A 576,716-nucleotide genomic window follows, 5' to 3' on the forward strand; every position below is an offset into this window, starting at 1 on the left:
TGAGAGGGAAGAGTTGAACTATATAACTATAAAATATCTGTAGATGCTTGTCCCATACTATTCATGTCTACATGGTTTTATAAATAAAAGATGGATTTAATGTATTAAAAGCCTTACATTAGTGCCCATAATTAAGGTAGCACATGGTAGATGCTTAACAAATGCTTCTATTTAAATTTAATTAAAATAAATAAGTAAAAGCTTAATTTCACACAAAAATGATTCACAAAAATTATTCAGAAAGAAAAGAAATGTCGTAATTCAAACTAACAATACTAGATTAGGTTTAATTTTCATATTTGTACTCTTTCCCCATACTTTGCCCTCCCTCAAAGATGATCAAAGACAGGACAGACCAGGACTTAAAACCAAAAGTACTCCATGGAGAGCTGCAGGAAGTCAGCAAAATAGCCTTGTCTGGGCCATCTATAATGATAACAGTAAGGAGCCAAAAACCAGGAGGGCACAAAAAAGCAAACACTCTGGTATCACCAAACAGGCGGGAGACATTGACTAAACAATAAATCCATTAACAAGTATTTATGTGCTGTGTCGTTTGAAATATTTTGGGGGTGCCTGTCTCTGTTCTAGGTTTTAGGGAACTTAGCTGGGGTTTCTAATATATTGCTATTTATAAATGAGAGGATGCTGTACCAGTTTTGGGCATTAACCATTTATTAAAGCATATTAAATGTTAGTAAAGAGAGAGAGAGCACATTGCTCATAATTAGAATCCCTATATATCTAGTTAGATAAAGAAGAGAGCAGGAGCAGTGTGTCTCACTCCTCCAGTGTGCCAGCCCAAGACAGAGTGAGAGTAAGCTCCCTGCAGTCCAGAGGAGAGACAGCCCTTACACATTACTCAAAGCTAATTGGCTAGCATCATTCAAATCTATTGGTTTACTGGACTTGAGAGTGGTCCATATTAAAATGAGCAGCATGTGCTGAGGTCAGAGCCCAGACTCTCAGAGGGGAAAGGCTTTCAGGTAGGTGTGGTTTTAGTATCTATTGTCTCTATTCAGAGTCAGAGCTCCAACTCTACTGACTCTGAGCTGGCCTTAAAAGAGGTCAGGTAAGGCTCCCCCAAGTGAGGGGGCCCCCCAAAACTCATTATTTTCTCACAGTGCCAAACACTGTGCTAGATAGCAAATAAACAAGAATTTATTAAGCACATAGTATGTGCAAGGCATTGTGCTAAGCACATTACAAATATTATCCCATAGGAGGCATTATTATTATTTCTACTTTGTAATTAAGGAAACTGAGACAAAGGCTAAGTGACTTGCTTAAGGTCATATAGCCAGTAATTTATCTGAGGCCAGACTTTATAAACTGTACCACCTAGTTGTCTACCTACTAATTAATGGAGATAGAAAGACAATCAATGAGGGGATCCCCATTCTTTTTATCTACATATCTATGTGTGTGTATATATATGTGCATGTGCATACAGCTAGGTGGCAAAGTGGATAGAGTGCCAGGCCTGGAGTCAGGAAGACTTATCTTCCTGAATTCAAATCTGGCCTCAGACATTTACTAGCTGAGTGATCCTGGGCAAGTCACCTAATCCTGTTTTCTTCAGTTTCTCACGTATAAAACTTACTGGAGAAGGAAGTTTGATTGGGTTGCCATAGTAAGCATGTAGACACTTTTTTTTAGTTCCACTTGACCTTTGTGATCATCATCCTGCTCCCATCAACTACTGATATAAGCTCCCCATGGCTGCTGGCGTATCCTATGCTGTCAACGGCTGAGTTTCCCACAGTTGTAGACAAGACAAAACACAGTTCCCCAAAGTGTGTAGAAATGATCCCACCAAAAAGTGGAATCACAGTGTCAATACTTTGCCTGAGGGAAGGTGTAGGTAAGAAGTCCACAGATTCCATAAACTATCTTCCCAAAAGTCAGGCACTGACTGGAGAAATGAGGCAAAAGACAGAATGTGGGAATCAATTCAAACATTATAAAATAAATAGAATTTTAAGAGACTGGAGTTAATTAAACTCTTGGCTAGTAGTTTATATACAAACTAAAGACTATTTCCATTTCTTTCAAGCAAACTCACTTCCTGTGGCTATCTTTCCTGAACAATGACTATTAATCACACATCATTAGGCCATCCTTTATAGGGTTCAGAAGAGGAATTGAAAACCAACAGGTACCAACATGAGATTCTGCTTATGGAATTTGGTACCTGAAATGCTTAAAGAGCCTGAGTTTCAGATTTTTTTTTTTAAACAGGCTGATGAAAGAGCCAATTTGTAACAGAAACTTCTGATTTTGGAGCTATTTTTCAAAGTAATGGTTGTCATGAACCAATATTGCAAAAGCTAGTTGACAATAGCCAATCATTCCATTTAAGGGATGCAGCACTTACAGGCCACTACTGGACTCTAATACAGGTAGCTGGGAAATTGGAAGATAAGAAGCAGGGTCACTGAAGGAAGCAGTCAAGGGCACAGATTAATATAATAATAATGCTCTTTTATACAATACTTTAAGATTTGCAAAGCTTTTTCTCACACCAACCCTGTCAGATTGGTCTTTGTTAGGATCATTATCTCCACTTTATGGGGAAAGAAAATGAGTCTGAGAGTTTGAGCTGCCCATGAGTACACAGCTAATAAATAGGTGAGGCAGGACAGACACGAAAGTCTCCCCTCTCTACAAGTCCAGTGCTTTTCTACTACTGGATTGAAACAAGGTAAGCAAGCAGAAAACAGCTAGATGGTACAGTGGATAGAACGCATGACCTGCAGTCAGGAAGACCTGAGTTCAAATCTAGCCTCAAACATTGACTAGCTGTGTGACCCTGGGCAAATCACTTCACCTTGTTGGCCTCAGTGTCCTCATCTGTAAAATGAGCTGGAGAAGGAAATGGCAGACCATTCCAGTATCTTTGCCAAGAAAACCCCAAATGGGATTACCAAGAGTTGGGCTCAATTAAAACAACCAAACAACAACTAAGCAGAAAGCCAAAAACATAAAGAGGAAGCAGAAACAGCAGAACAGAAGCCGGAGTGAAGAACACTAGAAATCGGTCGAGGGAATGCAATCTTTGGAGGTCATAGGGAAAGCACAAGACTGGTTATTACTCCATAATCAATCAGCTACTCTAATCAAGGAGGCTACAAAGACAAAAGTGACACAGTCCTGCCCTTGGGAAGCTTTCCTAGGAGGTCTCATTAGTTTAATGATGAATTCCTTGAAGTGGTCACAACCTAATTAGAATTCATGCATCATACATATTTCCACTGGGCTAGTACCAGTTACCATATTTTACATAATCATAGCTTCAAATAGTGTGAATTTGAACATATGACCACTTTCAGGGATTTATTGTTTGCACTAATCAGAGCCTAGCTGTAGGTAGGTACATTCAGGTCATATCCATTTTATTAATGTAGACCTAAGTACATTCCATATCTCTCCCGGAATTTTGTTTTTGTGGGGCAATGAAGGTTAAGTGACTTGCCCCAGGCCACACAGCTACTAAGTGTCAAGTGTCTGAGGCCAAATTTGAACTCAGGTTCTCCTGAATCTAAGGCTGATGCTTAATCCACTGTGCCACCTAGCTGCCCCCTTCTCTCCTGGAATTTTAAAGAGAATAGCTTCTAAGAGCTGTGGCTACATTTTTATACAGTGTTGGTGCTATTTGAGCAGGGTTAAAGCTGGCCAGCTGGCCAGCAAATTGTGGAAATTCTCCATGTTGTATTTCATCCAGCTTCTGGTACTATAACTGCTAAATTTAAAGAGAAAAATAAAACCCAGCACTTCCTTAAAGTGGAGAGGAACACCACATGCAATTTTTCAGATGAGGACAGACCAATGCAGAGGAAAACACATGAAAAGTCATTAGATGAATAGAGAGATGCATGGAAAGACTTATAATAACTGATACAAACTTCAGGAAGCAGAGCCAGGAAGAATAACAAACTCAAAACAAGCAAAATTGAACAATAAAAAGGTATATGAAAAAGCTTTGCCTCAAAGAAGATACATGAGAAGACACCTCTCCCGGTCCTTTGCAAGTCTAGACTTAAACCCAGGTTTTCCTGACTCCAAGGCCAGCTTTTTCTCCACTATGCCTTTTAACAGAGAAAACCAAATGAGAAAGTAAGGAGCAAAGGGAAAAAAAAGAGAAAGGGAAGTACAAACTAGCCTTGTTAGTCATAGTAAAATAACACTAACAAATTTGAACATTCTCTCACATTTCTGGCCTTCCTTCTTCCTTTGTGTCAAAAAAGACTGCATTAGTTTATACAATCTGATTTTCCCTTTTGATGTTGACAAACAGAGTTTATAAAACGGTTTAAATGAAATGCAAACTTTAAATGATTTAACCGTTATATACCACTATGTACCTAATATAAATAATTCTTAAATGAATTTTGAATTTTTTATCCTGCATAAAAAATAAGATGCATAAGCAACCAAAATGAAATGCAAAAAAAGTAAAGATGAGCAATTTGATAGGAAGGAATCGTTCTTGGTAATATGTCTGTAAAAGGCATATTCTGGTCTTCCTTACAGGAATAACCACAGTGCCCCCCCCCACCAAAAAAAAACTGCAAAGAAAAAGCAGATTACTACATTCTCTTTCTTAATAAAATCATCATCAACCCTGGGTTCAACTATGATCTCTAAGCATATGACTTCTAAATCTCCAGAGCCAGCTCTCATCTGCTTTCTAACCTCCTGTCATACATCACCAATTGCCTGTTGTACATCTGCCATTTGAATGCTTCTCTGGCCCCTTAAACTCAGTAGATTCAAAACAGAACACATTATTATCCTCCAAAACTCTCCCTCTTCCTAACTTCTTTATTTCTTCCAAGGCCAGCACCACCCTTCCAGGCAGCAAAGGTTAAAATATTGAAGTCAGTTTTAACTTTTTATTCATCCTTACCCCTCATAACTAACCAGTTGCCAAATTCTATCAATTCTACTTCCACAACTTGTCTCACATCTTTGTGTCTTCTTCCCCACTCACATAGCCATTCCTCTGGTTTGGGTCTTCATTACCTCTGACCTGGAAAGGCAGAATTACGTAGAGGATAGATCGAGCAAACCTTGGAGCCCAAAATAACCTGCGTTCTCACCCCATCCCTGGTACATATTGGCGGATGACTGGTCAAGTCACTTAATTTTTTAAGTGCTCTTGGCAGCTCTCCAAGACTCTAAATTGCATCAAAGTGCCCATCTGAACTTCAGAGGACTTTCCTTACCTGACAGTACACCATACCAATGAAATCACAGGTCCAATGCCCATTTCTGCATCTAATTGGTCTTCCTATTTCTAACCTTTCTCCTCTCTAATTCTTCATTGATACAGCTGCCAAACTGACTTTCCTAGAGCAGTTGTAACCGTGTCATTGTCCTGTGCAAGTTTATTATTTCCTCTAAAATAAAATGCACATGCCTCTGCTTTAATTTAATAACTTTTACAAAGTGGGTCCAACCAATCTTTCCAGATTGATTTCATTGTACTACCCCTCACAACCCTACATTCAGCCCAAATGGCCTATTTTCTATAATTATACCCAACATTCCATCTCTCACCTTTACCATGTTTTTCTATTGCTCCCCCTTCTCATTTCCAACTCTTGGATTCCCTGGATAGGGCACTCAGTTCTCAACTCAAATGACAACTCCTACACAAATAATTTTTTTTCTGCCCACTATCCCAGTTTTTAGCACTTCCTACTCTTCCTCTAAAAAATTATTTTGCATTTACTTTGCAAATATTTTGAATTTTATTTTCTGCTTATATGTTAACTACCACAAACACCACCCCAGTAGGATGTCAGCCCCTTGAGAGAAAGACCTGTTTTGGTTTTTCTTTGTTTCTCTAGCATCCAGCACCTTGCCACAGAAATAGCAGGTGCTGAGTAAATACTTGTTGATTGAATTTCTACAATCTGAACTCCCTAGCTTCTCTGAAGTACTCGACTGATTCTTAATATTTTAAGGAGAGGAACAGCTAGGTGGCACAGTGGATAAAGCACTGGCCTTGGATTCAGGAGGACCTGAGTTCAAATCCAGCCTCAGACACTTGACACTTAACTAGCTGTGTGACCCTGGGCAAGTCACTTAACCCTCATTGCCCTGCAAAAAAGAAAAATTAGATAGATAGATAGATTTTTTTTAAGGAGACTAAAGTGCACGAACCCAAACATCTTTATTGGAGGGAATAACCAGATCAATAAAATTAATTTTAGAGAACATTCATATGATACATAGAATTTACAAAGTTGTCATAATCATTATTAGCCTCATTTTATAGGAAAGGAAATAGGTTCAGAAACTGACCCAAGATAATATGGCTATAGTAAGCAGCCAAAGCCAGGGCCAAAACCTTGTCCTTTTAAATCCTGGCTCAGTGTTTTTACTTCTATTCATACTCTCATTCATGGATGGTTCATGAATGAGAAGGAGTGATAACTCACACATAAAAACAACTATTCACATCTATAGGGTGCTTTAAAGTTGACTAAGAACTCTCCTTAAGCCTTATGACTTAAGTAGTCAATATAGGTTATTAGTAGAAGTTGCCGGCAACTCAAAAAGTATACTGCAAACTCAATTGTCAAAGGTCAAGTTATCCAGGATGTAGATTATTTAGGCCTTATGCCCCTCCAGCTTTGGGCAGGAACAGTATTCCCCCACAAAACTAGTTAGACAAATCCCTAACTCATCACAAAATTGTTCATTAAGTCCTTTTCCCAGAAACATCAAAGCTTTATATTTACAACAAGAAAGACAACATTCCCAACTCGGATATTTTAATCAAGGACTTTTTAAAGGAATTCATCTGCTTTCAGAAATGATTGCAAACAATGGATTGCTCTTGACCAATACAGTGTTTTGTTTTGTTTAACACAAATGATTTTTCAAAAGTAAGCAAAGTTTATGTCTACATCTTTAAAAGCAAGACTTTTCTATTTTTCATCTTACTTTTTTTCCATTGTAATTAATTTTTAAGACTTGTAAAATGTCGATCAACCCAGATGCCCTATAAAACATCTTTCCATACCACATTTTTTTCCCCTCCCATTGTGTTCCCTCATACATCTAAAGGGGTCCAAAGAGAGTTATTGTTTCTCCTTAATTCTGTGCATCTCCTTTCTGGGTAGTTTTCTTAGCCAAAGAACAAGCAGAGACACTTTATGGCAACAGAACCAATTGTTGGCATCACTTTCCTCTTTCCTTCATTTCCTACTTGCTTTCTTTTCTCCCTTAGTCACAGGCCTGCTAGTGACCCCCAGTGGTATATTTTGGCATTGCTGACATTTACTAGTAGCACTCAAGGCTAAAAAGGGTTTGACATATATATTTAAAATAATATGTTGTGGAACATTTAACAACATTCAGTGATAAAAGGAATTTCCTCCAACGTGAAGATCAGAAATTCCTCTGGAACTTAGTCTTAGTGCTTGACTCAAGCACTGAGGGGTTAGTTAAATGACTTACCCATTATCCCAGAGTTAATAGGTAACAAAAGCAAAATTTGAACCTTTCCCAGGACCAAGCCTGCCCATCAGTCCAATTTGCCACCTTGCATCCCACAAAGTCTATAGAGTTCATATTAAACAAATATAAATTATAAATCCACTCTTTAGAGAATCATAGGATGAGAGGTGTGAACATAGAGCAGATCTTAGAGCTCATCTAGTTCAACACCCTCATTTTAGGAATGAGGGAATGCAGACCCAGAAAGGTTAAATTATTTGCTCACAGTCTCACAAGGAGCAAAGTTTCAGAGCAGAGATTTAGAACCAAGTTATCTGGCTCTAATCCAATTGACACGGGAGAAGGCAGGCCTCCTGCAGAAAGGATTTGAGCTGAGTTTTGAAGGAAATCGGAATTTAGGATACAGAGGTAAGAAGGGAAAACGCTCCAGGCAAGGAAAACAGCCAATGAAAAGATACACAGAATGCAGGTGGAGTGTCATGAAGAACAACAAAAAAGTAAGCCCAAGAAGAATATAAAAGTAGGAAGGGTGAAGTTGTAAAAAGCTTTAAAAGCCAGAGGATTTTATATTTGATCCTGGAGTCAATTAGGAGCCTCTCGATTTACTGTGGGGACTGGGTAAGATGGGTTGGGGAAAGAGAATTGACATTGTCATACCTGGTTTTAATAAGATCACTTTGGTATAGACTACATTTTAAAATAGATTTTAGTTTATTTAAAAAATATAACCAGGGGGAAGCTAGGTGGCGTAGTGGATAAAGCACCAGCCCTGGATTCAGGAGGACCTGAGATCAAATCTGGCCTCAGACACTTGACACTTACTAGCTGTGTGACCCTGGGCAAGTCACTTAACCCCCACTGCCCCCCCACACACACACACAAAAAATATATATATATATATAAACCCCAAAATTTAAAAAGTATGACCTTAAGGGAAATTAATATTTACATCTTTGAAATGCATTATAGAAAAAATGTTTTCTTAACTACAAATATATTTATTTAAATTTAAAATAATTTTGTAGGGGTCACACTCAATAAGCAACATTGTAAGATGTGTTTAGAAAGATTCTCCATCACACCAACTAATGAGATGCATGATTACTTTGATAGGCCAAGTTAGGATTGGGTTTGAGGGATAAATCAGGTGAGATTATGTCTGGTCTGTATTGGGATAGATAGCTGTGTACTTTGATACTGCTGTTACATTTCACTCATAATCTAGATGTGGAGATTTCCAAGGTTCCAATGCCTACTTTTCCCACCACCATATGGTTAGAGTGGTCCAAACATTGTTTAAATTGACAATGAAACAAGATGGGCTGGGGGGTGGGGAAGGGTGAGAGGAAATGGTCTACTGAATTGGATCCAGATGAAGGTTGATAAAGACTTGTTCCTTCTTCTCTTAAAGAACTAGTACAATTTATAGAGAAGAGTATTAATAAGTATGGCTTAGTTTTTCTTTTTTAAATAAATCAACACTGACACTAGCACCAGTTGGAACAATGGAAACAAAACAAAAGAGTCTTTCTTTGGGTACCACAGAAAAGTCAAAATAGACACTATGAGATTGTTTCTTTAAAAATAATCAAACCCCAAATTAGGAAATGGAACTTAGCAAACAGAAATGGAAGTCTATGTCAGGCATTTGATCTATTAATAGAGAATGAAAGGAGATATGGAAAAAATATTGATGGAGATTATCACATAATATAAGCCAATCACAAATGACCAAGTTAAAGACTTAGCTTGCTATTTTATTCATCCCAAAGTTAAAAGGAATATGATGTTCCTTTAATCAATCAATTAACAGTTATCTTTTTTCCAACTGCATTGTAATAAAAAATTAGTTAAGCCTTGTGACCAAATTCTAAATGACTTTACAACTATGATTCACTAAGATTTAAAGCTTCAGGAAACACACCATCAGATCATTATGAGCTATCTTCATAGTTTATCTTGTGGTTTCCTTTTTTTCCAAAAGACAGAAACCCCAAGAGCAGAGTAAGACAAAATACCCATGATGACTTAATTCACCTCTGGCAAAATTTGAGTTCCATAGGATTTTTTGACTGGTCCTTACTAGAAATGATTTTTAAGATCATAAGATTCATGTTTCCTGCATTTCCTTTTTTTCTGTTTTAATAAAAGTCATCAGGTTTCTTGATAGATGCTGGAATTAGAATTCCAGGGTCTTGATTCATTTTGTTAGTTAGCAGCATTTATCCATTTGATGAATGCTTGGTCATTCCACCTTTTCCTCTAACACCTTCCAACCCTGTCTGCCAAGCCACTTTGCATTGGTACCCCAAGACCCTTTCCTTTTCTTGCTCTAGGAACAGTTAACAAACAACTCTGTCATTCTTGGAAAGGACTCATTGATCAATTACCATACTCTAGCTACTCCCCTATATGTATTGTCTTCCCATTTTAAAATATAAGCTGTCTAGCTTTTGGGTTTTTTGGGGTGGCAGGGGGTTGTATTTATATCACCAACATAGCACAATGTTTAATAAATACTTTTTCATTCATTCCTTCATTCACTCCTGCAAAGCACCAAAAAACAGGATTTGGAATTAGGAAAACCACGGTTCAAAATCTGCCTCTGCTATTTATCAACTTGACCTTGAGTCTTGATTTAGGTTTCTTCATCTGTAAAATAAGGGAATTGGACTAAATGATGAATTTTTATCCCAAACTTAATTTTATTGCTTTTATTACCAAGCATTTATATTTTCTCCCTCTCCCCTCAATGAACAATAAAAAAGAAAAAGAAAACCCTGAAAACAAATATGCATAGTCAAACAAAACAAATTCCCACATTAGCCACATCCAAAAATTTTTCTCTCCTTTTTTTAAAGTGTTTTGTATTGGACTGTATTTTGTGTTAGACCAGATGATTTCAAAGATCTTTTCCTAGATTTAACATCCAATCTTATTAATTAATCTTGCTATCCCCATTCCCAATCTCCACCTCTTGCTCTTTTTCTGCCAAATTGCAGCTGAGGCAGCGACAGAGGAAAACTGATGTTGAGATAGTATGCTTAAGAGAAGAAGGTTAAGAACTACAAAATCCTTGATCTTTTTTGGGGGCTCTATTGCCCCCCTTCCTCTTCACCCAGAAGAGTAGCTTGCAAGGCACATATCCTGAACCACTTAATAATTGTTGACTGATTCCTTCACTTCATCTTTTTCCTGTGTTCAAACTGACTTCAAATTATTTTCTGTTTTTACATGTAGTATTAAATATAATTTCAGCATTAGTAAAATTCATAGTCACATATATTTACATAACTTGAGTTTAAAAGTATAACTAATATAAAATTCATGTCCAAGATAGAGTAAGAACATCCTGTTCCATTTTTTCCTCTCAGAAAATATCCATTTACTATAATCTATAATATATATTAGTAGCAATAATATGTAATACTATAATTATATTACTATAATAATAATAATACACTTAAAGTACACTGTGATGCCTGGGAATGCATTCAGCTAAAATGCAAAGTAACCCAAAGTAAATTTATATAGTTTATCTTTAGAACAGACAGTTAAGATTGCCCTCTAGTGTTCAAAAAAAAGTTACAGCTATCAACTGGACAGCAAATTTTATATTTTTCTACAGAATCCTACCCAAAATGGTAGTAATGAATACTCTGGGGGTTTTTCCTGTGCTAGCTACGTTATCTATCTATCTATCATCTATCTACCTATTTACCTATCATTATCCATCATCTATCTATTTTGATGATAAACATTTGTATTTATACTTTTGAGTTCCAAATTCTGTCCCTCCTTCCTCATACCTCTTTCCTCTTTCCCCTCCCTGAGGCAGTAAGCAGATATAGGTTTTGTATGTGCAATTATGTAAAACATTACTATATTAATACTCTAAATTATATGCAGTTTATATATGCTATGAAATATACATAGAGCCTGCAAATTATCACATTTTATTTCAGGACTTTTTTTTAAGCAGATCTCTGATTTCACTGGTTTAGGGAACCCCAATGAGGAAAATTCCTCTGTTTCAGGTTGGCTTCTGCCCTGCAATTTAATATTAAAAATTTCCTGACACAAAGAAAGGTTAAATTATTTTTCCCAGAGTGCCAGTATGTGTCACAGGCCAGCCGACTGAGGCCCATCTCTATACACTATGCCATGCTGCTTCTCTTTTTTGAGAATTAATTGATGGCATATACTTTCCTCCTCTCTTCTTTATTTAGGTTTAGTAAATGTAGCAGCCAGTGATTCATCTTGCCATAAATTTCAGTATTCTTCCAAGTAACATTTAAGCTTTCTTTGTATGTACAAGATATAAATGAATAAATACTTTTCACTTAAGAGTACTAGAAAAATGAGATTAGCATTGAATTTTAGTAGATATATATGCCCTTAATTTCTTTAATAGACAAGTGCATATAATTATTATTCCCTTGCATCTCACAAATAAAAAGATTCAATGAACCAGAATAAATATTAAATAACTACTGATATTTCTGTATCATTCACAACTACCTATCCAGTATGGGTGTACCCCTGAACTCTGGCCTGCCTCTGATTTTGTCTGCCTAATTTCATTGGCTCATTGGCTCTCAATACAGATGCCTTGCAACTCTATCTAGCCTTAATCTCTCTCATGAGCTCCAATCCTGCATTGGCAAATGATTGCTTGAAATCTCCACATAGACATCCCATAAATATCTTCAGCTCAACAACTGACAAACCAGAATCCTCTCTCTTGCCCACTCCTCTTCCCCTCCACCCCACATTTAATAAATCTTCCAAACTTTACTGTTTCTACTGAGGCCACTACAACCTTCAGGTCACCCTGGTTCACGAGTTATGCTCAAATTTCCCTTATCCCCTATAACTAATTGCCATGTCTTTTCAATTCTACCTCCATGACATCTCTCCCATCTGTTCCCTCTTTGAAATTCACATGGCCACCATCCTAGTAGGAGTCCTAATCACAGCTCGCCAGGTCTATTACAATACCCTCCTAACTAGTCTTCCTGTTCCTTGTCTCTTCATTTTCCAATCCATTTTCTACCCAGCTGCCAAAATTATCTTCCCAAAACATGTCTCATAATTAGTTCTCTCCTTAGTGGTTCTCTGCTGCCTTTAGGATAAAGTACATACTCTTTATCTCTCCATTTAAAGTTCACAATCTGGTTCTAGCCTACTCTCCAAACTTATTTCATATTATCTCCCCTACACTGCTACAACCAAACCACCCTACTTGTAGCTCCATGAATGAGGCATTCCAGCTCTCTCCAAGCCTTTAGATGAACCCCATGCCTATAATTCACTACCCTTATCTCTGCCTCTTAGATCTTAGCTTCCTTCCAAAGCTGTACTCAGGTGCTACTTCTTTTAAGAAGTCTTTCCTGATCTCCTAGTTGTTGGTGCTTTTTCTCTCCTCAAATTACATTGTCTTATTTGGGCACATGTACCCCAACTACCACAGTAGAATTTAAGGATCTTAATGGCACTATTTATGTTTTGCCTTTGTATTCTCACAGCTTTTGCATTTCTAGTAACAAGGAATTCACTACCTCATAAACCAGTTCCATTCTGTTCATGAAAAGCTCTTGTTCTTAAGAAATCTTTTCCTTATGTTAATCCCAAATCTACCTTCCTACAATGTACTGCTCTTTGAGGACAAGGAAAAGGTTAATGCCTTTTCTATATAATACCCCTTCAAACATTTGAAAATAATCATTATGTTTCTCCCTTAACTCTTCTTTTCCCTTGGCTAAACATCTCTAGCTTTTCCTATCTTGATAGTAATGATTTTTTTAGTATTCTTGCCATCTTAGGCAATCTTTTCTGGACCTATTCTAGCTTGTCTGTCCCCTTCCTAAATGATGATATCCAAAATTGCCAACTTTTTGTACTGAACAGGACTAAGTAGAGTGAAACTACCACCTCCCTTGTTCTAGACACTACTCTTATTAATGAAATTTAATATTACTTTAGTTTTTGTTGTTGTTGCCTTACTTTCATATTAAGCCTTCAATCCACTGAAAACCACAGGTGTTTGGGGTGTTGGGGGTTTTTTTCATGCCACTGGATTTTATTATTTCTGTAGTTCACAACCATAATTGCTCCACCAGAATGCAAGTTCTAAAGAGTAGTTATTTTTATCTTTGTACTTCCAGAGTCTAGTACAGTATCTTACAGATACTTAATTAATACTTACTGAGTTTGCAATTGAATTCTGAATCTAAGTGCAGGATTTTATATTTTTCTCCATTAAATTTCATCAAAATAGGGCCTGTGTGAGAGCCCTCTAGCTTGCCACTGGAGATTTCTATTCAGCTAATGTCCATCTACTAATCACCACACTTTGGGTCAGTCAACAAGTTCCAAACCTATTTAACTCAACTATCAATCAATTTGTGGAAAAAACCAGACTCACGAAAGCTATTCTGGGAAAGAAGCAAAGTGAAAGGACTATATTACATTACATTTACAAGTACAGATAAACTGTTATAGAATAGACACATATTAATCACTACTCAAACCAAATAAGTTTGAGTACAATTTGCACAAATTAATTCACAGTATAACATTCATGTACAGTAATAATAAACTTCACCAACTCAAGATTTATGATAAATCTGAAACAAAATTTATTTTTATGCTATCAAATATGAAGAAAATGTTAACTAATCAGTCACAGTATACTGTGTAAATAAAATTACAGGGCTCAAGTTTCATTTGACAAAATGCATTTTAGGATTTTAGAATGCTATTTGTATGTCATAAATTCTGCTAACCATAAATAGGGGTTATGTATTTACTACCTATTACAGAGAAAGACTATGAGTTAATGAGGATACAAAACAAATGAGGATATAAAACAGAAAGGAAAAGTCCCTACTCTCAAGGAGCTTTATAATTCTCTAGAGAGATACAACACGTACACAGACACATAAATACAAAATATATATTCAAAAATATATAATTTCAAAAGGAAGAAAGATTGAAGGATGAAGGACCAAGAGAGGTCCTTTGTAGAAACTATCTAAGCTGTGCTTTGAACATAAGGTATTTTAAAAGAGGTGAGTGAATGCATTGCAAACATAGGGGAAGAGTTCCGTCAAAGGCACTGAGGCAAGAGTGGTTGTCACTTATAGTTAGTAGGTCAGTCAGAATAAAACTAGTGCATGAAGGAGGGCAATATAAAATGAGACACATGGGGAACACCTTGTAGAAGGTTTTAAATGTCAGGTTTTAGACTTTTTATTTTTTCCCTGAGTGAGCCACCAATTATTTTTGAGTAGGAGTGATACTTCAGATCTGTATTTGCAGGAAGGTCAATCTGCCAGCTCTGTAGAGATTTATTGAAAGGGGCAGAACTAGGTTACTCTGATAGTGGCTGGGTGAAGGAAGGAGATGGGATGTTGAGATTTTGAGAAGGTAGAATAAGCAAAAGTTAGCAATTGACCAGCAGAGTAACCAAGAAGTGGTTAGTGACACTGTAAAAGCTAGACATGAAGCAGAATGAGGCATAAGAAACTCACTAAATTAAACACTTAAGAGATGTTAAACTTGGAAAGAGAAGTTCTAGTGAGTAGTGAATGTGGAAGCATTTATTTGCAATTGGAAAAGAAATGAGTGATGAGGAATATGAAGGCACTGAGTATAGAGAATTCTTTCTAGAAGTTTGGCTACAAAAGAATCAGCACATTGAAATAAAGGTTGTGACACCTGGGCAGGTTTGTAAACAGCAAGGAAGGAACCAGTGGGTAAGGAGAAGCTGAAGTTAAGAGAGAAAATGATAGAGAAAGCTCCTGGAAGAGACAGGAAAATGGAATCAAAAGCAGAAAGAGGTTAGCATTAGCAAAGAATAATCTCTTCATCAGGGTCTGAAGAAAAGGAAAATAGAATGGGCGGGAGGGGAGGAGAATGAGGCAATAGAGTATAATGTGGACTTGAGTCAAAAGGAGCTGAATTCAAATCCTACCTAAACCACTTACTAGCTGAGCAACCCTGAGCAAATTACTTAATCTTTGGTCCTTACAAAATAAGAGGATTGAACTTAATGACCTATTTGAGGTGTGAAATATGGAAGATAGGACTGGAGACAGATAACCCCTATTTTCTCAGTAAAGTAAATAAGGTTCCCTGCTGACAGGAAGCTTTAAAAGAGAGGATTTGTTATAGCTACTCTCTAGAGCAGGGCTTTTTAAACTTTTCCCATTCATGACCCCTTTTCACCCAAGAAATTTTTTATGCAACCCCGGGTATATAGTTATATAACAAAGCTTATCTTTTTACTGTTGCCAAATTTCTCACAACCCCCATATTCAGTTACACAATCCCATATGGGGTCTTAACACACAGTTTAAGCAGTTAGACTCTACAGCATGTAAGAATTTTTTTTTAATCATTTTTTGGTGGTAGCAAAGAACTCAAAACAAAGTAGGTGCCCATTAACTGAGGAATGGCTAAAGAAATCTGTGGTACACATTACATACGTATGTAACTATTACTGGGCTTTAAGAAATAATGAACATTTAGAATTCTGAAATAATTTTTATATGAACTGATGGTGAAGTAAACAACTAGGAATACACACAATAAAGTGGAAAGAATAAAAACAAATTGAATGTTGTATAATTATAATGACTAAAACAAATTTAACCTTTCATTACACAAATGGACAACAATGGGTGTGCAATATTTTATATGCTATCATTTGTGGTTTTTATGTTGGCTATTTTTGCTGTATTTTTTTCTTCTTTTAAAAATCTTTATTACAAGGAAGAGTTCTAGGTACGGGAGGGGAACAGGATCAACTTGAAAATGAATTCAATAAAAAAAAAACAAGAGGCATCAATTTTTTAAAGTAAAAAAGTAACAAATCCTTTACAAGTAGGATATAGGAAATAGTAAAAGCAGCAAGGTACTAATGTGAAATTAGAAATGTACTGTGAATTAATTCAGGATACCTAAGAGACTAACCTATTTTCAAGATTGCTAATACTAAACAAAAGTTTCACCCTACTGCAAAAACAAACAAAAAAACACCGCCCCCCCCCCAAAAAAAACCCCAAAACTCACTTGATTAGTTAACAAATTTGGGGAATATGACTTTCTCCAGGAACATTTGGCAGCATATCAGCACTGAGTAGATAGATGGTAAACCAGGCTAAGATCTTGGCAAGGTGTTACTAGCACTAGAGCAAGAGATTCCTAAGTAGACAATATACAATGGAACTAGTCAACCACGGGTTTAAGACTGAAGGCCTGGACTGAGGTCAGAATAGACATGATGGACTAGAACAGAGAAGGTTAGAGAAGTAGAGCTCACAAAAAGTTTAGGAGGCAAGGGGAAAGATGAAAGCACAGGTCATGATGATCACAGATAATTTGGAAGATCAGAATTATACAGAGAGAAGTAATGGGTGAAAGATATGACCACCTACTGGTATGGATGAGTATGTCTTGAGTTGAGATTCATGAACTAACTTGGAGGTGAGTGTTGACAGGGTCAATTGACACGCAATATTGAAGTCACTGAGTACAAAGGCAGGAGTTGCAATTAAAGAAAGAGGAAGAGTATAAGCCAAATACTCAACCTGAAAAAAAAGTAGTATATTATAGAAGGCAGATCACTGCAATAAAAATTGGTTCTGGGTGGTAAACATTGATGAAATGAACCTCAAAGAGCTGCTAAATGATGTTGGCAAAAGGATAGTCTAGACATAGGAGTGAGGAAAGGATAGATTTACTTGTCTTTCTGGCCTGGTGCTATGGAAAGCACAAGATAAATTGGGACTTTATGTCATGCCTTTTCAAGAAAGGAGTGGTTTTATTGTTGCCATTGTTTTAAGGGGAAAAGGTAGAGACACATTATTTTAGTTTTACCTGTTTTAAGCTACAAACTTAACTTTATTATACATTGACTTTTTTCCTCTATATTCTTTATGGTTTTCTCATTCAAAAAGCATTTAAGGTATAGAACTTTCCAGCTGATGGCAGCACAGGGGGAAAAAATGCCTGTCCACATATTTGTACCACAAAATTGAGGTTACAGGAGTCTTGCAAATAACACAAATTTTACCAGTCCATAAAGTATTATTGTACTGTTTTAAATATGTTAAGAAATACACATACAGTAAAATAAATAAAGCTAGCATTCTTACATCTTTCTCATATACTAGACACAGGAAATACTGTATTACATCTTATTTCTTAATATTAACAGTCATGGGGGGAAATCAACTTACATGTACTTTTATGAGCATACTTTGTGAATACTAGGTTCATAGCTATTTCCTTATATTCTAGATTCCACATGTAAGTCATTTCCCATAACATATCTTCTACTTAAAAATGTGTATATAAACATATGTATATTTGTGTGTGTATATATATATATATTTTTATTTCTTCAGAAACTTATAAACTTGGTATGTCAAATGGTAAATTTAGAGTTCCATCTCTATGCAATTAAACATCCACTAAGCACTAGGAATACAAAGATAATAGTTCCTTCAGGTCTTATTTTGCTGATCAATTTACATGTTAACTTTCTTTAGGAATTGCTAGTCTGTGTTGATCCCTGTCCTTTTATCCATTTATCATTTTTTGTGTAAACTGTTTAAATAGATCAAATTGAAGTTGCCCTAACCAATTATCTTCTTTTTTATTATTCTGTTAAGACTGATTTTGATCTTTGTTGTAGTAAGTTGTTTGACTATACAGAAATGACTCAACCATCACTAAGCAGTCATTCTGTCAAAATAGAATCAATTTCTCCTCTTGTGATGTTATTTCATGCTCACTGTCCACTGCTTAGACTTTTGCCTTTAAGTATGTTAGCTAGGCATGAGGATTCTGCAGTGTTTGGTTTCTCTTGCTGCTTACCTGTTAACTGTTTTCCAACTTTTTTTTTTTGGCTTTAACTCCATTGTAGCCACCTTTCCATTGAAGTCATTCAGCATTAAATTTAATTTGGAGGGTCTTCCTGAGCTTTGTAGTATCCTCCACATCTAGTGCAAGAGTTGTTGGCACATAAGCTGCAAATATCTTTGCAGCTGCCTTTTTGCAAATGCTCATGATTACTGCAAGATAAGATGACCAAATGGTCCAAATTGATGCTTCTTGACTTTGGATAGAAAATAAGACCAATTCTGCCAATTTTTTTATTTCTCCAAAGAGAATATGTGAATCATCTATTTGGTTGTGACTTCCTCTTTTTTTCCCACTGATAGAAAACATGTTAAGATTTAGATGATTTAGTTTCACCACTGGTACTTGTTAATGACTGAACAAAGATACCATATTTCAAGTACTAACAGCTAATTTAATGTTTCTAAACCATCTAAAAATGTATTTGTTAGAACCTTTTGACCTATTTTCCAACACTTTAGCACAATCACAAAAGAAATGTATCAGATTTTATATTTTTCTTTTTCCCATGACTGTTAAGACCAAAAAAAACCCCTCCATATTCAGTTAGGTTGTTCCTCTGAAGCTTACACAGACTGATGCCAATTCCATATTTTCTTTCTATCATGGCAGAACCTGCCAGAGCTTGTGCTCCAGTGGCAAAGTCTCCAAATACCCAAGGTAAACAAGATACAATCAGGCATCAAAGACGATTTACTTCACATAAAAATACTGTTGTCTTTGCCCCCCAAAAAATGTCACAACAACACACGAAATGTAGCACATACAATAAAATCTCTTCTATCAAACTTTATTGTCAGCATCCCTAACAATTTCCTTTTGAATCTAGGTTTTATAAAACCCAAATATGAATTATTGACCTGGAGAAAAAAGAAAAATGGGCGAGTCTATTGAAACCATCTATAAAATGGAATCACCCTTCTTCCTAGAGCATGACAGGCATCTCCAATTTAAATATATGCAAAGGGTAGGATTATGCCTTCTCTGGTCTTTAGAATTTCATCCCATGCATGAAAGATGCTCCAAAAAATATTAGTTCTTACAATGAATGATTATGAATGAGGCACTTGAAATGACTAGTTCAATATAATAACGTAGGTAATCCACAGGTGCAGAGTGACAAGAATCTTCTTAGATGTACAAGCACTACAATGCTTTCTAACAATTACACACTGTATTTTACCACCTGACCTCTTGATTTAACTTGCTCAACAAGTAGTGAGGGGAAGGGGAGAGGAAGGGAAGAGAGAACATAGCCCATACATATTGTGTCAATAAGATGAAGGCATGAGGCAAGACTCACAGGAACTTCTATTTCTCTTGACTCCAAAGTGAAGGAGTATATGTGAATCTCTAGATATATGAAAGAAATGGACAGAGGAGCTAGGAGAGAAGAATAAATAGGTTTGTTATTTTTTAATTGCTAAATTTTCTATTTTAGTATATTCTGTTGACTTCTACCTTTTAAAACTCTTACAGATTTCAAATGGGATATTTTAAGATTTTCTGTCAAACAGCTATAGTGTGAAACCCAAAAAGCAGTTTTCCTTTTTTTAAGATACATTGTAAATACACAAATGTGGACAAGTCCCAAATTATCTTTTAAACAAAATAACTTTGAAATGTAGGGCTTTTTGTCTCATTCAAACAAATAATCAATTATGTATAAAAATCTCCAAAGGTCATATAAATATCTAAAATTTTTAAGACTATTAGGTATTTGATATCTGAAGAATATTTCTTAAGCTCTATACTAGAAAGTTGATAGAAGTCAAACCTTAATTTCATTATTTAGCTGCTGTATCCTGGAATATACACGACATTTAAGTGAAAAATCTTGTATTGGAGTCTGTAATTTACCATTTATTGTGTGACCTTTGGAAGTCACATAACCTCTTTTAACCCCAGTTATCTAACCTTTAAAAATTATAATTCCTATAACATTAAACTTATAGAGAAGTGTTATAAAGATCAAAAATATTATCTGTAAAGTGCTTTGTAAACCTTAAAATGTCAGCTATTAGAAATGATTATTAAAAAACTTAACATTTTCATAAATTATCCCTTTGCTCATTACCTCTCTAAGATACTTAAATAAAAATTCATTTGCACAGCCTCAAAGTAAACACTGAAACAAAGTTCTACAAACTAATTCCTTAAAACGGCAATGAGAATATTGGCAGTCAATTACTCTAATTTCATTAGCAGTGGAAATTTTAAAATAGTTCTATTCCTACAACAAAATATCTTCACTAATGAGAATTATCAGTCCTTCAAATTGCCTGTCAAAAGGATGATTTCTGAGGGGGTTTATGGAGAGAACAGGGGAAGTGTAGGCAGCATAGATAAATATCCAACGTTAGCTAGCCTTGAGCTCAATAAAGCAATCTAATTTGTCAAGGAACTAAACATATACAACCTTGGTTTTTCAGATACAAATATGACTTTAACTTACAAAAATACTAAGCATCTTCATAAATGTAAATGCTCATAAAGGAGATGTGTTTGTGTTTTTGTGTGTCTGTGTATACCTATATATGTATATATACATATATATTTGCAACATTGAGTGTTAATTAGGATGCAAATCAGTAGTCAGAAAATAGCTGCTTATCAGAAGCTTTTCCAATTCTAAAACTCTTGAGATGTGTGCATGTGAGCTTAAACAGATCCTGATAGGTTTTATAGCCACTCAGAGCTAAAAAGTTGTAGGATTCTCCATATGCAGAATAATTTAATAGTTGCAACAGAAAAACAAGCATCAAAGATTCAATCAACAATTATTTATCCTAATTGTGCAAAGGGAGGTATAATTAGCTTATTAGAAAAGCATAGTTTTCTAATTATTCCAATACAATTAGAATAATTATAAAATAATAATTACTTAAATTATTTCTGTTAAGGAGTTGAAAAAAGTCTTGCAAATTCAAAAATTCATAGCAAAGTAGATTTTAGATAATTAGAATGTCAAATTTTTGATTTTTCAAAATAAATACTACACTTACACTCAGGGACATCTTCACTTAAAAGCCTTTGTCACAAATCTGAATCTTTATTGTTCTGAAATAAAAGTTATAAACATAACTCAAAACATAAACTTCAATTTTCAGTCTCAGAAGAGGTGTGGTTCAATGCCCATATCACATGTAACAAGAAAACTTCCTTAAAAAAAAGGAAAAAAAAGTACTATAAGAAGTCTTTCATAAGAATGAAAATGCGCCCCTTGGTTTTTTTCCTCATCTCATTTTAGTTTGTATACAGTTGGGCATCAAAAGGTCTGCATTTTCCTCAGTATAGTTCTTGCTATGACACTTGACGGACTTTTTGCCACTCAACAAATTCATCAAGAAGAACAGGCCCTAAAAATATGGGAGAAAAAAAAAACTTTTATTAGTGAAAATTATATAGTTTTACTATCCTTATTACCCCAAATCCTTCCAGGACCATTCCAAGACCCATCTTCATCCACAAAACTTATTTTCAATAAAACACTTTCCACTCCCCTTCCTAAATATTCATATCTCTTATCTATTCTCCATATTTCAGCATTATAAAATGAGACTAATAACAGAATCACTAAAAAGAGGTAGAATGTTAGAATCACATGACATTTGATTTTAAAGCAAGTTAAGAATTCTACCAGTCCAACTTCCTAACTGTAGAAATGCCCTCTATAAAATCCTCAGTAAATGACTATTCTCTCTTTGGACATTTTCATTGACAAGGAAATATCTTAAAATGCAGTCTATTCTCATTGTCAGAAAGTTATATTTACATAAAAGTCAAGAGAGCCTCTGTATACCTTCCACCCATTGGTCTTAGTTTTGTCTTCTGTAGCTAACCACAACCTACTAGTTCTTCCAGGTGACAGATCAGAAAGCCAAAAGTAATCAGCAAGGTTCCCCTAAGATTTCTCTTCTTCAGACTAAAAATCTTTCAGCCATTCCCCATGAAAGTTAGTTTCATGTGATCCCCAGAACTCAACAATATACTAGACCATGATCTGACCAGAATAAAAAGAAACTAGAACTACTACTTCTCTTGATTTGGACTGCCTTCCATTAACACCATCTCAGACTGCTGTAGGTGTTTTGGAAGTAATATCTTACAGTGAACTAAAACTCTTTAAGTTCCCATGCTCCTTCATGTGGTGCTTGTGCAGCTGATTTCTTTTTAGTTTAAGTGCAAAAGTTTTATCTCTATTAAATGCTATCTTAAGATTCTGCTCTCCCCATAACTCTAGCCCATTTACTTTTGAATTATTTTATCATAAACGTATCACCCCTTGAAGTATATCAAATGAGTCCGTGTGCCTTATCTATTAATCCAAGTCAATATTTAAATGGGTTGCATGATTAAGACAAGGACAAAATACCTGACTAACTAATGTAGCCTCTATTTCTCAATCTCATCCATAAAGATGACATTGAGAGTTTCCAATTATCTCACTCAAATACATATATATGCTCTTTGGTACACATACCCATAACATTCCCCTGGTGTACCAGTATGGATTAAAAAGAGCAATGCAAGGGGCAGCTAGGTGGTGCAGTGGATAAAGCACCAGCCCTGGAGTCAGGAGGACCTGAGTTCAAATCCAGCCTCAGACACTTGACACTTACTAGCTGTGTGACCCTGGGCAAGTCACTTAACCCTCATTGCCTCACACAAAAAAAAGAAAGAAAGAAAGAAAGAAAGAGAGCACAATGGAATTATAACTAGAAGAATTAAGTCCTAATCAAGTTCTGAACCTACTATGACCATGGACAAGTTACTGAACCTCTCTGAGCCCCAGCTGCCTCATCTATAAAAGGAGAATGACAATACTCTAAGTACCTAAAAAGGCTGTTGAAAGAAAGGTGTACAATAAACCTTAAAGTACTATTTAATGGGAATTATTCAATGATTATCAATATATTAAGTTTGGCATAGCTTGTTCTTTGTAAAACCATGCTATTTCTTAGTAATTTGTTTTCCTTTCTTGCAAAGTCTATTTAATAATCCATTCTAGAATTTTTCCAAAGATGAATATAAAGACCAAAAGACTATATACTTTTCTGAAATGTACCATATTCTTCTTTAAAAAAAATATTTGCCTTTCTCTACTTTTCTAGAATTTTTTCAAATGCCCAGAATTATTATTATTTTTTAAATCAACTGTCCTTCTGCCTTTCCTTTATGCAGAAGCTTTTAAAAAAATAATTAAGTAACTAAAAATGTAGAGCATAGAAAATAACTGGAAATCCAAGGATTTTAAATGAATCACCACATCATTTTTTAAAAATATTGTTGAATTACTTTATGGGAAAAAAGTTACTATTAAACTTAAGTTAGAATTATGCAAATAATAAATAACTACATAGGTCATCTTACAGTATCAATTCTAAGAACAATCTATTTTCAGATCAAAACTTTATACTTACATGCACCATCTTCATCATAGTTACTAAGATCTGCATGGACAGTTCTGCTGAATTCTAATACATTGTACCACTGATCTTTGTTCATAACTCGATATTTCGATTGCTAGGAAAAAATGGAATATAGATACTTGGAATACTATGCAAGCATTTATTGACTGGTGATCACACCCTTAGTATATTATTTGTTCATTTTTCTTAGGGTCACCTAAGCATTCTGCCCTCCCCCCAAAAACACCCCCCCCGGCTGATATGGATTATTTATATACACACATACATTTATATTTATTTTTATATATAAAAGACTATTTCTTTTTATTATGAAATCTGTTTTTAATTATATTTTAAAGATGAAATGTTTCTAATACTAAGTATCTCTTAAATTCACTGAAATTTCTTCTTTTTCAAACTAATAATGAGAAGGCAGCTGACTTCCCTTAAGAGAAGTTTGTTTTTAGTTATGGATCCATAAACCCATACAACATATGAACTTTTACACCGTAATGAGTGTTTTCAGTGCAAAACCCCTCCCCCCAGTACATTATTTGTAAGAAACCATGAGAAATAGGAAAAAAAGAGCCAAGAGAATCACAGAATGGGAGTCAAAAAGAGAAAGACTACGATCAATTTTTAAAAGACAATAAGTTATAGATAAGACACGTTAACTAAGATACCATCCCCTTTGAAAGGCAGCAGATTTATACAGCAAATATAATCCAAATAGGCTTCTGGATATGCCATTAATGGTCAATCCCCTAATACATAAGCATATAATTTTACGACTGTGTTCTGATTAAGATTAAGTAGAAAATGGAAAAACTACATGAGGGTATAACAAGTATTTTGCATTTATTCCAACTCTGGACTTCTTAGATGAGAATAGAAGTTTTGTGGTACTTGTATCTACGAATCATTGTTAGTATTTTAAGATACATAAATGAAGTCTATGGATTTTATTTTGGAATATCTTAGAGACTACCATAAGCCCTAATATTAAGATTTACACAAGGAATGAGTAAAAGAGAAACATTCTTACATTTCAAAAAGCCCAAGAATCTGTTTTGCCATAGTAAACACACAGTTTTTTGGCACAGCAATGTTATATGCAATGAAGTACAAACCTAGTTTTAGAAATTAACTTTTATAGATTATTAATCAATGATATCTATAATCTACTACACATTAATATATTACTCACTACATGTAAATAAACTGGAAAAGTGTAATGCTGGGACTCTCTCCTTAAATCTTAAAATTGGGCTGGGTTCATGAAGTATCATGCCAACAGAAAACTGGACATTTGCAAAATAATAAACAGAATACCTCCAAGTACTGGTAGAATACTGAAAACAGTGGCCATGTCCTTCCAAGCAAAAGAGCTAACATAGATTTAGCAGTATCAATATCAAGGCTTCTCTGGTCCTTATCCTAAAATTTGGGGGAAAAAAATAATTTGAAAAAAAGTACAGCCTTAGTATATAGGATTTAAAAAAAAAAACACTGAATAGGAAAATTGCACCTACCCTTGCAAAATCAAAGGCATATCTGTAGATATTCTTAAAAGATGAAATATCATTCAACTGTGAGCGCAAAAAATCAAATTTGCTCTGTAACTTTTCTGTGCAGTCACACCTTAAATAAAAATCAAATTTTATAATCAAGAAAGGTAAACAAAACCATAGTCAGGGTACAAGCAGAAATGTAATGTAAAAGTATTTAAATAATTAAAATGAGATTGAAAATATCAGTGTTTACAAATCTGTAGTAACAAAATAAACATGATATATTTTATGTTAAGTACTGTGCGAGACCTTTTTAAAAAATGAGAATCTACTTAATAGATTCTTAAATAAAAGTCCATTCTTTTGATAATTTTCCAGGAAAAAAAACAAAACTTATTTTGATACAAACCACCCTTTCTCTACCTCCCCCTCTGCCCATCCCCAACACCCCTACCCCCACCACCAAAAAAGTGGCAAAAATGTTCCGTGTTGGTGCAGGAAATTTAAAGAGGGAGCTGCCTCCACCCAGGAAGAGGAGAATGTCCATGACTAGGTCTGTAAATCCTAGGAGTCGCCTGAATACACATAGGTGAACTGACTTGCCCAGGCTCACACAGGTGTTAGTGGTAGAAGTGAAATTTGAACTTCAGCTTTCCTTACTTCAAGCACAGAACACTAACTATGCCACTACACCATGCTATAACAATTATATTAAAACATGAACTAATAAAACAGTATACTGACCACAACATCATCATTTTGAACAGTTACAACTAATGTCAAGGGAACTTAATTAATCAGGCCTCTACTTGTCTACTGCTCCAAAAACCCCTTCAGGCAAATACCTGCCATAAAAGGGTAATCCATAAACTGTTTAAAAAAACAACAACCCAGGAGGTTTAAGATGCAGAGAGGGTAGAAATCACATTATTAGCATTTCTGTTTTATCTTTAAACATCTACTTCTGGTGAACAATAGTCAAAGAAAATAATATTGCTAATAAGATGCTATAAAGTGATCTGAAAACTGTAAAGCAAGCTATAATACTCACTGTCATCCTTATCCCTGAAAATAATGTTAAGCTCTTTGAGGGCAGAGATTATTTTCATTCCTTTCTCTCCCTAAGTCTTATCCATCAATCAATCAAGTATTTAATAAGCATATGCCATGTACCATGCGCTATGGCTAGGGAGACAAGTAGAAAGAATTTAACAACCCCTACTCACAGTGAGCTTACATTCTAATGGGGGAGACAATAAGTACATGTAAAAATATATACAGCATAAATATAAAGTTAGTAAATACATACAGACACACAAAGTAGTGAAATACAAAACAGTTTGGGAAGGACACTAGCAGTTGGGGAAAATCAGGATAGGTTTCATGCAGAAGGCACATTTTTCAGAGCTGAGACTTGAACTCTGGTCATCTGACTCCGAGTCCAGTGTGAAAAACTGGAAAAAAAACCAAATGACCAAGAGTTGGCACATGAGTGGGCAGACTGATACATTAACACAATAAAGCACTAGACCATCAAGAAAGACAAATGTGAAAACAATACATAAAAATGGAACATTCCATATGAAACAAGGCAAAGTAAAATGTCAGAGAGCAGTATTCAGACCATTACAATCATTTTCAAAATGTTCTAAAATTCCAAGTAGTAACAATGATTATAATCTCCACAATAGTAGGAATAGTGCCATATCTAGTGTTACTAACAAATGGCAACTACCATTACTTTTCAAAGAACAACAAAAAAAATTACTATTGGAATATACAAATAACTTTTTTAAATGTATACCCAGTAGCATGAATATAAATGAAAGCTCTAGGCAAGTCAACCTGACATCCCTTATTCATAGAAAATAATTCCCTGGTACAAATATTTATATTAAAAGTAACCCCAAGATAAACTCATAAACTTCCCAATCCCAAAGAGAGCACAGTAAGACAAAAAAAAAATGTTTTGCAAGTATGTTTAGAAAGTAGGCCAACACTTTTTAAAAATTATACACACACGGACATGCATGTGTGTGTATAAAGAATAAAGGTACAGAAAAAAGCAATTGCTGTTCGTATCCTCAATAAAAAGAATGGGCTTAAACTGTAGCAAAAGGGATTTAGAAAGAAAACGATCTTGAAGTTATGAATAAAAGCTACATAATCTTTTTTTTTCCCCTCCAGGGAGATCTTAAAAATCAGCCTAAAATGGTTTAAAGTTCTCCCTGAAAGTCACAGACACCGATTAGATTAACATTTTCCAAAAAGTATTTTGTAACGCATTGGTACATCTCAAGCTAAACAGACTTTAGTCTAAACTTTGATCCCTGGTCTTTGTCTATACTTCTGACTCTTTCTTTGAATCCTCTTGCCCAAAATAAATAAATCCATGTATTTCCCTTCAGTCTCCACAATAATGACCAAATTTGGTGTTTAACTTTGGTACTTAGGCTTGTGAAATTCCTAATCTGAACCCTCTTTCTCACCTTCAGTCATGCTGGTATCTTAGCTAACATCACTATTGTTAAGTTCTAGCTTTCACGTATCTCTTTTCAGCATCAGAGTTAAGTAAAATCTTTTCAAAGATACTTTCCCACCAGCACAACACCGCAACCTTTTCCCAGAACTATTTTTTCTTAGGTGAAGGGAAAACCCTCTCTTCCCCAAAGTTATACCAAAACAAATATCTTAATTCATAGTCGTAACAGAAAATGAAAAACTTGAAAAGCAAATTCCTTAATATCCTATGATTACTGAAAATTACGATATACAAAAACTATAAAATTTTTTGAAGGTAAAAACAAACGTAGAATGAATGCTTTTCCAATAGTGTCAATCTTAAAAGGAATATAAATAAACAAAAAAAATTTAACAAGATAACTGGTCAAAAATATGAGTAAAGAACAAGGCAATTCTGGTTTCTTTAACCTAGAAAAAAATCAGGTAGCTTGAGCTAAATATATGAATTTACCAATTTCAACTGAAACTGCCTATTCACCTATACAAGTTAGTTGAAAATTTTTAAAGTACTATCCTAACATATGATATATTAATATACAGTACATTTTTATACTCCAGGTAGTTTGGAGTAGTAGTCAAAGAGCTGTCCTCAGAGACAGGAAGACTTGGATCCGAATCCTGTCTCTAACATATACTGTGTGACCACTGACATATCATTTAAAATATCAGTTAAACTAGGATTTCGCCAAGTAATAAAATCACAAGTTTGCATGCGCGCGTGCATGTATATACACACACACACACACACACACACACACACACACACACACACAGTATTTGCTGTTACCTTCTTTATACTCCTCAGCTGCACTCTATTGCAGTTTCCTGAGGTATTAAACTGAAGAGGCTTCAAATAATATATAACCCAGAAAATGATTAAAGAAATACCTGAAATAACCTGGACAGGTACACATTAATTAGAATCACTGTGTCAAACATAGAAAGCACACAATAAAGATTTGGTGAATTATTAAAAAGACTGCTTTGCAAATGATAGCTGAATAATGTATGATCAACTAGGGCAGTGAAATTTTATTCTGTTTTGAATACAAATAAATCCATATAGCAAAAAGATGATATAGAATCAAATATTAGGATTATTCACATATGCCTATTCTCTGGACTATGACTTACTCTATTTTATTCTGCTTGGTAAGATATCTAAGAGGACTGAATAAGCCCTATGCAATGTTTATGGACTGGTTAACTACTGTTCTTGTTAATAAGAATGTATTATACACAAATTGCTAAATATTTAGAAATAAGTACTCAATATGCTTTATTTTTTCAAGTTAGCTTTAACAAGATTTTTATATATCCTTGCTTTTGCATAATTAAAGCAATGAATTGTCATATTTTTATTAAAACTTTTCATGCTACTGTAAATTAAAAACACAAAAGCATTAGTATAAACCATGCTATAAGACATGTAACTATAGTTATAAAATATAATACTGAACTATTCAAAACTGATTTATAGTTAATTTATAGTGACCCCTGCTTATTTTCTTTCAAACATCTTCACTAAGAATAGAATGCCTGAAAGTTTTCTATTTCAGCTATTTACATCATATTGATCAGGAAACAGATGTTTACATTTTCCCACATTTTCAAAGACAGGCTGCACCAAACAAAAAATAATCAGCCCATATGAACACATCCTAAGTGATAATAAGTACAATTACTTTTACAGGCAATAATGTGATTAAATGGGGTCACTACTTCAAAAGAATGATATCTTGTGTACAAATATGGAAATAAAAATTGGCTCATACTAGTAAAGACTTTTACACAAATAAATGTATACTTATATACATTTATATTTTGGCAAATATGACAGAGCTATCATATAATAGAGAATGCCCATATCTCAATGGCATAACAAAATAGAAAAAATTTAAGACTAATGAGGTGAAAAAAATATTAATGCTGTAACTACATGAAATTAAAGGTGGAAAAGATCACTTGATTTAAAATCTGGATTCAAATTCCAGCTCTGCTATTTATTATCGAAGGAAATGAGTGGTGAAGTGGAATAAAGGACAGAACTCAGAGTCAGGAAGACCTAAATTTAAATTCTACCTCAGACACACAATACCTGTATGACCCTGGGCAAGTCACAACCGAAGATTCGGTTTCTTCATCTGCAAAAAGGAGGGGATTGGACTAGATGATATAGAGCCTTCTAGCTCTAAAATCCTAGGATCATCTTCAAGGGTGGAACTGGGCTTCAGAAAAAGGAGGCCTGGACATAAAGATACTAAGAGAATAACCCTCCTACAGACTAGATTCCCATATGCAGAAAAAGAATATCTAGATTCCAAAAATAAGTAAAATCCCATTAATCTATGGGTCCATAGTTCCCTAATCAAAACAATTAATAAATTTTAAGTCATGCTTTTTGGTGGGGAGGTTTTTTATCCTCTCAAGTACAGAGTTAATGTGTTTGATTTAAAGTTGGAAAAGAAAAACCTTTACAGATATACCCTTCAAAATAATTACTGTTAATTATAATTAAACCAAGTTGAATACTTCAATCAAAGATTTACAAATACCCATCAGTGATTCTGAGACAATTATGGAGCACAAAACATCAGGTAAAAATTTTCAAATAAGCTATTAAACGAGTTGTTTTTGTTGGGTTTTATTATTGTTTGTTTGTTTTTAAAAGGCTCTTACTGTAATGAAGTCATCCCCTTTAACCATTCTTCCTTGGTAAAAAATCCCATGCTTTCAGCCTCCAATTTCCAGGCTAAAACTAACATAATAATCTGGAAAGAACAGAACATAAAGGATGGGGGGAGGGGGAAAAGAGTCAGCACAAAGATAATAATTTCTGTAGTTTATCATGGAGAACATTTTGACATAAATATTTCAATTTTTAACTATTAACATTGCCTTTGGAATTATCAAAAATTCCAAATTTTAAGGAATTATAGATGTGCTAAATTCCTGAGGACAAAAACATTCCATCACCATTAACTGAAGGCATAATCTCTCTCTTTTTACACAAGTATTTTCTGATGGGAGAGGAAAACATGAAACCAAATTAAATAAGAAATCAGAGTGTAACAAAGTAAATCCATGGTAAAACAGGCAGAGGAAATCATATAATTTGGGGGAGTGGATTAGGAACCTTACAGATTATCTAGTCCAATCCTCTCATAATAATTCTACTTAAAACAATTCATTTTAGCAAGTTATGCCCACCATAATGAAAATGAAAAACATACATTTTCAGGTTCAACACCAATATCTTCACAAAACTTTTCCATTCCTTCTGGCCCTACAACTTCATCAGGACCTTTAAAAACAAACAAACAAAAAACTATAAATGTCTATTGTCACATAGAGTGTAACAAAAAAAATTACTAGCAATTATATAAATTTATGATAAAATTGAAGAAAATTTTGAACTTATTTACTTTTTGTATAAAGCATTCAAAATTCAGGAATAATGAACTCTTGAATAGTAAATCATTTTACAATATGAAACTAAAGTAACATAAAAATAAATAAGACATTAAGTTAAATGTCCAGTTTTTACAAATTTTCTATGTCCACTAAAAATAATCAAATACTTGCTGAACATCTACTTGTATTAAGGCAGTGTGCTATGTATGGTGGGATACTCAAGGAAGTGTAAGATACGATACCTGTCCACAAAAGAATGCACCAGGGCAGCTGGGTGGCACAGTGGATAGAGCACTGGCCCTGGATTCAGGAGGCCCTGAGTTCAAATCCAGCCTCAGACACTTAACAATTACTAGCTGTGTAACCCTGGACAAGTCACTTAACCCCAATTGCCTCACCCCCAAAATAATAAAAATAATAATAATAATAATGCACCAGTTTAAGAGTCAGTCTAGAATTAAGATTTGGAAAGAACCTTAGAAAGACCACTTCTTCCAGCCCCATAATTTTACAGATGAAGAAACTAAGGTCCATAGAAATTACATGACTTACTTCTAAGACCTCACATATTAACTACTAAAGCCATTGGTAAAATCAAAATAAAAGCCTCTTCCTATGAGACCACAATATCAAGTATTTAATTTACATGGTTATTTTTTAAGTAGTTCTATTAACTTTTTAAAAGAGGGAACAGGAACTAGACCTATAATTTTACTGGTACAGGAAGCTCCCACATGAGAAAATTTCCCTTACTGGTAAAGGTGGGTATCTTCCCTGCAACTTAAGAATTATGGAGCACTGGGAAATTCAGCAACTTGACCAGGTCATCTGAGACAGAATTTGAACCCAGATCTTCCTGCCTTCAAGGCCAACTATCTCTCCACCCTACCGTACTGTCTCTCATTCATTAATACTAAATTTGATAGGCTTCCTTGTACAAACTGATCTTAATTAGGAAAATTACTTCCTAACCTTTAGATAGTTACAGAAAATAGCTTCTTTATTCTCACAATTTGGAAGCAATAACTTCACCAGAAATGAATAAAAAGAGTAGACATTAAAGTTGCATTATCAACTTGGAAAGCAGTCTCCAGGGGAATACCTCCAGGGCAAGTCATGTCAGATAAACTTCATTTCCATTTTTAACAATTACCAGACAAATATAGCATAGTTCTTCAGCAAAGCATTTAATATAGTCTCTCATGCTATCCTTGTGGAGAAGAAAAACACAGACTAAATATAAGGTCACATTTAAGGTAGATTAAAAATTGGTTGAGTGACCCAATCAAATCCACAGAATGGTGACTGCTTGAGCAGGAGTCTAATGGAATGCTAAAGGGTTCACTCCTTGGTATCTTTATTAATTACTTCACGGAAGGCATACTTATCAAATATGCAGATGATATGAAACTATGAGAAAGCTAATATATTGGATGACAGACTCAGAATCCAAGAGACTCAATGCATATCAGTGAATAAGAATAAAGTACTGTACTTGGGTTCAAATAATAAATTGTACAAGTATAAGACTTGGCCACAAGGCTGTCCTTACGAAAAAAAGACTTCAAGGTCAATGAGTCAGTGGTATGATGTGGAACCCCCTAAAAGCTAATATGATTTCATGCTTCTTTAATAGAAATATACTGGACAAATTAACAAAGATGATAGTACTACTGTAGTCTCCCTTATAGGACATATAGAATACACTGTTCAATCTATGCACTGTATTTCAAAAGGGACATTGAAAAGAACAAATTTATTGATCACTAGTTGAAAATAGGATGATTCCATGAGAGCATTAGTTTACAGAAGTTGGGAATATAACTTGGAGAAGTAAAGACTGCCACACCATCACAACTCTTAAATAATGAAATGGGCTGTTTGGGGAAGAATCATGAGGGTAATGAGTTCCCCATCACTGCAGGGCTTCAAACTGGGGCTAGATGACCATATAAGGTAATATAGCAGAATTCATGATGTTAGTAAGGTTTGGACTAAATTATCTCTGAGGTTCCTTCAAATTCTTCAATTCCATGATCCTAATTTTAGAAGGCATTTTGAAATATTGGTGTTAGGGTATATTTTGTTAATATTCTATAATAGATTGATTACTCTTTCTTTTTTCTTCTGGGGCAATGAAGATTAAATGACTTGCCCAGGATCACAAAGCTAGTAAGTGTCAAGTGTCTGAGACCAGATTTGAACTCAGGTCCTCCTGAATCCAGGGCCGGTGCTCTATCCACTTCGCACCTAGCTGCCCTCCCCCCCTCCCCCCCCCCTGTAATTTTTAAAAGGAACAATGTGGTCAAAACACTTTCTGATTATCTTGTCTGGTATGATGCTGACTATCCTACACATCTGATAAATATTAGTTCGATGACATCAATTTTGTAAATATCTACATAAAATCTAATCATAACTGGCACATATTAATTATGCCTTCTGGTTCCTCTTATGAAAAATGGTAAATAATACTAATTTTAAATAATGTATTAATATTTAAGTCCTCTTTCCTTAACCACTTAAGGGAAAGAATCTTCTTTTTGTAGACCATGAAGACAATACAAATCAGTTAAAATTTGGTTTAGTGTCTTAACATTTTTTACTAGAGATCAGATTTATCTACCTGAACATTCAAAAAGGAAATATGGGAAATTAACAAATACAAGTTACCATTTGAATAACAGTTTTCCAGAAATTAAGTTTATTTATTTTAGTGGGTGGAGTTTTTTTTTTGTTTTTATTGAACTATATCCTTCTACTAAAGCTACTCCATCAAAGTAATATGATCTGATCACTCTTGTAGACAAAATTAATTCTTCTAGTCAACTCAGCTCTAACTCATTAAATAAATGTTTCAATGAACTAAAAGTTAACCTAAGCCTTAAAAAAATGAACTCAATCTTCAATTTACCCCTCAGGGTATACTTTAAGAACTAGGAGAATCACACTAATTTAGCTTGCTCTACTAGACACTTCTATATTAGGGCACTAGAATTCTATTCTTATTCTCAACTTTTCTAAGTGACCTCTAAAAGTAACCCTTTAAGAAAATACTTAACAGGATCAAATATCTAAAGCTGGACAAGTGCTCAGAAGCCATTTTGTACAATATTCTCATCTTACAGATAAGAAAACTGAGGCCCAGAAAAATGAGGTGACTTGCCCAAATTGTGTGCTTTTATTTACTCATGCAAAATATCATAGCTAATTTAAGTGTTATTTGTAGACAATAGGCCTTTTTCAGTACAGAGCTAACATGTTTACCAAGAACACAAGAATATATCTCAATAAAGTTTAGTGATAAAATAATTACAACTCTTTTAAAAGAACAATGGTCTGTTTTTAAGAATTAGAGCAACTTTATTCAAATATAATCTAGATTTTGGATATTTTCATCCAGTGGGAAAATGAGATCTCACTCAATTTTAAAATTGGTTCTCTTCTTAAAAACACCAGATTTATTCCATATTCTCTAATTTTTTATCTTAGGAAATATGAGATTATAATTATATAGTAAGGCTAAAAATTTTAAACACCCATGAAAGAACAACCATCAATACTAATATTACAAAAGTATTGCTTTCCAGGAAAAAAGGTTTTATTAATTAAATGTTTATACTTACTACTCTAGAAAGTAACTTATGATGTACAAAACATTAGAAAAAAGGATTTAATAAAATACTCTTGCAGTATTTGGTGGCCTTCATGAGTAAATTAAGATAAAGGATGAATTTTACTTTTCACTAACAAGTGATATGTTAATATAACCAATTATTTCACACAGAAGGTCAACAATCTGTAGAGTGTAAATAACTGAAGTTCATTCCCTTCAACTGAGAGTTTTTGGTTGTTCAGCAATGATAGAGGATATTATTTTTTTTCCTCTAGCCTAAAATAAATTTTTCATGTTACTAAATAACTTTCAGGTTCCATTCAGATACTCCTGACTATTCAGCTCAAAAAAAAAGTCATTTTTTAGACAGATGTTTATGTTAAATTTACAATTCTTTATATAAACACAATGCTACTTCAGGTAGCGCACATGCGTGCGCACACACACACCTTATACCAGCACTGTATATAAGCAAAGATTCTAGTCTTATTTTAAAGAAGTGCTAGGGAGGCAGTGAGAGAGGAAGGAGTTGGGGAAAAGTGGGATTCAATTTTCAAGATTTTCTACTGTGCCTCCAGTAGAAAAAAAAATTGTAGTTTTAATTTTTATTAACCTAATAGGAAAAAATATTAATATTAAAAATAATAAAAGCATGTTAATTCTCTCATGTTTGTCACATTAGTTTAAATGTTTAAAAAGTCATGTGATAGAAATACTGTTACAATAATTTCATTACCTGCATATTCATAAAACCAAGCCAGGCACTTCTTGCTTGAAAAATGCTCCTCTCCACTTATTAGTTTAGCAGGGACTTGTGATCTGCAATAGCTTAAAAAAATACACACAAAAGCCTAAAATGTTATTTTTTCTGAACCCTTAAAAATATGTATAACTTCTATTATAGTCCAACTAATTCAATTTAAACTGTTGTAAAATTCATTATAATTTGTCATAATAGAGAAAAAACTAAATGTTACTACTAGAAATTTTAAATAGTCCAAATCAAATAATTTGTGGCTAACAAAATCAAAAGCCACTTTATGGAAAATACTATTATCAAATTTCAAAAAAAGTATAGACTTTAACATCATTTCCCCAGATTTCAAAATACCAGATGAAAAGCAGGGTAATCTAGTGGTCTAAATATAAGACTGGTTACTGGGAATTTCTGAATTCCAGTCCTACTACTGATGTACCATGTTTAGTATTCTTATTTACAAGGATAATTATATTTAACTATATATTTCATGTAAAAATTAATAAATGTTCTGCATATATTCTGAAAGCAAAATTCCATATAATTATATATAATGCACTAAAAGGTCTTCCTAATCAATCTGCCCCCCCCCCTCCAAAATTAAAGTATTATAATCTACTTAGGTACTACAAAAATGTAAAAACAATCTAGATCCACAGTTTTGAGTCAAATGCTTGATATAATCATCTACTTATTTTAAAATTTGTGTGAAAGGGTTCACACAGCCTCAACAATAACACACTACTCCTTCCCAGGTCCTTCCTTAATATATAGTTCAAATAACTTTTATATAAATACTATGAAAATCATAAAACTGAAAACACAATGACTAGTGTCCCATAACTTTCAAACAAGGGATTCAGTTTTTAATAGACACATAGTTATCATGGTTTATCATTGAGGACTCAGACCAAGACTTGTTCACCTAGTGAAAAATGTTTAGTGTGAGGAACTGAAATTTGCTAAGCATTCCATGCAAACTTATTCTGAATTCAGGATAAATTTAAATATAGACAAAGCACAGAAAAATGCAGAAAAAGTAAAAATGTAGAAAAACAAATGATCACTACTGATGTGATCCAGATATTCAGCTCAGTGAATAAATAGCTAAATTAATGTTAATACAGTATAACAATACTAACAGAAATGCCGCCTTCTTGCTAGGAGGCATTTAAAAACACAAGTTCTTAAAAATACAGGTTCCTAAATATCTTTGATAGCAGATAAGATACCTTAATGTCAGTCACATGCCAGACTTAAGTAAGGCACAGGAAGCAATTTTCAATGTGTGTTCATTAAACATGGTGTAGAGGAATGGCATTCAGTCAAATTCCAAAATGAGGTAGCAATAATCACCTCATTAAAACTACAACATAGAAACTAAAATGTCACTGATCACCTTAATGAGCAAAGAAATACTCTTCCTTCAGTTTTTTACTAAATGACAGTAGAAAAAAAGAAATGTGGCCTGTCAAAAATGAAGGCCTAAGGAACAGTGGTTCTCACATCTGCCAGTACTGCTACTAAAGGGCTAGGATCTAGTGCTTTAAAAGAACTCTATCTTTAACCTTTACACTGCTTTCTAAAACCTCCCATTCACTAGGCACATGCAAGCCCATCCAATGAAAGAGAAAAAAAAAAATCAATTCCCTATGCTTAAACTGCTATGCCTATCATGCTCTGTCATAGCTGTGAGGTCTCAAAGAGATACCCCCCCCTCCCCATCCCCAGGATATAAAGTGGCATCACAAGCCCTCAGAGATACTCCTTGGGCTAAGCTTTGTCCTTTCCTTTTCCTAGAGGATACACAAGATACCTCTCAAGTGAACGGCTACTACTTATAAGGAATCCTAACACCACGTTGAATGAATGTTCAACTGTGGGGGACGAGGCTTTTCGTGCTCTGTATTGATGAGGGGGTTTGGGCACAGGTGATATGTTGGTCACCTTAAGGCAAAGCACCGAAAGCCCCAGAGATGGAGGCCCCTTAATTTAAAAACCCTCCTCCAGAGCTCTCCTAGGTTAAAACATATCCTTCACAGAGATGTCAAGCTGGGAGGTCGAGGATGGCAGGGGCAGTTTTCCTTTCCTTTGTACCACACCCAAGGCAGTTGTCAAGTCAAGACTCCTCAAGCTCTGCTCCTCCCTTCATAGTCTGTAAAGAAATTCCAGGAGGTGACCCGTGCACATCTGCACCCCTTCCCCCGGAGATGCTCAGGGAGGGAGCGTGGAGAGGGCGAGGAGGCCGGAGGCAGGCGGAAGGCACCCCCCACCCCCCGCCGCATCCCTACCTCGGGCGCTATCCCGACCCCACCCCACCCCCCAGCAGGCGGACCCCTGGGCAGGGAGGCTCTTCCCCACCCCCCAACACCCCCCACCCCCCACCTCCGTAAGAGGGGAGGTCTCGGGCTGGGACTCTGCGAGCTTTGCGCGCGCGCACACTCACACTCACGCTTCCCCATGGGTCTGAGGCCGAGGGCCTTCCTTCCCCTCCGAGCCCAAGACCCCCTCAGGCAGCGAGCGAGGCCCCGGCTGGGCTGGGCTGCGCCTCCGCCGCCGTCGCCTCCCCCCAGCTCCCGCCCTCAGGGGACGAGGCTACGCAAGGGCCGGGGCCAAGGCCGGGGCCAGGGAGGCGCTACCTGGAGATTTTACACTTCTTGAGGCCTCCGTCTTCCGCTACCGCCGCGGCCGCCCCGGAGGATTTTCTCTTCTTCTTCACCGGCATCTTCCGCCCTCCCCCGCGGGGCGGGCAGGGGAGCGGAGCCGGCGGAGAGAGGGGAAGCCGTGCGCGGGCGGCCCCTCAGCGCTGGCCCCCAGTCCCCCAAGAGAGGAGGAAGAGGAGGAGGCGCGGAGACGCCAGCCCGGCTCGGCCCGATGCCGCTGCCGCCTCCCTTCCTGATTCTTCTTCGTTCCCTCCTCTTGGCACAGCGGCGGCCCCTGCGGCTCAGCCTCGGCGGCTGCTCTGGCCACGGACTCCAGGAGCAGGAGGCTCAACACGACCCGGACACTAATCTACAGAGGAGGAAGTGACAGCAGCAGCGGAACGGGTCATTCAGAGGGGGTGGGGTCAAACGCAGGACTCCGCCTTTGGAGGGCGTGGTCTGAACCGGGCTGAGCGAGAGGTGGGCGGGGCTTACGCGCACGTGTTCTCTGTCATTCTACACGAGGGGGAGAGTTGACTTTACCATCCCCATACCATCCCCAATGCGCTCCTCAAGTTGGCTTCACAGAAAGCCACTATCTCCATCATAATTCAGAATTGGCCCCACTTGCCACACAGTGATGATTTGGGGAGCCTCTGGCACAAGGGCAAAATTAGTAAACTGGCAAAGTTTGTCTCAGGTAACAAGTCAATCAGTAAATAAACATTTGTTAAGAGCCTAGTGTTCCAGAAACTGCTAAGTGAGCGCTGTGATTAAGAAGCAAGTTTCATCCCTCCTTTCTAGGGTACTCTACCTCACTTTAAGAACTCCCTTACCTCTAAAAACTCTGACTGTCCAAGCTTCCTCCTCAGAAAGTCTGGACAGTGAACTTCTCAATTCTCAAGTCATTTATTAGACATTTCCAACCTCATTACAATTTATCTTCTCCTGTCTTTGGCAAAAGACAATGAGTAGGGGGCGGCTAGGTGGCGCAGTGGATAAAGTACCGGCCCTGGATTCAGGAGTACCTGAATTCAAATCTGGCCTCAGACACTTGATACTTACTAGCTGTGTGACCCTGGGCAAGTCACTTAACCCCCATTGCCCTGCGTAAAAAAAAAAAAAAAAAAAAAAAAAAAGACAACAAGTAACAATGGATCTACTAATGAAATAAACTAATTTGTATTATTATTTCTCTCTGATAAGTGGTACTGTGTTCCAAGGTAATACCCATAAGACATAATGCTAATCATTGGAATTTCAAGCATTTGGGAATACAAGAGAAAATATTTGAATCAGGCAGTCAGGTCTTTAAATTAGGCTTGTAATCACATCTGGTTGATTCCCCAATTGTATAAAGCTGGATCTGTTTGGTATTTTTTTTTTTTGGTCTCACCATCTCTGTGGTTCTAGCCTCCATTTCCACTTACTATCCTAGAATATTATATACACAGTTATAGATTTCTAACAGTATTGGTCTTGTTAACTATTTATAAAGGTCTCAGGGAGAAAAGCACTGTATTTGGAATCTGGACCTGAGTTTCCCTTGGGTAAATTACTATACCACTTGGTGCTTCCTGGGCCTGGGTTTCCTCATTTATAAAACAAGATGGGGGAGGCTAGATGGCACAGTGGATAAAGCACCAGCCCTGGATTCAGGAAGACCTGGGTTCAAATCCGGCCTCAGACACTTGACACTTACTGGCTGTGTGACCCTGGGCAAGTCACTTAACCCCCATTGCCCTGCAAAAACAAAACAAAACAAAAAAACAAGGTGATTAGATTCTCTCAGGGGCAGCTAGATGGCGCAGTGGATAAAGCACCAGCCCTGGATTCAGGAGGACCTGGGTTCAAATTTGACCTCAGACACCTAACACTAGCTGTGTGAACTTGGGCAAGTCACTTTGGGGGGGGGGGGGGGTGGAGATTCTCTCTAAGGTTCATTTCAATTTTAAGCACCATGAACTTTTGTGACTATCTGCTTCAGTGTTTCTCTTGTGCATAATAAATATAAATGGTCTTTGATTCATTAATTCATTAGTTGCTTTATACTGTGCTAAATGAATCTCAAAAGACAATTCTTGTTCCCAGAGGGGTTACACTTGAGAAAATACTACTGAGGACACACACTTTAAAGTACTATGCAGCATTTCCTTATAATGTAGATAGGCAATATCAGAGTCACTAAAATGTGTATAGAATGTATATAAAATATGACACAGAATAATTTCTGTTGGCATTCAGGTCACTGTTTCTATCCCCATTCCCTGTGGCTTTCAAGAGATGCTGTCTACTATAACCCCACCACTTTCATAGCTAAGGTGCTATCACTCCTTCAGCTCCATTCAAAAATGAGTAGATCATATAATTACCATATATGCATAAAGGATAAATGCTTAATGTTATTTCATTGCTCTTTTTGCATATTCTATTCTGTATATTCTGTAGCAAACAAACTGAAAAAAAAGAAAGAATTTGAAAAAAAAACTAAACAAAGTTTTGTTTAAGGCAATGAACATACAAGATACAGAACAGAGTGGTGGACAAAGAGACCAGGTGCCTGAGTCTCTAATACCCATTTGGCATGACCTTTTAGCCTTTAGGAGGAGAGGTAGAGTATCTGCAGGAGTAAATATCTTTTTTTTCCTTTTCTGGTGAGGCCATTGGGGTTAAGTGACTTGCCCAGGATCACACAGCTAGTAAGTGTTAAGTGTCTGAGGCCAGATTTGAACTCAGGTCCTCCTGACTCCAAAGCTGGTGCACTATCCACTGCGCCACCTAGCTGCCCCTGAGTAAATATCTTTTAAAATAGTTTTGTTTCAGTTGTAGGGCAACTAAAAATAGTAACCTAAAATGTGTTAATTTAAATATCTTTATTTAGTTTTTCTTCTTTACACCTCTAAGAGATAGAGCATCTTCACTGAAAAGAAATGAAACAAATGTCAAGTGATTAATTACTTGATAAAATTAGTCTATTGTAAAATAGAGTCCAGAGCACATGAATCTCAGTCCCAATCAAATGCTCTTTTCAGTGTGCAGGTTTTGCAGGAAAGTTAACGTTTAAAAACATCTATGAAATCCTGTTACAAAATGTTGATGAAATATACATATAAACACAGGATGTAGAAAACTAAAAAGGAATCCTAAAACAAACCGTTTTCTTTCAATTTTATATGAAATATATTACTTAAGCAAATCTCTTTAGTTAAAATGCAAAAGGAGAGGGAAAAAAGATTTCATTTAAGCATAAACCTAGCTCTCATGCTAATTATAATTTTCAAAGTGGCCTTAGGAGGCGCATAGAAAATGTGTTTTTAACAACCAAGGGATACTTCTATACACTAACCTAAACCTATTCCACAAGAATGTTCAGGCACTAGAAGTAGCAGACTCATCTAAGAGTTTTAGAACTTTTATCCCATTGTCCCAAAATGCTAGGGAAGTGCCAAACTTTCTATAGTCCTTGGAGAGAGAATGACCTATCCTTTAGCTCTTCTCTCTGATATTCTTATTCATCTATGAGAAGTGGTTACTGTGGCTGGATTTACCCAATTGAAATCTGCTCTCAAGGATCCATTTTACCTGAAAACCCTACCTCTTCCTACCTCCTTGGCTAAATTTTCACTGAGTCCTAGTCATGGTGACCTTGTCATAAACATGCTTGCTTACTGTGTACACTGTTTTGTTCTTTATACTGAAATAATAAAAGTAATTTTAAAAAATACATCTACTGCCAAACTGTGTACCTGAATTATCTTCCAGACTCAGGCAGCCACAGATAGCATATGGACCATTCTGAATGCAGGAACTCTTGGGAAAACATAACTTGAATTGTTTAGTTCTGCAAGGTTGCTACAAGTAATCAAAGAAGTATAGGAATCAAAACAGCCCCCACCTGCTGTTTGATTTATGCCTCTAGTAGGGTTGGTAATTAGTTGAAGATTCAGGACCTCTAGACCAAGGACTTTATGCTCTATGATACCTGAAACATAGACCTGAGATCTTGTGTAGACAGGAGATGCCAATAACTAGTTCTTTATCCATTCAGTGCACTATTGCTGGCAAAAAATGCTTTTCACTTTAGCTATCTTATCCCTTATGGTACAGGGATATAGGCAAAAGAAGGCAAGATATGGAGAGAAATTTGCTCTGTTTCACTTGCTGTTTTGCTTCCTCTCTCCCCTTTGAAACCTTGAGTTCAAGTTTCTGATGGCTGTGTGGTATATTCCATCACATTTAAGAAATGTCTTTGACTTTGTGAATAACACCTCTTTCATTTGCTGCCTTGTCTGATCACTTCTGCTTGCATACTTTTTCTCATACCCCTTACTGGCAGCTAAAGGCTTGCCACTTCCCACAGAAGGAGAGAGAAAGAAAGAGTGAGGAACACTACAAAAGAATGAATGCATTGCTCTTCATAGCTTCCTGTTGTTGTTTGTCCTTCATTCTTTTTTTTTTTTTTTTAGTGAGGCAATTGGGGTTAAGTGACTTGCCCAGGATCACAGGGCTAGTAAGTGTTAAGTGTCTGAGGCCGGATCTGAACCCAGGTACTCCTGACTCCAGGGCCGTTGCTCTATGCACTGCGCCACCTAGCTGCCCCTGTCCTTCATTCTTGAAGAGAGCCATGACATCAGGGTGATGTCATGACTTGCACTGAATTGGATTTAAGTGAGGGAGGGCTGTGCAAGGTCACCAACCTCACTCTCTCCTCCAGAGCCATCTGGGTCCAGTGGAAAGATATAGATCAGGATGATTGGAGATGGTCCCAGGATGTTTAAGGCAATTGAGGTTGTGACTTGTCCAGGGTCACACAGCTAGTAAAGCTCATAAGTGTCTAAAGTGATATTTGAACTCAGGTCTTCCCAATTTAAGGGCCAGTGCTCTATCCATTGTACCATCTAGCTGCCCCTGTTAAGTCTTTCCTGAAAGAAATATTAGCATGGATTTCTACTCAAGGACTTTTTGAAGTAATACAAACTACAAAGAAGGATGATAACATTAAAATGCACAAATGCCACTTCCTTAATGACATTTTATTGTCAAAACAATGAGAGGAGTTGGAGATGTACAAGTAAGTACTATACAGAACTGTCACTATTCCATGCATGGGTGATACCAAAAAGCAATGAGTGAGGGCAGCTAGGTGGTGCAGTGGATAAAGCAAATCACTTAACCCTCATTGCCCTGGGGGAAAAAAAAAAAGCAATGGTACTCCTTAACATATCACTCTTATAGGCATGAGAGCTTTACATAATGACTTTAGACAAATGGTTGAAGAACCCTAGAATCAGTAAGAAACAGATTTTACTAGCTCATGATGGCCACATATATCACCTAGATATGTATGCAAATAAAAATACTTCCTATGGTACTGTATACTTGGAGAATATAAGCAGCAGCAAATCTTTACAGCTTCTTTTCATGCTCTTATCTTTGGAAAGAGATAGCAAAAACATGTCATATATTGATGGTAAGAGACCACTTGACAAGTAGGAGAGGTATACTCAACCAAAAACTATAAAGCTTCTATACTTGCTAAAATATTATGAGATAAGTATAAGTACAGTGTATGGATGTCTTTCTAGGATACTTTCAGATCAGACTAAAGTGTACACTTAACAAAGAAATATTTGACTGGCATTAAAATAGGAATTATTCTCAAGAGGTAAAACAATTGCAGCTATTGCCACAGGCCCAAACACTAAAGATCCTAACAAGAGAATAATGTGATGAATTAACAACAGAAAAGGCTAATTCCTAATACACTCACTCTGCATACTGTCCCGGACCAGCCCTCTTGCTCTGGAAGCTAGAATAACCCAACCCACTGACTTTCTCTCATATCCATTCAGCAACTTCCTAGCTTCCTGGTAATCTCTGGCCCTTACCTCACTATTGTGTGACAATAAACAGTAGACCTCAACTCTGTTCCACCCTTTTGTAAAAGAAATGGAGGCATAGGAAGCAGAGAGTATTTTGTCTTGGAGGTGGAGGGACAGTGTGCTATAGTAGCATTCAGCCAGAAAACTAAGGAACAGAGGGAACTAGGTAAGGCACCAGCATAAATGTGTGTGGAGGGAGGTGGAGAGGGGGGAAGTAGTTAACAAGCCTGAAAGAATGGGGACTGACATCAAAATGGGACCTGTTCTATCCTTCCTTGGCCTTGTCACTTGAGGCAGGAACTGAGAAAGCCTAGACAGCTCTGAGGCGAAACCCCCAAGTTATCAAAGGAAAAGGAGTCAGTAAGTAAAAGACAGAAAACATAAGGGGAAAAAATGATTACCAAAGATCTCAGGAGGACTGAAATTTAGTTTAAAGCTTAGAGCAAACACAGATCAATCAAAAGGGAAGATCTAAAAACAGAAGAGAAGATGGTCATCAAGACATTTAAATAAGTACAAAAGTATTTAGGTAAGACAAAGGAAATTAAAGCAATACCTGACAAGATGAACATGAAATTTAACAAAGGGCAGGTTTATTGTCTGAACAGCAGAAATAATTAGTAGAATAGAAGAGTTTTGAACCCACGATGGCATCTCTCCAGAGAAATGAAGGAGACAATGACTGATTGGAAATACAAACATAGAGAAGTGAAGAACAATCTGGAAGAGAAGCAAAACGAAATAATGTCAAAAGAATACACAATCTCTATACAAGCAAAACACATTGATCTCAGAGGCAGGATGTGTAGAAACAACTTGAGGATAATAGACATTTGATAAGAATATGGCGAGTCAAAACACGTGAACACCATAGTTGAAGAATTAATTCAAGAAAACTCTTCACATCTTCTGTATACAGAAAACAAAATGCTAATCTAAAGAATCCACAGGTGACCTCCAGAAAAAAATAAATAAACCCTATGCTGCAAACTTGAATACAGTATTAAATTAACAGTTCCAATGACAAATACCACATTCGACAAATGATAAGAAAAACTTTCAAATATAAAGGAAAGGAAATTCAAGTAATATTAGATAATTTTGTACCCACCAGAAACCATAGAAGGGAATGGAATAACATATTCTGAAAAGTAAAGGAGTTCAGTATACAACCCAATATGCCATGCTTGATCTCATAGGGATGGTTGAGGAGGGAAGGAGGAAGAAAAATTTAGAACACAGAATTAGCTCAGGGACCTTGATCTCATTGGAGTGGGCTCATGGAGGGAATAGCATTCATACCCAATTGGGAGGAGTAATCTATTTAACCCTGCAGGAAAGTAGGAGGGGAGAAGGATAAGGAAGGAAGGGTGAAAAAAAGGGAGTGCAGAGCGGGGGAGAGGATAGTCAGAAGTAAAACACTTTTGAGGAGGAATAGGGAAAAAGAAGATAGAGTAAATGTCATGGGAAGGGAGTGGGATGGAGGGAAATAGTTATGATGATTGATTATAATGGCAAAATGTACGGTACCTACTTTGCTGGGCTATTACGAAGAAAATACTCTGTCAAGCTTAAGGTACTATATACAGGTTATGATGAACAGGATACTATCAGAAAAACCTGGAAAGACCTACGTGAACTGAAGCAGAGTGAAATGTACTGTATACAAAATAACAGCAATAGTGTGGGATGATCTGCTGGGAAGCATGTGGTTATTTTCAGCAAGGCAATGATCCAATATAACCCTGAAGGATTTATGAAGATTGCAGCCCATCTGCAGAGAAAGAACTGATAGTATCTGAAAACAGATGGAAGCACATTAAAAAAATTTTTTTTTCTTTTCCTCGTTGACAATTCCTTAATCTGAAGTTTTGGGGTTTTTTGACTATTTTCTCTCACAACTAGCTAATATGGGAATGTTTTCCATGACTAGTCATGTATAACTTATTTTGAATTGCTTGAGTTCTTGTGGGTGGGGGGTGGGAAGGGAGGGAGGAAGAGAAGTTGGAACACAAAGTTTTAAAAAATTGATATTAAAATTTGTTTTTACATATATTTTGGAAAATAAAATTCTATTCAAAACATAAAAAAAAAAAGTAAAGGAGTTCAGTATACAACCCAATATGCCATGCCATACAAACCTTAGCTGAATAACCTTAGTGAAACCTTAGTGAAAAAGACTAGCTTTTCAAGAAAAGTATTTGAACCATTCTTATGGTGGCGGAGGGGGGGGGGGGACAACAGATAATTCAATATCCAAATGCTTCCAAAAATGGGAACAAAAAATAGGTAAATAAATATAGCTAAACAGGAAAATAAAAGCAATGAAATAACTGCATTGCTAGAGACTATTAAAAGGGGAAAAAATTAGAAGAAAGACACATATGGAGTTATAAACAACAACTACCTTTTGTTTCTAAAAGGACATGAGGAGTAATATAAAAACAAAACTTAAAGAAATAGGACAAAAGTGATGATAGATAAACAAAACTGAAACACCATGGACTGAAACCTCATAACCTTCCTCTCCTCCACTCAAATTACAGAAAAATTAATGTTTCTTGGGAGACTAAACTGTAAAATAAGAGGGTGAACAAAAGGGGAGAGGGGAGGTAGAAAATGGAAGGGAATGGCTGAAGTAATCTAATCAAGTCAATGATAAGCAATAAAAGGAAAATAACTCCTACAGTTTCTCAGTAAGAAGAAGAGTTACAGGAGAATAGGTAAGATGGTAACAGTGGGGACCAGGGCAGATTTCATTTCAAAGGTGGAAGGGGTCTACTTCCCTGGGAGGGAGAGACTTACATCCACACATAGAGATAATTATTAATAATTAATATCTTGGGGATATTCAGCATCCCACCCCTCTTTCTAAGTCCTTAAGTCCTTCAGGTTTTTTCTGAAGGACTTTACTGATAAGATTTAGCCTATATTAAACCACCCTGTAAGGGGCTAAAATTCTAGCTAGTCTGTCTAAAATATCTAATGAGTGGTTGCCAATAAATTATAAGCTTTAGCAAGAGTTTAGACTTTTTAAGCATTTATTAAGGAGCATAAGAATTTGGTGAAGAGAGAGAGAAAGAGGCCTAGATTCAGCTATCTATCTCAGGGAGCCAGCATCTCCATCTCCTCTCCCTCTTGAGATCCTCTTGAAAGAGAGCAAGAGAGTAAGCCTCACCCCTTCTTCGTCCCAGAAGCCTATTATGAAACTGGGAACATCCTATTCACGCGGGCACACAGCTCCAAGCTAATTGGCTGGTAGCTTTGATCGACAGTACCCATGAGCAAACGTCACTTCCTGACGCCAAGGAACTGACCTTCCAAACCACATGGCTTGCCCTCAGATGCTCTCCTCATGGCGAAGCTTTCCTATAGTAATTCTCCAGCAGGTGGCGTCACTCCAATTGTTACAACCCCTAGGTGGAAACTATTGTGCTGCAATCAGCTTGGGTGTGGTCTACATTCTTTCTCTGATATCTTTTTCTTTTGTTTTTCTGTTTTTTGGTGAGGCAATTGGGGTTAACTGACTTGCCTAAGGTCACACAGCTAGTAAGTGTGTTAAGTGTCTGAGGCCGGATTTGAACTCAGGTACTCCTGACTCCAGGGCCAGTGCTCTATCCACTGTGCCACCTAGCTGCCCGAGATTCCATTTCTGTTAAGGAGCCCAGATCCTTATGCCTTCTTTCTCCTCCAGGCTCTGTTTCTGGCTTTCTCTGGACTTCAAAGTCATGCCCCCACACCAAGTACTTTAATTTCTTCCTCCTCTTCTTTTCACATCCATTTTGTGTGTTATCTTAGCCCATTAGAATGTAAGCTAAAAGGCCAGAACTATCTCTTTTTTTGACTTGTATTGGCATTTTCAGTGAATTTTGCAATGCCTTGGAATAGTTAGCTGTTAATAAATGTTTTTCCTTTCCTTTTTAATTCTGTCTCCTATAAAAGCTGATATTTCTAAGAGTGTGGCATAGAAGAAAACAGAGGTAGGTACAAAATCTACAAAGCCATAACATAAAAATTATTTAAAAGAGGAAACTCAAAACTGTTACTTTAGAAGCTTTAATTCCACAAGGAACATAAAGAGTAAGGATAGAATAAGTAAGTATAAAGATTGAATCAAAGAATAAAAGTTTAGAAAGAAAAGAAAAAGAATTAATGAAGAGAATGACAAATTATTTTTAGAAAAAGTCATAGAAGATACAAAACTAACAAAACAAGTTGAAAAGAAAAAAATAGATTTTAATTAGCTATATAACAGCAAAAATGAAGAGGAGAATTAATACCTAAATAAAAAAATAAAAATTAGAAAAAAGAGAATTACATAACTAGATAAAAAGAAGAAAGAGAAAGGAATTAATAAGTAAAACTCAAAAAGTAGGAAAAGAGGAGATAAACAGGAAGAGTAGAGGCTTGAGTTTGAAGGAAGAGAGAGACTCTGGTAATAGGGTTGCCTTAACATAGGTCTAGCAACAGTAACTGAAGAGACAAAGTATTTTATTTAAAGAAAAACCAAACTCAAAGAAGGAATAACATACACATTCAATTGTGTATAGTAACCTATCTTACCCTGCAGGAAAATAGGAGGGGAAAGGGATAAGGAGGGGAGGTGATAGAAAGGAGGGCAGATTGGAGGAAGGGGCAGTCAGAAGCAAAACATCTTTGAGGAGGGAAAGGGTGAAAGGAGATAGAGAATAGAGTAAATGACATGGGGAAGGGTATAATGGAGAGAAATTCAGTTAGCAATAGTAACTGAAATGATGAGCAGGATGGTCTCAGAAAAACCTGAAAAAACTTCCATGAGCTGATGTAAAATGAGATGTACTATATACAAAGTAATAGCAATATGGTAAGATGATCAGCTGTAAATGACTTGGCTCTTCTCAGCAACTCAGTGATCTGAAGGACTTGTTAAAAAAAAAAATGTGATCCTTCTCCATAAAAAGAACAGATGGTGTCTGAATACAGATTGAAGCATATTTTTTTTAGTTTCTTTTTCTTAAGTTTTTTTTGTCTGTTTTCTTTTACAACCTGATTAATGTGGAAATGTTTTGCAGGACTACACATGTATAACATTGAATTGCTTGCATTCTTGAGGGTGAGTGGGCAGGGAGGGAGGAAGAGAATTGAGAATACAATGTTTTTAAAATGGACGTTAAAATTGTTTTTACATGTAATTGGGGGGAAAATAAAATTCTAAATAAATGGGAAAAAATAAAAGTAAGAAAACTGAGGCTAAAAAAACCAAAAAAAAATAATTAAGAAAAAAGCAATATTATAAATAAATGGAAGAAAAGATAAACCTAACTCATAATTTTAAATGCAAATAGATCAAACAATCCAATAAGATGAAAGAGAGTAAAAGAATCAATAAGAAAACAAAACTCCACATTCTATTTCTTATAAAAAACATAAGTAAAAAGCAAAGATAATACAAAATTGAAATGAAGGGCTAGAACAAAATATAATATGCCTAAGGTAAATTTTTAAAAAGTAGGAATCATAATTATGTTATTAAACAATGCAAAACCAAAAACTCACAAAATAAAAACAATCAAGGAAACTACATTATACTAAAAGTAATCATAGACAACAAACCAATATCAATATTAAACTTCTATATGGCAAATGCCATAATGCCTTAATTCATGAAAAGAAAAATTAAATTAATTGCAAGAAGACATAGTAACACAATGAAGCTAGAGACTCTAATATCCCTCTTTCAGATTGGGTCAAATATAAAAAAAAGATAAACAAAAAGGGAAAATATAGAATTGAAGGGAAATTAGAGCAAAAAGTCTTAGATATCTTTGACATGGAACTACTAAGTAATATACATTTTTTTGGTGCCACGTGAAACTTTTACAAAAATTACCAAAGTATTTGGGCAAAGATATATTTCAAATAAATGTTAAAAAAAGGCAGAGATAATAAACATATTCTTTGTGGAACATATTGCAACAAAAGTAGTAAATTCAGGGGGTGCAAATAAAAGACACAAAACCCCAGTGGAGACTTAAAAGTAAAATACTAAATAATGAGTGGGCCAAAGAAAGATCATAGAAACATTGAATAATTGTGTGAAAGAAAATTATAATGATGAAACAACAGAGCTCGAGCAGTCCTCAGAGGGAAAATCATATCTTTAAATGTATATGTCAGGGAAAAAACAAAAAAGGAGAGGATCAGGAAGCCAAATATGCTTTTTAAAATACTCAAAAGTGAACAAATAAACCTGAAATAAGCACAAAAGATGAAATATTGAAAATTAGAGAATTAAATATACTGGAACTCAAAAAGATCATAAAAATAATGAACAAAATTAAGAATTAGATTTTTTTTTTAAGTGAGGCAATTGGGGTTAAGTGACTTGCCCAGGGTCACACAGCTAGTATGTGTTAAGTGTCTGAGGCCAGATTTGAACTCAGGTACTCCTGACTCCAGGGCTCTATCCACTGCGCCACCTAGCTGCCCCTTAAGAATTAGATCTTTAAAAAGACCAGCAAAACCTTTAGCTAACCTGATTAAAAAGAAGCAGACCAAAAATCAAACCAACACAATATTATATGTTGAAGTGAATAGTGAAATCACAATGCCAGAAAAAAGAAAAAGAATCATTAGAACCAGGGCAGCTAGGTGGCACAGTGGATAAAGCACCAGCCCTGGATTCGGGAGGACCTGAGTTCAAATCTGGCCTCAGACACTTGACACTTACTAGTTGTGTGACCTTGGGCAAGTCACTTAACCCTCATTGCCCTGCACCCCTCCCCCCCAAAAAATTAAGATGAGGTTAAAAAAAGAATCATTAGAACCTACTAAGCACAGTTACATGCTAATAAAGTTAAGAATATAAAAGAAATAGAGAAATACCTTCAGAAATATAAAATATCATACTTAACAGAAGACCAAATAGAGATTTTAAAATAATGTAATCTCAGAAAAAGAAATAGAACTAGCTGAAAAGGAACTACTAAAGAAAAATACTCCTCATCCTGATGAATTCATAAGAGAATTTTATTACACTTTTAAAGAAAAATTATACCAACCAATATTATATAAATTATTTCAAAATTTCAGAAAGTACTCTATTAGGCTCTTTTTATGAGACAAGTATAGTCTCTTCCCTATACCAGGGAAAGATAATACATAAAGCAGTGGAAAAAACTACAGACTAATATAATTAATTGATATTAATTCAAAATTTAAAATAAAATTCTGACAGATTATTCTGCCAATAAGTCATTTACTGTGACCAAATTGGGTTGATATTAGGGATTCAAGAGTGATTCAACATTAAGAAAACAACCAATATAATCACATTAAAAATAAAAACATCCAAATCTACCTGACCACCTTAATAGATGTGGAAGAAGCCTTTGACAAATGCAACACTCATTTATACTAAAAATCCTAGAAAGTGTAGGTATAGAGTCCCTTTTTAATTTAAAGTGTCTCTGTCTGAAATAAAAAATTAAGCATCATATGCAATGGGAATACATTAGAAGCTTTCCCAGTAAATCAGGGATAAAGCAATGATGCCCATTCTCTCTGCTATTATTTGACATAATTTGAGAAATGTTATCAGTCACAAAATGGCAAAGAAATAAAGGAGGGAAAGATAGGTAAGGGGAAGCTAATTCTATCCCTATTTGTTGATGACATGATGGTTTATTTTGAAAATCTTGGTGAAATAGTAAAGTTACCAATTGAGAAAACAAATACCTTCAGCAAAGTTCTAGTCTACGAAATAAACCCACAAAATCAACTGCTTTTATGTGAAATAATGGTGAAATCTAATAGACAATAATAGAAGGGAAAGTACTATCCAAAATAAAAACAAAATGCATAAAATATTCAGGGATCAATCTACCAAAATACACTAGACATATTCAATTACACAATGTTCCATAGAGAAATAAAAAGCAATTTAAATAGCTGGGGGGAATATCCAGTGTTTATTGCTAAGCCATACAAACACAATAAAAATGAAAATGCTTCCAAAGTTATAGTTTTAATGCTATAATAATTAGACTATCAAAGGGATACTTTACAGAACTTGGTAAAATAATTAGAATGTTCATTTGGAAAAACAAAATATCTAGATTATCAGTTGAAATAATGGGAAAAGTTACGAATCATTAGAGAATAACACTTCCAGACCTCAAACTGTATTATAAACCATGAATAATAAAAGCCATTTTTGTTGTTGGTCAGTCATTTCAGTCATGTTTGACTCTTTATGACCCCATTTAGGGTTTTCTTGGCAAAGGTACTGGAGTGATTTGCCATTTCCCTCTACATCTCATTTTACAGATGAAGAAACTGAGGCAAACAGGGTTAAGTGATTTGTCCAGGATCACACAGCTAGTGAGTTTCTAATGCCAGATTTGAACTTAGGTCTTCCTGACTCCAGACCTGGAGTCCACTATACCACCTAGCTGCTCAACCAGAGCCATTTGGTATCGGTTAAAAAATAGAGAAGCAGATCAATGGAACAGATTAAACCAGGGAGAATCAGAAACAATAGAACTCAATAACTCAATGTTCAAAAAAAACCCCAAAATAATTTACTTAGGAAACAAATACCTAATTGAAAAGACCTCCTGAAAAGGAGTGGGTTTTTTTTTTTTTTTAGAATAAGATGGTAGTTTATTTAGGGGCAAGGGAAGGGAAGGTGGGGGGAGGGAAGGAAAGGGAAACCAAGAGAAATCCTTGGACTTCTCTTGGGGAGAAAGGCTCAAAGCACGTGGCTCTGAGGTAACAATCTCCCTGAAAAGGAGTCTTGGAAAGCAGTCTCATAGAAACTGGGCCTAGGCCAACATCTTATACTATATTCCACAATAATTTCAAAATGGATATGTAATAATATTAAAGAAAATACTACAAAAATTAGAAAGGAAGATCATATACCTTCAACAGTCAGAAATAGGACAAATATTCTTAATGAAACAAGAAATGGAAGAAATTATAAAAAGATAAAATATATAATTTTGATTATATGAAATAGAAAAGCTTTTGCATAAATAATATTAATGCTTTTAGAATAAAAGATTAATGGTTGAGTGGCAAAAAAAAATCTGTATCTCTAATAAGTCTCTGGTATCCAAGACATAAAGACGGTTCTTGGATATATAGAAAATCAAAACCTTTTTCAATTTTAAATGGTCAAAGGATATGAATGTAAAGGTCTCAAAAGAAGAATTGTAATTTGTAATAGTCATATGAGGGAATGCTCAAAATCACTAATAACAAAAGAAATTAAAATCTAAACAACTCTGTGGTTTCACATGACATTAAACAAATTAAGCTTAATTTGTCGTTCACAAATTTATTTGGTTATTTTGCCCAACATGTTAATGTTTTTATTGATTTGAATATAACAGTCATTCTAGCAAGCTGGGTACTGGCTGCCTTGAAAGGAGAAGGCCTACTTTGATAAAGACCCTTAGAATCATATTCCCTACCATTTCTTACCAGCTCAGGAAGAAAGCCATTTCTGAATCACAGCTGGAGAATGGAGTTTGTTCGTCCTACAACATAGATCTTCTAAATATAGAAGAATATTAAATTAAAGGATTTGATTATAAACTGTGCTATATACTTTTCCTTCAGTATAAGGCACTGGGGAGGAAAGGTATTTGAAACAGATAATGCAGAACCTCTTCAAGTGACTAAAGAACTACCCAGGATTTGACATTACAAAATTCCAATAGATTTGCTGATAACAGCAAATGTTCAGACTTGGGAAGGAAGGAAAATGGTTGAAACCATTCTACTCCATTTTAATCCCGCTATGTTAAGTGGAAACATGTCTCAATCAATCAAAAGCGTGAAAAAAGTCTTTGAAAGCCACCGAATGAAGTGAAATTATGCCAAACATGAAATCTATTTCAATAGGTTTGGCTTCCAGGTCTTGTCTATAAATTATTAAGAGAGTTGAAAAGGGGGAGGAATTCCAAAAAATGGAGTATGTGATTTTCCAGTACAACTCTAAGGAGCAAAGATAGGTCTGAACTGTGTCAGAAAAGAGAGATAAAGAGGAAAGTCATTGGATCTGTAGGCATCTTGGAGCAGAAGACCCAGACTATAGGAGGTTGCAAGAAATTGTCACCTCATTCCCTAATTTACCTTCTTAGTGCCTATGTAGACACAGACACTATAATGTAATCTGATGTTTTGGTGCCCAAATATTTCCAGGAAACTGAATTTTGCCTCATCTGCTGAGTCCATTGGTAACTATATAAATAGTTAGGCTGAGAGCTCAATCTCTCTAAACAGTAATTTTCCTAGTTGGAAGTTCAAAGCAATTATGACTGAACTTAAAACGTTTTGTCCAAAATAAATTCTCTAAAGATGAAGATGAATAAACCATGTTTATTTAGAGGCCATTATATTGCTTCTTAGCCTTAAAAGAACTAACTATTATAACAGGGTATTGAATGTAGTATCTTCTTTGCAGGGCTTTGTGAGCAGCTTGCCCCACCCTACTCCTGCCTCCCCTTTCTTTCCTTTTCCTTTTCTTTTTGGCCTCTTGAGAAGATTTACAAGACTGTCCAAGTCAATTTTTCCCATCCAATTTTAGGTAAAATACTCTATTCCTAGGATTGAGCCTATATTTTAAGCCATGGTCCAAACCCTAAATCTGTTCTTAGAGACCATCTTCACAGTCAGCTCTTTCCATTCCTAAACCTGGTTTTCTCTTCTAAGGCCTAAACCTTTAATCAGCAGTAGTGGTAAAAACACTACCTATGCTTCTGAGGTCTTCATAATCCTTAGAATTGTTTCATGGATAATGATCATCATATTTGAAAAATCCTCTGAGGCTTCAAGTCCCAGATATATGCCCCAGGAATAGTAGCTCTCTCGATTATTTATATAATAGCTACCTCTGTAGTCCTTATGAGAAAATCACTAATCCCCATTACTTTTCTCTTCTTACTCCAGAATTTTCCATGCTTTAGGGAATTCCCTAAATACCACCTCCCACAAGACTCTCTGGGGGAAGGAGCACATGGCAATGGCCAACATTATTGGATATTTTCTAGTACAACTCCTACATAAATACATATACCTTACCCCCATTAAAAACAAAGTTCAAATCAAAGTAAAAAACAGGAAGACTAATACCCTGGCAAATTTGTTTCAACTGAGAGCAAATGAAGCACAGTGATTATTTAAGATGGCATGCACAAAAGGTCAAATTTGAGTCAGTGGGTGTCAGTAATCCCTTTGTAATTAATACATATACCCCAATTTGAAGGGGAAAAAAATCTACAGTAGCAGCTGAACAAGCTGCTTAGTATGAGCTTAGACAAGGGAAACAAAATAGAAAAAAATACAGAAACAAAAAAAATTTTTTAATCAAGAACAGAGTAAAAATATTGCAATATGGAGTGCCTGGCTGAATTTATGTACCATAGATTTATATTAAATAAAAGTAACTAATTTCATGACTTTTTCCAATGACATTCAGCAGCTTGGAAGCTCTGCCATTGGGAACCAGATAACTCAGCTCAACTAAGAGAAAAGAGTGTCCCGGATCTCATCCAAAGAGAAATTTACAGAAGTCTCTATCATAGCAAACTGTAGATAGAGACAAGTTGGAAACTGCAACCTCCTCTCATGTCAGCTTCTTCCTAGAACATAACACACCTCTGTATTGTGAAAACATGCTGGCTTTCCCATTCCAAAGTATTATGGAGGATGGTTGAGCTAAACAAAGAAACTGACATTTTTCTTAATAGTAAAAATGAAAATGAAGCAAATTGAGTTTATAAATTTTCTACCCAAAGTGGAGTACTTGGTAGCTATTTTAAAAACCTGAACACTATAAATAAATCAGTGCAATCATATCTATATTCTGATCCAAAAAAGAAGGTGACTTCTTCTAGATTCTGTCTACTTGAACAAAAATCCTTGCTCCCTCCATTCCTAGAAGGTAGTCATTCAGCTTCTGCTTGAAGAGAAACCATGATAGGACACTCACTTCTAATGATGTAGCTCATTCCACTTTGAAACAACTCTAAATTGTTAAGGAAAAAAAATTTCTTATATAAAACTAAAACCATTTTTTTTTGTAATTTCCACAAATTACCACTATTTCTGCCCTCTCTCTAGGGCCAAACAGAAACAAGTTTGTTCCCTCCCAATCCTCTAAAGCTATTTAAATGCTTGAAGAAAGGGGCAGCTAGGTGGTGCAGTGGATAGAGCACTGGCCCTGGAGTCAAAAGTACCTGAGTTCAAATCTGGCCTCAGACACTTAACACTTATTAGCTGTGTGACCCTGGGCAAGTCACTTAACCCCAACTGCCTCACTAAAAAAATAAAAATCAAAAAATGCTTGAAGAAAGCTATCTTTTGTCTTTATTTCCTTAGGCTAAATTTCCCCAGATCCTTTAACCTACTGATCCTCCTATGGCATTAATCATCTTTCCACCATCCTGGTGTAGTCACAGGATCTTCCTCCTATTGGACAATGTTAGTTTCTTTTTGTTAATATCCCGTCTGGCCTAAAAATTTTTTAAAGCACTTAGTTTGGTTTTCCTCATTTTCCTTCTGCCATCCTAAATTTCTCAGCAAATAAAGCTAAATTAGCATCTCTGTTTTGCATTTGTGAAAGATCCTTATGGTCCTTTTTCAATGAGAAGACAATCATCCCCACCCCCACCCCTTTATCTCTTTTTTGAAACTTGAGTTTTATTATCAATTTATATCAAAATGTTCCTTAGCAACTTTATCAAATGTGGGACTAATTAATCAAAAAGCAAATCAATAAATATTGATAAAGTGCAATAAAATGGAAAATAATATTTATTGATAAAGTATTGAAAAATAGAGGGCAGCTAGGTGGCACAGTAGATAAAGCACCGGCTTTGGGTTCAGGAGGACCTGAGTTCAAATTTTACCTCAGACACCTGACACTTAATGGCTGTGTGACCCTGGGCAAGTCACTTAACCCTCATTGCCCCGAAAAAAGAAAAAAAAAGAAAGAAAAATAAAAACATATCTAATAGCTTGGAGTTGAAAAACCAAACTGATCAGAATATTCTGTAAATTACTGAATTATAACCCAATTTCAAATTTTAAAATAGAGATACAAGTGGTTTTAGCTTACACATCCATGAATTTTATCCATGCACTAGTGTATCAAGCACAAGTTAATGAACACTTTGGTTTCCAGTGAGCTAGAGAAAGTGTTTTGAAGGAGGCAGAGTAGAAATAATTCATTACCAGCCATTAAGCAGGCTTTTGTCCCTGAACCTGCTAAGAATGACTCATTGACAGCCATTATTAAGAAAACTTCCTTCAATGTAGCAGAAACAAATATGTGGGATAAAAATGGAAATAAAGGTAAAGCAGGGTCTCTTTGGTCTCTGTATTAGGATAGGACCACCTGCAGGCATATGTCCCAGTTTACTCACTGCCAAAGCCTGTGTTTGCTATTCAGTAGACACAGCTGTCATGGTATCACCAAGATCTTTTTGGATAGTGACTTTAGCTACATTAAAGAAACAAAACAAAACAAAACTTTCAATTAAACATGCAGTGTATGTGAAAGAAATGTATGTAACTTTGGACCTAGAGGTCCTTCATTATTTTCTGAAACCCAATATTACAGCAAGCCACCCAATTAACTCTCCCCATATTAAATTTGGCCCCTACAGTTTGGCCAATGGATAGGGGCTGATTTTGGAACCATGAATGCCTGTATTCAAATCCTCCTGCAGACATAGCTAGATATGGAATGTTGTATGTGTCATTTCTTATGTTCCTAGCCCAATGGTTCCAAATGGTTTTTTTAATCACATACCACCTTTCATTAAAAAATTTTGAGCACATCACTCCCAATATGGATCTATTTACTTATTTACTAATTATATACATATACATTTGGATTAATAATACATTATAAAGCTTACTCCAAAAATAGAATTTTAAAAAGGATGAAAGAATATCTGATGCTAAAGTCAGTCAATAGGGAGTCACTGAAGTTTATTGAGTAGGAGAGTGAAATGGTCAAACCAGAGTTTAGTAAAATCACTTTGGCAGCTGTGAGGATTAGAGAAGAGATACTTCTATGGAAAACCAATTAAGTGGCTATTGAAGTAGTCAAGGTAAAAAGTGAGTGGATTAGGATGATAGCTGTGTTAATAGAGATAAGGGGTCTTTTTGAGGAATGTTGTAGAGAGAGGACAAGATATGGTAGTTGACTGAAGACATGGAGTGAGTAAAAGTGAGGAACTGTGGATGACCCTGAGGATGTAAACTTGGGTAATTAAAAATGGTGGTGCCCTCGATATTATTGGAGTTTGGAAGAGAAGTGTATTTGAACAGAAGGAAAATGTAATGAGATATGCAATCTGTCTCAGTGGATCTATGCCTACTAAATCCCACTCAAAATACAAAGGGGAAAAGAGCCAGCCTTTTAATGGGCTCCAGCCACAAGGTGATTTGGGAGTCCAGGGGTTGGGTGTTGAAGAGGTTTTCCTATTGGTGCCTACACAAGTGCTGCTATTAATATTAAGATTAGAGTTATATTATAACTGGAATGATGAACGAGGTTCAGAAGAGTTAATCCTGGATGACTGCACAGACTGCGGCAGGAACAGAGTGGAGAGTGTTGGGAGATAAGGGTAAACTGGTTATTCTAGACACAAGTTCCAGGATTTGCTCTCAGGGAGAGTGAGATGCCCCTTGGGATCAGGCCATGACCTGCTACAGGCCCCACCCTTCACTTCAGAGACCACTGCTCATAGCAACTCCCCAAAACTATAAATTATGTATGAGTTGCTGATCTGTATCAATGGAGTAAATTTCCTTACCAGAGAGTTACCTGCACTCTTGGTCTGTACAAAACCAAACCAAACCAAAACCAAAAACAAAAATTGTGCTCACCCTCCACCCCTCGTTGTCCTTGTCCCTCTTCAGGAAATCCTCAATTCTAGGGATATTCCATAATGCGATTCTTCCATTCTTGCTTCCAAGCTGCTGCATGTTATTGGAAAAAGTCATGAAATTCAGTTACTTTTATTTACCATAAATCTATGGGTACATAAGTTCAGCTGGGCACTCCATATTGCAATATTTTTACTCGATTCTTATTGACTCCCCTATCTTCTTTCTTCTAGTAACTATTCAAAGCCTTTTTCCTCACTTTCAAACCCTTAGCCATTTCTCTACTCCCCATGTTTACAGCCAACAATTTGAAGCATCATCCCAGAGTCCCCATACTGGCACTTCCCCACCTCCTTTGGCAATCAATATCTTACATGCTCCTCCAGACTAAAATAATGACACCAACAACTTCCCTCACTCCACCACCTCCATGAGAGGGTACAGGTCCTTCCCCACTACTTTGTAGCAGCAGAGACAAGTTTCTAAATGTTAAAAACTGGCATCTAGTCTCATCTGAGTGTAGGCCAAGGGAAAAAGGAACTGGCTCTAGTTATAATTGAAATGAGTTTCCCAGCCTTTGACCAACTGGATCTGACCTCCAGAAAGATTTTCTGGCTAAACAGTGGAGTTGTCTGGTTTCCTGACCCAGATAAAACTTTCTCAAACTCTGGGCCTATATTGCAAAGGGTTACTCCATTTATGATTAAAAGAGCCCCTTGCTGGATAACTTAGAGAAATTCATTTCAAATCAGACAAACCTCTGAAGACTGGTTCAGTTGCAAAGTACCAACACATGCAACCAGATTCACCGTCAAAGAGAGGGCACAGTGACTATTCTGTTGCTCAACCAAATGATTTAGATGCCTACTTAGAACAAGTTACACTAATAGTTCAATTTGTTAAAAGACTAATGGACTGAATAAGGTTGTGAAGGAAGAGTCAGCTGCCTCTCTCCCTATTCTGATTGCAAGCAGTCTTCAGGTCTATTTTGACAGAACTGCTACTTCACCACCTGCCCTACCCCAGAGTAAAAGACAGGGATCATCATGACAAGATTGTCTCCCTCCCACTCATACCCTCCAAGAGCTGAGCTAATCAAGCTTCTGTTCTTACCAATGTAATTCAAGCTCCATAGTTATTTATCCTCTCTATGTAGGCACTGGTGAATTCAACAGCTTCCTGAGAATTTTTTGACCATGGAAGACCCACAGGAGAAGGGTTTCCAAACAGCCCCCATCAAACTTCATATCCTTTTGTGTGAGTTGAACCTCTCCATTCAGACTTAGTCATCCAGGAGACTTGTCTACAATAGGTATTGATAGGCTACCATTGGTAAATTCTCACCTTGTTTCTGATCAACTCTCCATGGCTCCTGGTAGAGGGGTTTTAGGGGTAAATATAAAGTGCACTGATTAACTGTGCATGACTCATAAATTAAGTTCATTTTGGATTATTGTGCTCAGATCTACAGAGTGTGGTCTAAGGCTTAGACTCTACCATCAATGCAATTTAGTCACAACCAGGATTTTGCCAGTGGGTTCAATGGTCATAGTACCATAGATCTAGAGTTGGAAAGAACCTCAAAGGTGTGAGGATCAAAATTAAATGTGTGGTCACCTTATTCCTGTCCCCAGTGTGGGGAAAGCTAGCTAGGGTTTACTTGCAAATTAGAAGCTTTAGCACCAGTTTAGGCATTAAGCATTTATTAAAGTATATTAGAGGTAAGCAAAGAGAGAACACATGGAGTTCAGATAGGAAAATCTAGCTAAGATCTACAGGAGAGAGAGGAGAAAAATCCGCCTCCACCTAGCACATCCAAGCCACCAAGAGAGAGTTCCTGTCTCTCTGCAAGTGGAAGCTCCCTTAGGGTCAGGAAGAGAGGCGGTCCCCACACACTGCTCCAAGCTAATTGGCTGATAGCATTCAAGTCCATTGATTGACATGACTTGAAGGCCTTTGATGAACAGAACATAACTTCCTGATGCATGCTGGGGAGGGGGGGGGGTGAGCATGGTAATAATATTCTCACAAAGGCTTCCATCATTTTTATAGAAAACTGAAATATTTCCTTGCCATGTTTTACTTATGACTGTCTTTTTAAAAAACTGTTCATACTTACATGGTTTAATTTGTAAACAGAATTTCCATAACAAATTGCCTTTGGCCAAATTATGCCTGGTCAATTATTAATATTAAAAAGTCCAAGCATAAAATAAGCTCTTTACTGTACAAAGCCCTAAATGATGTCATTCAGATAAAAAAAAAATACAGGCGACAGACCATTCAATTCAATTCAATTAGCATTTGTTAAGTATCTACTATGTGTTATGCAGTTGTACTCAGCTCTTAGGATACTAAGTCAAGATCACAATATTTTCTGCACAAAGATAATTACAAATATTAATTCAATATTAGATTCAAATATATAGTTCCTATGTCTACTTAAAATCATGATATACAAAACAAATCCCAGTACCTTCAGGGGCATTGAAAACAGATCATATAAATTAGTCATAAAAGTCCTTATGTATCAGATTTGATCAAGGAAGATAGAAAGATGTCAGAACCAGAAGACAAAAATGTTTCAGTTGGAAAAAAAAACAAACAAACCTCCTAGAAGGTCTTTTGGTAAATTTATATACTTAAATTTCAATCCCTTCTACAATTTTATTTATCCCTGACAAGTGGTCAACAAGCCAACACTTGTACACTTTCAATGATGGGAAACCTTTTACCTCCTGAGGAAATATATTCCTTTTTCTCCCTTACATGGAATTAATCTGTCTCTCTACAATCTCTGGTGATTAGCCCTAGTTCTGTCCTCTGAAATCAAACCAAACAACTATACTCTCTCAACAATAAACAAATAATTTAAGTACCCACTAGGTGCAAGACACTATATTATATACAAAGACAAAAAAAGAATCTCTCCCCAAAAAGTGACTTACATTCCACTAAGTAAATATAAGTCTATAAGTTGTAGAATAGTTACCATCTGCATTGGTAAAGGGAAGTTTTCTCCCTGAGGATTACCTAACTTGATGAAATCAGAGTCATTGGCCTCACTCTCTCCTCTGTAACCATCTGGGTGCAGTGGCAAGATATATACCAGGATGACTGGAGATGGCCCCCAGCCACCATGTCTACTCAGGTATTAGAGAACTGTGTTCTCTCATGGGATTAGATGTTTATCTATGACTACTGCTTTGGGGGATTTCCACTAAACAGGAGTATCAGGCTTCTGTAGAGAATTTATGATATGCAGTGTTTCTTTGGTGAGGGTGGTAGTGGTGGTGGTAAAGTACTGGACAAACCAAATGGGAAGGATGATTAGGCAGTCATACCATATTGTGAATTGGTATTGTAACGATTGGAATAACGCCACCTGCTGGATACTTACTGTAGAAGAGTTCTGCCCATGAAGGGAAGGTCTTTGAGGGCAAGACCAGGAGTCAGGAAGTGACACGAGCTAGTGGGAGGAGGAAGGAAGAGACTGGCGCTCAGTCTCCCGGTTTTTTTCCTGGGGACGCTGGCGGAGAAGGGAGCTAAAAATGTGCTCTCCCTTTAATAGATAGAAATCTAGGCCTTTCTCTCTCTCTTTACCAAATTCTTATTCTCCTTAATAAATGCTTAAAAGTCTAACTCTTGCTAAAGCTTATAATTTATTGGCGACCACTCATTAGATATTTTAGACAGTTTAGCTAGAATTTTAGCCGTTAACAGTATAGTACTTAAATATCCAATAGATATGTGATCTCATGAGGTTGATGTTCCTACCAGTTCTATAGAATGAAACCCATTCTGTGGGATTCTTGTCCATGCCCTCTCAAAAGGCTATGGGGGCTGACCAACATGTTAGGCTGTTTCTCACTTTCTCCAGATATTGGAAGAGCATATAACCATCTGTGAGTTATTCCTTGTGTAAACAGTTCACCCCAATGAGATACTTTACTCTGAGTTTTCTTTTAGATAGCTTATTTGTTATGTGCTATAACCTGTTCATACCCACCATTCTCCTCTCAATCGACCTCTCTGTGATATCTTTTAATTCATTGAATACTGTAGTCTTTCATACTCCTACACATACAACACCACCTATAGAATATCAATATTAAGCAAATAGGCCTCTGTTTTGGGGAGTTTGGAATCCCTAAAGAAGCTTGGCCATTTCCTAAGAGGGAGCACTTGAAATTACTAAATGATGTTCCCCCTACATTCCCCACTCCCAATGTCTCACCCCTTCAATCCACTGTTGAACAAGAGTTGGTGGATGAGTTTAAGACCTGCCTGATAAGTTTAGGATTGAGGATAATTTAAAGAGTTTATTTAAGAATAGAATGTTCTTCTTGGTAGTTAGTTACTGGTGCCAATAGTAGCTCAACATTGGAAGTTATGGTATTTTTCAGTGGGATGTTCCTACCTAGTAGGAGAGGCACCTGATTAGGAAATACAATATAGATGATACATAAGTGCCTGAGTACTGATTTGGAGAAACACAGGCCTCTGACTTACCATTATAATAAAAGAAACTGCTTTAGAGATTAGTTATCAAAGGCACAGAGCCTGTGGAGAACATGGACCATATTAGACTGACATAAGTGCTTAATGCAGCACCTGGCACAGAGTAGGCTCTTAATATATGCTACCTGACTGACTAAGGCACTGCTACAAGATAAAATGGTATGTTTATATATACTAAAGATAATCCCTCGTTATACTCAGGAATATAGAATTGATACAGTAAGTGAAGGAAATAAAGATGACAGACAAACAGAGATAGACAGAAACAAAGAGACAGAGAGAGAGTGACAGATTGACCCCCTATGTTTCCAAGATTACATTTCTACAATGGACCCTAACTTAGAGCTACTACATGCTATTCTCAAGGACCCTGAGACCTAAGCAGAAAGCCCAATGGAGTTAGCATGTGGCTTTTCTAGTGAATATAAAATACTATTAGAAATGATACTTCCTTATGAGCCAATTTTTGGATGAGAGTCAGGCTTGCCTAATGATTTGTGCTTAGTAAATTTGGAAGATGTAGATGATATTGAGAATTAAAAACAGGATTTTCCTCCACTGAGATTGGTTTCAGAAGGCCTATTGACTAACTATGGGTTCAGTTCAGAAGGGTCATTTGAGCAACAAGCAATGGTACCATGAACAATTTTGTTGTCAGGAACACTAACCAGAGAAAAGTCTTGCTATAAAGTCTTGGTGTCTGAAGAAGGGCAGCTAGGTGGTACAGCAGATAGAGCACTGGCCCTGAAGTTGGGAGGAACTGAGTTCAAATCTCACCTCAGACACTAATAAGGTGTGCAACCCTGTGCAAGTCACTTAACCCCAATTGCCTTAAACATCTGGGCCATCTCCAGTCATCCTGATATATATCTTGCCATTGCACCCAGATGGTTCTGGAGGATAGAGTGAGACTAGTGACTTTTCACAGCCCTTCCTCACTTGAATCCAAATCACTGCAAGTCATAACATCACCCCAATGTTATGGTCCTCTTAAAGAATGAAGGACAAACAACAACAAAGCATATAGGAAGCTTTGTTACACCAAAGAATTTAAAGACTAAGTAATCTGCTGGGCTACAATATAACCCCAGAGAATGATCAGAGACCTGTAGAGGATACATTGTGAATACTTGCTATCTTCTCTTCTCTATCATGAACCATATGATGAATGGTCACTTGGCCCTAAAGGTTTTCCTTATTGGTCAAAGTCAAGTCAAGAAAAACAGGCCCTCTTACCATTTCCTCACATTGAAGGATGAAATGATTAAATCAAGTCACAAATATATCAATTTCATTGCTTTTGACAGAAAGCTCCAGCAGATGTCTCAATGGTTAGTCTCATTTCACTAAAATATCACATATCCTTTTCAAGTTTGCTATATATTTCCCAAACTCTTCATCTAATTCTTCCTTTTTCACAGTTCCTAGTACATAGTAAATGCTTAATAAATGCTTGTTGCTTTATCACCTGCCTCCATGATTTGTAGTATGTTCCTTATAAAAATATTATTTCTCTATCTGATGATCCTTATGTAAATCTCTACCATCATTCACCAATTTGGTTTCCTGAATTTTTCCACTTGAGAATGTTCTCTTGATATACATTACTACTTCATCACCACTTTTATCTATTGTTTTTATTTTGCACTAGAGAGACCTTTTTAGAGCTATATTCTAGTCCTAAGTCCAATTACACCAAGTGCCACAAACACCTACAAGGTTGATTTTTGTGTTAAATTAGGATCTCTTCTTCATTCTGTTTATTACCCATATATATATTATGTAATATATATGTATATATATATATATATATATTACCCATATACCCATTCTCATAAAAATTTTAAGTCCATGGGTTTCATTTTTCTTTTTTCTTGAATATTGTTTCCTTTTGCTTACCAATCATATACATTATCAAATTTTGAAGAGACCTTAGTAGCTATCTTGTCTATTGCATAACAAACCTGACAAGTGGTTATTCGTTGTTGGTGACGAGTTGTTTCAGTCATGTCTGATTCCCTGTGACCCCATTTGAGGTTTCTTGGCAAAGATACTGGTTTGCTTTTTCCTTCTCCAACTCATTTTACAGATGAGGAAACTGAGGCAAACAGGGTTAAGTGATTTGTCCAGAGTTAGTAAGTGTCCTGACTCCAGGGTCTGCTTTTCTTAGCCACTGCCAAAGTCAGGAAACCTAATACTTCCTAAGGCAGCCCAATTTACTTCTGGACAGCTTTGACTGTTTTTCTTCATCTCAAGCCTAAGTTTGCCTCTTTTTAAGCTTCCACTCATTGCTCCTAATTCTACTAACTATAGGCTCCTCTTTGGAGGAGCTTTGGAGCTTCCAAAGCATTTTTCCCTTTCTCTTTCCAGGTGTGACTTCCCCAAGGAGCTCACCACCAACTCTTCCCCTCAGCAAGCAATGAATGTCATAGTGAATTTAGCATTCTCTCCATTCATCCAGAGTCATATCTCCTTCAACAATAAGCCCAGGCTTAGGTGAAAACACAATTTTAAAATACATTTAATGTAGGTTATGATTTGTTCAACCCTAAAAAAAATGTGGACTAATTTTTTAAAATTATGAAGACTCATACCCGAACCCATAAAAAGTTAAGCTAACTAATAAGTCCCATATTCTTCATTGTCTTGTACAATCCTCCAGACTTATATAGTATTACCCTGGATTAGTCACCCACCCCAATCCTCCAAGGGAATGCACCTTAAGGTTATTAGATGGTGAAATAACCCAGTTATCTGATGAGACATCACCACCACCACCACCCAGGGACCACCATATTTACTGTACTAACCTAGGGTAGTTTCCTCTTCAATAAGGGGAAGACACTTGATTGTTAGAGAGTCAACTTTTTTTCCTCTGGACCTGAACAGTTCACATATTTAACTACCAGTGAAAGGCAAAGTCTAGAACTGCTTTTCCAAGTTATGGCTCTCTCCCTTGCTGCTCTTCAGCTATGCATTCCACTTAGTTTAGAAACATATGTTTAGCTGGAGTGCATTGTTTGTTGGAGGAGAATGAGGTCAATAAGGACCCAGGAGAGTGCCTGAATACACTGACTACTTGTCTGCATATCTGTGAAAGATGCTAAAATATTTTTTACACTTTATAATTTCCCCCAATTTTCTTTTTTTCTACTGGAAAATACTTTTTCCTATAGTTTAAAATGTTCAGGAATTCTATTGCAAATTCACAGAATGCTAGAATTAGTAGGGACTTTAGAGATAATGTTATTCAACTATCTTTTCACAGATAGGACAACTGAATTCCAAAGAGGTGACTTGTCCAAGGTCATGCATAAATTTAGTGGCAGACCAAGGACTAAACCCAGGTTTACTGATACCCTTCCATTTGTAGTCTTTTTTCCTCTATACTACATCATTAAATTCAGAAAGAAGACAACATATATAATAGATATTTCCCTCTAATTTCTGTGAATGTAATTTAATTAATGTGAAATAATTTCATAATTAATTATAATCTGCAGTAATTTAAACTGTTAAGTAAGTGGATGGGGACAAGGAAGTGCTTGTAAAATAGGAATTACCTCTTGACTATCTATGCTTTAGATTCTAATTGAGTAACTCTGGTGGGGAGGTGGATGTTGCCAATTTTCTGATGTCCTATTAATTCCCATAGCAACAGGCTGTGATGTCAAAGTATTGTCATTTTATCACTGAATCTAGCCAAAGAAGATGCTAGGCTGTGAAGAAGGAAGCTGTTGTTTAAACACATGCACTCGGCCATTTCTGTATATAAATAAAAATAGACAAGCAAGCAGAAAAAAAATGACTCACTGAGTAAATTGCTTATATGAACATTCTTTTTATTGACATTTACTGTGATGTTAAAAGATTTCCCTTCTGTATTTAACATCACTGAAGATGTATTTTTAAAAGCACAATGAAAGAACATTCATTTTAAAGTCTAAGAAAGATTGTTTCCAGAAAACAAAAAGGTAAAACAGATTATGCTCAGTTAACAGGGCAGCTTCAAAACATCCAAAAGAGTTCTGAGTTTCCAGCTGAGAAAACATTGGCTGGGCATATGCACTGATTTAGATTTTTTTTTTTTTAGTGAGGCAATTGGGGTTAAGTGACTTGCTCAGGGTCACATAGCTAGTAAGTGTTAAGTGTCTGAGGCCAGATTTGAACTCAGGTACTCCTGACTCCAAGGCCGGTGCTCTATCCACTGCGTCATCTAGCTGCCCCTAGTTTTAACCAAGTAATAACCTTTGGTAATGTCTTGCCATCATTTTGTTAAACCTAAGCTCTAAAAAAAAATCTTTACTCAAGAAGTAGTCATTGTGTAATGATGCAATCACTGCAGCTTATACTAATCCTTTTGAAAGGTGCTAATTATAAAATTTTACACATTATTATATAACAAAAAGTGTTACTTTTTCAAGGTTATATGAGAGGGATCTTATAGATGTGGGGAGAAAAGTGTCTCAGAGCTTGAACTACTATAGGGCTCATTTTCATAAGGAATGACCACTTTCCGGTACCTGACAAAATCAGGTAAGTCCTCACTACTACCAACCACAGAACTTCATGGGCCATCAAGATTGTCAGCCATTCCTTCTCATTAGGATCAGAAAAGACAGGTTCTCTCTTTGTTGTTGTTTATTGTTAAGTAGTTTTCAGTCATGTCTGACTCTATAACCTCTTTTGGGGTTTTCTTGGCAAAGACACTGGAGTGGTTTGCCATTTCTTTTTCCAGTTTATTTTACAGATGAGGAAACTGGGGCAACAGGGTTAAGTGACTCACTCAGGGTCACACAAGTGTCTAAGGTTACATTTCAACTCAGATGCTCATGACTCCAGGTCTGTTGTGCCAGCTTCAACTATTGTCTAAATCATTGAAAGAGTAAGAGACATACTAAAGCAGAACTAGTTGGGGGAAGCACCAGTTACTTCAGGGGTACAGTTTCTAGGGGGCACTAAGTCCCATATAATCAATAATTGCAGAAAGTTCTCACCTTGTGTAACTTTCCAGATAATCATGATGATATTGTTAAATTCGCCTTCACTCAGATACCAATTGATACAGGTTAATCTTAACTGTTTCAGAGGAGACAGTGACTATCGAGTAATCCAGGTCCTCCTCGCCTTTGAAACTGCTGGATAGTGACTATGGCCAGACCTAGCCATGAGGCTGAGTTCTTGAGCCCCAATTTATTTATTTATGTATTTATTTATTTATTTTGCCAGGCAATGAGGGTTAAGTGACTTGCCCAGGGTCACACAACTAGTGTCATGTGTCTGAGGCTGGATTTGAACCCAGGGTCTCCTGAATCCAAGGCCAGTGCTTTATCCACTGCACCACCTAGCTGCCCCAGCCCCAATTTATTTTTGCTGTGGCACTGTTAGCTATGCAAACACAGAGCTAATAATATTATCTTAGGTGCTTTTCCTCTGTTAATTATTTTCTATTTATGATATGTGTGTGTGTTTAACTTGCTTTTGTTTATATTTGTATGCATGCTGTCTTCCTCATTAGATTGTAAGCTCCAAAAAGAGGTATCCCCAGAACTTAGCACGGTGCCTGGCACATAGTAGACACTTAATAAATGTTTATTGATTCATTGATTTATGTGTATATAACATTGTACTAATTTTCAGCAAGCCCTGAGTCATTTACAAAGCCTTCTCAATAAAATTCACACTACTGGATAAGAGATTGGTTTAACTATTCACAATAGCAAAACAAAATGGATAACAAAGATATGTTGCCCAGGCTATACTATTTAACTGGCTATGGATAACCTGTTGAATTAGTCCATATAAATGTCTTGATTGAGCACCAGACATGGGAATTGGGGTGGGGGGGGAAGTGCCTAGAATTGAGTAGCAGGGAGAAATTGACCTGTTGAGTATTTTGGAAACTGTGCAATATCTTCAATAATAATATTATTATTATTAATAATTTACATTTATATACATAATTGAACATCTAAGTTGCACAGTGTATGGAGCCCTGGGTCTGGATTCAGGAAGATCAGACTTCAAATCTGGCCTCAGACTAGTTGTGTTACCCTGGATAAGTCACTTAACCTTGTTTGCCTCAATTTTTTCATCTGTAAAATGAAACTAAAGAAGGAAATGGCAAACCACTCCAGTATCTTTGCCAAGAAAAACCAAATGGGGTCACAACTGAAAATGACTGAACAACAATATCCATAAATATGATGTCTTACAGTTTATAAAATGCTTTATATACATACAGTGTTTAGCACAGTGCCTGGAACATGGTAGGCACTTAAAAATGCTTATTGATTGATTATATAATTTTAGTCTAAAAACAACTTTATGAAGTAGGTCCTACTATTATTGCAATCCTAATTTCACAGGTGAGAAAATTCTGGATCAGAGAAGTTGTGACTTGCCCATGATGACACAGCTAGTAAGTGTAAAGGCAGAATAGAGCTCATTTACTAAGATGACAATCTATGGCAGTGGAAAATACCTTTCTTGAGCATTTGTGGTCCTGATTTGTAACTTCCTTATTACAGATCATTAATGAATCAATGATAAGAACAGATTATTAGAGAAAAGCTGGAAACTGTTCCATGTTCCATGTTTATTGCCTTCCTTCTAGTTCCATACTTTTGGTGTAATAGCTTAGTTATGTTTCATTACCAACCTTTACCCCTCTAGTAGTTTTCAGGTTTTTGTAAGTTGATACCATTTGAAATCTGTCATTTTCCTGAATAATGTTTTTAAAATGAGCTTTTACTTTAAACTGGTATTGCCCTTGGCTTCCATATCTCTTTGTGGCAAAACAATTAAGTATTTGCTGGTAGAGTTTTGGTTTTCTCTTTCACATTATTTAAATTGTTATAAGTCAGGGGTACTTAGCCTTTTCTTTGTCATGGACCATTTGCTTTTCTGAAACATGCTTTGAAACCCATAAAATAATATACATAAGATTACAAAGAAAACCAATTTATATTGAAATAATTATCAAAATAGAGGGCAACTAGGTGGTGCAGTGGATAAAGCACTGGCCCTGGATTCAGGAGGACCTGAGTTCTAATCCGGCCTCAGACACTTGACACTTACTAGTTGTATGACCTTAGGCAAGTCACTTAACCCTCATTGCTCAGCAAAAAAACAACAGAAATAATTATCAAAATATTAAAGTAATAAGTTTGCAGACCCCAGGTTAAGAACACCTATTCTAACATAGCACTTGAACTACCCTTCTCTCATATATGAGGCCTCCAGAATAGCTGTCCTAGGTTCCAAGGGCAGCATGATGTAATGAAAGAACACCAGGATTAAAATCCTGGCCCTGCTTAGTACCTGTCTAAATCAGTGAACATCTCTAGGCCTCAGATCCTCATTTGTATTTTTTTGGGTTTTTTTTGTTTTTTGGAGGTTTTTTTAGTGAGGCAATTGGGGTTAAGTGACTTGCCCAGGGTCACACAGCTAGTAAGTGTTAAGTGTCTGAGGCTGGATTTGAACTCAGGTACTCCTGACTCCAGGGCCGGTGCTCTATCCACTGCACCACCTAGCTGCCCCCCCCCATCCTCATTTGTAAAAGGAGTTAAACTATAGAATCTCTAAAGTCCCTTTCCAGTTCTAATTTATTATGCTAAGGTCCTCTGTGGGTCCACATTACTTCTCAGTAAAATGAAGATAATAACTTTTACAGGGTTGAAGTAAGGATGAATTGACTTAATCTACATTAATCACTTTGCAAACTTCTAAGAATTATTATGCTGATACTGTTGTTTTTCTCTGGACAACACCTCTAGAGATCCTGGGGGAATTTAGTTTTCTAATATTTTCCTAGAGGCTGAGCTACCTTGATTGGTAAACAAATCAATAGATTTGTAGGCAGCCTATATCTAGGTTTGGCAGCCCATAGCCCCATAACCCCTGCCATCTGGTTGTTGACGTAGGAATTGCAGGTGGTTATTGCATTGGCATTTTTGGTGCAGATTCTGCACACTCAGAGGGGTGGATAGCTTCAGGGTGCCCTGTGGTTTGAATTTTAAGGTTTCCTTCTCTCTAAGAACCTCAGCTCCACCTTTTTTTTTGTTTTCAGGACAATGAGGGTTAAGTGACTTGCCCAGGGTCATATAGCTAATACACGTCAAGTGTCTGAAACCACATTTGAACTCAGGTCCTCCTGAATCCAGGGTCAGTGCTTTATCCACTGTTGCCCCACCACCTAGTTGCCCCAGCTTCATCTTTTATTAAAGGTCTTAAATTTTTTATTGATACATTTTGTTGTTATAACATATGCATTTCCAAATATGTCTCTCCCTAAACCAGCAACTATCCCTTGTAACAGATTTTTTTTAAAGAGGGGGAAAAAAAGCAATTCAACAAAACCAAGCAATACATCAAGTATATCTGAGCTGTGTATGCAACACAACACACTTAGAATCCCCTACCTAGGCAACAAAGAGAAGGAGGCGAATTTTCTCAACTCCTTTTGGAAGCCAAATTTGACCATAATATTTATACAGCATTCAGTTTCATTTTTCTTGTTTTTCTTCCCATTTTCATTGATGTAATTTTTGTGTATGTTGTTCTTGGTTCTGCTTACTTTACTCTTCAGTAGCTTATATAAGTTTTTCTATGCTTATCTAAATTCTTTATATTCATCATTTCTTATGCCTTAGTGCCCCCTTTCCCACCCCCACCTCCATATCATGCTGTATGAGGAACATTTGAAAGAAATGTGAATGTTTATATTGAATGAGAACACTTGGGGGAGGGGGGCAAATGATGTATGTATTCTAGCATTTGAATGAAGGGGCCTACATTGGGTCTGGAGATTACATTTGTTCTAAATGGTCTAAGGGGGCAGAATTAGAATCAAAATGTAGAAATTGCAAAGAGGCAGATTTTTGGCATGATGTATAACCTGTATGCTGTTCAACTCTGTATTCACATTGATTAAGTGTTATATCTAAGGCTTTCATTGATAATTATAATTGATCTAATTTTACTTAAGCCCTTTCCTGAGGAGTTCTAAAGAACAACTTAATTAAGTTTGCTTCTTACTAACAGATCTGGCAAGAGTCATACATTGACAAAAGTAAAATATTTCCTGGAGAGAGAATTGTGAAGAAATAGAAAACATAATTCACTCCTCTGTTTCTTAATAAATACAGACTCAATTTTGATTCTGGCCAGATTTGCCTATGAAATCGGTTTCTTTTGCACTCACCCCCCTGAAATGCAGGTAGTGGGGAAAGACAGGGGAAAAGAGTCTCAGGTATAGATAGATGGTCCAAAGACAAGCTAACTTCACCCTTGTGGTGCCTAGATGTCCATGCAGAGAATTTGTCAGCTTCTCTGGTTCTACGGACTGTTATTTCTTCTCCATGCTCACATTTTCTCAGGGAAATGCTTTGGGTTCTTGGATATTGTCTTTGGAGTCTTGGGCACTTTTTGCTGAGCCTTCTCACCATCTGGTGTCTCCCAATTCTGCAGTCACCCAGTGCTACATAAATACAGTCATATAAGAAATAGAGTTCTGGGAACATCTCCCAGTGAGTGATCGCTTTCTGGGTCCAGGTATTCTGGAAAATAATGGTCCCATTCTGACAATATAATAATAATAATAGAAGCTAACATTCATATAGTGCTTATTATATGCCAATCACTGTGTTAAATGCTTCACAATTATTATCTCATATATGAGGAATAACTTCCAAACAATTAGAGCTTTCCCAGAGTGAAAATGCATCCCACAAGGAGATTTTCTAACAAAGGATAGATAATTGTCTGGTATGTTGTAGAAGGGATTCTTGTTTAGGTATGGGCTAGATTAGATGACCTCTGGAGTGCTTTTCAAATCTGATATTCTACAATTCTGAGATCTTATGATTCTGTGATTTCATGAACTTTGTAAGAAGTAGGAAATACCACATTTGACTCATAATGATGTTGAGGTCCACTAAGGTTCCCTGAATTTTGATCTAGCCATGCCACCCCTATTCTATACTTATGCAACTGATTTTTAAGTCAGGAGATCTCCGTATGACTTCATTTTATTAGATTGTCAGCATCTTACATTTCAATGATTATAGCCTAAGATTAGTTTGTTTTTGTTTTTGTTTTTTAGTATTTGTGTCACACTGCTGGCTTAAATAGATCTTGTGGTCAACTAAAATCCCCAAGTATTTTTTTTGTGGGGGGCAATGAGGGTTAAGTGACTTGCCCAGGGTCACACAGCTAGTAAGTGTCAAGTGTCTGAGGCTGGATTTGAACTCAGGTCCTCCTGAATCCAGGGCCGGTGCTCTATCCACTGTTCCACCTAGCTGCCCCACCCCAAGTATTTTTCAAAAGCTAGGTGTCCCCCATCCTATACTTATTAAGTTTATTTTTAACCTGAAAGTAGGCTTTTACTTTTATCTTTGTTAAACTATATTCTGTTGAATTTAATCATTCAATAAAACTAATACCTTTCATTTGTATAGTTCTTTTCAGTTTTAAAAGAACTTTCACATAATTTCTTTTGAGTTAGTAATGATCCTGGAAAAAGAATGTCACCATAGTAGATTTCAGGTTGTGATCCCATTTTCCTCCTTTTAAAAAAAATGAAAGTAGTATTGTTTCTTAACTTGATGTTTACCTGGAATCAGACTCTGTTCTTCTTCCTGGTATTCTTGTCCAGGTTACAGGCCAGGCCAGAGAATATTGGTTTTTGCTAGCATTGGCTAGGAGTTTTCTCTCCTTGCTACCTCCCCAGGAAGACTGGTCTGCTATTATATCTAAAAAGCCATGTTTTCTTCTATGATAACAGAAGGAAGGAAGACCAGAAGGAAAAGGAATACTACTCAAATGCCTCCATGGGGGTCAGTTTCAGGCCTGAGTTTTCTTAAGTGTTCCTTGAATGTCTAAATTTTGGATCTTTCTGCTCTTGAAAGGAATGATCCATATTCAGTCTAGAATTCTTAGGGTAGTTCTGGGTCAGAAATTTACATCCCACTTGTGCTCAACTGGACAAGAATTGAATGAGGCTCTTAAGATGTTGGATGGGTTCCCATTTGACTTTCTAATGCCTGACAGATAATTATCCTTTGAAAGTCCATCACTGTACTTAGGGATAGTATTATTCTAACACTCCTTATAATCCTATACTATGGACTTTGCATTGTTAGTGCTATTTATGGACTCAAACATTTTAAGTCCAACATTGAATATAGAAAAGCACACAGATCATATCTTTTTATACAGTAATAAATATTATCATAACAAATTCTTTATGTAATGCATTTATAGTTCCATTCACAGAATGAAGCAACACCCAAACAAAAAATTACATCTGAACACAAATATTAGGACTCAGTGTTCATTTTAATAGGGTTTAATATAATTTATTATACAAATATTGTTAGAACTGCATAGTCCTAGGTTTCAATACAGATTAATTTGTTTTATGTCCCCAAATAGTTCTTGTTATTAAACATATTCTGACGCAGTGTGGTATCATGAAATTAACGTTGTTCCTGGAGTAAAAAGTGCTGAATTTGGAGCTTGACTGCCATTTATGACCTTCAGCAAGTCACAACTTTTCTGCCCTCCAACTTCCTTATTTGGAAAACGAAGGGGTGGAACTTAATGATTTATAATATCCCTCCCAGCTTTAAATCTATAATCTTTTTGCATATGAGATTTGGCTTTGTAGTGTCTCTTTTTTGAAGTAGCAACGACTTTTTAATCTTTATTTCGGTTTTGAATATACTTAGTAATTCTTTTCAGTTATAAAATTAGCTAAAATGGGTTCCTTTTGACAGTGTGGCATGGTGATAGTCTTGGATTCAGATGTGACCATGGCTGGTTGAAGCTCTATCATTATCTATGTGATTTAAAAAAATTTTTTTTATTCTTTGGAAGGCAATGAAGGTTAAGTGACTTGCCCAGGGTCACACAGTGACTGAGACCAGATTTGAACTAAGTATATTCAAAACCGAAATAAAGATTAAAAAGTCGTTGCTTAAACCTCTGCCTCAGTTTTCTCAACTATAAAATGACAATCATAATAGCACCTACCATCCAGAGTTGTTGGTGAGATCAATGAAATATTTGTAAAGCACTTAGCACAATGCCTGGCACATAGTAGGCACTTAATAAATGTTTGCTCCCTTCCCTTTCACCCTCCCTATGTTTCCTTCTCTCCTCTGACACTCCTGCTTCAGTATGGGTGTTCATCTCTTCATCCCTGGACTGTTACAATGGACTCCTGTTTGGTCTTCTGACTTATCTCTACCCACTCCAATCTATCTTCTATTCAACTGCCAAAACGTCCTACCTCCCAACTCTCAGCTGAAGTCCTACCTTCTGCAAGAAGGCTTTTTTAGTCTTTCTTAATCCGAATGCCTTCCTTCTCTGATTATTTCTAATTTATCCTGTATTTATCTTGATTGTAAGTTGTTTCCCTATTTAACTGTGAATTCTTTGAGGGAAGTAACTATCTTTTGCCTTTCTTTGTATCCATGGCACTCAGCACAGTGCCTGACACACAGTAGTTATGAGAACTTACCATTTGAGACATTAATTGCCTATATTCTTAGTTATCAGATCCTGAGCAGCCAAGATGTCAGCCATTCATGGGGGAAATACATGCAAGAACAGGTATTAAACTATCACAAGACAGATGACACGCATGAAGTCCAGGTACTACACTGCCTTGGGAAATGCCGAGAGAATGGACATTGGAAAAAGCTGAGGTTGGATTCTCTTGGTTTAATTTTGCTTGTAGTGGACCCAGTTAAAATGGTTTTGTGATTTTCTTCAGCTTCATACGGTAACATATGAGGAGGAGCTAAAGCAACAAATGGTAAAAATAATCCAAGACTAAGGCTTAGTAGCACACAATAAGTGATACAATAAGAGGATAAGGGATTCAAGAGAGGAAAATCATTTAGAGTTGAATTGGTTCACCAAAGGGTCAAGATGGAGAAGGGAAGAGAGTATAGTTAGTGCAGGGATGATAGCCTATTTAAAAAAAAAAACAAGTATGGAGGGAATTGGACATTAGAGTGTGAATGAAGAATAGGTTTTGGGGTTGTAAGGCACAGGGAGACATGGAATGACAAGATTGTAATCAGATAAAAACATTTCAGAGTTTATCAACATAAAATTAGTATATTTGTGGAAGATAGGAAGATCAGGGGCATGACCATCTTTGTGTCTAGCTGAGGTGAGGTGGAGGAGAAAGTCCTGGGAAATTAGTAAATTGAGGAACCAGGAAGCAAAAGAAGTTGAGGGAGTATCAATGTGTGTTGGAAGTTTCCTCTTATCAAGGCAGTTGTTGGGGAAGAGAGGCTGAACCAAACACTGACCTCATTGAGGAAAGAAAGGGAGTATCCAGGAGGTCAGTAGACAATAATCGCTAGAATCTTGATTGTATGATAAATGTGGATTGTATGAACTTTAAAGGAAGAGAAGTTACTGAATGATGGTGGTAGAGGGAGGCCTGGAAGTGGCAATAGGGAGCATGAGTATTCCAACTTCCCCACCAAGGCCAGTGAATAAGAAGGTATGAGTAAAATAAATTGAGTCCTGGAAGCTTGTTATCAGGAGGGAGCCAAGTCTCAGTTATTGCAAAAAGACGATTAGGAGTGGGAGAGGAAATGAGTTAGGATGAAAATTAGTTTGTTACCTATGGAGCAAGTATTTCAAAGAGCACAGTGGAAAAGGTCAGTAGCTTTAGGAAGGGACTTTAGTGGGGTAAGGTTGAGGGGAATGGGCATAAGGGTGTGGTTAGTGGTGATGGGGGCCAAGGTGAGATTTGCACAATTGCATCTTGGGGTTCAGGATCACTGGGACAGGGAGGGAATGACTGTGTGAGAATGTTACTCATTGAGGAATGAGTTCAAGTTGGTTATCATTATCTTTAAGGATTTAGAGGCTGGACCTTAATGTGTGGTATGGAGAATAATGTGTAAGCCTTGAAAGGTAAATGGGTCAGTTTATTATTTTTTAATTAAAAAAATTTTTTTAAGGCAGAGAAGTTAACATAGGGACAATAGGGATCACATCTAGAAGTTTTCTCAAATGTCTCCTATTGACTTATTTAATATAGCTATTCTGGTATTTCTAGTTTCAGCGTTAGGCTATGCTTATATAATTTTATAGGTGCTCTTGTCCCAGAAATAGGGTATGTGTGTGTGTGTGTGTGTGTATGTGAGAGAGAGAGAGAGAGAGAGAGAGAGAGAGAGAGAGAGTTTAAGGCTGGGGAAGAAGGCATGGGGTGGTTGTGTCTGATTACACTGTAAATTCTGGACCAAAGTTCAGTGTGAGGGGCAATGTGTGGTGCAGAACTGACTAAAGGATATAAGGAGCAAAAGGACTTTGGAAATTATCTTTTTGAACTCTTTAATTTAATTTAATTTAATTAATTAATTTATTTTTGCATGGCAATGGGGGTTAAGTGACTTGCCCAAGGTCACACAGCTAGTGTCGAGTGTCTGAGGTCGGATTTTGAACTCAGGTACTCCTGAATCCAGGGCCGATGCTTTATCTACTGCGCCACCTAGCTGCCCCCAACTCTTTCATTTTAAATGAGACAGACTGCTTGGACTATACAAATATGAAGAAATCGAGATCTAGAGAAATGAAGGGCCTCAGCTTCAGGTTAAAAGCTGGTAAAGAATTTTTCTTTTTTCTTTCTTTTCTTTCCTTTTTTTTTTGTGGTAGCAAAGACTGGGAAACAAAGTAGGGGATGATTTTTGGGGAGTGGCTACACAAATCATGGTTACATGAATATAATGGAATATTACTGGGCTCTAACAAACTAGGAATAAACTGAACACAGACAAGTATGGATTTGCACGAACTGATGCAAAGTGAAGTAAACAGTCAAGAAACAATATACACAGGGGCAGCTAGTTGGCACAGTGGATAGAGCACCGGCCCTGGAGTCCTCAGACTGGAGTCAGGAGTACCTGAGTTCAAATCCGACCTCAGACACAGACACTTAACACTTACTAGCTGTGTGACCCCGGGCAAATCACTTAACCCCAATTGCCTCACTAAAAAAAAAAAAAAAAGGAAGAAACAATATACACGACTACAGGGGTGGAAAGGAGAACAAAGGCAAGCAGTCAAACAGTGAATGCTGGGAATTTAAGAGTAAGTATAGTCCTCCCGCCCCACCCCCCTCCCAAAAGAAGACATTTCACATTGAATATATATAATAAAATTTTTTCAATGTATCCAACAGTTTTGCTGAATTTTTCTTCCTTTCCCTTTCTTTTTTTCTTTTTTGTTTTAGTGAGGCAATTGGGGTTAAGCGACTTGCCTAGGGTCACACAGCTAGTAAGTGTTAAGTGTCTGAGGTCGGATTTGAACTCAGGTACTCCTGACTCCAGGGTCGGCGCTCTATCCACTGTGCCACCTAGCTGCCCCTCTTTTCCTTTCTTAAAAAAATTCTTTGGTATGAAGGATGACTCTTTGGAAATGGGGAAAGGGATACAGGGGTAAATTTAGGTGATGTTAAGAAAAAAGCAAGAAAATAATATATGTATTTTTGAGTGTGTGGGGGGGGGCAATGGGGGTTAAGTGACTTGCCCAGGGTCACACAGCTAGTGTCAAGTGTCTGAGGTCGGATTTGAACTCAGGTACTCCTGAATCCAGGGTCGGTGCTTTATCCACTGCGCCACCTAGCTGCTCTCGATATGGTTTTTTTTGGTTTTTTTGTTTTTAATTTTTGCAGTGCAATGAGGGTTAAGTGATTTGCTCAGGGTCCCACAGCTAGTTAAGTGTCAAGTGTCTGAGGCCGCATTTGAACTCGGGTACTCCTGAATCCAAGGCCGGTGCTTTATCCACTGCGCCACCTAGCTGCCCCCCTAATATATGTATTTTTAAAAGTTGGTAGTGCAAAAAGATGAAAGGGGAATCTGGTTCTCTAATAAATATTAACTGAGCATCTTCTATGCGCAGTTTCTGCTTTCAAGGCCTTTCAGTGAAGAAGCTCCTAGGGATCTAGAATCTAAACTGCCTAACTGAAGGCAGTTGGGATTAGAATGCAGGCGAGGATGGGGAGGTGGGAATATTTTTGAGGATCGATAGCTGCGGAGCTCTGCAGAGGAACTCAGATGTAGTCGATCGTCTTCCTTTGGCGGGCGCTCGTTCACGTGCGCGCTCCAGGGGCTTTTTCTGCGCAGCCGTGGTGATCGGTCGCCATAGCGACGGCTCTAGGCCTCCGCGAAGCTCTCAGGCCCCCACCCCTGAGCTTGAGTTGTGATCCATCCCCTACACTTCCCCCCGAACTTGCCGCTCCTTCCTTCCTTCGTTTCCTTCCTCCCCGCCGGGATCATGGCGACCTTAGCGGCAGACGTTCGGAAGCGTTTCATCTTCACCATCGTCCAGAACTACTTCGGGATGCTGTCGGAGCCCTACGAGCTGCCTCACTTGCTCAGCTGCGCCGAGGTCAACAACTTCCTGGACGACGGGAATCAGCTGCTGCTTCGGGCGCAGCGCCTGGAGACGGGCATCTCCTTGTCCAACACGGTACGCACGGGCTTCTCCCGGCCGGCCGGCCCCTACGGCCGCTGTGCGCGCCTGGGATGCTTCAAAGCCCGGTACGCCGAGGCCTGGGGGACCCCCAGGTCCGGGAGCCCCGGGCAGCGTCTGCAACAACCTTTTCTTCCCTGCTCCTGCGGTGGGGGCTGTGCATATATGTGCATCTAACGGGGGACCGGCCGGAGACATGTGCAGGGAAGGGGTTTGGTCTTCTGTCCTCCGGAGTAAAAGTTAAGGCCGTCTTGCCTCCTGGGGCTACTTGATGTGTGGAATTGGACGCTTTCACCCCCTGGGGTTGGGCATGGGTCTGATTAGAGGAAAAACCCACAGAGATGAAGTCACAGAGGTTTTTAAGTGTTTGGGTTGAGATGCTCCTTAATGAAAATGTTTAGAGTTTTGTCTGGACGGGTTCCAGCAGCGCTTGAGAATTGTTCTAGGTGTAGGAAATCCTGGATAAGTTACTGATTTTGTTTTTTTTGTTTTTAGTGAGGCATTTGGGGTTAAGTGACTTGCCCAGGGTCACACAGCTAGTAATATTAAGTGTCTGAGGCCGGATTTGAACTCAGGTACTCCTGACTCCAGGGCCGGTGCTCTATCCACTGTGCCACCTAGCTGCCCCTAAGTTACTGACTTTGCAATGCTAGTAACCAGGCAGGACTGTTTATTTGAAACACTTGTTTCAGCTCACATTCGCTACGGATTAAGAATTACTCTTCGTGACCCCGTGGATCATACTACCTTTGGGGTTTTCTTGGCAAAAATACTGGAGAGGTTTTACATTTCCTTCTCCTAGTGTATTAAGGCAAACATAGGTTAAGTTACTTGCCCAGGGTCACACAGACAGTAAGTGACTGAAGTCGGATTTGAACATAGGTCTTCCTAGGTCTAGTGCTCTATCTACTGAGGCATTTAGCTACCCTAGAGCTATCCATCTGGCCTGGGCTACCTTGCTGCCCCAGGATTTCCTAGTAAAGTATTAAAGGCATTACAGAATTTATTAAGCATGTTCGCAACCCACAAGATTCCATGTGCAAACTGCCCCTCCTCCACATTTCCAGTTGGAACACCTTTGTTGAAATTACCTCCAACAGTGGAGATTGGCAACTCCTCTGAAATTTACAAGGATTTTAAAATTAAAAAAAATTTTTTTTTGAGAATGAGTCTCCCCATCCTGGCAAGGGTGGAAAATGCAGCGGCCACTCATGGTCAGAGCAACACAAAGCTTTAACTAACCCTGTTTTTGATGTGGGTCTGTGAGCTTCTCCTAAGGCAGCCTGGTGGCCAGTGGTGGTTTCTTGGGGCTTTGGTGCCAGACTTAGTGTGGACACCCACTCGATTAGCTTTAGTCCTATTACAATGTAGAACTCTTGCTGCACATCAGCCTTTGCTTCTCCCAGTAACAGGGATTACAGGATTGGGCTGCAAGTCTGCATTGTAATGTACAATTTTAACTGCTACTAAGAAGTTATCTGACCCTCCGGTGATAACACTCAAAGACTGGACTTGGATGTAGGACATATGACTCCAAGACTGGCCTAAATTCATGAGAACAAGTTGCATCTTATTCCATGCCATTCTTCAAAATGCTTTTAAAAAAATACTGCTTTTACTTATTTTCCCCCTCCTCTTTTAGTTCAACAATAACTAGCATTTATAAAGCTCCTTAAATTCTGCAAAGCCCCTTACGAATATTATCAGATTTTATCCTCACACCAACCCTGGGAAGTATTATTATTTCCATTTTACAGATGAGGAAACTGAGGCAGAAAGTTTAAGGGATTTGTTTAGGGTCACACCTTTAGCTAGTGGATGCCTGATGCAAAATTTGAATTCTGGTCATCTTGACTGTAGGCTGTGGACTCTATCCTGTTAAGTTGCTGTAAAATACTAACTTATATTTATATATGGCCTTAAGATTTACAAAGTACTTCATTCCTCCCTCCAAAATCAAATATAAAGTGTTTTGTGTGGTATTTAAAGTCCTTTACAACCTGACCCCTTCCTACTATTCTAGTTTTCTTAAACTTTATTCTCTTCCTCTGTGATCCAGCTATACTGGTCTTCTTGCTGTAACGGGCATAGGCCCCTCTGTCTTCCCACTCTGAGTCTGGAATGCTCTGTCTCCTCAGCTCCACCACCCAATTTTTCTGACCTCTTTCAAGACTCAGCTCAAATCCCACTTTCTACTAGAAGGGAAAGGGATACATAGGATGTTGGATACATTGAAAAAATTTGATTTTATATATATATATATATTCAATTTTACAAATGAGAAAACTGAGGGAAATTGAGTATTACATAGCTAGTAAGTATCTGAGGCTGGATTTGAACTCAGATCTTCCTGACTCCAGGCCCAGTGCTCTATCACTGCAGCACCTAGTTGCCCTTTGGTGGGCAGGAGGCATTTCCTGGTCTTCCTTCATTGTTAATGCTTTCCTGTTGAGATTATCTTTCATTTAAATGGCATATATCTTGTCTATGCACAGTTATTTGCATGTTGTCTCCCTTTTACAATGTATGAACTTTGAGTGCAGGGGCCTTCTTTGTATCCTAGCCACCTGACACAGAGTAATAATAGGGGCTTAATAAATGTTTATTGATTGACTACAGCCCAGTGCAGGTGTTATAATCATTTTTCAGAGGAGGAAGGAAACCTAGGTTAATAATAATATGTTTATATCTCTTTTAATGTTAGTAAAGCATTTTATATACAACATTTCTATGAGATAAGGCAGTATTTTTTATTCCCATTTTATAGATGAAGAAATTGAGATTCACAGCCAATAACTTGTGGAGCTGAGATTTGAACCCCAGTTTCTTTGACTGGAAGTTCAATCCATTTTCTACTATAAAACAGCTGGAGAGGACTAGGCAAGGAATGATTTGAATAAATGCCATAGTCTGTTACATCTACAGCATTATTATTAATTTTTGTCATTTTTCAGTTCCCTTTTATTGAAGAATAGTTAATTATACAAATTTATGCAGGCATCAGTATTCGGAAAAGCATCACTTAGATTGAACAAAACCTTTAAGCAGAGTTTCACAATGAGATTGCGAGGGTAAAGATGTGTATGACAACATGTAAGAAAAAGAAGTAGAAAGACAGAAGTTGTTTGCATTTAGAATTTTATTTATTTTTAAATTTTAGTTTGGAGGGTTAAGCCCCTTTGGGAAGAAAGAAAAGAAGAACAACAATTGCTAGTTATTTTTACATTTTATGGAAGAGGTGGAAATCCTTCAGAACCCTCACAGTAGGCTTTTTCTGCTGGCAGGGCATTTACCATAATTCATCAGTAGCCAACTTCTCCAGTAATAGTAGTGGAACTAGGAGCATATATAGCATATGTGCTAATGCCTTCTTTTTCTGTCGTTCAGCTAGTGACTGAATCTTTAATTTAGCTTATTTCCTGCCTCTCCTTAGGGTAAAGCCAGGTTGAACTTGATGACTTTCAAGGTCCCTTTCAAATCAAAAGTGTGATCCTGAAACGCATTACTTTGATGTTATTAAAAGAAAAAAAAAAGGCCTGGTGGCTAGCTGTGGCTGCTGTTTCAAAACAGAAGGCTAAAGTATGCCCAAGAAGTTATATGAGGAAAAAGTATTCTTGGTTATTTTTTTCTTAAAATGAGTGAAAGGAGGGGCAGCTAGGTGGCGCAGTGGATAAAGCACCGGACCTGAATTCAGGAGTTCCTGAGTTCAAATCCAGCCTCAGACACTTGACACTTACTAGCTGTTTGACCTTGGGCAAGTCACTTAACCCCCATTGCCCCGCAAAAAAAAAAAATGAGTGAAAGGAGTGCAATTCAACCACCATTTATTAAATGTCTATTTTGTGCAAGGCATCATTGTAGGTGCTGGAAACAGAACCATAAAAACAAAATAGTTCCTGTCCTCAAGGAGCTGACAGTTGACTGGAAGGTCACAATGTGTACATAAATAATCACAATACAAGGAGAATCGAGAAGGGAGATATCACTAACAACTGTTGGAAGACTTCACAATGAGGGTAGTACCTTAACCTGAGCCTCGAAGGAAGACAAGGCTGCTGAGAGGTGGAGAGGGGGTGCATTTTGGGCTTGGGAACTAGCTTATATGAACATATGGACATGGGAGATGGAGTGTTGAATTCTGAGAAGATCTGGTGATCCATTTTGTCCGTAGTGTAGCATTTGTGAAGGCTAGTTGTGTGAAGCTGCATGGGAGCCAGATTGTGAAAGGTCTCCACTGGGCTGGCTAGGGAGCCATCGAAAGATCTTGAGAATCACAGAAGTTGAGAGTTGGAAAGGATCCCAGAAGCTATCCAGTCTAACCCTTACACAAAAGAATATGCACTATCCATGTCCAATAAGTGGTTGTCCAGCCTGTGCTGGAAGGCCTCCAACAGAGGGAGTCCAGTCCACTTTTGAATAGCTCAAATTGTTAGCAAGTTTTTCCTGATATAAAGAATCAGCCTCTTTGCCACTTCTCATTGCTCCTGGTTTTGCTTAGCCCTTTGGGCTAAACAGAACTGGTCTAAGCCTCCTTCCTCTTGGCGCACTTTCAAATTAACATGAAAACAGCATGTCGCTGAGTCCTTTTTGTCCAAGCTGAACATGCCAAGTTCTTTGTACTGATCTTCTTATGCCATGGATTCAAGGCTGTTCACCATCCTAGTTACCCTTCTCTGGACATTCTCCAACTTCTTAATGCCCTTCTAACTGTGGTTCACAGTACTGAGCACAGTATCACATGAGGTCTGATAAAAGGGCAGAGTACAGTGGGAGGCACTGTTCCTGCATTCTGTGACCTTCCTTATGCAGCCTAAGATTGCATTAGCATTTTGGTTTCTCCATCATACTACTGACCCTTTCTGTGCTTGTAGTCTATTGAAAACCCCAGATCCTTTTCAGAAGCATTGCTGTTTATCCATGCCTCTTCCATGTTTCAGTTGTGGAATTGATTTTTTTGGGCCTATGTGCAAGATTTTATATTTTTCCTTAATTTCATTTTATGTTCTACCCAGTGTACTAGTCTATCCATATGTTTTTGGATTCTGATTGTCATCCCATGTGTTAGCAGTCCCTTTCAGTTTTGTGTCATCTCCACATTTGATGAGCCTACTGTCTATGCTTTTTTCTAGGTCAGTGATAAATGTTAAATAGGGTTGAGCACAGATCTGTGGGGTACTATGCCAGAAACCTGCCATACTGACAGCTACTTTTTGAGTCTGGCCCTCCAACCAGTTCAGAATCCATCTGATGGTATTATTGTCCAATCTAGATCCTTCCATCTTCTCCACAAGAATAATATGAAATACTTTATTGACAGCTTTGCTAACAATGATATCCACAGCATTCCCCTCAACTACTAGTTAGTTATCCTGTCAAGAAAGGAATTGAGGTTCATTTGGCATGAATTGGAATGAATGGTGAACCCATACAGATTCTTTGTAATCAACATTTCCCTTTCAGATATTTGCTAGACATCTCTTTTTATGATCCTTTGAAGAATTTTCTAGAAATTGAAGCACTTGGACACAAGAGTGACATTGTCAGGTCTGGGCTAGATAATTTTGAAGGCCCTGTGGAACTTGTATTGGAGAGGAGACAGACTGGAAACCGGGATAAATTAGGAGATCACTAGAGTAGTTTAGGTGATGCAGACCTGATTGTAGGGTGGTAGCTCTGTGTGTGTGGAAAGAATGGAATATGTATGAGAAATGTGGTAGAAGTAGAAGCAGAAAAAAATTGGCAATTTCTTGAATTTGGGGGCTTAAGAGAAAGAGCAGACTCTAAGGTTACGAAGCTGAATGACTGAGAGGAAGGTAACCTCTTGTGAACTAGGGACATGTGGTAGAATTACAGGTATGGTAGGGTGCGAACTGAGATAAAACCATTGAATTCCATAATTAGACAGTTAAACATATCTTTTAAAGTAAATATTGTAGTTTCAGTTTTAAAATATGGATACCGGAGCAGCTAGGTGTCACAGTGGATGGACCTGAGTTCAAATTCGACCTCAGACAATTACTAGCTGTGTGACTCTGGGCAAGTCACTTAATTCCAATTGCCTCAACAACAACAACAACAACAACAACAACAACAACAAAAGAATAGCTATGGCTGGTATCAGATATTTATTCCAGAGACAGGATTCAGAATTATAAATTTTTTCCTTCTAAAAATGTGGTACCAATTAATCAGAAAAATAATAATTTATTAGTGTTTATTATATGCCATCTACTGTGCTAAGCAGTGTGGATACAAAGAAAGGCAAAACCACCAATTTTGTCAGTGTGTGAAAAGTCATGGCTAAAACCAAGAAAAATAGTAAGAAAAGTTATTGTGGTCATTATTAGGAGTTTTTTGTTCCCCTCCCAGTTGTCACTTTGTTTTAAAGCTTTCAAAGGCATAGAATTTCCTTTTGGGAAATAGGAAACTAAATTGATTGTGGGAACTGAACTACAAAAACTTTTCCTTTGGACTTGCATATTTTTTGGATACTGAAAAAAGAACTATTAATTGTCCTACTTAAAACAGGCCTAATTTAAAGGAATCTAGTTTAATTCATGTGTCACCTTGATTGAAGTGTGATGCATAAAATACCTTTATAGGACATTTTGGAAGTGGAATCTGTGGAAATGACATTATATTTGGTGAAAATCATAAGCTACTTGTGATCAGATCACTTTTATGTTCCGTTAAAATCCCCTTTGTGTTGGAGAGAGATTATATTACAGTGATGTAGGAGACATGTTTTGAACTGTAGTTTAATTGAAATTGTTTCAGAGGAGACTGAAGCATTGCAAAATGAGGAAAATGACCTTTCAGGTGTGATGAGTAAAACTAAATGTGGTCACCTATTTCTGTCCCAAGTGTAGGAAAAATTAGCTGGGGTTCCTAATATAGTGCTACTTATAAATTAGAGGCTTTAGCACCAGTTTTAGGGCATTAAGCATTTATTAAAGTATATTAAATATTAGTAAAGAGAGAACATGTGGAGTTCAGAAAGTTCAGTAGCCCTATGTACTTAGCACAAGGCGCTGCCACCACCTCCAAGTCTCAGGCCAAAAAGAGAGGAAGTTCCTGTGCCTGTGAGAGGGGAGCTACCTGCAGGTCTTGAAGAGAGGCGGTCCCTACACACCACTCCAAGCTAATTGGCTGGTAGCATTCAAGTACATTGATTGACATGACTTGAAGGTGGTCTTAAGTTAGTTAACTTCCTTTAGTTAGGAAGGTTGATTTACATTTCCTTTGAAATTCTCCTGACTCTGGGCTGGCCCTGCAAAACTAGCCAGAGTGTGTGTGTGTGTGTGTGTGTGTGTGTGTGTGTGTGTGTGTGTGTGTGTGTGTGTGAGGTCTGAGTCCCCAAAACCCCATTATTTTCACACATAGGGGACCTAGCATGAGAAGCAAATGAATAAGATCATTTTCAGATGCTACTAGAAAGAAAAGAGTAAAACATAAAATTAGGCAATTCTGCAGATATTTCTGTGGTGGTCTGTTTTTTATCAGTAGACATTAGCTCCATATCCAGACCAGCCAGGTGGTTGTGGGAACTTGGGCAGGGCTTTCAGGGACTTTTTCAGAACTCATTAGGTCAGGCCATTGTTTGAGATTCTTAGACTCAAGTGACCATCAAACTACAAGTGGAACTCCAAAGGTCTGAGTCTAGACCTTTAACATCCTGCTCACTTGAGCTCATCTGTAGAGCTTCACCTGTACACCTATACTCTGCTTAGACTGATTTCCCTGATGGGTAGAAAATTCCTACCTCTTTTTAGTATGTCCCTGTGATACTGAATCCTTCACTGTCAAAGATCTCACTATCCAACACTGCTGGCTGTTCTTGTATTCCTTTCTGTCCCTTTTGTCTCCTCTCTTCATCCCCTAATATCCCTTTCCAAATCAGCTAATCCCTTTTGATGGGCCCTCTGGAATTCCTCTTCTGTAATTAGCAAACTTTTCCTTCTTTTTAGACCTTTTCTTCTATTGCTTTTACCATTTCTGGCACTAAGACCTGGCTACTCTATGACACTGCATCCCAGGACCCATCCTTTCCAGTGCTGGTTATACCTTCTCTCATACCCTCTATTCACTGGTCCCAAAGAGGGAATTGGAATACTTGCTTCCCATTGCTACTCCACATTTTCCCTCTTACCACCATCCAGTAACTTCTGGTGGTTGCCATCTTCCTATCCCCAGGACATTCTCCTTCTTTCTCATGGGACAAGTAAAATCTAATGTGTGTGTATTTACCTGCTCCCCCTCCCCCCCAGTGTGTGGGGGAAACTAACTAGGATTTACTTATAAATTAGAAACTTCAGCAATAGCATTTGGGCCTTAAGCATTTATTTATTTATTTATTATTTGTTTTTGTTTTTTGTTTTTGGTGAGGCAATTGGGGTTAAGTGACTTGCCCCGGGTCACACAGCTAGTAAGTGTTAGGTGTCTGAGGCCGGATTTGAACTCAGGTCCTCCTGACTCCAGGGCCGGTGCTCTATCCACTGCACCACCTAGCTGCCCCAGCATTTATTAAAGTATATTAGAAGTCATTAAAGATAGAACATGTGGAGTTCAGAAAGATAGCCAAAGCCTATCTACCCTAGGGTTCAGAATAGACTCCTTCTCCTTCCCTCAGCCACCAAGCTGAGGTTCCAGAAGGAAAGAGGCCAGAGTTAGGGAGCCAGCCTCCCTTCCTACTTCTTGTCTCCTTCCCCAGAAGGGGCCATCCTTCAAGCTGATTGGTTGAGGGTGGTCTCCTGTTGATGATGTAGTCCACGACCTCTGAGAACAACACCCCACTCAGGGCTGGCCAGGTGTGGTCTTGATTTAATCAACCTTAAGTAGGTTCTCAGTCAGTTTCACCCAATTCAATCAATTCCAAATCAGTCTTCATGTGGGGCCTCAGGGCATCTGCCGAATCCCATTATTTTTTCACATTCCCCCTGTGCTTCGTTAAGAAACAATCAGTCGTTTCCTTAATGAAGCAATAACATTACAGATACTTATGACTGACAATGTAAAGGGAATGAAAAGAGAGAAAAGAAATTGAGCGAGGCATTGACATGGTTAATAACTTGCCCAGGGTCACATAGCTACAAAGTGTCTGAGGCTGAACTTGAATTCAGGTCTTCCTGACTCTGGGTCTGGTGTTCTATCTACTGTGCCACCTAGCTGTCCCTGGCACATTTGTGTCTGGTACATAGTAGGTGCTTAATAAAATGTTTCTTGACTGACTGATTGACTGGAATCCCTTGTTCCTTAGTCCTTGTTCCTTTTTATTTGTTCCCTTGGCCAAGATTATGCTTTGTGAACCCCTGCCCTTTGATCATTCCTACCATCCATCTTCCACTCCTACTAATGAATTGTTGAATGAAGTTGGAGGAAGTCATGAAAGAGGGCTGACTAGGTCCCTCACAGATTCATATCATTTAATCTCAACTGGACCCTCACTGCACAGAGTATTTTTCAAAATTCCTTTCTAATTTATTTGCTATCACACTCATCACACTGACTGTTCCATTTTTTTTTCTCTTTAGCCTTCCCAAGGGCTCCCCCTTTCATCCCTTTTAGATGAAGACTTTGCCTTATACTCACTGTGAAATAAATGTAAAGCCATTTGTGACCTCCATCTTCAACACTCCACATCATGACCCCTTAATGTCATCTTTCACTGTTTCCATCTTTATACTTAAGTCCTTCTTGAGGAGGGAGGTATACTTTCCTCTCCTCTTTTTTAGTGTATTATCTCTATTCTCATTCTTTTTCTCTTTCATTTAAAATTTCTCCTAGTCTGCTGATTCTTTCCCTGTTGCCTACAAATATACCTGTTTTCCCTAGCCTTAAAAATACTTTGGGTTTGAACATCTCTGACAGTTCTTGTCCTATGTCTTTTTTCTTTTTCCTTAAACTCTTTGGAAAAAAAAAATCACCTTTGGTTTCCCCACTTGTCTCTTTTCTTGACCCATTGTATTCTGACTTCTGACCTTATCACCCAACTGAAATGCCTCTTTCCAAAACTGCCAATGAAGTAATTGCTAATCTCTTGGCATTTTCTCCATCTTCATCTTTCTAGATCTCTCTGCTGCATTTGATACTGCTGGCCTAGAGGGAGTAGTTAGATGAAACAGTAGTTAGAGAACTGGACTCAGGAAAACCTTAATATAAATGTGGCCTCAGACACGTTAGCCATGATCCTGGGAGTTACTTACCCTATGTTTGCCTCAGTTTCCTCTCTTATAAAGTGGGGATAATAATAACACCTACCTCCCAGGGTTGATGTGAAGACAAAATGAGGAAATATTTGTAAAGTACACAGTGCTTGGTACAAAATAGGTTCTTTTCTTTTCTTTTTTTTTTTTTTGAGGCAATGAGGGTTAAGTGACTTACCCAGGGTCACACAGCTGTCAAGTGTCTGAGGCTGGATTTGAACTCAGGAACTCCTGAATCCAGGGCCGGTGCTTTATCCACTGCGCCACCTAGCAGCCCCCCACAAAATAGGTTCTTAATCAATGCTTGTTTCCTTCCTGCTTGATCGTCCTCTGTCCCCCATGCTACTCCTTCATTTTGATCTTTTGGAATCCTTGGCTTCATTCAAGACTCAAATCAAGTACCACTCCCTTCTGCAGAGGCTCTTTCCTGGACTCGTAGACTACTAGTGCCTTCTTATCCAGGATTATCTGATGTCTATCTTGAATTGATTTTGCATATACTTATATGTATATAGAATGTTAAATTATAAATTAATGCTTCTTTAGAGCAAGGACTGTCTCATCTTTGTCTTTGTATCCCCAACACCAGTGCTTAGCACTTAATAGGTCTGTAAAAAATGATTGATTGGTACACCACATGTGGGCCCCACTTCTTAAGTATATGATAAAATACTTTAGAACAGGATTTCTTAAACTTTTTCCATTCATGACCCCTTTTCTCTCTGTAAATTTTTATGTGACCCCAGGTACATAGGTATATAACAAGGCTTAACCTTTTAGTGTTGACAAATTTTTCACAACCCCCCACATCCTGTTATGTGACTCCATATAGGGTTGTGTCCCACAGTTTAAGAAGCTTTGCTTTAGAAGATGAAGTTTGGAGGAGAGCCTGGATATGAGTAAATATATCCAGAAAACAAAATCTGTTGGAGATGACAAAAATTTAAAAGCATTAAGGAATAAGTTTCAAAGGAAAGATCCCAAAAGAAAGAAAAAGGCCACAGACATAAAAAAGCAACTAAGAGGACATTAGCACTTGTGACCTGTGCCTGATTTCTTATATCTGTGAAGTATCTGAGAACAGTCTATGTGTCTAAACTGAAGATATCCTTGATGAAAATCTGAGAAGGGGATAGGATTTTAGCAGGTGATTTTCTAGACTAGACTACGTTTTCACAGTTATGCAGCCGACTGATGGGTAGAGAACATGCATAGCATTTATTCTGGTTTCATAATATTGTGGAAATTTATTTTGATTTGGGGACCCTACCTTTAGGCCAAGATTAGAAAGCCTTAGGCCTTCAGTGTCTCTTCCCCTCCCCCTCTGCTTCAGCTGAGTCAAAAAGCCCTATGGGCTATATAGCTGGGGGAATAAAAAAGCCCCCAGCTCCCTCCGACCTGAGTGGAGCTATCCGAAAGATCCCGGATAGCCTGTGCTGAGACACGTGAAGCTGAGACACCCCCCCCCCCACCAGCCGCAGCTCTGACTGGCAGATTAGCTTGGTCTGTGGGGGCATAGGAAGCCCCGAGATTTGAGTGGAGAGAAGAAAAGGTATATATAGACCTGGGAGTTATATTAGAAGGGTTCTGTCAGGGGGGACGAGACGAACAGTAACGCAGGACTAGGAGCAAGGAGGAAAGGCCGGCGGACAAGATTAAGAGAGGCGGACAAGATTAGAGGGGTGACAAAGGCGGCAGAGGACGGAGCAGACAGACAGAACAGGGGCAGCGGAGAGCACAGAAGCGGTCAGCACAGGGTACAGGTTGGAGAAAGTGAAGATTAAGAGGAGTTAGAAGAAAGTAGCTGAGCAGGGAAAGTGTAGCGTGCCCTGAGGCAGGAGGCGGATAAGGCCCTTATTGTATTTAAGAAGTTCGAATCTCAGCAGGTGGGAAAGAGATGCAGTGGAAAGAGACCACAGGAAGCCAGTCAGGTTGTACATTTTATTTCCCTGTATACTTAATTTTAAATAGTATCTCATAAATAAACTCTGCTTTAATTATTTAGTTAAGAGGCTTCTTAATATTTTGCTTATCAATTTGGGAGTGGAGCAGTGTGGTGGAACTTCATAAACGGCCCATATTAAATTAATAGCAGTCAGATAGCCAAATAGACAACAGTCCCCAGATTAGTCCTCCAGTCAGCTTTAGGCCCCCCAATTTAGCCCTAGTCAGTAAAAATATTTCCACAATATCTAGCATATACTGGGATGGAGAGAGAGCATGGCATATAGATGCTAGCTGTGTAATGTGTAATTTTAGATTCTAAATGTGGATTCTAATCTGTTCCCCCAGTTTTGGGGAAAACTGACTAAAATCACTAATAAAACGAGTTTAGGTTTTTAAGGGTTTATTGGAAAATAGAAAGAAAAAGATTGAGAACAGAATTCTAACAGCCTGGCATTCCTATCTTTCCTCAAATTTCCTGTGAAGTCCTTTGCCGCCACCACCACCATCAAGTCAGGAACCCAAAAGAGATAGAGCTCTCTGCGCAGGCCCTCTTTCCTCTTTCCTGTCTCCTCCCAGAAAATAGGAGGCTCCTCAAGTTGATTGGCTGGTAGCCTTGATAGACAGCACCCATGAGCAAACATTATTTCCTGACGCCAAGGAAAAGCCACATGGCCTTGCCCTCTGAGGCATTTTCCTCATGGCGGAGCTTTCCCACAGCAAGTCTCCAGTAGGTGGCATCATTCCAATCATTACAGTAACCAGGGAAAAGATTACTGACTCTCAATTCAGAGTCCTGATTCTTAATGCTCAATAATTGTGTGACTTTGGGTCAATCTCATTATCTCCCTGGGCCTTTATCTTTCACTAAAACAAAGGAGCTGGCCTCAGTGGTCTAAGAGGCCTCTTCTAGCTCTAGCTGTAGAATCTATAATTCCTGGGAACTTTCCAATGTTGTTGGTGAAAATTAGAGAAGATTTACTCATCTGCTTTGTTAGAGGGAGGTTCCATACCAAGAATTCCATACATAGATGAAATTATAGGTCATATGTAGTTATATTTTAAAAAAGGGTTAAATTTCACAAACAGATTTGTTAGGAGCAAAAATAGATTGACTCTTAAATTTTATTTAGTTTAAACATAATACTTACTTTTCTCCAAGGGATATAATGATTACGTAGATTTTAGAAACTGTGTTTCAGAGTGTAATAGCTATGAAAATAATATTTAAACTCTTCTCTCTGATTCCTTTAGATTGATGTTGGAGACACAAAAGACAAAGTGTTGGTGTTTTTTAAACTTCGACCTGAAGTTATCACAGAAGATAATATACATAATAATATTCTTATATCATCTATGTTAGATTCACCTATTAATTCGCTTTATCAAGCAGTACGGCAGGTATTTGCACCAATGTTGCTAAAGGTAAGTAATTCACTTTAACGGTTATATGATTACCATTTTTCTCCATTGAGAGGCAGTTGACATGGCAGATAGAGTGGTGGTAATGAAGCCAGGAAAACCTGGGTTCAGGTCTTGCTTCTGACACATACATGCTCTGTGACCCAGAGCAAAGCACTTACTTTGAGTCCTCTAGGTAACTCTTGAAACTATAGCCTGAATTCCCTAAAACATAAAATTATGCGTATGGGCCCTCTTCTTTATATAGTTTCCATTATTAGCTGGATAATTTGAGAAATAAACATTTAGAGGAACATTTAAGTATTTTGATCATTGTTAATAGCTATTATTTCAGTTTTCATATAAGAATTTTCACCTCTATCATTGTTAATTTTTTTTTTTTGTGAGGCAGTGAGGGTTAAGTGACTTGCCCAGGGTCACACAGCTAGTAAATAGTTAATTTTTAAGTTAAAGTTTACATTGCCAAATAAAAACATGGGGGAAAGCTCAGATGAAAATTTCTCTCTATATAGTAGATATTATTTAAAAGGCTGAATCATGGATGAGAATGTCCTTTTAGTAGGAGTATTCTGGGATATGTATGTGTATGTGTATATATATGTATGTATATGTGTATATATACATATATATGTATGTGTATATGTAGTCATAGATATCCAAATGGAAACCACAGGTATATATAACACACATGCATGTATGAACACATAAACATATAGGTGTTGATGGCTTTGCAATGCACATATATATACACGTATACAATATATGTGTTTATGTATGCATACATATAAATATATACATATATATACATATCTAAGAACCTACATTTATAGAGTAATTTAAGGTTTTCAAGGCACTTTTCTTTTAATTCTCTTTTGAGGTAGGTAGTTATATATTATTATCATTCCTATTTTGCAGATGAGGAAAGTAAGATACTATGAGTTCAAGAGAATTTTCTCATAGTCACATAGTAAATGTCTGAGGAAAATTTCAAAATTGTAATTTATTGACATTGTATGGTATAGTGGATAGGGCATGGGCCACAAGATGATTGGGTTCAGAGCCCACTTTAGACACTTACTAATTGTGTAATCATGGGCAAATCACTTAGCCCCTCTGTGCCTCAATTTTCTTATCTATAAAATGAGGGGTTTAGGCTTGATGGCCCCTGAGGCCCCTTCCAGCATTAAATACATGATCCTTTGTTCAAATTAATTTAATGATTTTTTTTTTTTTTTTGGTGAGGCAGTTGGGGTTAAGTGACTCTTGCTCAGGGTCACACAGCTAGTAAGGGTTAAGTGTCTGAGGCCAGATTTAAACTCAGGTCCTCCTGACTCCAGGGCCGGTGCTCTATCCACTGTGCCACCTAGCTGCCCCAATTTAATGATCTTTTAAAAATTATTTAAAAATTTTATTCTTACCTTTGATTATTATACTCCAGTCATTTGCTCCTAACCCCACCTATCCCACACCCCTGACTCTTTCTTTATTACAAAAACATTTAAGTAATGCCAAGTGATGCAGGGACTGTATTTGTTGCCATAGTCTTCATAGACTTCACTCTTGAGAAAGGGGAGGTGTCAACAAGTCCTTTTTAAGCACCCCTAGAATGGACTTGAGATGTAGACATATATTTTTGGATATGGAAAGTGTGGAAATTTGTTTTGCTTGGTTACACATACTTGTTATGTGGTTCTTTCTTGTCTTTCTTTTTTCTAATGGGGGGAGGAATTTTGGACAGAGAGACAATTAAAGGTTTGTTAATTGAAAATTAAAAAATTAAAACAACAACAATATACAACTAGGAAAAACTAAATATATTTTTTCTTGGTAAGAGAGTGTGATGTTTTAACAGCAACATATCTAGTAAGTCTTATTATTTGCTTTTATTTAGGATCAAGAATGGAGCAAAAACTTTGATCCCAAACTTCAGAATCTTTTGAGTGAGTTAGAAGCTGGTTTGGGTATTGTGCTTAGAAGATCGGATACTAATTTATCTAAAATGAAATTCAAGGAAGATGATATACGAGGTATATATTGAAGCTTAATTTAGGCATATCTCAATGATCTTCTCATTAATCCACTCTTATCTTTCTTTGTAGAACTCTTTTTAGGTGATGAAGCCTCACTGATTTCAAGCTCTGTATTGTTAAATTTTTACACTGTATTTAAAGTATCTCTGCGTGGGTTTGGAATAAAATATGAATTTATTTTTCAATATCTATGTGTATATAATTCATGAAAATTGAAATGTCAAATGAATTTTATAGGGCTGTAAGTCAAAAACCTTTGTCTTAAAATGCATTTTAATTAAACTATTTCACCTCCAGTTATATTAGAGATAATTGCTGTTCATATGAGCAACTAATGTTCCAATTTAATGTGTCTAATTTTTGGTCTATAACTCTTTTCTGAAAGAAGAAATGCCTTAAGTTTTAGGTGCTTAATTTAAAAATCATTATTGAAATTAATGGGTGCCATTCTCCCCCTTGCTTAAGTCACTCTTGGTAATAAGGTAGAAGCTTTTTGAAACTTGATAGGCCTAAAAGAAAGAATGCACCTAATTTACTAGCAAAGAGTGATTAGGTTCTGGAGACAATTTAAAATTAAGTTTCCTTATGATTACCTATAGCTATTTTGAATAAATTTATACTGTTAATTTGAAATTCATTTGAATGCTAATTTAAAAACTTTCCAGTTAGAAAAAGGGGTTAGAATCAAATAGAATTAAGTTTTAGAAGGATAGGTTTATTTATGTTAGAATATGTTTATATTGGAAACACAAGTTTGGTCACTTAAGAATTTATCAGAAATAGGGGCAGCTAGGTGGCACAGTGGATAGAGCACCGGCCCTGGAGTCAGGAGTACCTGAGTTCAAATCCAGCCTCAGACACTTAACACTTACTAGCTGTGTGACCCTGGGCAAGTCACTTAACCCTCATTGCCCCACCCAAAAAAGAAAAAAAAGAAAGAAAACCATATATGGTACTTCACTGTAAATCTTTTGTTGTTGTTGTTGAGGAAATCAGGGTTAAGTGACTTGCCCAGGGTCACACAGCTAGTAAGTATTAAGTGTCTGAGGCCGGATTTGAAGTCAGGTTCTCCTAACTCCAGGGCCAGTGCTCTATCTACTCTGCCACCTTGTTTCCCTTTCACTGTAAATCTAAGTAGTACTTGCTGGGATTCAAGTTAGACCACCAGTAACAATTTTTCCATGTTGTTAGTTAAAAAGATTGTGAAAACTCCTTTTAAATATATTTTAAAGGTTGTAGTAGTTCTGTATACCTAAAGAGTGGTTTGGTTCCAAAGTTAACCAAAGTCAGGGAATCAACTAGTTCTTTTCTCGTGGTCTTTTTTTCTCTTGATGATTTGTTATTCTTCTTTCTTTTGTCTTTTTTTAGGTATTCTTACACCAAGTGATGAGTTCCAGTTCTGGATAGAGCAAGCACATCGTGGAAGTAAACAGATGAACAAAGAAAGGGCCACTTATTTTAAAGAACTTTTTGAGGCAGTTGCAAGAGTATGTTTACTTGTTAAGTTGTTTTTCAGGTTCCATGCAAACATCTCAGGGTATAATTTATGTAGGAGAAACAAATGAACAGATTTAAGTTGGGTAATCCATGACAATGTGCAAATTAATTAGGAAAATAAACTGACTTCAGACATTTATTAAAGACAAATTAGAATGTAATAGAAAAACATCCACTTTAGTTTTAAAAATCATCACCAGAGTGCTTCAAGGAAAATCCTCAAGTACCCTTGGATATACCAAATACATATTTTATGAGGATACCTTTGAAACTAATTGGATATGTGCTGAAATAATTATTTTAATCAGACTTTTAAAGATGAAGTTTAAATCTACGAACTACTATACAGCATTGTAACTACTATATAGTAACTACTATACTTTTTTAAATTAATTTTTTTTCAATTAACAAGCATTTTTTTCTTTCCCTATAACCCCACCCCTCCCAACTGGAAAAAAACAAAAGCAAAAACAAAAATAAAGTCCTTGTAACAAATATGCATCATCAAGAAAGAAAAATTCCACAATGACCATGTCCAAAAATATATGTCTTATTCTATCTATTTCATCCTTCACCTCTCTGTCAGGGTGTGTCTGACTTTCCTTATCACTGGTGCTCTGGAAATATGGTTGGTTATTGTATTTATCTGAGTTCATAATCTTTTTTTTTTTTTTTTTTTTAGGCAATGGGGGTTAAGTGACTTGCCCATGGTCACACAGCTAGTAAGTGTCGAGTGTCTGAGGCCGGATTTGAACTCAGGTCCTCCTTAATCCAGGGCCGGTGCTTTAATCACTGCGCCACCTAGCTGCCCCCGTTCATAATCTTTTAAAGTTGTTTGTCTTTACAATGTTGGTGTTATATAAATTGTTCTCCTAGTTGTGCTCAATTCATACAAAATTTCCCAGAAATATAATCAAATAATATAGTGCTATAAGAAAGGCTAAAGTAGATACCTATACTTTAAAATAAAATGACATTAGAGAATATTAGACATTCTAATATTAGAATATTAGATTGGATTTGGAGTTGGGGACCTAAGCTTGAACCCTGCCACTGTCCTTTACTGCCTTTGTGACCTTGGGCAACCTCTCTAGACCTCAGTTTTCTTATCTGTAAAATTAAGAGGGATCAGCAGAAGAGAGCCTCTGGGCCAAATCCAGCCTGCCGCTCATTTTTGTATAGCTCATAAGCTAAGAGTGGTTTTGACTTACTTTTTTTAAGTAAAAACTCATTTTTAACAGAAGTTTTATTAAAGTTTTCCTATTAGTAAAAATTATTCTTAACTTGTGAGCCATACAAAAATGGTGCTGGATTTTGCCTGTGGGCCACAGCTTACTAATCCTTGTCCTAGATGGTCCCTAAAGACTTTCCCAGGTCTAAAGTTATGAACTTAAGAGTCTATAAACATTAAACAACTGTTAGATTCTGGAGAGAGTACAACTATCAACGTGCATTAGAAAAAGTTGAATCAAGCAATCAGTAAGAATTTGTCAAGCACCTCTTATGTGCTAGGTACCTAAGTGCTAAGTATACAAAACCCAAATCAAAACATTCTGTGTTCTCAAGAAGCTTAGATCCTAATGAGGCAACAACATGTAGAATATATAAAAAATTAATATAAGGAAGGGAAGGTATTAGTAGTGGGTGGGTATCAGGACAGATTTTATGTACAAGGTGGCACTTGAACAGAGTTTTAAAGAAAACCAGGAATGTCATTATATGGATTACATATAAATATACGACATAAAATATATAATATACCATATAAATTACATGTCCATATAATATATGTATATCCATATACATATATATTGAGGGGGGGGAGAGAGGAGAGAGAGAAACAGAAACAGACAGAGAGAGAAGGCAAACAGGTGGCATAGTGGGTAGAAATCTGATCTGGAGCCAGGAAATCCTGAATTCAGATTTGTCTTTAGACACAATACTTGTATTACCCTGGACAAATCATTCAAGTTCTGTCTACTTCAGTTAGCTCATTTGGGAAATGGGGATAATAATAGCACCTACCTTGTATTATTGTTATTAGGATAAAGTGAGATGATATTTGTAAAATGCTTTACAAAATAGTATTATATAAATGCCAGCCATCATTGTGTTGCTACAACAATTCCTGGTGACATAAACATATTTTTCTCCCATAGGAAAATATAATCATAGTATAAACATATAATGATATAAGTTTTATGTGATGGTAATTAGCAACATTTTTGGAATTGAGCTCTTGTTTTGACATTGCCTGATTTAAATGTTTCTAGGGGGACCAAGAATAATGATTAACATTTATGTGTATCTTTATGGTTTACAAAGTGAGAGAGATAGAATAAGTAGTATGATTGTTATTTTATAGACAAAGAAATTAAGACTCAGAGCATTTAAGGAATTTGCCCATAATCCTTTGGCTAAGGAATGTCAGTCAAGGCTCAGTCCTAGGTTTTCTTATTCTAACTCCATGCTAAAAACAAATAGTTGTTTATCTCACCAAAATGTTGAAAGTAACTCATCAGGTTACTTTGCAAAAGCAAAAAATAAATATCTTAAAGCTCTTTCTACCATAGCACATTGTCAAGAAACGTGAGAAAGAATAATGCATAATACCTGTGGTGTACTCTAATTCTCATTTTACAAGTATTTCCAAAGCAAGAGAACTAATCTTGTGTATCTTGACACTTAATAAACAAACCTTGTCCTGGCTGCTGTATTACCTCATCCCAAATGGTAAAACAAAATGTTTGCTTTGTTTATGACTTGGTTAAATAGAATAAAGTCAATGGTCAGTGCTAGGCTATCAGATAATAGATTAAAAAATGGGAGAGCGAGCTCTGTATTTCAGGCTAGTTAGATTAAATATGGGGCAGCTAGAGAATACAGTGGATGGAGCACTGGGCCTGAAGTCAGGAAGACTCATCTTCCTGAGTTAAAATCTCCCCTTAGACATTTACTAGCTGTATGACTTTGGGCAAGTTACTTTACCTTGCTTGTTTCAGTTTCCTCATCTGTAACTGAGCTGGAGAAGGAAATGGCCAACCGCTCCAGCATCTTTGCCAAGAAAACCCCAAATGGGGTCATGAAGAGTCAGACATGACTGAAGAGCAACTAAACAACTACAGCAAAAGGTTAAAGACACCTTGCAGGGAGAGCTCAGGATGCAACACATTCTCCTTTTCTCAGTAATCTATACTTCTGGGGTCAGAAAATGGCACAGTTCTTAATGAACCTGAGTACTGTGTTGCTCTGACACCAAGCTTGGCAAATGAATTTATTTTTATTACAGGTAGTAAAATATCTGTATGCCTGTGTTTTTCTTGAGATGGAGCCTGTTAGGGGCAGCTGGGTGGCACAGTGGATAGAACACTGACCCTGGATTCAGGAGGACCTGAGTTCAAATCCAGCCTCAGACACTTGTGTGACCCTGGGCAAGTTACTTAACCCCCATTGCCCCGCAAAAAAACAAAAACATATATTATTTTCTTGCTTTTTTCTTAACACCACCTAAATTTACCCTTGTATCCCTTTCCCCATTTCCAAAGAGTCATCCTTCATACCAAAGAATTTTTTTAAGAAAGGAAAAGGAGGAAAGAAAGAAAAATTCAGCAAAACTGTTGGATACATTGAAAAAATTTGATTATATATTCAATGTGAGATGTCTTCTTTTGGGAGGGGGAGGGGGGGCGGGAGGACTATACTTACTCTTAAATTCCTAACATTCACTGTTTGACTGCTTGCCGTTGTTCTCCTTTCCAGCCCTGTAGTTGTGTATGTTGTTTCTTGACTGTTTACTTCACTTTGCATCAGTTCGTGCAAATCTGTCCATACTTGTTTGTGTTCAGTTTATTCCTAGTTTGTTAGAGCACAGTGATATTCCATTATATTCATGTAACCATGATTTGTGTAGCCACTCTCCAATAATCAGCCTCTACTTTGTTTCCTGGTCTTTGCTACCACCAAAAAAAAAAGAAAGAGATGTAGCCTGCTTAATTTTAAAGGGCTTAGCCTCTTAGACAACTATTTGGAGGTATATTCTAGAGTAGCTACCACTATTAGAGTTAGTGAGAATAGTGAAACATAGATTGAGGTTGGAAGTCGTGAAATATCAAAACTTACTTTACTGGGCCTTCAAGTTTTTTTTCTTCTGATTAGAAGTCTTTGACTTGAGCCATGGAATTTTTCTTTTAAGTATGATAATGAAATTTTAATACTACTACTAATAATAACTAGAATTTATGTAGTGCCTGCTAAGCACTTTAAAAAATAATTCATTTGATCCTCATAACAACCCTGGGAGGTAGATGCTATTATTATCATCTTTATTTTACAGATAAGGAAACTGAGGCAAACGGGTTAAGTGACTTGCCCAGGGGCATATAGCTAGTAAATGTCTGAGGATAGATTTGAACTCAGATCTTCCTGAATCTAAATCCAATGGTTTACCCACTGCACCTCCTACTTATTTTATTTTTAAGAAACAGAAATTCTCTCTCATTTGGGTAGATTTACATTTAGCTTTTGAAATATTTTCTTTAACTTTTTCCTTAAAAGCAGTGCATATTTGCACAATAGTAGTATTGATGCCACCCTCATATTACATGAGGAATGATCTATTTGATGTAGTCCTATCTCATGTAATTGATGCTCATTTAATTAAAAGAAATAAAGTTAGGCTTAAATAGGCAGAGAGGGCTTAAAATATTCTCTGTCGAGTTCTTCCTTATATAATTTTGATCACATTCTATATATAATTATGATCATTTTTTTAAAAATGCTCTTTTTTTTTAGGAATTCTATAATTTGGACAGTCTTTCCTTATTGGAAGTTGTAGACTTAGTGGAGACCACTCGAGATGCTGTTGATGACGTATGGAGACAAACGGAGCATGAACATTACCCTGAAGCTCGCATGTTACATCTCTTAGATATAATAGGTACTGTTGAGGAAGACCTAATTAAGTTGTTGCTAGAAATGTATTTTAATTTGTTTTTACTCTAAATTATTTTAATTAAAATGATTCTTACTTGAATTGTTTAAACTTTTAGACATTTATGTATTCTGTTAATTTTAGTTTCTACATAAAAATTTCTGTTAAGCTTTAATGATAATGAAATTTAGGTAGATTTCAATATCTGATACCAAAATGTCCTATTTAAAATTTTTATGGTATAGAATAATGTTTAAGAAAACTATGTAGAATACCTTTTAAGAATAAGATGTTTTATGATGTTTTCAGGTGGTTCTTTTGGAAGGTTTGTTCAGAAAAAGTTGGGAACTCTGAACATCTGGGAAGATCCTTTTCATCTTGTGAAAGATAACCTGAAAGCTGGAATTACTATTTGTGAACAGTGGGTAGTAGCCTGTAATCATCTAACTGGGCAAATGTGGCAGCGTTACGTTCCCCATCCTTGGAAAAATGAGAAATATTTCCCTGAATCTCTTGACAAACTTGGCAAACGTCTTAAGGAGGTATTGGTGTTTGTGAACCTTAATGATGATGAAGTAGAACCATCACAGTTTTTAGTAATTTCTATGTGGATTATAGATGCATGCATGTTTTTATTGACTGTTGAGAATTCTTTGAGTAATCTGTGTGTTTCCCCATCTACTATTTAAAATGCTACATAGATTCAGTTACTTTATTTATTCTGGGAACATTCTAGGTATACATGAAAGTAATTTTTACCATCTACAAATTATTCCTTAATTGTCAGGGCTGCCTAAAATCTGTGTATGGGAAGCAAGCCTCAAGTCTCTTTGCTTTCCATTTTCCATACAGCTGTCAAAATAATTTTCCTTTAAGTGCACATCTGGTCAGGTTACTCCTATATACAATAAACTCCAAAAGCTCATTGTTGTCTCTAGGATAAAAATTATCAACTCTTCTTTTTGGCTTTGAAAGCCCTACACAACTTGGTTCCAACCAGTTTTTCCAGTCTTATTGGACTTTATTCTCCTTTTTTGTATTCTGTGGTTCAGCCAACTTAGCCTTCTCATTATTCCTCATTTATGCCCCTCCATTTATTGTCTTTGGAACTTTTTTAATGGCATCCAGAGCTGAACAAAATACTTCAAGTCATTTTTGAGTAGGGTAAGACCCTCACTTTCTTAATTCTGAAAATTGTACTTCTCTCAATGCAGCCTAAACTTGCATTAGCTTTTTGGTTGCCTTATCATACTCTAGATTTGCAGCCCATTAAAATACTCGGATCGTTTTAGGTGAACTAAATTCCATGCCTTCCCCATATTGTACTTGTGAAGTTGGTATGGAATCCAAGCATAAGACTATTTTTAATCCATATTAAAATGAAATTATTGTATTTATCCCAATTCTTTAACTTATTAAGATCTTTTTCTTCATGATTTGCCATTTAATAGGTTAGCTTTTTGTTATCTGCATATTTAGTAATGCCATCAATACCTTTACGCATGTCCTTGATAAAAGTATTAAACACCCCAGTGCCAAGCATGGATTGCTTGGGCACTTTTACAGGAAACCTCCTTTCAAATGAAAATTACAGTCTTTTGGAAGAGCCTTTAACCAATTTGGAATCCAGTAACTATACTCTTGTCTAGCTGATATCTCTCCATTTTGTCCACAAAAGTAACATGAGAGACTTTTTGAAATATTTTGTTAAATCTAGAAACAGCATAGAATGGTGGATAGTGTGGCTGTTTTGAGGTTGGGAAGATATGAGTTCAAATTCCACAGCCAAAGCTTGTTGGCTCTGTGACTAAGGTCACCTGAGTCAATTAGTTTAGAAGCATTTCTCAAACACTTACCAGATACCAGGCAGTATGCTAGCCTAGGTTCCCTGCTTTCAGGGAACTTCTACTCTTTTAGGGGAGACATACACATATATAAGAATATTCATAATAAATAAAAGAAGGGCACTAGAAGTTGGAGGGGGATCAGGAAAAGCTTCAAGTAAAAGGTGGTCTCGAGCTTGGTTTAAAGAACGTAAGGGATTCTATTAGGCAGAGGTGAGAGAGGAGTGTCCAGTCTGGCAGGTCTGGGGAAAACCAGTGCAAAAGCACAGAGATGGGAGATGGAGAGTCATGTATGAAGAACAGAGAGAAGCCAGTTAGCCATACCATAGAGGGCAGAAAGTTAAGTAACCCTTCTGAACCTCAGTTTCCCTAAAATGGTGATTATAATTGTTGTTGTCAGACTCTATTGAGATAATGTATGTGGAGTACTCTGCAAACCTTAAAGTATTATGTGACCATTTTTATTATTCCTATCATCCTCTATCTCTGTATATCCAATTTTTTTTTGAGACTGCAGTGTTTCATGTCTTTTTGTTTTTTAGTCATTTCAATTGTATCTGACTTTTAGTGACCCCTTTTGGGGGTATTCCTGGCAAAAACACTGGAGTAGTTTGCTATTTCCTTCTCCAGCTCATTTTACAGGTGAGGAACTGAGGCATACAGGGTTAAGTGACATGCCTAGGGTCATATAGCTAGTAAGTGTCTGAGAACAGATTTGAAGATGAATCTTCCTGACTTTAGGCCCAGTGCTCTAACCAATGTGCCACCTAGCTGCTTATTTTTTTAAAAAAATAATAAACATTTTTATTTATAATTTTGAGTTCCACATTTTATCCCTCCTTCCCTCCCTGAAGCAGTAAGCAATCAGATATGGGTTATACATGTACAGTTATGTAAAACATTACCATATTAGTCATTTTGTACAAGAAAGCTTGAATAAAAGAAGAACAATGAAAGAAAGTAAAAAATAGCTTGTTTCAGTCTGTGTTCAATCAATATCAGTTCTTTCTTTGGAGGTGGATAATATATTTCATCAATAGTCCTTTGGGATTGTCTTGGGTCATTGTATTGCTGAGAATGGTTAAGTCATTCAGTTCTTCATCAAACAATATTGCTGGCTCTGTGCACAATGTTCTCTTGGTTCTGCTTACTTCCCTATACATCAATTCATACAAATCTTTCCAGGCCTTTCTTAAATCATCCTGCTTGTCATTTATTATAGCACTATGATATTCCATCATCACATACCACAGTTTGTTTAACCATCTCCCAATTGATGGGCATTCCTTTGATTTCCAATTCTTAACCACCACAAAAAGAGTTCTAATTGCTTATTTAGAAGGAACATTCACCTTTATCTAGGACCAGCAGGTTTCCCCTCTTATGCTCCATAAATGAATTCTTGGTTAACTTTGCTCTTGCAGTAGGATCAGGTCCTGTATAAGAACCAAGTGCATAGTCTTTTCCCTTTTTCAAGGAGATAGAAGCATCAGAAATTTAAGAGATCTAGTGCCTGGGGCTCTCAGACTACTCAGTCTTGAGTGAGTCTCCAACTTGCAGTTGGATTTTCCCATGAGGCAAATCTCAGAATTGGTGCTATTCTGGAGATCTCCTTTCTCTGATTGAAGGTTAGATTCCAAGGTCATGCTATCTAGGTAATTCAGATTCTCCCTATCTTCTGCAAGAAGGTCAGGGTTCTAAAAGCACTGTCCTTGAATTTCCCTCGGGCTCCATGTAGACATAGGTCTCCTATGGTCCTTTGCTTCTGATGCAAGTCACTATTACTGCTTCTGGTTGGAGTAACAAGAGAGGAGAAAACAAAAAACAAACATCATCATCGTCAACACCAACAACAAATCTTGCCTCTACCTAAAGGATAAGGTGAAGAGCAAATACTAAAGAGCTGAGTTCCCCTAGCCAGGGACCTTTTTGCTTTTTATATGCGATAAATCATTTGACTGACATTTAACTAATCACTAGATGTCCCTGGTATCCCCTCACTAGGTCGATTGAAGATTTTTTATATGAATGATATTAATTATGGCCCATTCAAATGTTTTAAATTTTTAAAATTTTTTTTAGTGAGGTAATTGGGGTTAAGTGACTTGCCCAGGGTCACACAGCTAGTAAGTGTTAAGTGTCTGAGGCTGGATTTGAACTCAGGTCCTCCTGACTCCAGGGCTGGTGCTCTATCCACTGCACCACCTAGCTGCCCCTGGCTATGACTTTTAAGAAAGCAACATATTGTAAACAAGGAATAAGAAGGAGAAGTTATGTAAAGGTTGTTAATAAAGAAATTGTATACTCGAAAGAGAAAATAAACTGATTTTGATGAATGTTAGGTATTCTATATGTAATTTTTATGTAAAGAAAACCCAAGGAAGTTTCCAGGCATATTGGGTGAAGCCCAACATGAACTTATGAGATATATACAAAAGTCATTCCAGCTGGGTAGATGTGGATGTTGTAATATGCTAATTGAAAGGAATACATGCATCGATCTGTTAGAATGCTGGAGTAAAATTGTTACAATTATATTTATAGCCATTTCCCTGATCTAATAAATAGTTTAATAATCCTGACAAAAGAAAATGAGCGCAGTTTGGCCTGACAAGTGATGAAACGATGGTGATCACCTCTGCTTTTCTAGAGTTCCCTAATCATGTTTCTACTAATACATTCCATAATTTTCTAGGAATCAAAGCCCAGGTCACTGGTCTACAGTTTTCAAATTACATCACCTAAAGTTTTTTTTTTTTTAAATTGTCACAAATTTGGCTCTTCTCCAGATCTGTGGTACATCTGCCATTTTCTATCCCCTTTTAGTGATCACGGACAGTAAGTAGACCAGCATTTACATTTGCCAGTTATTTGTGTAACCTGTGATATAATTCTTGTGGGTCTGGTGATTTGAAGACATCAAGGACAGCCAGGTTTTCTTTTCCTTATTTGTCATATCTAGTTGTAAAAAGTGCTGAATTAGAGGATTGGGTTTGAATCCATCCTTCACCATTTATTGAGTCCATCCAACTTTATTTCTTGGATCCTTAGTCTTAGTGTGAAAATGAATATAATACCTATACTACTGATCTCATAGAGTTGTTATAAGAAATGACTTTGTAATTAAAACATGATATAAATGAACTATTTTTTGGTGGTACCAGGAAAAACTTCATGGGAGAGGTAGCATTTGAACTGCTGAAAAATGGGTAGGATTGGGGGCAGCTAGGTGGTGCAGTGGATAAAGCACCGGCCCTGGATTCAGGAGGACCTGAGTTCAAATCCGGCCTCAGACACTTGACACTTACTAGCTGTGTGACCCTGGGCAAGTCACTTAATCCTCATTGCCCTGCAATAAAATAAAATAAAATAAAATGGGTAGGATTTATACAATAGAGGGGCGGCTAGGTGGTGCAGTGGATAAAGCACTGGCCCTAGATTCAGGAGTACCTGAGTTCAAATCCGGCCTCAGACACTTGACATTTACTAGCTGTATGATCCTGGGCAAGTCACTTAACCCCCATTGCCCTGCAAAAAAAGAAAAAAAGGATTTATACAATAGAGAAAGGAGGAGGAGAAGAAGGAAGACAATTTAGGTGCAGGGTAGATTTCAGGCAGTGGAAAAGAGCGTGGAGTGGCCCCAGAAACAGGAATTTGGCTACAATATAGACTATATCTAGGAGAATAATGGAAGGTTCATGCCACTGGTTAAATCATTCATTAAAGTAAAAAAAAAAACAACAAAAAACAACTGAAGCATTTTTTGATGTTTGCTTTGTTTCAGGTCCTAGCAATCAGGACAATTCATGAAAAACTTATCTATTTTTTACCTGCTAGTGAAGAGAAAATCATATGCCTTACTAGGGTATTTGAACCTTTTACTGGTCTGAATCCTTTGCAATATAACCCCTACACAGAGGTATGTATATGTGTGTGTGTGTGTGTGTGTGTGTGTGTTTGTATATATATATATATATATATATATATATATATTTGTGTGTTTGTGTTTACATACATATATATATGTACACATTTTAATTCACTTTTTCTTTTGTTTTTGTTATGGTGAATCATTTTGTACTATAATCTAACAAATTTATTTATTGGCTTTTTAGCCCTTGTGGAAAGCTGCAGTCTCACAATATGAGAAAATTATTGGACCAGCAGAACAAAAGATAGCAGGCAAATTAAAAAATTATATCTCAGAAATCCAAGACAGTCCACAACAGGTATGCTTCCTTACTTTTTCTTATAGGATTTTTGTTTCACTATTTTCAGAAATGTTAATTTATGTCATTTAAATAATCATAAGTAGGTTTTATCAAATGATTTCTTTTTTTAATTTTAGCTTCTCCAAGCATTTTTGAAATATAAAGAGCTGGTAAAACGTCCAACTATAAGCAAAGAATTGATTTTGGAAAGAGAAACTTTATTGGCAAGACTTATGGACTCAGTCAAAGGTGAAAACTTAAAACAGATGATTTTTGTGTAGTTAATGTTTCCATTTCAAAGGATTTTTGCATATTTCTACCTTTTTTTTGCCTTACTGGTTGCATTTGAGAAGAACAGTACACATTAACATTTAAATGCCTATGATTAACATTATTTTGAATTATGGTCCATTATGAAATGATCATATTGCTTTATTTTCAGATTTTCGTACAGACTTTGATAATCGATGTCATGGCATTCCTGGGGAAGTAACTGGGCCATTATCAGGCAAAAATCTTTCAGAAGTTGTCAATAACATAGTTTGGGTCCGTCAGCTGGAGTTAAAGGTATTAATTTTAATATGTTTTGAGGCATTTTTACTAACATTTAAGAATGTAGAATAAGCATTAGAATTGCAGTTTAAATGCAATAAAATTGGTTTAGCCACATAACTAGTCATTTTCCTTTTTAAAATTCTTCCAATGTGGGGCAGCTAGATGGCGCAGTGGATATAGCACCGGCCCTGGAGTCAGGAGGACCTGAGTTCAAATTCGGCCTCAGACACTTGACACTTACTAGCTGTGTGACCCTGGGCAAGTCACTTAACCACAATTGCCTCACACACAAAAGAAACCAAAAAACAAAAAATTCTTCCAGAGTTTGAAAGAGGGATTGTTTAAATTCAGAAATTTGAGATTGTGGAGAAAGACTTGTTGTAAGAGCTTTGATTTTTCCTATCTAGAAGAAATAGCCATATAGGCTAAGGGCATTTTTTTGTTTGTTTGTTTTGTTTTGTTTTTGGCGGGGCAATGAGGATTAAGTGACTTGTCCAGAGTCACACAGCTAGTAAGTGTCTGAGGCCAGATTTGAACTTAGGTCCTCCTGAATCCAGGGCCGGTGCTTTATCCACTGAGCCACCTAGCTGCCCTGTGACATCTTTTTATACTTAATACTTATAATATACTTATACTAAATGAAAATAAGCTTTTTTTTTAAATTTCCTTTTTAGCAGCAAGGGCAAAATTAATGTCATTCAAACATAAGTTTCATGTTAGATTGAAAGTTAAAAATGGAAGGGTAAAATGTAATTGGTAATTACTTAGGGTATTAGAAACACTGCCATTTTTAAAGATCTCTGATTACTTCTAGACTGATCTAAGAACATTGAGGACTGTCAGTATGTGGTATATTGTGTTGCATATGGTCCACATTCAGTATATATTAATTGATTGTGAAAGTCTCAGATTATGAGTAAGAGCAAAGGGTTCTAAAAAGGCCAGATAGGCATAATTATTGTGGTTTTTCTTTTCTGGGGTTATATACAAGTAGTCTGATTCTGCCCCTGTAGTTCTGCCGAATGTGGCAGTACTCTTTGCAAGAAAGTCACTGAGGAGAGAACTTCCCTTCTGTTCTTCTCCCTGATTTTACCAGAGTTCTACATGCCGAGAGGCTAAAGTTCTTAATGCATAATTGGAATGGAAGATAGACTAATATTGGTGGCATGCCATGGAAATGAATGAGGACACATACATATTTGAATCTGACCTTACCCTGACCTTGGCTCTGATCTTGAAATTAAGAAATACTAACTCTTTAGCGTACAATTTAGGGGCTTGATATTTTTCTACTTTTATGCAATCCTTCAGGGAACTTTCCTTTATATTTGTATGAGAAACCAGTCTTTGATTCACAGGTCAGATAAGAGAATTGGGCTCATGATTATTTAGAATTTTCTTAGAAATCAAATTCATTTTTTAATTCTTATAAATTTTACTTTTAAGGTGGATGATACAATCAAGATTGCAGAAGCTCTTTTATTTGACTTGTCAGGTTTTCGTTCTTTTCATCGAAGTGCTGATGATCTCTTAGAGCAGTTTAAATTATATGAGCAAGAACAATTTGATGACTGGTCAAGGGACATTCAGTCGGGTTTATCAGATTCCAGATCAGGCTTATGGTAAGTAGAAATATTTGAAATCACAAAAGGTATTTTGTAGATTGAGTTCTTATGCAATTAATATTAGATCCATTAAAAACAACTTAAGCTGTTACATGCAGTAATAAAGGATTTATCTGGACAGTGCATTTTTCCACAGAGAGATACAGCTGGTATTAGGAAAGACTTGGGTTTTTTTCAGGTTCTCTTGCAATGATTTTAGAGACATGTAGAATAATAGTTATTCCATCTGTATCACTGTCCAACTCAGTGCAAAGGGAACAACCTTAAGTGAAGAGGAAGGAAAAAAGTTTAAAAACTGTATCCTCTTAATACATTGAAACTTAGACTGTGGGAAGATGAAGGGCCAGAGAGTGCTTGGGAGAATTACTGTAGTGGTGTATTATTCACTTGCTTTCTGCCTCTTTTCCTTGGGCCTCAGCCTTAAATGAAGATGTATAGCCTTGAGGATGTGAGCTTTTCCATTAGATTGTGAGCTCTTAGAAAGCAGGGCCTTTGTTTCCTTTTGTTTTTACTTTCTTTGTAACCTCAGTGCTTAGCCCTGTGCCCAACTTGTAGTGGGTGCTTAATAAATGCTATCTGACTAATGAAGAATATGAGGATAGAGGACCTTCTCCATTTGTTTCAGGGCAAACAGACTTCCTGTTAGTATTGGCACTGACAAACAGTTTTGTTGTTTATTAACAATCTGTCCTCACTTTAGTGTAAAAAATGTTTTTGATGATCTTCTTAAGGATTTTTTTTAGCATGTATTTGCTCTATTTTTTGATTGTATTAAGTAAATGAAAGCGAGGCCATGTTGCATAATAGAGCTAACTTCAGAGATAGGAAGACTTAGCTTTCAGTCCCTCCTCTGGGGGACCCTGGTGAAGTCACTTAACCTCTCAGTACCCAAGTCTACATCTGTGACTAAATTGCAGATCAGGTGGTGTACTGTATCATTAGAACCTCTTTCCATCGTTGAAATCGTGGCTATGGTCCAAAATAAAATAAACTAAAAACATATACTCCTTGCATTTTTTTGGTAGCAGCTTATCATCTTGTTTATAACTTAAGAATAGGAAATGAGGAGGAAATAGAAGGCTTGATTCATAATTATGCCTGTGACTTTATTTGTATAACTGACACATGGAGGACAATCTTTTGTATGGAATATAGGACTAGAAGTTTATGGAGGATGTATCAGAGTACTTGAGAGGATATGGCTGAAGGCTCTAATCTATTCATGGGTCAAATTTAACCAATATAATCAATAAGTATTTTTTAAGTGAATGAGTGTAAAAGCACTTATTAAGTGCTTTCTATCTTCTAAGCATTGTACATAGCACTGGGAATACAAATAGAATAAGATTCCTGCACTCATGGATCTCACACGCCAATTAGGAGAGACAATTCAGACATGAGAAATCATCTCCTGGGTAGATGGCAAGGCCTGGGGTACTCTGGGTGCATCAGCAGGTCAGATGGTATGCTCAAGGGTCTGGAGGGTGCCTACAATATGCTAGGAATTGTGCTAGGTTCTGGGGGTTTAAAGATAAAAATGGAAAGACCCCTGCTCTCAAGGAATTTACATTTTATCAGAATACACATATAAGTATATATAAAATAGATAGGAAAAAATTATATGTTAACTTTGCAGTGAGGTTCTAGCAGCTGGAAATATGAGGGAAGTTCTCCTGTAGGAGATGGTGCTTAAACTGAGCTTCAAAGGTTGTTAGGGGATTTAAATGGAGGGACTGTATTCTAGGCATGAAAGATGGACGACCTGAGCAAAAAGCAAGACTGTCAATGGAATGTGTACTATGTGAAGAATAGCATCTTGGCTAAACTGTGTAGTATATGTCTGTAAGAGTCAGAAGATGAGGAAGACTGAGGTTGTGAACTTATGTGCCTGGAAGGATGGTGGCCTGCTTAATAGAAACAGATGAATGGAGAAGGATAGGCTTTGGGGAAAGATAATCAATAATCAAAGTAATTAAAGGAAAAGGCATCCAAGTAAATTGAAATCTATAGATTTTTTTTTTTTGAGTCACACAGCTAGTAAGTGTTAAGTGTCTGAGGTCGGATTTGCACTCAGGTACTCCTGAATCCAGGGCCGGTGCTCTATCCACTGCACCACCTAGCTGCCCGAAATCTATAGATTTTAAAAAGAAGAGACTGAAAATTTTCTTTTTAGAAATATGTGATACTGATCTTTTAAAATTCTTGGTTAATGGTTAATGAAATGATATTTGAGGAATTTGCAGAACTGAAGTAAAGCCAATGAAATATTTTAAAATCTGCACTTTGTTTCTCAAATCATAATTGTTTGTCTACTAGGAACATGTCAAATAGAAGACTGAAAATGTGAAAACTTAAATTATTCATCTTTTAATTTTAGCATTGAGGCTAATAGTCGTGTTATGGAATTGGATCCTAATGATGGAGCACTAAAAGTACACTATTCAGATCGGTTGGTGATTCTTTTGAGAGAAGTACGTCAGCTCTCTGCATTTGGCTTTGTTATTCCTGCTAAAATACAGCAAGTTGCAAATATTGCACAAAAATTCTGCAAGCAAGCAATTATTCTGAAACAAGTAAGAAATATTTTAAAAATATGCAATTAGTATGATTTTTCTATATGAATTTTATGTTATCTCAGTCTTGTGAATTTTTATACTTTGTATTTTTTAGGTTAATTATTGACCAGAACCAATAAGTCTTTGGTGAGACATATTAATTTTAAATTTGGAAAAACAAATTTCATGTACCTAATATGGGTCCTACAAAACATCCTTGAACCTTTCTTTTGTCTCTATAACATTCTACTTTGTATTATTATTCAACTTTGTAGTTCTATTAAATAATAATTAAAAATAACATAATAATAACAGATAACATTTACATAGCATATAAGGCTTGCAAAGTGTTTTTACAAATATTTCATCTAATGCTCACACCAACCCTGGGAAGTAGGTGCTATTATTATCCCCATGTTATAGGGAAGGAAACTGAAGCACATAGAAGTTAAATGAGTTTGCCAGGGATGCATGGCTGGTAGGTTTTATTGCTGTTATTTATTCTTTACATCATAGTCATGTATGCATTGAAGCAGCCATTCTAATTTTGGGGTAAATGCCAATGTGAAATTTGGAAAAGGTAATTTGCTTTCATATAGAAACTCACTGCCATATTCAAGAATGTGATTGTTTTTTTTACATTGAATAAAAATCTGTGTTTAAAAGCATTAAAAAACCTTTTAGGTGAAAGTAGTTATTGTAAACAAAAATATGTAAGACTGAAAAATGCACATGATTTCATTGTATGTTTTTGATGTGATATTTGAGGAAAAGAATTTGTTTTTTACATAATAGCTGTTACAGTAGAATATTTTTCTTGAAAGCTAAGTTGTAGATGAAAGTATCTGCTTGAATATTAATTGGGTAGCAGTTAAGTATTTGTACAACAAATACCAAAATGTTAATCATTCATTTTGCTGACCTTTTGTTATTTTGTAGGTGGCACATTTTTACAATTCTATTGATCAGCAAATGATTCAAAGCCAGAGACCAATGATGTTACAGTCTGCTTTAGCATTTGAACAAATAATTAAGGTAAAAGGACTTTTTACATTATAATTATGTTTTAAAATGTGCTGTTCACATACTGCTTGTTAGCTGTTTTCAATATATCTTTGCTTTTTTAACACGTTCAGTATATGAGATGATTTCAGATCTGTTCTTTATTCATTCCTTCACACTGAGCATCTTGCCATGTTTTTAAAGAGTAGTTCATGACAACCTACTGTAAGCTCATTTTTCTTCACCTTGCATATCATTGCCTTTCTGTGTATCCTCTCCACTTGAAATCTCAGAGAAATAACTTTTTTTCCTTCACTGCTAAAACACTCACTTGTCCTCTTGACATAATTCCTTTCAGTCTCCTAAGGGGATCCTTCTTCCACAACTCTCTGCAGCTCAATTCTCCCTTGTGTTCTTCCTTTCCACCTTAGGACACTCTTCAGGAAAATGAAACAGCCACCCCTTTGAGCTACCAGCTTTTCTCTTTCCTCTGGTTTGTATCTAAATAAGCACTATGACTTTTGGAAGTATTCAGAAACTTCCCTTCAGATATTCTAAAAGCCTCCGTTGCTATCTAAATTTTTCCTTCAGCACCGTTGTTCAGGATGAACTATTCTTTATCTTTTATGTTTAATTCCTGGAGTTGAAACAGTTTTGTGTGTTACTAAAATTACAACATTCATTTTCATTTCTTTGGCTCTTAATGCCCCACCACCCCCACCCCCAGTCTGGCTCTGGCCTACTTTTTCAGGCTTATTACATCTTTCCCTTTCACACTTTATGGATAATCCACATTGACTGATTTGTTTTTCTTCCTCTGTGACATGCCATCTACCTTCTCTGTGCTATTATACCATCAGCTCCATCCTTGAAATGTGCTCCCCACCTTACCTCCACTTCTTAGAAACTCTGCCTTCCTTCACAGCTCAGCTCAAGTACTGTCTCCTATACAGAGCCTTTTCCAATCCAATTTTGTGTCATAGAACCTTCTGGCAGTCCTGTGAAGCTTATGGACCCCTACTCAGAATAATGTTTTTAAATAATTGAAGAAAATGCCAAATTTCAGTTAATGGTTAGTGAAAATAAAGATGTAATTTTTTTCCCATTCAAGTTTATAGACTCTGAAATTTATCCATGGATCCCATGGGAATCCTTGCTCTAATTGCTGGTTCCTCTCCCTGCCCCCACATGATTTTGTACATATTTTATATATGCTTTATATGTGTACATGTATATGTACATACATACATATATAGATGTGTATATATATATATACATATGTGTATGTATATTTATTTATATACACATACACATACAAAACTATTTCTCCCCCAAAATGTAAGTGTATTAAGCATAGAGACTTTCATTTTTGACTATATTCTTAGTGCCAAACAGTACTGAGCACATAGTATGTGCTTAACAAATATTTGTTGAATTTTTTTTTTTTTGTGCTCAGGGCAGTGAGGGTTAAGTGACTTGCCCAGGTCACACACCTAGTAAGTGTCAAATGTTTGAGGCTGGATTTGAACTCAGGTCCTCCTGAATCCAATGCCAGTGCTTTATCCACTGTGCCACCTAGCTGTCCCCTGTCGAATGTTTTGAATGAATAATACAAAGGTAGATATATTTGTGCTTTGGAAGTTTAATGTCCTTTTCCCTCTGAATTAATCTATATTTGGGTATCCTGGGTGTAACATATGTCCTCTGAAAATCTAAAATTGTGTTATAGTTTACATATATAAATTCACTTCTATTCAACAAATGATAGACAAGTTTTTCATGTAAAAATTCAATTCTAGTCAATTAAACAAATTTTTGTCGTCTCTACTATGTGTAAGGCCAGCTGTTCTGATGCTCCAGAAATGAGGACAAACTTTGCTTGTCCAGTTTTTATTGAACCTTGAAGGCCCACTCAAGTGTTACTTCTGTGAAGCTTTGCTTGCTTTCCCCTAGCTATGAATCATCTTTCTCATCTAACTTCATTCTAGATTATATTCCTCTTATTTACTTATTCTTGTTTGGGTTTTATTTACCAAAGTTCATATCTTATAATTCTAACTAAATAAGATGATCTTTGACTTTAGGGCCATGCTTTGTATTTTCTTTTTTCTTTTTCTCATTTTGATGCCAGAGTAATGTTTGAATGAATGGATAGTTTACCTGTGCCCTGTCCTGGCCACTTTCTTGGGATTAGCTTGTGCACCAACAGAAAGTGAATGAGAGGGTTCTTGTTTAATATAGGAATTGCTTTTTAGTTTTAGGGTTTCATTGTCTCTAATGTCTCATATTTACTGTTCTAACTGATTACTTGATTTGATCTATTGCTTTTTCTTGCCCTATAGTATCTAAGTGTTCCATGATTCTTGCCTTCATTGCATTGATTTGCCTTGACCTGTAACTTCCACATATGTCTGGAATTAGACATTAAGTCAGCTGTTAGACCCACTGTTCCAATCTTCATCTCTGGCTCATGTATTTCTGAGGGAAATATTGAATCTTTGACTTGTTTATATGCCTTATGGCTGGTTCTGTTGCTTCTCTAAAATTATTTTCTCTTGATATGAGGGAAAGCTCACAATCTTAAAATTCAATTAACAAACATTTGTTCAGCATATATTATGTACACAGAATGTTGCTAAGTGCTTGGGATATACAAAATGCAAAGAGTATTCCTTATCCCATGGAGTTTATTTTCTGTCAGGGTGATATAACATGAAAATAAGCTACACAAATGAGCACATGGCAAGTACATAAGTAGGTCACAAAATATCATGCAGAGTTGAAAGAAGAGAAAGATTTTATGAAAGAGGTAGTATTTAAGTTAGGTATAAGGTTGGATAAAAACTAGATGAAAACTAACCTTAAAATAATGGTCAGAGGAGGGCATATACTTCCAAATGAGATGGAATGGAATGGGATAAATATCATAATTAGAGGACTTAACAGTAACATGGAGAAAACCTTGTTTTTTGACCTCCTATGCTTTGCAGAGACAAGTGTATTCCACCTAAGGCAGTTTCTAGACTTCTTTTACCTCCTCATTGTGGTTGGTGGTTGTTTTACATTGGATAAACTTTCTTGGGAAATGTAAACGTTTGTGTAGGTAGGTATCTGTTCTTCCAATTTTTCAGTATCAGCAGTTTGTTTAAAAATATTGAAGGTTGAAGTTATCTAAATCTGACACCATATTTTAAAATTTTATTTCTCTTGGCTTGCTTTTAACCAGTTAATGATCTGACTACACAGTTATATAATTCAGAAAGGACACCTTCATTGATAATCAGTCAATTGACAAACATAAATTTATGTTTGTTAGAATATAGTATTTCATTTTTTGTCATGCCTTCTTTTTATCATTCTGCCAAGATCAATGAAGAAGCTGAAGGGGGCTATATAGAACTAAGGGCCAATTTGTAATTTTCCTTTATTTCAAGACTTGCTTAGAGTTCATCACCGCATGGCCAGCCTTTTGGTAAAGGATCCTTGTTGCTCTTAGCTAGCTTGTCCTGTAGCAGATGTAATCTGTTCCCTGCAAATATTGGAAGCCTTTCTAGTGTGATACAATTACCTTCTAGAGATTAAGTAACATGATCTATTCATACACTTAGAAAACTATAGAGTCAGAAATTGAGTTCTGTCTGCCTCCAAGTCCAAAACTCTATCCACAATGTTATGTAGACTTCCCTGAGAAGACAAAGACCTGGTTATCTTTTACAAAAGGGCAATAGAGACATGTATCTCCTTATTCCTTTATTATTTAACTTGGATATACTGAGTTTTCAGACCACACAGACATGTGGTAGGTATGAATAACATTAGGATTCACACTATTTTGAGCCCTTTGAGAGAAAGGTACTGTTTAAGTTGTAAATGAGTATCATCTATGTTTACTTAGAATTCAAAACCTGGTGCTGGAGAAAAGTCACAGATCACCTGGGATAATCCTAAAGAATTAGAAGGCTACATTCAAAAACTACAAAGTGCTGCTGAACGACTTGCTACAGAAAACAGGAAACTAAGAAAGTGGCATGCCACATTTTGTGAAAAGGTATATTTTATTTAGAAAATTGAGGAGGATGTGTATAGCATGCCTATTCTATTAACCACCCTCTGCTTTTTAACAGGTCATAGTGCTCATGAACACTGACCTGCTTCGACAACAACAGCGCTGGAAAGATGGGCTTCAGGAACTCAGAACTGGTTTAGCTACTGTAGAAGCACAGGTATGATTATTTATAATTTTACAGCTGGTTGTGAAATCTGAAATTTTCAAACTATTAATGAATTAAATGGAGAGTATTATAAAAGTAAATTTTAAGTCTTTTGTGAACTTCTATAATCAGGGATTCCTTTCATGTTTGGACACCAAAGTCCCTTTCAACTTTCAGATTCTTTGAACTTGTAATATGAAAATATTTGGGATTCTTTGGCAGAAATTTATGTAGATTTAAAATAAAATAAATGCCATATTTATATTTCAGAAGTATGAAAATATTTTTCATTGATGTTTTGAAATATTTAGAAACATTTCTAGCCATTTTAAATAAATTTACTAGAGCCAAATCTTAGCTCTTATCCTTTGTTTTTTGCTCTCAGTATACTGATGTTGAGGCAAACAACTTCCATTTAATAGTTGTTAATTAATTTTTAGGTGGTGGAGATGTTTTCCCCCATGTTCTGGCAGCATTTTGAGATAGTGTTATGACGATGATGATGACAATAATTATTATCTAATAATAGCTATTATATAGCACTTTAAAGTTTGCAAAGAACTTTATGTGCACAGCATTATCTCTCTGATCCTCACAACTCTGTTTTAGTATTATTATCACCAGTTTATAGATGTAGTAACTGGGACTGAGAAGGAAGAAGTATCTGAGGTAGGATTTGAACTCGTGTTCCTGCCTCTAAGTCCAATGTTTTATCGTTAGCTTCTTTACTTCCAATACTTAAAACTCTTTTATCTAGTCTTTTTAAGATTTGTGACCTTCTGTTGATATATGACTTTATTGGAGTAATTGAACTGTCTAGTATCGACATTTTTACTCTATGAAACCAGATGACTCAACAGGTCTTGGAGAGGCAAATAAAGAAGACCATTTCATGATTCACCCAAAGGGACAAGAAACATCATTTCATGCAACAGTTTGTTATCTCACCTTTTGGTGCTTATGATAAACATAAGCAGAGATACCAGCATTTTAGCTTTTGTCTCAATGTTTATCTTTCATACTACTGTTGAACCTAATGATGATTAAGAAGTCGAATAATTCTAGGATGGACTTGAAAAGATCTTCAAAATCAAACCAAAACATAAATGCTTACACTTGATATCTTCATTTAGAAGGTGGATATAAAAGAGAACAGTAGAAAATATATCAGAAAATGTGGTGAGATATTAAGAAATAAAAGAGCCCAAAGCTTTTAGACTACACAAATTCTCTTGCCTGTCCAGGATGAATTTTTTTTGGTGAGGTTCTCTATTTGTTTTAGTGATACAGGGCAGTGGTTCTCAAACTTTTTGGTCTCAGGATGCTTTTATACTGTTAATTATTGAGGACTCTGCTAAGAGTTTCTGTTTATATGGGTTATATTTATCAATATTTACTATATTGTAAATGAAAACATCCTAATTTTATATATTTATATTGCTTCTGTCCACTCATGGCCAATTATTTAAATCTGACCTAATTTGTATAAAAAGTGTTATAATTATGTTTATATAGTACCTGGGCTTGTCTTGGCAGGTATACTCCCAGGTATATTTTATTGTCTATGATTATTTTATATGGAGTATCTCTTGCTTTCTGTTCTTGCAGGGTTTTGTTGGTGATATATAGAAATGCTGATGATTTATGTGGGTTTATTTTATATCCTGCTACTTTGCTAAAATTATTAATTATTGCAACTAACTTTTAGTAGTATTGTCTTCTAAGGAGAACAGTAAGTAAATAAAAATGGAGTATATCTGCTGATATTCCTATAATGTTCTCATCATCTGTGACATTGGAAGAGCCACATTTGGACTTTTAACTCAGTCTCCAGTGTGTCTCATGAGGAAGTACAAATAACATTTAAGAAAATGAAGTTGGGAAAACCAGCTATACTAGCTCAAATATTTCTGAAAATTTTTTTTTCTGTAAGCAACACAATTTTGAAAACATTAAGGAATCCATTTTCAAGATATCTGAATGAATGGGAAATAATTCCAGATAACTGAAAAAAAATCACAAACAATACCAGTACATAGAAATCCATTTGATAGGTCATTAGAAATATCTGCCACATGCACTTTCTCATCTTACTAAAATCCTTATGAGAATGACCTAAAATATTGAGGATATCTTTGATGAAAATCCTATAGTGAGCAGATATAATTTTTGCAAATGGATTTTAATAGTTGACTTCTTTTTACATCACAAAACTGACACAAAAGTATTACGGATTCAAGATCTAGCTGTATTTATTGCTTGTTTATTGTGAAAAAAAGTCTTGAATGAGGCAGAAGAAAACAGTCTTAAAAACTTTCCTATAAGGAGGTATTTTCAGTGTATGTTAACATAATACAAGAATCATTATACTCACAGAGATAAAATTGTTCAATGACTGTGATTAAATTTTATTGATAAATGTGGAGATACATACTCCCCAGGGTTATTTGCCTCTTTTATGGAAGACACCTCTTACAGATGGTGAGGCCCTCTAGATCAGAGACATCAAACTCATAGTCTAAGGGCCTGCAAAATAGCCTGTAGAACTAGATTAAAATGTAATTGTGAGGGGGCAGCTAGGTGGCACAGTTCAAATTTGGCCTCACATACTTGACACTTACTAGCTATGCGACCCTAGGCAAGTCACTTAAAACCTCATTGCCCCGCCCCCCCATGTAATTGTGAAAAGTTTAACAAAATAAATAAAAATACAATACAACATATATAATATTAATTTGTGTTTTTCTAAGTCAGTATGTGGCCCACAGAGATCCATTTCTGTTGCAGTTTGATACCACATAGCTGTCACCAAACCCTACATGAGGATCCTTCTGAGCTAAATATTGACTTAGAAAACCATACATATTTAGATAGTTCTCATTTTATTCATCCATTAGCACATTAAAGTCAGATAGGAACTAATTTTAATCTGTTTTGGGCAGCACTCGGGAGTGTTGTATATTTGACACCACTGGTGCAGATGTTCCTGGTCTGAAACACCTGCATCAAAATTCTGTCTCTGACACTTGTTGCACATCCTAGAACAAGTCACTTTACCGTTTGGAAATTTAGTTTCATTATCTATAAAATGGGTATAGTAATAATTGCATTACTTATTTCAAAGGCTTGCTATGAGGAAAATACTTTATAAGTAATAAAGTGCTATGAAAGTGAGCACTTTATATTGAAAAAATATTAAAATATTTGAATTGAACTTGAGATAATTATTTCATCTAAAGATTGATTTTCTTTTTAATGATATTTAATGTGTTACCATAAGAATATTAAAAGAGAACATGATATAACATAATTCTAACTAAATAATGTCATATTTAAGGGATTCCAAGCAAGTGACATGCATGCATGGAAGCAGCACTTGAATCATCAGCTCTACAAAGCCCTGGAGCATCAGTACCAAATGGGCTTAGAGGCACTTAATGAGAATCTGCCAGAAATAAACATAGATTTAACTTTTAAGTAAGACATTTTTTATTACTTATTAAAACATAGTCTTTAATTTTTTAATTGGGGATTTAGATTTTGTTCTTTTTCTAGTGTTTTTTAGTTGTATTCCCAATTCATTCATCTGCTCTTTCTCTTTTTTAAGCCTTGAGAGATTTTCCCCTAAGTATTTCTTTGGCTGCATCCCCCAATTTTTGCTATGTTGTCTAATTTTTGTCATTAACCTTATTAAAGATCATTGATTGTTTCTATGATTTGTCCTTTGACACATTTGTTCTTTAGGATTAGATTATTTAGTTTTCAGTTAATTTTTAATCTTACAAGGCCTTTTATTGAATTGAATTTTAGTTTCATTAGGGTTTGAAAGTAGTGCATTTAATATTTCTGCTTTTTTACCTTTGCTTATTAGATTTTTATGTTATGATACATGGTCAGTTTTTGTGACTGTGCCATATAGAACTGAGAAAAAGATATACTCCCATCTATTTCCATTCAGTTTTCTCCAGAGGTCTACCTATTTAACTTTTCTAAAATTCTGCTCATCTCTTTAACTTTCTTGTTTATTTAATGGAAGATTTATCTAGTTCTGAGAGGGAAAAGTTGAAGTCTCCCAGTAGCATAGTTTTACTCTCTCTTTCCTCATATAAGTAAATTTAACATATCCTTTAGGAATTTGGAAGCTCTGCTATTTAGTGCATATGTGTTTAGTATCAATATTATTTCATTGTGTATAATACCTTTTAGCAAAATGTAATTTCCCTGAATATCTCCTTTAATTAGGTCTATTTTTGCTTTTGCTTTGTCTGGATCATGATTACTGCTCCTGCCTTTTTCGCTTAAGCTAAAACAGTATAGATTTTGCTTCAGCCCATTATTTTAATTCTCTGTGTGTCTTTTTGTTTAAAGTGTATTTTTTGTAAACAACATGTTTTTGGATTCTGGTTTCTAAACCATTTTGCTATTCACTTCTTTTTTATGGTTTGAGTCCATTTCATTCACATTCAAACAGATTGCTGTGTATTTTTTCTTCTCTCATATTTTTTTCTGTTTATCCTTCTCTCTCTCTTTTTCACTCTGCCTCTCCTCAAAAGCCTGTTTTGCTTCTGTCCACTGCCTTCTTTAAGCTGCTCTCCCTATTATCACCATCCCTCCTTTTTCTTAATCCTTTCTATTCCTATTTTTCTTGGATAAAATACGTTTCTGTACCCAACTGAATGTGTATACATATTTTTCTCTCTTGAACCAGGTAATTTTTCTTCTTCTTCTTCTTCCTTCCTCCTTCTCCCAGTGCATGCCTCTTTCTCTTCTCTCAAGATCATCTTAATGTAATCAATCATACCTGTGCCTATGTAGAATCCTTTTAACTGTCCTAATAATAACTTCCTTAGGAATTACATGTATCATCTTCCCATATGGTAATAATTTCTCTTTCAGATTAATTTTTTCATGATTCTCTTGAGTCTTATGTTTGAATGGCAAATTTTTTATTCAGGTCTTGTCTTTTTTATTATGAATGCTTGAAAGTGGTTTTATTAAAAATCCATTTTTCTCCTGAAGACTTACATTCAGTTTTGTTGGGTAGGTTATTCTTGATTGTAATCTTACCTCCTTTACCTTTCAAAATATTGTATTTCAAGCCCTTCACTCCTTTAACGTAACTATTAAATTTGGTGTGATATTGATTGTGTCTTCATGGTATTTGAATGGTTTTTTTTTGGATGCTTGAAGTATTAATACTCTTTGACCTGGGAGCTCTGGAATTTGTCTATCCTATTTATGGGTGTTTTCATTTAGGGATCTCTTTTAGGAGGTGATTGGTGGATTCTTTAAATTCCCATCTTATTTTTTGACTCTAGCATACAGGGACAGTTTTCCTTCATAATTTCTTGAAATGTGATGCCTAGGCTTTTGGGTAGTCCAATAATTCATATATTATCTATCCTCAATCTATTTTTCTGGCCAGTTGTTTTTCTGATGAGACATTTCATTTTTTCTATTTTTTCATTCTTTTGACTTTATTTTATTCTTTATTGATGTCTCATAGAATCATTAGCTTCCACTTGCCAATTATAATTTTTAAGGAATTATTTTCTTCAATGAGTTTTCGTAGCTCTTTTTACATTCAATGAATTCTCCTTTTTAGCGTGTCATTTTTTTTCATGTCTCTTTTGGCAAACTGTTAATTCTCATTTCATAATTTTCTAGCATTGCTTCCACATATTTTCCCCCTGTCATTCTTATTTATTTTTATAATATTTTTGGTTCTTAAGTTTTTTTCAGTAATCTTGTTGAGCTTGTGTTTAATCTGCGTGGTTTTTTTGGAGGCTTTGCTTATATCCATTTTTGCATCATGATCTTCTACATTTGTGTTTTGATCTTCACTGTTATCATAGTAACTTGTTATTGTTTGCTAATTTTTCAGCCTATTTCTTGACTTTGAACTTTATCTTAGAGTTGGACTCTGCTTCGCTGGAATGGGGGTGAAAGGGTACCATTCCAAGCTTGTGGCTTTTTTGTGTTGCTATGTTATAGCTAGTTCTGGAGGTTTGTAAGTTTTTGGTGCTTCCAAGGATGTGTGATCCTAAGAGAGGTGTGGTCACTGCTTTCTTGGTCTTTGCTCTCTGGTTGTTACCCAGGAAGAGCCCCTCATAGCTCCTTAGGCCTCTTGCTTCCTTATGGCCACAAGCACTCCTCTCCACTGTGGAACTGCATATAGTAGTGTAGCTGCCAAATAGTGCCGATTACTGCACCCAGTGCTAGCACATGGAGCTTCTGTAACTATTGTCTGAATAATTGTCCAATCCCTTAACTATTTCTGGCTTAAGAGTACCTGATGTTACTCCTGATATTGATGCCATTTCCAAGACCCATGGCTAATATTGCCTGTATGTGGGCTCTGGGTCAGTCCCTGCCCCAGTGTCACAGACATTTCCTTCTGACCTATTGAGTTGTCTTGTGCTGGAAATCTTTTGTTGGTTCTGCCACTCCGGAATTTGATTCAAGGTGTTATTTTAAAGTTGCTTGGAGGGGAATGTTGGAAGAACTCAGATGTAGTGCTTTCTCTTTTCTGCCATCTTGGCTCCTCTCCTCTTAATTTCTTTATAATTTTTATTAAGAAATGATTTGTTCAACTTTTAGACAAGGAAGATTACAGTTCAAACCTCCCTTTGAAGAAATCCGGGCTAAATATTATAGAGAAATGAAGAGATTCATCAGTATCCCAAACCATTTTAGAGGAGTGGGTGATACAGGAGATGATAGCATCTTTCCTATTATGATTGAAAGAAATGCAAGTGGATTTCTGACTATTTACAGTAAAGCAGAAGATCTATTCAGAAGGCTGGCAGCTGTTTCAGACCAATTTAAGGTAATGATTATGAAATTTTTCATTGTGTATTTTTGCCATTCTTTTTGAAGTATTTCATTTGAATGATTGTATAATAAGTGTATAGTAATTTTTATTGGTAACAAACACTAAATGTGCAAATTTATATTTCCCTTTTTGTATAATTGGTAGATAATTAGAAAATCCATGTAGAGTAGTGGGTAGATTATGGGAATAGTAATATAGAAAATATGTCTGAATTCTGCTTCTGACATTTGTTCATTATGTGTGTGTAAGCAACTTTCCTCCTCCCAACTGCAGTTTGCTCATCCCTAAAATGGGCATAGCTGTAGTATCTACAGTATTGTTTTGAAGCTCAAATGAGAGAATGTGTAAAAAATGCTTTTTACAGTTAAAACGTTCTACATACTTGCCAGATTTTATCATTATTAACTTTGGAGAATGTAGAAACCATTAGACCATATTTAGGGATTCTTATATCTATAGTTTTTACTGCAAATTAAATAAAAGACAACATATTATGAGGGGAGGTATTTCTAAATATTTTTATAGTATTTTGATTTTGATTTCAAATACATAGACCTTCAGATTTTGTAATCTGCTTAGCACCTAACTTAAATCTGCCAAAGGTTTAAGAAGTGCTAAGGTGAGGTGATGTAATACTCACCTCTGCTTGAGTGTGGTGCTTCTGTGACAGAATTTTTCAGTTAATATAGTTCTACATAATCATATGCAATATTATATATAATTCATAGGTTATATCTAACAATGTGTTTCATGCATATATCTCTATCTTCCTCTATATCTATATCTAGCTCCACATGACTTTCAACTTAGTTGCGAGATTTCCTAAATAGCCTTATGACTGATTAGAAATCTGCATGAATAGAGAAGTTCTTTCCTATTTCACTTGTCTTCAGCCTAATAAGGCTATGACTACTATTGCTCCCTGACCAGTTTATGGAAGAAAAGACTATGTTTATCAAGTGGACCATTTTTGTTTGAATTATTTTTTCTACATTATGACAGCTGGCCAGTAAGCAAACATTTGAGAACTAAATTGGTTCGAATATTTGGTGTGTGTCTGATTTTTCAGGGCATTGTTATTATTTTAGAAAAGAAAAACCTGGTAATTTAAGAAATGTCCTATGTAAATAGTGCTATACTAAGATTTGGCATAAATCTTTGTAAGTTGCTAAAACTACAGAAATTTTTTGGGGGGTGGGGCAGGGCAGTGAGGGCTAAGTGACTTGTCCAGGGTCACACAGCTAGTAAATGTCAAGTGTCTGAAGCCAGATTTGAACTCAGGTCCTCCTGAATCCAGGGCCGGTGCTTTATCTACTGTGCCACCTAGCTGCCCCTAGAAAATTTTCTATATTTTTTGAAAGTTTATTGGTCTGCTTCACTCAATGAAAGTCAGTTTAAAATATCAGTGATATCTAGGCCTTAAAAAGTGGTTTATGTGCTAACCCCGTTACAGATCTTGGAAACAAAACAATTGTGACTGATTTTTTTACATTGGCTATTTATATTTTGAAATCTCTCTGTTCTTTTATTTTTCTATACCATCATCAAGTATAAAACTTCTCCCTACTCAAACCTCTAACAAAAGATCATTGGTTATATGTGGAAACACAATAAAGTCATATATTTAGAGGAGGCAGGAAAATCACCACTATTTTCTAGTTTTAACATGCTTAAGTTGTTTAAAAAACTCAAGTGACAGAATTGTCCAAGGAACTAACTGTTTATTGTAACCTTTCCAGAAGATTTTGATTTTATGCCATGGAAAAAAGGTCAAGATTTTGTTGTTTCATTTTTCTATCCCCATTCCCTCCTCATCTTATATTGCCATCTGGCTCAAGTCTTTCTTCATGTGAGAAGGCTGATTAATGTTGGTTGAATTGAAAACAATATTAAATTCCTAATATATATGTTTCACAAGATAGATCAATTAACAAATGTTAATGAAGCTCCAAGTATGTCCAGGGTTACTTATTCTGCTAGGCAGGATGACATACTCATCCTCAGACCTTAGGTGAAGCTGAGTTTAAAATTGGCTACATTTCCCCCATTAATTTATTTTTATTATTGCTTTAAGGGAAAAGAAGATTCCTTATAATTTGAGGAAGAAAAAAATGTAGGTTTAAATAGACAAATATACATTGTATGCTATCATATTGGAGCTCAGTTATATATTTATACAGATTGTTAGGTCATGAACCTGAGCCTTTATGAACCTTTTGCTTTTGGGCTTTACAAACTAATAGGGGAAGGCTAATTCTGCCCCTTTGTTGGTTTTGTTTGTTTGTTTGTTTGAGTGAGGCAATTGGGGTTAAGTGACTTGCCCAGGGTCACACAGCTAGTAAGTGTTAAGTGTCTGAGGCCGGATTTGAACTCAGGTATTCCTGACTCCAGGGCCGGTGCTTTATCCACTGCGCCACCTAGCCGCCCCTGCCCCTTTGTTTTGAAGTTTTAATTAGCGTTTTCTAGAAGTAACATAGAGTCTTGATAATAGAATTTCATCTTAAGTCTTATTTTTGTCTTATCTATTTTTTTGTGTAATGAGAAATATATAGAAATCTTGGGGGTAATGCCAATAGTATTTTTATTGAGTAGCTATTAGAATTCAGAGGTAGGGTGGTATAATGGAAAGACAATTGGACTGGGAGTCAGGAGAGGTTTGAGTTCAAATCTTGGTTCTAATACCTAGCTTTGTGCTTATGACATATCAGCAAGCATTTATTTATAGCTTATTGTGTACCAGAAGCTGTGATAAACACTTGAGTTACAATTAACAAGCAAAATATAAAAATAGTCACTTTCCTCAATGAGCTTACATTCTAATGGGGAAAGATGAGACATAAAAGAGAACTGAAAAGCGGAGGCGAGTTGAAGTACCTTTGAGGGGAGCATGATAGTGATGGCCAGAGAGTCATAAGCAGTGCTGGGGGAAGAAGTGTGGCTGGCTTGCTTTGGCTCTTCCTCAAACTGGAGATACCGAAAGGAATTAGCCAGTGGGAGAAAGGGACCTCAGGACTGGAGGGATGTTCTAGGGTGAGAAGACCACAAGGGATAAGGGAATTTCTAGGGTGAAAAGGCAGTTTTTAAGATGAAGATTTTTCTTTTCCTTAAGATAGATCAACAGAAACCTATAAAAAGTTCCAAAAATCATGGTTCAAATGAAGAACTGATTAACAATATTTTCAGTTAGTTAAGATCATCTATAGTTGATAAAACTTGAATTCTAAGAGATCAAAAGGCTATGTATGGCTTTAGGAAGTACTTACTAGTCAGTAACAGGGCTGTGATTAGAATTTCCATCATTTCACAGTTGCTGTTTTCCCAGTGAGCATCTAGGTATATTCTAGACTTTTAAATATGAACTAATAATATTTCTTATTCTGAAGTCATAATTCTATTTACATCTTTGAAAAGGAATGGGTTGTCATTGGACAAGTAGATATGGAAGCTCTTGTGGAAGAGCATCTCTTCACTGTACAAGATTGGGAGAAAAATTTTAAAGCCCTCAAAGTGAAAGGGAAAGAAGTGGAACGACTTCCAAGGTACGGGAATTTGTATAACAGATTAATTTTATATTCTTTTAAAAGTAAATTTTTATTTTTTACTTTAATTTTTACATTGCCTGAATTTTTCCTTGTATTTCTCTCTCTCACTTTCCCTTATTTTGTACTTGTACTTTCTTTTTACATTGCTGTAATCAGTGTATATTGTTTTTTCAACTCTACTTTCTTCACCAGTTCATATCTTTCCATGCTTCTCTGAATTCTTCATAGTCATCATTTTTTATAGCACAGTAGTATTCCATTGCATTCATGTACCACAACTTACTTAGCCATTCTCCAGTCGACGGGCATCTACTTTGTTACTATATATTCTTTACTTTGGGGGTAGTGTGGTTAGTCGCACCATTGGAGTGATAGAAGTGAGCTGCTTCTCTCCCATGTAACCTCCCTGCTGAAGTATTTTTTCTTCATCTTAAGCGGGGTGGCGGGAAGAGAGAAACCTCCCGTTCCCATGCTGCTGATGGGGAATTGCTTCAGTATAAGGCATTCAAGTTCCAGTGGAACCACTGCGTGTGTTGGGGGTCTGAGGAGGGAGCAAGACAAAAGGTGACTTAAAATAGGTACAAAGAACCACCTCTTTTCCTTGATACCTCTTAGGGCTCTACTATGACAGAGGCTTTCTTTAGTATTTCCCACCTATTAAAAAAACAGTAAAGTGGGGCAGCTAGGTGGCACAGTGGATAGAGCACTGGCCCTGGAGTCAGGAGTACCTGAGTTCAAATCCGACCTCAGACACTTAACACTTACTAGCTGTGTGACCCTGGGCAAGTCATTTAACCCCAATTGCCTCACTAAAAAACAAAAACAAAACAAAACAGTAAAGTTGCATTACTTAGGTACCAGCTGTTTCAGAAATGAAGAATTAAATCCTTTGTGTTCAAAATCTTTTTACTGAGAATCAACCTGATTCCAGTGAACTTTATACTATGTAATTGTTATTTATAGCAAAGAAAATTTGACAGTATGCCTCTTAATTTTTGTTTTAAAAAAGCAAAATTATAAGAAAGCACTTCCTATGCTTCTCTGAATTTGACATTCATAATTTTTACTGAACAATAATATTCTGTTATTTTTATATATTATAGCTTTTTAAGCCATTCATTAGTTGAGGTCACCTATTTTGTTTCTAGTTCCTTGCTACCCAAACAGTTCTGATCTTTATAGTCTAATATTTATTGGAGCTTTAAATCTTTAACATCCATGTACCTAGTAGTGGGATTACTGTGACTGTTTATTATTATATTAGTGTTAGTGTTATAATCATTTTGCATATTTCTTGCATAATTGGACCATTACAGAACTCCATTAACAGTATATTTATATGCCTGCTTTCCATCATCTCTCCAATATTGTATCTTTTTTTAGCTGCCAGTTTGCTGAGTCTAAAGTGAAATCTTAGGTGTTTAATTTATATTTTCTAATCGTTAATGATTTGAGGTATATTTTCATATAATTGCCAATAGTTTGCAATTCTGTAGAAAACCATTTGTATGTATTCTTTGAACTTATTTTATATTTAAGGAAACCTGATGTCCTAGTGGTGGAGTGACTTGCTCAAGATCACACAGCTATCTATTGATAGAGTAAGGATTTTAAAATGAGGTCCTCCAATTCCAAGTCCTATGGTCTTTCCACTTTACCAACTCTCAAAAGATGTTTATTAGTCATTCATCTACATTAATTGAGCATCTTTTGTATGCTAATTTGAGTATCAGGCATTGTGATCATAACTACTGTGTTGTGATAATATCACTGTATAGCATATGTCTTTTCTTAGATACTTATTTGTTGCATGCATTTTCTTTGTGCTTCAGGAATCTCATTTATGGAATTACTGGAAGTTGCTACTAAATAGTTCAGTATCTTTATGATACTCAGGAATTGCTTCTAAGTATTAGGATCATAGATTTAGAACTGCAAGGAATCTTAGAAGTCATCTATCACAACCCCCTCATTTAAACAAATGAGGAAAAAAGCCTAGAAAGGTTAACAGACAGCCCCACTATCTTATCTCATATGGAAAAGTGTCCCTCCTCCTTACCAAGGTGACCCCCTTACCAAGGTGACCCCCTTCTCTTACACAATTGATCCTATTTCATCCTATCTTCTCCTGTACATTACTCCTTAACATTTCCACTCTCTCTCTAGTTTCCAGTCTTTTATCTATTGGCTTCTTCCCTATTACCTTCAAATACTCTTATGTCACCTTCATCCTTAAAAAAACCCCTCTTGCTTGATCTGACAATCTCTACTAGCTGTTGTTCGATACCTCTCCTTGACTAAGCCATCTCCACTAGGAACCTCTATTTCCTCTCTTCTCACTCACTTCAATACCTTTTGCCTCTCACCTCATCATTCAACTGAAACTACCATCTCCATAGTTTCTAGTGGTCTTTTAAATGCCAAATTTGATGTCCTTTTTTTCAATCTTTACTCTTCTTGACCTTGCTGCAGCCTTTGATTCTTTTTACTGGCTTTTTCTTCTGGATATCGTCTCCTCTCAGGGATTTCATGACACTCTTCTCTCCTGGCTTTCCTCCTGTCCCTTCCTCAATCTGCTCTGCTCTATCTTTATCCATGTCATGCCCACCTACTGTGGGTGTCCCCCAGCTCTTTTCCCTGGATTCTCTTTTGTTCTCCCTCTATCTTGCTTGGTGAGATGATGAGTTCCTGTGGGTTCATTTATCTTCTATGTAGATGATTCTTAGATCTATATATGTAGCCTTAGTTTCTTTCTTGACCTCCAGTCTCACATGACCCTTTTGGACATCTCATACTCAGTTGGTCCAAAATAGAACTCAGTGTCTTTCCTCCCAAACATGCCTCTCTCTCTCTTTTTTTTTTTTGCAGGGCAATGAGGGTTAAGTGACTTGCCCAGGGTCACACAGCTAGTAAATGTCAAGTGTCTGAGGTTGGATTTGAACTCAGGTACTCCTGAATCCAGGGCCAGTGCTTTACCACTGCGCCATCTAGCTGCCCCCCATGCCTCTCTTTTTTCCAGTGTTCTTATTACTGCTAACAGCACCAACATCCTCCTAATCACCCAAGCTTGTCACTCACTCCACATATCCAATCTGTTGTCAAGTGCTGTGATTTACTATCTTTACAATGTCTTTGGTATATTCCTCCTTCACTCTACTCACACAGCCACTACTCTAGGACAGGCCCTCACCAGCATTCACATGAACTATTGTAAGAGCTTTTGGATTGGTTTCCTTGATTGTCCTTCTCTACTCTACTCCATCCTCTACCCACATACCAAAGTGTATTAGGTCTGACTGACCATGTCCCCCTACCCCGCCTTGATAAACTCCAGCAACTCTTTACTGCCTTTCGAATTAAAGTCAGTCCTCCATTTGACATTTTGAAGTCCTTGATAATATGGTCTCTTCCAATCTTTTTTTTTTTTTTTTTTGGTGAGGCAATTGGGGTTAAGTGACTTGCCCAGGATCACACAGCTAGTAAGTGTCAAGTGTCTGAGGCCGGATTTGAACTCAGGTACTCCTGAATCCAGGGTCGGTGCTTTATCAACTATGCCACCTAGCTGCCCCCATCTTCCAGTCTTTTTAATTTTCAAATACTTTTCTCTACCCACTCATGACCCTGCTGCTTTGGCCCCTTCTTGGTTCCTTTCTCTGTGTCTGGTCTGTGCCATCCCCTTGCTTGGAAAGCTGTCCTGCACTTTTACAGTCCCTGCTTTTCTTCCAGACTCATTTTGAAATAATTCCCACTTTCTGCAGGAGGCATTTCTTAGTCCTCCCTTCCTTGTCCTGCTCTTCCCACTCCCATCCTGCCATGCTTTCCCTTCCCCCTACTTTGAATACATCTCTTATGGACAAAGTTTTTTACATTTTGCCTCCTCCCTTGGAATGTGAATTCCTTGATTTTCTTTGTATTGCCAAGACAGCATTATGGCTTGCCTAATACTGTTTGCTGACTGAGGTCATAAGTGGCAGAGCTGGGATTTGAAGTTAAGTTCTCTGATTCCAAAGCCTTGCTTTTTCCACTGCACAGTTTTTCCAGTTAGTCTGCTTAATTAAGAGTGCGATATTGTTTTCTAAGAAAATAAACCTATTCCTAGAATAAATCTGTACAACTTAGATAAGCAGTTCCTAAAACTATTACCTGGAGTAAATATTTGAAATGAACACAAAATTCTGTTCTCAGAACAGAAGAAATTAACATTCTAAATATGTTCTTCAAACTAATTCATTGATATTCCTTAAAGGTTAGTGAGAAAATTATTTCTTTTTCTGATTAAGGGATTTTTATGAGCTTCTTTCTTGGTATGTCTATTTCATTTCAGTTCTGTTGGCCCCTTTTGGAATCACAGTCTTTCTTACGAATTAACTAATTTGTAATTTAATTTATCTAAATGGACTGTCTTCTCAGCACCTAGTTGTATACTGAAGACTACAGAAAGCAAGAAGATAGCTTCCCTTTCTCCCTGTTCCTGTGACTTTCTCTGGTATAGGAAATGTAAATATTGGCCACCCTCCACCCCTCTTTACCCTTCTGCTCTAAGTCTTCATTCTTTGTGAAGTTAAATTTCTGGCCTTTGCTTCTACTGATACTGTCAGGGCACATGTGCTGACTTATTTTCAAAATGGGCTTTCTACTCACATAAAGACTTCCCATTTTCCTTATTTCTTATAAGGAAAAATATTAAATGCATTTTGAGTAACAAGACCACTGAACTTTTCTTGATAACACTATCTAATCATAGAATTCTGGAGTTGTAAAGGGACCTTAATGGTCATCTTTTCTACTCTCTTGGTTGAAATAAGTCTTTTCTAACATTCCTGCAGAGTGTTCAATTTAGCCCTTATTGAATATTTTTACTTATGAGAAGTTTCCTTGTAAACAAGGCAGATAAGGCATTTCATTTTCATATAACTTTGATTACTTAGAGATGACATTAAGTCTACATCTGTCTTCCTGAAACTTCTACCACTCGATCCCAGTTCTGCTCCTTGGAGCCCCCCCCCCAAAAAAAAACAAAAACCTGTCTAATTACTCTCATCTGTGACACTATCAATCTTCAAATGTTTGCAAATAGTCACTGTTAGAAACACAACTAACCATTCTTCATGTTGCACAGCTCAAAGTGTTAGCAGCTCTAGTGTTGGCAGCTTGAGTGTCAGCAGCTCAAGTGTTGGCAGCCCTAGTGTTGCTAGCAGGTTCAAAAATCCGAAGCAGGCAGCAGTTGGTGAGTGAAAGCTTTATTCATCTTCGTGAAGATGGGCACTCCTCTGAATGTGCTGGAGAGTGCACTGAAGTGAGGTCCCTCACCCCCTATTTATACCCTTCAAGGGGTCCCCTCCAACCACTCACATTAAGGCTTTTTGATACCCCTCATTTACATTTCAGTTATTACAGTTATTACAGTTGCTATTTATAACAGAATAACAGTAACACCCTAAGAACCCATCAGGTGGTATCAGTTAACTAATCAGATTTTACAAACTAAGATACCAGGCCTAAACCTATTCTGGGCAAGAATGTCGGCCCCGCCCCCCTTCCTCCCCCAGAACAATACATAACTCTTCAAGAAAGAAAACCTGTCTTGGGGTTTGACCAATCAGATTGCTTCATTTACCAACCAATCAGATTGCGGCCTCAGGCCCCAACCCTATGCTGGAGCAAGAATGTCCCCATTCCCCACCAAACAGTGCCCGTGTAAACACAACTTTTCAAAACAAAACTTAAGTCAGGGCCTGAGCTCTGAGTCACATGGGGATCACCTCAGGCGCCTCAAGGTGAAGCCCCAGCCCAGCCTGACTCCCACAAAACCCAGGCCCCCATTGGGCCCATGGCCCAGGAGCCTCAGCTTGAAGCATCTTGCCTGAAGTGGCACCCTGCTGGGAGATTGGTGGTGGTGGTGGTGGTGGTGGGGGACAATAAAGCTGTTGGCCTGGAACCAGACTCACTCTCTGCCTTTTGGGCTCTGAGAAGAGTCCAAATATAGTCTTTTCTCTCAGTCACCATGTTCATAGAACCATAGAATTGCATATTTAGAATGGATATCTGCCATCATCTGTAGTCCTATTCTCTTAAACAGAATCCCCACTACACCCTACATGAGAAGTCATCCATTCTTTGCTAGAAGATCTCCAATGAGGAGAAACCTACTACTTGCACAGAAAATACATTCTATTTCTTAATAGCTCTGATTTCTGGCCCAGTGGATAAAGCACTGAACCAGCAGTCCAGATGACCTGAGTTCAAATAATTAGATACTTGGTAGCTCTGTGACCCCGGGCAGGTTACTTCACCTCTGCTGCCTTAATCTCCCCATCTTTAAAGTGGATGATGAGAGCATGTGGTTCCCACATGACAAGTTTCTTTTCTTTCACCATTGTGGTTGCATTGCTGTGGAGGAGATTGATTTTGCCCCCTAGAACTGCATATATCTTCTGACCAGGGCAATGAAATGATCACCTCCCTCATTCTGGATGGTGTGCTTCTATTGGTCCTTCCCAAGGTCACGATAGCATTTTTAGCAGCAGTGTTATACTATTGATACATATTAGCATATCTGCTAAAATCTGCAAATTTTTAAAATTTTCACATGAACTACTGTTTAGCCATGGCATATCTTTTCCAAACTTTAACTAGAGTTGATTATTTTGAACCTCAGTGAAAGAGTTTGAATTCATCAATAGTGCTTTCATTTTATTAGTCTACCAATACTTTTTTTGAAGCTATTGAGAGTTCTATGCCACCCCCTGCCATACCCCCTATTCCAGTTCTGTATATCAGTCATTCTTCTAGTTTCATGTTTACTACAAATTTGATAAGTGCTATGGTTATAATATTTATTGGGTTTTAAAATATATATCAGAATGCTATAGACATAACATTTAAATAATTGATGAAAAATTTAACAAAACAAGACCTGGGTAAAAGACTTATGGCATGCTCCAGTGTCATTCAGCTACATAGGATTGGGGTTTGGCAAGGTGTGACCTTCAAGGAAAGCAGTTCAAAAGAAAAGGATAGAGTATGATTGAATTGGTTAAATATGAGGTCATATATATTTGATTTATTAAATTAATATATGTTTCATATTTTGGTTGTGTGCATATAATCTAAAGTAATTTTCCTCTGGGGAGATCATTATTTACTTCTTTTTTTGGGAGGGGTGGTTGGACAATGATGGTTAAGGGACTTGCCCAGGGTCACATAGCTAGTAAGTGTCAAGTGTCTGAGGCTGGATTTGAACTCTGGTCTTCCTGAATCCAGGGCCGGTGCTTTATCCACTGTACCACCTAGCTGCCCCAGTTGATATCTTCTATAGGAGGTCACACTTAAGCTAAGACCAAAAAAAAAATCAGTACTTAAAAGTTTATCCTATTTTTGTTGATACCTCTTGTTTTTTGTCATATTTATTTTTGAATATACTCTTTCCTTCTTCTCTACAAAACATCTCTTGTAACAATGATTAAAAAGAGATTTTGAAAAATTTTAATAAATATTTTTATTTAAAATTTTGAGTTCTAAATTCTCTCCCTCCATTCCTATCTCTTCTCTTCCCTCCTTGAGGTGGTAAACATTCAGATATAGGTTATAAATGTGTAATTATGTAAAACATTGCCACATGAGTCATTTTGTATAAGAAAATTCAAGTAAAAGAAAAATATGAAAGAAATAAAGTGAAAAATCAGCATGCTCCATTCTGTGTTCAATCAATATTAATTCTTTATTTGGAGGTAGATAGTATGCTTTATCATTAGTCCTTTGGGAATGTCTTGGATCATTGTATTTCTGAGAATAGTTGTCATTCATAGTTCTTCATCAAACAATATTGCTGCCACTGTGTACAACGTTCTCCTGGTTCTGCTCTCTTCACTATACATCAGTTCATACAAGTCTATCCAGGCCTTTCTGAAATCATCTTGCTTTTCATTTCTTATAGCACAGTAATATTCCATCACCATCATATACCACAGCTTGTTTAGCTATTCCCTAATTGATGGACATTCCTTTGATTTCTAATTCTTAGCCATCACAAAAAGAGCTACTATAAATATCTTTGTAAACGTAGATTTTTTTTTCTAAAAGAGAAGATTTTTAAAAAGAGGTTAGCAAGACTAATGAAAAAAACTGTCCAGTTTTATATGAAGCATTCCATATCTGTAGTCTTCTCCCATTCCAAAGAAGAGAGAAAAATCCATTTTATCATCTTGTCTCTGAGGCCAAGATTGGTTATTATAATTAGGCAGCATTAATTATCATTTGTTTGATTATTTCAATTTTCAATTGGTGTCATCATTGTTGATATTATTTCCTGGTTCTGCTTACTTCACTCCCTGAAAAATTCAGTATTTTTTTGTGTCAGGTCTTCCATGTGAATTCTCATGTTACTTATAAGCTGTGCAAAGCTTCTGAATTATTTTTTAAATTTATTACTGTTCATTGTTGTAATATTATTTTCTTTAGTAATTCTTTGTTTATCTTGGAATATGTCATTTTGAATTTTTCAGCACTGTCAAAGTAGATTGTTTGAATATTAATTGCAACCCTGTGAAGACTGTGATTGATGATCTTATCCAGAAGTTATTTGATATTCTTGTTGTATCTTTGAGGAAGTCTATACAAGGTAAAATCTTTTTTTCATTTAACTTATTTAATATAGATACATTTATCTGATCTTTATGAAAATCAATGTGCTGAGATATAATTAAAATCAAGGCTTAACTGGAAAGTTATATAGTTGGTTTAAAATTTATTCAAGAATTTAAATTTGTTAATGAATTAATTGATAAATACGAAAGAGAAAATCACAACATATTGTTACGCATAAGCTTAAGAAAGTAAGGTCTATTTTTTGTTCTTCAGTAGAATCATGCTGATATTCCATAGTTCAATTCCTAACTTTTAATGAAAAGGTTAGGTAAGTCTGATGTAACATAGAGTTACGATAGATAGCCCTTGCCTTTTGATACCAGAATCTATTTTGTTAAGTTTTGTTGAAATTTTCATCATATTATTGAATTATTTAAAATTTTTTGTTATTGGAAGTTATTTCTTGATTTTTACTCAACTCAAAAATTCAATAGTCATTTATTATATTTCCCTTTCAATGATTAAGTTATTAAATAAGCAAAATATTGTGTGATCTGTAGAAAATAATTTCTTTAATTATCCCTGTCTTTGAAATATTGATACATTAGAGTATATGTCCATTTAAAATGTAATATATTATATAGATTTATTATTGTCAGAAAGTTAACATGATTAGCTGAATTTAGACTTTTTGAGGTACTAGCATTTCTACTATATTTGTCATTCATTCAGCTCATTTACATGAAATTGATTCATTTGTCACTGATGCCATGGAAATATTAACAGTTATGCCACAAACTGTGGATGAAATAGGTGATGCAAACTTGCAATATAGCAAGTTACAAGAAAGGAAGCCAGAGGTAAGCATCTTTCAATGAGATTTCCTATTAAAAATAGAGAATTATTTATTAGAAATATTCAGATCAATGATTTTTATTTGATATTTTATGATTACAGAAGAAAATAACAAATAATATTATTTTAATGCCCTTTGTTAACCTTTAAGTACCTTATAAAAATTAATTAATAGGGATTAGTGATCATCAGTGCTATTTCTTATTATATTCATACTGTATTCCTATTAGTAAATGGCTTTCTGGGTTACAAAGTCTATGACATTAGGGACATTTGGATCATTTCATTCTTGGCTCTCTTCAGTCCTTGTTAAACAGGATTTTAAAATTCAGATCACCAATACTAGTAAAGCTTAGGCAGAACCAGTCTCAGTTGGGGATAGCCCAGCCTCTCCCTATTCTCAGCACTAGAGAAGTACATATTTGTTTTTTGTGGAAAGTGCTTAATAGGATAGGGACAGTTTCTTTGGAGCATTCCAGAGCACTGGAAAAGGGGCTGTATTTTGGAACTAGAGTCTTAGGGTTGAATCCAGCTTCTGCTACCTTTTTACCTTGGACAATTCACCTATCTTCTTTGACCCTCAGTTTTCTTATCAATCAAATGAGAGCATTGGACTAGATGGCCTCTAAAATAGTATTATCACAGAAACAAAAAGATGAACATGATCTATTGTCTGCCGTTGGTCTAAGTGTATTAAGTGAAGCAAGGGCAGATGAGAGATCTCATTGTGGTCTGTTTGTGCCCCTTGATCACTGTTTGCACGGTATTCTTCTATTTTCATTACCTTATATTTATTTTTTCTTATGATAAATATCTTAGCGTGTGAATTTTGGGAAGGTAACTGACATAAAGTTCTTAAAAGCCTTGCTTCTGGTCAAGTTTTATAATAGGGGCTATATTCACCTGTCTACTTGAAAGTATTGCCCATTAGCAGGAATTTAGAAGCTAAAACATATACCAATGTTAACATGTCCTGACATGAACTGCAGGTCAAAAATTGCAGATTCACTGTCATATACAATGACTTTCACTTCAAAGAACCATGTTAATGTTTATTTTATTTTATTTTGCCATTTAATCAACATTTTTTATTTAAAGTTTTGAGTTCCAAATTCTATCCCTTCTTCCCTCCCTCTTCTTCCCCTTCTCTGAGGCTATAAGAAATCAGATATAGGTTATACATGTACACATCCAATCATTTATTTATTTATTTATTTATTTACTTGCCTTTTTATTTATTTGCTCATTCATCTATTCATTCATTTATCCATTCGTTTATCCATTCATTCATTCATCTATCCATTTATTTATTTATTCATTTATTTATTTATCTATCTATCCATTTATTTATTTGTTTTGCGGGGCAGTGGGGGTTAAGTGACTTGCCCAGGGTCACACAGCTAGTAAGTGTCAAGTGCGTGAGGCTGGATTTGAACTCAGGTCCTCCTGAATCCAGGGCCAGTGCTTTATCTACTGTGCTACCTAGCTGCCCCCAAGATAACTTTTTGGGGGGAAACAACAGCTACTGGTGGAATTAGAAAGGTCTTCCATAAGAGATGATTTTGAACTGACCTTTCAAGAAAACAAGGGCTTCTCAGAGGGAGAGCTAAGCAGAAAGTACATTCCATGTAGGGGGGAATAGACTGTGGTAAGGCACAGAGACAAGAGATAGAGTCTTGTGTGGGTGAGGAACAGGGACAATGCCAGTTTCACTATTGGAGGGTCCTTAAGAGTTTAATTTACTGTTAAATATAACAATAACTCCTAATACAAAAATGAAAGAAGAATTAAAGTTTAAAATTTTTTTTTGTCTTTCCTCCTTATCAAATAAAATAATGTAAATACCTGGTTACTTTGAAACAAACCATAAAGTACTATTTAACAGATCAACTTTTAAGATTATTATAGCTGATTAATTTTACAATATATAATCTTTCCAATATTTAGATTTTGCCTTTATTTAAAAAAGCTGAAGATAAAAATAGACTCTTACGAACTGTGGCTGGTGGAGGCTTAGAAACAATTAGTAACCTGAGAGCTAAGTGGGACAAGTTTGAATTAATGATGGAAAGTCATAAGCTTATGATTAAAGATCAGGTAAGGAGTTTTATTAAAGTGAAATCTGAATTTTTCTCACTTAATATGGAATTCCATGTGATCTTAATTTTCTTTTAATTTAAATTCAACCGTATTGGAACTTTGACCGCAGCTGACTGACTGACTGACTGACCGATCAACATGTTGAAGAAATTTTGAACTTCCTTACTTCTTAAACCTTTAACATAATGTTCCCCTATTTCCAGAGCAGTTTTCCTAAATTTTCTGAACAGACTTCCTTAACCTTGTCTGGATGATGAGAGAGCCATACCCAGCCCTCTCTTCTTATACCCCCTGATTGAGTTTCTTAATAATGGTGTTCATATAGTTGACTCCCTGACCACATAGAAAATAAAACCTTTGCTAACTCAAGTTTCTCCTTATATAAAGACACATACAACAACTTCAACAATGATTAAAGTAATTGAGGTACCAGTGCTACAAGAAGACAATAACCCAGAAGGAACAGAGTAATAGACAGAATAGGACCAATGGAGCAAATGCTTTAATTCCTGCCCACTACCTTTACAAAATCTTTCTAATACTTCAGTTCCCAACTGCAGTAGTCTATTGGCTGCTTGCCCACCCTGTGACACTGTTTCCAAAGGTTCTACTATTAGATCATACAGAAAATTATAGGGATGTGCATCATCTGATTTCATCTAATAACTACTCTTTTTTTTCACAAAAGTATTTTATTATTTTCCAGTTACATGTAGAAATAGTTTTCAACATTTGTTTTTATAAGATTTCTAGTTTTAAATTGTTCTCCCTCCCTCCCCAAGACAGCAAGCAATCTGATATAGGTTATATATGTACGATCACATTAAACATATTTCTGTACTAGTCAAGCTGTGAAAGAAGAATCAGCAAAAAGGAAAGACCTCATAAAAGAAAAACAAAAAATAGGAAATAGTATGGTTCAATCTGCATCTAGATTCTATAGTTCTTTTTTTCTGGATTTGGAGAGCATTTTCCATCATGAGTCCTTTGGAACTATCTTGGACCATTGTATTGCTGAGAAGAGTCAAGTCTATCACAATAACCACTCTTTTCTGTTAGATTTCACACCAGTCATATGGTGCAAATACTTCCAGGAAGTTCTTTTTATAAGTACCCTGCACTAATGGGATAAAGTTATTAGTGTTATTGCAACTTAGGGCAACTTTTCAACTTGAAAATCTCAATGGGAAAAATATAAATTTTGAAAATTATGACCGACCTTTGCTAAACAAAATATACTATATGACTTTCCTTTCTTAATTATACCAAAAATGTAGCTGCTTAAGAAACAAACACTTTTATAATTCTACTCCTTACTTAATGCATCCATTTAAATGTTTATTGAACACATATATGTTCCAAGCACCAAATAGATCATATTAGATTGTTTTTCACCATGAGTATTCATTGTTAACCCTCTGCAAATCTGAGTATTACAAAGTGATAGATCATGTTTCCACTTCGAGTTAGTTTATTCAGTTATTGCAACAGAAATCAGGAATTTGTTCTTCAATACTTAAGAAAATATGTGACCTCTTTAATAAAGATTATTCCTGCATTGGTGAGAATTATACTCCCTTCAGTTTTAGGATATGATTTTCCATGATTTATTATGGCCAAAAATATTACATGCCTGGTCCAACCTTTTGGTGTTAAGCCTGTCCACTTATCTATGTTGGTTCTTGGTAGACTGATATTTTGGGATTGGGACCATACAGAAAGGTTTTCTAACATGGTTGGGACCTGTTAGTGCTTTTGTTCTGTTTACATAATAGAAATCAACAACAAAAAGTTAAATAAATTGGCATTAGTATTTCTTCAGCTTTTAATTAAACAAAAAGACACACACACACAAACATATTCACTATATAGAGAATTCTGTTTTTCAAAGCAACTGTGTATCAAGAGCTAGCTTTCTAAAATACTTTTAACTACATTGTCTTCCTAGATTGAAGTGATGAAAGGAAATGTGAAGTCACGTCTTCAGGTCTACCTTCAAGAACTGGAAAAATTTAAAGCTCGTTGGGATCAGCTGAAACCCAGTGATGATGTTATTGAAACAGGCCAGCAGGGTGCTCTTGAGAGAAGTGCAAAGTCAATAAAGGAGAAAAAAGCAGAATTTGACGACCTTGAAAACATCAGGAAAAAACTAGTGTATGCTGATTTCTTCTTTTAAAACTTACAAGCTTATTTTGAATATTTAGAAACTGACCCATTCTTTCATGTCCTATATAAAATTAGGACATTAAATTAATGTCCGAAATAACTTCAAAGCATAATGTTCAAATTCTAGTAATATTAATGAGATGGATTGAGTTTTGAAGTTACAGCCATACAGGCATATAAAGCAGCACAAAATTACTGTTTGAGACTGAATGGAAGTTTCAGCAGCATAATATTTTGCTTCTTAAATAGCATTCAATCATGTTTCTCCTGGGATATTCTGTACTCTACGAGGCAGCACTTTGAATTCATAATATCTTATGCTCAGATAAGTCCATAGATTTTCACAGATCTAAATATTTTGTTATATTGAATTCAATTCCAAACTCATTAGCAACAAAATTCCTTTTGATTACTTTCTTGCTGAAAAATATTTATGTTAATGAAATATAAGTGCTTTTTAGTAGTGCCTCTTTAAAGTATTCAGGTAGAATTATGATTTTGAACAATTGTTTCTTTCTCAGAAGGGGAATACAGTCAAGTAAATTATAACTATACTCTTGATTTTTATTCTAATAGTATTTGTGTCTGTTTTCTCCAGTGATGACTGCCACCACTTTGGGATAGATGAGCCTAACTTTGCCATGGCATACAGCATCTCCAAAGACATTGAGACTTGTGCACAAGTCTGGGCACTTTATGAAGAATTTCATCAGGGATTTCAGGAAAAGGCTAATGAGGACTGGATTACTTTTAGGTATGACTTTTGTAAATGTTTAAAATGTTACTGCTGTGGTTATTATAATTTTTGTGATGTCCATTAAAATATATAATTTGGGGTTTTTAAAAATAGGAGCAAGACCTATATTTTTGAGGAATTCTTGATGAGTTGGCACGACAGATTGAGAAAAGTGGAAGAACATTCAGTAATGACAGTCAAATTACAATCAGAAGTTGATAAATATAAAGTAAGATATTTTAAAATTGTTTTCATTTTTATTTGGAAAAATGTGTAGTTTCCTTTTTTCTTTGTATTAAAATAGCCTAAGTCTTCTTAAGTTAGACTTAATTGCTTTTTAGGTAAGACTACATATTTCTCTGGTTCCTCTGGTCAATATATAATTATAGAAAGTTAATAATAGTGTAATCTTATTTTCCTTGTTAGCAATTTAGGTGAAAATAATAGCTACAAGTCTTTGTCAGTATCAGCAAACTTAAGAATAAAATGTTGAATATATCAGACTTAACCTTGAGATCAAATTCTGTAATAAAAGTGAGCTTATATCCCGTCTTAAAAAATCATACTTTAAAGGAAATTAATTTATTTTAATAATTATTATGTAGTTAAAGACTATATATGTTTCAATTTGAGTCTTTTATTTTAATGCTTATTAAGAAAATAATTAAAATTGTGATAACTAATAACAATAAAAAAGAAAAATAATTAAACTATGCATTTTGTTTTTTCCAGATGGTAGTTCCTGTTCTGAAATATGTTAGAGGAGAGCATCTTTCTCCAGATCACTGGCTTGACCTGTTTCGTCTGCTTGGCCTTCCTAGGGGCACTAGTTTAGAGAAATTATTATTTGGAGATCTTCTTAGAGTAGCTGAAACAATTGTGGCCAAAGCTTCAGAACTTAAAGTATGAATACCTTTTAAAATAGTCAATGATTGAATATTTTTACATCATAAATTATGTGTATATATTCACAAAAATATACATGTATGTATTTGTATGTAATGTTTGCATGGATATATGCATATATCTGCATGTGTGTATAAATAATTTAGAGGCATTTTGGTGTAGTGGATAGAAAGCTGGCTTTAGGGTCAGGAAGTCTTGGATTCAAATTCTGCCTTTGACATATCCTATGTGAATAAAGGGAAATCTCAACCTCTTATTGTCCTCAGATAACTCTTTAAGACCAATACATATGTGTGTGCACACATATGTATACACACATGCAGTTTGTATATGGCTGCATATACATATATGCACACATGTGTATATAAGATATAAATGTACATCTCTGTATATATGTACATGTATGCATACATACAGACATATATACATACATATGTCTATGTAATTGGAGAGAGGGAGAGAAAGATCATGGATCTAGAGCTGGATGGGAACTCAATGGCCATTCAATCCAATTTTTAAATTTTATATATGAGGTTACTGAGGATTTGACTTTATGTAGTTTCTAAGAATTAGAAATGGGATATGAACCGAAGTCCTTTGACTGTTGAGTTAGTGTTCTTTCCACTATGCTATATTGCCTCAGTATATCTATACCTCTTTCTGTACCTATACCAGAATCTGTAGCCATACTATTATATAATTAATTATTGGATATACTTACTGAACTAAAATAAGCTTTAGATTTTAAAATTTTATTCTTATTTTTTCATGTTGTTTTACATAGAATATTCTTAAACACATTTTAAACTCTGCCAGTAATTTGAATCTTGACATAACATTGTCTGTGGGTCCATGGTAGGAATTATCACGTGGCCAAGATTGCCTTAAATGGTAATTTAATTCACTCAATTAGCAAACATGTATAAACATGTATTGTGTATACTATGTTAGGTGCTAGAAATATAAAATGACTTCAAGGACCTTGTATTCTATCAGGAGAGAATACACATGTATAAATAATTACAAAATATATGAGGTAAGTTTTAATACACATGTATAAATAATTACAAAATATATGAGGTAAGTTTTTGAGAGGAAGGTATAAGCAGGTGAAGTGATCAGAAGAATCTTCTTAGAGAAACTGGTCGTTGTTTTGAGCTTGGAAAGAAACAAAGGATTATATGAGGTGAAAGATGGTGTACATTCCCAGCTTAGATTGCAAAGTGACTGAAAGAAAATAGAACATTTTTCATGAAGAATCTTGAGAAGGCAGGTTTCACTGGGCCAAGGATGCACGAATAGGAGTAAACTATAAGGATGGAAAGCTAGGTTGGTACCAGGTTGTGCAGGACTTACACTGACAAATAAAGAAGTCCGTATTTGATCCTAGAAGTATGAGGAAACCAGTGGAGTTTACTAAGGGGGAGTGACATGCTTTAGGACAGTTCTTTTGTCAGCTGTGTAGAAGATGTATAGGAAAGGAAAGGGGCGTTCTTTACCCCTTAGATGAGACTTTTATTGTGTTACAGCTGATTCAAATGCATGTTTCTTAAAACATATTTCTGTGTTTTGAAAGATCCATACTTTCCTTAGAGTCTATACTTTCTCTGCTGGTGAAAGTTGCAACCAAGATAGTTTTCATGAGCCAGTGGTAAAAAATTCCTCATATGATTACCATCCTCTTGGAGATAAGCTCTTTACCTTGCTCTCAGCTGTTACTGAATGACAGACACAAAGTCTTCCCCTGGGTTCATACTTGAAGCCTTTCTAGAATGGTAAGAGCCATCAAGCTTTCACTGGCATAACTCAGGGTTATCTCCGTATGACAGGCATTGAAATGTAAGTTTTTGAAATACTTTTATTTCATTGTCTAAAATTAAATGTTGTTATTTCATGTTTGTATTTGCTTTGTTTAAACAGGATTTGAATAGCCAAGCACAGGGTGAAATCACAATAAGAGAAGCTTTACGTGAGGTTGATCTCTGGGGAGTTGGAGCAGTGTTTACTTTAATAGATTATGAAGACAGCCAAGGCAGAAATCTCAAGCTGATTAAAGACTGGAAAGATATAGTTAACCAGGTTGGAGATAATCGATGTCTTCTTCAGTCCCTAAAGGACTCTCCGTATTACAAAGGATTTGAAGATAAAGTATCAATTTGGGAAAGAAAACTTGCAGAATTAGATGAGTATCTGCAAAATTTAAATCAGATTCAACGAAAATGGGTGTATTTGGAACCCATTTTTGGTCGCGGAGCTTTACCTAAAGAACAAGCACGCTTCAATAGAGTTGACGAAGATTTCAGGTCAGGATAATGAGAAAAGACTTTAATGTTGTTTTTTTGTTTTGTTTTGTTTAATGTGTTTAATGTTTTTTGTTTGTTTGTTTTTTTGTGGAACAGTGAGGGTTAAGTGACTTTCCCAGGGTCACACAGCTAGTAAGTGACAAGTGTCTGGGGCTGAATTTGAACTCAGGTCCTCTTGAATCCAGGGCTGGTGCTTCATCTACTTTGCCACCTACCTGCCTCCTAAGACTTCAATGTTTTATAGATTTTAATAAATTGCTTTGCATGGCAGTCATCAAAACTATCTAGTACTGGCTAAAAAATAGAGTGGTAGATCAATGGAATAGGCTAGGCACAGGAAATGCAGTAGTAAATGACACTAGTAATGTAGTGTTTGATAAACCCAAAGACTCCAGCTTCTGGGATAGGAATTCAGTATTTGACAAAAACTGCTGGGAAAACTGGAAGATAGTATGGCAGAAATTAGGCATAGACCAACATCTTACACCTTATACTAAAATAAGGTCAAAAGGGATACATGATTTAGACATAAGAGGTGATACCATAGGTAAATTAGGAGAGAAAGGTATAGTCTACCTATCAGATCTTTGGAAAGGAAAACAGTTTTTGACCAAACAAGAGATAGAGTATATTATAAAATGCAAAATGGATGATTTTGATTACATTAAATTAAAAAAATTTTGTACAAACAGAAGCAATGCATCCAAAATTAGAAGGGAGGCAGAGATCTGGGAAACACTTTTTGTGGCCAGAACTTCTGATAAAGGCCTCATCTCTAAAATATATAGGAAACTAAATCAAATTTATGAGAATTCAAGTCATTCCCCAATTGAGAAATGGTCAAAGGATATGAACAGGCATTTTTCTGCTGAAGAAACCAAAGCTATCTATTCCCATATGAAAAAATGCTCTAAATCACTATTGATTAGAGAGATGCAAATTAAAACAACTCTGAGATACCACCTGACACCTATCAGATTGGCTAAGATGACAAAAAAAGAAGATAATAAATGTTGGAGAAGCTGTGGGAAAATTGGAACACTAATTCATTGTTGGTGGAGCTGTGAACTGATCCAACCATTCTGGAGAGCAATTTGGAATTATGCCCAAAGGGCAATAAAGCTGTGCATACCCTTTGACCCAGTGATTCCACTTTTAGATCTTTTTCCCAAAGAAATCATTGAAGGGGGAAAGGGACCCACATGTACAAAAATATTTATAGCTGCTCTTTATGTGGTGGCAAGGAATTGGAAGTTGAGGGGATGCCCATCAATTGGGGAATGGCTGAACAAGTTATGGTATATGAATACAATGGAATACTATTGTGCTGTAAGAAACGATGAGCAGGAGGAGTTCAGAGAAACCTGGAGGGTCTCGTGTGGGCTGATGATGAGTGAGATGAGCAGAACCAGAAGAACATTGTACACAGTATCATCAACATTGAGTGTTGATCTACTGTGATGGACTATATTCTTCTCACCAGTGCAGTGGTACAGAAGAGTTCCAGGAAACTCATGATATAAGAGGATCTCCAAATCCAAGAAAAAAAAAAAAGAACTGTGGAGTATAGATGCTGAATGAACCATACTATTTCTTTTGTTTTTGGTGCTGTTGTTTTTTCTATTTTGAGGTTTTTCATCATTGCTCTGATTTTTCTATATATATATAAACCTATATCAGATTACCTGCTGTCTAGGGAAGGGGGGAGGGAGGGGAGGGAGGGAGAAAAATCTGAAATTGGAAAGCTTGTATCAACAAGTTGAGAACTATCTTTACATGTAACGGAAAATAAATAAATAAATTTAAAAAAATAAATACATTGCTTTGCGAAGTATATTACAGAAGTAAATGATATGGGGTATACAGTAGATATAAATTATAAACATTTTATGAAGTTGTTTTAGAGTAATACCTGTCAGAAATGTAGCATATCTCTGATTTTGTTGTATTTCTTTTAAAATAATATAACCTCTAGTTATTTAGTATAAGCATTTACACCCAGGCCAAAAATAAAGTGGCAATGATACATATGCAAGTTTATATGTTATATTTTCCCCCAACAGGTCAATAATGACAGATATCAAGAAAGATAATAGAGTTACATCTTTGACTACTCGTGCAGGAATCAGGAATGCTCTGATTACCATACTTGATCAGCTGCAGAGATGCCAAAAATCGCTGAATGAATTTTTGGAGGCAAGACTTATTAAACATTTGGAAAACTATTTCATGTGATGTTTATATGTTATGAATTTATCTTAAAAGTCAACATTCACTTATTTATTTTTATTAGGAAAAACGTTCAGCATTTCCAAGATTTTATTTTATTGGAGATGATGACTTGTTAGAAATATTGGGCCAGTCTACTAACCCTGCTGTTATTCAGTCTCATCTAAAGAAGCTGTTTGCTGGTAGGATAATGTGGACACTGTTGCATGCTTCAAATTAATACTCTTAAGTTAATATAATTGTATAATTATATTTTTGGAAAGCTATGGGATATTTTTTGATATGTTTTAATAAAGAAAGATAAATGATGCATGATTTACTTTTCCAAAATGTATACTTTTGTGAAACACACACACACACACACACACACACACACACACACACACACACACACACACATTTTTTTTTTTTTAAGTGAGGCAATTGGGGTTAAGGGACTTGCCCAGGGTCACATAGCTAGTAAGTGTTAAGTGTCTGAGGCTGGCTTTGAACTCAGGTACTCCTGACTCCAGGGCCAGTGCTCTATCCACTGCGCCACCTAGCTGCCCCTTTAAAATTTTTTTTTTTTTTTTCTGGGCAATTGGGGTTAAGTGACTTGGCCAGGGTTACGCAGCTAGTAAGTGTCAAGTGTCTGAGGTCGGATTTGAACTCAGGTCCTCCTGAATCCAGGGCTGGTGCTTTATCCACTTCGACATCTAGCTGCCCCCCACACACAAACATTTAATAGTTGAAAGTTTTTTTTTATCTCAAAAACAACCTGAGTAGCAGCAGCCTTTTTTAATGAGTTTTAAATTGTAGAGAACAGGAAAATTATCTATGTGATTACATTGATTACATTTAAGAAAATATTGATTGATTGACAAATACTTTTTGATTTGTTGACAGACCAACAGATAATAGAATGTTTTCACAATATTATGTTATGCTGATTATAGACCTTAAAAATGAAAATTTTTTGCTTATTAGAACATTATTTGTGTCAATATGGTATTGTCTAACAGGTTGACAGGTATGTCTTCAATATTCATGTTAATTTTATTTATTGTTTTCATATTTTAGGTATTAACAGTGTGTGTTTTGATGAGGATTGTAAGTATATAACTGCAATGAAATCTTTGGAGGGAGAAGTGGTACCTTTTAAAAACAGAATTCTTCTCTCAAATGATGTTGAGGTAAGGGCCTTTTATAAGTATGCAATCAAAAATTGATATTTAAATAAATTTCCCCACATTTAACAAAGTATAGATTTGACAGTTATCTAATTTTATCAATTTGTGAGAAAACTCCTCTTCATGTTTGCTATGTTACTTTTAAGTTAAAGACATTTTGAATTTTAGAAGGAAAAACAATTGTAGATACAAGAATGCAGGTTTATATTTTGGTATTATCCTTTCTTTAAGATATCTTGAGAATAATCCCTAAATTTCCTTAAATTGTCTTATTTACAGCATGGATTTACTTTTTAAAATACTTTTTCAGGTCTAGCCACATATCTGACTTTGTCTTCTTAAGTGTCATTTTCATTTCTTCATACTTCCATAAAAATTTTGCAAATGGTCTTTGTATATGTGAAGAACATTCTTCATAAAAACCTGAAAGTGAGCAAACAGGCTTTTTCAGGTGATTGTCATCACCCAGTGCCCATTTTGCTCCCCACTATAAGAGCTCTTTCTTGCATGCCTTTTTTATGTGAGAAAAATTTCCCCATTCTCTCTCTTCTCCCTCTTCCCAGTGCATCCTTCTTTCTTACCCCTTAATTTTTTTTAGATCATCTCAACATTTTCAATTTACACCTGTGCCCTCTGTTTATGATCTTCTTACTAAAGATAAAATTCTTAGGAGTAGCACATATCATCTTCCCATATAAGAATGTAATCAGTTTAACTATTGAATCCCTTATGTTTACTCTTTCATGTATACCTTTTTATGCTTTTCTTGAATTTTATGTTTGAATGTCAGATTTTCTATTCATCTGTTTTTTTTTCATCAGGAATGCTTGAAAGTCCTCTATTTCATTAAATGTTTATCTTTTCCCCTGAAGTATTATGTTTGGTTTTGCTGGGTAGTTTATTCTTGGTTGTGATCCTAGCTCTTTTGCTTTCTGGAATATCATATTCCAAGCCTTCTGTTCCTTTTATGTGGAAGCTGCTAAATCTTGTGTTATCCTGTGTCTCTACAATATTTGAAAAAAATTTTTCTGGCTGCTTGAGGTATTTCCTCTTTGACCTGAGGGCTCTGGAATTTGGGTATAATATTCAAGGGAGTTTTCATTTTAGTATCTCTTTCAGGAAATAATCAGTGGATTATTTTTATTTCTATTTTATACTTTAGAGCTAAGACGTTGGGATAGTTTTCCTTTCATATTTCTTGAAATATGATGTTTGGCTCTTTTTTTGATCATGTCTTTCAAGAAGTCCAATAAATCTTAAATTATCTCTTGTAGATTTATTTTCTGGGTCAGTGTTTATTCAGTAAGATATTTCATATTTTCTTTTTTTATATTCTTTTGATTTGATTTTTCTTGATGTCTCATAGAGGCATTAGTTTCCAGTTGCCTAATTCTAATTTTTTAAATAATTATTTTCTTCAGTGAGCTTTTGTACCTCTTTTTCTATTTGGCAAATTTTGCTTTTTAAGGAATTCTTTTCTTCAGTGAATTTTTGTGCTTCTTTTATCATTAGGCTAATTCTGTTTTTTTTTTAATGTCACTTTCTTTAGTATTTTTGTGCCTTTTTTCCTAAGTCACTCATTTTTTTTTCATAATTTTTTTCTATTACTTTCATTTATTTTCTCAATTTCCTTTACCACTCTTACCTCTGTCTTTATTTTTTCTAAGAGTTCTTGTTGGGCTTGTATCCCATTAGCATTTTTCTTCAAAAGCTTGCAGTTGTTTTCACATTCTTTTCTTCTGAGTGTGTGTGTGTGTTTTGGTCTTCCTTGCCACCTTAGCAGCTTTTTATGGTCAAGTTGATTTTTTTGTTGTTTGCTCTTTTTACACCCTATTTTTTGACTGAACTTTATGTAAAGTTGGGCTCTGCTTAACTGGGGGTAGGGAGGTACTATCCCAAGCTTCAGGATATTTTTCCGTTGCTGTTTTCGGAGTTAGTTTCTTGGGTCTACCAGTTTTTGTTGCTTCCAAAGTGGTGTGATCTGGGGAGAGGTATGGTCACTGCTCTCCCAGCTGTGCTCTGGTCTTTACCAAGGAAGGGTCCCTTCTTCTCTCCAGCCAATGTTCTAGTTCTCCTCTCTGCCTTGGAACTTTGACCAGGGCCCCTGCTCCCTTATAACTGAGCAGAAGTGCTCTTCTCTGCCTTGGAATGTGGCCCAGAACTGTGTATCAACAGTAGAGTTGCCAATCAGTGCCAGCCATCCCCAGTGCCTGCAAAGGGTCCCCTATAATCTTTTCTGACCAGTTGTTTGACCCCTTTATTGTTTTGGGGCTGAGAGTCATGAAGTTGCTGTTGCTGCCACAACTGTCACAGCTACCTCTAAGGCCCAGTACTGGTGCTGCTGCCATTCTTCAGGGTTGGCCCTACCTTGGTGTGACAGACTTTTCCTACTGACCTCCTAGGTTGTCTTAGCCTGGAAAAATGTCTCACTCTGACCTTTTGTTGGCTTTGCTGCTCCATAATTTGATTTGAGGAATTTAAAAAGTTGTTTTGAGGCAGCTAGATGGTGCAGTGGATAGAGCACCGGCCCTGGAGTCAGGAGGACTTGAGTTCAAATCCGGCCTCAGACACTTAATTCTTACTAGGTGTGTGACCCTGGGCAAGTCGCTTAACCCCAATTGCCTCACTTAAAAAAAAAAAGTTGTTTCAAGGAGAATTTTGGGAAAGTTCAGCTGCCTATATCCTGCCATCTTGACTCCACCCTAGAGTGCTAGTCTAAGAGTCTGGAAAATCTGGGTTCAAGTTCTATCTCTGACATATGTTGACTGTGTCCATGCCCATGCTGATGGGGCAATCACTTAACTTCTAAGTGCCTAAGGAAACTTAAGACAGTAAATGAGGGGTGTCCCATCTGCATCTGTAGAAGAAATTTCCATTTTAGGAGTTCCCTATACCAAGGCCCAATATAAATAAAAATAACAATAAAAACCACAAGTCTGTAGTGCAAAAAATATGTATATGTTATGGTACATATTTTTGAGGGGTTGTTACAAAATGAAGTCAAATGGCAAAATAAAATAAAATTCTTTTAAAAATGTACTTAATAAATGAATTGTATTTTTATTGTAAATTTTATTTCCTAATTTTCCAATGAGATTTGGCTGAATGGTTTGGCCATGGAAATGAAGGAGACTCTGAAGCAGTTATTGATTGAATGTGTTACTACTGGACGAAGTTCTCAAGGAACAATTGACCCATCACTCTTTCCTTCCCAGGTAAGTTTGATTTTGGAGTAGCAAAAGGATCCATTATGATGTTTGGGATTGGGAGTCAGGAGATTATAGTCATGTTGAAGCTGGTAACTTACTTCTTAACCTTAACCTTAGTAGATTTTAGTGCCCTTTTCTCTGAGAGAGTAGTACTAGATGATCTATAAGATTTCTTCCTGTTTAAAAGTTCTACAATATTAAGTTACTAGACCCTCTGGATCTTAGTTTCACCATCTGTAAAGAATGAAGGTTATAGTACATGATCTCTAATTTCTCTTCCAGATTTAAAATTTCATGATTATCAATTAAAAAATTCTAGTCAATAATTCTTGAAATCAATTTTAGGTGTATTTCAAATAATGTTGCCTCAACCAATGTAATTTTGTAACAATGTTAGTAATTCACTTTAAATAAACTTCCCCTCATGTTGGGAAACCACATTGCAAATTCCATTGGCCAGTTTCCTGAAACTGCTCCATCCCAGCCTTTGTGCCAAGATTAAACATTATTAATAATTTCAGTAATTGCTGATTATGACCCTCAAAGCTTAAAAAATCCCTATTCATTAGAAGCATCCAACTTCTTTGATTTGCCCGGGCAAGTTCTTAACTTGTCTCAGCCTCAGTTTCCTCAGCTATAAAATAAGGATAATAACTCCCTTCTTTCACAGGGTTGTTATGAAGATCAAATCATAAACTATTTCTAAAGTGCTACAAAAATATTAGCTAGTTACTGAATTTGCCAGTGGAAAACCCTGGGGCTATTCTTTATCATGGGACTTGCACCTTGCTTTTGCTGTCATTTTCAGCTGTTGCTATTTCTTTTGAAAGCTGCTGCAGACCCAAAAAATGAAGATCCCTCTTACAGAAATACATTTTACAGGCTGCAGCTCTTCAGAGACCTAAAGGTACTACATCAGAACTGTGAAAAATCACACTTATTTTTCAACCCCTGTAGTCTTTCACTAATAAAGGCAATGTCTCAGTTTTAGCCAGACATGAACAGCATTCAGGGTAAGATGACTCAGTTGCTTTTGCAACAGGGAGAAAAGGAGAAAAAGAGCAAAACCTTTAAACAGAATCCATAGGCTCTTGGCTCTCCATCTCTGGGGTTAGGCCATCTTCTGAAAGATCAAAGTCACTGTCCCATTGATTGTCCTAATTCAACCTTTTAAGAAGGTGTTGCTTAGGGAGTGGTCTCTGAACTCTTATAGTAGTCCCATTTCTGGATATTGCTCTCTCATTAAGTTTTGGTGAAGTCTATTCCAACTCCTGGGACTCTTCCATGTATGCCTGTTGTTTTAATTTTCTGGATTTTGGTTACTCAGGAACATGTCCAATATTTATAAAATTGCCTAATGTCCTGTTTTTCCAGAACCAGTTAATGATGTTAGGTGTGACATGTGTATCTTTCAGAATGAAAAATTCAGTTGCTATTCGAAGATGCTTTTGATAGTCATCTCTAATAACATATAATTATAAATAGGGAGCTTAGAACTTTTCTTTTTGATGATTATCTGCTTTATCAGTGGGATCTCATGAGAGACCTCTTGATGACTACATCCAGTGACTTTTTCTCCATATTCATTCTCTTTAATCTTCCCTGTAATCTTTCACATTTTTGGACATTGTGACACTCTCTTGAAACTCTCTTCCTTTAACTTCTGTGATTATGTACTTTCTTGGTTCTCCTCCTTATTCCTCTCTTCTCTTTCTGTTGTTTGTTCCTTTTTTTCTTACTTGATTCTAAAAATAGATGTTTCCTGAAGTTCTCTCTGTTGCTGTTTCTATGATTTCAACAATAATCTCTTCTTTGTCCTTTTGTGAGCCCTAAGCCTGAATTTTCAACAGCTGCACATACTTCTTCTTAGATGTTCTGCTGACAATTCAAGCTTTACATTTTCAAAACTAATTTTTCCCTTCTCCCCGCTTCCTGACTTGTTTATGTTTGTTAATACCCTTAAATCACCTGAGGTCAGAATTTTGGAGTAACCTTTACTGACTGTTTTCTTCCTTAACCTTTACATTGAATCATTTACCAAGTGTATCTCTCATCTTTCCCCTATATTCCATTTCTGTTGCTGCTACCCTCATTCAGCCTCTAAACCTTTCAATTAGACTTTTGCAATGACTTTTTAACTCTTTTTCAGTCTCTGTTCTCATTCCCCTCCAAATTTGTGGATACCATACAAATTTTCCTTAAGAGGTCGACTTGGATAATATTGTACTCTACTTAAATTTCTTTCCTTGGCTCTCCATGTGATATAATGAAGTCCCAAATCTTTATACAGAATGCAGAGATTTGTACCATCTGGTTTTAGTTTGTCTCTAGCTTTCTTTCCCATTACTTCATTTTATATATCTTATATGGGAAGCAGTATAACATAATGGATAGAGAGCTGACCTTTGAATCAGGAAGAACTGGATTCAGGTATCACCTCAGACATATACTGCCTGCGTGACCTTGATCAAGTCATTTAACTTTTTTTCTAATTGCCCCAGGAAACTCTCTAAGGATGTAAGTTACAGATGAAGTGTTTTACTACATTAGTTGAGAGACTTTCATTCCCGAGAGTTCCCTTTAACAATGAAATCATGGGCCTGGTCCAAAAATTCCTACCAAAAAAAAAAATCACACATCAGCTGGCCTTGTTATTCCTACTATTCCCTGAACTTTTTTTTTTTACCCATGTCTCTTTGCTCATTATGTTTCCTCTGTGAGTAATTTCCTTTTCCTCACCTCTGCCTGTTGAAATTATCTCCATATTGCAAAGTCCATCTAAAATGGCATCTCTTCCAGGCAGTCTTCCTTGATCCCCACCACAAGAAGTATGTAGTCGCCTTATTTCTATCCCAAGTTTGGGGAAAATTAACTGGGGATTCCTAACATAGTGCTACATATAAATTAGAGGCTACTGCACCAGTTTTGGGGCATTAAGCATTTATTAAAGCATATTAAGTATTAGTAAAGAGTATACACATGGCTCTGAAAGATAGGACAGCCTAACTAGGAAATAGAAGAGAGAAAAGAGAAAATGGGGAACCCTAGTGGGTTGCGTTTGCTCTCACCAAGTTCCTAGGCTAAAAGAGAGAGAGTCTCTGTGTAAGCTTGCTTCAGGCTGGAGGAGAGCCCACCCATACACATTGTTCAAAGCTAACTGGCTAGCATCATTCAAATCTATTGGTTCACTGGATCTGAGGGTGGTTTGGTGCAGTCGTGCTGAGGTCAGAGCCCAGAGAACAGATCCTCTGGCAGGAACAAGGCTTTTAGGTAGGTATGGTTTTGAGTGAGGTAACTTCCAGACTCTGGACTGACCTTAAGAAAGGTCCGGCCAGGCTCTCTCAGTGGGGGGCCTCTGAGAGTCCCCAAACCCCATTATTTTCTCACAGTATCATTCTTTTTTTTTTTTCCAAAGTAAAAAATTTATTTATTTATTTTCACAGTATCATTCTTAAGGTACTTATCTTTCCATGCTTTGTATCATAATCATGCTGATATCTTACATCCTTTATAAATATTATAAGCTTCTTTAGATCACAGACTGGCTTATTTTTCTTTTTACTCCCTTAAATGCTTTGCACAGTGACTTACATATCTGAGGCACTCACTAAATCATGAATTAAAAGCCATAATTTCTTACTTTTTGTGAAGTAGGAAACTATGGAAACTAGTCTTGTAATATTATTCAATACAAATCTTTTATCTAGTAACTAACATGAAAGCAGCAACTAATTTAACTCACCAAACACTGAGCATCTACTGTGGTAGCTAGAAGTTTATCTTTTTTTGCTGCTTTTTTGTTGGTATACTGGAGTGGAAGCATTAGTTTTATTTTAGCCTAACATGATGCTTACAGTTAATTGCAGTTTATATTATGTAAGTCATTATCCTTTCATTCTTTCATCAATTTTTGGAGAGAAGATAAAAAAAAATGAAATAAGAAAGAACATCTTTGAAAAAAATTATTTAAATCTTAGTTAATTAAGATTTTAGAGGCAGCTAAGTGGTGCAGTGGATAAAGCACCAGCCCTGGATTCAGGAGGACCTGAGTTCAAATCCAGCTTCAGACACTTGACACTTATTAGCTGTGTGACCCTGGGCAAGTTATTTCACTCTCATTGCCCCGCAAAAAAAAAAAAAAAAGATTTTAGACCACTTGACACCAGTATTCTTTTCTGTCTTATTAGATAATAAACTTTACCTAACTATAGGAAAGCATTATTATTCACTAACTAAAGGTTCTGTCTGTGTAGAATAACCATTTATATTATAGTCTTTCAGTAAATGGTAGTTGCTAAAAATGTTTATTGAATTCAATTGAACTGGATCTAATAAATTGATTAGAGATCAGACATTATTACATCCCCTAATACACTAATACGTAACTTGATTGTCATAAGAGTCAATACTAATTGACTATGTAGACATCATAGCCTAAATGCATTAATTTTTTGATAATGAACATTTTAATTTAAAGTTTTAATTCCAAATTCTATCCTTCCTTCTCTCTATACTCTCCCCTCTTCCTGAGGTAGTAAGAAATCAGATATAGGTTATACACATACAATTATGTAAAACATTTCCATTTTAGTCATTTTGTACAAGAAAATTTAAGTAAAAGAAAAAAATCAAAGAAATAAAGCAAAAAAAAAAATGGCATGCTTTGGTCCATGTTCTGTCAATATCAGTTCTTTCTTCGGAGGTGGATAGTATGTTTCATCATTAGTACTTTGGGATTGTCTTAGGTCATTGTATTGCTAAAAATAGTTGTCATTCACAGTTTTTCATTAAACAATATTGCTGTCACTATGTACAACGTTCTCCTGGTTCTGCTCACTACACTATATATGAGTTCATGTAAGTCTTTCCTGGCCTTTCTGAAATCATCCTTCTTGTCATTTCTTATAGCACAATATTATTCCATCATAATCATGTACCATAGCTTGTTCAGCCATTCCCCAATTGATGGGCATTCCTTTGATTTCCAATTCTTAGCCACCACAAAAAGAGCTTCTATAAAGCTAAATGTATTAAATGCTAATATTTTGTGTTAATTTAGTTATTTCTTTTTTATTGAATAGAATTTTATTTTCCAAAATATATGTAAAAACAAATTTTAACATCAATTTTTAAAAAATTTGTGTTCCAACTTCTCTTCCTCCTCCATTCCCACCCCCTACCCACTAGAACTCAAGCAGAATTTAGTTATTTCTTAAGAAAATCTCCCCCAACTTTTCTCCTTTTTAAAAATATGACATTTTAATTTTGTTTAAATGCAGTGAAAGCTTCTAGGTAGTACAGTGGATGTAGCACTTAACTTGGTGATAGCAAAACCTGAGTACAAATCCTTCCTTAGACACTTACTAGCTTTAAAGCTAGTCACTTAACCTCTCAGTGCCTCAGTTTCCTCAAGTGTAAAATGGGGATAATAATAGCAACTATTTCCCAGGGTTGTTGTGAAGATAAAAATGAGATAATATTTGTAAAATGCTTTGCAAATCTTTAAAGTGCTATATAAATGCTAGCAATGATGATGATGATTGTTATTATTATTTGTGAAAATATGAGTTTCTATTTCTTATTTTTCATAACATCTGCCAGTGAATTATAGGGCCAGATTTTCTTTCATAATCATTATTTGTTTTGTCTTTATTTATTAGATCCTATGCTTGGCAGAGCAGATTCAGTTCACCGAAGATGTGGAAAATGCCATACAAGATCATAGTCTTCATCAGATTGAGTTAGAACTTAAGGCTAAGCTAGAGCATTATACCAACATAAATACCGGCTCTGAAGATCCTTCAAATACAGGTATTTGTGGTGTTTTATGATGAAAATATATCCATAAATTAAAAATCACATTTATATTAAAAGCCCTTTAAAACACAGACATATAATTGACTTTCTTTGATGTGAAGAAAAGTAGGTATCTAAACACAAGAAGTAACTGTAGTTGTAATGGGGAAACAGTGGACACGTTCCTGGTAAGTGCAAAGGAAAGGCAAGGATGCCTTCCTACCAACTCTTACTTGATTAACATTAGAGAGGGACACATTTCTTAACAGTTCATTGACACTTCAGTCCTGAGAGAATTCATGATCTTATCAATATGGATTCTTGCTTTACCAGCACAGACCATAACCTATTCACATGCTTTCATTCTGATCAGTTCTTGCCTATGGTGTTTGATGGACCCTCAGAGCATGCAACTAGTGTATTAGACATGTTTCTCTAGTTCTGTTTATATTTTGTGGATACTAGGAGAGCATGACTTTCTGACTTATTTTTCACTCCTACTATATGACCACCTGACTTCTTTTCTTTTTTTGTTTTTGTTTTCCGTTTTTTTAGTGAGGCAGTTGGGGTTAAGTGACTTGCCCAGGGTCACAAAGCTAGTAAGTGTTATGTGTCTGAGGCCGGATTTGTACTCCTGACTCCAGGGCCGGTGCTCTATCCACTGCGCCACCTAGCTGCCCCTCTGACTTCTTTTCTAATCATGTTTCTTTAGTGATCGCCTAACTGTGGTCTATAGGCCAAATGTGGTCTGCTTTTTCTCTTTGTATAGCCTGAGGTAAGAATGATTTTTACATTTTGAAATATAATAAGTATTATTCACTAATGTAAAAACCATTTCTAGTTTGTGGGTCATACAAAAATAGATTGGGGGTGGGATAAGGTAGATTCAGTCCATGGGTCAGAGTTTGCTGACCCCTAGAATAGATCATCATTGGAAATAATCTTCAACATGCTCACACATATTATACATCTCTTTTGGTCATTTGCTACTTTAATTCCTTGGAGATTATGGTGTTTTAATATTTATAATCACACAATATTTCCAGGGGAACATTTGTATTGAAAATATTGGTTCTTGTGCCCTGGGACATGCTTGGAATCATTAAAAGCAATGCTTAGTTTTCCAAATGTAAGCTAACCTATGTTACTCTTCCTCTTCAGTTCTGGGATCAACTCAACGTACATCTGTATGGCTCATTTCAATTATATGTACTAACATGCTATCTCAGTGGCACAACTGTCTCACTACGTAGATATACAAACATTTACATACAATACACAAAGATAGGACATTTTCATCTCAAGTTTTTTTCCTGTATGGATTATTAATCCTATATGGATTATAATACACTTATATATACATATACATATAGAGAGAGTATGCATACATGTATTATAACACATTAAATAACGTGTTTTCATAGAGAATCTTTGGCCAAAGCTTGCCTGATATGTTCCCATATGTTTTTTGAAAATACTTTTGATATGTGTTTATCATAAAGATTTTATGAAAATGAAATGGTCATATAGTAGGTAGATATGAATGATCTCTCATTCAGCTTTGTTTTTTGTTATTACTATTGTTCATAACTTGTTCCATTCTTTTGGCATCTTTTGCTTCCAGGATTTCTTTAAAGGGCCTCCTCAGTGCTTTCAAGATTGTTCCAGTTTGGGTTTTCTTAGCGTGAACATGCTGTTGTCCCACTGATTTTCCTTGTTTTTCTCGATACTATTTGGTTTCTTTGTCTAGAACAATGAAGACTGAACTATTAGAGTCTAGATATTGTGTTTCCTGTTTTGATCTTGATGAAAATCAAGACTGCTTTACAAACACTGACATATTTTTATGGTAATGTAGCTTATTTGTGCCTCACAGTCAGCTTTCCATTGACTCATTTTTAGGTTGCATGGCTTTTCAGCTTCTGTTTATTTTGCTACTTGTAATCTTCAACTATTATTCTTCAATGTATTTTGCAAATGAATTTGTATTCTGACACTATTTCCCTTGACTGCAGTCTTTTAGCACAGTGTCTGGCACATAGCTAGTGCTTAAGAATGCTAGATGACTGATTGACTAGTCTAGCTTTTTCTTAAAATCTTGTGTTGAGCCCTTGGAGAAAATGGTGCCAAGATGATGTGGACTTGTCCTCATCGGCAAGAGCAGTGGTAACTCCTCCACACCCAGCTCTTACCCCATGCTTTTGACCTTTTTGAAAATTTAGACATTCATGAATGGAACTTAATTGAAAATGGTATTAGAAATGTGGAAATAAGCAATTTTTCACAGGAAGTGTTGGGAGAGGCAGTTTATTATAGTCTCTCAGAAGTTGAAACCAACTTTAACAAGCAAGATGAATTTAGAATATTGGAAAGTGTGAAACCTTCTAGTGAACTCTTTTCCAATAACAGAGAGGTAACTAAAATTTAAAAACAATTCAATTATATTTTATTTTTAGTTCTGAATTTTTTTTTCTCCTACCTCCCCTTCCCTATAAATTGAGAAGGAAGGAAAAAAAAAACCTGTTTGAAAGATATATAGTGAGACAAAACAAATCTCCCTATTAGCCATGGCTAAAAGGGAACAAAATAGGCTTCATTCTACACTCAGATGGCTCTTTCTCTAGATGGCATGTTTCATAGTAAGTCCTTGGGAATTTTGTCATTGTGTTGATTAGAGTTACTAGGTATTTCAAAGTTTTTTATCTTTACAATATTATTCTTATTGTATAAATTTTTCACCTGGTTCTACTCACTTCATTCTGTATCAGTTCACAGAAGTCTTTTGAGGTTTTTCTGAAACTATCCCCTTCATCATTTCTTATAGCCCAACAGCATTTCGTCATCTTCATATACCATAACTTGTTTAACCATTCCTCAATTAATGGGCATGCCTCCAGTTTCCCATTTTTTGCCACCATGAAAATACCTGCTATAAATATTTTTGTACATATAAGTTGTTTTCCTCTTTATTAGATCTCTCTGTTGTTTAAACATAGAAGCAATATAACTAGGGCAGAGGGGATGTATATATAGTTTAATAGCTTTTTGGGCATCGTTTCAAATTCCTTTCTAGAATGGTTTGACCATTTTACAGCTTTATCAACAGTATGTTAACTGTTTTCTTACAGTCCCCTCAGGATTTGTTACTTTATTTTTTAGTCAAATGAGCCAATCTGATGGGTATGTGATGGTATTTTAGAGTTGTTTTAACTTGCATTTCTCTAATTACTAGTATCTTAGAACATTTTTTTCATATGATCATTGTAGCTTAGATTTTTTTTCCTTTGAAAACTGCTTGCTCATATCCTCTGACCATTTATCACTTGGGGAATGGCTTTTATTCTTATGTTCTTATAAATTTGACTCAGTTCCCTATATAGCATAGAAATAAGACCTTTTCTTATATAAACTTATGCTGCTAAGTATTTTTTGGTTCTTTGCTTTTTAGCTAAATTGGTGTTATGTGTGCAAAAACTTAAATTTTATGGAATCAAAACGATCTACTTTATCTCCCCTGAACCTCCCTATCTCTTGTTTGGTCAAGAATACTTTTACTATTAATGAATCTGAGAGGTAATTTCTTCTATGCTACTTAATTTGTCTATTATGTAACTTCCTATGCCTAAATCATGTGCCAGTTTGGAGCTTCTCTTGTTATACAGTTTGAGACATTAGTTTATACCTAGTTTCTTCCAGAATACTTTACAGTTTTCCTGTAAGTTTTTGTTGAATAGTGTCTAAGTAGCTGCTTTTTTTTTGTTTTGCAGTTTGTTAGCTGACTGTTCACTTGTTTCTATATATTTTATTTATAATCTGTTACACTGATCAATCACTATTTTTTACCCAGTACCAAACTATTTTGACAATTAAAGTTTTGTAGTGTAGTTGAGATCTGGTATTTGCCATGACCCCTTCCTTAATTTTTCATTAATTCCTTTGCATTCTTGACCTTTTGTTCTTCCAGATGAATTTTGTTATTTTTTCTAGCTCTCTGAAGTAATACTTTGGTAGTATGATTGGTTATGGCACTGAATAAGTAAATCAGTTTAAGTAATGTCATTTTATTCATTTGGTTTGGCCTACCCATGAGCAAATAGTATTTCTGGAGTTATTTAAATATGTATTTATTGTGTAAATAACATCTCATAACTGTGTTTATATAGTTCTTTATCTTGGGGCAGCTAGGTGGGGCAGTGGATAGTGCTGGGCCTGAAGTCAGGAAGACGGGAATTCAAGTTTAACCTCAGATACTTACTACCTTTGTGATTCTGTGCAAGTCACTTAACCTTGTTGGCCTCAGTTTCCTCATCTGTAAAATGATTTGGAGAAGGAAATGGCAAAAAAGTCCAGGATCTTTGCCAAAAAAACCCTAAATGGTGTCACAAGAAGTCAGATATGACTGAAAAGACTGTACAACAACAAACGTATGTCTTAGCAGGTATATTGCCAAGTATTTTATGCTGCCTATAGTTATTTTAAATAGAATTTCTTTTTCACTTCAGGTTGGATTTTTTGATAATACAAAAATGCTAATGGTTTGTATGGATTTGCTTTGCTTTGCTGAAGTTGTTAATTATTTCACTTAGATTTTTATTTGATTCACTGTAGTTCTCTAAGTGAATCAGTGTATCTACAGAAAGTAATAATTTTGTATCCTTATTGCCTATGCCTATTCCTTCAATTTTTTTCTCATCTTTTTTGCCATGGCTGTCATAAGTGGTATTAAATTAAATAGTGATGGTGATAATGGATATCTTTGCTTTAACCTGGATCTTACTGGAATGTCCTCTAGCTTATCTCTATTACAGATCATTTTGGCTCTTGATTTAATGTAGATACAGTTTGTCATATTAAAGAAATCTCTATATTCCTATAGTGCTTTGTAACAGTTTTTTTATTTTTTATTTTTTTTTATTTTTAATATATAAGGTATTTTATTTTTCCCGTTACATGTAAAGATAGTTCTCAACTTTTGTTTATACAACTTTGTAACGTTTTTAACAGGAATTAATGTTATGTTGTCAAAAGTTTTTCCTATACCTATTGAAATAATTATTTGATTCTTAATGATTATGGTAAATTATATATATATATAAAATATTTAAATTTTTATTCATTTTGAACTTGAATAGTCAATTATATTTATAATTTTCTTAATATTAAACTAGCCCTGCACTCCTGGTATAAATCTAACCTACTCACAATGTATGATATTTATGATATGTCACTATAGTCTCCTTGCTAATATTTAAAATTTTTGTATTAATATTCATTAGGGATATTGGTGCATAGGTTCCTTTCTCTATTTTGACTCTTCCTTAGCTTAGGTATCAAGACCATATTTATGTCATGGAAGGAATTTGGCAGGCCCCCATCTTTTCTTGTTTTTTTTTTGAAACAGTTGATGTTGTATTGGAATTGATAGTTTAAATGTTTGGTAGAATTTTCTTGTATATCCTTCTGGTTCTGGGTTTTTTTTGGGGGGGGATTTATTTGGGACTTATTCAGTTCACTTGTAAATCCATCTGGTCCTAGGGATTTCATTTATGGCTTATTCAATTTCTTTTTCTAAGACAGGGTCATTTAAATATTCTATTTTACCTTCTGTTAATCTGGGCAATTTATAGTAAGTATGATCAACTGTGAAAGATTTAGCTACTCTGATCAAGACAATGACCTAAGACAATTCCAAATTAGGAATTCTACCAAATATTTAAGGAACAATTAATCATAATACTATAGAAATTATTTGAAAAAATAGGTAAAGGACTACTACTAAATTCTTTTTATGACACAAATGTGGTTTTGTTAACTAAACCAGGAAGAGCAAAAACAGAGAAAGAAAACTATGAACTAATTTCCCTAATGACTATCAACACAAAAATTAAAAAAAAATACTAGCAAGGAGATTACAGGAATATATCACAAGGATTATACACTATGACCACAGGGCTGGTTCAGTGTTAGGAAACTATCAGCATAATTGATCATATCAATAACAAAAACAACAAAATTTTATGTTTATCTTAATAGATGCAGAAAAAGATTTTGACAAAAAGATGCAAATTCCTATTAAAAACAATATAAAGCATAGGGATTTAAAAGTGATAAGTAGTATTTATCCAAAACCAAGAGGAAGCATTATCTCTAATGGAGATAAACTCGAAGCCTTCCTAGTGTTAAGGGTTAAAATTCTAGCTAATCTGTCTAAAATATCTAATGAGTGGTCGCCAATAAATTATAAGCTTTAGCAAGAGTTAGACTTTTAAGCATTTATTAAGGAGAATAAGAATTTGGTAAAGAGAGAGAGAGAAAGGCCTAGATTCCTATCTATTAAAGGGAGAGCACATTTCTAGCTCCGCTCTCCACCCGAGTCCAGAGGAAAGAGCGCGAGCCTGAGCGCCAGTCTCTTCCTTCCTCCTCCCACTAGCCCGCGTCACTTCCTGACTCCTGGTCTTGCCCTCAAAGACCTTCCCTTCATGGGCAGAACTCTTCTACAGTAAGTATCCAGCAGGTGGCGTTATTCCAATCGTTACACTAGTAAGATCAGAGATGATGTGAAGATGTCCATTATCACCCCTGTTATTCAGTATTATGCTAAAAGTATCAGTTGTAGCTATAAGAGAAAAAAAAGAAATTAAAGGAATTAGAATAGGCAATGAGAGAACTATCACTCTTTGCAGATGATATAATGGTATACATAAAGAATTCTAGAGAATCAACAAACACTATTTGAAACAATTAACAACTTTAGCAAAGTTGCAGGATATAAAATAAATCCATATAAATCATCAGCATCTCTATATACTATCAATGAAATCCAGTAGGAAGTGATAGAAATAGAAATTGATTTTAAAATTACTGCAGATAACATAAAATACTCGGGGTCTACATGCCAAAACCCCCCAGAAATTATATGGACACAATTACAAAACACTTTTCACACAAGTAAAGATAGATCTAAACAAATTGGAAAAATATTAATTGCTTATGGGTAGGCTGAGCCAATATAATAAAAATGACAATTCTACCTAAATTAATTTATTTATTCATTGCACTACCAATCAAACTACCAAAAATTTTTTTATAGTGCTAGAAAAAAAATAATTCATCTGGAAGAACAAAAGGTAAAGAATATCAGGGACAGCTACGTGGCACAGTGGATAAAGCACCGGCCCTGGATTCAGGAGGACCTGAGTTCAAATCTGGCCTCAGACACTTGACACTTACTAGTTGTGTGACTCTGGGCAAGCCACTTAACTCTTATTGCCCTGAAAAAAAAAAGCACTCAAGTTTTTTAAGAAACTGTCCTTGGGGGCAGCTAGGTGGCACAGTGGATAAAGCACCAGCCCTGGATTCAGGAGTACCTGAGTTCAAAGCTGGCTTCAGACACTTGACACTTACTAGCTGTGTGACCCTGGGCAAGTCACTTAACCCCCATTGCCCCACCAAAAAAAAAAAAAAAAGAAACTGTCCTGTAATTGCTACTAAAAGGGCCATGCCTGCAATATTACAACGAATACAGAAGAGATTAAGTAAAAAAGCATATCTATTGTACTTAGTTTTCCATACCTCTAAAATGAGATCTAAACTAGAGGATCTGTAAAATCTCTTCCAGCTCTAAGATTCCATTCCAACTCTAAAATGAAACCTTTTAATAGATACTATATCACTTTAGTTCAAATGTATAATTTTCCCATACTGAAACTTTAGATTGTGGATCATATCCTGCTGGTCAGCAAGGCATTAATAGTAGCTCATATTTCTATAAAACCATATGTGCCTCACAATTCTGTGAAGTAGATAATAGAAATTTTATGATCTCTATTTTATAGATGAAGAAACAAAGACTTAGAGAAGCCAAATTGCTCTTCGTCAGACACCAAACAAATCAGAATCAGATCTTGACTCCATGTCCAATGCTCCTTCCACTATACTAAACTTACCTCGAAAATGGGCTTTTTTTTCCTCGTTCCATATTTAAGGAGACTGACTGAGGTCTTAAGTATTAAGTATCTTGTGTATAATATCACCTGTCTCATTTGGGAAAAGAGAATCAGGCAAAAGCAAGTAAATACTTCACAGAAATTTTTTTAAAATGTTGATTAAATTCTATTATCTATTCTGTTGCAGAGTTGAAACCTCATCTGTATAAAATAGTTTGAGCAAAGCAGTTTTTCAGAAATTAAAATGGTATTGCTATGTATCCAAAAAAACCCAGCTAACCAATCTTAGTACTCATATAACTATTCCCATTGACAGAAAAACAAAAGTATTCTGATCAAACCTATGGTGACAGATGGACTTGAGTGGCTGTTATATTACTGATTTGAGCGATTTTACAGATAACAGTGCTGTCTTTGAAATACATGGTGGTTTAAGAACTGATTTTTTTACCACAAATGATGCAATGAATTCAGAATTAGAAAAATATTATTCTAATAAAATCACTTGGAGGAAGTACAACAGGTACAAGTAGTAAGCATTTTTTATCTAGTCCTTTCTGGAATATTGAAAGAATTGTTATTTTTTCCACGCCATTGTGTTGTTTTTAGTATTGTTAAAGTTAGTAACCTTCCACATGGCACTAATTTAGGAAATAAATTATGTTGGGATAACTTCTTATGCTAATTTATTGGGGAATGAATGCTCTTTCCTCAATAGATTTTTATGTATCTCTCATATGCATCCTCATTCATTAGTCTATCAAGTTCTGAAGGTTCCTCAGGGTCATCTTGATCATCCATCTATCTTGATAATAAGATTTCTTGACAAGTTCTAGATGTTCTGTAAGAGCTAAAAGAATTTCAGTTACCAAACGCAGTCAAGATGGTTTGAGAAGTATAGTCTAGCACTCCTATCAAACCCCCATCCACAGATATTTCAAAAATACACCAGATTGAATTCTGTTTGGGAAAGCCAAGGAAAAGCCAGTCATTTTTACAGTCTAGGATGGATTAGGGTAAAAGGTCTGTGAGTACTGGGGGCAGGTTGTGACCAGAACAATGCTGTCAGCACTAGCACCCAAGGACTAAGAGTCTAGACTGGATACCTCTATGCCATGTTCAGGCATCCAAGTAGAACATTTCATAATTCACTGTTAGGAGGAGGCTTTGGGTAGATGATAAGTTGACTTTTGGACATACTGGATTTAAGTCATCATCAAGATGGATGGATATCTAACCAGCAGTTAGACATAGGAACTGAGGAAGAAGAAAGGACTTGGGAGAACTAATCACCTTTTTCAAGTATTTTAAGGTTGTCATGTAGAAGAGGGATCAGACTTATTCTGTTTGTTCCCAGAGGGTGGGAACTAACATCACTGTGTGGAAATTGCAATGAGGCAAACTTCAGCTTGATTTAATGAAAAAAACTTTCCAACAAGTAAAACTGTCCAAAAGTTGAATGACCTGTGTAAGGGAAAACAATTCTCTTCTCAGTAATTCTTGGGAACTCAGCAGCAATGTGACAAAGGCTCGGTTCGTTTATTTCCTTCTCATTAGAAGGAGGCACCCTAGTGTGCAGCTAGTGGGTGCAAAGAATGGGGGTTCGCTGACCCTGTTTTAAACCCAAGTCCCTAACGCGAATGGACTCTCTCCTTTTTCATCATTGGTCAATCTATGAACAAAAACTAGCTAATCAGAATGCAGTATTCCCATCCCTAATCAGTTCTTTATATGAACACATGAGCATAACTCAGGAGTGGACCTTATTCTTCCTTATATGAACACAACTCAGGAGCGGACCGTATTGAGACCAAAGCTCCTTGAACCATGTGATTTTGTTAGCCAGAGGGAGAGGAGGGGATCTGAGACCTTTGTCCTTAAAACAGGTGAGGAGGAGTATGATTGACTGTTATATCCTCATTGAAAGGAGACAACTACCCATTTTTTCACAGCCTGCTTTGGGAGATGGTGGGTTTCCTTTTATAGGTTTTCAGGTCCTCCTGCCCCCTCACCCCTTTTGTCATCTTCAACTTCATTGTCAACTACTTCCTTCCCTACTACCTTCAGACATTCCCAATTCTCTCTGATACTATTATTATTATTATTATTATCATCATCATCATCATCGTCACCACCACCACCACCACCACCACCACCACCACCATCATCATCATCATCATCATTTTGGTGAGGCATTTGGGGTTAAGTGACTTGCCCAGGGTCACACAGCTAGTGTCAAGTGTCTGAGGCCGTATTTGAACTCAAGTCCTCCTGAATCCAGGGCCAGTGCTCTATCCACTGCACCACCTAGCTGCCCCTCTCTGATACTATTAAAAAAAAACAAAACCCAAAGCCAGATTTAACTAGGTTCTACTACTCCTTCAAGCATTGTCCTATATCTCTTCTCCCTTTCTCTTCCAGATTCCTAGGCAAACTTATTTATATTAACTGCTTTAATTCCCTCTCCTCTTGTTTACTCCACTAGCCTTTGTAGTCTGACTTTGACCTTATCACTTAACGGAATCTTCTCTCTCCAAAACTACCAGTGATTCCTTAATTACTAAATGCAATGGTCTTTTCTCAGATCTAATTCTATTCTAATTATTAGTGGCACTTAGCATTGTTGACTGCTCCATGATAACACTTTTCTTTCTGAGATTTCATGACTCTGCTCTGTCCTGGTTCACCTACCACCTGCTGATTGTTCCATTTTCTGACACCTTTGCTGGCTTCTCATTCATAACATGCCCCTTCACTGTAGATGTGCCCAACAGTTCTGTCCTGAGCCCTCTTGTCATCTTGTCTTTTGTTCTCTTCTTGGGAACCTCATCAGTTCTCATGCAGATGAGACCTCTGAAGGTTTAGCCATTCCTCTGTGCTACAGTTCCATCATTAATTGCCAAGAAATCTTAAAATCAGAAGATCTACAACTGGACTTATTAGCTTTCTCCCTAAACCCTCCCTTCTTCTAAACTTTCCTATTCCTGTCCAGGGCATCAGCACCCTTCCAGTACCTCTGGTTTGTAATCTTGGCATTATCTTTAACTCTTCACTGTGCCTCATCCAACTTATTCAAGTCACTGGCCAAATCTTGACATTTGTACTTTTGCAGTATTGCTTGCATTTAACTCCTTCTAGCCACTTACCCAACAAGGCCCTCATCACTTCTTTCCTAGATTACTGAAACAATCTTCTGATTTGTCTCCCTGCCTCAGGTTTTTCTCCATTCTAATCTATCCTGCATACATTGCTGTCAAAGCAATTTTCTTTAGAGGCATATCTGTTCATGTCCCTCTCTTGCTTAACTCCAGTGGCTTCCTTTTGTCTTTGGGATATAATATCAATGGTTCTGTTTGGTTTTTATAACCCTGCACAACCCTGCCCCCCAACTACTTCTCCTTGGTCGATGTTATTCCTCTCCCACACTTTTTGAATACCATGAGTAGGTGAGCTAAACAGTCTTTCTTCATTCATGGTGCTTTATCTTTTCTCTAGGCTTTCATATTGGCCATCTCTCATGACTGGAAATTCACTCACATGACCTTGTACCACAGAGTCTTTCTTGTCCTTTAAGATGTATCTCAGACATTGTCTTTTGCATGAGACTTTCCTGATTCCCACAACTGCCACTCTCAGATTGCTCTTATTTAACTGCTTTGTATATATTCGTATTTATTCACTTTATATTTATGCTGTATATATTTATATATGTAATTGTCTCCCTCATTAGAATACATCTCTTTACAAGTAGGGATTATTTCTTTCTTTGTATTTATATTACTAGAGCTAAACATAGTGGTTGGAAAACAAGAGGAGGTTAATAAATCCTTTTTGATTAATTAATTGATCATAGATTTAGAGCTGAAGGAAATATTCAGTGTTATTTACTTCAATCACCTTACTTGAGGAATCTGATAAACAGAGTATGTGATTTGTCTAAGGTTACACAGATGGTAGAAGGATATAGCCAGCATTTGAACCCAGCATATTTTGTATTTGGTATAATAGGCTCCCTCCCTGAATTAATGAATTGGTAATGATGCTATATTTGTGGCTTCCATGCCATAAACTTCTAATTCAGAAAGCTCTCTTATATGCCCACCAGACTCATCCAACTTTCAGAGTAAGTCATTTCAGTAACTAATCCTCTACTCAAATCTAGGATTCTTTAATTCTATGATCCTTCTCCCATTGGACCTTTGTGATTACTTAATAGTTTTATATGTTTTTTCTGGTGTAATTATACTTGAAAATAAAAGGGAATGTAAACCTTAGCTGAAGCAATCATGTGATTATTGTTTAATAGTCATTTCTAAAATTTGGAATCTTTGAATTGAATTATCAGATTGCTTACTTCACTTTTAAGTTTATAAAAGTTAAACAACGCATGAACTAACATTTTTCTCCCTTGCATGTTTTATTTGTGTACAGAATCAGGGATTCTTGAACTTAAACTTAAAGCACTTATTCTGGACATTATTCATAATATTGATATAGTGAAGCAGTTAAACCAAGTTCAGATTCATACCACAGAAGACTGGGTTTGGCAAAAGCAAGTCAGGTTCTATATGAAAAATGGACAAACATGCTATGTTCAGATGGTGGATTCTGAACTCCAGTACACCTATGAGTATCAGGTAAGAGCATTTTGAAACTTTAAAAAATGTTTTTTAGAGGTGGTTGTGCCATAGAGTGATTCAGAAGGAGTCCGGAAGATGGGTTCAAATCCCATTTATTATTAATTAATATCACATATTAATAAAGTATTCACTGTGCCTCTCCCTAATGTCCCCACTAGTCACAGGCTTACAGGCCTAAACAATTACAAACCCAGCGTATTGAACAAAGAGAGTGCTTATGGAAAGTAAAAGAGAGTCCCAGGAAGAAGAGAGCAAGACCCTCGTTTTCCAGTCTTTTTCCTCTTTTTGGATAGAGGTGGCTCCTTACACACTGATCAAAGCTAATTGACTAGCATCATTCAGTTCTATTGGTTGATGTGACTTGAGGGTGGTCCATATTAAAATGAGCTCTACAGGGTGTAATGGGAGACAGACCCCCTGAGGGACAAAGGCACATTCAGATAGGTGTGGTTTATTCCCATCAGCTCACTGAGTTGATTTAAACCCTGAAAGAGATTAGAATTTTCTCTAAGGACTGAGTTTTCTGAAGTAAGGTGGGGGGGTGGAGGGGGGGAAAAGGGGGTTGAGGGGAAAGCCAAAAACTGAGTCCCCAGCTCCCCCCAAGAAATCTGTTATTATTTTCTCACAGTATTTTAAATATTATACCAATAGTTCATCTGCATTTTTCAAAAAATATTTTAAAAATCTCTGTACAGAAAAAAGACTTAAACTAACAGCTTCTAACACTTTACTTGCTCAAATTGGCCTGTGAGCTGTCTGAGAATATCAGGGTTTTTTCCCCCTTTTGCTCTGGGATTTTCCCACAATGCCTACATAGTGACTAGGACTTATTTGCTAAACCCTTTCATTCTACCTCATTGATTGATTGATTGGCTAAGAAATCTTATGCTCAAATATAGTTGAAAGGAGGCTACGTGTAAAGAAAGAACATAATGTTTGTTTCTTTAAACCAGGCCAGGATCAGAAGAATCCTAATATTATGATAAATTACGATGCTTTAAAATTTTTAGTTTACATTGGGACATGACTTTTCATTTAGTAAGTCAAAATCAGAATTTTTCATCTAGCTACTTAATTTTTAAGTTTATTTTAAAAAGCTCTATCCTTTCTGCATTTTGTATCATTATCAATAATAAAATTGGGGGCAACTAGGTGGCACAGTGGATAGAGCCCCAGCCCTGGAGTCAGGAGTACCTGAGTTCAAATCCGGCCTCAGACACTTACTTACTAGCTGTGTGACCCTTGGCAAGTCACTTAACCTCAATTGCCTCACTAAAAAAAAAAAAATAAAATAAAATTGCATATGAGAGGGTAGAAGCCAGCTGGGCCCTTTTAAGATTGTGTTGTTAATATAGCTCTAGCCAAAGAGGAAGTTTATTTTGAGAATCACATCTTCCTTCTCTAGTCAAGGGAAAACCTTACAAACTCTGAATAAAATTTGGATTCTGAATAGAATTTCCCCTTGAAATCAGCATATATGTCAAGATGATAGCATAAAGTTACCACTTCCTAATCTCTAATTATGCAAAAATATTTCTCAGTTTTAATATAGCTTTCAAATAATTATGTGGATTCAAAATGTGAGTTCTGATTTTCCTTATTTTAAACATTATTCAACTTTCTAACTTTCAAATCTCTTTTGTGTCCTTGCAATGAGCTTGCCTGATCTATTTGGAAAAACTAATAATATACTCATATTTTGGAACTGAGAAGAGACCATCTTATGTGATTTTTTTTTAGTGAGGCAATTGGGGTTAAGTGACTTTCCCAGGGTCACACAGCTAGTAAGTGTTAAGTGTCTGAGGCCGGATTTGAACTCAGGTACTCCTGACTCCAGGGCCGGTGCTCTATCCACTGCGCCACCTAGCTGCCCCTTATTAATGTGATTTTAATTTACAAATTCTGTATTAAACAAATATAATAACTTGGAAAAATAACTTTCAGGTTTAATCTCAGTTGTTTTAGCATGTGCCCTAATCAGAATTCTTCTAATTTCTTTTTTTTCCTAAGAAATGTCTTTTTATTTTTTACAGTTTCTTAAATAATCATAGTTTATAAATAATTATAGATATTGAATAGAACAGCAGCATTTTTACTTAGTATCTTACATTTCACAGGGTAATGCTCCCAAGCTTGTTTATACACCACTGACAGATAAGTGCTACTTAACTCTCACACAAGCCATGAAGATGGGTCTTGGAGGAAATCCTTATGGACCAGCTGGTACTGGCAAAACTGAATCTGTAAAGGCATTGGGTGGACTTCTTGGAAGACAAGTTTTAGTTTTCAACTGTGATGAGGTAATGTAAAAATATTTAGTATTAATTGTAGAGGTGTGTTAATCAGATTTTTGTCTTGGTTACATACTATTTTATTTGAAATATAATGTAAATATATTGAAATATAAGATTTCACTTCCTCTTCTGAACTCCTCTTTTTATGCCTCACTGTGACATGGAAGTGACCCAGGATTCTTCAATGTTATGCCAACAAAGCCCAAGCTTGAAGGGCCTGTCAAGATGTAAAAGTTTTGAGTACCGACCTAGTGACAAAAACCCTTAAGCTTATTTTCTGACAACCAGTTTAACTGAATATGGACAGAGTCTTAATTAAGTTGACAGCAGGGTAATGAATTATCTGACCACCTCAACTCTTTTTTGGGGGGTGGGGTGGGGCAATGAGCGTTAAGTGACTTGCACAAGGTCACACAGCTAGGCAGTGTCAAGTGTCTGAGGCCAAATTTTAACTCAGGACCTCCTGAATCGAGGGCCGGTGCTTTATCCACTTTACCACCTAGCTGCCTGCTGACCATCTCAACTCTTGAAGATTATCATAGAAGGTTTGAAAACTGCATTAAAACAGAGATAAATCAAGGGGGCAGGTAGGTGGCACAGTGGGTAGAGAACCAGTCCTGTATTCAGGAGGACCTGAGTTCAAATCCAGCCTCAGACAGTTGACACTTAACTAGCTGTGTGACCCTAGGCAAGTCACTTAACCCTCATTGCCCTGCAAAACAAACAAACAAACAAAAAAACACAGAGATAAATCCAAAAAAAAAAAAAGAAAGGAAAGAAAGAAAATAGCTGTGTGACCTTGGGCAAGTCACTTTTAACTTTCATTACCCTGCAAAAAACAAACAAAAACACAGAGATAAATTATATCGACAAAGCACAAGTCCTAAAGTTATGAAAGTAAGATATTAACTATATTTATTTAGAACATCTCTTTGAAAGTGGAATCTAGGGGCAGCTAGGTGGCGCAGTAGATAGAGCATCGGCCCTGGAGTCAGGAGTATCTGAGTTCAAATTCGGCCTCTGACACTTAACACTTACTAGCTATGTGACCCTGGGCAAGTCACTTAACCCCAATTGCCTCATTAAAAAACAAAAAACAAAAAAAATAAACGAAAGTGGAATCTGATATTTTAGGTGAATCAGTAGTATATTATTTCCTGCTTTAGTTTACATAGAGAGAGAGCTTACAGCTTAAAGAAAATAGCCTCATTCTATTTCTTTTAGAAAAACATAATATTTGTTTGGTCATAGCAAAAATCTGTATTTAAGTGAAGGGTTGTTTAAAAATTGATCAGTAGTAAAAGGGAAATTGGAAATTGGAAATCAGATTTTTTATTAAACTTTTAGATTATCAATTTGGAAAAAATAAAAGGAGTGTTTTTTTAAAAAAAACTAAAAGAATAAAAGCAAATTTTAGTAGCTCATATATATATATATATATTATACCTTGTATTGGTACTTTTTACTCTTCAATGTACCTTCCTATGCACAATTTGTATTATTTACTTTAATCCTCACAAAATGCTCATGAGATAAGATAAAGAAATGGAAATATTGCATGATGAAATATCTTTCCCAAAGGTATATGTAGTGATATATAATATGAAATAATCATTGAAAAAATGTAGTTTTTAAAAATAAGCTCAGATTAATTTATTTTTCAGGGTATTGATGTGAAATCAATGGGCCGCATATTTGTTGGTCTGGTAAAATGTGGGGCCTGGGGATGCTTCGATGAGTTCAACAGACTGGAAGAAGCAGTGTTGTCTGCTGTGTCCATGCAGATCCAGACAATCCAGGATGCTTTGAAGAATCATAGAACTGTATGTGAACTTCTTGGCAAAGAGGTATAGTATTAAACTTTAATTTTTTAGAAAAGCAGACATTCTGTTGAACTGAAATATTTTGAAAGCTTTAACATTACTTGCTTGTTGACAGCATGCTTTCTTCACCCCCTACCTCTGATCTATTAACCAAATCTTTGTTTTGTTTTTTGTTTTATGGGGCAATGAGGGTTAAATGACTTGCCCAGGGTCACACAGCTAGTAAGTGTCAGTCAATTGGCTAAGGTCAGATTTGAACTCAGGTCCTCCTGAATCCAGGGCTGGTGCTTTATCCACTGTGCCACCTAGTTGCCCCCTCTATTAACCAAATCTTAAGCTTTCTTCCTAAGACATGTTTTTTACATTTCCTTTTCCTTTTCCATTTCCATAGTCACAGTCCCAGTATGTCATCATCCCCTTACACCTTGATTTAAATAATTTCAGGTTCAAATGGATCCAAATTCAGGCATTTTCATCACAATGAATCCTGCTGGAAAAGGTTATGGAGGAAGACAAAAGCTGCCAGATAACCTAAAACAACTCTTCAGACCAGTAGCTATGTCTCGTCCAGACAATGAGCTCATTGCCGAAGTGATTTTATATTCTGAAGGCTTTAAAGATGCTCGAGTATTAGGCAGAAAATTAGTATCTATTTTCAATCTTTCACGGTAAGTGTTGTGTTCTAAAAGTATTTTACATGTGCCATGTATTTTTAGCACAAAGTGAATAGTTAAGAATATTCACTCCAGATTTTCCCAGCATATGATACAAGATAGATTTCTATAATAAGACTTCTCAAGATAGCATTATATTTAATATTTAATAATATATTATTAGTATAAATGGGAAAAGTAAAATTAGATCAAAATTCTTATCTCAGAATTGTTTGTTTTACTTGAAGGAGTAAATGTGAATGAATGAAAAACATTAGGTGTACCAAGCCAGGCTTATGCACTGAGGATACAAATGGAAAAGTAAGACAGTTTCTGCTTTCAAAGATTTCATGGTCAAGTCGTTGGGAACCACATGTAAGAGGGTTTAGCTCCAGTGGGCATGGGAAGGCTCAGGTATCCACAGACTTCAGTAACAAGGGTGAAAGTACCCATTTTTTTTTTTGAGGCAATTAGGGTTAAGTGACTTGTCCAGGGTCACACAGCTAGTAAATGTTAAGTGTCTGAGGCCGGATTTGAACTCAGGTCCTCCTGACTCCAGAGTCTGTGCTCTATCCACTGCACCAGCTAGCTGCCTCGAAAGTACCCATCTTAAGAAGATGTCTCTGGTCTTGTTTATGTTATCTCTGGATTCTATCTAGTAAAATCATTGAATTAGTTTCAAAGTAAATTTGATAATTGACCATTTTATACCTTTTTTTTTTTTTTGAAGTAGCTAAGAGGTGCAGTGGAAGGAGCATTGGGCCTGGAGTTTAGCTGACCTGGGTTTAAATCTGGCCTCAGGTACTAGCTGTATGACTCTGGGCAAGTCATTTAACCTATGTTTGCCTCAGTTTCCTCAACTGCAAAATGGGTATAGTAACAGCACCTACCTCACTGGCTTGTTGTGAGGATCAAATGAGATAATATTTGTAAAGTGTTTAGTACAGCTTCCTGGAAGTAGAAGGCACTATATAAATGCTTATTCCTTTTCCTTCCAATTTCCTACCTAACAGGGTTGTTGTGAGGTAAGATAGAGAACATTTGTGAAAAGACATTGCAAACCATAAAGCACTATATAAATACCACTTTTGTACCATCATCATCATCATCGTTGTTATTACTTTTTCTGGATAAGATTGATTCTCTTTTCTTATGCCTCATTTCTAGTAATTAATAGCAGTCTTCTTGATTGCATTTGCATCACAGTAATCTTGGTCAATACCACTAAAAAGTGGTAAGGATCCATCAGAAAATTGGAGATTTGTGGGGGCCTAATTATCTGATGAGAAAACTTAGAAAAAAAGAGAGCAGATTTGTTAATTATTGTCTTAACTAAGTTGCTAGTTCATTTATAATTTACCCAGTTCAATGAAAGATACTGTCAAAATTTTATAAAGGTTAGTCTTTGTGAGTTATTTATTGTAGCTTAGAAATTAATGGAATATAACTACAATCATTTACTATAGCTTTTTCTTCAGTGGTTGCATTCTGTATTTCTTTGGATGTGGCAAAAAATAAGTGTTTCTCAGGGATAGTTGAAAGTTAAAGTGTAAATGTTTTTAAATTCCAGAGAGCTTTTGACACCTCAGCAGCATTATGATTGGGGTTTAAGAGCTTTGAAGACAGTCTTGAGAGGAAGTGGAAATCTTCTTCGTCAGTTGAAGAAAAATGATATAAAGGAAAAAGGTATGATTGATTATTTCAAATTTATAACTTTCTGCATTTTGTATCATTAATAATTGAAATACATTGGTGAGTGTTCAGGCCTTAAAAAAAATGAATCTGTGGAATTTTTGCCAGTTATCTTTCTCTGTAAAACAGATTATTAATTTACATGGATAAGTTTCTATTTGCAAGGGTAGGCAGCTCAAACTCTTGTCTTATATTATGCTTTGTATCACATTTATTTGTACACATATATCAGTCCCAATATGTAAACAAGTTAGTCTATTCTAATATGCCTAAATAATGTCTTATATGATAAATTATAGGTGACCAACTTAAATGATTATCATGATCCTTAGTTATTCAAATCGTTCATCTAAAATTTTCATCTTTAAAGACATACCATGATATATAGTAATGAATAATTAAAGGTGAACAACATAATCATCATAAGAGTCTGGTATAGTATATAGAAAACTAGCCTTGGAGTTAAAAAAAACCTTGGTTCAAGTAACTGACTTTGACATATGACTGGTTGTGTGACTCTAGGCAAGTCACTAACCTTTCAGTGCCCCTAAAAATTCTTGAAGTTTCAGTAGAGGGAGTTTCCTCATGGTGAATTTTACATGCCAATGAAGTCATACTTCTGGTCAAAAAAATTAATAGACTCTTTTAAATGGATAGTTTTAACAATGACATTATCTTTTTGTTTCTAAATTATACTTTTCTTTCAGTGAATGAAAGCCACATTGTGGTTCAAGCTTTGCGCCTCAATACTATGTCAAAGTTTACATTCGTGGATTGTACACGGTTTGATGCACTGATTAAAGATGTGTTCCCAGGAATTGATTTTAAAGATGTAGAATATGATGAATTAAGTGCCGCTTTAAAGCAAGTCTTTGAGGAAGCAAACTTTGAAATTATACCTAACCAGGTAATTCTCTAACCCTATTTTATTATATAGAAGCCAGCCATTTTGAGTTCCTAAATCAAAATTCAAAAAGACAGAGATTTATTGCTTACTTCTCATATAGTATTCTAGAAGATATTCCAGTAAACTTAGAAGACATTCCCCTGTTATTGTAGACTATCCTATACACAAATGAGACTAAGCATATATCAGTAATTAAGGGGAATTAATAGTTCTAAGGGAAACAATACACCTGAGGAATAAAGTGTATTGTATAAATTGTGATGTCAATCAGAATGCCACACAATGTTCAAAGTAAAGATTTCACCAGCATAAGTACATCCAGGTTGTTTGGCAAAAGTGATGAGATAAAAGTTCAACTGACTGGAATTGGAACATATGATGGGGAGAACCTGGCATAGAATAAGTCAGGTAACACCATGGAAGGGACAGGACAAGTATTAATAAATGACAGTTTGTTTTACTTAAAGCATGTAGTTGAGATCATAACCCGTTAGTGAAGCAATATGTTAGCTACATGCCCTTGTCACTTAGGGCCATGTAAAGAATTAATTGGTCCCCACAGCCAGTTATAATGTGATAGGACAGGATGAAAATTGTTTGGTAAATCTTTGAAGTAGTTGCACTTTAGTCATTGAAGCACTGCCACATTTTCTAATCTAGTTCAATTCCCAATATTTTTCAGTCTTGGTCAGTATATGTTAGTTCCCTTAATATATTTTTCTGTTATTTAGATATACATTTGTGGAAACAATATTTCAGTAATTAAACACCTAACATACTTGGAGTAATGGGTGCTAACTTTTAGCAATTAATTTGATTTTGAGAATTTCTTAAAAGAAATTCTATTTTAAAGTTTGCTTTCATATGGCAAATATATATATACATATATATATGTATATATACTTAGAGTGAATGCTTTATATTTCCTTGTCAATTTTGCTAGTCATTGGTAGCAGTCTGTTTTTATATAAAATATTTGAATTTTTTTATTTTTACATTATATCACAGATATAATATAAATTGATTCTCATGCTATTTATATCTTTTAACTTTTCATGAAGAAAGCAAAAACCACTAAGTTTTATGATAATGGATTAACTCAAATAGTCTAACAACAAAACGTGTGCATGCTTTACTAATGGAAATATATGTATATATATATAATGTATATCATAAATACACACTTATATATTTATGTGTATTTTTTAAAAAACAGATCAAGAAAGCTTTGGAATTGTATGAACAGTTACGCCAAAGGATGGGAGTAGTTATAGTTGGTCCAAGTGGTGCTGGAAAATCCACCCTTTGGCGGATGTTAAGGGCAGCACTGTGTAAAGTTGGCAAAGTAGTAAAACAGTATACAATGAACCCCAAAGCTATGCCTCGACATCAGTTGCTAGGCCACATTGACATGGATACAAGGGAATGGTCTGATGGTGTTCTTACAAACAGTGCTCGACAAGTAGTACGGGAGCCTCAAGGTGGGTCTCAAACTGTCTGATTTATTACTTTCTTAGTTACTTCTGGAAAAGATAATACATTCTAGTAAAAGGTTTTTCATAGACTTGACTATGAAACTGCTTTATAATAATGAAAAGGAAAAGCATTTATTAAATGTCTGCTATGTGCTAAGCACTGGAGATACAAATAGAAAAATCAAGATAGTCCCTGTTTTCAAGATAGTCCATGTGTTAATTGGGGCTAGGGCAGAACATAAAGGAGGAAGCTTGTTTATGTTTATTTCATGGTAGATTGAAAGGCCAAGTAGTACTTAGTTCTTTTTTTTTTTTAATGAGATATTTTATTTTTTCCATTACATGTAAAGATAGTTCTCAACTTTTGTTTATACATGCTTTACAATTTCAGATTTTTCTCCCTCCCTCCCCTCCCTCCCCCCTCCCCTAGACAGCAGGTAATCTGGTATAGGTTATATCTATATATCTCTATACGTATACATATATATATATATATATATATATATACACACACATATATATATACACATAATAACATTAATCCTATTTCTGCATTAATCCTGTTACAAGAGAAAGAATCAGAGCAGTGATGCGAAACCTCAAAATAGAGAAAAAAAAAAAACAACAGCACCCAAAACAAAAGAAATAATATGGTTCAATCAGCATCTATACTCCACAGTTCTTTCTTTCTTTTTTTTTTCTTGGATTTGGAGATCCTCTTCTATCATGAGTTCCCTGGAACTCTTCTGTACCATTGCATTGGTGAGAAGAATATAGTCCATCACAGTAGGTCAACACTCAATGTTGATGATACTGTGTACAATGTTCCTCTGGTTCTGCTCATCTCACTTATCATCAGCTCACGCAAGACCCTCCAGGTTTCTCTGAATTCTTCCTGCTCATCATTTCCTACAGCACAATAGTATTCCATTGTATTCATATACCACAACTTGTCCAGCCATTCCCCAATTGATGGGCACCCTCTCAACTTCCAATTCCTTGCTACCACGTAAAGAGCAGCTATAAATATTTTTGTAGTAGTTAGTTCTAATAGGGAAGGTTAAAGGGCTGATGGCAAGAAACTCAGAACCCTCTCATCCCCTCTTCAAGTCTCTCTGCTTGTCACTAAATATGTTTACATTCAGGTTTTCTGTTGTCTTCTCTATGAGATCTTTCTTTTTCTATGTTTTGGGGGCTTAGAAATGTGCTAGTAAAATAGCAAACATCTTTTGTACCAACTACTACTACTCATTTCTCACAAGGTAGTGGACACTAGTGCTTGACTTGATGCTGACATGCAACTCCTACCCTATACCCACCTTCTTGAAAAATAATCCAGAGCCATACTCCACTCTTTAGTCCACAATCCTTTTCCCAAGAGCCACTCATTGGGTACCATTTACCTTGATGTTTCTCCCCCAATATCCATAATACCTTACCAACTACCCTGATATTTTGCCTACTAAGCCCTAAGTGCCACTTGCCCTTTCAACAGCCAAGATACTGAACCCTAATTCCATTCCACTTTCTAGAGTTTATTCATCATTGCTCCCAAAACGCTGATATAATCTTATGGTTATTAGTGCAGGAGAGGGCCAACAGTTTCTTTGGACAAATTTTAAGGCAAGGTGGTAGAGCAACTCCTTTTGCAGCCAGAATTGATCTGGCTATGAAGTTCTAATTTTGCTTGCCCTTCCTGTCATTCCATGCAAAGATGGAACCAGTCTCTAATATTTGAGTTCAGTTGTCCTCTCAAATTCAGTCTCCAATATTTTGCTTTTATCATGCAGGTACATAACTAGTCTCTGCCTCATTCTTTCTTTTAATCTTATTCTACTCATTCAGTAACTTCTCTACTGTTCATCACCAACCCAGTTATGGGTTGGACCTCACCACCATATTAAACATGGATCGTGAATGTCAAAGACTTCAAAGATGAAGTCTTGAGTTTTAAGAAGATATATGAAGTTGGGCTTTGAATTTTTGGCCAGTGGCTAAAATAGAGCAAAGATAGGCTCATGACCAGGGATATGTTAAACTTAATCACTCACCAAGCATTCGTTGATCATGCTAACAAATACTAGGCACTATGTGAGGTGCTGGTTACTATGCTAGGTGTTGAAAATACAAATACAAAGAAGGAAAAAAAAAAGCTTGCAAGGAGATTACTTTTTAATGGGGGGGAACAACAAAGACATATGTAAAAATTGAATCAATGCCAATATGTACAAAATAGTTAAGTAGTTTGAGAGAGAGCATATTAGCAATTGGAGGAATCAGGGAGGGCTTTATATAGAGTGATGTTTGAGATGCGTCTTAAAGGAGGAGAAACTCTGTGAGGTAAAGGTGAGAAGGAAGTGCATTCCAGGTATATGGGATGACCAGTGCAAAGACACAAAGAAGGGAAGGCAAAAAATGAGCCAATAGAATAATCCATGAATTCAGATGTCTATGAACAGAGTATGGCTAATAAGCAAAAAGAATGAGAGCTCTAAATGCAAGGTGGGAAATTTGACATCACCAACATGTGATAGAATAAAATGCATTCCTGGAAAATGAATCTGGTAATATAGATTTTATTCAAAAGGAACAGAGTAGGTAGAAGAACAAGGAGGCAGCTAACTTCATAGATTAAAAAGAAAAACTCCTGTAAGGTAATCCAGAAATCAGATGGAGGAAGTGTGGTAGTGAGCATATAGGTGAAATCACTGGGAATGGAAAGAAATTCTAAGTTCTTTTAACAACTCCAAATTTCTCCCAGAAACACAGGTCCCTCTTTTTAATACTTTTATTTGACTGGTGGTGTTATATAGCTATGAGTCATGGAACACTGAAGAATTGGAAATGAGTCTTAACTAAATTATGGAAATTTAGTCTTTACTAAGAAGGAAATGGAAGAGAGCTATAACACATCCACAAATTACTATGAAGGACTTCAATAGTAGATGACATTGAAGAAATGTAAACTCAAAAAAGATAGCTTTGTCATGTGATAAGACAAAGAATGTAAACAAATGCTGCACTAGTATCCTTCCAGTAGCCAAAGAATACAGCTGTGGTCCCTGGAGCCCTCCGTGATGGTAGGCAGTTTGGGGAACACATGATTTATGGCATGGGCAATCATGGATAGGTCCTGATTTTTATCTTTGGAAGGACCACTTATTTTGATGAGATTACAGATCCAGTTGAGGAGGTGAGTTTCCTTAGTGCCCAATACAGTATCCTGTACAGAGTGGGTACTTAACAAATCTTTGTTGATTAACATTGAAGGAATCTGACATGGTATTGTCCATTTTAACATTTGTGACACAAGTAATTTTGCTCATTTTCATTGAGACTGAGATATTTCCTCTTTGTACTAAATTGTATTCTGTGTAAAATAGTATTGTGAAGGGGTGCCAAGTGTATTTTAGGTGAGTTTTTAATCTGCAACCAGAATAACTTGTTAATGAGTGTTAGAACTTTGACTATTTTGCTGATATCTTGGTGATTTCATGAATAGGCAGAATGGAAATTTTGGAATTATTTGTGTTTGAAATTAAAATTAAATATGACATGAACTCTGATAATCCTCTGAAATTATAACCTTAGTTTGTAATTTCTGAATGATATATTTGAAAAAGCATTTTAAGAATAAAACTCAGTTTCCTCTGTGTCTTCACAGAGCAAAATTGAGGGGAAGGAGGGTTGTTTTATTTAATAAATGTAGCCTACTGTATATTCTTTCACTCAAGTGGATTTTTTTGTTCAGAAGTATCTCATTGGGGTTTGTATAAAATGTAAATTAATATAATAAGGCAATCCTCTCCCTATCACATTTTGCTGTGTACCAACAAGTGATGTTAAGTAGCTTTAGTCAAAATATAACCTAATCATTGTAAAGGAAAAAAAAATATGACTTTGCTTTTCAAGATTCTTCCATTAATTTTGGTTTTGGTTCTGTTTCTTTGGTTTGAAAATAGATATCAACTCATGGATAATCTGTGATGGTGACATTGATCCTGAGTGGATAGAATCTCTGAATTCTGTACTAGATGATAACCGACTACTCACTATGCCCAGTGGGGAGAGGATTCAATTTGGCCCAAATGTTAACTTTGTATTTGAAACCCATGATTTAAGTTGTGCCTCTCCAGCCACAATATCTAGAATGGGAATGATATTTCTCAGGTAAGACATGAGAATAACTAAAGTATGTTGTGTGAATATATTCTTTAGCCTTTTTTTTTAGACTTAAGAAAAAATGTAGCACTGAATAAATTAAATGAATCATCATTTTCACAAATTTATTTTAAATAAGATAGCTTATTATTTTGTTTCCTCTTTTGGTTTGTGGTATAAGGGCTTTCCTGTAATACATAGTGATTTGTATAATTTTAGCAATTCATTTTATACTATTTACTGGATACAGTTATTTAGAAAAAGAAAAACAAAGCTTACATAATTACTGCAGAAGAGGATATCTAGTGTTCTTCACTTTTTCCTCTTGCAAGAATGTTCTTTTCTCCTCACTGATAAAAATGTTGTTTTAAAATTTTGTTTTAATTCCATGAATTATTCATTTTTGAAGTGAGGGTGCTGAACTAGTGATCTCTTAATAACAATAACATCAATATCAAAAGCAAAAGGAACATGTATCTTATCTAATTTGTAAATTAATTGAAGAGAGTACAGGGAAGGGAGTGAAAAACATTGTGAAATAAGGCCAATGGCTTGCATCCTATATAATATGAATACTTTCTGAAAGGAAAGAGTTAGAAAGTGTTGATAAAAAGCATAAAACAAAAATTAAATTGACTGTATTATAATAGCCAGAAATAGTCATCTCAGTATTGACTGTTTTTGTGCTGTCAGATCATCAACAAAGGTTAAAAAATCAATGCCAGAATAGAAGAAAGGGTGAAGATGTAAAGAAAATCTTGCATGTGATTATAGTAAGTCCAACCCAACTTATACAAAAAGACTTTTCACTTTTAAAAATATGAAAAGGGCAAAAGTAAACCAGAAAGATAATGAGCGATTATGGATAGTTTATGGAACTTTACTCAGAATTTTGCCATTTCTTGTTTAAAAAAGCATAAACCCTTTCTGAGCCAGCAAATACTAAGTCAGGAGATAGGGTAGCCAAGAAAATGCAAATTTGAAGTCATTGTTTCTTTTTGCAGATTACAGGAAAGCATTTGGTTCAGTGGAACAAAATATAATTTTGAATGTTCAACAGACTTAACATATGTTAAGATCATAAAAGAATTCCACACTAAATGAATAAGATTCATTGTGTAACAATATTTAATGAAAGACAGAACAGGGAGACATGCTCAGCAAAGGTGTTCAACAGTGTCATGTCCTGTGAGTCCAGATAGAAAAGGGATTTCCTACTGATTGTGAAGTTCTTCAGCTGTTCCTTATGCTGTTGTCCTTAATTTATCCAGCCTTGGGAATACAATGGGACCTCCTGAGTGGATTCATAGTCATTCAAAACAAATAGGTTCCCTGAGGGCAGCTAGGTGGCTCAGTGGAAAAAGCACTGGCCCTGGATTCAGGAAGGCTTGAGTTCAAATCCAACCTCTGACACTTGACACTTAATAGCTGTGTGACCCTGGGCAAGTCACTTAACCCTCATTGCTCTGCAAAAACCCCCCAAAACCAAAACCAACCAACCAACCAAACAAATAGGTGCCCAAATCCACATTATCAAAAAAAAAAAAAAAGGATGAAAAATATATGCTGTCCATTAAAGTACTTCATATCTGTCTTAGACCCTGTAGGCAAGTAATGAAGTATGGACCCACATTTGATTATGAGGAAGAGTTTTCATCACATTTAGATTGCTATCAATGATCCCAAACTGCTCCCTTGCTACAGAAGCCTTTTCTATTTATTTATTTAAAAGCTTTACTGATTCTTTAAAATTATTTTTATTTGTTTATTCTCTTTTGCAATTTAATCTTCCTGTCTCCCATAACAAAGAAAAACACCCAAGCAAAACTGACACTGATTCTTCTGACAGCATACATAACGTAGTGTCTGACCACTCATCAAGAGAAGGCAGGTGTGATTCATTAGCTGTTCTCGTCAGCCAAGATTGGCCTTTACAATTAGTCACAATATGTTAATTTTTTAAATCTAATTTTAAAATTTTGTTTTCATTTATGTTTTTATGCTCTAGTTCTGCTGACTTTATTGTGTATGACTTTCCCCCAGGGAAATTCTCTAGATTTCTCATATTCTTCCTTATAGCATAATACTATTCTATTACATTCACATATAACTGTTCAACTAATCTATAATCAATGGCCGCTAAGCTCATCTTTTTTTATTTAACATTTTAAAATTATTTTTTCAATTAATAGCATTTATTCTCTCTTACTCTTACTTTCACCCCCATGCCCCCCTAAAAATTTTTTTGAGGATTGAGAGGAAAAAACAAAATCTTCACAGCAGACATGAATAATTAAAGCATTCCCACTTTGGCCATGTCCAAAAATGTGTCTCAGTCCATCATTTCTCTGTCAAGAGGTGGGTAGAATGTGGCATCTCTAGTCCTCATAAGCCCATTTTTCTTTCTTTTTTTCTTTTTCATTTCTTTTCCCCAAATTACACGTAAAAACATTTTTAACATTTTTTTTGTTTGAGTTCTAAATTCTATCCTCTCCCTCCTGTTTTCCCTCCCTGAGATGGTAAACAATATGATATTGGTTATACATAAGCAATAATCAAAATAAGCCATATATTTTGTTTGACCCTGCAGTACCTGTACCACTAACAGAACTATTCCTCAATGAGATCAAAAGAAGAGGGAAAAGGATACACTCACTTCTATCTGTCTCTATGTATACATGAATATAAATGCATGTATATATGTATGTATAATATGTGTATGCTATACATGTGTGTATGTGCATATTCATCTATATTCATATGCATATCTAGAGTAGTAAGCCCATCTTTCTAAAAGCACTGGTCTCCATTAAATTTTAGAAGAATCATAGCATTTCCTCCAAGGGATAAGATAAATTCCCAATGGGGGATTTGCAGAAATAAATGAAAAGCCTGAATGGATTTTGTTTTGCAACAGTTGGAAGTAGTATCCATACTGATGAGATCATTGATGCATTGATTTCCTGAGTTAAAAGTAATAATGGCTTACATTTAGATGATGCTTTAAGGTTCACAAAGTGATGTCTTTACAAATGTTATTATCCCTATTTACTGATGAGAATTCTGGGTTCAGGGAAGTGGATTGATTTGCCAGTAGTCCTCCACTTCTTAAGCGTCAGAGCCAGGACTCAGCCCCATTGCTGCTGAGCCCCAGTTCAGTGTGCCTTCCATTACCCCACCCACCCTACCCTTTCTTGTGTATTATCTTCATTTTACAGATTACAAAGCTAAGGCTTAGAGAAATCTTGGGTTAAAGTGACTTGCTGAACAAGGTCACCCAGAACTGTTAAGGGCCAGAACCTGTAGGAGAGCTCAGACCTCCAAATCCACTGTAGTGTGATAAATGACATTGAAGACTTGTCCTAAACCTTATTACAATAATTAATTCTAATTAAAGATATAGTTAATTTTGATGATTACAAAGCCTTTTTGACATAAACTGATGTATGAACAAAAATAAAATTTCAGCATTCTTTCTCTCCACTCCCCGGTCCTATCATAGAGACAAAATCTACAGTATTCCTCTTAAAATGGGTACTAGAATTTCTTTATATTACCTTGAAGTGATTTGTATAGTGAGCTCCTACTAATGATTTCCTTTTTGGAAAAATTGTCTTATTTTGAGATTATCTATCATGATTAAAAATGTTTGAATGTTTGAACATTTAAAATTTTTTCTCATTTGAATAAGGTAATAGCAAATACTTTAAAATGGATTTAAAAGACAATATGTTTCCCAGAATTAGCATAGACACTTATCAAAATTGTCTACTCCAAGATTTTATTAAAATATAGGTGTTCCATTACCCTCATTATATAACATTGCATAATTAAGATTTTTATCAATAGAAAAGTCCTTACTTTAGAAAAGGCTTCCAAGTTCTGTACTGTGAGTCTGGAGGTAGTGGGGGTATTGTAAAAGTAGAAGCAGGAAATATTAGGACATTTTAGCTGAGAGTACAGTACATTCAATGAGAGAATCCACAATATAGAATTTACCTTTTTTCATTTATTCAGATAACAAAAACAGTCTCAGGAGTCAGGAAACTATTCTGCATTAGAGGTCTTCAAGCAAAGATTATTTTTGCTTTAGTTCTTTAGTAACTGATATAATATGTAATGAGAAGTAAACAGAGAAAAAAAGTAAGATTTTAATGAGAACAAAAATGATGTTTTTTAAAAAAATGTTTGTAATTGATGATTATGTGGCCATTTTAATGAGTTTGTGTTTTATTTTTTTTCTAGTGATGAAGAGACTGATCTTTATTCTCTAATAAAATCTTGGTTGAGGAACCAGCCTGATAAATATAGAACTAATCTTGAAAACTGGATTGGGGATTATTTTGAAAAGGCTTTACAGTGGGTTCTTAAACAGGTCAGTTAATCATGTTATTTACTAGTTTGCGGACAGTTACTTAGATAATCATTTATATTGATTTTTCCCTTTGGACTGTAGGGATTCTGTTTTGGCCAGAAACCCTGAGGGTCTTCCCATCTCAGACTTCCTTCCTCCCTTCTTCCCACTTTTTTTGTTTTGACTAAGTTAAGGAGGCCATTCTTTGCCTCACTTTTTTTTTTTTTTTTTGGTGAGGCAGTTGGGGTTAAGCGACTTGCCCAGGGTCACACAGCTAGTAAGTGTTTAGTGTCTGAGGCCGAATTTGAAGTCAGATCCTCCTGAATCCACTGCGCCACCTAGCTGCCCCCTTTGCCTCACTTCTTACCTGGCCTAAATCACTGCTGAATGGGCTTTGCCTCAGGCAAACTGAGATCTGGGAAAGACCTTAACTTAAAAAGATAGAAGTCTCCCACTGCATCCACTCCATCACTTAGATCCAATTCACTGCAAATAATGACATCACCTCCTGATATCATGATCCTCTTTGAGACTGAAGCACCACCACCAACAACTGTCTCATAGTTTCCCATGTTATATTTATCTTGCAGCTCACATACAGTTCTGAAGTTAATCAGTAGAGTCAATAAGCATTTATTAGTCATGTAGTGTGTACCAGGTACTATGCAAAGAAGCAAAAGAAGAAGCAAAAGACAGTAACTGCCCTCAAGGATCTTAAAATCTAATTAGCTTGGTGTCTGAAATGCTTTGAGTTATTGCTTACATTACAGTACATAAACATTTCATAAAAAAGTTGGCTGAATTTTGTGCCAAAGTTTAGGGAGTTTGCTGGACTGTACTGATTCTTCCCTTGTTTTGTTCAGACTTCATCTCTTCAGGGAAGAAAAAGCTCAGTACTCCTCCTTTTAAGTCAGTGTTTATGGGTAGCTATAATTATTTTCAAGCATTGCCTCTTAGAAACAGATACAAAAGGGCAGAATTTCCTACTGTTTATTGAAAATTTGCCTAGACCTTTTTGGTTTACATTTTTAAACTGACCATAAAACAGAAGACAAAATTCTGCAGAGATAAAGATGCTAAATTTAATCTTAGGGTTTTTAAGTGTGCTTAAAGAGAACAGTAGTAATTTGAGTGCCTCAGGCCCTAAGAGGACTCCACCCTGAGGCCAAACCCTTATGGACAAAGAAAACCTCTGGACTGAATTAATTCCTCTACCTACCTTATTACTATTCCTTTCAAATCCCCCACCCCTATGCCCCTACTTCCCACACACCTCTTCCCTTGTCTGCATCTCACTGTGACCTGGTTCCCACACAGAAGGGAAGCCTTGCTGGCTTCCTTTCCTAGCACTGGCTGCACTTTCAATCATGACTCCCACTGCTCCCCTGCATCCCTCCTTCCCACCTGACTAACTGGTTGAGGTGGGTGAGTTAGGATGCTCATTGCTTTTTGCTACTTCCAGGTTCTTCCTTTAACACCATCACTAAATAACTTCTCCTTCTTTAAGGTTCACTCAATTCACATCTACCACCCAACCAAAATTCTGGCAGCTATTGCCTGCCTCCCTCCAGTGGATTCAGTGCCTGGTTCACAGTCTTTGTTTCTTTCTTCCTCAACTCCTGTCCTCATAAAAGGGGACCTCAACATAGATATGGATACTACCTCAAACACCCTCACCTCACAGTTCCTTGGTTTGCTCATTGAGGCAATCTGCTTCTCTTCTACCTCAGTCATACCCTGAATCTTACCTTCACCCACAAATGCTCCACTGTCATGCTCATGAGCTTGCAACTTCCCTTATGTGTTCCCAATCTTTGTCATTCTGCTTCTTCTTGGACCTTGCAACCTGAAACTCTGTTTTGTCCACACTGTGATTGATCTTCAGTCCCTCAACCCCTCGGTTTTGTTCTTAGGCCATCACACCTGCTCTAACTGTGCTCTCCTCCCTTTCCCATTTTGACCCCCTGTTGAATCATTTTGACCCTATACTATCCTCTTTTCTTAGATTGATGGTCCCCTTTTCCTGTCAAAGAATTTGTCCTTTCAAGTGTCAAGCTTGGATCATTCCTTCCAGCCACTGCCTTTGCTCCTGCACACCTGCTACTAAATGAAATTAGCTGACTGGGTTCACTACAGATTTATGTTATATAACCTCAGGCAAGGCAGTCCTTTTACACTAGCCTGGTTAACTCCCTATCCCACTCACCACAGCAGGCTTTTCATCCCTCCCACCTCAAGTCTCCTAAGGCTTCTCCTTCCCCCACTCTCTCAGCTGAGAAAGTTGCCTCATATTTTACTGAAAAATATTGAGGTCATTCATTATGAGCTCCTTTTCTCCTCCTCATTTCACATCATTTAGTTGCTTTCTGCCACTCTCTTCTCCTTCACCTCTTTCTCACATAACACGATGGCCTTTTTCCTTGCCAAGACACAAGTGATACCATTCCATTTTGCCTTCACCATCAGGTCAGAATGACCCCTCTATCGGGGCAGCTAGGTGGCGCAGTGGATAGAGCACCGGCCCTGGATTCAGGAGGACCTGAGTTCAGATGCGGCCTCAGACATTTGACACTTAACTAGCTGTGTGACCCTGGTCAAGCCACTTAACCGTCATTGCCCTGCAAAAAAAAAAAAAATGATCCCTCTGTCATTCACCATTACTCACTTATCTTCTGTCTTTTCCAGTCTATTGGCTGCTTCCTTACTGCCTACTAACATGCCTATTTCCCCCATCCTGAAAAAGACCCTCACTTGATCCATTCATTCCTGCTAGGTTTTGTCCCATATTTCTATTTCTTTTTGTGACTAAACTCCTTGAGAAGGCTGCCTGTTAAAGGTGCCTCTACTTCCTCTCCTTTTACTCTCTTAACTTTACAGTCTGACTTCTGACCTCATGATATAAATGAAACTGCTCTCTCCAAAGTTACCAGTGGTCTCTTAATTGCCAACTTTAATGGGCCTTTTCTCAAGGCTGTCATCCCTCTTGAGCTCTCTGTCGTCTTTGACACTTTTGATCATCTTCTTCTTGATCCTATCTTCTCTTAAGGTTTTTGGGACACTATTTTCTCTTTGTTCTCCTTTCTATCTGACTGTTCCTTCTCAGTCACTTCTGCTTGATCTTAATCTAGGTCATGCTCACTAACAATGTGTGTCCCTCAGGGCTCTGACCTGTGTCTTCTCCCTATGTAGTATTTTCTCTGGTTATCTCAAAATCAGCTCCCACAGATTCAATTTTCATTTCTATGATGACCATCATTAAATTCACTTATCCCATCTTAACCTCTCTTTTGACTTCCTGTCTTGCATTTCCCACAAACTATTGGACATCTCAAACTGGAGGTCCCAAAGACATTTTAGACTCATTGTGTCCAAAACACATCTCATTATCTTTCCCCCAAATCCTTTCCTCTTGTTCACTTCTCTGTTACTGTCAAGAGTACCAGCATCCTTCCAGTCCAGATTCACAATCTAGGTGTCATCCTCTACTATTCACTCTTTCTGTTGCCTCCCATAATCAGCCTGTTTCCAATACTTATGAATTTTACTTTTGTAACATCTCTCATATGTGCCCCCTTTTCCTCCTCTGACACTGCCTCTTACACTCTGGTGTAAGCCTTCATCACCTCACACCTGCAATATTGCAATAATCTGTTGATTGGTTTGCCTGCCACAAGTGTTCCAACTCTTGTCTATTCTCCATTCAGCTGTCAACATGAGCTTTCTAAGGATTAGGTTTGATTGTGTCACTCCCTTACTCATTAAGCTCCAGTGGTTTCCTATCATCTCTAGAATCAAATATGAAATCCTGTTTGGCTTTCTGTGCCTTTCATAACCTACCCCTTTCCTAAATCTTACTCTGCTCCATGTGCTCTATGATCCAGTGACACTGGTGTCACTGCTGATTCCTACATAAGACATTGCCTACTCCTGACTCCAGGCATTTTTCCACTGGCTGTCTCCCATGCCCAGAATGCTTTCCTTCTTCATCTGTGCCTCCTAACTTGTCTCACCTAAAGTCCCACCTATTTAAAGAAACCTTTTCCAGGTGTGTGTTTGTGAGTGAGTGAGTGAGTGAGAGAGAGAGAGAGAGAGAGAGAGAGAGTGTGAGTGTGAGTGTGTGTGTGTGTGTGTGTGTGTGTGTAGATGTATGTGTGTTATCTTCCTAATTAGAATGTGAACTCCTTGAGAGCAGGATGTGTTTTGTTCTTTGTTCTTGGACTGTAATAGGTGCTTAATAAATGTTTATTGACTAACTTACTTACTATCAGATTATCCTGGAGAATCATCTTTTTGAAAACATTTAATGTGGCCAAAGGTGGAAATCGAAGTTGTGTTCTTAATTACAATCCATCAAAGGACATTCCTGGTCTTAGTAGGGTTATTGCCTTAATCTTTTTCAGGAAGTGTAGGACTCCTCCCAGAATTAAGATTTTTAAAACATTTTGAAAATGTTTTCATTTAAAAACTAGTTAGGCCTTTGATAAAGAAGAAACACAAGCATTAAGTCAAGGACTTTAGGATAAAATACTGTCAAAATATCATATCTTAAAAAAATATATATATAATATCTTAACATTTTAGAAAACAAAAAGGGACCTTAGTTCTATTTCCATTCACACCAATAATATATCCAAATTGATGATCAAATATGTATAGTAATATAGTGAGTTTGTCCCATAAAATAGGAAGTAGTGTTTCCTTTTGGAAAGAACTCACCTGTATTTTTAAAATAATTTTCCAGTCTGCATAATATAATGAAAATTTGCATGAAATAGTAAATAGAGTTGCCTTGGTTCCACCTTTGACACATATTAATTTTATGTGGCTGGGCGAGTCAATTTCTCAGTGCCCCTGGCAGGCAATTATTAAGGCCATAAATTTCAGAACAATTGCAGATTTGCATTGGTAGATGAGGTATCTTTACCGGAGTTACCCACACCAATAAAAAATCTATCTCTAACTATAAAGACAGATCATATATGAATTAATTAATGAAAAAAATTATTAGACACTTACTGTATGCCAAACACTATCCTAAGCACTGGGGATACAAGTTAAAAAATGGGTCATATGACTAACCAGATGTGTGACCAGACATTTTCTGTGATCCTTGTGACCTCTCTCACCTCTTCAAGAAAGTGGTTATGTGCTTGGTAAAGCAATTTCAGCTCTCTCCTCAGTCCCAGACACCAGGAACCCTAAAGAGTTAAAAACTGGTAAAATAACAACAGAGAAGAGTCCCTAACCCCTAAAGTGTTCACTCACTCTGTGTACTCCCTCCCTGTTGTCTCTGCACAAGCCAACATACCTGCTTGTAATAGAAATCAGCTCTATCCCAACTCCTTCTGAAGAGCAAAACTGAAGGGCAGAAGCTTGTTCAGCTTGGGACTGCAGCATGGCAATACTCTGAGCTATAACAGAGTTCAACCAGGGCACTGAGGAACAGAAGAAACTGGCTCAGTACCATTCAGTGTGGATGTATCCCACTCCACTAAGCCACCATCTGGGTAGAGCAGAGAGACTGACCTGTAACTTGTCAGGAGGCTGAAATGGTTTTGAGCACTAGCACCCAGGGAAATTACAATTAGAGGAGGAGTCAAAATTGAGCTATAGAGGAATATATATATTTTTTGTTTTGTTTTGTTTTGTTTTTGCAGGGCAATGAGGGTTAAGTGACTTGCCCAGGGTCACACAGCTAGTAAGTATCAAGTGTCTGAGGCCGGATTTGAACTCAGGTACTCCTGAATCCAGGGCCGGTGCTTTACCACTGCGCCATCTAGCTGCCCCGAGTAATATATATTTTAAAAAAGACTGAAAATTACCAGAGATTTCAGGAGGAAGAAAACTTGATTAAAGACCTCTTATTAAGTAATATCAACTGCCTATTTTGTAAGTTAGAGTGGATTGTTTGCATAAGAAAGCCATTGTAAGGGGCAGCTAGGTGGCACAGTGGATAAAGCACCAGCCCTGGATTCAGGAGGACCTGAGTTCAAATCCAGCCTCAGACACTTGACACTTACTAGCTGTGTGACCCTGGGCAAGTCACTTAACCCCCATTGCCCTGCAAAAAAAAAAAGAAAGCCAATGTATAGTCACACAATAATGAAAAGGTAGGGTATATATATTAACTGCCTAAAGCAAGTTTGCCTTGGTGCTTCTTTTTGTATATGGAGAATACTAAGGCCCAACTCATCTGCCCTATCTAGTTTATTTTTCCTCCTTTCTGATGTGGGATGGAATTAGGGTCAAACTGATCATGAGTCATCCCAAAAGAATTACAAGACTCAGTGACTCAGTTTCCCAAATTTTATTGCAAAGCTGTGGGTAACCACAGGGAGAGAACCAAAATAGTGAAAGAAAAGAGATTTATATTTATAGTATAGATAAATTGATTTATCAGTCTCATTATAATAATCTCCACCTTGTGGAGGTACAAGGGAAGGCCTGTCCTACTCATTATAATGTTCTCCACCTTTGGGAGGTACAAGGGAGGGCTTATCCTAATTTGGAGTTCCTGGGGGTCCTAAGCCAACCCCCGAGGCGGGTACCTTTTTCTGTGGAGGTGTGTTTTTGGGGTTTACACGTCATAAGGTGAATCTGAGGACAAATTTGGCTTTTTCTGCACGTGTCTTTGTTTCCAGTGGCTAGTTTCAAAATATCTTCATTTATCATTTATTCCTAGTCTAAATTTCTATAGCCTGTCATTTAGTTTAAGGTCTTCATGGCCTCTCTCCCTCTGTTCAGGTTACAGGTTCTGATTCATGTGGGTAAGGGAACTAAGTATCCTGACTTGTAAGTTATCCATTAACTGGGGTCTGAATCCCTTTTAGGGCTCATATCTAAATTAGAGCTTGAGCCTTAGGTTTTTCTATTAACCCCTTTTTGCCTCCTACATCACTTTCCTTTCCCCTCATGCTTCCTTTCTTCTTAATCTGGGATACTGATGAAGTAGGCTATTAGATCTGGCTAGATGTGCTGCAGGTCGCAATGCTGCTGTTGCTTTCGTTTGAGAGGGGAAGAGTTTCTGGGTCATAATGTGCTCAGGTGAGAGTGTAAAAGAGATCTGCTCCATGGATCCTTGTTGGGCACAAGTTAGGTCTTTGAACATTATAAGGGCATGGTTATTGCAGAAATCCTCATTCTTCATATTTCCTTGAGTGGTTTCCTTTAAACCAGTGTGGTTCTCTTGGGAATCAACCATTGTGGGAAGTAAATTGCTGGTAAGTGCTGCTATAGAAAGCTGGATTTGCATTGGAGGAGTTTGAATGCGACCAGGCTCATCATGATTCAGTTCTGCTGACTGCTGAGAATGGACCAGAGACATGTAAATTTCTTCCAATGATTTGGACAGTGTGGAAGAATCTTAAGAATCTTCTGTTTCAGTTGTTTGTGGTTCTTGGCAATGTCAGTGATAGTTTCCCGAGCACCATGTTCCTGGCAATCAAAGACCTGGAGCAGATAAACCAACAAGGACAATATTAATAATAGAAGAGATTAGGAACTCTACATCCAGACATCTATGAATAAATATTGAAAGAAAATTGAACTGACACCTGATGAGGCAGAGGACCATATAGATTCCCCAAAGAGCTAGGACCACAGCAGGAAATTCCTGAGTGGTTTAAACGAGAAAAAAGAATTCTGAGAGAAGAATTTATGATCTTCACAGAAGAAATAATTGGCAGAATACAGAATTGGTGACAAATGTCACCAAAGAAAAAAAACTATGTCTGTCTGTCTCTCCAACCCTGTTATCCTCTTTCCCATAACTATCGACAAAGCATCTAGGTGGTACATTAGATAGGAGTTGGAAGGACCTGAGTTCAAATATGACCTCAGACGCTTATTAGCTGTATGACTTTGGACAAGTCACTTAACATTTGGGACCATCTCCAGTTGTCCTGATAATATATCTTGCCTTGGGACCCAGATGGCTCTGGAGGAGAGAGTGAGACTGGTGACTCTGCACAACCCTCCCTCACTTAATTCAGTTCTTCACAAGTCATGGCATCTGTCATGGTCAAGAATGAAGGACAAACAACAACAACAACAACAATCAACACAAGTATTCCTTTCAGGCCTCCTATCATTATGGAAGGAAGCCAAGTTTTATATGCATCTAGTATTCAGTAATTTACCCACTTTTGTAGATACTTGAGTTAGAATGTATATCAATTCTTCTCAGCCCTATATCTTTAGGTCCGTAGAGTAAAAATAAATAGACAGCCACATAGCCAGAGTCATAGACATTGGCTACTATTTCTGATTTTAATTTAGATATCAAATTATTCAAATGCTAAGTAAACTTGACTTTGGGACCTTATTTTTAATGGATAAAATTCTATTAAGTACAAAGGGTTTATAGGTGACTTGTGGAAGGATTTGGAAACTTATGCCTCTGATGTTTGTTGGCCACAACCATTTGTTTTCTCTTGTTGCTACAAATTTTCTTCTGCAGAATGACTATGTAGTGGAAACAAGTTTGGTTGGAACTGTGATGAATGGCTTGTCTCATCTGCATGGGTGCAAAACTCGGGAAGAATTTATTATTAGCTTGATAAGAGGACTTGGTGGAAATCTTAACATGAAATCAAGACTAGAACTCACCAAAGAGGTAATGATGCCTTTTTATATTATGTTCACCCCAAAAGACCACTTTTCTTGTCATTTGTCATTCACTTTTTTTTTTTTTTTTGCGGGGCAATGGGGGTTAAGTGACTTGCCCAGGGTCACACAGCTAGTTAAGTGTCAAGTGTCTGAGGCCGGATTTGAACTCAGGTACTCCTGAATCCAGGGCCGGTGCTTTATCCACTGTGCTATCTAGCCACCCCCTGTCATCCACTTTTTTTTTTTTTTTTGCGGGGCAATGGGGGTTAAGTGACTTGCCCAGGGTCACACAGCTAGTAAGTGTTAGGTGTCTGAGGCTGGATTTGAACTGAGGTACTCCTGAATCCAGGGCCAGTGCTTTAACCACTGTGCCATCTAGCTGCCTCCCCCCGTCATCCACTTTTAACCTTCATATCAGGGTTGATAGTTTGTGGAGAACCACTGAAAGTTATTGAGTAGTAAAGTAATATGATCAAACATGTAATGGAAAGGTAGCAGTCTGAATGATGGTTTACAGATGGGACAAAACAGAAGAAGGAAGATAGGTTAACAGGCTTTTATGTTAATCCATATCATCTCCAGGTAATGAAAACATGTACTACCATGGTTATAACTTTAATTGAAATCAGAGAATAAATGGGAGATATATTTCAGAGGCAGAATTGATAAGACTTGTATATTTGACATAAATTTAATTTTAATTAGAAAAGTCATTTAGTATTTCCATTAAGTAAATATTCTTTGTTGGAGTTACTTAGTAGTGTCTTTTGTAAGTATTTAAGATACTTCCCTACAACTGAAATTTGTTGGTTTCTGTGTAGCAAATATCACAACTTTTTTTTTTCTTTCCCTTAAGATTTTTAGCTGGGCACGAGAGTCACCACCAGATCCTCATAAACCAATGGACACATATTATGACGTAACTAGAGAACGCCTAGCATCTTACTCATTGAAAAAACCAGAAAATCTGACTGCTGATGACTTCAATAATAGCCAAACACTCCCAGTCATTCAGACTCCAGACATGCAGAGAGGCCTAGATTATTTCAAACCATGGTTAGGCTCTGATACTAAGCAGCCTTTTATTCTTGTGGGACCAGAAGGATGTGGAAAAGGGTAAGAACTGAATAATGTGAACTGAGATATATTTTTGTGGGCTTATATCAGTGGTTTATAATATTTATATATATATTTAAGAATTCCTCATATGTTTCTTTTGAATAAATTATTGTATTCTTGTGAAAGTCCTTTGACATTTTAGCCGTTCAGAAAAGAAACATGATGTGGAGAATAGCTCCATTTTTTTTTCTGTGGCTGAATTTTCTTTTTGCTAAATGACAGAATCTTTTCAATGATTAATTTTTAGATTTCTGGAAATATTTTACTTTCCTTTACATATGTTTGCATTGTTGTTGTTATTCAATAGTACTCAGTCATGTCTGACTCTTTGTATCTGTTAGAAATTAATTAATTTCATTTAAAAAATATTATTTGGTATTTATACCACATAAAGCATAAAGTACGTTGTCCTTCAGAGTTAAGACTCATTCTGTTGTTGGGCCTTGTTTGAGGACTTTCTACTATGGTATAACCAGCCACAAGTCATGTTCCATTGGTATAACCTTCAAAAAACTGTGAAAAAGTTTATAAGATATAAATTCCTTTCTAGCATTAGGCATTGGAGAAGGACTGGAGAAGGAGTGGGGATTTCTTATTTTATCTAAATGGCATTATATTTTCATTGTTTTCAAATTTTCATTTGTATCAATCTTTTTTAGAATGCTGCTTCGATATGCCTTTTCTCAACTCCGTTCCACTCAAATTGCTACAGTTCATTGCAGTGCACAGACTACTTCTCGACATCTCCTACAGAAATTGAGTCAAACTTGCATGGTTATCAGTACTAATACTGGTAGAGTATACAGGCCAAAAGACTGTGAAAGGCTGGTCCTTTACTTAAAAGATATCAACCTACCTAAGCTTGACAAATGGGGAACCAGCACTCTGGTAGCTTTCCTACAGCAGGTAAGTATGCTCATTTGTTATATTTTAATAATAAACAGTTCAGAATCCTAAGTGAGGAAAACTGGGCAACTAGAGGGATGGGGATGAAAGAAGACACTTACACAAGTACAGTGACTACTGTAGTGACCATACGCATAGTCTTTAGTAGAGTGTGGAGTGTTATTTCCCCAACATTTTACATAAATCTTGAATGTACCTGTAATATTCACCATTTCATGATGGTTTTGGGGTTTTTTTGTTTTTTTTTGGGTGAGGCAATTGGAGTTAAATGACTTGCCCAAGGTCACACAGCTAGTAAGTGTCAAGTGTCTGGGGCCGAATTTGAACTCAGGTCCTCCTGAATACAGGGCCAGTGCTCTATCCATTGCGCCACCTAGCTGCCCCCTGTTTCATGATGTTTTATGCAACTGAGTAACCCTTGAGGAAATCTGCTCTAGCAGATAAAGTATGAAAGAAGCTGCCATCCCATTTCTATTTCATTTACTTTTGTTTTTTTCTGATTATATTACATTATATCACATTCATCTATTCAGCTTCTACAAGAAGCTTTCCCAGCCCTTCTTAATTCTGTTGCCTTCCCCCTATTAATTGTTTCCAATTTAACCTGTATGTAACTTTGTATTTATTTGTTTGCATGTTGTTTTCCACATTAGATTGTAAACTCCTCCAGGGAAAGGACTGTCTTTTGCCTCTATTTGTATTTCCAGCACTTAGCACAGTGTCTGGCACATAGTAGTAACTTAATAAATCTTTTATTCCTTCCTTCCTTCCTTTCTTTCTTGATGATCTGCCACATCCAAAGGAATAACATATATTATGCTAATTTTGGCATCATAGACACAGATGTAGTTTCCTTCACTCAGGGTAAGCAATATGCTCAAGAAGATGCCATCATCTACATGGCTAAAGGCTGATATATGAATTGTTTTCAGAAGGTCTTTTGCTTTAAAATTATTTAAACTCGAGGGCAGCTAGGTAGCGCAGTGGATAGAGCACGGGCCCTGGATTCAGGAGGACCTGAGTTCAAATCCAGCCCCAGACACAGCACTTACTAGCTGTGTGACCCTGTGCAAGTCACTTAACCCTCATTGCCCTGGTGGAGGAGGGGGGAGATTATTTAAACCCAAATTTCACCAAATACCAGACTTGAAAGTCTTTGTTTAAAGTTCTCCCTTCACCTTTCTGACAGAGACAAGTGCCAGAAGAATTGTTCATTATTGAAGACTAAAGCCACTCTTATCCTGTGGTTGATTTTGTATTTTGCTGTTAGATCAAGTGTTTCCATGTTAATTAAGCCACTAATCTCTGTCACATTTTTTCTAAGGCTTAAGGGGGAGAAGTCTCTGCTTTGCCAGTGTTGGAGTTCATGGTGACTGAGATTGGCTCAGTCAGTTTCTCTACCTGTCTTCCTGAGACAAACAGCTTGAAGCCCCTCCTCTTCCTCTTCTTCCTCCTCTGTCTGCATGCAGCACCCTGTGTTCCCTCTTGCTTCCTCTTTCACACCAAAGGATGGGGCATGCCCCCACTATCAGTAATGTATACTGATGGAATTAAACTAAAGCCTTGTTTGTGTCCTTGCCTTAGCACTTTAATATTCATTTTGGAATACATGTATTGAAAGAAGCAGGGGCAGCTAGGTGGCACAGTGGATAGAGCACTGGCCCTGGAGTCAGGAGGACCTGAGTTCAAATCCAGCCTCAGACACTTAACACTTACTAGCTATGTGACCCTGGGCAAGTCACTTAACCCCAATTGCCTCACAAAAAAAAAAAAAAACCCCAAAAGGAAAAAAGACAAAGAAAGAAGCAGCTCTTGGCTAGCTGCAAAGAAATTTCCTATGTGATATGGCTTTTCATATTCAGGGTGTGAAAAGATTTTTCAAGCCTACATTATTAGTGTAATTGTTTAAAAATATCCCCTTCAGGAGAAGTAAGAATATTTAAAGCACAAGTTAATATTATGGACTGTGGGAGTACATAGAAAATTGTGATTACCTTTACTTTTTAGAATAGTATTTTTAAAGAAAACATTTAAAATATTTGTTTATTTATTAATAATAAACATTGTATTGTTGAGAATAATCTAGTCATTCACAGTTCTTTATCAAATAATATTGCTGTCTCTGTGTACATTGTTCTCCTGGTTCTGCTCACTTCACAATATATCATTTCATACATGTCTTTCCAGGACTCTCTGCAGTCATCTTGTTTGTCATTTTTTATAGCACAATAATATTCTATCACCATCATATACCACAGTTTGTTTAGCCATTCTCCAATTGATGGACATTCCTTTGATTTCCAATTCTTAGCCACTGCATAAAGAGCTGCTATACATATTTTTGTACATATAGATCTTTAAGAAAACATTTTAAAAGCTATATACTTTTGGATGTTCATAGTATTTTAAATACATTTCTTACTTTTTTTTGAAAAAGGTACTGACATATCAAGGATTTTATGATGAAAATCTAGAATGGGTTGGTTTGGAAAACATCCAAGTGGTGGCTTCCATGTCAGCTGGAGGAAGATTAGGAAGGCATAAGCTCACCACCAGATTTACTTCCATCGTTCGTCTTTGTGCAATTGAGTAAGTTTCTGGTTTTTTTCAGTATATTTTTTCAGTATATTTGAATTTTTGGAGGGGTTTAAAAATGGATTTCTCTTTAAGGCATCCATTGACTGAAGATATGAAAAAATATAATTTAAAGTCTGTCAATCAATCAATATCCATTTATTAAGCCCCTACTGTAAGCTAGGCACTGTGTACTGTGGATCAAAATTATCTTGTACTTTTGATTTCTTCTTTTGTTTCAGAAACTACTTATAGGCAGGGACTTAAAAACAAAAACAAAAAAATAAAACTGATTGAAACTAATGTTTATTTATCAGAAGTACCTAGATAATCAGAAAAAAGGCTCTTCTCCCTCACTCTGGGTCTGGTAGATGCTAAAGTGATAGTTTCTGAATTCAATCAATTGATGAATTAGCTTCATTTTAAGCACCTGCTTTGTGTCAGGCACTATGCTAGGCACTCTGGATACAAATTTATAGATTTTAGTGCTATATTGGAAAGACCTCTGTCCTTGAAATCAGAAGATACTGGGATATGATAATCTGTGACACCAGCTGGAGTGACTTGGTGAAGTCACTCCACTTTTCAGGGCATTAGCTTCCTCATGAATAATGGGGAATAATAATGCTTACGCTGACTTCTAAACAGGTTTATTGTGGGGCAAGTAATTTGTAAACTCCAAGTGTTTTGTGGATACAAGTGTTTATTATTATCAATAATTATCATAGTATCGCCATTTCTCATAGTAAAGATAAAATTATTCACTAGACTTTTACAACTTTGATTAAAGATAAACGAAATTCATCATTGCCTATCAAATGCTTTTCCTAAAACACCTTTTCATCTCTTGGGACTTTTTTTGAGGTAAATAGTGATAGTTGATATTTATATAGAATGTTTACAATTTGTAGAATGCATTCTTCCTAACAATCCTGTGAAGGAGATAGTGGTGGTATTATTATCCCCCTTTTACAATTAGGAGATTGAGGCTTAGAGAGATTTGGTGATTTTCCTATGGTGATGTAACTAATTAGTAACAGATGGGATTGGAAGCCATGTTTTCATAATAAAAGTTCAGTGGGTTTTTTCCCCCAACTTTACCATGCTAAGTTTTTTTAAAGTATAAATGTAAGCATAAACAAAATGTTGGTAATCTTGATATTTTATTAAACTTCTTAGTTTATTCTTTTTTTTTTTTTTTTTGGCTGGGCATTGAGGGTTAAATGACCTGCTCAGGGTCACATAGCTAGTAATTGTCAAATATCTGAGGCTGGATTTGAACTCAGGTCCTCCTGAATCCAGGGCTGGTGTTTTATCCACTGCACCACCTAGCTGCCCCAGTTTATTCATTTTTAGCAATAATGATGGAATAGACCTCCACTGTATTTTTTTCAGTAAATAACATATCTCCATATTATTTTATGTTTATTTATATATTAAAGTCTATTCATCTTAATAATCAGTGAACAAGTTTATTAAATACTTGCTCTGTGTTAAGCATTGTACAAAGCATTAGGATTTAAAATTTTTTTTGGTGGGTGAGGCAGTTGGGGTTTAGTGACTTGCCCAGGGTCACACAGCTAGAAAGTGCCAAGTGTCTCAGGCCGGATTTGAACTCAGGTCCTCCTGGTGCTCTATCCATTGCGCCACCTAGCTGCCCCTAGGATTTTAAATTTAAAGAATGAAATCATCTTTACTCACGAGAAGCTTATATTATAGAGCAGAGCACAAGAAGTACAAATAATATCAACAGCTTAAATAGAAATTAAATAAGATCCATATATATGTTTGTATATACATACATACAAAGCTGTTAAACACAAATTAGTTTAGGAGGGAGGGTACTACTCAATGGGGAAATGAATATTTATGTAGAGGATAGTATGTAAGCTGTATCTGAAAGGAAGAGAGGGGCTCTAGTGGTTGAGGTAAGGAGAAGTTACATCCCATGCATGGAAAATGGCCAGTGAAAAGGCATGGAGATGTGAAATGGAGGGTTCTTTGAAGAAAAGAGAGATGGCTGTTTTGTGTGTACTGTGTGTGTGTGTGTGTGTGTGTGTGTGTGTGTATGTGTGCACGAGCGCATGCACACATACAAGCGTGCGTGGGCATGGGTGCACCTGTGTTAGGTGGATGGGGGGGCAGAGAGTAATGTTCATTGAGATAAGTTTGGACTAGGTCAGGAAGGGCTAAACAGAGTAGTTGATTTTTTATCTTATAGACAATGAGAATCTTCTGGAGTTAATGGAGTTGGAAAGTCACATGGAGACTAGGAGACTGTTAGAATAATCTAGGCAAGAGGCCGAATTTAAGTAGAAATAGAAAGATTTGGCAACTTGATTAGATATAGAATGGAAGGAGAATGAGGGAAACAGGTTTATGCTAGGGTTGCTTGGGAGACTTGAAGGATATTCCTTTCAACAGAAATTGAGACATTTAGAAAAGAGGATACCCACACACACATATATAATGTGTGTATCTCTATATATGTATGTACGTATATATGTGTGTATGCATAAATTTATATGTATAGAATACATATATATACATATTAGTATAATCAGTAATAAATATATTCCAGACAACTTGGATATATGTACATTTGTGTGCTGAATAAAATTCTGGCTTAAATAAACCATTTTTTAAAGAAGCAAAAAAAAAAAAGAATAAAAGAACTCAAAATAGATTATATCCAGAAAACTGGGGTGGTAGAAAGGGCCTGAGGGAGGGTTGGTTATAAGCATATGTTAAGTGCTTACTTTGCGTCAGGCACTGTGCCAAACATTTTATATATATTATCTCCTTTTTTTAAATAAACATTTTTATTTAAAGTTTTGAGTTCCAAATTCTACCCCTGCCTCCCCTCACCCCTCTCCAAAGGGGTAGGCAGATATAGGTTATACTACATATTTTATTTGATCTTTTCAACAATTCTTGTAGGTAGGTGCTATCATTATCTTCATTTTAGGGGATGAGGAATGGGGCAAATAGAGGTTAAAGTGATTTACCTAGAGTCAGACATCCATTAAGTGGCACAGGCTGAATTTGAACTCAAGTCTTCCCGATTCCAGGTCCTGTGCAGCCTTTATGTCATTTAGCTGCCTGACATCTGTTAGGTTTATTTCTAAGGTCATTTGGTCCAGGCAGAGCTACCTTAGTCATTCTGGTGGTTAGTCACCAAGCATTTCTTAAGTGCCCACTATGTCCCAGGCTCTGTAAAATATAAAAACAAGCAGAAAGATTATTCCTTTTCTCAAGGTACTTACATTCTAATTGGAGAAGATACATACAAGGCAGCTAAAAAGCAGTCTTGGTGAAAGTGGGGATGAGGGTACTGGCTGAGGGGAGGTGGAGGGAGTGTTATAGAGAAAGTCCAGGGAGTCAAGGCAGCTTGGAGAGGAATGAATCCATGACTTCCTGGGTGTCCTCTTTAAAGTGGAATTTCTGGGAGTCATTTAGGAGGAGAGGCAGCAGGGGCCGAGGAAACCTTCAGTGAAGTCCAGGGGTGGAGTGACTGTCCAAGGTGAAGAGGTGTTGTGGCATAGCATTTTAGATCAAGTTTAGAGGGGCGATAAAGCCACATGGAGAGAAAGGAAAATCAGTTTCTTTGATGACTTCAAAGGAGATTCTAATACCTCTTAGTAACAAGAATACCATTGTCCAGACAGAAGAGAGAAACTCATTTCATGACAAAACTTAATCTCTTATGTTATCCTGATTCTTCATAATTTTTTTATTAATAAGCAAACTTTGTAGTTCTTTTGTCAATTCAATACTTTGAATAAGGTGAATTAATGAAATCATTGTTTAACTTCTGCATTTTATGAATACTTCAATGTTTTTGGGCAGCTCATTGACATCTACTGTTTCATTGCTCTCCAATTTGTGCTTAATAGTTTCTCTCAAGGTATTCTTTATAATACTAAAATATCATTTCATTACAAATGTTTCTTGCTCATATAAGTAATAGCTGTGTTCTCAAAATTAAACTCATAGTTCAAATGATATTTTTGTCTTCATGTTTTTAAATTTCAGAATATTTCAAAATTTTCTCACAGTTATGCTAATTATTATCTCAATTTTTCTTCTGTATGATTTTTGTTTTTCTTAAAACAGGAAATAGCTACCAAACATTAAAATATTAACATATTTTAAAGTTCCTCATTCTGTCTTTTCCTCTAGTTTTACATAAAGGAAACCTGAAATTTGTAATACTCATTCATTTATGGTTTTTTATTTTCATTTCTATGTATCTTTAGTTACCCAGAAAGAGATCAATTACAAACAATTTATGGAGCATATCTGGAACCTGTTCTACACAAAAATCTAAAGAATCATTCCATCTGGGGTTCTTCATCAAAGATTTATCTCTTAGCAGGATCTATGGTACAAGTGTATGAACAGGTATAAGCATTTTATTCTTTTATCTGAATTGTTTCACGTAACTTTATTTTCTTTGGGTTTAAAAGCAGCATATATGGTTGATTAATATGTTTTATAGCAAATACTGACTCATCTTGTTTAGCACTGGTTCCCAGTATATAAGGGCAGTTGGCAGCTTTTAAGGAAGTTTCTAAGTAATGTAAGGGCCTAAAATTCTAGCTGTGTTGTCTAAAATCTAATGAGTGGTTGCCTTAAATTAGAACACATATAGCACCAATCTTTGGGCATTAAGTATTTATTAAAGTTTATTAGGGGTTAGTAAAGAGAAACACATGGATGAAGTATGAAATTTGCCTGCTCTCCCTATCCTGCCTGTCTCTGCTGCCAAGCCCCTATCTGGCCACAAAAAGACCCCGCTCCTAAGTGGCTTCTCCCAGAAGCCTCCTGTGAAACAGGAAACAGGGCCACACACACACACACACACACACACACACACACACACACACACACACACACACACACACACACACCTCCAGGCTAATTGGCTGGTCACACTGATTGACAGGACCCACGGGGTGGGGGGAGGGGGGGAGGCAGACTTCACTTCCTGACGCTGATCTGACCTTTGAAACCCCAGAAAGGTCACTTCTGGATGCCAAAGTCACTTGGTTTCTTTTCAGGCCAGAGCTCACAATGTCCCTCCCAGCAGGGGTGTCATTCCAATTCTCACAGTAATAAAAGGGCTAATTTAGTAAAATGTATCAATGTCTAATAATGTCTTAAATAGAATTTACAACATATCATTTAGAATATATCATTAATGGTAATTTCCTTGTTATTTAGTAGGTAATGTTTTTTTAATTAAAAAAGTTTGCTCCAGTCACTCACTGTACATTTTAAACTTTCTAGGAGGTTATGTTTCGTTATATGGGCAGGTACAGTGGATAGAGTCCTGAGGCTAGAGGCAGGAAGACTCTAATCTGGCCTCAAACACTTACTAGCAGCACTTACTAGATCTGGGAAGTCATTCACTTAACCTTGTTTGCCTCAGTTTCCTCATCTCTAAAATGAGCTGGAGAAAGAAATGGTGAACTATTCCGGTATCTTTGCCAAGAAAACTCCAAATGGGATCATGGAAAGTTGGACACAACTGAAACAAATGAACAAAACCAAGAAATGTTATATTGGAAGGGGGAGCAATTGAAAGACAAGAACTGTAACTTATCAAGCATCAATTTATTTTAAAACATTGGTATAAATAAATTTAAATCCCTGTGATATGGCAGATCTATAAATCCAATTTTCCTACTTTTGCTTGCTGTCTTTATCAGACAATTTTCCTGTAATTACATCATTGATAAAGAGCAGAACATGCACAGGGAGATGTTGGTTACTAAATCTGCCTTCATAAAGCTAAAACAAAGAGTTGGCTTTTCCTTTCTGGTGCTTTCTTTATCTCTGGACTATTATCTGTCTCAAATTGGTTTCTTCCTATAACCTCTGAACTTTTATTTACAGCCTTTTATATTCTTCCATTACTTTCTTAGGTTCTTTACTTTCCGTATCATTGTTAAGGGTACCATCAACTTCCCAGTTACTCAGGCTCATAACCTAGGTATCAGCCTTGACTCCTCACTCTCTCACCTTGAATATCCAATCATTTGTCAAGTCCTGCTGTTTCTGTCTTTGCTATATTTCTCTAACACACACACACACACACACACACACACACACACACACAGAAATATGCATACATGCAGTGCTCCTTTCTCTCCTCTGACACTCCATCCAGCTTGGCATAGTCCCTCATCACCTCATGCTTGTAGTATTACAGTAGCCTGTTGGTGGGTCTCCCTACCTGAAATCTCTCCTCTCTCTAATCCATCCTCCACTGAGCTGTCAAAATGATTTTCCTAAAATGCTCATCTGACCATTTCATCTCCAGTAGTGAATAAACACCAGTGACTTCCTCTTACCTCCAAGATCAAATTTTAAATGGCTTTTAAAGTCTATCATAACTGCCTCCTTCCTCGTTTTCCACTCTCTTAGTCCCCTCCGTGTACTCTGTAATCCTATGACCTCCTTGTTTTTGCTTATGCAAGACTCTGAGTGTTTTTACTGGCAGTCCCCGTTGTCTGGAAAGCTTTTCCTCCCCATCTCTTCCTCTTAGCTCTTGGTCTTACTTCAGATTTCTGTTATAGTCTCACCTTCTTAAAAAAAGCCTTCCCTAGTCCTCAATTTTTGTCCCTTCCCTCCAAGACTATCCCTAGTTTATTCTGTAAAATCTCGTTTGTAGATAATTTGTTTGTATATTGTCTTTTAGACTGTGAGCCTCTTGAGAATAGGGACTGAGGATACTAAGAAAGGCAAAAAAAAAAAAATAGTCCCTGCTCTCAAGAAGCTCACAGTCTAAAAGGCAAGATACCAACAACATAGTAATTACTTAATAACTGCTTGTTGGCTGCCTGCCTGATTGGCAGCATCATCCAAAGAATTTACAGATTGAGACAAAATTGATGATGCTAATTTTATTGCCTTTTTGAATATAATTTTATTTATTTCTATATCATAAGAATTATTTCACAGTAGCAATTCATATATACATCTAAGTGTTGAATTCATAAGATCTCTGCTTTTGCTTTCGTAAATGAGGTGTCTACCAGAGCAAACAAACTTAATTGTAAATTCACTTGTGTTTATTTTCTCATTTCTGTTATACTGAAAAGGCTGCAGCATCACAGATACATTCATTAATATTCTTACAGCAATAATTCCACTGTTGGTTATTATACAGTCCTGGTGGAGTACAGTGGTCTTCAGGAAGAAAAAAATTAGAATAGCTTCTGTGGAGAGTGAGCATTGTAATGAGAAATGGAGTCTCTCTAATTAATACTGGAGAACTTGAAGGTATAATGTTCTCAGAAGCTTGTGAGATTTCTTCTGGCACCATTTAAAAGAGGATGGGAGAGCTGGGTGATGAGAATAATCTAGGTCTGATGTCTGGCAAGAGATAACAGAGGATAGGGTTGAGGGGATTTCTGGGGAGAGGAGAGTATAGAGTTGAAATAGAGTCAGGATAGGAAAAAAGGGAAAGTGAAGTCAGCAGGCAATGGCCTTGAGAAAGTAAGAAAGTATTGCTGGAAGAAGGGATTGGAGTCTCAGTAAGGTTGAAGAATAAGTTTAGGATCTCTGAGGCTTAGGGGACTGTCTTTTGCCTCTTTTTGTATCCCTATCACTTAGAACAGTTCTTACCACATAATAAGGGCTAGATCAATGCTTACTATCATCATCACCACCACCAGTACCACCATCATTATTATTATTAGTAGTAGCAACAGCAATTGGCACTTAATAAATGTTGATTGATTGATAGAATAATAGCTAACGTTTATTTAGTGCTTACAATGTACAAGACGCTGTGCTAAGAACTTAACAATTACTATGATCCTCATAATAACCCTGGGAGGGAGGGGCTTATTTCCATTTTACAGATGAGTATTCTAAGGCGGAGACTAAGTGACTTAGCCAGGTCACACAACCAGTAAGTATCTGAGGTTATATTTGGACTCAGGTCTTTCTGACCCCAGGCCCAGTGCCCTATCTATTGTGCTACCTAGCTGCACCCCCCCCCCCCACATATGCAGAGGTATACATACAGATATGCACGTGTTCATGTGTTATGTGTACCTTTTTATTTTGTATACAGTTGTGACTTCATTGCTGTAGGGGTCACTTGGTATGGAAACTGCACTGGTGTGTATTGGCAACTAGCTGAACCTTATATTCCTAAAGAGTCTAAAGAGTTGCCTCAGGCAATGAGAGTTTAAATGACTTGCTCATGGTCATACAATTAGTAAGAACTTGAACTCTGGGCTTTTTGACTTCAACTAGTCTGTAATCTCTCTCTCTCTCTCTCTCTTAGATACACAGGCATATTCATATATGTGTGTATGGATATACACACACATAGCACCTTCCATGATATGCACTTCCCTCTGTTGAATAATATAAAGTGCAAAGTTGATAATATTGAAGGAAGAGGCAGTCAGGAGACTAAGGATATAGTTGTTTGAGGGTCTTCAAACTCATGTTGAGGAATTTGAATTTGTCCTTAAAGGGAAGAATAAGCCATTCTAGGTTTTTGGGCAGAGGAGTAGCATGAATTACGATGGTATTTATGGCAGATGGTTTCTGCGACATTGTGTGAAATTAAGTGGAGGGAAGAAAGACTGGGATTTTTGCATTAATTAAGACATAAAGTGTTCAGGACCAAAATAAGAGTAGTGACTCTTGAAACACAGTTTTTCATGACATCCTAAGGAAATTTAGAATACTTCAAAACTAATGTCTCAGGGAACTAATACCTGTGCAGGCCCTTGAATCCTTTAAAATGTAACGTAATTAATAACTTGTAAAACTTAACGAAGATACTTTGTGGCACAGGTCTGACATCACTGTGAGTACTTTTATTATTTATTCAAAAGAACAAATTATTTTTCCAGGTACGAGCCAAATTTACGGTTGATGATTATAGCCATTACTTGTTTACTCCTTGCATTCTTACCCAGTGGGTTCTTGGATTATTCAGATATGATTTAGCAGGAGGTGAGTTTTCCTTTTATGATATGAAATCATACTTTTTTCTTTAGGCATCAAAGTATTTCATATTTTATTTTTACAAATATCTATTAAATAAGGCTGGCAAGTTTATGTTTAATTGTATTTTGGTTATCAAGGTATTTTCTGTGACTATTAACATGATTGAAAACTATGAAGTTATTATTTTATATATGTACCCTATACCTAAGGTTTGGTTATATTTTTTGCATAATGAATAATTTAAAAATTAATTTCTATTTATTTTAAGCATATTTAAATGATGATATATAATAAGATAATTATGCCAAATTTACAAATTTTCTGATTTTTTTTGCAGCACATCTTGATTTCTCAGAGATATTCAGGAATATAATGAAAAAATATAATGAAGAAAAAGTTGTAGTGAAAATTGTAGATAAAGAATATAGGGGGGGCGGCTAGGTGGCGCAGTAGATAAAGCACTGGCCCGGGATTCAGGAGTACCTGAGTTCAAATCCGTACTCAGACACTTGACACTTACAAGCTGTGTGACCCCGGGCAAGTCACTTAACCCCCATTGCCCTGGGGGGAAAAAAAAAGAATATAGGAAGTATCATTTACTACTATCTTCATAGATTAGTTTCTTAGTGATTTTAGTGACCTTAAAAAGGTCATATTTTTCTATTCTCCTGCTTCTTGTCATGTCTGTATTTAAGTAATCCTTGAAAGGTAGCTGACCCTATGGAAATGGTTAAGTGAATAATTACAGCTAACAAATGATGATGAATGAATGTGCACATACTTATCTTTCAAAGAAAATGGAAAATAATGAATCTTTTTTCCTTTTATTGTGTCTCTCTGATGCTACAATTCTGGTATGTAGACTATTTCTCTGATTATTTCTAATATTATTTTGATATTATGGGTTTTGAAACTATTTGTTCAAATGCAGGTGAAAAAACTATTTTGTACTTTTTAGGATCATCAAATCATCCGCTAGATTATGTGCTGGAAATTGTAGCATATGAAGCTCGTCGTTTGTTTCGTGACAAAATTGTTGGTACAAAGGAACTCCATTTATTTGATGGTATTTTAACATCTGTCTTCCAAGGAGATTGGGGTTCAGATATATTAGATAATATGGCAGGTATGTATGCTAAAAATACATACTATAGTATGTAATTACTATTGAAAATTTATCAATTAAGTATGAGATCTTAATATTTTTCCTTTTTTGTTGAATCTGCTTATATCTATATTTCTAATTAATTTCTTCATTTTATAAATATAATAAAACTCCATATAATTTGAATACTCAGAATTAAGATTGACTTGTTTACTGAGTTTTGACTAATTGTGCAAAAATAATTAAAAGCTGTCTTTAGTAATGATGTCCTAAAAAGCCAAAGGATGTAATTATTTTTATCATGAAATTACTTTCACACAGTTGGCACTCAGTAAATGTTTGTTGGCTTCAATTGCATTGAAAGATCAGATCCTATATCTTTTTTCTCTGCAAGAAGTGTTTGTTAATTCAACATTAAGTAAAGGATAAGATTCCATGATCATTGCTAGTTGTGATATGCAGATAATATTTTTCTTCTATTACCTTAAATCAGAATTATTGTTACTTGTTCTAATCTTGGCTTCTTTCCAATTTCTGGGCTTCAGGTAAACAAGACAAAAAAACTAATTCTAGGCTTGATAACTAACAGGGCAGTATGATAGGGCTTGTCCATCTTTAGTTCAAGATTTGGAGTTGTGGGAGTCAAGTATAAGGTGGGCTTTGGGACTTTCTCTATTAGTGGGTTTGTAATAATTCAGTTGCAATTTTTGATTGAGAAAGTTAGGGCTATGAGAGTTGGTATAATTTTAGCAATAGTTTGGAACTTACTGATGGTTTATATTGTCCTCTGTATGGTACTAACTCCTTCTACGTTAGTAATGAAAAATTCTTTGAATTTTAAATGACTGGCATCTTTAATTCTAAGTTCAGAACTAAGGTTCTGTTATACTTGGGGCAGAGGGGTCTCTTAAAGTATGTAGTTAGAGTCTGAAGTGATCGGAATACTGCAAGATAAGTATCATGTGCTCTGGATAAGTAGACTCCGTAATATTTGGTATCTTTTGAGGTCCCCCGAAGGGATCCATGACTTTAATGTTAATCTCTGTTTTATTTTAAAAGAGAATTCCTTTTTTCCCTACTGGTTCAAGTAGTACTAGTTAATAAACAATTTATATGTTGAACATGTGTTTTTTTTCCTTTTCCAATAACAAGGTTTACTATTCAGGCAAATCAAAGTTTATGTTTTCCCCAAGTCCTATTGGTAGGGTTTCCATTTGTTTGTTTCAGTGGTACCATTTCAAGCCTCAATGTTTTCTCAGTTCTCTTGAGAGTAGATTAGAATTAATTAGAAACTTTGAGAAATTTCTTTTACTTTGCTTCACATTGATTTGCTTCCTTTATTTTGGTATGGAAATTAAGTTCAAGATTGTTTTTCCTCTGACTGGTTTCTGATATGGTATTAAATTTCCTTTATTTTGATGGTAATTAATGACTGTATTGAAGAGTTTTTTCAAAATGATTTTCTTTAGTTTTAAAGATTCAAATAGCCAGAGCTTGAGTCCAGAACTTATGGACTTAGCAGAGGTTATATCCCTTCTTCCTGCCTGAATCTTAATGATAAGCATTTTGCTATACACAGGCATTTAGATACATACCATTGAGATGTATTGTTTAGAACATTGAAAATAAATTTATTGCTTGGATTTTACTCTTGATATTTTGGGGATGATTTAGAGTACTTGTTAACTTGTTTTTTAAATGGCACAGCAGTGGATAGAATACTGAGCCTGAAGTTGGGAAGAATCATTTTCCTGAGTTCAAATCTGGCTTTAGACATTTACTAGCTGTGTGACTCTGAGCGAGTCACTTAATCTTGTTTGCCTCAGTTTCCTTATCTGTAAAATGAGTTGGAGAAGGAAGTGGCAAACCACTGCAATATTTTTGCTAAGAAAACCCCAAATGGGGTAATGAAGAGGGTTGGACATGACTGAAAACTACTGAAATGGCTTGGATCATGATTATGTTATTAACAATACATAATGAAGAAAAATACGACTCCTGAGATCACAATTGCTAGTAATTTTTGCTATATTTTCATATTGCTTTGGACATCTATATTTCTATAGATAGCTTTTATGTAACCTGGGGAGCGCGACATGATGCAGGAGCAAGGACAGCACCAGGACAGCCTTTACCTCCCCATGGAAAACCACTTGGAAAATTGAATTCTACAGATTTCAGAGATGTTATTAAGAAGGTATGGCAAGGACTGTTAATTTAACTGGGAATTTGGTTATCATTGACAACATTTAAAAATAATTATTGAGCTCCCATTCAGTTATATGAAATGTTTAGAGACAAAAGTACAGATTTAAACACAACCCATAGCTTTTCATAGTTTGTACTCCGGAGCAGAAGAAACCAGCTAGATTCAAGTGCAGTGAACAAAAGCACTTAGTTGTATAGTTATAAAAAAAATATCATTTCATTGAAGATGAGTGTTGAATGGGAGTACTTCCTGCAGTTCTTTTTTCCCTTTTCAACTTAGGTTTAAAGGAGAAGGTGAGTGATGGTAAAACAAATGGTAAACCTTTTTTATATATATATATATATAAATAGGGAACAGCTTAAAAAAACTGGAATTTATGTTGGGAAGAGCTATGGAAACTGACTAGAATAGAAATTACAAGCTCTGTGGTTGATAGAATAATTCAATAAGGCTGACCCTCTTCTGTACCTCCTGATTTGTTTTTTTCTCTCCATGTTCTTCATTCTTTGTACTCTTAACCTAAGATTTATGTGGTACAGTAGGAAAAGCACTGTTTCTGGGGTCAGAGATCCTGGGTTCAAATCCCAAGTCTGACATTTATGACCTTGGGCAAGTTATATAACTGTCCTTTGCTTCGGTTTGCATATTTATAAAATGAAAGGGTTAGAAAAATAGTCTCTGGGGTCTCTTACACTGCCAACCATGACCCTGTGATTTATGTTTATTACCCATTCAACTTCAGTCTGGTTCTAAGAACATTGCTATCCACCTAAAGAGATTTAATAGAATATTGGAGTTTTGGAAACAATGGCATAGTCAAAGTTTTGCATAGGATTTTGAAGTCATTAGATGATTTTCTAGGACGTGTTGTTTCACTAATTATGGATGTATATAGTTTAGAGGTTTTAATACTACTCATTCTTCAAGATTCAGCCCTAAAGCCATTTTTTCAAAGAAAGCTATCCTGGTTTGCCATGTTGATCTCTCTCTCCTCAGTTTTTTTTGTGGTACTTCATGTATACTTCTTTCATGTACTCACATTATAGTTTTTATTATTATTATTCATGTAAACATGTTATTTCCCTTTATCCTATATTAAGACTATAAATGCCTTGAGGGCAGAGAATATATTCTTAGACCTTGATGCCTCCATAAATTCCTACCACTGTGCATTGCACATAACTGGTATGAAATGTTTGTGTGTTTTTTTTAAAACCAAGTAACTTCTGTTACCTAGCACTGTTTTTTAGTAGTTCATGATAAGCATGTAAAGCTGTAGTATCTGACAACCAGGCTTGGAAGAAGACAAACTATCACTCTTTATTTCTGCTGGTTGCAAAAAATTAGAAATTGGTTTGTACTTGGATGTAATTACATAAATATTCTCTTGTGATTCTTCATAGGGAATTATTCATTATGGACGAGATAACCAGGAATTAGATATTTTGCTTTTCCAAGAAGTTCTGGAGTATATGTCTAGGATAGACAGGGTACTGAGTTTCCCTGGTGGATCCCTTCTCTTAGCTGGGCGCAGTGGTGTGGGACGTCGGACCATCACTTTACTTGTCAGCCACATGCATGGTGCTGTGCTGATTTCTCCCAAGATTTCTAGGGGGTATGAGCTGAAGCAATTTAAGAATGATCTCAAACATGTGAGTGACTTATTATCTTTTGCCTTTTTATTTTATTTTTAATGCTAATTGAATTTATATAATTTAACCTCTTAGAATATGTGGAAATGCTTTTTGGAGAACATTTAGAAGTCTCTTAGAGAGAATTTTAATGTTAATTTTTACATTTCTTTTTCTTATGAGTTTTAAATGATGATGTTTAAAACATGAGAAATACCTCATCTTTCCTTTACTTTTCTTCTAAATGAGAAGTGCAGAGAAATGATAGGTTATCAAACAGGCATATGAAATAAGTAAGAGGATGGATTTGTCAGTACAGTTTGGAAGGGTAAGCAAAGCTAAAACTATAGGTGTTGTTTTAAAATCTTACCATAATATGACTTGAGGGAGAAGAGATCATCAGCACAGAGATGGGAAATAAACTCATCACTGCTATAACTGTTGGAATAATAGGTATCTCTCTAGTGTGTATGTGCACATGTGTAGATAGCTACTTGTGCTACACCTTTCTAGTTTGTAATCAATGCCCCAAACAGTAGAATTTAGCACTCTTGGACATCGTTTACTGTAGTTATCACAGCGTACTTCCTAAACATATTTGCAATAGTGAAATTGATTTGTCAGGAAAAGGTCAAATTATATTCAATATGCTCCACTTAATAAGGTAGGAAATTGCAGAGGATATATTAGAAAAATTAAAAAATAATAGCTGACATTTATGTAGAGCTTTATAGTTTGCAAGGGGGTTTGCAGATATGACAAAATACTCTTGTGATATAAGAAATGATGAAGGGAATGGTTTTAGAGAAAAAGATTAAATATTTCAAAACAATTTCTGAATCAATCTACTTATAATTTTTAAGTATAATATCAGCGGATGGCGGGGGTGGGGGGACCTTGGTTTAGTGGAGAGAGAGCTGGCTTTTAAGTTAGGAAGATCTAGGTTCTAGTCCCACTGACCTACTGGATGGATGGGCAGCTAGGTGGCACAGTGGATAAAGCACTGGCTCTGGATTCAGGAGCATCTGAGTTTAAATCTGGCCTTAGACACTTGACACTTACTAGCTATGTAAAAAAAAAAATCAGTGAATTCATGAGCAGAATCAAGATTGCAGAGAAAAGGAGGACATCCTGGCTGGATGACCAAAACTGGTCACTTAACTTTTCTGTGTCCAGGGTAACTCCTTAAGGATTGTCATTGGTAGGAGTATCCTTACTAAGAGTTCTCTATGCTTATGAAATCACAGACATAAACTGAAAAACAAATTTTGAAGTATATTTCAGGATTTTTGACTTGTAAGAATTTTAAATTTCTGCATGGGTATGCAGAATGTGGCAGAATATGCCAGAATATGGCACCAGATCCAGGTATAATGCCTGGCAGATATTGAGTGCTTAATAAATATTTACTGATTTATTGATTACTAAACATGTATCTCTTTATTGGCAGGTACTGCATCTTGCAGGCATTGAAGCTCAGCAGGTTGTTTTGCTTCTTGAGGACTACCAGTTTGTTCATCCTACATTTTTGGAGATGATCAACAGTCTTTTATCTTCAGGTAGGTAGGGAATGTTTGTTGGGTAGACTTGTATAAACGGATGCAGAGTTAGGTAAGCTGAACTAGGACGACAATGTATATAGGGATAACAATATTTTAAAGACAAACAACTCTGAAAGATTTAGTAATTCTGATCAGTTAAATAGCTAACCATTACTGAAGAAGACTTATGAGGAAACATACCATCTACCTCCTGTCCTGAAGTGATAGACTCAGAGGAAAGATTGATATCCATAGATATATCATTACCTCTATATGTGATATATGCACATATACATATACAGACATACATATTACATATACATATGTATTGTGAGGGCCAAAATTTGATATATGGAGCGTTATTTGGGTGACTCTCCTTAATATTGGGGTCCCGGAAATATGAGGGACCTTTTAGGTTTAACCCTCCCCTCTAAACTGCCCTTTTTAGATATTTCTCCCAGGCCAATAAGAAAGGAGCCTCTAAGCTTTAGTTCACAAAAGGATCATATTTTATTACTTGGGAATTAAACAACAAAGGTGAAACTAATAAAAATCAAAGAAAAGGAAATAGGAAAATAGAAATGTAGATAGATATTCTTAACTCTAAACTTAGCCTATGCAATCCTCAGACCGTTTTCTATTAAGCTAATTCAAAGGAATTTAGGGTTTTCTGTCATTAGCTCACCCAACACCTGAACAGCCCGCCAGACCGAGAATCAGCACGTGCCACCAGGACCACAGTCACCAGACTGAGAGACCCGAGAGCGAGTTTGCATTCCGGAAGAAGCCTAGCATACTGGAAGCCGCCTAGTGTTCCAGAAGCAGCCTGTCTCCCTTCAGGGAGCGTTGAATCTCCCCTCCCCCAAAAGGGGAGGTCCTTCAAAAACTGCCTTTCTGAGCTCAGTAGCATACATAACCTCAGGTGGGCCAGGTGTGGCCCCTCCCAAAAGAGTTAGCTAAAAATGGGAATATTAATCTTTATCACAAATATTTTTTACCACAGTATACATGTGCATACATATACATACACATACACACACATGAACACAAACACATATATAACATATTGAACATGGCCAACAGGTATTTAATTTTGCTTAACTACACATGATTATAACTGTACTTTTGGTTTTCTTTCTCAATTGAAGTGGGATGGGGAGTAGATAGATTTTTATTGATTGAAAAACATATATATTTAAAAATACTGGTATAATTCCCAACTTGAATTCTGTTTCATTCAAGTCAAGTTAGGTTTTTTTGTTTTTCTGGTTTTTTTAGTGAGGCAATTGGGGTTAAGTGACTTGCCCACGGTCACACAGCTAGTTAAGTGTTAAGTGTCTGAGGCCGGATTTGAACTCAGGTACTCCTGACTCCAGGGCCGGTGCTCTATCCACTTTGCCACCTAGCTGCCCTAAGTCAAGTCAGTTTTTATTAACATATCCTGAATGATTAAAGATTCCAAAAATTTTTTTGTATCCATTTTTAATGACTAAAACAAAAACCTAAAAGCATATTTTGAATAATTAGTGTTGTTTTTAGCATCATATAAATGCTAAGCTAGCATTAAGTACTAGAGGGGTACCAAGGAGGGTTGACACCATTATGAACTAGAGGATAGAAACCAAGGTTTCATAGGAGATCTAAGACTTTATCTAGGGATTGAGAGATAATAGGGTTTAATTAGTAGAAGGGCATTCTAGGTAATGGAAACAGTGTAATTAGTGATTCAGTAGCAAATGTTTCAGGTAAGAAAATTACAAGATATAAAGTTTAAAAGATAGATTAGGGTCAGATTATGAAGGGCTTTGAATGCCATGCTGTTTTAGAGAGGATGGGAAACGACTGAAGGTTTTTTAATTGTTGTTTTTAAATTTGATGAAATCTAATATTTTAGATAAATTAATCTGGCATTAAAACTCTACTGAAATCTTGCTAAGTCTTACTTTGATGTCTCAGTGTGGCATATAAAGGATTCTTTTTTTCCTTCAAAGACTATGTTGGTAGAGTGCAAAATTTAATGGTTCAACTTCAGAAACTGGTTTGATTTGCTCATTGGAAATGATATTAAAGAAGAGGCATCTACTTTACCACTGTACCCCAAGGACCACTAAACATTTTCATCTAATGATGATGAAACCTTACGTATTTTTATATGAGCCCCTTGAGGACAATGACTCTTTTATATTTATATATTCAGCATTTATCCCAGTGCCTTGTGCCTAGTAAGTGCCTTAACAAATACTTTTTCATTCATTCCTTTTATTCATTCCCTACCAATCTAGAAAGACTTGAAGGATGGATCTTATTTATTTATTATATATCTATTGTCTGAGTATGTGAGCAAATTCAGAGGCTCATTGTGAGGAAGTCTATGGAATTAAATTTTTCAGTCATGGTAGCCTCTGAAGACAGTCTGCCAAAGAAGAGAGGAGCTGTGATCTTCATTGGGCTGTGAATGGTCTCATTGACAAAATCACCTAACTCTGAGGAAGTAGTTTCAGTATATAATAGAGGAATGAGAGATTTGAGGTGGAGAAGCTATTTAGAAGGCTACTTAATTATCCATATGTAAGATGATAAAGATCTAAACTATAGTAATAGTGGCAATGAAAAGGACACTAATAACTTTCAGAATTCAATATTGGAAAAAACACCATTGATAAAGCACTTAAGTTTAATGCAATGGACCATTCTTTGTGTAGGTGAAGTTCCTGGACTATATTCTCTTGAAGAGTTAGAACCCTTACTGTCTCCTTTAAAAGATCAGGCTTCACAGGATGGCTTTACTGGACCAGTCTTCAATTACTTTACCTACAGTAAGGAAAATTTTAATAATTCATTGAACAGTAAAAAGTATAAATTATGTAAAATAAGTGAATTTTAATCAAACATTATTTTGTTCATTCGATTTCCTAAGTATCACAAAGTTTATGTAAATTTAATTATTTATACCTTTTTATTTCTTTTAGATATTTTACAAATAACATAAAATGTTGGGGAAACTGCTAGACTGTAGAGTTTGATAAGAACAAAATATAATGTCCATTGAACCTTGACCTTCCCATTCACTTTCATGTAATAAATGAAATATTTACCTCATTTGAAAATTATTTCAATGCTTAGGTCACGATGGACTTTTCTAAAAGCTTTGATTATTGTTATGTAGTTTATAAAAGGTTCATAAACACTGATTTGAGTAATGTTTAGTTACCTGTTTGCCCTAAAAAATTTCTGTCATTTAAATTTTAAATTCTTTAGAGATCCAGCAGAATTTGCATATAGTCTTGATAATGGATTCTACCAGCTTAAATTTCACAATAAACTGTGAGAGTAATCCAGCCCTACATAAGAAATGCCAGGTACTGTGGATGGAGAGTTGGTCAGACAACAGTATGAAAAAGGTGAGTTTGCCATTTAATAAAATTGTGAAAAGTAGATGAGCATATTCTTTGTGCAAAAGTACATTCTTTAAGTAGGGCTACAATTGTGACAATGTTAATTGAGTTCTTGTCATAACACTTTAACCACAACATAGCTTTATTCATATAGGCTACAGATGATGATAAAGCTGTTCTAAAAAGATAATAGAAAAATTTGAAGAAATGATATCAGAATAATCATTCAACCATTAGATTCTTTTCAGAATCAGACAACAAATAATAAGTGCCTACTATGTGGCAGACAGTGTTGTAGACATTGGAGATAAATATGTAATAGTTGACATAATACATACTCACAGGGAACTGACATTTTAAGGGATAGATCACAAGGAAATATATGAGAATATACAGAATGAATATAAAGATAATAAATAGGATTAAATACAACATAGCTAAATACAAGGTAGTTTGAGAATAAGGGGACTAGATGTTGGGGGATCAGGAAAACTTCAAGGGAGTGCTTCAACTATATCCTATCTTAATTTTTTTAATTTTTTGCAGGGCATTAAGAGTTAGGTGATTTGCCCAGGGTCACACAGCTAGTGTGTGAAGTATCTGAGGCTGGATTTGAACTCAGGTCCTCCTGAATCCAGGGCCGGTACTTTAGCTTGAACTATATCTTGAAGTAACAGGGGGCTTCTCTGAGACAGATATGAAGAGGGAGTGCATTCCAATGATGGGAGACAGACAATGCAAGGGTGTGACATGAGAGATGGGGTGTTTTGTGTAAGGAACAGAGAAGGGCCAGTTTGGCTGAGTTGCAGTGTGAGGGAGGGGGAACAATGTCAAATGAAGCTGAAAGATAAGTTGGGGCCAGGTTGTGAAAAGCTTTCAAAACTAAAAGGAGGAGTTTACATCTTATCCTAGGAAGCCACTGGAATTAACTTCGTAGGAGGAGATACATGTGATCTTATCTGTGCTCAAGACAAATGACTTTGGCAGCAGTATATAACATAGATGAGAGTGGACAGACTTTCGGAGGAGGGAGACCAATTAGGAGACCATTGAATACTCTGGGTGAGAGTCAATGAAGGCCTGAATTAAAGTCAGTAGAGAAAAGGGATTGGATAAAAACAATATTAGGAAGGTAGAAATAGCGAGATTTGGCAACTGATTGGCATGTGAGGAAAGAAGAGGACAAAATAGTTTAAGGTTAGGAATGGGAGTATGGAAATCTTAATGGCTAAATTTGATTGTCTTTTCTCAGATCTCATCCTTTATCTACCTAACTACTGTATTTGGCACTGTTGACCTCTTTTATTCGGGAAAATAAAATTCTCTATTTGATAGAAATAGGGAAGTTTGAAAGAGAAATGGGTTTGGGGGGAAAGATAAGGAAGTTTTGTTTTGGATATCTTGAGTTTGAGATGACTCTGGGGACATCACTTTAAAGTGTCTAATGGGCAATTTATCTATCTATCTATCTATCTATCTATCTATCTATCTGTTTATTTTCTGGGTGAGGCAATTGGGGTTAAGTGACTTGCCCAGGGTCACACAGCTAGTAAGTGTTAAGTGTCTGAGGCTGAATTTGAACTCAGGTCCTCCTGAATCCAGGGCCGGTGCGCTATCCACTGTGCCACCTAGCTGCCCCTTAATGGGCAATTTATGATGGGAGATTGAAGTTGTTGGGAGAGTCTGGGTTTGGATATAGAAAGTATCCCAAACATCTTCATGAATTTTAAAACTTCCCAAGGACTTTTGGAACATCTTGTTCCTCTATCTTTGCATCATTGGCAGAGAAAGGATGGCTAAGCCCTTAGGAGCTGATGATATCATCAGAAGAGAGTGTAGGTAGAAGACAAGAGGTTATAGGACAGAACTTTAGGGAATACCCATAGTTAAGGGGCATGATGTAAGTGATGAATTTGTACAGAAGACTTAGAATGCCAAACAGGCCAGCCAAACTGGTCTTTCTGATATTCATATATTTCTTGAGGCAGCTGGTGGTGTAGTGGAGTCCATTTGCTCAAGGAATTCAAATTTGGCCTCAGACACTTCCTAGCTCTGTGATCTTGAGCAAGTCACTTAACCTCTGTTTGCCTCAGTTTCTTCAACTATAAAATGGGGATAATTATAACACCTACCTCGGAGAAGGCTGTTTTGAGAATTAAATGAGATAATATTTGTAAAGTGTTTAGAACAGTGCTTGGCACATAATAAAAATTATATAAATGTTGTCATTATTGTTGTTACTGTTATCTCTCAAATCTGGGTAGATAGGTAGGAGGAGAACCAGAATGGGGCATTACCATGTACACTCAGAAATCCAGAGATGAAAGAGTATGCAGGAGGAAGAGGAGGAGAAAAAGGCCCAAAGTGCTGAATGTAGTATTAGATTGAGAAGGATGAGATCTGAGAAAAGACCACCAAATTTTGCAATTCAGTGTCACTAACTACTTTGGTGAGAGTAATTTCAGTTGAGTGATAAAATTAGAAATCAGATTGCAGAGTGTTAAGGAGTAAAAGGAGAGGAGGCAGAAGCAGCAAATTTAGATAGTTTTTTGAGGCGTTTGGCAGAAAAGGTAGGAGTCATGTAAGAGTATGGTAGGGTCTTAATGAAGGTTTTTTAAGATGGGTTTATTTGTAGACAGTAGGAAAGAAACCAGTAAATGGGAAGAAGCTTAAGATTAGAAGGATGATGGAGTTGAGAGTTTGCTAGAGTAGATCAGCTGTTAGGTGTTATTGTCAGAAACTGAGGAAAAGGACTAGACAGTGGAGGATGATGTCCACGGGTTTCGAGATAAAGAAGACAGGAGAAGAGGGAGCTCAGGTCTGATGGCCTCAATTTTCTCACTAAAGTAAGAGGTGTGGTTCTCAGCAGAGCCAGAGGAATAAGGAAGAGGTGTGGAAGCTTGAAGAGGGCAATGAATATTTAGAAAATCTCTTAAAAGTGTGCTATGACAGATTGGTGCCTATTTCAGAAGTATGATAGATAATGTTTGAATATTTCACATTTCAATAGGAGGAAGGAGTGGTAATCATTTCCTAGTTAACCATTTTCCTTAGAGAACCTTTTTATCATATAAGATAAATCCTGAAGACTGTTTTCCACAGAATTTAAAGGAACCAGATCTGGTATATAATTCCCAACTGTCGCATTGAAACTTTAGTTAACAATTTACACTTATTTTGCTTTGAGGGTGTACCTAGAGATTTATAGTCAGTCAGTAGGAATCATCAGCATTATTAAGAAAAGCTTATTACATTGTTTGTGAGATAGCATTAAGTCACATTTCTTGGCTTGTTATTTAAGATGAAATAAGTTGAAGATAGGTGATCAAATAAATCATTTGAAGTTGTATAGCTTGTCAAATTGTTGATCCCCAGAGCAAATCAATATTATTTTTATCTACAATAAAGTTTTTTTGGTATCTTCTAAAATAGAATATAAATCTCAGTCTCTTAAATGTTCTTCAAAAATTTTGTAAATTTTAATAGGACTTGCAGTATTGATGTCATTGTTTAAAAATAAAAATATATACATTAATATGTAATAATCTCTTCTCAAACATGTACCCCAATATTATTATTTTCAACAACTAATTTTTCACTGATAATTTTCTAATTAGGCTTAGATCATAGTCTCATTCCTTGTTTGTTTTTTGTTTGTTTGTTTATAGAATAATCATTTTCATACTGTATATTAATGTACTGTGGTGGATAGAGAGCAAGCCTTGAAGCTAGGAAGACCTAAAATCAAATCCCCACTTCGACACATTCTGGCTGTGCGACCCTGGACAAGTTATGTTATCTTTCAGAGTTGTAGGCAACTCTCTAAGATTATAAGTTTCATAGAGATGCCAAATTGCATTGGAGGAAGGCGTTTCCTCAATTGAGAGTTCTCTATATCAGTGAAATCACAGATCTGGGCCCTATCCCTATATTGGAATTGATTCTTAGTTGCCATTTCTTCATACAGTGATTGTCACATATCAAAATCTTGCCAAGGAAATTTTTCCCTTTGAAAATTGATGAGACCAGGTGTTGTGTTAGGCTGATGCTGGTGGCCCAGTTAAGTTCTCTGGAGTTCTGAGCTGCAACACGGCTAAAAGCATTGGATTGGATATCTTCTGTAAATTCAATACCAGCATTGTGAGTCCCGTTTAATGTGGGGCAAACTGTCCCAGGTGAGAGATAGAGCATTTCAAAGTTTCTGTGCTGAACATGATCCCAGCCACTGTACTTCCACCTTCTAGCTTAGATGTTATAAGGAAGCACAGCCTTTAAAAAAAAAAGGAAGGAAAAAAGAAAAGAAAAATGCATTTAGTTTGTTCCTGTTAATCTGTGAGATGTGGAAGAAAACTGTGATTAATCATACCATTATATTTGTGAATGTCTTGATTTCATTTTATCTTTGCCTAAATATTGTTCGTATTGATTTTAAATTTTCAAAAATGATCTTTTCAATTTAGATACCTAAAATGTTATTCAGTGAAATGTCCAGTGAAGAAAAGTCTGGTGAAAAAAAAAGAAGAGAAGAAACGAAAAAACCCACTGGTAATATTTCAGAGAAAGTTATCATAACTCTGATTTGGAGACCAGAATAAGAGAAAAATGAAAACAAAATAAGTTACCACAAATTTAATAGTGTGTCTTAAATGTATAAATCAGATCTGTTTCTTTAACTAAATTTAAAAAAAAACACCAATTTAAAAACTAAATAATTTTATGTACATAGGACAAAGCAGCAAAAACATCCAAGACCTCCAGCTTACTTTAGTATTAGTGGTCTTATTCTTGTTGTATTCTCGAGGACAGTTTGACATACTCAGGTCTCCTACAGAATAATTAAGCTCCTTTTTACAGAATAGCCCTTTGATCATCTTGTTCTGATGAGGAAGGCTGGGAGGAGGTATCTAGGTATTCTCCCTGAAGAGGCTTTACAGTGATTACTATCATTAATCAAAGAGGATGACTACTTTTTCCTTTATCTCTTTTAAACTCTCACCTTTGCCTGTGTTGAACAATCAGTCAAAACCATATATCATTGCAGGCTCTGTGCCTGTGTCCTCACCATGGCGATAACGAGACAAAAAAATGAAATAGTTCCAGACCTCAAGGACCTTACATCTGATGAGTGAGATGTGATGTACATAAGTATATACAAAGTAAATGTAAGGTAATTTTGGAGGTTCAGTGCTAGCAGCTGGAGAAATCATGAAAGGCTTCATGGAGGATGTGGTGTTTGAGGCTGAGCATTGAAGAAAACTCTGGGTTTTACGAGGTAGGCTTGCCTGCATGGAGATAGGAGATGGAGAGCCAGGTTTGAGGAACAGCAAGGAGGCTTACTTGGTGTACTAAAGAGTGTAGTAATAGGATGAATTCATCAACTAGGTCTGAAAAGGTAGGGTGGAGGCAGGTTTGGGATCCTCAAAGTAATAGGCAGTGGGGAATTCATTGAACAGGGGAGTGACATGGTCAGAGTTGTATTATAGTTCAGTTCCTTTTGGCAGTTATGTAGAGGACAGGAGAGGGAATAAATGAGGCAAGGAGAGAAATTAGAAGACTTGAAATAATCCAGGTGAGAAGTGATGAGGGCCTTAAATAAGGTAAAGACTGGGTGTTGTAAGAAGGGAATAGATAGGAGAGATGTAGAGAAGAATTCAGAAGATTGAGAAATTGATAGGATATTGTGGAGTGGGAGAGTGTGTGTTTTCTTTTGGTACTGCATATCTGAAAAGCTGTCGTTATTTCCTCCTTTTATTTGTACTGGAGACAACTTGTATCAGAGACCAAGGCACAAGGAAGATAGAATTGAGACCACTTATAATAGGCTAATTTGAGTTTGGAGATGAGAAAATAAGAGCCAAATATATCTCTATCTCTGTCTATCTTATCTATCATCCATCCATTCATCCATCATCCATCATCCATCTATCTATCTATCTATCTATCTATCTATCTATCTATCTATCTATCTATCTATCTATCCATCTATCTACCTACCTACCTACCTACCTACCTACCTACCTATCTACCTATCTATCATCTACCTATTGAACCTATTATCTAAGTTAACAATATGAGAATCTGGCTCCCAGTAAATAAATTATTATAAATTCATTTATTTAATACTTAATGAATGCAAGTATTAATTATTTTTAACTGCTCTTTTCTGTTGAAAAATCTTGCCGTATCCTTTAAAGAAAAAATCATCTATGTACAATGTTGAATATTTTGAATTAATTTATTTTTAATTAATAATGTTAGTAGAAAGAACATGGGTTGAACTTAGTACAAGTTGAACTTAGGTTCAAGTCAAAGCTGTACTGCTTACTACAGGAGAGATCTTGAGTAAATCACTTTGTCTTTTTTTATAATTTGTGTGTGTGTGTGTGTGTGAATTGGGGTTAAGTGACTTGCCCAGGGTCACATGCTAGTAAGTGTTAAGTGTCTGAGGCTGGATTTGAACTCAGGTCCTCCTCAATCCAGGGCCGGTGCTCTATCCACTGAGCTACCTAGCTGCCCCTTGTCTTTTTTTTTTAAATCTATAAAATTAGGGCTTTGAACTAGATGGTTTTTTTCCCCCTTCCAGATTTAGATCATATAATCTTATGATTTTACATTAGGAACTGAGAAAGATTTTAAAAAGTTTTTTTGGTGGGGGGGGCAGTTCATGATGGTACTCTTACCCAAAGGTTTGCGATTTTTGTGAAGAAAGCATTTTGTAAACTATAAAGTGATATACAAATGTGAGCTATTATTATTTATTAATTCAGTATAGAACCAATCCATAATGCAAACATCATCATTGTATTATTGCATTCAAAATGCCTTCTGATTTGTGTTCACTGATAAAAGTTATGTAGTGAGTATAAGAAAGACATAACTAGAAAGATGCAACAAGCTAATGGGAAAGGGAATGCATGTCCAGATTCATTTAGGTATATTTTCCTCTTTGGAAAAGAGGAAATTCTTGGTTTTATTCTTAAAGTAGAAACATTCATTATAACAGCGAATGTGCAATTCTTTGCAAACAATTTGATGGTATGGTAAGCCAACTGCAAAATGTAATGGTTGTGTGCTAGTGTGATATTGACTAAAATAATTTACTGTTTTTTTATTTTAAATTTAGGGGATCCTGATTTTCTAAAATCTTTTTTGGCTATTCATGAAACTTGTAAAGCATATGGAGCTACACCGAGCCGATACATGACCTTTTTACGTGTATACTCAGCCATCAATAGTAGCAAGAAAAACTGAGTTGTTAAAAAGACAAAGTCATTTGCAGGTGAAAAATTTGTAACATCTCACTACCTTATTTTCGACACAAAAATTTTGAGTATTTGTTTTTATAGATAAAAAAGAAGGATGAAATAACCTGCTTTGACAGTTGAGTCTTTCTCTAGCATTTTCACAGTATGCATAATATTGCATAGAATAAAATATTTTTGAATAATTGGTACACTAAATTACCTTTTTTGGGGCCTCTAATATTTAAACTCCTTTTTTACTTTTCTCAATGAAAGACATTTACTCTATTTGGCCACTGTGTGGTGATCTTGGGCTTCAGAGGTAGATATTTCTGAAGAATTCAAATGCCTACTTCTTGAGAAGTTATCATCTAGTTATTAACAAGCAGTGTTATGGGTAATGTTTACCAATAGACTTTTCATTTACAAACTTTTCAATACTTTGGTAGTTTATCTATAATCATTTGATACTCTTATGGGTTATCTTTTCAAGAAAACAAACTTGTATGTCTTTAGACACCTTTCTTTACTTAGATTGTTCTAATTTCTCAAATTGTGTAGACATAAATGGAACTGGTATCTAGTGTCCTTTGAAACAGCTTATGAGTTTCATTCTTTTTTTTTTGGTGAGGCAGTTGGGGTTAAGGGACTTGCCCAGGGTCACACAGCTAGTAAGTGTCAAGTGTCTGAGGCCGGATTTGAACTCAAGTTCTCCTGGATCCAAGGCCGGTGCTCTATCCACTGTGCCATTTAGCTGCCCCAAGTTTCATTCTTTTATACCTTCAGATGACATATTTCTAGGTTAGTTAATGCCTGATTACTGTACAAACGTAAGTCCCCTAGGTATAGAAGAGTTAATTTTATGATCTTAACTCTCCAAGAGCTTACTTTCATTTTCTCCATTCATCGATCCATCAACAAGCATTTATTAAACAATTACATTGTGATTGGCACTGGGAATTTCAAGACAAAGAATGATGAAATTCCTATCCTTGGGGACTTTATTTGTCTTTGTCTTACAACTAGCATTTATATAAGACTAGATTTCAGTTTCTAAGTAAGTTTAAATCCTGTGGATCTTTTTTCTGCTTGATCACTGATGAAGTCATAAACAAAAGAAACATAGAAATGATCAGTTTTGCTTTAGTGTTGGGGATTGTGATCTGTTGCTTCAACTAACGGGCTTCTGTAGGAGAATTAGGTAGCCTAGTAAATGCTGATCCTTTCATTTTCTAAATTTAAAGGAAAGCCACATAGTATAATTAGAGATACCCAAGGGAACTTGGAAGGTAAAGTAAGAACAGATAACTTGAGAGGGATGCTGGGCCAACAGCTACAACCTCTCAACTATGGCAGCCTAACAGTGCTCTTCACTCCCCTCAAAATGGGAATGGGCTTTCCAAGAGGGTCACCAATTAATTTTGAAGACAGCAGCCTTAATGCTGTGACAAGAGGGAATACTAGACTATATTTGTGGTCATGTGCAAATCTACTTTTGTGACTTGGAACATTGTTACTCCAAACTCTCAGTGGGACTCCTGGGTCCATCTTTACTATATATTGCTGAGTAACTCTGTTAAAGAATCAGGGATCAGGGCAGATTCTGTTACTTTATAAGGAGGTTAAGAGTCCTGCTTAGGTGAGTCTAAATGTCCTTCTCCCTTTTATCCCTCTTCCCCTTTTCCCCTTCCTCTTTCCAAGGTTATAAGAAGGGAGGCACTGATAGGAAACTTACCACTTTTAGTTTATAATAGAAGATTCCAGATATTCAAACTAGTAGAGAAATTGCAGGTCTTTCAAGTTGGGAGGATGGTATGTAAATGAAGCATAGATAGGTTTATTGGATATAGAAAGAATAGGTTCCTCAGGCCAGAGGTTTTTCCTAAAACAGCATTTCCTGTCTTTTTCTATTATCTTCTTCCTCTTAATCTATCTTAGATTCATTCAAGGTTGATTATCATAGATTAGTATAGATACTGCTCCCATTCTTCAGGAAATCCCAACCTATTAATTCCATTTTTCACAAGGGATTTTTATTTCATATCTGATTTTTTTAAAATTTTGCATTCTTTCTGAACTTTTGAAAGCATTAATTACCATAGTTTTGTTAATGTTAACAAATAGAAATGAAATGTCATTTTTCTTCAGAACAAGAGATTATTCTTTATGAAGATTGTTTTTAAAATTGAACCTCTTAGTTGGTGCTTAGTTTGTGTTTTGGAAAAATTCCTTTATTTCTTTATATTCCCAACCAATATTTAGTTTTATTTTTATAGGCTGGTGTGTCTAAACTTAATGAAGCCAAAGCTCTTGTGGATGAACTGAATAGAAAAGCTGGAGAGCAAAGCATATTACTTAAAACAAAGCAAAATGAGGCAGATGCTGCCCTCCAAGAGATCACAGTGTCAATGCAGGTAATACCTAGTGTGAATACAAAAGTTCAAAGAAAGAACATTCAGTGTGTAATTTTTAATGAATCATTCATTATAAAAATATGGTTTGCATCAAAACTTTGGACCTAAAAAAAATAACTTCTTTCTTCATTGAAATTGAGTCCTCAATGGCTTCTCCTTGGGTACACTCACACAACCAATTCTGAATTTGGCTAATTATCTGGTCCATATCTTTCCATCTTTTATGCAAAAACATCACAGGAAGAACCTTGATTAAATGTTTTGCTTAAATTGTTTACTGTATTCAAAACATTCTCTTGACTTAGCATGACCTGATCTATATCTCCTATGTCAAAGAAAGGGAAATAAGATTAGTTGATATGATCTATGCCTGATGAATGAACAAATAAATAAATAAATGCACACATGCATTAAATGAATGGATGAATTAATAAAGGAAAACATTTATTAGTTATTACTCTCTGCTAAGCACTGGGTTAGGCCAACCCATTCTGACTCTTTGTAATTACCACTTCCTTTTGTACTTTACAGTTTATGTAACCTGATGAGTTTTATCTAATCAGTTAATAACTAGCATCTATTAAGTGCTGATTGTGGGCCAGACAGTGTTACAAAAACAGAAATGGAAGAGTGATCAAGGAGGGGAAATAGAAAAAAAAATGTATATATACATGTGTATAAGTGTGTGTGTGTATGCATATGTATGTATATATATATAGATAGATAGATAGATAGATAGATAGATACACACATAGATGTGTATATATCAGTCATTAAGTTAATTAACAAATTGTCATTAATCATTAAGTGCCTACTATGTTCCAGTCATTTTACAGGTGAAAATAATGAAACTGTATATATGTGGAAAGAAAATAATACATAATAACATTGGAAAGGTAGTTTGGTTGGTTCACCAGGTTGTGCAGGTTTTTAACATCTAAACATGGGAGCTTATATTTGAGCTTAGAGGCATTAGAGAGCTGTTGGATTTTATTGTGAAGAAGAGTGACATGGACTTTATAAAAATCACTTTTAGTATTTCTTATTAATATTCAGTACTGTCCCTGCTTACCTGTCCTCTTTCTTTTGAATGAGATATGCTTATTTAGATTCATCATTCTCTCTAGTCAACCTTTGTCAAACTTTATTTGGTGACATATGATATTAATTGAAATACATATAATACAAGGTATAATATAGCATCATATAGAATATTTAAAAATTGTTATGGAAGTTTCTAGGAGGTAGAAATCAATTTTAGTTGGGGAGATGAGTTTTCTTTATGGAGGAAGGGGCATTTGAACTAGGCCTGCTTAGATAGGTAGAATTTCAAAAGGCAAAAGGAAGTAAATTCTGGGTGGAGAAAACATCACATGTATAGAAGCCAGAAACTAGGGCATATTCACAGAATAGTATGACCCAAACACAAGCTTTGTAAGCTTAAACAGTGGGAACTTCAAGAAATGTGGGTTAGAGCCAGATTTTAGAAGGCTTTACAATGGCATACAACAGACTTTTCTAAGAGTTAGTTTTTAAAAATATTTTCGTTGATTTTGTGATTTAGTATGGAATAAAATGCAAAATAATTCTTTAGATATGGTACTATTTTATGCCCAGTGTCTCTTTTATTTCTATTTCTTAATCATATATAGACATAGAACATTCAATTATTCAATAAACCCTTTAATATATAATCTGTAAATGTACATTTTATTAGACATTTATTATTTGTTTTTATTTGGAATGACAATATATTCTTGGTCTTTTTGATTTTAGCAAATTTTTTCTTAAAAATATAATCTAGGGGCAGCTAGGTGGCACAGTGGATAGAGCACCAGCCCTGGAGTCAGGAGTACCTGAGTTCAAATCCGGCCTCAGACACTTAACACTTACTAGCTGTGTGATCCTGGGCAAGTCACTTAACCCCAATTGCCTCACTAAAAAAAAAAGAAAGAAAAAGAAAAAGAAAGAAGTATATAATCTAGCTATTAAGCATTGGATAAAAATATAGTGTGTTGCTAATGTCATATTTTTATAGATATGTTTACAACTTATTCTGTAAGAATTTAAATGTGGTTGGTTTGATTTTAACTCTGCATTAATTGCTAATCATAAAATACAGCTGTTTAAAGGCAAATTTATCTTGAAGATTTCCTAAACACAGAACATTAATACAAATTTAAAAATCTGATTGTTAATTCAGAATGTATTTTCCTGTAGGATGCCAGTGAGCAGAAGACGGAACTAGAGAGACTTAAGCACAAAATAGCAGAAGAAGTCATTAAGATTGAGGAAAGAAAAAGCAAAATTGATGATGAACTAAATGAAGTACAGGTAAGATGCTTTTCTCTAAAGAATTCATTGTATTTTTGTACAACTTTTTTTTTTTTGGACCCAATCTCTGATTTAACTGGTGTAGGGAACTCACAGTGAGAAGACTTCTATGATTGCAGGTGGGAACCTCTTTTGCATTTTATAGTTTTTGAGGCTTTTTTCCAGAGCATGAAAAGGTGAAGTTACTTGTAAACTGGAAATCACACAATGACATGTGTCATAAAAAAGAACTGAACACAGGTTTTCTTGATCCCAAGGCCAGCCCTTTATCTACTATATTACACTGCTGCTCCTTAGGAAAGACATTAAATAATCATCTGCAATTTGGTATAGCCAGCATCAGTTAAATAAATGCCTTAATATGTGCTACATATATTTAAGGAACTATCTTATAAAGTCTTTACATTTTATCAAAGATGATTCTCTTCAAGTTGAGAAAATAATTTATGTGAAAGAAATATGAAGGAACATGGATAAGAAAAATTATAGTAGCTCTATTATATATTATATATATGTAGTATATATGGTATATACCCAAAATAACCAGCTATATACTATACTATGTACTAGTTATATTCTATATACTATTACATATGGGTTTTATATATGTATACACACATATATGTGTGTATATATGGCTTATGTATATATGTATGTGAGTGAGTATGTATTTATATACCAGCTAAACATTACTTTGATGTTTGCAAATCACTACAGATATTTCACTTTATCCTTAAGAACTCTGAGTGTTAGGTGATATTAATATCCCCATTTTACAGATGAGAAAATTAAGGCAGTCAAAAGTTAAGTTATTTGGGTAGGGTCATGTAAGCTTGTAAGTGAGGCTGGATCTGAAACTGCATTTAAGCACAATTTTGTGCAACCTAGCTGCCAGTATTGTTGCTGTAACTCCAAAATTTAAAAACAAAATGAAATAAAACTTTTAGTTTACTCAAAAGACTTACTTAGCTTAACACATATTAAAAATGGTGTTTTTTTTTAATCAGAAGAAAATTTTAGTCAAAACAAATTTGATGTTCGTGTTAGCCCCAGATTTTGAAAAAAGCTTTTTTTTTTTTTTAAAGGTAGTTACTGTCATATACCCAGCATACTTCATCTGTCCTATGGACAGTCAATCATTCAATCAAAAAGCATTTATTTTGTGTCTGCTATGTACCAAGCCTTGTACTATGTGCTGAGAATACAAGTACCAAAAAAATGTAACTTTCCCTACATACAAGGAACTTACATTCTAATAGGGGAGACAAAAAGTATCGAGTTAAATAAATACAAATAAGACAAATAATTTAAGAAAAAGTAGTGGGGAGATGCTAATAGTTGGGGAGGTCAAGAAAGGCTTCATGAAGAAGGTGGTACTTTTGAATAATTTCTTGAACCATTCTGTGAGGTGGAGGTGAAGAAGGTATATATAAATTTCAGGAGTGTGGGATGACAAGTTCAAAGGTGTGGAGATCAGAGATGGAATGTTGCGTGTTAGAAGCAGAGAGAAAACCGGTTTGGCTGTATCACAAGAGCATGGGATAGGGCGCATTGTGAGCATGGGATAGGGCGCATTGTCCATTGAGACTATCCAGATGAGTTAGGGCCAAGTTGTAAAGGTATTTAAAAGCTAGGAACTTAAAAAAAATATTCTAGAGCTAAGAGAAAATCACTGGAGTTCATTAAGTAGGGGAGCTACATTGTCAGATCTACACTTAAGGAAAATTACTTTGAGATAGTATGGAGAATGGACTGGAGCAGGAAGAGCCTTGAGGCAGAGAGACCTCATAAGTAGGCAGTTGCAGTAATCCAAGTGAGAGGTAATGAGGATCCATAGCTGTGAGTGGAGAAAAGGAATAACATACAACAGATATGATGGAGGTAGAAATGACAAGATTTGACACTTGATTGGATACACGTGGTGAAAAGAAAGTGAGGAGTTGAAAATAATGGCAGTTAATTATGATCTTGGGAGAATAGGAGTTAAAATTAGAGAAAAGAGCTTAAATTACTTTATATGAGATTAAGTTAGTTCATTATTTGAATCTAGGTTACCTCAAGAAATATATGTGTCTAAATTACTTTTCCCATAAGTTATACAATTATATTATGCAATTATAAATTATTAAGATGGTCCCAAAATGTAATGTTCATTATTTGGCATGGACTAACCTGAATATTACAGGCTCATTTCAAGCCAAATTAAATTTTCGTGGATTATGCTGTTGTTGTGATAATGATTTTTATAATGTCTGTTTTGGCCATTTTGTATTATGTTTATATAAAAAAAATTTTCATTTTAGTTTTATTCTTTTGTTCATGAAATATTTATTGTGCACCTGCTATGTGCAAGGAACTATCCTAAATGCTGAAGGAAGGTATAATTCAAATAAGCAACTATGCCTCCTTTTCGGTAGTTTACAATTTAGATGGCACGGGGAATAAAACAAGTACAGAAATGTCTACAATATAAAATAGAGTGTGATAGATTCACAAGATAAATATAAGTAAAATAGAATTCAGAGGAAGAAGGAAAAAAAAAGTTGAGGTTGAGGTACTCATAACATTTTGGTAAAAATGAAAAATTATGAGATATAAATGAAAAATTTGATTGTCTAAAATGAATAATGTACTTTTTTATCCTGTTATTTTAGCCACTGGTTAATGAAGCTAAATTAGCAGTTGGAAATATAAAACCAGAGTCCCTTTCAGAGATCCGCTCATTAAGAATGCCACCTGATGTCATCAGAGACATTCTTGAAGGAGTCTTAAGATTGATGGGTATCTTTGATACATCTTGGGTGAGCATGAAAAGGTAAGCTTTAGGATTTAGAGTGAGCATTGTTAAAATCTGCATCACGTGAGAATTTAGAGATAATCAGTGCCCTTACCTATAAAATGAAGCATCATCATCATAACTAGCATTTACACAGCTCTTTAAGGTTTGCAAAGTGCTTTGCAAATACTTTATCCTCACAACAACCCTGAGACACAGGTGCTATTATTTTCCTCATTTAGCAGATGAGGAAACTGAATCAGGAAGAAATTAAGTGACTTGTTCAGGGTCACATAGCTGGTAAGTGTCAGGAACTGGATATGAAATCAAATCTTCATGAACCAGTGCTGCATACTTATTGGGCCACCTGGCTTCCTCTCTAGATAAGCTCTAAGGCCCTTTCTAGCTTATAAATCCTATTTTATAATCCAACCCAGTTACAGTTAAGCATATAGATAAAGGGGTGTGTGTGTATATATATGTATGTATGTATGTGTGTATACACATATACATACACATATATACACATATATGTATATACATATGTATGTGTATATGTGTGTGTGAAAATGAAATTCAGAGGCATTAAGTGACTTGCTTAGGGTCACACAGGTCATACAGTAGTAGAGTAGGCATGATTTTTACTCTCCTATCAGCTGTATAGATATGGTGAAGGTTGCTTGTGTTTTTAAATAACATTTTCTACCTTTAGTCTTACTGGAAAGGAGAATAATAATGGGAAGGGCAAGAGACTTCTCAAATCTACAGTTAGACTTGGCTAGTAATTTAGGAACTTTATTGCTTGTACCATTCTATTAAGTTGCCCTTTTTGTCAGAAAAATGAAACTTTTATTTTAACTTTCCTTTATTTATCTCTTTTTTCCTTTATGCAATTAATAAAATGTAAATCAATTAACTAAATTAATGAATTTACATTTATAATAATATTTATAGTTTCCTTGCTAAAAGAGGTGTGAAAGAAGATATAGCAACGTTTGATGCTCGAAACATTCCAAGGGAAATAAGAGAAAGTGTTGAAGACCTTTTGTTTAAAAACAAAGCATCTTTTGACCCAAAGGTAATTTATAAAAACATTAATTTAAGTTTTTTTCTCTATCATTATGTGTGATTATTTGATTACTTTGAAAGATCACCCCTAAATCTGGGCATCCAGATTAAATTCCACTGTTCCTGATACTCCAACAGGATGATCACCTAAGGGTTTCTCAGTTAATACTCTGTATTGCTCTCGGGCCCACAGGATGATTAAATAGAACAAGTAACCACCAAAAACTTGCTGGGTCTCCACAGGGTCATGTTTTCTATAAAGCAGTCAACTATGTTTTGTTTTAAATTTCCTGGCAAAACATGACATTAACCTGTTTTAAATACCTGCCTTTACATTAAAAAGTCCTGAGCAATTCCACTCCTAGCCCTTCATTTTCTGTCATTGCCTGGCTCTTAAAAGATCCAGGAAATTGTAGGAGAGAAAATGCAAGCTGTGTAATCATGGCTTACATTTGCATAGAGATCACTTATTAGGTCACTAAAGAAATGAATAAAAAGAGAGGTGAACCCAGGGCTATGCTTTGTGGTATCCTACAAGCTGTAGCCCGGAGAAGGAGACTGAACCAGGAAAGAAGATGGCAGAATTAAAAGGTGAGACTGGTAGGGGAGAATTAGGCCACTGAGGATGAAGATGTAGCCATGTAGTTTTCTGTGCAGGTTACCCTTCTGGCTTTCTAATTATATTTGGTTAGTTGTGTTAAGCAAACTACCTATTGGAGCAGGCAAAACATATATATATACATATATACACACATATATATATTATATATATATATATATATATATATTACATGAATAAACAGAAATGCAAAAGACACTTAAGGTTAGGCCACTTCAGAGATTAGTTGTAATTAAATTTATAGGTAAACAAATCTTCATACTAACAAATTCGTTTAGTTCATTTCTAGCCAGGGACCAAAATAATTCATTGACGTTGTTTAAATACTTAAGAAAATGATATGGAATTAAATTAGAATATAATGGATTTTTCAGAATGCTAAACGTGCCAGTACTGCAGCTGCTCCCCTGGCTGCTTGGGTCAAAGCCAATGTTCAGTATTCACACGTATTAGAACGAATTCAGCCTTTGGAAACAGAACAAGCGGGATTAGAAGCGTAAGTTGTTTTTTTTAAAGGATAACTTTTCAGATATTACAACCTTTTGTCCCTGGGAAAGGTCGTGGTGGTTCTTAGGTATTCCTCAATAAAGAATTATACTCTAGCACACAGTCCAATTAGAATTAAAGTGGTCTTTTATTTGGTGCTAGAGAAAGTGACCTAATGGGAAGTCCAAAGACTTCAGCCCTCAGGAGGAGGCTTAGAAACATTTTCCTCTGTGAACAGAGGGAAGGCAAACGCTTTTATGGAGGATAGATGGGGTGTCCTGCTTGAAAACTGGAAAGTTCCCTATTAGGGTGGGATGGGGGAAAGCTTGGATGCTTGTAATATTCCTGAGAGTCCAGGGTTTGTTTGTTTGTTTGTTTTAATGATGATCCTGACCTTTGGTACTATCTGTCTCATAATGGTAGTAGCCATACCTAAATGACTTTCCTAGAATTTTATCTTCCCTTACTTCTTAGGTATGTCTGTTCTGATAACTAGTTGGTCAATCTAAACTCTAATAGTTCCTTGATTCCTCGATATGTCTGTCCTGTTATCTGGTCATCTTTGGTTTTGCTTCTCACAGAAGAAACTTGTTCTGATTTATCCTAAGCCCCATGTCACTTTGCTTTTTCCAGCATAATAATGAGTCAGCAGTATGCCTTTTCTTTACTCTTGTATAGAGATGTGCCATATGCATTTTTAATATTTTAAAGAAATAGAAATCAAGTAAGGTGTTTTGTGGATAGATGCAATATACATCTCTAATCCGGGATGTAGTGTACATATAGTCTTTCACCTTTTCCTCCCTCAGTGTCCTTGGTGATGGGGCATCAGGTCATCATGAAACTGTCAGTGTAGGGGTGTTGATGGTTTTCCTTGGTTACTGTGTCTTCCTCTTTGAGGATCTTGTTAGATTTCTGTATATTCCTAAGCCTAAACTACTTAGATAGATAGATTTTGGTGTATCAGGAGCATGGCCTTTAGACATGTATTAATCATAGTTTTTCCATTTAATTAGTAATCTCTTTCCTTTTCCATATCTGTTAGATATTGATACATTTCTTCTAATATTGAGTAAATAGACCAGCTGAGTAGGGTATGTGTAAAAATAAAGGAGGCTTTTTACAACTAGTAGTTAGAATTTTGGAATTTCAATTTATTATACAAAATATCACATTGAAAGTAGTGAAAGTTTATAATATGTATCTGGAAGTTCTGTGGAATAGAACAAAATTAGTAATGTATAATCACAAATGTGAGATCATTTTTGTTGTTGTAGACCACATAATGTAAGTTCACTTCTCAAGCTACTTATATCTTGTCGATAATGTTTAAAGCAGAAATGTTTGTATAAAATTAAGTTGTGTTTTAGGAATCTGAAGAAAACTGAAGACAGAAAAAAGAAACTGGAAGACTTACTTAACTCTGTTGGTCAGAAAGTATCAGAGTTGAAAGATAAGTAAGTTAATATTTGGAAACAATTTTGAATATTGTTTAATATGTAATTTGATTGTTTAAATAAAATCAAAGCCTGCAATTAATAGTTTTTCACCTATGATATTTTCATTCAAAAACTGAGGTAGGTGTGGAGAATTTCATCAGCATCTGGTTTCTCTTTGTTCCATCATCACTCTTTATTAAGAGCAAATGAATATATTAATTTAGCTTTCATTTTATAAATGTGTGCATTCTGGTGTGTCTTTGAGAGAGTGGGAGGGAGAAGAATTCAGTGCAAAATGACTTAAATGTGTAAGGGGCTAAAATTCTAGCTATACTGTCTAAAATCTAGTGAGTGGTTGCTAATAAATTGTAAGATTTAGCAAGAGTTTAGACTTTTAAGCATTTATTAAGGAGAATAAGAATTTGGTGAAGAGAGAGAAAGAGGCCTAGATTCATCTATCTATCAAAGGGAGCACGAATTTTTTGCTCCATTCTCCACGAGAGTCCCGATGAAAGAGAGCAAGAAAGCCAGCCTTGCCCCTTCTTCCTCCCAGAAGCCTCCTGTGAAACTGGGAACATCCCCCATCCACACGCACACACAGCTCCAAGCTAATTGGCTGGTACCTTTGATAGACAGTACCCACCAGCAAATGTCACTTCCTGACGCCAAAGAAAAGCCTCATGGTTTGCCCTCAGAGGCCTTATCCTCATTGTGGAGCTTTCCTACAGTAACTCTCCAGCAGGTGGCGTCACTCCTATCGTTACAAATGATAATTTTAACTTTGAGGATTCATTTTCCTTTGAAAATTTAGTTTAGAGTTTAAGTAATTTTGTTCCCAGTGAAAAATCATACTGTTGCCATAGCTGCATCTGCTTCATTATCTCCTCAAAATATTCTTAATATCTTATATCTGTAAAGATGTCCAGGGGGGCAGCTAGGTAGCACAGTGGATAAAGCATTAGCCCTGGAATCAGGAGGACCTGAGTTCAAATCCGGCCTCAGAAACTTGACACTTACTAGCTGTGCAACCTTGGCAAGTCACTTAACTCTCATTGCACCCCCCCTCCCCCAAAAGTCAAGATCCTGTTTGGTATTAATTTTCATTTAACTTTGTCCATTCTACCATGGAAAAACAGTTTCTGTTTGGGGAAAGGTTTTTTCCTAATGGAAGAATAAGGATTGTTCCTCTTAAAGCTCAACATATATGTCTACTAAGGGCTGTGACTTACTATTAAAACAAAGAGAAAAAATTCATTGGGAACTATTAGAATTGTAGAAATATTTATTTCTAAAATTTAGGAGGGCATGGTCTGTAAGAGGATAGTAATCTAACAATATGTTACAGAATAAATTCAGTTTTATAAGTCCAATATTCCTTTCAGAGGTTAGAGATATCTTTTGTGAGAGCCTAGGAAAGATTTGCTGTAAGCTGCTTTTTTTTTCCTAAGGGAGGGAAGAAAAATTATATTAGATTTATCAAAGAAATCTGTCAAACAAAAGCTATACATTTCCTTATATGGAAGATAATTTTTTTCAAAAACATTTTCAGTGATGTAACATTGGATAGAAGAAGCAAAAAATGAATTAATTTTTTATTATCTTGAAATACCTTCTTTTAGGAATATAGATATTATCATCACTTTGCACTAAATATAGATCAATACATATATTGATATATCACTATATATTAACACATTAATATCATAATATTGATAATGTTAATGTGTTAATACATAGTGATATATCCAATATATCAAGAATATATCAATATGGATATATAATAAAGTACATTTCCCCATTTGTGCTATGAGCACTTTGTTACTTTGATTTTGAAGGACTTTCAGAAAAAATAAATTCTCTTTCATTTTCAGAGGAAAATTGTATAAGTTTCACAAACAGAGATATTAATATAGACACTTGATAGTATCTAGACAAATAGTATGTTTCTTCTTATAATCCTGAGTTAAGAATCAAGTTGAAGTTAATTGAATCCAGTTGTGTTTTTGATGCCCTAGTTTTCTTTATACCTCTGAAAAGATATAAGAAAAGCTAGATATTGAGGGAAAGGCAGTTTTTTTAATTCTACAGATTTTAAGGGTGATATTGTCATGCATTTTCTTCAGCAGTATTTAAATTACATCTCTTATCTTAAAGAAATAATATCTAAAAAATTATATCTTAAAATATGGCTCAGTATACTAATGTATTTCCTTATCTTCTGCATTTTTATTAGTGAAATAATCCATTACCAGTTTAGTTTTTAATTAAAGTCTAATCATTTTGCAGATTCAGAGCAGAACTTCAGAAGCAGCTAAACTTGAATCAGAAGTAAGCAAAGCACATGAAACAATTAAAGCTGCTCAGGTTCTGATTAATTCAACTGATAGAGAACACAAGAGATGGAATACACAGGTTTGGTTTGAAATAAAATTTCATGAAGTTTCTTTTTAAAGATGGGAATTATAATTTTTCAAAGGAGGGGGGGAATATAATCTACTCAGTTATTTATATAACAACACATAGCAGAGGCAAAAAAAAACCACCCCCCAAACAGTTTCTCCTAGACATTTTTCTGAATCCGCCTTCCCTACAGTAGCTCTGAAACTCGTGCTCTGGCCCATACCTCTGCTATTTTCCTTCTGCTTGCTCGTTCATAAGCTTTCTAGGCCTTTACCAACTTCTTAGTAGTGGAACATTTTCTGTTATGGAAATGTAGGCAAGGGGAGTCTGGTATTAATGCATTAGCAATGTCAAAAACATTAGAAACTGCTATGGAAATGAATATTTGGACCTTTCAGATTCAGTTAAAGGACACAATTTATATCAAACGTTTATCAGTGCTTACTCCATTTAAAGTAGCCTGCTAGCCCCGGGTATACAAAACAAACATAACTGTCTTTTTCCTCAAAGAGCTTATACTATCTGTACTGTGTGGATTGAATATATACATAGATAATTGTAGTACAGGCTTGCTGGGCTAGAGAGAACTAACAATTTGGGGGGTGGAGAGTGGAGAAGGGAAAAGCTTTATGGACAAGGAAGAACCTATTTTCATCTTGAGGATAGATGACTATTGCTAAAGGCAGAGGTCATCAGAGAACACACACTAAGAATGGGGACAGAGCATGCACATGCCAAGGAGTGGACAATGGAATGTGGGCTTCAGAGAACAGCATGGGTAGGGAGGTAGGGTTAATTTTGCTGGAATGGAACTTAGGTGAAGGTGAGTAAAAGTGAAATAAGACTGGAAAGGTTAAATTGCAGCTAGATTATGTAGTGGTTTAAATTCCAACCCGAATTCTTTATATTTCATCTTAGAGGAAATAGGGAGCCACAGAAAGTTTTGAGAAGGGAAGCAAAATCTTCAAATGTGAGCTTAAGGTAGGTTATTTTGGCATATGGACTGGAGGTGAGAGACTGGAGACAGAGAGACCAATTAAGAGTTACTACAATAGTTTAAGCCACAGGTGATAGTGGCTTGAATTGAGGCAGTTGTCCCGAGCTTGGAGGGAAAGGGATAGATGTGAGAGAGGCTGTATATAGGGCTGCAATAAAAAAGGTTTGAGAATTTCCTGGATAAAAGGGAAAGGAACAGGAAAGAGTGAAGATGACTCATTGCCAATGGATGACTGTGAATTAGCACTTTGGATAGACAGAATATCTGTTTGGTGAAGCAAAGATAAAAATTAACACCAAACAAAAACAGATAGTGTGTAGTGAAGTGAAAACAGCTGTCACCTAAGCTATTTAAAAAGCTATGAGGAATGCAGAAAAGAACACATATCAACATTATTTTGTCACTCCCCTTTACCCTATCATAGGCACATTTAATTAACCCTTGTTTCTCTCTCTTATTTCTAGAGAGATAATATCACTCTCCCATTTGGCATTTAAAGATGTTCAGACCCGGCCCTCTCATATCTCTCCAGTTGTTTTACTTCTCTCTTCACATTCTGTGATCTAGCCATTCTGTCCTGCTTACCTTTCCTTTCATGGCATTCCATCTTCTATCTCTGTGCCCTCCATTTGCTGTTTCTTATGCCTGAAATGCTATCTCTTCTCACCTTTTTGTTCTCCCTCTTCACCTCTCCCTGATTTCCTTGAGAATCAGGTTATACAGAAGGCCTTTCCTGGTCTGCCTAGCTGCCGGGCGCTCTCCTATCCACAGGTGCTTTGTGTTTGCTTTGTGTATGTGTCTTGTATATACCTAGATAGTACATGTTGTTTCCTGTTAAAAGATAAACTTCTTTGAGGGTTAAAGATCGCTCTGCTTTGTCTTGTAGCTCCAGCCCTGATTCCAGTGCCTGCTGGCACATAGTAGCACTATAAATTTTTGTTGTTTCGATTGATTGAAGGTTAGCCAGTGTAAAAACAATCAACAGAAGATGAGGCAAGAGTGTAGGAAGCACCTGAGCCAGACAACACGTGATCTTGACAAGCAGAGCTGTGGCATCCCAGGCTAGTGTTGTCTGGAATGTAAACTTATTTGTAAAGTCATGCAGAAGAGAATGTGAGAGAAGGTATGAACACTTGTCACCTCATATAATAATGAAAGGCGGTTAGAGGAAGACCACGTTATAGAAAGCTTGTGGAATGCAGATAAATCAAATTATTCTAAGAAGTTTTAATGATGAAACAGATATGAAGACAAGTGACAAAAATTAAGACTTCTCCAGGCAAGATATTTTGTCACTTGATGACAGGAGCAGCACTGCTTTGTAGACTAACGTTACAGTCTCCAGTCTACTACATGAGGAAGTAGAACTTGCCTTAAAGAAAACAGATATGAAGAACAGTTGGCTTAGACACATATTACAAGGAAGTCTGCTGAACACAGCACAATCTTTAGGCCATTAAGCGATCCTGACTGTCAGAGGAAGTGGGCTGGTAATGTCACAGGAGTGAGGGGATAATTAATGGCCAATATGGCTAATAATAACTAACATTTATACAACATAATGCTTACCATGCACCAGGCACTATGCTAAATGCTTTGTAATTATTATCTCATTTAAATCCTCACAACAACCCTGGGAGGTAGGTGCCTGTTATTAACCCCATTTTACAAATGTGGAAAGTGAAGCAAATAGAGGCTAAGTGATTTGCTTAGCATCATAGAACTAAGTAAGCGTCTGAGGCTGATTGGAATTCACATCTTCTGACTCCAGGGCCCAGAGCTCTATCCATTTTATCACCTAGCTGCCTTGGCCAACCATATGCAGAACTGATATGTACTTATTGACAAGAGGTACAGCTCCATATCATTGCATGGATCCCTTGTAGAGGGTTTAGAGTAAGAAACGACTCTTAGTTTTTCTAAATGAAATGGTACGGGTTGATTGTGATTTACTTCTTTGGAGGGATTAACAAGATCAAGGAGTCTTAGAAATGCTAAAGGATTCCCTGGCCCTATGCCATGTAAAAATGACCATAGTAACCTAAGGATATTTCTATTAAACAAACATATCTACAATAAATTGTAGATATATATGTACTTGGTTTCCTGTTTTCTTTTTTCTTTTTCTTTTCTTTTTACTTTTTTGTGGGCAATGAGGGTTATGTGACTTGCCCAGGGTCACATAGCTAGTGTCAGGTGTCTGAGGTCAGATTTGAACTCAGGTCCTTCTGTAATCCAGGGTGGGTGCTTTATCCACTGTACCGTCTAGCTGGTTTTCCTATTTTCTGATAATAACTTGTACTTCAACTAAAATAGACGCAGTAGGACATATGCATAACTCGTGTGTATGAAACCTAAATATAGACATATAACTATTTCTGAATTGTATTCATTAGCTTTTTCCAGGCAGCTGATCACACTCAATTGATTTTATATAGATGCTTCTTAGCAAGATAGAACATATTAATTAAATTAGATGACTATCTTTTTATAATAGAACCACAAACAGAACTACAAGTCCATTAGTACAGGAGGCTGGACAGTGTAGGTGATTAACTCCTTTGGCCATGGTGACTCATGAAAAATTACTAAAAATTGTTCTTGCTTATGAATATTAGCCTAAATTTGTTTTGTTTTTATCCATAAAGTATTTTTTTTTTCAGGTTGCAGAGATAACAGAAAGAATTAGCTACACTTCCTAAAAGGGCTCAACGGCTGCTGCTTTTATACATATCTTTCTGCAGCTCCTGAGGATCAAATGAAAAGCAAGTCTAGTTGAATGGACAAAAGGCGCGTGGTCTGGAAAGTGAGCTTTTGGTTATCTTTAAGGTTGAAAAAAATTACACGTGTGAAAAAAATATGGTCTTTTGGGATCTGTAATTTTTTTAAAAAAATGATTGCATTTCTGTTCCCTTTTCATTATTATCTGAATCGACATTATATGGCATTGTCACTATCATGGAATCCTATAATGTTAAACTGAAATCATTTAATTATTATCTTTACCTATCTCTGATTCTTCTCTCTCTCTCTCTCTCTCTCTCTCTCTCCTCTCTCTCTCTCGTCTCTCTCTCTCTCTCTCTCTCTCTCTTTTTGGTGAGGCAATTGGTGGTTAAGTGACTTGCCCAGGGTAACACAGTTAGTAAGTGTTAAGTGTCTGAGGCCGCATTTGAACTCGAGGTCCTCCTGCATCCAGGGCCGGTGCTCTATCCACTGCACCACCTAGCTGCCCCTCTGATTCTTCTCAATTTCCTTTGCTGTTTATTATCTGTTTTCAGTTGTGAGTGAATCAGAAGGCACTATCCTGAGTCCTTTTCTCATCTCTTTCTACACTTCTTCTCTTGATGAACCATGGATCTAATTGTCTCTATGGGGATGATTTCCAGTTCTATAGGTCCAGCCTTAATCTCTATTGAATATTAGTGTTATGTCATCAACTACCTATTTGACTTTTCAGCCTGGGTGTCCTGTAGGCACATCAAACTTAGCAACATCTAAAACAGAACTCATTAACTTACCTCCAAAACTCATTCTTCTAAACTTCTGTATTTCTGTTGTAGATTCCACTGTCCTTATGTGTATCAGGTTTGCATCATGGAAATTGTCTTCAATTCATCACTCTTGCTCAGCTCATGTGTCCAATAAGTTCCTAAATCTTGTCATTCTACTTCCATAAGATAACTCACATTCATGTCCCTTCTTTCGTATTTCTGTGGCCACCACATTGGTTCAGGCCCTTCTTACTCCTTGCTGGACTTTTGCAGTCTCCTTTGAGTTGTTTTCTTTACCTCAAGTCTCTCTGTTCTTTAGTACATCCTCCAAACAACTGGCCAAAGTATTATTCTTTTTTGTTTTTTTTTTTAAGTGAGGGCAATTGGGGGTTAAGTGACTTTGCCCAGGGTCACACATCTAGTAAGTGTTGAAGTGTCTGAGGCCGGATTTGAACTCAGGTACTCCTGACTCCAGGGCTGGTGCTCTATCCACTGCGCCACCTAGCTGCCCCAAAAGTATTATTCTTAAAGGTAAGTGATCTTGTCACCTCCCCTGCTCCATTCTACTGTACCATGCTAAGTGTCCTGCCTGAGCCTCCTCGGGATAGAAGGAAAGACACCATTCTATTGGGAACTTGTTTCCTGCTTTTGAGTAGAGTGGGAAAAAAATACCATTTGATTACTACAAAAGCCTGCTGGTGGGTCTACCTGCTTCAGATTTCTCCTCACTCCAATCCATCCTCTATTCAACCATTAAAGTGATTTTCCTAAATCACAAGTTTGGTCATGTCATCCCTCTACCCAGTAAACTCCAGTGACTCCCTTTGCCTCCAGGAGCAAGTACAAATCCTTCCTTTGGCATACAGAGCCCTTTGGTCCTCAATACTTTCTAGTATTCTTATGCCACACTCCCCAACATATACTCTTTGATCTGGTGACACTGTTCTCCTGGATTTTCCTTGGACAAGACTCCATTTCTCTGCTCCAGACATTTTCTCAGGCTGTCCTCCATTCCTGCTAATGCTCTCCCTCCTCTGCCTCCTGACCTCCCTGGCTTTCTTTAAGTCTCAGCTAAAAGCCCTTCTTATACTGGAAGTCTTCTTCACCCCCTCTTAATTCTATTGCCTTCCCTTTCTGTTAATTATTTCCTATTTGTCCAGTATGTATGTAGCTTTGCTTGTATATATTTGTTTGCACGTTGTCTCCCCCATTAGACTGTAAGCTCCTTTAGGTTAGAGACTGTTTTTTGCTTCTTTTTGTATCCCTACCTCTTAGCACAGTGCCTAGGCACATAGAAGGTGCTTAATAAATGTTGATTGATTGATGGATTGATTCCAGGCACCTTTATTACTTTCTCTGAATTATGTAAAACTACTTTATCCTTAGGCCAAACCCCTATGGACATGAAAATTTATCTAAACTCATCCCTCAGTGATTAATATACTCCAGTTTGGTCATACCTTTCCTATCCCAGTGATTTTGGACTCCTGATGGTCATCATTCAAACCCCATCCCCTCTTCCCCAAGGCACAATCCTTATTACCATTCCCCTTAACCCAATCCAACCCTACCTCGTGACCTATGTATCACCTTAAAGTTACCCATCCCTTCCACTGTGCACTTCAGAATACCTGTTCTATGGGCAACAAACTTGATTTCATGTTAAATCTTTTCCCTTCCACTCCTTCCATATTTTGGGCTCTCTCTTGATGACACAGTTTCCTTGGCTTTAAAATTCACTGATTGAGGTAGAAATGTGGAATACTCCTTGTTACCCATTTCTTCTTCCTGGTTCTGCGTCTAACTACCAATTCTCATTAACCTTTTCTCCTTCTAAATTCACGTAATCCATATCTACTTCTTACACAGCCTAATCTCATAGTTCCTTAATTTAGTCATTTCACAGGATCCACCCCATCCACCCTCACTTCAGCCAAATACAAAGATGATCATACCTTTGATCTTGCTATTACCTACAAATACACCACTTCCATATTCCAAACTCTGAAACATCCTTATCTGATTACAGTCTGTTGTTATTACACTTCTACCTATGCCTTACCACAGCCCAAACCTTGTTCTTCATCCACACTGGGATTTCTAGTCTCTCAACCCCTTAGCTCTTTCCCAGGGCCATTACCCCTGCAGTAGCTATATTGTCCCCCCTTCCGCATCTTGACCCGTTTGGAGAACCAACTTCAATTCTATATTGTCCTCTTCTTCTAAACCCCTTCATCCCTTATCTATCAAAAAACGTACCCTGCCAAACTTCACCCTTAAATGATTCCTACCATCTGCTCCTTTGTTTCTACTTACATGCTGCTGAACAAAACCAGATTAAAACAAAACTGTTTTCCTGGGTCTGCTGCATATTTGTTATATAATCACATGGGTCTTCACTGCTGCAAAACATTCTTAGTATCTTTTATAAACCTTTGTATCCTTCCTCAAACTGCCCATCCTTTCCCCTCGGGCTCCCCCACCCCCATCTTCAGCAAAGAACCTTGTTTTACATTTTAATTTTTTTTGGAATAAGATAATAGTTTATTTAGAGGAAGGGGAAGGGAAGGGAAACCATGAAAGAAGTCCTTGGACTTCTCATGGGGAGAAAGGCACAGAGTGAGTGGCTCTGAGATACCAGTCTCCTTGTTTTACATTTTACTTGAAAATTGAGGCCATTCTTTCTGTTTTGTTCTGCCTCCCCATGCCCTGCTTTCCTATACTGAATGAGAACAAATAGGATAACTAATGGATGCAAGAAAAAACCTGCCTGTCCATCCCTGTCCATCCCAGAGGCTGGACTCTACTCACAGGGCTGCCTTCACAGCAATGCTCCCAGTATTTCCTAATCTGCAGGATGAGCAAACAGCATTGACCCTGCTGGGCTGGCACTCTGTGATGCCCTCCAGCTCTTCCTTCACCCAACCTTTTGGAACTTCAGTTGTTTGTTGCTACCATTGCTGTTGTCAGTTTTCTTAAGAGTGTTTTCTCAAGTTTTGTAATCTTTGGACCCTGCTCAGGTTATTCTTTTGGAGTCATTAGACTTGTAGCCATGGCTCTTTCTGTGTCTGAAGCTCCATGAGTGAGGTGGGGCCTTCACTAGGGGACCTGTTATGCAAATGTTTTGTAGGGTGATGTCATTAAAAGATTTATGAGAAAAAAAAAGAAAATTGAGGCCATTCATCAAGAGCTCCCTCTTCTCCCTCCTCCTCGTCTCACATCACTCAGATGCCTTCTGCCACTTTTTCCTTCATCCCTGTATAACATGAAGATGTGGTACTTCTCATTGCCAAAGTAAATCACTCTCTGTGTACCATTCCATCCTGCCTTCTAAAGCAATTTTTCCTCTCAAGCAACCTCATTCTCTCACTTATTTTTAATCTTTCCCTGTCTATTGGTTTCTTCCCTACTGCCTATGATTATTCTTAGGTTTCCTCTTCCTAAAAAAACAAAACAAAACAGAAACCCTCAGTTGATCTATCTGTTCCCTCCAGCTTTCATCCATATCTCTCCTCCCTTTGTAGCTAAACTCCTTGAAAAGTCATCTACAAGAGGTGCCTCTACTTCCTTTCTTCTCACTCTTAACTCTTTGTGATCTGACCGTTGACCTCATCATAAAAACAATATTGTCATCTCCAAAGTTACCAATGATCTCCTTATTGCCAAATCTAATTGCATTTCCTTAATCCTCTCCCTTCTAGACTTTTCTATAGCCTTTGACACTGTTGATCACCTTCTTCTTGATAGTTTCTTCTTTCTAGGTTTTCATGACTCAACTCCCCAGGTTCTCCTCTTATGCATTTAACCATTCTTTCTCAGTCTCCTTGGCTAGATCTTCATCAGATCTTACCCATTAACCATGCTTGTCACACAGAGTTCTCTACTGGGCCTTATTCTGTTTTCTGTTTATATTATTTGACTTGGTGATTTGATTGGCTCCTGTGGAATCAGTAATCATGTGTATGATTATGATTCTCAGATTTGTCTACCCCAACCCTTCTGCCAACTTTCAGTCTTGCATCTTCAACTGCCTATTGGGCATTTTGAACAAATGTCCCATAGCATCTTAAACTCAACGTGTCCAAAACTGAAATACTATTTTTCCCCCTAAGCCCTTTCTTCTCTCTAACTTTCCTATTAGTACACATTTACTAGTTGTGTGACCCTGGACAAGTCACTTAACCCTCTTTGCCTTAGTTTTCTCATCTGTAAAATGACCTGGAAAAGGAAATGGCAAATCACTTCAGTATCTTTGCCAAGAAAACCCCAAATCGGGTCACAAAGACTTGGACGTGACCAAAAATGACACAACTACAAATTAGTATTGAGGATTACTACCATCCTCCTAGTCTCCTAGGCTCAGAACCCAAGTGCCATTCTTGACTCCTTATTCTTTCACCCTCCCATATACAACCTGTTGACACAACCTGTCAATTTCACCTTTGTAACATTTTTCACATATATTCCCTTCTCTCTGCTGACATTACCACTATCATGGTAAAACAAAACAAAACAAAAACAACCCTTACCACCTCACTCGTGTATGCTTGGTCTTCTTGCTATAGTTCTGTCCCCACTCTAGTCCTTCATTCACTCATTTGTTGGAATGGTCTTCTTCTTGTTTTTTTTTTTTTTAATTTTAATTAATTAATTAATTAATTTTTGGTGAGGCAATTGGGGTTAAGTGACTTGCCCAGGGTCACACAGCTAGTACATGTCAAGCAACTGAGGCCGGATTTGAACTCAGGTACTCCTGACTCCAGGGCTGGTGCTTTATCCACTGTACCACCTAGCTGCCCCTGGAATGGACTTCTTAAAGCACAGATCTGACCACAATTCCACTATTCAATGAACGCCAGTATCTTCATATCACTTCCAGAATAAAATATAAAATCCTCACTTTGGCATTCACAGTCCTTCATAACCTGTTGTCCATATACCACAATATATTCTGCAGTTCAGTGACACTAGCATCCTTGTTTTTCTTCATGTAAAGCTTAGGTGATGTGATTCCAAGAGGATCTCCCACCCACCCCATCCTCAGTAGCTGTTAATGTATCCTATCTGAAATTACCTTATTTAATTCACATATAATTACTAATGTACATGCTGCCAGCTCTAATAGAATGTAAGCTCTTTGAGGGTAAGGACTTTTTAACTTTTGTCTTTATATGTTCAGTGACTTGCATAGTATCTTTCTGATAGTAGGTACTTAATAAATGCTAGTTGATTAGTTTTTTGATTTCCCTGTGGTGTCTGTGACAAAGGATAATTGTGGGGATCAAATGAAATTGCATATATAAAGCACTCTACAAACCTTAAAGCATTATGTCAATTTCTATATTATTAAATACTCTAAACAATTCAAATTTTGCATATTTTAATGTGACATTTGGAAGCACTGGCAAATGTAAGCCTCCCACCTTCTATGTTAAAGATTAGATTTGTATTCAGGAAATAGTTGATAACTATGCTGAGAGCACTTTGAGAACAGAAATACTTTGTAGATATGGAGTTACAATCTTAATTTTTATGATTCATTTTTTGCTCTTTTAGGCTTCAAAATGCTGATTCAAAAAATCTATTTCGTATTTTTAATATTTTTGCCTAACTTTTTACTCAATAAGCATTTATATTATTAGAAATTTTGCACTCCTGCATTTCAGGTTGCTTTATTATCTTCTCAACTGTTTTATGGGGTAATTTTCATTAATTATAATTGATACTTTTAACTTTCTAGAATTCGATTTGAGAAGGTTTCTTTGTACTGAGAGTGAGCAGTTAATTTGGAAAAGTGAAGGCCTACCTTCAGATGACCTTTCAATAGAAAATGCTCTTGTTATCTTACAGGTAATTAATTCATTTTATTTTTCTTTAAAAGTATCTTCTTAGTACCCTGTTATTATAAATCTTTTTCCCCTTCTGTAGCCAATCTCACAACTTGCTTTAGAGTTTGTGTTTTCATGGTTAATATCTCAGTGTATAAAGTCACCTCTAAAACCAACTTTTTTCTAACCATTATTTTTATGATACTATTTTATTAAATGAATAGAACTAAAAATTTTGTGCCATTTTATGTTTGTTCATTCTCTTTATATTGATATTTATAAATATAAATGATCATGTCATCTTGATAATAAAAGATTAAAAGTTCAATTTCCTAATAAATTGAAAGCTAAAGTATTCTGTGGCACAATAGATCTCATATTTCTTCTATCATATCCTGTGTTAATATCAGATATTGTCTGGTTTTTTTTTAAATTCCTAATTGCAGTTCCATTTTTTATGTAGTCATTTTCCTTTCCTATACAGGCAGATGAGAGGAGTCAAATCTTGGGATCTTGGCTTAAAAGGACAGTAAAAATCCTGGGAACTGATATTTATCATGATGATTTTTCACACAGTATCTGCATTTTCTTTTTTTTTTTTATTTTGGCAGTTGGGGTTAAGTGACTTGCCCAGGGTCATATAGCTAGTAAGTGTTAAGTGTCTGAGGCTGGATTTGAACTCAGGTACTCCTGACTCCAGGACCGGTGCTTTATCCACTGTGCCACCTAGCTGCCCCTAGTATCTGTATTTTCTAAAAGTCATTATTGGCAAAAAAAAAAAAAATTAGTTACCTTGTTGAAAAATACTAAAAATCATATGGTATTTTTAAACACCATGTGCAACATGAAGATTAACCAATCTTAAAATTTTTATCATTGATTGCTCTCTTTTGTCTGGGATCCGTGTACTAGATTCATGACAGTTTATCCTCTGAAACAATTTCATGGAACTTTCTTCTTCTGAATGTACTTTTCCATTCCCCAACGTTGATCTTTGCTATCTTCTTTTTTGTATTCTCTTTTCTGGCCTCCATTGTCCCCTGTGTTTAAAACTACATGAGAGAATAAGAGAAAGAAGAGAGATTTTTAAAAGTTGTCAATAGCTTCTAATGACTTTGTATTTTTAAAATTATTTGTTGCTAAACTGTGCTTTCTAAAATTATTGCTGCTGCTTATTGTACCCATTTTGGCAGTAAACATTTGTTATTAATTAATATTGTATATTAGGAAAAAATTGACCACGTGAGAAAAGCCCTAGACCCAGTTTGTCTCTCAGAGGGACAGCACAGGGTGTCAAGGGGAGTTCAGAAGCCCCACCATACCTACACTGTCCTAAGAGGAGAGCACACACCAAGTCACAGCATTCTGAGCCAAGGAAGCAGGTCCAGGAAGCCAAGATCGCTAAGATGGGCACCCTCATGTGATCGAGGCATTTTATCCCCTTTTGATAGAGTCATTATACAAAGTTTAAAGCTAATTGGTTAGCATCATTGAATTCTGTTGGTTGACATGACATGAGCTCTACCTGGGGGAAATATACAGGACTTGCAGAAGGGGAAAAAAAACAAAACCAAAAAACAAAAATCAAAATAAAACAAAAACAAAAACAAACCAAAAAACGCTTGCAGAAGGGCAAAGGGCAAAGTCCAGGTGTGGTTTAATCACATCAGTTCTTCAATGAGCTAAACAAAAGAATCAATCTCCATCTCTGTTGTACCCTTGGCTGGTCCCCAAACCAGCTAAAGTTCCTCAAGAATGGGACTTTCAAGAGTGTGTGTGGGGTTAAATCTGGGTCCCCCAAGGAACTCATTATTAATAATTAATTTTCTTCACACTTAAATGCTTTCCTAGTTGGTAATGTATAAATCTTGGAAGCTTTAAAGACCAGCCTCCCCATAGGTTCTTGTTTTGCATGCTTATCACTTATTAGTTCAATTGGCTATACTTTTACTTATTACAAATGACTTACAGAATATAACTTCCTTATTGACAAGTAAACAGTTTTGCTATATTCTGATTTGATTCCTCTTTGGTTTGTATTCAATAAGCATTTCTCTTCATCATCATTCAGACTATAGAAAGATAAAATTATTCCACACTAGAAAATTGTATGCTTTTTGATATCTGTTATTTGTTTCTGTACTATCCTTAAAGTATGATGAGTCCATTTTTCTGTTTTAGCAATCCTAGAAGAATATTTACTTGTAGTTTTAAGAAGCATTTTTATGTACTTCCTTTTGTTACCCAATAACAAAGTATATGAGATTAACCTGTAGAAAATGTTATTTATTTGCTAAGAAAAATAATAATTTGCTTTTATTTTTTAATTGCTGGGAAGATATCCTTGTAATTTGAATCACTTTTCTTGATGAAGACATAGATGACATAGGTAGCTTTTTTTTTTTTTTAAGTGAGGCAATTGGGGTTAAGTGACTTGCCCAGGGTCACACAGCTAGTAAGTGTTAAGTGTCCTGAGCTGGACTTGAAACTCAGGTACTCCTGACTCCCCCGGGCGGTGCTCTATCCACTACGCCACCTAGCTGCCCCCATAGGTAGCTTTTTAAAGATTTATTTTATATTTTAATTATATTGATCTAATAGAGCTAATAGTTGTTTGGTATTTATTATGTAAATGACTTCACAATATTTGTTTACAGTTGTTGAGTTTAACCATTTTGGGGAATTTGTTAACATGACCAGCTTATTTTATTGAAACAATTTTGCAAGTGAAATAAGAGAATTCATGGAAATAAATTTAGTTTGAATGCCTATAATCTAGTCCTAAGTCCTGGCCTAGAATGGTTTTATACTGTGTACTATGCAAGCTATGATAATTTAATAGTCTAATAACAAATACCATAAATGTGGTTGTTACTATCACCAAAGTACATACTATAAATTAGGTCTTTAATAATAGGCCAACTTGGGGCAGCTAGGGTGGCGCAGTGGATAGAGCACTGGCCCTGGAGTCCAGGAGTACCTGAGTTCAAATCCAGCCTCAGACACTTAACACTTACTAGCTGTGTTGACCTTGGGCAAGTCACTTAACCCCAATTGCCTCACTAAAAAAAAAAAAAATAGGCCAACTATGTTATATAAACCTAAGTAACAGAAGGGAAATCATGATGAGAAGAAATAGCTAACAAGATTAAAAAAAATATATTATTACTTTAAAAATGCAGATATTATAAAAGCAGAACATAACTTTGAAGGAATGGTACATAAGAATGGTGTTGATGAAGTGGGAAGAAAAGAGGTCAGAAGGATAGAAGGTCAATAATGTCTTTTAAATCAAATAGACATTTTAAAGCATAAACTTACAAGTACTTTATGAAATATTGAAAATGTTTTCTTTGTTATATAAATAAATCTTTACCTATTTTTTTTTACTGCATCAGATCATTGCTTTGAAATCATGGGTAAGAATGATTTTTTTTAAAACTCTAGTTGCTTTTGTGTTTAACCAAAGATATGGTAGATGTGATTACATGCTATTTGATACTAGTATGAAACTAGTTAAAAATATACTGTTAGTATCATGGAGTTTATACAAAGTTAATATGCTTGTATGAAAAGAACTAACATTTGTGTTGGAGTAATAACAGGTTAAGCTTAGGATTGAAGTTTGAGTGAATTATTGTTAGCCATATGAAGGAGCCCGATTTCAGGTAGCCATCACTATTTTTGGCAAATTTTTAACGTTTAATTTATTTTTCTTTGTGTGTTTCTGTGACTGTATATCTGACATCTTAAACCAGAAGTTCTTTAATGTGAAATTAGAGACGAATTTTTCATGAATTTCAAATATATTTCAAATAGGCCCATTAGAATAGAATAATAGTAGAGTTCTGTTTCATTTGTTTTAGGATGAGCATCGAGGCCAGTTTTGTAGATTTTGGGCTCTGTTTTTGCATAGTTCCTTTATTCACTAACAATTTTCATTTGAAGATTGCGAATTGTTCATTAATTAATGCATTTTACCATGCAGTGGTCAGGATTGTTGCTTTCCAAGCTTTTGTCCTTTCTTTGGGAAGTTGTTAAATATGTGTTTTCTTCTATGTGCCTTTCTTTTTCCCCTTTGGCTTATTGCTTTTCCATAGCTCAACATTTTGGGGACCTCTGAAACTTGAGAGACATCTGAATTTTCTATTTATAATTTTCAAGCTGTTTCTTTTTAAATTTTGACAAAATATGTATTTATATTTTTTTCGTTGTTTTTGTTTTCTTAACCAGAGTCGGGTTTGCCCATTTCTAATAGATCCTTCTTCCCAAGCGACAGAATGGTTAAAAGTACATTTAAAAGAGTCACGTTTAGAAATTATTAACCAACAGGTAAGTATTCTCTATTACTTATTACAATTGATTCCTTTAGAGGCAAGTAGGCCCTGAGTCAGGAAGACCCAAATTCAAATCTAGACTCAGATACTTATTTGTTTGACATAGGATAAGTCACTTAACCTCTGTCTGAGTCAGATTTCTCAGCTGAAAAATGGAGATAATAATAGCACCCACCTCACAGCATTGTCAGTCTTAAATGGCATAATATTTGTAAAGTTGCTTAAGTACAGTGCCAGGCACTGCCACATAGCAGGTGCTATGTAAATGCTTATTTTCTCCTTTCCTTCCTCTCTGTCCCCTTCCCATTGTCAAATTTTGAAATTTTCAAGTAAGAAAAGTAAAGCATAGTGTGATTAAGGAACTTGAGTAGCTCACACAGTCATTTAGTGGCAGAGTTGATACGATAACAAACTCAGATTTCTTGATTATTATTCCATCTTATTACACAGCCTCTTAATACTTCATGTTACTTCATTGTAGCAACATGGCAAACATTAGTCATTTCCTCATAGAACATTCTGTTATCCAGTCTAAATGCTGACCAAATGCATCTATATATCAAGCTTCTATGACATCAAGGGTTTGGAAACTCTTCTTACTGTTGCATATCAATCCCAGTTTATAAAAGTAGATAAATCTTAGAGAATTATGTGAGTCTCAAGAGACTAGCACAGTAATTTGTCCATGGTCACACAATAAGTGTCACAGATAGCATTTGAACTCAGGTCTTCCCGATTCCAGATATAGCATTTATTGCATCTGTCAATTTTTTTTATTGTCACTGATCAAATATTTTTGTTTCATAGAATCATAGGCTTTATTCATAAATAACTAATTAAATACACTTTTATTATAATATCAGTAAAAATAGGAAGAAAACAAGGAGGCCCTCAACATGACAAAATGTTATTGCTACAAAACTGTTCTGTTACTTGTACCTTGTAGTAAAAATTACTACAGCATGCTGGGAACTAAAATTGAATTCAAATAGAACAAAGCACCAGAAGGAATTATAATGGAACAAAACTAATATTATGCTACAATACCTTTCTGTGTACACACACACACACACACACACACACACACACACACACACACACACACACACACACTCCCCATACTTAATGCCAGCTAGGTGATGCAGTGGATAGAGCATTGGCCCTGGAGTCAAGAGGACCTGAGTTCAAATCTCACCTCAGATATTTACTAGCTGTGTTACCCTGGGCAAGTTACTTAATCCCCACTTGCCTTAAACATCTGGGGCCATCTCCAGTTCATCCTGATCTTGCTTCTGGACCCAGATGTCTCAGGAGGAGAGAGTAAGGTTGGTGATCTAGGCACAACCCTCCCTCACTTAAATCCAATACATTGTAAGTCCTGATAGCACTCTGATGTCATTGGTCCTCTTCAAGAATGAGGACAAACAGCAACATATACTTACCACAACCCATTTTATTGAATGTAATTTCATCTTTCTTTGATCCTTCTGATGGTGTAGATCATAACCATCCATTCCTTCTGTTAACTTTTATTCATGTCTACCGTTAATGATCCCTCTGTCCCCCAATAGAGTTCATCTTTTTAGCCATAGCATTCTATTGGTAATGACATATGGATCTGAGCCATGGAATACCATATTCTCTAAAGAATAGAATTTTGAGAAGCCTATGATATACATGATGAATCTTAACAATTTATTAATGGAAAATTGCATGAGAGAAATGATATAAAAGATAGTAATAGATAGCTTGACTGACAGGAAGAGGAGGCAGCACTGGTCATGTAGTGAGAACAAGGGAGAATAGACAGCCTAAATGCTCCTTTAGTACCCATAAACTGCCAAGAGATGTAGAAGAATGGTCCCAGAGGTTACTGGAATTAGAGCTCAGCATCAAAAGTCTCCCTTCATATTGGTTCCCATTTCAGAGTGGGAGTAAAGCCTAAACAAATAACTGGGTTTAGGGATTTTCATTTCCCATATTATAGTGAGAGAGAAAATGTGTGTTATTCTTTTTAGAGGAGTTGAACATATTGCTACAACGAAAAGATCATTGGAATTTTTCTTTCCTTTACCCCCAAGTATTTGATTGTTTTTTTTGAAAATAAGCAATCTATTTTGAGTAAACATTTTTAAAATCTGAAAAAGATAATGATTTACTATTTTAATTATAATGTTGAATCCCAGCATTGTAGCTAGTTGAAATAAATTATTTGACTGCTTACCTTAAATTTCATACTGAGTTCCTTTAATATCGTTTGTTTACATAAATTAATTTTTGATGGCAATTTATTTCCTAATTTTTCAGATTACAATTATTTTATCGTCACTTGAGCCTAATATATAGAAATATTTTATGTAATTCTATAAATGTACTACAAATAAGAATGTTACAACCTATTGAATAATTTAATGAAATAATGAAATACAATTCTTATCTTTTACTTACCCAGGGACAGCAACTTTAATTACTGCTCTTGAGCTGGCAGTAAGATTTTGGAAAAACACTTATTATACAGGAGATGGATGGAGTAGAACCTGTTCTATATCCACTGTTGAGAAAAGATCTTGTTTGCACAAGGTAGATTCTTTGATACTTGCCTGAGAATTGCTCCTTTAGGAATTTCAGAAATATTTAACTCAACCCTATATTTTTCTTTTGCTTCTTGTTATATAACCTAAGCACTAATGGAATAAGTTCTCTTTTTAATGTAAAGAAGTATATGGAATAGCAGAAGGATGCCTTCCTGTTCCACTTTTATTTAATTTTTTGAAAGAAAAACTAAATCCTCAAATATAGATTTTATTATAAATTGTAAGGAAAGGTTTTCATGTTGATATTATATAACATTTCTATATCAGCACTTGAGAAGTTAGTATTTCTGAACGAGGAGAAAAGTCTTTTGTTTGAGCTATAGAATCTATGTATATTCATAGATTCTGTTTTCTTCCTTTTAATCCCCATTTGTTTCAGGGGATATAGTAAACTTTTATTTCATATTTTCAAAGTGAAACAACAATATTTTGATTCTTTGATCTATTATTTATAGGAGACCAAGTCTTTCTGTAAGGAAAGCATTAGTTCAAATTTTTCTTTGTCTTTAACATCTCAATAATTAGATGTAGCTAATGCCATGTCTCATGAAAAAATGTTTCAGAATGACAGTGTGGATATGATTGGTTTCCATTCAGTTTCTGATCTAGTAACCTGTTAAAGACACCATCTAGAAAAAAATTCATATGCATGATAGAAAAATTACAAATAAAAGTTGCCAAAAATTAAAATAAAAAATTTAATTAGAAAATTGAGGTAAAATCCATTTTAAATTTAATTTTTAAATTATTTCTCTTTTTGGAATGTAATATTTTGATGACCTGCCACTAGAAAGGATATCGGTGGCTAATCTTGAGGGCTAACCTTGAAACTTCTGATTACCTCTTCATAAGTGGACCTCTCCCTTATCCAATAATTCCTTCCTAGAACTCATTCTTCAACAGTTTTTACATACTCTCATTATACATATTCTGCCCATCCCAGTGATTTAAAACTCCTTACTATCCAAGAAGAAAGGTTCTCCTCCCTTATTCCAAATGTCTTTTTCCTTATTCTCATACACCTCAACCCAGCCCTACCATTGCCCCACTCTAATGTGCCCATCCCTTTAATTGTGCTTTCTGGAATTCTTGCCCCATAATTAACAAATATCATTTTATTTTAAACTATTTCCTTTCTTTCTCCTTCCATCTTCTAGGACTCACTGCATTTTCTGACTCACTTTCCTGTATTTATGTATTCCTTTGTATAGCTCCCTGACTTACTGGTTCTGGTATTCCTGTTAGAATACTTCTTGTTCCTCATTGCTACTTCTAGACTCTCCTTACAGCCCCATCACTCAGCACCCTCTCTTCCTTTGATATTAAAGCAATTCCAGTTCATCATCCAGTCCAGAGCCTGGTGACCATTATACTCCAGGACATTCTCCTGTGTTTCTCAATGAGTTCATGTCATAGCTAACACTCTCCATCTCCCTTCTATTTCTGTTCTGATACTCATGAACTTCAATATACATATTGATGTTACATAACATACCATAACTTCCCAGTTTCTCATTATACTCACTTCTGTGACTTACTTCTCCATTCCATCACTGGCACACACAGGGATGGTTATATCCTTGATTTTGCCATCAACTGCAAGTATTATATTTTTACATCCAAGATCTGCAAAATTCCTTTCTCATCTTAACCCCTACTCTTCTTCCTCACACTGAGCTGTAATCCCTCTACACTAGATTTTCCCAATTTATCATGTCTTCTCTGACTATGATCTCATCATATCTCAGTCTTGACCCATTGGTGAACCAGTTCTTCTTCACCATCATATTTTCTATTCTTGAATCTCCTTTACCATTGACCTCCTGCCACTCATACCTTAATCAACCCTACCTTTTGCCATTCCCATAATCTTCCTCTTCCCATCCTACTTGAAGAATTTGTGAAACCATTCCTAGTAGGTCCACTACAAATAGATGTTATTTAACCTCAACTGGGATATTGCAGCAGCAAGACAATCCTTCTGCAATCTAACTCTTCACAATACATAATTCAAACCTTATCTTCTCTCTTCAAGCTTCCCACAGTACTCACTCCCAGCATCTCAGTCAGTAAGCATCTATTAAGGTTTACTGTGGGTGATGCAGTGTGCTAAGGACTGGGGATACAAAGAAAGGCAAATTGCCCTCAAGAAGCTCACATTTTAACTGACAGGCATCTCCCTTCATCCTTGACCTACTGCAAATCACATAACTTTTTAAAGTCTCCATTTCCTCATTTGCTAAAAATGATTTTAATTATTAACCTCAAGGTTTTTATAAGAAAAAGTACTTTGTAACCTTTAAAGTGCAATATAAATGTGTTACCATTTAATGCCAAATGTCATTTCAAAATCTTGCAGTGAATAAGAGTATTTTGAACATAAATATTTATTACATACACCAGTGCAAGATAATAGACTTTTGTTTAATTCTCAAATTTTCTTGTATTGGACAGTGCCTGTAAATGCCTCTCTACCAGTAGGCTATGTGCTGTTTTAAGTATAATAACTTGTTAATGCTTGTGTAATTATATTAATGTGCTTTAGCAAAATACAGAACAAGGAGTAACCTTTTGTCTTTTTAAAAACATAGGTCCGCGTTATGTTGTACAAATAGGTGACAAAATTATTGATTACAATGAAGAATTCCGCCTATTTCTCTCGACAAGAAACCCAAATCCTTTTATCCCACCTGATGCAGCTTCCATTGTTACAGAAGTTAACTTTACAACAACAAGGAGTGGATTAAGAGGACAGGTATGAATGCTGCAATCATCTACTCTAGGATATTTAGGGAACTCTGCAAGAGTGACTTTAGCTGTTTGACTTGTCTATGTATATATGTATATATGTATATACACACAGACACATATACATATAAATGCATACACATGTATATGTGTATATATATTTAGATCATAGGCTTTCAAAATATTTATATGTATATATATATATATATATATTTAGATTATAGGCTTTCAAAATATTTTTCCAACATTTTGCCAATTTATGCCTGCAGTTTTGAATTCAAATTAGACTTGCAAATGAAAAGAAAACTTTCAGTTCCATTTCAGTTTCCATCTCTATAAGCCTTGAAAGGCAATTTTAGTGAAGCTAAGATTTCCTAATTTTTCCTCTTTAGACTGACTGTATTACAGTATTCTGTTTTGTCACTAATTAGGTTTCTTGGTCAGTCCATTGGGGAATGCATTAGAGTGAGAGGAACCCTGGATTTAGAAGTCCTGGGTTTAAGTCCTCACTCTGATGTTTGTTGACGGTGTTATTTAGTCACTCTCCTTTGTATTGTCAGTGTCACAGGGATACTGTCAATTGCTAGATGACTATAGTTAACAATAACATAAGATTCTAATTTAAATATTTTTTGAATGTTAATGAATTTCCCAGGCTAAACTTTGCATATTAAATGCTCCTCTGTTAATATTTCTTTTTTTTTAAGATGGGAGGCATTTCAGTTAATAAGGTTTATCTTGTTTACTTGTTTAACTTACCTTACTTACACATGCCTTTGTTCCATTTTTTCCCCCAAATTTTACTTTGTCTGATGGCCCATGTATAAAAGACATTATGTTTTACTTCATTTTTTAAATTAAATGTTTTCTTCTATCATGTATGACTCTGAACATATTTCAAAAATAATCATTTATATTTTGTTGGTGATCTTTGTATAAGCAACATCATATATGTGTGTGTTTGCGCGTGTGCGTGGGTATGTATGTGTGTGTGTATAAAATAGAGGAAAACAACTCCCAAGTTTTACAAAATTGATTCATTAAATTACTTTTTTCTATGCCAAAGAGCTATACAAAAATCACTACAGGAGTGTTTCTGTTTAGTATTTGTGTATCAAAAGCTAAATGAAGATCTTTATAGCACTCCCATTATAGTTATTTTCCATGTCATTATCTCAATATTTGTTATCAATTTAAGAAAATCAATGTCTACCACTTTTATGATGCTATTTTACTTCATTTTAATATGTTGAGGGTAGTATCTGAAGAACTAACACTATATTGAGGATGAACTAATTAATATTTTAATAGTTCTTCTGTAGAATTAAAAAATATATTTCAACTATTCTACTATTTATTATTTCCCTTTATGTAACTCCTTTATGTATTGTGAGAAGCAAAATAGCATACTTTCAAAAATAATTTTTAATATTTGGTAAATAAAATGTTAGTCATAATAAAGGAAAACACTTGTTTTAATAAACTTTTTTTTTTTAAAGCTTTTGGCTTTAACTATTCAGCATGAGAAACCAGATCTGGAAGAGCAAAAAACTAAACTATTACAACAGGAAGAAGATAAAAAAATACAGCTAGCTAAACTTGAGGAATCACTTTTAGAGGTAAAATTCAAATACTTGACTTAAAATTTAAGTAGCTTTACCTTTTGTGGTTTTGTTTTTGCCTCTCTTTTTTGTTTGTTTTTGGTGAGGCAATTGGGGTTAAGTGACTTGCCCAAGGTCACACAGCCAGTAAGTATCAGTGTCTGAGGCCGGATTTGAACTCAGGTCCTTCTGAATCTGGGGCTGGTGCTCTATCTACTGTGCCACCTAGCTACTCCTTTTCGCTCTTTTTTGATACGATAGTAGTAATGGTGATTTTTTTTCTTTCAGTAATTTCTTTTGATATATTTTTTTGGTAAATTCAGAGTCAAGTTAAAATTAGTGATTAGTTTTTTTAGTTGATACTTAGCACTCCCATACTTACTAGGTGGTATGAGAGATTAAAAGAATTTAAGATTTGGTCCTTGACATTAAAGAACTTATAATATTATTGGAAAAACAAAATAATCTATGACACAGTTTGATGGTGGTATGAAATCAAGTTATCCAAGGGCTAAATTAGTGGTTTTAGTGTTTGATCGATATACAAACCACTTCATGAAATCGAATATAGAGGATGCTAACAGAAAATAAAATGAACTTGGTTCACAAAACCCAAGTTGAAATTTATTTTGTCATTTAAATGTGAAATCTATGTTCATGATATTTCACTTTGGCTTCTAACATAGACACTTGCTACATCTCAAGGCAATATATTGGAAAATAAAGATTTGATTGAATCTTTGAATCAGACCAAAGCAAGCAGTGCACTTATTCAAGAATCACTTCAGGAATCTCACAAACTTCAAGTTTCCCTTGATCAAGTAAGTATTTTTTTGCCTTTCCATTTTATGCAATATTTCTGAATATTTAATTGACAGGGAGTTATTTTAGCCTCATAATTGAAAGGCTGTGTCAGCAAGTTGTAGTATAGTAGCCTGGTGCTAGCTTAATAAATGTTGGGAAATTCAGCCCTGCTTTCCTAATAGACAATATAGATTAAAAAATGATGCAAGGCAGAAATATCCTAGTTTTGCTTTTAGACCAGGCAGCCTCATTTATATACTGGTTGCTTATATTCTTCAGAGACCAGTGCAGACATTGGGAAACCTGCTTTCATCAAAGATTATACATCAGCAAAAATACCTTCCCTCAACTTACCTGAACCTTTTGGTAATTTGGTAGTGACTAAAGAAATGTGTGCAGATTTGCATAAAAGATAATTTTCCCCCTATTCCTTTTATTAGTGGTGGTGATTTTAGCACTATACAGCTGCTTAAACAGCAAAAAAAAATGGTAATGTCATTTAGTGGCAGAATTATTGTACAGCCTAATATAATCCTCATTGGTTTAAGTTTGGTTTAAGTCTGATCTTATCCTTCTTTGATTTCTACAGTGGGAAATAATCTCTAGAATTCTACTAAAATTTACCATAGTGCTGGGAATGAACCTCATTTGTAAAATTATTTTTGAATTTGAGGTATAGTTATCTTTATACAACTTTTATCTCTCCAACTAGATTACAGCCTTTTTGAGGACAGGGGTTTTATCTATTTTCAGATTCTATTTTATTTCAACTTTGCAAATGTTTTGCTTATAGTAATAGGTGCTTAATAAATGGTTGTGAATTGAATTTAATACAATTCTACAGCATGAATCTAGACTTGTGAAAGAATGAGATCATGTGGATGAGTGAATGTTCCAGATTATACATTAAAAAAAGCATTAGATACTTTCCTGACAACATAGCAAACAGTTTAGCCTTTCCTTGATAACCCATGCTCATCATTACAGACCCCACTTATTTGGCAATAATGAAGACCTTAGGAATTTTTGACACATTCAGTGCAATTTACCCCCTATGCTAACTGGCACCAGATGCAATTGATTTTCTGTGTTGTTTCTGCTGTGTCTCACTCCTGCTGCTACTCACTGTTTCTGCCAGACACTTGCAACTACTTCTTCACTTCAAATTTATTAGTTACTATAAACTCAAGAGAACTGGAAGTTGTCAATGGAACCAGGACTCATTTAACTTTCACATTAGAAACCTTAATTTTATGCACAGTATCACTTAGATGTGAAGATCTGAGGGTGGTTCCATAGTAAAATGTATGGCCTTTGATAAAATTGTTCTCCCTGGTTCTCAGACTTTGTCCCCTGTATTTTCTTTGTTCTTGACTGTTGTGAATATTTGGAATTCCCAGAAGTCTGACTGCTGGCTAAGTGAAGTTCTACTATTGTTTTAGTCTTCAAAATATACTAGTACAGGTAGATATAACAATTTCCTATTTAAAAATTCTACATTTTTTACCTATTGCTCATTTTGAGTAAAACTTCAGAGACATAGCAATCCACCAAAAGCCCTACATCTTTTTCATACCAGCTTTGTCTAATGAGGCCTTCTTTCCTTTTTTTTTTTTCCTGGAGCAAAGAAGTTAAGTTGACTGCCAAGGTTCACACAGCTAGTAAGTGCCAAGCATCTGAGGCCAGATTTGAACTCAGGTCCTCCTGAATCCAGGGTCAATGCTTTATCCACTGCGCCACCTAGCTGCCCCTAATGAGGCCTTCTTGATCTTATACTTGTCAAGTCCATTTTTAAAAATTTTTATAAGGGGACAGCTAGATGGCGCAGTGGATAGAGCACCGGCCCTGGGTTCAGGAGGACCTGAGTTCAAATCCGGCCTCAGACACTTAACACTTACTAGCTGTGTGACCCTGGGCAAGTCGCTTAACCCCAATTGCCTCACTAAAAAAAAAAAAAAAAAAAAAAAAAGGAAAAAAAATTTGTATAAGATTTTACATGTTAAACTCTGTCTTATTACATCTATCCCATTGTTCTAGTTTGTCAAGATAGTTTATTATCTATCATTTATTATGTTAGTTTTCCTTCTCTGTAATGTCATCTGAAAATTTGACGAAGATGCCATCTATGCTATTATCCAAGTCATGATAGAAAAATGTTAACAATACTGAGGCAATATTTCTTTAGAGAACACTGGTCCATTTCAGGTACTAAAAACATAGGAGAGTGCATCTTTAAAATTATTTTATGAAAGATTTGACCACTTATACTTTGAGTCTGTAAGTTCTGAAAGGTTTCCTTTGTATTTGTGTATCATATATGTAATCTTAAATTTCTTTGACATATTATGCCATTGGAACACCTGTTCTAGTATCTTTAAAAGGTTTGTCATAAACAAATGTATAATGTTTTCTTGAAAATTCTTTCAATGTTGAATTTGAAGGCAGCTTTTAATACCATTCTATTGGTGGTAATTGCAAGTTAAGCTCTTAGAATAGGTAATTGTTCCAGAGGAGCTGCCTTTTACTGTATGTTCCTAATACCTTTGTCCAGTTGCATTTATATTTAGAATAAGCACTACATAAAACAGTGAAAATATAAAAAACAGCATTAATAACAACAAAAACCAACACTGAAGTAAGAACACTTTCCTGGGGCATTCAACTGGAGGCCTCTATCCCAGATGACATAGATTGAGTAATAACTACTCAGGGATCTTCCCGTGAATCAGTGTCATTGGCTACCTAGTGCTTAATTCTTCCCCTGCTGTCACTCCCTGTTTTTTTTTTTTTCCTGTCTCAGTCCTATTCCCCCAGATCCCTATCTAATTTTGCCCTCCAGAGCACCCCCATTCTATCATTAATAAACTTTTCTTTATTCTATCATACTTCTTCCATCTTCTTGCACTCACAGAAAACAGTACTTCTCTAGCTAACCCCTTCAGTGCTAACCAATTCAAGGCGGATAGGCTTGGTCCTTGCTCCTCTTAGCCACTTTCAGACTTTCCTTTATCTCAGTCATTTAGCATCCTCTCTTCATATGAGATTCAGTCCATTTAAATCAATAGTTCTTAACTTTTTTGGTGTCATAAACCTCGTTGGCAATCTGATAAAGCCTATAAATACCTTCTTAGAATAATGTTTTTAAGGGGCCAGCTAGGTGGCACAGTGGATAAAGCACTGGCCCTGGATTCGGGAGGACCTGAGTTCCAATTTGGCCTCAGACACTTGACACTTATTAGCTGTGTGACCCTGGACAAGTCACTTAACCCTCATTGCCCCCCCCAAAGGATGTTTTTAAATAATTGAAGGAAATTATTAATTTCAGTTAGAATTTTGTGAAAATAAAGATGTAATTTTTTTTTTCTCAGCCAAGTTCATGATCTCCCTGAAATCTAAGCACAAACCTGTAGATTCCAGGTCAAGGACCTCTGCTCTTGATAGATGTGCTATGCCATCCCATTCCTCGTGGAAATTATCTAATGCCCTTCCAGGTCATTCTCCCTTCTTTCTCAAGGAATTGAGTACCTGGCCTACAGTCTTCATTTCTATCCCTGATAGGCACGTCCCATAGTGGATAGAGCACTGAACTTGAATTTAAGATCTGAATGACTTTGGTCCTCCATTTCTTATCTGTAAATTGAGGGTGTTCAACCAAATAACTTCCAAGTCACCTGCTATCTCTATCCTCTGATCCATGTGCTTGTACTTGAAATCTTTGGTATACATACTGATTCCAGTTGTGTTCCCCAGATTTTCCATTCATCAACCTCTCTAATTTCCTTGGAATGTACCACTGGGCCCAAATTTATATGATCTTATCTTAAACAGCCTGTACTACTACATGGTATTGGGTATTGATTCTCTCTCATATTCCTTGTATCTATCTAGTCCATGCCTTTTAACTACAACTACTACTAACTACAATGCTCTTGCCCCATCTGTCTTGGCAAGGACTTTGCTTTCTTTTATGCTAGAAAAAATGTCTTATATGCCTCCTCTTGTTCTCTGTTATATTCTTGCAAACTGTTCTGAATCATGTCTCATTCTCTTCCCTTTGCTCCAATCTCTGAAAAAGTGGTTCTTCTCCTTGGCATAACTAACTCCTCTACTTATGGTCATCTGCCCCTGTCTCCTCTGATAGTTTATAACTGAAATGATTCTCTTATTTCCAGGCTCCTTTCCTGTTGATGACAATCAACAAGTATTTATTAAGTGCTTCTTATATTAGGCATAGTCTGGACCCTAGGGATACAAAGTACAAAGAATAAAACAGTCACTACTTTCAGGAAATTTTTATTCTAATGGGCAAGAGAAAAAATCAATATAAAATATATACAGTGTAAATGTAGAATTTATAAGTATCAATATATAAAAAGTAGTTGGATACAAGATAGCTTTAGAGGAAGGACCCTAATGGTTGGGAGAATCAGGAAGGACTTTTGGAGAAGATGGTACCTGATTTACATCTTAAAGGATAAGAGGCATTTTATGAGATGAAGGTAAAGAGAGGTTACATTCCAGTCATATGGGATGACCAGTAAGAAAAAGCAGGGAGGGAGGACAGACATAGGAGATGGAGGGCTTCAGGTGAGAAACCTTTGAAAGAAGATAGGTTTGGCTAAATTGCTAAGTGTTTCCAATAAGGCTAGAAATACAGGTTAGGGCCTGATTGTGAAGGGATTTCAAAGCTAAACAAGGGAGTTTATGTTTTATTCTGGAGACAATATGAAGGAACTAGAATTGGTTGAGTAGGGGAATGACATTGTTATAACTGTGCTTAAGGAAAATTACTTTGGCTGCTGTGTATAAGGTGCACTAAAGTGTGGATGGGCTTGAGGTAGGGAGACCAATTAGGAGGCTATTGTAATAATCCAGGCAAGAGGCATTGAACATCTGAACTAAGGCTGGGTGAGTAGAAGGAATCAGATGCCAGAGATGTTGTGAAGGTCTCCCATTGTTTTTTTTTTGTTTGTATTTTTGGTTTTTGGGGGGGTCCTCTTATTTTCTCTATATATACCCTCAGAAATGTCCCATCATTCAGTTATTTACGGATATTTCCAGATCTCTTACTCTCTATATCTATCTATCTAGTTCTTGACTCATTAGCTATAACTTCTTGTCTATAACTGCATGTTTGTCATCCCCAACGATATATCCCATAGTTATCTCAAATTCAACATTTCTATCACACAACTGATTTTCTTTCTCCCTAAAACTCCTCTCCTCCAAACTGTCCTATTTTTGTTGATGGTACAGCAATCCTTCTAGTTTCCCAGGTTGTAACCTTGCAGTCTTAATCAAGTTTTCACTCTGTCATCACTGTCTTAGGCCCCATTTCCAATTAGTTGCCAAATCTTATTGTTTTTAATCTCTATGTCTTGTCTTACATTATTCAACCTTTTCTCTGTGCTTCCTATAGCCACCACCTTGGATCCTTGGATGATTGTGACAACCTCATTAGAGGACTTGGAACATTCAAACTGTCCTTTCTGCATTGCATCTTCCACATAGATGTGAAAATAATCTTCTTAAATCAAAGTGTGAGAATATTATTACCAGAGGCCCCCTGCTGTGAGAGCATGGGTTGACCTTTCTAAGGGGACAGATAGGATAACCACACACATTTAGTTTTATCCATCACAAAAGTAACCCATGCCATTCTTGTATCTAGATCTTATCAATCCACACTCCTCAGTATGACACTTTGTACGTTTCACAATCTTGTCCATGCCTTTCTTTTTAGGATGATTGCACATCATTCCCTTTCATGTAATCTATGCCTATTTCCTTTTCTTCTTTCTTTTTTTCTTTTTTTTCTTTTTTTAGTGAGGCAATTGGGGTTAAGTGACTTGCCCAAGGTCACACAGCTAGTAAGTGTTAAGTGTCTGAGGCCGGATTTGAACTCAGGTACTCCTGAATCCAGGGCCGGTGCTCTATCCACTGCGCCACCTAGCTGCCCCTCCTTTTCTTCTTTCTCAAAGAGTTAATGCTGGATCACGGTTTTGATCTCTACGTAGAATTGGCTACTTGGCCCTTCCTCCTCCTCCTCCTGCTTCTGTGCCTTCAAACAGGATCTTCCCCCTTGCCTGTGTTGTGTATTCTCCTCTCCTTTGGACCTTAGAATTTCTAAGTTCCTCTGAGGCTTAAGCTTTATGGCTCTCTTTAGGCAATCTCTCCTGATCCCTGTGGTGCTCTTTTCTTCAAATTATCATGTACATATGTATTCGTATATGCCTGGTATTTTTAGTAGTAGGATGTAGATTATTTTATTTTATTTATCTGTGTTCCCCTATTTCCTAGAATAGTGGAGGAGGGAGGTTCTGGACCTGTTATATTATCTGTCTAGGAAACTTCTAGTATAAGATTGTTTCACACATGCAGATGGACTATTCACCTGTAATTTATAATCTTAGAAAGTTGCCTGGGCCTCAAATGACTCTATACACAGACAAAAAAATAAACCACACAACTAATATGCATCTAAAGTAGTACTTCAGCCCAAATCTACCTGAGATAAAGGCCAACCTATTAATCATTGTGCCAAATGTTTTGGGGTTGGATTGGCTTAATTTGGCTTGCATTTGGTCTGGTGCTTCAGCCAGTTCATTCAGACCATTACAGAACCATTTAAATGTATTCTTCTTTAGTTGTTATCTAGCTTTCTTTTTCATAACAATAGCATGATATGGTTTATCAAATATTTCCGCTTAAAAAAAGAGTCTTGTCTAATGCATTTTTCTGATCTCCTAGTTTAATCACTTTATTGAAAAAGGAAATGGGGTTAGTTTGGTATAGCTATCCTTTATGAAGCTTTGCTGGCTGGCTTTTTGTGATTACTTATTCCTTTTCCAGAGGTTTAGTAACATATCTTTAATAATATGTTTTAAATTTTTTGCCAGTAAAAGAAGTATGTCTCATTTTTCTACCATATAGTTTAGAAATTCTTTAGCTTGCTTTCCTTTTTACAAAAATATTTTCCCCCAATTACATGTAAAAACAATTTTTGACATTCAGCTTCCTTGGGTTCTTCAAGACTCAGCTCAGATCCCACTTTTTGTAGGGAGTATTTCTTGCTCTGCTTTGCTGCTAGTCTCTACTCTCTCATAGTGTCTCCTGTCCTTTTCATTGCCTCCTCCATTGGAATGTAAACTCCTTGAGGGCAGGGACTGCCTTTGCTTTTCTTTGTTGCCCCAGCACTTATCAGAGAGCCTAGCCCAAAGTAAGCTCCTAGTAAATACTTGTTGATTGACTAGAGACCTTTCCTTATGGGGGATTATTTGAAAGCACCAGGAGTGTTTAGTCTGGAGATAAGATTCTTGTGGAACTTTAGTGTATTCTTTTTGAAGGGCTGTATGGAAGTGCTAGACTTGTACCCATAATAGTGCAGAGAAGAAATGGAGGGCGAGTATAAGTGAAGATGTCCTAACAATTGTTATATGTCCCAATGTATGGAAGAATATAGAGCTATGCAGTGAGTTCTCCTTCACTGGGGGGTTTGCAGGCTGAGAATGGCTGGGTAAGAACTCTTTAGTGATGCTGAAGAAGGGATTTGTCTTTTGATAGAAGTTGAAATAGAAGTGCTTTGATGTTTCTCAACACTAAGATTTGGTGATTCCCCCCCTCCTCCCACCCTCTTTCCTAGCATCAGCCTCCCCATTGAAGTATGTCTTCAACTGCATCTTCATATAGCCGTGTGTTATAGTTCATTGATCTCAGAATCAGGACACATATATTTTATTTGTCTTTTTTCTCAGCTATTTCTTTGATTCTTGGCAAGCTTTTGTTGGGCACAATTTCCTCATTTTTAAAAGAAAGCATTTTTACTAGTTTATCTCTAAGGCCCCATATAATCTGAAAAATGCTATGCTTGTCTTTAGCTGAGATATATGTAATGTGAATTACATGTCAGATAGGACACTGTTAGGACACTGTAGGAATACTAAGTTGCCTCAACTGGAATTGAATTCCAGTTACATCTCAGTTACTCATTTATTTCATGGCCTTTAGTAAGTCTTTGGGCCTCAGTTTCCTTATCTATAAAGTAAAAGATTTAGATTTGATCATATGTAACCGCTTTTCATCTTCAACATTCTACAATTATGTTAAATGGTAAACACTGAGTAGCTATTTACATAGTGATCCTTAGGTGGCAGTAAAGTACTGATCTTGAGCTTTTCCCCTTTTTTATGCACAGGAAAGGGATGCCTATCTCCCTCTAGCTGAGAGCGCCAGCAAGATGTATTTTATTATTTCAGACTTGTCTAAAATTAATAACATGTACCGTTTTAGTTTGGCCTCATTCCTTCGACTTTTCCAACGAGCTCTGCAAAACAAGCAGGTATGTGGCTTAACCTCAATCCAGGGGGCTATAATGAAATCATTCTATTTGTGATGCTTACCAATATTAAGCTGCTCTGAAAACTTTCAGAGAAAAATGTAAAATTAATATTTATGTTGTCAGATTAGAGTATGTTACAAATCAAAACAATAAGTAAATGAAATTACTTTTTCCATACAGTGTATAATCCTATCAGATAGTCCAGATTCAACTAAATATAGCTCATACTAAAATATCATCATAGTCTTAATATTTTTAAAATGTTGTTTATGTTTCCAGGTATTGTGAGCAATTATAATAATTTCCTAATCAAGCAGGTCACTTAGCATTTTGTTTGTCTGAAGAAAGAATACTTAATGTTTTCATAAAAGAGTCATTTTTAAATGTCTGGTTTTCAAAGGAAGCAACAACAGTGAATTTATCATTAACTGTTCCACCACCAATATTTCTTACTGAAGTAATTTCTAAAATAGAATTTGAAATAATACACGTGAAACCAAGTGGACAAGGTTCTATTCTGTGGCTGTACCTCTAGTACACAAAGTCTGGCCTGGCACAAATGATATTTCCAGACTTTAAGCTGTATGCCCCTGGTGCCCTTCAGATTAAACTGCCATGTTTGATTGACATGATTACTAGCCTATATAATATCTCGTGGTCATCACTCCAACAGTTGCTTTCAGTTCTATGACATTTCTGTACCCAGTGTTCATTTTCCCTTGGAGACTTAAAACCATTTGAACTCATTGCTTAGTTTTTTACACTAAATTAAATTTTATATAATGAAATAGTTTAGTATTCTGCTTAAAAAGCCCCAAACAACCCTGAAATTCTTTTACAAGTATAGAATGAGACATTTAAGATTTTTAAAAATGATTGACAAAAGACTTGATCATAAAGTAGGCATGTTTTCACACTTTTTCTACTTTATTTTCTTTGCTGAGGGTCTGTGTCCTGTAGGAGGACAGGCAAAAGGGAAATACTTTATTCATTTTTGCCTTTTTCCCTACAGTATGATTCCTTGACTTTTTCTTTAGATTTATAGATAATTTTAAAAAATAAAATATTACAAAGTAAATAATGATGGTGTAGCCCATAATATCCTAGACTTGGAGTCAAGAAGATCTGAATTTGAATCCTGTATCAGTCACTCAAGTTGTTTGACCCTTGGCAAGTTACCTAAGCTTGTTAGCCTCAGTTGCCTCATCTACAGAACAGGGAGAACATTGTTTCTTACCTCACAGGATGTTGTGAGGATCAAATGAAATGATATATCTAAATATCTTTGAAAACCTTAGAGTGCTATATAAATGTGAGTTATTTTTATTAAAAATTTAAAACTTTGCCCAGTTAATATAATCCTATTTTGTTGATGTAGGACAACAAGAAGTCTCTGAGAGCTAGGTGCTTCATGGTATTTGCATTTTCCTAGTGATATGTGAGCAAGGAAATAAATTTCAGTTTCTAACCAAACTAAGTAAAAACTGTTCTCGTATGTTATTCTCATTTGTAATGTTTTTTACCTCTTGAGCTAGGTTTACCATAGTAACTCTAATTGCATGATCATTAGATAAATTAGCTCTTAGGTACCATTAAATATACTATTTTCTTGTGCTTTTAATGTTGTTTATTACTAAAATTATCAAGAGTAAAAAACTTATACTTTTGTTTCTTCCAAAATCCACACTGGATCATACAGACATTGGACTCTTTCTTAGCTTTATTTGTTTTTATTTATTTATTTAATTTTTTTTGTGGGGGCAGTGAGGGTTAAGTGACTTGCCCAAGGTCACACAGCTAGTAAGTGTCAAGTGTCTGAGGCTGGATTTGAACTCAGGTCCTCCTGAATGCAGGGCTGGTGCTCTATCCACTGCGCCACCTAGCTGCCCTGCTTTATTTGGTTATTTTCAACAGTGTAGTATAGTTGTGGTCTAAATTAAGAAAAATGAAAAATAGTATTAACATCTGAATTGTAGCTGGCTAACTCAGAATGTTGCTATCAATACCACAATCACAGGTTCTATCCCCTTGGTGGGGCCAAGTCTAATCTTTTTGAGGTCTAGAGATTTGTTACAGTCTATTAAAGTTACATTTAAAATAATATTAAATATATGTTTTTTAAATGGGCTGGTTTTTGAGAGACAGGTGCTATAGTACATCTGAAACTTTCTAAGCTTAAAGCATTTATATGTCCTATTTTTGCTTTGCTTTTCTTTTATCAGAATTCAAATAATATTAATCAAGTCTTTTTTTGTATTATTAGTAAATAAGGATGCATATTTACCTTGAACCTAGTAGTAAAGAATCTGCCTGAACCATTGGTTTTTCATCTCTTTTTGCATTATAGGCAGTAGACAGTGATATGACCGTATAATGTTGGGTCATGCTATGGTAAATTAGCAGCATACTTCTGGCTCCTCTCCTTGATGACAGGGAGAGAGTTAGATAGAGTGCAATTTGAACCCTTGGCCTGCATGAATCTAATTTAGCTATTCCAGAAGCTTTATGAAAGCAGAACTTGTAAAATACTTGGTTTATCCTATTGTTTATAATTTGTAATAAGATATTTATAAAATATTTATAGACTGTCTTCATTTTAATACTTTAGATGAAGGCTAGAGGTTTTAATTCAAAGTAATCAAAACATTGCATCTAAGGTATGAATAGAGTCACAAGTATCCTTGAATATTGTCTCCAGTCTTGGACTTTTACTTTCACTGCTACTGAAGATACTAAGATTTTTATAATATATCTAATTAAAGTGTCATTCAAACTTCAAACTATGCAGATATTATTTGTAGCACCAGTTGGAATGGAAATAGTTTTGTGTAGACTGTGCTACTATGACCCAACTTTAAAATACTTATGCTTTTTTCCTTATTATTTAATTGAAAGTTCTTTATAATACAAATTTAGAGTTATTGAAAAATGGCATGACATAATGATATTAACAATGACACAATTATGTAGTACTTTACTCTTGCAATAAAGTTAAACTATTCCTTTAAAAAATATTGTTTTTATTTATTTATTTATTTATTGCAGGGCAATGAGGATTAAGTGACTTTCTCAGGGTCACACAGCTAGTAAGTGTCAAGTACCTGAGGCCAGATTTAACTCAGGTACTCCTGAATCCAGGGCCGGTGCTTTATCCACTGAGCCACCTAGATGCCCCCCAAAATGTTATTCTTAAGGATAAAAACAGATGTTTGCAGAAGACTATAGGCATTATTGTCCAGGAAGAAAATGTAGACGTAGATGCAGTTCCCTCAATTTGAGCAAAGTTCTTTCTACCAGAGTTACTTCTTTTGATAGACTGGTGTGGGAGATAGTAAATTCTTTTGATGGCTAGAGACAGAGGAAGCAAATTCTAGGAAGTCTTGAATTGAAAGGAATAAGCTATTGGGGAATTTTTTTTGATGTATTGGAATGCCTATCAACTTCATGATACTTTTGACTTCTCCATTTGCTATACACAGGATTCTGAAAGCACTGAACAGAGAATCCAGTCTCTTGTTAGTTCATTAAAGCATATGGTATATGAATATGTGTGCCGTTGTCTGTTTAAGGTAAGAATTATGATCACGATTTGCAAATATCATTTCACAGATGGAAGTATTTTGTTTAAAAATATAATATACTTTTGTTGCTATTTAGTAGAAATTGTTTAACTAGTTCTTTAGAATTTCAATGGGAAAACTCTAGATAAGGACATATTTGGTATCTCTCCAAACAAATCTTCACTCTGATGATCAGCATGGGTATTCTATAAAGTTGTCTGATGGTATTTACTATTCCTGCTCTTTGCTGGGGTCGGAGGGGGCGGGAATTAATCAAAAAAGTATATATTCAGTGCCTACTCTGTGTACAGGGCACTCTTTGGCTCATAGGGCTTTGACAAATACTTATGTGCTTGTAAATCACTGCTTTTTCACTTATGTCTCAGAAGGTATATGGTCTAGAGTAACATAAATCAATTCTTTATTTTTGTTTGAAATTTTGATGATGCTCCCATGTCTCCAGTATAGCAGATGATGGATTTTTGCCCTGTATACTTGCATCATCATTTTTATGGAGGGCATTAAGACAAATTTCTTTAGTGGATTAATGACTGTTCCTAGAGCCAGCAAGATATGGGTTCAAATTATACCTCTAACATATAGCAACTCTTGGTGCAATCTGAGATGATAAATTATAGACTACTTGCTGACCTGTGCTCTTGGAAGGAATTCATAGGTCTAGACAAAAAAAAAATGGAGTTTATTATGAAACAACATATTGAAAATATTGCATGATTTTTTTCTTTTCACTTGTGGGAGTGAGTGCTAGCACATGCATCATAAATTATCTTGCACTGGAAGGCCTAAATTACAGAATTAAGATAAAAGTGGACTCTGACATTCCATGCTAATGTACACTGTTTATGCTATCTTAAAAACAGCAGAAAATGGAAACCTCAAAAGTAGTTTGCTGCTAATATACATATTGTGTAAAAAAAGTCTAATTTGGTTTTGTTAAAACCCTCAATGTTAACTTTTCTACAGTGAACATTTCTTAACTGATTTAATAAAGATGTTAATTTTGGGAAAAAAGAAAAGAAAATATTGCATGCACAAAAACCCTGATATGAAGAGCTTCCTAGAAGGGCCTGAATTTCCTAATTTTTGAAAAGATTGAGAGAACACAAAATTAAGGCTCCCATGAGAAGAAATGTGTGCTCTAGTTTATGTTTTATATATAATGTTTAGAAAAAAAACGGTCTTTTAAAGATAGCAGGAAAGAATAAATTCTTAAGTGATGATGCATGTTGAATTTCAATTTTTCTAATAAAGCCTAAAAATTCTTTTATTTTGCTATTTTATGATAAATAAATAAGATGACCCTGTTTATGATATTTTATAGTGTTTGAAATAGATTTTTATTATCTATAACTTTTATTCTAATGTTATTCAAGATTCCTTAGTTTAAATATAGTTTTATGGTCTAGTGAATATTATTGAAAAAACTTTGTTATATTTCATTCATGTTTTTATTTCAGTACAACTTTTCCCTAGTCAGTGACCTATAAAGGTGAAATATTTAACTTTAAAAGGAATTGTCAGCAAAGAGAAACAAAACCTTCATAAAACAAATTTGAACCTTTGATGCTTTCTCACTCAATTTTTACAGTTGGCAAAAAAGGTATATCTCCTTGCCAGAGGGGAGAGTAGCAGGGTAATAAAACATAAACTTCTCTAAAAATGAAACTACTCTCAAAATATTTTTTCATGTTACTGTCATGGTCCACTACATACCATGAAGTCCAGTCATAAATCCCAATATAAATAGCAAATTCCACAGCTCTGTGAAGACCTTGTGATAGAACAGTGTCATCAACAGTGAGTGACTTGACAAAAGCATTGCAAGAATTAACCATCCACTTTGAGCAAGATAAGAAATCTATGACATCTTTTAAGTTGCCATGAAAAGTTTGAAAAAGGAAGTTAACAATACTGGGAGTACTGACGGAAAGCAATTTATATGCATAGTTCCTGGTAGAACTGATAAAGGCAAAAAACTATTCCTCTTCATTCATTTTAGCAAATTGTTATTGATCCCTTGCTATGTCTGAAACACTATGGTAGGTATTTTGTAGGTCACCCACAGAGGAGAATCTGCATCTCAGATACCGGTGGAGCCCTAACCATTATGGGGGAAATAATAGAATAATTCCATGCAAAGTGTTCTGAAGGATTCATTTCATCCCTTTTCCTCAACTACCACCCATCTCCCTGATTAAAGGAGATGAACACAGACATCTTTATTACTGATATAAATGATTCATAACCCTTACAATTATGAGTTTCTTACTGATATCTAACCTAAATATTTGTATCTTGGTTAAAGTCCACATATTTTCTTATCACTTTATTTAATAAGAGAATTTAAATCTTTTATAATATGTAACATCATGGTTTATAATTAGGAGGAGGTAGAATAAGTATTCACTAGCCATTTTCACACCATAATAAAAATATGATGATAAATAATATCATTTCAGAAGAATAGATATCTATCATCTGGGTGGCTTGAGAGGGTTAAATTAAAGTGGGCTTTTTTCATTAGAAGACAATTGGAGAGGATTGACCATTTTATAATTTGTTTTTGTATTTCTGAAATACGTTTTGGTTATTTTTTGTTTTTGTTTAACTTGAATAAATTTTTTCTTCTTTAAAATTAAGGATTATTAAGGAAATGTTGTGGCTTAGAACATCCAAGCCATGTGTATAATTGTAAAATTCATTTTTCAGTATTAACAACATTAAAGTATGCACCATGTTTTCAGTAAACAGTAGTTCTTCTCTCAATAGAAAATCAGAAAGCACATTAATCATCAAGTAACAAGCTACATTGCTCAAGATTCGGCACACTGACCTCAACTACAATGAAACTGATCCCATATTTTAGTGAAAGCTTTTTGGGCTTTCAGCAATCAGCATAATATTAAACTGCATGCCAGGATTTGTTTCATGCTGCAGAGTTTTGCTGTTGTGTCAGTGAAGGCAATATGACAACAATAGACATCTGAAAATAGAGAGAAACTAGGATTGTTGGCTGTTAGTATGCATGTCACATTGAACTGCAAGTGAGTTGACCTGGCACAGAAAAAATGATTGACTTGTTTTGTAACAGTAAATTTGGGCTTTTTAATAAACTAAACAAAATAGAGCAAGCTGTCTAACAGTTTTTACAAAAACATTGACATGTCATTTCCTTTCATTCAAATAACAACCTAAATAATTGTAGACATTTATAAGATAGGTGGCAGATTTAGTTTTACCCAAAACAAAAACAAAAGTATATTATTATATTGTATATAACACCCTTCTATCCTATTTTAATGTTCAGACACAGTAATAGTAAGAAATGTAACAATCTTAATTACCATCAGTGACAACAAGAGAGTCTGGGATAGGAATTAGTTTATAGAAAATAGTTTCAATAGGAAATATCTTCTAGAATGACCTTATATTTCTTACATTCTGTTCCCCACAGAATCTGAAAGTGGAATAACTACCTTACAGGACCCAAAAGTACTGTAATAATAATAATAAAAGTAGAAAGAATATCTTGTAATCATGAAAAATCTCTCATGATACAATTCCAAAAAAGCAAGATAGTCTGTGCCCTTAATGTGCTTCTGTTCTAATAGGAGAAGGCAACATATGTTGGAGAGTAGTTTCTAAGAGGGTCTTTTAGGTTTGGAAAGTCATATAGGTATAGAAAACAGAGTCCTAGGGCCAATAACTCACAATAACATATTCTTTCCAGCCTTGTTAGTGTTGATTTGATAACTGTTCTTAAAGTAGAAATTGAAATCGGGAAGGGAAACCAATTAGGTGTACTCATTGATAACTCCTAGAACCACACAAATGTCATTATTCAAACTGCTATAGTATGTGGAAAGTAAGATGGAATGTGGGAGGAACAGTATAAGAAGAAGATGACCAGAATGCAGTATTGTAAGGCTGGCCAGATATGGTGTGTTCTAACCAAAAAGGAATAGCAAAGGAGCTGAAGTACTCAGAGGGAGAAGGTGGATTGACAACATCGAACTAAGGGGGTCAGAATACCTCCTACTTTGTTTACTACTGAGTTAGGAAATTTGAAAGGATTTCCTTTTAGAAAAACTATCTGTTCAAATTTATAAGGTTGTTCTACACCCTATAGAAGTTTGAATGATGACATTTCTGTAGGTTCTTGGGGTTATCAGTGAGTAGACTTGATTGGTTTCTCTTCTCCATTTCAATTCCTACATGTATGAATTAGGGCCACATATTATAGCAGGCCAACTGATGATATTTGTGTGAGTTCTAGGAGTTATCAGTTCATAAGTTTCCCTTCTTCCTTTCAGAGACATCTCCCGATGAGTGATTATATGGTAATTCATTGTTCTCACCAGGGAAGGGAAATAGGAAAACCCCATACGCAAAAATCATAAGTGCAAATGAGATGTATTCAAGTATATTATATACAGCCAACCAAGGCTTCAAGAGCAATAAAGGCAGGAACAGGGATCTGTGGTTCTATAAATTGACATCCACATGAAAATGATGGTGGTGTAGTTTCTAAGATGGCTTATCAGGTTTTCCCTTTTGTACAAGAAAAGTTCTACTTCTGATGTGTGTTGGGAATGCCTCTTGAGTTTTCTGAGGCTCCAGAGCAGTGACTGTTAACAAAGCAGAATGTTATGTTATCTCTGCTCCCAGATCATGATTTGAGATCTTTGAGCCTTGTAACTAGTTGATTGGGTAAAGGAGGACTAGAAGGAATATAGTAGGCAGTCATTCCATGTGTTCTAGGCTGGGCCAGACTGAGGCCAGGCCCCTGGTGGTATGTTTGATATTCATATCAAATGAGAAAGTTGCAGGTCATTCAGAAATTAATAAAAATAGACTGACTTAGTCATAGCAGGAGAGGGATACAAAACAAGGATAGACATTGAGGACATTATGGGTTGATTCACCTGAATGAAGCTCTTCTGCCTCTGAATTGTCCAACATAGCACACACCAGCCAAGCATCAGAGCACATCTGGAGTTACTTATAACTGTTTTGTACCTCAGATGACCAGAAACAGGTATCAACAGCGTGAGCCAAATTAAATCCTGAGGCTAGTTCAGTACAGCAAAAACTAGCCTAACGTTTATAGAGGTGGTGGTGGTAAGATACTGTTTTCACTACACCATGGATGCTGTCTCATCTATGTCCCCCTAGAGACACAGGAGCCTTATTTTCCTCTCTATGGTTGGGCCTCTCAGGAATTCTCCCCCTAAGCCAATGGCCAGGGGCCCAGACAAGAACATAAAGTGCCCAAGTTTGTTTGTAGCCTGAAATTCTGATTTAACTCAAAATTCCCGTGCCAGTCTCAAGCCTCTAAAGCATATAGTAGGTGTAGTAAACAGGTTAACAGCCACTCAATCCCTTTTATTCAGTACCTCATATAGTGTAGGGCTTGATCTGTGAGACAGAGCAGCAAGCAATTTTCCAGGTCTAGTATAGACTATAAAACACATACCCTTTATTAATCTAGATTGTGGATTTTTCTTTTCAAAATGTTTATTCTTGCATTTTATTTGAAACCCCCATAAGTTCTATGTAAAATATCTTTCAGGTTAGAAGCATAATATTAGGATATTAATATTCATTTTGGAGGCTTGGCAACTCCAAAACCTGTAGTACTAAACCTGAGCTATTAAAATGTCTGGAAGTTACTGCTAAGAATGAAGGTTGGAAAATATAAATCAGGAGTAGCTAACAGAGAAAAATGAGTGAATTTAATTTCTCTTTTGTCGTAACAAATACAAGATTAAACTTTAGTTTTGTATATTTCTATAGCAGGTAAATTTAATTTTGCTTACAAAAATCTTCAAGAAAACAAAGTAAAGTAAATTTTATGATAGAAATATAGTTCCAGTGATTTTAGAAGGTTCTTAAATTTCTTATTTTGACATTTACTGTATGGAACACAGTGTAACATACTTGGTAATTGAGGTGTTTAGGTATGAAACCTAGTGACTCTAGATAATTCTGTTATATGGTTTCATGTTTCTTAAGTTCTTATTGAATATTTTAATTGGAGTAATGGAGAGTAAGGAATTGAATTATTTCTCTCTACTCTCCTATAATGAATAAGTTTCAGGGTGTTGATGTTATTTCATTTTATAATGATCATCCTTAAGTTAAATCTATCAATAAATCAGTATGGCAAACTCCAAAATGATTTTATCCAATCACATTTATACTTATGTTTTAGTATCATTTATGCTTAGAATTTAAGTATAAGGAGATTACTGAATACTATAGAAAAACAAATGAATTCTGTGGATATATTCCTCCTTCTGTAAGTAGTGATGACTATAACCTTGCAGAGTAGGTTGAAGGGATAATATGCTGGAAATTCCATACAGTGTCTAGATTTGGAGTCTTTAAAAGCAATGAAAGCAAAGTTAAGGAATTGGTTCATCTATCTCTGAATATTTGTTTCTTTATTTTGAAGTAAATGGAAAGGAAAACAAAGTTATTGTGTACCATTTAAAATTTTCATATTGTTAATTGAACATACTTTTGATATGCTAATTATTTTTAAGATGTTCAATGGATTTATTGGCTACTTTGTTTTTCTTCCCTACAAAATTACTAGAAGAGTAAAATATTGATGAGAAAGGAGATGATTTTAGTTTATTAAATAAAGATTATATAGAGTGGTAAGGAAAGCACAGGAATCATAGTATTAAATTTTTATTGTTAAGATGGTGATGGCTACTGATTATAAACAAAAATAACTTAATGGTATTTAAAGGACTTTAGAGATCATTTTCTTTCACTTTACAAATATTGAACCTGAGGCTTAATGTGGAGGTAAATGTTTGCATCCATGGCCATGTAACTAGTAAGTGGCCAAGACAGGATTTTAGACAGATCCTCTGACTCCAGATGTGTTGCTTTTTTTATTAAATTACCTCGTGTCACTACAATAACAGATAATGTATCCATGGAATATCTAATATAACTAGTTTGCCTATAGCACAGAATGTGATTTCAGATGGTATCTAATGATTTCCTAGCTGTTTCATACTGGGAAAATTTATAACATCATGGTGGATTTATCTCAGGCATCACCAGGTGGATAGGAATATTTTCCATTGCTTCCTGGGCCATATTATTTGTTGTTCCTTCTAAGCTTACTGGGAAACTTAAGTTGAAACATGGTAGTACACAGAATTTTATAACAACTACATTTAATGCATAAAGTGTATTCTGAGTACTTAGTTATATTTAACATATTTCATTTATTCTCATTGTATCTGTATAAATGGGAACAGCTGATATTCTATTAATTTTAACCATCTGAATATTTATCAAGTATTAAAGAAAGGAAATACCCAAAGTACCTTAAGAAAATAGTACTTTATTCATCACTCTGAACAACACAACTCTGGACTTTTCCTTGATTGGAGCTCCAGTACACTGCTGTTTGCCTATCTACCATTAGCTCGCTGTCAGGCCCTGTGGGTTCAGAGCAACATAATTTCAGGCTTCTCCTTGGTCTGAGATACTTACTCTGATTCAGCTGTAGACTTCAGAGTAAGCTCTGGGCTGGATGTGAGAGCTTGTTTCACTCCTGGGGTCAGAGCTATGTAGCTACTTCATGCTTCTGTTCCTATTCCTTGCCTAATACATGGCTTCAGTCCGAAATCCTCACCTTTCCCTGATATGCCACTTCTTCTTTTTTTTTTTTTTTTTGATATGCCACTTCTAAGCACAGGTCCCCTTCTCAGTCTATGTGCCATCTGTACCCCAGCTTTGTGATATGAACTACAGTGTTGTTAGTGGGTAGCAACTATTTTTGCCCTTTTCGTGGCATCAGCTCCCTGTCTGCTGGATCTGGGATATTCGTGCACAGAATCAGTTTGTGCACTCAAAGAGTTTGCCTTGTCATTTCCCTAGACCCTGACCTTTGTTTTCACACGTGAATCTGAAGATTTTACCTTGGATTTCCCAGTTAGGATTTTATGGGGTACATTTTCTAGATCTTAGTAGTTGTGGAGAGGAGCTGACTTGACAGAAGGTTAGGCAGCGATCTAGTTCTAGTGTAGACACAAATTTTGTTTTCTTGACCTCAATAATACCTTAAACATTGTGAGATCCTTGATAAGGAATGGAATTTCATCCTAATATAGCTACTACCTAGGTGAATTTTAGGAAAGTGCTGAGAACTTTCCTCCATGCTTCACTGAAAAAAAAAAATTTGAAGCCATTTGCAAGAGCTCTTTCTTCTTCTTCCCTTCTCATCTCACATCTCCTAGATGCCTTCTAGCACTATTTCCTCCTTTACCCTTGTCTCTCATAAAAGAAGTGTCCCATCTCCTTTTCCTCTTCATAAACAAGTGATTTTATTCAATGTCATCTTCTCTCCTTTATCCTCGACTCCTGCTAATCTTAAATCTTTCCCTTTCACTTGGCTGTTTCCTTATTGCTTTTAAAACACTCCCATATCTCCCCTATTCTTAAACCAAACAAAACAAAGCAAACCCTATCCATTAATCTTAGTTTCCTATAGTCTTATACTTCTCTTCATGTCAAAAGTCAGACTGAGAAAAGACAGCTTTGGTTTTTACTTCCTCTCTTCTCACTCTCTTTTATACTCTCTGCAGTTTGATATCCAGCCTCATCATTCAACTGAGACGGTTTTATCCAAAATAACCAGTGACCTTTAATCACCAAAATGTAATAGCCTTTTTTCTTAATCCTCATATATCTATCTATCTATCTATCTATCTATCTATCTATCTATCTACTATCTATCTATCTATCTAAATTTTTTTTTTACTTTAGCCTTTATCATTGTCGGTTACCTCTTTTGGATACCCTATTTTCTCTAAGTTTTTTGTTTGTTTTATTTGGTTTTATGTGCATGGGTAACTTTTCTTTATCATGGTTCTCCTACCAATCTGAATACTTCTTTTTAGTCTAGTCTGCTGGATCATCATCCAGATCACATCTGCTAACTATGGATGATCCCCAAAGTTGTGACCTGGGCCCTTTACCCTCTATACAATTTTGATTAATTATTTTCTCAGCTCCTATGGATTCAATTATCATCTCTGTAGAACTGATTATTTATCCACCTCTAATCTTTCTCCTAACTTCCAGGTAGATATGCAACATGTTCAAAACTAAACTCCTACTTCTGAACTTCCCTATTACTCTCAAGTGAACCACCATCCTCCCAGTTACCCAGGCTTTTAATTTAGGTGTTATTCTTGACTTTTCATTCCCACTCTCACCTCCCATAGCCAATTAGTTTCCAAGTGCTATTGATTCTACCTGCAATATCTCTCATCTGTGTGCCCTTCTGTCCTCAGATGTATCCATCACCCTGGTGCAGACCCTTGTCACCTCACAGGTGACATAGCCTGCTGGTTGGTCTTCCTGCCTTAAGTCTCTTCCCAAAGTGTTAGTGCTAACCAAGACTTAGGAAAGATTTCATAGAGAGGTGTTACTTTATCCTTGAAGGAACTTAAGAATTATTAGATGTAAAGGTGAGGAGAAAGTAATTGCTAGGCACTAGAAATAGCCTATGTAAAGGCATAGAGATGGGAGATTGAATAGCAAGTTGGGGGAACATGAAGTAGATCAGTAGGGCCAGAAAGTAAAGTCATAAATAGGAGTAATGTTCAATAAAGAATGGAAAAGTGGGGTAGAGTCAGATCGTGAAAGGTTTCAAATGCCAAATTTATGAATCCTAGGGATAATAGAGATATGACAAACTTTTTTGTGCAGAATAATGACTTGGCCAGACTCTGCTTTTGTAATGTTTGAGATTTTAACACAATGATAAATGGAGGCAGATCTTTGAGCAAGATAATATCAGCAAGGGCATACTACCTGTCAATAAATGGGTCAATGGCTTGCTTCCGTTTATGCCAAAGACCATGAGAAAAAGAGCAGTTCCTCTTATGTAGGTTTTGGGGTGTACAGAACAAAGAATAGAGCAGGGTAGAGGACACCATGGGATTAAGGGCAACATTATTGGTTACAGAGCCGAGGCACAGGGAAAATGATTGGTTGGAAGTTTGGTAATAGGGGACAGCAACACTCTCTTTCCCATTCTTCTCTTATCAGACTAAGAAGTGCTCATTGTCTGAGTGCAGGTAAAAGAGAGTGGCCCATACTTTTGGACAGCAAACTAGACAACTTTGAAGGATAGCTTGGTGGAGTAAAGATATCAGGCCCAAACTTCCTTTGTGCTTCCATGCATTCTCCATGGTCAGTTAAATTTACTGAGGTAGGAGAACTGAATTTTTAAACTTAACCAATTATAGGTCAGCTGAACTCCAAACAAAGTTCGGAGATGAAAAGCAGTTACAAGACAAAAGTCGTTATAGGACAAAATCAATTAATTGCAAATAGGATCAATAAGAAAATAATATAGGATCAGTCTTGATCTTCTCACTTTAGTAACATTACTTTGGCAACTGTGTAGAAGATTTAATGAAGAAATAAGAGACCAGAATGAATAGCAATCAGGAGACTTCATTTTTCATAATTTTCTTGTGTAACTCTCATTTCTTTCATTCCCCCCCCCCTTTTTTCTTCTACCTCTCTCATTTGATTTTTAAAAGCCTTTCTGAGTTCTTCCAAGAAGGCTTTTTGGTCTTGAGACCAATTCATCTTCTCCCTTCTCCCTTCTTCCTTGAGGCATTTTGACAGTATTGTCCTCATCTGAGTTTGTGTTTTGGTCTTCCCTGTCACCATAGAAGCTGTCAATGGTAAGGGTCCTTTTCTGTTTCTTACTTGTATTGTAGCCAATTTCTAAACTTGTAAAGTTGAGGTCTGCTTCTGGGGCACAGGGGCCACTGTTGTAAGCTGCTTCTTGTGCTGGGGGTAGGGGCCTGATCACTGGCTTTCTGCTCTGAGACCTCTGTGGCTTTTGGATTCCTCACTACCCTAGACTTGCTCCTTGTGCTGGGATGGCTTGGTCAAGTAGTGCCTGTCCTGTGTGTGGTTCTCTAGCTGGCAGTTTGCCGCTTCAGCCAGGGCTGGTGGTTATCACAACTGGACTGCTGCACCACCAACCTGCTAAGCCAACACCAAGGTGTCTCAGTTGCTGTGCTGTGACCAAGAGCCTCTGACTGACTTACCCAGACCCCCTGAACACTGTGTTGTGCTCCCCTTTTGCCAAAGTGAGACTGACCTTTCCTGAAGTCTTTTAAATTATCTCAAGTTGGAAGATTGTGTCTCTCTGTCTTTTTGTAGGTTCTGCAGTTTCAGAATCCATTTAGAGGCTTGATTTAATGTTTTTGAGGAAAACTCGGGAGAGCTCAGGCAACTTCCTGGCTTCTCTCCACCATCTTGGCTCTGCTCCTGTTCTTTTTCAATCAGGAGATTTAAAACAGTATTGGTTAGAGGCAGCTAGGTGGCACAGTGGATAAAGCACCGGCCCTGGATTCAGGAGTACCTGAGTTCAAATCCAGCCTCAGACACTTGACACTTACTAGCTGTGTGACCCTGGGCAAGTCACTTAACCCCCAGTGCCCCTCAGAAAACCCCAAAACCCCCCAAAAAACCAGTATCAGTTAGCAGTTCTCAGACTTTTTGGTATCAGCAGTCCTTGATACTCTTTTTTTTTTTTTTTTGGTGGGGCAATGGGGGTTAAGTGACTTGCCCAAGGTCACACAGCTAGTAAGTGTCAAGTGTCTGAGGCTCGATTTGAACTCAGGTCCTCTTGAATCCAAGGCCAGTGCTTTATCCACTGCGCCACCTAGCTGCCCCCCCTTTTTTGTATTTTTATTCCTCTCCCTCCCCCCTCCCATTTAAGAGTTGACAAATTCTTTGTGTAAAATATTGTCTCTCTAGTTACATTTAGCCAAATGGAATCTCTTTAAGACACAGGTCTCTTAAAAGAAATCGAATGTGCTTGCAAATTCAGCCCAGCTATGTTAAAATTGTAGGAAGTTGGGAAAAAAACACATTGATATTTAAAGGTTGAAAGAAGTTGTTAACAGGAGTATCAATATTCATTTCCACTGGATTTGATTGGAAGTGATCCAAGGATGAAGATCTGGAACTATCTTGGGAACTCCGGTCACTTGAATGAAGATTAGTTTTTTCTAAGACAGAGTCTGAGTTGGAGTCAAGCCTACTTCAGCAGATGAGACCATGACTTGGTCATAGTGGATATACTGATTTCTACTAAAATATTTTTTAAGGGTTTTCAGTTGCTGTTCTGAATACTCATTTTTTTATTTTTCTGGCTTTATAGCTAAATGACATCATGCTGTCTTGCCTTCTCATTCCTTCCTCATTTGGTGATTTCTCTGAAGTAGTAGGTTGGAAAGGGGGATCTTTTTTATTCATTTCAGATTGCACTGTGCTCCTCACTGATTGAGCCATATACCTTCCCTGTTCCTCTGTGTTCATTATCTTTTTGCCAGGCTGAATTTCTCCAAGGCAATAAGCAAAATTTTCCTGAATATTGGTTTCTTCTTACTGGGTGGAGGAAGAGTCTATATATATTATCTTGGGTTACCAGAGATTTCTGATCCTAGATGTTACTTCACATACTCAGTCCTCTATACTCTTAAAAATTATTGAATATTCTCCAAAAGACTTTTGTTTAAGTGGGCTATATCTATTCATATTTACCATCTTAGAAATAAAGGAGTTATAGTATTATTATGATAATAGTTTTAACCTCATGCACCCCTGAAAGGATCCCCTCATCTAGACCACACTTTGAGAGCCACTGGTCCAGGTGAAGACTGATGGGGACATTAATCAGAATGATGGCTATGTGAATGGAAAGGCAATTGGTGTGAGATGTGTTGTGGAAGTAGATTCAGTAATATTTGGGCACTGATTAGGTATTATAGTTAAGGGAGAATGAGTATTGAGTATAACTTTGTGGCTATATATGTTGATGACTGGATGGATGGTTATGCTATATATAAAAATAGGGAAGTGTGGAGGAAGACAAGGTTTTGTTGGGAAGATGATTCCATTTTGGATATTTCAAACTTTTAATGCCAATAGGATGTTTACGTGGAAATATGTAGCTGGTGATTGGTGTGTTGAGATTGGAGTTCATTGAATGAGTTGAGGGTTAGATAAATAATTTGGAGACCATCTTATTGAGAAGATAATTAAACTTCATTGGAGTTGGTGAAATAAACAAAAGGAGAAGAAAAGAGGGCCCAGGTTAGAATTCTGGAGAATATCAATGCCTAGTATTTGAGAGATAAGTGAGGATCCAGCAGATGTGAATGGAAAGGAATCATGAAACAGGTAGGATGAGAGCTGGAAGAAAATAGTGTCACGAAAGTCATATGAGAGGGCATCTAATGAAGGGGAACTTGTCAATATTGTCAAAAACAATGTTTTTATAAAGAAGGATGAAGAGTAAGAATGGACCATCAGCTTTAGCAATTGTCAAATTGTTAATAACTTTGGGGAGAGCAGTTTCATTTGAATGGAATAGCCTTATTGTAACAGCTTGAGAAGAGGGATGAGAGGAAGCAAAGGTGATGATTATAGGTAGGTTCTTTTTTGAAGTACCCCTTTGAAAGGGAAGAGAGAGATGGGAGATAAGAGATAGATTAAGGGAATGACAGGATCAAGTGAAAGATTTTTAATGAATAAGTGAATGAAAAGGGATTTTTATTAATCCCTTATTATGTGCAAAGTACTGTGTTAAGAGCTAGGGATACAAATAGAAAAGCCAGACAGTCCTTGCTTTCAAGGATATCAATGTGTAATGGAGGAGACAACAAATATAGTCAGAGCTTCCAGTTGTAGGGCAAATGGAAAGGCCCAGTGGTCCTTATGGCATAGCAGCAAAGCAGATGTTAATAAACTTCTTTGATGTTATTGTCATCAACAAAACCATATTGCTTTTGGATTAACATTTGGTGGTGGTGTTGTGAACTTTGGGGTCTTGAATTTTCTTTTCCGAGTCTTGAGTAGCTTTGGTTTCTGAGGAGCCAGTAGCTGTAGCAGCTGCAGAAAGAGTAGCTGAATGGTGTTTCCATAAAGTTTGTTCTACAGTGTCTGTAGGAGCTGAACTAGAAGGAGGTACAGTGGTGTGTGAGGCATTGGTAATCCGAGGACTGCCAGCATTACCTGGTGCCTGTTAGTGTCAGGCCATAGTGTTGGTGGTGGTTGGGTTTGTGAAACCCCTTTTTCACAGTGGTTACTCTCCTTGATAATAGCCATAGTGGAGGGACTAGAAGTCCATGATTTGAGGGACATTGCTATTCCCAGGATTCTTGGACCAGGGTCTTGGTTTGTCTTTGTGTATGTTTGAGTGGAACCAGCGGAAATTGTTAGATTCCCTTGGCACATGCTATTTTCCATCCCTCTCTCAGGGTTGTCTTGCTACTTTAAAGATTGAGGAGACTTGGGCATGTCTGTAAGGAGCAGGAAGGGAGGCACAGAGAGAAATTTATCAAAGGGACATGCTCTTATAGGAGGTGAGAAGAGAAACTCAAGGGCATAAGTAGAAGGGTGAGTCTTGGCAAAAAAGGCTCCCTGTTTTTTAGTGACTGGAACAAATGAATAATGGAATATTAATGGTATAGATGAGTTTTGAAGTATAGAATAAGGGATAAGGGGCAACTCAGGACATATAGCTTTCATTTTCTCAGTGAAATAAAGTAGATGGGGTCCTATGTTGATGGGACAGGATGAGGTGGGATTAATAGAGGAAGCTTGAGAAGAAAAGGTTTAGAACAACTAGAATGGTAAATTCAATGATGATTAATCAGAAGAAAAAAAAATAATTTTCATCTGGCTGTGGAGGCTCAATTGAAATAAGATAACAAACTAAAAGGAGACCTACTCAGAAGTAACTTTCTTTAGGAACATTCAGCAATCCATAAATATGAACAGAAAAGGATAATAATAATGGGAATAAGTTAAGGTTGAGATCATGAGTGTCAGAAAGGTCATTGTGGAGGAATATAGGGTAGAAGACAGGGTTAACCATAGGGTCCAGACTACAAAGGGAGGAGAGTGAGGCCAGAGTAGTGGAGATGGGCTAGCACATTAGGTTGAGGTGTGGTGACTGGAGATTGCAGTGAGGATGAAGAATGGGTTTAGAAAGTATGACTCAGAGGGAAGAGATGAATTTCAGAATTATGGGTCATGAAGATAGCTAGAGTTGAGGTAAAGTCAAAGGAAAGTTTGTTTATAATAGAGCAGAGGTTGCAGAGAGCACAATATAAGGGGAGGGCTGAAAAGCAGTAGGGTTAAAGTGGATGGAGATGAGAGATTGGGAAATAGTATCAGGTCGGTCAGTAAGCATTTGTGAAGTACCAAAAATGTGCCAGCCACAGTGCTAAGATCTGGGGATACGAAAGGAAGCAAAAGAAAAGTCCCTGCCCTCAGGCTTCACAATTTAATGGGAAGAACATTTTGTCCTAAACAACTGGTGACTCTGGATCATGAGTTAGGCAAGGTGGGTATTTGCTGCAGCTCTTATCCTCAAGTGTATCATTATGACAGAGTGACATGAACTTGTTTTTTCAAACATTAAAAAAGAGAGGTAGGGGGCAGCTAGATGGCACAGTGGTTAAAGCACCGGCCCTGGATTCAGGAGTACCTGAGTTCAGATCCAGCCTCAGACACTTGACACTTACTAGCTGTGTGACCATGGGCAAGTCACTTAACCCCCATTACCTTAAAAAAAAATGAATGAGTAAATACCTTATGAATCAGTATCCAGGCACTTTTATTGAAGATGCTCAGTAAAAGGATCATGTACTTGGCTCTTCATCTTTGGTGGTTGGCAGTCCCCAGTGATACAAGCCATCCAGTACTTTAGACTCCCAGTGGCTCTGGACCTTTGATAAGTGGATCATCTATGTCTTCACCCAAATAATTGATTAAACATCCTAAACAGAATAAAATCAAGGAAAGAGTGCTACAATATTCCCCTAAAGCTACCTATCAAATTTGACAATGATACATCAGTCTATTCCTTAAAGCAATTTCTAATCCTCTTACTTGTATTATCATCCAGGCCACATCTCACCATTTTATCTACATGTATCTTGAATGACTTGGCAAAGTGCCTTGCTGAAATCAATTCTAGTTCTTTCCCTTTTCAGGTTAACTCTCATTTAGGCTGTATACACCTTGTATGTTCCCTCAGCTAGGTGGTGCAGTGGATAGAGCACTGGCCCTGGAGTCAAGAAGACCTGAGTTCAAATCTCACCTCAGGCACTTACTAGCTCTGTGACCCTGGGCAAGTCACTTAACCCCAATTGCCTCACACAAAAAAGCACAATATGAGGCCAGTTCTCTGCTGAGAGAGTAGGTGGAGGGGAAGCTGTGGAAAGTTTGAGAAGGAATGAAAGGGTGTGGAAAAGCTGCTTGGGAGAATAGAATCGATTAGGTGTAGAAGGATTGCCTTGCTACAGTGAGGACCCTGTTGATATTATGTAACAAACTTGTAGTTGACCCAGTCAGGATAGTTTTATGATTTTCTCTAGCTTCATTCAGCACCGTCCGTGTGAGTAGGAGAGAAGGTATTGGGTTTGGAAAGGTAAGATCTTCAATAAGTAGAGAGGCAAGGGGCTTAAAGTAGAGGTGGAGCCAACTGGTTTCCGAGGCAGCTCATTCTACTTCTGGACTACTCAGAAGTTTATTCTCAAAGATGGATTAGAATGGATCAATTTGTCTTCAGCCTCTTGCATGCTGTCTCCAACTTTTGTCATCTGAAGTCAAACAGAACACTTCTTAAACCTCCAAATTTAAAGATAGCTATCTCAAATCTTTGTATGTTCTCTTCTCTAGGCTAAATGTCTTCTGTTATTTCAGTTGATTCTCTCTCCATTGGCATGGTCTTTAATCTCCACTCTAGTCATCCTCTTCTAGGTACTTTTCAGTTTGTCCCTCCTAAAATATAGTACCCAGAACTGAACATGATACAGATCTGGTCTCACCAGGGGACAATGTAATAATAAGCCCATTACCCCTACCATCTATACCATGTATTTCTATTAATGTGAAATAGTGTTGGAAAAGCTTTTTGGACTTTGGGGAAAGCCCTTTTTACTGTTGATCTAAGTTGAACTTGAACTTTTGTAAGCCCCCTAAGATCTTTTTTTTTTTTTTTTTTTAACCAGACATGAAGTTTGCTCATCATCCCCATAACCTCTCAGTACTTACTAGGGCATTTTGTGAAATGCCTGTTCTATCTATAGTAGGATCCCACTACTCTCCCCTCCAAATCCTACCGATACTTAAAAGTAAAAATATTTTCTAGTTCTTACAGCCTTCCCCAGCCTTTTAAGCACACTTTATTTTCATTTAGCCCATCTAGTGCTTTACTCAGTGTCATTCATTTTGTTGCTACCTTAACTTTTTTTCACCAATATGTTTTCTTTTTTTTTAACCTTACCTGTACTCCCCAGTTTTTCCTCTTCCTACCCCTGCCAGATATTCATCCCTTCCAATAAAGAATAAAAAGTAGAAAAACAAAAGAAAACTGAACCATAGTTCAACAAAAAACCAACTAATCTATTAACCAGGTACAATGTTATATGCAAAATTTTATCTCTGTAAAGAACTTTTTTGGGGACAAGCTTGATCATTATAATTTAACAACATTGATTCTTTTTATTGATTGATTGTTGTTGAGTTATCCTTATAAATTGTTGAAGTAATATTACAATTATTACTATGTATGTTGTTTCCTGGCTGTGCTTTGTTCACTTTGCAAAGCTTCATATAGGTCTTCCCATGCTTTTCAGTGTTTAGTATACACATTGCATCTTTTTTTTTGGGGGGGGGCAGTGCAATGAGGGTTAAGTGACTTGCCCAGGGTCACACAGTTAGCAAGTGTCAAGTGTCTGAGGTCGCATTTGATCTCAGGTCCTCCTGAATCTAGGGCCAGTGCTTTATCTACTGTGCCACCTAGATGCCCTGCTTCAGTTACTTTTAATGGAAACTTCATATCTTTATATAGGAACTTATAAATATAAAACTGAATCCTCGGCTAAGAACTACAAAACTCATACAACAAACTAAAAGTTGCAACTGATAGATACAAAGTATAAATTGACCTCCTCAAATTCATATGCAACTTTTAACCTTCCAGAGGTAATTGAAAGTGAATGGTAACCCAAAGTAAGATTTTTTCCAGCTACTTTAGACAGACTTTCCAGTAAGGAAAGGAAAAAAAAAACTTGTCAAAATCAAGAGTTACAAAAGTAAGCAGGAAGGCCCAAAACCTGGCAGTGGGACTCAGGAGAGAAATATTTGATATGTGAATAAGTTTGAGGGAAAAATGATCTTTCTTAGTGTCTTTGAAAAAAACTATTTATGTGTAATGTATACTCAGTTCAGCAAGAATACTAAGCAGCTTTTAACTAAATTTCTGACAGTTTTTAAGTGGGGGAGTTTTTTCCCATTCACTGATTATTGCTTTAGGAGGCAAAATCTGTTTTTGCCACAATGCTTTTTTTTCGTGGAATTGATGATAAGTTAACTCCCTTCTTCTGACAATCAACCAGCAAACATTTATAAAGTATTTACTATGTGCCAGGCACTGTTCTAAGTTCTGAGACTATAAAGAAAATATTTTTTTGGTCTTTTTTTTGGGGGGGGGCAATGAGGGTTAAGTGACTTGCCCAGGGTCACACAGCTGGTGTTAAGTGTCTGAGGTCAGATTTGAACTCAGGTCCTCCTGAATCCAGGGCTGGTGCTTTATCCACTGTGTCACCTACCTGCCCCCGCTTGCTATTCTTGACCTTTTGTTCTTCCAAATGAATTTTGTTGTTATTTTTTCTAGCTCTATAAAATAAATTTTTGGTATGTTGATTGGTATAGCATCGAATAAGTAGATTAATTTAGGTAGACTTGTCATTTTTATTACATTAATTTGGCCTACCCATAAACAATTGATATTTTTCCAGTTGTTAGATATGATTTCATTAGTGTGAAAAGTGTTTTGTAATTCTATTCATATAGTTTCTGGGTTTGTCTTGGCAGGTAGACTACCAAATATTTTATATTCTCTACAGTTATTTTAAATGGATTTCTCTTTCTGTGTCTTGTTGTTGGACTTTGTAGGTTATATATAAAAATGCTGATGCTTTATGTGGGCTTATTTTATATCCTGCAATTTTGCTAAAGTTGTGAATTGTTTCAAGTAGTTTTTTAGTTGGAATTGTCTGTTTAAAGAACAGACATCTTTAAATGCTACAGATTGAGAAAAGATTGATTATTATGTGATTATTTCAGGCTGATCAGCTGATGTTTGCTTTACATTTTGCCCGAGGAATGCATCCTGAACTTTTCCAGGAAAATGTAAGTAGAGTTACAAAGGGGAATCTTCAGTATTACAAACCAGAAATTTTAATATGTTTAAATGTGTGGTTTCAGTTCAGGATTAAATATTAATTCATAATTCTGTACTAAATACTGTAAGACCAGAAGATAGTTAAAACATAATCACTGTTTTATAATTCAGGAAAAGAAACTGATGAAATGTGCATTTGCATCCTTAAATTTTCTCTAAATGATTGTTTTTTTGTATCTAAAATAATGCCTGTTATTTTGATCCATTTTCAAAATGAAAGTTAAGCATGACATTATTATTCCTATGTGAAATATAAAATATAAAAAGGTACCATTGGGGTCACTCTGAAAAGTTAGAGAATAGGTCTGTTAAACTGTGAGTTATAGTACAAAGATAGAAAAAGATACTCTTTGGTTCACTGATGGTACTAGCTCTATCTTGGGCCACACAGACTCCAAATCAGTCATAGCCACTATATACAGAACAAGAGGTGACCGCAAGTCCATATGCCCTTCCAGGATGTAGCCTAATTTGACTTACTGCATGTTGTTTAATCGGAAGTATAATTTCGAATCATTGCTAAGCCATTCTATGAAATAGACTAGGTAGTAAATTCTTTTATACCAGTAAATAGGAGATGGCTGTATTTATTAGGAGACTATTTTCCTTCTGCCCCCACAAAACTCCATAGGTAGAAAACTCAAATATGGAAAGCAGGGAATCACATTCTTTTGTCAGTCTTTTAATATATTTCTCATGCTTCTCATAAAATATACACATTTTGCTTCACTAGGAATGGGATACTTTTACTGGAGTGATTGTTGGAGACATGTTACGGAAAGCAGTAAGTTAAACCAGTGTTTTATATGTTTAAAGTTGGTAAAGGAAGAAAAGGCCTACCTGCTTTCTTCATGGAATACAGTTTGCATAAAAATTAAGTTAGCCCTAAAAAGAATTAGTAAGTTATTATGAATGATTTGTCTTACCTTTTAATCTTGATTCACATTCCAGATTTTCTCTGGAAAACCATACTGAATTTACCTATAACCATGGTTTAAGAGGATCTTAGCCCATCTTTTTATAGTCATATATATAAAGTCATATATAATTGCTAATGGAGACTTTGTATTTATTTAAAGGAATGAGGCAAAATTCCTCCATATTTTAGAGGCAAAAATAAAACCTTTGTTTTCTTTTACTGATTATATTCTTAGGGTTGGAGTGAGAAGGTTCAGGAAAAGGGAAAGATTTCACTTTCCTTTTCTTCAGTATCAGCAGTCCTGGACTGGCTTTAGGATGTGATTAGTGGGTACCCACCTAGCATCTGTGAGAGCGAGAAAGTTCCTATTTGTGGGACAAGAGAGTAGGGGATTTTCTGTGGCTACCAGGAGGGTTATTCTGGATGGCTTTTGTCATGTAAAATACTTAACGTGAGGATTGCCTTGATATGTTTGTTGGATATTTCTTTCTGCAATCTAGTTAAGTTGTTCTAAAGTGTCAATAAGTAAAAGTGCAACTAAATTGTATGCAACTTCATTGGTATTATGCCACATGGACTTTACCATGTACCTTTTAAAAATACAATTGTTTAATTGCTAAAGATTTTTTCAAAGTCAGAATTTTTCAAATTGTACAAAACTTGTCTAATTTTTTTGAAGGACACTCAACAAAGAATTCGTGATCAACTTCCATCTTGGATAGATCAAGAACGGAGCTGGGCGGTGGCAGCATTAAAGGTAAAGATGATATGATGACTTTTATATAATGAAGGCATATATAATAATATATATAATAATGTATTTTATATATATATATATATATATATATATATATATATATATATATATATATATATATATATATATATATATTCTTTTTTGTCCTAACTGGGAGTACAGTAATTTGTGCATCCTTTGTCTGTTTGCAGTCATGATATTTCTGTGAATATGACATCTCTCTAAGAAGAGATACCTTCAAATCACTGTCTCCCAGATTAGTTAGCATATAGTTTCTTTAAAGAATAATTCAGGTGAGACAGTATGATGTACCTCGAGAATAGGGCTTAAAATTCATTATAAATATAAATTGTTCTATGTGTAGAGAATCTTTGGGGCTTTATGACTCCCTGATGAAATGGCAGGAAAGTAATAATAATCAAGATGTTTTACTGATTAGAGATTTAAAGATTTACCTGCTACGATTTACCTACCCAAATGGTCAGATTTATGCTTTAGGAATATTATTTGGGCAGCTCTTAGATAAATAGATTAGAAAGGGAGAATATCTGGGTACTACGATTTTATTAAGTCAACTCTTGCAATAATCCAATCAGTCAGTTACTCCATAAACATTATCTAGCACCTACTATATGTCAGACACTATGAAAAGAGCTAGAGGTTAGAAAGGGGAAAACCATTTCAGTTCATAAAAAAAGTAACATTTTAATGGGAAAGACAACATGTAAATTATTAAGTACATAAAACATATATAATAATACACATATATGTTTATATACATATTCACACAGAGTAAATGGAAGGTAATCACAGAAGGGGAAAATACTACCAGCAAGTAGTGATGATAACTTGACCATGTGAGGAGAGAGAAGGGAATGAATATGAAAGATCCTGTAGAGGTAGAATCACTAGCATTTTCCAACTGATTGGATATGAAGTTTGAAAGAGAGGGAATTGTTGGGATGAATCCAGACTTATGAACCTTGGTTTTTGGAATCACAGTAGTGCCTCACAAAAAAATGAGGACATTCAGGGGAGAGGTTTATATTCATGGAATGAAGATAAAGGGTTTCTTTTTGGTCTTATTCATTTTGAGCTGCTAATGGGACATATAGCTGAGATGTTAAAAAAGTAATTGGTGATGCTTGGAGCTCAGAATAGAGACTAACACTGTGTATGTATGTGTGGGGGGGTTTGTGTGTGTGTGTGTGTGTGTGTGTGTGTGTGTGTGTGTGTGTGCTCGAGAGGGATGAAGGGAGGGAAGAAGAGAGACAGAGACGGAGACACACACACAGAAAGAGAGAGAGAGAGAGAGAGAGAGTGTCAATAAATATATAAGTATATAAGTACCTAATATATGCCAGGCACTGTTCTAAGCACTGGGGACACAAAGGAAAGGAAAAGATGGTGTTTGCTCCCAAGGACCTTACAATCTAATTGGGGAGGGGGCAGCTAGGTGGCGCAGTGCATAAAGCACTAGCCCTGGATTCAGGAGGACCTGAGTTCAAATCCAGCCTCAGACACTTGACACTTACTAACTGTGTGATCCTGGGCAAGTAACTTAACCCCCATTGCCCTGCAAAAAACAAAAAACAAAAAAACCAAAAACAATCTAATTGGGGAGATAACATGTCAATGACTTGTGTGTCACTGACACACAAGCAATTTTTTTTTTTTTTTTTGCGGGGCAGTGGGGGTTAAATGACTTGCCCAGGGTCACACAGCTAGTAAGTGTTAAGTGTCTGAGGCCGGATTTGAACTCAGGTACTCCTGAATCCAGGGCCAGTGCTTTATCCACTGCGCCACCTAGCTGGCCCGACACACAAGCAATATAGAAGGTGAATTGGAAATAATTCACAAAGCATAGGCACTAGAATTAAACTTGAACAAGAAAGGTCTCCTGTAGAAGGTGGGATTTTAGCTAGGGCTTGAAGCCAGGAGGAAGGAGGTGAAGATGGAGAGCATTCCAGATATGGGTACAACCAGTGAAAATGCCCAGATTTGGTAGATGGAGTGTTTTATTTAAGGAACAGGCAGGAGGTCAGTGTCACTCTGTGTGTGTGTGTGTGTGTCTGAGAGCCCTTACAGAGGTGATAATTGATGTCATGAGAGCCCCATCAAATTAGACCTATATTATTCTAGCTGCTTCTCAGCCTCTAGTCTCTTTCTTACTCTAATGTAGTTTGTTACACTGCTCTTGTTTACATATCATTTTAAACATGCCATACTTTTCAAAAACCTTTAGCAATTCCATAATTCTTGTCACATCAGATTTAATTTCTCTCATCTGATGTTTAGAATCCGCCATAATTTGGTGCTATTCTTTCTATGTAACTTTATTTCCCACTTCTTTTCCCTGTTCACCCTCTATTTCAACCAAGTTGCTCTTCCTGGTTGATCTAAAACCTCACCATTATTCCTTGCAGTGCTAAATATATTCCCATTTCTGTAGGATTCACATGCTGTTCTCCTTGCCTGAAATGTTCTCTTTAGTCTTCTCCTTGTTCATCTACTACATTGTGTCAGTTTTTTCATGAACACTTCTATTAATTAATTTGTCTCTTGTTTATATCCATTTTCTTTGAAATCCTACTGTATTCATAATCTGTATCACATAGTTTAGTCTTCTATATCATGCATTGCTAAGAGACTGAAGCCTGTGTATATATTATACAACTTCAAAATCTAGTGCCTCTAAAAACTCGGAAGTAGAGGTGGTGGGTAGTCAATGAACAGGTATTTAATAGACATATTAATACAAAAGGTGAAATGATCCCTACATTTGAAGGGCTTAGATTCTATCAAGGGAGTTAACGTAAATATACATTACAGAATTAGGGAGGGAGGACACTAATGGTATCAGGAAAAAAGCTTAATTCAGAAGATTGTGACTGAGCTCCATCTTGAAGGGAGTGGGAGTCCATAAGGTATAGATGAGTAGGGGAGTACATTCCAGGTGTTAGGAGAAGTTAATAGAAAGGCACAGAGATGGAAATGAAATGTCTTATATGAGAAATAGGGAGAATGTTAATTTTGCTGGATTGAAGATTGTAGAAGAGGGAGTAATGTTCAGTGTGAGCAGGAACTCTGTTTTGTATTGTCCCTTTCCACCACCGAGTGCTGACATGCTAGACTGAGGCTTGGATATAGAGATATATAGGCTATGGACAGATGAGAGTCACTTGTTGTTTTATTTTTCTAAATTATATGTACCTGTGTATTTCCTTCATAGATAACACTTCCTAGTCTCTATCAGACACTCTGCTTTGATGATGTTAGTCTTTGGCGGCCCTACTACCATAACTCAATGTGTGAGCAGGAATTCCCATCCATTCTATCAAAGAAGGTTTCCTTATTTCAGCAGGTAAAATTCAACTTTAAATGGAAAATGTTTCTGCTATTTGTTTATCCTTTGGTGGTTATTCAGTCTTTGATACATTTGCAGCTGAGTGGCACTCAGGTTTTGACCATCACCTGACACTAGGACCAAGCAGAGGAGTACCACAATGGTCATATTTTATGGTTGTGGTTTCTCTTAGTACATTTCCATCAACTCCCCAGCATCTCTCCCTTCCCCTCATTACACTGTCTTTGCTTTAACGGTAAGGGCCAACCTGGAAAGATAAACAGAGACCTTTTAGTTGATCATCATAGGGCCTACCTCCTTGTGTCAGGTTCTCTTCCAGTAGAAAAACCTCAATGACAAATAGCCTGAATTACATGCCATCCTTTTATGATACCCAGTGATAAAACATAAAAGACCCAGCCATCAAGTGTAGTTGAATGCACCCAGAACTTAGAGTCAGAAAGCTTCTGATCTTAAGGGTAAGAGTTGAGAAATTTCAACATGATTGGCCTTGCTGATCTAAGTTCTAGACTTATTGTCTGATTTGGTGATTGATTTCATTTCATAATTCTCTTAAACACTTGTGGGGGTAACCTTGGGCACTGTGGCTGAAACAAAGGGAGATTTAATCAGCTTGAGTTTGAGTGGGAGAATAATTAAGGTGCAGTGTCATGTATTCTCCTTGATATTCCTTGAAATATCTGTTTTCTTAAATGAACATACTTTTTTCTAGTTGTGGGGATTTAAAAAATTATAACGACGTTGCCCTTTGCTGTTTACTGTCTCTTCTATTCCAAGGTCCTGGTGGTACAGGCTCTTAGACCAGATAGACTTCAGAGTGCCATGGCCCTTTTTGCATGTAAAACTCTGGGTAAGTGTTACATCTTAAAATGATTAGCCAAATCTATACATTTTTACATATTTTACAATTCAGTGTTAACATATGCTTATTTTCTTTGGGATCTTAATTTACAGTTTTAATAACATGCGATCTTTATAATACTTCTAGTTGCTAACAAGCTATATTTGTTTTTCAAAAGTACAGATTTCTTTTTAACATAATGTCACATGTTACTTTAATGTTGAGTTGCATTAGATGAACACATTCGTTTTATAAGCTCAAATAGTTGTAAGGACGTTGAACATTGTCTTTAAGTAGTATTTTAGTGTCAAGTGTTGAAGTTGAAGTTGACTTAGAGGCAGAGGGCTAATTTCTCATTACTTTTTTACCTTTAACTACCTTTATATTTGGATTTTTTCCTTCATCTGTCTGATAGCAATAATATTTTAAAAAGCAATGTCAATTTTGAGATTTTTGTCATGGGATTAATATTGTATGATATAAAACTACAAAACATTTGTCTGATGAATGTGTCAGGTTGGAAGCAAGCCTCCAGGGTAGTGCCTCGGGGGTTAAATATTTTAAAATATTTTTATCAGTGACTCTTATAAAGGAATAGATGGTGTGTTTTTCAGATTTTCAAATCGCACAAAGCTCGTAGAGATTGCTAACAGTGGATGATAGTCATCTCTGTCTAAGATCCAGGGAGATTTTGATAGGCTATATGATTGGATTAATTCTCGTACAGTGAAATTTAATAGAGATAAAATTGGAGTTATATATTTGGGTTCAAAAGTTAAACTTCATTAAGAGATTATGGGGGAGATATTAATAAAAAGCATTTCTTTGAAAAAAGACCTGCAAGTTCAATATGAATAAAGAGTGTGATATGGTTAAAAAAATCTAATGCAATCTTGGTCTATATGGAAAGAAACATAGTATCTAGGAATAAGGAAGGGATCATCCCATTGCATTTTCTTCTGATCTGATGACATTTGAATTATTTAAGTTCTAGGTACTACAGTTTTTGGTAAGACAGGAATCATCTGAAAAGTGTCCAGAGGAAAGCAATCTGGATGGTGATGACCTTGAGTTCATGTCACTTGGGGATCTGTAGAAGGGATTATTAATGTTTTTTCTTGGAGAAGACTCAGTGGAGACATGATGATAATTCTCTTCCAGTATGGGAAGGACTGACATGCAGAATAGGATTAGACTGTTTGGACCCAGAGAGCAGAACCAGTAATAATGGGGGAAGCTTCAAAAGTGACAAATTTAGGCTTTTTAGGAAAAACAAAACTTCCTCATAATTAGAGCTATTCAAAAGTAGTCTGATAAGGAGATAAAGGACTCCACTTCCTCAGAGATTTCCAAGAAGGATTAGGATAAAAATTCTTTGAATTTTTGAAGTAGGAATTTCTTTTTAGCTCTGGGTTAGAGTTGTAACTGCTAAGGTCTCTTCACATTCTGAAATTCTGTGATTCTAGGAATACACAGGAAGGAGCACACTGGGGTTTAATTGAATGACTCTTTCTGGAGTTGTAGCTACTTGAGACTAGTAGTCATGAAAGTCCTTGAGTCAGGGAATTTCTTTTAGTTTTGTACCTCCAGTGCTTATCATGGAGCCTTGTATATAGTGTGAGCTTAATAATTAACTTGTTGAATTGGATTATCCTTCAAATTGATTGACCCATGGTTTGTTTAGTTACAAAAAACCTAGAGTTTATTACATGTTGACACTCCTTTAAGTTGTAAACAAGTATTGCACAATGAATTGTTGCTAAACCTCTCTCACTCAGACTTATCTGTCTTGAGAATTATAATAATAATTCTTGCAGTAATACCAATTTATAATGGTACAGCAACAGGGAATGGAATTGTGATTTATTGATTCAAGGAACTTTAGGGTGAAAATTTCCCCTACCAAGGCCTTACCTTCTTTACAAGTTAAAGTCTTAGAGAATTGCCAGAATCATTCATTGAAAGATTAAGTGACTTGTCTGGGGCACACAATCTATGATGTGTCAAAGGCAGATCTTGAACTCAGTTCTTCTTGGCTCTTAAGGTCAGCTTTCTCTCCACTACTCCGTATTTGTTACTTATTTACACATTATGCACCTGGCCATGATTCCTTTTGTGTGAGAAAAGTTTGGGGAAACTATGTTGGGAAAGGTCAAGAAATGGATTTGACTTTAAGCAGTTACCGATATAAGAATGATAAATCTGTATTGTGTTATGAAGTAAGTGGCTTTAGAATTTTTAAAAAAATGAAATCTTGGTCTAGTTAATAAAGTGCTTTGACCTCCTATTTTCTGAAAAGTCTCACTTTTTGTTCATGTCCTATTGAATTAATATTCACTGAGTGTTCATTGTATGGCAGATACTATGCAAAAAATTTACAGGAAATTATAATCTCATAAAGTAAAGTTTCTGGCCTATATTTTCTCTAAGATAAAATTTTCTATCAAAAATTTGAAGAAAATTCAGGAAATACCAACACTGTCATTCTTGAAATATTGCTAAATTAAACCTCCATTCACTGTAAAATTTTAATCACCGTCATATTCAGGAATAACTTCTATAATATTTACTTTTGAATAGACCCATACATGAATTTGAGGGACTAGGAAAAATTTACTATGCATTAGGCCATTTTTAAAAGAACCACTAGGGTTATAATAGACTTTTCAGACAAGGTAATTTTAGCATCACATTATCTAAGAAATTAAGATAATTGATACAAATCAGTAACATTGACCATGAACTCCCTTTTTGTGTCTCATGGGTATGCCCATGCCTGCTTTTGTCATTTGTTATTATCAGAACTCTTCATACTATAATCAGTATATTGTTTGATCTGATAGGATATCCTCATATTGAAATACAGTTTACCAAAATAAATAATTGAACTTCCTCCAAAGCCTACTCAAGGCACTATATTACCATAGTTCCCTGTCTACTACTGTCTCTTAGGCTGGAAAAAAATCTATTCTTATCCCTCTTAGTTGATTTCCTTATGGGCTATGTGGGTGAGTGAGAAAGCTGTAGGAAAGCACATATAAATCCTATCTGCTTTTGTTTCAAGGCACTTATTAATTGTTTCTGGGGAGGTGGCAATGGACTACACTCTCTGCAGAAACTTATGGATCCATTCTCAGAATAATCTTTTAAAAAATCACAAGCGAAGGAAAATTTAAATTTCACTTAAAATTTATTGAAAATAAAGATGTAATTTTTTTTTACCATCCAAGTTCATGGACCTCCAAAATCTATCAATAACACCCTTGTTAAGAACGCTGATTTAGGGAAAGACTCTTTTAAAAGTCACAAAGACTCAATATTCTGGAAGCTTATTAATTTGATTTGGCAGGGCTTCAGAATCTTCAGCTCTCTAAAGAGGAGATTAGACTAGAAAAAAAGATCTTTGATGTGCTCTAAATCTGTGAATCCTATACTCTTAAGAAATGCTGCAGGAAGTTGGAGAATTGTCATAGGCAAACTAAAACAATGGGTTTTACAGTGAGGAATAGGATCATACATTTAGAGCTAAATGGGGTCTCATAGGTTGTATGAGACAGAATAAGTCATTTTTCAGATGAAGGAATTGAATCCCCATGTTACTCAGTTTATTAGTGCTAGAACTGGTATTTGAACTCATGATTTCTGACTTGAAATCCATCATTCTTTCCTTCCAGTTCTTACTTTAAATCCATCATTGCTATTTCTTCAAAACATACTATTCCAGTAGTTTAACATACAGTAATGCACAGCGACATTGACATTTTGTGCTTTCTAACTTGACAAGATGGTATTGATTTATGATGACAATTATAATGATATTTGTCCAGAGACATGGCCACTTACTTTCCTAAATTTAATCTTACTGTAAGTAGAATCATTCACTTAGAAATGTCCTAGAAATTGTATTGGAGTGTTTGAAGGCAGAATTGGCATAATTAAGTGAGATTAATAACTTTTATATTTTCCTTAATGGTGTAACTTTTTAATGTTTTCTCTGACCTTTCTCTAAACTAAAATATTTTACTACACTTTTATATTTATGCTGTAATGCTAAATTTTGGCTTTTGGACTGTTTTTATTGTCAACCATTTCCCAAATAAGCCTTTTATTTCAGTTCCATTCAGTTCAAGGATATTTATTTCCTTCGAGACATCTCAGACTCAGAATGTCCAAAACAGAATTCATTATTTTTCCTCCCAAACCCACCCCTTATTGCAACCTTGGCATTATCTTTGATTCTTCACTCTCCATTATCTACTCAACCTTTGGCAAACTTTGTCATGTCTTTTGTTTGCCCTACTCTCTCTATTCAAACAGCCACCACCTTAGTTCTGGCCCACCCCACCTCTCATCTTAATTATCACAGGGGCTTCCTAATTAGTTTTCCTTCCTCAGATCTCTCCCCACTCTAGTCCATCCTATATAATGCTTCCAAAGTGCTTTTTCTTTTTTTTTATTTTTTGGTGAGGCAATTGGGGTTAAGTGACTTTCCCAGGGTCACACAGCTAGTAAGTGTTTAGTGTCTGAGGTCAGATTTGAACTCAGGTCCTCCTGACTCCAGGGCCAGTGCTCAATCTACTGCACCACCTAGCTGCCCCCAAAGTGCTTTTTCTTAAGCTCATCTCTAACCACTTCACTTTCCTCCTACTCAGTAATGACTTCCCATTATTTCATTCTTTGTTTTTCATCCCTAGTGCCTTGCATAGTACCTCATGCAAAGTGGTGCCTATTAAATGCTTTTTGGTTGGTTGATATTAAGTGCCTGATATATGCATGGTACTATGCTAGACCCTCAGTGTACAAAGACAAAAATTCTTTGCTGGAAGGAGCTTATATTCTACTTAATGGCATAAACATATACACATATCAATAAATTATAAAGTATACAAAAGTAATATGAAGTAATTTCAAGAAGTAAAAAGCAATAACAAGTTTTAGGAGAATCAGATGTAAGAGGTGACACTTCCACTGGGCTTTGGAGGAAGTTATTTCAGAAGACTGTTTTGATATGAGGAGGCCTATCACACTAAATGTTCTTTTAATAGAAGCAATTATTTGATTTCAAGAGCCACATCGGATTTTCAAAACATGATTTGATATTTTGTTGTATCCATGATCTCATTGGTGTTGGTACTTCATCTCTCTGTATAGATAGCAACTTCTCCATGTCTTTTCATTGCTTGAGATTTTTCCTAATATCTTTTCTTAAATCCTCCATAGAGGATCAACTTAATCAGTCAATTAAAAACAATTATTAAGAGTCTATTAACATTTTAGACTCCAGAAACACAAAGTAAAAAAGAAAAACGTCCCTGCTCTTAGGAAGCTTACATTCTCCTGGGAGACCCAATTTGTGCATGTGTGTACACATTCTTAAATTAAGAACTTAGACACACATTGTGATGATGTTATAGAAAAAAAGTCACTTCTCTTGCACATTCTGGATTATTCATTGATTGTTTCCTATTCTATGTGTATGTGCAGCTCATAGCATGTACTCAAGGCTTGCTTTGCCGTCCTACCTGGCACAGGCAAGGAGGTTCTTAGAGCTTGGCTACTTCTCATCCTCTCAGGGTTCTGGAGACCCTAAGACTGGGGAGTGGATTTTTCCAGTACTATAGTCCCCATCATAGTATGGCCACTGTTGATTATCAGATAATATCAATTAGGCAGCTAGGTGAAATATCTTTTAGAGGGACATTTTACTAAGGTGGTATAGTAAGAAAGTTAGTATCAAGCATCCTCACAAAAGCCTGTGACACATCTTCCCGCCAGCATGTAACAATTTCTGGGGAAAGTCTTCCACCTTAGAGCACATGTGGCCGAGATTACTCATGTTTTGGTTTCTGGATGTTCTTTTCTCCCCTTCACAGGATGCTTATGAAGTTCCCCTTAGGCACAGTAGAACTTGTATTGGGCATCTTTTGCGATTTTGGTACTGCCTTTCCTCAGTGTGTATTGTTTGTCTTTGAGTCCTCAGTCCAACACTAAACCCCTCCCCATGTTTTGTTGATGCCACTTGGACAGTAATTAGAAATTCCAAACATTTGGACCTTTTGAAGTTCCCAAAGGTCTTTGGTGGTAGAGGAGACAGAAGAAGGAGACACGTCTCCTCACCCAATATGAACATCCTTTGTTGTGTCATTTCACTTTGTCCAATGGCCTCACTTTCCAAATTGATCAAGGAATTTTGTGCATGTAGTTAAACTTCCTTTGATTCAATTCCTTGTTCACACTAAGGTCATGTCTCTAGTTCATTTATTTAATTGAGAAGTTAGAGATTTCTTTATTTATTGAGGTAGTGATAGGGGACACTCTTCTTACAAAAATAATTTGAGTGAAGTAGGTTAGAGCTGCCAAATTGATATTCCTAAAATGTAGGGTAGACCATGTGATACCTTCCATCCCCCAAATAAAAACTTTAGTAGCTTTCTGTTGCCTTTAGAATGAAATACAAACTGCTTAACCTGACATTTAAATCTGGTTCTCATCTTCCTTTCCAGGCTTAATTTCATATTTTTCTCCTTTCTGTTCTCTCCTTTACAGTAAAAATGGCCTACTGGCTATTCATGTACATAGCTTTCCATCTCACATCTATTTGACTTTTCACCATCATTTCTTACAATGTCTAGAATATACTTCCTCCTTACCTGCACCTTATAGGATTTCTACTTTCTTTCAAATTAAAGTTCAGGTGCCATTTCCTACTTTATACCTTTCCTGACCTTCCCTTTTCACCCAATCCATTTATTCTCTCTTTCTTTGTCTCTGTCAGTATATCTGTCTCTATCTCTGACTCTCTGTCTCCTTCCCCAATCCCTTCTTAAAATGACTTTGTTTTATTTTTTAAGTACTTTCAATTCACTCATCCCCTCAGTAGAATATAATAAGCTCCTTGAGCACAGGAACAGTTTTGACTTCGGCCTTGTATCTCAAATGCCTGTGTCACATAGCAAGCACTTAATACATGTTTGCTAATTTAATTCCTCTCTGACTCACAATGTGGGTGTCATCTTCTAATTAGTTCCCAAGGCTTGTCAATTTTACCTTGGTATCATCTCCTTTGCCCTCACCCTTGGTGTAGGCTCTCATCTCCTCATCACTGGACTATTTATAATAGCCTGCTTGTTGGTTGCCCTCCTTTCCAATCCATTCTACATTCAACTGTCAAAGGGATCTTCCTAAAGTGCAGGCATGACCATATCTCCTCACCTTCACCCTTAGTCCCATATACTCCAGTGGCTCCCTATCATCTCCAAGATTAAATACAAAATCTTCTGATTGGCATTAAGAGCTTTTCATAATCTGTACCACACCATCCCTTTCCAGTCTTCTTATACCTGCAATCCCTGAACTTCTTATTGTTCCTTGAACAAGATATTCTTATCTTCCTACTCTGGACATTTTCCTTGGCTGTCCCCCATCCCAGGAGTGTTCTCCCTCCTCATCTCTGTTCTCTGTTTCTGTGACTCCTTCAAGTTCCAGCTAAAATCTTGTCTCCTACAGGTAGCCTTAATTTTAGTGCTACATCTACTGTTTTTTTCCTATACTTTATACTATATATACTTTATTTGTACATAGTTGTTTACAAATTGTCTCCCCCATTAGAATGTGAACTTCTTGGAAGCAGACACTCTTTTACCTTTCCCTCTAGCATTTAGGACAGTGCCTGGCAGACAGTAAGTACTTAATAAATATGTTTGGTTTTTTGACTGACTGACTGAAAGGCATTGGTTCAAATCCTATTTATTAGAGAACTTAATGGTTTATAAATAAATAAATTGTCTTGTGTGGTATCTATCCATATTGGGCTGTTGCTTTTTATCTGTTTAAATCCTAGTACTCTAAAAGTAGTTAGAAATTCATAGCCCAGAAGTCCTTAAACATATTTAGGTATGTGTATCTTCCTCTGAATGGTTGTTCCTACCCATTATTGCACAAGAATTTCCCTAAGGTATATAGGTTGCAGGGAACCAATTTGTTTATTGCACCCTCACTCATTTATCTCACAGTAGGTTAGAAATGAGTCCCACAAGCAGAAGCAAGCCTTGAATATGATTTATATTCCCCTCTTAAACTGGAAAACCATAGCCTTAGCCTGGCTATCATACGTCTCATACAGTTTAGAATTAACAGTAGCTTCCACAGTCTCCTATTAAATTCTCATTGTATGCATTATTAAAAAAATCATACTTCATCACATGAGTAAAAGGTAGGACATGTATCTTTCAGATAAGTACATTTTTGTAATTGAGCCATCTACCTCCTTCCTTTATCAGTTTTATATTTTATTTTTGACTTTCTACTTAACTTTTGTTTCTTTTAGCCTTTTCCACTAAGTTTTAGGACTTTAGTTAAAAACATTTTCACAATGGCCAACAAATATACACAGTGTTCATGGGAAGAGTAGAGCAGTATATATTTAGAATTATGATAACCCCCTTGTCAAGTATACTGTTACTGCATTTAATGAAAAGTTATATTGGATGACAATAAGAAGTTCGGGGATTGCAGGTATAGAAGACTGGAAAGGGATGGTGTGGTACAGATTATGAAAGGCTCTGAATGCCAATCAGAAGGTTTCCTTCTTGCTCTAATATTCTGTGAAACTGCCTATTCCTCCTCTTTTATGTTTTTCTAGGCCTTTGGGCTGATAAAAATTTTCCAGGTAAATGAAATGGTTCTCTTGTATTTTGTGAAGCCTTATTCACTCAGTTCCCCCAAATATGGAACTGCCTAGCACATTTTCTCAAATTAGTAGTTACTCAAAGGCAGTGGGTTCAAAAGAAAGTTCTTCTATGTTTTAATTTCCAAGTTGGACATACATTAAGTTCCCAGAAGGAGAGATGTTTTCCATTTAATCTGGCAATATATAATTTTGCCCTATTCCACCTTTTCTTCCTTGTTACACATTACTTAGTTCATCACATTCTGCAGTCCAGTCAAACTGTCCATCTTGCTTTAAGTGGTGTACTATCTCATGTCTTTGTGCCATCCCCCTCTTCTGCTCTGTGTTCTTGGACTCTTTGACCTCAACCAATAAATTTTTTTTTCTTTTTGGTGAGGCAATTGGGGTTAAGTGACTTGCCTAGGGTCACACAGCTAGTAAGTGTTAAGTATCTGAGGCCGAATTTGAACTCAGGTCCTCCTGACTCCAGGGCCGGTGCTCTATCTACTGCGCCACCTAGCTGCCCCTCATCCAATATCTTTTTTTTTTTTTTTTTATCGTGAGGCAATTAGGGTTAAGTGACTTGCCCAGGGTCACACAGCTAGTAAGTGTTAAGTGTCTGAGGCTGGATTTGAACTCAGGTCCTCTTGACTCCAGGGCCAATGCTCTATCCACTGCGCCACTTAACTGTCCCTCCAATATCATTTTAAGGACTTTTTTTTTTTAATATTTATTTATTTGTTTTTTGCGGGGCAATGGGGGTTAAGTGACTTGCCCAGGGCCACACAGCCAGTAAGTGTCAAGTGTCTGAGGCCAGATTTGAACTCAGGAACTCCTGAATCCAGGGCCGGTGCTTTATCCACTGCACCACCTAGCCGCCCCAAAGGGCCACTTTTTACATGAGAACTTTCCTGCCTGCCTGTTCCACCAGATGCTAGTGCTTTTCTCCCCCAAGATAAGTGTCAAGGTTACCTCGCATGTTTTTATATGTTTTTCATATACCTATATATGTATAACAGTTGAGTATTATTTGCATTCATGTCTTATTGGAAGAAAAATATACTTAAATGTTGTTATGACTTTTACCCATGATTTCTATATGAAAAACAATTGACAAGAATTTCATTTATCTCCTTTTCTCAATATGTAGTTGTTTTAATTAGGAGATTTAAGATATATATTCACTGCCTTTTTATTTCCCCAATATGCATTTTAGGACTGAAAGAGTTGTCCCCACCACCTCTGAATCTGAAACATTTATACAAAGAGACATTAGAAATTGAACCCATTTTGATAATTATTTTCCTGGAGCTGATCCTTCCCAAGAACTACAGGAACTTGCTAATACTGAACGAAGTGGTGACTGTTATCATCAGGTGAGTCCTAGATGGGGTCTATTAATTTTCTATAGTTATTATTGCTACTACTTCAGTTAGTACTATTAGAATACTTTATCCTTTGATGAGAAAAGAATTTGTTGCTTATCCTTTAAAAATATATTCTTTTTCAACTCAATAGTATTTAATTTACTGTGTGGGTTATGCTTTTGTACAAGACTTAAACTGGAATATTGAGACAATTTTCTGGAAAAAAAGAAAGAAACTATCTAAGAAAATGTGTTTATCTAAAGTATCTTGATAATTGAGATTAATTGGGGAGAGATTGTTTTGATTTTGTAGGCAATAATTACATCAGTTTCCTATTTCATTTTTCAGACTCTAAGAGAAATCTAGGCATGGACTGAACCTAGGTTTCAGAGGGCCTGCTTTCTAGTCTGGATAAACTGCTCTACTTTTTACTTTGGGGATGACTTTTAACTTCTGTGAGCCTAAATTTGCCACTTTGCCCTCTAGGGCCCAACAGAAGACTTGAAAACTTCTTCTTCATGACAGCCCTTCACATACTACATCACAGCCATCATGCCCCTTTCTTCCCTAGTTCCTTCAGTGGGTCTTCATAGGACATGGGCTCGGGGCCTCCTCCATCCTCTTTGTTCTCCTTTGGGTGATCTTTAGCTTATCAATGTCATTCCTATAATGTCAGGTCAAGTTAAGTCAATACACATTTCTTAAGTGTTTACCAAGTTCTGTTGTTGTTTAGTTGTATTTCATTCATGTCTGACTCTTCATAACCCCATTTAGGGGTTTTCTTGGCAAAGATACTGCAGTGATTTGACCTTTCCTTCTCCAGCTTATTTTGAAGATGAGGAAACTGAGGCAAAATAGGGTTATATAACTTGCCCAGGGCCATACAGGTAGTAAGTTTCTGAGACCAGATCTGAACTCAGAAGGATGAGTCTTCCTGACTCCAGGCCTGGCATTCTCTTCCCTGTGCCACCTCACTGCCTCCATCTTCTGGGTATGGGCTAAGCACTGGAGAAAAAACAAAAATAATCTCTTTCTCAAGGAGAGTTTAATTTGTATTCTTATATTTAAGTGGTTTGGAGCACATTTTCATACGACTGTCAGTTTCTTTCATTTCTTCCCTTCATAACTGTTGGTCATATCCTTTGACCATTTATGGGGAAGTGGCTATCATTCTTATAATATTTGCATCAGTTCCTTATATATCTGCATACCCGACCTTTATCAGAAAGTCATGCTTCAAAGGTTTTTTTTAGGTTAAATTTTTTCCTTATTAACTACATTGATTTTGTTTATACAATTAAAAAAGTTAAGTAATCAAATTTGCCCATTTTATCCTTTATTATTTAATTTTCTTATGTTGTGTCATTTTATATGAAGATCCTGAATCCATTTGGAGTTCATTGTGGTTCATGATGTGAGATCTAAATCTAACCTAATTGTGTGATACTTTCTATTTTTCCCAGAAGTTTTTGTTGAATAATGAGTCCTATCCCAATGGTTGAATACTTTGGGCTTATTGAATACTATTGAATACTGCTATGTTTGATTTTGTATATTATGTTCTGAATCTGCTCCACTGAACAACTTTTCTGCATTTTTTTAATGATCACTACTCTGCTGTATAGTCTGAGATCTGATACTGCCAGTCTCACTTCCTTACCTTGTTTTTTTTTTAATTTCCCCAGAAAAACTCAAACTTTTTGTACTTTAGGTGAATTTTGTTATAATTTTTTCTAGCTTTCTAAAATAATATTTTGGTAGTTTGTTTCATATGGCATTGATTAAGTGAATCAGTTTAAAGGTTGTATGTTAACTTTTATTCTATCAGCATGCTCCAACCATAAAGTATTACACTCACTCCACTTATTTAGAACTGTCTTTATTTTTGTAAAAAGCATTTTGTAGTTTTATTCTTTTGTATGTGTCTTGGTAGATGGCTTTCTAAATATTTTCTATATTCTGTAGTTATTTTAAATGGAAGAGAAATTTTAAAGAAAGGTACTTTTAGGTACTATAGAGGTATTAAGGGAAATGAGGACATAGAAAGGGGGAATTGACAAGATGATGATAATTAATCTTTGGGAGATCATTTTAAGGAGAATCGAGATAATGGGTTTCATGGTGAGGTAGTGAAAGAAAAGGAATGAATGCAGCTACAATCAACAATTCTGGCAACAAAAGGAAAGAGAAGGAATAGTCATTGCTTATTGTCTGACTAGAAATGGCATTTTAATATTAACTGTTAGGTTTTAGAATAAATTTAAACTATAAAAAACTCATAAATCTCATAAAAAGGTCTAAACGTTGGTTCAGTATAAAATACTAAGAATTTGTATCTTGCATGTGAAAGTGACAACATATTCTGTAATATAACTGTTTTCTGTTATTGTTTTTTCTAGGTTGCCATGGGCCAAGGTCAAGCTGATTTAGCAATTCAGATGTTGAGAGAATGTGCTCAAAATGGAGACTGGCCTGTGTTTGAAAAACTTACATCTTGTGGTTTCATGGCTTCCTGTTTTGGAAAAGGTAGGTTAAGATAAATGGGAGACAGTAGTATACTGTTTAATTTATTCCATAGAAGAACCCCTGCATAACATCATTTTTTATGAAGCTATAACACCATAGTAACTTATGAACATTCTAGAAATCAGAATATTGTAAAATCATCTGAAATCTCTTTAAAGCTTTGTCAAGTTTACTTTTAAATGCTAATTCAAAAAATGATGTCTTTTTCCTGGAAATATATCTTTTTAAACTATTGAATTTTAAATGTTACATAGTACTTTAGACTTAAGGAAGGTTTTTTTAAAAAAAATTATTGCAAAACAGCATATTTTTTATGAATAAAGAAAGAACACAAGTACAAGCTTAGATTACTTTGAAGGAGAACAAGTATTATATAGGTAAAGACACCAGGTGGGGAACAGTGGAGAATAAAAAGGAACCTGGTTCTTGGTGGTTTACACTTTCATAGCAGAGACACACTGTTTTGTGACTGCCTTTTGTTCTGCTTCAGTCATATGGAAAGAGTTCAGCAAGGGAAGTCACAGTAAGCAGCCACTGATACTACCTGGATTTAAGACTTGAACACTCTATCTTAGAGGGTTGTTGTGATGAACACAATTTACAAATGATTTGTAAATTGGAAAGGACTGTGTAAATATGAATGAAATGTATACAAATGGGTAGGTAAATAGATAATGAATAGATGGATTTATCAATGAGGCTGGAAGAATAACTAAAACTATCCTTTTAATTTTTTTCTAACACCATCAAGTAGCAGAATAGTTTGCAGTCATGGTGGAGAAGTAGCTATGAACAATCAGAAGTTTGAGAACAAACTGGCTTGAGGAGATTTTATATCAAGCTGGCCTGAAATACCACTTCTGTAACAAGGGTAGAAAAAGATGATTCTAAGATAGGATTTCTAGGTCATTTTGAAAGAAAATAAAAAATTCAAATGGTGTTTGTTTCTGTTCATCTGTTAACGATTACACTTAAGGATCCCTGAGAAAGGTGTTGTATTCTACCACAGACTTTATTTTCTTTAAGAGTCCACTTATATATCATCATTAATCCTTAGTTTTTATAATATTGGTTGCATCTAGTTGTTTAAATGTATCATATATCATAATCATAATAACTAGCATTTATAGAGCTTTTACATTTTACAAAGTACTTTACACATATTACTTCATTTGAACTTACAAACAATGCCTTTAGGCAGAAGATACAGAAACTAAGGCTAAAGGAGTTATATGAATTTCCTGGTGTCCTGAGAAAGGATTTGAAATTAGATCTTTCTGACTCTTAAGTCGAGCGCCCTATTCACTGTGCCACCTAGTTGCAATGTCTATATATATATGTATATACTGTTTGTATTATACAATACAATGCACATTTATAAATGCCTACTATGTGCCAGACATTGCTAAACTCTAGGGATACAAGCATGAAAAAGAAAAGCAGTCTCTGCCCTCAAGGAACTTACAATATCATGGGAGAAGACAGCACACAAAAAGAGCTGAAATGTGGGGAAAGTGGAGCATTAGGGGTTCCCTGGCAATGGGCATTATGTTCTGTGGAGATGAAACCAAGCAGAGCTGAAGATGGAAAGCTCTATATGGATATGTGTGTATTATTTACACATCTATGTGTATATGTTTGTGTTTACACACATACACATATGTATACTTTAAAATGACAGTGAATATAAAAGTATAAGCTCATCTTTCCCTGTTTTTGCCTAACTATTGCTAAATCTTAACAGTTAAAAATCATGTAACTAAGCCTTTACCACCACATATTGGCAGTATATATAAATTGTAGGTTCTGGTATTCTCAGAATCCCACAAATTTTTTGAAAATCTAATCTGAAAACCTGAATAGATAAAATGAAAAAAAAAGACAAGCATATTTGATATTTAAAAATGAATGGCTGTTCTTTCCCTCCGATTACAATATCTATCAGGATTCTATTTTTCCAATTTTGGGGGGTAGGAAATAGCATACTCTTAATATCAATTTTCATGAAATCTTAGCATAATAATTAGCTATTTTATGAGAACATATGAGTAATTATATATTACATAAGTAGAATATAACTATTGAGTGTCTTGGAATTGAACAATGTTTGGTGTGCTCATACTCATCAGACATTTACTGAGAACCTATTGTCTGCTCACCACTGGTTGGTTGTTGGGACACTCAAGAAAAATATGACTCAGTTCCTAACATCAATACAATCTAACAAGAAACAAAATGAGCCCATTTCAGGAATTGAGAACAATTATGTGCCCTTAGGGGGTGATGGGAGGGGTCAGTGTGGGTAGAAATACTTGAAGGAAGTTAAATAAAAATGGTAGAATGTACATAGGTCTTGAATGATTATTAGATTAATCAATGGGAAGGAGGACATTCTAGAGTAGGGGTACAGGATAAACAAGAGGCTTAGAGAAGGAAACCTATCATGCTCAGGAATAATATTGGGAAGTAATGGGGAAATGCAGAATGGGGGTCAGATTATAGAGGCCTTGAAAGCCACCAAGAGGAGTTTGGACTTGATTCAGTAGGCAAGAGACCTAATTGTTGGTTCTGAGGCTATGAAATCCTAATTGATTGAGAACTCAGTGACTTAAATTTGCCTTTCTTAAAGCATATTGGATGTACGTTATAAAGAAGCTGGGGGTTTTTGTGTGTGTGTTTTTATAAATGTTTTCATTCTGTGTACATTTCCAAATTTAGAAATATGTTGTCCATATTAACCTTTTTTAAAAAAAATTGTCTAAGTGCTAACCTAAGGAGAAATTCCTAAGATCTAAGCTTTGCATTTTACATTACATGGTTATGGTTACATGTTAAATTACATCTAACCATAACATTCTTGCCACTTTATCCATTCCCAATCCCAACCCTTTTCTTTCCTTTTTATCCTTTTTATAAGTGAAGCACAATATTTAGATCATACTTGTAAACCATATTTTAATCATCATTAACTTATATTAATCTTATTTTTAGAAATTTATAAGGATTTAATAGTAAGGTATATGATAAGTATAGACATTGGAGGTTCTAATAATATGAAATGGGTCATTTCTAATACTTATATAAATAAATTTGCTATTTTCTTTCTTTCTTCCAGGAACTGAATTCCCTCCAACCCAAAGAGAGCTTTCGTCTTTGGCTCACAGCTGAAGTTCATCCCAACTTTACTCCTATTTTACTTCAGTCCAGTCTGAAGATAACATATGAGGTAAAAGCATTATAACTTGAATCACTGGCATATTGATACAAGTTACCATGATATATTTAGTTACACATAATATTGTAGTAAGTGACTTGACAGAGAACGAATGTGCATTATACTTGAATGCTTTATGTGAAAATGAAAAATTTAGAGGCAGAGTACCTGAGTTTAAATCATAGTTCTGCCACCAACTATTTCTTGGCTTCAGTTTCTTTATAAAATGATGGATTAGATTAGAAGACTTCTGAGGTCCAAATCAAAATCTCTGACACTGAATAAAAAAAACAAGGCTGTATCTATGAAAAGATGTTTTAGTCATCTCTTTTAAACCTTTACTAGCATACTGTTTCTTAAATTGAGAGGCAGTAGTGATATGGTGCAAAGAATAAGAAGACCTAGTTCAAGTCATGTACCTACTAATATTAGCTATATTATATAATCTGAGCATCTTAACTGTAAAAATAGAGATAAAATAACTGTGCTGCCTATCTCTCAAAGCCACTGAGAAGATGAATGAAATAATGTATGTGTATGTGCTTCATAAAGTATGAAGCACAATATAAATGCAAAATATTGTTTTCCCTCTTACTTGTTATAGTGATTATAGTAGTAGTGTAGCAGTGGTGATGATGGCATTTATGTAGTTTCATATTTTGAAGGAACTTTGGTAACTATCTGCTTTCATCCATATTGGCTATAATAGAGAACTAAAGCGAGTATTTAAAATTTGTTTTTACTATTTTGTATTTATCAACTTTTTCTAGTGATTATTATTAATTTTAAAAACCTGTGGGGGACTGTCCAAGTGATATAGTTAAAGTCACTACTAACACATTAGTAAAATGAGGTGAAGAGAGAGGTAATGAACACTTTATTAAAATAGATGCTGCATTGTGCAGATGATAGTGATTTCAGAGAAGGAATTTCTAAATCAGGTCAGGGTTTGGACTAATCCAGTTTTGCCCAAATTGTAACCCACAAAACTTGTTTCACATAATATAGATAGAGATTTCCTGAAAAATTTTTAGATTTTCCTAAGGTAAACAGCTAGTTCCAAGTTTAGAATAGATTCCACCTTTTTTTGGTGAGGTTAAGTGACTTGCCCAGGGTCACACAGCTAGTAAGTATCAAATGTCTGAGACCAGATTTGAACTCAGGTCCTCCTGAATCCAGGGCCACTGCTTTATCCACTGAGCCATCTAGCTGCCCCTACATTTCTTTTAATTCTGTATTTTTACATTTCATCATCTTTTTTTATTCTAATATTCTATGACAGTGGTGTCATACTTAATTAGAAATTAATTTTGTTAAATATTTTCCAAATATATCTTAATCTGGTTTAGCTGCACTTTGGGCTGTGTGTAGCCAGTAGGGCAAAGCCAGGTGTCAGGGAGAACATTTTTATTCTCACTAGTCTACCAGGAAATGGATATGAAGCCAAAGGTTTATTTTCAAAATTGGCCATAGCTAATTCCATAGTTTACAAAGAGATACTCAAAATTAAAGATCTAGAAAATGAGTTCCTATTTCTCCAGGCAAAGTCTGGAAGACTCTTTGGAACTGTGTGTTTAAAAATCTAAATGTGGGTTCTAATCTGTTCCTCCCAGTTTTGGGGGGAACCAGGGCTAAAATCACTGATAAATTCACCAAGAGTTTAGGCTTTTAGGGTTTATTAAAGATATAAGATAGTAAAGTGAGAAAGATTGAGAACAGATTTCTTACAGCACAGAAATTCTAGTCTTCCTAAACCTCCCATGTGAAGTCCTGCCACCCCGCGCCGATCTCTCCAGCCAAAAGAAGAGCAAGAAAGTTCCCCACCAGCATTCACTTCCTCCTTCATGTCCTCCTCCCAGAAATGGGAGGTTCTTCAAGCTGATTGGCTAGCATCATTCAAATTTATTGGTTCACTGACCTGAAGGTGGTCACAAAGTAAAGTTTCAAGAGTTTTTAGCTTCTGAGAACAATACCTTCTTAAGTACGCAGCCAAATGTGCTTACAAGTTAGTTAACTGGAAGTAAGCCAATCAGCAGTCAATTGGCTCTCACTCAATTCAATCAGTTTAGATCAATCTCCAGGTGGGCCCCTGAGTATCTGCTAAATCTCCATATCTACCACATTCCATTATCCTTGATGAAACATACCCTATGCTAACAAACAATATGTAAATAACAATATAGGAAAAGGAGAAAGGGGGAAATTTTGTCCAGAGGGGTGGCCCCTCATGAACACCGGTGCTTTGACACTGCCTGCAGAGGGAGGACCTCTGCAGAGAATACATAGTACATATGGTGTATATGATAACAGAAGGGAAAAAGAAAACAACAAAACAAAAACTGTTCATTCAAAGTCTTTGAGATCTTGTCTTCTTGGAGTGGTTAGATGGAAAACTGGACTCTGGTGGTTGCATCTGTAAGGAGGTGAAATTCTAGCTATACTAAATCTAAAATCTAATGAGTGGTTGCCAATAAATTATAAGCTTTAGCAAGAGTATTTAAGTGTTTATTTATTAAAGAGCATCAGGATCAGAGAGAAAGGTAAAAATCTAACTATTTCTAAGAGACTCCATCATCTGACCCACCATGGTGAGGTCAGGAACAAAAAGAAGAACCCCTCTGCCAGTGTCTGCTTCCTACTTCATGGTCTCCTCCAGAAAATGGGAGGCTCCTCAAGTTGATTGGCTGGTAGTTTTGATAGACAGTACCCACAAGCAAACATCACTTCCTGACACCAAGGACCTGACTGCATGGCTTGCCTTCAGATGCTTTCTCCTCATGGCAGAGCTTTCCTACAGTACCTCTCTAGCAGGTGGCGTCATTCCAATTGTTACAGTGCAGATCAAAATTTAGAGCGCTTATGATTTTACTTAATTGTTTTATGGATTGCCATCTGTAATTGTCTGTGAATCCATCTCTTTAAAGGATTGCATTAACTTTTATGGTTTGTTTTTAAAGGTGTCATAACACCTTTGTGTTAGCTCATTTTGGAAACTTTCAGTGAAAAACTTCAATTATGATCACAGCTACTGAAAATAAAGTTTATATGTCTAGGTAGTTCTTACACATATAAAATGTTTTGAATTAATGATTTTAAAAAGGAGACTGTAAAATCTACAAAATGTCAATTATTTGGTCTCCTAGACCCTAACCAAAAAAAAAAAAAACCAACAAAAAAACAACTTATTGCAATAGTTCTTTTTAATATATATTAATTAAATTGAACTGTATTTATATTTGCTTGGGTAAACCTCTTTTAGATAAACTTAAATTAGGGTAAACATATTTATCTCATGAAATATAACTATGTTATTGTAAAATGGTTGGGTTTTTTCCTTCAGGCACCTCCAGGTTTGAAGAAAAACTTAATGCGAACGTATGAGTCCTGGACTCAGAGCAAATTAGCAAAAAAGACATTGTGGAACGGGCACAATGCCCTCTTCAGCTTGGCCTGGTTCCATGCTGCATGCCAAGAAAGAAGGAATTATATTCCTCAAGTAGAAATACCATTTCTTATGAAAACATTAATTTCAACATATTATTTCCTTAAAGCCAGAGGGTTCTTCTTGGGTTTTTTTTTTTGTTGTTGATTTTGTTTTTTGGTGAGGCATTTGGGGTTAAGTGACTTGCCCAGGGTCACACAGCTAGTAAGTGTCAATTGTCTGAGGCCAGATTTGAACTCAGGTCCTCCTGAATTCAGGGCCGGTGCTCTATCCACTGCACCACCTAGCTGCCCCCAGAGGTTCTTCTTAACTTTGGGTCTGTGAACTTGTTCCTTTTAGTATTTTGATAATTATATTTCAGTATTAATTGGTTTCCTCCATAGTCCCATATATTTTATTTTATGTATTTACAAACATTAATCTGAGTAGAGCTTCATAGGCTTCCTCTGACTTCCAGAGTGGCTCTTGACACCAAAAAAAGCTAAGGACCTCTGCCTTAGAGTATTTTTTGTTGTTGTCTGTGGAAAAAATAATTTGGATTACATAACAACACACATTTGTTAATCACCAACTATGTGCCATTCACTATGCTAGGGGTTTCAGGATTCTAAAACAAAAATAAGTCATCTCTATTCTCAAGGAGATTATATTCTGTTGGATATGTATATGTCCTCATATACTTTATAAGCATATGCACAGTTGTCTTAGGGACTCACCAAGATGTGTCTTCATTGATTCTACCTTGGGAGACCACTTTATGACAATATTCCTCTTTTTGGAGGGGGGGGGGGTGCAATGAGGGTTGAGTGACTTGACCAGGGTCACACAGCTAGTAAGTGCCAAGTGTCTGGCCTCATTTGAACTTAGGTCCTCCTGAATCCAGGGCCAGTGCTTTATCTAATGCACCACCTAGCTGCCCCCCATGACAATATTCCCAATGTTTTTGGGGGGGCTACAGTGTCACAGAAATTAAAATATTCAGCATTTATTAAGTGCTACCTGCTCTGTTAGATGCTGAGGAAGATACAGAATGAAGATAAAAACTTCCCTTACCATCATAGAGGTTAGATGATGAGGCACATAGACAGATATCGGTGCTACCCAGGGATACACTGTCAATCTGTCAGGTACAAATCAAGTTCCATGTGTAATCTGAGGAGCTGTGAGCATCCCTAAAAGAGAATCAGAAAAAAAAAAGTTTTATGGAAGAAGTAGCCCTTGATTTGGGCTTTAAAGCACAGGTAGTGATTCAACAGGCTAAGGAGGAAAGGGAAGACATTTGAGGCACAAGGTGGAAAGGCGTGGAGGTAGGAAGGTAGAGCAGATAAAGAGTAATAGAGTATGGCTAGAACATGTAGTAAGTTGAAAGGAGTTGCATGGTAATAGAAGTATATTTGTGTGCGATTGTGGAAGGCCATGAATGACAGAAAAAGAGAACTCATGTTGAATGGCTGCAGTCTGTTTTGTGAAGGAGGCAAAGTCATCTGCTTGGCAAATGGGAGAGATTAGAATATAGTTGGGAACTCGGGGAGAGGTGAAGGTATTTGGAACAGTGCCAATGGAAGATGAGCAAAGAACTTATTGGAAAATATTAGAATGACTTTTGAATAGTAGTAAGGAATCGGCAAAAACTAGGCACTGCACATTTTTAGGAGGTGAAATCAGTTCATTTGTTGTTATTGTTTTTATCTTTTTCTAGTGACTGTCAGTAGTTTAGGAACCAGAGGGGAGCAAATTAGATGATGAGTTGACTGTGGAAGGAAGCAAACACACAATTAATAAGTGCCTCCTATGTACCAGGCCCTGTGCTAAATCCTTCGCCAATATTATCTCATTTGATCCTCACAAGAACTCTGTAAAATAGGTGCTATTATTAATCCAATTTTACAACTGAGGAAACTGAAACAGAGGTTAAATGAGTTGCCCAAGATTACATCTAAAGCATCTAAAGCCAGATTTGAACTCGGGTTTTCCTGGCTCCCAGCCTAGAGCTCTATCCACTGTGCCACCTAGCAGAGGGAAAATGGTTGAAGGTCATAGTGGATGATTGAAAGAGAGACCACTCTAGTCCTAATTGTATCAGATCTCTTTTATGGGTGATTAGCCTGATATTTATTCTCTTGAGCATCACCTTTTCTGTCTCTTCTATACTCATTTCTGGAACAATGAAGTTTGAGTCCAACTGTAGAACCTCAATTTTCCTCGATAGTGAAAGACACTTTGTTAAAAGAAACATCTCAGCTGACCTTTTCCCATCTTTCTTTGCTTTATTGTTCTCTTTCCCATTTAATCATTAGATGCCATTGGGATTATTTGAGTTGGATGCCTTGGCAAGCTTTCTTTAAACTGGTTTTATCTTCAACTACTTTTTCTGTTTTATGAACGATGATGCTGACGACGACGGTGATGATAGCGTTTATATAGCTCCTTAAGATTTGCAAGACATTTTACATGTGTTATCTCACTTGATCTTCACAACAGTCCTGTGAGGTAGATGTTATTATTATCATCCTCATTTTGGGGATGAGGAAACAGGCTGAGAAAAATCAAGTGATTTGTCCAGGGTCACACAGCTTTTAAATGTTATTGGAAGGATTTTAACTTAGATCTTCCTGACTATTCAAGTGGAGCATTTTTTGCAATTCTGCCCATAGCCTTCTAAGTAAGCTCTCCTTTGCCCTAAGCCTTTTTCCCAAAGAGTTTCTATTCTAATCTGGTGGCTTCCATATCTCTTAACTTGTCAAGTAAGCTGACTTGGATACTTTACAGGTTCTTTTGGTCTCATTATGGAGATTTAGAGATTGATTTCTGTCAGTTAAACTTCTGCATAAAATTATTGCAATTAGGCTCTGTCTTATTTTCCCTCTGTATCTCATTTTTCATTATTAATAACTTCTTAGAATTTTATTAAATTGCATGCCATATCTTTTCCCTTATTCTTCTAATTTTTGATCTTTGCTCAGTCACTGGTGAAATTGCACAGATTGCTTCTCATAGCAGTGATGAGCCATGACCTGTCTGATTTCACTTTTTTATTATCTTTTTATGGCTATAAATCTGGACTCACCATGTCTAGTGAGTACAGATGTAATCCAGGCTGATTCTTGTCTCAAAGTAAGTCTTCATGGTGTATAGGCATAAGATTTCTGTGTAGTCTGAAAGGCTTTTATTTCTTTCACTTCTTATGCCTGATCTGTTTTTCCCACCTTTTGGCCACCTTCCTCCTACTCACCTTTATCACCATTTACATTGAAATCTCTGAATATTAAAATATTTGTATTTGTTTTCACTTACTAAGCAATTAATGTGCCACTCTCCTTATGGCAATTTACCTCTGTTTCTCTCTGCCATTGCTGTTTGGCAACTATTTTGCAATGTAAAATCTTATAGATTGGCTTGGGGCTTGAGAGTTTAAATCACTTGCCCAACATCACAAAATGTGTTATAGATATATGTGAGGAAATAGGGAATGGTCTTCTCTTAATAAGAATATTATAGTCACCATTCAAATTACACTCCTCCTGACCTGTTAGAGGAAAAATGTCTCAGTCCCTCTCCTTCCCCTCCAGCAAACAAGATCACACGGTTCAAGGAGCCCTGAGCTAGTCTCAATTAGGTCCTCTCCAGGGCTGTGTCCATCCATATAAGGGAAGATTGAAGAAATTGCCCCTGTGTTACCTCTTAGGGTTAGTAATACTGCATTTTGGTTAGCTAGTTTTTGCATGTAGATTGTAACCCTTGAGTAATCGGACTAGTGATGAAAAAGGGGAGGGTCCATTCACGTTAGGGACTAGGGGTTAAGGGGCAGCTACGTGGTACAATGGATAAAGCACTGGCCTTGGATTCAGGAGGACCTGAGTTCAAATTCGGCCTCAGACACTTGACACTTGCTGGCTGTGTGACCCTGGGCAAGTCACTTAACCCTCATTGCTCCACCAAAAAAAAAAAAAAAAAGAAAAAAAAAAGGGACTAGGGGTTAAAAACAGGGCCCGTGAGCCCCCATTCTTTGTACCCATCAGCTGCACATTGGGTTGCCCATTCTCGCAAGAATGACGGTAAATGAGCTTTTGACACATCACCTCTGAGTTCCAGAGAATTATTGTGGAGTCATTTTCCTCACAATATAGAACTTGAATAGGTCTTCCTGACATTGAGGACAGATGTACTGCTTCTCAAAGTATATGTTGATGTTGATTTAATTTATAGAGTTTTATTGAATTCTTTATAGAATATTTCTGCCTCTATATAACTTCTAAAATATTGGCATATAGGCCATAATTATGTTGATGGTGATCTTTTTGAAAATGTTTATTGTCATGGGGGAAATGGGTGATGGGGGGTCCTTAGGTATTCCTCTTTAAAGAATTATACTGTCTTGCACACAAATCCAATTAGAATAAAATAATCTTTTATTTAGGTGCTAGAGAAAAGAGACCAAGAGAAGTCAAATTTCTCTCGAGAGGAGATAGTTTCAGAGACATGGTTTTCTGAGATACCTATATCCTTCAACATGAGAAAGGCCATAACTTTTATAGATGGTAGATGGGGTGAATTGGGAGAAGTCTGGTATGGGGCAGTTCTGATTCCTGGAGCCATCTCTGTCCCCTTGGTGCAGATCAGGCAATAGCCACGCCTAATAGGCTTATCTCTCTTACTTTTCCTTTAGCTAATGGGCCAGTTTCCCAACCCCAGCACTGCAACAGGAGATGACCAGATATTCCATGAAATGACATTTCTTGTAACTGTGTGATACGTGATAAAACCAGCTCTGACAAGTCTTTCCTTTGCCTATACAGGGGGAATGTATTAGCCATTGTTCTATTTAGTTACAATTTTATTCTGTGTTCTTTTTTTTTAATAGAAAAAATGTCAAGATTGATAAATTTCAGTTTTTCAAGTGTGGTCCTTCTGTGGTTATTGGACAAGGATCTCATATTTAGAGTTGCATCAACTAAGTTAAAACCTAAAAACTGTGATTCTTAATACCCTATCACTATAGAAGCAGAAAGGTGCCACGTAGGGCTGAGGGCCATTTTGTATTTTACTTTGTTTCCTAGGTTGTTGTGGCTCAAGAATTTATTATCAAGTGTCCAGCCACTGGTGGGTTTAGACAAAGTAAGTGCTCAGAAGGCAGACTCAAGTCTGTTGCTGGGATTATAATCAAAGTCTTTCCAGCATAACAACACCTGCCAGAGCTTTTTGTATTCTAGCATAGCTCTCTGACATTTCAGGGTTAACACCATTAATGAGGAAGGATCAGAATAATACTCTGTGGAGAAAATATAAAAATACAGACTCTTCTTTCCATGAACCTAAGTTCTCTTTAGAGGCAATGCAACATATAAACCAATAAGTATATTCATAATTTATGAAGCAGTAGAAGAAGACTATCAGCTATAGGGCCTGGGAATACCTTTCTTAAGCAGGTGGCATATGAACCAAACCTTAAAGGAAACCAAGGTTTCTAAGAAGTAGAGGTCAGGAGAGGTGTTTTATAGGCATATAGACCATTTGATTCAAAGCTGTGGAAGCACAGGACAAATTCCCAAGTTTAGAGAGTAGCAAGGTGTTAATGTTTGACTGAGAATGGAATATGTAAAGGAGAACAATGTAGAATAAGTGTCCAAAGGTAGATTAGGGTTAGTTTTTGAAAGACTTTAAGTGGCTAAATCAGGTAGTTTGTAGTTTTGTTTTGTTTTGTTTTGTTTTTTCTAGAGGCAATAGTGAACCACTGAAGTTCTTGAGCAGTCAACTGACATGTTAAAACTTATTATACTTGGGGCAGCTAGGTGGCGTAGTGGATAGAGAACCAGTCCTGGAGTCAGGAAGATCTGAGTTCAAATCCGGCCTCAGACACTTGACACTTACTAGCTATGTGACCCTGGGCAAGTCACGTAACCCCCATTGCCCTGCAAAAAAACCCCAAAACAAACAAACAAAACTTCTATACTTTAAGATAATTATTTTGGCAGCTGTGTAGAGGATAAACTGCTGCAGGGCAGGGTGGGTTAAAACTGAAAGCTAGGAGTCCAGGTAGAAAACTGGTGATGAGGGCTTGAATTAGGGGTAGCTGTATGAATTGAGAGCAGGAGTTTAATGTGAGAGGTATTTATTGTACTTACAGAACAATAATTGAAAGCTAACTGAATGGGGAAGTGGGGAGGATAGTTCTGTAAGGATCAAGAAATGTTTGTTATGAGACATAAGAAAGATTAGGCCAGAAATTTGTTTAAATTCAGTAGTTTCCTTTTCATTGTAAATAATGAACATTGTTTCAAATTTTAAATTACAAGTATGATTTCCCTGCCTCTAGACCATGTCATCTTCAGTCTGTCTTCCAGAGTTGTCAAATTCATCTTCCCAAAGCATCAGTTTTATTGTCACTCTTCTGTTCAAGAGGCTCTGATGGCTCTTTCTTTAGGATTAAATGCAGATTCCTGTGTGCACCACTAAAATTTCTCTAGTTGACCTTTCTGGACTGTTGTGCCTTGTTCTTTTTCATGCACTTTGTTTTCCAAACAAGTTCTTGTAGTTGCTCCTTATATTTAGCATTTGAGCTTCTTGAAGGTATGGACTATTTTTTCCCCAGTTCTTATCACCATGTCTAGCACTTAATAAATGCTGGATGAATGAATGAGTGAATAATTACATATCTATCATATTATTCATATTTTAATATATACTGCTTAATTAAAAAAAAATTTTCCTTTTGTGGTATAACAGGGTTGGACCAAATTTTATGAATTTTCTTTATCAGATCTTCGAGCTGGATACAATATTATTGACGACTTTTTGATGGTGAGTGCTGAAAGTTCATAATTTTTTTCCATTAGGAATGCAAATCGTTTTAAAAGACTGTATTAAATGTCTATATTCTCTTCCCCAAGATATCTGTCCTGAAGATCTTCTTCCAAATAATGTATATGGAAATAGCCCTGTGTGATAAGAGAGACTACTAGATTTGGAACCAGACGACCTAGGTTAAAATCTACATTTTAGTTCTATTTATATGACATTGGACAAGTCATTTGATCTCTCTTAGGATTCCAGTTTCCTTGTCTTTAAAAATGAAATGGTGAGGGCAGCTAGGTGGCACAGTGGATAAGCACCGGCCCTGGATTCAGGAGTACCTGAGTTCAAATCCAGCCTCAGACACTTGACACTTACTAGCTGTGTGACCCTGGGCAAATCACTTAACCCCAATTGCCTCACCAAAAAAAAAAAAAAAGAAATGTTGAAACTAGATGATATCTAAAGTCCATCTAACTAGAGTTAGGTTAAAGGTATATTACCTTGCTTGATATCTGATCTTGATCAAGCTTCCTAGACTGTATTGGTCTGACTTAGTCTCCCCCGTGAGATTTGGGACTTAATTGTGCCAACTTGTAGGATGATGAGGACTTGCAAGGCCAAGATATCTTATCAGAGTCTTCACACACAGCCAGGATCCTTAGAGAAAATTGTGGAGCTACCTTTCTAGATGGGCAGCAGAGCAGGAGGCAGTCACCAGTGCAAGCAAACATATTCATGCTAAAAGTCAGCTTGATAGCTGGTCTAAAGCATGTGCTATTTTTACCAGATAAAGAGACACACTTTACTATATGTGAGCAAGTTTAAGATTTGACATTTAGGGCAGAGACTGTGACATTCTTGAGGGTTTATCTATTTCAATTTTAAAAACGAGCTATGAATTCTGTGAGGACATATAATAATGGCTTAATTTATTAGTTCTTTTTAATATCTTTTTGAGTTACTCATATTATCACCACCTAATTTGATGCTCAGAATACCTATGGAAAGTAGGTAGGGCAGGTATTAATATATCGATTTAGCAGTTGAGGGAACTGAAGCATCAGAACATTAAGTGATTTGCCCAAGACAACCCAATGAATTAGTAATAGAGTCATGACTCCTGATTACTAGTCAAGTACATTACCCTTGAATCATATCATTAAATTGAAATAAATAAGAAGCCACTGTGTAAAAATAAATGCTGAGATTTGCATGTTCATTAAATCAGTAAATGTTCCTTTGTGTCAAGCAAATGCGTAGTCTTTGAATAAAATGCTAAAAAACCAACAAAATAGAATAAAAGCCAAAATGTCATATTTGAGTTTCCATGTTTGTGGGCAATATAAAATCCTGTCTTTAGAAAAGGAGATTAAGACACATGGGTAAAAGGCATTTATTATGAAGTCAAATTCACAGGGAGTATCTCATATCCAAGTCTTTTTCTAGGACTATGATATTAAAATTTTGAAGGCTGCATTGATTCTTTTCTGTTCAACTAAGGTAACAGCAAACTTCAAAGTGCATTTAGAAAAATGAGTATTGATTTAAGAAAGTCATTGAGAAATCCCATTTTGGAATTTAATCCTACTTTGGAGCCACTGTTGTCATTGTTACAAAGAGCAAGTGACTAAGTGAGAAAATTGCTGGACACCTTTTATAATTCCCTTGAGGCCTATTTTTACTCGTTTGGGGAATGAAGTTACAGGAAGCACTTTCCTTTCTTTGTGAAGCTACCAAAATATACTGATGAGAATCTTATCACTTCTAGGTCTTTTTGTAATCAGAAGCTACAGTGGAAATGTTAAAACCAAAATCAATTCTGGATTATTCTTATGAAAAATATTTGCTTTTATCACTTTTTTTGTTGCTTTTATCACTTTCTTTAGCTTTCCCCTACCTCCCAGTACAAGTCATGGATTTTCTCATCATGGTATCTGTATCTGGTGGCATCTGTTGAGGGAGTGGTAAATAATTTATTATTAACTATTTTTAAAATTAAAAATTTTAACTATAAATTGTAGTCATATGATATATTGCAAAGCCAAGTGAACTTTTAAAAGTACCCACTGTATTATATTCATTATATGTCATTTCCATTGGTAATAGACATACTACCATATAGAAATATAAATAAGAGGCCATGTTTTTTTCAGGAGAGGAGTCTTTGTACCTTATTCACCTTGTTTTCCAAAAGCCGTAGCATACTACTTATTTCCAGGAGGTATTTAACAGAATTTGCTTATAACCATTCATAATCTTTCATTTTAAGGGAAACTTTCTTGATATACTATAAATTATTCTGTTTTTAAGTGTACTTGAATGTTCATAGCAGTAATAATGTTTTTAGAAACGACATTAATTAAAATGTATGGTGAATGCATTTTTCAATTGACAGGTACCAAAGACGTTCAGTGGGAATTTGTACATGGCTTGCTTGAAAACGCTATTTATGGAGGCCGTATAGATAACTTCTTTGATCTAAGAGTCCTTCGATCCTATTTGGAACAGTTTTTTAATTCCACAGTGATAAATGGCTCATACCAGAGGCATAAGAAAAGCATTTTTCCATATTCCATTTTTTTACCTAATTCCTGCAGCATTTTGGTAAGTAAAAATAAGTTGTTATCATCCTCTTATCATAATACATATAAATATGTATATATGAACCCAAATTTTATTTATATTTTTAAATGGTCATTCCCTACAAGATCAAAGCTGACATTAATCTCCTATATCATTTCTTTTATTCTTAGTGCTAAACAGCCAGTTTCCCCAACCATTCCCACAATATCCTGATGGTTAACATTTTTGTTGGTGATGATTGTGATGATAATGACAAAAATTATGAGGATAGGTAGCTAAATGTTTGGAAGAATGAGATTTTTACTTGTTGGAACAGAAAGGACTGTCTTCATTCATTATACTTGTATCCCCAGTGGCTAGCACAGTGCCTAACATGTAATAGTTATTTAATAAATGCTTTATCATAATTGCCCTAGTCACACAAGTAGTAATCATCATAAGTGGGATTTGAACCCAAGTCCTCTGATTCCAGGGCCAGTGCTTTTTTCCTTATATACAGTAGGGATTAACTTTTTCTGCTGTTAATTCATCAAGTTTTATGCCATTAGAGTTCTTGGTATCCTAGGACCATGGGAGACAACTGAAATTGCTGTGACTCTTATACCTAATTCCTATTTTGGAGAGGTTTTCGGGGTGGTAGGTATTAGAAGAAAATGACTAGTCTTAATCTTGTTGGTTTTGTGACCAAAAAATTGTTCATATTTCCTAGAATGAGAAATGTAAAGTAAGAAAAGCTTATGATATCACATTTATCCAATAGAATGGTAAAATATATTTTAAATTGATGAAAATATTACATTAATAAAGGCATGCTACTACATAATTAGTAGGATTGTAGGTTGATACAAACATTTGGGAGAGGAAAAATGCAAATGAAATGGAAAATGCAAATAAAGCCACAAAAATCATCATAATTTTCGACTGAAATTCTGTTGCTTTGACTACTTTTCATAAATTTAGTAAAAAGGCTATATTTATATTAAATATTCATAATTGCTGCCTTGGTAGTAGTAACAAGTTAAAATAGTATATATATTCCAGAATTATAGAATAGCTAAATAAATGATAGTATTCAAGGGAATAATATTATAATAATTATCAGGCATAAGTATACAAAAAAGTAGAAAAACTTATACTATGTGGTGCTGAGTAGAATCATTAGAATGAGAATTATAATAAGACTCACTGCTTTTTTTTCTAAAATAAGAAAAGAAGTCAGGAGAATGGGCCCAGAGAAGTATAACTTTGTATGGACCTAGGAGACACAGAACAAAATATTTTCTTTGTTGTTTATTTAATTTGTTCTATTCTTCTTTATTAAATCCTAAGCATGGATTAAAATTTTACCTCATGAATTAATTTGATAATTTCAACCTTTGTTTTATTATCTATAACAATAAATTAAGTTGTTAGACTATTCTTTTTTCTTTTTTTTTTAATTAACAAACTCTTCTCTCTTTCCCAACTCCTCCCACCCTAGTTTAAAAAATAGAACAAAATGGCAAATCCCTTTTTACAGTTGATTGTAGTCAAGCAAAATAAATTCCTACTCTGGACATGTCCAAAAAATAAATGTTTTATTTACATCCCAAGTCTATCACCTTTCTTTCTGAAGCTGTGTAGTATATGCTTCATCTTTGGCCCTTTGGAATCATGGTTGGTCATTGTATAGATGAAAGTTGTTAAATTTTTCAAAGTAATCTATCTTAATAGTATTCCGTTACATTCAAATACCATAATTTGTTTAGTTAATCCCCAATTGATGGGCACCATATCAGTTTCCAGTTCTTTGCTGCTATAAAAAGAGCTGCTATATTTGTTTGTCATAGGGTCCTTTTCTTCTTCCTTTGATTTCTTTGTGCTGCAGATATGGTCATGCTTTTACTATTTTAATGATTATGCACAGGTTAGTATCTTTTGGGGCATAGTTCCCAATTGTTTTCCAGAATAGCTGGATGAGTTCACAACTCTACCAACTATGCTCAATTTCCTTTGATGATTTTTTCCCCCACTGAATTAACTAGGTTGAAGAACAGACTTTATTGAAGATATACTTATCCATTTTTATGTTTAGGACTTTCGTGCTGTTATTGAAAAGCTACCAGAAGACGATAAACCTAGTTTTTTTGGTCTGCCTGCAAATATTGCTCGTTCATCTCAACGTATGATCAGCTCTCAGGTAAGCCTTTAACATTTGCCTTATTCTTTAAAAAAAAAAGTTGATTATCACTAGTCTGGAAAACCAGGCACAGCTAATAATTACTTTAATACTTCTGTAGATATGTAATCTCAGCAAGATAGGTAGTCATTCTGATAGTATAGATTAAAACCCAGACTTTCATCCTGGGCAATTGTTGGCCGTGTTTTCCCAGAAATCCTCCACAAGGTTTCCAACCAACGTGGTTATCCTCTTTCTCTAATATGCTTGATTTGTGTACCACTTTGGATATATCTATTAATTAAATATTATTAATATTAATTAAATAATTAAAAAATTATGCTGCCTGCCTTATATTCATCCTTTTCTATCTCCTTCAATGAATCCTCCTAAGGCATGAACTAAAAGCAATTCATTATCTTGGTTGCCTTCTTCTGATTCTCTCCAGGTAGTATTCTTCCAGAAATATGGCATCCAGAACATAATGCTCTGGATGTGATCTGACCAAGGCAAAATATAGAAAGACTATCACCTCCTTATTCCTGGGAGATATGCAGTTCTTAATGTAACCTGAAATTGCATTATCTTTTTTGGTCTGTCATATTAAGTGTTGACTCACATATACTTGGTAGCAAAACATTTTAACATTATCTAAGTAGATATCTCACTATAAATACCTTATGTAGATATTTTATTTGCATAATATTATGTGGGTAGAAGAGATTTAAACCTGTTTTTTTTTTAAAAATCCTTATTAAATTCACCTATTACCGTCCAGAGGAAATGAGTTTTCAGACTATGAAGAAAAATGTTTCTCTTGAAAAGTTGCGTTACCTAGAGTCTGTGTCATTAGTGCCAGTCATTAGTGTACTAAATAGCAGTGTTCACAGGCCTGTTTTCAATTAAGAGCTACTTTAGAAATTTTATGATTCTGCAAGTGAAAGATTCTTCCTCTTCTTGACATATTTCTGCACTGAGAGGCATTCTGGTAGACTTATATTTCTGCATAATTATAAACTAGAGTCTAATGCATTCTAGTTAATAGGGATCAAACCTATGTTTCCTGCTTTTTTCTCTTTATTAAACAATGTAAAATACTGACATACTTTATTTTAATTAATTTATATGTTACCAGAAGGAATAAAGCAATATGTATATGCTACCAGGAAGCATCTAGAAAACATCTTTAGGAATTATGAAATTCTGAGCAGGAAAATGAAGACTTTAAGTGCCCAGCATTGGCATCATTTCTGCCTTCCCTTGAAGGCAAGAGCTTCAGAATAAAAAGATGGATCTCAAAAAGTGACCTCTGGCAGGGACATACTGGATTGATCCACATATCTCTAAAAGTGTGAAAGCTGAGGACACCCACTGGTCTCAGTCCAGGGCCTGTGCAGTAGTAGAAAAGGAAGGACCAAAAAATGTGGAGTGAAACCAGAGACAAGTGAATTGGAATACATTAGTAAGGCTGAAGAACCAAACGTTAAGTGAAAAAACCTGAATAAAAACCTAACTTACAAGCAGATGAATTGATAATGAGAAGAAAGAAAGAAAATGAGTAAATGAGTAAATGAGTCCAAAATAGCATGAGAAAGTATTACATCATATGTCCAGATTTATCTTTTGTCTTTTCATGTTTGTTTATGTTTCCCCGCCCCCCTCCCCCCCAGTAGACTGTGAGCTATTTGAACTTAGGGACTTTTTTTTTAAACTTCTCTTTGTATCCTCAGTGCTTAGCTGGTGCCTGGCAATAAGTAGGCACTTAATAAAGGCTAGTTGATTACTTGATATGAAATATTGGATCATTGTTCAGATACTTCCTTATCCTTAGGCAAGGGAAAGCATGTGCATTCATATAACCTTTGTGGGGCACTTCTACCTTATCTTCTTTAAGTTAGCTAGTTGTCACATATCTGGCCACACTAGTTATTTTCCAAGAGTGATTATGGTGTTAGCTACAAAGCATAGCAAAAGAACGTAAGAGGATCTATGAGTTTCCAGAAGAGTATTCTCCTTCTTTAAAAAAGAATATTAGAGGGCTAGCACAATTATTTTGGTTATAATAATTTGTACATGCAACAAAAATAATTCTTTTTAAAAAGTTATTAACATCTTTGTTTTTACATGAACATTTCTGAATATAGTACTTCCTTATTCTTTGTGATAAAAAACACAAAAAGAAAGGGGGGAAATGCAATTTTTTTTGGTGGGGCAGTGAGGGTTAAGTGACTTGCCCAGGTCACACAGCTAGAAGGGAAAGTGCAATTTAGCAAAACTTACCAATATATGAACTTGTGTCAAAGAGTTTTCTGCAATTTTCTGCATATACCTCACACACCTATGCAAAGGAAAAAGTGGAGGGCATTTTCTCATCTTCTCTTCAGATCCCAGCTTGGTTATTAGAATGACCACATTCAGTTGTTGGGAATTTTTTGTGTGTTTCTATTTGTATTATTTAGCCTTTGTGCATATTGTTTCCTGGTTCTGCTTACTTCCTTCTGCATTAGTTCATAAAGCCTTCCTTTACTTCTTTGAGTTCCTTATATTCAGCATTTTTTATTACTCAGTGAAATTGCATTTTATTCACAGGCTGTGGCACTTTTGTAGTTATTCCTCAAGTTGATGAGCATCTTCTTTATTTCTAAATACTTTGCTACTAAAAAATGCTGTTATCCCATGGATGGTGTATAAGAGACCTTTCTTTCCTGATATAAATCTTTGAGATATCAATGGGATCACTGTATCAAAGCAGTTAGATATTTTAGTCATTGTTTTAAAAGTATATTCTAAATTGCTTTACCATAATTGTTGAAGAAATCACAGTGCCACTAATAGTATATTAGAAGCTTCCAAGTGGGGCAATGGGTAGAGCTTTAGACCTTGAGTCAGAAAAATGTGAGTTCAGATACCAACACTGTGACTCTGGACAAGTTCACTTAACCTTTGTTTGGCTCCAGTTCCTGAGACAATATCTTTAAAGTGCTTTGCAAACCTCAAAGTGCTATATAAATACTATTTCTGCTGCCTAATATTAATATTATCATTAGGGATTAATATATGAAAGCATTGTGTTTAATAATATCATATAAATGTTATATGTAAATAATATAAATATTTTCAATCATTAACATAATTTAGCAGCATTTATAGTGCTTTCAAGTTAGCAAATATCACTATTATACCATTTTAACATAATTATATATTTGAATATTTTTTGATTCAAATACATTTAGTCATTTCAGAGGACTCATTATTTGTACCTAATCAGGACCTTATTCTCTGGAACTTCTTCAGGTGTGCTTCTTTTTTTTCTTAATAGTATTTTATTTTTGTCATATTACATGTAAAAATGGTTTTCAACATCCATTTTTAAAGATTTTGGGTGTCCAGTATTTTCTCTTTTCCCTCCCCAAGTGGCAAGCAATCTGATATAGGTCTTACACACACACACACACACACACACACACAATCATGTTAAACATATTTACACCTTAGTCATGTGTGAAATAAGAAATTCAGAACAAAAGGGAAAAAAACACAAGAAAGGAAAAAAATGAAAATAGTATGATTCTTTGATCTTCATCAGACTCCATAGTTGTTTTGTTTTGTTTTGTTTTGTTTTCTGGCTGTGGAAAGTATTTTCCATTATAAGTCTTCTGGAACTATTTTGGATCATTGTATTGCTAAAAAGAGCTAAGTCTATCATAGATGATCATCTTTGCTCCAAGAATTATGGAAAGCAATTTAGAATTATACTTTTTAAACAGTGAATAAATGTCTAAATGCTTTGATACAGTGATCCTATGCTTCCCTAAAGGGTTTATATCCAGAAAGATCCCTTATACACAAACTATGCATGACAACATTCTTTGTAGTTGTAAAAGTTATTGATATTCAAAGTTCTTTGTTAATCTTTCAGTCTCGTCTTTTTACTTTTCCACATTATATTTTAAAATCATTGTGTGGGAAGATTGGTCTCTGTTTGTTCATGACTGCAAGTCTTATTTCATCACAATGAATAAATCTTGTGAAGGCAAGGACCCTGTCCTTTTTTCACCTGTAAATTTCTCAAATAAATTGGGAAAATGATGGAGTTTTAGTAAATATTTAATCTTGCTCATTAGTTAAGCACAAAGAATAAAATAAAATTTTGATTACATTTTGGATAACTACTGAAATTGATTTGTTTACTTGTGTCTGAATAGTCATGTCCCCATTTGTCCTTTGAAAGTGATATAATTTAAAATTTTGGCCCCTACTGAAAGGGTTAAAAGTACTGGAGTGAAGGCATTAGTCACTGTTTGTTACACTATTATTCTGAAAATAGAGAGTTACAGAGGTCTTCCAGTATAAAAATAGACTTAATCATAGTGTTGTAGACATAGTGCTTGACTTAAAGTTAGAAAACTTAGTTGCCTTTGTAGCTCAGTATCTCTGTGACCTTGAGCAGTACACTTTACACCCTGAGCCTCAGTGTCCTCATCGATATAGAATGAGGATCTCCTGACAGAGATTGGGGTAGATGATCTCTAAGGTTCCTTACAGCTTTAACATTATGTGATTCTGTGAAATGAATAAACTGGAATGAAGAGAAATTTTGGTTTTGCTGGACATTCAACTGAAAATGACCAATGACTGTCTGCAGAATTGAAGGTTAGATGAGAGATTGGGGAGAGAGGGAGAGAGAGAGAGAGAGAGAGAGAGAGAGAGAGAGAGAGAGAGAGAGAGAGGGAGGTCGGTCTTAGGGAATTAGGTTGGCTGTGATAATTTAAATTATAAAATAATTAATTCTAGGAAGAAGGAAGAAAAATGATAATGATTAAAATAATGACATAAAATTAAATTGTTTATTCTATTTCATAGTTTGGAATCTTTACAACTTTTAGAGTCATGTAGAATATAAGTAAGTAGGAATAGGTTTTCTTCCTTTGAAATAAATTCCGAATTTCAAATCACTATATTCAATGGGATTATTATTGTAGTCTATATTTAGCTTTGTGGTTCTCTCTGAAATGAAATCAATAACAGCAAAAAAAAATTTAAAAACCATTCATGTAACAGTTGATTTTTTTCTCCTATGAACTGAAATTTATGTAAATCCCATATAAACTAATTCTGAAGAATTTGTTATAGACTTTATTTCAAATTATCATGATAGGGACCGGGGTGTAGCCAAGATGGCTCTTGAACTCATAACATGATTGCTCCAAAAAACATCCAAATAATGCCATAGGACAAGTCCTGGAGCAGCAAAACCCATAGAAGAATGTGCTGAAATCATCTTCCAACTAAGGACAGCTTGGAAGGTCAGAAGGAGGGAGCTGCTGTGCTGAGACAGGAGTAGAACCCAACCCCACAGTCACCTTGACATAGATCCAGTCCCAGGAAGGCCTCACCAGAAAAGAGACCTCCCCCACCCTGACCGCTGAATCAGCTGAAGCACCAGTGTTGTCTGGAACTAAGCTCATAGTCTAGTGAGAGGGCTGATGCCCTTGGGCAGGGGGAGATTACAGGGGTCTATGCTGGTGCTGAGGTAGAACTTGGATTTTTCACCCCTTCTGGGAACCAGGAGGTAGACTTGAGTAGCAGTGGCCCAGGTCGGGGAGGGGCACAGGCTCATCAGAGCTGATAACCACAACACACAAAGCTGGTTGATTAGCAAGTTGGTCTGGGGTCATCTATGGACCAGGGAACAGGCCAAGCAAGTGAAGAACCTGATCCTCCTTAAATCATACCACCTGGGACCTTCTAAAGCTTGGGGTAGTGCGGCCTGGAAACAGTGCCCCACTTTAAGGAGCTGAAAAACAAGTAAAATAAAGGCAAGATGAGCAGAGAAAGGTGAGAACCATAGAAAGTTTCTTCAGTGACAAGGAAGATTGAGGTGCACCCTCAGAGGAAGATGTCAATGTCAGGGCCCCTATATCTAAAGGTTCCAAGAAAAATATGAATTGGTCTCAGGCCATAGAGGCACTCAAAAAGGACTTCAAAGATAAAGTTAGAGAGGTAGAGGAAAAAATGGAAAGAGAAATGAAGGTGATGAAGGAAAGACATGAGAAAAAAGTCAACAGCTTGAAAAGCCAAATTGGCCAAATGGAAAAGGAGGTACAAAAGCTCTCTGATGAAAATAATTGCTTAAGAATTAGGATTGAACAAATGGAAGCTAGTGACTTTTTGAGAAACCAAGACACAATAAAGCAAATCCAAATGAATAAAAAAAATAGAGGGCAATGTGAAATATCTTCTTGGAAAAACTGCTGACCTGGAAAATAGGTCCAGGAGAGATAATTTAAAAATTAGCTTAGACATCATCTTCCAAGAAATTGTCAGGGAAAATTGCTCTGGTATTCTAGAAACAGAAGGTAAAATAGAAATTAAAAGAATCCACCGATCACCTCCTGAAAGAGATCCCAAAAGGAAAACTCCCAGGAACATTATAGCCAAATTCCAGAACTCTCAGGTCAAGGAGAAAATATTGCAAGCTGCCAAAAAGAAAGAATTCAAGTACTGTGGAGCCCCAGTCAGGATAGCACAAGATCTAGCAGATTCTACGTTAAAGGACCGGAGGGCATGGAATATATTTCAGAAGGCAGAAGAATTGGGATTATAACCAAGAATCACGTATCCAGCAAAACTGAGTATAATCTTTCAGAGGAAAAAATGGAGGAGAAAAGTTATGATAACAATATTTGGCATAGCTTGCCTTAAGCCTGATACTGATACTCCATTCCCAGCCCAGCTCCCAAATATTGTATCATTTTCCTACCAGGGATGATAGATGTGATATTTGACTATCTGTAAATTTTGGTGTAAGTGATTTAGATTAAGCTCTTTGCTCTACAGTTATAAGTGTCATTATCAATATTTATGTATCTATTGATTTCTGTACTTTAGTGTTCAGTTACTGGTGGGAAAATTAAGATTTTGTTCTGTAAAACACATAACATTTTTACTATTTGGTGCTCCATACACATGATTTTAACCAGTAATATTTCCAAATGAAACTATCATGGTGCATTGGATAAAGGATCCTCTTGAAGTCAGGAAGACCTGGGTTGAAATCCTGCTTCTTGCATAGACTGGTCATGTGACCCTCAGCTGGTAACTTGCCATCTTAGTGCCCCAAGCTAAGGAAGAAGAGAGAATGTATAGGTGCTTAAATTGAGGAATGGGGTAAGGAGATGAGAGACCTCTAACCCCTTGCCTCAGTCCTTCTCAGTGATTTAACATAAATTTACAAAGAACCCCAAAAGTATAATCTTACTTTCTCTTTGATCAGCATCTGCAGCAAATGAAACTAAAGAAAGTTAGGTACATCAATTATGCAAAATACAACAATGCTTTTTAATTTATTAAGCTTAACATGAATCTCCATGGGGCAAAGTCAGCTCAAACAAATTCATAAAATCTGGTGACTAATAACCAGGTGTGAGTTAATTAGTACTTAGCCACCATTAACTGTAAGACGTGGTATATTTAGTATGAATAAGATAATAGGATACTTCATGAATTTAGAAATTAATATATTCACTAGTTGCAGCATGAATTTCAATCTTTTAAAATCATAATTCCCTTGAAAACATATGCCGATTCATGTACTTGACATGGTGTATACTACCTGTACATTTTACTTTTGATCTTAAATAATATCTCATTTACGAGTTGCCAATATAAATTAAAATTGGTGCAGGTATGTGTGCCTAGAATATACATTTCTACCAAAAGACATAAAGTAGAAAAAATAATGCATGTGTACTTAACTTCATGGGAAATGGTATACAATCTCTTTTATTTTGTTCAGAGACTGAGGACGATGATTCTCTTTAACTTTTTAGCGGTCTCCTTTCAGTTTCCATATACTAATGTCATTTAATTGTGGTTTGTCACAATGCCCTCGCTGCTTGTTCAATATGTCAGTTACTCAAAGGCCATTTAAAAAATGTTAGTGGCTAAAGAAAAATCACTATCATAAAGTAAGTCAGATTGCATCATGGGACTTAACTTTGGTAAAGGAAAGTTAAAAACAACAACCGGCTGACAACTTTGAGTATCTGTGATCTCATTATAGGTCCTTCCCTGGGGCAGTACAGATTAAACGCACATACCACCCTTGTTCTCTTTAAGACTCTTGCCTTTGTCCTCCATTATCAACCTTTAAGTCCTTCTCAAGGGGTCCACCCATGGACAAGGACCATGTTCTAGATCTGATAACATTGGGTAGATACCAAGGGAGCCTGTTGACCTTTTATTGTTTTTCCATGCCTTTTTCTGACATTAGATCTCTCTGATAATGTTCTTTTATGTCATTTCTTTTCTACAATTTTTATTAGTAATATGTTACAGACTGTTCACACATGGTGAACTTATTTCCATTACTTTTCTAGTGATCTGCAACTTGAATTCTTTGTAACATATAATATTGCCTGACATAACTATATAGCAACCCTCAAAAATATAGCTCTACAGCCTCTTTCACATATATTCCCTTCTCAGTGCTCACACAGCCTCTACTCTGGTTCAGACCCGCATTATCTCCCAACTAGACTATCATTCAGTAGTCTCCTAATTATTTGGTGTTTTTGCTTCTAGTCTTTCTCCTCTCCTGTCCATTCTTTACACAACTGTGATAGATATTACTAAAACAAATTTCCCCTTTTCCCAGTTAAAAAAATATTGGATCTCCATTGCCTCTATGATAAACTATAAAGCCATCAGTTAGCGTCTAATGTTCTCTGCAATCAGGCCTCATACCTACTTTTTCAGCCTTATTTTATGTTACTCTGCTTCTCATGTGTACTCCTTTCCAGTCAAACTGGCCCAGTAAGTTCTTTCTGCACAAGACATTCCATCTCACACCTTTATACCTTTGCAAAAGTTGCTGATCTTTTATGTTTGGAAAGAATTTCTTCCTCGTATTCACCCAATAATGTTCCTTCCTTCGAAAGATAACTTTTGGTGCCATTTCCTACATGAGGTTTTTCCTGATCCCTCCAGTTGTTTGTCACTCTTTTGAAATTAATTTATATTTACTTTTTTGTACTATTGATGAAACATACTATCTACCTTGAAAGAAAGAACTGATATTGATGGAACACAGATTGAAGCATGCTGTTTTTCACTTTCTTTCATTTTTTTCTTTTATTCAAGTTTTTATACTATGATGTTTAAAATCTAATGTGTGGGGGCAGCTAGGTGGCACAATGGATAGAGCACCGGCCCTGAATTCAGGAGGACCTGAGTTCAAATCTGGCCTCAGACACTTAACACTTATTAGCTGTATGACCCTGGGCAAGTCACTTAACCCCAATTGCCTCACCAAAAAAACCAAACAAACAAACAAACAAAAAAATCTAATGTGTGATCACCTTTCCTGACCCTAGTGTGGAGGAGAAATTAACTAAGATTTACTGATAAATTCGGCAACAGTTTAGGCTTTTAAGTATTTATTTAAGTGTATTAGAAGTTAGTGAAGAGAGAGAGGGTGAGAACAGATCTCTCAAAGAATGGAAAAACCTAGCTCAGATCTATGTGGGATAGACAGACAGGAAAACTCACCTTCACCTAGCAGCCCATGGTTCCAAAGAGAAAGAGTCCCAGCCGGTTCTCCCAGAAGCTCCCTGTGAAACCAGAAGCAGGGCAGTCCCCCCCACACACACACAGCTCCAAGCTAATTGGCTGGTCCATTGATTGACATGATTTAAAGGCGGTCTATGAATAGATGTAACTTTCAGACGCCAGGCAGCTTCCAGATGCTAGCCACATGCTTTCTTTTCAGGGAGGCATTGCCCCTGTTCTCACAATGTCTTTCTCAGCAGGGGGGTGGCACCCTGATTCTCACAATACGAAATGACTAATATGGTAATGTTTCACATTGCTTACCACCTCAGGAAGGGGTCAGGGGAGGGACGGGAGGAGGGATAAAAATTGGAACCCAAAAGTATAAATAAAAATATTTATTACTTTAAAAAAGTGATTTCATTATAAACATGGACAAAAAGAGAAAGTAGGGAAATAAATTACAAACCCAGAAAAGAGTTGATTTGGAGGACTTTGATTATCTCTATATTTGTTCAAGTTATAACACCCCTCAAAACAATGTAGCTGACTTTGTTTTTGCTTATTTGTTTATTTTGTTGTTGTTGTTGTTGTTAATTTACCTGAGTGATAATTTCACCTTTCAAAAGGTTGAGGAATAATCTAAGAGGAATACTTTTCTGAAACTGATTATCATCTCTAGGGAGGAACTGGTTGCTAGGGTAGAAATGATGGGAATCTTGTTGATCATCTATTATTAATTTTGTGATTCAGGAAAGTCTGGATTAGTCTAATCTTTTCTTTTTCTGTGGGTTTTTTTTTTTTTGTGAGGCAGTTGTAGTTAAGTGAATTGCCCAGGGTCACACAGCTAGTAAGTGTTAAGTGTCTGAGGCCGGATTTGAACTCAGGTCCTCCTGATTCCAGGGCCAGTGCTCTGTCCACTGCATGGATTAGTCTAATCTTTATATTCATCTCATCACTCTCAATTTTTTTTTCTTACCATAAAAAGTGATGCATAAGGTTAGATTAGTCCCAGTAGTGAGATCTCTGAAATAGAGGGTATAAGCCATTTAATATTTTGTCTCACAAAATTCCATATTGTTTTCTTGAATGGTTGAACCAATTCACAATGTTACCAACAGTATATTAATAATGGGCATCACATTTTAGAAATGACATTGACAACCTATAGAGTGTCTGGAGCAGGGCAAAATGGGTTGGTGAAAGGACTTGAGTTTGTGCTTTATGGGAATTAGTGAAAGGAACTTGCTATGTTCAGCCTGAAGAAAGACAGCAGGAGCTCTGTAGATATTTCCTTAAAGTACCATAATGTAGAAGATGAAATGGAGTCTTTGTACCTGCCTGTCTGACTACTCCTCAGGTTCCTTTTCTAAATCATCATCCATATGCCACCCCCTAACTATGGATATACAACAGTGTTCTTTCTGCAGCAAAGGTCTGACCATACCATTTCCCTACTAGGGGCTCTCTGTTGTCTCTACAGTCAACATCAGCCTCCCTCCTTTATCTTCCCCTTCCAATCCTCGTTTGGTATTTTAAACCCTACACAACCAGGCTGCCTTTCCATCTGTTACCTTTACTCACTTTTCATTCCAAGCAAACTCGTCTTGTGATTCTTCACATGTGATTCTGTCTTCTTTCTTTTGCCTTCCCATCCCCTGCCCAGTGCCTATACTTCACTCTCTTCTCACCTCTACCTCTTAAAATCTTCATTTATTAGTCATAGTAGAGCAGGGGTCCTATCATGGTAAGGATCACATTGCAGATCAGGAGAGGAGTGACCAGACCTCTCCCTAGATCACACCACATTAGAAGCACCAAATATTTTCAGTCCAGTTTAAGCTGTGAAAGCAGAATATAAAAGACAGCTCAGGCTGGTCATCCCCTCAAGAGATGAACAGAGTACAACTCTAATGTCCAGAGTCAAGAGATAGGTTAGAAAAATGAGCAAACAACAGCAACAAAAATAACCTAACTATAAAAAGATATCGTGTTGACAGGGAAATGAATGACGGAAAAACATCTACAAACTAAGCCTTCCTTCCCTCAAAGAAAAATGGAGATTGGATACAAGCCCAACAAGAATTCTTAGAATAGTTAAAGAAGAGGAAAAAAAGAACAAAGAAATTATTATTATTTTTTTTTTAGTGAGGCAATTGGGGTTAAGTGACTTGCCCAGGGTCACACAGCTAGTAAGTGTTAAGTGTCTGAGGCCAGATTTGAACTCAGGTACTCCTGACTCCAGGGCCGGTGCTCTATCCACTGCACCACCTAGCTGCCCCAAGAAATTATTTTTAAAATTAAGAGCACTAAAGAGGAAAAATCAGGAAAAGACATGAGAGCTATGCAAGAAAAGTATGAAAAGAGGATTAACAGCTTATTTTAAAAGGCACGGAAAATAATGATGAAAAGAACTCCTTAATCAGAATTGGCCCAATGGTAAAAGAGGTACAAAGCCTCACTGAAGAAAATAATTCATTAAAAATTAGATTTGGTCAAGTGGAAGCTAATGATTCCATGAGACATTCATCAAGAAACAAAAACCAAAGTCAAAAGACTGAGAAAAATAGAAGAAAATGTGAAGTATCTGATTTCTCAACAGCTAATCAGGAAAATACACAAATAAAATTAGTAAAATTTAGAATGACCTCATATGACAACATATTTATAACAGTACTTTTTGTGGTGGTAAAGAATTGGAAGTAAAATAGATGCCTATCAGTTGGGGAATGGCTAAACAAATTTTGTTTCTTGAATGAAGTAGATAATCACTAAGCTTTTTGAAATGACAAACATAATGAATATTGAGAAGTGTGAAAAGACATATGAACTGATACAAAACGAAGCAATCAAAATTAAGAGAACAACAATACAATGAATATAATGGTGTAAAAGAACAACCACCACAAAGTAATCAAAACTGAATGTTGCAAAATTATAATGACCAAGTTTGATTCCAAAGAAGTTATGTTCCTTTTCAGAGCTAGAGTTCTATGGGTTTGAACATTGTTTATGTCAGACTTTTTTGATGTGTTAATTGTTTTTGATGATTTTCTTCCCCTCTTATTCAGTTTCTTTGTTATTAGAGATGGTTCTTTGAGAGAAAGAAACAAGTAAAATTTAGGTGACATATCCATAAAACCTACTAAAAATAAAATTAGCTAATATTGGTCTTCATTAAGCTTTCAATTCAAGTTACTAGATGAAGTAATAAAAAATATTTAAAATGGAAAATTTTGAAAACCGTCAAGATTAAAATTACACTTTAATAGTACTAATATGATAAATGCTTGAAGAATGCTTTCTGGAAGGAAAAAAAAACCTGCTTCAAATTGATATTGTTAAATTCCCAATGGAAGAAAACCTGGAGACAAGATACCTAAATAAAAATTAGACAGGAAGAACTCCCAGTTGTAACTTCCAAATGTAATGATGGAAAGCTTTTAGTACTCCCCTCCTTAACCAGAAAGGAATAGAGCTGAGAGTTCTTTACCTATCATAGCACCTGGGGCTGGCTTTTTCTCTTACCTGTTGCCTCCACACCCTCCTCAGTTGGAAATGGAAGATTTTTAGGATCACGAACCAGCTATGCTCTCTATCTCACTAAGTTAGGCATAAGGGTTCATAGGTCATAAGGGAAACAAAGTAGCCCCAGATTCATGTGAAATTTTCTTTCTGCTGTTGAGTTTAAAGGGGTTATAAAATGAATACAGAATAAATGACTTACGAAACATCTGCAGATGGTCTTTTCCGCCTCCAATACAAAGTGGAAGGTTGTGAAATACAAAAAATCCCTATAGCCACTCCTTTATATACTTGGATGTAACTGAAGTCATTCAATATTATGTTGCTGTTCTTGTTCAGTTTAGTTTCATTTATATCTGGTTCTCCGTGGTTCCGTTTGGGTTTTCTTGGCAAAGATACTGAGTGGTTGCCATTTCTTCTCCACTTCATTTTACAGATGAGAAACTGAGGCAAACAGGTTAAATGACTTGCCCAGAGTCATACAGCTAGTAAGTGTCTGAGGCTGGATTTTAACTCAGGTGGCCTAGCGCTCTACCCTTTGTCCATCTAGCTGCCCCCATATTAAACAATACAGTGGAGCACAAACTTTTAAAATTCAAATAAATTACCTTACATAAAGTATCCCTGCAAACCATGATAATCAGCAGAAAGGAAGTTGAAGACTTATAATTTGAATTTCTGTCTAGAAAGATGAAAGAGAGAAAAATTGGGAGGACAAAGAAGATATCCTTCAATTCAGCTGCTTGGCTTCACAGCAGAGGTGGGAATGTTTGCTGTTGTCTGGGTTTTTTTTCCCCTCTGGTTGCTGCCTTCTTCTCTGCCTTTGGCAGATGATAATGGTGACCAGTATTAATGGAGCTTAAGATCTATCAGCCCCATTTCAACAATCTTTGATCACTCTGCTACCACAGTTGTACTGCTTTCCAATATATAGTCTTCCCACCCTTGTCGTGGGTGTTAGCAAATGTATAAAATCACTGAGAGAGTGTCATACAAAATGAAGGCCAGTTCTGTTGGACTGTAGAGAGCAAGAAGGGGAAAATGTATATAGACTACGAAGGCAAATTAGGGCTGAGTGGTGAAGGGCTTTCAAAACTAAACAGAGGAGTTATATTTGATCTTAGAGGGATCCACTGGAATTTATTGACTATTGGAGTCAGTCAGATGTGTGCTTAAGAAAAATTGCTTTGGCAACTTTGTGGAAGATAGACTGGAATAGGTAGAGTCTAGAAGCAGGGAAACCAACTAGGAGGCTATTGTAATAATCCAGGCAAGAGGTGATGAGTGCAGGAGCTAAAGTGGTATCTGTGTGAGTGGAGAGAAGGGATTCATGGTGACATTGCAAAGGAATTTCATATTCAAGGAGGGGTGCACTAACTGGCCTTTGAAGTTATTTCCATTTTTGAGATTCTGTAAAGTATGTCCCCTCAGATCTCTTCCAAAGAATGATATAATTCAAAATTCACTATCCTATAGCACTATTAGCAGTGTACCTCCCTGTACTTAGCTAGACTGGTTCTCTGAAATTGACTAGGCATCCATATTGTGATAAAAAATTTCCCCTGTATCTAAAAAATTTCTTAAAATAATTTCTTTAACCTCATTGTTTTAATGTTTAAAATCTAACAATTTTATTTTACCTCCCAATCTAAAGGGGAAAAATTTTTTTTAATTTTTTTTTTTTTTTTTCGGTGAGGCAATTGGGGGTTAAGTGACTTGCCCAGTGGCCACACAGCTAGTAAGTGTTAAGTGTCTGCGGCCGGATTTGAACTCAGGTACTCCTGAATCCAGGGGCCAGTGCTTTATCCCTGTGCCATCTAGCTGCCCCAAGGGGAAAATATTTTTAATTGTATCCTTCCAATTTTCCCAGATTATAAGTATTTTCTCTATCCCAATTCCTTTCAAATAGGTGATGATTGTGATAATTTGCATTTCAAGAGCTTTTAAGGATTGTGAAGCACATTCGATCCTTACAACAAACCTTACACGTTATGTATGATTTTGTGCCCTATTTATTAATTAGCGGGGCAAATGGGGCGTTAAGTCGACTTGGCCCAGGGTCACACAGCTAGTAAGTGTCAAGTGTCTGAGGCCAGATTTGAACTCAGGTACTCCTGAATCCAGGGCCGGTGCTTTATCCACTGCCCCATCTAGCTGCAGCACCCCCCCCCATTTTTGAAATAAGGAAGTAGGACTCATAACAGCTGAATAACTTGTCCAGGGTCACAAAGCTGACAAAGTGAAGTGGCAATTCAAATCCAGGTCTTTCTGACATCCAAAGTTTAGCATCTCTTTTTACAACTCCATGCTCTTTCTATATTACCTTGACTCATCTGTTTCTGGGAAATGCTTATTTTCTGCTCCAGAGTACAAGGAAATGGCAAAACTTCACCCTTCTCCCTATCTATCTCTGAACCTGTAGTGAAACCCATTCTTGGTTTGTTACAAGATTTCAACTAATAATGTTTACTCTTATTGTAGACATTATACTCATCCATATCCACTTTAGTGTTTTTAAGAATGCAAAACTATTTAGCATCATTTATACAACCTCAGAACCTAATTCGCCTCTCATTTAAATGTCATAATGCATGTAATGGAGCATAATATGTCTTTGAGGCACTTGCAGATCTAGTTTGATTTTTTTAAAAAATTAGTAAGGAAGGTAGTCAGACCTTTGGTGTGTATGTTTCTACATGTATATGCATATATATGTAGTGCATACAGATACACACATATATATGCATTGCTTATGGGGAAAATATTCAGAGCAAATATGAAGAAGTGAGAAAATCAGGTGCAATAAGTTAAACTAATTTGGCTTCAGGCCTATTGTATAGGGCAGAAGCATCAAACACACAGCTAAGAATCCACTTGCCTCAATGCTCTGGTGCAAACCAGATTAAAATTTAATTGGTAAATTCTAACAAAATTAATAAAAATGAAATAAAACATAGATAATGTTAATTTGTGGTTTTTAAAGTCAGTATGTAGCAGGGATTTGTTTCTGTTTAAGTTTGATATCACTGGTGCAGGTAATAGAGGGAAAGAATTTTTGAAGGCTGTCCTAACTCACGCGTATTTATACCCTAGTAGTTTATATCTGAAATTGGAGAGAAAATGAGACACTCATAGGTCATTCATCATTTAAAAAAAGGAGATTTACTTAGGCAAAGTAGAAGGATATTCAGCATGAAATATATTGAAGATACCTTGAAATGATTCAGCTGAGTTAAAGTTTCCTTGCTTGAGTTACCCATTATTTTCCATCAGCAAAGCCTCATGGCATGCCTTGGAACCCTTTGGGGTTGCTTGTACTCAGGAATCAGGAATTTATATCAGTGGGCTGAGTCTATAGTCCTTTGAGCTAACCAAGGCTCAAGGACTGTTTAAAAAACTATCTGAACTTGCATGGGGAAAGGGATTCGGATATTGTTCTTTTCCAGCTTTTATCTGAACAAGAATCCCCTCTACTTTACCAACAAGTGGTCATTCAGTCTCTGATTAAAGACTTTCAGTGATAGATAATTTGCTCTCTACAAAGGCAACATGTTTCACTTTTGGATAGTGCTAATTTTGGGGAAGATTTTTCTTATATAACACACCTCAAACTCATTTTATAACAAACCAAACTAATTTATGACAAACCCCAAATCTTCCTCTCTACTCCAAGTTCTGCTGTGAAGTCTAAGCAAAATAAGTTAAATCCTTCTTCTATAGAATAGTTTTTTAAATAATTGAAGACAATTAAATCATCTCTTTTCCAGGCAAAAACACCTCTAGTTTCTTAAACTGATTGTTCCTCTCATGGGTATAGATTTGAGTTCACTCCTGACACAATGTCCCTGAGTCTTCTGTGGTCCTTTTCTAATCACCCTCTTTGAACCGTCTACAAGCTTTAATTTAATTGTTGTAACTCTAAGTGTGGGGTCTTTGTTCCATGACCAATGAGTAGTGTACTACTGGAGGAATTTAACCTTAACCATTTTGACATTTTGGGCATAAATTAAACCAGAAGACAAAAGGAAGTTTCAGCTAAATGTAAGTCTGGCTCCCAGGTTTTCTAAGAAGAGGCAGATAAGGAAATTAGCAGTTTTTATTTAATGTGCAAAAAGCAATAAAGAACATCAGCTTCATAAGACACTTAGCCATCTGGGTTTGTACTGATTACAGTAGTGCCTTTGAAAATGTAATACTATGGAGTTATATCTCTTTCTCCCCTTTCATTAGAAAGGTGGAAGATTATGGGCATTGAATATTGTATATGATATCAAACCATCACTTTCTTGGTTGGTTTTGCTTATTTTGGTGACAGTAATGCAAAAGTAGACATAGAGAAGAACAGCCACTTTTTGTTGTTGTTTAGGAGTATGAAGTGAGCGAGGCTAAAGGCTTAGAAGCCTGGTGTCTATGTAGTGTACATAGTTTATTCAAGAAAAGATTTAAATGTATTAGACATGGTGAGCATTCAAATTATTGTTATTATTATTATTTTTGCGGAGCAATGGATGTTAAGTTACTTGCCCCAAGGTCACACAGGCTAGTAAGTATGGTCAAGTGTCTGAGAGTGGATTTGAACTTTATCCACTGTGCCATCTAGCTTCCCCATCAAATTATTTTAAAATAATGAAAATTGATTACATTTTAATAGATTGGAAAAGACTGATTAAAAATGTGAGTCATGATGAGCAGAACCAGAAGAACATTGTACACAGTATCATCACATTGAGGTGTTGATCTATTGTGATGACTATATTCTTCTCACCAATGCAATGGCACAGAAAGTTTCCAGGGAATTTGTGATGGAAGGGAAGAGGATCTCCAAATCCAGAAAAAAAAGAAAAAAAAAAGAACTGCGGAGTATAAGATGCTGAAGTGAACCATACTATTTCTTTGTTTTTGATACTGTTGTTTTTTCTATTTTGAGGTTTTCATCATTGCTCTGATTTTTTCTCCTATAACATGACTAATGCGAAATAGGATTAATGTTATTATGTGTGTGTGTGTGTGTTATATATATATATAACCTATATCAGATTACCTGCTGTCTAGGGGGATGGGGGGGAGGAGGGGAGGAGGGAGAAAAATCTGAAATTGTAAGCTTGTATAAACAAAGTTGAGAACTATCTTTACATGTAACGGAAAAAAAATACTTTATTATTTAAAAAACAATGTGAGTCATTTCCAATCAGCTAGCTGTGTATAGTAAAACTATAACATCAAGAAACAATACAAACAAAAAGGTAAGAAAAACTATGAGAATATATGACATGAAGTTGAGGAAACTCCATCTTTGATCTACTTAATAAGCTGTTAATGATAAAAATGTGGCTAAAGGACAATGATACAGTTTCCAAATCTTCAAGTAACTGTATTCCGCATATTCATTTTCCATTTCCTAAAAAAAAACCCACATATGATAGTGAGATAATCAAAAGAGAATAGAAAGTGTCTAAGCCAGCAAACACTTAGTTTTTGTCCCAAACCTAGAGATTTGACAGCTAAGAGCAATACTATACTATGGACTATAAACACATTATCTTCAAAGTCTTATGGATAGTAACAACAACAACAACCCCCCCCCCCAAAACCAAAACAAAACACTTAACTAGGCCTAATTAAGCCAGGTCATCTTCAGGGCATTTAGGATTAAAACTAGAGACACATAAGAAATTGATGAAAAATGGAAAGATTTGTGAAGATTTTTTTATAGCTAACTTTTTTGTTAAATGAAATTTCATTTTCGCAGTCAAAAAATCACCCTTTCTCCTGCTCCATATCCTCCTCACCCATAGATAACTAATGAAAAAATCACTATACATATACATTTATATAATCTAGTAAAAAAAATCTGCATTGACTAGGTCCAAAAAATATATATGCACGATTCTCTCTGTTAGAAGGTGGGTAGTGTGTTTCATCATTGGTTTCTGGAATCATGTTTGGTCATTTTGCTCATCAGAGTTCCTAATTCTTTCAGAGTTGTTTATCTCACTGTCTTGTTTTCACTGTATAATTGTTATTCCTAGTTCTGTTCACTTATTCTTCATCAGTTCATGTCTTCCTAGGTTTCTCTGAAATCATCACTGTCATCATTTCTTACAGCACAATAGTATTACATCATATTTATATACCGTAGCTTGTTTTGCATGCCCCAGTAGGTACCACTCTCAGATTCCCACTCTTTTTCTTCTCAAAAGTGCTATAATTTTTTTTACTTAAAGCAGAGACTTTACTATAAATATTTCTGTGAATTCTTTGTTTGATTCAGACTAATCTCTCCCTTAATCTCTCCTCTTTCTGATTCCCCCTTCTCCCCTTTCCCTTTCCTTGTTGAGCAAGACAGATTTCATACCCAAACTCTCTGTGTATGTATGCATTCTTCCTTTTATCACCTCAGATGAGAGTGGGATTCACATGTCAGCTGTTCTCCCTCCCCGTCCCCCTCCTTTGTATAGATATCTTGTGCACCCTACTTATGTGAGATAATTTCCCCTGACCTTCCCCGGTCCCAAGTGTATTCCTGTTATCTTCTCTTTTCATTCTTCTCTTAAGATAATTAAGACATAACAGAACCACTCTCAGACCTTAGACTCTGTGTCTCTTGATGATGATAGAGTTCAGAAGGAACACATGTATCATTTAATGATATTTGGATATAAGGAGTGTGTCCTTGTTTGGTCCTTTATGGTTGTTCATTCATGTTTACCTTTTTATGTTTCTCTTAACTCTTATGTTGAACTCCAGAGTTTCCAAACACCTCTGGCTTTTGTTAGCAAAAATATTTGGAAGTCCTCTATTTCATTCAATCTAATTTTTCTTTTACCAGTAGCAATGCCTTCCATTTTGCTGAGTAGTTTATTTTTGACTGAGCCTGTATCCTTTGATTTCTGAAATTTTTTCTTTGACTCATTAGATTGTAGATTCCTCCAGTAGATTATAAGCTCCTTCAAGGCAGTGTCTGTCTTTTGCCTTTTTATGTCCTCAGCACTTGGCACAGTGCCTGACACATTGTAGGAACTTAAAAAATGTTTATTTGTTGATTAATTGACCTGAAAATTCTATATTTTGGGTATAATATTCCTGGAAGTTTTCATTTTGAGGTTCTTTCAAGAAGTGACTGGTAAATTCTTTCTTCACTTTGCACTCTGATTCTAAGATATCTTTACAGTTCTTCTTTTAAGATTTCTTGAAATGTGATATCTAGGATCTTTTTTTTTGTCATAGTATTGAGATATTCCAATGATTGTTTTTTTTCTCCTAGACCTATTGTCCAGATCAGTTGATTTGCTGTGAGATATCCTTTTCCTTTTTTTGCAGTCTTTTGACTTTGCTTCAGTATTTCTTGCTGCCTTATATAGCTATTAGCTTTTATATGATCCATTCTAATTTTCTGAATTTGTTTCTTGGGCAAGGTTGGTGACATGCTATCGATTCCTTTTCTTCTATAGCTCTCTTCTTTTTTAACCTCATCATTCTATAATCTAGGTCAGAAGGATGGAAGCCCTATGTCATACAGAGTTATTTGAAAGCTTAACAACAGGATGACTTGTTTTACAGTCACTGATTGTATATACAAGTAAGGGCAGAAACAGAGGTCTGCTCGATAAAAGTGTGTGTCATTGTGATAGAGGATTTCTGGTACAGTTCAGATAGCAAACAGGATTCCCAGTAGATAGTGCAATCCTTCAAATGTTCTTCTTTAATGAATGTTATTAGTATAATTTTATAAAGTGCTGGAATATTGCAAAGCACCCTAAGTAATCATTCAAAGGCAAAAACCAAGTGGATTATAAATATTTACTATCCACATTGTGTTATACATTTGCATGGTTAACCCATAGAGCCGCATATTTGTGTTGTGTGTGTGTGTGTGTGTGTGTGTGTGTGGTGTGTACATGCATGTGTGAGTCTGTCTTTGGTCAGATACTAGCATAAGAAATTACAGCTTTTAATGACCTACCAGCTGCTCCCTGAGCTAAAGAATCATCTTTCAACACAATATTTCTTTTATTCTGGGCTCTAATTGTTGCTCTACCTGTCTCTGAAGATTGAAGTTAGGTCACCCTGAAGGCACATGAATTGACAAAAGTAGGCTGCAATAAGCACTTGTGCAGAAGTAGCGTAAAAGGATGCCATTAGAGAAAATGTGTGACTGGGAAAAATAGACTGTTCAATTAATGGAAACAAAGGATTGATTAATCAGTGGATAGTTTTGCCATGTCAAAGATCTGGACTTTCTGGAACATGTTGGTTAGATCTCTTGCTGGATTCTTGAGAGCACATAGACAAATATTACAACCAGAATGGGCAGGCATAGAGAAGTTGGAATATGTAATGTGGGTAGCAGTAACTATGTGTACTAGATCCAAACATCATCTACAAAATAAAATACAGTATCCTTTGCCTTGACTATTCATTTCCTCTACTGTATTATACCACATAGTTTTTCCTGAATTAACTTAGGCATACCTCACAGGATTTTCTGAGAATATTTTTTATAAATCTTAAGACACAATAGGTGAGTTTCTTTAATGAAAATCTTGTCTCTATAAACAATAGATAAAACATTGCAATTTATAGAAGTTGTGAATTTGCATTTTTAACACAGATGGTGTACAAACTTGCAATTCTTCTCTCTAATTTTTAACGATACTATACATTAGTAGTTATATGACAGGATTTATTCTGATAAATTTATGAATTGAATCAATTAGAAATATTGTTACATATTTTAAATGATAGGTTTTAGAAGTCTAGAACATGTTCCATTTTAATAACTTAAGATATTTATAGGTGGGGTACTACAGATGAAATCTGATGATGTAAGTGATAAAATTATTTTCAGTGGTAAATATTTACTTAAAGTTATAATTTTACTTTCATTTTAACAAATGAAGCTCACGTTCCTTGATAAATGTTTCACTCAAATTCTATTGTTTTCCGTCATGTTTGACAATTTAAAAACAAGAATAAGTGATAGCAAATGTTGGCAAAAGTTAAAAATAGCACTTCCTCTGACTACCAACTAGTGAATGCTTTGTGGTCTAGCAAGTCTGATAAATGAGATGCTGTTATAAGGTTCAGCTAAAGCAAATGAAATATTTATCAGAGAAACATAAGAAAAGTGAAACACTGCTCATCTTGCAAATTTTTAAGATTAGAAAATCACTCAAAAAACTTCAGGAGTAACTTGACTATAACTGTATGATTGTGGATGTTTAACAATTACAATAGTGTATTCATTCCAAAAGATTAATGGGGTTCATTTTATTACAAATTTTGCGTGCTATGAGACCCCAGAAAAACAGGAAGTGATGTACAATATGTTAAAAAATGAATAACAACCATATCTTTCATGAAGTTAAAGCAGAAAACTAATAAGCCAGTTGCATTCAATAATGTTGATCTTTGATGTATTGATCTTATGAAAATGTCTTTCTCTTTGCATCTACCAGTATTCCAACTGTATCTCAATTATAGTAGTAGAGATATGAATATGAATGTGGTTTAGAGAATAATCACGGGTAGATTGTGTCAGTTTCCACAGAGTTAAATACTATGACCACTGTCTTCAAGTTAACATTAATTATACAAGATAAAATCAGATGATTCTTAGATAAATGGCAATTGAGGTATAAGACAAATAATCCAGTTTCTTCTTTTAAGAAGGAAATGTTAGGGCAGCTAGGTGGCGCAGTGGGTAGAGAACCGGCCCTGGAGTCAGGAGGACCTGAGTTCAAATCCAGCCTCAGACACTTGACACTTACTAGCTGTGTGACCCTGGGAAAGTCACTTAACCCCAATTTCCTCACCAAAAAAAAAAAAAAGAAGAAGGAAATATTAATGAAATGTCTGGATTTCATGCTTGAAAGCCTTATTTATGTTCTAATTCATGGACTGATGGGGAATAAATTTAACACTGGAAGTGAACTTAGAAGTCATCTAGTCCAAACCACTCATTTTATGAATGAGGGGAACTGAGTCCCGGAGAAAGTGAGAGACGTGCATGTGGTAATACTTTGAGGAAGTTACTGAACCCACAATGTAACCCCAGGTCGTGGCACTCCAAACCCATCCTGCTTCCAGTGCATCACCCCACCATATATACATGGCAGCTATCATAGATAACCACAGAAACAGTTCATCTAAAAGCCTGTTTGTTCTTGATGGCAGTATCTAAGAAAGATGATTTTAAGTCATTGACTAGTCACTGACTACATGTGAGGAATCTGACAGTAAACATTGAATAAGCAGTTTTAAATCAATATGCCTTAGATATTAGGACTTTAAATGATTATGTTTCAAATAATGTCCAAAAATTTTACTAATTATGTAGAACTTTTCTAAAACATTTATTATCCTTTTAGATATCTTCATCTTTTCCTATTTTAAAAAATTGATTACTGCAAAGCTTTAAGGTTCCATACTTAAGTTATGTTTTAGTACTTCCATACAGACCATAGTATGGATAGTACCATGCCATAGTAAAGGGCCTACAGTTGCTGTGGCCAAAAATATTTGTTAGATAGTGGCCAGTTTTCTGAGAAAAAGAGTCTTTCAGGACAAGTTCTTCAGCAAAAGATATGTGGTCTGTCTTTTGGTCTATGTCTAAAGCCCTTGCACTCTTGTCAGACCTTCCAGAAGTTGGTTATCTGCTGGAAGATATAACCTTTAAGAACTCAGGGTTACCTTTATACCATGATAAGCTATCAAAGTAAGACTTTAGTAAAGGGAACAATCTATTGTCCTTCAAAATTTTAAATATAATTTAATTAAAAGGATGGAATCTTCCACTGGAGTAGAAATTATCCTACTCAGAAACTTCACTCTGGTGTAGAGGTAACTAAGTTCTTGAAGCTTATGGTAGCAGTATGTAAGTTTTGGCAGGTCCTTCCTTCTAATGTGGGAAAATGTTGCCAAAGGGTTTTCAGCAATGCACTGCATATTTTTCTATAAACCAATGTGAAAGTTGTCACTGGAATATTGGCCACATAGTGATCATTTTGATCACTTTAATTCCTGAAGACCATCTGCTAGGTAAGCCACAAAGGTATTGTGACCTTCATTTGTAGAGTGAGTGCCCATGCCATAAAATAATGGATCTTTGGTGTATTAAAAAGTAAGGAGGAATTTATTAAATCAGATTATTAATCCCTTGAATAATATATACATTTCCATTTTTCCATAGGAAAAGGTACTAATGGCCCTTAAGTGACTTTTCTTAGGATCACAACATGAATAATTGTAGCAATCTTGGTTAGAACTGAGATATCAAAATTGTAATGGGGCTAAAATTCTAGCTAATCTGTCTAAAAATATCCAATAAATTATAAGCTTTAGCAAGAGTTAGACTTTTAATCATTTATTAAGGAGAATAAGAATTTGGTGAAGAGAGAGAGAAAGGCCTAGATTCCTCCATCTATTAAAGGGAGAGCGCATTTGTAGCTCCCTTCTCCACCAGAGTCCTCCAGAAAGAGAGTGAGTCAGAGCGCCAGGCTCCCCCTTCTTCCTCCCACTTGCAAACGTCACTTCCTGACGCCAAAGAAAAGACGCATGGTCTTGCCCTCAGAGACCTTCACCTCATGGCGGAACTTTTCTACAGTAAGTCTCCAGCAGGTGGCATCATTCCAATCATTACAGTCCCCGCTTTGTTTCCTTGATGAAACAGTCAAAATAACAAAATATAATAACCTATGCTAACTAACAATATGTTAATAACAATATAGAAAAGGGAGAGAGGAAAGTTTTGTCCAGAGGGGCAGTTCCTCATGAACATAATCTACTTCTCACTCATGCTTTTTTAAATGATAGTTTTCCCTAGTATGCTTTTTATTAAATACCCTAAAAGTAGAGAATAAGAAGAGAATATGATTTAAACCTGATCATGATGTGTTTAATTTTTAAAAAATGAATTGTTGCATATTTTGTATCCACCCCATTTCTTCTATTTTCATTGAAATGGTGTGTGTGTGTGTGTGTGTGTGTGTGTGTGTGTATACACACACATAAATATATCTATATATTTACTCTTGGTTATTCTTTTTCTTTAGGTTATTTCACAATTGAGGATCCTGGGTAGATTAGTAACATCTGGCTCCAAGTTTGATAGAGAAATCTGGTCTAATGAACTTTCTCCTGTACTTAATCTATGGAAGAAACTTAATCAGGTATGTTCTGTCATTTCACATTAAAAAACTGTGAACTTTCCCCTTCTTCCATCAATCTTTACCCCTCCCCCCACCAAAAGACTTAAAACTGTCTGTATCTGTGAAATGCACCACCACCCAGCATTGAACACGTCCATCTTTCTAACTTTCTCTTTCTCTTTCATTGTCTTTGCCTTTGAACCAATCCCATGTTTATGTTCTCACTCTCACATGACCATCCACCTAATGCAGGCCCTCATTCATCACCATTCATTCAGACAATTGCAGTACCATTGTCATTGGTCTCTCTTGCTCTAATTCCCCTTCTCATTAGTACATCCTCTATATAGGGCCAAAGGACCATTCTGACCATATTGTTCCATTGCTAGAGAAGTCCAGTGGTTCCTTATTACCTATAGGATCAAATATATACTTTTCTCTTTGGTGTTTAAAACTCTTTTACAAATCTGGCTCAAGTCTGTTTCCAGGCTCACTGCATGTTTCATCTTTTTTACATATCTATGTTCAGCCACATCCTCATAGATGACTTTTGACAAACCTGGAATGCATTCTTCTTTACCTTGCTGCTTAGATTTCCTAATTTCCATTCAAACCTCAGTTCAAATACCACTTATTACATGAGACCATTCATTATCCTCTCAAGGGCTGGTTCCTTCCCATGCAAAATTACCTTGTAATATTTTTTGTATATATTTTATATTTACTTATTGTTTCCCCCAAGAGAACATCAGCTCCTTTGGGCCAGGGTTGTTTTCTCTCTTTGCTCACCTGATATCTCTAAAGAGCTTATCTTGGATTCTAAGTTTTGAATATTTGCATCTCAGATCTTGCTAGGTAGGATAGTGTAAATGTATATGCTTCTTTTATCTTTAGTGAATAAGGAGAAATTCAGTTTCCTCCCTTCATTGAAGTATAGTTATTTCTTCTCTTACCTTTGCTGGATCCTCATCAGATTACACCCTCCAGCCAGCATTGTCCCTCAGCGTCTGTCTGGTGCCCTCTCTTTTCTCCTTCTATACTAATCTCTTGGTGATTCATCAGCTCCTGTGGATTGATTATCTCTATATCATCTCTATGATGATGATTCTCAAATTTCCTATCCTGCCCAATCTCTCTGGTGACCATCAATCTCTAGTCACCCACAGACTTTCAGACATCTCTAGCTGCATGTCCAGTAAGACATCTAAACTCAATATGTCCAAAACAGAACTAATTTTCTTTCTACCTAATCCTTGCCCCGCCTCACCTTCCCTATTGCTATAAAGGCTAACACCGTCTCACAGACTTGCAACCAAGGAGTCATCCTTGATTTCCTCACTATCTCTCATTCCCATATCCAATCTGTAGCCAAGGCCTGTCGATTTCACCTTTGAAACATCTCTTGAATATACCTCTGTCTCTCCTCTGACACTAACACCACTCCAGTGGCAGGCCCCTCATTATCTCAGTCGTACTCCTGCAGTAGCCTGCAGGTGGTCAGCCTGCTCAATCCTTCTCCATTCCAGGGCATCCTCCACTCAGCCATGAAAGTGACTTTCTTAAAGCACAGGTCTGATCATATTATCCCGCTACTCAAAAATTTTGGTGGCTTCCTATCACTTCCAGGAGCAAATACAAAATGCTGTTTGACATTCAAAGTCCTGCATAACCTGGCTCACTGATATGTATTCTGTCTGTCCCCCTGCCTGGAATGCTCTCATTTCTCTGTCTTTACTGCTGAACTGCCTGCCTGGCTTTCTACTAAAATCCCACCTTCTACAGGAAGCCTTCCCTATCCCCTCTTAATTCCATTGCTTTCTCTGTTTTAGTTATTTCCTGTTTATCATGTATATAGCTTGCTTTGTATATATTTGCTTACATGTTGTCTCCTCCATTAGTTTGTAAGCTCCTTGAGGGTAGGGTATATGATGATGATTGTCTTAGGGGAAAGAAGTGGTGGGGGTCCTTAGGTATTTCTCTGTAAAGAATTACACTCTTGCACACAGTCCAATTAGAATTAAAATGGTCCTTTATTGGGCACTAGAGAAAATTACCTAGAGGGAAGATGAAGACTTAGCCTCAAGGGGAGGAGATAGCTTAGAAACATTCTCCTCCCAGAACAGAAGGAAGGCCAAATCTTTTATAGAAGATAGATTGTGGCGACCACCTGACAATGGAAAGTTCCTTTTGCCAGGTGGGGTGGGGTCAGTGAAAGATTTCTAGTGAGTGGGGGGGTTCTTTTTTGAAATGATAGTCCTGACTTGTGGGGTTATCTGTCTCCTAGCTCAGGTACTAGCCAAACCAAATGACTTTCCTGGCTACAGAATTTATCTCCCCTTACTTCTTAGGTTGACCAGTTTTAAACTTAATGGTCCATTGACTCCTTGATATGTCTGTCCTGTCCTAAGTCCCATGTCAATGATAATGATGATGATAATAATAATGAAAATAGTTTATTTTTATTAATTGTATCCCCAGAATTTAGCACAATGCCTTACACATAGGAGGTTCTTAATAAATGTTAATTTATTTATTGATCTTCCATGAACTGGCTGGGTGGATACCCCAGCCAATCTTTTTGTAGACTGATGACTCGTATCATTTTTATTATTTATACTTTAGGAGTTAGAAGCCCTATGGCACAGGGTGTAGAGGGCAAGTTTTGGAGATGGGAAGAACTAAGTTTAAGATCTGCCTCAAACAGATCAAGTTAGAAGAACCTCTTGATGTCCCCAGGGAACTCTTTAAGAGTATATTTAAGTTTGAAAGGAGTTACAGATCCACAATGGTAGAGTGAATTTCCATTTGGACAAGACTACAGTACATTCATACTTTAGCAGATATGGGAATCTCAATTATATTTTTAATAAAATTAAGTGAAGTGATTGCCTAAGATCAAATAACAATTTAGTAACAGGCTGGGATTCTTCTTTTAGTCCAGTACATTTAATCCAATGAATAGAGCAAGTTTGCTGAAAATGGGCCTTTAAAAAAAATGAATCCCTTTGGGTCTTGAACAGCACAATGTCTCTTCCTATGACCTTGTCGTAACTTATCACTACCCAATTTTTTACAGTAAGGAATTTTCTCCCAAGACCATCCAGTCCAATAATTCAGCAAACATTTATTAAACAACTAACATATGCAGGGCACTGAGCTAGAAAAACTTTGGAAATAGACAAAATTAAACTAAAAACAATCCCTATTCTCAAAGAGCTTACCATTCCATTAGGGGGATGTGATATATAAATGGATAATCATAACCATAACAATATATGTGTGTGTATGTGTGTACACACACACACAAACACACACACAAATATATATATAACTTGAAGGCGGGGAAAGATCACTAACAGTGAGGGGCGGGGAATCAGATAAAGCTTACTTTAGATGGAAATGAACTGAGACAGGAAGGGAACTTCTTGTTTTATGAGGTAGAGATGAAAAAATGAATGTACTCCATTGGCTTTTGAAGATCAAAAGGACTTTGATAATCTTGGAAAGAGGGAATTCATTCAAGTGGTTGGATGTGCTTTGTTTGTAAAGGGTTGAAAACTGGGTGAGGAAAGGAAGGGGAGAGAGTTAGTATAGATAGATTGCTTTTTTTAAAAGAAAGGAAGGAAGGCTATATATAGTAAGATACCTCAAGGAGCTGATAGAGTCAAGTGAAGGGTTTTTGTTTGTTGTTGTATGGTTGATTATTGATTTTTTTGTTTTGTTTTGTTTTTGTTTTTTAAGGACAGAGAAACCTGGGAACAAGCAACAAGAAATGAGCCAGTATATAGGTAGAGAGTAAAGGCTAAAGAAAGGGGAAATAATTGAAGGAGCTGGGGAAATAATTTAAAGAGGCAAGCTTCTGGAGGAGACCAGAGAGGATAAGTTTAGGGTACAATTATAAACATTGATCTGGATGAGAAGTACTCTCTCTTTATCAGAAATTGGATCAAAGGAAGAGAGAAAGAAGTAATGACCAGGGGTTATGAATTGTAAAAACAGGGGCTAGCCAGTGCTGACAGTGGTCTGCATTTTCACAATAGAGTATGAAGTGAGGTTCTCTGTTGAGAGGAAGCAAGGATAGTAATATAGAAGTAAAAATAGTTTATAAATAAGCTCAAACTTAATTTTTCTCATTCTCAATCCAAAGTCCTTTAAGAGAGCTGTTCTTTACTTGGATAGAGATGCAATTTGTATACAATATTTAATGCGCAGGTGTTCTAATCTGGTAACTTTTTTCTTAGATAACATCCACATTAGATCTTTATAATTGCATATAGTCTTAAATACTCCAGCAGCAATCTTAGAGTTTTACTGGTGTTGCTCCTAAAATATTCCGCATAATCATCTACCTCAGATAATGCTTTTGGACCAGCATATTAACTTGGAATGTACTTTCCTTTGGTAGTCTTTTCAAATTAAAACATGCTCAGTGAAAAGTCATTTTCAGTAAACAGTATTTTAGTAATCAGTAATTCTGTATCCCTTTGTTATCATAAACTTTATGGTTTTAATTTTCTCATTTAGAAAAACAGTTCCCCCTCCTGCATCCCTGGCCCCTGCCAAGGATTGTCAGATTTCCTTACTTAAAATTTATAACATAGAGGATGTTGTTTGAAATCTTACACTATGTTTCAAAAGTGATACATTAATAAAATAATTGCCTCTAACTGTATTTCTTCCTCTTCTGCTTATGGCAACTTGAGATTTTATTACTTATATATTAACTGAAGATGCCTTTAAAAATATAATTAAGGCAGAGAATTTTAATTTATGAATATATGTGACTTTTCCATATGGACAGCCTATTATTAAATGTCATAGAACAAAATGTCTCTATAATCAGTTGTTCAAGATTACTTAGTGTAGGGACCAATTTTTAATTGGGGAGTGTTAGCTAGGTGGCTCGCTACAATATTGGAGCAAGGAAGGAGACTGGCAGCCTCCCTCAAAACAGAGCAGGATTTATTTAACAGGAACGAACTTAAAAAAACACAAACAGGATCAGTAGGATCAAGGAAAAGGAAATAAAATGGGGAAAAGGGAAATTATACAACCTGAACAACACCACCACCCAGGAATCAGCTGAGAACACACAGCAGCATCCTGTCCCCTTCCAGCTTCAAGCTAGAATGGCGGAAAACCTCCCTTCTTCCCAGCAGACCCCAGCTGAGCACCTACAGCCCCCAGCCAATTGGCTGGCAGCTCTGACAGTCACATGACTTCGCTCACTAGGCTTCCAATCATTATAATTTTGCCAGGCCCATGTAGGCGTTGGCGAGTGGTGATGACATGAGATGCCAGCGTCAAGGCAATGGCTACAACCAGTGGGTGGAGCACCATGCAGTTTGCGGAGCCCCAGGCCCGTGCCTGTGCCGAGGTTTTTTTAATTCTAGCCAAAAGATGGGGTCATAAAAACCTCAAATAACAATTAATTCTTTACATTAGACAACTTCCAATGCCAAGATGGTGGAGTGAGGAAGGAACCCTCTGAGCTCTCCCAAATTTCTCTCCCAACCAATAAAATCTGCCTCTGAATTGTTCAGGGAGCAGCTTACCCAGCCTAGCAGGAAAGGTCCGTCTTGCCTGGGTAGGAAGGAAGTGAGTTCCAAGAGCAGCAGCAGCAACAACTAGATTCACAGAAGGAAGCCTAAAGCAGGGCTCTGAGCCTGGGACAATCTACCAATGAGGCCCTGCCCTCTTGAAAACCAACAGCCCCCCAGTCAAGTGAGCAGTTTGGTCAGAATAGCATGAACCCTCATCAACCCCACCCCCTTTTCCCGCAAAAACCACCTGGGAGACCTTGACACCACTGCTGACCAGCAGTGAAGCCCCACCTGAGGCTGGCCAATAGTAAGATCCTGCCCCTAGGGCTTACCAGCAGAGAGACTCTTTTTCCGGAGCAAATAAGGTGCAGGGGGCGGCCAACCCTTGGGAAGATTTACAACAAAATTAGTTCTCCAGGTCCAGCTAACAGAGAAGCCCCATTAACATAGCAACCTAGCAGCAGGGCACCACCCATGGAGAAGTCCAATCCACATCAGGGGAGGCCAAAAGGGAGACCAACCCCTAATACCAATGAAAAAGGAACATGCTACAGAAAAAGCAATTGTCTAAGTCATGGCAACCCCTGAAAGCCATCAATAATACCCAAAGCCACAGCACAAAACTTGAGAAAATGCATGAATAGAGCCCAATTCTCTTATAAAAACACCAAGTCACAAAAAAGCATAAAAATGAGCAAAAAAACCCCAACCCCCCCAAAAAAAATCTTGACTATAGAAAGTTACTATGGTCATGTTTTCTAAATTATTGTTCTAGACGGAGTTTTTTCTAAAATTATTATTTCTACTGCTGCATATGTATTAATGTCTACTGCACCCATTTTGGCAGTAAGCATTTGTTAATTAATATCATATATTAATAAAGTATTGACTGCATGGTGTTTAACACAAAGCAGTTGGCAGTAGCTTTGTTAATTAATATCATATATTAATAAAGTATTGACTGTGTGGCGTTTAACACAAGCAGGAGGAAAGTCCCAGTACCATGTTGTCTATCAGAGAGACAGTATGTGACCTCAAGGAGAGTTCACAAGTCCTACAAACCTACATTGTCCTAAGAGGAGAACAATTAATCCCAATACTATATAAACTATATGGGAAAATAAGTGAAGAGTCATCTTACCAAATTCCTTTTATGAGACAAATGTGATGCTGATACCAAAACCAGGAAGAGCCAAAACAGAGAAAGAAAATTATAGACCAATTTTCCTAATAAATATTGATGCAAAAATTTTGAATAAAATACTAGTAAGGATATTACAGTAAGGATCATACACTGTGCCCAAGTGGGATTATACCAGGAATGTAAGGCTGGTTCACTATTAGAAATAGTGAAAAATTACTTTCAACATAATTGACTACGTCAGTAACAAAATCAACAGAAATCATATGATTATCTCAATAGATGCAGAAAAACCTTTTATAAAAATATAGCACCCATTCCTATTAAAAAACACTGGAGAGCATAAGAATAAATGGAGCTTACCTTAAAATGATCAGTAATATTTATCTAAAACCATTAGCAAGCATTATCTGTAATGGGGATAAGCTAGAAGCCTTCCTAATACAACCAGGGGTGAAGCAAGGATGTCCATTATCAGCTCTATTATTTAATATTGTACTAGAAATCTTGAAGAAGAATAAGAAATTAAAGGAATTAGAATAGGTAATAATAATAGAATAATAGAATGAGGAAACAATTTGCAGATGATATAATGTTATACTTAGAAAATCCTAGAGAATCAACTCAAAAAACTACTTTAAATTATTAACAACTTTAGCAAAGTTGCAGGATACAAAATAAACCCACATAAATCATCAAAGTTTATATATATTACCAACAAAGTCTAGCAGCAAGAGGTAGAAAGATAAATTCCACTTAAAATAACCATAGAAGGGCAGCTAGGTAGCACAGTAGATAAAGCACTGGCCCTGGATTCAGGAGGACCTGAGTTCAAATCCGTCCTCAGACACTTGACACTTACTAGCTGTGTGACCCTGGGCAAGTCACTTAACCCTCATTGCCCCCCCCCACAAAAATAATAAAATAATTATACAAAATATAAAATACTTGGGAGTCTCCCTGCCAAGAAAAACCCAGGAAGTAGAAAACAATTTTCACACAAAGTCATATGAAAACAATTGGGAAAATGTTAATTGCTCATGAGTAGGCTGAGCCAATATAATAAAAATGATATTCTTACCTAAGTTAATTTATTTATTTAGTGCTATTCCAATCAAACTATCAAAAATATTTTATATAGAGAGACTTTTATTCATGATTTTCTAGCATCACTGTCATTTCCCAGTTATTCCTCTACCTCTCTTATTTGAATTTTAAATTCCTTTTTGGGCCAGAGACCAATTCACATATTTCTTTGGGGGAGGGAGGACTTTAGATGTAGCTGTTTTGACTTTATTGTCTTCTTTTGAGTTTGTGTTTTAATATTCCCTGTCACCATACCAACTTTCTGTGATCAGGATCTTTTTTTGTTATTGGCTCATTTTCCTAGCCTATTTCTTAACTTTTAACTTTATATTAAAGTTGGGCTCTGCTCTCAGGATGCAGGGGGCACTGGCTTTAGCTTCAGGTTTTTTGTGCAGCTGTTTTGAGAGCTAGTTCTAGGGGTCTGTAAGTTTTTAGTTCTTCCAAGCTGGTATGATATGAGAGGTGTGTTTACTACTCTCCTAGCCTGTGGTCTGGTCTGTGAGTGACCACAAGCACTATTTTCTACCATGAAACTCTGAGCAGGGTCCTTGTTCCCTTATGGCCACAAGATCTTGTGTGCTAGTGTTTCTCCTCAAGCTGGGATTGAGACCCAGAACTCTGACCTGGATCTGAATATTGGCAATGCAATAGAGTCCTGCCCCCACTGCCAGCAAAGGGACCGCTGTAATCTCTTTCTGACCAGTTGTCTGACCTTCTTACTGTCTGGAGTGAGAGCTCAGGAAGCTGCTGCTGTTGCTGCTGTTGATTCAATCGTCCCCAAGTCCTGTTGACCTTTCAAATTGTCTTAGGGAAGAAAATTGTTTTACTCCCTCCTTTTGTGGGTTCTGCTGCTCCAGAATTCTTTTTGAAGTCTTAAAGTATTTGAGGGCCAATTTGGAGAGCTCAGGTGAGTCCCTGCCTTTTCTCCATCCTGTTGGATCCATCTCTTTCTTTATTCTTTTGAAATACAATACACTTACAAAATCAGTCTATTATTTTTTTCATGGATAGTGGCAAGATGAGTTACCTAAGCAATAATTTACCCATTCTCAAGTATTTTATTTCAGCTTTCCTCAAGAGCTTTCTTTTTACTTCTAATTTTCCTCCTGTTATCTATATAGAATAAGTAAATATCCGTTGTGATTTAGTTTTTTGAAAGATGTTTTTAAACACTAATTATTATTACATTAATTTTAGGGTTAAAAGTCTCATAAAGGATAATTTTTGCATAACTTTTCTTCTGCCTTTAGATTCTTTAGCCACCCAGTTGACTTTTATCCATCTTAAAAGATGAACCGGGGGCAGCTAGGTGGCACAGTGGATAAAGCACTGGCCCTGGATTCAGGAGGACCTGAGTTCAAATCCAACCTCAGACACTTGACACTAGCTGTGTGACCCTGGGCAAATCACTTAACCCTCATTGCCCCACCAAAAAAAAAAAAAAGAAGAATCAGCAGAAAAGTAAAAATAATTAAATATTTTATTTAGGTCTGCTAATCATCAGAAAACATTTATCAAACACATGAATAGAAATGCTACTTCTTACTCATTATTCCCCTTGGCCACAAGTCATACCATTTTCCAATTTAGTCTTTAAGCCTCTTGACCCTTATTGTTAGCCTTTTCAGAAACAGATAACCTCTCTACCTACTTCCTAGACAGAATTGGAATAATTAGGATTTTCTTTGGCTTTTTCAAATCCTTATGCCCCCTTCTCCCCCCAAAAATCAATACTCTTCTGTTTCTGAAAGTCTTAAGGGGGTATGTGTTCCTGTTACTTAAATCAAGCTCTATTAGCCTTATACACATTTTAGATCCTTCTCAGATGTAGTTTTCTCCTCACATCTTATTGCTGTCACATAGCATTTTGACATCCTCACCTCTTTCTAGCTCAGACAAAACTGTCATTTGGCTCTACTATCTCTCCCATAGATGATTCTAGCTACTTTTCCCCATTTACTACTAGATTCTTCAACCAAACTAATTTATTTATTTTTTACTCAGTGCCTTATTCTTTTCTACCAACATCTTGTTGATAATTTTCAATCTGACTTCCAGGCCAATCTAACAAACATTTATTAAACACCCATAGTGTGTAGTGCATTGTGTTGGGTGCTTGGGATACAGGGACAAAATGAAAATCACTCATTTCCTTAAAAGCACTTACCTTATATTGGGGAAACAGAACATATACATGGATAAATATATGTGTACTTACTTATATATATATATATGTAAACAGACACAATCTGAGGAGGAGGAGAAAGAACACTAAAGGGTCATGAAAGGTTTTCTACAGAGCATAACACATAAGCTTTGAATACACAAATATACAGATTATAATTTGAGGAAGTGAAGATAGAGCACAGGGTAAGGGAATCATGGAAGGTTTCCCATAAGACATGGTATATGAACTGACTCCAAAAGAAGTAAGGGATCCAAAGTGATAATGGTGAAGAGGAAGAACATAACAGGCATGGTAGCTAATCTGTGCAAGGGCAGGAGAAACCACATTAAGTTTGAGAAACAGCAGATTGGTCAGTTTGGTTAGAGTGTAGGGTGTGTGATGGACAGTTTGAAGGAAGACTAGAAAAACAGGCTGCAAACAGATTGTGAAGGACTATAAATATAAAACAAAGAAGTCTGTATTTTATCTTGGAGGCAATAAGGAGCCACTGGAATTTATCCATGAGATGAAGATGCAGTGAAAATGTCAGACATATACTTTAAGAATGTCACTTTAGGGGCAGCTAGGTGGTGCAGTGGATAGAGCACTGGCCCTGGAGTCAGGAGGACTTGAGTTCAAATCCAGCCTCAGACACTTAACACATACTAGCTGTGTGACCCTGGGCAAGTCACTTAACCCCAATTGCCTAAAAAAAAAAAAGAATGTCACTGTAGCAACTGTATGGGGAATTGATTTGAAGAAGGGAGAGACTCAAGGTAGAGAATCCCATTAGGAGGATATTGTGACAGTTTAGGCAATAATAGTCTGGATTAAGGTGGGATCCATGTATGTAGAGAAAAGGTATTGAATATGGAAAGTATGGTGGTAGTATCAGTATTGCTTGGCAACTAATTGGAGATGAGCATTAAAGGAGCATTAATAGTTGAAGACTTAGAAGGGTTGCAGTGGGTTCCTTGACTGAGATAGGAAAGTTTTATAGCACAATATGTAATGAATTCTGATTTAGATGTGTTGAGTTTGAGATGTGTAGGGAACATTCAGTTGATGCAGTATTAGAACTGAGTAGAAAAAGTAAAGCTGAATGTGTTGATCTGTGATAACCTGGAGAGAAATGAAGAGTTCAGGAAATGTCCTTTGATGACAAGTAAGGCTAGGAGGTATGATACGAATGATGAACCAACAAAAGAACCTGAGAAAAGAGGAGGTTGAAAAGTTGCAAATGAAAATAGTGCCGCAAAAAACCCAGGAAAGAATTCAGAACTTGACATTGCCAAATGCTCTCCATTAAATTGGTATTATATTTAGTTGCCAATAACTTCCTTCTATCTAAATAAAACTCTCCTCTATTATGTATGTCTCTCTACCGATTCTCTGCCCCAGTCCCTATACTCTTTATAAATGTAGCTTTAAGGACACTACAGTCTCTTGGGTTTTATTGATCTACACTGTACTTTCTTTCATGACTGAAATTTTTATATGTAGGCTGGGACATGATTTGTGTAAAGGGTTGAAGCAGAAATGTAGGGAACAAGTAACACAAATTTAACAAATATTTATTGATTTTCTCCTAATTGCAAACTACTATAAAGGTAAATAAAACATAATCTCTAAACTCAAGGACCTCACAGAATAGTTGAGATAAGGCATATATATTTATAATGACTTTTAAAGGTAGAATGTGAATGAGTAATTATAGAGTTACAAAATAACTATGAACCAAGAGAACGTTGTGCAGAGAAACAACAATATTGTTTGATGGAGAACTGTGAAAGACTTAACTATTCTCAACAATACAACGATCGAAAGCAGTCTCAAAGGACTATTGATGACACATACTATCCACTTCCAAAGAAAGAACTGATACTGATGGAACACAGAGTGAAGCATGATATTTTTCACTTTCTTTCATTTTTTTCTTTTATTCAAGTTTTCTTGTACATAATGACTAATGTGGTAATGTTTGATATAATCATACATGTGTAATCTATATCAGATTGCTTACGACCACGAGGGATAAAAATTGAAACCCAAAACTATAAATAAAAATGTTTTACTTTAGAGAAACCAAAATAACTATGAGATGTAAAATGAGAGATTATTTTTAGTGTAAGGTGGAGATAGTCATAAAGGAAAACTTCTTAGAAGAGATGCTGTTTAAGGTGGGCCTTGAAGGATGGTTCAGAATTAGATAAGTATAGGTAAGAAAAAGCAAATAGATTTGGCCAAAGCTGAGTGTATAAATAGAGATAAAAGTAGATAAATTATTTGGGTAGGGTGAGGAAAGTTTGTATGAAGCGTTAAAGCCCGTTGTCAAATGTTTTGATAGGATACATTGAACAATAATGGACTACTGAAGAGTTTTTTGTGTTGTTGTTGGTTTTTTTTTTTTTGGTGAGGCATTTGGGGTTAAGTGACTTGCCCAGGGTCACACAGCTAGTGTCAAGTGTCTGAGACTGGATTCGAACTCAGGTCCTCCTGAATCCAGGGCCAGTGCTTTATCCGCTGCCCCCTACTGAAGAGTTTTGAGGGAATAAGGCTGATGTAGTTGAATCTCTGTGATTTGTTGCCATATTTATTGGGAACATTATGAACAGAGTCCCGCTCCACTGTGGCTGCACGTTCTGGTGTGCTTGTGCTCCTCCCCTGTCTGGATCACCACCCAAGACTGTGACCTGGATCACAGTATGGGCAAAACAATGGAGTCCTGCCACAGTGCTATTAAAGAGACCCCTGTAATTTCCTTCTGGTAAGTTGTTTGACCTCCTCACAGTCTGTGGGCTGAGTTCCAGAAGCAGTTGCTGCTGCTGTTGATTCAGAGGCTCCTGAGGTCTGCTCCTGGTTTGCTGGGGCTGGGTCTTTCTTACCTGGCACAACCTGCACTGGACTGCTCTCCACTCTCACTCCATTACAACAGATCTTTCCTGCTAACCTTCTAAGTTATCTTTAGCTGGAAAATTATTTCACCCGTTCCTTTTGGAGGTTCTGCTGCTTCAGAAATTGTCTTATGACATTATATGAAGGCATTTGGAGGGGTCTTTGGGAGAACTCAGGCAGGTCACTGCCTTTCCTCTGCCATCTTGGCTCCACCCCTCTATTGGGGGCAAAAAAGTCCTAGAAAAAAGGGATGGAGTCGGAAAGTACTTTTGAGTTAGTAAAGACTCAGATTAGTTTGCTCATCCATACACTTATTGGTTGGGTGAACAATACACAAGTTATTTGACATTTTGAGCCCCAGTTTCCTCATCTGCAAAATATGAATAATAATATTAATTAATAGTTGGTATCTACATAAACTTTAAGTTTTGCAGAATGCCTGGCATACATTACTTATGATCATGAGATAATTGGTCTAGAGCAGGAACAGACTTTTGAAGCCATATAGCCTATCTCTTCATGTTACAGATGAAGAAACTATGGTGCAGGCAGTTGGGCAATAAATATTTGAGGTGGGAATTGAACTAAGTTCTTTTGACTGCAGAGTTTCTTTCCACTCTACCGTGCTACCTGATTTGGTCCTCACAACAACCATCTAAGATAACCCTCTCTCCACTTTACACATGAGAAAACTCTGACTGAAAAGTGTTAAATGAATTTACTCTGAAGTAACACAGTTGGTAACTGAGGCAGGATTCAATCCTAGATCTTCCTTACCCTATGGGCAGCATTCTAGGCACCACCTCAGATTATCTCATAGGTTTGTTGTAAGGAGCAAATCAGATCATGTTTGACAAGTGCCTTAGAAGCCTGGAAGCACTAGTTACAAATGTCAGTTATTTGTTATAAATGAAATTAATTGTGTTGGGGAGATACGAGTAGTGGTCTGCCCTTATGAATATGAGTTACCTAGGAGTGACAAGAAATCATATACTATGATCAAGGGATAGGAGTGAAGAAACTAAAGGATTTAAGCACTTAGATAAAAACATGAAGGACAAAGAGGCATGAAAGAATCCAGAGTTGTAGATCAGAGGACTTAGAGATCCTGCATATAGTGAAAGTTTAGTAGATGGGTATATTTAAGTGGGAAGATTTGAAGTTTATTTTTAATTTTTTTTTCTTTTTTAGTGAGGCAATTGGGGTTAAGTGACTTGCCCAGGGTCACACAGCTAGTAAGTGTTATGTGTCTGAGGCCGGATTTGAACTCAGGTACTCCTGACTCCAAGGCCGGTGCTCTATCCACTGTGCCACCTAGCTGCCCCCTGAAGTTTATTTTTATTTGCAGTTTCACGTAACAGGGGAACATCCTTTTGGGAAGGCAAAAGGTACAGAACCTACATCTAGCAGTGGGAAAACATGATCTTTTGAAGAATGTAGGTAGAGAATGGAATTTTTTTTTAAAAGGATTTCTTTGACCTAAAAAAAATCAAATCAGGAAGGTGTTTTACTCTATAATTTCTGCTATGATACACTTTATACCAATTAGCATTATAGAACCTGATGGTTAGAATAATAGACATTTTTTCATTTGGTAAAATAATGAAAAAAATTGCTGTGGAATGTTTCATGAAATGCTTTGAAAATGGGATATCTCAATGATACTTTAAACAAGGAACAGGAGAAAGCATCATAACTTTACTAGTTTATCTTAAAGATGTAATTAACAGAGAGGTTTAGAGTAATTAGGTGAAGGAGCATTGGTCTTTAGAGAAATATAGCCTAGTTGAACACATTGGGTCACTCTAAAATCTTAATTACATATTAAGTGAATTGCTAGTTGAATACTGATAAAATGGTTTTAAAAGAAAGAGCCTGTAGATGTGCCAGACTGGAAGTCATTATTTTTAATGACTAATATACTTTCAGTATATATGAGTTCTGTGCAAAAGTTGCATTTTATAAATAATCTACTTGTTAGTACTTTTCCATTCTGTTTTAAAAGTCTTTGTGGTTAAAAAAAAGTCTTTTTTTTATTTCTTCCATAATAAATATGTTGCCATTTCAGATTTGGAGTCTGTTTTTATTTAATTTTTAAAATATGCTTTTTATTATTTCAGTGACCATGACCATGAGGATTTTTATCAGCCAATAGAGTCTACTTAAAAAACCACACAACTCATTTAAGAAATTCTCTCCTGAGCTTTACAACAACAAGAACTTTTCAGTAGCTTACTATGAAAGCAATTTTTATGAGTGGTGCTTGTAAGAAATTTTAAAACCTACTACCATTAACTTCACTGGTGACATTTGGTTATTCCTTTGACTTCTCAGTAGGTTTAAAGATTGCTTTTAAGTCAGTGATTTCTAGACTTTGTGTCACAACTTCTACCCTTTCCTCCCTCCTGCCCTTAGCACCTCTTTTATTTCAAATAGAGAATTTATTATAATTTTTAAATAATGTATAAACAGATCTTAAACATAGAATAAATTATCCTGATACCCACAGAGTTTTTGATTGATAATGTCATTTACATTTCATTTTATACTAGCAGTGTGGCATAGTGGATAGAATATGAGTATCAAAGGAAGAAAGACCTGAGTATAGGACTTTCTATGTCAGAACATGATTGACTGTGGGACCCTGGGAAAATCACTTAAACCTCTCAATAGTTTGTGAAATTTTCTAAGACTATCCTTTGCAAAGAAGGTATCACCTTGAATTAGGATAGGGAATTTTCTCATTCTAGAGTTCCTTTGCATTTATAAAATCACAGGGCCAGCCAATAGATATTCTCAATTAAAAACTTATGAAACAATAATTATAATGAAATTATTGTCATAGTTAGGCTTGTTTTATACATGTTTTTCAAACAGTGATGTTAATGGTATTGCTATCTATAATTCTTTTCTTTTCTTTATTTTTTTTGTGGAGCAATGAGAGTTAAGTGACTTGCCCAGGGTCACACAGCTAGTAAGTGTTGAGTGTCTGAGGCTGGATTTGAATTCAGGTCCTCCTGAATCCAGGGCCGATGCTTTATCCACTGCACCACCTAGTTGCCCACTATAATTCTTTTTTAACCAATAATCAAGATTGACATTTTGTTTTTACAGCAGAGAACCCATCTCACAGGAGTAAAATTTATTAAAATTTACATAATGGATTTAATAAACTAGTGAATTCTTTATTTCCCAGTAGCTAAAACACTGTAAAAACTTTAGGTTTAGATTCTTGTACTGACATAGTATCCCAACACTAGTCAGTCAGCTCTTCTTGTTTAGACAGAGGAAAACAAAGTCACCATTTGTCTGTTGCAAATGTATTTCTTTTCCCTTCATATTTAGGAATATCTCAGTCCTTAAATTTTTTTTGTAAACCAGTCAAGTAGTTAATAAGTCTGTCATTACCTTCTTTTATCTAATTTGCAGAACAAGTATTTGTTTTAAATGAGGAAATATGTAAACTATTATTTTTATAAATTTATTATCCATACCTCTATTTTTAAGCAAATAATCACTTTATGAATCAGAATGTAAGTTTGAAGATCTTGTGATAACAGGTTTTTAAAAAATATACAACAATTTTGCAAGTTTTAGGAGGAGGAAATTTTTGCTGTAAAGAGAGTTGCTTCATCTTTTTAATTATTATCACTAAGAAAAATGGTAATTTCTTATTTTATCCCAAACACCCTTTGAAATATTTGGCATAAGAAAGCCATGTTTTTTGCAGGAATATAGAGGTGTTATGTATTCTCTCTCCATATCAGCATGCAGTTTTGCAAAGAATCTTCCTTTTATTCAGCTTTTTAAAAAACAAGTTTAGTTGCCTTACTTGTATAACAACTTGAAAAACTATTTATTTTATATTAAAAATGTCATATGTGAATCAAACAGCTAGATGACACAATGGAAAGAGCACTGTACCTAGTGTCAGGAAGCCCTAACTGTTCTAAGACGCATACTAGCTGTGTAATGCTGGGCAAGTCACTTAACTGTTTGTCTCAGTTTCTTCATCTGCAAAATGAGCTGGCATAAGATTTACCAAGATTAATTTCATCTAAATTAATAGCTGCAGGTAGCACCACTATATATTCTAATGATGACACTTAGAAACTGTGCAAGAAAATTTGCACTATCCAAGAGATTCTTTGGTTATCTGAGATTTTTCTTTCTTATTAAAGCCATATAATTTTCCCTGGAAAATATAGAATCTTGCCGATAGATAGATAGATAGATAGATAGATAGATAGATAGATAGATAGATAGATAGATAGATAGATATAGATACATAGATATATACATACATACATTTCAAGGAGTCATTTCAGTTTATTGGTTTCCATGATATTTACAGCTAAAAGTGTTCATAAACACACACATACACGCATGCACACATCTTTCCTCTCCACAATATTTGTGAATCCCAGTGATTAAACATGGTGTATCATATTTCCTTGATATAGGCTTTTTTGTTTCTGTGTTTCCTCCACTTTAACTATCCCTTTTGGTGCTGCTGCAATGGATCTTCTCTTTAAATTGATAATATATTGTCTGTTAATAATTAGAGACAATAGCAAATTTACTAAAATTAATTTTAAATTAAATTGATGAAAATTACAAATGATTATAACAGTATTTGAATTATTTCAATTTTTAAAAAATTATAGCTTTTTGGAAACCAGTCTATTATATTACATTATATTAACTAGAATGAATGTTGTTTTAACTTTAACACTAATATTGTTTAACTTCAAGTTTATATACTTCCCATATAATGAGCCTTCCCCGATTTATTATGATTGTGTCAAGTTGCCCCCACTTTGAAATATGGTAGGCTGATTCAAATTGTTCATAATGCATCAATTAATTCTGAGTTGTATTTTCTATCTATTGCAGTGAATCTACTATGTCTCCCTTTTGTTTTCTATAATTTGGACATTTTCATTTTTTAAAATGGGCATATTCATGCAGGCTTTGAACTAGATCATTTCTAATAAACTTGTCAATTATCCATATCCCTCTTCCTAAAATGGTTTTATCCTTCCCCCAAAGGCAGCATGTCCTTTATGGAAATATGGACATGGAATATGGAATATTCCATAATAATATGGAAATTTCCAATAATATGGAAAAGTCCAGCAATGTAAATGTGGATTTAAGTTATTATCCTTATGATCAAATAGGGTAGAACCACTGCCCAGAGTGGATGGGAAGATGATAATAGATAATGGAGAGAATGAAAACTCAATTCCTATTTGCTTATTTTCTTGGCTGTGAACCTTTGGGCTAGAAACTATAAATTTTTAAAAATAAAACCTAAGACTAGTTAGATATATTATAAATGGGGTGATAGAAGCCCTCATTGAGTTCATGTCACCAGGCCCATGTAAACTATAGAGATTTATAAAGGAACTCCCAAACATGATTATCGTCCCACTTTCACTGCTTGTTGAAAAATTTTGGAAAATGAGAGATTCTATCAGCCAAAAGGGGGCAAATATCCTTTTTTTTTTTTAAAGGGAGAGGGAGATAAGAGTGGAACCTTCATTTTATGAGCCTAGTGAGTTTGATGTCAATTCCTGTGTAAATTCCCGAATATATTATTAAAGGGATTCTGTCTGCATGTAGAAAGAAAAACAGTGATCACTAAAAGGTAGAATTTCTTTATTGAGAACATCTTTCTGGATGAATTACATTTGCTATTTTGACTGGATTCCCATGCTAGTAAATGTAGGGGACACTCTAGATATTCCTGTTTTTCAGTAAGACATAACAAAGTATCTCATGTTCTTCCGGGTATGATGGAGAGATGAGGTATAAACTATGATGATAAAATTAGAAGGATTTGAAGCTTAATGACTGGACCAAATGAATGAATGAATGGGTGATGATGATGATGATGAAATGGAATAAACATTCATATAGTTCCCACTGTGTGCCAGCCACCATACTAAGTACTCACAGATATTATCTTATTTGATCCTCTCAACAACCATATTATTATTCCATTTTATGGATGAGGAAATCAAGGCAAATGGAGGTTAAGTGATTTGCCCAGGGTCACACAGCTAGCAAATGTTTGAGGCCAGATTTGAACTCAGATCTTCTTAACCCCAGGTTCAGCATTTAATTCACTGCACTACCTTGCTGCCTAATACTCAATAATGGATAAATGTCAGTTTGGAGGGAGGTATCTAGTAGGCTACCCCAGAGATCTATTTTGAAAGCTGTGCCATTCAAATTTTTTTTCAGAGATTCAGATGAAAACCCAGATGCTTGCTTATTACATTTACAGAATGACATGAAGCTAGGAGGAATAGTTAACACATTGCATGATGGTATCTAAAAACATCTCAAGAAGATACACTGATGTGCTGAAACTAATAAGATGAAATTTGATAGTGAGAAATACAGATAAGTGTATAGTTCTTTATTCTAGTGTCAGGTATATAATAGGTGAGATATGGTTAGATAACAGTTCACAAAGAAAGAGATCCATAGGTAGTGGTTTTTTTTTTTCATTTAAAATGCAAACTTCAAGGATTTCAGAATTTTGAATACTTTTTGTTATTGTTCATACTATCAATTCAAAGGAAAATGTAAAGGTCAGAATTAAAGGTTTAATTCTTTTAAGACTATTTTGTTCATTTGGTTAGTTATTCATATTACTGGGTTTTTTTCCACATATTTTGTATATTACTTTAAAGGTTGGTTTTGTTCCCTTTGAGTCTATAAAGAAAGTAATTGCTTACACTTAAAGAATAGGAATATTCTCTATTCAGATAACTTAAATTTTTCTAAATCATTTTTCTCCATCTTGAAGATCCCTGTACTGAATATTCTTCTGATAGCAGTGTCCTGCTTTAATGAGAAATATTGCTAACAAAAGCAAGCCAAAAAAAAAAAAAGCCTTTTCAAGCAGTATTTGCTTTGTCCTTGACTTTACCTTTCTTAAGGAACTTTGCCAAAGGAAAAGCTAATATTTCTTTTACTGAATATTAGGACCTGCAATGCAGATTTGCCTCTGCAGAATAAAGTGCCGATAATGATGATCAAACTGAAACGACTGAGTATTGACTGAAAGTCCTTAAATGTAGCAAAATGAGTTTATGCTGTTGTTATTTTACGTAGTACATAATTTTACATCACCTTGCTAATTATACCATTTTTAATTTAGTAAACAGAGCCTGAGAAATAGCAGATAAATATATTTTGTGAAAAACAACCTTAATCAAATAAGCAATTGGATCAGCATAAAGAGCAATGATTTCTGGATTTTGCCATTAAGCTTGAATTTGTTCATCAATTTACTTCCTTCATCATAAGATTCATTGCATTGGGTTCATTTTTCCTATTAAAAATAAGAACTTCATAGCTTTTTTCATAGCCTTTTAAAATAATATTTTTATCAAATTTATCCCATATAATTTATTTAAAGAGTTATGTTTCATTCACTTCTTTGTTGTTTTTTTTTTTTTAGTCAGGCAGTTGGGGTTAAGTGACTTGCCCAGGGTCACACAGCTAGTAATAAGTGTTAAGTGTCTGAGGCCAGATTTGAACTCAGGTCCTCCTGAATCCAGGGCCGGTGCTCTATCCACTGGGCCACCTAGCTGCCCCCATTCACTTCTTAGTTAAATAAGAGGCACCTTTCAATCAAGTTTCTGTTCCCAACATTCTATTGAAATTTTACTCTAGATTAGTATCATTGAACCACTTAATTTTCTCAAGCTCTCATTTTACTTTACTGTTTTGTAGAATTTGACACAATTGACTATTCATTTTTCCTTTCTTGTCCTTGTTTACTAGAATAGCTTTCCTTCTGTTTTTCTGATATTCTTTCTTATTTTCACTTCTACCTCCTTTCTTCCCCTAATGGTGTATATACCTTGACTTGATCTTCAACCCTCTTTCTCTACAAGCTCTCTTCCTCAGAGCACTTCTATTCTAACATGTTTTTCATTTATTAAGTCCATGCAAATGACTTTTAAATCTCTATTTCTTTATCTCCCTTGATCTCACTCCTAAGCTCTTCTCCAATAAATCCAACTGTGTACTTATTAATCATTTATACCTAGTTGGAAATCTGAATAAAGTCTTAAGACTTTGCCTTTTGCATTATTGAGAAGTTTGAGACCACATAAAATACACACCTCAATTCTCTTCCTCTGCTTTGAAGCGCTCTAAATCTTTCCCCACCTTCTAGTTTTAGAAAAAGAGATGATCCTTCTGGACAAAACTGACACTTTTACTTTCCATATTTATCCTTTATAACCTTATTCTGTCTTTTAGTCAATTTATGTTCAATTAAAAATAATAATTAATATTTGTTCTTCAGAGAATGCTATGCCCAATATTTGGGAGGATATAAGGTTCAGATGAGCCATAGTCATTACCTTTATGGAACTTAGTGATAAAACACAGGGTGATAACTTACACAAAATAATGTATTATAGCACTTTTATGGGCATCTTTAATATACTTATGTGAGGAAATATGAATAGACTATTGAGCAGATATGAGAGTTAGGTTGGGCTTAATGGAGGAGATGCTGTCTGAGATGTAATTTAAAGGGTAAATAGGAGTTGAGGAAAATAATTGGAGGGAGAACATTGCGTAGAGAGCAGTTCGAGTAAAGACACAGAGATAGTATGAGACAGATTTGGAGGAATATAGAAAATAATCTAGTTTGGGTGAAGTATGGGGTATGTGACATTAAGTATTTTGAGATAAGAATTAAATGCCAAAGCTCTACCAGAATTTGGAAGCTTTGAATGTGAGATGAAGAAGTCTGAACTTTATTTAGTAGGTGGTAGAAAACCCTTGAAGACTTTTGAGCAAAAAGAGTGATATGACCAGACTAATGTTTGGGGAAGAATAATTTGGCATTGTTATGAAAGACATGATAAAGTCATGAGTAGAGTGGGGGCAACCTTTTGGGATGCTATTCCAGCTTTGCAGATGGGTAGTGGTGAGAGATTCTAATAGGGTTGTGGCAATAGAAATCTAGAGAACATGTACTGGGAGAGAAACAAGAGGACTTGCTAAATAATTAGACATCTCATGTCAAGGCAAGGGAGAGGGAAGAACCCAAGATTAATTAATCAATCAACATGCATGTATTCTGATAGACAGGGGACATGTAAAGATAAAAATGAAATAATCTCTTCCCTCAAGGAGCTTATGGACATTCTATAGAGATCACAACAAAGACCAAGAGTAGTTTTAGGAAGGTTAAGACATAGGGAGGGATGGAATTATAAGAGGTTATTATGAGAGAGACAAATCAATTGTTGGGAGACATGAACAACAATCTTTATTTAATCTGTTCTGACTGCTTGTTCAGTTAGTTTCTTGAAAATTGTGCTCCTGGGGCAGCTAGGTGGCACAGTGGATAGAGCACCGGCCTTGGAGTCAGGAAGACCTAAGTTCAAATCTGGTCTCAGATACTTGACACATACTAGCTGTGTGACCCTGGGCAAGTCACTTAACCCCAATTGCCTCACCCAAAAAAACAAAAAACAAACAAACAAAAAAAACAAACAAGAAATTTGTGCTCCTAATCTGTTATTGGTGATATTTATGCTTAACAAATTAATGAATATTTGGAACCTATCTTGGTGTAATCATGTCCCAGTCATGTAACTTTCTTCACCTATAATTCTTTTTCCACTCTTTTCCAATGTCCACATCACACCCATTCTTCAAATCCTACTTCCATCAAACTTGCCCTGAATATCCCAGCCCTTGTTCTTTTTTCCTTATTAAATTCATGTTGCATTTATAACCCATAAAATATGGTTTAAAACTTAATTATGGTATATGTAGTGCATTTAAATACCTCCAAAATTTGTCTCCAACCAACCTCAAATTTTTTAGAATAATTAAAAAAAACCTAAATTGTAGAAAGAGCATTGGATTGATAGTTAAGTGATATAAGCTTTAGTTACTTCATGGAATTCGATAATTGTGGACAAGCCACCTTAATCTATCTGAATTTGTTTCCCTGGTAGAAAGTGGGGTTTAGGGAGATTAATAAAATTATTACTTAGGACTCTTTCACCTTTAAAATTTTGTAATTCTATATATTGTTTTATATTAGCCACTTTTGTGCTTGGTTTATATAACTTTGTAAATGCCATGAGGACATTGATTCTTATATGTTCTTCTCTAATTCCCCCATAGCTCCTACAATGGTGCTGATGCTGAGCACATCTTCAGTACTGAATTTGTTTGTAAATTGATCTATATAGCCATGATCAGAGTTGAAAAATAACAAAGTGATAGAGTATATTTATAACAGATATCATGTGTTTACTTTTCAACAAAAAAATGACTTTTGGTGCTTGTAGAGTATTTACCTGGTTGTTGCATGCCATTGTTAATCATGTCAGCATTTCCCCCACAGAGGAAACATAAACTTTTTGAGAACTTGTATAGAAAAAGACAATGACCCTTTCTCCTGAACTTTAGCATGGTTCCACTCTGCAATGAAGCAGTGAACCAAGCTCAGGCTCTATAGTGAGAGAGGTTGGACGGGAATGAATGCCTTTGAACAGGCTACTTCGTTTGTCAAGGCGTCTGTCTAGTTATCTGTAAAATGAAGGGGTTGAACTTTAAGAAGTGTTAAAGTCCCCTCAAACTCTAACTGGAATCTTAAGATCTTATTATCCTATGAAGTGGCTACCATCCCAACAATATACAGGCCATGGTGAATTAAAAGGAGGGTGAAACAAAACTATGTTAGAAGCTACTAACTCCAAGAGAGGGAATTTCTCCTCAATAAAGACAGAAACTTACTCTGTGGGAAAAATACAGCATGAAGAGAACTAAGAAGGAACTTTTTTAAAAAATCTATTGCATTTTTGATGGATTAATATTTTTCCCCAACTTTTTTTTTTTAAGTGAGGCAATTGGGGTTAAGTGACTTGCCCAGGGTCACACAGCTAGTAAGTGTTAAGTGTCTGAGGCCGGATTTGAACTCAGGTCCTCCTGACTCCAGGGCCACCTAGCTGCCCCTTTCCCCAATTTTTAAGCCTTTGAATTGTTATTTTAAAGAATCACATTCTTGGGCATGTGTTAATGAAATGACTTGTGTTCTTCTTTTAGAATTCAAACCTGATTCACCAGAAAGTGTCTCCACCTAACGAACGACAAGGATCTCCCATATTATCATTCATTGTTCTTGAACAGTTCAATGCCATTTGCTTAGTGCAAAGTGTCCATCAGTCACTTGCAGCTCTTAGCAAAGTGATCAGAGGCATAACACTGTTGAGTCCTGAAGTACAAAAATTGGCAAGTGCCTTGTTAAACCAAAAGGTAAGCTCCTTGTAATTATGGAATAGATATGCTACAGTGTCTGACCATATTTAGTTTACCTATCATCTTATTCAATGTATAAAAGGAAAATGTCATGGTTCCTAACAGTTCTTGTTCCAGAGAATTAAGCCATATAATAAAAATAAAGAGGGAAGGGAACATGCATTTATTAAACACCTATTCTCTGCCAGGCATTGTACTAAATGCTTTTATAAATATTATCTAATAACAATAGTAATAGCTAACATCAAGATAGTTGTTTGAGGTTTGTATGTTATGTAATATTATCTAACTTGGTCATTACAGAAACTGTGAGCTAGATATTATTATTGTATTTATTTTACTGATGAGGAAACTGAGAAGTTAGTGACGTGATTGTACAGGTCATACGGCTAATAAGTGTTTGAGGCAGGATTTGAACTCCTCTTCCTGATTCTAAGTCTAGCATCCTTTCTATCACACAACCTGGCTACCTCAGGACAGCATATAAAAGCAGGTAGGACTACATCACTCACTGGTGTTAGTCTGGCTTTTATGGTGTGATCCCATCACCACTTGTATTGATAGTAGAAAGAGCAACAGAGTTAGATTAGATCATGTTGGGGCAGCCGAGTGCTGCTGGATGGCTTTTCCTGTATGTCTTTATTTATGGTCCTATATTGTGTGTGTACATGGAGAAAGTATGCATTAGATTTTATTTTGAGCAACCATGCTCTCTATGAACAGTCTACACTAAAGGCTTGAACAGTGATGACCGTAGCAAGGTCAGCAATGGCTATATCCTTGCTAACATTTTATTAACATTTCATGGGATCATAACAGTCAAAGTTAATAGAAGTTTTATACTCAGAATATAAATATACCATATCTTTTAATCTCAATCTAGACAATATAATTTCCTCTCTCAACCTTGGGAAAATACTTATTGGACATTTTGCCCTTTTCCCCATACATCTTGGGTAAACACTCAATTTAGAATAAGGGTTTTTAGGGGCAGCTAGGTAGCCAGCGGATAGAGCACTGGCCCTGGAGTCAGGAGGACCTGAATTCAAATTCGGCCTCAGACACTTAACACTTACTGGCTGTGTGACCCTGGGCAAGTCACTTAACCCCAATTGCCTCACCAAAAAAAAAATAAATAAATTTATAATTTTATTTCAAAATACATAGTTTCCTTTGCAATCCTGTATATTTTATTTTATACATTTAAAAATATTACTCTGAGAAAGGGTACATATACTTCACTACATTGGCAGTAGGGTCTGGTGAAGAAGGTAAAGAACTTCTGTTTTAGAAGATCTTTTCCTGCTATTTATGTTTTCTTTTAATCAGTTTTTATTTTTCTATATTTTCCACAATATCTGTAATAGCAATGGCTGTCAAAATGCTACAAGAAACATACTCTTCATTTTAAAGTCTTCAGTTTTTTTCTAAGTACAGGAAGACATGATGTCAGTCATGAAAGCTCATCAGCACTCTCCAGTGAGAGAGTGTTATGTATCACTTTCTTAAGTAGATTTGGCAAAAAAAAAAAAAAAAAAGTTCAGACCTTAGGGGAGAGCCAAAGAGCTATGAAAGATGCAACCATAGTATATAAGGAAAACTAATGTATTTTTTTAATAAACATCATTGTGATTATCTCAGTGTCAGTAAAACTGACACTGAAAATAAAGAATTCTGAGACTGTTTTTCCACAAGAGAAAACTTTGTACTTAAAATTACCAGAAAAATATATTTCCTAGAAGTCTTAGCCTTCTGATACTGTAAGGCATTTTGTGAAATCTAAGAATGGAGCCCATGATAAAACTCCTGGTGTCAGATGTTGATACACAAATACATAAAGTATATGCAAATTTTGTAAGCAAGATAAACTACAAAGTTTAACTCAATGAAGCAAATTTGACCCTATAAGTATTACTAAATCTTAGATCCAACAGACCACGGACTAGAATATGAGTATGGAAGGATATATCTAGCTAAGATTTATATAATGCTTACTATGTGTCAAACACTATGCTAGGCACTTTAATCCTCACAACAACCCTGGGAGGTAAGTATTATTATTGTCCCAATTTTATGTATGAGGACACTGCGGTAAACAGAGGCGAAATGACTTTCCCAGGGTCATACAGCTAGTAAGTTGATGTCCTACTGAGAAACTAGCTTTTTTTTTGTTTGTTGTTAGTGTTGTTGTTGTTGTTGTTTTGTTTCTTTACTACTAAGTGTCTGAGGCTAGCCTTAAATTCAGGTCTTCTTGATTCCAGGCCCCAAGTCTATCCACTTCACCATCAAAAGGATGGAAGTAGAATACTATCATATATAAAGAAGTTGTACTCATTTGAGGAAATTGATGAATCAGTGGAGGGGTAACCACGGTGGACAGTATTTGGGTAAAGATCAGCAGGGGCAGAAAGAATGTAGAGACTGATCATAGCATCAATATGATTAGATTAAACTGTAGATGAGAGGTTATAAACACACAACCTGTGGGCCACATTGAATCCCCCCACACTGCTGTGTGTGACCCAAACCAGATTAAAATATAATTTAAATAACAATAAAATACAATAGAATATACATAATGTTAATATGTGATTTTTTCAGTCAATATGTGACCCACAAGGATCCTTTTGAATAGTTTAGTGGCCATCATTTCTATTTGAGTTTGACACCAGTGCTGACACCACTTGAAAGAGAGAAAAGATGAAGATTCTAGGAAACACCACAAATATAATAATAATGGGAAACTTTAATTATTCGCAAAATCATTTAGAGCTCTTTCTCTCCTAAAATCAGAGGAGCTAGTAATTTCTGACCTACCTTAGTGATAATTCCCAATCCAATCAACATTTATTAAGCACTTACTATGTGTCAGGGACTGTGCTAAGCACTGGGGATACACCTAATAAAAAGACAGTCCCTTCCTTCAATGATCTTATAATCTAAAGGGGGAGACAACATAAAAAGGAGGCAGGAAAGTGAGATTTGGAGAGAGGACAACAGAGGGTACCCAGCATGGGGGTATTTTGTTCCATGGAGTTGAAACCAAGGAGGCAGCAGATGCAGTCAACTGAGTCTAATTTCTGCCTTCTATAAATCAAAGCATTGGGAGGAGTTTGGTATTCCATTCTCCTGCCCTTCTTTCAGAGGAGAGAGGAAGCTGGGGGAGGTAGTGTCAATTAAGGCGGGAGTTAGCAGGATGGTAGTGAGTTTAGAAGTGATGACCTTATCCTGAAAGGGACCTGCATCTTGTTCTGTGGAACTGAAACCAGTTAGGCCAGCAGATGCAAAGTGGAGAGAAGAATTTCATTCTTTAAAAGAGAAATAAGTCATAGCAATTGAGTTTCTTACCTGATTCTCACCTATAACAACTGGTTGGTTGGGTAGAAATTATTAAAAACTTGGTGGTAAGTGAGTGCTCCATCTATGATATGACATATTAAAGGAAAATAAAGCAGGGAATAACCTAATATTCACTATAGATTTGGGTAGAGCAGATTTCAAAACATTCTAAAAAGGATAAATAAGATCCCACAGTACGAAATTGTACAGAGGATATCAGCCCAGGAATGATAAGCATTTCTGAAAATTTTAAATGTAAAGACCCAAAGAGAAATGATTGTGCAAAGGAGGAAAAAAAGGGGGGGTAGGTAGGTGGGGGAGGAGTTGTTTTCCAAAGAGACATGGACAGGGAACTGAACTCATCAAACAATTTAGATTTTTAAAGACATGTTCAGTAGAGGGAAGCTGAGGCATATGATGAAGGAACATTTTAAAAACATGTCATGGTCCTACACGGTTAGTTTTAGAATCGCTAAAGTTCAGAAGGAGTTAATGAAGGAAATTTGGAGCACCAGCAGAAAGTGATGTTTTTTAGCTTTATTGACCAAAAGATATGTCCACTGTCCTAGGTAAATGTGATAAAGGATAGCAGAGAGAAAGCAGAGCAGCTCAACACTTGGTTTTTGTTTGTTTGTTTGTCTTTTTGTTTTTCTGCCAAAGACAAATTCTATTAGGAATTGATAGTCAAGATATATAGGTAGGAGAGGAGCACCTCCATCAGCCCTTTACTGTCCTGTTCATCACAGTGTTTCAACTCTTTTAATCCTTTCTTAAACCTTCCATGGTACCTCCTCCTCCCACTCTCATTAGGGGACTTGGCCTCATACTTTATCAAAAAGAAAAAAAAAATTGAGGCTAAAAACCAAGATCTCCCTCTTCTTTTCTCATTTCATATCACTCAGGCATCTTCCCCAACTATCTTCTATTTCACCCCTGTCTTATATGAGGAGGTGCTCGTTCTCCTTGCCAAGGCAAAGCCCTTAACAAGTGCCCTTGATCCTATCCCCCATCAGATTGTACCCACTTTGATCCTAATCTCAATCTCTCTCTCTCCATTTATACTTTGCCTTCTCCCCACTCACATAGACTTTGGTATAAACCCTCATCACCTCATGCCCAAATTATTGCAATCTCCTTTTATCAAGTCTCTTTCCACTCCAGTACATCCTTCACTCAACTGGCAAAGTGATTTTCCTAAAACATAGGTCTCACCATGTATCCCTCCACTACTCAATAAATTCCATTGGCTCCTTATTACATCCATAATCAAGTATAAAATTCTTAGTTTGGCATTAAAAGTTCTTTTCAACCTAGACCTGTCCTACTTTATGGTCTTATACTTTTCTTGCCTCTACATACTTTTATTATTCAACTTTACTAGCTCTTTATTTTTTGTTTTGTTTTGTTTTGTTTTGTTTTTTACTAGCTCGCTCTTATAAATAACTCTCTATTTTCTGACTCTGTGCCTTGGTTGTCTCCCATACCTGGAATGCTCTCTCTCCTCAATTCAGCCTGATCAAATCTTACCTTCTTTTTTTTTGTTGTTGTTTTCTTTTGGTGGGGCAATGAGGGTTAAGTGACTTGCCCAGGGTCACACAGCTAGTAAGTGTCAAGTGTCTGAGGCTGGATTTGAACTCAGGTCCTCCTGAATCCAGGTCTGGTGCTTTATCTACTGCCCCACCTAGCTGCCCCAAATCTTACCTTCTTAAGGAAGCTTTTCCCTGTCCCCTACTTTCACTGCTAGTACCTTTCCTCTGACATGCCTTCTATTTACATCACATATATCTTCAATGGAAATAGTTATTTGTTATAGTTACTTGTGTTGCCTCCCCTGTTAGCATTGAATTCTTTGAGGGAAGGGACTGTTTCTGCCTTTGTTTGTATTCTTAGAATTTAGAATAGAACCTGGCGTATAATAAGTACTTAATAAATGCTTCCTGACTGATTACCCCAATCATAGGCTTAGACAGACAACACCCCAGGGTAATAAAAGAATGAGTGGATGTCATTTCTGAGCCACTGATCTTTTAAAGATAATGGAGAATGGAGTAAATACCTTGGGACTAGAAAACAGAGAGTGTTCCTTTTTTTTTAAGAGGAAGAACATGGTGTCTGCGAACTAATTATAGCTTGTGCTCAGCTGCTTTTATTCTAAGAGAAACTGTAGACTGTATTACAATACAGCTTGTGAAAATCTAGACAATAGTGTTCACACAAATTCAGTATGACATCATCAGAGCTAACATATATGGAACTTTTTCAAGTTTACAAAACTTTTTACATATATTTTGTCCTATGATCCATCCAACAACCTCATGAGGTATTGGGGCTATTGTTATACCCATTTTATATATGAGGAAAATAAGGCTGACAAGTTGCCATACAGCTAAGTGTTAAAGGCAGGATTTGAATTCATTCTTTCTCACTCCTAGTCAGTCAGTCAGTTAGTCAAACACATCTAGATCAGGCTATTTCATACCTTAATTTCATTTCTTTAGCAGCGAGCACTTGCTAGGTGGCGCAGTGGATAAAGTGCCAAGTTTGGAGACAGGAAGACTCATCTTCCTGAGTTAAAATCTGGTCACACTAGCTGTGTGACCCTGGGCAAGTCACTTAACCCTGTTTGCCTCAGTTTCATCATTACATTCTAGACACCGTATTTGAGAACAGGAATGTTCAGAAGAGGACATCCAGAATGGTGATCATGCATGATGGCACTTGAAATGTTTAGGCTGAAGGAGAGAAGATTTAGAGCACAAATGATAATTGTTTTCAAGGTTTGAAAGCAAGTCAAGCATAGGCTGACTTTGTGTGTGGGTATCTGGTACAGAGAATTTATGCTCAATTGGCCATCCTTTGAGATTCCTTCCATCTCTGCAATTCTGAGATTGTTTTTCTACTATTTTCTAAAGTTCAGTCTTCTTAAATCCTCTTAGAAATGCTCAGTATTTCCACTCATTGTTTAGGAAATACAGGGGTTTTTTTGCCAACCAAAACTAGGTAAAACTCAAGAGTCAATTCACAAGAGGCAAAAACCTAACTAATATATTCTTCATCCATGTTACATTCTAAAACTTTAGATATTTTTTACCTTTTAAAATATTTTTCATAAAAGGCCAGAGTTCAAAATCCTTGGAATTATTCCTCAGTGAAATTATTTCTTTTTTTTTTTAATGGAGGCCATATACTTAAATTATTAGAAGACATTTGGCCATCTGTATTTTTAAACATTTATATACAAAAAGTATGACTTTTGTTATAGTTTCTAATGAAATTTGCACTTGAGACATTTTTCTATTAAGTTCAACAAATGTTTATTGAATAGTTACATGTGCAAGACACTGTACTTGGTGCTAGTAGTGATACAGAGACAATTGTGACATAAATCCTGCTCTTAAGAAACTTATTATCTACTAGAGAACCTAGGATCATAGGTTTAGAGCTGGAAAGAGACCTTAGTCTGGTCCAAAACCTTCATTTTACACAGGAGGAAAGTGAGGCCCAGGGAAATTAAATTAAATGACCTGCCCAAGGTTACACAGGTAACTTGTATTAGAGGTACAATCTGAACTTAGCTCCTTCTTTCTTTCTTTTTTTTTTTTTTTCAGTGAGGCAGTTGGGGTTAAGTGACTTGCCCAGGGTCACACAGCTAGTAAGTGTGTGTTAAGTGTCTGAGGCCGGATTTGAACTCAGGTACTCCTGACTCCAGGGCCGGTGTTCTATCCACTGCGCCGTCTAGCTGTCCCTGAACCTAGCTCCTGACTCTAGAGCTAGTGGTTTTTAGCAAGAGATGCCCAGGAACACTGTACATAATATTAATGTTGTGAAGGTCATGTCTATATACATTTGTAGACTACAAGCTCAGTATGAGTCAGCAGGCTAATATGGCAGCCAGAAAAGCCATTAAAGTCTTAGGCGCTAAACAAAGAGAGGCATAATGTCCAGGACTGGGAAGGGGCTTAGTTTTACTTTGCCATGCTCACATCTCATCCAGAATCCTACCTTTTGCTCTGGCCAACACATTTAGGAAGGATTTGTATAAGCCTAATGTCTTCCAGCAAAGGCTGGCCACATGTTGGGTAGACTACAGGACACATCCTTCTTCAAGTGCAGGGTGGATTCAGTGGCCTCTGAAATCCTTTCCAGTGACCTTGTTCTTGAGGGTGTGTCAGTGCTTAATATTTGGAACTCTTCCTTTCTCACATCCCAAACTTCCTCTGTAATAAAGAGTTGAGGGTTGTATAGCAAATATAAAATAGCCTCTATTGGTGTGTGTGTGTGAAGACAGAGATTAACAATCCACTGTTAACAAGATTGAATTCTGGTAGGGATAACCAGATTCTCTGCAAGATTTATCAGTGAGACTGTTGGCCAGATTCTTGAGAATTGCAGTATCCAATCACATGATACCGTGAGTATGGTGTTAAATTCCAGGCACCGCATTTAAGGAAGACCATTAGTCAAGCAGAGAATGTCTAGAGGAACACAAACAGGCTGGTGAGTTTGAGGATGGCTTGAGAAGAGAAGCCTTAGGGAAGACTTGATGGCAGTTTTAAAGTCCTGAAAGGGCTGCCCTATGGAAGACATATTAGAGTTGTTTTGCTAGACCCTTGAAGATAGAGTGATATACAGTAGGTGGAAGTTACAAAGGTAGATTTAGATTTGGTATGAGAAAGAACTACTTTACCATCAGGGATAGAAAATATTAACTGGAAGATACCTTAGCAATTGTCTCCTCTAACTGCCTAATTTTATAGTGGAGGAAACTGAGACTGAAAGAGGTTAAGGGCTTTGCTCAAAGTGACACAAATCAGAGAACAGAGATTTAAACACAGGGGCCCTGACTCTGTAAATCAGGGTTCTTTCCACTGTACCATGCCATATGCCTCCTGTAACATACTGGCATCTCAGGCTGCCACCTTTATGCTCTGGGCTCCACTTGTACACTTTGCAGAATATGGTCATTTGGCAGAGCTCCATTCCTCAGGTTTGGAAGCAGTTTCTTACATTTGACTTCCCACAGGTGCCACATCTATACTGCTTTCTCAGTGCAGAAAAGGAAGCGTGAAAGAAGTCGTTCAGTCTTTTCAGAGGGAAAGGTTCTTGGGAGCAATCTTTGCTGATCATTTTCACTGAGCTGTTCCAATTAATTTTCATTCTTTTTGAAGTTCAGCGTTTTAATATTGATGTTAAATCAAAGCTATTTATTTTTACTCTTCCTAACCTAGGCCAGATTCAGCTTACACAAAGCCCGCTTTCTCTTCTGAAAAAAAAAAATCTGCTTTTTAGAGAGAATTAATCTAATTGCTTTACTAATGCTTCTTTACTAATTTTGCAGATTCCTATCTATGATAAGTCTCTTCACATTTAGCTATGATAGAGCCAGGTTTGGGTCCCCAGAGTTACCTTCAGGTCATAAGGAGGCATTGGATCAGGACACTACCTTCTAACTCCAGTTTATCATCTCCAACTTCCTACCGTAAATCTCAGAATGGATTTCTTGCAGACAGCTTGAATTCAAGATATCCCAAAACAAACTCATTGTCCTTCCACACAGACCTCTTGTGCCTAACTTTTCAGGTACTGCCCAGTGTGCCACTATTCTCCCAGTCACCCACGCTCAAAATCTAGGTGTCAGCCTTAACTCTTCATCAGTGTTCCCTCCCTCATATCCAGTCTCTGCCAAGGCCTACTAATTATAACTTTGTAACATTTTTCCATATACCCTTTCTCTACTCAGATGCTCATTACCACCATTGTGAAGGCTCTCATCAGCCTATCACATCACCTGGGCTATTTGTTGCCTGCTGGTTGTTCCCCTGACACAGATGTTTCTAGTTCAATTTCTATTCAGCTGTCAAATTGATCTTCCTAAAGCACAGGTCTGATCATGTGACACTCCTTCCCCCAACAGTAAGTCCCAATATCTATTACCTCCAGAATCAAAAAGAAAATCCAAAACTTTTCATAATCCTCCACCTCTTCTTACTTTTCTACTCTTCTTAAACTTTACACACTACCCCACGTACTCTGATCCAGTGACACTAGATGCCTTTCTATTGCTTGAATAAGACACTCCAACTCTCGACTCTGGGCATTTTCACTGATTGTCTGCCATGTCTGGAATTCTGCCTACTGGCTTCCCTAGCCCCCTTCAATCCCAGTTAAAATCCTGTGTTATACAAGAAACATTTCCCAGTTTCCAATAATTCTAGTGCCTTCCCTCTATTGATTATTTCCATTTTATCCTACTTATATCTTTTTGTCCATAATTTTTTGCATGTTGTCTCACCCCACTCCCCATTAGACTGTGAGATTCTTGAAAGTGCAGACTGTTTTTTACCTTTCTCTGTAACCCTAGTGCTTAGCACAGTGCCTGGCACATAGTAAGTGCTTAATAAATGTTTACTGATAATCCTTTTTAAGCAAATCATTCTATCTACTCTTTTTTATTGTTAAACATCCAAATTTCTGTATATCAGGATGGAATAATGCCATTTATACTTATACTATTAAAATCAGAATCAAAGAATCATGGAATTTTAAAGCTGGAAAGATCTTGGGAGGTCTTTTTTGCATGACTACTAAGACAAGATCACCATCACCTGGCAATTCTGAATCAAGGGCCTATGAATTTTATTCTTTTATTTAGTAGTATCAGGAACTATTTTAGGCATATTTACCATATGGAAGACTATTGCATGAACATTCCAGTTTAACAGTTTCTACTGAATGGAACTGTTGCTACGATGAACTACTAAATTGACATATTTTATTGGTGCCATGTAAACTAGCCCATGGCATCATACCTTTCCATGATTTAATATCTAAATGCATATATTAAAATATATAAATCTTTTTTAAAGTATAATAGTAAAAACATACTTGTTCTTTGAAAATTTTCACACCAATAACTTAAGAATTTAGCCATATTTTGACCTTTCAGATCTTTATTATAAAACTTAATGACACTTGTTTCATTTTAAAAAAAAATAAAAGTTAGCCAGATTTAGAGAATTACCTATAATTCACATTAACAATGTGTGGTGTTTGTAGTTTCTGGCTATAAAGTAATGAGACTAATTTACCATGTGTGTGGCTCATACAATTAACCACTTTTATATAAAAGACAGTGACATAAAAATCTTAAAGTGAAGGGGTGCTTAAGAAATAAGGGAAATAAGAAAATAAAAAGACAGTTCCTGCCCTCATGAATTTATTGCCTCCAAATAATATGACATTAGTAGGTTAGAATGAAGACAACTGTAGATTACAGCTTGTCTGTGCCTTTCCATATTATGTGGCATTCATCTCTTTCATAGAGAATCCTCCTATTGAGCTGATGGCCTTCCACTGAGTCTTTTAATGTCTTGAGAATACCATTGTAATACTTGAACAGTCTAACTATTGTCCCTTATTCTGATAACATGATCAGCTTACCTCATTTTCTGGATGTACATGTCATTAATAAGGTGTTTCCTCAGTAACATGGTCAGTAACATGCTTTAACCTACTTATATCTACAATGCACTACCTTTAATTCTCATTTCTCTTAGAACAATATATTACATGATTTGCAAACATAATTGTGGTGTTATGGAGAGAATATAGGTATTAAAGAGATGGGCTTCTGCAGCAGTGTCAACCAACAAGTATAAAGTGCCTACCAGATGCCAGACACTGTGCTAGGTATTGGTCATACAGATACAAAGAATAGAACATTTCCTACTCACAAGGAGCTTAACATTCATATACAGGAGACATCAAATGCATCCATAAATATATACAGAATAAATACAAATGTATATAAAATACAAGGACATTTGGACATTGGGGCAGGAAAGGTTTCGTGCTGATTCTTGAGCTACATTTTAAAGGAAGAAGGGGACGACATAAGGTGGTGGCAAGGAAGGAGTACATTTCATGCATGTAGAAAATCCAGGGCAAAGGCAAGGAGGTGGGAGATGAATTGTCCTTTGTGAGAAACAAAAAGAGGGCAATTTTGCATGATGTGGGAAGCAAAGTAATAGCCACTGATGCTGGAAAGATAGATTAGAGCCAGTTTATATAGGGTTTTAAAAGCAAGATATAAGAGTTTATATTTTATCCTAGATTGGTGCTTAAGGAAAATTACTTTCACAACAGGTATGTATGATCTACTGGAATAGAAAAATACTGCTTCAGGGAGACAATAGAATATTGCAATAATCTAGGTGAGGGATGATGCTGTTGTTGTTTGTCCTTCATTCCTGAAGAGGACCATGACATCGGGGTAATGTCATGACTTGCACTCAATTGGATTTAAGTGAGGGTGGACTCTGCAAAGTCACCAACCTCACTCTCTCCTCTAGAGCCCATCTAGGTCCAGTGGCAAGATATACATCCGGAGGACTGGAGATAGCCCCAGATGTTTAAGGCAATTGGAGTTAAATGACTTGCCCAGGGTCACACAGCTAGTAAGCATCTGAGGCGAGAGTTGAACTCAGCTCCTCCCAACTTCAGGGTCAGTGCTATATTCACTGTACCACCAAGCTGCCCCATGAGGGGTGATGAGGTCCTGAATGGAAGGAAGTGTCCAGATGGCAGAGAGATTGTGAAGGCAAAAGCTATTGTGTTTTGAATGAAACATGCCCATAATAGGAGACCTTAAGTAGCTTTTCCATCTGTTATATTGAAATCCAAAGATGACTAATACATTAATTATGACTTTTTTATTGCAGTGTCCTCTAATATGGCAGAGCAAGTGGGAAGGCCCAGAAGATCCCTTACAGTATCTTCGAGGTCTTGTAGCTCGGGCACTTGCAATACAGGTAAAATCCTATTCTTCTGTGATTGTCATCGTGTGAATGTATTAAAACAGGCCTGTTAGTATCTGAGACCCCCTCCCCAACTGGAGGATCAGAGGAATTTATTAAATAGCCACTGTGAAAAAATGTTTTTGTCTAGTCACACACGCACATTTTCATCCCTTTAACAGTGCATGCTCTGAACTCAGTGTGTTAGCAAAGCTGCCACCTGCCGGCAGCCTAACTCTACATTTTAGTTCAAAAGAGAGATTTTTTTCCCTCAATGGCAAAGACCATCTCCTCTCTCAGACATGTATTAGAGTGAGGAGAAAGGCTCTAGTGTCAGAGGGCTTGCTTAGAGTGATTGTGATTTGTTCACCTCTTTTTCCTGAGCGAGCACCTTTGGGGTGGTGATGGTGGTTCAGTAGTCAGATTTGGAGGAGGGGAAAACAGAATCCCTGTATCCAATATAAAAAGGGAAGGGCAATTGTTAAACACAGAAGATTAGGAGTGCCAGTGTTTCAAGCTAGTAAAAGCTAACAGAGAATAACTAGACCTTCAGAATACAGGAGCTGGCATGAAATAAACTCAGGTTGAACTCAGCTGAAGTCTCACACAAAGCAAGAAGTTGCTATTATAAGTCGGTATTATCATTTCCACAGTATAGAGAGACTGAGATACAGTGAAGATATAGACAGACACTCAGCAGGTAGAAAATAATTCCACTGTTTGGATAGCTGGAACTGTATTTTCATTGGTTGCCATTCCAAGGAGTTAGACTGTTGAATTTACAGCTTACCAAGAGATTTCTATTGAGTAGAAACTCTATGTGATTTCATAGTCAGGATGCTCATATGTATTCTTTTCCCACAGGAAAGGACTACAAATCCTTTTCTCAATTGACCCTTTGTGTCTATCTGTGATTCTCACGAGAGAAATAAAACATATCTTTATGGTCCTAGGAAAAAATGGGGATCCGAATGGCAAGGATAGAAGGGACACGGATATTTCTATATGGACACCAAAAAGAAACTAGGGAACTAAATAGAGCTGGCGGGACCTGCCCGCACACTAAGATCACTAGAATCTTGCCTAAGAATTTAGTTCTGAGATTTTTCCTGTCTTATTATAAAGAGAAAACACATGGTAGAGAGTTTTTTCTTGTATGGTGTGAACAAAGTGAAGGAATAGCATCTGTTGCTGTTAATGGGTTGAGTTAATTTTGTTTTGTTAACCACATTTGAGGGGGATTTCGAAAATAGGACACTTTCACGGGGGAAATATCCCTTCTCCTGCCCCAAGTAACAGAGGTCAAATGATTCCTGGGTGAGTCAGAGCACAACAGAAGGTTGTCAAACAGGATCCAAGCAGGCTTTCCCAGAACCAAGGAATATACTTCCTCCTACTATCTAAGAGTAAGCAGACCCAAAATAGCCTTCAATGCCCAATAAGAATCCTGTTGCATACAGTTAATATTGAAGCTTGCAACTGTACTTTCACATTTCATTACTTATAATTGCTGCTGGTGGTTGTCGTTTGTTCTCAAAGAGAACCATGACATTGAGAAGTGTTGTCATGACTTGCAGTGAATTGGATTTAAGTGGGGGAGGGCTGTGCAAAGTCATCAGCCTCATTCTCTCCTCCTGAGCCATCTGGGTCCAGTGACAAGATATATATCAGCATGACCGAAGATGACTTCAGATGTTTGAGGTAATCAGGGTCAAGTGACTTGCCCGGGGTCACATAACTATTAAGTACCAAGTGTCTGAGGCCAGATTTGAACTTAGGTCTTCCAGGGCCAGGGGACCAGTGCTCTATTCACTGTGCCACCTAGCTGCCCCACTGATAATTACTGCTGAAAGTAAGAAGCACCATTTTTAGCATGATAGTGATTTAGTGTCTAATCTATTTAATTCAACAAGTGAATGTAAAGGAAAGAGAAAGAGATCATGTAGATTATTGGTGAACACTTGTCATTTTGCCACTCCTGAACCACCTTTTTACAGTAGCATTCTGTAGCCCATAGAAGAATAGTGGATAAGAAAATAGGGTTAAAATTAGCGGAGTAGAACAAAAAGAATGTGTCATATACTTCTTCAAAAAGTCGTTGCTTAGTAACATGTCATATGTGCTCATTTGGTACCTATGCAATTTAAAAAAAAGTATTCTTTTTTTTTTTTTTTTTTTTTTTTTTTTTGCAGGCAATGGGGCTTAAGTGACTTGCCCAGGGTCACACAGCTAGTAAGTGTTAAGTGTCTGAGGCCAGATTTGAACTCAGGTACTCCTGAATCCAGGGCCGGTGCTTTAACCACTGCGCCATCTAGCTGCCCCCAGTACCTATGCAATTTAGAACACAAGTAATGCTTGAAAAGGCATTAGATATTATATAGTCCAATTCCCTCATTTTCTGCATGAGAAAATTGAGATCTAAAGAAGATAAATGACTTGGCTGTTGTCCTATAACTAGTTAGTAGTGAAACTGAAACTAGGACACAAGTCTCCTAATTACCAATGCAGTGTTCTTTCCAGTAGACAATGACATCAATTTTCACTCAGTTCGTAAATGCTTGAAGACTGCCTTCTATCCCCACCACTGCATGACTGCCATTGCTCTCTGCAGAGCCACCAACAAACACTCTCTTGACATCTAAACCTTCTGGTCTTTCCTCACCCCTCATCCTTTTTTCTTACTCTGCAGGTATAGATGGTTCAATTTAGTTTGTTTGCATTGTCAAGCACTTCTTTTTGAATAATTTCTCTTCCCTGGATTTTCATGACACTTATATCATGATATGCTTTGTGGAAACATTTTATTTCTTTTATTTGAAATTTTGTCATCTATTCCAGAAAGCTGAGTAAACTCAGTGCTCTCTCCTCCATATTTGGGAAGGGGTAAGGCATCATAGTAGTTCACTACAAGAAGAAATTTTGTGGTGACAACACAAACCACCACAGCCAAAACAAGAATAAATAATCTTTTAAAAATGTAGGCCTGGCTGAGTAACATGGCCTTTTGTAGCGGTCTCCCCCCTCCCCGATATGGATTATACTGTTACAAAATGTTTATTTCTCTTATTGATTTTGTGATTTTTATTTATTTGGTGCATTTATTCTTATTTTGAGGTAGTGAGACTGTGACTTAGACTAAGATATAACTTTTGCTCCACCATCTTTTTTTTTTTTTTTTTAGTGAGGCATTTGGGGTTGAGTGACTTGCCCAGGGTCACACAACTAGTAAGTGTTAAGTGTCTGAAGCTGGATTTGAACCCAGGTACTCCAGACTCCAGGGCCAGTGCTCTATCCACTGCGCCACCTAGCTGCCCCTGCTCCACCATCTTAATGGAAGTCCCTCATAAACTCTTTGCAAAGCTGATTCTGCATCTTAGGTGAAGCTTTCTCAAATCATATTCTAATCTATTATGCAAGCTCAGTCTTCCACAGTCTCAGCTAACATGGAAACTGTCATCCAAAAGAGTTAAGGGCTCTCACATCCACTGGTAGTTTCTATTTGGCAGCAGAAGTAACTCACATGTCCCAACTCCAGTACAGTCATTGAGGCTCTAAATGGCCACTTACAATGCAAGGGAACTGCCCCAACTATCTCAAAGCAGTGGTTCAGTAAGGACTATAAAACCTATCATGGAAAGCTTCCCCTTGCTGATTAGCTGATCTGCCTCTGTTCTAGTTTCCCTGGAGAGTTACTTAAAGAACAGGGCCCCAGAATGTGAAACTGCACTGAATAGTTCATGTTGGATTTATTCTGGCAGTGGACCCTGCTGGTGGGGCATACACTGACCTCATTTCACATTGTCCAGTCCCTTGCTAAATCTTATTAATTCTACCTCCAGAACATCCTTTACATCTGTCTCTTTCTTTCTAATCATAAAGCGTCTAGCTTAGATCAGCCTCTCATCACCTCTCACACAAACTGTTTCAATAGCCTCCTAATTAGTATACTTGTCTTGAGTTTGTTTAAGGCACCAGAGAGAAAAGTCTGATCTTACACCTTTCCATACTGTCATGTGTAAGATTAGCAGAGATTCAGAACTGGATCTTACACTAATTAGATGACCAGTATGGTTATCACTGATGAGAGTCTTTCCCCAGACATCTCTTGATCAGCTTGTGTCTGAAAATATTATTTTGAGGCTCTGCTTATGTTAATAGAAAATGCTACTAGATGGAATGAAGCCATCTTATCTCTAATCCAAATAAGTCTACCTCTCTAGCTTTCCCAAGTGAAATGTTTCCATTACCTACCTCTCGTTATAGAACTTAGAGGACATTCAGTCTAACATTCCTTCTCCTTTTCCCCCCATCATTTGACCCTGATTGTTTCCTTAGGGAGGATGCCTCATTCTGCTGCATTCTCTTGAGGTCTATAGATACCCACATTTTCTTATATGTGAATATTACTAATAATTTGATAGTCTCAATAAATTCAGACAAGTTAATTTTTTTTTCTGCACAGATGTTTTACAATGACTTTCAAACTGAGATGCACACAATGCCAGCCAAAAAAAGAGAGAGCCTTTCTTGACAGGGTCATTCTCATTTTTGTCCATTCTAAAATTAAATTAATTTCAGTCTCTCTTAAAAATCCTCTTGCTTTCTCTTCCAGAGATTCCTCTGCTGTAGTTTCACCTTCTCTTTCTGAATGCTGATTTTCTACCTATGTAGACATTATATTTTCTCTTTGGCTTTATACTTTCTTCCAACTTTCCAACAGACACATATTTCAAGCTTCAAAAGTAATTTTATTACTAATACATTGTTGCATGATCCATTTATTTTCTATGTCTTAACTGATTTATTTTGAAGAGCGCTGCTGTTTACTTTGAGAGATGCTGGAGTATTTTATATTCTTTATATGGAAGCTTCTTCACATTTCTGTCATCTTTATTATTGTCCCTCAAAATATCTAATATAGTTCCTTACACGTTGTGGTAGGAGAGATAAATTCATATACCTAAGGAGAGATGACAAAATAGTAACTTGTAAGAGCTGTTGAAGATGTAAAGTCATTGGAGGATCACATCAACCTCTAGTGACTACCTGCAAAGAAACTTGATTACCACATTGACAAATTAAAGGCAGAATATGGAAGAGATTCCAGAAGACACCAGAAATTTTAGTCTCTTAATCAGTTAAATTAAAGCAAAATTTAAAAGCTTAATAGACATGTGGAGATGAAAAAGCACAGATGACAAAGTCAACAGTCGACCATCAATAAAACCCTTTCTGCAGAGGAAGGTGGAAAAATAAAGAGATTAGGGACAAGACAGAGCCACCAAAGAAGGGAGAGGAGGGGACATTTCTGGTCATCTAGTTCGTCACAAGATAGAAGGACGTACAAGTTGTATCAAGTAGCACACTACCTTTCAAGTCTGACTTAGACTTCCCTCCCCTCCACATACTCTCTGATCCAGTATCACTGACCAGCTTTCTGTTTGTTCCTCCCCTCTCTTGACTCTGGGCCTTTTCCACACTTACTTCCTCATTTCTCTCCTCCTCTGCCTTCTCTCTGAATTTACCTTCCACTGTGTATGTCTTGCCCGGACATAATAATTTGCATGCTGCCTCTCCCACTAGAATGTGAGCTCCTTGAAGGTACACAAATACACATACACACATAGATGTGCACACATACATATGCATATACATATACATACATATATGCATATACAGATATAAATATATGTAAATATGTACATGTTTATTTATTGAACATGAGTGGTATATATATGTATATATGAGTATATATATAGTGAAAATTCATGATATGAACTCTGATAAAATAGATAAGAGTAGTAGAATGGATTAAAAAATAGAATCCAACATTATGCTATCAACAAGAAACACACTGGAAATATGAGGGGGTTTTTTTGTGGGGGGCAATGAGGGTTAAGTGACTTGTTCAGGGTCACACAGCTAGTAAGTGTCAAGTGTCTGAGTCCAGATTTGAACTCAGGTCCTCCTGAATCTAGGGCCCATTGTGCAATGTAGCTGCCCCTGTGGAAACATATTTAAGAAGAGCTGCCAAGATGGTGGAGAAAGAGGAAGCAGTACAGTGTAGCTCTCTCCATACTTACTCCAGCTATAATCTAGTGAGAATAGTAGACTGAGTAGTTACAAAGAAATTAAATGCAGAAGCAGCTAGGTGTCTCAGTGGATAAAGCACACTGGGCCTAGATTCAGGAGGAACTGAGTTCAAATCCAGCCTCAGACACTTGACACTAGCTGTGTGACCCTGGGCAAGTCACTTAACCCTCATTGCCCTGCAAAATAAATAAATAAATACTAGTTGAGACAAAGAAATTAAATGAAAAACAACAGTGAATCATCTTTCTAGCTCAGGATTACACGTTCAGAATTCAACTAGATGTACATGATCAGGACAATAAATGTAGTATATAGAGGGACTGGGACCACAGATTGAACTCCCAGAACTCAGAGCTAGGGCAGCAGGACAGGGATATCTAGAGCTGATCATGGAAATAGCCTGGGCTCAGGCCAATAGGAGTAGGCTGCCAAATGGGGCACCCAGAGCTCCAAGATGGACCAGCCTAGAGCCATTTGTAGACAGCCCCTTTCCCAGAACAGCAGTTATGCAGTATCCTAGAGGGGCCAACGGCCATGACTCAATGCCCAGAGTCCCAAGCTAGGCCTGTAACACATGGACTCTTAGAGCTGATCTTGGACTCAGACCCAGCCTAGGCCAGCAACATTGGGCATAGAGCATAGACTAATCAAAAGTCAATGCCAAGGGTTCTCCAGCAGGAGGTTGCTCAGAGTAGATCTTATACTTTGTCCCGCACCCAGGAAAATAACGCACGTGGGGTATCTCCCAGAGGTACTAGGCTCACAAACTCAATCCCAGGAGTAATTAGGTAGGCCAGCAAACTGATTTTCTCAGAGCATATCAACAGAGAAATGACTAAACAAACTAAAAAGATAAAGACAATTATGAGACTAGGGATGCATAAGGCATTGCAGTTAAGTTACTGAAGGGAAAGTTAATCAAATTAGAAAGAAATAGAAAAAAATTATAAGCATTAGAGACCTCAGTCTCTAATGGCTCCTTTAGACCTAAAACCCCCCCTAATAAATATATAAGCTCATAAGATCATAGATTTTGAGCTTGGATGGATCTTAATTAGCATCACTTCTTCATGTCACAGTTAAGATGCTGAGGCCCAGAGAGATTAAGGGACTTAACAAAAGAGCTAGAATTTGAACTGAGGGTTTCTGCCTCCAAATTTAATATTCGTTTTTTTTTTTACTCAACTCCAAAGCTGCAACAAGTAATAAATGTTAATTTAGGAAAAAGAAATTAAAATTCTGAATAGAATTTTAGGAAAGTTAAAAATGTTAGATCTCTAGTAATTATTGAAAGGGAATATAAATATACATATTTCTAATCTGTGAATGGACCCTTTACAAAAACTGACCACATGCTAAGTCAAAGAAACCTCATAAATGCAGAAAAGCAGAAATGTTAAACACATTCTTATCACAAAACAATAAATACTATAATCAGTAAGGCGCCTTTGAAGAAAAGATTCAACCTCAAACCTAAAGAATTTTGGTAGGTCAAAGAATGTCATAAAAACAATGAATAATTGTATAAAATATGACAGCAGTGAGATGACATATCAACATTTTGAAATGAAGCTAAAGCAGCCCTTAGGGGGAAATTTTGAATTGCTAAATACTTGTATCAGCAAAAGAGAAAAAAGATATCAATGAATTGGGCACACAATGGGAAAAAAAGCTAGAAAAGCAACAAATCAAAAACCCAAACTGAATGCAAAATAGGAATCCTGAAAAACAAAGATTAAGAAAATTGATAGCAAAGGCACAATTAAATTGGTAAATAAAACTAGGAGTTTTTTTATTTGTTTTTTAAGAGAAAGAGAAAAACCAAGTATCAAAAGTGAAAATAGGAGAATTCATAACAAACAAGAAACTAAAGAAAACACAATTTTATATGAAGAGAATCAGAAAAAGGTTTTGACAAAATAGAATCATTTCATTAAAAACATAGAAACCATAAAGACAAAGGATAGTCCCCATATATTCTGAATATTGTCTATCTAAAACCAAGAGATAGCATTATCTGTAATGGAGAAACTTTAGAGACCTTTCTTAATAAGATTGGGAAAAAAGTAAATGTGTCCATTATCACTGCTATTGTTTGAAATAGTTATAGAGATTCTAACCATAAAAATATGATTAAAAAAAAGAAATTAAGGAAGAGACCATAGGAAAAGAAGAAACAGAATTATTGATTTTTGTAGATGGTGTGACAGTCTACTTAGAGAAACCTAGATTCAAATAAAATTAATTCAAACAGCAATAAGTTCAGCAAAATATCATGATATAAACCCAAACAAAATATCTGTTATTCTGTGTGTTACCAGCAAAACCTATCAAGTAGAGCTAGAGAAATTGCATTCAAAATAACTAAAGAATATATATATATATAATATTTTGGAGTCTATCTACCAATACAAATATATAATAAAACTATAAAAACTCTTTTTACCATAATACAGAATTGAATAATTTGTTTTATGGTTTGGCGATATCAGTATAATAAAGATGACAGGATTACCTAATTAATTACTTTTCTTATATCATACCAATCAAACTCGCAAGAGATTACTTTGTAGAGGTTTTTTGTTTTAAGCAATAAAATTCACCTGGAGGAATAAAAAGGCAAAGAATCTCAAATACTGACAAAAATAGTGAAAATGAGAGGAAAGGAAGGGAGCTTGGAGTACTGCCACATCTCAAATTATAAAGCAAAGTGGTAAGCATTAACACTATTTGGTACTGATTAAGATAAAGTAGGTGCTTATTAAGCACCTACTGTAGGCACTGTGCTAAATTCTAGGAATAAAAAAAAAAAAAAGACAAAACACAGTCTCTGCCCTTAAAGAGCTTATAATCAAATGGGGAAAGTTAACATTCAAGCAAATATATCCAAAGCAAGTCATATACAGAATAAATAGGAAAAAATTTAACTGAGGGAAGACACTAGAATTAGGAAGTATTTGGGGAAGCCTTCCTAATAAAAGATAGAATTTTAGTTGAGACTTAAAAGAAGCTAGAGAGGTCAGTTGATGAAGCAGAGGGTGGAAAACATTCCAGGCATGGGGATAGACAGACAAAATGTCTGGAGCTAAGAAATGGAGGTTCTTGTTCATGGAAAGCCAGGAGCAGTATCATTGGATTGTAGCGTATGTGTCAAGGACTGTGGTTTAAAAAGACTAGAATGATAGGAGAGGGGCAGGTGATGAAGGTCTTTGAATGCCAAATATTTTGTATCACTTCCTTGAGGTAATAGGGAGCCACTGGAATTTATTGAGTAGGGTGATGACATAATTGGACCTGCACTTTAGTAAAATCACTTTAATGACAGAGAATGAATTGGAGTAGAGTGGAAGGGGTGGGTGGAGAATTGAGGCAGGTAATCCCACCAGCAGGTTGTTGGAATATTCCAGGAGTAAGGCGATCAAGGCCTGCACCAGCATTATAGCAGTGTCAGAGGAAAGGAGGGGGTCTATATGAGAGATGTTACAAAAGTGAAAAAGTCTTGGCAAGAGATTGGATTTAGGAATCATGAGATAGTAAGGAATCCAGAAGGATACCTGGTTGTGTTTTGGACATAATGACTTAAAATATCTACTGGCCATCCAGTTTGAGATACCTGAAAAGCAGTTGGTGATGCAAGATTGGAAGTCAGCAGAAAGTTTGGGGCCAGGTAGGTAGATTTGAAAATCATCAGCTTAGAGATGGTCATAGAATCCATTTGGGCTGATGAGATCACCAAGTGACATCATGGAGATGGAAAAGAGAAGAGGGTCGAGGACAAAACCACGAGGTACACCTATGGTTAAAAGGTGTGCTTTGGAAGAAGATCCAGCAAGGGAAACAGGAGTCACCAGGTGAGAGGAGGACCAGAAGGGAATGGTGACTGGAAAACTTAGAGAGAGTAGAGTAAAAAGGGGGAAAGAGTGATAACAAATGTCAGAGGCTACAGAGGGTAAAGGAGAATGAAGATAAAGAAAAGAACAGTGGATTTGACAACTAACAGAACATTAGTAACTTTGGAGAGAGCAGTTTTGGGGGAATGATAAAGTTAGAAGCTGGATTGTTAAGGATTAAGAGAGTGAGAGGAGAGAAAATGGTAGACAGTTTTTTCAAGGAGTTTAGCTATAAAAGGAAGAAGAGATAGGATGACTGTGGGGACACAAGGATCAAGTGATTTTGTTTTTTTGTTTGTTTTTTTTTTTCAGAACGGAGGAGACATGGGCATGTTTGTAGCTTATAGGGAACAAATCAGTAGACAGGGAAAGATTGGAAAAAAAATGAAAAAATTAGATTGGAGCATAAGATCTAAAAGCAAATGAAATAGTGTTCAGGTAAACCCAAAGACCGCAATTACTGGGGTAAGGATTCATTTGTTAACAAAATAATCTCTGGGTTATATTTACTATTGTTAGGACAAAGTTAGCGAGATTTTGCTTTTTTTTTTTGAAAAAAGGGGGGGATGTATTTTTTGGGAAGTTATAGTAAAGTCTATCCAGTAATTGTGACCATTATCCCATATCCCACTGAGAGGTTCTATTGCCTCTCTCCAGGAAGGTTCAGAGTTTGAAAAAACTGAATTAACAGGAGTAGACCTGGAGTAGACCTGGCATGGGGCAGAATTCATAATGGAGATATGAAGAAGTGACTTACAGGAAAGGCTAGGGTTAATTAAACCACCAAATGTGCCCTATTTTAGGGTATTCTTTTTCACTATCAGTTCATCTTGGTTGTTTTTGGCAATGTAGACAAGTATATGTCAAATGATATAGGATGTAAGTCTGATTTGTCATCTGTCATTTATATAGCAGGAATATCTAGAGGACACCTAGAAATATTAGTCAGGCCAACATAAGTGATGCCAAGACAACTCACAGATTACCACAAAAAGAGCTTTGGCCTGGGAATCAGAAGACCTAGGTGTTAACCCTAGCTCTAAAACTATATGATTGAGCAAAACACTTCTTTGGGTCTCTTACTTATCCATAAAATGAAAAGAGTGAAATAGGTGATCTTTCCCTTCCTGTTCTATAATTCTCTAATTTTTACTAGGTTACGTCAAAGCCAATGGAGGTGCCTTCTGTTCTGCATCTTGCTTTTAAAATTCAGGTGACATATGTATAGAAAAATATGTTGGGCAGTGGGGCAGAAAATGGTGCTGTGATAAGACAATTGGGAAACTTGTTAGTATGGAAATGTAGAAAAGTTCCCTGTCATGGTGTTGACCTAGAGTTCTTTAGGTAAGAATTGGTATTTTTGTCAAAATACTTGAGGGACTCAACAGAGAAATATTCTTCAGATTATCTTGAATGTAATTTTCAGGTATGTCTTCACATGTTATCCAAGTCAATATATTCTCTATTATATTTCCTTGTTTATCATGCAGAAACATTCAAGAGAGAAGCATCAGAAACGTTTTTTTGAATAAATAAGTAAAACAACTGTCTTGGATAATTATGTTCTCAGTGTTCCTGAATTTTTCTTTTTTTAACTCTCTTTGTAACACAATTGATTCCTAAGATAAAATGGAAACTTTGTATACAGAAAGTATAATTTGTTTTGAAGCTACATATTGCTAGTTAGCACAGCAACTATAAGCATTTTTACATGTACTCTTAGAAAATCGTTGAAAATATGTTAATTTAATGTTTGGGTTTGTTATTTATAGATCATGATGCAAATTAAAATGCCTTCACAATGTAAAAAAAAAAAAAAAGATTAAATTGGTGTAGTGAGTAAAAGTCTCTATGAGTGACATGTGACAAGCATCATCCCTAACAAAAAATACACATTAGATAGGAATTTCAAAGTATGAAATAGATGTATAAACCCAGGAATTCATTTTAAAAAATTTCCCTGTGAATCTCAAGAGAGTTACTATTTTAGTCTATTGAAATAAGAGGAAAAATATTTCTTAGATATTCCTCTATAGTTGTTCTCAAATGGATTCTTTATAAATTCATCCCTGAATTTTAGTTAGCTTGTTGTGGAAGAACAAATGCAAATATAAATATACATATTGCTTCTGTATTTTGGTTTAATATTCTTTTTTATGTTAGTTTGTCAATAGAATTATAAAATAATTTCTTTTAAAGTCAACATTTACCGTATCCTCCAATTCATATTAGAAATGATCCATGACTGGGGAAAGTTTTCTCAGTTTAAAATGTTAATATTTTTTGCTCTGTTACTATAGTTAATAGAGAAGAGTGACACCACTTTTTTGTTCATTGTTGAGAGAGGGATGAAATATTCATTGTTAAAGAGAAGTTTATATTATTAGACTAAAGTTTTAAAAATATATAAAGTAATAGAAAAATTAATGTATATGGATCATAGCATCATAGATGTAGAATTCAAAGGGACCCTCTTGACCTTCTAGTCTACAATAAATTGGATAGGGGTGATGAAAGGAATCCCTTGATCTAGGCCAAAACTTCTTAAACTGTGGGTCATGACCCCATGTGGGGTTGTGTAACTGAATGTGAGGGGTCATGAAAAATTTGGCAGTAATGTTGTGTACCTATTTTATATACCAATATACCCGGGGTTGCATTTGTATACTATTTTGTATACCTATGTACCCGGGGTTTCATTTGTATACCTATTTTGTATACCTATGTACTGGGGTTGCATTTGTACACCTATTTTATATACCAATGTACCCGGAGTTGCATTTGTATACCTATTTCATATACCTATGTACCCGGGGTTGCATTTGTATACCTATTTCGTATTTCTGTGTACGTGGGGTTGCATTTGTATTCCTATTTTGTATAATTATGTACCTGGGGTTGCATTTGTATACCTATTTTGTATACCTATGTATTCAGGGTTGCATAAAAATTTCTCAGGCAAAAAGGGATCATGAGTGGAAAAAGTTTAAGAAGCCCTGATCTAGAACACATTTCATGGAGCTTGACATGCTCTCTCCTTTCTCTGTGAGATATGTCCTCTGGCCCCTGGCTGAAGGATATGGACTTTTTCCGAAATGTTGGAGCAGCATCTTATTAACCCCAGTGTCTCAGGGGTTGTGTCAAAGATGATTAGTAGAGATTCAGGAGATGCTTCTCACTCCGAGGGCTATATGAGCTGAGGAAAAAAAACAACAAAACACATCAGCCTCTTTTGGGATATATTCAGTATTTTCTTTTCTGTGGACTTAAAGCAAAGGAGAAGGGGATTTCTTATCTCTTTTCCCAAGCTACAGAGATGGCTATATACAAGTGTATGTGCTTGTTTAGAAGAGCCCGAATCCCTGGCTTCTTGCTTCTTCTATCTGCTTCTTTCCATCAGTGTAGGCCAGTGCATATTGATCCTGAAAAACTGTCTTAGTAACTGCCTTCCTGAGTTTGAGAGCTGGGGAGTTTGAGCCAGGCACCAACTGCCCAGCAGGAGGTGATTCTCCTAACAGCACACATCTTAGGGGAGAAGATGAATACCAACAAAATCATTCTGAAACTTGCAGGGCCAAAGGGGCGTATTTGGCTGCCCATTAAGTCTCTGGATCTGTCGGTTGCTGAGACCCTGAAGATCCCAGTCACTTGTGAAATAGTTGTCTCAACTTTTTCAGCAGTTCCACGAAGTTGCTTTACCTCTCAAAAGAATGTAGTGGCTGGTTTTTGTTTTTGCTTTTTTGTATTTGTTAATGTGTGCTCATGAGGTTTTTTTTTGTTTTAAGCTAACTTATACCTGTTATTCATATTGTACACTGAGTACCTTTTCTGGAATGAATCCTATTATCCGCTGTGGGAGAAGACCTAGACAGGAGTCATATTTAAGCTTTATCTTAAAGATTTCCTTAGAGTTGCTCTGCAGTGGGACAGAAAAAGACCTCACATTTAGTGTCAGTCCTCCCCTACCTTCCTTATGGGGGAAGGCCCCGTAGGCCTGGGTGTTATACCTCCTGGGTAAGAGACTATTTCAGTAAATAATATTTAATAACTAAGCTCTATCCCTTTTAAGACTGAAAGGCAAGTAAGTTGATGGAAAATGTTCTAATTTCTTACAAGCTACACACATATTTCAAATAATCGAAAAGCTTTAAAAAATACCTGCTATGTGCCAGCCAATGTTCTGTGCTCTGGGAATACATATTCAAAGGTGAAATAGTCTTTGCCCTCAAGAAACTTAGAGCCTACTGATATAAGCAGAATACAAACATTCATGTATATCCAGAATCATTAGAATCAATGCATGCAATGATTTTCAACGAATATCAATTACTGCCAGAGATCACATATGTGAATATAAAATATGAGAGAGGGAAAACTTTTTTTTTGCTCTTTATAGATGATTTCAATTCTTCTTAATTATAATAATATATTAAAAAACCATTATCCCAAACAGGAATTTTCAAAAGAATCATGAAACTTTGTCTTTTTAGGAAATTCCCTAATTACCTACCAAGAATAAATAAGAGCATAACAAGCACACTGAAAAAAGGCACTAAATTAAGTGAATCAAATTCATGTGTACTTATTTTCTTTAAAAATGTGGAACTTATAGAAGAGAGTGGAATTAACTTTTTTTTTAGTGTAAACTATGTAGAACATTCCATGATAGCTTATTCTCTTACATGTCTATTAAAACCATCAGATTTTTCACTCAGGTCTTATTATAGACTTTGAATTAAACAGAATATGAGGGTTAAGTGACTTGCCTAGGGTCACACAGCTAGTAAGTGTCAAGTGTCTGAGGCTGGATTTGAACTCAGGGCTTCCTGACTCCAGGGCCAGCGCTTTATCCACTGTGCCACCTAGCTGCCCCCAAACAGAATATATTTTTTAAAATAAAGCTTTTGGCAAATATGGGCAGTAGTCAGAATCATGATAGATTGACAGGTACTCAAACCTCTTTACTAATCTGCTTGTCAGTAGTTTTCTAGGCCCTGTGCAGACTGTCTCTTCCCAGGAGTATTTATGACATCTGTCTTTTCTAAAAACAAGGAAAATTTCATTGCCCTATGACCTTTATTACCTTAGACTGTTGTTCTAAAGCAAACACAAACAGCTGGCATTATAGCTTCTAGGAGGTAGGGAAACCAAAAAAACCTATTAATCACAATTGAGGTAATTAGCTTCTCCTGTTCTATCCCTTGTAGACTTTTTTTTTCCCATTCAACATGAAAGCAAATATTAGAGTGGGTTGTTTCCCCTTTAAAGTAATAAAGAAGCTGAACAATGAGAATAAAAGGACAAAATTGAAGTCAGTGTAATTGTTAAGTGATTTAGCTACCTCTGTAATGAAGAATTCATAAAAGCAATACAGGTTTTAAAAGAATTAAAATTACTTGCTGTGGATTATCACTCATCCAACAAGCGTCCATGGCAGTTTGGCATTGTGACTCACTGCCTCCACAATCTGCACTAAGTGAATTAGGAATGCAGTGATTTCTATTGACATAACATCACTCTGAGCTGTTGTTGTTGTCCTTAGAAGATGATATTTCTATCATGTTAGGGATGTGGCTAAAAAGATTGATGCATAATTGGATGACTTCTCTGTATGTTGGTTGTCTAGGCACTATACTCTTTCTGATTCTTACATTTTACCTGGTATTCCAATACTCCAATGAGTTCACAACCTCATTGATGTTGTTGTATTACAGTGATACAGATCACGTCCATGCCTGCTTATCATGTGTGACCCTCATCCATGTCCTTCCATAAGTTCACCATAGGGAATCCACCAAATCTGCCATGAGCTTTCCTCATAGTTTTTCTGATATTACAGATATCTATCTGTTGGTTCTTGTTCTTGCTCTTTCTTTATGGCCAGCCCACGTTTATTTCTTGTTATACATTTCTCTGATGGCATCTCATATGCCACTTCTCTTACTTCTTTCCTTATTTATTAAGTGTCGCTGCCTTGCCTCCTACTTACATTCACTATATAGCTTTCCGTTGTCCACTTGGTGATTCTTAATTTCATTTATTCAGATGCTAGTGTTCTGTGACTCACAGCAGCACATCATTATAGGAAAAATACTAGTGTTAAAAAGATAAGTCTTTGTTTCAGAGAGAGGCTTGGAATTGGTAAATTATTTTGTTATTTCTTCAAAACAAGCCAGCCTGTTCTCCTCCTCTTCGTTTTTAATTCTAGGCCCAGATCATGGTCTATTTGGGGTGTGTTTCTCAGACATAGAGGCTGATGGATAAGCTCTATAGCTTTTCCATCCAGTTCTGTATTAGAATCAGTACAATTAAGCATTCTTCATCCATTTGGTTTTTCCTGTGTGTGTAAAGTCAAAGTTTTTTGAACAATTATGGATCATGCTTAGGAGGATCTACAATGTTCTGGGATTTTATGCAGTCACAAAGGATCATGCCTCACCCTCTCTATAGAATTTCCAACTTTGAATTCTGGACTGGACCTTGTCTAAGATAGTAGCAAGTGTATGGTTTCCCTTTTATGCCTCTAAATAATAATAATCAGGGATAAGAAGTTGCTACATCTTTATATTTTATAATTTTGACATAAATAGGGGAGACAAATTAGAAAATAGCTTTGAATGCTTTGTTCTACTGAATCAAATAATATTTTCTACTCAACAACCACTAAGCATAATGGAATCTTATATTCCTTATGCTTTTCAATTTTGTAATGGTAAAGATGAGATCTGCTATGGAATATTGCTTATGAAAGTCTACTAGTTCCCTTTTGATCCTGTCGTTAAGGATGCCCTGAATGCAACTGGAATTTTAAGTTCTGTGGCATATTGTAATACAGGAAGTAAGTAACTATGGGACCATGTAACATGGAAGCCAACATATTATAATCATGATTTGTTGTAGATGGTCTTTTTTTTAAACAAAGTTAAGGAGGAATCCTTCACCCCAGTGCCTTATTGTGGAAACATTTTACATAAATGAGAAAGTAGACATCTGGGTCAGTGATTACTTATATTATTTGTAATCTTTTTTGGCCGAGAGGGTCCAGAAAGTCCTATGTTGATACTTCACCATGATTTGAAACAGATTCTATGTTCTAGACTGACAGATTCTGCAAAAAAAAAAAAAAAAAGAAGAAGAAGAAGAAGAAGAAGAAAGAAAAGTGTTTAGTACAGATCCAGCAATGATTATATTTGGTGTCTAAGGACTTGTTTAACTAAACTTTCTTTTGTTCATGAGTTGCTTTGGCTTAAGAATGCATAATCGGGGCAGAGCCAAGATGGCGGAGAGGAAGCAGCAAGCTGCCTGAGCTCTCCTTCTGTTCCCTCAAAATGAACATTAAATCAAGCCTCTGGACGGATTCTGAAACTACAGAACCTGCAAAGAGACAGAGAGACACAGTCCTCCAACCAGAGATAATTTAGAAGACTTCAGGAAAAGGTCGGTCTGACTCAGGCAAAAGGGAGGCCCAGTGCAGGGCAGCAGCCAAGCGCCGAGGGGTTCGGGGAAAGTCAGCAGGAGCTGCGGGCCACAGCCGAACAACTGAGGCCCCTGGAACCTGGTTCAAAAATCTGGTGGCCAAGAAGGACAGTGGAAAAACCTACCTGCACCGGCCAAGAGGGCCACGAACAGGTCAGGTGGGATCAGACGCCGGGGTCCAGCGCCTGGGTGGCCGAGCACAATCAGACAGGAAGTGCAGGGAAGGGGATCTCTACACACCATAAAGGCCTCAGAGTAAAAACCCGGTCACACAGCACCTATACCCCTGCACAAGAAGCCCAAAACAGGGACCCTGGTGCCCCCAGAGCAGATCTCAACTTAAAGAATAAATAAATAAGCTGCAATAATGAGTAAGAAGCAAAAAAGAGCCCTCTCCATTGAGAGCTTCTGTATCAATATGGAAGAAGCCAACACAAACTCAGATGAGGACAATAGCCTCAAATTGCTTACATCTGAAGCCTCACGAGGGAAGGTAAATTGGTCGCAAGAACAAAAAGCCTTCCTGGAAGAGCTCAAAAAGGATTTTAAAAATCAATTGCAAGAGGTAGAAGAAAAAATGGGGAGAGAAATGAAAGCAAAACAAGAAAACTATGAAAAAAGAATCAGCAGCTTGGAAAAGGAAGCACATAATTTCACTGAAGAAAACAAAGCCTTAAAAAATTCATTTGGCCAAATGGAAAAAAAGGTGCATAATCTCACTGAAGAAAACAATACCTTAAAAAATTCACTTGGCCAAATGGAAAAAAAGTTCATAATCTCACTGAAGAAAACAATGCCTTAAAAATTAAAGTGGGACAGTTGGAAGATAAGGAATCCATGAGACACCAGGAATCAGTCAAGCAAAATTAAAAAAATGAAAAAATAGAAGAAAATGTGAAATACCTCATTGGAAAGACAACTGATCTGGAAAACAGATTGAGGAGAGACAATTTGAGAATCATTGGACTGCCTGAAAGCCATGACCAGAAAAAGAATCTAGACACCATATTCCAGGAAATTATTAAGGAGAACTGCCCTGATATCATAGAATCAGAGGATAAAATCATCATTGAAAGAATCCACCGATCACCTCCTGAAAGAGACCCCAAAAGGAAAACTCCAAGAAATATTGTAGTCAAATTCCAGAATTATCAGGTGAAGGAGAAAATACTCCAAGCAGCCAGAAAGAAGCAATTTAAATATCATGGAGCCACAGTCAGGATTGCTCAGGAACTGGCAGCTTCAACATTAAAGGACCGCAAGGCTTGGAATATGATATTCCGGAAGGCAAAGGAGCTTGGATTGCAGCCGAGAATCTATTACCCAGCAAAAATGTGCATTTTCTTTCAGGGGAAAAGATGGACATTTAATGACATTGGGGACTTTCAGTCTTTCCTGGTGAAAAGACCAGAACTGAATAGAAAATTCTATCTCAACATACAAGACTCAAGAGAAGTTTAAAAAGGTAAACAGAGGGGGAAAAAAAAAGGTTACCCTATTAGGTTAAACTGTTTATATCCCTACACAGGAAGATAATACTCATAACTGTTAAGAATTGTAAATGTATTTGGGCAGAGAGAAGGACTTTACATAGAGGGTATAAATATAAATTGTCTTTGATGTGATGATACAAAAGAATTAAGGGGCTAAAAAGGGAGTCTATGGGGAGGAGAGGAAAGAGAAGGTGGAATGGCATGAATTAAATCATATGAAGAGGTGGAAAAAAAACCTATTACAATAGAGGGAAAGAAAGGAGGGGGGAACATTGTTTCAACCCTATTCTCATTAGATTTGACTCAAAGAGGGAATAACATATATGTTCATTGGGATAAAGAAACTTAACTCATTCTTTAGGGAAGCAAAAGGGGAAGGGAAAGGGGGGGACTGATAGAAGGGAGGACAAAAGCAAGGGAGAAAAGGGTAAAGAAAAGAGAGGGGAGTGATAAAAAGGGAGGGCAAATCGGGGGAGGCAGGGGTAAGAAGTAAAACGTCGGTGAGGAGGAATAGGGTGAAAGAAGGGGGGAAAAGTACAAAGGGGGTAAATAGAATGGAGGGGAATAGACAGTCAGTAATAATAACTGTGAATGTGAATGGGATGAACTCTGCTATAAAACGGAAGCAAATTGCAGAGTGGATTAAAAACCAGAACCCTACAATATGCTGTTTACAAGAAACACATTTGAAGCAGAGAAATACACACAGAGTAAAGGTAAAAGGCTGGAGCAGAATATATTATGCCTCAGCTAAAGTAAAAAAGGCAGGGGTAGCAATCCTTATCTCAGACAAAGTGCAGGCAAAAATAGATCTCATTAAAAGAGATAAGGAAGGAAATTACATCTTACTTAAAGGTACTGTAGATAATGAAGTAATATCAATATTAAATATGTATGCGCCAAGTGGTATAGCATCCAAGTTCTTAGAGGAGAAGTTAAATGAGTTACAAGAGGAATTAGACAGTAATACTATACTAGTGGGGGATCTGAATCTCCCCCTCTCAGAATTAGATAAATCTAGCCAAAAAATAAATAAGAAAGAAGTGAAAGAGGTGAATAGATTACTAGAAAAGTTAGACATGATAGATGTCTGGAGAAAATTGAATGGGGATAGAAAGGAATATACCTTTTTCTCAGCAGTACATGGCACATTTTCAAAAATTGACCATGTATTAGGGCACAAAAACATCATAGTCAAATGTAGAAAGGCAGAAATAGTAAATGCATCCTTCTCAGATCATGATGCAATAAAAATTACATGTAAGAAAGAGCCAGGGAAAAGTAGAATGAAAATCAATTGGAAACTAAATAATTTCATTCTAAAGAATGAATGGTCCAAACAAGAAATCATAGAAACAATCAATAACTTTATCCAAGAGAATGACAATAATGAGACAACATACCAAAATCTATGGGATGCAGCCAAAGCAGTGCTTAGGGGAAAATTTATAGCTCTAAATGCTTACATGAATAAAAAAGAGAAAGAGGAGATTAATGAATTGGGCATGCAACTTAAAAAGCTAGAAAAAGAACAAATTAGAAATCCCCAATTAGACACTAAATTAGAGATCCTGAAAATTAAAGGAGAAATTAATAAGATTGAAAGCAAAAAAACTATAGAATTAATCAATAAAACTAAGAGCTGGTTTTATGAAAAAACCAATAAAATAGATAAAATATTGGTTAATTTGATTTAAAAAAAAGAAAGAAGAAAACCAAATTACCAGTATCAAAAATGAAAAGGGTGATGTTACCACCAATGAAGTGGAAATTAAATCAATAATTAGGAATTATTTTGCCCAACTGTATGCCAATAAATTTGACAATCTAAATGAAATGGATGAATATTTACAAAAATACAAACTGCCCAGGTTAACTGAAGAAGAAATAAAATCCTTAAATAAACGCATGTTAGAAAAAGAAATTGAACAAGTCATTAATGAACTCCCTAAGAAAAAATCCCCAGGGCCAGATGGGTTTACGGGTGAATTTTACCAAACATTTAAAGAACAATTAATTCCAATATTATACAAATTATTTGGAAAAATAGGTGAAGAAGGAGTTCTACCAAATTCGTTTTATGACACAAATATGGCGGTGATACCAAAACCAGGCAAAGGAAAACAGAGAAAGAAAATTATAGACCAATTTCCCTAATGAATATTGATGCTAAAATCTTAAATAAGATATTAGCAAGGAGATTACAGCAAGTGATCACCAGGATAATACACTATGACCAGGTGGGATTTATACCAGGAATGCAGGGCTGGTTCAACATTAGAAAAACTATTAACATAATCAACCACATCAATAAGAAAACCAACCAAAATCATATGATTATCTCACTAGATGCAGAGTTTTAAGGGCTAAAATTCTAGCTAAACTGTCTAAGATATCTAATGAGTGGTCGCCAATAAATTATAAGCATTAGCAAGAATTAGACTTTTAAGCAATTATTAAGGAGAATAAGAATTTGGTAAAGAGAGAGAGAGGCCTAGATTCCTATCTATTAAAGGGAGAGCACATTTCTAGCTCCACTCTCCACCAGAGTCCAGAGGAAAAAAGAGTGAGCCCGAGCACCAGTCTCTTCCTTCCTCCTCCCACTAGCCCGCGTCACTTCCTGACGCCAAAGAAAAGACTCCTGGTCTTGCCCTCAAAGACCTTCGCTTCATGGGCACAACTCTTCTACAGTAAGTCTCCAGCAGGTGGCATCATTCCAATTGTTATAAGAGAAAGCTTTTGACAAAGTACAACACCCATTCCTAATAAAAACACTAGAGAGTTTAGGAATAGGTGGAGCTTTCCTTAAAATAATAAACAGTATCTACCTAAAACCATCAGCAAGCATTATATGCAATGGAGATAAATTAGAGGCCTTCCCAATAAGATCAGGGGTGAAACAGGGATGTCCATTATCACCCCTATCATTTAATATTGTCCTAGAAATGTTAGCTTTAGCAATCAGAAAAGAGAGAGGAATTAAAGGAATTAGAATAGGCAAGGAGGAAACAAAACTATCACTCTTTGCAGATGATATGATGGTATACTTAAAGAATCCTAGAGAATCGACTCAAAAATTACTTGAAACAATTAACAACTTTAGCAAAGTAGCAAGATATAAAATAAATCCACATAAATCATCAGCATTTCTATACATGACCAACAAAGTCCAGCAGCAAGAGATAGAAAGAGAAATTCTATTTAAAGTAACAGTAGATAATATAAAATACTTGGGAGTCTACTTGCCAAGACAAACCCAGGAACTCTATGAACACAACTACCAAACACTCTTCACACAAATCAAATCAGATCTAAATAATTGGAAAGATATTAATTGCTCATGGCTAGGCAGAGCTAATATAGTAAAAATGACAATACTGCCTAAATTAATTTACTTATTCGGTGCCATACCAATCAGACTACCTAAAAATTATTTTATACAGCTAGAAAAAATAATAACAAAATTCATCTGGAAAAACAAAAAATCAAGAATATCCAGGGAAATAATGAAAAAAAATTCACAGGAAGTTGGGTTAGCGGTACCAAACCTGGAGCTTTACTATAAAGCGGCAGTCATCAAAACTATCTGGTACTGGCTAAAAAATAGAGTGGTAGATCAATGGAATAGGCTAGGCTCAGGAAATGCAGTAGTAAATGACACTAGTAATGTAGTGTTTGATAAACCCAAAGACTCCAGCTTCTGGGATAGGAACTCAGTATTTGACAAAAACTGCTGGGAAAACTGGAAGATAGTATGGCAGAAATTAGGCATAGACCAACATCTTACACCTTATACTAAAATAAGGTCAAAATGGATACACGATTTAGACATAAGAGGTGATACCATAGATAAATTAGGAAAGAAAGGAATAGTGTACCTATCAGATCTTTGGAAAGGAAAACAGTTTTTGACCAAACAAGAGATAGAGTATATTATAAAATGCAAAATGGATGATTTTGATTATATTAAATTTAGAAATTTCTGTACAAACAGAAGCAATGCATCCAAAATTAGAAGGGAGGCAGAAAGCTGGGAAACAATTTTTGAGGCCAGTACTTCTGATAAAGGCCTCATCTCTAAAATATATAGGGAACTAAATCAAATTTATAAGAATCCAAGTCATTCCCCAACTGAGAAATGGTCAAAGGATATGAACAGGCAGTTTTCTGATGAAGAAACCAAAGCTATCTATTCCCATATGAAAAAATGCTCTAAATCTCTAATGATTAGAGAGATGCAAATTAAAACAACTCTGAGGTACCACCTGACACCTATCAGATTGGCTAAAATGACAAAAAAAAAGATAATAAATGTTGGAGAAGCTGTGGGAAAATTGGAACACTAATTCATTGTTGGTGGAGCTGTGAACTGATCCAACCATTCTGGAGAGCAATTTGGAATTATGCCCAAAGGGCGATAAAGCTGTATATACCCTTTGACCCAGCAATTCCACTTTTAGGTCTTTTTCCCAAAGAAATCATGGAAGGGGGAAAGGGACCCACATGCACAAAACTATTTATAGCTGCTCTTTACGTGGTAGCAAGGAATTGGAAGTTGAGGGGGTGCCCATCAATTGGGGAATGGCTGGACAAGTTGTGGTATATGATTACAATGGAATACTATTGTGCTGTAAGAAACGATGAGCAGGAGGAGTTCAGAGAAACCTGGAGGGTCTTATGTGAGCTGATGATGAGTGAGATGAGCAGAACCAGAAGAACATTGTACACAGTATCATCAGCATTGAGTGTTGACCTACTGTGATGGACTATATTCTTCTCACCAATGCAATGGTACAGAAGAGTTCCAGGGAACTCATGATAGAAGAGGATCTCCAAATCCAAGAAAAAAAAAAAAAGAACTGTGGAGTATAGATGCTGATTGAACCATACTATTTCTTTTGTTTTGGGTGCTGTTCTTTTTTTTTTTTTTCTATTTTGAGGTTTTGCATTACTGCCCTGATTTTTTCTCTTATAACAGGATTAATGCAGAAATAGGATTAATGTTATTATGGATATATATGTGTGTGTGTATAGATATATATATGTATATAGATATATAGATGTAACCTATATTAGATTACCTGCTGTCTAGGGGAGGGGGGAGGGTGGGGGGAGGGAGGGGAGGGAGGGAGAAAAATCTGAAATTGTAAAGCTTGTATAAACAAAAGTTGAGAACTATCTTTACATGTAACGGAAAAAATAAAATACCTTATATGTAAAAAAAAAAAAAAGAATGCATAATCAAGGGGCAGCTAGGTGGCACAATGGATAGAGCACCTGCCCTGGAGTCAGGAGTACCTGAGTTCAAATCCAATCTCAGACACTTAACACTTACTAGCTGTGTGACCCTAGGCAAGTCACTTAACCCCAATTGCCTCACTAAAAAAAAAAAAAAAAAAAAAAAAAAGAATGCATAATCAAGAAGCCATCCAACTGGTAATAGTATAAGGATCCCAATCCCTATACCCCTTATCATCAACTAACCATACCCCTTTTACCTCTACCTTAATAGAACTAATTTGGTATCAGGCTGTGGCCATGTCTAACCTCCTTGACTAAGGGCCAGGGAAGAGGGAACTATTCAGATCCTGTTTTACCTTCCTCTATATGTCCCCTTATATGACCAATCTCTGGTGCCATTCTCCACCTAATGATGATTCTTCACCATCGTCTCCCTTCCCCATCTAAATTGTTTCTGATCCTGAGTATTTGCTGAATAAACCTGCATTCTTTACCTACATACTGTCTTCGATATTTCTTGTTACTTCCTAAGCACTTTATTTGCATTCCCCTTGCAGTTTCCCACCCCCTCATAAATAAAGCATCTATGCATGAGCATGTGCAAACTATATGTAAAAATCTCTGCACATAACTTTCATGGATCTTAAATTTCATCAGTGCAGGTACCTCTTCCAATAGATCATAGATCACCACAAACTCTAGATGCCTTCTGATCTCCTGTAACTTGTGCATGTGTTGTCCTATAAATTCTCTGCAGGGGATCCAACATATTGAAGTCTACTCCTCTAGAACTCTTAACATTATGTGAACTCAAAATAGGTTTATCGAGAACTGAAATTGTATTTACTCAGAATTTTTTAAAAAGTTTCTCTAGTTGTTGGTTAGGCTGGAGTAAACAAAAACATTAAAAGTTTTTAGCATGCTAATTGTCCTAAGTGCAACAAGCTTCAGCACTGAGTGGATTGATAGACTAGAGTAAACCTCAGCCCATCAGCTAAGTAGATGAACAACATATATTACAATTTTAGTATTTATAATTAAATGCAAGCAGGGCATTTCTCACCACTAAACTTTGATGCAAGGTGTAGTGGATAACAGACAAACAAATCAGTATCCTTAAGGCTAGTGTGGCCCTTTGAATTCTGCATTGACAGTGACAGAGTGATGAGAAAGGGGAGAAAGGGTGGTAAGAATCACCATTTTTAGACCATCAATAAATTTTAATTTGAATATTAGTATTCTATGAAATCTTGTCATATATAAGTACATTATAGTTTTAAATAGTGTATAGAGAGCCCTTCCAAAGAATGCCATTAAATTTAATTGATTGTATTATATTTAACCCTTTAGTTTGACCATATAAAAGTTATTTTTAATTAAAAGAACTCCTTTATAGATCACTATATGTGGGGGGAAAATGAAGAAATACCCTTTCATTTTCAGCTTTGCTAACAGTGAATTATTTTCTAGTTCTCTTGATCATTTTCACAAAATCAAAATGTAATGCTTTAAAAAAATTTTTTTTTAAAAGAGGGGAGTATGTGGCACAAATGAATGAGTTAGAGTTGAGCCATGTAATTGTGGGAAAGGAATAATATCTTTTTGAGTCTATGATGTCTTCATGTCTCACCAGTACAGGTAGAAATTTAATTCGATTCTGTAAATATTTATCAAGCAGTTACTATGTACAAGGCACTATTGGAGACATTAGATTTAAGTACAGATATGTACAGCCCTTGCCCCCAGGAAATTTTAAACTCTAATAAGGAATAAAAAATGCCTATACATATATGTTGAATGAATAGTTACATGTAAATAAAAAGCCTAAGAAAAGCAGGCTTTCTTTGAGGAAATTCAGCTAGGTGCTAAGGGAAGCTAGGGAAGGTTCATAGAAAAGGTGGTACCTCAGTTAGGGCTGGAAAGAAGGTATAGGCCTTAACAGGTAATGCTGAGGGAGAAAAGAATTCTAGATATGAGGGCCAGTGTGAGCAAAGTCACAGAAAAATTAGGATAAATAGATATATTTATAGCCACCAGAATTTTCATCATTCTGGTTTTCATCACATTTGACTGGTTTATGCCACTCCCAACACTTCACTCTTGCTACTGCTGCTCTCTCTACCCTTTCCCCATTACTATTCAAAGTCTATCCATCCTTCAAAGTCTAGAAAATGTTACTTTCTTCATGTGACTGTCCCTCATCTATGCTGCTAGTAAGAAGTAAAATCTCCCTCTTCTGAAATACAGTAGCCTAAAAGATGTGTTTCTATTATGGGACAGATAACCTTTTACTTCGTGTTATATGTCTTTATGTATATGTCTTATCTTTTCACTAATAAAAAATATGAGGGACAGAACCAAATTTTATACATATTTGTAGCCTCTCTTCCCCTATCCCCACCTGCCCAACACTCAGCACATTTTACCTTGAATATCCTAGGTGCTTAGTACATATTTGCACATGATATTGTGGAAGAAACCCTGGACTTACTTTGAGAGGATGGCCCCATTTTAATCTTGCTACACTTCAATTTCTTCACCTATAAAATGGGGCAAATATGTGTACTACGTATTTCCAGGATTATAAACAGGCTTAAATGAGGAAATATATGTAAAATCATTTTATAACCAAGGAAGCATATATAAAAGTAAGAAACTAAACTAGATAAATGAGTGCAGCAGTAAGCTCCTTGTTGGCCTCACTTCCTCTTCAGCTTGTCCAGCACAGCACTGACAGCTCAAAAATGGATAAAATATCACTCTCACTGTGCCACATCTCACCCCTACTCAGTAATAATACCTCATATTTTTGAACACTTTAAAGTTTGCAAATTGTTTTCCTGACAGCAAACCCCTAAGATAGACATTTAAAGTATTGAACCTGAAACTTAGCAACAGTACTCCGTGACTTGCCCCAAGTCACATCATAGCAAGGATCAGAGTTGGGTTTCAAATCCTAGTTTCTTCTCACTCTAAGGTGAGAGCTCCCTTCTCTATATTCTTCCATTCCTTAGTACCTTCAAAATAAAGTTCAGACTTCTTACCCTGACATTCAAGGGCCTCCATCTTTTCCACTTGGTATCCCTTGCACAAAAACCCTTTGCTTCATCTGGACTAGTCTACATTGCTTAACAAATTACAAATATCTATCTTTGTTCAAGTCATAGTCTTCTAGAACCCTCTTTTCCCTTCATTTCCTTTCTCAGTCCTGTTCATTTTCCAAGGTTCAGCACAATTTCAAGGGTTTTCCTGGCTATTCCAAACCATAATGATGACTCTCTTTACTTACCCCTTATAGTTTTCTATCTTCTGTAATTAATTACCCTTTTTATATTTATGTCTTCTTTGTATTTATGTCTTTTTGTATTTGACTTCTTTCCCAGAACCTTCATAACATTATAATCTACTTTTTATTGTGAGTAATCTCTCTTACTATATTCTAAATTCCTTGGGAATAGGGACAATGTCTTATTTTTCCTGTGTATCTCCCACAGGACCTAACGGTGTTTTGTATATATGAGACACTTGATAAATATCCATTGAATTAAAGGCAGGTTTTCTCGGAAACCAGATACAGAGTCAGATTTCTTTGTATTCTCCACAGTGCATACGATAGCATCTTACATATCAGTAGCACTCAAATCAGTAAGTCATTGAACAAGCATTTATTAAGTTGTTAGTTACCATGTGCTAGGCACTGTGCTAAGTGCTGAGAATACAAATATATGTAAAGCAAAAGGAAAGTCCCAGCACTGAAGGAGCTTACATTTTCATCAAGGAAGACAAGACCTAAAAGGAAGCTGAAAAGGGAGACAAGAGGTGTTTATGTTGTGTGTTGAAATATACATTTATTGATATATTTTATGAATATCTATGTTCAGATCTTTTATGAACAGATAAGAAAACCATTGTTTTGTCTAATGAATAATAAGGCAGCTACCCAAGTTTTTGAATGGGAAATGAGATGATCATATTTGTATTTAGGGAGATTATTTTGGCACCTCTATGATGGATGATTTGAAGAAGAAAGAGACTAAATTTAGGTAAACAAATTAGGAGGATACTAGACCAGGTGAGAGGTCAACAGGATCTGAACCAAGGTGGTGGCATTATGTGAATGAGGGGGAGAGGATGGATTTAAAATATGTGAAGGTAGAACAACAGGACTTGGAAAGGGGATGTAAGAATTAAAAAATAGAGAAGGCCAACAATTGACTGGAGTTATAAACGTGGGTGAATAGAGGATGGTGATGCCATTCACAGAATCAAGGAAGTATAGAAAAGAGGGGGAAATTATTAATTAGGTTTTAGACATTGAGATGCGTGTGTTCCTTCAAATACAGATATCCAGCAAATAGTTGGTACAGTTAGCTCTCTCTATATAGATCTAGAGAAGAACCAGATGAGAAGTGTCATAGAAGCCAAAAGAAAAGAGAATAGCCAGAAGAGGTGGAGGTAAGGGATCACATTTAAAATGCTGTTGAAAGTCAAAAAGAAGAGAAATTGGGCAGCTAGATGGCGCAGTGGATAAAGCACCAGCCCTGGAGTCAGGAGTACCTGAGTTCAAATCCGGCCTCAGACACTTAACACTTACTAGCTGTGTGACTCTGGGCAAGTCACTTAACCCCAATTGCCTCACTAAAAAAAAAAAAAAAAAAAAAAAAAAAAAAAAAAAAAAAGGAAGTGAAATTTAAAAAAAAGCCATCGGATTGACTCATCTTTGAGGGAGCCATTTCATTAGACTAGTGGATCAGAAGCCAGATTTCAATGGCTTGAGGCTTGAATGGGACCTGACAAAATGGAAGTGGAGTCTCTACACTATTCTTTCCAGTAAAAAAGCAGAACAGATATAAGGCAATGGCTTGAAGAACTTACAGGTTATAAGAGTTGATTTTTTTTTTCAAGGATTCAGGAAGATACAAACATGATTATGGTAAGGTGGGAAGGAATCAAATAGAAAAGGTGATGTTGAATATGAGAGAAGGGCAGTACTCAGTAAGGCAAGCTACCAAAGGAGAGTTGAGGGGGTGGGATCAAAGGCACAAGTGTGTGGGGGGATAACCTTTTCAGGGAAAAGGACAGTCTCAAACTCTGATACTCTGGAGCAAAAGAGAGGAGGGGAGACAAAAGAGTTCAAAATGGTGGCCTTTATTTTCTCAATAAAGTTAGATGGGAAATCATCTTCAAAAAGAAGTGTGGACCTTAGGAGAGAAGTTTCAGAAATATCATTGAGGAAAATGTAATAAAAAGATTGCCTTTTTGTAGCGAAGGCCCAGTTGATGTTCTTGGCATGAACCTGTAGTGGACCCAATAAACATGATTTCATTACTTCCTTCAGCAGTGTCCAGAAGCTCAGGTGTTTGAACAGGGTAGGTGTGGTTGTGATAGGAGCAACAGCTATTTAATGTAGACTGAGTTAGTTTCCCTTTGAGAGAGGGCAAAGAGGCCATGCCACAGATGTGGTTGGTCTGGGAGACCAGGGCTTGAACCATAATGGCTTCCTTATTTTCTGAAACAAAAAGTCATTCCTATGGGAAGTTGGTATTGCTGAGATTTAGTAGAATTTTCTACTACCCTGAAGGACTTTTGTCTGATCCAAGGTTGCCATCCTAGTGAATACAAAGGCCAAAGGAAACAGCATCAATTTGAACTAGTGAGTTTGATCCTTTTAGTGTTGCTATAAGTAAATTTCTTTTTATTGAATTTATGGTTCATAAGTGTATCATTGCACTGAATCACTGAACTGTCCTACACCAGCCTGAACTGAGCGTGGCCCAGAAGAGAGGGTAACTTAGAGTTAAAGACTGGGAGGTAATGATTGGTAGAAACACAAGGGGCAGAAGGGTTCAGGAGTAGAGAACAATGACATATTTAACCATTTACTGTATGTCAGGTATTGTGTTTCACAGGTATCTCGTTTAATTCTCAAAACTGCCCTGGAAGTAGGTGCTGTTATCCCCATTTATCAGATAAGGAAACTGAGGCTGAGAGCGGATATGTGCCTTACCTGAGGTCACACATCTAGTAAGTGACTAAGGTCAGATTTTAACTCAGGTCTTTCTGATCCCAGGCCCGGCACTCTATCTATTGCATTACCCAACTGACTTTTGGGCTTACCTGCCCATCAATGGCAGTAGCTATTGGTGGTGGTGATGATACTCCCTTTGGTGATAGAAGTCAGAGCTGGGCTGGAAACAGGAACAGTGAGGGGCACGATGATCTTGGGTTCTGGTCCTGAGCCATCTCCACCAGAGTTTGAAGGCAGGTGGTATTAGTGTTTTGACTTTCCTGGAATATCCTACCTTCTGTCTCTCCCTCAGGATGCCTTGCTGCTTCTGCTAGGCTTGCTTGGCATGTTGGTGGCAATTGGCAATTGGCAATTATCTGGTAGTGGTATAGATGGTGTTCCCTTTAACCACAGGGTTTGCTCCCCTCCTGATGGCCAAGGGATCATTCTAGGAGCACAAGTGGTGGCCTGGGATGGGTTTAGAGTGGAACTGCTTTCCCAAGGCACTTGATTAAAGGATAAAGAATGAATTGTAGCTTATTGGTAATTTGAATATGTCACTTATACCAAACACTATGCACTTCAGTACTACTCTCTACATTTCACAACCTCTCCTTTAGTGGAGGAATAACTTTAAAAAGCAGTCTAGCTTTGTTGAAAAACAAGAACACATCCGAAGTACTTTTTTGTTTTTTTGGTGAGGCAGTTGGGGTTAAGTGACTTGCCCAGGGTCACACAGCTAGTAAGTGTTAAGTGTCTGAGGCCCGGATTTGAACTCAGGTCCTCCTGAATCCAGGGCTGGTACTCTACCCACTGTGCCACCTAGCTGCCCCCCAAAGTACTTTTAAGCTCATATCAATAAAAGGCTCCTGATTGTATGAGTTATATATTTTTGTTATACCACAATTACATTGTTACATATTATTATTAGAAATAAAAATACCTGTTTTCACTGTATTAAGGAGAAACTATGCTAATAAGGAAGAAGGTAGAAGTCTAGTACTCATTTTTTTTATTTTACCTTTTTTTTGGAGGGGGGGCTAGGGAGCTAGAGGTTATGCGTTTTAGTACTTCACTACAATATGATTTGGCTCACAGCCTCCAATTTAGAACTCTGAAATTGGATATGATCAGTTAATGAACAAACATTTGTTAAGGATAGCTGGTTGGCACAGTAAATATTGTGACAGGAGGATCAATTGGAATCAGTAAGACTGAAGTTCAAATTCTGCCTCAGATTAGCTGTGTAACCCTAGGCAAGTCACTTAATCTTTTGCAGCCTCAGTTTCCTCATCTATAAAATGGGGATACTAATAACATTTAAATCACAGAATAATTGTGAGGATCAAATTAGATAACTTATATACAGTGCTTTCCAAACCTTAAAGCACTGTGTGAATGCTAGCTATTATTAAGTGCCTACTGTGTACAAGGTATTCTGTTAGGCACTGGAGATACAAAGAAAAAATAAAACCATTGCCCTTCTCAAGGAGGTGAGCTCTACTGGTGAGCTACTGTGCGTGTGTACATATACATACTACAAAATATAAGAGGGCAGCTAGGTGGTACAGTGGATAAAGCACTGGCCCTGGATTCAGGAGGACCTGAGTTCAAATCCAGCCTCAGATGCTTGACAATTCCTAGCTGTGTGACCCTGAGCAAGTCACTTAACCCTCATTGCCCTGCAAAAACAAAAACAAAACCGAAACAGATTAATTGGAAGGGCACTAGCAGCTGTGGGGATCAGGATGTATTGTTTGAAATTAGGCAAACCTCTCTACATAAGCAAATTATCTCATTCCATGCGGTTTCCTTCAGTAAATTTCCCCCTCTTGTCATCCCTGCTCTCTTGCTAATATTCAATCACTTCCTGTCTACTGACTTGCCACAAGAACTGGCACATAATAGTAGGTACTTAATAAATGTCTGATGCTTTTCCTTTCCCTTATTTCTTTTTTCTTTTTCCTTTTTCCTTTTTTTTTTCGGGGTGGGGTGAGGCAATTGGGGTTAAGTGACTTGCCCAGGGTCACACAGCTAGTAAGTGTCAAGCATCTGAGGCCGGACTTGAACTCAGGTACTCCTGACTCCAGGGCTGGTGCTCTATCCACTGCGCCACCTAGCTGCCCCTCCCTTCCCTTATTTCTTATGAATATGCCCATATTTCCCCCATCTTCTCTTTCATGGTTAAACTACAAGAATGTTAATATCAATTGTGAGACATGGGAGACACTGGCACTGTATGTACTACCTAGTATGGAATGCCTTCCCACATCAAAGAAGATGCCCTGTTCTGTGAGCAAAGAAGAATTGTGATAGCACAAAGGAAACATGAGATGTGTAAATATAGAGACATCTCCATCTCAAATGTCCAGATGGACTATTTGTGCCTGACCTATGGTAGAGCCTTCTAAGCTTGTATTGGACTGATCAGCCACAATGGAACACACCGTACCTTGACCCCAACATGATGTCATTGGTCCTCTTTGAGGATGAATGATGAACAGCAACAACTTGAGAAGGTCATCTACGGAAGCCTCCCTTTCCTTTTCTTTCCCTCTTTTCTTAACTCCTTGCAGTCTGGCTTCTGACCTCATCATGAATGAAAGCAGTTTTCTCACAGTTACTACTAATGATCTCTTAATTGCCATTGCTAATTGCCTTTTCTCAATTCTCATCCTCCTTGACCTCTTTACAGTCTTTGACACTATTGAGCACCATCTTCTGTTTGCTATTTTCTTCTTTCTAGGTTTTTGGGATGCTGCTCTTTCCTAGTTTTCCTTATACCTATCTGACTGTAGCTCCTCTCTCCTTTACTGGATTTTTAGCTATATCACACTTGCTAACAATGGGTGTCCCCCAAAACTTTTCTAGGCTCTCTACTTTTCTCCCTCTATACTGTTTCACTTGGCAATCTTATCAGCTTCCATGGTTTTGATTATAATCTCTATGCAGATGACTCTCAGATCTCCTTGTCCAACCATAACCTCTCTCCAATCTCACAACTCCTGCTGCCTTTTTGACATCTAGAACTGAATGTCCTTTAGACATCTTCAACTCTCCATGTCCAAAAGTGAACCCCCCTTTCCTCTTCCATTCCAAACTTCCCTATTACTCTTGAGAATACTGACATCCTTTCATTTCCTCAGGCTTGCGTCCTAGGTGTCATCTTTGACTCCTCACTATTTCTCATCCCCATATCCTGTCAATCAGTGGTCAAGTCTTTTTTTCTATCTTCATAATGTCTTATATACATATGTATGAGCATACATGTATATGCATGTATATATGTCTATATAGATATATATCCTCTGACACTGCAACCACCTTTGTATTTCCTCTTTATCTTGGACTCTTGCTTTAGCTTTCTAGTTGGTCTCTTCCATCAAATCTCTCCCCCATCCAATCCATCTTCTACTCACCTGTCAAAATGATCTTCCTAAAATGCAAGTCTGACCGTGTCATCTCCCTGTTAAAGGCTTTCATAAACTGGCCTTTCCTACTTTTCCAACCTTTTTCCCTTCTAGTAACACTGGCCAGCTTGCTATTTCTCTCCCAGGAATCTCCACTTCCCAACTCCAAACAATTTCATTCATTGTCCCTCACGCCTGGCATCCTGTCCCTCCTCACCTCCACCTCCTAGTTTTTTCTGGATATTTTCAAGTCCCAGCTAAAGTCTCACAATCTACAAGAAACCTTTCTGAGTCTTCCTTAATCCTAGTACCTCCTCTCTTAGATTACCCCCAATTAATCCTGTATATGTCTTATTTATACATAATTATTTGTATATTGTTTTCTCTATTAGTTTTGAACTCCTTGAAATTAGAGACTGTGATTTTTTGGCCTGTCTTTGTATCTCCAGCACTTAGCACAGTGCTTGGCACATAATAGGTGTTTAATAGTTGCTAGCTGACTAACTGAGATAAAGGAGATAGAGGTAAGGAGAGTAGACAGCTTTTTTTTGAGAAGTTTGACTTTGAAAGAGAGGAGAGATATAGACTAGGCAAAGGGTATGGTAGTATTAGGTGAGAGTATATTAAAGGTGGGAAAACCTGGGAAAGCTTGTAGACAGAAAGGAATGAAGAATAGATTGAATATGGGGATGGAGGGGTGGGGAGTGGAGCATGTAATAATGACTGTGGGAACATTCTGCCAAAAAGATGGGAAGGCATGGGATGGAGGTTACAAGTACATGTGTTAGCCTTGGCAATTAGAAGTAAAAGAGAGAAGAATGAGGGATCATGTAAAGGATTTTAACAAGGAAATTCACCTTAAATGGCCTCTTTTCTCAGCAGAGTTTGAGGGAAGTTCTCTGCAAAGAGGGTGGATGGAAGGAATGCTATAGGAGATTTAGCAGGAGAAGATTTGTAACTACAGCCCCTGTGGGGTATGAGTTCATTCTGAAAGTATAAAAGGATTGTGGAAGACTTTGCCTCTTTGTGCATTTATATACCTGGGGGACCGAGGGACTGTCACTTGCCCCATGGGGCTAGAGAATAGAGAGTATAACTTGAATCTCTGTGGTGAACTCTCCAGCTCACTGCCATGGGAAATAAAGAAAGGGTTTGGGAGGGAGAGTCAGCCGCAAGAGAAAAAAATTATTTTTTTTACTTTTCTGTATGTGAAGGATGGAGCAAATTTACAATCTCATAATTAATATATGAACATTTACTGGTAAGAGAAATTTAATCTGTATCTTGGTAGGCTAGAGCTATAAGTTTCTATGTAGAATATTCAATTTGACAAACATCTGTTGGTTTGCCTACTGCGTGTCAGTTAAGCATCAGGGATGTATAGTAAAACCTAAAACAAACAAACAAAAATTTTTACACACTTGCTGCAAATTAGGCTATTTAACTTTCACTTTATATATTTGTAAGCCAGTTATTATTTTAGAGGGTTTTTAAAAATGTGGTTCCTTGGTAAGGCACTATTTACATTCAGAGGGTTTTTGCCATTTTATTGAAGACTATATTTTTCTTATAGTCTGTCTATAAGCTTAACAGACTATCAAGTTCTTCATTAGTATAAAGCATTGAAAACATTTTATTAAAAGAAACTTTTCATCCTTAACTAACTATCCTACTTAAAAATGTAATGAAGTGAAAATCTAATTATTAGCCATATTGGCCCTTTTAATGAGTTTGAACCTCTGTACTGTATGTTCCTAACTATGGAACATTTTAAGAGTTATTTAAGTATATTTCAAAGCATTAATTAAAAGTAGTGTAAATTGGATTATTATGGAAGGATCCATTTTAAGTAAATATTGTGAAACAACGGATAGATATTGTAAACAGTAGAAAGGGACATGTAAACAAAGAAAATTAAATATACTTTTTGCTAATGAAAATAGGAAGCAAGCAGTCTCATAATTAATTGTGATAAGACTAAGAAATATATGCTTTGAAGGATCCTTGGTGGATGACACAGTGAGATATACCTTAGAGGTAGCTTTCTTTCTGCCTCATCCAATAAACAAGAGTCCCAAAATGCAATGTACTCAGTGATAAAAAGATGACAGGAAGAGGATAATTGAAGCAGCCAGGTAGGGCAGTGTATAGAATGCTGGACCTGGAGTCAGGAAGACCTGAGTTCAAATTCAACTTCAGATAATTACTAGCTATGTGACACTGGCCAAATCACTTAACCAGTTGGCCTCAGTTTGCTCAATTATAAAATGAGGCTAAATAATAGCATCTACCTCCCAGTGTTGTTGTGAGGATCAAGAGATAATAATTATAAAGTGCTTAGCATAGTGCACACTTAATAAATGGTTGTTGCTTTTCCCCAATTTAAAAAATGTCTAAAGATCAGCCCTACTAGCTGATAGTGTCTTACGTTCACATTCAACTCTCCCCTGATATTCCACAGGACACAACTACATTGGTCTTGAAGCTTCTGCAGATTTAGGCACAGATTTTTTTGAAGTTAACCCCTTTGTGTTGTCCCTGAGAGATGCTTCCTGAAACTGCTCTATCCCCTATTAACCTCCTGTGCTTGAGGGAAAAGTGTTTCACCCCTTGTAGTGGTAGTAGTTTTAGGCACCGAATTTTAGTTCTATCAGTTGAATACTGTAAATTTTTAGGTGAAAGTTGTTGTTTTTCTTTAAAGTGTGGATTGCACTCTTGAGCTCAGATAACAATATAAATTGATACTTTTAAGAAAAATAAACATGAAAAGTAAGTTTATTCTACGTAGAGAATCATAGGCTAATTAGAAAATAACAATACTAATGTATACACACCAAATGGCATAGGGGTAAGTGTTTATAAGAAAAGCTAGCTGAATTGCAAAAACATTATAGTAAGAGAATAATAGTGGATGATTATTTTTTACTCCTTTCTCCGTAGTGACTAAATTCAACAGAAAGATTAAGAAGTAAAATACAGAGTTGAACAAAATGGTGGACAATGGGAATATTAAAGAATATACATATTTCTTAGCATCCTATAGTACTTTACAAAAATTCTCATTTGCCAGAAAATAAAGGAATTATAAATAAATGTAAAAAAGCAAAAATAATACAATATAATAAACATAATAAATATATAACATTTTTGTACATTTTGTCCATACAATAAACATAATAAATAAGGGAAACATGAATAAAAGATATGGAACTAAATGCACTAAGTAATAATATATTGAGTATGTAAAAAAATTATAGAAAAATTATTATATTAAAGATAATAAAAATGAAACAATACACTAAACCTAATAGGACACAGCTAAAATAGTCTTAAGAGGAAATTTTTAATCCCTAAATATTTATTTTAACAAGATAGAAAAGCAGAGGTTCCTGAACTGAGCATGTCACTTAAATGACTAAAAAAAAAATCAAACTAACAATGTTAACAAAAGAAATCTTCAAAATTAGGGGTAAAATAGAGAAGGTTTAATGTTAGGCATAAAGAACTTACGAACTTCATATTTTCAGTTAATTTAAATGAATAAAAGGTTATATACAGAGTCTGTGATATCATCAAAATATCATACTAAACGATTATGACAAACTTCAAAATAAAATGGAGAATTTCTTACTAATGCATAAAAAGCATTATTTTAAAGTAGTTTTTACCTTTTTCCCTTTAATTTAAAAGCTTATGAGAGATTAAAAATAAGAGAAAATTATGATTTTCTAAGACTAATTCTCTTTTTTCTTTCCCTTCTTCTGTACTTTCCAGCAATGGGTAGATAAAGCAGAAAAGCAAGCACTGCTGTCAGATACCCTTGACCTTTCAGAACTCTTCCATCCAGACACATTTCTTAATGCTCTACGCCAAGAAACTGCAAGGTAAATTAAGTTATTTACTTCATACACCCAAGGCCAATTATATTGATTGTCTTCATTAGTGACTATTTTCCTTGATTACCAAAGAAAAAGATTTTAAATGGGTTTTAATTCTAAAATAGTTTGCTAATTACAATGAGCTCAGTTATTGAGTATTATTATTATACTTGGTTATTGAGTATTTGAATATGAAAATAACTTATAAATTAAAATGAAGTTTCATTTAAACATGCTATATAAGCTAATTTTGAATTATTAAGCTATATTAATAGTTTGATTAAGAATTTGTAATAACAATACCTTCCATTTTTATCAAGAAGCATTAGTAAATGAAATGTTCTAATTAGAATTCTTTTTAATTGAGAGTTACAATGTATATCAGTTTGCTATGTATCATAAATGTAGTACCAATTTTCAAAAAATTCAAATATAATAAAGTAGATTTATAACTTAAATTATACTTAACATATTTTATTCTTCCCTTGGTCCTTGAAGAAGGCACTTATAACTTGAACTGTTTAAGGTTTGACGTTATGGATATCAACTAGAGGTTAAGAATATTACTGAAAATTATAATTACTTGAGCTTTCTGGTTGTGATTCTGGATAAAGACAAATTTATTTATTTATCTATAATATTTCTAATAGTTTCATACATAATATTTGAAATAATATTTTATAGGGCAATGAGCTGTTCGGTGGATAGCCTTAAATTTGTAGCATCATGGAAAGGTCGACTACCAGAAGCAAAACTCCAAGTTAAGGTATGAGACAGTTTATACATTTTGTACTATTCTTTTATAACAAAAATACAGGAATTTCAGTTGACATCGAAGATTAAAAAATAGTTTCTTAGGAAGGAATATTAAATAACCTAAGCATTTGTTTGATTGCTTACCTTAAAATGTTTAGCCATCTAACAGCAGAAACCAAGATCTACATAACCTGTGGGTTATTTTTTGAGCCTCACATCCCAGAGGTAGAAAGCACCCCATAGTTCATCTTGCTCTGCCCTTACCAGATAACACCTAAATACTCCTAACAAATGGCAATCCATTCTATGCTTAAATATACCTGGTTATACAAAACTCACTATATATAATGCAGCCTCTATTCCATTTTCATACAGCTCTAATTATTTAAAAGTTCTTCCTCGTATTAAGCTCTAACTCTGCTGCCCTGCCACTTCTACTTAGCTTTGCCTTCTTCAGTCAGACAAAACAAATCTAATCTTGCCTTCACATTATAGTTTAGATATTTAAAAACAAGATATCGCTCTCTTAAGAGTCCTATTCTCCAGATTAAGCTTACCTAATTACTCCCTACAATCCTCATATGTTACAATTTCAAATTCCCTCCTCACAAAAGGCAGCATGATGTAATGGGAGAAGCAAATGATGTAGAATCATAGGATAGTAGGGCTTAGTACAAGAAAAGCTCCTAAGATCTCCCTTACAAATGAGAAGGTTGAGGTCTCGAGGGGATACACAGCTAATATCAGAACTAGGATTTAAGTCTATGTCAGAAGACTCACATCAGAGGGCCTCGCTTCAAATCCTCAGGCAACTCCCTTCACCTGTTCTGTCAGCCCATTTACACATACCTCCCTTCTAAGTAGTCTTAAACAGTTGGATTAATTAAAGGTTGTAAAGTTTTGTGTGTGATTTAAATCAAATTGCGAACCTATATGTTAAAGAGTTCATTGTTCTCTGTCTAAATATCGGGACATTTGCTTATCCGTCATCTTCTGACACATCTATTCTACACATATCCTTTTAGTCACTTATAAAGACTACTACTATTACTACTGCTGCTGCTACTAACTTCCTAAAAACCCAATCTGGATTTTTGTGGCAAACAAGAGCAGTGGCAGCCAAGTGATGTAGATGCTCTGAGACCTCTTGAGGTAGCTGTGGATACCTGGCAAGAATGCTGAAATGCTGACCGTTTGGACTCTGGCTGGGCTGCTGCTTGGGTTAGCAGCCCACCAACGTGATGAAGCTGTTCCAACAAATCAAAGAAAAAGAGAGGGCAGCACAAGGTTACAGGCTGGCCCTATTTATAATCATCATCATGATTAGCTTGAAACACAGGGCAAAGAAACAATCAGTGTTCATTCATATTTTGGTACCAGAGCAAGGCAAAATATATCAGATCGAATCAGATATATCAGTACCCCACCTACTAGAAATGCTTCGGTGCAAATAATACTGATCACCATGGGTGGACATGAAATTGACTGAGGAAGTGAATGCTTTCATTTTGTGCCAGTACTCTATGAAAACAAATTTGAATGAGTTGTAGGTAAGGGCCTTATACTGACTGCTCAAAGTCATGCAACAGCATTGCTGACCAGTGCAGGGCAATAAAAAAAACACCCCAGTTAAATACCCTGAATCTACATTAGATGACCCCCCGCCAAAGGAAAGGCATGAGAAGAAAATAAGCATTTAGTAAGCACCTAATGATGTTCCAGGAATTTTGCTAAGTGTTTTGCAGATATGTCCTTTTTTAGCAAGATAAGATATTGAGAAGTACTAAAATCTGAAAAAGAAAAAAATTAAAGACCTTGAGATCATTGAAAAGCTTTACTTAGACTTCAAAAATTATATCTAATAAGAAAATGATGAAAATGATATTGATATCTCAAAAAATGAAAAGGAGATTATATTGGTAGTAAACATTCTTGTATGAAATATGTTATCAAGGCATCTTATAAGGCCCCAAGATAGTGTCCTCACTTTTCCTTAGTGGATGCCATGAACAGATGGCATTCACTGGATTCCCCAGGTCTGCTCACCTCCACAGTTTAACTAAAGACTTTTGCTGTGGAGTCATTTCAGTTCGCTCTGACTCTTCATAAGCCCATCTGGGGCTTTCTGGCAGGAATGCTAGAGTGGTTTACCATTTCCTTCTCCAGTCATTTTACAAATGAGGAACTGAGGCAAAAATAGTTAAGTAACTTTCCCAGGGTCACACAGCTAGTATCTGAGGCCAGATTTGAACTCAAGGAGATAAGTCTTCCTGACTCCAGCCCCAGCACTATATCTATTGTCCCACCTGGCTACCCAACCAAAGACTAGAATCATTGAAAATTTCAAAGGGGAGGGGAGAATTTAGGTAAAAGCCTAGAGAGATAAATCAACATAAGGTGATACTAAAATTAGAAAGGAAGATGATTAATCTCTCAGTAAATATTGTCCTTCCCCAAAAAAGAAATTAAACCAACACCTGTTTCATCAGGTAACTCTGGAATCCCAAGAAAGCATGGAACTGCAGCAGAATATTTCACACTGGTTTAAGAGAGAAATTAGAATCTTGAGAGAAGTTAAAAAGGAACAAATAGTAAAATTTATGGCCTGAAGAACAGAAATAAATGAGTAGAATAGAAGAATTTGAACCTATGATGGCAAGTGACTGCAAAGAAATTAGAGAACAACAAACATATTGGAAATGCAAATATAATATAGTGGAAAATAATTTGGAAGAAGAGAAATAATAGCAGTAAACTAAAATTGATCTCTTATTCAAGCAACACATTGATCTTGAAGACAAGATGCATAGAGATAATTTAACAATCATACATAGACCTTCAAGAAGACTATGGTAAACAAAAAAAAACAACAAACCCTACCATATTGCAAGAAATAATACAATAAAATGTCCTAGAGAGATCACTTTCTCTGAGCAAGTATTGTGCTTTCATGGACAATAGCTTACCTCAGGAGATGGAGAATGAGAGATCCTAGGGACAAATGGCATCTAGAACAGTGGGAGGGTATGGACCCTGAGAGGAGATGCATGGGAAATAGGAAAGACAATAATCATATAGAAGGCAGGGGGTAAGATTGGATCACATGAAAATTTCTACTTTAGTGCAATACTTCTGTCATTATTACTAAATGCAAGAAATAAGAGTTGAGGTGAGGGGAAGAGTGCCTGAAGAAAGAAGTTTATTTTAATGTAGAATAAGCAAAGCCAATAATAGGAACAATAATAGGAATTCAGAGGAAGGGGAACAAAAAAGAAAATCTTAATTCAGACAAAAAAATACCAGATACACAAATAGAGGAAAATATAAACCTAACTCATAACTCTAAGTATGAATGGATTAACCAGTAAACCCTCTAATTTCTTGGTAACAAGTAATATATCTAAAAAGCAGACTTACATGGAATAAAAATGAGAGACTGGTACAGAATTTACTGTTTCAGGTAAATCCTCAAATGCAGAATTTGTACTCACGCTATCAGACAAAGCAAAAATGAAGATTCATCATATAAATAGATTAAGAATTTATATTATGCTAAAACTAAACCATAAAAATGAATATTAAATGTATATACTTCAAATTGTATGACATCTAAATATAAAAAGGAAAAATTAACTGAAATGCAAGAAGACATAGATAGTAATGCATTAATCCACAATCTCCCACTGTAGCCCATTCTACTTTGGGGTATAAAATTGTTAGAAACTTGTTGGGTTTTTTCCTCCTTAAATCAAGCTTCTCTCTGATTATTTTCAACTTTTACTTCTTATTCCCAGTTCTGCCTTCCAGGGCCAAGAACAATAGCAGTTAGGGTCTTCTACCAAAGTCTTTCAGATGTTTGATGACAGTAATCACATCCTTTCATGTCTTCTCTGTGCCCGATATCTCCAGATTCTTTCAGTTGAAATTGGTATATCATGGCCTTCAGCCCCCCTCATCATCTTGGTCAAAAATCTCTGAATATCTAAAACCTCTGAGTTATCTATCAACTCCCTAAAATATAATACAATAAATATCTTTTTACCCTCATTTCATTCTTCCTATATTTATATATTCTACTTTTGAAATTCCTAGATTATTTTTGATACATCAATTTTTAAGTATAACTACAACTCACATTTATGTAATGTTTAAATTTTACAAAATGCAACTCTGAGATTGGCATTATTTTAAAGATAAGAAAACTGAGTGTCAGGAATGGTAAGTCACGTATCCAGGGTTGTACAACTAGTAAATATTAGAGCAAGGACTGAAACTCAGGTCTTTCCATTTTCTTGGTCCAGCACTTAATATATTCAGTACAAGTTTAGAATGAAATAAAAATGTTCATATTGAGTTCATAGAGGTCAGTTTTTTAAGTTGGCAGTTATTTATGGTCAGGTATGAAATGAATGAATGATTTGGGGCCAATTTTTAGTGAATAAGAACACTAATGTTGATAATACTAACAGATTACAGAGTTAAAAAAAACCTCAGAGTTGAATAAGTGCACTTGTTGGTATATGTGGTCGCTTCAATATTGAACTGATTCATAGGTAAGTCACTTGAAGTATATTGATAGTCGTAGTTGGCTGTGTTAGTTTTTCTCTGATTATAAAAAGAAATTGAATCTTTTTAACTATCAGCATAGCATGTTTTAGAAGGATATGTTTATTTTCTAAATAAAAAATATTAACCATTTAGCCATTAATTATGAAATGTGGAAAAAAGGAAATATTAGTATGCCTGAAAATTTGAGTATTTTGGTCTTTAGAGTGAAGATAGACATAATGTCAGTTGTTGACCAAAAACCATCCTTTTCACACCAAATCCTGAATCCATTTTGGTGTGACTTTCTTATTTTATGTCTGCAAATAGAAGAACCCAAGCCCATGTCTTTTCTTTGGCTTTATGGGCCAAGAATGAAGAAAACTTTCAGGTGCCCAATACTCTCTCACAAGAAAGAAGTTCCATGGTCACATCACTGGTTATATTCAAGCAAAAGTTTACTAATCTCTTAGAGAATATCAGTTAGGTATTGGCTATGCTAGCTGCCCTCTGAGATTCTATAATTCTGGGAGCTGTCCCTATATTCTCTTTGAGTGTATATTTCACGTAAAATTATAAGTTATTTTGACTGAAAATTCATATGTAAATGACAGTTTGGGCATACAGCTTTTTGGTATAATGATATTATTTCATATCTATTTTTTCAATTAAAATAACTACCTCTTAGAAGCAAAAGAATTAAAGGATAATTAGAGGAAGTGTGATACATTGACAGTGGTGTACACAATGAGGTATCTTTGATCCAACAATTATTTAAGTTAAATCCAAGTAATAAATTGTAAAAGATGTCAGGAGGTAACCTCAGTAAGCAATACTTTCAATAAAACTCCTATAAGTGTGATCCATTTTCTATAATTACTCCCTTACTCAAGGACTAGAGCCATATATATAAAGGACTTAATGAACAGATTTTCTCTAAACCCTTAATATAATATAGATACCTTATTATACATATGAGAGTAGGATATATATAGATATAGATATATACATATATATATATATGAGATGTACAATATATGTACACATACTCTTTATACCTCAGTATATCTTCATATATATCCTGAATATAAAGTATGACAGATATGCTTTAGTATAAATTTTATGCCTGTTTATAGCATTGCTCTCAAAATCTATTACAAATGCATATACACACTTTATACTAATGTATTTATTTTAGGCTTTATACCGAGAATTATGGGGTGAGTTTATTTTTATTTAATTTCAGATAAGGTTTCTAAACTTGATGGTTTTTTTCTTTGGGCAGGGGGGGGGGTGGGTAACCTCATACTCTCAGGTAGCTCACTGGAAAGAGTATTGACCAGGAGTCAGGAAGATGTGGGTTTGAATCCTGCCCTGGACATTTAATTCTGTGATTCTGCGCATGTCACTTAACCTCTCTGTGCCTCAGTTTTATCACCTCAAAAATGGAGATACTAGTAGCAGCTGCCTCATAGGGTTGTTTGGAGGATCAAATGTGACGGCATGTGCAAAGTGCCTTGCAAACCTTAAAATGCTACATAAACACCCGCTATTACTGTTTTTGTGGTGGTGGTTGTGATGATGGCAGTGATGATGTTGATGTTGACGACAAGGACAGTGGAACTTGCCCAGGGTCACACAATGAATATATTTCAAAAAGGTGGAAATTGAACCTAGATCTTCCTGGTTTAGAGGCTGACTGGCTCTTTACTGCATCATATGGTGTCTCTGGCTTTGCATGATTAGCCTGAATGTACCAAAATAACACTTATAAGCAACATCATATGAGACATGGTTAGCAAGTGATACATCCTTCTCCTAGTTCCACATACTAACAGTCTTAACCTAACGGTTTTTGACTCAACTCAGAGGAGTCCAATAACAATTTCTACTTCCTGTTCCTGGTTGTCAGCTGTGATCCCTTGATAACAGGCCACTGAAAGTGCTGATATCTTCCTGAAGAGCTAGCACAGGTTGACAGACTGAATGGAAACATTGAGTGTAGACATGGATTTAGGAAAGTTCTATTTTTCTTATGTTTCACATTAAACAATTAATTAGTGTTTCCTTAATTAATCCTTCTTTTAGTGTGAATTATTTGACCCAGGAATAAGCTGTAGTTCTATACTCCTCCTGTTAGATTAAGCATATTTCTCTAACTCAAGGTAAAGCATCACTAAATTCCTTTGCCAGTGCCCGATTGTGGTATGGAGGAGAGCATGAATTATCAAAGTGTGGGACAGTAGAGCACAAACCCCAGCAGCTCCTACCAAGCCGGAAAAACTTCAAGTCTAGACTTGGTGATGGGACTGTTAATTGTTGTCTGAGGCCACCATAGCAGAGTTTGGAGAGGCTCCAGACTGGCCACAGCAGTTCTCAAAGGCTCTCTACTGCTTTGTTGTCTTTTGTTTCATATAAAGTAGTTGTGCGTCCATATCAGTGAACTGACAAATTCTTAAAATATTGAAATACCTCATCTTAAAATGAGGTGCATTTTAAGAAAAATGTAACAGCTCTCTACAAACTCTGGTAATAAATTATTGAAAGGTGTCATCTTTGTCATTTTAAAGTTGGATTGTTGAATTTGAGAGAAAATGAGGAAATTAATTGATTTGAATATCTGACAGCTTTTCTAAATATAATATTCCCAGTGTATGTGGTCTTGGAGGATGTTTTATTTCCCATTTAAAATTTAAATGACATCCACTATGCTTTGATGCTATGTAAATCAAAGTCCACGCTTTCATATCCATAAGATAGTAATAAAATCCGACTTGTTCCAGTTTTTTTCTTCTCCCATTCATAGTCCATGAATTATACATCCTCCGTGGTACTAGAGCTGAGAGAGTTGCTAAGGGTTTTTTTTTTTTTATTACTTAATCATTTGCTTCTTAATCCTTTATATTGAAATTATGAATATATAAACTTAACTTACTGAAGAAGTAAAACGAGGATATTTAGTGCATAGATAACATATTCCCACATGCAGAACAAATTTTTTTGCTCATAAAGCAGACTGCTAGGCTAAGTATCAGTTGTCTTTTACTGTATTAAACTGACTTACACTTTCTTCTCTGCAGTATAAAAGTGTAATCTCTTGCTTTTGAGATCTCATTTCCAAACAATGACCATTGGATCATAGATTTAGCTTTAGATCTGGAAGGGATTTAGAGCTGGAAGGGATCAAAGATTAGAGCTAGAATGGATGTTAGACGTCCTTTATTCCAATCCTCTCGTTTTAAGTGAGGAAACTGAGGCCCCAAGAGTTTAAGTGACTTCCCTGAGTAACATGGGTGATAAGTAGCAGAGCTGAGAATTGAACTCAGCCCCTGACTGCATACCAATGTTCTTTAAGCTATGCCTCACTGAATAGTAAAAATTCCTGTTCTCCCAATTTTCCACATTTCAATTAAACTACAACATACTTTGATTAGTTAATTATACAGAAATGTCATAAAGGATGTCAAACAAATACATGACCAAAAAAGATGATTTTATCATAAGAGAAGGATGAGTGATAACTGATAGATAGATGTCCTGAATGCTCCAGTGGTAGCAAAATGACAGGAGAATGTGAGGATGGTACCAGCATATTGGGTAGGACAACCTCTTAATCTGTAGACCTGGACAAGAGTTGCATAGGATAAGCAAAGATAAATGATTTGTGAACTTCATTGTTGGAGAAATACCCACATTGAAGAGATCTATATATTGGAGTATTAGAACATCTCTAAGAATAGAGATGGGGGCAGCCAGGTGGCGCAGTGGATAAACCCAAGTTCAAATTTGGCCTCAAACACTTGACACTTACTAGCTGTATGACCCTGGGCAAGTCACTTAACCCTCATTGCCCTGGGTGGGAGGGGGGAGGGGGGGATAGAGATCCAACTTTATATTTTATTCAGTATTTCCTTATTTATATACTTGACATACAAAGCCTAGTACTTTTAAACAAAATGTGAGCTAGGAATATGTGTCTGTCCTATTTCCAGGATTATACAAACCAAAATATTCTTCATAGAGCATTATTATTTCATATTTTGTCTTTTCATGTAGCATTTCACCGTCACTGTTCTTTAATTCCCAAATGACTATAATTGCTAATTAAATTATAGTTCTGTCAATGGCTATACCACCCTTTCTAAGAGATCCTAGAAGGAACATTTTATTCCAAGACTTCTCTAATCCCTAGGGAAGTAATAATCTAGAAATACCTTTCTTATCTGGGGAAGAAAGGGGTGATATTCTTGGGAGGTGCCGAGCTTTTTTAACAGCATGGAGAAGGTGGCACTGTCACTAAATTTACCTGGAAGAAAGAGATTCTCTGGTTTACTTTGTGGTATTGCTGAATTTCTGGATGCTGGGAGGGTTCTTATCTAAGCCTTGTGACGAAGGAAGCAGTTCTTCTGGAAAGACCTCTAGAGGGTCAGAAATTTGATATTCTCCTAATAGGGGTCAGAAGAGGAATATATTCTGGCCAATAGGGTAGAAAGCACTGAGGTGGTAATGCTACAGAACAAGTGTTGGTATCAATTCTGGCACCAAAACAGGATGCGTGAAAGATGGCAATGATGTCTTAGCTACTTTACAGCTGATGACTTTGATTTGTGATAAAGAAACATTGACTATGTCAAAGACTGTGTTAGACTCTGTACTCTGGCTCTGATGTTCCTGTGATACTCATGCTCCTCCTCATCACCAGTTTACCTGGACCCAAATCTTTGAAATCTGGGGCTCTGCCTTTCCAAAGAGGCAAAACCTAGAATTTCTGGTCTTGGTTTTCTTCCACATTTATTCACTCTTTCTGGGGTGGATAGGGGAGTTAAGGGGTTTGGGTTTTGCTCCCTTTTCCTCCTTTTTCTTCTTCCCCCTCTTCTTCCTCTTCTTTGTGTGCCTCCTTTTCCAATACTGCCTGTTCCAGGTTCATTGCATCCCCGAGATTAGGAACATCCAATAATGGCCGCTTTCTCTTCAACAGTCTTACTTCTGACTTTGTCATTCAACTGAAACTGCATTCTCTTTAGTTACCAACTTATTTTAACGCTCAGTTACCAAATCTAATGGCTTTTTCTCAATCCTGAGCCTTCTTTATCTCTCAGTTATCATTTGACAGTATTCATCATCATCTTTTCCTGAATACTCTCTTCTCTCTAGATTTTCATGACAATGTTCTCTGTCATTTTTCTCTTATATGCACTACCAACTCTTGTCAAGTACTTTTGTCATTCTTTATCCATATCATACCCATTTGCCATGGGTGTTCCCGAAGGCTCAATCCTGAGCCTTCTCCTTTTTCTCTATAGTGTCTCTTTAATGGATTCAAGTTATGTCAATGCAGAAGATTCCCAGATTTACATATCTAGCCCTAATCTCTCTTCTGAGCTCCAGTCTCATATGACCAATTACTACCTTAGATCTAATAGAACTGTAGTCTGTTTTGGCCCCTACTCAAAGGGTGCACTTGCAAGTGACTCAGTAAACAAAGACCCTCAGGATATACAGGTTTGGAATGTGGGTTCCACAAAACCTGAAGAGTACAATAAGTCTCTGTGCTTCCTTTTTAGATTGTGAGAAAGCAAGCATCAGTAGCTTATTTGTTTCTCCTCTATCCACTATATTCCCCCAAAACTTGACTGACTGGGATGGATCCTGGATTTTCATAGGGTTGATTTTCCATTATTCCTCATAATGGGCCACCATACCCTCTTGGGCCTCAGTCACTCTGGTCTTAATAAGCAAAATCAACATTACATCATCAGTGTAGTTTTATATACCAGTGCCCTTAAGGAAGCCTCTTTCCATTTTGCCCACCAAAATATGACAGTTTCATACTGAGAACTCATAGAAAGTTAGCAGAAGAATGGTCTTTTTATGCCTTTAGGTGATCACGAAGCCACATCAACATAGTCTAAGACCACTAAACTACATCACTGGCAATATAGTTTTATTGGCCCCCAAGAGCTTCCTTGCCTTTTCGAAAATAGGTTTTTATCGATATGCTTTGTTTTTTACCTTGCCTAGATATTCCCCTGTATCCTCCCCCCTCTCAGGACCCATCCCTTATAACAAAGACTTTTTTTTAAGAAAGAGAGAAAAATTCAGCATAACTGATCAATCAGTACATCAAAAAAAAAATCTGAAAAAATAGTGTTCCTAACCTGTGGGACAACCCCCCCCCATTCCCACCTCTGAAAAGAAGTTATTTTCTCATAGCTCTTCTTTAGATCCAAGTTTGTTATTATTTTACAGTATTCATTTCAGTTATTTTGTAGTTGTCCTTTTTGTTTACATTTCTGTAGATATTGTGTATACTATTTTCCTAGTTCTACTTAATTTCATTTTGCTTCAGTTCATGGAAGTTTTTCCATGCTTCTCTATAGTCATAATATTTATCATTTCTTGTAGCACATTAATATTCCCTTATATTTATATACTACAATTCGTTTAGATATTCCCCTACCAGTGAGCATCTACTTGTTTTCTAGCTCTTTTCAATCACATACAAAAAAAGAAAAAAGAATGCTTCTAAAAATATTTTGGTATATATAGTCTTTCCTTTTCAGTAACTTTTTGGGGATATATGCCTTGGAGTGCAATCCCTGAGACAGAGTGTGGATACTTTAGCTACTTTATTTGAAAATTCCCAGTTGTCTCCCAGGATAATTATATTAATTCACAGCTCTACCAACAGAGCATTAGTGTACCTTTTTTTCTGTCACCCCTCCAAAATTGACTTTTTTCTGTTATGGCCATTTTGCTGGTATAAGGTGAAACCTCAGGCTTCTTTTGATTTTCATTTTTCTTCTTATTAGTGATTTGGAACATTCTTTCATGTACTTGTTAATAGTCTTCCATTCTTTTAAGAGCTATTATGTACTTTGACTACTTCTCTATTCAAATTGCTTGACTTTTAGGGAAACAGCTTAATTTTTATGACAGGATAGGGACAACCCAGATAGGTTCTGATCTTATCCCATCACCATTAAATTGTATCTGAAGCCTTAATATAGTGATTGAGAAAAGTTCTAAGTCATGCCTGAATCATACCCTTGTGTATTTCAGGTTGATTTGCCTCCCTAAATAGCTACCTTCTTACTATGATGTGAGGGGAAAAGAATAACTCAATATAGTAAGGGTGAAACATTTCTAGAATTTATAAAAAATATTTATTTCAACCTCCTTTTATGTTCAGTAATGGAAGATTAGTAAAGTTAGTGCCAGTACCCAGCATCTTGCCTAGGGCTTTGAGAAGAATTGGCTTAATGCTTGCTGAATGGATACAAACAATAAATGAATACATCATGCTGAAGCAAGAAGTGGGATCTTAATAGCAAATAATCACATCTAGATTATCTAATCATATCTAGGATTAACGAGCATCAATGCACTTTAAATTTTGATGAAACTTTTGGCTAGTCAAAATGGTGGGGAGTGGGGGGGTGGAGAAGAAGGGAGGGAGGGAGGGGGAGAGAGAGAGACAGGCAGAGAGAGAGAGAGAGAGAGAATTTTTAACAAGTGCCATAGCTTGTTATAATGGCTCACATTATCCCATTCGTTAAAGGTAGAAGTATAGAAAGACATTCAATAAAATGCAATAGGAAGATGGAAATAATATCTGAAAATTGACCAGAGAGTAGTAAATAAAAAGTAAAGATTGAACTGGTTGAATCTATTTAGATTTATTTAATAGGCTCACTGGTTGATTAAGTCATACTTTCAGAAGTGGACTATGCTAAATTTATGATCTGATTGAGAGTCCTCCACAAGAAAACCACCAGACATCTATAGGAAGAAGTCAACTAAATGCCACTGTTCAAAAGCTAGAGTCTTCCTGTCCATAGACTACTCCCTGATTAAGCCTTTCCACTTCCAACATTTCCAACTCCAAAATTCTACGATTTTATGTATTTAGTCAGGTAAGGCTTTAAATAGTACAGGTATGTTCACAAAAATGTTTATTACATTGTTTTGCAAGTTCAACTTTATATATTAGGCTGAGAAAATACAAGAACTTGACTATGGTTAAAAATACTGAGAAAGCTACAAATTAATTAAAGAAGTATTTCTTGGCTTCAGATGAGATAAAGAGATATTCCACTGGAAAGCCTTTTTAAAAAGGCATAAATAATTTTTAACATATAAATATAAAATTATTGTCATAGATTGATATTGCCCTTCATAAAGATTTTTTATAGTTCAGATGAGTCTAACAATTATTAATCACCTATTAGTCTTAGAGCAGGAGGCAGGTAGGTGGTTCAGTGGATAGAGTACTGGTCCTGGAGTCAGGAAGACCTGAGTTCAAATCTATCCTCAGGCACTTACTGTGTGACTGTTGTCAGGTTGATTAATTTCTGTTTGCCTTATTCCACTGGAGAAGGAAATGGCAAAACCACTCTAGTATCTTTGACAAGAAAACCCCATAAACAGTATGGTCCATGGAATCATGAAGAATCAGACTTGACTGAATGAATGATCGAACAATAGCAGATGCAGAGAACTGAGAAAACTACAAAAAATCAGTAAAATATACCATTCTCATTATCAGGGAACACATCATCTACTAAACAATCAACAAGAATTTATTAAGTCTCTACTATGTTCTAATCACTGCTTTACAATGCTATGGAAACAAAGATAAAAATTATTTCCCTGCCCTCAAGGAGCTTACGTTCAATCTCCATTTCTTAGCACTGTGTATGGTACACTGTATGCAATTAATAAATGCTTGTTGATTGACTATTAGGGTAGGCAACATGTTTGTAAATAAGTATTGTACATATGAGCTAAAGTTTGGGGAGAATGGGCACTAGTAGCTGAGAGATCAAGAATGACTACAGTGAATGAAGAAAGAAAAAAGCATTAAGCACTTTGTATGCACAAAGCACTCTGCAGAGCAACTAGGGATGCAAATGGAAAAGGGAGATAGTTCCTGCTCTGGAGGAATTCATATTCTAATGAGGGTAGGAGGTATGGGAGGTTTTAGCTGCTAGTCATATAGAGAGGTCCCCTGGTCCTGAGTGTACAGAAGCAAAGCAGATGCTGGTGCTTTGTTGTTCATGTCATTTCCACTGATAGAACTTCTCAGTGATCCCAAGGACTTTGGGGATACAAGCTGTGGCTGTGTCTATAACTTCCTCACCAGGACTATATGTCTCTCTTATTTTGCTTTTTCTTTTACAGTCACATTCCGATTAGTACAACTAAAGAATCCCGTGGAGTGATCACATATAGTAAAATTTGCACTATTTGAAGTTATAATAATGTAAAATATGGTAAATGGTTCTATTCCAATAGAAATATGCAGTGCAAATTTGAATAATTTGCAACATTGACTCAAGAACATTTTATTTTTATGCATTGAAAAAAAATCTTCTGTTGCTTTAAGGTAATGCCAAATGTGTGAAGAGAAAGATGCATATTCCAAGTTTTGATTTGCTTTTCTCTTATTGATGTCACTCATAAATGTGTATTTTGTTGAGATCAATATGTTCTCATCAGTCTAGTGCCATGCCACCTAGAGTTACTTTACTGCTGATGCAGTTACTTCCTGAAACATTTACTAAAAATGAAAATTGAGTTTAAAGAAAATTTGCCATGAAAACTGATGTCTTACTGTAAAATAATACTTTTCTCACACATAGCATTAGAATTTTTAGTTTCCTGCTCTTTGGATCCATACTTACAATGGGAAATATTGTCTTTGACCTGATTAAGATGTATTAAAATTACTGATTGTATGACTTAAATTTGAATATTTTATATATTTTTTAACACAGATCAGTGGCTTACTATTGGAAGGATGCAGTTTTGATGGAAATCGACTCTCTGAAAACCAGCATGATTCTCCCAGTGTGTCTTCAGTCCTCCCTTGTTATATGTCCTGGATTCCACAGGTACAAATTTTTAAAGAGCTATCTCTATATAAGTCCTATGATTAGTTGTTTTTTGTTTGTTTATTTTAGGTAATAGAGTACTGTTTTCAGTCTGATACAAATGATGAGTTTTTAGAAAAGCATTTCATTCATTTTTGAAGTTTTATTTTTAATTTAAGGTTTTATAAGAATCTGTTTATTATGGAAAGACTCAAATTCAATGTAGTTTTCTAAAACTTGCATAGCCTTAACATAAAAATGTTTAACAAAGATAGAATAGAGAAGAGCTCTCAATTTGGAATCAAGAGACCTAAATTCATAGCATGGCTTTGTTATATACTGTCTCTGTGACTATACACAAGTCACTTAACTCCTCTGGACTTCAATTCCTTCTTCTGTAAAATGAGGTGATTTTATTATATGATCTTCCATTTTTCTTCTAGAATCAAATATGTAATTATCCCTAATTATAAATAAAATCTGAGTTTTTAATGTACTGCCCAAAGATAAATGCTTTTATAGTGCTAGGAAAATTCCCCCAATTAAGGCAGACCAGCAACTCATTTATAATTTACAGTATTAGAGAATTACCTGGAACACAGAGAGACTGAATAACTAGCCCATGATCATACAGCCAGTCTTTATCAAAGAAAGCACCTGACTCCAAGGCCAGTCCTCTAGCCACTATACTTGCTACTTCTCATATTTCCTAAAACTAGTTACAAAAGGAATATCCCTATCAATAGAAAAGGCTTTCATAGAATTTTCTAATAATAATAATTATTTTTATCATATTAAAAATCCAAAGGAGCAGATTTTTTATCTCCTAATCTCATCTTCCTGCATGAAAGTATTATTCAAAGTATTGGTTTTATTAACATTGTTTAGTACACAAAAAACCTGAAGTAATCAACTTTGGGAACTTTTAATTTAAAAAATACATTTGGAATATTTCATGTTTAAAAAGGTAACATCAATTAGCAAGCAGCACTTGAGAAGATAGTAACACAGATGAATTTCCAGTCACCTCAAAAAGCATATAATACTATAAATTTAGTACCTTGACTTTTGCCAAACTGATTTTATTTCCTTTTTTATAGTATAGGAGACCATATTGCAAGGGGGAGTCACAGTTATAAAGTATCTTCTTGATTTTATTCTGGCCTTTTATTACATTTCATATGACATTTTGGCCATATTACAACTTTCATGACTGTAATGTCTTGAAACTATACACGAAGGTTAATTATCAATAAAAGAGCTATGTTACATAAGGACATGTCCTTCAGAAATTTGTTCTGAACCTTGTTGTGTTCAATATCATTAGTAATGACCTATATGAAGGAATCAAGATTTTCTTCATAAAGTTTGCAGACGATTTCAGACTTGAATGACTAATAACTTGGGAAACAAATCTAAAATTCATGATGATCTTAATTAATTGAAAAGCTTTTCCTGTTAAGAGAAGATTAAATTTAATGAGGACAAAGGCAGGTTGGTACACAAAATGAAATCTGAGATTAAGAATTACTCACCAGGTAAAAGAAAAATACATGGAAGTAACTAAACCCTTTCCTATAAACTGAATACTAATTAGCTATATACAATACCATGGTTATGAACAAAGCTTTTGTTTTATTGGGATTATATTAAAAGAAATATGACAAAAAAGTTCTGGGAAATAATCCTTCCACTACATTTTGTGTCCAATGTTGTCACTAAATTTTAAACTCACTAAATAGGAGATAGTTCAATAAACTATAATAAATTATTTAATGGTTAAAAACTAGGTTCTGTGAATAAAGGGATTTAAAATTAAATTTGTTTAACCTGGAGCAGAAAAGGATAAATTTAACAATTTCTCTTTCCAGACATAAGAAGGATTTTTATCAGGGCCATTCCTAAACAGAACTTTGTATTAAAGTCTCACTACCTTGTCTCTGAGTCCCCTCTCTCCCCCCCTTTTTTTCCTTACTGTGTTTTTCCTCTCAAAGAACCCAATACTTTCATGGTAGCTAATTGTCCAGTCATCCCCACTAAGTTCTCAGTACTTTCAGAATGCCCATCAATCCATTCGGGAAAGGAAGAATCTGAGAAACCTGTTCACACCAACTTATTGGTTGTTTTGTTAAGTTGTTTTCAGCCATATTTAACTCTTCATGACCTCATTTGAGGTTTCCTTGGGAGAGATACTGGAGGAGTTTGACATTTCATTCTTCAACTCATTTTACAGATTAAGGAACTGAGGCAAATGGTTAAGTGACTTATCCAGGGTCACACAGCTAGTTCATGTCTGAAACCAGATATGAACTCACAAAGATGAGTCTTCCTGACTCCAGCCTGACACTCCATCCACTCACTGTGCCATCTAGCTGTCCAACTTGCTGGTTACTCAGTTGCTACTCCCTGCAAAAGTATTTACCTTTTAAAAGAAAACTTGCAAAAAGTATAATTGCTTTTTAAAAACAATTTGCAATAGTTATATTACAACAGCCAATTAAAATTATTTTGCAATTTACATGTTTAAAAAAAGTAAATGCATTAAATGATGTAACTTTTCTGTTGCTCTAAGTTTCTATCAGGTTTCTTTATCCACTCTATTCACTTTTCCTTTTCTATGTGCTCTGTTCTGCCTTTTTTTTAAACCTTGTATTATTTCATAAAGTTTTTCCTCATATTTCTTAATTCTTCATATGTTTCTATCTCAGTTGTTAGAAATTCAGTTACATTAATGTATCACAATTTATTTGACTGGGTCCATACTGTTGGACATTTAGGCTCTTTCCAGTTTTTTGGTTTGGTTTGGTTTGGTTTTCAATTCACAAATAATAATGCTATAAAAATTTTCAAAGATGAAATTCTTTTTTCCTCTGGATAAAAGTCTAATAGAAGTTTTCCCCAAAAGTGAAATTATCGGCCTAAAAGAGCACAACAATTTTTGTAATGAGTAGTCTAAGAAGATTCTGATTCTTTTTAATTCCACCCACTGGAAGAGAGTAGAGTGTAACCATTTCTACATAACCCTGCCAGCATTGTATTTTGTTACTATTGAATATTTTTTCCAATGGCTCTTGCCAGTTGTACCTCAAAGTTGATTTAATTTGCCTATCTTTAAATAAGCTTGAGCATTTTTTCCAGTGATCATTAATAATTTGTATTTACTCTTAACTAAGTTTTTGATTCATGTCTTTTGCATAGTTTTCCACTTGGAACTGGTTGTTGCCTCTTATAAGTTCTTCATAGAGTCTTCACTATAAGTTGAAAGTATTGAGAAAATTGCCTGAAAAACTGGGAGTTTGTTACTTGCCCAGAATCACAAAGCTAGTATGTGTCAGAGGTGGGACTAGAACCTAGGGCTTCCTGACTCCAAGCCCAGCTCTCCATCCACTAAACCATGCTACCACTACTTTATCCATCATATCTACTCTAAATATTTTCCCTAATCCATTCTTTTTCTTTTTATTATTTTTATACAAACATGTTTATTTTAGTGAAGTCATGTAAATCTATATCTAAAATCTAATGATTTTGCCTGATAGAAAAAAGTCATCTTCCTTTCACAACTGAAATCTATTATTCAGTCTTTCTCCTTGTTTTAATAATTATTTAAAATTTTAAAAATCTTTTTACTCCTACCTGTCCTGGTTTTTCAGTCTTCTTTGTTGGTTCATAATCCATTTTAGAAGAGCTCCTGTGAGTGTATGTATCCCAAGGCTCTATATTCTTCTATTGGGTGTCTTAACCCCAAATTAAATTCTAATCTGTATGCAAAATGATGCCTAGATTTGTATCAGTTCAGTTCTACTCATTCTTCTGAGGTCCAGTCCTTTATCACTTATTTCCTATTAGATTCTTCTAACTGAATGTCCTTTTACATCTCAAGCTTACCATATCCAAAACTGAACTCCTCATCTTACCTCCAAATCTGCCCTTATCCAAACTTTATTTGTGTTGAGGATACTACCATCCTTCCAATCACCCAGATTCACAATGTTGGCTTTAAGCTTGATTCTTCACACCATACTTCCTGTCATTATCTCTACAGCATCTCTCCCATCTATCTCATTTTCTCTACTCATGTGCACACCACTCTACTTCAGACCCACATCACCTTTCACCTAGACTATTGCAATAACCTTCTAAATGCTCTCCTTGCCTCAAATCTCCCCCTTTCCGAATATCCTCCACTTAGCTGCCAAAATGATTTTCCTAAAGTTTAGGCCTAACCATGTCATTTGCCTACTCAGTAACCTTCAGTGGTTCCCTTTTACCACTAGGATCAAATATTAACTCTATTTGATATGTTAAAGCCCTTCACCACTTGACTTCCAGCTACCTTCTTTTCCTTTTTGAATATTTTTCCCAAGCACACATAAAAACAACTTTTAACATTTTTTTTTAAATGTTGAGTTCCAAATTCTCTCCTTCCTTCACTTCCTTCCTCCTTCCCTGAGATGGTGAGCAATTTGATATTGGTTATACATGCACAATCATGCAAGACATATTTACATATTAATCATGTTTTGAAAGAAAACAGACCAAACTGCCCCCTCAAAACATTAAGAAGTGAAAAATAGTGTGCTTCACAGTTGGTCATCATTCAAGATTGCTGTTACTATGTACAGTGTTCTCTGGAGTCTGCTCACTTCACTTTGCATCACTTCATGTAAATCATTGCAGTTTTTTTCTGAAATCATCCTGCTTGTCATTTCTTATAGCACAATAGTATTCCATTACACTCATATGCCACAACTTGTTTAGTAATTCCCAAACTGAAAAACATTCCTTCAATTTCCAATTCTTTGCCACCACAAAAAGAGCTGCTATAAATATCTTTGCATACATAGGTCCTTTTACCTTTTTAAAAAATTTCTTTGGGATACAGACCACCATGAATGACCACTGCACTTTCAGCATAGGAAAGGTGAGGGGGTCTTGGGGGTCAGGGAGACACTGTAAAGTGAAGAACAATGACTGACATACATTGAAAGAGGAAGTTCCCTATGCAGTTAAATCACAGGTCCATATACCTCATCCCCATCTCTAGAAAAGAAGTAATCTTTTGATATTCAGACTAAATGTACAAATTATTTTTTTGAATATTACCATTTCTACTATATTGAGGTTGTTGTGATAATCAAATAACATAAGTAGAGTGCTTTGCAAATCTTAAAGTACTATATAAATGCTAGCTATCATTATTATTAGTCTGATCCTTCCATGAATTGTCTCTCCTACATTTTTATTTTGTATATTATCATTTTATAATTTTCCTCATATAGGTAATTTATAGATTAATTGATGGTTTTGTTGTTAATGTAAATTAAATGTCTTTTTATTGTGTTTTCTTTATCTTTATTGCTAATAATGATCCTTATATGTTAATCTTGTGTCTTGTAGCCTTGACTGAACTCAATTATAGTTTCAATTAATTTTCTGGTTGATACAATTTAATTCTTAGATATACTAATGTTCCCTTAAATGCCAGATCTAATGTCCTTTTCTCAGTTCTCATCCTTTTTAACTCTTTGCAGTATTTGACACTGTTAATCCCTTTTCTCCTCCTGGACATTCTGACCACTCTGAAGTTTGTTTGTTTTTTTTTTACACTGTTCTACCTTGATTCCCTTCCTACCTTCTGACCTTCTCAGTCTCATTTGATCTCTCCTGGGCTCCTTTCCCTCTTCATAGCTCTCTTATTAAGTGACCTTACCAGTGTGTATAGATTTACTTATCATCTCTACATAGATTTATTGAACCAGCCCTATGTCCTGAAGTCCAGTCTATCTTTCTCTGTTATTTATTAAACATTTTCACCTGCCTGCCCCGTAGATACTTCTAACTCATCATATCCAAAACTGAACTCATCACCTTTAGCATCTCAATCCATCCCCACTCAGCTGAAACTGTCCTCTTCAAGCTTACTACTGTCCCCTTAACTGCTAGACCCAATGGTTTCTTCTCAGTTTTCCTCTCTCTTGATCTTTATTATAACCCATGACATTATTGACCACCCCCTTCTCTCAGGTGTTCTCTCCTACCTTGGCTTTCATGTGTTTGATTTCTTGGTTTTCCTCTTATTTCTTGTGTTTCTTTTTCTGCTCCTGCTCCTGCTCCTGCTCACACATTAAGTTTGAGCATCTGCCATGGACCTTTTTCCTTTTCTATATACTCTCTATTATTGATCTCATCAACTCCCATGGCTTCAATTATCTCTATGTAGATGACTTTCAAGTCCATATTACCAACCCTCCTCTCTCTCTTAAACTTAAGTCCCACATTACCAACTGCCAAGTGCCTATTGGATATCTTTTAGATTTCCTTTAGGCTTTTCAAATTCAGCTTCTTAAACAAAGCTCATTCCTTTTCCTAAAACTATGCCTTCTCCAAATTTCCCTATTTATAATAAGGACAGTTCATTCATTTAAATACACAAAGGTTCACATCTCAGAGTCACCCTAATTGCTTTTCTCCATTGTTCCCACAGCCTAACAAGGTTGTTGTCTTACTGATTCTACTTCCACAACAACTCTCACTGGATTTTTCCCTTTCTGTGCCCAACATCCTAGTTCAGGCAGGTCTTTTATCACCTCTAGCCTGTACTATGCAGTAATCTTTTAAATTGGTTTCCCTGCCTCAGATGTCTTCTCTTTCCAGTCCTTCACTTACTAACCTTTCTAGTCATACTGACCTAATATTTGTTCCAGTCCATTGGATTTCATCTCCCTACCCTTGCCATTTGGAATTCTTATCTCCCCTAAAAGTAAAGGTCAGGTGCCATCTCCTACAAGAAATCTCTACTGTTCCCCTCCCTCAAAAAATGTACAATCTTTCAGGGCAGGGACCATGTCCTTAATGTCTTTGTATCACAATATCTTAGCACAGTGCCTGGCATATAGTAGCACTTTAATAGTTTTTGCTGAATTTACTTGACTAACAAAACCAGGATTTGGACCTCAGTCCTCTGACTAATGAATGATCCAGTTCTTCTTCCACTGTACCACTCTGGGTTCCTAGATTTACATAATAAAATTACTATGTTTCCCTGATTTAAAATTTTAGCCTTCTCAATGAGATTTCTAATCACTCAAAACAATTCAGCCCAAGTATCCACACAGAAAATACCAAGTAGCTGAAAAGTATGCTTTCCAAAGACTAATATGTGGTTGGATAGCTTGTCCATAAGGCTAGACAGATACTTATCATATCTTAAACAGATACAAAGTCCAGAATTGACTAGGATTGTTAATTTCTGATTTAGAACAAGCTAAATAAGTTACTGTTTAGGTAATCACATTATGGGATTGGAATAGGGACTGAACTTGTGATTTTATTCATATAAATTACTCCCAGATTAGAAAATTCCTTCTACAAATTCAGGTGGCCATCACCTCTACAACTTAGGGTCTTATCAGGCCACTCTACTTTTGAATAACTTTAGTTCAGTTGTTTCAGTCATGTCTGAGACTTTGTGATTCTATTTGGGGTTTTGTTGGCAAAGATACTGGAGTTGTTTGCCATTTTCTTCTCCAGCTTATTTTACAAATGAGAAAACTTAGGCAAACAAGGTAAGTGACTTGCCCAGGATCACACAGCTAGTGTCTGAAGTCAGATTTGAACTCAGGTCTTCTTGATTCCAGGTCCAGTTCTCTATCCACTATGCCATCTAGCTGCTCCCATTTCGATAGCTTTAATTGTTAGGAAATATTTCTTTACATCATGCCTATATCTATCTCTCAGCAACTCAGACCCATTATTTACAATTCTTCCTTCTTTGTTTTAAACAAATCTAATACCTGTTCTACATGATAGTTATTCAAAGGGCTGAAGATTGCTAACACATGTTTCCTAAATCTTGCCTTTTCCATACCAAAGATCCCTATTTCCTTCAAATAAATACCATGTCACATGACTTCAAGGCCTTTCACCATCTTGGTCACCCTACTTCGGATAGTTATTAGCTTATCATTATACTTTCCAAGATTTGGTTCTTGGAACTAAGCCTAATACTCTAGATGTAGTCTGCCCATGGCAGAGTGTATCAGGTTTATGACCTCCATAGCCCTTTATACCATGCATTTCTAAATGCAGCCAAAGATGTAATACAGTAAAACCCCTTACACCTTTGCCCATGAACTGATCATTATGTCTCTTCAGTTGTGCACTCTTACAGCTGGTTTTTTGACCCCAAGTGTATGATGTTACAAGTCTAGCCTGTCAAGTTCTATTTCAGTGTTGACTATCATCTAATATGATGGTCCCCTCTAGCTTTGTGTTAGCTGAAAATGAGGTAAGCATGTCACCTATGCTTTTAATGTTAAAGATCTTGAGTTAATCCATTAGATCCCCTTGAAGATGATATCAAACCATTAATGACTACTTTATGAGTCCAGTCAAATCTATATAACTCTGTTATTGATCACCATTCATCTCTACAGATTGTCCATAAGGGGCCAGCATTAGAGACTTTGTCTTTACTAAAATCTAGGTAAACCATACAGTGTTTCCCTGATCCTTCAGTCTAGTAACACTGCCAAAGATCTGAGGTTCATCTGGAATAACTTAAGATCACGGAATCATAGATTGAGAGCTAGAAGAGACCTTGGGGTTTTCTAGTTCAACCCTTTCATTTTATTGATGAGGAAAATGAGACCTGTGGGACACACAGGTACTAATCATCAAAAGTAGGGTTTGAAGTTCTCATTCCAGAGTCACTGTTATTTCCAATGTGCTGTGTTACCTTGCTGACTTTATAATCATTGTTCCCTCTCCTGGGTGTTCACAAATCACTCTGTTAATAATATGTTCTAGAATTTTTCCAATCAAGCACACTGACCTTGTGCTTACAGACTCCACTCTTTTCCTTTTGTTGAATATTTCCCCTTCTGCAATCCTATAGTACCTTTTCCATTCTCCAGGATCTTTCAGTGATCAAGTATTAGCTCAGCAACCACATCTGTAGATTATTTCAGTACCTTAAGATGTAAAGTCATCTAAGTCTGATGATTTGAACTCATCAAAGGATAATAATAATAATAATAATAACTAACATTTCCATAGTGCCTAGTACATATCAAGCACTGTGCTAAGCATTTTACAGTTATTTCATTTGATCCTTACAACAACCCCAGGAGGTAACTGCTATTTTTATCCACCTTTTTCAAAAGAGGAAACTGAAGCAGGCATAGGTTAAGTGACTTGCCCAGGGTCACTTAGCTAATAAGTTTCCGAGGTCAGATTTTAACTGAGATCTTTCAGAGTCCAGGCCCAATTCTCTATCTCCTGCACCACCTAGCTCCCCACTAGTTATATACTGAGAACCCTCTTGCTAGCTTTCTACTTAGCTTGGATTTCTGCTCCCTATCAACCATTTATATTCAGAGTGATCAACACTGTGAAAGACTACAGAGAGGTCAAGGAGAATGATGATTTAGAAAATACTATTGGAGGGGCAGCTAGGTGGCACAGTGGATAAAGCACCGGCCCTGGATTTGGGAGGACCAGAGTTCAAATCCGACCTCAGAAACTTGACACTTACTAGCTATGTGACCCTGGGCAAGTCACTTAACCTTCATTGCCCCGCCCCCTCCCCCAAAAAAAGAAAGAAAAAAGAAACTAATGAAAATACCATTGGATTAGGTGATCAAGAGTTCATTAGTAACATTATAGAGAACAGTTTTAATGGAATGGTGAGGTAAAAAGCCAGATTATTATAGGATTAAGAAGAAAGTGAGAGGAGAGAAAGTGGAGGCACTTATTATAGAAGAGATATAGGATGATAGTGGGGATGAAAGAAACAAATGAGGGTTTTTTTAAAAGATGGGGAGAACATGGGCATGTTTCTATGTAGTAAATGCAGTGTATATGTGTTTGTATATGTATATGTGTGTGTGATAAATGAAAGAGTTAGGATGATAAAGGGGATGGAATTAAATTGCTTGTATAGAAAGAGGAGTTAGCCTTGATAAGGAGTAAGGCCACTTCTTTCTGTAAAACCAGTGAAGAGATAGTAGTGGAAAGCCCATTGAGATGAGGAAGAGGGGAGAAGAGGGAACTCATGGCAAATAACTTGAATTTTTTCTGCAAAACACGAGACAAGGTTCTCAGGTAGAGGTGCGTAGACAACAGAGGACAGGATTTTGACTGGGTGCTAAATATGAAGAGCATAAACCTCAAAGGAAGAAAGGTTAGTGAGTGATGAAGAGGAAGAACCTAGAAGTGTTTGTTTGCACATGTGTGTGTGTGTGTGTGTGTGTGTGTGTGTGTGTGTGTGTGTGTGTGTGTGTGTGTACTCTAGTCACTTTAAGCTTTGTGAGAACAAGGACTACTTCATTTTGTCTATTGAATTCCCAGAACCTAGTGCAATTCCTACCTTATAACAAGAGCTTAATAAATATTTGTGGATTGATTGACCTCATTAATGCCATCTTGTAGGATCATGGGACAAGGGGATTCAGAGCTCATTTTACATAAGAAGAACTTGAACCTCACAGAGATTAAGGAGCTTCCTCACGTTTATATAGGTTATTTACTTACTACCTGTATAACTTGAAGTGATTCACTTTACCTCCCTGACCTCTATTTCTCATCTATAAAATGAAGGGTTCGGACAGTACCTCTAAATCCCCTTCCAGTTCTACATCTATAATGCTGTGATTCCAAATAATAGAGCCAGGATTTGAACTGTCATGACTGAGTCGTGTGATTTCTACCACTGAAAACTATCTAGATGTAGGATATGCTTCAATTAACCATTTCAAGTAGAACCACAACATGGAGTATTATTTTCTAATTATTCTGTTAGTAATAGCTAACATCTGTAGAGCACTTTATGGTTTTCAAAGCACTTTATGTATATTACCTCGTTTAATCCCCACAACAACCCTCTGAGGTAGGTGCTGTTATTATCCTCTTTTTACAGGTGAGGAAACTGAGGCATGGGGTTGCATAACTAGTAAATGACTAAGGCAGGATTAGAACTCAAGGTTTTCTAACTCTTAAGTCCCATGTTCTATCCACTGGGCCACTTAGCTGTATTTATTAATAATTCTTCCTTAAAAGTTAGATTTATCCAATTATTTTAATCTAACAATATACCATAGTACCTTTTACCATATTTATTAAGATGTGCCAATTAATGTAGGCAGTGTTATGCCATAATAAAAATTAATTGAAACATTAAATAAAATGAAAAATGTGATGTGCTTTGTAGAACATAAAGTGCTGTATAAACATAATTTGTGCATTTAATATAATGTACAGAAAGTAGTTTTCATGGTCAGTAACTGAGTGGAATGCTGCTTCCAGTTTCTTCATTTATTGGGTGGCAGGGACCCTCACACCTTTTAAGGATAATAAATAATAATATTTGGCACTTAGGGGATTGAAAATCTAATTTTAAATTGACTGCATTCTTATCTAAAAGAAGGGGAAAAAAAGCTGGAAGCAAATATGGAAGACATCAGAAATATCTGGGAGGATGCTCAGCAAACTTCCTGTTAATGGCAGGTGCCTGGGCAGGAGCAGCTCAGATGCTGGAAAGCTGTTTGGTTAAAAACAGATCTTGAAAAAATGTAAATAGTAGCTTTCTTTTTCTCTCTAAATGAGGAAGAGAATAAAAGCCAAGAGCTGACCTGAGGGAAAAGACTATTTAAAACATTTTCTTAGGATTAGCCAAAAAAAGCAATCATAGATAAGACTTTTATCTATGATAAAAAATAGATTAGGGAGAGCCTGTAGTTTGATTAAATTAAAGCACCATTGGGTAGATCTGTAAAAGCCTTTTGACTCCAAAAAGTAATAGGAAGTAAAGGAATGAAGGTTTTTCTCTTCAGAACAAATGAGTAAAGAAGGAAGCACTGAAATACTGATTGACAATAATTAAAGGATTAGTGGATAGGTATGAAATTTTATCTAGGATTTTTTGTATTTATTGCTATGAATTTTGGGTTGTCTATATAAAATAATGATTAATTGCTATAAATTTTTAGTTTACAATTCTCATAGCAAAAACATGTGAATAGAAATTCATGTCATAATTAACCAATTTGACATCCACATAGAATTTAAGCTTTTAAAGGTCTCCATAACTTGTCTTCCCTTTATATTTTCTGTCTTGCCCTCTAATACTCTGCAGTCCAGTGATATTGCCCCCTTTGCCATTTCCTGCATAACACACAACTCAGCATATTTTCACTGGATGCTCTCCGCCCCCCCCCCCTCCCGCTGTGCCTAAAATTCTAACCAGAATGATCATCCCTGCCTTCCAGGAGTGGTCAACTGTAGCAGAGGTTGCAGAAAAGTCAAGTAGGTTAGGACATAAGAAAGGTGAAAGGGATCTCTCCTTTGAGATTATTAGTAACTTGGGAGAGTTTATTAGTACCCATGTTGTTGGAAAGCAAGTAGAATGGTGGAGTTCTAAGTAAAACTGTAAGAGGTTGAGGAGGGAGGGAGGGAGGGAAGGGTGGGTGAGGAAGTGATTTTTTTTTTTTTCCAGCAAGTTGTCTATGAAAGGGTTTTGAGAGATGGGCTTAAATTTGAGCAGATTTCAGAGTCAAGCAAAGGTTTTTGAAAGTATTGTTTGGGTTAGTTATTTTAGGTCTTAGCCCTACAAATCTAAACCTATAAGTGACAACAAAGTCCATACTAAACTCTCATAGACAATTAATTGCCAAATGCCAAATGGTTATTTATATCTTTTCCATCCACCAGTACTCTACTTCCACTGGCTACATGCTTGTACAAGCCCTTAGTACCATCTTTGTGAACTGTTATAGCACAGTCCCTTCCCTAAATCATTTTTGTTTTTAACCTTTGCTCTTCCAGTATACCACTATACAACTGTCACAGTTAGTTTTCTTACACATGGATATACTCATGTTCCTGTTCTGCTCAAAAAATCTTCAATGACTCCCTATTTCTTTGTTCACACTTCTTTGTTTCTTCCTGGGTACACAGCGTAGTACTCTGTACACAGTAATATAAATGTTTCTTGGATGGATGGATGGATGGATGGATGCATGGATGGATCCAAGTAAAGAAAAAAGTGAAATTTCTAATTTCCTATAAGAAGTTGTTCAGCCTGTTCTCAAAGACCTCTAAAGCCAGTGGGCATCCCAAAGCATCCCATTGCACTTTGTGGAATGCCCACAGCTTTGTGGAAAGCCCAGCCTTACTCTTGTTCAGCTGCCAGCCACTTGTGTGGTTCAGTTTGAGCAGGGTAGAAAGGCCTGCTTTTCCTAAAATATCTTTTGACTTAAAAAATTTTTAAGTGAGGCAATTGGGGTTAAGTGATTTGCCCAGAGTCACACAGCTAATAAGTGTTAAGTGTCTGAGGCCGGATTTGAACTCAGGTACTCCTGACTCCAGGGCCCGTGCTCTATCCACTTTAACACCTAGCTGCCCCTGACCACAGTATTTTAAAACCCAGCCATTAGCATTACTTTTTGCAATTATGGAAGTCCTCTTAGATATTACCTTACAGCAATGAAATCCCAGTTCCAGTCTTTATCTTTATCACTTATTCCAGGCAAGTCTTGGGTAGGCACATAGTGATGCTCAAGATTATTTAATGATTAATTTATTTTATTGTTAGATTACTTGTTAAATTAAATGAGAGATATTTATAACAATTTACACTAAAAATGATTTTTCACATTAAATGTTCCTAGTTTTAGTGATTTAATGATTAATTTGAATCATAGTATCTCACAAGTTAAAAGAAACATTAATGAACAGGCTATGGAAAGACTTAGAGATGTGTCATATATAGATGTGCATATATTATTAGTAGATTCCCCCTGCTTTATTTTCTATAGGAGAATATGTGCTACGAGTTTCTACTGCAGAAACTATCAGAACATAGATGAGTATCTTTAGAGACTTTTTTTTCTTTTTTAAACTATTGTGATGTCAAACCTTTTTTTGACCAGTTAGCCAAAAAAGAAAATTTGACCAGCTCTGTGTATTGAGAGCACTTAATCACATAATAACTCATTTATGTTTTTTTATAGCTGAATAGCAAATGATAATCTGAGTTGGAGGTTATTTGTTCATATCTTAGTTAATGCTTTATTTCAGGATGGTAAACTTAAAATCAATGTATTTTATGAGTAAAATCAATGATTTCTTGCAGGATGCATATGGTCCATATTCTTCTGATGAGTGCATCTCCTTGCCGGTCTATTCCAGTGCAGAGAGGGATCGTGTGGTGACAAATATCGATGTACCATGTGGGGGCAACCAAGACAAGTGGATTCAGTGTGGAGCTGCTTTATTTTTAAAAAATCAATAGCATGACATTATAATAAAAACTATCTTGGCAATAATCAACATTAAATATTTAAGCTTTTAAAAGTATGGCTTGTCTAGTTTGGGAATGTTAATTTTAAATATTAGCACATAACTAACATTATTCTTTACCTAATGGGATTTTTATTTTAATGGGAAGTTACAGCACACTGTACCTTGTGCAGAAGTAACTTAATGGAGTTAATATTAAAATGAGGAGCTCTGTTATGCATTGAAAACAGTGGTATGGTTATTGTTAGGTATTCCTAGTTGTTAAAAGTTTAATATTTTCTGTTATAGGATTGAAAATAGTGAAAAAAATTAAATTAAATTCAATGCTATATATTCTTCAAATATTATTTGATGTTATAGTTGTTTAATAAAAGATGAGATAATTTTAAATTTTTTAAAAGAATTCTGAAATTCAGTATATAAATACTCATAATAAACACCCAACTGAAAATATCTACATATTAAATTAGAATAATTAATGACCATTAGCATTAAAATTCAGAGGTAAAGGAATCAGAGGAGGAGCTGCCCTGGTATATTTAATCATTTCATCAGGTAGCATCTGGGCTGAAATCTCCCTCGCAATCAGCAGAACAAAGTGAGACTTAATGGATGTGTGTTTAGAATGCTATAGCTGAGAAAGAATGGTTGAACCAATGGAGAGTTCAATATGGTTTCAGAGCTATTTCTAGATGTCCCCTTTAAACCAATTTTGCCTATAAAAGAGTTCAGTTCTCCTTAGTGGATAAACATTTATAACAAATGAAGCACATTTGAAACAAAACAAGGAAATAGTGCAGAAAAGGAGAGGTAAATGATGAAGAAAATAATTGGGAGCAGGCAAAGGGATTCTTAAACTAATGAAAGAGAAATGCAAAGAATGCTTACATAAATCTACATCAGAATCAACATAATAACCAATGCACCAAAAGCTAAAGAATTGTCTATTTCAAGGTAAAACAATACCAAGGGGGCAGCTAGATGGCGCAGTGGTTAAAGCACTGGCCCTGGATTCAGGAGTACCTGAGTTCAAATCCAGCCTCAGACACTTGACACTTACAAGCTGTGTGACTGTGGGCAAGTCACTTAACCCCCATTGCCTAAAAAAACCAAACAAACAAAAAAACCAATACCATGGTCATATTAGTACAAAGAATGCTGGGCTTTGGAGTTCAGGTTCTGAGTCAGTTATTGGCTGAGTGATCTATCTACCTGATCTTCCATTTTATCACCTGTAAAATAGAAACATTATTAGATTGTCTGTACACTTCAACTGGTGGTTGCTAGAATCAAATCAGATAATGTATATGAACCACTCCCAGTAAGACAGCTGAGAGGTATGTCTGAGTCCATGTCCCTCCCATCACCTAAGACTATCTAGAAAAGTGACAAATCAAAAGGACAAAAAGAGCAAGTAAATGATAGGGGAAAAACTCATCATAAGAAAAAGCTGATAGACAAACTGATTAAAAAAAAAAAACTGTACTGGAACAACCAGAAAGGGGCTACAACACAGCAAACAAGTAATAGAGACTAAAAGAAAAGGAATCAAAATCCCAATTGAGAGGAAAAGTATTAACATCACTACATTGAGAATCTCCCTAAGGTAAAAGAATAACAATTCTGAAACTTCCAGAATGATAGACCAGCCAACATGGTAGAATAGAAGAAAGCAATAAGGTCCAGCTCTTCTTCTTTTTCCTTCACAGCTACTCTACAGAGACCCAGAAAATGCACAGGGCAAGTCCTGATATCTAATATGGGAACTCCCTTCAATGTGGGGACCCCCACTGAGGGGGTAGCTACTGTGTAGATGAGGAGGAGAAGATAACAACTGATAGCTCTCTTACACCACCACCTATGCCTAGGGGTAGAAGACCAGAATAAGTAATCCCAGACCTGAGGCTATATAAGGATAAGAAGTGAATAATAATAAGAAAGTGCTCTTTGACTCATCCCCTGAACAAAGTTGGGTCTCACCTCTAAACCCCAGCTCAAACTGAAGCTTACCTTTTTGTCATTCTGAACCTGCAGAACTTTCCAGCTAGTTCATAGGTCAAGTGATAATCCACTGGAATTTCTTTCTTTTTTTTTTTTATGGAACGCTTCACGAATTTGTGTGTCATCCTTGCACAGGGGCCATGCTAATCTTCTCTGTATCGTTCCAATTTTAGTATATGTGCTGCCAACGCAAGCACTCCACTGGAATTTCAATGAGAGACAAACCCATAGTTGTATTGCTGAAACCCAAACCTGCATCAAGAACCAGGAAAGATCATACTAGGAGGGCAGTAATCAGACTTTGTCCTAAATCAGAACTGTTTTTAAAATTTTTGATCATTTTTATTTAAAGTTTTGAGTTCCAAATCCTATCCTTCACCTCCCTCACCTACCCCTCTCCCTGAAGGCAGTAAACAATCAGATGTAGGTTATACATGTGCAATTATGTAAAACATTACCACATTAGTCCTTTTGTACTGGAACAAAAGAAAAAATGAAAGGAATAAAGTGAAAATCATATGCTTCAGTCTATATTCAATGAATATCAGTTGTTTCTCTGGAGCTGGATAGTATGCTTCATCATTAGTTCTTTATGATTGTCTTTAGATCATTGTACTGCTGAGAATGGTGAAGTCATTCACAATTCTTCATCAAATAATATTGCTGTTACTGTGCACAACATTCTCCTGCTTCTACTCACTTCACTACATATCCGTTCATATAAGTCTTTCCAGGCTTTTCTGAAATCATCCTGCTTGTCATTTCCTATATAGCACAATAATATTCCATTACAATAATGTGCCACAGCTTGTTTAGCTATTCCCCAATTGATAGGCATTCTTTTGATTTCCAATTCTTAGGCACTACAAAAAGAGCTGCTATAAATATTTTTGTCCAAATAGGTCTTTTTCTCTTTTTTGGGATGTCTGGGATATAAACCTAGCAGTGGTATTGTTGGATCAAGGGTAGGTATAATTCTATAACCCTTTGGACATTGTTCTAAATTTCTCTCCAGAATAGTTGGATCAATTCACAACACCAACGATGGATTAGCATCCCAGTTTTCCCACAGCTCCTCCAACATCCAACATTTTCCTTTTTTGTTATATTTGCCACTCTGATTGGTGTGAGGTGGTACCTCAGAGTTGTTTTAATTTGCATTTCTCTGATCAATAGTGCTAATTCAGAATTCCTAAAGTCCACTGAAAACTTAGAGGCAGCTAGACTGAGCTGCTCTTGAGATCCTTGAGGAACACAACACTCAGTACCCTGAAAAAGTAGCAGCAAAATCCCAAAGAATAAAAACAGGACTAAGAAAAACCCAGAAGTGCACAGAGCTCTAATACAAAGTCAGAATTCAAGAAGTGGGGCAGCTAGGTGGCACAGTGGATAGAGCACCAGCCCTGGAGTCAGGAGTACCTGAGTTCAAATCTGGCCTCAGACACTTAACACTTACTAGCTGTGTGACCCTCAGCAAGTCACTTAAGCCCAATTGCCTCACTAACAAAAAAAAAAAAAAAGAATTCAAGAAGTAAGTTTGCAAGAAGGAGATAATTCTACCACAAAGAGCTATTATTGTGACAGGGATACTCATGACACAAACCCAGAATAGGTAAGTTCAAAATATAAGCAAAGCTTCAAAGAAAAACACAGCTTGGGGACACTTCAACTAGAATTCCTAGAAAAAATAAGAAATTTTAAAAATAATTAAAATTATTTAATAAATGAAATAAGAGCACTAGAAGAAAGATTTAGAAAAGAAATGAGTTGTGGGAAAAAGAGGTAGAAAGAGAACTAATAGCTTTAAATAGAAAATACAAAATCTTCTCCAGGTAACAAACTATCTGAAAATTAGAATGGATCAAGGAGAAGTTAATGATTAAAAAAAAATGTAAGGTATATTAAAAAAAAAATTGACCTGGAAAGAAAATCAAGGAGACATAATTTATGAATCACTAAAACACCTGAAAGCAATGACTGAAAAAAAAGAGCCTAGACATCAAATAAATCATGAAAGAAAATACCTAGATCTCTTGAAACCACAAGTCAAAGTGAATATAGAAAGAATCTACCAGTCATTTCCTGAAACTATAAAATGAAAACTCCCAGGAACATCATGACCAAAATTGAGAACCAAAGTCAGGATCACACAAAATTTAGCAGCTACCACAAAGAAGAAGAAGAAGAGAGCATAGAATACAATATTCAAAATAAATAAAAAGAAGCTTTTAACTAAAAATAACACCCAGAAAAACTGATCACAATCTAACAGGAGAAAATATGGGTTTTTAGTGAAATACAGGATTTCTAAGCATTTCTACTGAAAAGGTAAGAGCTGAGTAGAAACTTTGAAATACAGTCACAGGAGTTGAGACATATAAGAAGGTTAATTTGAATGAACAAGAATCTAAGCAAGAATGAAGTGTTGCCATTCAATTAGATGGAGATGATACAAGTATCTCCTTAGAACCCTAATATAAAGGGTTATAAAGGAAGTCAAATAATACAGAGGGCCTGGGAGTGGTTTTATTATGGTTTGATGATCTTAAAAGGAGAAAAGGAAGGAAAAAGAAATCCACCACAGGAAAAGGGAAGGGAGAGGAAAAATCAGCAAAATAATCTCACATAAACAGAGTGATTAAGTTTTATATAATCAGGATTATATGAACAAGGAGTGGAGAGAGTGGGTGACTCTTGAACCTCACTTTCATCTGAACTGGTCCACCTAGCTAGGTGTAGAAATATATTTCACTCAGCAGGGAATTAGGGAAAAGAAGTAGGGAGGAGGGATAAGAGGAAAGATGTATTTAGGGAAGTAGTAGTCATAAACTGTAAGCACATATGATGGATTATAAAAGGTAAGCAAGAAATGGTCTACAAAACAAACCTGTGATTCAGTTCTAAGTGAAGGCAAGAGAATAGAAGCAGAGGAGAGGAAGTGGATTGCTTGCATCAAAACTTGAGCACAAATGCTGAACACATTCATCTCATTCCCTACTCTCTTTTTGGTAAATACAGGGTGGAAAATGGAAAGAAAAAAAAAAAAAAGATGAGAATAAGATGGAGAAAAAATACACAGTTAGCGATCATAACTATAACTGGGATGCTCTCATCCACAAAACAGAAGGATATTGGACTACATTAGGAAGCAGAATCCAGTAATATTGTTGTTTACAAGAAATTCTTAAAACATAACGATACAAATAGTTAAAATAAGGAGCACAGCTAAAATCTATTACACTGAATTGAAAAAAGCAGTTGCAATTATGATCTTAGACATTGTAATAGCAAAAATAGACTTAATTAAAAGAGATAAACAGGGTAAATGTATTTTGCTGAAATTTATCAGATTGAATTAATTTCAATATTTTACATTTACACACAATTTATATGACATCTAACTACTTAAAAACTAAAGGAGTTAAAGGGAGAAACAGACAGGAAAATGATTGGGGGACCTCAGTGTACCTCTTTCAGACCTAGACAAATCTTACCAAATAGAAACAATAAAAAGTTAAGGATCTAGAATTTTATAAAAGCCTTCTGGCAATTATTGGATGAAATAGAAATGAATCTACATATTTCAGCTGTACCTGGCACCTTTAAAAAAAAATCTGATCATGTTCTAGGGAATAAAAGCCACACACATACACAACCACACCAAAAAAACCCAAACAAACCCCAAAACCCTTAAATACATCTTTTATGTACTACAATGCAATAAAAATATATTCAATAAAGAGCCATTAAAGAAGTTATTGAAAATAAACTATAGAATAAATAACAACCCTAAAGAATCCATGGGTTGAAAAATAAATCATAAAAATAATTTGATTAAAAAACCAGACAACATACCAAAATTTTGTGGATGCAGGCAAAGCAACCATTAGGAGGAAATAGGTCTCTAAATACTTTCACCAACAAAAACAGACCAAGAAATGGGATGCAATTTTTTTAAAAATTAGAAGACCCGCATTTTAAAAAACCTAAGTAAATGTCAAAATGGAAGCTCTGAAAATAAAAAAGGATATTAACAAAAATTGAAAAAACCACCACTGTATTAAAAAAAATAAAGCCAGTTTATTTTTTAGTAATAAAAAAATAAAATAGATGAACAATTGGCTAGTTTGATTAAAAAGAAGAAAAAAGAAAAACAAATTCCCAGTATCAAAAAATGAAAAAAGGAAATTCTCAAATAAGAATTGATGTGGGGGATGGATTTAATTGATCAAATTTTTATGGGGGGAAATGGGGTAAGGGTTTGGGATCTTAGGAATTCCTTTTTAAAGAATTACACCCTCTTGCACACAAAAGCAGTTAGAATAAGATGGTAGTTTATTTAGGGGCAAGGGAAGGGAAGGATGGGGGGAAGGGAAACCATGAAAGAAATCTTTGGACTTCTCATGGGGAGATAGGTATGGAACAAAGCACATGGCTCTGAGGTACCAATCTCCTGGAGCAGGAGGCTGGTAGGTAGTTTTATAGAGGACTGATGAGGGTTGGGGGGGAAGTGACCATTTGACTGTGGAAAGTTCCTTTAATGAGGGAGGAACATCCCCCACTGGTGGTGGCTAGGGGAATTGGGTGAGGGGTGGCTAGGGATCTCTCAAGCCATCTCTCTCTTCAGGACATAAAGGCCGCAGCCACACCCAAATTTATCTCCCCAGGGGTAAGGGAGATCAGAATGAAGGGTGGAGGTCCTGATGCTAGCTCAGTCAGATTTGGTCCTGCTTATCTCTCTAGGCATATCTGTCCTCTGGTTTAGTTTCTCAGGGACAAGATTCCTTGATGTGCCCCAAAGAACTTCTGGGGTACTTTTTGGGCCACAACAAAATTGATTCTGAGGTGTCCCAAAGAATTACAAGATTCAGTGACTCAGTTTTCCAAGTTTTATTAAAATACTGTGAGCTCACAGGGAGAGCACTGAAAGGTGTCTTGAATAGGGAGAGAAAAAAAATGGTAATATTTATAGTGAGGAAAAAGTAGGCTATCTCCTTGTTATCCTAATCTCCACCTTAAGGAGGCACAGGGGAGGGCTTATCCTTTTTTTTTTTTTTTTGTGGGGCAATGAGGGTTAAGTGACTTGCCCAGGGTCACACAGCTAGTAAGTGTCAAGTGTCTGAGGCCGAATTTGAACTCAGGTCCTCCTGCATCCAGGGCCGGTGCTTTATCCACTGTACCACTTAGCTGCCCCTGGGAGGGCTTATCCTAATTTGAACTTCCTGGGGTCCTAAGACAACCTCTCCGAAGTGGGTACCTTTTTCCCTGGAGGTGTGTTTTTGGGGGTTTACACATCATAAGGTGAACCTAAAGACACATTTGGTCTTTTCTGCGCATGTTCATAAAGACATGTTTAAACTTGTCATTCCCAGAGGGTCTCCGTGTTTTTGATATCTCTTTACTTAAGATCTGGTTTCTGTGTCCTGTCATCTAGGAATATTAATGGATATTAATGGTTAATGGTCCCTGATTACCTTCCCTAAGCTTCTGTTGACTGTATTGATTGATAGGGACTGGAACCTTCTTGGTTACTGTACTGTTATAAGAACACAAACCTTAGTCTCTCTGTTAACCCTTTTAGGTACTATTGCTCTTAGGTTATCAGTTAACCCCCTTTAGCTACATTTTAGCCTCCTCCATCTGAAAGCACAGTAAGTAAAACACCAAACCTAGAGTTAGAAAGTCCCAAGTTTGAATTCAGCTTTAGCCACTTTAGTGTGACCCTAGGGAGGTAATTTTAACCTAATCTTACCTCATTTTCCTCATTTGTAAAGTGAGGAACTGCCTCCCAGGGTAGTTGTGAGACTAAAATTAAATAATATCTGTAAAGCACTTTGCAAACTTTAAAATTCTATATAAGTATGAGTTCTATATAAACATAAGTAAAGTTCTACATAATATGAAAAAAAAATTATTAATACTGGATTTCTTGGGGGGACCCAGAGATCAATTTCTTAGTCCTTTCTCTACCACTACCCCACAAAGTCTAGTTATCCTTGACCTGGGACAAACCTAGGGGAACAAAAGAAATGGAGATTGATTCTTTTGTCTAGCTCAGTGAAGGACTGATGGGATCAAACCACACCTAGATAATGGACTTTACCTTATGAGAACCACCTTCAAATCATGTCATCCAGTGGAATTAAATGATGCTAACCAATTAGCTTTGATCAATGCATAATGACCCGCTTCTATCAAAGGAGGATAAAAACCCTGAGAAGAAGCCAGGACCTCTCTTAGCTCTCTCTTTTAGGAAAGCACAGATCTTGTAAGACTTGTGAGTTCTCTTGTGTCTCCCTGAGACCACGTTCTGTCTCTGGGAGACAGCATGGGTCTTCTAAGGCCTTTCTCCTGCTCATCCTAACTGGCATACTGAAGCTCTCTCCCTCCTTTTTCTACCACCCAGCCTGAGATCATGAGAAGTTAGGAAAACACGTGGTCAATCCTTAACTGGTGTTACAATATTAATAAATTAATATATGCTTACTCCAAACTGGTATCTATAGCAATAGTAATTATTTATAAAAACACAAAATGTATTATTAAAGAATGTGATCAGAAACTATTTTGCCCAACTTTATGCCAACAAAGCCAACAACTTAAATGAAATGGATGAATGTTTACCAAAATATAAAATACCTAGTTTAACAGAATAAAAAAAACGAGAATTTAAAGAATCCAATCAGAAAAAAAAGAAATTGTACAAGTTATAAATGAACACCCAAAAGAAAGAAAAAGCCCAGGAACAGATGGATTTACAAGCAAATTCCATCAGACATTCAAAGAACTAATCTCAATATTGCACAACGTTTTCAAAAGCAGAAAAAGAAGGGATCCTACCAATTCATCCTATGATATAAAAATGTTCTTGCTACTTAAACCAGAGAGAGCCAAAACAGAGAACTAAGACTATAGACCGTAAAGAATTAATTGTTATTTGAGGTTTTTATGTTTTGGTGCCCACTGGCCTGGGGCCCCGCAAACCGCACGGTGGTCCCCCCACTGGTTGTAGCCCTTGCCATGGCGCTGGCAACTCCCGACATCACCACTCGCTGATGCCTACATGGGCCTGGCAAAATTATAATAAGTGGAAGCCTAGTGAGGGCAGTCATGTGACTGTCATAGCGGCCATCCCATTGGCTGGGGCTGGTGTGGGGTTTTCTGGGATTGGGGGAGGAGAATTGGTCATTCTAGATGGATGCTCTGATGACAGGAGGTCTGCTGCATATTCTCAGCTGCTTCCTGGGCGGTGGTATCTTTTGAGGTTGTATAATTTCCCTTTCCCCATTTTATTTCCTTTCCCTTGATCCTACTGATCTTGTTTGTGTTTTTTTTTTTAAGTTCTTTCTTGTTAAAATAAATCCTATTCTGTTTTGAGGGAGGCTGCTGGTCTCCTTCCTTGCCCCAATATTGCGGTGAGCTGCTTAGCTAACACTCCCCAATTAAAAATTGGTCCCCACAAGACCAATATCCTTGAAAATGTAATGTAAAAATGTTCAATGAAATAGTAGCAGAACTACAGCAACATAATACAAAGATTATATACTATCACCAGACTGAATTTGTACCAGAAATTCAGGATTAGTTCAATATTAGAAAAGCTATAAGAATAGTTAACCACATTAATAACAAAAATAACAAAAACCATATGATTACTCTACATATGCAGAAAAGTCTCTACAAAATACAACACTCATTTCTGTTAAAACACTGGAAAACATAGGAATAAATGGACCTTTCTTTTCTAAAAATGGTAAATTGTGTGTGTATTTATGTATCTATATATAAAACAGCCAGCATTCGATGTAATGCACCTAAACTATAGTCCTTTCAAGTAAGATCAAGGGTGAAGCAAGGATGTACACTGTCACTATGATTTGATATAGTGCTAGAAATGCTAGCTATAGTAATAAGACAGGCAAAAAATTATATCGAGGAATTAAACAGGAAAAGAAGAAATAAAATCGTTTTTTGTGGATGATAAGGTTCTAGAGAACCCTAAAGATTCATCTAAAGTTAATTGAAACAATAACTTCAGCAGTTTCAGGTTATAAAATAAAACCACATAAATCATCAGCATTTATGTATATTAACAATAAAACCTCATAGGAAGAGATAGAAAACAAAATGTCATTTAAAATAACTATAGAATATATAAAATATCAGGGTGTAGCTCTACCAAGAAACACATAGGAGCTATTTTAATACAACTACAAAACATGGTTTATAAAAATAAAGAGCTAGATAAGTGGAGAAATATTTCTCATGGGAAGACTAAGCCAATCTAATAAAAATAGCAATAGTACCTAAATTGATTTATTTAGTCAGTGCAATACCAGTCAAATTACCAAAGAATTATTTTGCAGAACAAGAAAAATAATAAAATTCATCTGGAGGAACAAAAGGTTAAGAATCTACAGGTAAAAAATGAAAAAAGGTAGGATGTAAGGCAGCCTAACAATACCAGATCTCAAACTATACTATAAAGTAGTAATTATCGAAACAATTTGGTGATCAATACATGGAACTGATTAAGTACACAACATACAAAATAAATGCTCTAAATCACTATTAGAGAAATGCTAAATTGGTAACAGAGAATCTACCACAGGCTTATCAAATTGGGAAAGTTGACCAAAAAAGAAAAAGGCAAATTAGACACACTGATATGGGCTGGTGGAACTATAAACTGATACAGCCATTCTGGAAAGCAGTTTTGAACTATGCCCTCAAAGTGATTAAGCTATGAATACTTTCTGACTCAGCAATACCATTACCAGACCTGTACCCCAAAGAAATCAGAGAACAAAGGAAAGGATTTTTATGTTGAAAAAATATTGATAGCAGCTAATTTTAGAGTGGTAAAGAACTAGAAACTAAGGGGGTGCCCATCAATTTATGAATGGCTTAACAAGGTGTTAAATGAATGTACTGGAATATAATTTTGCTATTAAAAAATCATGAAAGTTGTAGTAGCAGCCTGGTAGGCCTCAGTCCAGTTAGGGATGCTCTGGCCCTGAGAGGGACACTATGACCATGAAGAAATACGGTTGATCAGCTTGCTGGAATCAGAGATTACTCTTTCCTTGGAGAAGCAATGTAGTTGATTAACCAGGTCGTGGTTGGTCAAACAGAAAATAAAGCAGTCATGTCAGGGACACCCAAAAAGCTCAGCTCCTTGAATTTACAACATGAGCTTAGTTGGGAGCCAGTCGTGTTTACTATGTGATTTGGATCAAGTAGGGACAATAATTTCAAGTTAGAAATGTGGGATTTTTATTATTCATATATGCAAATAGCTAGCATCATCATTTTCCAGGCTCTTATAACTTTTCAGTCTGAGGTCTTTCTTCCCACCCCCTTCTCACCTCTATAAAATTGTCATCTCTTTTGTTTGGGGAGTCGAAGTTAAACTTCTTCTCCCAGCCATACGTGTATGTGCTGCCTGATTAAGGAACATACCATAAACCTGTACCTCCCCGGGAGTTCAAGTCTAGGGTTCTTCTCCTGGCCATACCTCTGTGCACCAAATAATAAAAACTGGTACTTAAATTTTGATTGGATTATGTGGGTAAGTAATTCTTTGAAAGAAGAATGTTTTCAAGAACCCAACTAGTAGTAACAAAAGTGGTGGTTTTGAATAACTTGAGAAGACTTGTATGAAGTGATCCACAGTAAAATGAACAGAACCAGGAAAACAATTTATACAATAACATAAATAGCATAACCATTGTAAAGAAAAACAACTTTGAATGACTTAAGAACACTGATCAACTCAATGGTCAACCATGATTCCAAAGGACTGAAAAGTGATAGACCAATGCACAAAAAGCATGCTGGCCTCTTTGTGCTAAAAGGGCTAGGAGCTCCCCCCCTCTCCACCCCCCCAAGAGATTTAAAGAGATACCATTCCCTCAGGTATCATGCTCCTGTGCTAGTCTCTTCCTGATTATAGGGGAACCTTCCTTCATGAAAGAGAAAAAGATTCCACCCTACAGACAAACCCCTAACCTCTTTCCTCAACGATTAACAACCCCCCTACCTGGTCATACCCTCCCCCATCCTAATGATTCTGATCCCCTGGTATCATTATTCAAACCCCATTCTCAACTACTCACTGCCTACTCCCTTATTTCCATCCCTCTCAAGCCAACTCTCTGTCACTACCCATCACTTCCCCTGTACCCACTAAAATGCCTGCTCCATGGGTAACAGGGAGGATCGGCCTTCTTATTGTCAATTGCCAGGAGTGGCTGTATGTTTGACCACTGATTGATTCACCCATATACAGTGAAGTTCCTGTGTACCCATCTATTTTTCGTCAGTTACATTTAGGATTGTGAATGTAAGTTTAGCAAACTATAAGCTTTACAAATTTCATCTATTCCGAGTACATAAAGTTATCAAACTTTATTATTCATAGCAAAGCAATCAAATATAAAGGCAGAGACCCAGGAGATCCGGGCTCTTAATTGTGGTACACATCTTACTGTATAACTGAGACACACTGTGTGACTGACTGTAGGATCATAGGGCAATGGGGTCATATTCTCACATGCCTATTAGTAGTAAACTGCCTGACTCATGATCCCTTGAGAGCTTGTGTTCCTTCTTTGCACTTCTGCATCTGCAACTCCCTCATGGTAATAAAATTTCTTTCATCTTAATCCATTTCTTTTCTCACTCCTTTTATTTTCTGGCTCTCACTGAGACCTGGCTTCCTCCTAACGAAATGGCCTCTTTGGCCTCCCTTTCCAGCACTGGTTGTACTTTACCTCATTCCCCTGACTCCCTGGTTGAGGTGAGAGTAGTTTGACTATTTCTTACACCCCACTGCCAAACTTATTGTCTACCACCCTCATTCAGTGAGCTCTCCTATTTTGAAGTTCTCTCAATCCTATCTTCCAACCAATCAAGATTCTGATTCTTGTTTTCTATTGACCTCCAGGAAACTCTTCTTTCCTCCAAGAGTTCAGTGTGTGGCTCTCAGTCTTTCCTCCCCAACTCCTGCCCTTATACTAAGAAGTCCAACAAATATAATGACATTCCCTCAAATACCTACAGAATTCTTCAATTTTATTATTTTCCATGACTTCCTTCTCCACTCCACCTCACCAACATACAGAGAGATAGTCACATCCTTGATCTTGCCAACACAACAAATGCACCACTTGTATTTTCATGAATTCTGATATTGTTATCTGATCACAATCTGTTGGCATTTCACCCATCCCTTTGCCTTGCAACCCCAAACCTGTTCTTCTTTCTTACCATGACCTCCAATCCCTTGGTGGCTTAGTTTTTTTCCAGGATATCATTCATTCTTGAGCTAAACTCTCCTCCCTTCACCATCTTGACCCCTCAGTGAACCAGTTCACCGATATAATGCTCTCTTCTCTTGATTTTCTTGCCACATTATTCTGTTGCCAAACTTGCTCTGTTAGGCATCAGCCTTGGGTTACTCCCATCTTCCACTGTCTTCACTCTTGCTCACATTCTGCTAAATGAAACTAGAGATAGTTATGAAGCCAAGCTGACTGGATCATTTATATTATATAATCTCCACTGAGCCCTCACGGCTGCCAGTCAATCCTTTTACACTTCTTTAATGGACTCCCTTATCCCAATCCCCACAATGATGCTTCCAAACCTTTTAATTCCTCCTCAAACCTGACATGGTTCCCCTTCCCCCCACCTTTTCAGCTGAGAATGTGGCTTTGTATTTCATGAAAAAAATTGAAGCCCTTTGCTAGAAACATCTGCAGTGCCCCTTCTCCTTGCCAAGATCAGCTTCTCTACATGAACAAGTGATCCCATTCCACCTTGTTTTCTCTAGGAAAATGCTCTTCTATCATTCCCACTCTTTCGCTTATGTTTAATCTCTGTCTCCTGGCTGCTTCTATACTGCCTGCAAATATGCCTATGTCTTCCTTATCCTCAAAAAATTCTTACTTGATCCATCTATCACCACTAACTATTGTCCCATATATCTCTCTCCTCCCTTTTGTGGCTAAACTCCTTGAGAAGGCCATCTCCAATAGGGGCTTGTACTTTTTTTGTTCCCTCTTTTTAACTTTATAGTCTGTATTCCCACCTCATCATTCACTCTCTCTAGTTACCAATGATCACATAATTGTCAAATCTAGTGGACTTTCCCCAATCCTCATCCTTAAATGAGATAATATTTGTAAAGTTTAGCAGAATGCCTGGCACATAGTAGGTTCTCAATAAATGCTTGTTTCCCCTATCCTCCTCATCTATCTTGATCTCTCTGTAGCCTTTGGTACTGTCAATTATCCTCTTCTCTTAGATATTCTTTTTTTCATTAAGTTTTTTTTCTTTTTTTCCCCCCAGGGCAATGGGGGTTAAGTGACTTGCCCAGGGTCACACAGCTAGTAAGTGTCAAGTGTCTGAGGCCGGATTTGAACTCAGGTCCTCCTGAATACAGGGCCAGTGCTTTATCCACTGTACCACCTAGCTGCCCCCTCATTAAGTTTTTTTGGTTTGTTTTGGTTTGTTTTGGTTTTTTTAGTGAGGCAATTGGGGTTAAGCGACTTGCCCAGGGTCACACAGCTAGTGAGTGTTGTCTGAGGCCCGATTTGAACTCAGGTCTCCTGACTCCAGGGCTGGTGCTCTATCCACTGTGCCACCTAGCTGCCCTGTTATTAAGTTTTCATAACATTATTCTCTCCTACTTCTTCTCTTACCTATCAGGCCATTCCTCAATCTCTTTTGCTGGCTCTTCATCCAGTTCACACCTGGTAGGCATGGATATCCCCCAAGGATCTGTCCTCAGCCCTCTTCTCTTTTCTCTCCATAAAATTTCTTTCTTTTTTTTTTTTAAGTGAGGCAATTGGGGTTAAGTGACTTGCCCAGGGTCACACAGCTAGTAAGTGTTAAGTGTCTGAGGCCGGATTTGAACTCAGGTACTCCTGACTCCAGGGCCTGTGCTCTATCCACTGCATCACCTAGCTGCCCCTCCATACAATTTCAATTGGTTATTTCAGTGACTTTAATAGATTCAATGATCATTTCTATGCTGATAATGATCAAATCTACTTATCCAGCCCTAACATTTATACTGATCTCCAGTCTCACATCTCCAGCTGCCTACTGAACACCTCAAACAAGCATCTTAAACCCACATGCTCAAATCTGAACTTATTATCTTTCCCCACTTTCCTAACTTCACTATTACTGTTAAGAGTATCACAAGCCTCCAAGTCACTAAGGTTCACAGCCTTGGTGTTATCTTCAACACGTCATTCTCTCTCACCCTCCATATCCTAACTGTTGTCAAGGTGTGCTAATTTTACCTATGTAACATCTTTCACATATGTCCCTTCCTCTAACACTGCTATGACTGCTTCAGGCTCACATCACCTCATGCTTGAACTATTACAACAGCCTACTGGTTAATCTCTATGCCTTACATCTCCCCTCACTCCAGTACATGCTTTACTCAATTGTCAAAGTGATTTTCCTAAAGTGCCAATCTGACCATGTCACCTCCCTATTCAATGTTGTTGTTTGTCCTTCATTTTCTTTCTTTCTTTTTTTTTTTTGTGAGGCAATTGGAGTTAAGTGACTTGCCTAGGGTCACACAGCCAGTAAGTGTTAAGTGTCTGAGGCCAGATTTGAACTCAAGTCCTCCTGACTCCAGGGCCGGTGTTTTATCCACTGCTCCACCTAGCTGCCCCTTGTCCTTCATTTTCAAAGAGGACCATGACAGATGTCATGACTTGAATGACTGGATTTAAGTGAGGAAGGGCTGTGCAAAGTTACCAACCTAACTATCTCCTCCAGAGCCATCTGGGTCTACTGGCAAGATATATCTTCAAGATGACTGGAGATAGCCCAGGATGTTTAAGGCAATTGAGGTTAAGTGACTTTCCTAGGGTCACACAGCTAGTAAGTATCTGAGGTCAAATTTGAACTCAGGTTCTCCCAACTTCAGGACCAGTGAGCCACTTATCTATCCCCTTCCCCCCATTCAATAAACTCCAGTAACTCCCTATAACTGCTAGGATCAAATATAAAATCCTGATTAGTGCGCAAAGCCCTTCACAACCTTCCCTCCCTCTACCTCCTTCCTGCCACCTTTCTAGTATTATTACCCCTTACACTCCCCAGTGTACTCTTCAATTTAATGACACTGACCTCCTTGCTCTTCCACAAACAAGACATTCTACCTTCTGACTCTGGGCATCTTGACTCTTCCCCATGCCTGGAAAGCCCTCCTTCCTAATCCAAAATATCGAGGCCATTCGCAAGTGAAATGGGCTGCCTCCAAATGGTCTCTAGGTGGGAGGTTCCCCATCACTAAGGATCTTAAAGAAAAAGATGAATGACCACTTGTCAGTCATGTTACAGAGGAGATACATATTGGACTATATGTTTAATCAGTATATATTTTGCATTAATATGTCTATAAACTATTTATAGGAAGTAAGATCCTTTAAGTCTGGGAATGTTTAACTTTGATCACTTTTCCCCCAGTACCTATCATACTCACTAACATATATTAGACTCAATATATGCTTATTGTTTGATCAATTGAATCTTCATTCATTCAACAAGCATTTTTTTTCTGCTTGGTACTAGAAGGCTTAAGTAGAGACAATGGATGTAATTTGCAGAGAGGCTTGATTTCAGGAAAAGCTTACAAGCAACTAAAGATGTATCCAAAGTTAAATAGACTTCCATAGGAGGTGGGGGGACTTTATTCAGTAGCTAGATAACCACTAATCAAGTGTGTAGCTCCTTGTTAACTTGTGGGTTGGGTTAGGTAACTGCTAAAGTCTTTTCCTACCCTGAAATTCTGTCATTTACATAGTACCTATTATATGGAGATACAAAAACAGAAGTGAAATATTTAGTTCTTGCCCAGTGCAGGGGATAGAAATGAGAGAGCACTCCTGTGGGGGGGGGGGTTGCAACTACAGATATATTTAAAAATTAATCTTTAATAATAAAAAATAAATTACACATATATCATTTTAAGGCTTTGAAAGCCCTTTACACACATTATCTTATTATCACAACAACTCTGTGAGATAGGTGCTAGCTTTATCCTGGCAGACCTCTCCTAGTATTGTTGCCATCCAGCTCTCCTGGGCTACAGGGGAAATTCAAACTATCCAATGCCATTACCAACACTGGGTGTTCCTAGAAATTCAAAGAATACTTGGGGGAGAAAGGTGTGTGTGTGTGTGTGTGTGTGTGTGTGTGTGTGTGTGTGTGTGTGTGTGTGTGTGTGTGTGTGTGTGTGAAAGAGAGACAGAGAGACAGAGACAGAGAGAGAGAGCGTCTGTTTCATTTTTGTCTTTGTGTACCGAGAATGCTGCCTGGTTCCTATAGGTACTTTATAAATCCTTGAATTTAATTATATTCAAAGTGCATCATTATCATCATCCATTTTAAAAAACCTTTCTTCCTTTGCCATTAGATACCTGCAGCTTAGTGATGAAAATGGGGAGGTACTAAAACAGGTGCTCCATACAAATGAGGAAAGAGTTCAGAGAGGCTTTTTTTTAAAGTTGTGCACTGTAATGGCCCTTGAGCCCAGAGGGCTGGATAGCTTTTCTCACTATGGAGTCCCAGCTCTGGGAACAAATTCAGGACTGGCCTCTAAAGAGAAAGATCTCATTTGTTTCTGGCTCATTATGCCACAGTAGAATTCTGGGATTAATTACTTAAAGTTCAAAGTTAGGAAGTTCAAAGTTAGACCTTTATCTAAGGTCTAACCAAAAGAGATTAACTAGATCCATTCTAGAAACATACTCAATGTACAAAATAGATCAGGAAGAGGACAGCTATTTATTTTTCCACCATAAAAGAAATGTTTAAAGCACAAGTATAAATTGAACTCATTTAAGCATGAAAAAGTAATACAGTTTCAGCTCAGATAATAGCTAACATTAATACAACACTTTAAAGTTTGCAAAGATTAAGTAACTGAAAAGGGTTCTAAGATTTTGAAAGACCTTTCCTATTAACTCATTTGATCTTCACAAGATAGGCCCTAATTTTATAGATGAGGAAACTGAAGCTAAGAAAAGATGACTCATCCAGAGTCACAGGGTTAATAGGATTTTAAGGTAAGTTCCCAACTCAGGAGGTGTTTGGGACTCCAAGTCAAGTCCAACACTCTCATAGCCCATCTGCCTCAGATCGGCTCTCCCAGCATCTTGCTCAAGCCCCCCATCTTTGGCTGGCTTGGCATGGCTTGGCCTCATCTTCCTGGTGGTATGTTCTCTTCCACATAGTCTTATAGCACTGCAGGAAGTACCTCCATGGAACAACCACCACCCCTCAGGAGTTCACAAAGTTGTCACCAAAGTTATAAATGTGTTTCTCAGAATTGCTGTTCAATCACCGGAGTTCAGGGGAAAAAACAACAACACACCCACAAGACAGAAGAAACAGGAAGAAACTTGAGGTCTCATCTCAGGCTTGTCTGGGCTAGCACATGTGTTTACTGGAATGTGTGGCAGTGATAATCACTGCTACTAAGAGAGTGAAAGGAATCCCTTCCCTCATAGAAAGTCAAAGGTTGGGGGGGGTGGGGGGGGAATAACTAGGTGGTGCAGTGGATATAGCACCGGCCCTGGATTCAGGAGGACCTGAGTTCAAATCTGGCCTCAGACACTTGACACTTACTAGCTGTGTGACCCTGGGCAAGTCACTTTAACCCTTATTGCCCCGCTCCCCCCCAAAAAAAAAAGAAAAAAGAAAGTCAAAGGTGGAGTTTGAAGAATCCAGACAGCAAAGGAAAGGAGAGAACATAAGAACATAAGTCAGTCTATTTAAAGACTATAAAGCAGACCACTTTTCTTTGCTTGGTGGTGAGTATTCTTTGACATAGTTGCCAGTTCTGTGGGTGGGTGGGTGGGGGTGCAGAGTAGAGCACCCATGAGCACCAACCAGAAGCCTCTATCCTCACACATTATTTATGGAGAGGGTCATAAAAAAGGGCCAGTAAAGAGGCCTATCCCCATGTATGTTTCTTGTGATGGTTACAGTTATAGCAAAATCTCACCACTTGTAAATGTTTGCAGGAAGAATTCCATATCAGATCTTACTGGCTCCATAAGCAGCTCTCTATCCACCATGCTGAGTTTTTAAAAGATGATCACCCTAACTGTGTCTGAGATTGGCTGAATTACTAACTGAAATCAGGAATGGCTAATAGATCCAGGTCATACAAAAAGACAAATGGGAACTGCAATTTCAGCATCCATCATGCAGCTGCTATTGCTGATGCAGGTTGTGTTCCAGGCTTAAAAATGGGTTTAAAAGAGTATGTTTTTCGTGTAAGAGAATGAAGGGAAGGCACAGCAAATTAGGGACAGTAGTGATTTAGCATTTTGAGAGTTAATTCAATCTCCAGAAAACATTAACTTCTTCAGAAAAATGATTCTCAGGGAAACTTTTGTTACTTTCTCATGTTTTTGCTCCTCTGTCATATAAACTGACCTCTCTGGACAGGCATAGCAAGTAGGTATTGTTTGTTCCAAATGAAAACACTGATTTCTTTTTTATTCTCTTTTTTCTTCCTTCTTTCCTCTCATCTTTCCTCTACTCTTCTTCTTTCCTTTCCTCTTCTTTCTTCTCTCCCCTTTTCTCCTCTCCTCTCTCCTCCTCTCTCCTCCTCTCTCCTCCTCTCTTCTCCTTTCCTTTCCTTTCCCTTCCCTTCCCTTCCCTTCCCTTCCCTTCCCTTCCCTTCCCTTCCCTTCCCTTCCCTTCCCTTCCCTTCCCTTCCCTTCCCTTCCCTTCCCTTCCCTTCCCTTCCCTTCCCTTCCCTTCCCTTCCCTTCCCTTCCCTTCCCTTCCCTTCCCTTCCCTTCCCTTCCCTTCCCTTCCCTTCCCTTCCCTTCCCTTCCCTTCCCTTCCCTTCCCTTCCCTTCCCTTCCCTTCCCTTCCCTTCCCTTCCCTTCCCTTCCCTTCCCTTCCCTTCCCTTCCCTTCCCTTCCCTTCCCTTCCCTTCCCTTCCCTTCCCTTCCCTTCCCTTCCCTTCCCTTCCCTTCCCTTCCCTTCCCTTCCCTTCCCTTCCCTTCCCTTCCCTTCCCTTCCCTTCCCTTCCCTTCCCTTCCCTTCCCTTCCCTTCCCTTCCCTTCCCTTCCCTTCCCTTCCCTTCCCTTCCCTTCCCTTCCCTTCCCTTCCCTTCCCTTCCCTTCCCTTCCCTTCCCTTCCCTTCCCTTCCCTTCCCTTCCCTTCCCTTCCCTTCCCTTCCCTTCCCTTCCCTTCCCTTCCCTTCCCTTCCCTTCCCTTCCCTTCCCTTCCCTTCCCTTCCCTTCCCTTCCCTTCCCTTCCCTTCCCTTCCCTTCCCTTCCCTTCCCTTCCCTTCCCTTCCCTTCCCTTCCCTTCCCTTCCCTTCCCTTCCCTTTCCACCTAGTAAAAACTTGTCAGTGAATAATTTTTTTCATTGACTCAATAACTTTGGATCTAATTTTTACTTAAAACTAAAGGTCATCCAGAATTCATGGTCATTGTTTTGTTCCTTTAGTGCTCCTGAAGACATGTTCAGGATGCTGGGTCAGTGTTGCTGCAGCCACTGGTCTCCCTTCTCCCAGGGGATTCTGGCCCTCTAACCCTCCCTGACACTCCTACATTTCTCTGGAAGGCTTTGGTAAACATAAAAGAAGTGCATGCCTACCACAGAGAATGTAATGACCTAGAGTGAGGGAAAACATATTTAGTTTGGGGGATATATTCTGAAGGGGAATGAGGCATGAGCAGGAGGGAAAAGCTAAAGAAAAGATGCTACAGTGGTTGCTTAGAAAGGAATTTAGGGAATGAAATAATCATCTTGGCTAAGCTGGTGTCAGATGTTGCCAGAGACCAGCCCAAAGTAGAGGAATAGAGGCCACACAACTCCAAGTCTTTCACTCACTGGCTTAACAGCTTGTCCTGAGTTAATTAGATTGTCAGGGTACCTGTGCAACCACAGCCATAGAATAATTGTGGCCTAGGTCTAGGATTTAAATACCAGCTCAACTACTATGATTCTGAGCTTCACTCAACTATAAACATAAGGGGTTTGAACTACATAATCATTAAAGTCACTTTAAGCTCCTTTAGTCAACAAACATTAAGTACCTACCACTATATGTCAGGCTGTGCTAAGCATTTGGCATACAAAGACATAAATGAAACCATTTTGGAAAGAGTTATGTTCTATGGGGAGAGGCAATATGTACGAGTATTTGTATTTACAAAATAGACACATAAACACAAGGGGATTTTGAAAGGAGGCATTAGCAGTTGAGGGGATCAAGAAATGCTTCAGATAGGAGCTGGACACTAACCTGAAATTTGAAGGAAGCTAACAATTCTAAAAGATTCATTCCATTGGTTTCCTTCTTTAAATTATTTCCTATTTAGCCTGTACATGTCTGTCTTTGTATATATTTGCATATTGTGTCCCCTATCAGATGGTAAGTTCCTTGAGGGCAGGTACTATCTTTTGCCTCTTTTTATATTCCTCATTCATAGCACAGTGCTTGGCATATACTAGGAATTTAATAGATATTTATTGAACAACTGTTTGCAGGCCTATTGGTCAAACTCTACAAAGGTACAAACATGGGAGATATGCTATCACACAGAGGACACAGTCAATAAGTCTATTTTCCCAGTAGAGTGAGTGAAGAGGTTGTTCAGTTGTTTCAGTCATATCCAACTCTTCATGTTTGTGACCCCATTTGGGGTTTTCTTGGCAAAGATACTGGGGTGGTTTGCCATTACCTTCCCCAGTTCATTTTACAGATGAGGAAACTGAGGCACATAGCGTTAAGTGACTTGCCCAGGGTCACATAGCTAGTAAGTGTCTGAGGCCAGATTTGAACTGAGGAAGAAGAGTCTTCCTGACTTCAAGCCCAGTTCTCTATCCATTGAACCGCCTAGCTGCCCTGAATGAAAGGAAGTAATATGTAAAATGGCTAAAAAGGTATGCTGGAGCAAGGTTGCAAAGGGCCTTAAATGCCATTTGTATTTTATCCTAGAGACCAAAGGGAACATGCTAAATGTTTGAGTGAGAGGTCTGACCTATGCTTTAAAAATATCAGTTTGACAGCTGTCTGGAGAAAGGATTGAAGACAGAAAAGATTTCAGACAGAAAGACCAATTAGAAGGCTATTGAAGCAGTCCAAATAGTCTAAAGTTTTCTAATTCCAGAGGCAGCACCATTATTTAACACAACAATGGATATGGACTTAGAGGAAATGGATTAGAATTCTGGATCTCCTATCATGAGTAAGTCATTTATACCCTCTGACCCTCAGAGGCTGGCTTATACCCTCTTTAAAAAAGGGGGGGGGGTATAATGACAACCATAACTAGAACATTTTCACCTAGGGCAAAAACAAGTTATGGAAGTGACCAGTGGACACTGAAGATGATCCTGGGGGTATAATTGCACTTGGAAAGGAAGCATATCAGAGGTGGGGCGGGGAGTGGCTAAAAAAGGCACAGAAGTAGATAACTGACCAGTTTGACTGGAATGGAAAGTTTTTTATTAGGAGTAATCCAAAATAAACTCGATAAGGTAGGTGGCAACAAAATCCTTTAAGGGATTTATAATAATAACAATAATTTTTTTCTAATTTCTAATTAATAATTTATAATAACACCAGAGTGAGGGTTTTACATTCTATTCTAGGGAATCATTAAAGAATTTTGAATAGAGGAATGACATTGTTAGATCTGTAGTTCAGGAATAGAATTTTTGTAGCAGTGTGGAGGATGGATTGGAGAAGGAAGAGACAAGAGTCACAAAGACCAATTAAGAGACAATTTCAATCAGAAATAAGGGACAAATGTGAGAGAATTTTGTGAAAAGTAATGTAACCATAAAGGAAAAGAACTTTTGTAATGTAGCTTGGAAAAAAGAAAGGTTGTTTTTTTGTTTTTGTTTTGGGGGGCAGTGAGGGTTAAGTGACTTGCCTAGGGTCACACAGCTAGTAAGTGTCAAGTGTCTGAGGTCGGATTTGAACTCAGGTCCTCCTGAATCTAGGGCCAATGCTTTATCCACTGCACCACCTAGCTGCCCCCAGAAAAGAGAAAGTTAAGAAAGAAAACAGCAAAAAAAAATTTCCCACCAAATTCCTCTAGCAATTCCTCATAGTGTCATGTAGTTGACTCTTTCCAAGGGACACTGGGAAGTTCCCATAACCTCTCCGTACATTATCTTATATTGAGATGAAGAGCATATAATGATACATGGGACAACACTCTAAATCATAATACTGATGGGCAAAAACAGTGCTAATTATGTCTGCAGCTTTGAAGACTCAGGATGCTTTTCTTTATTTAAGAGTTGTGTGATGTTTAAAATCTAAATTGTGGTCACCTTAAATCAGAAGCTTCAGCTCCAGTCTAGGCTAGAGTTCCAGCCTGGTTGGGTTCTTCCTGAAGTCCTCCTCCATGAGCCTGCTTTAATCAGGAACACCCTCACAAGCTGTTTGTGGAAGCTTTTTTATAGATTTGGAACAGAGGCAGTCCTTACACACTGCTTCAAGGTGATTGGTTGGTGTCCTCCAAATCCATTGTCTTTGAAGGTGTTCTCAAGTTGAGTTCACAGTCTAGTTTCTGAGAACAATACCTTCTTAAGGGATAGCCAGGTGTGATTACAATCCAATTAACTTGAAGTAGGCTTAATCAGCAGTCAATCACTCTCACTTGATTCAATCAGTATAGATTAATCTCCAGGTGGGTCTTTGAGTATCTGCTAAATCCCATTATTTCATCACAGTTGGATTATAAACTTTAAGAAACATCTGATGGGGGCAGCTAGGTGGTGCAGTGGATAGAGCACCGGCCCTGGAGTCAGGAGTACCTGAGTTCAAATCTGGCCTCAGACACTTAACACTTACTAGCTGTGTGACCCTAGGCAAGTCACTTAACCCCAATTGCCTCACTAAAAAAAAAAAAAATGAAAAAAAAAGAAACATCTGATGTAGAAGGAATAATAAAGATCTGTTATTTGTACACAATTACGCTTTTCACAGGCAAAGAAGAGGGAAAATCCCAAGAAACACAGAGATGTTACAAAGAAATTGTGTGAAAATTGGTAAGCACACAATGAGTTCATCTTTCTACCCCACTTCAGTAGAAACAATCCAAACCTTGCCCAAGAGTCCTTTCCATATCGGCAACAATACAGAGGGAAACTACTCATCTGTTCTTGGTAGTCCTCTCTTACATTTAATGTTTCTCTTTGTCAGGAAAACTAACTCAATCTCATGTGCATTTCTTGACTCCCATTTTTTCCTGTTTTGATGAAAAACAGTCACTTTCCTCTGCCCACTCCCTCCCCCCTTTAGGATTCAACCATTCAAAAGATCATGGATTTAGATTCAGCTTCTCCTCTTATTTTACAAATGAGGAACCCTAGTTTCAAAGAGGTTAAGTGTCTTCTCTAAGGCCAAATAGCTAGCAAGGGACAGAAACAGGATGTGAATCCAAGTCTTTTGACTCAAAAGCCAGCACTCCTTCCATTGTCTTACAGGATCGTTCTGATTTCCCCTGTGTGAGGACCACTACCCCTTAGTAGTAAAAAATATTCATTAACCTGATGGCCAACCATCTGAGACAGATTAGCCCTTCTGACCCTCAGGAAATAGACATATAGGTCATCTCTAGGACAATATTTAAGGTGTATCCAGTTTGAAAGGAGCTTAAATTCCATGGTAAAAGCTTTTGAAAACCCAAGTCTTAAAACATATTTACCTATCATCAGGGAGCTTCAGGGAGTTGGCTCATTCTACACTCATTTTAAACACAAGAAAGCATACAGAGACATGAAGGCAACTTCTCAGGCTCATTTGAAAAATCAGAAATAAAATTAGGGTCAGAATTCACATCCCCCAAATTTTAGCCTATTTACCCATTTACTAAGTAAAGCTGTCTCTAGTACAGTTCAAGAAATAGAATAAGCATTAGTTGTAAAGTTATTGTGGTACCAAACTTTACGAACTTGATCTTGCCCCCAAACCATATACATAGAAAAAAAATGATTGAATGAGAAATTCAGAGAAGCAACAGAAACCCAAATAATTTTATGAAGAATGGAATGAATGAAAGATGAAAATGCACTTTATGAAGTAGAATTGTTTTCCCTTTAGATACAGGTGGGTTCCTAATTTAAGAAGAGTTGAAGTATGGAAATCCATTTTTCAAGAACAGATAAATCAGGAAGTAATTATTCACACTGACAAAGAAGTCCACTCAGATTGCTTTGAAAGCAAAGATCTAGAGTTCATTGGGACTACAACAACATGATATGTATGCAATTTATTTTAGGATTCATAGTAAAATCTGAGGAAGCACAGTTTATACAGCACTTGATGTGGAGTCAGGAAAACCAGTTCAAATCTGTCCATAGACACTTACTAACTGTGGGACCCTAGGCAAGTTACTTAACCTCTGATTGCTTCAGTTTCATAATATGTAAAATAGGAATGATAATAAGTGTTTACTTCCAAGGATTGTTGTGAGGATAAAATAATTCTAAAGCACTTTAGAAACCTTAACGTACTATATAAATGCTACTTGCTATCATCATCATCATTTAATAGAGAAGAGTCTTAGAAACAAGAAGAACTAGGCTCAAGTGACAACTTCTTGTTTCCTTTCCAACTTTCTAAAATAATGTTATAGACAGATTGTTGATCTTTATAAATTGGGGAGGGGATTCCATACAGAGAGTTCCCCACACTGATTAAATCAAAAGTCTAAACTAGACACCACCCCAATGAAGTTCTATCATACTTGATACCTTACATATAGTAGGCATTCCAGGATTTGTTGATGAAGTGATAAGAAATGAAAATGGCACTCTGAACTTAACATATGATGGCTTATGTGCAGAAATGGACCGGTAGTCTAAACATGAAACTCAACATTTTGATAAATGTTCCACCTGTGATTTTATCCAAAGGCAGTATAAAATACTGAATGGAACAGAGCTAGTGGAAAATCCCTGTGGCAGTGCATCAGAGACCTTCCTCCAAGCAGGCATTGTTCCATTAATCAAAACTATTGGGGTCCATTCAGGTAAATAGCTCTCAACTCACTATTTTGTCTACAAGAAAAAAGCATAAGAAATTTTTTTCAAACACCTTGCTGAAATCCAAATATACCATATCTATAGCATTTCCCAATTTGCTATTCTTCTTTTTTTTGGTTTTTTTTTTTTTTTGGTTTTTTTGGCAGGGCAATGGGGGTTAAGTGACTTGCCCAGGGTCACACAGCTAGTAAGTGTCAAGTGTCTGAGGTCGGATTTGAACTCAGGTACTCCTGAATTCAGGGCCGGTGCTTTATCCACTGTGCCACCTAGCCGCCCCCAATTTGCTATTCTAACAACCCTGTCAAAAGGAAAATAAGGTGAGTCTGGCAAGACATCATTTTAAAAGAGTTTTATTGATGGTTTTACATAAGCTTTTAAAAAATTGCTATTACCTCACAATGCCAATCCTGCCCAGAATCCCCATGTTTAAGAGTCAGAAAAAGCAATTCAATACATTGACCATGTCTGACAACACATGCCTCATGCTGCATTCATAATCGAACACTGACATTAACCAGCCATGTTTCATTGTGAGTCTCCCCGCCCAGCATAAGCTCATCACCTCTAATATCCCCACGGGCTAACTCAAGCCTTTACTGACACCATCTCCCTCAGACTCCTCTGTCCTCTGATCAGAAGACTAGAGGGTGGAGTACAAATTCCTCTCAATGCTTTCCTTTATAAAGGGCAGAAACTGGACTCTCAGCTCACTACACTTTACATCTGCTGCTCTGCCTGGCTTCAACTCCACAGAGCAAGATTCCCCTGTGTGGGTAACCCCTGGTGTTCCATCCCTTGATTGCTTTTCTTGCTTCCTTTTGTGTATTGTCTTCTCCACTGGAGTGTAAGCTCCTTGAGGGTAGGGACTGTCTTTACTAATTATATCTCCCACACTTAGCACAGTGTCTGGCACATAGGCACTTAAATGGATTAGATTGAATGGAAGATTGATCACTGTATTATCTGAATTCTGATGATGTTTAGTACCCTTTCCTCTTCAGTTTTTGTGGTCACTATTCTGTTATGAATTATTTTTTATGTATTCTTGCTTTAATTTGTTTTTACATAGGCTTCTTTTCCAAATATGTACCTCCTTGGTCTCCTACCCAGAGAGCCATCTTGTATAATAAGCAGAAAAAAACCAGAGAGAGACAGAGACACATAGAGCTGAGGCTGAAAGTATATGACACATACAAAGCTTCTTTCCTCTTCCTTCTCATCTCTTCTTCAGGACCAATATTAATCATTATAATTATATAATATTCTGTTATTTGTTTGGTTATTTTTTTGCAGGGAAGGTTTTTATTTTTTCTATCTATTTTATTATAGTCATCATATAAATTGTTTTCTTGGTTCTGCTTTCTTCATTCTACATCAATATGTAAGTATTCCCATGTTTTGTTATATTCTTCATATTCTTCATCCCTCCCTTTCCTCTCCCTTCCTTTGTTCCTTCTACCTTCTTTTCCTTCCTTTTCCTCTCCTGGTCTTCCTTATTTTTTTGTGTAACTAGGTTTCCCTTTCTTACCTAGGTTGGAAGTTCAGTATCTACTCATGGGTTCAATTCACTGATTGACATGGAAGTTTTGATCTGCTCCATTTTCAACCTGGGCTAGTCAGTTTACCGCTTCTTCTTTTTTTTTAAGCGAGGCAATTGGGGTTAAGTGACTTGCCCAGAGTCACACAGCTAGTAAGTGTTAAGTGTCTGAGGCCGGATTTGAACTCAGGTACTCCTGACTCCAGGGCCGGTGCTCTATCCACTGTGCCACCTAGCTGCCCCTGTTCACCTCTTCTTAAGAAGCATGGTGGCCCTTTATTACCGATTGCTTACCATATTGGCACTAGACTTAGTGTAGACACTTTATTGGCTTTAGCCTTATTGCACCTTAGAATTTCCAAGTTCAAGTGAGCCATTTCAGTTTTGCTAGTAGTGGATGACAGACATCTACCATTCTTCCTCGTATATTTACATTGTCCTACAACACAGCAATTTTCTATTACATTCATGCACCACAGCTAGTTTAGCCATTCCCCAAACAATGGACATATATTTGGTTCTAGTTCTTTGCTCCTACAAAAGTTTTGCTATAGTGTCCCACATGTTTTAGTGCCATTTTAAGCACTACAATTTATGAAATGTCCTGCATTTTGGTGTATATGGGACCTTTTTTTCTTCTTCTTTGACTTCCTCATGGATATAGCCGACATGACTGCTTATTGAGCCAAAGTAGGCTTCCTTTTATAAGTAGCCACAAACCACATTTTTAGCAAACTATTCTAGAATTTTCCAAAGAATTGATGAAAATACACATATAGATAGAAATATTCATCTTTCTTTCTTTTGGGAAAATCAGAACTGTTTTTGCTTACCTCTGGTTCTTTGGCATCTTTCCCATTCATTATGATTTGTCATTCTGGCTATTGGGAGAGAGGTTGTGTTTCTCCTGAGATTTAGCACAGCTCCATTTATTGGTATCATAAGGACCCCCACCCCCCCAAAAAAGAAGCATCATCAATGTCAGAGGGTTCCTGTGTTGGTATTAAGGCTGTTCCCATCTCCAGTCTCTTGGCTAATACCACTCCAGCGACTGCACAAGGCTAATGTAGCAGAACGAATGGTTTGATCATTTCTCCATCATGATTTGACTTAAATATGGGTTGTAACTATGTCCCTGACAAGTAGATGCAGTGAGAAAATTGTATCAATCAAAATGCTTGCTTGTGTATGTATTTTCATTAAAAAGTTTCTTCCATAAAACAAGAAAGAAGAAGGAACAAAGAAAGTCAATTTCAGTTTTACTCTCAGGCCTGTCAGAACCAAAATCTACCATCAGCACATTTACTGAGCATCTATTATATACATAGTCCTGCCCTAGGTGTGGTGAGAATTTACAGGCTGTGGAAAAGAGACCATTCATGTACTTTGTGGCTTTTCATGCATTCTCTGTCCCAGTCACATGGGACTGCTTGTTGTTCCCTGAACACAGCATTCCACCTCCCACCTCCAAGTGTTTTTACACACTGTCCCTCTTGTCCATAACACAATCTCTCTTTGCTTCTGTGTTTTGAAATTCCCATCTTCCTTTAAGACTCAGTTCAGGTGCCATCTCCTACAAGAGATATTTCCTGGTGTCTCTAGTTTTTAGTGTTTTATGTTTCCCAAAATTAAATTGTATGTACTATATATTTATGTAGCTGCATGTATTGTACCTACTGCTTCCCCCAGTAGAAGTAAGTTCTTTGAGGACAGGAAAAGTTTAATTTTTGCCTTTTATCTCCCATGCCTAGCAACAGTTCCTTGCACATAAGTAGGTACTTAATAAATATTGGTTGATTTGAATTGGATTGAGTTAAAGAGGTAAAAGCAAAAATAGTGTACACAAACACTATTAATTAGATTGTGATGGTACTACTAGGCAGAGATGGCTACTTGCAGTCAGTCCAAGAATATTAATAGCAAGTTATTTTTATATCCTACTCTATCATTTTCAAGGCATTTTCACAATAGCCCAATGAAACAGGGAGTGAAATACTTCTATCTTCATTTTTCAGACAAAGAAATGGAGAGACAAAGAGGTTAAGAAACAACATGATTCCTAGCGGAGCCAGAAATAGAGCAGTATGGCAAAGGGAGAGGGCACTTGATATAGGTCAGAGGACTTGAGTTCAGGTCCCAGCTCTGTCACTAACTTGTTGTGGAACCTTTGGAAGGTCACAATCTCTCTGGGTATCAATTTCCTCTTATATACAGTGAAGGGCTGGACTAGATGGTCTCCATCTAGTTATAACATTCTTTGTAGAATGGCCTCTGCGAGAAATGAGAGGATACCAAGCAAGAAATAACATAATAATTGCTTTAGAGATTTCCAACAATAGTAGAAGAGAAATCGTTAAGGTAGAGTGGAGATAATAGGGAGATTTCTAAAAATTATCAGATCCTTGGAGGCATGGACTGTATTTTTTCTTTATAAAATCAATGTCCTAGAACCCAAAGCTCTGGGTCTTAGTCAAGGAACTTCCACATCTCCAATGCTGCCCCCAGTTGCTGTCCCCTGTACTGGAATTACATGGCTTCACTTTGAGCAACTCCTCCACTGCTATGCTGCTCCCCCTTGAGGGGGAACTAGGTAGTGCAGTGGATAGAGTACTGGTTTTGAAGTTGGGAGGATCTGAGTTCAAATCTGACCTCAGACATTTGCTGGCTATGTGACCCTGAGCTGCTATAAATATAACAAAAACAGAAAATACTGGATGTTGGAGAGGATGTGGGAAAGCTGGGATGCTAATCCATTGTTGGTGGAGTGGTGAAAAGATCCAACCATTCTAGAGAGCAATTTGGAACTATGCCCAAAGGGCTAAAGAATGGTGCATACCCTTTGATCCAGAAATACCACTGCTAGGTTTATATCCCAAAGACATAACAAAAAAGAGAAAAAGACCTATTTGTACAAAAAATTTATAGCAGCTCTTTTTGTGGTGGCTAAGAATTGGAAATCAAAGGAATATCCATCAATTGGTAAATGAATGGCTAAACAAACTGTGGTATATGAAGGTGATAGAATATTATTGTGCTATAAGAAATGACATGCAGGATGACTTCAGAAAGGCCTGGAAAGACATCTATAAGATGATGTATACTGAAGTAAGCAGAACCAAGCTAATGTTGTGCACAGAGACAGTAATACTGTTTGATAAAGAACTGTGAACGACTTGACTATTCTCAACAATGCAATGATTCAAGACAATCCCAAAGGACTATTGATGAAACATACTATCCACCTCCAAAGAAAAATTGATATTGATGGAACAAACTGAAGCATGCTATTTTTCACCTCCTTTCATTTTTTCCCTTTTAATCAAGTTTTCTTGCACAAAGTGACAAATATGGTAATGTTTTAAATAATTGTACATGAATAACCAATTTTCGATTGCCACCTCTGAGAGGAGGGAGGGGAGGGAGGGAAAGAGAGTTAAAAATTGGAACCCCAGACTATAAATAAAAATGTTTTTTATAAAGAAAAATTTAAAAATGTTCTGTAAAACAAGTTTTCAAAAAAGAGCTGCTATAAATATTTTTATATAAATAGTTCTTTTTCTCTTTTGGGGGATGTCTTTGGGATATAAACCTAGTAGTGGTATTGCTGGATCAGAGGGTATGCACAGTTCTATAACCTTTGGGGCATAGTTCCCAACTGTTCTCCAGTATAGTTGGACCTTTTCACAACTCCACCAACAGTGGATTAGGGAGCTATTTTGATATGCAGTCTTCTCCCTCAAAGATCTAAGCACATTCCCTGTGTATTGCTTTTCTCCCCACTTTTCTTATTTGTATTTTGGTTAAAATGTGGCAAACTCTAATTCCCATTAACAGGAATTAGATTGTAAGTTGTTTATATTTCCAAGGTGAAAGAGGGAGGTGAAAAAAATCAGTTAGTTGAAGTGGTTCCTGAAGCAGTTGAGGACAACTGGTTTAAAACTACAGACTAAGGGAATTCGCCTTTAAATCACCAGGAAATTTAAATGTTATTGTTTTTGTTGTTGTTTGTCCTTTCTGGAAGAGGACCAATGACACTGGAAGCTGATGTCTTGAATTGCAATTGAATTGGATTTAAGTGAAGCAGGACTATGCAAAATCATCAGCCTCATTGTCTCCTTTGGAGTCATCTGGGTCCAGTGGCAAGATATGCATCAGGACAACTGGAGATGGCCCAGGATTCATTGGGGAACCTTGACCTTTTTAACCTAAGGTCTTTCCCAGGTCTCAGTTTGTCTGAGGCAGCACCCATTCAGTGATTAAGGCTAGGTAAGAAATGAGACCTCAAAATGGCCTCTTTTACCTAGTCAGGAAAAAAAGAATCAATCTGGGAGGGTTTCTGGCCAATACAGAAAAAAATTGCCATACACACTTACTCTGAGCCCTCAAAGCCCAAATAATGATCAATCAAGTGAGGCTTGGGCTGAGACACTGCTGACCAATCAGTGAGAACCAGAATGATAAGACATGGTCAAGTAGTTCTATTTGAATCCCAATAGGCTTTATCAAAGCTTGTGTTTCCAATGCTGTATTTCAAGAAATCATAAACTAAACTTCATGAGGCAAAAGAGTTAATTATCCCAGTTTTGTGGGGTTTTTAAAATGATAGAATAAATAAGTGTGGAAGAGAAAAAAGAAATCTAGCCCATAAACCCCAAGATATCTTGTGATGTTTCAGCCATCAAAATTTACATACCTTTGGGCAGAATACCCACAGGTAAAGTTATGATTCCCTTTGTGCATGGAGGGAGAGGAAGGAAGACAGAAGGGAGGAAGGGAGGAAGGAAGGAAGGAAGGAAGGAAGGAAGGAAGGAAGGAAGGAAGGAAGGAAGGAAGGAAGGAAGGAAGGAAGGAAGGAAGGAAGGAAGGAAGGAAAGAAGGAAGGAAAGGAAAGAAGGAAAGAAGGGAAGGAAGGAGCAACATTGTTGCCCAACTGGAACAGGACACTTGGGCCCCCAGTGGGACAGCTACTACTACATCGCTGGATAATTCAAGTGGAGTGAGTAGGTGAAGGAAGCTTGCATTATTTTGAGAGGTGACAGAAAAGAACAATAATTATCACTTGATACATAGACTCGACTAGAACTGTGCCTGTGATTTCCACTAGCTGCTGCTAGATGACCATGTGCAAGTCACCTAAACAGAGCCTTAGTTTCATCATTTGCAAGATATCAATAATAATAGCATATGGCATCCATCTCATGAGATTGTTATGAAGATCAAATGAAATAATGTGTGTAAAGGGTTTTGTGCATCTCAATGTGCTATGTATGTCTACATAGCAGTCAGTGTAATTTTAAGCTATTAAGTTTTAGAATAAGTTTTAAGAAGCTTAATTTATTATACTCTAAGCTACTAAAGCTTAAAATCGCACTAAAACTTTTGGGACGCCCTGAGATTTCATCAGCTTAAGGAACTGGCTTCCTAATGAAAAAATCTATTCTATCAATTCAGATGAGCTACTTTTCTGTGGCATAGGGTACTGAGTGAGAGTACTGGAGTACTGAGAGGTAATGACTTGTGGAAGGTCATTGAGTCCGTATACATTAGAAGCTGCTAGACTTGAGCCCAGGTTATCTTTGTTCTAAGGACAGCTCTCCATCCACTAGACCTCACACAGAGCACTCTACCTCTCATTATCATTCTTATTGTTCTCATTTTATAATAAATGGAGTTCAGAGAGAAATGGTACTGGGATATGTCACTATTCTAATATTCTTTTGTGTTTAATGTTTGACTGTTATGTGGATGGATAAATTGCTTTTTTATAATTGTATACAAGTTTTGGGCTATAAACTCATCTTATATAGGTTCACTGAAAGCATCTAGTTGCAAATAGAGGGACAAAAAATGTGTACCTCATCTTATTCCCACAAAGTTTTGATTATTCTTTTGATAATTCTCTATATTTGGGGAACTCTTTAATTCCATATTAAAAGTACTATTAACTTGTGCATGATGGTGAATTTGTTGTATATAATTCTGTCCAAATGATTGTGTCTTTCTAGGTATTCAATAGGTACTTTTTTTTTTTGGATGGGGCAATGAGGGTTGAGTGACTTGCTCAGAGTCTCGCAGCTAGTAAGTGTCAATTGTTTGAGGCTGGATTTGAACTCAGGTCCTCCTGAATACAGGGCTGGTGCCCCCCAATAGGTACATTTTTGTTATTTGCAATAATAGAGAACTCAATTTCTACCATTTCCTTGTAAAATTTGTATTAGTCAATAAGTCTGAGTTCCTTAAGGGAAACCTTTCTATAATTTGTGTTCGCAACGACATAGTATAATAAACCTTTCTGTTTCTATAAACAAATCCACATGACTCAGCCATTTGATTTTTTTTGTTTCAAATAGTGTTGACTGAATTCATGAACATGCCACTGACTGAAGACCTTTTGATTCAAGTCTTGCGTCTTAGCTGTTTCAAAAGTACTATCCAGAGGGAAACCAATATCGGTCATATTTGACAGAAGTCCAGTGGCATGTTCCAAGTCTTTATTGTTGTTCTGTGACTATATAAGTGGTGACTTTTGGTGCCAGAAATATTTCTTTAAGTAATTACCCAGTTTTCATAATATCTGAAAACATCAGTAAGTCTTTTTCTTTCTTTTACTTAAGAAAGTTTTATTTTCTATAGCTACCTTGGGATGATGGATCCAGGGTTTCATTACTATTACACAAGTTGTGGTTTGGGGGATACTTTAAATTTTAGTATTGTCCATATTACATTTACAAAAGTACTCATTAGGCTACCATTACAAAGGCACTATTTAATCTGAATATATTCTTTTCATTAAGCTTTTGGTTTAGGATGTCAGTGAGTATTTTGACATACACAGGCATAGCTTTCTCTTTACTAACTTTGTGCTTGATTCGTCTTTCCCGGAGAAAACCAAGACATTTCTAAGTACTGCCTATTGGTTCTGTTTGACTTCTGGATTCAAATTGAACATTCCAGTCTCAGTTTTTCTTTAGCATACATCTGGAATTTTGCTTATCAATTCCAAAGGACAGTGAGATTACGAAGTTGTTTAATGTATTTTTCAGTAGAACCATATAATTTGATATCATTCACTTATATCGAGTGATTTATACAATGTTTCTGTGCAATTCTCTTTTTTTTTTTAATTTTTTTTTTTTTTTAGTGAGGCAATTGGGGTTAAGTGACTTGCCCAGGGTCACACAGCTAGTAAGTGTTAAGTGTCTGAGGCCGGATTTGAACTCAGGTACTCCTGACTCCCTCTGTGCAATTCTCTTTTTAACTCAGAAGTCATACTCAGCTCTCCTACTCTATGCTTAACTTAAGGCTAGGCAGAACCATCATGGGTTTAAACAGACTCTCTGAAAATGCCACTTTTTATATAAATTGTGTTTGCTATTATTGTGCTGTTTAGCAGAGAATGGCTTTCCTTGTAGACATCAAGTGCTCTAGCATTCTCACTATATTTTATTCTATTTTGTCTTAGTAATACATGAATAAATCATGAGTGCATAAGAGAATTAAAAGCTTTGCAGTAATCAATAAAGGTAGTATAAATGTTATAATACTTTCAGGTAGCTTATTCAATACTTACCAAATCAATAATGAGTTGTTCTTTACACTCTCTGGAACAATTTTTTTTACATATCACTCTTGATCCTCAGCCAACATATCATTTTCTTGTAATCATTTATAGATTTATATGTGTGTGTATATGTGTCATGGAAGATGTGAATGCTTTGTATAGTACCTATCTTTAGGGATTCTTTCTCTGGATTTTTTTAAACATCTAAATAAAGTTATCGATTGATCTTGAATTATTTATTTTGTCTTTGTGTTGCTTTGTATAATCTTAATCTTTGGGCTTTCACTGTCAATTTTTGATTAAGGGTATCTGGAATTTCTATTATACTTTTCTCTATTATATCCTGCATGTTATTTTTTGGCACTTTTAATTGGGAGATATGGTATCCAAGGTTTCTACTATGAGTGTTGTCTTGATGTTGGTTCAGTCTTCTAATGCCTTTTCATACATCTCTGATAGTGTTCTTTTTTTCCTTTTTTTTTTCTTCCAGGGCAATGAGGGTTAAGTGACTTGCCCAGGGTCACACAGCTAGTAAGTGTCAAGTGGCTGAGGTTGGATTTGAATTCAGGTCCTCCTGAATCCAGGGCCAGTGCTTTATCCACTGTGCCACCTAGCTACCCCCTCTGATAGTGTTCTTAAGACACTTCAGCCATAATGATGTTTCATACTGGTCATTAGGAGTAATCCTTGAAGGAATCAGCTTTTTTTATATGTGCTTTATTGTGGCAATGGATATAGAGTGTACTGTTGTGTACAGATCCCCAAAGGTTTATGTACATGTACACATAGCTATGTGTATATGTGTGTGTGTGTGTTGTTGTAGTTGTTGTCCAGTCACTCAGTCATTTCCAACTCTTTCCAGTCAATTCCCCATATGAAATTTTATTGGCAAAGATGTTGGAGTGGTTTGCCATTTCCTTCTCCAGCTCATTTTACACATGAGGAACTGAGGCAAACAGGATTAAGCGACTTGCCCAGGGTCACATAGCTAGTAAGTGTCTGAGACCAGATTTGAACTCAGGTATTTCTGATTCCTAGCCCAGGGCTCTATCCACCAACCCATCTAGCTGCCTGTGTGTGTGAGGATGCATATAACACACACACACACACATTAAATACATATATACATGTATTTTACAAAGTACTGTGGAAGAATACAATTGTTCATGGAAGATATAGCAAATGGTTCAAACCATAAAATTCAAAAAGGGCTTTTCAAAATGCTCAAAAAGAGCATTTCCATATGCATAGAAGAACACAAGAAAAAGAATCTATTGTTAATATGAATGTATGGATCACCTGAATTTGATGGAGCTGCGTTATTATCCAAATGGATATTATGAGACCCTAGAAAATGCCCTTTGACTAAAACTTCAGGCTGAACCCATATAAATAGCAGATAAGTCCCTATTTACTAATTTATTTCCCCAAGAGAGTAAACAAATCAAAATACCCCCTTTGACTAAACTTCAACTAATGAGTCCCCATTCACTATCATCTTTCCCCCAAAAAGTAAATAGATCTTATCATACTCCTTAGTAAATATCTAGGTTTCTTTGTCTTTGATAATATCCTTCCTGTTTCTACATAATCTAACCATAGCATCTGCTTTAAGTTGAGCTATTTAACTGATTTGTATTCTTAACTGATTTACATTTTTAGTATTTGCTTTGGGTTGATTTGTATCATGCTAATGGAGTTATTTTGTAACCAGTAACCAAAGAAACCTTAAAAATGCTTAGAAAGAGGGAGTCTTTGAGCTCCTTTGGAAAGGATTCTCCAAAATGATGATGTTATATTTCTGCTTGGGACAAAAATAAATTGGTATTATTTTTTTTCTGTCAATGATCTGTTTTTTCCTGTAGGAGACATTATGTTCTCTGATCTGTTTTGTTCATAGGAGAGCAACAGGTATGGAAACAAATTGTAGGAGATATTATAAAATTAATTTTCTCTCATATGTTTATTATTGTTGTTATTACATTTTTGTAGGAGACAGGCAGATTAAACTATATTAATTTTCAACACTATATAAAACGGTGAAGCTCTATTTTGTACCACTTATGTTATTTAGAAGAAAGTATAGGGTCAGCTAGGTGGTGCAGTGGATAAAGCACCGGTGCTAGATTCAGGAGTACCTGAGTTCAAATCTGGCCTCAGACACTTGACACTTACTTGCTGTGTGACCCTGGGCAAGTCACTTAACCCCCACTGCCTTGCCAAAAGAAGAAGAAGAAGAAGAAGAAGAAGAAGAAGAAGAAGAAGAAGAAGAAGAAAGTATATAATAAATTCCACATGTTGCTTTTAAAACTATTTTGCTTACCTGAGCTTCCTTCTGAATTCCCTTATGTTTTCTTTTGTGCATTTAAAAAGAACATGACAATGACCCTCATTTTTTTGGACATCATTATTGCTAAAGTCCCCTTTAACCTGTTCAATATCCCATTCCCACCACCATTAACTTTTTTTTTTTTTTGGCGGGGCAATTGGGGTTAAGTGACTTGCCCAGGGTCACACAACTAGTAAGTGTCAAGTGTTTGAGGCTGGACCTGAATCCAGGACTGGTGCTTTATCCACTGTGCCACCTAGCTGCCCCTGCCCTGGAACTTTCTAACTATCCTGAGACATTTTCAGGGAAGCCTCCTGCTCTTGGTGCCTCTAGATATAGAGACTTTGAATCCCCTCTTTCCCCTTGCTTGTGGATTGCTGACTGACTCTTTGTACAGTTCTAGAGTGCAAGATGACACTGTAGTTTCTCCCTGAATTTCTTGACTATTACTCAGTCTAGTGCTAACTTCAGGATTTTGTTGGAGTAGGTATGTAGGAGCTAAGCAGTCAGCCTCCTGAAGTCATATTGGCCAGAAGTCATTAGCATGATGGGGCAGTTAGGTGGTGCAGTGGATAGAGTGCTGGACTTGGAGTCAGCATAGACCTGAGTTCAAATTCAGTTTCAGACAATTACTAAACCATATGAGCCTGGGCAAATCATGTAACCCTGTTTTTCTTGGTTTCCTCATCTATAAAATGACCTGGAGAAGGAAATGACAAACCACTATAATATCTTTGTCAAGAAAATCCAAAAATAGGGTTGTGGAGAGTTGGACACAGCTGAACAATGACAACATCAGCATGACTTTTTTTCGGTCATCTATATTATTATTATTATTATTTAAAATTTTTGGAGTTGATGTTAAATGAAGTTCAATAACTTCATATTTTGTCTCTTCAGATCTAAGTAATTTCTTATATTCCAGTCTTATTTTAATCTAATCTGGATTTAAGGATAATGTTATTTCTTATGGTTTCCCTGATTTGATATTCAATATCTTGTCAATGATAAACCTTTATTAAGTGCCTACTATGTGTCAAGAACTTTGGCAAATTACTACAGTTACAAAAAGAGACAAAAGACAGTTCCTACCCTCAAAGAGCTTACAATTTAATGGATAACCTAGAGGATGGTGTTTAAAACCTTTACATACAGCTACTCAGTTGTTTCTAAAGTTATTATGTGTAGTATTGATGCTTAATAAAATCATTCATAGCCTCAGTACATTTCACATTATGGTTATCTGCTCTAGTGGTCAGTTCCCTCTTGCAATGAAGCATTTCCAGCAGGTGGACCACTGGTATTTCTCATTCGCATCAGTGTATCTAAATTTCTTGGGATGTCCTCTGTCTTTAGTGGTAAGGAGATAATTGTGATAGTCCTAGGTAAGGTTAACCTGTAACCCAGGATCATCACAGCCATTTCTTTGATTCTTAAGAGCAGTTACACCACACTTTCAGTGCTAACTCAATGAGTGGCACCAACAGAATCCATTTAATTGGTGTTGCAGAGTTCCTTCCAGGCCTTCACAGGTACCCGAATTGTTTCAGAACACTGAAAGTCCCTGTTGTACATGACCCTGACTAGAAATCCCCTACTTTGACTCCTCTCCCCTGCTTCTTGTGACACAGATGATAAATTGGACTCTGAGGAGGTTATTTTATTACTGGTCACACCCTGTTAGAACCATCTCAGCAGACAAACTAAACCAAATTGAGGGTAACTGAGAGGTCTCAAACGCCTCAGTGAGTTGGGGGATATCTACCCCAAGCATGTGAAGACCTCTCCTGGTGGAATAGGTTGATGAGACTAAGTTGTTCCAGTGGTTATGAATGTGGGTAAAATAGGTGGTGTGGAGTGCTTAGAGCTTGGTCAGACTGCATCTTTGCCATCACTATACATCTTGACTTTTGTCCTGTCACTGGACTTCAATGACTTTGGAAGAGAGAGTGGGTGAGGCTAATAACTTTGTACAAGTCTGCCTCATTTATTTTTTTATTATTTTTATTTTTTTTAATTAATAAAGTATTTTTTTTCCATTACATGTAAAGATAGTTCTCAACCTTTGTTTATACAAGCTTTACAATTTCAGATTTTTCTCCCTCCCTCCCCTCCCTCTGCCCTCCCCTAGACAGCAGGTAATCTGATATAGGTTTTATATATATATATATATACATACACATAATAACATTAATCCTATTTCTGCATTAGTCCTGTTATAAGAGAAAAAAAATCAGAGCAATGATGGAAAACCTCAAAATAGAAAAAAACCAACAGCATCAAAAACAAAAGAAATAGTATGGTTCATTTAGCATCTATACTCTGCAGTTCTTTTTTTTTTTTTTCCTGGATTTGGAGATCCTCTTCCATCACGAGTTCCCTGGAACTCTTCTGTGCCATTGCATTGGTGAGAAGAATATAGTCCATCACAGTAGATCAACACTCAATGTTGATGTTACTGTGTACAATGTTCTTCTAGTTCTGCTCATCTCACTCATCATCAGCCCACGCAAGACCCTCCAGGTTTCTCTGAACTCCTCCTGCTCATTGTTTCTTACAGCACAATAGTATTCCATTGTATTCATATACCACAACTTGTCCAGCCATTCCCCAATTGATGGGCATCCCCTCAACTTCCAATTCTTTGCCACCACACAAAGAGCAAGGTCTGCCTCATTTAAATCCAATTCATGTGCGAGTCAAGACATCAACCCTTGATGTCATTGGTATTCTTTGAAAATGAAGGACAAACAACAACAAGAACAGTTGGTAGTAGTATTATTGTTAAAAAAAAATGCCTTGGGGCAGCTAGGTGGCTCAGTGGTAGAGCACCGGCCCTGAATTCAGGAGTACCTGAGTTCAAATCCGGCCTCAGACACTTAACACTTACTAGCTGTGTGACCCTGGGCAAGTCACTTAACCCTAATTGTCTTACCAAAAAAAAAAATGCCTTAATCAGTAGCTATAGATTTAGGAATCATAATTCAAATAATAACATATTTTTAGTTTTTCTGAGCTGTTCTCTCAAACCTTGACTTGTAGGCCTGTGCAGATTGAAAAGGTTGCAATAAAGAGTAGTAAATGACAAGAAGTGATGATATGGGCATATTATAAAAAGAAGTAAGAATCACGGTATGAACAAGCAAAGATTAAAAAAAAAAAAGACAATTGGGCAAATGAGCTGTGGAGCTAAAGGGGCCAATGAATACAACAACAGAAATAGAAGTAGGGAATCATATTAAGGCCCAAGATAGGGACAGTAAGAAGGGAGGTTTGGGGTTCCAGCTTACAATAGCTCTGATCTTTGCAAATACTCAGGCTAAGCTGAATTATTTCCATTTTCTGCACTTAATTGAGACTGAGAAGACAGGTAGCCTAACATCCCATCTCTATTCTATATGCTTTCCCTTTTCCTTTGAATACAATCCTTACTTTCACATTGTAGAGTCCCTAGCTTAATATAAAGCTTAGCTTAAGAGCCACTTCCTATAGAAAGTTTAATGTTCTTCCCTTGGAAATTTGTATATTTGTATTTATGATACCCCTATTGTGTTTCTCTCCCTAGTTATTGCAAGCTACTTGAAGTAGAGTGTTTTGGTTTTGCCTTTGCATCCCAGTGCAAGGAATTGTGTTTGTCACATAGCAGGTGCACCATAAATATTCCTTGAATGAATTTAATTGAATTAATTTGGGAATGGCAGAGGATGGGGGAGTCAGGGAAAATACTCTTATAGGAGGTGGCACCTGAGCCCTGAAGGAAGCTATGCATTCTAAGAGATGAGGAAGGAGAGTATTCTGGGCATACAGGACAGCTTGTGTACAGGTGCAAAGTCATAGAGACAGAAGAAGGAACATTGAGTTCAGGGAATAGCAAAGTGACAGTTTGGCTTGAATAGATAGTGTGTGGGAGTAAGTAATATAAAATCAGCCTAGAAATAATGGCTGAAGCCAAATTATGAGGGGCTTTAAATGCCAACAAAAGTCTATATTTTATTTTAGAACCAACAGGAAACCACAGAGGCTTCTTGAGCAGTTGGATGTAATCGTCAAAACTGTGCATATTGATATTAATCTGGAAGCTTTGTAAAGAAGGGATTCGGTAGGGATAGGGGGAGAGGGAGAGATTGGAGGTAGAGATAAACAATCACTATGGACTTTTCTTTCCCATACCTTCCACCTTAGGTGATTCAAGAAAGAGGTTAGAGTGATTTAAATAATCTCATCCAGTTATCATAGAGGGAGTCTTTGGGGTTTGTGAGATAATTTGGGTGATATAAGGATGCTTTGTCTATGTATAAATAAGTAGAGGACTCATTCAGATGGGGCATGTTCCTCTGTCACTCATCTGAGAGAAAAAGGACAATGAGATCTATAGTTATTGTACTTGAACTTGGTGTTGGAGACATGACAGAAACTGTCTTGGACATCGTCAAGGAATTATTGCTACCCAGAATGGATTTTGTGAGACTCGTTCATTTTGTGCATTGTCTGTATATTTTAATCCTGATTTCTGTTTGCTGAAGCCCTTGGTAAGTGGGTATATTTACTCTTCACTCTGTGTGAATATGTGTTGGTCTTCCTGCAATTGCCATTTAATGGGAAGGGAGTCAAACCTCTGAATGTAGCTTGGGGCATTCCTTCCCCATTAAAAGATAGTGCTCAGGAAAGTGGATTTAACCAAAAAAATATTTACTCTAGACTAACGACATTTAAGTGGGTCAGTCTAGTATGGTACCTACTTTTTTGAAGAAAACAAAAAGGGCCAGCTTCATGGCCCCAGTCTCTTGCTCCTTCCCTACCCACAAGGCAAGAATCAAAGTCTCCCTTGAAAAAAAGCAGAGGAATCTTTAGCCATATATTCACACCCCTTGTGAGTCACATCTAGACAAAGCTATGTGGACACACAAAATCTACATTGGCAATAGACATATCTTTTTTTTTTTATTTTATTAATTTTTTTTTTTTTTTAGTGAGGCAATTGGGGTTAAGTGACTTGCCCAGGGTCACACAGCTAGTAAGTGTTAAGTGTCCAAGGCCGGATTTGAACTCAGGTACTCCTGACTCCAGGGCTGGTGCTTTATCCACTGCGCCACCTAGCTGCCCCAACAGACATATCTTATAATGCCATGATGTAAGGGAAAACAATATTGAAAGACTCCAGAGCCATGATCAATATAATTGGCAGTGTGTGCCTCCCAACTCTCCGCAGAAAGTTGCCTGTGGAATGAGGCATATGTTGTCAGACATAAACAACTCGTTGATTTATTTTGATTAATTGCACTTCTTTGTATCAAGATTTTTCTTGGTGGAGGAGGGATTCATTGATAATTGACAACGATGTTTTAAAAAATAGTGTCAGCAAGATGTTTTCTTATAAAGAAAACACTTAATAAATGAGACCCAAAGAACAATACCTAGCACTGACTGATGAGCACTAAAGCATCATCACAGAGTACACTGTCCATGACCACCTGAGAGCAGAGAGCTGTGTAGGACTGTAGCAGGAGCCATGCCAAGGAGCCATGCCAGATGGAAATTGTTCTATCCAGGAAGAATATATGGCTGATGAGATCCCACCTGCTCATGATAGTAACGACTGAAAGGGTAGATGGAATGTGTTTCATTGGACTTTGTCTTCATTTTCCAAAAACTGTAGTAAGTTCTGTTTCATCCTTTTGATGAAATTTCCTTTTGTTAAATTTTTGAGCAGTATGTTCACAAGGAGAAGTTGACATTGGGGAACGCAGAGGTGAAATTGGGTAAGGAAGGTAGCCACACATTTTCTGGGTGGCATCTGAGAACAACGTGAACTAGCACCCTTCATTTTAGGAGAGCATTAGCACAAGGGTTATGCTACTCAAATAGAAAATGTGAAAATATAGCACACACACAACCCAACAAAAAATAGTAATTGTTTTTAAGACAAATTCTTACTTTATTCAGATGAAAAAAAACTGAAGGAAAAGGAAAGAAATTCAATCCATCAGTTCCTCAAATTGCCTACAGAAAAAAGATGAACTGTCTAGGTCAAAATGAAAACCATTGGTATCTTCACAAAGTTTCTGGACAATTTCCTGAATGAGAATCAGGTTTTTTTAGATCCGGCTCTGAGGCAAGATCTAGTGAGATGTGAATCAAAATAACGACATAATTGAATGTTTTAATTGCTGCAGTTTGATTAGACATAAACCACATTAGAATTAGCTCTTAGGCACCGCATTTTACAAATAGCTTGCCCTAAATTCAAGAGAATGTTTCATTTTTGTTGCAGCTCAATGTTTCATGTACTGGAACTGCCAAGTTTCAATCCTTTGAAATGGAAAAGAAGGAAAATGAATGAGGATCACAGGCAGCTTAAATGAGGATAGACGAGTTACTCAAAGGGAGCAAAACAAAGCTGTGGAACTTAATTATCTGAACTCAAACTCATGGCTCCTTTGTTTCAGACAAAAAGAGAGATAGCCAGGCAAAACTATCATCCAGCCAAAACCAGAAGGAGTCAAGACAGAACTAGGGAACTGAATCAGCCTAAAGTAGAGAGCATGACTATGCAGGAGCCATTACATTAAGAGTCTCAAATATCATCAGCTCAGAAAAATCTGGTGGGCAATTTATAGCCCACTCAGGACATGAAATCAGTTCTGCGTGTTGATGTGCTGGCTCATTCTACAGAATGAAAAATGAGAATAGAACATCACTGAAGCTCAGATCACACATTTAGGCCTGGAAGACATAAGAATCATAGTACAGCTCCCTCGTTATGAGGGAAACTGAGGCCCAGTAAGGAACTTGTCCAAGACCACACAGGTAGTAAGTGAAAGAGAGGGAATGCAAAATTTATCTGTCTCTGTATAAAGAAATGCTCATTGATTTGATTTTTGTTAAATTTAGAATAAAAAAGAGAATGAAAAGAGTATCACTGAAAAGTACTAAAGTACTACAGATGCCAAAAACATATGAAAGAACATTTCATAACTTTCTGAAAATACTATTTAATGTAAGCATCCCACAGGTATAGAGAATATGATGAATAGTTTACAAGGCTTAACCAGACTTTATGATAACTCATATTAGGCTTATACTTTGTCAGAAAATATTTCCATAGTGAGTCTTTTACTTTGATTTTAATGAGTAAAAGTTATAGGGATATAGATTTCCTCTGGATATAAAGAGGAACTCACTAACAATAAGAACTATTAAAAAAAATCAGATTACTTCATTGGGAAATAGTAAGTTCCCTGTCACTGGAAGTCTTCAAGCTGAGATTGGGCTCCCATTATTCAATCAATCAATTAATCAATCAATCAACCAACCAACATTTGTTGAGCGTTTACTATGTGCCAGGCATTGTGCTAAGAATCAAGAATAAAAAGGGAAACTATGGCCCCTGTCCTCAAGTTGCTTACATTCTAATCGTGGAAACATGTGTATGAATGGGTATATAAAAGATCTGTAGAGTAAACAGAAGGGAACCTCAAAGGGGAGGGCATTGGCAGCTGGAGGTGGCATCTGAGGTGAATCATGAAGGGAGTTGGTGATTCTAAGAGGTGGAGATGAGGAGCAAGATAATCTCAAGCCTGTAGGACACTGAAAAGACAAAGAGATGGAAGGAAGAGTCTCGGATGTGGGGGAACAGTAAGGAAGCCAGAATGGCTAGACAGTACTGAGTGGATGTGGTAACCCTTTTTAGAAGACTGAAAAGATAGGAAGAGGACAGATTGTAAAGAGCTTTAAATCCCAAGCAAGCCATTTATTTCAGATTCTAGAGGAAACAGGATGCCAATGGAGTTTATTAAGGAGAGGGTGACACAGCCAGACTTGTGTTTTAGGAAAATTGCTTTGGCAGCTGTGTTTGGGTTGAGTTGAAGTATGGAGAGACTGGAAGCAAGGAGACCAATTAGGAGACTATTACAATAGTGCAGGCAAGAAGTGATGAGGGCATGAACTAGGGTGGTGGCTATGTGAGGGGAGAGAACAGGAGATGATAGATAGATGATAGAGATAGATAGTCAGATAGGTAGGTGGATATATATATATATATATATATATATATATACATATATATGTCTCTAAATATGATGCATATTTGGATTTCATGAATTAAGCAGATTAGATGACCTCAAAGATATGATTCTTACATTCTATGATTATATGATATGTGGCCTTCCTCATTACCTCTGAAGCAAAGTTAGAGAGCATGAGGGGACTTGGCATCCAGAGAAAGAATTTATTTTTATGTTTTATTGATTTTTTTATTGGTCTGAATCTGCCACTATTTTGGTAGCAATTGGTCTGGTAGCCAATACCCTTTATTCAGGTGCTTAGCAGGTCAGGAGGAAAGGGCAGTTAGGAGAGTGGGTGCAGAGAAGAGATCAGCTGCTTATTGAAATCTCACAGAGATCTGTAACAAAGCCAAAAAGACACGAACACAAGGTGGCCACATCCCAGATACAGGCTTGTCTTGGAGGCTGTGCATCCATGGGGACTGAATCTGATGAGGGGGAGGACACCCTCTTCCTGATCTTCCAGATGTCAGAGAGTTGCCCTTATGCCTCCAGGCCAGTTGGCAGAAGAGGAGGCCTGAGCAGATCTATTATTAATTATTCCATTGAAGAGATTCTGCCTTTAGAATATCCATAGTAGTTCTGGTTTAGCAGCTAATTAAGAATCCTCATGACTGACAAAGAAAAATCAGAGGGTATCTGCCCCTGATCTGAAGTAGGGATATGGAGGAGATGGTCCCTTCATCACATATACCCAAAGGGATGCTTGTTGTTCAATTGTTTTCTAGTAATTCCCAACTCTTCATGACTCCATTTGGGTTTTGGCAGAGATACTGGGGTGGTTTGCTATTTCTTTCTCCAACTCATTTTAGAGATGAGGAACTGAGGCAAACAGGGTCAAGTGACTTGCCCAGGATCACACAGCTAGTACATGTCTGAGGCCAGATTTGAATTCATGAAGATGTCTTCCTGATTCCAAACCCAGTGCTCTAGAGGTCCCCTTCATCACATATAACCAATAGGATGCTAAACTCATATTATTATAGCTACTTTATATATTGTTCTTTTGGGTCTGCTTTCTTGACTCTGTGTCAGTTCATACAAGTGTCCCTGAGTTTCTCTGAATTCTTCATATCTGTCATTTCAAGTGGTATAATAATATTCCTTTATATTCCTGTACCCTCCAATCAAGGGAAACCCACTTTGTTTCTGTTTTTGTTTTTGTTTTTTTTAATGAAAGAGGAAGTACCAAAGGAGGTCAAAGGAGAATAAATACTAATTTTGTGGATTTCACAATTCTACCATCTATTTTTGTTTTGGGCGGGGCAATGAGGGTTAAGTGACTTGCCCAGGGTCACACAGCTAGTAAGTGTCAAGTGTCTGAGGTCGGATTTGAACTCAGGTCCTCCTGAATCTAGTGCCGGTGCTTTATCCACTGTGCCACCTAGCTGCCCTCTCTACCATTTATTTTAATTTTTTCCCTAGCAGTTCCTTTGCCCAAACTGAACTGCCCTGTAGGTACTTGCAGCATGTCATGTTCCTGACTTGAATATTTTACTGAATTTTAACTGCAGGGGCATTCCTCCAAGTTGTGTTTCTCTGGGACACTTGAGGATTCTCCTGTGCATCCTTGTTCCTTACTCTATGGGAGAAATCACCTACAAAGGGTAATACTTACCACAAAATCCCCTACAAAAGTCTGGAGCTACATGGATGAACAGCACAGAGAACAACCAGATACCGTTGGGATCCTTGGAGATTTTCTGGCACATCTTTACTTTGGGTGCTGAGTTGTTTTTCTGTGCTATCCCTTCATGTAGTCCCAGACTTTTGGAGGGGTATTGTGGCAAGTATCATCATTTGTAGGTCTGGGAAACTGGCTGTATTTCAGGACATTGTCTTTGGGAATCTCAATTTGCAACTTTGATTTCAAGTGTTATGCATAGGTGTTGCTGGTGAAATCATTCCCAATGTCAGATGTGACATCTGTAGCCAAGCCAAGTCTCACAGCTTGTCTGTGAGGGAAGGTATGAAGATGTTAATTGTACTCAGTTGTCCTGGATTAAGAGAGGGCCTCAAAAAACAAAAAAAAACCCAAAACAAAACAAAAAAGAGAGGGCCTCAAGATCCATGTCAACCTCCTTGATGTGGAGGGACATACAACTGAGTCTGTTGAAGAAAACACTACATGTACTTTTTTACTTTGACATGTTTTAATATAACTTTAGTATGTCTTTCCAGAGGAAATTACTCTGTTTGAATGTCAATTTTAATCTGTTTAGCAGATCTTCATGAACTGAAGGATTGCTGAATTTTCTGTTGCTTTTATCCTTCATTCTTCTTCTTCTTCTTATTTTTTTGGGGGGTGAGGCAATTGAGATTAAGTGACTTGCCCCCCGATCACACAGCCAGTAAGTGTCAAGTGTCTAAGGTCGGATTTTAACTCAGGTCCTCCTGAATCCAGGGCCAGTGCTTTATCCACTACGCCAACCAGCTGCCCCTATCCTTCATTCTTGCAGAGGACCATAACATTAGGGTGATGTCATGACTCATGGTGAGAACTGGATTTCAGTGAGGGAGGATTGTGCAAAGTCAGCTGCCTTGCTCTCTCCTCCAGAACCATCTGGGTCCAATGGCAAGATATCTATCAGAATGTCTGGAGATGGCCCCAGATGTTTTAAGGCAAATGGCTTTAAGTGACTTGCCCAGGATCATACAGCTAGTAAGTATCTGAGGTAAGATTTGAACTCAGGTCCTCCTAACCTCAGGGCCAGTGAGTGCTCTATCCACTGCACCACCTAACTGCCCCACTAAATTTTCTAAAACTAACAATATTACACTACCTTTTGCAAATTTGATTGAATGTGCTAATGCAGACTTGGCTATCACCAGTACAGAGGTTATAACCATACTACAGCATACCACATCATTCCACGCCGAGCCATGCCACACCATACTGAAACAGTGTTGAAGCAATGTGGCCATTCTATTGAGAAGCAATGGGGGATGTTAGCTATTTAAATGCCTCATTACTAGCCTATAAGAATATAATGTTTGATTTGGATCTTGCCTAGAATGCTAACTCCCAGGGAATTAGATGGGATCTCTATTTGCTTCTAAACAATTAGACACATGTTAGTTTACATTTCCAAGGGAGCCTCACATTAATCACAGCCAGTTGCGATCTAAGGGCTGATTATTTTGAAGAATGGGGAAAGCGCATCTGTGTTCAAGTGATTCCTATGCATTCAAATTGCCCTTATAACAACAGAAGTTAACTTATAGATGCTCAAATGAAGCCACTCGGTACCTGGGAACACAAATGTGCATGAACATAGCCCCCATATGGATGTACTTGCTGAAGAAATGTTTTTTTTATCTTGTTAGGGAACACACATTAATGCAAATTTGAATACAAGTTATAACCATTAAAGGTAATTCTGTTTCAGTGCTCCTTACAGAGACAGAAAATATTACATAGCCTTTATAACATTGTAAATTATGTTGGGTTTGAACTTCATTTTAAACTCCAGAGTGAGAAAGGTCTCCAAAATTCCCTTTAAACACAAAATGCTTAAATGAGAATTCTGCACCCAGGAGACAGCTGACTGACAATGTACAATCTCACTGAAGCTTGAGTGGGCACAGACCAGCACAGTTAATCAAAAACTGCACTCATCTGCCAGCTCTTTATGCATTCATCAGAGCTCAGCAGAGACTTATCAGGACGGAGGATTCATACATCAAGTCTCCAGCCTCAGGTTTCCTTGACATTCCAAGCAGATTAGTTGATGACAGGTTTCCGTAGCATAGTAACTGGACCAACTTGAATCGACAGCAGAGTTGACAAGCAAATCCCTGGCATCTCATGTCATGCCCTCTTGTTCCATCACAGCCTGCTGGGCTGCCACAAAGGTTACCCGAGTCACACAGTTTGGGGTAGAAAAGTTTGGATTTAGACAATATGACAGGAGAGAAGAACGAACCCATTCCTCATTGACACACACACAGCAGGCTAGCTTACAAACCTTAAAAATTAAGAAATACCTACCGCTTCCCAGAATCCTCTGTTCATAGAGTATCAGTCTCACATATCTCAGAAAAAAGAAAAAAACCAACTTTTTTCTGCCCGGCCAATTAAACCTAAAACTTACCCAAGGGAAAATTTCACAGTAAAGAAAGAGCCATTAAAACTCCATCCTCATTTGTTTTGTCTCAGACATACATGATGCCTTTAGAATGAATGCTTCTGACTGCATTTGAAACTCAGGTATTTTTATCGCATCAGCAGAAAGTCAAATGAAGTGTATGAGTTATTCATTTTTATAAATGGAGTTTTCACTTGTTTAGACACAAGCCAATCAACATTTAAAGTTTCACACAAAGCTGCATGAAGAAGATGAGGCCTCTCTGGATCTGGCCCTCTCAAAAGACCTGCCCAGGCTCCTAGATTTGCTTTGCCTTTGTGAGCATGTGAATAAAGAATTCTGTCACCACAGACTGCCACAAAACTAGCTGGAGCCTATTGTTTGTGACTATGTTTGCTCATTTTGGGCACTGACATCTGTCATTTTCTTTCTGGCCTTTCTCAAATGGAATACTTCCTCTTCTATTACTTCAGTCAACAATAACAACAAAAAACTTCGAAGCCAACTCTGCACAAGGCCCTATGCCTATAGTCAATGTTGGAGTTACAAAGATGGTCCCTGAACCCTGGGGCTTCTGGTCTTGAAGACAACATTTAGTTCCCATCCATACTAAAAAATAAAAATATATTTGGATTTGGTAGCACAAATGACAGTTCCCACAGAAGCAAAACTATTGAAAATGAAGGTCAATGTGGTCATTAAATGCAGGAAATATGTTAAGAAACAGGGAAAATTTTCTATTTCTCATTTCTAATGGGGTTATTGAAACAAAGACAAATGTCACAAACCAAATGTTTTGGAAGAGTTTCCTAATTGTCAATTTTGATGGTCTGTCCTCATTCCTAATACTTCAAAACCTTTTCCCCCCTAAATCCAACTCTATTGAATACCTTCTCTTCCTTAATATTCTCTCCTTTCTTCATTTTTATGGCACTATTATCTCCTACTCATCTAACTACTTTTTCCTCAGTCTTCTTTGCTGACTCATCACCCACATTACACCCCCCCAAACTGTGGGTGTTCCCCAAGCTTTTGTCCTGGGCCATCTTCTCTTCTCCCTTTATGCCCTCTCAGTGACCTCATCAGCTCCCATGTGTTTAAATATCTGATGCAGATTACTCCCACATCTATCAAATTAATTTGCAGCTAAGCCAGAAAGGATGTTGGAGCTATGTGAAAGTTGCTGCTAACCCTAGCTTAGGTAGTTATAAGGGAGAGAAGATTTTTTTTTGGTTTTTGTTTTTCTCCATCACAAATACAGTATTTAAAAGGAAAGACCAAAGCTTAACCTTAGGAGCACAATGCCTGGCTTTTTATAAGCTGGGTAAGGTGGCTGTGACTAAAGAATTGTCAGCCTATTAGTGTCAGGTCAGCAGTAAGCCACTATACTCTAACTAAATAAAGTCCCTGAAAATGAAGAGACCATATGCCTAGTCAAGAGTAGCAATGCGATCATTTTGCAGTGTTGGAGGTGTGAGCTGCTTCTCTGCATGTATTTCCCACATGTGGGACTTCTCATCAGGAGTCCTATGTATCTTCACTCTCCTAAATGATGATTTTGTGTTCATGGAAGGCCTTACCTTCTTTTTTTCCCTTTTTAAACATTTTCATTTAAAGTTTTGAATTCTAAATTCTATACCTCTTTTCCTCAATCCCCACCCCCTTCCTGAGGCAGTAAGCAATCAGATATAGGTTATATCAGTGCAATTATGTAAAACATTTTGTATTATTCATTTTGTATAAGAAGACTTGAATAAAAGAACAAAAAGAAAGTAAAAAATGGCATGTTTCAGTCTGTGTTCAATATCAGTTCTTTCTGTAGAGTTGGATAGTATGCTTCATCATTACTCTTTTGGGATTATCTTGAATCATTATATTGTTAAGAATAACTAAATTTAAAAAAAGAATAGCTAAGTCTTTTACAATTCTTCATCTAACAACATTGCTGTTACTGTGTACAATGTTTTCCTGGTTCTGCTCACTTCACTATGCGTCAGTTCATGTACATTTCTCCAGGTTTTTCCTGAAATCATCCTGCTTGTCATTTCTTATAGCACTATAATATTTCCTTACAATCTGTGAGATTCAATATTGGATATACAGAGCATTAATCTCCCCCTTTAAACTTTCCCTTTTATATATATCTCCCAGGCCAATAAGAAAAGGAGCCTCTGAGCTTTAATCTGTGAGGGATCAATTTTTTATTGCTTGAGAATTAATTAGACAACAAAGGTGAAACCAACTAGGGAAATAAGGAAATAGAAATGCAGATGAATAGTTTTAGATCTAAGATTAGTCTATTTGATCCCAGAGATTAAGATGATATAAAGGAATTAAGGATTTTCCTTTATAAAACTCACTGAATCCCAAACTGCCCACCAGGCTGCGAACCAGCACACCCAAAGACTAAACACCAACCACGTGTTTCTGAACTCCTCTCACCAGAGTGCCACCACGGCTAAGTTTAACAGCCAGAGAGAGCAAACTTTCATTCTTGACCTCACTTTCAAGTTGGCATCCTGGAAGTTCCTCGCTTTCTCGAGTTTTCCTCCCAAAAGGGAAGGTCCTTCAAAAGCCGATTCAGTAGGATGTGCAATCTCTCAAATGATTCAGCTAAAACTTCCGATATTAATCTTTACCACAAAAAATTTTTACCACAAATCATATACCACAGCTTGTTTAGCCATTCCCCAGTTGATGGGCATCCCTTTGATTTCCAATTCTTAGCCACCACAAAAAGAGATGTTATAAATATTTTGTATAAATAGGTCTTTTTGTCTTTTTGGGGGGATATCTTTGGGATATAAACCTAGTCCAAATTGCTCTCTGGAATGGTTGGATCAGTTCATAACTTCACTAATATTGGATTAGTGCCCCAGTTTTCCTACATCCCCTTCAACATCCAACATTTTTTCTTTTTTTGTCATAATAATCATTCTCATAGGTGTGAGGTATACCTCAGAGTTGTTTTAATTTGCATTTCTCTGATCCATAGTGATTTAGAGCATTGTTTCTTATGACTGTTGATGGCTTTGATTTCTTTGTCGGAAAACTGGGATGGCCTTATCTACTGTTTATAGTTGAAAGGTTCTATTGTAAATCTCCTTGACACTCAATTTCTCCAATTTCATTTTACTTTGAACAAATTGTGTCTCTTGGCTCACCAGAGGAAAAAAGAGACTCATCTGTGCTTTACAAACTATCATTTTGAATGGATGTGGACCCATGGAAAACCTGAAACATAGGGTGGGTATTCTAAAGAACTCACATGTGATGGAGAGATGGCACAGATGATATGTAATAAAATTCACAAATAACTTATAAATGTTTATTAAACACAACGTGTTATATCAAAAATCTCATAGGAAGTAATAGAGCCAGGACACAAACCCAGTTTTCTTGAGTTTGTTGGTTGTTTTTTTTTAACTACTTTGTCTCTATAATGTATGTTTACCTTATAATGTGATAATCTCTGTTGATGTCCCATTCAGAAAACTTAGGAAAAGAATTTCCTGAATCAGGCTTTCCCTCCACCCACCTCCATTGTAGGGAAGATAATGTACTCAACATTGGAATGAGTATGGGGCCAGAGCTGACCTAGTTGAGCACTGGAAGGTGAGTACCCCAAATATTCTTCACCCTTCCTAGAATGCCATACTTGACCATTACTCAAGTTCAAAGGTTCATAAATTCTCCTGCTACCACATATTTACCCTAACTCCCATTCCTACTTCTCAGTCAGGAATTCATAATCAAAACAACATTCCCATTTCTACCCTGTAGGCTATGACAATCTAGTGCTCTATCTTTTGACTCAGAATCACTAGAACCATGGGAATAAGGAGATCTAGGAATTTACCCTTATATCATTGTAGGAACTAGGAAACTGGTAGAAAAAGGACTATGTTAGAATGATTTATTAAGGGCAAATTTCCATGTGTCAAACAGCAGTGTTGGGTCTTTTAATAAATGGATGTTTAATTTTTACATCTAGTCTGTCTCACGGGAGATGAGTGACAGCATTTTAAAAAGGAAAAATAGCAAAGCTCTGGATGAAAAATGACTAATGCTAGTAAGAGATGCTGCCTGGCCCTGGATGATAATGTTGTTCCCCAATCAATAATGACCTTTCCCCCTCTAACCCTGCATGAATCATTGCTTGCATTTATCATACACTAATTCAGATTATAGCTACTTGTATACCTGCTACAAATTCCTATCACACTTAAGTCCCATGAGGTATGGGGCATTTTCATCTAAACTTTATCTTGCCTTGTGTCAATACCAGTACTTTGCACATAGTAGGTGATCAAGAAATGATTTCTGAATGCAAACGAACACTATATCTATCTAATTCAGGGAGTTCCTTGTAGATCTTGAAATTTCAGAAAAGCATTCTTCTTGAAATCCAATATATCTATATATGTGTATATATGTATAGGTGTGTGTGTGTATATATATATATATATACATACATACATACACACATACATACATATATACATATAGAGAGAGTATCAAATGAGTTCCATTATTCTTATTGGTTAAAATGGCTGACACAATGGAGAACAAGATGAATCAATTAAGAATATTTACAAAGCACTTGGTTGGTTTCTGTCCTTTGTTCTTGAAGAGGACTATGTTGGGGTCAAGGTACAGTGTGTCTGACTATGGTTGATTAGACCAGTGTGAGCGCAGAAGGCTCTACCATAGGTGGGACAAAAATAGTCCATAGTAGAGATGGTTCTAAATTTGAACATCTCGAATTTCTTTTGAGCTACTTCAACTCTGGTTTGCTCACAGGGCAAAGCACCTTTGATATGGGCATGCCATGCTGAGAGGTCTTGTGCCAATGTCTTCCATGTTTCATAATCAATTTCCAAGTTCTTCAGAGAGACCATGAGAGTGTCCTTGTAAGCACTTAGTAGGTGTAAGATGTCATCTTAAGAAAAAGAGGGACACTCATGAAACAAAAAGTCTTATGCTCACAAGGGACTTGCAACCTGCTTGGTAAAACAGCAGTGGATAGTGTGATGAACCTGGAGAAAGGAAGACTTGGATTCAAATTCTGCCTCCGTCATTTATTAGCCTGGTGGTCCTTAGCAAGTCACTTAGAATCATAGGTTCAATGCTAAAAGGGGCCATAGAAATTACTGAGTCCATCCCCCTCATTTCACGGATGAAGAAACTGAGGCCCAAAGAAGCTAAGTGACTTGCTGAGGGTCATACAGCTAGTAAATAAACGAGTCAAGATTCAAACCCAGTTTTATTTGACTATAAGTACAACACATGGTGGAATGGGCAGATGAGAACAATTTGTTCCAATAGCTACTGAAACTGCCTTCTGGTCAAACATCAAAGATGCCAAAGTCATTCACTGCATCTCAGACTGTTGCCAGTTGTCTTGACTATTGTCTTGCTGTTGGATTTTGATGACTTTGGAAGAGAGAGTTAGGTGACAACTTTGTGCAACTCTGCCTCACTTAAATCTAATTCACACACATTTGAAGCTCAGGGAAGAGCCTGGGACTGAATATATAGATATGTATATTGTCATATCTATAGTGTACCATCAACAATAATGCAGCATAAATAATAAATAATAAATCAGTTGCCAGAGAAATAATGACTCCAATATTTGGGATTGGTCTAGGTCCTTTTAAAAGTTGGTCATTCAATATATAGAACTATTCTTCAATAAATATTGCAATCTAAGATATAAGATTCCATGAGATTTCTACAGAATTCTTAATGAATTAAAAAAAAACATTTAAGTGTTTAGCATGTGCCAAACATTGTGCTAAGCACTTGGAATATAACTAGTAAAAGAAGACAGTCTCTGCTCTCAAGGGGCCCACACTCTAATTGGGTAGTATACATATGTACATACATACATACACACAGCCATGTGGGTATGTGTATGGCAGCCAGCTGGCACAGTGATAGAGTGTCAATCCTAGCAAAGATTTGATTTGGGATCAGGCAACTACAGTTTAAATGCCAGTTGTGCTAATATAACTTTTGTGGCCCTGGAAAAGTCACTTCTCTAGGCTGAACTAAGGTTTCTCATTGGCAAAATAAGGGGATCAGGGGGCAGCTAGGTGGCGCAGCAGATAGAGCACTGGCCCTGGAGTCAGGAGTACCTGAGTTCAAATCTGGACTCAGACAATTAACATTTACTAGCTGTGTGACCCTGGGCAAGTCACTTAACTCCAATTGCCTCACTAAAAAAAATAAGGGGATCAGATTAAATAACCTTAATAGGTCTCTTCTCTCTCTCTCTCTCTCTCTCTCTCTCTCTCTCTCTCTCTCTCTCTCTCTCTCTCTCCCCCCCCTCCCTCCCTCCTCCCCCCTTCTCCTCTCTCTTCCCCCCTCCCACGTATGTGTGTGGGGGCTTATATTTTAGGCCATTGGAACACATCTATGCTCTCTCTATACCCTTTGAAATATGCTCTCTCCATATCTATATATCTATATATCTTTCTATCTATATCAATGATGTAGAAAGCTTTTAAAAAGTTATTTGGGGAAAAGAGAGGTGTGAAAAAAGTAATAAGGCTACTGCTCAGGGTAGATGAAGTGTTAATTACAGATGATGGAGGGAGGCCATAGTTGTTCACCTCGATTCCCACCCCCATTTTTCTGAGCTAGAAAGGGCAGAACAAAAATTGCTAATAGGGTGTTGATACCCAAGATTATAGGAACAGGGACTGCATCTGCCATTTTACATATGTAGGGAATTTCCTGATGAGGAAACTCCTGCTGTCAATGCAGAGTTTTGTATATAGTCTCCCAAAGTTTCTTAAAGCACTAAGATGCTAAGTGATTAACAACAACCTCAGAACCCAGTTTCGATGGATGAATTCTTGCTATTAGGGCAATATAAACTAAATTCTTAGGGACTGAAAGAACTGCTAGATGTGATTGTGTGTCAGTGATCTTTGACAGGTCATTGGAAACATTGTCCCTATTCTCTAAAAAGGAAAGAAAATGGAGTTTACAAACTCAAACTTGACTTTGATTCCTAGCAAAATTCTGGAATTATTTATATAAAGAACAATTAGTGAACATCTAGGAAAGAAAGTTGTGCCTACAAAGAGTCGACAGGGCTTCATCCAAAATGGCTCATTATAGACTAACCTCATCTCTTTTTTTCTTTGTGGGGCAATGAGGGTTAAGTGACTTGCCCAGGGTCACACAGCTAGTAAGTGTCAAGTGTCTGAGGCTGGATTTGAAATCAGGTCCTCTTTAATCCAGGGCCAGTGCTTTATCTACTTCGCCACCTAGCTACCCTGTCCCCTTGACTTCTTGGACGAAATTCACTGCAATTGGACTTAGTACTGACATATGACATTCTTCTGTGGCCTCTTTCCAAACTCTTTGTCATCTTTTTGCCTCCCCTGTAGTGGTGGATGAATCCCTCCTGGATGAATTCCTTGGTCTGTGGGAACAGTGTCCCCTCTTGTGCTTGTCACAGAACTCATAGCATTCATTTAGTTATGATTCAAGACCTGCTTTGTGACACCATTTGAGTTTTTACATTTATTGTTACTTGAGTCTTATATTGTTCAACTTTCGAGTCATTTTCTTGTCTCCCTAACAAGACAGAAAATTCATCGAGGTCAGAAATTATGCTGTATGAAGCTAAAACAATACATATAGCAGGAAATCAATAAATAGTTATTGATTGGATTTTTATTTGAGTCTAACATTTTTGTTGTTGTTGCTTCAAGACCCACAACAAAGTCTTATCTGTGAAAGAAGCATCATGAATACAAACCAGCAGGCAAAAGTACCTCAATTTAATACTTTATTTTAAATGTACTAAATTGAAATCTTTCACTTTAAGCTTGGGAAACAAAACAAAACAATCCAGAGATATTCAATTTATAGTCTTGTATACGCCCATGTGGTGGCAGAGCAGGGCAAAATTTCATATTCTTCAACATAATAAAAATTTATTAAGTGCCTACTGTATGACAGGCACCCGGTTTGCAAAAACACAAATCAAACAATCTGTTCCCTCAAGTTGCTTACATTCTACTGGGAGAAGATGTACAAAATATGGAGCCTCCTTATGTTTCATTATATGATTCACTTAAAATACCAAACAGAAATAGTGTGATTCAAAAGAAAGAGCCCTGCATTTGTAGTGAGAGCACCTCCACCAAGAGCAATCACTGCATCATCCTGTGTCTCTGTTGGTTTACTTATATATAAAATGAGGGACTTGAACTAAATGACTTTGAAGGTTACCTCAAGGCAAATGAAATGATAAATGCTTACCAGTAAGTGTTTTTCAATGGGGTGGGGGGGGTGGAGGGGGAAGTGTGCCTGACACACTTTTAAGCTTCATTTACATTATTAATTTTTCTATCACTTTATTAAGTCTAGACAATAAACAAAACAATAAATCAAACCTTGACTTGTAATTTGTTGATTTCTGAGGTAGATGTAAATGTGTACATCCTACTTTCTCTATGAGCTGGCTCTAGCACACTACTGCTTCTAGCCCTAAATATTTAATCCTGAAACATTGTTTCCATACCTTTTCAATTATGAAGACTATTTTGTGATGTCCCAAACTGCTTGGACTCCTACTGATGTTAGTCATTCTATTGGCATCTACTGATTGAAAAATTCGACAATGGCCACAAGCTACTATTAATTCAATCACCATTTTAAATGGATGTCTATTTTATTCCTTACAATAACATCTACATGCATTTGAAAACTAGTATGTGCTAGATGTGTTATTTAGCTAGTCTAAAGAAGGCATCTTTGCTTATTCATTATGCAGAGCCATTTAAGGAGAGGGCTGGTGTGCAGATGGATTGACAGTTTCCTTGAAATAAATCAGCAGCTCCTTAGGAGTCCACAGCCCAAAGGTTGAGTAGTACTGGATTCAAGCTATGAATCATAAGCCTGAAATATTTTTTCCAAACACTTAAAAAAAACTATTTTAGGCATTACACAATGCCTGAAATCTTGCAAAGCCGGATCCAAGAGAATCAAGGGAAGAGAAAGTTTAAAAGGAATAACTTCTCTCTTCACAGGAACTAAAGTCAGAAAAAAAGCCATCTTCACACAAGGCTTTCAACAGTGACAGGTATATTTCATAAGAAATACTCAAGATAAAATATTTATACAACATGAAAGAGATCAAAATGAAAGCCATACATTGAAGCAATCCCTTTCTTAAGCTCCCCTAAACCAGTGCTTCAGTGAGCCCTAAGGAGTCATCGGAAGTGAGGCACAGAAGGCATGGTGGGGGGATTTTATGTGGCTGAAATGAGGAGCATTTGCCTTTTTCATGCAGTGGCATGAAGAGCATTAAACAGATAATTCTGATCAAACCTTATTTTACCATAGCAGATGGCAAGCTAATGATTTAAGTTATAGGCATATTGTTAGAAGTCTATCCCTTAAAATCCATTCTAAATCTTCACTTAACTTTTTCATGTTCAAAGAGAGAAAATATTCCACTCTAAACTCTTAGAGAAAATCCCATAAGATATCATAAATGTTAACAATTCCATTGGAATAAATCATTTGGGCTTAAAGTCAGTCAGTCAATTTTTATTTATTAAACTCCGATTATGTGTCAGGCACTGTGCTAAGTACTGAGAATGCAAAGTATAATCCCAGGCCCTTCCTATAAAAGACAATCCCTGCTCTCAAGGAGTCCACAGTCTCATGTTTAGAACTTCAAGATTGTGTTTTGAACTGAACTTGGTAGTAGACACAGTCTAAATAGAACAGAGAGACAATATGCAAATAAACAAGCTCTATACAGGGTTAATTTGAAATAATCAAGAATGAAGGCAGCATGAAGGAGGATCAGGAAGGTCTTCTTGAAGAAGGTAGGATTTTATTTGGGACTTAAAGAAAGTTGGGAATGTCAGTAGACAGAGCACATTGTAAACAGCAGTGAAAGGCACTGAAAATTCCTAGAGCTAAGATATGGAGTAGATTGTATGAGGAACAGCAAGGAGGCCAGTGTTGTGCTGGATCAAAGAGTAAGTGGTGCTGGTGGTGGTGTTGATGTGTGAGTGAGTGAGTGAGTGAGTGAGTGAGTGTGTGTGTGTGTGTGTGTGTGTAGTCCAGTGCCTTACCACTACACCACTTATAGTAGGTTGTAACATAATTTAAATGTTATGCATAGTAGCCTAATTTCAGATTCTCAAGAACTGCCTTTAAAACTGTCACTAATTTTTGTTCTTAAAAACCTTCATACCAATCTACTTTTAGGTTTAGCTTTGTTGTTTCTAAATAGGTTTTGCTTGTTTTTAAATGGGAAGAAAGAAGTGATAGACTCTGCTTAGGTGCAAATTCAGGCTGATTCTTCCCTTTTCTTCTGCTCAATATTCTCTGCCCATGAAAAACAAACATTAAAAATCAAGGCTATAGGAATGGTATAGAGGGACTTCAGGACAACTTTGGTTTTCTAGAAAAGGACCCACTGTGGCAAGGGAGAGCTCATGAATAAATGCTTCTCATCTCTATATGAAGCTTTGAACAACAAAGGAAAAAGTTACCTAACATACAGAACTTCAAAATGTAGGTGTCTGTCCACAAAGTAGAGTTTATGGATTTAGGTAACAACTGAGCGACTTTGCAGGAGTTAGGGAAATTCACCAGGTCAGATAGGATCTTCAACTTTTTCACAACAGACTCTGACCTTCCCAAATTCAAAAGGAAGAACACAACTGTGCATTTATTATCTCAAAATCCAAGAGTTGGAAAGGGTCTCAGAGGTCGTATAATCCAACCCATAGCAGTATGAGAATTCCATCTACAAAATATCTGATGTTTTACCTCAAAGACCTTCTGTGAAGGAGAACCCAAAGGCTCCTGAAGGAACCCAGCCCACTTTTGGAGAGCACTAATTTATTTAGGAACCTTTCTCTTATATCAAACTTAAATTCATCTCTTTGCAACCTCTACCCATAATTCCTAGCTCTTCCCTCTGGTCTAAGGAGAATATTCCATTTGTTATTAGATGACCATTATTTCCTACCTGGATCTTCTAAGCATTCTTAGTTCTTCAACTTAGCCTCCCGTGGCATACTCTTTAGTAGTGTCAGCATTCTGGTTGCCCACTTTTGGATGTACTCTCATTTTTCAATACCCCTCTCTCAAATATAGTGCCTAGAACTGAACACAGTGGTAGACATGGTCTAATTGGATCAGAGTGCATAGGAGAATTTTTTCTCTCTCTCCTTCTGGCTACTCCCCTTCTCAATGCAATGAGGGATAGAATTAGCTGCTTCAATTTCCCTGACACACCATTGTCCTCTACTCATTATGAACACTGATTGAAGGTTCTTAATGAAATAATTCCTTCAATATGTGGGCTGATTTTGGTAATAACAAATGATGTGCCTTGGCCCGTCACTTCATAGTTACACTGAATTGGTCATTAGCAAGTATAGGAAAATTCTTGAATAATAACCTTGCTACTTCAAACTTCAGTTTAATTCCATCCCACAAGTATTTACTGTCAGCCTGCTGTGCTCTCAACCTTGTGCTAAGTAAACACTTGTAGTCTCGCTTCTCCATTAAATCTCTGTGTAACTTTGGACAAGTCACTTAACCATCCTATTCCTTAGTTTCTTAATCCCCCAAACGAGGACTTTGGTTGGATTAGATGACAAGTCTTGTCCAAATCTAAGACTGTGTTATCAATCATTTAAATACAAAAGAAACATGTAATGCTACCTCAGCCTTCAAGGAGCTTATAGTTTGGGTAGTTTATAAACCAGTTTTGACTGTGGCTGGTTAGGGGTGGGGGCAGTAGGCAAGAAAATTTGAAAATTATCTCTTTTTTTTAGTTGTCAGGGCAATACAGTATCAATTGGGATGTGGTTGAAATCCTTTTTTAATCATTGATATTATTTTGTGGAGTAGAATGTTTTTGGATTCAAAGCTCATGATCCACAGAGAAATATGGCTATTTGAGGGAAAGAAATATGACTATTTTCTCACTCCTAGCTGTCAACAAGGGATAGAAGATGGTGATAGTGTTTGTGAAAGAAAGTTTTCTCAGCAATATAGCAAGGCAGAAAATATTAGATACTATGTAATAATTTAGAGTCCCAAAATGATTCACATGTATCCTTCAGTGCCCTTGACACTTAACTAGGTAAAGGGTGTTTGCATATAAAGGTGTTCTGCTGATGTGAACTCTTCCTTTGAAATCTGTGCCATGCAGCTTTTCCCATACAATCTACTCCATTCCCTCTGTTTATCATGTTCACCTTACAGGTGTCACCTCTTCACCAACCTCCAGTGATATAATCATAGATCATAGATTTTTTTTTTTTAATGGGAAAAGACCTTTGAGGATTCCTAGCCCAAACCTTTCATTTTACAGTTAGGGAAAAAAGCTTATTGAGGTCAAATGTCTTTTCTAAGGCACTCTATCTTTTAGCTTTCCACTGTACCTTCCTTTCCCCTGATGGTTTTAGGAACCTCCTTACATTATTATAAATCAACATCTCAACACCTAACTGTAAAAGAGCATTAGAAAGTGCCCTCTTCCGCTCCCATCTCTGGGAAGGAGGCAGCAGTGGGTCACATGACTGAACTGAAGATTCAATTTTCAATTGCAGGACAGGACCTTAATTCAAAAGGGGTTTTTATCATTTTGAAAGGGGCAGCACACCCAATGTAGAATTTTTTTTTAATTTAAAAAAATTTTAAAATTTTTTTATTCTGAATAGAATTTTATTTTCCAAAATATATGTAAAAACAAAATTTTAACATCAATTTTTAAAAAACTTTGTGTTCCAACTTCTCTTCCCCTCTCCATTTCCACCCCCCACCCACAAGAACTCAATCAATTCAAAATAAGTTATACATGAGTAGTCATGGAAAAATTCTCATATTAGTTAGTTGTGAGAGAAAACAATCAAAAAAACCAAAACTTCAGATTAAGGAATTGTCAAAGAGGAAATGAAAAAAAATTTTTTAAATGTGTTTCCATCTGTTTTCAGATACTATCAGTTCTTTCTCTGCAGATGGGCTGCAATCTTCATAAGTCCTTCAGGGTTACATTGGATCATTGCCTTGCTGAAAACAACCACATGCTTCCCAGCAGATCATCCCCCATTATTGCTGTTATTTTGTATACAGTACATTTCACTCTGCTTCAGCTTATGTAGGTCTCTCCAGGTTTTCCCGATAGCATCCTGTTCATCACAACCTCTATATCAACCTTAAGCTTGACAGAGAATCTTCTTCACAAAAGCCCAGCAAAGTAGGTACCATACATTTTGCCATTATAAATCAACCATCATAACTATTTCCCTCCATCCCACTCCCTTCCCATGACATTTACTCTATCTTCTTTTTACCTATTCCTCCTCAGAGGTGCCTTACTTCTGACTATCCTCTCCCTTCCCCAGCACTCCCTTTTTTCACCCTTCCTTCCTTGTCCTCTTCCCCTCCTATTTTCCTGCAGGGTTAAATAGATTGCTCCTCCCAACTGGGTATGAAAGCTATTCTCTCCATGATCCCACTCCAATGAGATTAGGGTCCCTGAGCTAATTCTGTGTCCTAAGTTTTTCTTCTTCCCTCCCTCCTCAACCCTCCCTATGAGATAAAGCAATTCAATATGTCATACTGGTGCAGTCATGCAGAACATTTTCATCTTCCTTGAAAGTGTTTTGCTTTTTACTGCTCTCTCCCCCAATCTGCCCTTTCCTCCTTCCCTTCTCCCCCACCCCCCAGGGCAAAAGTATATTATTATACCTACTTGAGTATGTAGGTTAGTCCTTCTTTGAGCCAATTCTGATGATATTAAGGTTTACTCACTCCCCAACTCTTTCCCCCTCTTCTACTCTCCTCCATAAGCTTTCTTCTTGTTTCCTTCATGTGAAATACCTCTCCCCAGACCATCTCTCCCCTTCTCCCTCCCCCAGTTTATTCCTCCTACACCTAAACCCTATTTTAATGATGTCATCATGGATTAGCTAGGTGGCACAGTGGACAAAGTACCAGCCCTGGACCCCCAAGCCCAAATCTAGCCCCAGACACAAGACACCCCTCCCCATCTGCCCTACAAAGAAAACATAAATGTTTTATAGATATCATCCCTTCATATTTAGTTTAGCCCTATCTTCTGTGAATTTCTTGTGAAGAATTTTTGTTTTGTTTTGTTTTGGTTTTTGGTGAGGCAACCGGGGCCAAGCGATTTGCCCAGGGTCACACAGCCATCAATTGTCAAGTGTCCAAGGTCACACCTGAACCCGGGTTCTCCTGAGTCCAAGGCCAGCACTCCATCCACTGCACCACCCAGCTGCCCCTGAATTTCTTACTGAGATAGTTCTTATGATTTCAAAGTATTATCTTCCCATGTAGGAATGTAAATAGTTTGATCTTTTAATATCCCTCATGAAGTCTTTTTCCTGTTTACCTTTTTATGCTTCTCCAGGATCTTGTATTTGAAAGTCAAATTTTCTATTCAGTTCATGTCTTTTCATCACAAATGCTTAAAAGACCTCTTTCTCATTGAAGTCCCATTTTTGCCTCTGAAAAATTACAATAAGTTTTGCTGGGTATGTGATTTTTGGCTGAAGTCCCAGTTCCTTTGCCCTCTGGAATATCATATTCCATGCCCTTCGGTCCTTTAATGTAGAAGCTGCTAGATCTTGCTTTATCCTTATTGGAGCTCCACAGTATTTGAATTCCTTTTTTCTAGTTGCTTGCAGTATTTTCTCCTTGACCTGGGAGTTCTGGAATTTGGCTATAATATTCCTGGAGGTTTTCCTTTTGGGATCTCTTTCAGGAGTTGATTGGTGGATTCTTTCAATTTCTATTTTAGCTTCTGCTTCTAGAATATCAGGGCAATTTTCCCTCATAATCTCTTGGAGGATGGTGTCTAAGCTTTTGTTTTGGTCATGGTTTTCAGGTAGTCCAATGATTTTCAAATTATCTCTCCTAGATTTATTTTCTAGGTCAGCTGTTTTTCCAAGGAGATATTTCACACTGCCCTCTATTTTTTCATTCAATTGGATTTGCTTTACTGTGTCTTGGTTTCTCATAAAGTCACTAGTTTCCATTTGTTCAATCCTAATTCTTAGGCAGTTATTTTCATCAGACAGTTTTTTAATCTCCTTTTCCGTTTGGCTTTTCAAACTGTTGACTTTTTTCTCATGACTCTCCTTCATCGTTCTCATTTCCCTTTCCATTCTTTCCTCCTTTTCTCTGCATCTTCTTTCTATTTCTCCTACTTTTTCTTCAAAGTCCCTTTTGAGAGCTTCCATGGCCTGAGACTAGTTCATATTTTTCTTGGAAGCTTTGGATGTTGGAGCTTTGACCCTGTTATTATCTTCTTCTTCTGAGGTTGTATTGTGGTCTACCTTTCCCCGAAAGAAGTTTTTGATGGTCTTCTGCTTTCTCTGCCTGCTCATCCTGGCTTACTATTACTTGGCTTTTAACTCCTTCTTTAAGTGTGGTGCTGCTTCCAGGACACACTGTTCAAGCTACAGTGTGGCCTGGGGGATGGTTGGGCTTCTTCTCAGCCTACCTGGCCTCGCTTTCATTTGATTTTAAACTCTCCACTGGGGGTGGGGGTTGGGGGGGGGAGCTGCTTTTCTACTCCACTCCTGTTCTCAGCTTCAGAGGGTCCCAGGTGTTTTGGGTTGAGAGGGGGCAGGCTTTAATCTCACCTGGCCTGTTCTCAGGTCCAGAGATAACCTCAGGCCTATTTACTAAGAAACCAACCAGCAAAGCTTTCTGTGGTGTGGTTCTCAGCTTCCGATGAGACTGCTCCCCTGCTCCCCTCCCCCACCTGGGTCTCCCCCGCTCGGGATTTCTTCCTGATTGTCCATTGGGGTGGGACAGTCAAATCCTCCCCCTTAATCCACTGGTAACCCTGCACTTGCCCCCCCCCCCCCCCAGGCCAGTCGTTCAGTCCGACCCCGTGCTCGGTTCCAGAAGACGCCAGTGCTGCAGCCGATTCCGAGGCACTGGGGCAAATTCCTCTGGCGGGTGTCTGGTGTGTCGGCCCAATTGTAGGGTTAGGCTTTATTCGTGGCCCAGCACGGCCCCCTGAAATCTATCTATAGCTGGAGAAAACTCTCAGCCCGTATTTTTATATGTTTTTCTGCCCCAAGGGTTCTTTTATTGCTATTTTTGGGGTTATTGTATCAGGAGTCCTGTGAGCTTAATGTCTTTCCTCCACCATCTTGGCTCCGCCCCTCCACCGTAGAATTGATGAACATCAGATCTGATCTAGAGCTTGAAACCAATCAACCAACAAGCTCTTGCAGCCAACCCTCAACTTTCAAGCATTTAACTTTTTAGACTTCAAGCATTCATATGATTTTATTAGTAACTTCATTTCCTTTTTCATGTTGACAACCAGGCATGTTCATGGCTATACACAGTAGAGGAAAACATTGGAGGTGTTATGTGTGCAAGTTTGTAGAGCTTCTGGTATCCTATCAGGGTGGCTTGACATAATGGAGAAGCTGGCAAGAGACTTTGAGGCTGCCAATTCCATCATCAATCTCAGCCTCAACATTAACTGTCACCTTGTCTCTGCTACACTTTCATACTCTGAGATCATTAAGGATCACAAATGGCACATAAAGCAGACCCCTGATGCATTATTTTAAGCTAGTATGTCCTTCATGATTTCCAACAACATCTACCAGCCATGAAGGACAGAGTGTTGGAGGTGATGTTGAGACCTCACCAGTCTTGGTGTCTTCCAAAAGCAACTACTAAAGTACCAGCAAACTCTCCCTTGTTTTTTTGAGGGTGACCCAGGTAGAAAGGTTTATAGTTGTATAGTATACAGTACAATGCCCTCATACCATCTGACACAGTTGAAGGTAAGATTCAGGTTAAAAAATGTTTGTTTCAAGAATTCCATTTGCTGTGCAGTATTTATGGTTGTGTAGATTTAATGTATTAGAAAAAGTGAACATTGTCAAATCAATTTTTAAAATTGAGGTGTTAGCATAAAAGGTTATAGAATTTTAGGGAATTACTAGTGAGAAAAATGTTTTGCATGTTACCAATTTTATTTTGTGTACTGCATTTTATGGGTTATTTTCATGGTTATTGTGTTAGGAAAAAGTATACATTATCAGGATTAATGTTTTGTTATAAAGTTATATACAGAAAAGTATATTTCAGCCATTTCTAGGGAAAGATTATAATTTTTGGTGGTCAGGGGAACCTAACTCCCTATTTCCCATAGGTTCAGTGTATCAGCATTCATGTTTTTTACTTTCACACTATTTTTTAGGAATGTCACCCCTGTGAAAATTTAAGATTGAATGTATTGAGTACTTACTACAGGCCAGGCACTGAATAATCACTAGGAATACAAATACAATAAACAAAATAATACCTACTTGAAAGGAGGAGAAGGTTTAACTCAATCTCCAGATCTCTAAAAACCTGGGTAAGGGATATCATTTTTATTTGACTCTTACATGTGCCTTAGCTAGTCTAGTAGAGGGAAGGATATAGGCAAGATTTTCATAAGATTTCCATATTCTCTGTTTCTCTGTCTCTGTCTTTGTGTCTCTGTGCCTCTGTCACTCTCTGTCTGTCTCTGTCTCTCTGTCTGCCTCTGTTTCTCTCTGTCTCTCTCTGTCTCTGTCTCTCTGTCTCTCCCTTCTCTCTGCCTCTTGGCAGACCCATGACTTCATTTCTTTTTCTTTTCCAGGCTACTGATGCATTGTATTTTTCTTTTCTCCCTTCTTTGGGAAGAGGGGAATGGAAACCAGTGGGTGTTAGACTATAACCATAACCCTTCTCTTCTGGAACAATAGCTTCAGTGATCTCTCTCTCTCTCTCTCTCTCCTTTGTTATTTTACTAATGTTAAGGGTTAAAATTCTAGCTAGTCTGTCTAAAATATCTAATGAGTGGTCGCCAATCAATTATAAGCTTTAGCAAGAGTTAGACTTTTAAGCATTTATTAAGGAGAATAAGAATTTGGTAAAGAGAGAGAGAAAGGCCTAGATTCCTATCTATTAAAGGGAGAGCACATTTCTAGCTCCCTTCTCCGCCAGAGTCCAGAGGAAAGAGCCCAAGACTGAGCGCCAGTCTCTTCCTTCCTCCTCCCACTAGCCCGCGTCACTTCCTGACTCCTGAAGAAAAGACTCCTGGTCTTGCCCTCCAAGACCTTCCCTTCATGGGCAGAACTCCTCTACAGTAAGTATCCAGCAGGTGGCGTTATTCCAATTGTTACACTAACATTTTGAATTTGATTTACTTTTAGTATTAAATTTTAAAATTAACATTTAAATGTGGAATAATGATTATTAAATAAAAAATTCTCCAATAATAAAAGCCATTTCCCTTATATTTATAGTCTACTTAATTCGACAGCTATTTATTAAGTATCTATTATGTATATAGTACTATGCTAGGCTCCAGTGAAGTAAAAATAGTTATTGCCTTCAAGGGGCTTACATTCTATTGGAAAGAGGTTATTCAGAGTATATACAGTTAAGTAGACAATGCTAATGCTATGTCCATGATTTTGAAATTTCTAATATATGTCAAAAAAGCCACTGATTTGTATATTGTGGACTTATAGGTGATTATCTCAGATATGTAGGCTACATGCAGGTACACAGCACCAAATGAACAAACGAGAATTTAATATATTATAGCAAAGCCATAGGTCACATGATATTAGATGAAACATCACCTCACGTAGGAAAATTGCATACAATAGGTCAAACACAAGATTCATAGGCAGTATAAAACAGAAAGCATCCCATATCAAGTTTCATGTAATAGCTATGCATAGGTCCTGAGTTTGATCTTCTGCATGTAACTTTTTATGCACAGGATAAGGAGACATTTTGCTCCCCTCTGCTTCTTTCTTGCTCATCCCAGCCATTGACAGTGGTATTAACCCAGAGTGTTCCTCCCTGGCTTCCCTACCTGCCCTTCCGCATCCACACCCCAGCTGAAGTCAGCCTCAGCAGTTTTCTTCCCCTGCTACTTGCCCTGGGTATGAAATTGCAAATTACATTTCTGCATTGTCTCCCTTTAGGCTAAAGCTAAAACATGGATCAAAATTGTATTTCTTTAATTTATCTCAGAATTGTGAGATTTGATTATGGATGGTTGACTTAGTAGGCAAAGAACAAAGGTAAGACTTTACTTACAAAATGTTGAGTTGAGAAAGTTCTTTGCCTTTGAACTCACTATCTTATGGCTGTAGACATGCAAAGGGACTATAGTTTGGGACTTAATCATTACAGAGATATTTAGAAATCCTTTTAATCTTGTTGGCTTCTAACTAGAATTCAGCATTATTAAAAATGTACTCATTCTTAGCAACTAGCTCCATGCAGAAGAGGTCGTACCGTCATTCCTGAAGTATTAAGTCAAGTCATTAAGACTAATAATTAATTACGCTATGTAAGGAAGCACATTATGCAACACACAAGTGAGATTGCTGACGAGACTATTTGGAAAATTGGATTTGTTTTTCTGTTCTCTTAGTCTGAGCATGCCCTACATCTTCCAGCCCACAGTTGCAAGTTAACAAGCCTGAATTTAAGGCCTGTCTCATGCTTAGGTATAGCATACAGTCACCTGCTAGTGTGACTTGAGAGGTACTTGCCCAAAATATCTTCCCCAGTGTCCTGATCCAGTGCTTCTCATTCCTTCCATTAGCAACACTCTCTTAATTAATGCTACTGTTTTCAGAAGGAGATGGAGATGACTTCAACAAATGATATCTAAGGGATAATTAAGCCAGCAAGTGTTTCAGTGGATAGAGTGCTGGACCTGGAAGAAGGCAGAAAGATCTGAGTCCAAACTCTGTCTTAGATACTTAGTAGTTATGTGGCCCTAGGCAAGTCACTTAACCTCTGTATGACTGTTTCCTTACCTCTAAAATTGGAATAATAATAGCACTTACCTCCTAGGACTGTTGTATAGATCAAATAAGATCCTATTCATAAAGCACTTTGCAGGCCTTAAAGTGCCATAAAATATTTATTATTGTCACAACTATAATTTTAACCATTAAGCCATTTGCATCTAATAATGCATTGTCCCAGATGAGTTTATCAGATGAGCTAGACTCAGAGAACAGGTCCCAGAGGAAATAAGACCCAGAATGGGTAAGCTTTGGTGGGTAGATGGGAGAACAAAAGGTTCAGATTATGGGGTGCTACTAGAGGAGACAAGCTGTAATAGGAGAATTCATAGCTAGGCAGGTGGCAGAAAGAAAGCACTGGATGCTGGCAGAGACAAAGTGAAGGACAATGACAAAAATGTTTTTGCTGAAAATTTTTGCCCAGAGCTGGCTCTGTCGGTGTTCATATTGTGGTTACTGTTCATTGGGCTCCACTGTTGGCTTCCCAGCTGTGCTGCAGAAGGATGGCACTGAGTGTTACAAACTCAACCATCTGGGGGCTATGGGGTTCATTTCACCTGTGGGATGTATTTCTCAGCAACACACCAGCCATCTGGACTATAAAACTGAAAGAGGTATCCAGAATCCAATTTAGAACCAGAAGGACCCTCACGGGTCATCTAGTTCATTCAACTCCTGCCCCATTTTATGGTTGAGGAAACTGAGGTCCAAAGAGATGAAGTTATTTGAGCAAGGTCAAATGGCAAATATGAGCAGCCTGGTGTCAAAGTGGCTAGAGTGTTGGGCCTGGAGTCAGGAAGACTCCTCTTCCAGAGTTCAAATCTGGCCTCAGACACTGTACTGGCTATGCAAGCCTGGGAAAGTTGCTTAACACTATTTGCCTCAGTTTCCTCATCTGTAAAATGAGCTGGAGAAGGAAATGGCAAATCACTCCAGTATCTTTGTCAAGGAAACCCCAAATGGGGTCATGAAAAATTGGATGTGACCGAAACAACTCAACAACAACAACAACAACATGGTAAAAAGTAAAGCCAAGGTATGTGCATGCAGGTCTTGACTCCAAATCCAATGGATCACAGTGTCTTTGTAACCTTCCTTTAGGAGGAAGGCAAGACAGTCAGGAAGATTCTGTGAAGATGACAGTATTAGAGGAGCTTCAAGAAAGCACAGGACTAGGGCTAGAAAAAGAGAATAGAATAACATCAGGCCTTGGCTTTGTTTATTTTCTATCATAATTCTGACAAAGTTCTAAGTACCTACTGGCTGTCAATGAATCCAGATCATCAGGCCCAGATAAGCTACATTCTAGGGTACTGAACGAATTTGCAAATGTGATTGTTGAAATACCGTGGGTGATTTTTGAAAAAAAAATCTTCTATACTTGGGGAAATAATACGGGCCTAAAGACAATGAAATTTTCCTAAGTCTGAAATAAAGAAAGGGGGTAGAGATCTCAAAAAACAGAGAACTATGGGCTTAATTTTTATTTCTGACAAGATTATATCAATTGCACATAACTATATAAAATTATATAATAAAAATTATATCAGTAACATTCATTGTTATTATCTTTGTTCAATCATTTTTCGGTCATGTCCAACTCTCTGTGACCCTATTTTGGGGATACTGGAATGGTTTGCCATTTACTTCCCTGCTCATTTTACAGATGAAGAAACTGAAGCAAATAGAGTTACACAATTTGACCAGGGTTACAGCTACTAAATGAAGCCAGATTTGAATTCAGGAAGATTAGTCTTCCTGTCTCCAGACCCAGCACTCTATCCATTGCATCCCCAGCTGCTAAGCATTCATTATATCTTTACTGGAGTCCAGGAATTGTGTTACCTTCTGAAGAAACTAAGATACAAATTAAGCAATGTCTTACCTCAAGGAGTTTGCATTCTATTGAGGGGATATATGTGGGATACATATATATAAAAAAATAGACAGGATATATACTACATACACACACACACACACACACACACACATATATATATGTGTGTGTGTATGTGTGTGCATATGCTCTTCCAGGAGTTTATGATATAATGGTGGAGGACAGCCCACAAAAAGAAGCTGCAAAATGTGGGGGAAGAGACAAAAGGGTACTTGGTATGGGGGCATCTTGCTCGGTGAAGTTGAAAACCCAGCAGAGCTGCAGGTGGAGAATGGAGTGGGCTAGAAGTCTAATTTCTGCCCTCTATAAAGTAAGGTTTTTGGGAAGAGTTTTTCTCATGTTCCAGTCCTCTAATCAGAGGCCAGAGGAGACTGGGGAAGGCGGGAAGATCTTAGAGCATCCAAGGCTGAATGAACAGCTTGGTGATGAGATTAGAAGTGATTAATTTGTCCTGAGAGGGGCATCTTTTTCAGTGGAGTTGAAAGCAGGTGAGCTGCACATGCAGAGTAGAGCTCTGAGATTCTTTGTTTCAAGCCTCTGAGTCCTCTCCTTTCCCCTAATTGATTTTTTTTAAGTGAGGCAGTTGGGGATAAGTGACTTGCCCAGGGTCACACAGCTAGTAAGTGTGAGGTATCTGAGGCTGGATTTGAACTCAGGTACTCCTGACTCCAGAGCTGGTGCTCTATCCCCTGCACCACCTAGCTGCCCCCTTCCCCCTAATTCTTAGCAAATGTTTTTTCCTCCAATTTGCTTAAGATTAGAGTCATTTGATCATTATTTATGGGTGACTCTTGGAGGCTCAGTAGATAAAGTGCTTAACCTGGAATCAGGAAGACCTGAGTTCAAATCCAACCTCAGAAATACACTAGGTGTTTGATCCTGGGCAAGTCACCTAACCTCTCTTTGTTTTAATTCCTGGGAGAAGGAAACCACTCTAGTTTCTTTGCCAAGAAAACCCCATGGAAAATATGGTTTATGAGGTAATGATGAGTCAGGCATGATTGAATGACTGGAGAACAACGCATTGTCTCTACTCTGCCAATTTTCTCAACCTCTGTTTATCTTCATTCATCATCTCTTTCTTTCCTGTCTCAGAAGAAGAGGTGGCCCCACCTCCTTGCCAAGAACAAACCTTCCTGTCTTTCTTTCCTTCTTTTTTTCTTTCTTTCTTTCTTTCTTTCTTTCTTTCTTTCTTTCTTTCTTTCTTTCTTTCTTTCTTTCTTTCTTTCTTTCTTTTTTTTGCAGGGCAATGAGGGTTAAGTGACTTGCCCAGGGTCACACAGCTAGTAAGTGTCAAGTGTCTGAGGTCAGATTTGAACTCAGGTCTTCCTGAATCCAGGGCCGGTGCTTTATCCTCTGCGCCACCTAGCTGCCCCCTTCCTGTATTTTTGATCCTCTTCCCTCTTGCCTTCTTCATGATTATGCTTCAAAAATAACCCCTTCTTTTTTTAATGCACCTTCAATCTCTTCCTTTATGTTTGTTTTCCCCTTTACATAAAAATATCCTCAGGTTTCCTTTGCTCTAAATCTGCTACCCTCTCAAGCTTTCTCATTGCTTGGCTTCTGTGATTCCACTCTTTGCCTACCTTTCTGTTATTTCTTTATTCTGTCTGCTATTTCCCTACTTTCTCCCAGCATTTTAAATATTAGTGACTCTCCCATGCTTCTGTCCTTCTTATTCTCTTTCTGTGTTCTCTCCTTTGACAAACTCATTCACTTCCATGGCTTCAATTATCACCTGGATGTAGGTGACTTCCATCCTTCTCCCTCTGGCCCTAATTTCTCAACAATGTTGTAGCCCTCCAATTTCAGCTGTTTGCTGGACAGCTCCGCCTAGATGTTGTCCCGGCACTTCAGATTCAACATAGCCCAGACTGAATCAATCATCTCACAAAAATCTGCCACTCTTGCTAACTTCGTATTATCTATTGCTGTCAGCTTACCTTATCTCTAACTCTTCCCTCTTCTTCACCTCCCCTCATCTAAAAACTTGTCAAGTCCTATTCATGTTACCTCAATAGTATCACACACATTTGTTCCCTCTTTTTGATTTTTAGGTTTTGGGCTCTTATCACCCTTTTTCCTGGATTATTGCATTCCTCCTTACCTCTTCGCTCTCATATTAACAATCTATCCTTCCCACAATTATCTATCTTCCTATTGTATCATTTTAATTAAATTATACCTATACTCAAATGTCTTCAATTCATCCCCATTTCCTACCAAAATAAAGAATAAACTCCTTCCCTGACATTTGCGGCTCTCCAAAGTCTGACTCCAACTCAACTTTCCAGCATTCTTTTACATCTGCACATACTCTACTCTTGAGAAATGGGAACCACTCTCCAAATCTAATGCTTGTCTTTCCCTCACCTTTTCCCTATATCTGGAATAGTCTCCCTGTGGTAGCAGCAATAGGCTAATCACTCATCCTCTCCTCCTGCTCATGCAGATTAGGCTAGTTTTTCCTTTAAGAGTATTGTGATGTTCCTCAAGTCTTGGGCTGTTTAATGGCCTGAGGGTTCAGAATATTAACATCATAAACTCATGGCTTGAGTACAAAGCACCCATGGGAAGTGCCCGGAAGCTCTCAAATTCTTGGCTGATAGATCTTGATGGGAGCTGTGCTCAGCTGAATCAACTCACAGAGTCCTCAATGCCTATCCTTGTTGAATATCTTCCTATTTTGGCTAAGTAAGTCTCTTTGTGCTAAGTGTAGAGTGACTTGGGAGTTTCTCATTTTGTTCCAGTATCAACCCTAAATTATTAGGGAGCTGGCTAGGGTCAGATCCAGCCCAGAACACTGTATACCCCCCGCCAATTCAGGCTTATTGAATCATTTCCTTTTCTTGATGGCCTAACATATACCATAATCATTATGAAGACATCAATTATATATATATATACACACACACATATACACATATATTCACACACACACACACACATATATATGGTGAGAGAGAGAACTTGCAAAGCATTTTACATATATTCTATCATGTGAACCTCACAGGAAGTCATTGAGGTAGGTCTTTCAGCCATTATTATCTCCATTTTTCAGATGAGGAAACTGAAGGTCATGGACATTAAGTGACTTGCCCACAGTCACCTAGTGTCAGAAGTAAGCATAGTCTTCCTGATTATAAGTCCAGTATTCCTTCTTCAGGGTAATGTTACCTTTCCTGATCTTGCGTAAAAGCATATGGTAATGGAAAGAGCAAGTGGTCTTAAGGTCAGAACACTGGGGTCCCACTGCTGAGATTTACTAGTCATGTGAAACAACCTCTTGGGTCCTCAGCTTTTTTATATATATTTGTAAAATGGGCACAATAATATTTCATGTGATTATTATAAGGAAAATGCTTTATAAACTTTGAGGTGTTGTTGTTGAGTCATTCTTCAGTTGTGTCCAACTCTTCATGAACCCATTTGAGGTTTTCTTGGCAGAGATACTAGAGTGATTTGCTATTTGTTTCCCTAGCTCATTTCACAGACAAGGAAGCTGAGGCAAACAGGGTTAAATAACTTGTCTAGGGTCACACAGCTAGTAAGTATCTGAGGCTATATTTGAATTCAGGAAGATGAGTCTTCCTGACTCTAGGCCTGGTACTCAGTCCACTCAGCTATCCCATGTTGGCAGTTGATAGATTTAGGGCACTGAATTAGATAGATAGATAGATAGATAGATTAGAGAGAGACAGAGGCAGAGACACACACACACACACAGTTGAACATAGCCAATGGAGGAATTTGTTTTGTTTGACAATGTTTATTCCTTACAAGGAATTTGTTATTCTCTCTCTTTTTCTAGCATAGTAGGGGAGGGGGGTGGGAGAGAGAAAAAACATATTTCATGTGCTTTATTTTTTATTTTTTAGCCAGGCAATGAGGGTCAAGTGACTTGCCCAGGGTCACACAGCAAGTAAGTGTCAAGTGTCTGGGGCCAGATTTGAACTCAGGTTCTCCCGAGTCCAGGCTGGGTGCTTTATCCACTGTACCACCTAGCTGCCTCTCAGTTACTTTTTAAAAACCACTTTTAAAAAGTAATATAATTTTTACAGTTAATTTGGGGAAAGGGAGATGAAAATTATTATAAGGATAATAGCTTCTGAGTATACAGTGCTTATAAAGCACACTCACACCCATTATCTCATTAGATATTTACAAGCAGAGCCAGAGTAAATTTTTCATAAACTTGGGTGCTTAATGCCATTTTGGGAAGCCTGTAAATTAGTGAATAAAAAATGATGTTTGATCAAGGCAAATTATAGGGCAGAATGGGCAGGGTCATTCTACTCCCATAAAGCCAGCCAGTGTATATAAGGCAGGAAGTTCCAGGGGGTAGCACCCCTCTCTTTCTCCCATGCCCTCCCTCCTCTTTGCCCAGGCTGTCCTGGTTCTTGAATGTCCTCCCTCTTCTCTGTCTCCTAGAACTCCCAGCTTCCTTCAAAACTCACCTAAGGCAACACCTTTTTAATGAAAATTCTCCTAATCCCAGTTATCAGTGATCTCTTCTTTGTGAAATTACTCTGATCCTGGTGGTGGGGAAACATTTATAAAGTTCCAACCATGTACTAGGTACTGTACTGTGTGTTACACATATTATCTCATTTGATCCTCATGACAACCCTGAGAGCTGCCATAATTATTCCCATTTTACAGTTGAGGAAATTGAGGTAGACACAGGGTAAGTGAGTTGCCCTCAGTCACACAACTATTAAGTATCTGAGGCTATATTTGAACTCTGGTTTTTCTGAGTCCTTGTCTCAGCCCACCTTTTGGCCTTTCTATTATTTACTTACCTGTGGGCTCATTGTATTGAAGTGGATAGAGTACTGTGCCTGGAGTCAGGAAGATCTGAGTTCAAATCTGACCTCACATAATACCTGTATGACCCTGGGCAAGTCATTTAACCCCTATTTGACTCAGTTCCCTATCTGTAAAATGAAGACACACTGGAGAAGGAAATGACAAACCATCCAGTATCTTGATCAAGAAAACCCCATGGACAAAGTCCACCCAGAGAGCCGGATTGTCCTGTCAGTAGACAGTAAGCTGCTAGAGGTCAGGAACTATCTCAATGTAGTCTTTATTTGCCTTGGGGACTACCTAGCACAGAGCCTTGTACTTGGTAGGGAGGTTAATGTTTGTTGAATTGAATTGGCAGAATTTATCAATTGGCCAGCGCGTAAGTCATCCACAAACCAGTAGAGGGCAAACTTCTCATTATCCTGAGCACAGATCAATTCTATTCAACAACAACGAGGATGACATAACAAATGCCATGGGGAGATCTTATGAGGAATAAGGGATCCCTTCCCTCAAAGCACTTATTAAATAGGTTTGGAAGAATAAAGATAGAAAATGGAGAGCAGGAATTACATTTAGTAAAGGAAAAAAAAAACCTGGAGTACAATGAACTAATCTAGATTAAAATGTGCAAACTAGATGCTAGGAAAAATCCATCATTAGTATAATTTCTAACAGTATATAAAAAAAGAAAACAAAACCACCCTGGATCAAGATTCAGAGGACTTGGGTTCTAGTCCTGGCTTTATTTGCTGCCTATGTTGCCTTGGCTAAGTCATTTCCCCCTCTAGGACTTCAGGTTCCTCAGCTCATCTTTTTTTTTTTTTTTTTTAAGTGAGGCAGTTGGGGTTAAGTGACTTGCTCAGGGTCATACAGCTAGTAAGTGTTAAGTGTCTGAGACCGGATTTGAACTCAGGTACTCCTGACTCCAGGGCCAGTCCTCTATCCACTACGCCACCTAGCTGCCCCCTCAGCTCATCTTCTTGAATTTAAATATGGCTTCAGATACTAACTGTGTGACCCTGGATAAGTCACTTAACCCTCTTTGCCTCAGTTTCCTCATCTGTAAAATGACCTGGAGAAGGAAATGGGAAACCATTTCAATATTTCTGCCAAGAAACCCCCAAATGGGGTCACGAATTGTTGGACACGACTGAAAAATAACTGGACAACAACATAAGGGGATTGACCTAGAGTTTCAAGTCCCATCAGCTCAGAAGGCTCTTTCAGCTCTAATTCCCTGCTTCACAAGCATGTACACCATGGAGGAGGGAAAGAGGAGCCGCAGGACCAGCTTGCCCAGTCAGCATCCCCCATTAGGAAACCCTTTCAGGGAGGGGAGCTTCAAGATTCTAAATGCTGGAGGCAGGACCTGTATGTGGGAGAGGATTCCAATAATTCTCTCCACCTACAGGGAGAGAGAAGCAGATGCCATTTGAAACTGCCCTGATTATGGAGCATGTCCCCCAACAGCGTACCTGATTGGCATCTGTGGCTTTATAGCCAGACCATCTGTTTTCACTAATGCAGTCTCAAGTGTGCAGAATAGCAAGGTCGGGGTCAGGGCCATTTTTTTGTTCCAGTCTATGACTTCTGTGGCTCTTCTCCAACTAAACAAGCCGGGCAGTGCTGCTGCTGAGCCCACAGGGCATGGAAATCTGGGCCAAATGTCACCAGGGGAGAGAGAGGAAGTGGGAAGCACTGGCCCCCTTCTTCATATTTCTATGGTGTGCGGCAGTCCGGGGGTGTGGGGGGGTGGAGGGTTATATTGGGCCAGCAAGGAGAGGGAAAGAGGACAGAGATTGACTGGCTAAGGATAGATACCATCACAGCAAGGTAAAAGGGTTAGCCAAAGAGAAAGACAAAAGCAAAGTGGACTTCCTGAGATGTGATCGCCTGAGAGTAGAGGCAAGAATACTGCTCAGTGGGGAAAAAATAAGATTATTCTTTTTTCTGGATGAGAGGATCTTGGTATTTACATGCCTGAGGTACTATTAGAGAATTCAGGCCTGTGGATTTAGGGTGCAAAGGGACCTAAGGATTCACCTACCCAACCTCCTCACTTTACATATGAAAACATTTGAGAAATTCCCAGAAAATGGAAGTGATTGATTGCTCAAAATTCACTTACCCACCAGTAGCAAGTGACTGCCCCTAGATCATTAGAATCCAGGTTGCTGTAAACTCCATACAATGTTTTCCTGGTTCTGCTCACTTCACTCAGCATCACTCCACTTAAGTCTTTCCAGGTTTTTCTGAAAATTGACTGCTCATCATTTCTTAAAGTACAGTAGTATTCCATTACATTCAAATATGACAACTTCAACCATTCTCCAATTGATGGGCATCCCCTTGATTTCCAATTCTTTGCCATACTTAACCTTTCTATGCCTCAGTTTCCTCATCTATAAAATGGGAATAATAATAGCACCTACATCACAGTGTTTTTGTGAGAATCAAATAAGATAATAGTTATAAAGTGCTCAGCACACAGTAAGTGCCTGGATCATAGTAAGCACTATTAAAATATTAGCTATTATTATCAGTGAATCTCTATTCTTTTTGTGTGTGTGTGGCACAATGAGGGTTAAGTGACTTGCCCAGGGTCACACAGCTAGTATGTGTCAAGTGTCTGAGGTCAGATTTGAACTCAGGTCCTTCTGAATCCACAGCTGGTGCTTTATCCACTGCTCCACCTAGCTGCCCCAGTAAATCTCTATTCTAAGCCATAGCTCAAAGGAACACTCACTATAACACAGCTGAGAAGCAGTCATCTTGCCTATTTCTAAAGATCTCAAATGAAAGACAAGTCATCATTTCCCAAAGTAGCTGATCTCACTTTTGGACAGCTCCTATTTTTAGAACTTTTCCCTGATATCAAAAATTATCTTTATCTCTTCACAATTTTCATTCTAACATTTCTGTCTTTTGTCTTCTTCTTCTTTTTTTTTTTTTTAGTGAGGCAATTGGGGTTAAGTGACTTGCCCAGGGTCACACAGCTGGTAAGTGTTAAGTGTCTGAGGCCGGTTTGAACTCAGGTACTCCTGACTCCAGGGCAGGTGCTCTATCCACTGCGCCATCTAGCTGCCCCCTGTCTTTTGTCTTCTTTGCTAATTTGCTGTTGTCGTATTTCATGGTCTGGGTTCTAGCCCAACTGGACAGGCAGCTGTTCCCCAATAATGACTCTGTTTCTGGTCTCTGTGCATCTTCATGGGCTTCCCCTTCATCTCTGACTATTAAGCTTCTTCCATCTTTTCTAAAATAACCTCAAGTGCCACAACCTCCGTGAAACTTTCCCTAATTCCTAATTAAAAGTGTTCTCTCTATGCTCAAATTTTCTAGAGTACCTTGTCTGGATCCCTTCTTTAACCTTCCAAATTCTATATTGTGTGTGTGTGTGTGTGTGTGTGTGTATACACACATACATATATATGTATTATCTATCTATCTATCTATCTATCTATCTATCTATCTATCTATCTATCTATCTATCTATCTATCTATCTATCCATATATATCTCACACACCAGATACATGTAATATCCCTTCTTTTCTTCAGTAGACTGTAATCTCCTTGAGGACAGGCATTATTTCCTTTTTTCATCTGTTTCCTCTTTTCTTTCAATCTTTTTCAATTGAATTTAGAAAAGCATGAAAAGTTTAGAATTCCAAGCTGAATTTAGAAAATCAAGTATGGTAGCTTGGGATTTCTCCCTTTTTCAAGCCCTTCCTTAGTCACTTTGGCAGATCTTCTTTAAGCTCTTTTTCCTGGGAGACAAGAAGACTTATTTTTTCCTTTCATTGTCAACCTTTGACTTGATCAGAATTTATCATATATCCTCCTTTCTCTTCTTCCCCCTTTTCCCCTTTTATTTGGTCTCCCATTCTGTAATTTAGTCCCAAAAAGCTTTGAATCACATGTAAGGCCATATGTAGTATTGTGAGGCTCAGTTTTTCATTTGATTTCTACTTTCACCCTTGTGAGCATTTAGAAAGAAACCTCTGAATGGTCTCTCTTGTTATTTTGATTTTGTTGTTCTTAGTTGCTGTAATTGTTTATCTTTCTTTTATTTCTGTTGTCAGAGCTATTTAAGAAACAAATAATTTCTTCAGGTTTTATTTTTTCTAGGAACGTTTTAAATACTTCTTTTTTTAAAAAAAATCAAATATCTTTTTGTTGTTGTTCATGGTTAGGTTCACATTTTGAGGATAGGTTACCTTGGATAACATCTTGAGCTCCTTTGTCATCAAAACTCATTATCCTCTTCCCTCCAATAGTTTCTAGTGGGTACAAAATAGCCCTGTTTTATTCAAATTTCCTTTCCTTTCTATTTGAAGCTCTTTCACATTGGATTATAGGACATCTCAGGGAATTGTCAACATTCCCTAGACAATTATTGAAAATAAAATTTTGGTTTAGTGTTAAATAATGTGCTCATACTTACAGATATGGGTGATTTTTTTTTTCGGATTAAATGTATAGCATCAAGGTTTACTTGGTTTGGAATATATCCTGTATTTTCCTGTAGTAAATTAAATATGATAAAGAATTGTGCAAATGTAAAAAAAAATTGTAAAGCTTTTCTGGTTCTGAGGGAATAAGTAACAGACATTTTTCAAGGATAGATCATTCAGAGTACAACAGGGAGCTAGGAGAAAAAGAGAAAAGGAATCCACTGATTCCCTGCATTTGATCCACTGAAACTAAGGAATTAGTTTTGAGATTAACTCGGTAAATGAAGATGACATAAAGACAAATGATATTAATACAAATTCATTAAGCCTATTTTGAGAATAGGGTCATCTGAGGAAAATAATTTTCATTTCCCTTTCCCCAAACTAACCATGATTAAAAAGCTATATAAATGTGATATTTGTTTGTATTTTGGTTCTGTTATTTTGAATTCTTTATCAGGTAAAGTTTTTTTCAATATAATATGTTAGCTTGCAAATTTTAATAGGATAAGGTATAGCAATAAAGCAGGAAAAGGAAGTTGAGAGAATAAGTATAGGTGAAGAGGCAACAAAATTATTGTTTTTTATACATCATATAATTGTCTACTTAGAGAACCCTGGAGATTCAACTCAAAATTAATTGTAACAATAAATTCAGCAAAGTAGTGGGATTCAAAATAAACTTGCATACATTGTTAGCTTTTCTGTTTATTACCAATAAAACCTACTAGGAAGAGATAGAGAAATTCCATTCAAAATAATTACAGATTGTATAAAATATTTTGGAGTTTGCCATCACACAGAAAGGAACTGTATAATTACAAATATAAAACATTCTTTGCAGAAATAAAGACAGACAAATAATTGGAGATATATTTATTGATTATATTTGGCCTATGACAATATTTTTAAAATGACAATGCTAATTAAATACATTTATTTGTTTGATGCCATTCCAATCAAAATCAAACAAAATAATGAAAAAATGAGAAGGCGGTTTCAGAACTTTTTGTTTTTCTTCAATTATTTCAGTCTTGTATGATTCTTTGTGACCCCATTTGGGGTTTTCTTAGCAAAGATACTGGAGTGGTTTTCCATTTCCTTCTTCAGCTTATTTTACAGATGAGGAACTGACACAAACAGGGTTAAGTGACTTGCCCAGGGTCACACATCTAGTAAGTATCTGAGGCTAGATTTGAAGCCAGGTCTTCCTGACTGCAGGCCCAGTGCTCTATCCACTGTGCTACCTAGCTACGAGAGCTTGTTGTTGTTCATGCCATCCTTTTCAAAGAGGACTAATGACATCATGGGATGATGTTTTGACTTTGCTTACAAATTGGATTTAAGTGAGACAAAGTTGCACAAAGTTATCAGCTTCACTTTCTCTTCCAGAGTCATCAAAGGCCTGTGGCCAGAAAGGAGTCAGGATGACTAGTGATGGCCCAGTATGCAGTGGATAACTTTGTTGTCTTCCATGTCTGACCAAATTCACCATTTCACAGGGCCTGCTTCTGCCACTTTCATGGCCTTTGGAACAAATTGTTCTGATCCACCAATTCTTGGGGGAAGTCTTCATATACTTTGGGTGGACAACCCTGTAACTCACCAATGGGCTTCAGTTACCTTCAACCTGGTTTAGCCCATCTGCCAAGACAATTTGCTGCACATGCTATAGCTTCTTGGATCCACAGGTAAGAGCTGGGTGACAGGTGGACACCAAAAGTGGATGAGCAGCCCCGAAAGTGCTTTAGCAGGTCTTTGTACCAGAGGTCTTACTCTTCCTTCAATACTCCATACATCCCAAGAACTTAAACTATACTAAAAAGAAGTAATTAAATTTTTTGGTACTAGGTAAAAAAAATAGAAAAGTATAATAGATTAGTTTTACAACATAAGTAAGGAAATAAACAGAGTAGCATAGTGTTCAACAAACCCAAAGATCCCTATTACTGAGGTAAATGCTCATTATTAACAAAAACTTCTGGGAAAACAGGAAAGAAGTCTGGCAAAAAGTAGGTTTGGACCAAGATCTCACACCATTTAAAATAGTAAGTTCCAAATGGATACATTATCTAAATATAAATTGTCACAAACATAAATACATTAACACGGCAAGGAAGGGGATACTTTTCACAATTATAGACATAGGAAGAGTTCATAACCAAAAAAGGGTAAAAAAAGATCAATCAGGAGAAAAAATAAATATTTTTAATTTCAAAAAATTGAATAGCATCTGCAGAAACAAAACCAATGCAGTTAAAATTAGAAAGAGAACAATTCATTAGGAAAAATCTTCTGCAGCAAATTTCTCAGAAAAAAGTTTGATATCCAAGGCATATAAGGAACTGATTCAAATATAATAGCATGATCCAATCTCCAATAAATAATCAAAGGCTATACACAGTTATTTGTCAAGGGAAGGAATCTAAGGTATCAAGAATCATATGAAAAAAATGTTCCAGGTCCTCCAAATTAAAATAATTCTGAGGTTCCACCTCAGATTGTCAAAGATAACAAAAAAAGAAAATTACAGTTGTTGGACAGGCCATGGGAGGACAGGCACAGACAGGCACACTAATGCCTTGCTGGTGTAGCTGTAAATTTGCCCAGCCATTCTGGAAAGCAACTTGAAATTATATATTGCTATGCATGTAGTTGTGCATAGTTTCTGGAGATCCAAGAAAAAGAGAAAGGACCAATATGAACAAAAATACTTATAGCAGCTCCTTTTGTTGTAGCAAACTACGGGGGGTTCTCAGTTGGGGAATGGCAAAACAAATTTGGATAATGAAGTATTAGATTCAGGAGAGAAAAAACAACCACCACGACATCATGGAAAGACTTATGTAAACTGATGCAGGGTGAAGTGAGAAGAACCAGGAGAACAATTTACATAATAATAATAATAATAATAATAACAACAACAACATTATAAAGAAAAAGAACTATGGGGGTAGCTAGGTGGTATAGTGGATATAGCCCAGTCATTGGAGTCAGTAGAACCTGAGTTCAAATCTGGCCTCAGACACTTGACACTTACTAGCTATGTGACCCTGTGAAAGTCACTTAACCCTGCTTAACCTTGCAAAAGAAGAAGAAGAAGAAGAAGAAGAAGAAGAAGAAGAAGAAGAAGAAGAAGAAGAAGAAGAAGAAGAAGAAGAAGAAGAACTATGAAAGAAAAGAGCTCTGGTTAATACTATTACTGCTGCTCTAGAACCCAGCTTCTTAAATTCTGGGTCATGACCCCACATGGGGTCACAAAAATTTGGGAACAGTAAAAAGTTATGTATACTTACTTTATATACTTATATGCCCTGGGGTTTGCGTAAAAATTTCTTAAGCAAAAAGGGGTCACAAGTGGAAAAAATTTAAGAAGCCCTGCTCAAGAGTAGTGAAACATGCCACCCACTATGGGACAGAAAGATGGAAACAATCATTTTTGAATCTAGCCAATGCATAGATTTAGTTTACTGGATTTATTTGTTACAAGGAGAGAAAGGTCTTTTGTGTTTTACTTAAATTTAATTTTTATAAGAAAGGAATGTGGAAGGGAGGGGGAGGCTATTGATAATGATGCCCCAAACAAACAAACAAAAGAGGGTTAGTGTAGCATTATTTTTTTTGGTTGTTTGTTTGTTTGTTTTTTTTTAAAGCACAGAAGAGAACAAGATGCAGGAGACAAAGACAGCTTTAAAAAATGTTAAATTTGTTGTGTATTTTTTAAAAATACAAGCTGCATCTGATAAAGATTCATGCTTTCATGTACAATCCTCTTTTTCTGTTCTTTGCATATGGAAATGCTCAAGTTTGTAGATGATTGTCAAATTCCAGATAATAAAATTATAAAGGAAAATAAAAGGATGGAACCTGGGTTTTGATATGATTCAGATTGTACCTACCCTGTCTTTTGTCTATTATGTTTATGATTATACCTATTTTGTCTCATCTCATCCTGGAAAATCCTTCAGCCATTCTGGCTCCCCATTCTGCTATTCGTGAGTCCCTCCTGTAGTCTCCATTTTGAAAAGAGATACGCATCAATCACCCTTCATTCCTCTCCCAGAAATGTTTCTGACTCTCCAAATGTCAACACCGTACTCCCATATGATACATTTGTCTACACACACACACACACACACACACACACACACACACACACACACACACTGCTTTATGTGTTGTCTTCTCTCATTAGAATGTAATGAGGGGGGCAGCTAGATGGCACAGTGGATAAAGCACCAGACCTGGATTCAGGAGGACCTGAGTTCAAATCCGGCCTCAGACACTTGATACTTACTAGCTGTGTGACCTTGAGTAATTCACTAAACCCTCATGCCCCACCAAAAAAAAAAAAAAAAATGTAATGGGGAATTTTTTGCTTGTTTTTGTATCTATACCTGACATATAATAAGTATTGGCTTGTTCCCTTTTCCAGGGAGATTAAATCAATATCAACAGCATATTGGATGTATCTTTGATAAGGTGATAAGGAGGAAGGTATTCCCATTGATGAACAGGTGATGCATATTTAGATGTAATATTGCCCTCTGTGCCCCCACCCAAACCTGCCACAGTGTACCCAGTAGAAACTATTAAATTAAGAAATACTGGTATGTGTTAGCTCTTTTATGGGAATTATTTGGATAATTGTATCCAGGCTATAAATGAAATTTGGATATCTGTATACTACAATGGGTCTATGATTTCACTGATATGAATAGTCCCTTCAGTACCACAGATCAAAACCCAAACTCTCATCTTGTGAGCTTCTTGTCCTTATGTTCCCCTATTTCCCTCCATAGAGGGTTTGCCTATTGAGGTAATGTCCTTCTTCTAGATTTCTTGACCTAGTATGAATACCAAAAGTATTCACACATGCAGCATATTGACTATTTCTTGCTCTCACTATATGACCCTTATACTTCTTTTTCTGGTCATATATCTAATAATGATCTTCTTGCCCTCATCCTATGTAACTCTTCATGGTTTAGATGTTGCCACATACTCATGCCCACAATATGTCTATCCATTGCCATTTAGATGATCCACAACTTTTATTCTTCAGAGACTGTAGTGTTTTATAACTTGTAGCCCTGCCTGCAACATGACTGGAAGTATATTAATGTTAAAAGGTTGAGCCTTTTGTTCCAGGGATAAACTTGAAAATACCAAAAGCTCCAGGCATCTTCTCAGAAAACAATTCTCAAAAAACAAATCTCAAACGAACAATTTCTCAAACTCTCTTCCTCTTATTCAGTTCTGGGCCCAGTTTCTTGCCCATCCCCCAGTGCTTGTTCAAGACATATGTACGAATGGGCTGGATTTCTGGTTAGTTTATCTAACTGTATGTCATAGTCTGGATAGTAGGCATTTTTCAAAAACACTTGTGTTTTTCTGCTTTGGATAATTAGTTAGAGCTCTTTTAAGTAATCATTGATCTTTTTTAAGAGCCTCTGCAGTATCCTGGGGCTAGGTGAAATTAATGCAACACTATCTACTAATAATAGAGGCAGCTAGCTGGCTCAGTGGATAGAGCATTGGGCCTGGAGTCAGGAAAAGCTGAGTTCAAATCCAGCCTCGAACACTTAATAGGTATGTGACCCTGGGCAAGTCACTTAACCTCTAATTATCTTAATCTACTAGAGAAGGAAATGGCAAACCACTTCAGTAACTTTGCTAACAAAATCTCACAGTGTGGTCCAGGGGTCAAGAAGAGTTGGACGTGACTAAATGACTGAAGAACCACAACATATCTGCTAATAGGTGCTTAATGGAGTACCTGGAACATAGTAGGCACTTAATGAATATTTATTAACTGACTGACTGAGAGGCATCTGGAAGATCTCATTATTTTTAGGAAACATCTATTTTGTTGATACCAGGGACTTTATTTTTTATCTTTAGTACTTTGCACAGTCCCTGAAAACTGGGAGACACTTAACAAATGCTTTGTGACTTCACACTGAATTGGACAGTGACTGGCACATAGCAGGTCCTTTATAAATGTTTGTTGATTGATTACTGATTGGACATTTTGATTGTGGAAGATACCATCAGTGAGCTTATATTTCCCTTTCTTGTGCTTCATTTAACATTGATAATCAGAGATCTGAACAGAAGTTATCTCTGTTGTTATGTCTTTCAAGGAAACTGGTAGGATTTTGATATATGTATGGGAAAAAAAAACAAAAAACTTTGAGGTAAGCCATAGTGGTGGTGTTTTGCTCTACTGAATCAAATGCTTTTTTAAAAAAAGTCAATACATGATAAGTACAACGGACACTTAAATTTTCTGCACTTTTGGGTCGCGACTTTCCCATTTAAATGACCAAGAAGATGTGAACTGTGGCAAGTTAGCACAGTTTCCCATCTCATGCCTACTCATTACTGGATAACTAGGGGAATAATTGTACCTGCTTTGTATTCAATGCCGCTGCCAAATAGGAGACAAGGGCAAAGTTTCCTTAAATTAAATTGGAAGGATAAAATGTGAGATTGTTGGGATGCAACTATGGTCTCTCAATACAGAAAGGACCAAGAGACATCCAAGGGATATACTAATTGCCTTCCTTATCTGTAATTTAGAATGACTGATGAAAGCTTCATTTTCTTATAGGCCTTTGACCCCAAGAGTCCTTGCAGATCACTGGTTTTGGCTAGAGGTTCAGTAAGACAAAGTGCGGAGACTCTGGACCAAAGGCTGGCTTTTGGTTCTTCCAATTGGGACTCGGGATTCTGGACTCTGTTCTTGGGAGGACACAGCCCTGCTGGCTATTTTGCCAATAGTATATTTGCCATATAAATCATGGACAATAATTCTTAGGTGATACTTTCATTGAGACTCCTCCCATGATCATTGCACCTAGAAAACTGATATATTTGCAGGGATAGTAGTAGTCTCTCCTTCGAAAAAAGCTTGGGATCAGGTAGTTTGTGGAATAATTAGATGGGGATTTAAATTGTAATTTAAACTTTAAAAAAACTGGATAAGGGGGCTGTGATAAAATAATGGGATTTGGTAGATACCCAGGGGCCCCACCTGAAAATTGATTTGGAATTGATTGAATTTGGTGAGACTGAGAAACTGACTGATAACCTACTTAAGATTGATAAAATTGAGACCATGCTTGGCTAGCCCTGAGTGGGGTGTTGTTCTCAGAGGCTGTGGACTATAATGTCAACAGGATACCACATTCAACCAATCAGCTTGAAGGAGCTCCCCTTTTGGGGAGGGAGAAAGGAAGTAGGAAGGTGAAGGTGGCTCACTGGATCGGCCTCTTTTCATCTGGGATTTCGGTGTGGTGGCAGAACTTCGAGTGGGCTTCTAGGGAAAGGCAAGGTTTTCTCTTGGGCTATACTGAATAGATCTAAGCTAGGGTTTTCCATTTTATAAGAAATCTGTTCTCACCCTCTCTCTCTTCACTAACTTCTAATACACTTTAATAAATACTTAAAAGCCTAAACTCTTGCTGAATTTATCAGTAATCTTAGCTATTCCCCTCATCCCAAAACTGGAGGCGGGGCAGGTAAGGACCCATATTAGATTTTAAACATCGCAGGGCCTTATGCTTCCTCTAAAGCTGTCCTCCATCTTCCTGGCAAGCTAGAATACCTCCCTGAAATAGTCAATATATTGAATGGCCAACTTCTTTATGACATTATCCTGTTACCAAGCTATTTGGTAAATAAATTTGGCTGAGAAACAAGGGAAAAATGGATCAGAGGAGTGGAAATAGTGAGCCAGTGTATGAGAGCCAACATTTGTCGATATACCTTTTTGTGATTCTTACCTATTGAATGGTGGAAAAAGTGCTTGCTTTAGAAGCAGAGGTTGTTATTCAATCAATTTTCAGTTGTATCCAACTCTTCTTGATCTCATTTGGGGTTTTCTTGATAAAGAAACTGGAGTAGTTTATTATTTCCTTCTCTAGTATTTTTACAAATGAGTAAACTGAGGCAAACAGGGTTAAGTGACTTACTCAGGGCCACACAGTAAGTATCTGAGTCCAGATTTGAACTCAGGAAGATAAGTATTCCTGACTTCAGGCCCAGTTCTCTATCTACTGAGCCACCTAGCTGTCCCAAGTGTCAGAGTGATATAGGAGGCAAAAAGGGTTAATTGAAAAACCCAAGACCCAAGCTCTAATTCAGATATTAGCTCTAAAAGGGAGTCAGACCCCAGTTAATGGATAACTTATACTAGGTTCTTGTACCCACAGAAATCAGTGTCCATAACGGGAACAGAGGGAGAGACGCCATGATGACCTTAGGCTAAAATGACAAGGCTATAGAAATTCTAATGAAAAATGAATATGTTTTGAAACTAGCCATGGGAATCAGAAAGAGACATGCGCAGAAAAGGCCAAATTTGTCCCCAGATTCACCTTATGACATGTAAACCCCAAAACACACCTCCACTGAAAAAGGTACCCACCTAGGGGGTTGGCTTAGGACCCCCAGGAACTCCAAATTAGGATAAGCCCTCCCCTGAAACACCCCTAGGTGGAGAATATTATAATGAGTAGGACAGGCCCTCCCCTATACCTCTCCAAGGTGGAGGTTATTATAATGAGACTGATAATCAATTTATCCATACTATAAATATAACTGTCTTTTCTTTCATTATTCAAGAGATACCTTTCCACTATTCTGGTTCTCTTCCTGTGGTCACCCACAGTATTGCAATAAAACTTGGGAAACTGAGTCGCTGAGTCTTGTAATTCTTTTGGGACTCACAATTAATTTGACCCCAAATTCTACCCCACATCAAGAGGACCTGAATCCAAATCCTGCCTTTGCTTTTGTTTTTGTTTTTGCCTTTTTAAAATATCTCCAGCATTTAGTACAGTGCCTGGCATATTGGAAATATTTAATAAAGGCTAGTTGACTAACTGGCAGTTTGGCAGAGCCTGTGGACCTCTTTTCAGAATAAAGTTTTGAAATGCATAAAAGAAAATATATAGTATTACAAAGGAAATTAAAGATTAATGAAAATAGATGTATTTTTCCCTATCTAGGTTCATGGACCATCTAAAATCTAGCCACAGACTCCCAAGGGAGGGATAACCCCAGGGTAAGAACCTTTGTCCTAGAAATAGCCACTGGCCTCATTTCAAAGAAGAGATTAGAGAAATTCTACAATGTGTATGGGATGATAATAGCTAATATTTATATTGTGCTTACTATGTGCCAGGCACTGTGCTAAGTGTGTTACAATTATTACCTCACTTGATTCTCCTCAGGACAACCCTGGGAGGTAGGTTCATTGTTACAGATGAAAAACTGAGGCAAACAGAGGTTAAGTGAGCTTCCACATACGCTGCCTTCAGCGCATCCTTGGCATATCTTGGTCAAATAGGATCACCAACACAGAATTGCTCCAACGCAGGCAACTTCCGAGCATCTACACGCTACTGAAACAAAGACAGCTGCGCTGGCTCAGTCATGTGCACCGCATGCAAGATGGGCGCATTCCTAAAGACCTACTCCATGGCAAGTTAGCCTCAGGCCAAAGACCTTCTGGATGTCCCCAGCTTTGCTACAGAGATATATGCAAGTGAGACTTGAGGGCTCTGGGAAAAGACATCAGGAGCTGGGAGGAGATGGCCAAGGACCGCACCGATGGAGTTCAGTACTCAGGAGCAGCTTGCCGGCAGCTGAGATGGGGCTTCAAGCTCAGGAGGAAGAAAAACGAATGAGAGGCAGGAACCGACGGGCAACAGAGAGCGCAGTTTTCCGATGTCCTCATTGCGGCAGGAGCTGCGGCTCCCATATTGGACTGCACAGCCACACTGTGGCCTGTGGCTCTTCAAGGTGCTGATCCATGGTCATCTGCGACTGGTGGAAGCCTACTACTACCAGGGTCACATAGCTAGTAAGTGATTTGAAATCAGGTCTTCTTGACTCCAGGCCTGGTGCTCTCTCCTGGGGCTTCTTAAACTTTTTCTACTCACGACCTCTTTTTGCCTGAGAAATTTTTACACGACCCTGGTTGTTTTGTTTTTGTTTTTGTTTTTTTTAGTGAGGCAATTGGGGTTAAGTGACTTGCCGAGGGTCACACAGCTAGTAAATGTTAAGTGTCTAAGGCCAGATTTGAACTCAGGTACTCCTGACTCCAGGGCCGGTGCTCTATCCACTGCGCCACCTAGCTGCCTCCAACCCTGGTTATATAAGGCATATAAAATGGGTATGCTATTTTACTGTTGCAAAATTTTCATGACCCCCACATTCAGTTACTCAACCCCATATGGGGTCTTGATCCACAGTTTCAGAAGTTTTGCTCTATCCACTGCACCACCTCGCTGCCCCGCAGATATTGGCATCAACTATATCTTGAGTGTCAGTAAGGTAATCTTTTCAAACCCAATCCAGTGTCAGGCATACCAAAATCCTCACCATGGTGGGGATTTTCCAAAATATTCCTGGAGATTAATAGGGCATTTGGATAGCAGATCTAAAAATCTCTGCCCTTATTTCATTCATTAATGTGGGGTTCTATATTTGGTGCTATGGAGATGGCTTACTAAATCAGTTTTGAATAGAAGGTCTAGCCTGCTTACCATACCTAAAATCAGTGTATACTATTATGAAAATTTAAGATTTCATAACAGAAACCATCATTTAATTGTCTCTTAACAAATCTAAGAGCTTTTCAGTCAAGTTGAAAATGCCCTTTTCCCTTGGCAGAGGAGTAGCAGTTCCTGGACTCTTCACAGTGAGAGCAAAGATTGGCTAATGTGGACTCATCACACCCTGAAAGTGATTTCCACATGAGAATAAAAGGCTTCAAGCTACAGTGTCTAAATTAATAATTTCCATCCTCAGGATCCCCTCAGGGTAGCTATAATTATTTCAAGGCATGTGGTAAAATTTTGCAAAAAAAAAAAATGTAAAAACAAAATTCTAATTAATTGAAGAAATAAATTATGTCACATGTCTCGAGACTGAGGATATTGGGGAAAAAAAGAGGGATTATTAGCCTAGATCATAAAAGACAGGAGAGTGGAAGAGAAAAAGTAATTCTTAGTTTATTCTCAAAATATTGTTTCCTTAACTGAAGGGAAAAGAGAGGAGAAAGGCATTTGATTTTATCTTTGTTGCCCAATCCCATCCTCTGATTGTTTCAAGTGTTTAAATCTTCTCCCCTCGATAAATTGAAAACTTGAGGAAAAGAATTTCTTTAGTGTTGTTCAGTCATGCCTGACTCTTCCTGACCTCATTTGGGGTTTTCTTGACAAAGATCCTGGAGTGGTTTGCCATTACTTCCTCCAGCTCACTTTACAGATGAAGAAACTGAGGCAAACAGGATTAAGCAATGTAATGATTGGAATGACGCCACCTACTGGGGACTTACTATAGGAAAGTTCCACCATGAGGAGAATGCCTCAGAGGGCAAGGCCATGCGACTTTTCCTTGGTGTCAGGAAGTAACGTTTGTGCATGGGTACTGTCCACCAAGGCTACCAGCCAATCAACTTGAGGAGCCTCCCATTTTCTGGGAGGGGACAGGAAGGAGGAAGGAGAGCCTGTGCGGAGAGCTCCTGTCTCTTTTTGGTTCCTGACTTTATGGTGGTGGTGGTGGCGTCAGAGGACTTCACAGGAAAATTGAGGAAAGATAGGATTGCCATGCTGTTGGAATTCTGTTCTCAATCTTTCTCTTTCTACCTTTCAATAAACCCTTAAAAACCTAAACTTGTTTTATTAGTGATTTTAGTCAGTTTCCCCCAAAACTGGGGGAACAGATTAGAACCCCCATTTAGAATCTTAAATTACAGTGACTTGCCCAGATTACATGGCTGGTAAGTGTCTGAGGTCAGATTTGAATTCAGGAGGATGAATCTTCTTGACTTCAGGTCCAGCTCTTTATCCACTGGGTGACCTAACTTCTGGTGCAGGGGAATCTACTCCCTCTCAAATATTGAATTTAGTAGGATTTTCCAGGTTTGGAACAAAGTACTTTCATGCTTGCTCTTAAAGAGTAGGGTACTTCCTTCCTTAGCTTATCTTCTGGAGCCTTGCTTCTTACCAAAAGCTGGTTACACAAAAGACCATCACAAATAGTGAATAAAGGGCAGCTAAGTGGCACAGTGGATAGAGCACTGGCCCTGGAGTCAGGAGGACCTGAGTTCAAATCCAGCCTCAGACACTTGACACTTACTAGCTGTGTGACCCTGGGCAAGTCACTTAACCTCACCAAAAAACAAATAGTGAATAAAACCATATTTCCAAGCAAACTGCAAACACAAATTCTAAAAATTGTGTAGATTTCATATACCAGAAAATATACAAGTGAATGAGCTCCTGAGCTGAGAATAAAATAAAATCTCAACTCAAACCAAGAGCCAGGGCCTAATCTTACCAAAAGGAAAGTCTTTGAAGTCTCTAGGGAGGCAAGCTGGAAACCAAGTACATGATGAGGAGCTTACTTCCTTTACATGTCTTCAGCTCCCAAAGTATTTCTCTATTTTTTTAACATGTTTCTCTTGAAGAGTGTGCGGAACCACAAGTGTCTTTCCCCAGTGATACTCTGGAGTCAACTCTGTCCCTAATGCAGATATACAGAGTCACTTTGTCATTCCTTCCACTAATGCAAAATCATTTCTCCCTCTGCAATCATAGAAGCACCCCCAAAATGTCCCAGGCTTGGTTGGAAGCCCAGTTATGCTTCAATCATTCACCAACTCTAATCAGACCTCAAGAAAATTTAAGAAACTTTAGGACTCATAAATTGGCTATTTGTATAATCCTTTGTTCTTTGGATGACTCAAAATATTGACTGACTTTTAATTAAAAGCATGACACAGTTTGGGCCATCATGAAAATTAACTCAAATATCAGACTGTGGAAATGTTGTCCTGGCAGAGACGGGAGAATTGCTAATATTTAACAATTTGATGACCTCACAATTTCTTAACATGTGTCTTTGAAGTGATTGATTGTCAAGGGTAAAATTAATTATTTTCAATCAAATAGAAGCTGAATACATATTAAACCGGGCAGTAGAGTTGGAGATGAAGAAAGCAACCACAATAACCAGTCCCTTTTCCTATAAATATTCTGACACAATCATCTACTACTCAGATCATAAAAGCCTTCCATAATAAAGGGGCAATGAAAGATAGCCTTAGGAAAGTCCTGATTTTCAAACCACTAAGCAAATAAAAATCTCCCAAATGCTTTTTTTTTTTTTTAGAAAAGGAAAAAATGAAATGAAATAACCAAACTCTAGTCATGCTCTAGGGTTATGTAGTTCATTCATTCATTCATTCAATCATTCATTCATTCAACAAATGTGTATTGTCTTTGTGCAAGGAAGACAACTGTGCTAGGTACTGAGGGAGATACAAAGGCAAACACTTTCAAGAGTCTTTTCATTGCCATCATTTTTTGACCTTTCCCTTTATGGCGGGTGTTATATAAATACTCATTTACTTCCCTTTCCCACCTCTAACAGGAATCATCTGAGTAAGGACTGCATGGGGTAAGCAAAGCCTTATTAATCCAACATTCTAATGAGAATCTTAGAGCCAATTTCTTCTATGAACTGTTGTCTACTTGTACCACCTCCTTCCCAGCCCTAATACCAACCCTAATATGTAGCTTCTTATCCCATGACGAGCAAATATCTATCCTGGACCATTTCCTCCCTAGGCAGAAATTCTTTCTTTGTGACAATCTCTCCCTCTGTGCTCCTCCTCATCCGTTTCAGCCCTACCTCCAGAACATCTAAGTTTCCTTTCATTTTTGTACTCTTTCTTTTATGCCCCTTCTATCTACTTGCATGAACTGAAACATGTTTTATTTTTCTATGAATATAGCACATGCCTTGCTCCTTTCTCAAAGCTTTATTTGATGCAGAATCTTTTCTGTAATACCACCAAGTGGCCGTTCAGCCTTTATTTGAAAACTGCTTCCATTTGTAGCCAAGTCCATTTTAGGATAATTCTAATCTTTTGGAAGTTTTTCCTTATGTTAAGCCAAGATATGTCACTGTCTCTTTCCAACTTGTTTTTCTAGCTCTCCTCAACGAGGCTAAGAAAAACAAATCTAATTTCTTTTCTGAATGACGGTCCTTAAAAAAAAAGCAATCATAGATTAAGAGCTAGAAGGGACCTTAGAGATCTTCTAGTTCAACCCTATTATTTTACAAATGAGGAAAGTGAGGCCCAGAAAGGCTACTGTTGTTTGTTTTTTGAAGAGGACCAATACCATCACAGGGCGATGTCTTGACGTGTGGGTGAATTGGATATAAGAGAGGCCGAGTTGCACAGTCTTCAGCTTCACTCTCTCAGAGTCACCAAAGTCCAGTGGCAAGAGAAAAGTCAGGACAACTGATGATGACCCAGATGCAGTGGATGACCTTATGACCTTGATGTCTGAGCAAGATCTAAACATTCCAGGGCCCCTGCTATAGCCACTTTCATGGCTATTGGAATAAATTTCTCTTCTTATCTGCCCATTCCTTCAGGTGAAGTTCTCATATATTTTAGGTAGACACCCCCTTAACTGACCAATGGGTTTGTGGCCAGTTGGTTACCCTCAACCTGGTTTCACCCATCTGCTGAGATCATTACTGGGTGTGACTGCTCCATATGCTATAAACTCTTGGAGGCACAGGTGAGAGTTGTATGCTAGGTGGACACCAAAGGTGGATAAGCAGCCCTGAAAAGGGTTTGACAAGACCTCACACCAGAGGTGCTAGTCCTCCTTGAACACCTTGATCCTAGAGCTCATAGGAAGCCAAGAAGTTTATTTAGTCTGGGAGTGACATGGTTTTACCAGTGCTTAAGGAAAATTATTTTGGCAGATATGTGGAGATTAGTTTGGGATTAGACTTGATGAAGGGAGATCAGACAGGGGGTTTGAAATAATCCAGATGAGAGATGATGAAAGTTTGGTCATGTGAAGGGAGAGAAGTATGTAGATGCAAAAGACAATGTCGAGGTAAAACCACCATGACTCATTAGGGAATGTGATGACTGATGGGTTGTGAACTTGGGGGACTAAGAAGGAAGGTAGTACCCTCGATAGAGACAGGAGTGGATTTTATTAGAAGGATAATAAGTTATGTTTGGGATATATTGAGTTTGAGATGATTGTGGAAGATCCAGTTTAAAATGCTCTACAGGAATTGGTGATATGGAATTGGAGCTTATGCAAGAGACAAGACATATAGATTTGGGAGTCATTCTCATAGAGAAAATTAATGGAAATTGATACACTCAATGAGACTAGAGAAAGAGAAGAGAGCCTAGAGGACAAAATGAGATACAACCACAGAAAAGGAGCATAGTATTATTGATGATCTTGCAAAAGAATATGAGGAATGGTTAGACAAAAGAAGATGAACCAAGAAAGAGTAGTGAAGAAATCCCTTCTCTCTGGAACTCAAATTTCTTTACTATAAAATGATGGGGATGTATTCATTAGGAATAGGAACTAGACCCAGGATTTTATTAGTATGGCGAACCCTCTTTTAAGGAAACTCCTTCTCCCCAAGCAGATTGGCACCTTCTCTACAATTTCTAACCCTAAAGAATTGTCTAGAACACTGAGAAGTTGGTGACTAGCCCATGGTCCCACAACCAAAGTATGCCAGAGGCAGGATGGGAACCCAGGTTTTTATGGCTCTGAGGTCAGTTCTCATTCCACTTCACCAGCAGTTGTAAAACTGCACAGCCAAAGGTTCATATCCAATTCATTGTATGTTTTTTGTTCATTTTTACATTTTAAAAATGATTAGCTCCCATGGTTTGCCAACCCCTGAACTATATATTCTGCCATTCATCAATCAGTTCATAGGTAAAGCATTTGTTAAATTGCTACTCTGTTAAACCCAAAACTGGTGGTAGTGTATCATGAGAGAAAATGGGCCTGGAAACTAGGAAAACCAAAGCTCAAATCTGTGTGACCCGAGGCAAGTTACTTTTTAATTGGGTTTTAAAAGAATAAGATTTTTAAAAGTGGGGTTGAAGCAAGGGTATTTCCAGGAAAGAGAAATATATTGAATTGAAGATAAAGAGGTAGGGAAATGCAATGGGGAAAAAAAGACATGTTTGAGAAAGGTGAATAGCCTAGATAGTCCAGATGAGGAAAATGAAGGCTAGAGTTCAAGAGATTTGGTTTAGAGATAGCTAGGTGGTACAGTGAGCCAGGAAGACCTGAGTTCAAGTCCACCCTCAGACACTTACTAGCCATGTGACCCTGGGGAAGTCACTTAACCCCAGTCTGCTTCAGTTTCCTCAACTGTAAAAAGGAGATAGTAATAGCATCTGCCTCCCAGGGGTGTTTAAGGATCAAATGAGATAATATTTGTAAAGTGATTAGCACAGTGCCTGGAATATTAGGCATTTGTTTCCTTCCTTCCTTTGGGTCTCACAGTTAGCTAATAAGGCTCATGCTGGCAGTAAAGGAGTGTGAAGATATGGGAATTGGGAGTAGGGCAAGGACTGATGCAGGGGGTAGGAGGGATATATCACAGTGAAGCATCAGATTCTCTTAGAGCTCTCAGGAACCTTAGAGGTCCCTTGCATAGGACCTATGATTTCATTAGTATAGACAACTATTGAATAAGGAAATTCCTTCCACCAATGTCAGTTGCACCTTCTCTGCAAATTTAATGTTAGAGTTGCCCAGAAAGGCACCTAGGTGATGAAATAGAGAGCTAGGCTTGGAGTCAGGAAGACATTTGGCAGCCACACCTAATCTTATCTCCCTGAGGGGTGGAGGAGACTGGAATGAAGAGTGGTGGTCCTGGAGCTAACTCAGTCCCAATCAGGTGCCACTTATCTTTTTAGGTTTGACTGTCACTTGGTTTAATTTCTCAGACTTCTGAGGTACCCAGGGGCCCATAACATTACTATGTGCCAAGTGCTGTGCTAAGCACTTTAGCAATTATTATCTTGTTCAATCCTCACAACAACCCTGCAAAGTAGGTACTATTATTATCTTTATTTTATACATGAGGTAACTGAGGCAGACAGCCTTTAAGTGGCTTATCCATTGTTACATAGCTAGTGAATTCCTAGTTGCTCCCAGCCTATTTTCCATTTGCTAAATTGTATCTAGTTAGCATCAATTTGAAGACTACTTTTCAAAGGACTCCTCAGTTTCTCATCTCCAACATCTTCTGAAGTCCTCCAACACTGTTGTTTGTCCTTCATTCTGGAAGAGGACCATGACATAGGGGTGATGTCATGACTTGCAGTGAATTGGATTTAAGTGAGTGAGCACTGTGCAAGGGCACCAACCTCACTCCTCCTCCAGAGTCATCTGAGTCCAGTGGCAAGATATATGTCAGGATGACTGAAGATGGCCCCGGGATGTTTAAAGCAATTGTGATTAAGTGGCATTCCCAGGGTCACACAGCTAGTAAGTGTCTGAGGTGAGATTTGAACTCAGGTCCTCCTGACTCCAGGGCCAGTACTCTACTGTACCACCTAACTGCCCCTAAAGAGGGGAAAGTCACAGGTAAAATAGGAAACCCAGGAGGAAAGTTCATTTTCTTCTTTCTGCCTAAGGAAGCTTCAAGCCTCATTCCTGTCTTCAATATGTATAGTGGCCAGCTACAACCTGCCTTATACTTAAATGACTTCCTGGATGAGGTGAAATGTGTATTCATAGTCAATTTCTAATTTATTGCTTATTGTGAAAGCTTAAAGACATCCCCTGGGGCTATCATTTCACTATTTCTGGATTTCCTCATCTCAAACTCACTTCCTGGCAGCATCTCTCCACCAGGTGTCTTCCAACTCAGAGAGCTTTGCATCTCCTTTCTCCAGCAGAGAAGGCTCAGCATTGTATTTCCATGAAAAGAGTAAAACTACAATTGGAAGGCAATTCCCTTCCAGCTGAAAAGAACAGCTCATAAACTCAGAGCTCCAACATCAAAACAGATTTCCACAGGCTGGAAGCAGCAGCATTTAGGGCTTTCTTTTACATGGCTGGGAGGAAATTGCCTCCTCCAAGCATCTCCACGTGGCCCTTTCTTACATTCTTAGTTATTGTATACTGAAGCAGTGCTGAAAATAAAGATAGGAGTTTTCACTTAGATGGTATTGTTCCAAAAAGTAATTACATTAGCATTTTCTTTACCTTTCCTCTCCATGGGACTCAAGCTCTACTCATCCCAGATTACACTAGCACTATCTTCCCACTCTGTGGCTTTTCCAGTATCATTGAGTCTAGGCTGCAGTGTAGCTATATTAAACAGGACTTGTTTCTTTGAGCACCAATATTCTGCAAGTAAGGCCAAACTGAGTGGTATTAATCCCTTGCTTCTTTCAATAGCCCTCTGATCTTCCCACATTCGGTGTGATTTGTTCAAAACAGAAAAAAAAATGCTGAGTATTCAACTTACTGGGGAAATATGCAGATCATAGCCTTCACTCTCTCAGATCTCCTTTCCTTACCTCAGCATCACACACAGTCCACATGATAAAAAGGAAGGAACTGCTAAGAGTCTATGGTAGTACCTATTAATTAGAAATATACCCTATCTCAGGAAAACATGAGGGTGAGCTCAAGGATAGGATGAAAGCAGAATCAGAATCAACAACATGGTGGGGTTAAAAACCCTGTTCACCCCAGGAATGTGCAACTGGCCCTCTGGGATAGAGAGACATCCTGTAATGGCTTGCTCAAGGCACCCAGGGACAGCTCAACTTGGTGTGTTTCCTGCTCGGGGTCAGGGAATGACAAGATTGAACAATCATCTCACTGCAGAAATGCAGATGTACTTCTACAGAATGAAAGGTGAACACTCCCACCTGGTGGGATGGCTTGATACCAGCTGACAAGTGGCATCCTCCCTTCTGCTCTGTAAGACCCAGTAAGGTGACCTTCAGCTCCTGGACATGCTGGGGAATTATTATAAGACTTTCATTCTCCAAGAGAGACCCATGAGATAAGAAGAAAACCAGCTGGATTAAAATCGACGTACAAACTCATACCAAATCCAGGATTGCTGTGCTGGAGGAAGAAGTATTTCAGCTATAATGCTAAGATCATGCTTGGTGTGTGTTTGATGCTTAATTGTCCAGTTATCTAAGTTTCTTTATCCAGGCAAAAGTCAAAATCTACCACATTCTAAGGCTGGATTATTTTCTACTGTGACCCCTCTAGTGGGCATTGTAGGGGATTTAACAAAGCTTTCTAATTTCAAAATTTCATTTTAAAGTCATAATATAGGAATCATTTTGAAGCAGCTTTCCTGATCTGATTTCTTTTCTTTTCTTTCTTTTTCTTTTTGTTAAAGAACCTAATCAAATCATTTGTATATCTTCATTCTCACCCTTGCCCAGTTGTTCAAAGGAGCTTTGCTGAGGCTGAAATCATTAAAAGCATCAGAAAAAAAATGGCAAAGAATAATAATAGTCAAGGAGCAACTTATACTAGTGGGAAAAAATAAACTCCAGTGAATGTGAATGAAATGTTAACCTGTACTCTATTCTCTGCAAATATCAGGGAGAACAAGTATGATTATTAGGGATCTACATGGTGCTTGCTGATTGCAGAATGACAACTGAAAACCAAATGTCCGCATTTAGTCTTAAGGACTCTGGTATAGAATGTAACTAATTCTCCATGCAGAAGACAAATCAGGAGTCAGAGAACAATGTTAACTTTATTATAATAACATCTATCTTTTTATAACAAAACCACTGAAATTTTTTAAAAAGAGAATTTCAGTAATAACTAAGAAATTTGGATACTGTCCCATCTCTACAAAGTGTTTATAAGAATAACATATATAAATATTGAAGGCATCTTTGATGAAAGCATAGGCAACTGCCCACTCTGCTATACAGCATAGTAGATAGGGCACTGGATCTAAAATCAAGAAGACTTGAGTTCAAATCCTCTCACAGATACTTTCTAACTGTTTGTAACTCTGGGCAAGTTACTATCTCTTAGTTTCAGTTTCCCCACTTATAAAATGGTGATAATAATAGCACCTACCTCCCAGGGTCATACCCCAGAGGAAAACATGAGAGTGAGCTCAAGGAGGGGATGAAAGCAGAATCAAAATCAACATGGTGGCATTAGAAACACTATTTACCTCAAGAATATGCAATTGGCCCATTGGAATAAAGAGACCTTCTATATGAGAGAATATATGTATTGTATTTTGCAAACGTTGTTGTTATTGTTGTTTAGTTGTTTTCAGTCATTTTGGACTCTTCATGACATTATTTGGGGTTTTCTTGGCAAAGATACTAGACTGGTTTGCCTCTTTTTATAGGAAACTTTTTATGAGGAAACTGAGGCAAATACAATTAAGTGACTTTCCCAGAGTTATACAGCTAGTAAGTGTTTGGGACCAGATTTGAACTCCAAGATGAGTTTTCCTAAATCCAGGTCCAGTGCTCTATCCACTGTGCCACCTTGCTGCCTTTGCAAACCTTAAAACATTATATAAAATTACCTATTATTATCTCAAGGGAGTAATTGGGCTCCCCAAAATGATATTCTATAGCAAACCACATTTTAAAATTCATACAATTCAATAAAATGTGTACATAATAGAGCATCTTACTGTGTTTATGGTCCATTGATTATAAAAATTAATTTCACTTAGTAAAGCATAATACCACCTTAAATATTTTTCTCTGACAAGGTTCCTCTCATGTGTATGTCAAAATCATACAAAATTCCTTAAAAGATATAATTACAGAGAACTTTGATGATGACTACTTTCTTATGTGGTAAAAAGTATGCCAGTTTTTGAAGGACCACCCTTTCGGGGAGGAGACTGACGGCCATGCATGGGCTAAGCACTCTACTTCCGGGGTGCTAGCTTAAAAAGACAAGGAAAGAACAGAAGTGGAATCTCTTTCCTGCTCTCCTGGTCCGATGACTGGCGCTGCACAAACGGACGCTGACTGGAGTTTGACTCGGCCTGGCTTGCCGTTAGCAGCACATGCTTGATGCGGCTCTCTCCCCCCCAAAGGTGGCCTTGGGCTTGTGGTGAGTTTTATACGGAATATAGACTAAGCTTAGATTTAAGACTATTTGTTTTGTATTTCTACTTTCCTATCCCTCTAATCAACATCACCTTGTAATTACCAAACAATAAAAGCTCTAACTAGAGACCAGAGGTTTCTTCCATTTACTAGTCTGGGAGATAAATAAGGGAAAAGTTATAAAGGGAGGTTAATGCTCTAGTATCCAATTTTAAATCTCACAGTTTGGCGACCCTGGAAGGGACCTTAAGGACCTTCCCACCCTCCCTAGTTTGGCCACAAGCCAGCTAATTTGGTGGATTTTCAAGTGAAGCATAGAACTGCAAGATTTATATTTGCTAAAGGTGTTTGCTATCAGTATTGAGGCTATCCAAGATAGAATCCTAATGGATTCCATCCACGCATATATTTTGCCAATATATTTTCCATGTTTACTAAACTTCTCCATGTTTACTAATCAACATGTGTACCAACCACATATATTATCTATGTGTATGACCTTTACAAGTGCTTAGATGACTTGTGTTCCATACATTTTTACCCCTCTATGCTGTTATTTCCCCATTTTATAGATGAGAAAATTGAGACAAACATGTTAAGTGAATTGCCCAGGGTCACCATATCTAGTAAGTATCTGAAGATGGATTCAAACTCAGGTGTTCTTGACTCCAGACCTGGCACTCTCATCATGCTGTTGTGTGAGACTTGTGATTTGTTTTATCTACTGTTTATCAGTTTCTTCTTTCTGGCTCCATATATTGTTCTGTCCTGGTGTCTTGGTATTACCTTTTTAACGTGCAATGTCACCCAATTCTTCCATCTCTTTTAACTATACCTTGAAATAAGGTATAATCATACAGAACCGTAGGGTTTCTGAAATATCTGCTCTCTTGTGGACATAATAATTTCAGAAGCCAATAAGTCCACTATTGTTAAGGTCTTAATACTCAGACACCTGGTATGAATGTCATTAATAAATAAACTATGAGCTGGCATGAGAAGATTCCTCTCAAAAATATTCTATCAATCAATAGACATTTATTAAACAACTACTATATGCCAGGCACTGTAATACCCATCCATTAGGGGTCAGCAGATATCAGTGGCTAGTACAATTACTGAGTTCTGAGGAAGCCTAGTCTTTCCCTCCTATGGCTAGAAGGTCCAAATCAGGATCTGAGGCTGGGATGAAATCCAAGAGACTGAGACAAAAGCAGGAAACTAAGAGGGTCTGCATGGAATTCAGGATACCACCCAGAAGGTTGGTAAAATGACTGACAAAAATGCCTTACAAAGACTAGCATTTTATAGTAATGTGCATTTCCTACATGTGACTTTATTTCTTGCAAAGACATAATCACAGACTGTCCTGTATCAGCTGTACCAGTGAGGCTATGGGTTAAGATGGATAATAGGAGAGAATAACCTCTATTTTTCTAGAACCTTTATAACCTGTTCCTTCTATCCCACTGAGCTGAAAAAATATGCATCCTCTGCATTCCAATCTCTAAGGTAGATTTAGGGGCATTGGGTTTCTATTCTAAGGAATAGGTCAGTTTTGAGACATGAAGATTTGAATCTATTCACAAAGTTGCTTCATAGATGGAAGATAACATAGAGAGAAGGACCCTAGCAGATGAGTTTGAAACATCTGAAAAAGGTAGCATTTGAGTTGAGTCTTAAAGGAAGCCAAAGGTTCTAAGAGGCAGAAGTAAGGATGGACACTGTTTCTGAAATGAGGGACGACTAGTGCAGAGGCACAGAGATGAGAGATGTGTGATGAACAGCAAGTACTATAGGACAGCATGTTTGGAATATAAGCGTATGAAAAGAAGTAATGTATAAGAAAACTGGAAAGATAGAATGGGACTAGTTTATAAAGAGCCTTAAATGACAACCATACAGAGAAGTTTATATTTGGCATTAGAAGTAATGGGAACAGGGGCAGCTAGGTGGTGCAGTGGATAGAGCACTGGCCCTGGATTCAGGAGGACCTAAGTTCAAATCCAGCCTCAGACACTTGACACTTACTAGCTGTGTGACCCTGGGCAAGTCACTTCACCCCAATTGCCTCACCAAAAAAAAAAAAAAGAAGTAATAGGAACAACAACAACAACAACAACAACAACAACAACAAGTAAAGCCACTTTACTGAGGGGGGAAGATGGAGGTGATTTAGTCTTGCACTTTGTAAAAATCACCTATGTAAATGATAGATTAGTGTGGAGAGTCACTTGATGAAATAAAGATTAGTTCGAAGGGAAAGGGTGATGAGTGTCTGAACTAGGCTTAGTGGCTAGGTGGGTGAAAAGAAAGGAATGTGGACAAGAGTTGAAGATGATTCCAACAAAGCAAACACAAGTGATTTGGGAGGTTGACAGTATCCTTGACAAAATAGGAAAGTCTGGTAAAGGGGCAGGTTTGATGAAAAAGATGACTTCAGTTTTCATTATGTTGAGTTTGAAATGCTTATGGGACATCTGGTTCAAAATGCCCAATGGATAGTTGGTGATGTGGAACAGGAGCTCATGAAAAAACTAGGACTGGACATGTAGATCTGGGACTAATATAGATCACAAATGAACATATGGGAGTAGATGAGATGACCCAGTGAGAGATTGCAGAGACAAATCATCCTAACATTATGTTTTATCCTTCATGTAAAAATATGATATACTTTGCATTGCTTGCCCAATGCTTATGATGGATTTAGAGATAATTATCTATAGACTTTTGCCCATTCTTCATAGAGATCCACAATGTACATTTGTTTGAGGGTTGGTTCTGACTAGGAGACCAGTTTTTAATAATGAAATAGGAGTACCCAGGGGGACTAAACCTAAGACATGAGTGATAGCACCATGTTCTAATCAAAAGGTTGTTATTGACTAGGACATCAAGGAAGACTTCATAGAAGAAGTAGCTCTTGAGATGAACTTTAAAGGAAAGATAGCAAATCAGTAAGAGAAGACAGGGTGAGAGGATGATCCATCTAAAGTGACAGAGCATCTGTGTCTTAGTGTATATTCAGAGGGAGGAACCATTCCAGTTTGGCTCGAATGTTGAGTACAAGATAGGTAATAAATAGTATGAGTTAAAACTTGAAAGTTAAAGTAATGCCAGGATATAAAGGACCTTGAATGATGGTGTAAAGGGTGTTTGGCACATATACAGACCGCCATTAGTTTGCTTGGCTAATGTAACCTCTCCACATGAAAAAGCTTCAAGCATCTTGGAGAGTAGCATTAATGTGTATGGGAAATGCCTTAGAGAGATATGGAGTATACAGCCATTCTTTAACTATTTTTGGTTTGTTAACCATGTGGTGAATATGAACCATGAGGCTCTTTGACTGGCAACAGGTGTATTAAAAAAGACTCTCAGCCTTGGTCTTTTGGTCATTTTTGCTTCCGCTATATTCCAGTGGTATGTCCCCATAGCTCTTTATCATAAGGTAATAAGGAGAAAGGCCTTTGGGCCTTCTACCCTCTGTGGCCATGTGGTTCTGAGAAACAGGCTTCAGTCCTTGACCTTTGTCCTTTTCCATTTTAAGTAAATGGAATAATGTCTTTGAAAAGTTCATAAGATACCTCAGGATCCAGGTATGTAGCTGGCCCAGCACTGATGCCTCAATAATTAAAAAGTGTCTTTCAGGAGAGACACTCTGCAGTCAGGCCAGTGGAAATTGAAACAATTCTGCTGTTTCTGAACATGAACTTGCTAGAATAAATGAGTTTTTGAAATTGATCTAAGTTGAACCTACACTCCATAGAGAACAATGTAGGGTGGAGGAAGGAATGCTCCTGTGATAGTCGGGGAAATGCTTGTACATTTGTTCTTTTGTAAAATTTAATTGATGTTAAGTGGTTAAATGAAACTGAGGTTCTAGCTGTTGGCATCTAATGATGGGAGAAATCCAGCTGGTTGGGGGTTGAACTGATGGCAATAGAGGAAAGATACCCTAAAATCAGTAAGGGTATCCTAGAACTCTGAGGAGATGTAGTTTTCCTGGTTCTGGGAGAGTGGCCATAGCAAATGCACTGTACTTGGCAGAAGAGTTTGAACTTTACTTCATAGGCAACTAGAGCCACTAGGAATTTTTTTGGGAAAAAATGACATGGCATGACCTATGCATATGGAAGAGTGTTCTGCTAATAATACAAAAAATGGATTGGAATGGGAGAAAATGGAAGTGGGAAGTCCATTTAAAGTAAGAGTAACAAGGGCTTGTACCATAGGAGTGGCAGAGGGAAAAAAGAGAAGTGGTCAGATGCAAGAGATTTTGGGGGGGCCCAGCTAGTTAGAAACATGAGATATCAAGAGGACTCAAAAATCACAAAGAAGAGGAAATGCAGCAAGTAGGAAAGAAAGCAAGAGAAGGACATGGAAGTACTCAAAGCTCTATGTGTCACAATGAAGACTGGATGATAGGCATAGACCAAAGGGAGATACTTGTCCTATGTGTGTCATCATTTCCTTTTATTTATTTATTTATTTATTTATTTATTTATTTATTTATTTATTTATTTATTTATTTATTTATTTATTTATTTATTTATTTTAGTGAGGCAATTGGGGCTAAGTGACTTGCCCAGGGTCACACAGCTAGTAAGTGTTAAGTGTCTGAGGCCAGATTTGAACTCAGGTACTCCTGACTCCAGGGCCAGTGCTCTATCCACTGCGCCACCTAGCTGCCCCCATAATTTCCTTTTTAAGAAACCTGGGGCACCCACTAACTGCACACTAGGGTGCCTCCTTCTCATGAGAAGGAAATAAAAGAAACTTTGTCATATTGCTGCTGAGTTTCTGAGAATTATTGAGAAGAGGATTTTTTTCCCCTCACACCACTTCCTGTGGTATAGTCTACTTTTCCAACTTCTCTGAATCTTGGACTAAAGATGGGGCTATGGACTAAATCTCTACTTGGGGTTCACTTGGAGAGGAGGAGAAATGTCATGTGGGATGATAGTAAATTTACCAGCAATTTTGGCCCCTGGAGAACAATAGGATTTTATCCTTTCCTTTTCCTCCCTCCCACTCCCCACATAATACTCAAGTAGTGTGAAAAGAGCCCTCACATCAATAACTTAAGACAAATTCAGTTAAGGGAGGAACCTCAAAAATAAGCCTCAGGACACCACATGTGGATAATCAGGTCGCCTTAAGGAGGCTAAAAGCCAGGAAGAAACTCACATGAATAGTCGTGGGGTTGGAGGTAGGTGAAGGAGCATTTACGTAGTTGTCCTTGTGTTGCAAAAGCCATTTTCCTTGTGCCTAAGAGGTCGGATTTTTTTAGTATTTTCTTTTTAAGGATCTACTCAGACCCACTTCTGTTCATCTCTGAAATATAAAGCTGAGGTTTTCTGCTTGTTCCAGGCCCAATCTGTGATCTAAGCACAGAGGTGGTGGGAAGTGGGAAGGGGGATGGAGGAGAAGCAGCGTTCTTTCTTTGGTTCTCTTTCTATATCATGCCCTACAGGAGAAAAAAAAAAAGAAAAAAAGAAACCTGGGCAAGCTACATGTAGTCCCTGTAAGAATCACTGACCCAATATGGACACCCTTTTCACACTATATACTTTAAGTCTTTAGTGTAATTTCCTCCTTACCCATGGTCTTCCAGTTTACTGAATTCATTAAAATAACACTCATTAATGAAAATAGTAGCAACCCAAATTCAAAGGACATGCTCTGTCTTGCACTTCAAAAACATAATTTATATTTAGTCACTTTGTTGTTCCTTCACTATATTAACATTTCCATAAACACATTTTAGTTATTAAACTCTCCACTTGTAAAGAGAGTAAACATACTTCTTAAAAATCACTTCTCCTTGCACATCATCAGCTTGAGGACTGAATCAGAGCAGATTAAAAACTGCCAGGTTCTTTTTTTTTCTTTTTACATTAAGGGTTTCTATTATGCTCACATAATTATAAGTGATGAATTAAGAGTCAAGTCTTCATGCAGAGCCTCACATCAGAAGGCATGATGCTGACCTTTGAAAAGTTCACTTCCTGGGGAATTAGGGTCTCAACTAAGCAAGATGGAATCTGAGGACTTTCAGAGGCAAGAGAACAGTCTTGCTAAAGCCACTCAGTGTTCCACTTAATGAGGTCATGGACAGCATGCCAGGCTTCAAACAGCCAACTTCCCTGTATTTGATTTACAACTTTCTCTGCACGGAATGTTTAATGAGACTCCTTGCGGTAAGCAAAAAATGCTAAAAAATCCTCGATGTTTTGGAAAACAGGAAGAACATCCAAATTTTCTCTGGCCAAATGCCAATTTTGTCCTGTGATTGCACTTTGAGAACAACCAAATCTTTTCCCATCTCCCTTGATGATATTTCAACTCATGGCCTGAAAGTAAACAGTGAATCCAATCATCCTCCCCAATTATGGAGATTTGAGCTTCAGACGTTTGTCAAAGGCATGGTGTCAGGAACCAGTATCTCAACTTCAGTTTACTGGCAAGAAGTAAACATCTGGAGTCCAATAGATGAAAAAATTTCTGATCTCCCTAAGGAGGGAGACATGGATTCAGATCCCATTATTATACCATGTCAGGCTTCGACTAACTAGTTTCAGGCCCAACTCAAACTTGTCCTGGGAGTAAAGGAGTGTATAATTTAATGAGCAATGAAATTTGGTTTGGGCCCTGAGGTAAAAGGGCAGCAGGGAGATTTCCAGTAAACAGTTCATTAAGTAAAGTCATGCTACAAAGTAGAAACTCCGCTATGCTATATTCTCCCCATTAATTAGGTCCTCCCTGGGAGGTTACATAACTGGGGAGCTATGCTGACTCTGTTAGGTCTCAAGGGAATCAATTGATAGTTTTATTATGTATACTACTCACATGAGATTATTGCATTGCAAACATATATCTGTGCTCCAGGCCCTTCCTGGTCAGAAAAGGATGGAACGAAGGACAAAAAAAAAAAGAGGAAACAATTTTCAATTCACATTGATCCTCCTGGGATAAAATGTCTTGAAGGACAAAGACCAAGTTATTTCTAGAGAAACCAAACTTAAAAATATTTGTGACTTTCTAAAATAGCAACTTCATAGTCTGGTTTTTACAGCTTCTAAAATGTCCAGACTAACTCATTCTTGAGTCCCTTTCTTTTTCATTCTTTACTGCCTTCCTTATATAGTTTTTTTCCCACCCAATTCCCCCCTATGATTGTGTAACACTGTTGATTATGGGCATCTTTGTGTGTTGGCTTAGTTGTCAGGTACTAGTCACAACCATCTTTCCCCTAACACTTTTCTTTACCTTTGGAGATTTAATCAGTCAAACACATCTTGTTATAACAGCAATTTTTTTAGCCCATGAACAACTTGCTAAAAGGTATGATAGATAATGAAGTAATATCAACACTAAATATGTATGCACCAAGTGGTATAGCATCCAGATTCTTAGGAGAGAAGTTAAATGAGTTACAAGAGGAAATAGACAGCAAAACTATACTAGTAGATAATCTGAACCTTCTCCTCTCAGAATTAGATACATCTAACCACAAAACAAATAACAAAGAAGTTAAAGAGGTGAATAGAATGTTAGAAAAGTTAGATATGATAGATCTGTGGAGAGAACTGAATGGGGATAGAAAGGAATATACCTTTTTCTCAGAAGTACATGGCATACATTCAAAAATTGACCATGTATTAGGGCACAAAAACCTAATATTCAAATGTACAAAGTCAGAAACAATAAATGCATCCTTCTCAGATCATGATGCAATAAAAATTACATGTAATGAAGAGCCATGGAAAGGTAGGCTGAAAATTAATTGGAAACTAAATAATCTCATCCTAAAGAATGAGCGGGTCAAACAACAAATCATAGAAACAATCAATAACTTCATCCAAGAGAATGGCAATAATGAGAGAACATACCAAAAACCTGTGGGATGCAGCCAAAGCAGTGCATAGGGGAAATTCATGCTTACATGAATAAAAAAGAGAAAGAAGAGATCAATGAATTGGGCATGCAACTAAAAAATCTAGAAAAAGAACAAATTAAAAATCCCCAATTAAATACTAAATTAGAAATCCTGAAAATCAAAAGAGAAATTAATAAAACTGACAGCTAGTAAGTGTCTAAGTCTGGATTTGAACTCACATCCTCCTGACTCCAGGTCCAGCACTCCCTCCATTATACCACATATCAGCCTTATTCCATCACATACATATGCCATAACTTGTTCAGCTATTCCCCAATTAATGGATGCTCCTCCAGTTTCCAATTCTTTGCCACCACAAAAAAGCTGCTACAAATTTTTTTGTATATATTTGTCCTTTTCCTCTATCTTTGAATTTTTAGGGTATAAATTTAGTGGTGGTATTTAGCTTTTGACATGTCGTTTGAAATTACTTCCCAGAATGGCTGGGCCAGTTAACAGTTTCACTAATAGTGCATTAATATTGTGTTTCCCTTTAAGAATCCCTGGGCAAGACTCAAGTCCACCTTGCAACTGAAAAATCACAATAGTCACAAACTATTCTCAAGGCTAAGAGGGAATGCTTATCTCTATGAACTACAAATATTAGATCCTAGGATGTCAGTCAGTTCTCAAACTGTATGCAACACAATGCGACACAATGCAACATAACATAACAAAATATTAATAATAAATATGATATATCATGATATGACATGAGATATAATGTATTTGATACAATATATGATTTACTATCCTAAAACAAAATAATTTAACATAATACAATATCTGAATATTTATATGTATATATACATATGCATATGTACATATTATAGGGTATCCACAAAGTTTTAGTGTAGCTTTAAGCCTTAATAGCATAAGCTATAATAACTTAAAACTGTCCTAAGACTTTTGGAACATCCTGAATATCAATCTATAGTGTTGCTATATGACTGTGAACCATGGAATGCCATAATAACAGAAGCATCAAAATTGCAGAAGACACAAAAGGCTATTCATTGATTCATTCAAACTGCCAAGCTGGAGCACTTACTATTCTAATGACACAGATGCTTAATGATTTCCTTTATATCACTTTTCATAAGCAAGTCATCCCTGGTTGCCTATTGGTAGCATGTAGCCAGCTTAATCCACCACAAAGTGTCTTTTTAAAGGCTTTTTGATATAATGTGAAGAGGGCTGCAATCTGAAGCTATAGAAGGACTAACAGTGAAGATGAAAGGATAGGAATAAGCCCTAAGCTAAGCATTTGGATGCTTCCCAAATCCATATGTCTAAGCCCAGTCTCTATCATCAATTCTTATCTGATATTTCCAGTTGTATATTGAATGATTAAAGCTGGATGCCTCCCCATATTGGAAATTCAATATGTCTAAAAACTGAATTCTTCTTCCCTTCAAAATCTGTACTGTTTGCTAACTTACATATTTCTGTTATGGTCTTGACCAACTTCCCAGTTCATCTGAGTTTGTATCTTCAGGGTCATCTGCTATTCTTTACTTTTCCTCATCCCTAAGCCATTATTTTACTTTCTCTCTCTCTCTCTCTCTCTCTCTCTCTCTCTCTCTCTCTCTCTCTCTCTCTCTCTCCTGATGCATCCAATCCATTGCCAAATTCTCTTGCTTCTACTTATTCTACAGTATCTCTCCTATCCTTCTCCTGTTCTTCACACTACCACCACCACAGTCATCCGACAACTATGATGGCTTCCTAATTGATCTTCTAGTTTCTAATCTCTCCCCTATCACATGTATCCTTCACATAGCTGACAAGGCAATCTAATTAGTGGATTAGAAAATCCACTTGGTTTGATTACATAACTCTCCTCTTCAAAAGGCTCCAGAGGCTCCCCACTTCCTGGAAAATAATATATGGCTTTTTTAGTCAGGCATTTAAGGACCTCCTCAATCTCTCTCCCACCTACATTTACAACTTTGTTTCATGGTCTTCCTCTTTATGCATTCTGTACTTCTGCCCAACTGGCTTACTCATAGTTCCTTACTCATTTTTCCAGTTCTCTACCTATCACCTGGTAGGGACCCACTCCTCCTCCATCTACTCTGCCTTTCAATATCTTTCTCTTCCTTCAAGATGAAAGGCCACTGACCTTCTTCATGATGCCTTCTCTGATTCCACCAATTAGAAGTATCCCCTTCCTCCTTGAATCTTTCAGAATACTATTTTTGACACAGCGAACAAAATTAATCATTTTTTCTAGCTCATGTTATAATGATTTATATATTTTGTATCTATCCCTGCATTCAGCTATAGCAAGTTTGATGAGGGCAAACTGTGTTTTTTCATTTTTGTATTCATGGAGTCTTATGCACAGTAGGAAATTAACAAATGTTTTTTGACTAAATGGAATTGGGCTATTACTAGCAGTATCCCTCATTTAAAAGCCAGTCTTTCTGTAGAGAGAGGAACAAATTCATATTCTCTGCTTGCTTGGGGAGACTTAAAGGTTACTTTAAATATTCTGTTAATTATACTAAAGCATTGAAATTAGAGGCTAATAGGAATTTTTTTCCTTTTTTACCAGATTTAGTTAATTTTGGGAATTCATTCCTAACATCAAATGCATTCCAATAAGGTAAAAATACTCGTTTTAAGGTTTCTTTCTAACTATACAGCCTGGCTTGTCCTACTTGAGTCAAGAGGGATCTCTACAATGCTCACAGAAATGAAATGGATCTGGTGTTGCCTTCTGTGCAAACTCTTAATTAACAACAATTCTCTCACCAATATTCTGAGCAGTGCAATAGCAGACCTCATCCTTTTTTTCTCCATAAGGTAGAATAATATTTCACATTTTCAAGACAAAATTAAAACCAAAAAAGATTTCTTACATCTTTCTAAATAATCTGCATCAATTTTGGGGAGAGAGAGGAGGTCTATGCCAAAACTTCTTGTGACCCCATATGGGGTTGTATAACTCAATGTAGGGGTTGCAAAAAATTTAGCAGTAAATTTTTGATTTATATACCTATTTTATACCCATATACCTGGGTGTCACATAAGAATTTCTCAGACAAAAAGGGGTCACAAGTGGAAAAAATTTAATTAGCTCTGGCCTATGCTACCGAGTAGGGGATATGATTTTGTTTTTAATCACTCAATCAATAAACATTTATTAAATGCCTACTACTCTGTGCCCGGCACAAAGGCTGGGGATAAAAAGAGGCAAAAGACAGTTCTTGCCCCCAAGGAGCTCAGAATCTAATGGGGGAGAGAACATGGAAATAAATGTATAGAAAGCAAACTATATAAAAGATAAATAGGGAATAATTAATAGGAAAAAAGTCACTGGAATTAGAAGGGGTTAGGAAAAGCTTCTAGTAAAAGAAGGGATTTTAGTTGGGGTTTAAAAGAAGCCAAGCTAGTGGGCAGAATGACTGTATATGACTCAATTAAAACATCACAGTGCACAGAGATAGTGGCCAAACATGGAGTTGGGTTGCAAAATATGAGTTGGATAACAAAACAGGAAACACATGGTGCTTGGGTCTCCCCTGTGTGTTGTTTGAGGTGATTGAACAACCACACTTTTCTTCCTCTCATGGCTTGTCCTTAAGAATAGACAGAGGAGGTGACATCCTTCTTGTGCTTTTCTTTCGGTACCCTCCCTAGAGAAAAACTCCCAAATGAATCTTTTGCTTGTGCTTATGCCTAAAATTCCTTTAAGGGGTGTGTGTGTGTGTGTGTGTGTGTGTGTGTGTGTGTGTGTGTGTGTGTGTGTGTGTGTGTGTGTTTGTGTGTGTGTGTATGTAACAGGAACAGAGTTTTTAAATATAAAAATTTTTATACATAAATGTTATGGAGAGGGAGAAAACACTGACTCAATAATAATAACAATAACACTAAAAATCATGAGCTATTATCAAAAAAAGTTTTTCATTTTAATTTTACACTAATTGTTGTGGGCCACTTTAATGTTTGCAAAGAATTTTTACAAACATTCTCTCCCTTGATCTTCACAAGGGCCTTGTGAGACAAATACTTACACATCAGATTATTCTTGTTTTATCCCAATTCTCTTTATACAAAACAATACAAAGGATTTAGGGTATATCCTTTTTCTGAGAACGGTTGGTGAGACAATTTTGAGACTCAATATCACACACAAAGATGGTAATACTCTTGATCTTGCCATTACTCATTAATCTACTACCTTCAGAATTATGACATCTCTTTATCTGATTATAATTTATTGACTTTTTACTCTCCCTCTGCCTTCCCTTACATAACTCTACTCTTCAGTTGCATTATGACCTCTAATCCCTTTATCCTTCATTTCTCTCCCAGGTTATCTTCCCTGTACTAGCTATTCTCTCCTCTTCTCCCCATCTTGACTTGGTGCATTGGTGAACCAATGAAATTAGACATTGTCTTTTTCTCTTGAATCCCTACCCACCTTATCATATCATCTCAGTCTTGGATTACTCCCGTTATTGGTTGCCTTCACACCTATATATGTGCTGCTGAATGAAGGTGGAGAAAATCATGCAATAATTCTGACTAAGAACACTATAATTTAGGTTACATTATCTCAACTAGTCCTCCCTGCTATTAGGCAATCCACTCATCAACTCACTACCCCACTCTTTACAGTGGCTCTTCCAAACCTTTATGTCCCTCCTCAAATCTTTAATTCTATCCTGTCTCCTCCAACAGATTGCCCCTCTGCAATCCCTATTCTTTAATTTATTTTCAGTTTCTCCTCTACAAACTCCTTTCCTACTGCCTATAAATATTCGCATTTCCCTCATCCTGAAAAAGTCCTCACTTGACCCTTCCATGCTCACTATCATTCTAAGTCTCTTCTGCTCTTTGTAGCTAAAGTCCTTGAAAGGCTGTCTACAATAGGTTCCTCTACTTTCTTTCCTCTCAATATCTTCTTCTTTTTTTTTTTTTTTGGGCGGGGCAATGGGGGTTAAGTGACTTGCCCAGGGTCACACAGCTAGTAAGTGTCAAGTGTCTGAGGTTCGGATTTGAACTCAGGTCTTCCTGAATCCAGGGCCAGTGCTTTATCCACTGTGCCACCTAGCTGCCCCTTCTCACTATCTTCTTAACCCCTCACAATCTGACTTCTGACCTTGTCATGCAACTGAAACTACTCTTTCCAAAGTTAATAATATTTCTTAGTTGCCAAATCTAATGGTCTTTTCTCAATCCTTATTCTCCTTGATCTCCCTTTGACACATTAACACACTCTCTTCTCTCTAGGTTTTCAGTACACCACTCTCTACCCACTTGATCACTCTTTCTCGGTCTCCTTTGTTGGATCCTCCTCCAGATCATGTCCATTAACCACAGGTATCCCTCAGGATTCTGTTCTGGCCCTCTTCCCTTCCCCCTCTGTACTGCTTTACTTGGTGATCTCATCAGGTCTCATGGACTTAATTACCATCTCTAGTCTTATGATTCTCAAAACTACCTTTTTTGCTCCAATCTCTCAGGTGACCTCCCATCTCCCTTCTCTAACTACCTTTCAGATATCCCAAAGTAGATGTCTAATAGGTATCTTAAACTCAGTCAGTCCAAAACAGAACTCATTATCTTTCCCCCTAAACCTTACTCCCTCCTTCCCTATTATTGTGGAGGACAACATTATCCTCCCAATCTCTCAGGCTCATATTTTAGGAGTCATCCTGGATTCCTCACCATCTCATTCTCTATATTCAGGCTGTTGCCAAGATTTTACCTTTACAACATCTCTTGAATATACCCCCTTCTCTCCTCTGACACTGCTACTACCCTGGTGCAGGCCCTCATCACCTCATGCCTTGATTATCACAATAGGCTGTTGGTGGGTCTGCCTGCCTCACGTCACTGACCACTCCAATCCATCATCCATTCAGTCAGTAAAGTGATTTTGCTAAAATATAGTTCTCATCATGTCACTCCTCCCCAGTCAATAAACTCCAGTGGCATCCAATTACCTCCAGGAGTAAATGCAAAATGGTTTTCCTTCTTCTATCTTATGCCCTTATAAGTACTCTTAGATCCAGTGACATTGACCTCCTGGCTATTCCATGAACAAGACTCTCCATCTGTCTGGCTTTCCCCCATGCCTGGAACTCTCTGTTTCTTCCACTCAAACTATTGACCTCCCTGGTTTCCTTTAAGACACAAGTGGAGGGGCAGCTAGGTGGTGCAGTGGATAAAGCATTGGCCCTGGATTCAGGAGGACCTGAGTTCAAATCCAGCCTCAGACACTTGACACTTACTAGCTGTGTGACCCTGGGCAAGTCACTTAACTCTCATTGCCCTGCCACCCCCCCCCCAAATAAATGAAATGAAATCTAGGACCTTATGACACAGATACTATGTATATGTTAAAAATTTTTAAAAGACACAACTGGAAAAAATCCTACCTTCTATAAGTATTCCCTAATCAATCCCTCTTAATTCTAGTGCCTTTTCTCTGTTAATTATTTCCTATTTATCCTGTATCCTGTATATCCTATACCCTGTATATAACTTGCTTTGTATATATTTGTTTGCATGTTGTCTTCCTTATTAAATTGTAAGGTCCTTGATGGTAGAGACTGTCTTTTGCCTCTTTTTTGTATCCCCAGCAGTTAGCACAATGCCAGGTGCACAATAGGCACTTAATTTTAATTAATTAATTAATTAAAGTTTATTTATTGATTTAAAGACTGGTAGCCTTGAAAGCAAACATTATTAATTTTGTCAAAGGCCAGTCCAGTTCCCCTCTTCCACCACATACCATGCTATTGGCTTCAAGGCTGCACTAGCTGACCCACCCTTGGGTTTGGAACAAAATACAACCTTACACTATGATCTTTCTTCCTTCTTACCAGTGCCATTGAGATATAAACTCCAAACTGCAGAAATATGCTTAGGCTCCAGTACTATAGACCACCCCTGCCAAGGTTCTCTTAGGCCTGGGAATGTGCTATAAAGGTGGATGGAATGCTGCCTGAAAACAGCCTTCTCTGAAGGAAATAGTGCCACCAAAAGGTGAATTGGTTCCCTTCCTAATGGATCTTCTGATGGCTCCTTTTCT

At 36.6% G+C, this 576,716-nt stretch overlaps 2 protein-coding genes and 1 non-coding gene across 3 annotated transcripts; 1 reads left to right on the forward strand and 2 right to left on the reverse strand.

Annotated features, from left to right (window-relative positions):
• Nucleotides 1-21,435: 21,435 nt before the first annotated feature.
• On the reverse strand, nucleotides 21,436-38,678 carry DCUN1D5 (defective in cullin neddylation 1 domain containing 5). Its single transcript, XM_043994669.1, has 8 exons — nucleotides 38,277-38,678; nucleotides 35,617-35,708; nucleotides 31,084-31,154; nucleotides 30,530-30,621; nucleotides 25,349-25,457; nucleotides 25,149-25,253; nucleotides 23,829-23,931; nucleotides 21,436-21,764 (listed from the first exon to the last, which is right to left on the reverse strand). Exons 1-8 carry the CDS (start codon nucleotides 38,360-38,362, stop codon nucleotides 21,709-21,711), a joined length of 714 nt encoding a protein of 237 aa, XP_043850604.1. The 5' UTR covers nucleotides 38,363-38,678; the 3' UTR covers nucleotides 21,436-21,708.
• Nucleotides 38,679-79,746: 41,068 nt separating this feature from the next.
• DYNC2H1 (dynein cytoplasmic 2 heavy chain 1) lies at nucleotides 79,747-460,454 on the forward strand. The gene is given in 96 exon segments (XM_043996879.1): nucleotides 79,747-80,071; nucleotides 93,475-93,645; nucleotides 95,534-95,669; nucleotides 97,041-97,159; nucleotides 101,961-102,105; nucleotides 102,409-102,641; nucleotides 107,728-107,862; nucleotides 108,059-108,172; nucleotides 108,292-108,403; nucleotides 108,597-108,721; nucleotides 110,156-110,331; nucleotides 112,712-112,907; nucleotides 113,829-113,924; nucleotides 117,787-117,939; nucleotides 118,016-118,114; nucleotides 121,440-121,579; nucleotides 124,703-124,931; nucleotides 128,349-128,476; nucleotides 136,984-137,099; nucleotides 137,798-137,925; nucleotides 139,868-140,017; nucleotides 141,969-142,174; nucleotides 142,785-142,940; nucleotides 143,037-143,151; nucleotides 143,655-143,825; nucleotides 145,749-146,131; nucleotides 148,195-148,327; nucleotides 148,425-148,542; nucleotides 149,420-149,532; nucleotides 152,625-152,744; nucleotides 158,399-158,549; nucleotides 170,912-171,117; nucleotides 173,238-173,420; nucleotides 175,079-175,261; nucleotides 175,682-175,905; nucleotides 177,461-177,576; nucleotides 178,290-178,489; nucleotides 179,706-179,970; nucleotides 183,927-184,134; nucleotides 188,371-188,500; nucleotides 196,938-197,093; nucleotides 197,943-198,202; nucleotides 198,865-199,111; nucleotides 201,549-201,700; nucleotides 205,945-206,089; nucleotides 210,571-210,673; nucleotides 211,626-211,793; nucleotides 213,839-213,969; nucleotides 215,385-215,633; nucleotides 217,063-217,171; nucleotides 219,856-219,969; nucleotides 220,412-220,554; nucleotides 225,009-225,093; nucleotides 227,672-227,796; nucleotides 227,798-227,827; nucleotides 230,066-230,203; nucleotides 232,424-232,537; nucleotides 235,192-235,352; nucleotides 236,268-236,391; nucleotides 237,375-237,496; nucleotides 238,857-238,947; nucleotides 241,212-241,337; nucleotides 244,986-245,003; nucleotides 245,005-245,128; nucleotides 251,554-251,663; nucleotides 255,040-255,060; nucleotides 255,875-255,977; nucleotides 258,437-258,471; nucleotides 258,473-258,555; nucleotides 261,162-261,327; nucleotides 262,820-262,939; nucleotides 263,608-263,742; nucleotides 271,920-272,063; nucleotides 275,543-275,632; nucleotides 294,854-294,919; nucleotides 295,705-295,755; nucleotides 296,570-296,647; nucleotides 299,880-300,011; nucleotides 300,792-300,864; nucleotides 310,740-310,823; nucleotides 310,826-310,899; nucleotides 313,290-313,361; nucleotides 313,363-313,416; nucleotides 316,532-316,642; nucleotides 319,971-320,126; nucleotides 326,796-326,856; nucleotides 326,859-326,870; nucleotides 329,260-329,468; nucleotides 331,522-331,626; nucleotides 356,736-356,852; nucleotides 380,770-380,979; nucleotides 393,042-393,131; nucleotides 430,501-430,610; nucleotides 431,289-431,370; nucleotides 445,685-445,801; nucleotides 459,915-460,454. Coding segments are annotated over 96 exon segments (12,942 nt in total). The 5' UTR covers nucleotides 79,747-79,876; the 3' UTR covers nucleotides 460,074-460,454.
• Nucleotides 460,455-462,172: 1,718 nt separating this feature from the next.
• LOC122752124 lies at nucleotides 462,173-462,279 on the reverse strand. Its single transcript, XR_006355922.1, has one exon. It is a non-coding gene; the product is annotated as a U6 spliceosomal RNA (small nuclear RNA).
• Nucleotides 462,280-576,716: the final 114,437 nt, after the last annotated feature.

This window comes from Dromiciops gliroides, chromosome 3 (genome assembly GCF_019393635.1).
Source record: "Dromiciops gliroides isolate mDroGli1 chromosome 3, mDroGli1.pri, whole genome shotgun sequence".
Classification (NCBI taxonomy): domain Eukaryota; kingdom Metazoa; phylum Chordata; class Mammalia; order Microbiotheria; family Microbiotheriidae; genus Dromiciops; species Dromiciops gliroides.

Bases quoted from the DNA above. Each gene is read 5' to 3' on its own strand.
- DCUN1D5 (XM_043994669.1), bottom strand. From the start codon at position 38,362: ATGCCGGTGAAGAAGAAGAGAAAATCCTCCGGGGCGGCCGCGGCGGTA. The intron at 31,155-35,616 runs GTAATGAAATTA...TTGTTTTTAAAG, and splicing joins TTGGTTTTATGAATATGCAG to GTCCTGATGAAGTTGTAGGG. The intron at 25,458-30,529 runs GTAAGAGCCTTT...TTTTTATTTAAG, and splicing joins AAGGGGATGACTTCATTACA to GTGTGACTGCACAGAAAAGT.